Source organism: Pteronotus mesoamericanus, unplaced genomic scaffold, assembly GCF_021234165.1.
Source record: "Pteronotus mesoamericanus isolate MK-2021 breed Mesoamerican mustached bat unplaced genomic scaffold, CSHL_Meso_final contig_181, whole genome shotgun sequence".
NCBI classification, from domain to species: domain Eukaryota; kingdom Metazoa; phylum Chordata; class Mammalia; order Chiroptera; family Mormoopidae; genus Pteronotus; species Pteronotus mesoamericanus.
The window spans coordinates 10,450,579-11,026,478 of record NW_026555077.1 but is presented as its reverse complement, the minus strand read 5'-3'; the positions used below and the strand labels follow the sequence as shown (position 1 = coordinate 11,026,478).

Below are 575,900 nucleotides of genomic sequence, written 5' to 3'. Positions count from 1 at the left end.
CTCTTTTTGTTTTATGTAAGCATTTTGAATCTACAGCTGGCCAAAGGGTGGGGAATTGAAATTGAATTTTAGTCCCCAAATAGCTACTAAGGGATCTTTAAAGGTTTTATTTTGAAGAAAGCACCATTTTTAGTACCCTGCAGCAGAGTGTCGTATTCAGAATGGCGCCTGGAGGGGATCCAAATGTGAAAACTTGTGGTGCAAATATATAGCTTTTGTTTTTATGCACACACATATCTTAGATGGTGTAAGAGGAGAGAAGTCATGTATGTTTGGAAATGACAAGTTGCAGTTGTCACAGGGCTCATGGAGAGTAAACCCTTCTTTTAGTTGGACAAAAAATGGAAAAAGAATGTTTGTCCTCAAATTCTAGGACCCCAGTTTATCTGCAGGTCGTTGAGAGGCTTGTTCTAAAACTGTGATTTAGACCTTTTCAGATCAATTCTTAATTCAAAGCATGGGCTTCTTCCTAACCAAGCAAGATTTAATTTTCTTAGATTTGTACGTCCAAGGTGTTCTGATGTGTATTGGTGGGAAAATTTAATCCTTCATGAAGGCTGCCTGTTTGGAAAAAAAGATATTTTTGGAAATAAAATGTTGACATTTCTTGATGAAATTGTTTTAAAAGTGGGTGGTGGATTTGGGGCCATAACAAGACCGTTAGAAGATCCAAGCACTGAAATAATTATGACACCACCCTCTCCCCACGGGTGCAATTCCAAACAAGAACATCGCTAAATGTAAGCCTCTATCAAAGCTCCAATTTCCCTCATAATCATCCCTTGGATGCTTTTTTATAAATACTAAAAATCAAAATTTAGAAATTCGTGTGCCCCTCCTTCACCGATACTGAGCATGTGCGCAGCCCACAGTGGGATGGCCCAGGACCAAGGACTGGGTGAGGTCAGCAGCACCAGCCTCAGGCTGTGGGTTGAGGGCAGGCAGTCCTGTCTATCTGCTGATGCCGCCCCGCAGAGACTACAGGGCATGCCCTGCCCCATGTTTATAGGCTAATTTCCTCATGAAGTTGAAAACTATGTTGTGCTTATTAGCTCATTAAACCTCTAATCATTCAGGGACGGGGGCTGTAAAAGAGCTTGGCCTTCTTTATTAATTGAATGAATAAGCATAATGAAAGTAAGCCCTGTAAAGACACCCATGAAGGTGACTTAGCAACAAACTCAAGCCTTGTTTGTTAGTGTCTGGGGTAAAAAAAAAACAACAAAACAACAAAGCATTTTCTACACAATGACAACTCTCACCGTGCACTAAAAAGAATGAAAAACATGCAAAAAATAAATCTGACTTCTGGGATGCTTGGCAGAGAATTATATCCCCTTGGTGGACCACTAAATGTGATATTAAATTGCAAACCTTTAGGGCTTCTTCCAGTTTTACACATTGTCTTCAGGCATAAGAGTTGGGGTTAGAATCCTTTAAGACATGGAGAATTTTTAAAGGGAAGCTGCGTTTTCTGTGAGGGGTGCTCTCCTGAGCACGTCACATAGCTTAAAATACTCATAATTTAAGACTGGTTATCACAGAGGAATGATGTTAGGATGGGAAGTGCTGTTGCTGTGGGGTTTTTTTTTTACTTGAATGGGGTGGGGGTAAGTCTATATTTTATTTTTATAGAATCTTCCCCAGTGCTGTTTAGTTTGCTCTCTCCCAAATTAGCAGATGGCACACTACTGAGGGCAGTGGCTAGGGGTTCAAAGTGCTTTATCATATAAAACTTCTGAGCCAAAGGCTTATAGGGCAACCAATAGCGCAATTGTCACTAAAGTCACATGGCAAGGTTACAGTGCACATCAATAAGCGTGTGGTTCATGTCATACTCTATAAAGGGGCATGTCTGTATGCCAGTTTGTGAACATGGTTTGCAATTCAGTGGGTCAGCCAGTTTTGGAATTTACAGTTCTTGCCAGCTTTTAAGAGGGTTGCAATTTTATGCAGCCAAACTTTATAAATTTTTTTTATGTCAGCAACTTCAAGTTTGCATAACTTAAATTTCCATAAACTGCCTCTGTATTGTATTTATTATTAAAATTAAAGCCTGCACATTCTCTATTCATCACAAGGTTGTATTGAAGATCAAGTGAGAGGCTGCCTGTCATATCTCTGCCCATATTAAAAAATGGTGTCCCTTCCTCAAGATGCTTTACTTGCATCTAGTGGAAAATCATCTAACGCACAAATTTCACTAGAACTTGACTGCTGCCCTTCAGAAAACTACTAATACATATGCATGTCCTCAGTATGACTGGCAGACATGGATTTGTTCAGTTCACCACTCACACAAATTTACATGACAACCATCTTAAAGAAGACACTAGAAATGCAGGATATCTGGATTCTGATTTCTGTCCTGCCCTAAACTGCCTGTGAAACTCTAGATATGATTGCTGATTTTGCTAATGAGTGTCTCACTTTAAATGACCTGTAAGGACCTTTCCAACACCCAAATTCCATGGTTCTAAACATCACCTCCCAGATATGAATCTCAGAAAGAACCTCTATCTTTAAATTCTTTGAATTTCACTCCTTGCATAGGGATTTCAAAGAAAAGGAGCTCTGTTTTCATTGATTGCAGTGGCTCTCAAGCTTTAGTGTGTAAAGATCAGCTAGAGAGACCACCTAAAATCTACAAGATTAAGGCAGGGGTGAAATGTGTAATCATAAATCCATCATGAATATCAGAAGTGGAAGCCTTTCTGGAGTAAAATGGAACTGCTGATCAAAAACAGAGAACCAAAGAGGCTCAGTGATTTGCTTATGTCTGCTAAAGTGAATTTAAATTTAAAATGTGTAAGCTGCTGTTTATTCCAGAAAAGCAAACAGGAAATCACACATTTTTACATTTAATTTAATCAACATCTTTGAACATTTCTTAGGTGCTAGGGAACAAACAAAAAGTCCCTGCCTTAAAAGGTTAGGAAAATCATAAATAAAATGTATATACAAATAATTCAAGGGAAATAAAGTGAAAGGGAACTGGAAATATTAAGGATAAACATGTATGCTGTAGCCAACCTCAAGGTATCACACAGAAGGTTGGTGATATCGGTGTTTCTTTTTTTTAGATCTGCGTAGAGTTTTCCAAAACCTAGGGGAAGAAAAGGAAGTCACAGAAACGAGTGACCTTTTGGGTTAAAATCAGTTTACAATTTATGGGTTGGGGATCCACAACAGATCATCTAAATTAGGGTTTTCAAGGGGGGTTTTAGTTAAGCCGATGCCTGAGCACGAGTTTATATAAATTAGGAGATGGGACATAGCAGTCAGTCATCAGTGAGAAAAACAGACTGGGTACTTGACACAAGAAAGTATTTAAAATGGGCAGGTACTTAGGAAACAGTTGGAAATGCTAGAAGAACAAAGATAAGGGGAGCTCATAGGTAGCTCTCATATTTGCAACCAACTTTCAGGGAAGTATTGCCACACAGGTCAGAAACTTCTGAAAATGGCCTCCTGAGGGGGGGGGGGGATTAGTGAAGGGATGCCCAGGGGCCACTGTGAAACCTCCAATCTGCTGTTACAGGAATAGCATGTGTGATTTCTGGTCCCTCCTGTCTTCCTCATCTCTCATAACTGCTGGCCACTGACAGAATCTACCCTGGAATATTTGCTGGCTTTGTATTCTAGGAAATATAGAATGGGGCAACAGTTGATTTCAATTGTTTATTTTAAGAATCATATAATAATACATAATAATGAGAATAAACTGTTTTGCATACCCACAACTGTAAACCTACTTTTGCCCAATGCTGTATAGTTCGCAGACTTCCAATCTTTTAGATTCAGGAGAGAGGACAGAAAGGAGCAATACGACTGATTGCCTATAGATCATCCAGCACGATGAAAAGGAAGGGAAGGGATCTTCTTGGTTTCTGAGACTTTCCGTTTTCTGAGATACAGGTCCTGTTAGAATTTTCTCTTACTAAAAGTAGAAGATACTATAACTACTTCTAGAATAAGGGGTGCAAATTCTTCAAAAAATATGTAAAGGACTTCTGGTCAAGATGGAGGCATAGGTAAACATGGCTTACCTCCTTGCACAGCCACATGAAAAATTACAACTAAACCACAAAACAACTGTCACCCAGAAAATAGAGCTGTATGGAAGTCCAATAACCAAGGAATTAAAGAAGTCACATTCCTCCAGATGGGTAGAAGGGGTGGAGACGTGGAGATGGGTGGAGATGCACAGGTACATAAAAGGGCAGCCCCACACCCATGTGTGGTGAACAGAAATCAGGAGAGATACATTGGGAGTGAGGAATCCCAGCCATACACCAGACCACCCAACCCAAGATTCCAGTGCCAGGAAGCTAAGTCCCCATGATGTCTGGCTGTAAAAACTGGTAGGGGTTGGAGCAGCAGAATAAACAGCGAGATTCTCAGGTATTTCCTCTTAAAGGGCCTGCAACAAACTTAGGACTTTTGCAGACTCACTCCCTCTGGGCTCCAGCACTGGGAGAGCAGCTGGAAGGGCCTCAATGGCATATGGGGAGAAATTGAAGTGTCTGGCATCAGGGCAAGTGCCAGGGGACAGCTTCCTCCTGGACAAAACTCCAGAGGCCAGGCAGTGGCATTGTCCCCTTTCTGAGCCCTCCCCAACACAGAGCCACAGACCAGCAACACCATATCGGAGACTCTGTCAACCTGGTTCACATGGGTTGCCCCATCCTGGCGATTACCTAAGGCTCCACTCCCTTCAGCTTCTAGGTGTACTTTTCTACATTAGGCTATGCTACTAAGACAGGAGTCAAAGCAGCTCTACCTAATACATAGAAACAAACACAAGAAAGTTGCCAAAATGAGGAAACAAAGAAATATGGCCCAAATGAAAGAACAGAACAAAACTCCAGAAAAAGAACTAAACAAAAGGGTGATAAGCATCTATCAGATGCAGGGTTCAAAACACTGGTTATTAGGATGCTCAAGGACCTCATTGTGTACTTCAACAGCATAAAAAATACCCAGGCAGAAATGAAGGATATGCTAAGTGAAATAAAGAAAAATTTACAGGGAACCAACAGTGGAGTGGATGAAGCTGAGAATCAGATCGATGATTTGAAACATAAGGAAGAAAAAAACATTCAATCAGAACAGCAAGAAGAAAAAAGAATTTAAAAAAAGAAAACAAAAAACAAGGATAGGCTAAGGAGCCTCTGGGACAACTTCAAATCTACCAACATTTGAATCATAGAGATGCTGGAAGGAGAAGAGAAAGAGCAAGAAATTGAAAACTTATTTGAAAAAAAAAAATGAAAGAAAACTTCCCTAATTTGGTGAAGGAAATAGATATACAAGTCCAGAAAGCACAGAGAATCCCAAACAAGATGGACACAAAGAGGACCACACCAAGACACATCATAATTAAAATGCTAAAGGTTTAAGATAAAGAATCTTAAAAGCAGATAGTTACCTACAAAGGAGCTCCCATTATACTGTCAGCTGATTTCTCAAAAGAAACTTTGCAGGCTAGAAATGACTGGCAAGAAGTATTCAAAGTGATGAAAAGCAAGGACCTACAACCTAAATTACTGAATCCAGCAAAGCTGTAATTTATAAGTGAAGGGCTGATTAAGTGCTTCCCAGACAAGGTAAAACTGAAGTAATTCATTGTCACCAAATCACTATTATATGAAATGTTATAGGGACTTATTTAAGAAAAAGAAGATCAAAACTATGAACATTAAAATGGCAATAAAGTGGCAACTATCAACAACTGAATCTAAAAAACAAACTAAGCAAATAAGTAGAACAGAATCATAGATATGGAGATCATTTGGAAGGTTACCAGTTGGGAGGGGAAGGAGGAGAATGGAGGAAAAGGTGCAGGGATTAAGAAATAGAAAGTAGTTAGGTACAAAATAGACAGGGAAATGTTAAGAACAGTATAGGAAATGAAGAAGCCAAAGAACTTGTATGCATGACCCATGGACATGAACTAAGGGAAGGATTGCCAGAGGGAACGGGGGGTACTGAGTAGAGGAGGGTGAAGGGGCAATGTGTGGGATAACTATAAAAGCATAATCAAAGAAATATATTAAAAAATAAAACATTTAAACATATAAAAAATAAAAAAAATACATAAAGTATCCACATGTACAATTTACAGGTCCTGCATGATAGCACATGGATCTTATGAAGGCTGAATGGGAATAAGACATAAAAGGAACATAAGCACATAACTTGCTTATTATTGGCTATTCATTATCCAAGCCCATGATGTCAAAGTTAAGATTAGAGCATGAGAAACAAAACATTTGTGGTCACAGCTGATATACAACCACAACAAACATAGCTCTACTTAACCTTTCCTTCAGGTCCAGGTGGTGGTGAGTTGAAGAGAATCTTGAAGCAATATGAGTGAGTCAAAGTAGGTAGGTGTCAAATTCCAATGTGTAAAGGCATTTAAACATCAGAACTGAATGTTCTTTAAGAAAAAAGAAAGAAAGAAAGGAAAGGAAAGGAAAGGAAAGGAAAGGAAAGGAAAGGAAAGGAAAGGAAAGGAAAGGAAAGAATTGAGTGTTCCGTGGTCTGAAAAGATGCAATGGATTAACCCCTTCTTAGAGTGGAATAGTAAGAGATCTATATTTCAGAGCTTGTGGTTTGTTTGTGGGGAATGTTATACTAAAGTTTCTTCTGATAGAAATAAGGGCCTAATTTATACATCATTATGAGGAAGTAATGTAGGGATTATCTTAATTTACAGTTGAGGAAACAAACCCATAATACTGAATAAGTATTTAAGTGACTAAATCAAGAATCATACTTAAATAGCTGCTTTTTTGGTCTGAAAAATTCCCCGATAATGGTACCTAACTTCAGATTTCAAAAAGCCAATGTTTACTAATGATGGGTTAGCCATCTTAGGGATTAAGAATGTTTATGCACTTTGAACAATTCAATTTCTGAGAATATACGCTGAAGAAGTGATTCTAAATTAAGGAAAAGCTTTGTATACAAAGGTGGCCAAAGCAATATGATTTATAACATGGAAACTTTTAAACAATGTAAATATTCAAGTGCACGATAAATGTAAAGCATTGTCATCAAGCACATGACTCTGGAGTCAAATTGCTTTGATTTATTTCTCAGCGCTGTCACTTCCTAGCTGTGTGACTCTGGGCAAGTTCCTCTGGGCCTTCATTTTGTGCCTATAAAAAGAGGGTATCTCAGAGGGTTGTTGTGGAGATCATATGATACATGTCAAGCACCAAGAACAGTGCTGGCCACTGTGTATGTGTAGTTACTGTTATTGACAATGCATTTTAACAATTTAAAATTATGGGCATGGACAATCTAATAATACTGAAAAACATGTATGATGTACAAATCAGTTTACTGATGGATTGGACATGGTAGCAAGAGAGGTGTCTTAAGGTCACCTCCAGGGTTTTGGTCCAAACTACTACAGAAGTGAAATTTCTTTTTACTGTGATAGAAAAGGCGGAAGGTGAGACAGATTTGGGGTGGGGAGTGGGAGCCAGGATTTCTGTTGTAGTGTGACATTTGACTTTGCAGACCAGGTGGAGATGTTGAGAAAGCAACTGGATAAACAAACCTGCAGCTTGGGGGAGAGGTCCAGGCTGGAGCTATTTAACTTGGAGTTACCAGTGTAGGAATGGCCTTTAAAGCTAGACTAAATCACATGGATACTAAGTGCAGATGGAGACAATCACCCATCTGAGAACCGAACCCTGGGCATTTGTAACATTTGAGGTTGGAGAAATGAGGAGTCCGCTGAGGAGACAGAAGGCGAAAGCTTGCAGTGTAAGAAGAATCAGCAGAGGCCAGAGCGATCACTGTGTCAATGCCGCAACCTGAGGCTTAGGAATTGGCGGTTAAGTTAGCCCGGGAGGTTTTCTGTGACTTTGACAAAGCTGTTTAGGTGCAGTGGTGGTGATGAAAGCCTGACTGGGGGGCCGGGGTGGGGAGGCAGTGAGATTAGGGGGACAGAATTGGAGACGTTGAGAACTAGCTATTTTGCATTGTTGTGTTCTTCTCCTTAAAGGGAACCAGAAAAATGGGGCAGTAGCTGGAGGGGCATGTGAGGCGAAGGGGAAGGATTTATTTCAAGATAATAATTATTATAGCATTTTAGTCATTGGTGGGAATGACCCAGTAGAGAGGGAGTAAGTACTGATTCAGGAGAATCATGGCCGTAATTCTTGGACAGAGTAGGCTCCAGGGTATAAATGAAGGATCTGCCTTTGACAGCAACAGAGTCGATTTAATCCAAGTAAGAGGAAGGAAGGCGGATATGCATGCAGGGACTTGGAAGATGTGCTAAGGGGGTGTGTTTACTCTTTTCTCCTATCTTCTTAGTGAGTGAGCACTCCAGATTCTTAGCAGAGAGTAATGATGAGGCAAGAGAAGTTGGAGGTTTGAGGAGAGAGAAGGAGGTGAAAAATCAGGGGATATGGGACTGTGTGTGGACCAGGGGACTTAGTAGGTCTGCCAGACCAAGGCCCATCCAGTGAGGCTGGTGGGCACAGATTTAGGACAACTCCAAAAGTTTGTGTGTCTCTTTTGTGCCCCCCTTGCTGGCTAGCTGTTGTTGTGTAGACAGACCATTGAATTGTTTGTCAAGCAATGTCTAGGCTCTGTTCCAGCCAATTAAATCAGAATCTCTAGGATCCAGCCTCCAGTGGATATGTCCAAAGTGACTGCCACATGCAGCCAGGGGTCAGAACCATGGATTAAATAAAGATAAAGTTGAAGGGAAGGTTCAGAGGAGAGCCTGAGATCCAGGACGTCCTGCTGTGAAAAATTCAGAGTCTATTTAATTATCTAAATGTGGGCTGTAATTTTAACTGAGAAAGGGAGCCCAAAAGGAGACACTAAGATTGATTGAGTGCATGCTCTGGATTAAAAGTTGTGCTGTAAACTTTATGTACTTAGCCCTGAATAAAATAAGAATTATAACTTCTACTTTAGCATAAATAAGTTCCGACTTAGGTGAGGCGAGCTGCCTTCAGCTCCACCACTAACAAGTAGTACAGCCAAGGTTTAGATCCAGAATGAATTTACTCTAAAGTTTTTGCTTAAGATTTTGTGAAAGATGTGAGACTTGAGCTGTGTGTTAAAGGAGCAGTAGGGTTTTGATTTTGGAGGTTCAACAGGACTCCCCAGTGGGAAGAATACTCTGAAAAGAAAGGCATGGGGGCAAGAAAGAGCATGACGAATACAAGGAATGTTCAGGGAGAAGGGTGCTCGTGGCTGAGTGGGTTGAAGTACATGACGGAACAAATGATTCAAGCAGCCAACCAACAAACAAATGAGTTGGGAGGGTGTCTGTCTTCATTAGTCAGAGAGCGAGGCTGCCTGCCAATATGTTGCATTGGCCAAAAAGTCTGTTCAGTTTTTTCCATAGAATAAACAACACATTTTTCATTTTCACTAATTACTTCATTGACTTGGATATTTTGAGTATGTCAGCTCTCTCCTATGTGGCATACCATTGATTGTTCTCAATTAATGTCTCGATTTGATCGCCCTCAGCTTCAGATGGCCTACCCGACTCTGGAGCATCGTCTAGTGAGAAATCTCCAGCATGAAACTTCACAAACCACTTTGACAAGTTTGATCAATCACAGCACTGTCTCCATATGCTGCACAAATCTATTTTTGTGTTTCAGTTGCATTTTTACCTCCCTTGAAATAATAAAGCATAATATGCTATAAATGTTGCCTATTCCATCTTCAATATTAAAATGGCTATGCAAAAATTCAGCAATTTTGATTTTTTTAATGCATGCTGATATGATAGTTGTCACAGTACAATCTAATAAAATGGCTTTGAGTAAAGTTAAAGACAATTAAGCACTACTAGAGGCATCTTACGGAAAAAACCAAATGAACTTTTTTGGCCAACCCAATACTTGGAGCCCAAGGAAGCTGCATTACCAAACTGCTAAGCAAAGATCCCCTGCATTGTTTATACGAGTCATTATTTGTTTTTTAAATGATAGCTCTTGGGCTCCATTGAGATAAAAGATGGCCTCTGAGTATAATCTCATTATCATCTGTCACCATGGCTGGGGAGCTTTATGTGACCACAGATTCTTAGAATCTATATTTCTCTAGCTTTAATCTCAGGGTCGCTATCTCAACACAGCACTGCTCCTAATAAATAGCTAGTAGTAAATGATAAAGTAGGCTACTGTGTTTTATTTTATTTGGCTTTCAAGCCAATCAATTTTATAGCTGTGTGTTTGAGTGCTGAAAAAAATTCTGAAGACAGCAAAGAATTATATGAAAAACTAGAACATGTTGACAAATTGAATTTTTATCTCCCTGTTTCCCCCATGGAAAGAGGTTCCAAGTAGTCTGTTGATTATGCATCTAATAAGGTGCTGCTCCTGACAAGCTCCCTTTGATTGGTTTGCAAGTAGCTCTATTTTATACCTCTTTGGCCACCAGCAATACTATTTCTCATAGACACCTGTATGGGGTACACAGTGATAACATCAGTTTGCTTGCTTTCTCACAGAGACTTTTTTTGTTTTATTTTTACTTTGAGAGTATAGAAAACCATAATTCCTGAAATGGCAGCAAAAAAAGAGAGAGAGATGAAAAATAAAATAGCATCTTTCCTCAATAGTAGTGCTGATTAGAAAACTGCATTCCGCCCCCCTCCCCACCCCCACCACCATATAGTTATTCCTTTTGGAAATATATGTGGTCCAAATAAGGTGAAAAATGTCTTGCTTGTACTCTGGTAGAAAGCCTATACTTGGAAGTTTTTATTTATAGAAAAAAAAGTTTAAATGATCCAATCAAAAAGTGTGCAATGAATTCAGCAGAAAAAGCAACTTTCATACTTGTTTGAGTTTCAGTTTCTGAGGAAGGAAGTCTTTTTAGTTCAAGTAATTCATTAATGCAGCTGGCGTTACTCATTCATTATTGAGCAAATGTTTATAAAATATCTACTCTGAGCCAGACAGTGTGCTGGGCACTGAGAAAGATACCAAGGAAAATGAGATGGACCCTGAGCTCTAAAGACCTTACACTAATGACTAAGGCTCTTCCAGTAGATATTTATGGAGCAAGAACGACGCTGACTCAGTGGTTGCCCATACTGTCCAAATGCATGACCAGATTTGTGACTGTCCGAAAGTGCCATTTGGGTTGCCTTTGCACAGCTTGCAGGGTATGGTGTAACATTTACAATTGCTATGGAACCAACTGAAATTTTCCTCAGAACCAATGACCACCGGGGCATTTGCATCTGAAGTACACATTTTATGGAGATTATGTGAATTAGTCATAGGCATACATTTTAAAAATTATTGCTGTCTTTGGTGTACCTCTTGATTTTATTTCCTTTATTATTAAAATCCATTTGATTCCCCTGCAGAAGTCTATGCAGAAAGGCAAAAGATGTTCTGTTAGCGAGAAAAGCTGGGGAACACTGGGTGGGCTTCGGCAGGTGTCCCCTGGACTGCTACGGGGTTTGCTGTCATCCCATGACAGACGTTCCAGAGTTAAATACAGACTCTAGGCCTGTAAAGGACACAGCTCCTTGGCTTCCAGGACACCACACTGTCCTGGTTGCCACTTCATTGTCTCTTTGCTCATGTTGTCCTTCTCCCTGGTGTTCATGCTGGAGGGTTTTGACCTGGTCCAGTTCTCCCTTCCATCCACCTTTACTCTCTTGCTCATCTCATCAAGTCACCTGGCTCTGAACACCACCTATTGTATATGCTGACAACTCCCAAATTTATATCTATAGTCAGGACTTCTCTTTCTTGTTCCCAAACTCTAAACTCAGATATAGAAAATTTCCCTTGAATATCTAGTATTTATTCCCTCCCACCTCAGACCCACTCTACTCTCAGGCCTACCCATCTCAGCCGATCGTGACTCAGTCCTTCAGTTTGCAGTTGGCTCAGATCATAGTGTTGGTGTCTTCCTTCACTTCTCTCTTCCTAATGCCCCACATGTGATAGGTCAACTATTGCCTTAGCTCTCTTCAACATGAAAGCAGATTGCAACCACTGTTCACCAGCTCCGGTGGTAACTCCTGGCCTGGGCCACCTTCATCTCTTGCCTGGATTCCTAAACACCATTTAATTCATCTTCCTGCTTCTTTTACCCTTCCTCTCCTACACTCTATTCTCCACACTGTAGCCAGAGTGATCCTTTTAAAATTCAAGTCAAATCATGTCATCCCTGTGCTTTTTATCGTGCCATGGCTTTCTGTCTTATTAAAGTGATGGCAGTGACCTTCGTGATCTACACTGTCACCTCTCTACCTCTTTCCCTTCTATCTCCCCCTCACTCACACCCCTCCAGCTACCTCACTCTCTTGCTTGTCCTTGTACATGTCAGGGAGGCTTCCACCTCAGGGCCTTTGCACTGTTGGTTCCTTTGCCTGAAATGCCTTCTCCCCTTATATCTATACACAGCTCGCTCCCTCACCTCCTTGAAGTCTTTACTCAAATATCTCCTTCTCTAAAGAAGAAGGAAATCTTACCTTTTGCAACAACATGGATGGACTTACAGGGTATTATGCTAAGTAAAATAAGTCAGTCAGAGAAAGACTAATAGCATATGATTTCACGTATATGTAGAAACTAATGAACAAAATAAACAAACAAACAAAAAAGAAACAGACTCATGGATACATAAAACAGACTGACAGCTTTAGAGGGGTTTGGAGGGCTGAGTGAAATAGGTAAAGAAATTAAGGAAAAAACCCTCATAGACACAGACAACAGTATGTGATTACCAGAGGGAAGGGGTATGGGAGCAGGTACAAGAGGGTAAAGTGGGGGTGGGTAGGTAAATGGTGACAGAAGGAGACTGGACTATGGATGGTGAACACACAATACAATATATTGATGGCGATTATAGAATTGTACACCTGAAACCTATTTAATTAACCAATGTAACTCCAATAAAGTCAGCGAAATAATTTTTAAAAGTCTCCTTCTCCATTTGACCTATCCTGACCATCCCATCTAAATTGCATCGCACCCCACTCTTGGAGTAGGTTGAATGGTGACTCCCCAAAAGATATGTCCATATCCAAATCCCTGGAACCTGTTCATCTTACCTTGTTTGGAAAAATGATCCTTACAGATGTAATAAAATTAAGGATCTTAAAATAAGATCATCCTGTGTGGATTACCCAAGTGGACCCTAAATCCAGTGATAAATGTTCTAAGAGACAGAGGAGGAGACACACAGAGAGGGCGATGTGAGAATGGAGGCAGAGATTGGAGTGATGTGGCCACAAGCAAAGGAAGCCGTGGAAAGCCAACAGCCACCGAAGTGGGAAGGGAGAAAGGAGTTCCCTCACGAGCCTCCAGAGGGAGCAGGGCCCTGCTAACACTTCGACTTCAGCCTTCCCGCCACCAGAACTGTGAAAGGATAACTTTCTGCTGTTTTAGGTCAACCAGCTTGCAGTGATTTCTTGTAGCAGCCCTAAGAAGCCAATACAGTGGTTAAGCATCACTCTCAACCCCAGGCTTATTTAGATTTAACTATTGATGTGTTTAAGGGATCAACCAGTTGTTTATTAATTTTTTTGTGTAAAGGAGAAGCACACAGTTGCTATTTCACATGCCTATAATGTTTAAGAAAATTTGGCTTAATATTAATATTAACATTTTAAAAGTCCAATGTATAACATGTGAATAATTGCTTTAGATTTTTAAGTTATAGTTTTTTAAATTTATGTACAGTATTGAAATATTTGGAAGAAGCTGAAGTTAACTCTGTAAGTTTGATTTTTTTTTTTTCCTTAGTTTTCTGTTATTTGAGTACTCAGGAAGTTATGTTAGTTCAATCAAAATGTTGAAGTAATTAAAAAAAGAAATAGAATATATTGATTTATAAATGCAATTTTAAATGCTTGAAGTTTTGCCCTGGCTGGGTGGCTCAGCTGGCTGAGCATCATCCTGTACACCAAAAGGTTAAGGTTTCGATTTCTGGTTGCGGCACATACAAGAGACAACTGATCGATGTTTCTTTCTCACATCAATGTTTCTTTCTCTTTCTGTCCCTCCCTCCCTCCCCCTCTCTCTAAAATCAATAATCGTGTCCTCAGGCGAGGATATAAATAAATAAATAAATAGTAAAATGCTTAAAGGTATTAACTTCATTAATCTTAGAAACAGGATCACATGTTGGTCAAAGACCTTTAACATAGCTGTAAAAAAATATGACGAGCTCTCTGTAACATAAAAGGAACGATAAGATTTGATGCAGAACTTAAAGGCTTCATGAAAAAGTATTTTTTAATCTATGACTTTAATAAATTAAATATTAATTTTTAAAAGCTACATTAACCTCTGAATAGTTTTTACTGCCTCAAAACCACACAAGGGCACCAGAAATCTCACATTTAGTAGAAAAGGCATAAAAGAAACTTTCTTGCTCTGCCATCCCTCAGGAACAGGGCCAGCTCAGCGGTCCGCAGTAATGAATCGGTGTCGGGGCAGCCGGAAGCCAGCGGTGCCATGGCGGGGGCGGCAGAAGGCCATGGACCTCGCTGGCGGGTGCCTTTGTTCTGGCCACAGTGTTCCTTCACCCTGGAGGAACATCAGCTCCGAAGTCCTCTAGCGACCCAGCAGATAACATTTTGAGTTTCATCAAAGCTCTACTCTGCTCATCTCTGCTTCTCCTACCCAAGACAGAGCTGTAAATGTGGCATTCAAGCAAGAGTTTGATTTTCTGTTTCTTTATTAATTTGAGGTACCAACTCTGTCCCCACAGAGAAAACCACAGAATGGTCCTTTTGAAGTGGTAGCCAACTCCGGTTTTAGTTCTCTACCTCCCATCCATTGCTGCAGTTATCATTGGTTTCTTTGTGTGTGGCTGCTGGTCCTAAAATTTCAGTTTGCTTCCAAGTTGGCCCACTTGTCAGGGCCTGACCTGGCGTGTATGATGTTCGTCTTAACTTCACCATTATCAGCCCTCAGGAGAATCACAGTAAATGACTTAAGGCTTGTAGTGTGGAAACCATAAAAAAACTCTAAGGAAACAGAAATGATTCTATATGAAGAAAAACCTAAAAAGAGACTTGACAATGATTTAAAATATACAAGATGGGGAAAATAGATTTACAATTTGTATGAAAAATAATACAATATTAGTAAATAATAACAAGAATAAGCTGTTTCATGTTTCATATACTCACAACTGTAAGCCTACGTTTGCCCCACCCTGAGTAACCACTTTGTAAAGTATATGATTATCTACTACACTGTATACCTAAACTGAATGCACAGTAATACTGAATGCACATTGTAAATCCCACCAACAGTGCATGAGGCAGTCCCGTTTTTAATTTTTGGAGATAACTCCATACTGCTTTCCACTGTGGCTGCACAAAAGCCCAGCCACAAGCCATGTGTCACGTCCCCAGGTGGCCAGAGCAGACCAGCACCTGACACCCCAGGCCAGCATACAGCTACTGCTGATTTTTTAGCAAAAGCTTTGGATCCACCAAGTAGAATTCTAAACAATGACAGTCTCGCTTTAATGGTTGTTTTCTTGTTTGTCTTTAAAATAAAACAACAAAATGAGAGATGTGCCCAACTTAAGAAACAGAATGTTCTAAATATCACTGAAGCTCCCTGTGAGTAGCCAGATTTGGCAAAAAACGACAATGAAAAAAAGTATGCCCAATAACTAAATTTCAGATAAATAACAAGTTTTCATTTAAGTGTCTCCCATGAAATGTCTGAGACATACTTATGCTAAAAACCTTATTTATTGTTCAAATATCAAAGTTATCTGGGCCCCCGTACGTGACCTGGCAACGCCAGCTGTGAGACCCTCACAGCCAAAACCCCCACATTCTGCCTTAGCAGGTAACCATTGCCTTGAAACGTAGCCTTATCATCCTTTTGCTATCATTGCTTTTCTTGCATGTTTTTCCAAGTGTATTAAAATATCATATTTCATGTATTCTTTTCCCTTCAACATTCTATTTCTGAGATTCAATTATGTAATTGATTCATTTTCATGATTACAGCCATTTTATGAATGTACCACAATTGATTTGTCCATTTTCCTGATGGTGAACACTTGAATGGTGTTCAGTTGTTTGTTAATATCAACAGCGCTGCCTCAAACACATCATCTGGTGCTCATATGCGAGGGCTTTCCTAAGGCACACTCCTGGGGGGCAGAGGAAATATGCCTTCTCAACAGCACTAGATCATGGCCAGTTATTTTTCAAAGTGATTGTTATCACCCATCACTAGTATTTAGGAGACCCCATTCATTGTGCCTCAGTCTCTCCAACACTTAAAGTTGTCAGACTTCAGATATGTACCAATCTGCTTCTACCTTTATTTTGCTTTTGCTTGATTACTGACAGCATTAAGCTACATTTTGTATATTGACTGGCCGTTCATGTTTCCTCTTCTGTGAAAAGCCTTTTCATTCTTTTTGCTTATTTTCTTCTTTTGCGGGGCATGGGGGGAAGGAGGTATTTTTCTTACTTATTTTTAGGAGTTCTTTATGAATTCTGTATGTTAATCTTTTGTTAATTGTATGCATGGCAAATATGTCCTCCAAATTTTTGGCTTCTCTCTCTTGATGGTGTCTTTTAATGAAAATAAATTCATAATTTAAATTCCTCTAAGTTACCAATCCTTTCCTTTATGGTTTATATTTTCTGGGTCTCTTTTAGAAAATACTCCTTACCCCAAATCATAAAATTATTGACATATAAAATTTTTAAAGTTTTTCCTTTCATGTTTATGTTTTTATTTTACCTGACTTTATTTTATATATGGTGTGAGGAAGGAATAGGATATCATTTTTTCCCAATATGGATAAACTCTTGTTCCCACACCATCTATTGAACAATTGATCCCTGGGCATCATTTGTCATACACACACACACACACACACACACACACACACATGCACACACAGTGCTCTACAGTGCCTGTGGATCAGTCTTCATATTTTTATGAATCCATTTATGGGCTCACTATTCTTTCCTTTGGTCTATTTGTCTCCCTGTTTCAATACTGCATTGTCTTATATACATAGATATATCAATCTTGCTAGTTGTTGGGGTAACCCCCTTCTACTTCATCAAACACACACACCTTGTTCTTGTTCCTTTAGAGTATCTTGACTATTTACAGGCCCTCTCATGCAAATTTTGGAATCAGATTATTAAGGTCTATGATAAACTATTGAGATACTGGTTGAAATTGCATTGAATTTCATTGGGGAGAGTTGACATATTTATGACATTGAGTCTTTCTACATATGAATATACTTTATCTCTCTGTTGATTTAAGTCTTCTTTAACATTTTTCAATACAGTTTTTCTCCATTAAAGGTCTTGTCCTTATTTTACTAAAGTTTTGTTTTTGTCATAATGATATATTTAAAAAATTATTTACATATATTCTATACGGAAAAACAATTGGTTTTTGTATACTCAGCTACTTTGCTAATTTATTTTTTTAATTCTAATAGTTTGACTGTAGATTTTTTTGGATATTCTCTATAGGCAATTGTATCATCTACTACTACTAATAATTTTACTCTTTTCTTTCCAATTTGTATGCCTTTTATTTATTTTTATTTTTAAACTTTACTGAGAATTATGAGAATAATGTTGAATAGAATGATGATATTAGGTATTATCAACTTGTTCCTGATTTTAAAGGGAATGCTTGTAAGTTTTACCATTCATAACATCTGTCATAAGTTTTTATTTTGAGCTTTATCCTACTAAAGAAGTTATATTCTTAATTGTTATTTTCAGAGTCTTTATCACAAATTAGTTTGCATTTCTCAATTTCTTTTTCTGCATCCATTGAGATGAATAAATGGTTTGTCTTTTCTAATCTGTTAATGTAATGAATTACATTAATTATTTTTATAGTGTTAATCCATATTTTCATTCCTGGGATAAACCCAATTTAGTGTGATGGATTATCTTTTTCATATTCTGCTGGATTTGGTTGATAATAGTTTGTTTTGAATAGTTTGTTTTTGCAACTTTGATTATGAATAACACTGGCCTATAATTTTCCCTTTTAGTCCTATTTTATTTGATTTTAGGATCAGCGTTACATTAATCTCATAGGATGAACTGGAGGAATTTAAGATTGACGCAAGAAGATGTTCAATTAAGTTTCATTTGAAGCACTGAGATTTAAGACATAAACTTCTAAAGTGAGATGGTAGGCCAAGACAGCCTTTTCAAAGGAAATACCCAGGAATTAGTTCCTAGACATTATCAACTCTTTGTGTAATGTGATTAATAGCTCAAGAGCACTGGAGTTTGATGGAGATTTTTCAAGATTTTTTTAGAAAGTGTTACCAGTATGAATTGAGCAAGATGGGATTCGATTGTTCCTCCAGGAGAGCCCCATATGTGTCCTCTGCATCTAGGTCGGTCCCCTGGACGTGTGTCCGGCTCTCATCAAGAACACAGAAGGCAAGAACGGGGCTGGCCAGCTCCTCTGGTGATGGAGTGAAAGAAAGGTGCTGTTGGGCCGGAATCCCCTTGCATTCCCCGAGTTTGCCTGGGCAAAGAATGCACGAGGTTTTCCTCGGCTCACGTGCAGCCAGAAATGCACAAGAGCTGGCATGGGGTCATCTTAGATTGTATCAAATAGAGTCAGGTCAGTTGGAGAGGTGAATGGATTTCATTACAGGGGGAGCTGAAAGTGGTCTCTGCTTTTTTTGCATTAAGCGGGGATGAATAAGCAACTTCCAGAAGATAGTGCATAGGTTCACCCGAAAGCTCTCCAGGAGAGAAAGAAGGAGCTTCAACAACCCCGCAGGTCCAGAGAAACCAAAGCACTCTAATAATACATAGTAGCAGTTAAGTAAGGACTTCCCATTCCCCTACCTTCCCCATCTCCCAAACCTGGAGAGGATCAGAAACAGCAGTGAGGAAATGGGGGTGGGTCAGCTATGATTCTCTTGTCTTTTAGCTCCAAACCCACCCTTTTATTCTCTGTTCTGTGATTCTGGGGCCATGACCCTGCAAACCATACGCGTCTGCTTTGCCAGCGGTTCCCTGTTGGCCTCTGCCAATCAGGATGCCAGTGGGAGGCTGGAAGGCTGAAGGAGCGGAAGGGACGTATCCCTCCCTGCTTCTCCCCTGCGGGGCTGCAGGTGGTCCCTGTGAGTGTCACCCAGCCTCATTTCTTCACTCTGTCAGTGGAAGTTCCTTCCAGAGCAGCAGCCAATCCAATTTGCAGTTTCTATAAAACTCGCAGGACCAGACTCATCACATCCACCCCGCTACCCTGAGACAGGACTGCATGCGGCCAGCACCTCCCTTTCAGGGTGAGTCCCAACCTCACAGGCTCCTTTCTCTGGGCGCAGGGACACCAGCACCAGCGAGCATTGCTTCTTTCTGCGCATCAGGATCCCTTGTCTAAGCTCTGAAGAGTTAAGAACTTAAACCTCTTTCTTTTATTCCCTCAGCCTTGGGGATGGTAGTTACTTCCTGAAATTTCTATGTGTATGATACCTTAGAATTCTCTTCCTGTCTCCTCAGTTACCCAGTTAGTAACTTTATGTTTAGTTAATAATTCTTTATATTAAATTTGTCCTCAAATAACTGGGGTGTTTTCTGCCTCCCAATCAGACCCTGATGGATGGAGGGGATGTGATTGAGAAGGCGGCAGAGAAAGAGAGAAGACGCTGACCCCATTTCCTTCCCCCCAGGAGGTAGCCAGCCTGCCACAGCCCTGGCTGGGGAAAGGGAAGGTGGAGAGGTCTCCAATTTTAAATGGAAAGCCTAGCTTATGATATTGTACTGGACATTTAAGTTACTAATTTGAGCCTGGGTTGGTGTCTCAAAGTAAATATAGGAAATATTTTTATTACTCAATAATAACGATCAACGTCAAGGGGCTTGCCTGAGTTTTCACCCGGTGGCAGGGGAGGGATTACCTTTACAGAGAAGATTGAAAAGGACAGTAAGAAACAAATATGTAGTAACTTTCTTGATTATATCCTATGAATCCTACTTATTTAACATATTGGTTATAATATGAAGCTGTAATTGAAATGTTTTGTAAACTTACAGATATAACACTCAAAGCTTTGGATTTCTTCCGTGGGAAGATTTTTTTTTTTTTTTTACTGCTGATTATGTTGGATTTCTATTTCTTTTTTAGTCAATTTTGGTCATTTATATTTTTCTAGAAATATTTCCATCCAAAGTGCACTTTTCAAACATTCACAAAGGTTTTTCATCTAATGTTTCTATTTTCTTTTTTATTTTTGTGTATTTTCTCTCTTTATTCTTAATATTACTTGTGCCTCTTCCCTCTATATATACCTTATTTCCTTATTCAGTCTTTCTAGGGATTAGTTTCTTCAAAGAACCAATTTTTGACTTTGTTGATCATCTCTATTATATATATTATCTGTTTCTTTAAGATTATATTCTCCGTTTTAGTTTATTTGAGCATATTCTGTTATTTTCTTGCTACCTTCTTTTTTGTTTTTATCTTATGTTTAATGCTTAACTTATTAATTTTAAGCCTTTTTTCCTAAATAAACATTTAAACATGTAAATTTCTTCTCACATGTACATTGAACAATTTCTCATCCTCTGTCATGGATGATTTCCCTAGATCGGAATGAATTCCCTACATACCATCAATTTTGTGTGTAGTATCATGCAGTTCTTGTTTTTTATACTTTACAGTACAATTTTGCTTCTTGATCTATGAGTTAAGTTGTGAGTTTTAAATTTTAAACTCTGTACGAAGGCACAATATAGAAAATGTGCACATATAATACAGAAATGTGCCTATGTCATAGTGGAGAGCTTGAAAAGTTTCACAAACTGCAAACCCCCATACCCACAGATTAAAATATAAACACAGAGATATGAGCACTTTTGGAAATTGAGGTGAAGTTGACATACCATGAAGTGAACCATACTGAAGTGTACAATTGAGTACACTCACAACGTTGTCCCGCGCCACCTCTGTCTAGTCCCGACACATCTTCATCACTCCAGAAGAAAACCCCACACCCTTCTCTCAGCCCCTGGCAACCACAGACTTTCCGTCTCTGGATTTTTAGGTAATGCGCTTTTAAATTACCAAATGTATGGAAGTTTTATAATTAACACTGATTTCTCACTTCATGGTATGCAGTCTTCTATACTGAATCTTTGGAATTTGTTGCATCTTGTAATTGCTTTATGCCCTGATGCATCATCAGTTTTCATAAATATAACATGTTATTTTTGGAAACAATATGTATCCGCCAATGTTGGAGTGCAGTGCTCTATATTTGTAAAGTCCTGTGCATCAAATTTGTTAATCATGTTGTTCAAAATCTTTATAACTTTACTGAATATTTTGGCTGTTTGATCTAGCAATTACTAAGAAAAATGTGCTAAATTTCCCACTCTGATCACGGATTTGTCAATTACTCCTTGAAGTACTGTCAGTTTTTGCTTTAGTGATAGACTTTCCAGACAACACAGAGACGCACTAATCAAAGCAGAAACTTCAAATGTGCTTTATGTGCAAAAAGACTATCAGCTCCTCTGTCTTTTCTGCCACATTAACCCAGTTTGGTCAAAGTCTTCCCAGAACAAGCTGGTCCTTGCTCTTGCTTATCTTCCACCCCTCTCTTTTCCTTCCTCCCTTTCTAGAAACACATATATTTAAAATAAAAAGGATGCTCTAAGAAGATGTTGAATAAGAGTGCTCTAGATCTTTGGAATTTTCTTGTTTCATTTCAGCAACAGAGCCAAAAATATGTATAAACTATTGTTCCACTAACTACTCTTACAATCTTGTAGTTTTCCATTTTCGTTCAGGGTCACTGTGCGCCAAGGACAGCCCTGGACCGAGGGCGCACCGAGCGCTGTTGGCATTTCACGTCTGTGTGGTCTCAGAGCTGCACTGTCTCTTCATCAGGCAGCGAATGATGAATTGTGATTCAGCCTATGGGGGCTGGGGGAGCTCCTACCGTCCCACAGCTGTCCTGTGTTTATTTACCACCTTAGCTAGAACAGGCACAAGAAGCACATGTAGTAAATCATTGGTCTGGGTCCAGCATCTTTATTCCTCATTACCTTCTACATCTAATACAATTGCTAATTGAAATAATTACTGGCTTTGCCTGAGAGCAAAATTCTATTTTGCTTAGAAGACAGGTTGACTGATGTGCTTTGAAAAAGCAGCAAAACGTCTTTCACTGAGCTTAGGTTCATTTCCCTTAGCAGATGATTTCCGTAACTTCACATCATTTTTCATCGGGCAAGTCAAGGGAAGCCAAGTTTTAGGAGAAATAAGGCTTGTTCCTTTGAGTGGAACAGTGCCCCGGACGGTGAAACAACTTCATTTTCATGCAGACGTACGTGCCCTTCCAGGGTCTGCAGGGAGAGAGGGGCCTGGCTTTGCTCAAGTGGACTGTGGTCCTCATACTAATTGGCTGTTTGAAATGGGCTGCTCAGCTGGCCGCCGTCTGGGCCCGCCGCTGGAATGGCCTTGGGGATGCTGACTCATTTCTCTCCCTGAGACTGAATGGCCTATTATTTGAAAGGGAGAATGGAGCCAACCCAGTTTGCCCCAACTTGCTGTGGATGACCTGGGAAGGAGGCCGCCTCTCCAGTGCCTCCCTTTACTTTGAAGAAGTCACTTGCACGTCGGCAGAGTAAACGGCCTGCAGAACAAGTGCTGTATCTAGTTCCCCTGAGCCTGGAGGTCAGAGAAGGTCATGATGATAAGAAGGAGTGATGGGTCAGCTTACAGTATTTTGGGTTAGTTACCCTACCCCAAAAACCCTCATCCTGCTCATTTTCTTGAAGCCAGAAGTAGTGGCAAAGAAAAGGACTGTGGAACAGATCATTATTTGCCAAAGTACTGTGGTGATTAATACTTTAATATTCATTTATAGAGCCTTATACAAAGCCAGTCAATCTAGATAAATTTCTTGATCATCTATTAGTAACACTTCCTGTGGGCTATACTTCATCCTCACCAGAGAGGAATGTCTTATTCTGGGGATGAGCGAGGGTAGACCTAGGTCTAGTCCTCCTCCTCACGCCGGGGGAGGGTAAAAATGAGAGTAGGTGTCACCAGCCCGAGTGGATCAAAGATGAAGATGGGGAAAGAGGACGGGTGGAGGTTTGAGTCACAAGCCAAGATGTTCTGGCTGGTTGTGTGATGACTTGTATAGCAATTACTGTCACGAAGACCAGTGTGGAACACGGGAGGGACAGGACCCCCCCGAATCCTGTAGCCCGCTGTCTGCTGGTGGTTAACAATAACAACACAATGAGAACAGTAAACTCAGAGAGGGCTTAGTTAAGCAAGGCATGGTTCCAAGCACTTTATATATTCATTTAATAGGAATAGGCAGGAAGAAGAGTCAGTCCAGATCTATGCAAGAGGCCCTCTGAAACATGCTGACTTCGCAGAGAAGATGGAATTGGCTCATTTTCAAGTACCTCCTCAGGGGAGGTCAAGATTAGAGCAAAGGAGAGTGTGTGTAACCCTGAGGTTAGCCTTGAAGAATTAGAGAAGCCACTGGCCTGTAGCCCTAACCTGGCCCTGCAGCCAAGATTCTGGCAGGGGGACCTTTGGAGGCCTCATCTCTGCAGACTTTCCCGCCGCACATCTCAGTGTGCTCAGGGAGGCTCTGCCAACCCCCGGTGCCCAGGATCTGCCCGTCAGGATTATACTCCCCGCTGGGAGGTATATAAATATGGATGACGCCTGGCATCTTTAAACAGCGTGCAAGAGCAGAGGGACAAGCAGATCCAAATGATAATATTTTGAAAAGCCACAGGGAGCCTCTGCTGCAGTTGAGTTAGAATTGCTCCTCTTCCGTGTGATTAAAGAAGCCCTCCTGGGTTTTTTCTTTTCCTCAGAGGCTTACCAGGGTTTCTCCCCCGCTTCTACAGCACTGATTGCTTCTTAAGGTTTCTAAGTGCACTGCATTTACATTTACTTCTCGTTCTCTAAATGAAAGACAGGATGAAACACATTAATGAGCCTCCTGATTGCTGCCGCCCTTAAGAAATTAATTAACGACAATGCGCCCTGCACTTAGCACGCCTCCCGCTTTGTGACTGCAGAGGCCGGGAGCCGCACTTTTCCCCACGCCCAGCCGAGACCCCCAGGGTGTCTTCAGCCAAGAAGAGACTTTTTCCTGGGCACATTTTGGATTGCTGGTCCTACAAAATACAGTTCCTTGGATAATTGAGAGAGAATATCTTTCTCATGGCCGGGAGTCGTTTTCCCCTAAACTAGGTCATTTTAGCTGGAAGCTCCTTGAGTTCGTCTTGTTTTTCTTTTCTCTTCTTTTTTTGTTTGTTTTTAGACACTAGTATTAAACACCAGCACTTAACTGGTCCTTCCCTTATACTAATAGCTGACACTTAAGTGTTGTTTAATTTGTCAGGGACTATTTGTGTGTGCACGCTCACACATTTACTTGTTGAATTTCACAATAACACTGGGGTAAATACTATTATTATCCAAAGGGAAAAATAAAGGTACAGAGGTGCCACTTAAGTCTCTTAAGGTAACATAGCTAGCAAGGGGCAGAGTCACTATCTGAACTCGGAAGTATTGCTTTCAACATCCATACTTTAACCACAAATCACATCTACAGCCATCACTCATACATATATTTGTATTTTGGGTCATTTGGGGTTTTAAAATTCAAAATGGGTTTATTGAGATGATTTCCTCCTCACCTTGACTCAGGGTACTTGCCATGCTGTCTCTGCCTAAGGTGACATCCTTCGGGACGTTGCTTTTTTCCTCCTGAAGACAATGAAGAGCCAGCCACACACAGAACTACTGTTTGAACTGGAACCGCCACCAGGGTGATCTTACAGCACCCGGCATTTCCCGGAGGAGACGGAGCTGGGCTCTGTCCCGGGTGCTTCGCTCGTTCCCTCTCCCATGGGGAGAGAAAGGGGCTCTCTCCCAAGGAGCGTGTCCTCTTGGGGGACGCCGTCTCGGCTGAAAGGGTGGGAAGGATGTGGCCTGATCACCCCCATTTTTCAGTTGAGGACTCTGAGGCTCAGGGAGGATTACTGACTTATCTGCTCAGGGTCACACAGACTTAGTTTTTTTCCTGACTGCAAAACTGCAAGCTTACTGATTCCAAATGGCTGTTTTTCCTACCGCGCTGTGCTGTGGCCATGTGGTTCTGCTGAGTGAAGCATTCACTCCTTTGATAGTCACCTCTGATCTCAGGACTAACATAAGAATGAAGAAACCCATCCAAGGCGAGTCCCAGATTCCAGGTTCTTGAAAGAGCTGTGTGACATTTTGGCACCGCCCGGAAGCCCTGAGGACCAGAGAGGGGTTCGTGGTGGGCCTCCTGGTAGCCACCCCGTGTACTGCATAAAACAGCGAAAAGCAGCAAAGACTCAGGAAGCCACCTGAGAAGCAGCTTTTGTTAGACCAGGCTTCCAAGAAGAGAGAGAGAACAGTCATCAAAGGAAGCAACTGGCAACCGTGAACAAAGCCCTCTCCGGGCGTCCCGTAGCCGGGACCATGGGTGAGAGCAGCACAGCACACGTGTCTCAGCGGTCAGGGACTTGGTGGTTTGGAATCAGACCAGACAGCGACGCAGGCTCGGGCCTCAGCTCTGCCAGGTGCTGACCACGCGACCTGAGGCCAGCTGGGTCATCCTTCAGACTGTTTCATCATCTATAAAATGGGAGAATGGGAGAGTCCTGCGTCACGGGACTGTTGTGATGAATGAAGGACACAATGTATGTCAGGAGCACACAACATGCTCGATACATACATACTAAGCAGTAAGCACTTAGTAACAGTAGCTGCCTTTAGAGTCCACAGTGCACTTTGCCAGATTCTTCCCTCCACCGAGCACCTGCTGTCCCCTCTGATAGGCTCTCCCTTCAGGACTTGGCTCAAAGGGCAGCCCATCCCCTGACCTTCCCTGATCACCTCACCCTGAGCGCCCAGATCCTCCCACCCGGCTTTCTGCTTTTCATGGCTCGAATCACTACCAGATGCTACATTGTACTTACTGTGCTTATCTGTTGACTGTCTGTCTCCTCCCAAAGTACATGAGCCACATGTTGACAGCAAGTGTGTTGGGCTCACTCCTGGATTTTTGGAGCCTAGGGCACTGCCCTATGGGCGGTAACTACACATTGAAGGCATGTGAGTGCGAGGCCCCTCTTGTGAACAGGTTATGAGTCTATACAACACAGCCTAAAACTGGACATGGGGCACAGGAGCTATTATGTATCTGGGACAAGCCTTGGTTTTCAGAGCTGCCAGCAGCACGCCCACTGAGCCACTGAGCCTCTGAGCCTCTGAGCCTCTGAGATGTGGTCCAGGGAGCCAGCCCTCCAGCCCTGAAGTGCAAGGCACCACAGCGCCAGGCTGGGGGGAATCCAACCCACTCACCATTTTTTTTTTCTTTGCTGGGAAAGTTACAGCCTGAAGTGACCTTGTGAGAGCTCACCTCCCAGGAGTGCTTCCCATCCTTCTCCCTCCGTCTCTCTCTCCAGGGTTGTAACTGGGTAGTGAATGCAACTTCCTCAAGGACAAAAAGCATGTCTGCAAAGTAACCTGTGGCAATGGATGCTTTTAAACACAGGAATTCTTTTTCATGGCAACACATATCCCGGATCATCATTTTCACTCAGTAAAAGCAAACATGAGGCTTGCTCCTGGCTCTGCCTGGCTGCCACGCAGGTGTAGCTACCTGTGTTCCTCGTGTCCTGCCCCGAGGATGGCACCTGACAGGGATTGGCATGGAGGCATCCTGGACAAAGCGCTACCTCCTTCCTGCTGTTGCCTGGGGCAGGCCAGAGGAGCCGAGGCTCAGAGCGCAGTAAACGTTCTGGCACCTGCCTGCCAGGGCCCCTGGTTTCACACACCCCATTAAGATCCAGAGAGAGGGAGAACTGGGCACAAGAATGCGCCCGAGAGCCATTAGTGGAGATTAATTTAGAGGCTCCTCCAAAGGGCATGGAGTTTCTCCAAAGTGCAAGGCTTGTAAAGTCTAAGCACTTTTAGAGATTGTAATAAGTGATGGGTGGAATCCCAAAGCCTGCAGAGAGCAGAGAAATCTAGCAAGAGGAAAAAAAAATGATGAAATGAAATAAATAGCAAGAAGCAGAGCACGCTCCTTGAACTCGAGCAATTCCGATAGTTCATGTTAGAATTTAGCTTCTCTGTATCGACGCTGAGCAGCTACGTTGGAGAGGTAAGGACAGCGCTGCCTTTGGTCCTTAGCTGTGAATTACTGCCTATGACGTGCACAGTGTTTCCGTGTTAACATACATTTTACATAACACAACCGTGACAGTCAGTCTACTGGATCGGGCACGTGAACGGATGCAATCATTAGGAGCTTCCATACCCTGAACATGAATCTGAGTGCTGGGAGAACCCGAAAACCACCACAGCGATGTGGTAGGGTGGGCCAGAGGCGCACGCCGAAGTGTTTTTTTCTTTGGCCGTTCCACAGAAAACCACACGGTGTGGCTCACTAGCTGGATTTCCTGGGCAATGCTCAGGTCTCTGACCATGGGTGGGTGGTTTCTCCTCTTTGTTTTATTTACTTATTTTCTGCCCAACTTGAAGCATGTCTTAGATAAACATAGCTCCTATTGAAGAAAATCTCTATTTGGGATTCCCTGGGCAAGGCTGCGCCAGGAAAGGAGCAAGTGGCCTCTCCCCGGGCGGCTGTACTCTTACTAGGACACTGACAGCCTGGTGTCCTGACCCTGTTCCGGGAGCCTGGAGAGCTTGACACTACTGATTGCCCCAGGCTGGCCAGACTGCCAGCCCTGACCATCACGACCGAGGCCTCGCCAGCAGATCTAAGGATGTATGGAAGAGCTCCATCTTGTAACTGTTATCCCCAAAACAACCCCAGGTAGTGGGAAGCTTCTCCCCACTCCTCCAACTTCTTCCCTATGGAGGGAATAATGGCTCTTACTTTGTGCCCCGTCCTTGAACCCCAAACGCCCTTCTACATGGTGCCGGCAACATTTTGTACTTTTTTTTTTTCATATGTGAAAGCTTCTTGAGGACCCGAGCCTGGCACGCTGCCTGGAACATAGTGGGTACTCAACACATGATTGTTCGCTTATTTGCCGGAGGGCTCTTCCTGCTGAGGGTGTGAGGGAGTATATTTACAGACAGTAATGGCCTCCACCTACCATGAAACACAGAGAAACGCAGGGCGGATGGGAACATAGAGTGGGGCTAGTTGGATGAAGAAACCCGACAAGAAGGCTTGGGTCAGGAATGTTATAAAAATGTCCTGATCCGGTTCCAAAGGCAAGGATGGCTTGAGTAGCTGCGACTAAGCCTAGCCTGACCGCGGAGGGTCGCCTCCTGTCAGGCAGGGTCCCTGTGGACTCCTTGGAGACAGAAGCAAAGTCCCAGGTCTCAGCTGACCAGTCGTGAGTCCACTTTGACAGTGATTCAAGGTCCCTCAGGACCCAAATCACATTTGGTTTCAAAGCCTGTGTTGATAATCATGGTATGAAAACCCACACGCCAGCCTCTCAGGGCTTCCCTGATTGAGGAATGTGTGCTGATGGTGGCAAAGAAAGGAATGACCCTGCGGAAGAAAAGCAAGGCCCCTTGGAGAGTCAGTAGTAACTGGGTTTCTTTTATTGTTGGACTTTTTGGCGCGTTGGCGTCAGGGCCTGGAAAGGCTGTTACTGTTAGATCAGAGCCTGGTGGGAGCTGGGTCAGCGTGAATGTGACGGAGGAGGAGCGGATGGAAGGGCCTTGCCCAGGCGCGACTGGAGGCACACTGCCTCAGAAAAGAGGGGCTTTTCCCACCTAAAGCCGGGATCCGGAGCCCTTCCCCAGCTACTGAGACACGATTGTGTCCTTCCTCGCCTGCAGGGGTGGGGGGCAGGGAGTGTGTTGAGGGAGCCCACATACACTAGGCCAGACCTAGGCCTTCCCTGGAGAGAGGTATGGCCCACAGTCAGAGGACTTCCACCCTAGCAGCATGTCAGCTGTACCACTTTTGCCTAGGATTTTGGTAACGTGAATGCTTTTTTAAAGAGTAGATTTTATTTCATCGCAAACAAAAGCGCATTCAGGCTCCGGGCCCCTGGATGGGAGCCAGTGTCCCTAAAGCCCAGAGCCTAGGCTGTCTTCTCCACCCAGGCAGCATCCTCCCTGGCGACAGGCTCCTTGCACACACTCAGGGTGGCTACGCTGCCTCCCGGGTGAAGGAGAGAAAGACAGTGGACGCCGCGGGCACACCAGCTCCGTGGGAACATAGAGCCCAGCATCTGCTCCGGGTGCCCCATGAGAAAGCCGTCAGGGCCCTGGGTGTGCAGTCAGGGGCAGCTGATGGGCTGGGCGCTCGCTGCCAGCCGTGGAACACAGAATGTTCCTTCACAGTACAGCGAGTCCACCTGGGCCGGGAGCCCCTCTGCAGCCGGCCCCTCTGGGACTGTGCCTTTGTCATTTGCAAGACCACAAGCCACCATTTTTCATTCAGATGCTCCTCCGTGGAGGCAAGAAGGCCGGCCTCATTGTCCCCCTGCCCTTGCCTCTCCTTTGTCCTCCCACTGCATCCTGGGAGGCCCTCCTCCTGCTGCTGCCTGGCAGTTGTACAAGGCATATCTTCTAGAAGTCTCTTTTGGGAATGACCAGGAGGAGAAAGGCATACTTTAACAGGGACATGAGTCTTTAGAGCATTTATTAAAGTCACCAGGTCAATCTCTTGTCAAGTGTTAAGGTTTTCTGTCCCACAGAAAGCACGTATATGGGGTATACACAATTTCCCAGAGAGAGCAGGCAGAGTCTCCTGCCAGAGCCATCCATTTCATCATCATCCCCACCACCGTCATCATCAAAAAACATCTAAGCACCTGACTGCCATGACACCTAACAAGAGGGAGACTTGGGTGGGAAGCAGCTGAACATAAAGGAGGCCAGGATTCCCATCCCTCCTCTGCCTCTAAGAGGCTCTGTGTCTTTGAACATGGCAGTTTCCCTTGGCCCTCTCTGATTCCCCACTGCTGTCAAGAGGGCGCCCCGACCTCCGCAGTTGCCCAGCCCGTGCCCATGGCAGACGTGGCCGATCGATCCTTCTCCGCTGGGGCCTTAGAACACGGTCTCAGAAATGCTGACACAAGCTCCCGACAGCCAGGGCTCACTGAGGACGAAATCTGCATGTCATCACAGCCCTCAGAGAATTTTAACCTGGGAATGGAATTCTGTGCCAGAGGACAGGCCAGATCAGAGAGAGAGAGAGAGAGAGATTAAAAATCAATAAAGAAATAAACCCGCCTGAACAATCTGACCTGGCCAGGTGAATGATACTTAGTTACTAAACAAAGGTATCCTCACTGAATCATTTTATTTGGATAGATGGGGGTTAGCGGTATTGAAATTCACAAATTAGAAAAATTCCCTCTCCTTATACACAAGGAGTTTTGGAAGTCAAGCAGCCTTCGCCCAGCCCTTTCCCTTCTCAGACAAGGAAATGAAAGCCTCGGTGGCTGTGATTTCCCTGCTGCTCACCTTGGTGGCGGCCATGTCAAAAAAGAACCCAGCCTTCCTGTTCCCAGCCCAGTGCTCTTTCCACTCGCTGACTACATTGTCTTGCTTTAAGGCAGGGGCAATGGATGGTTTTCAGTAGTGTTTGTGGTGAAAATTAACAAAGGGCCCCTCACTGAAATTGAAAAAAAAAGGAAAAATTCTCAAACACTCCATAATTGAACAGGGAGTTAGAACTCCTTCATTCTATTGTAACTCAACCCCTCCCTGTCTGGATACTTGGGGAGAGTCATCCAACCTGTTTCTGACCTTGGTTTTCTTGCCTGTACAATGGGCACCAGTAATGCTCTCTGTACTTGCCTCACCAGATATGGAAACTAAAAGCAAAAACATGGAACTCCCTGCTCCAGGAAACAGCCATCATCAGAGAGAGTGATGAGCAATCAGGTGGTGGCTGTCATTCCCAGGCTAGTGGCAACATTTGGCAAATGCCAGGATCCGTGAGATAATCCACCACAGCGCAAGGACGACTCAGGTGATTCAAATGGAGGGGCAGGTAGGCTTCCGAAGTGGCTTTTATTTAGACGGGAACGTCAGGGAAAGGAAAAACCCAGAGGGACCTTCCAAGAGGTGAAGGATTGCTCCAGGGCCAGCAGGAGACCCACGGGGTCCTTCCTGCTCTTTCTGCTTCAGATGTCCAGAGGAGGGTCTGCCAGCAGGGGATGGCCCGGGAAGGAAGCATTGCATGCATGCTTAATGAGTGTTAACTGGGGAGCAGCTGCAAGCATTAAGGACCAGCAGGTAACAGATCAGCACACAGCGAGTAACCCAAACACAGCTCCTCCTGATTGCATTCATCAAGGCACTTCGCTGGCTGTTCCTGCCGTCCGGAGCCTGGCTTTGTAACCCACCACACCAAGGCCTTTGCCATAGGAAGTGGCAGTGTGTTCACAGAAAATAACGAAATATGACATGAATTAAACATGTGTTTCTCCCAGGTCTGGCAGTTGGGCGCGCTCCTGCAAAGGAAGGGCTGAACTGGCTTTGCTCTCTTGCTTCAGCTGAGCCCAGGCTTGGGAGCTGAAGTCGTTTTAGAAAGAGGCCTCCGAGTTGGCCACTAGGTGGCGCAAGAGTTCTACCGATGAAAATGTGGCCGCCCCAACGCCCTTTTTGGGAAATTCTGTAAAGGAATTTGAAGCTTCCAAGAATTTCAAACAAAGCAGAATAGGGCCTTAGAGGTCACCTAGTCGACCCTATCATTTCAAGGCCACGTAGGTGATGCTCAGAAAGAGGAAAGATTTTGCCTGGTGTAAACAACTAGTTAGAGCAAAACTGTTAGAAGCCAGGTTTCCTACCTGGGGGTCAATCTCCTTCAGTTAAGTAACCATGTTTTCCTTTCTCTAGTTTTGTGTGTCTTAGATTCTTAGCCTCTACTAAAGCTGGCAGCATCTTTGGTGTTAAGTATTAAACACAGAAAAACAGGAAGAGAATGGAATTGTTAGATCTCTTCCCCAGCCGTATGGATCGAGCCTCAAAGGACCAAAGGTCAGAGAATGCGCCACACAGAACAGAGAACTTTCCTGGGATCCTGCTCAGGCTGTGTCTCTAGGGATACTGTCATCCTACCGGGCGCTGGGGTTGGTTACATAATGAGGGCTAAGGGCAGATGAGAATTCAACCTGGAGGTCTCAAGGCGAGCCCTACTCTGCTCACTGCGCACCAGTGCGAGCCACTCCCGCGCCGAAGCCCTGATTTCCTGGCTCGCTAAAGCAGCACGGCAAAGGGAAGGGAAAACTCTGCCATCGGATTTCCATCCAAGACCACGGGGAGACCCAAAGTGAACCTGCCACTGTTTACGTTTTCTTTTGTTTTTTAATGTATGCCCTTCCATGGTTCCCAAAGAAATTAAAATATTGTACAACTGAACAATAGGGATAGTTTACTACTGGAGATAGAGATCAAAAAGTATTTAATGATAACGAAGATTCATTTAACAAAATTCATCCAGAAGTATTTCTTGGATGCGAAGTGAGTTTTCATGTCTATTTTATTTGACGTTCCCTCAACCAGAAATCATTTATTTGGCACATCTGCACTTTTATGTCAATTAATAATTCCTATTTATAATAAATGAAGCATTTGCACTGTTGGAGAGGTTCAGAGTGTGGGCTGTACCCCGGTTTGAACTTTTTCTGCTACTTGTGACCTGGGTAATATTGTGCAATCCTGCAACCTCACTGATCTCTATACTTCTCATTTCTAAAATTAGAATCACATTTTGACTCAACTATCTTACAATGATATTGAATGCCACCTAGCATGGAGATCTTGGTTTTGTAAATACCTTTTTCCAATAAAAGGAACGAAGGCCCCTTTCAAAAAGTGGGAGATTGTAAGACCGAGGCAGGGAAAAATCCAGGATATATCTGGAGCCTTTTATTGGTTCCAGAAAGTAAGGAAGTGACACCTTCCCTCTCCCCCCATAGCACAATGGCATGTCAAAAGGGCATTGGAGCTGATCTGAAAGGGATCCCAATGGTCAGAGCTGGAACATTTGAGCAGTGAAATAATGACAGTATTGTTACCGAACAAAAGGACCCGTGGTGGTGGGGGGAGGGTGCCCAGATGCTATTACCGAAACGACACCCTCCTTCCCCGGGACCCCTCGGCTGTGGGTCCTTTGCCTGCCGCCCTTGGAATTATGGCTCTGAATGGCAGAGTTTGGTGAGAAGGAAAAGGAACTATTTATTCAAAAGTTATACAGGTTTGATTAATGGCTAAATGTCACCCTTAAATCTCAAAATCCCTTCAAAACAATCACCAGCACACACGCTGTCCTCCCTTCCCCCCTTTGCCCAGTTAGGCCAGTCAGGCCAGTCAGGGGTACCGTCCTTCAGAAGAAAAAGAACAAGTCCGGGGCTTAGCTAGGCAGGCCTCTCTCAGGTCTCAGCACCATCTACCACATCACCGCGATCTCCAGCTCTTAACCCATAACCATGTGGCACCTTCTCATGGCCCACTAGCAAGAGTCCTTTCTCCCCTCTTTCTCCCTGCGTGGTCTTCGCACTGTTCCCCAGAGTCTGTGTCCCTTTCTCTCTCCTGCAGGCCCCTGTCTATCCTCTTTCTCTCCCAGTCACATTCTGTATTAAGTCTTTTAAACCTACCTGATTAGCTTTCATGATACGCAAAATAATCTTCTTTGCATATGAGGAATGAAGCTATCCTGTTATTGACATACAAAATGACTCTCAATGGCCCTGCTCAAGGCTCCCATCCCCCCATGGCGGCCGGCCCTGGGGTGGGGAGAATATATTTTCCTTGGACACCCCAATCTCTGGACTCCATTACAAAATACCCTTTGGAGGAGGGGCCCTGGCTGTGCCCTGTTACAGTATTGAATTGTGAGTCATAGAATGAAAAGAATACCCCTGAGTCAGTACTGTTATAAATTAAAGGGACAAATATCCTTTACAAAAGAATTCCAATAATAAATGAGGGAATAAAGGACAGATAAAAAATAACCTTTAGAACACCACAGGCAAGGTCCACAGGTGGATGCTAAATCTAGTGGGCAGAAGTTTGAAGGGAACGGGCAATTTGAAGGAAGTTAGTGTCAAAGCACCTCTGCAGGCACAACCCTAACTAAACGGGCATGGTCAGCACCACCAGTAATAAGATGTACTGGCACCACAGATCTGTGGACAGGAAGGACTGAGAAGGGCTCATGACGTCCTTGATTGAAAAAAATGCATAACTTCAATCTAATCATAAGAACACATCAAACACACCCAGTCTGAGAAATCCTCTACAAAAATAACTGATCAGTACTTTCCAAAAGTGTCAAGGTCATGGAAGACTAGGAAAGACCGAGAAACGGGCACAGATTGGAGGAACTCAAGAGACAAGACAACTAAATGGACTGCAGGATCCTGGGTTGGAGCCTGGAACAAAAAAAAGAACATTAGAGTTCCTCACACAGGGGACGGCAGGAGACGTGGCCGAACTGGGCCGGCTTCAGCTTCCGTGCAGTGCAAATATTATCATTCTTACAGGAGTCACAATGGGAAAGAAGGCGGCCCTGAGACTGGGGACCAGAACCCTTTCTTCTGCCCCTCCAGCTTCCCAGCGCAGGTTGGCGAAGGGCTCAGAGCAGCCTCTGATATCAGTGACTCCCAGGCTGGGGCCGTGGGTACTGGGCAGACCCCCGACGTCTGTGGGTGACAACTTGGGCCTCGTTTGATTTTCAAGGGACAGTCCAGAATGCAAGGAAACATACATTAGAGTAGGAAAAGCTCCGAGATAAAACATACCTGCATTTAAATCCCACTCACAGCTGTGTGATCTTGGGTCACATAATCTCTCTGATTTTTGGTTTCCTCATCTATAAAAGAAGAATTAATAATGGCACTTACCTGTTAGGACTGTTCATTGGAAGGATTAAATGAGACATGCTAAAGGTTCCATCAGTAGGTTGTTTCTCTTACTCTACCTGCATCTTTGGTGGTGCCGGCAAATGAATGGCAGTTCTCCCTGGAGGCGTTAGGCTTCTGTTTCAAGAGAGTGCAGCCTAGGTGGGTGGAGTTGCCCTATCTGTTCTGGTTGGAGGGCATCACTAACAACACCACAAACAGCCTCTCCACAGGAAGGATAGATGATAAACGTTAGAAGCAAAACACTGATTTAAGGAAGAACCAAAACCCTAACAGAGCAGATCAGAACTTAGGTAGGTCTTGATGGTGAAGGAAGAGCAAGCAGAGTGAAGATGAGACGAGGCACATACTGATCGTGTCTATTCAATACCCATTCTTCCCTGCTTCCTTAGTAATAAGACCAGATTTCCCAGCTTCCCTGGCAGACAGTTATGCCCACTTGACTAACTTCTGGTCAATGACATATAAATGGATGCTATTAGGTGGGACTTCCAGGAAGCTTCCTTAAAAAGGAAAAATATAGTTGAAGTACACTCTTTTTCTCTTCCCTTCTTCCTCTTGCTTCCTACCTGAAAGGCAGGCTTAATGGCTGGAGCTATGGTGACCATATTTGAAACACGAGGCAGCACCTGGTGGAAACCATGTATGAGAAACAGAGAGACAAGAGCCTGAGTTCCTGATGTCACCACAGAATCACCAAACCAGGCCTAGACCACCTATCTCCAAACGACATATTCATTACACAAATGTATCTGGTCTGTTATTAACAACTAATAGAAGTTCCTAACTGATACAGGGGTACAGAAAGACACAAACAAGAATAAAATCTAATGATCGATGCTGATCATTACAGTATAATGGGGAGAAGAAATCCCTTTGGTGGTCTTGACCTACAACATTCCAATGCACAAGGAAGAAACCTTGGAGGTAAGAATGAACTGCACACACACATGCTGGTTCATTTTCATAGATGAGGGATTTCAGGCTCTACAGGGAAGAATAGGTGACATTGGCTGTGCTAATTGATCAGAAGCTTGAAGTGAGTGTCTTGCATTATTTCTCAACCCTTGCTTCAACACTGATTTCCAAATTTAGCAATCTCTTTAGTAAATGAGAGAAGAACTACAGGCACTCAGATATCAGATTAACTTGGCTAGTAGAATTCCCAACAGAAGTTGATTATTGTGAACAACTTTTCTTTTTTGGCCCTGATGGTATTATAAAAACATCATCACTTTTCTTTTGCAGTAACTAGTTATCTTAAAGCTCTTCTGTGCAAGTCACCCCTTTCTTCATGGGGCGGGGGGAAGTCATATTATATAAAGGCCTTATAATATATTGAGATGTTTTATCAAAGTGATGGACAGGTTTGCTCATGATGGGCTGGGAGAACATTTAACTGTATTCTTAACCAAAGTCGAACCTCCATGGATAGACTATAAAACATCTCTGGTTAGGGTTTTAAGATCAGAAGTACCACATTCCCATAAAAGCCTGATTCTGATTTTTTTAAAAAATGCTATACAGAACAAGAAGCTACCAGACCAGATATCAAGTAAGAGGAGATTTTGCAAAGGCTCTGAGGTTAATTTGCTTGTCCATCCATCTGTCCATTCTCCTACCCACTAAAGAACATTACTCAGGGCACCCCATGTGCCAGGCATGGAGCTCACTGATGAAGACAGCCCCTGGCCTAGAGGGGCACCTGTTCCAGGAGTACAAATAAGGATATAAAACTACTCAACAAATGTTGAACCTATGAGACTTCATTCACCTCATTTCCCAGCACAAGCATAAATTGGTGTGCTAGTAATAGAAAAGTAGAAAGTTAAAAAGCAAGTAATAATAGATCCTTATTTTCCCAGGTATTAACAGTAATTATTATAGGTTATCACTTATGGAATGACAGTTTGTGTCAAGCACCGGACATGCGCTATCTCATTTCATCTTTACAACATTCCCTGAGGATGGACATCTGTACCATTGAGCGTGCTTTAAGTTGGAAAAATCTAAATATTTGGCCGTGAGTGGCCTAAACCATAGAGTCATTTAGTCATTTCACCTGAGGAATAGAATGAAAAAATAAAATGAAGTCACAATAGTCAAGTTGCTAAATTACTAAAATCAAGTAGGTTGAGGCATGAGGAATGATTCTATTGCTTTTTTTAATGAAAGAAAATCAGTTACAGTTGACATGAAATATTATACTAGTTTCAGGTGTACAACATAGTGATTAGTCTTTTAATACCTTACAAAGTGATCACCCTAATAAATCTAGTGCCACCTGGCACCAGACATAGTTATTACAATATTATTGACTATGCTGTACTTCGCATCTCCGTGACTATTTTTATAACTGCCAATCTGTACCTTTTAATCCCTTTCTCCTCTTTCACCCAGTCCCCCTTCTCCCCTCCCATCTGGCAACCATCTATTGTTCTCTGTATCTATGAGTATGTTTCTGTTTTGTTAATTTGTTTATTTTGTTTTTTAGATTCCACATATAAGTGAAATAATACAGTATTTGTCTTTCTCTGTCTGACTTATTTCACTTAGCACAATACCCTCTAGGTGTATCCATGCTGTCGCAAATGACAAGATTTCATTCTTTTTTATGACTAATAGTTCATTGTATATACCACCTTTTCTTTCTTTCTTTCTTTATTTTTGTCTATCAATAGACACAGGTTGCTTCCATATCTTGATTATTGTAAACAGTGCTGCAATGAACACAGAGAGAGGGGTATATATTTTTTCAAATTAGTGTTCTGGATGTCTTCGGATAAATACTCAGAATCAGAAATAATTCTATTCTTGTTTTAACTACCCTGAAAACTTGAACTTTTGACCTTTGCAGGCCTGCAACAATGTCTGAACATACATGAGATCATCAGAAAACCCTCTGATCACTTACTGAAAGACTGAGGAAAGAATGTCCACGTGTCCAGGCCACCAGTCACATAGAGGATGACCTCAGAACAATCCAGAGGCAAAGCCTGCAGGACTGATTCTTCTCCAGAAGGTACTTTTCGCTGTAAGAACTCTTAGCTTTTCTTTCTTCTGCAGGACACTCTGGATATTGCTGAGATGCGTTTCCAGTTTGCAAACCCTAAGAGCTGTAAATACAACTTCATCATTTATTTCTAGCCACAGCCCCCAGACTCTCTTTGAGTTCGCTCAACAGACCCAGCAGACAGGGGAACCATTGCAGAGTTAGTTTAGTGGCTCAGTGATGCCCGGGCACCGGGTGAGCATCTCCACATCCCCTTGGCCCTCCTTTCCCGGTGACACAGTTATGGCGGTCCCAGACATCACATTCTCGCATGACAGCACCCAAAGCAGAGAGGAAAGAGGAATCTCCCCCCATGCCTTAGATTATAGAGAAAACTACTTTCCCAAGTTCCCCGGCAGATGTCCACGTCCAGCCTGTTGGCCAGAACTGTGTCACTTCTGTCCACAAAGGAGAATGGGAAAGCGTGTGTCTGGTGTACTCAGCTTCCTGTTCCAAGCAGGCAAGGCAGATGGGGTAGGGCATGTGCTCTTGTTATCTTCCATTTAAAGGCACGGAAGCTGAGATATGAGGAGGTTACAGTTATACTTGTCCAAGTCACACAGGTGGAAATGACAGAATTCAGATTAAAATTCAGGAAGGTCTGATCTGGAGTCCAGACTGAAGCACCGCTGGATACTTCCCCCATCTGCTGTACAAAACTGCATCCAGTTCTACAGCTTGCCCGTTCGCGGCATTTTCCTGCTCTTCCCATTAACCTTAGAGTGAGGTTCATTGGTGTAAACTCTTTCTTGGAGGCACAGGGGTATGTGTGGTGCCTCCCCAGCCTAGCAGGGGAACTGAAGCTGCCATTGAAATAATAAAACTTTAGGAAAGGAGCAGTTTAACAGAGTGGTGATGGAGGCATTTCTGTGGACTAGGCAATGCACTTAAGTGGTGAGTTCAGCAGTGACGCTGGAAAATGACCATTTAGACAGAGATGGCAATGCGTGCTTGCTATTCAGTAGCACTTTTGTCACAGAGGTGAAGGTCATTTCTCAGCCATCCGACAAACTTGTTTAACACATAATGTACCTTGAGCATAGTGTAATTTCAGTGATTTCTCTCCATGGTTTTTAATCATGCTCTGTTCTCATTGGAAAATGCATTTTAATTTCTGACAGACTATGCTAGGACGTAAATGCTCCTTGTTGTCATAGTGACTCAACAGCTTATTCTAGCTGTTGAATGTGTAAGAGAAAGAGTGGGTGGGGGAAAAAGCTTATTAACCCTACACGCATCAAGTCCCGGGGGGGAGCCAAGCTTAAAGCACAACAGAGAGGAGTTATGCCTCAGGGGACCTGAACTCATGGGTGTGGGCAGAGAGGGGCCACGCTCCAGGTGAATTTGTCTATGCAGAAGGTAGCAGGAGGGCCAGGCCTTCCCAGAGCCACATGCAGCTCAGGAACCAGGGCGACAGAAAGCCAAATGGAGCAGAGGGTGAATGGATAGAGTAAAGAGATGCGAGCCACTCAGTCTCACTGGTAAAGAATGCCAGCGCCGCCAGCACCCAGCACCCAGTCCCGTTTGGCTCAACTTCTGCCCGACCACTGAGCTGTAGCTCCCGAGACAGCTGGCATTTCTGCCACGCTGGGTGCCGAAATTAGACTGCAGGGACGTGGTGGGCAGAGTTATGACTCTCCTCAAATATCTAGTCCTAACCCCAGGAACCTGTACATATGTTACTTACATGACAAAGGATTTGGCAGGTGAGATTAAGGATATTTTGATTAATTTAAAATTTCTATTTTTATTGAGTTTTAGAGAGAGAGAAGGGGGAGGGAGGGGGAGACAGACAGACAGACAGACAGACAGATTTGTTGTTCCACTTCCTTACATGTTCATCAGTTGCTTCCTATATGTGTCTTGACAGGGGATTGAACATGCAACTGACTGAGCTACCCTGCCAGGCCCCGAAATCAAGGATTTTAAGATATGGAGATTTTCCTGGATGACTCAGGTGGGCCCAATGGAATTACCAGGGTCCTTATGCAGGAAGAAGGGGGCAGAAAGGTCAGAGAGAGACTTGAAGGTGCTGTGCAGCTGACTTGGGAGATAGAGGAAGCTCAGAGCTGAGGAACGGAGGCGGCTTTTAGGAGCTGAAAAGGAAAAGGAAATGGATTCTCTGTTAGTCTTCTGAAGGGACCGGCCCTGCAGACAACTTGATTTTAGCCAAATGGGACCAATTGTGGGCTTTGTACCTCCAGAGCTGTAAGAGAATAAAAGTGTCCCGTGTGAAGCTACTCTGTGGCAGACAGCAGCAGCAGGACACTGATACACAGAGGTGGAAGCAGCACCCACTTGGGTGCCCACAGACAAGGATGAGACGGTCCAGGTGCGGTGGACACAGGCCAAGGAAGGAACAGGGGGTCTGCGTGAGGACAGAGTCCCAGCCACCCCGGGTTCTCCGTATTCCTCAGCACCCACCATTGCCCTCTGCCTCTCTAAGCTATTCTCACCACCCCAGGCCCCACCTCTAGTCTCTGTGCTAGACATACACAAAGCAGCTTCTTTCAGGGCTGGAGGGCTGATGATGACTAGCCCTGATTCCAGGAGCTCCTGTCCTTCTCCTGGGCCACACTGAATGGCCCCGCTGTGCTTCTCTTCCAAAACGTTTTCCTTGTTCTAGTTTTAACTGACTGGGCTGATGGTACTGCCTGCTCTCTCTCTGCTTCCCTGGGAGTCTCGGTTCATTATGTCCATTAGCGCTTCCCAGTTTCTTCCCAGCAGACTTGCAGAAGCATTAGTTCAAATGGCAGCCGCCTCCCCTCCAGCAGAGCCCTGGCGTCCTGGCTCGGGTCTGGTTCCCTCCAGGGCCTTGGCAGTGAGACATCCCCCGCGGCCTCTCTGCATTTCCCAGGCGGCCTCTCTGCACTGTGAGCCGCATTTCTGGTAAGAGAAAGGCTTGTGCCCTTGGGCTTTACAAGGATTGCATTCCTTTGCGCTGGTTCATCCCTGGTTGGGAAGGTAATCACTTTCAGACTCTAAAAGAAGTGAAAGGAAAAAAAACCACACAGAGTGTGTAAAACCTGCTTTCAGCCTTAACTCGGGAGGCTGCCTTGTTTCACCTGAATTGGCTGTGGTCCTAGGGTGCTGAGTGGGCTCCTTCCTTGGGTCGCGGACCTCGTTAGGGTGTGGCTGAACAAAGGCAGGGGCCTGTTGGAGCCTCAGACTTCTGCAAACGTCCCCACAGGGGGTGGGCACCCCGTCAAATGAGAGTGTAAGAGGTATGCTTGGTCTTTTACAAGAGCATTTGCATCCCAAATTGCTGGATGAAAATCAAACTGTGCTTTCCTGTTCAACACCCAGAACACGTTACAACTGAACGTGGAAGACAGCACCAGGCAGGGCCAGCTATGCAGAAAATCAGCAGCGTTTGAGGCTCAGAGCTCTGAAAACTAAGATTACACATAATAATAATGCTCTAATAATTCCAAATACCAACAGAAGCTATTTAATCCAGCTGCATTTTCTTTTTAAAACCTTCTTTTTTTCTCATCATCTAGCCAGAGCTGTGAATAATAGGAACTTTCATATATGTGGAAGCTCTTGAGAATCCGTAGGCCAAATGCAGATGAAGTCAATTGGAAGGGCAACAGACAGCTGAAAAACTGGCTTGTAACAACCAAAACAAATTACAATACTAACAAAAAGTCATAAAAACCAGGACTATATATATGAACAACAACAACAACAAACATGTGCCCTGTGAAAGCTTCGAGCGAAATGATGGAAAAATGTCATGCATGTTGCCACCCCCTTCCTGGGACCGTGGCGCACCTCGCCGATCAACCACCATACTTTTCCTGCTCGACCAAAATGTTGCACTGAAATCCTTCTCTGTGTAGTTAGAAGACAGGGTTTGTTTGGCATGCAAGATAAAACTCTAGTCTGCAATTTATAGTCACCCATTGGGTGTTTTATTTACTATCTCTTCAGATTCTGAGGATTTCACTCACTGGGATGCCCTCATATCTACAGCAATGTGCTGTAGAGAGAATAGGGATATGATGGATGTGATGGATGTTTATTGAGCTAAATGGAATAAATTTGTAAGATAGCGGAAATCTTCCCAGGGAAGATCATATCTGAGCTGGCCCTTTAAAAGGAAGAGGGAGTAGAGACCATCAGAAAGAGACCAGAGTCTAAACAGCCCGGGAACAAAAGTATCTCTTTTCAGGAGATAGAATGATGAGGCAGGGGATGAGGCCAGGAAATAGGCTGAGTCATTCTGTGAAGGGCCTCGAATGTCACACTAGGAGTTTCCTATAGCAAAAGGAACGTGGGTGATGGTTTGTGAAGAGAGACCCAAGGCTGTCTGTGTTTAGAAAGGGAGCTCTTTCAGCTGCTTGCAGGAGAGTTTGCACAGGATGAGCTTGGTGAAAGGAATCAAATATCTTAAGGGAAAGGATGTAATCCTTTCATCCCCCCACCTCCCTGCCCACGTTACAGAGCCTTATGGTCAGCTCCCTTTTGGGTTGATGGCCTTTACACTGTTCCAGGGGCCTCTTCCTGAATTCTGGGAGTCCCTCTTCTGCTTCCATTCTCCTCAGGGTCTGGAGGCCTCTAGTGACCTGTCCTACTCTAGGCTCAACCACCAGATTGGCAGCTCCCAAAGGGCAGGGACCTGGGAGAAGGCCCTGCTGTCCCAGTACCTGGTCCCTGGCAGGTGCTCCACAGATACTTGTTGAACTTACTCACTGAAGGATATTCCTCTTTGTATTTAATACATCGCTACCGTATGTTCTGCCCTAGTCGAGCAGAGCTGGGTATTCTACACACAGAAAAGCTGCTGCCCAGACTCTTTTCTTTAATCCCCTTCTACTTGAAGAGAAGGGCTTCTCTCTTCCATTTGTACAAACCCAGTCCACATCCATTCCTTCTAAGAATATTCTGAATAATACATAGACCTACACCATCATTCCAGACCCTGGGGTACACGCATTATATGCCCCTGCCTCTGGGGAAGGCTTTGCTGCCCCTTTTGTCTCCGAAGGCTTTATTAGCTCAGAGCTATGAAATGTTATTGCTAGAAGCAACCACACACAGCCAACTCTGCTGGGCTAAGGTGGAGGAGCCGAAGCCCGGCTCTACCCAGCCCATGAACAGCAGAGTCAGAATTCACGCAGTCCTGGCCTTTCTACCAGCTGCAAAAACCTGCAGCTGCCTCTCCTATGCACCGAGTGCCTGATCCATGGACTTTCCTCAAATAGTGGAGGTGACAAGCATATATAGATTACCGACTTTGAAAGAAACATTTTTTTTCAAATAAAATCCATGTACACTACAATGTCATGGAACAATATTTAGTGGGCGGCAGTGCTTAGAGAGCGCTGGACAGCCTCATCTCACGGTGTTGGCATAAATCCCTATTAAAGTCGCTGTATTGGCAAATGCAGTCAATACAGGTTGCCACTGGAGGGGCAGAGTGAGTAGCAAGACTGACTAACTGACGTAACAGTTACAGAACCCCCAGCACAGGGCGGGCCTGGGCTGTTCTTGGATCTGAAACTGGTTGCTGTATTGCTGTTTGTATTTCTAGATGTAGGTCAGGCCTGAGATGTTACCATTCACCCCTGAAGGGTCTACAAGAAAGCTGTGGGGTGGAGGGCGGCACAGGACTGATGGTGGAAGGGAGAACTATTGTTTATTAAGTCTCAGCTCAGAGCCAAGCACAATGCCAGAAACTTTGATATCTCACTTAGATGTCTCTTTTTTATTGATTTTAGAGAGAGAAAGGAAGGGAGAGAGAGAAATATGGATTTGTTGTTCCACTTACTTAGGCATTCATTGGTCGATTCTTGTGCCCCTACTGGGGACTGAACCCACAACCTTGGTGTATTGGAACAATACTCTAACCAACTGAGCTATCTGGCCAGGCAGATATCTCTTTATTCCTCTCAGTCCCAAGGAGTCAGGCATTGTCGTTCAAGTGAACTTTATTAATGCTAGTTGTCAGTTATATACCACTGCGGGAAAATTGTTGTAAATTGCATGTTGCGTTCATTTGTTTATCTTTGCATTATGCATAGTGTTTAAGAACATAAATCATTGCAGTAATGGATTTCCTTTCTGTAAAAGCAGTTAATAATATTTCCTACTTAATAGTGTGGTCATGAAAATTACATGAGGTAACGCGCAGCGACGATGCTCAAGTCTGACACACAGCACCCACTCAGAGTTTCCCTTTGAATTGCAGTTACTACAATGATGATGATTGATACTGTTTTGGTTTATTTAGAGTTACATGTTCTGTTTCCTTTTCAAAATGAAGCTTTTTTTTCAAATAACAAAAACATATGAAAAAGAAAATACAGAATAGTAATAAATGATATTGAACACTTCTAATGCATTGGCTACATTATTTTAGATCTTTTTTGTGTACATGTGCATATACATATAAGTACATACACACACATACACATTGACCTGGAAGAGGTTGTAGCTGATCTGAGAGATAAAAACAAACTCTTTTCTTAAATATTGTTATATATATCAGGTGCATAGATTGAAGGTCTTGACTAGCTTGAACCTTATGGCTTAATATTAGTCATGTACAAACATGTATGCACTCAATATACGAGATCTGCTTCAAAAAGCCCAGCCATTGTTAATAAAACGAGATGATTTGCACGACATCCATGTAACCTGGCAACCAAGGACAGTAAACTGGAATGTGCATGAGTGAACAATGATGACTTCACTGTACTGGTCAGTGGAGAGGTAGATGCCATTGAGTGAGCATGTGTACTGTGTGCTCAAAATGACTGAGCGAGTAGAGCAACGAGTCTGCATCAAATTTTGTGTTAAGCTTGGACATACTCTGTGGAAACTATTTAGATGATTCGGAAGTCAGCAGTTGCCAAGCAACTGGTGATTGGCATCTTTATTGACAACACACCCTCATTGACATCACGCAGATGTCTCATGTAGAGCTTTTTGAAGAAACATCAAATCACCCAGGCGAACTCTGCCCCACTTACAGCCCAGGTTTGGTGCCCTGCGACTTCTCGCTTTTCCCAGAACTAAAATCACCTTTGAAAGGGAAGAGATTTCAGACTGTTGATGAGATTCAGGAAAATACGACAGAGCAGCTGATGGCTATGAAGAGAACTGTGTGAGGTCACAAGGCCTACGCTGAAGGGGACTGAGGCACCACCGTCCTGTATAAAATGTTTCTTGGTCCTTGTATCTTCTTAAATAAATGTCTCTAATTTTCATATTATATGGCTGGATACTTTCTAGACAGGCTTGTATGTAACAACATTGAAGAAAAGTGTTTGTTTGTGTCTCTCAGCTCAGCCAGGGCCTTCGCAGGGGAAATGTATTTCTAAAACACAGTGTAAGCTATTAAGAATTTAGCCTACCCTAAAAGCAGCCATTCATTTAACTACTCATTCACTTATCCAGTAAAAATTACTGAGGATTGAGGGTGTGCCCCGCGCTGCTAGGACTGGATAAGATGCTGAGCAAGGCTGTGCTGCCCCCTCAAAGCTTTCAGATGCTTTTTACAGCCTGAAATGAGTGACTTTGAGAAGCACGAAGGTTCTCTGTACAAGAAACAAACCTGGCCGGCAGGCGGCAACACAGACCGGCAGGCTCCTTCACCTGATGTTCTTTTCTCAGGAGCCTTGAGGCCCCTTCAGGCCCCGCCCCCACCCCCCTGCCTGCATCCCTCCCCTCCCCCAACACACATGGTGGACAAGGTGATGGGGACACCCATTGCTCCAAATGACTTTGTGGGATTTTTTAGGTTGTGTGAACACAAAGAGCTTAATTTTTATAGGGAAACACGATGATTTCAGCAAAACAAACAAACCTCATTCACTGATTAAATATAAGCAAAGCCATAGGAGTACTATTTACTGTTGGCAATTAATCAGACTTTATCCACCTGGTGGCCAAGGCGAGCACCTGTACCCAGCCATGTTCAGGGAAAATTTGGTCACCCTGAGCTCCTACCAGGACTGCTAGTAAGCTCTGCACAGATTGCCAGGGAATAAGTAGTGGGTATGTAATATTTATGCTCTCCATTCAAAACAAACTCAACGAAGAACAAAGCTTCCTTTCTGCTGGCAGTGTTAGCAGCTTCGGCGTATGGTGCTCCCTGATCTTTCTGCTGAGGAGCGGGCATCTAGTTTGCTCGAAGGTGCAGGCTGCAGCCATCTGCCAAGAGCCAGCTCTTCATGCTGAGCTGAACTCTAACGGTGAAACAGGGCCAGGGATGTGGGGGTGGGGGAAGGAGTGGCTTCCATAAAGGCATGTGCCCATGTCGGGACGGAGGAAATGTGCCCATCCAGATTGCCGCTCATTCTCCAGAGGAAGCGTGAGATTGTGTGTGAGAACAGAAGGTGAAGGGCAGGGGTGTAAAGAGAAGGGGGTAGGGACAGCTGGGAACGGGAGGCTTAGACACACCAAGTGAAGCTATTTGTAGTTTCCTGACCACAATTTAACTGTAAAAGATATTGTGATATTTCTTGCTGTGGGCGCTAAGAAATATATTATAATACATTTCTTCCCATCCCCTAAATTCTTCTGGCTGGGCCAATAACCACATTAACAGAGACAGATTAACAGGAGAAAGTCAAAGTTTAATATTTGTGCATGGGGAATTCACATATACATGATAAATCCATGAAAATTTCAAAGACAGTGAGGCAACGTTGGGTATATAAGACATTTTGGATGAGGGAGAAAAGGGGCCAAAAGGGTATGAGGTTTCAGAAGTGAGAGTGGGCGATTAACAGGGAGTTGAGGAAGAGCAGAACACACAGGGAAGGCCGGTCCCTGCTGGGAGGGAGACTCAGCAGCAGCGGACCCCGAGCGCACCTGTCTGAAGCCCACCTATTTACCATGTTTAATTAAAATTAGGCTAAGGCAGTACCCTAAAAGCTCCTTCCTGAATCAACTTCTGTATCCGAATCTCTTGGGTGGGAATGGGAGAAGGGTCAAAGGTTCTTTCGGAGTCTTTTGTTTCTTAATAAAGAGTTTAAAATCAATACCCCCAAAAGCAGCTTCAGGGTGGCAGAATTCTGGTCTCTTCCTAGTCTCTCAGGTGCTTAAGAAAACAGTGACCGTGAAAGCACCCACGGTGGGCCAAAACCATGTGTTGAAAGAATGCACTTGGGTCACAAAATTAATGTGTAGTAAAATGTGATAGAAACATGATGAAACGAAAGACATGAAGAATTCACACAGAACTGGTGGCACTAGCTTAGCCTCTCCTGTGCATGAAATCCTGCTTCTGTGCCTCTGTAATCTGACAAGCAGCAGAGCGAGGGGCAGTAGTTGAAGTCAGAGAACTGGAGCTGGGGCAGGGGTGTGTGTTTGGGGGGGAGGGGGGTTAGGGGGGAGACATTCCTTGAACCAATCAAAAATACTCAGAATGCGTGATTTTTAATGCCACCTAGAGCGTGCTGTTGCACCCAGAGCAACTTGCTGTGCCCGGGCACACTGGTGCTAAGAAACACATAGATGCCCATTGTAGAAATCAGCTCAAAGCCCATGTTTGTCCTTGGAGATTTTGAAGTCCCCTGGAGACTGTCGTTCCTTGGCTCACATTCTGAGCAGTGGAATTGGTTACCTGAAGCAAAGATTACTTGGGCACTGCCAGGGTTTCCTCTACCTTTGTTTCTCCTCTGGGAAAGCAGGGATCATACCCACCTTACTGAAACCACCACCTCACCTGTGTGAGAGTCACAGGATGAGCCCTTTGATTCTTGCCCCCAGCATGTCCCGAGACCAGAGCCGTTCAAGGATTGCTAATCCCTCACGAAGGCAGAACAGGTGTGCTGCAGGAAATCCAAGCCAGTGATTCTCAACCTTTTTTTATCTCTTGGCACACATAAACTAACTACTAAAGTTCTGCAGCACACCAAAAAAAAAAAAAAAAAAGATATTTTTGCCAATCTGACACAAAAAGATATAATTTTGATTCAGTCACACCGGATGGCTATTGTTATGTCACTGTTGTCATTTTTTTAATTAGAGAATCTGAGAGAAAAGAGGTTAGTACCCCTGACTAAATAGTCAGGTATTGCATGTTTTAAAAATTCCCATGGCACACAGGTTGAAAATCACTGCTGTAAGCTAAGATTAATTTCCTCCCAGACTTGGAGAAAAAAAAAATACCCCCCAAAATTTAGAGAGGTCTGTACACTTTCCTTTTCTTAAGGGTATTTCTCTTTTAGGGCAAAAATAACATGGTGGTCCCTGCCCCTTGCCTCTACCACCTTCCCCTGAGAGGCCCCTCAGGATGGCCCAGTGCCACGGGAAGCAGAACCCCATGCGGTGTGCTCCTGGGTCTGAGGGTCACTGTCTGGGGAGGGAGCAGGTCTCTGAATCCTGCAGAGCCCATCCCGGGGTTGTCACAGATCGGGGAATAAACACAAGTCATGGCAAACACTTCTCTGTTTGCCAGGAGGAGGGATGTGGCTCTTCCCTCTAGGGGAGAGGAGGCCCTGGAATCCCATGTCCAAAGGCTTTTATTGAGAATGACATGCGCAGAGGTATACAACAAAGCTCATCAATCAATGTCTGAAGGCTATGTTTACAGAAAACAGATAGAGATCATAGATAACAATTGGAGAAACACAAGAGATCTGCCTCAGGTCAGGGTCTATGAATAATGTAATCTCCTTCCTAGTATGAGCCTGTTATCATAGCTTTTGAGGGAAGAACAAAACATGCTTCAAGGAACTTACTTCCAGGCCTTATTGTCCCCAGGAACCGTCCAATCCAATTTAGGGCTGTACCTGCCTTTAGTATTGTTTCAAGCCTGAGCCACGTGGGTGGGGCAGAGCCACCAAGAGATAAGGAGACTTCTTTCAGATGGAATGAGGACAGTGGCCATGTGCAGGTCAAGCCGAGGGGTGCGGGCCTTTTTGCCCTTTCTCTGTGTCCCCAGAGTCTTTCTCCTGCTGCCCATACTGGCCGTGTCTGTCTTAGGTCGTCCCTCCTCACGAGGAATCTTACCCGTCATTGACTAACCAACCATCACAGGGCCAAGCAGGGTGATGTGAGGGGGGCAGGGGCTGCACCCCTGCCAGGGGGACAGGTTTTGTCTCCTCAGTGGCCTGTTTTCCCAAGTCCTCCTTGATTAGCTCCAGCCTTGGGGCCCTCTTGCTTGTCAGGGAGGCTACAGTCCCTGAAAGCAGGCGGGGCATTTCCCAACAGTCCAGGGGTCCTAGGTCTTGTGTATGGATGCCCTGGGGAGTGGCTCCGGATGTGCGGGAAGATCGGGGTGACTGACGCACGCCCTGTTCCTGCTGTTTGCCTGTGCAGCTCAGTGAGCTGTCTTTCTCCTGAGCCAATGAATAGGACCTGAAAGCATAAAATTTAACTTGTAAGAAAGGGGAGAGAAGGAGGGATCCAGTATTTGCATTTCCTAACAGACACTCTCTAATAATAGATCGAGGTTGGTTTGTTGGGATTTTCCATGTCTCTGTTCCACAGTGAAGCAGTTTTGCTATAGAGTCACATGGATTGAGGCTGCATGAGAAAACGCAGGTGCTTCAGTTCCCAGCACCTCGGAGTCAGGAAACAGAGTCCCTTAGACGAGGAGGCAGCACACTTTTCCTGTGAAGGGCCAGTGCTCATGTTAAACTTGCCAGGTCGAGAGAGAAAATTGAGTGATTGTTCTTGCTGAAAAGCTGATAGACCTTTGCCATTTTACAATATATATTTAAAAATTTAAAAAATGTTTTTAGTTCTCAGGCTGTACCAATGTGTGGCGGGTTGACATTTGAAGTCCCTTGGCAGCCACCCCATAAGTGGCTGTCCAGGCTTTGCTTAAATACCCGTAAGCCACAGGAGGCTCACCACCTCTCCAAGTAGCCAAATCTGTGTAAGGGGCAGATAAGATGGCTAGAGAACACTGCTTTGTATTGGACTAGAATTGGTCTTCTGCATTTTATTACTGAAGAGTTACTTTAAGAACAGATTTAAGACATTTTAAGAACAGATTTAGTTCTACAAATACATTCTGGTGTCACCTTCTGTTGGTGCGTTAGAGCCGTTACGAAAACACATGAGTGTCTGCGCTGTAATGCAAAGCAGCCCAAGGGGCCGCTGGAGCCTGCAGAGCCCTTTGCCCTTACACTCAATGTCCCTGCACTGCAATGCTCCATGAATTCTTGTTTCCTTTTTCAGTGTTTCTGCCTGATCTCCGACAGGGATGTCATGCATGTCCTTTCGCACTGCTGTCTGCGTGCCTCCTGAAGTGGCTCACCCCCCTCTGCTCATTAAGTGCTTCTGATCCTTCAGGGACTAAACGCCTAGCTCTGGGGCCTTTGGTACTTGACTCAAGTACTTTCATCAATGAAGTATTTAAACCACACAGATGCAATTTCTTCCTCTTTGTCTCTCCTGGCCACCCACCCTTTTTAAATATCGGGCAGGCTGGTTTTCAAGTAAATGTTAAAGTTTGCCAAAAATCATGATTACCATTTGTGTAGTTTCCTGAGGATGAATTTCTTGAGGACAGTGACTTTCTTTCTCAACATCATCGTCGCCTTAGACCCTAGCCCAGGGCTTCGTGTACAGTCAGAGTTTGGCGAGTATTTCTGAACGAGAGTGAGAAGTGGAGGGTAATGCTGGGTGGATTTATTTCAACCTATTTCAGTTTGTAGCAGAAGGCTCTTTTGTTTGTTTTATTAATAGTAAGATTAGAACTGCAGTATTGTGTAATATGGTTTAGAAACCAAAAGGAATCCACCCTTAGGGATAGAATTTGATAGCAATAGAGATAGCCAGCTTTGGTACGCTATGTCCGCAGGGCTGACATCGGTTGTCATTCAACACAGATCCGTGGGACCGATGTCCATGCGAGCAGCTGTCTTGTCCTGCTGGTGAGGGGGCTCAGGGCTGGCAGGCTGGCTGTGCGCAAGTCTTACCTGTTTGTAGTTCTGGATGCTGGGAGTGAGCTTTAACTAATTACACCTCGCATCACCCCCAGGAGGTAGGTAATGATTATAGACGTGCTTGGCTGAATGTCTTAATAATCACTTAATAGAATCTTATCATGAGAAGCAAATTGCATTAAATGGGCAAATGAAGTTGACTGTGAGAAGCGGAGTTAGGAAATAAAATGCTATGGGGGGTTTGATACGGGAAAAATCCAATTAACACCTTTTTAAAAGAGTTGTTCCCATGGCTTTTTTACATCCTTCCCAGTGCCTATCACGGGGTTATGTCCTGAATAACTACTTTCTCGGTCAACGTCAAATAAATTATAGGTAAAAATAAAGAATCTGAAAGGAGGCAGGCGTAGTAGCCATCCAATAGATATCACAATTCCAGTTAGATGCAAAATGCAGAATGATTTTATCGTGGAGCTACTGTGACAAGCTTTACAATAAGGACATATTTTTTTTTCCTTATTTTATCCTGTGGGGGTTCAGAACGAATCACCCCAAGATGTGCTCCGCCAGCATGCAGATTATTTTGAGCTAAAGGCAACTGTGACCCTTTGGGCTTGAGAGAAATTGACCTCCATCCTTTATTTACCTAGAAAAATTTAAATTTGAGGCCTTGCCAATAATAAGAGATATTTAGAGATAACTTTTTGACTTATCTGTATGGCAGGGCAAATGACCAAATACTGAACATCTGCTCCGCTACCTGTCCTGCGAGGAGCATTCTCCGCTCTGCAGCCCCAGGGCGCCTTACCCCGTCCCTAGCTGAGCATGGCAGGCACACCTCATTTTAACTTCTGTCCCCGAACCTCTCATGTACGTGGGGTCTGACTCTCTCATACGTGTGGGGTTCCCATATATATACGCCATGAAGTCTGGTTATTTTCTCTTGTTAATTTGTCTCATGTAGAGTTAATTTTTAGGCCACCTGAAAGTACCTGGAAGGGTAGAAGAAAGTGTCTTAAGCAAAAATGGCTGTCATTTTGTAAACTGCCCAACCAGATGGACTGTGTGGGGGATGGATGTGCCCTCCGTTTCCCATGTTAAGGCAGCAAGATAACACAGTTGGTGAAAAGAGAGCTCAGGGGTCCCTTAGACACCCTAGGGAAGACGGTGGGCATTTGGGGCCACATCCAGAGATAAGGAGACAGTGGCAGCTGGGAAACTCTTGGGATACTGGAGGTGAAGGAGGGTCGATTTTACTCAGGGGAAATGATTCTGAGAAGCATGGTGGTCAGCAGGGAAGCCGGGCTTTTAAAGAAAACGCGAAGGCGGCAGAAAGGCATGGACGAAACCCAGACTGCAGGCCCAGGATGCGCAGCATGCGGGGAGCAGGGCCCGGGGCACGGGGAGGCCCGCACCCCTGCGTGCGAGGGGGGCAGGAGACCACGGAGGCCTGCGCGTGAGGCACACACCGGACCCAAATGAAGCCACAATAAAAACTGCACTCAATAAAAAAGCCCAACAAGAGCACCGAGCCCTGCAGTTTAATTGCACACCTAAATTGAATGTGGGTACACACACACATTTGTATGCATGGGGAAAACTACACAACACACTGCTCCAGGAGGGCCCCCTCTGCAGAGGTAAGTAGAAAGGGGGAAAGATAAGGAACTTTTGATTTTTCTAAATATAATTCTATGTTCTTTGATTTTTTCCTTCTTTTATATGGGGCAACGACCACATATTTACCATTTAAAAACACAAAATAGGGAAGGAGGGGAAGCACATACTGCTTAACAGAAAGGGCACCAAGGCTTTGATCTTCACTTGGAGAAATGGCCTCCCTTTTACTTCAAGGGCAAGATGGAGCCTAACACTGTGTGATAATGTGTAAGAGGGTCCTGGCATCAATTTTTCTCATAATGCAAAATATTTTTTTACCCGGCCTACCTCCTGGAAGCTCTTGTGCCACTAACAACATGAGCGGCTTTATTACTCCGCATTTCCTTTGCTTAATACTTCCATTTGCCTACGGCCACCAGGCAGTCCCGCGTGGTGCAGCCTCCCTAAATTATCCTCCTCCCCGCCCCCACCTTGGCCTGAGGCGCGCCCCGGGCGTTACAGCCTAAGGGCATGCTCCGCGCCCTCATTCCTTTCATATCTGTGATGGACAGACCTCAGCGGTGCATTTCAGCGTCATTCTGCTCGAGCAGGGAACATTCTGCTTCCCTCTCTTGGAGGGATGACTAATGAGAGAGAACAAGCAGGTGTGATGGGCAATCAGGGTCACTTTTCTGGCACCAGGGCCAGCAGCCACAGAGAACGAGGCTCTGCCGTCAGGAAACGAAGGGACAGGCAGGCTTTTCCATCCTCATCATCCAAAGACGTGATCTCCTGCTGCAGCTTCCAGGCCAGTGCTCACTCTGGCCACGACAAGCAAGAACACCCTAATGGGTTTTCAAAACCTTGTGAGTGGTGCCCAGATGGGAATCACTGACGCCTCCAGAATGCAGCTTTGTCTCTCGGTGCCAGCAGATTCCTGCTGACTCTTTGGGGGCGTTTAATAACATGTCATTTAACAAATTAGAAGGTGAGGCAAATTAAATACAGTAAATCAAAGCAGAGCTTGAAAAAACAGTAGAAGCAAGCAGACTTTTTGAAAGCGTGCAGATTTGAAAATGTAAGGTTTCCAAATGATTGGCAAAAAAGAAAAGAAAAAAAAGGGAAAAGTTACCATAGCAACTCTCAAAGTCTGCTTAGCTAGCTAGCCTTCACAGTCCTTCAAATGTCCCGCTCTGTGGAGGGGGAGAGATGAGAGAGGCTTGAGGGCAATTTTTAATTTTTAAAATAAAGGAAATAAATAAAGAAACAAGCTCAGTAGATTGTGGTTCTCCTTTAAATACCAAGAACAGTATTTTAAATGCCGAGATTTCTGGGAAGGAACAGATGCCTTGGATAACGGTGACTGACCACTTGGTGGCGCTGTTGTACCACCGCTGGGTTCTGCGGAGCCCTTTCCCTTGTTCCTGAAAGATGAGGCGCTCTTTTCCATGAACCGCCATAAAATTCATTTATTCAACAACACCAAAAAATGTTTACAATGTATCTACAAGGTACCAGAAATAATGTGGATCTCTGGGGATAGGCTGATAAACAGAACATTTTGTGGAGCTCATCGTCTAGGAAGAGAAACAAGGAATCAAATGAAATAATGACATGCTGTGTTCAGGTCTCTGAAGGAAAAAATCAGGCTCCTATGAAAGAAACAACGGGGGACAACTGACTTGATACGAGATGGTCAGAGAAGACCTTCCTGTTGAGTGTTTCGGTTGCACACCACTGCCACCCACCACCAATCACCACCGCCAAGGGAGGGAGGAAGAGTGTCCAGGCAGAGGGACAGTAGGGGCCACCTTGGCTAGGGCAAAGCTGAGAAGAGAGCCTGGAGAGGGCTAAGCAGGTAGGGCCAGATCCTGAACCATCACTCACAGCAAGACTTCAGCTCAGATTTACTCTTAGGGCAATGGGAAGGAAGCCTTCGAGGAGTTTCAGCCATAAAGTAAGGTTATTCAGCTTAAACAGTTTGCTTTTCATGCTGGATTGTAATTCCGGTTTTATTTTTTGCTTTAGATACATGTAAACACTTTGAAAAAAAAACCATTCAGTATTACAACAATTTTACATTCACAGATGTGGTTTTCATCATACAAACTATGTGATCTAAAGCTTAACAAAATCTTTGCTGGTGGGGCAGAGTGTAAGAAGTTTGAGAGAAGTAGACAAACTACTTGGCGAGAGAGCACTGGATTATGATGTGAGTCAGGACATTGGGTTTACTGCCTCTCCTCATAGCACTTCTCATACTGTATTGTCCCTGCTCTCCACTTGGGCTTCTGGGATTCAGGGGCAAAGACGGTCTTACTCGTCTTAGTAACTACAGTGATTAGCACAGGACCACAGTGGACTGTCAGTAAGTGTTGGATGGATGGACGGAGGGGGATGAATGAATGGATGGATGGATGGATGGATGGACCAGATAAGGGAGTCTTCTGCAGAATTTTAGTGTCACACTTTCTGACAGACAAATCATTTTCGACTTTGAGACATAAGAAAAGCATTTCTCTGGCCTCCTTGTGTATGTACCAAATATCAGTTGAGCACCTACTGTGTGCAAGGCACTGTACTCAATCAGGGACAAAAAAATGAGCAAGATGTTGTAACAACCCTCAAGCTACTTATAGTCAATAAAGGAGAGAAGACCAAATCATAACTAATTCATAGCTCAGAAAGTGTTACATAGACAGAGTAAGCTGTGGATTAAGTGCTGTAGGCGTTCAGAAAAGAGAAAGAGGACTTTCAATTGTAAGAGATAAAGGAATGTTTTCAGGAAAATGACATTTGAGTTTTATCTCAAAGGATGAGAGGTGTCCTTCTGGGCGTGACCAAGCTCCATGGGCCTCTGCTAAGAGTGAGGAGCACAGGTTTGTTCCTGAACATGCTGTATTGAATGGGGAAGAATGCAAAGCCCCGCCCCATCCCCACTCCCCATTTGTGAGCACAGGGCGCTGCTGCCCAGTGCACGCAGGGAGCCCCGCTTCCCAGAGCAGGAGCCGCCACGGATGGGCATGTTCTGAAGGTGGATGTTCTGGACCGCGACTTGTCCAAACCTCCCACACGGTCTTTGTGGTTGCCTGTTGCAGTCTTTAGTTTGGGGACACTATTTTTCTACTGTAGTACTTTTCCAACTGAAGATCATAGTTCATTAGTGGGTCAGGTAATCAATATAGTGGATGTGACCAGCATTTTAAAAAAATGGAGCACAATAGAATGGAAACTATTCATGTGTCTTGCATGGTAAGGGAGACATCATTTTGTGAACACTTTTCTCAGTTAAATGTAATGTGTGAATGCTGGAGGCCCTGCTAGGTGACTTAGGTGATTCTTCCCTTAGGGGGTCAAGGAGACAAATTTGCCTGCCACAGTGCTGGCACCCTACTTGCATGGCTATTCCAGCCTTTCTTAGAATTGCTGAGAGAGCTCCCCATTTAAATTTAGCTCTCCTCAAGGGCCCATGAATATGTAAATTCATGATGTACTTTTAGTGGAATCAGAATACATTTTTATGCTAAACATAAACATTTTTTTTTTAAAAAAAGATGTCTTTTCTGGAGTTCCACTCAAATATTCTCAGTTCTCCATCTGTGCATGCATGCACCTGTCTTCCCATGGCTGGCTAACAAAACTTTTTCTCTTTTGTTGAGGTAGCATTGGTTTATAACATCGTGTAAGTTTTAGGTATGCCGCATTATAATTTGACATCTGTTCATCCTACATTGAGCTCTGTCAACACCGAGCACTGTGCCTCATCAGGCAGGAAAATACAAGTCAAATACCAGGAAATATGTGAACCAGGGAGTCAGCTAGGTCCCCACAAAGCCATGGAGCCTATTAAAGTATATCCTTCTACTTTGTTAGAAGGTTACAAATATGCAGCTTCTGCCACACATAGATTTTAGTCAAGATTCCATCCAGGGTGTCTAACCTGTGGCCTTCAAGCCACATGCAGCCCGTGATGGCTGTGAATGCATCCCAACACAAAACCATAAATTTATTTAAGACATTATGAGATTTTTTTTTTGTGATTATGTGTTGCAATGTATTTAATGTGTGGCTCAAGATAACTCTTCTCCTTTCAGTGTGGCCCAGAGACGCCAAAAGGCTGGACACCCTTGTGGTATGAACTACCATTTTTGCCTTCATTAATGTGTCATAGAAGCCTTTAAATGTAGGTTGCAAAACCCTCAAAGCACAATTAACTTTGGATAGAACCAAGTAAAGTATAGGTTGACATTTGTTGATTAATCCTTTGATTCAGTGAAGCTTCCAAGGGCTAAGAGCAAAGCACTTCGGAGAGCCAGGGACAGACAAGCAGTCTCTGCCCACAGAGAGCTCAGGTCACACAGCGCACTCAGCAAGTCGCTGAAACACTTTTCCTTCTCAGGATGGAGGTATGGAGAATAATCCCCAGGGACAAAGAATGAGCTAATCCCCACCCAAACAAACGAAGGCATTTTGGCGGGTCTGTCACGGCACCGGCAGTGCTGGCAACGTCTGGTGGGCACTTTAAAGTGGTTGCCCTCCTTTATGTAAGACCTGACCAACCTCAAGAATTAGCCAGCAGAAGTACATTATATGCTGTGGGGAGTGCGGTAGAGGAATTTGGAATGCAGGTGAGCCTTGGGCAAGTGAGTGCAAAAATGGCTTCAAGCCCCTCCTTTCCCTGTATATCTTACATTGTTCCCACAAACGGTAGACAACTCACAGCCAGTAAGATTCCAGAGGGAGAGAGTCAGGATTTTGTCCTGTCAGGGAGTGGCCCCTAACCACCTGGTGAAGTGGTTTCAGATGAACGGTGGTCATTTCTTCGCTTTCAGATTTCCTAGAATTTTATTAATTCAACACACCTCAGCAATAATTTTTTCCATGCTGCAGCTCCTGATCGTAGCCTTGCCTGGAGAAGGGACGGGGTGTGGCCTGGTGGAGCTGTACGGACAGTGGCCCCCGGGGCTGGGTTGGAACCACCCACTGTGCAGGGGTCATGTGCAGGGGTAGAAGGCTGGGAAAATCTGCAGATGCCAGGCTATGTCACCTCACCTTGAAGACTGTGACTCACCACCCACCAAGGTCACCTCTGTTCCCCACTTCCCGTGTCTTTCTGTAGGAGAGTCAAAGAGCAGTGTAGTCCAAACCCTTGGATCTTATCAAGCTCCGGCAGCACTGAGCTTGATCACAGAGGCTCACCCCCACCCCCCAAGTCCAGCTGCTGTCTGTTGGCCACCCTGAGAGCTCTCAGAAGCAGCGCTGACCTGGGGATGACCCACTCTCCTGTCTGCGCCTCCGGCCTCCATCTGGACCCGTCGCGATGCATGCGGGCAGGGTGTGTCAGAAGCGCACTGGTCTCAGCACAGAAGGCGACTGGACCCATTCATTCTATACCATCTTTCATGCAGCCAAGAAAGAAGCTGGGGAAGGTGAGTGTGAGCGTTAGGAAAGTTTGCGTGTTCCTGCCTCACATAGGAAAATGTTTGCCTGTCCTTGGTGAGTAAGAATGCCTGTCTCAACATCCCGAAACAGAACCGTAGATCACGGAGCGGGGCCGGGCCGCCTGGCGGCAGCCTTGGCCCTGACCGAGCCGACTCACGCCTTCCCAGGGCACTGACGTCCGTGCGGCCGTGAAGCTGCACTGAGTGAATGACAGCGGGATGAACCGGAGCCTGAGGGATCTAAAGCAACTGGATATGGGCAGGATACAGCGAGAGCTCAGGTGTGAATTTTCACTTAACTCTTGCTTGTCGTTTATCACTGACATCGAAGATGTTAATATGCTATGGCAGGTCTCGGTGACTGGGGAAAAGGAGGACCTCACCAAGGCCTGACTAGCTTCTATTATTTGGTGGGAAAGGAGGGGTGCGTTGTGTAGGAACGTACGTGGATAGTCGCACGGTGTCCCCTCCCCTTCCTGCGGCCAGCTTGGTGCAGACAGACTGGTGCTTACGGCAAGGCAGCCTTTCTCTTAGGGACCCTAGCAACCGCCCCTTCCCGGTGTTTCTGCGTCTTAGAACGGGGTCCTGGCCTCAGTGATGGGTGGGGCTGGGAGCCTCCAGGTGGCCGCTGCGGGCGGTGTCCGGTGTCCGGTGTCCGTGCCGCACGGCGGGCTGCAGGGGCCGCATCGGACTGGCCGGCGCAGGCTCCCAGGCCCCACCCGGCCCGCTGTCCCGCAAGAGCCCTCACGCGCCCTGCCTGACGTGCGCCACAGGGGACTCTTATTCCAACTGAAATTTGAAAATCACTGCCTGGTGGAGACCACAACCCTGCTACACATCGCAATCATCTGGGGAGCTTGGAACACAGACTGGTGCCGCCACTGGGGAAAAGAGCATGGAGTTTCCTCAAAAAACTAAAAACGGAACTGCCTTTTGATCCAATGGCTCCACTGCTGGGATTATACCCGAAGAATCCTGAAACATCCATTCAAAAGAGCCTATGCACCCCAATGTTCATAGCAGCGTTGTTTACACTAGCCAAGTGCTGGAAGCCACCTAAGTGCCCATCAGTAAATGAGTGGATCAAAAAACTGTGGTACATTTACACAACAGAATACTATGCAGCAGAAAGAAAGAAGGAGCTCCTACTCATCTTTCGTGGATGTCGTTATGTATTTCATACCTGTCACTGAGGCCAGGACCCCGTTCTAAGATTCAGAAACACCAGGAAGGGGCAGTTGTTAGGGTCCCTAAGAAAAAGGCTACAGTTGCCCTAAGCACCAGATTGCCTGCACCAAGCTGGCAGCATGAAGGGGAGGGGAAACTGCGTGACTATCCATGTATGTTCATACACAACACACCCCTCCTTTCCCACCAAATCAATGGATGGAACTGGAGAGCATTATGCTAAGTGAAGTAAGTCAGGCAGTGAAAGACAAATACCATACGATCTCCCCTGTAAGTGGGACCTAATCAACAAAATGAACAAATGGGCAAAATAGAGCCAGAGACTTGGAAATAAGGAACAAACTGACAGTGACCAGAGGAAGAAGCAGGGGGAAGAGAAGGGGAACATGTACAAAGGACCCATGGACAAGGACAGTAGGATGGAGATTGTCTTTGGGAGCAGGAGTTGGGCAGGGCAGGGGGGAGCAATGGGGGCTGGGCAGTGGCGGGGGGGGGGGGGACAACTGGAATGGAACAACAATACAAGTTAATACATTTTTAAAAATACTGGTCCCAGGTCCTACTATAGACTTATTGATAAGGATTCCACAGGAATTTGTGAGTAGCTCTCTGGGTGATCCAGGACCAAACAACTCATGAAAGCAAACAATAACAGTTCTCTGGGCACCCTAGGGGAGTGAGCCTGGGTGAACCAGGACCCTGTCCTCATTCCTCTCTGGTGCCTGAGGTAAGCACGGGGCAGGGCCCTGGGCTCCCTTCGACTCTGAGTGGGGCCGAGCCAGGGGTTGCAGGAGAAAACCACAGGATTTGTGGGAGCACCTGGTTTCCTCCTTGGGGTCCTGGGAGGGCTTTCCCAGCTACTGACGGCTTTCTCCATGAGGAGGAAATGCAGCGAGGTCCCTAACATCTTCATACAACTGTAGAGCAAGGGACCAGTGAGAATAGAGTTCCTGGTAAGAAGTATAAACTCAGCTTTAATAATGACATCGGGATATAGAATTTGCTTTTAATCGGGGCAATTTTTTTCTTCTGTTTTTTCCTGCCTGAAGTAATATATTATATATAAATCCTTCCCATATAATAACAACAAAAATAATCTGATCTCAAAAGAGAGGAAGTATAGGTGGTAACAAACTGTCAGTTTCTAAAAGACTCATCTTTGAAATCGTCGTTTTGATACTTAAAAGTCTGATTAAGAATTCACAGAATCCAACATTGATGGCTTCCATGTGGTGCTTCTATAATACAATTCCTTCGATATTTCCACAGGTATTATTATCCGGCAAATATTTGTTGAGTACTCATGAAACGCCAGGCACTGTGCTAGGCTAGGAGTACTGAGTGAGCCAGACGAGATGTCAGCCCCAAGGAGAATGGAGACTGGACAAGCAAACAAATAAATACAAGACAGAAGTGTTGTTGGCACTAATCATGAATAAATACTGGGTGCTATTGGAGTTGAAGGAACTATTCATGAATGCCTGTATGACACAGTCCATCTGAGTCAGGTTTTGACGGGTGAGGAGGAGTTTTCCAAGCAGACCTGACAGGCGCTCCAGACAGAGGAAGTGGTACATGCAAGAAGTGGGGATGAGCAGATCAACTTCAGCAAACTCTGTGCATTTGTCTTCTGTTCCTGCCTTAAAAATTACCATAAATTTAGCAGCATAAAACAACACCAATTTATTTTCTTATAGTTCTGGAGGTCAGGAGTCCAGTGTGAGCTAGAATTAATGTGTTCCTAGGGCTGCGTTCCTTCTGGCAGCTCTAGGGAAGAATCTGTTTCTTTGCCCTTTTCAGCCTCTGCACATTGTCACCTTCCTTGGCTCACAGACTCCTCCTCCACCTGCAAAACCAGCAATGGCAGCTCAAGTCCCTCTTACCTCACACCTCTCCGACCCTTCTGCCATCATTATCTCTTTCTCTGACCGCAGCCAGAAAAGATTCTTTGGTTCTATTGACTCATCTGATTAGATCGGGCCCACCTGCATAATCCAGGCTAATCTCCTTATCTCAGGGTCCATAACTTCAATCACATCTGCCAAGTCCCCTGTGCCCTGTACTGTGACAGGCCCTGGGAACTAGGGCAGGCCCATCATTGGGGGCTCCCCTGCTACACTCTACATCAATTTACTCGCTGACTTCTGTGGACCGGCCTGATTATAAAGGATAAGCTGTAGCCAAATCATAAAAGACCTTATGTGTTGGGTTGAGGAGTGTTCAATTTACCCTGGGGGGGACCTAGAGCCACTGAAGGTTTTAAGCAGGACGTTTCCCTCTTAGGAATCTCTTTATCTGTACTGGCTGATCATGAGAATTAATGGAGGGGTGTGCTTGTCATAAGATTCACACACAAGCTTGTAGATTCTGATTTAATACGTCCGGGGTGAGCATGCAGGAGCGTGTTTTTGACCAGTAGCTTGCAATGCACCACTAGAGACGTTAGTTGAAAGTACAGCAGGACCAGAGGTAGGGAGGCCAGCGAGGTGGCTGGGCCATCGGTCCTGGTGCGAGCTAATAAATGCATAACCAAGGTAGCGAACAGCCCTGCAAATAGAGACGAGTAGGGGAATTTTAGTAATATTTAACAGGAAAATTTGGCAAACTTATTGGTGATCTATTGTATGCTGCCCTGGGGAGGAGAAAATACTCGTGTTTTAGAATTAGACAACTGTCTGACCCCACTGTGGACTTTGCTGAAACAATGTTTCTGAACCTCAGGATCTTTGACCATTAAATGAGTATAATAATGTCAATTTTTTTTGTTTTTAAAAAAGGTTTTATTTATTTACTCTTAGAGAGAAGAGAAGGGAGGGAGAAAGAGAGGGAGAGAAAGATCAACGTGTAAGAGATACATTGATCAGTTGCCTTTCACATGCCCCCTACTGGGGACCAGGCCTGCAACCCAGGCTTGTGGCCTGACTAGGAATTGAACCAGTGACCTTTCAGTTTGCAGGCCAGAACTCAATCCATGGAGCCACACCAGTCAGGGTGAATTTTGTAGGATTTATAAGCATTTGTAGGATTTATAAGCATATAATAATGTATATAATAGTCATTTAAAAATGGTCACAACTATTCCTATTGTTATGGTGGTAGTTGATGTCATTATATAGGTGTGAAGGGTAATGGTGGGAGCCAGGACAAAAAGAAGAAGGCAGAGGACTCTTAAAGTTTTGAACTTGGAAGACAAGTAGGTGGAAGGGCCATTCACCCAGACTGAAAATATCAGAAGAGAAGCAAGCTGGGAATGAAAGGTGGTAAGTTTCAATTTTGGACAGTTGAGGTGGAGATGAGGGTGGAGTTTCCAGAAAGCAGGAAGATATACAGATTTGGAGTCAGGAAAAAAAAAAAGGATCTGGTAAAAGCTTTAGCAGAGTTTTCATGAATCTGAAATCTTTTAAAAGATGTCTGCACATGAGAAAAAAAACTAGGAATCAAAACAGCTAGTAATTTATTAAAGCCTTCTTACTGCTTAAAATATTTAAGTGTTACGTAATAATGCAAAAGCAATCACAATATTCCTTCTATTTAAGCAATAATGTTCTGACAATTGAAAGGTCTGCTAACAGAACCACAAGGTCCTAAACATTGATTTTGAGCTCTGGCCTGTGTGGCTCAGTTGATTGGAACATTGGCCCATAACCAAAAGGTTGCCAGTTCGATTCCCAGTCAGGGCACATAACTAGGTTGTAGGTTCAGATCCTTGATCTGGGCGCATACGATCCCCAGTACAGGTATGTATGGAAGGCAACCAATCGATTTCTCTCTCACACTGATGTTTCTCTGTCCCTCCCTTCCTTTCTCTCTCTAAAAAGCAATGAAGAAATGTCTTTGGGTACGGATTTAAAAAAAAAACAACATTCATTTTGAGCCCTCACAAAACTGTTTGGTTTATGATGTTCCTAGAAGTGGGTCTTGAGGAGACAGACTGGGCTGTAATTCCTATGGGATGGTTGGCAGAAGCCCAAGTGCAAGTCTTTGCTTCTTGCTCTACCACTTCATTCATTTTCTTGTTTTATTAATCCAAGACTGGATCTTCCTCATGAAAGTGTAACTGAATGCAGGCCCGGCTGCCTGCTGCTACAAAGCCAATACTTGAGAGGCAGGTGCTGATGTAAAGGAAAGTGGATTGTTTTCAGACGCCAGCCACCTGGAAGATGGGAGACTCATGTCACAAAGCCCATCTCCACCTCTCAGTGCAGGCAGGGGTTTTTATAAGGAGGGAGAGGGGAACAGAGCCAAGAGATTAAGGGAAGGGGTTGAAAAGTTCTCTACATGCAGATGAGCACAGTCCATTCCACGAAGGCAAGTGATGGTCCTGTGTGCATCATCCTGGTTTAGTCATCCTGGATTTACATCATCCCGGCTCCATGTCACCCTGGCTCCATGGAAGAAAGTCAACAAAACTCCCAAAACTGGGGTGCTTGGAGGTCTAAGTCTGCATCTTTTGAAATTAGTTCCTAAGATCCTTATACAAACATGCTGTTCATCTACACAGTCAGAGCCAGCACTTACACAATGTCAAAAGAATGGTGGAGTGGGTTGCAGTTTCCCACCATTATAATTTTCCTGTTACAAAAGCTTCCCATGTATTGTCTGGGTCCCCTCTTTTGAGGTCTGCTGATGTGACTCTCCTTCATGGGGAGCTCTACAGAGTCCACTTCCTTCTGTCTGTGGATTCTTGGACCTGGCAAGGGGCTGGTGTAATATTTCTCCCTGGCACCCACTGACTTAAAGATGAAGCACCATTGCATCTGGGTCCACTGAGTCTCCTGGATTCATTGATTCTTGGGACTTGTCTTTCATATCCAGGCCCTTCCTTTCATGCTCAAAGCTCCCACTGTCCATGACTTAGGACCCCCTAACAGATGGCGCTGTCTGCTCCCCTTCCCCTGCACCTCCACAGCCCGCCCCCGGAAAAGCCCAGGCCTGGGAGCTGGAGGGAATGGTCCCTGCCCTCCTACCTTCCATCTGGGTGACCTGGAATGAGACGTTTAACCTCTCTGTACAGCAAGTCACATGCTTTCCATGTTTTCATTTTATTATTTTAGACTTATCTAAATAATGCCTTGTTCCAATGAAATCTGAAGTGGAAGCTCAGAATGGGTAACAGGCAAAGTGCTCCAGAGAAGTGGGGATGGTAGTTCAAGATCTGTGCACTTGCCCCAACTGAGCAGAGGCCCTGGGGCTGCCCTGGGCGTCTTTGCAGAGTGGACCGTGAAGGTCCCTTTGCCCTCCCGTGGCCTTCGCTGCTGAAATTCTGCTCATTACATCTCCACCCTGGAACCCATCAGTGGCTTTCCGATGACTGAAAAACCATGTCTAAACTCATTCGTCTCTCATTTAAAGTTCCCAACAGCCTGACTCGCACTGACCTTTCTGACTTTCAATTCTATCATAGCCCTCACAGCAACCCTCTGGCCTAATGACCGTCTCTAAACCATCCCTTATATTTCTCTACCTTTGCACTCAACTCCTCTCCCTGTATACACCCTGGATTCGTTTTCTATCGCTGGTTTGACAAGTTATGATAAACTTAGTTGCTTAAAAATATAAATTTATTATCTCACAGTTCTGGAAGTCAGAAGTCCAACATAGTTCTCCCAGGGCTAAAGTGTAGGTGTTGACGAGAGGCTGCTGGGAAAAACATGTTTCCTTGCTTTTTCCAGCTCTTAAGGTCTGCCCCTTCCTCCATCTTCAAAGCAACAAAGTCATACATCTCTGTGCCTGCCTTCTGTAGTCACATTTCCCTCTCTCTCTTCACTCTCCTCCTCTGTGCCCCTCGTCCACTTTCCAGGATACTTGCGAATACATGAACCCCCCCACCAGATAATCCAGGATAATCTCCCCACCTCAAAATCCTTAGTTTAGTCATGCTATAGGGGCGTCTAACGTAATCACAGGTTCCAGGGGTTGGGACAGGTGCGGAAGCCGTTATTTTGCCCACTACCTGGCCCAATTCTCATTCACACAAGCCATGTGTATGAGTGGCAGACTTTACTGAAGTGTGGGGAAGGTTGCCAGGGGGAGGGATGCTTGACTGAAGCCACGCAAACTACTTCACACTGACTCGCAGAGATCACCCTTTTGGCCATTCTGCTCCCAGACGGGGGCCGGGCCCTGAGTGGGTCTGCCCAGGGCCAGCTGTAGTGTGGGTTCTTGACTTCAGGTAGGAAAGATTTCATAACGCGAGCCCAGGTGACAATGAGGATACATTTATTAAAGTTGGGGACAATGAAACGAGGGAGGGCTTAGCACAGAAGCAGCAGCAGCAGAGCCTAGGCTGGGCTGCCTTAGCTCACTGGGAAGTCAGAGAAAAGGGGGCTTTGGGGGCAGTTCAGGGGATCAGCCCGGGACAAGCGGCAGTGCCCATTGCCTTAGGGTTTAGGAGACGCATGCCTCTGAAGAGAGAAGTTTTGAGGGAGGGGAGAAAGGAAAGAGGATGGTGTCAGGGCGCGCATGCAAGGCTTTTATCTCTCGCAAGCAGGAATGTTAGGACAGGTCTCAGGGGAGGGTTGCAGCCGCACATTCCTCAGTTCTCCAGGTGCGCCTCTCAGGGTCATGGTCTCCTTTGATGGGCCAGTGGCAGGGCAGGGGGTCTTTAGTCGTTGCAGTTGGTTCTGGCGATGCCTGCATGGTTTTGCTGTTTTTCTGGGCCTGGAGCTGCAATACAACAGAGGCCTGGATGTTTTCTCCAGGGAGAAAAGGACCAGAGAGAAGAAGCTGCCCTGGGGGTGAGGTCCCTGTTTGCCCAGTTTTGACCCTGCCGGACAATCAGGGTCTTCTGCCCTGGTGACCATCTGCACCTGGCTGCCCATTGCTTCACTTTGTTCAGCTGCTGGCCTCAGTTTTTCTATTCCACTTGCCAAGGAATTTTCTTGGCTTCTCACTATCCTGTCTCAGCACCCTGAGGGTGGCTCCCTGGCCATTTCCCCACACATGGCACCCCAGCCTCGTCCTCCCCCGACTCCTCCCCCGTGGCTTGGTGTGAGAACCCCCAGTCCTTCTCACTGTTCTGCAAAATAAACGTTCTCCAGCCCTGCTCCCCTGAAAGGGTACACTGATAAAACGGCCTTCACTGCACAAGCGCCACCCTCCTTGCAATGTCATCATGTTTGTAAATCCCAATTTGTGCCTCCTTTGTGGTCACATGATGGCACGTGCACTTGTCCAGGGACATGGTGCTGCTGCCCACCTCGGAGCCACGTCGGTGCGTTTGCTGTTTTTCAGATGAAGACACCACAGGAAAATGTCTCAGGAATCATTGTTGGCTGAATGAAAGGACAGGAATTCAAGTTGTTGCTTTTCCTTCTCAATATCTAAAAGAGACTGGTGTGCAAATGACTGATGAATCTAAACAAAAATATGGTACTTTAAAAGATTAGTTAAAAGCTAGAAGTCGCACTGTTCTATGGCAGTCAGCTACTAATGCTCCTGGGCTGTTAGACCTTGAGGTTGGAGACTGCACTTTATTTACCGTCATTCCTCCGCACCCTACTGTAGCGTCTGCACAGCACAGATCCTTGATGCATTTTGATCGATATAATTTATAGGTGCAATATAAAATCTATTATTTATAAATATTTATATACAAATTTTCCCTTCACAAATGCAGTTCTTTCTTTTCTGCCTCAGCAGGGAGTTTGCCCCACTCTGCTTATGATCCAGCCTGTTTAAGGGTGAATGGTGTCTCTTGTCCTCAGGGGAGAACTGGTGTTCAGGGAGCTGAATAATGCAACAGACAAAAACCCTCCGCAGGCGCTGGAACAACGGTGCCATGGAAGGAGTGTTTTAAAGCCACACATTGGCATTAACATATGTGCAAAACAAGCTTTCAAGCTGTGAACCAACAGGATTGACAGCAGACTATTAATCTTCATTCTCTTCCTGAGTGATGTTTATTTTTGAGAGTGAGGCAGTCGCAGACGTAAGCTCCAAAACCCAGCAATCTGCAAAACCCCAGGACACACAGGGGAGACGACTGAAAATTAATTCTCATTTTTGTAATTAAGTATAACATTTTACATTTTGTTTCACATGGTTGACAAATATAACCCTTTTTCCCATATACAGTTTGTAAACACAATTTTAGGCTTTTCTTTATACGGTGGGGACCGCAGGAGAGGCCTCCAGTGGGACTGCGAGAGCGTTGTGTGCCTTTTCCTGGAAGACGTGTCCTGACCAGGGACCCCGGTTCGTTGTGGGTGTATGGAGAGCAACAAAGCTTTCGCTTTTAAGCTTGCAGCTAACTCATCACTGTTTTTGCTGACAGAAAAAGGGCAAAGCATGGTTAAATCTCCCGACTTCCTAAAATAAATCAGTTTCATATCTTCATTACTTGTGCCCACCCAAAGCAAAATACAAGGTCTGTCCTGAAGGTATCCAGCCATGTACTATGAAAAAATAGAGACATCGATTGAAGAGGATACAAGATACAAGAAACATCGTGCATAGGACAATGATGCTTCAGTCCCCTTCAAAGTGGGCACCTTGGGACCTCACACAGTTCTCCCAGTCGCCATCAGCTGCCCCATTGTATTTTCCTGAATCTCATCGAAGTTCTGAAAACTCTTCCTTTTCAAAGGTGCTTTTAGTTTTGGGAAAAGCCAGAAGGGTGCCAAATCTGGGCTGAGTTTGCTGGGTGATTTGGTGTTTCACCAAAAACCTCTGCAGGAGTCATGACACATGAGCAAGCTCATTGTTGTGATGAGGCTGCCAATCGCCAGTTGCCCATAGCTGCGGCCTTCTGGATCATCTGAATAGTTTCTTCGGAATAATGTTCAAGCTTAACACAAAATTGGATGCAGATTTGTTGTTCTACTCAGTCATTTTGAATGTGATGGCCACCCAGGATACAAGATACAAGAAACATTGTGCATAAGACAGACCTCGAAGACCAGTTTTGACTATCACTCAGTGATGTCTACCACCCCCACTGACTAGTACAGTGAAGTCATCATTGTTCAGGCATGTGCATTGTGGTCCATTGTCCTTTGCTGCCAGGTTACATCAATGTCGCACAAACCATTCTTATTATATTAACAATGGCTGGACATTTTCCGGACAGACCTTGTAGACCAGTTTTGAGTATTGCTTTCATTCCTCAAAAATTACATCTATCCATTTGGCAAATATTCATTGTGCCCACTGACATTGTGGTTGGTGCAATGATGGGGAAATGTACTTGGTGATCTGAAGATGCGGAGAAGTGGTACTTCACTCAGGCCAGGAGCAGCACAGGGAAGGCATTATCTTGGGGTGGTGGCTATAGAGCTGGGTTTTAAGGGAAGCATTGTGAAGAGTCTCCACTTCAAAACAACTCAGCCCTGACCTCAGCCATGGATGGCTTGGATCTTGCCATGCAACATCTGTGGCATATCTGGGGGTCATGTGGCTGGCTCTTGGGACATGTATATGTATATTAAGCTTTGGTAGATCCATACTGTCAGAGAGTTTTTTTAAGTGATTTCACCGATTTTACACTCTCATGATTAATATATGAAAGTTTCTGTACCCTCAACCAATATTCAGAACTGGAAGACCTAAATTTTTGATGATCAAGGTGACCATGTGCTCTTTGCTGTGGTAATTTACCTAATGAACTGAACAACAAACTGAACTTTTTGTGTGCTCATTGGCCATTAGGATTTTCTCTTAATGTGAAATGACTATTTAAGTTTTTTTGCCCAATTTTCTAATTAATTTGAATGAATTAGTTATGTATTTTATATACTAATCCTTTGTTGTTTTGATGTGTCTACTATTCCTCCTGTTCTGTGACTTGTTTTTTTCACTCTTTATGGTAACTTTTAATGAACAAATTTCTTGATTTTAATAGTGTTCTTTAAACTATCTGCGGCAGATAACTTGTTGGATTTTGTTTTTGTTTTTGTTTTTAATTTCCAATTGGTCACACACTGATAATTCTGTGAAATACAATAAAAATCAACTAGTATAAAAATTAAATAGTGTGTTTGCCAGGTGGCTCAGTTGGTTGGGTGTTGTCCCGTGCATCAAAATGTTGCAGGTTCTGTCCTGGTCAGGACACATATTGGAGGGAACTGATCAGTGTTTTTCTCTCACATCAATGTTCTTCTCTCTCTCTCTTCCGCCCTTCCCCTCTCTCTGAAATCAATAAAAACATATTCTTGGGTGAGGATTTAAAAAAAATTAAATAGTAAAAACATTAAATATGTATTTATAAAACAAATAAATATTCATTTAAAAAAGAAGAACAATGAAAGATGTAAATGTTCCAAAACCAAGTGAGTGGTTTCAAGCTCCCTTATAATTACCTTTGTACATACAAGCCCCAATACCTGTAGGCACATGCCTCCCCGATCTGGCAGCACACAGTTATGTCAGTCAGGTTTAGGGCCAGTCCTTTAAGGCTTTGACCCCTGTTGCCCTGGATTACCTGTCTGCTACACTCTCCACATCGAAACAACTCAGTCTTGACCTCAGTCATGGATGGCTTGGATCTTGCCATGCAACATCACCTAAGTCTCCTCGCCAAGCCTCCCCTTCCTTTGGGCTGAAGAAGCCATCAAACCTTGAATCCAATGATAGTTCTCAGCAGATTGCCTGCGTGATGATCCCAGTCTTAAGCAGGATAGTATAGTAGAGATTGTAAGCAGACATCTTCCTGAGAGAAAAAGGAACAAGGAGATCTTACTGCCTCAGAGGATCCCACCTTACACGTTTCTCCTCTTCCATGATGCGCTCCTGGTGAGAGTATACTTCTCAGGCAGTTTTAAAGAGAAGATGGAAATGTAGAGTCAAAATAAAGCCAGTCCTCTCCACCCCTCAAACATGATTTAAGCACTGGCTTGGAGAACTATAATGTATGCAGTCATTGCCCATAACCATGACAAATAACTACTATGAGATCAATATTATTTGGGTTGTAAAGTAAAATTCCAGTCAATGTGAACTATATCTTCACAGCTCAGGCACAGAAGCTAAGGCCCAAAAGGTTTAAATAATGTCATTCAGCCAACAGTAATTTTTCATAACTTTTAATTGTGAAATAAAATAAAAATACAGAAAACTGCACAAAACCAATATAGAGCTTAGTGAAGTATTATCAGCCAGACACCTTTACAATCACTACCCAGATGTTTGCCAGCACTCCAGAGATCCTTTCATGTGCTCTGATTTAAGCAAAGTCATAACCTGCTGTAGTTCTCCTAAAGTAACCACGGTCTTGACTTTGGACTACTAATTTCCTTATGTTTCTTTATGACTTTTTCCACCCTGACTGCATATCCTTAGACATTATGATTTAGTGTTGCCCATTGTTAAAAATGTGTTTTATATCTTTTCATCTATAGTCTCTCTTCCATCCTTCCTTTTTCTTATACTCCCAGTGAAGAACCCTGAAAATTTGACCTATCGCAGGGGTTCTCAAGCACAAGTCTGCATCAAAGTCACCTCATTAAAATGCCGATGATGAACCTCACTTCTACAGTTTCTGATTCGGTAGGTCAGGATGGGGACTGAGAATATGCATTTCTAACAAGTTTCCAAGTGGTGTAGGTGTGGCTAGTGTAGGACCATACTTTGAGAATCACTGATCTATGGAATTTCCCACAGTTACTATTTTGCTGATTGTATTCAATAAATTTCACTATCCTCTCTGTTGCTTGCACATTGGGTGCTAGACTCGGAGTCTTGACCAGACTTGGGTTTATTCTTTTGGCAAGAATAGAAGTTGTGTGTTCTTTCATCAGGAGGCACACAGTGTCTGGATGTCTCTTTTTAAATATTGATAGCAGCCATTGACATTCATTTCCTAGGCTCATTAGTTTGTTAGTGGTTGCAAATCAGTGATGTTCAAATGACATCATTTAGTTTTCATTTATCAGCTGGAATAATTTTACGAAAAGAGATACTTTTCTTCTCTACCACTTGGTTACACATGGTAAAGTTTATATAGGGAAGGCAGGGTAAATGTTTGATTCTTTCCCTCTATTTACCAATTTCCAAGGTGACAAATTTAAAGATAATCAATTATTTTTTACTTTTAAAAATATCATTATTAATTCCTGGCCAGGTGGTTCAGTTTTTCACAGCATTGTCTCACACACCAAAACATTGTGGGTTGGATCCCTGGTTCCATCTCCCCCCTTGAGGCACATCCAGGAAGCAACCAATCTGTTTCTCTTGTCCATTGACATTTCTTTTTCTTTCCCTTCCTCTCTCTCTAAAATTAATAAAAACATATCCTCATGTAAGGATTAAAAAAATATATATCTCATTATAAATTTCCCTGGCCGGTGTGGCTCAGTGGAATGAGCGCCAGACTGCGTGCAAAGTAAAGGGTCCCCAGTTGGATTCCCAGTCAGGGCACATGCCTGGGTTGTGGGCCAGGTCCCCAGTAGGGGGTGCATGAGAGACAATCACACATTGATGTTTCCTTCTCTTCCTCCCTCCCTTTCCCTTTCTCTAAGAATAAATAGATAAAATCTTAAAAAAAAAAAAAGAAGAAGAAAGAAACCCCCCATTTTGACTTCGAGTCTTTTTGACATAACCCTGTGGCCTTTGACAGCTACATTGCTATCTGGAATGACAGGATGATACAGGCTTATTTTGAAGAAATCAACCAGTTCGTCCAGAATAAGAAGCCTGGTTTCTTGAAATAGTATTTCAGGACCACAATCACCTCTAGGAATGTTCATGGTACCTGGGTTGGTCATTGTATCTAGAACTTTTCGGTAGATAGATATATAGATACACACACATACGTTATTATCTGTTTTTTTAATACTTCATGTGTTCATATTGATATTTTTTGATTCAAACATTAAGACTACCTATTTCAAGACTCTTTCATGTAAGAAGTTTGGTTCTCAAGAACATAATAGATGATAAGATTAAAATATCTCATAATTATTCACTTGCTTTATTCCACATTAAAGACTCAATAATACTAATGCTATCATGACCAATTATTATTACTAAAAAGAGCAAAAAAAATTTTTTTGCAAAAGTTATTTCCATTCTTCTTCCTTTTTTTATTTTTTTAATTTTTTTTCTTCTTCCTTTTTAAAAAATATAGTGGTTTCATATCTGCATTGTTAGAGTGTACAGCCATGACATATGATGGATGCTCTCTCCCTCTTAGTTGCATTAGTGTAATTTTACAGGGCACTATAACTTCAGTACTTACCATTAGTCCATATGTTGATGTCACTCAAATTATTCTAGTTTTCTGAGAAAGGGCTCAGGGGAAAAATAGTATCTGGATTCTTGTGTGTTGATAAAAGGTTGTGTGTTTTGTACTTGAAAGACCATCAACTGAATATAAAATTCTTGGCTCACATTTTCTTTCTCTGAGTATCTTTAAAAAGTTACTAAAATTTCTTATGTTATGACGTGTTGTTGTTCAAAAGTCTAAAGATCATCTAATTTTCATCCCTCTAGTCACACAGCTGGTAAGTGGTACACATTAACATGCTAACCCAGGCATTCGACTTCAGAATCTGTAGTAAAAATCTTCCATTTGAGGCTGTTTAACATGTGTAAAACCTTCTCTCTACATTTTAATAGTTTTCCACATTGAATCCCAAAGCAACATTTCCCAGATTCCTTTGCAGCTAGAGTGCAGAGGATGTCACTTGGGTTCCACCGATCGAATGCACCCAGATTTAGCAAATACTGCAGCATGATGACCAGTTTTTGTGTGAAAACATGTTTTTAATTCTCTTGAGTAAGTTAAATTTGAACTTCAGGTAAATAATGAATGATATTTTAATAAAAGTCTGGTTTAAATATTGCATAGGATAAACATATTTAAAAACTGTTGTTTTGTGAAAATTCAAATTTAACCTGAAATTCTGTACTTTTAAAATTTTCATCTGAGGTTATGTTCATTGATTTGAGAGAGACAGAGAGAGAGAGAAACATCTTTGTGAGAGAGAAACATTGATTGGTGCCTCCTAAATATACCCTGACTGGGGATGAAACTCACAACCTAGGTATGTGCCCTGACCAGGAATCAAACCCACAACCTTTTGGTGTACAGGACGATGATGCTCCAACCAACTGACCCACCCTGCCAGGGCTGAAATTCTGTATTTTATCTGTCAACTTGACCCAGGTGAAGATTGGATAAGAAGTGAGAAATAAAAGGAAGTGCTATTAGTGAATTATATCAAATATTTAAGAAATAAATAATACTAATTCTACACAATCTGTACCAGAATGTATAAGAGGAGGGAACACTTATTTCCTAACTCATTTTATAAGGCAAGCTTCATTCAGAGAAAGATATTACAAGCAAAGAAAGTAGGGACCAATATCCCTCATAGATGCAAAAATCCTTAACAAAAACATTAGCAAATTAAATCCGAAACTACATTAGAAGGATAAGATGATAACAAGATCCTGGATCCCTCAGACTCAGCCCTGCTCTCCCAACCAGCACAGCCCTGGAATTTAAGAGTATCCACAATGCATGGTTCAAAACTACTACTTTCCGGTTCAGATTTTGCCCTTCAATTAAACTTCAGACAGTGACACACTGAGACTGGGTTATTTTGCTTCATTGTAGAATCTTTGTTTCAGAATTAGTATTTTAGGATACTTTATCATAAACAGTGGTGTGAAAAATTATAAATGTACATATTTCAGTAGGAATATTGTGAGTGGTATTATCATGACATTTCATATCATGAATGAGTCTTGTAAGAGATTCAAAATCAATAAAAATTATTTTTCTTAGAATATTTCATTTTCTTTTTACTTATGGAGCATTTTAGATCCTGTAACTGATTAGATTTCTCATGTTCTTTTGATCACTAGAAAGAGGTGTTAGAGCCATATTTGTGGCTCATCTCTAGCAAACATTAAAATATGTGGGTAGCATTTTGCATGTTAATTGTACCTCTGACTTTATTTTCCTTTTATTCTTGTCTTGTATTAAAAATTTGTCATATTAAATATGTGTATTTTTTGCAAAATGTTCCAAATTCTCTGAAGAACACAAAATTCTGCTTCTATGGGTAGATCACACAAGGTTTATTTTAGGTGTACACTAATGACAAACCTCAGGATACTTTAGAGCTCAGATGTAGAAAATGATATGCTATTTAAAATTATTACTTTGAAGGGGGGAAAAAAAGGGATGTATGATGTCATTGAACTCCAGAGTTCAAAAGTCAGGCCTATGGCATAGAATTAAATCCAGGGGCTCCCTGCTGTATCTCACAGTGGGCACGCTTACCATTGGTTAGCAGCAAATTCATGGACAATTATAGCTGCTCTGGAATTTGTCATTTGGATAAATTTTAAGAAGGGTGAGAATATCAATAAATGTAGATTTTACTGGAACTTCCATATACTTTTGTTAACTTTTCCTTAAAGCCTGAAGTAGTATCATTACTACTAAGGGGGACCTATGAGTTTTGTATCTTATTTACATTCCTAAAGAAAAAAAGTTAAATAACTCCAGGGATTTAGCAAGGCCACAAAAGTATATTTCATTTATCCCAGGGTCAGTTGGCTCTAAAAACGGAACACATAAATAAACCCTGTGATGGTTAATTTTATATGTCAAGTTAGAGAATTTTTAAAACATTTAATAAATTGTTTATTCATAAATCAATAAATTTATGCATACTAAACCAAAAATTCAAGACTACATTAGTAACATGTGGACATGCTGAATGAGAGTACTTGCACAGATCTGAATAGTTTGTAACTAGCATAATTATTGCACAAAATACCCCAAAGGCATAGTGTTTCTAATCTCATTTTTGCTACCAATTCTCCTCAGAAAAGATCAATTCTGCTTAGTTCTACAGATGAAAAATTATAAGTCCCAAATAAATAAAGCTTTGCTATATCGGAGGACCACTCTTTGGCTAAGGTACTAATTGCTTCAGCCATTTTTTTCCTGCTTACGTATGTATATACCAGTAAGTCATATATGTGTGTTTTTTTGTTTTTAAAGTTTTGTTTTTAAAGTTTAATACAACGTAACATTAGTAACTGGTACAAACTTGCTGTACAAAGTTATCCTTCAGTTCTATTCTAAACATAGTTCAGTTGATTGCATGTGTACAATAGTCATACATGGGAGTAAAACACTGGGACCTTCAATCAGAGTGGTTATTTTCACTATTCTACTGAAGATTCATATTTAAGTATAAATCAAGATATTAATCTATGTGGTTTGAGATATTTCAGAATCCTTTTTTCTGACCCTATTATTCTTAAAAGTGATGCATAATTTCTGGACAATTTAGAGAAAAGTTATAACAGTTTCAGCTAGTTAAAAAAAGAGTGCTTCTGTTTCTTATATTTCTCAAATAGTCTTTGTGAATTCACTGGTTTCTAAAACTGGCCTTAAGCAAAGGTCTGAAACCTAGTTGACTACCAGGAACCATAAAACCCAGTTAGAGATGTTTTTCAATGAAGTTGACATCTAAATTGGTAAACTTTGAGTAAGCAGATTGCTCTTCTTAATGTGGTGGGCCTCATCCAATCAGCTGAGGGCCTGCATAGACCGGGATGACCAGCTGCCCTGAGCAAGAGGGAATTCTCTGGGCTGCCAGCCTTCGGACTGGAGCTGCGCATCCGCTCTCCTGGGTCTCTGCCCCTGGTTTACAGTGCAGATTCTGGCCTTGTTGGCCTCCATGATTGCACGAACCAATTTCTTACAATAAATCATATGTGTGTGTGTGTATTCTATTTGTTTTACTTCCCTGGAGAATTCTTAATAAGGCAAACCCACAAACAAAAACAAAGTAGTATGAGCTGCTTTAGAATTTTGAGCTATGAATTCTACCTTATGAAAATAAAACTGTGAGATATATGACATGGATCTATTTTTCACTTTCGTAAAGAAGAAAAATAACAAGTTCTTTCAAAATACTTTTAGGTCTCCAAGGAGAAAACACTCAACATGCTTTCAGAATAATCTCATAGAAAATGTTACATGCTAGTTTTGTTTAAATCAGTTAGAGATTCTATTTGGTTGTGAGTAACTGAAACCTCTAAAAGCAGCAGTTTAAACACATTATGTTTGTTTTCCTCATAGAAATAAAGTCTGGAGGCAGGGAGTCTGGGGCTAATAGAAAGGATTTAGAAGGCTCCCAGGGACACAGGCTCCTCCCCGCTCAGTGCCCTCACACCCTCAGTGTGTGGTGTGCGTGCTCACGGCCCTCTCTTCTGCTGGGGCCAGCACACACCAGAGAAGGGACATATAAACCCATTTTCTTTTAACAGCTTTCAAAAAGGCGTTCCCAACAACTTGGTTTACAACTCTGAGGCCAAAAAACCATGGCTCTTCAACACCCTTCGCTACATAGTAAATGCGGTTGGGTACATTGTCACCTTGAACAAAACTCAGAATCTCTCTTTTCAAAAAATTTTATTGAATTCACTAGGGAGACTTTGGTTAATACTATTATGTAGGTTTTAAGTATACAATTCTATAATACATCATATGTATATTGCATTGTGTGTTCACCACCCAGTCAAATCTCCTTATATCATCATATATAGTGTCTGGCACAAATAACACCCCTTTTTAATTACAAAATCTTTTATTACAAAATCATAAGCATATAATTCTGTAACATAATATCACACTCAAGCACACCATAGGACATTTTAGGTGAAATGTTCAAATTAAAACTATACATTATTACACCCATAGTATTACCCTACCGACCACACTCAAGCAGGCGTGACTTCTGCTAGACCCTGTATTTGAGCCCCTTTACCCTTTTCTACCTCCTTTTCCACCCCGCTTTTTCTCTGGTAATCATCATACTGTTGTGTCTATGAGTTTTTGTTTGTTTACCTTGTTTGTTGCTTTCAGTATTATATCCTACAGATGAGTGAAATCATGTGGTCCTTGACTTTTTCCATCTAACTTATTTCTCTTAGCATTATTTTTTTTCGAGATCCAGCTGTGTTGTCACAAATGGCAGTATTTCATCTTCTCTTATGGTGAGTAGTATCCCATTGTATATATGTACCACATCTTCTCTACCCAGTCTTCCACCGAATGGCACTTTGGCTGTTTCCTTGTCTTGGCCATTGTGAATAACGCTGCAATGAACATAGGGTTGTATTATATTTTTGTGAATAAATGTTTTCAAATTTTGGGGGCAGATACCCAGAAGAGGGATTGCTGGGTCATATGTTAACTATATTCTTAATTTTTTGAGGACCCTCTGTACTCTTTTTAATAGTGGCTGTATCAATTATGTTCTCACCAGCAGTGTATATGAGTTCCTTTTTCTCCACCACCCCTCTAACACTTGTTATTACTTGTCTTGTTGATAATAGCCATTCTAACAGGTGTCAGGTGGTAGCTCATGGTGGTTTTGATTTGCATTTCTCTAATAACTAGTAAAGTTGAATATCTTTTCAAATATCTGTTGGCCATTTGTAGGTCTTCTTGGGAGAAGTGTCTGTTCAGGTCCCCTGCCCATTTTTTAAAGTGGATTGTTTGTTTGTTTGTTTTTTGTTGTTGTTGAGTTGTATGAGTTCTTTATATATTTTAGATATTAACCCCCATTGGTAGGTGTTGTATGCAAATACCTTTTTTGTTGGTTGCCTTTTTGATGGTTTCTTTGGGTATGCAGAAGATTTTTAGTTTGATATAGTCCTATTCATTGATTTTTGCTTTTAATTTGCTTGTCTTTGAGATAAAAAATAATCTGAAAAACTCTTAGTAATGAGGAAAGAGAGAATAGATATGAAGTAGGCAACTAGCAGTGTCTGTTCCTCATAATTGTGTTCGGGAACTGTGAGGTAGTTTCTGGGACATGAATTGTTTGGGTGTCCCTGTGCCCGCTGAAGGCAAGGCGAGAATTATCAAAAAAAAAAAAAAAAAAGTTAAACTTTTGACAGTTTCCTGGTTACCTGCTTTTGGATATATCAGTCCTGAGAGGACTCTTTGGGAACTGAAATGCCACTCAAAGCCATTGAAGAATCAGTGTTCTGGGTCGTGCTTCAGGATGCCCAGCAGCAGATGGCTAGGAGGGAAATGGTGTGGGGAGGGGTAAGGTTCACTTCCTTAGCACAGGTGTGGGATACAGCTTGGGGGCCCAATGGATGTATTCTGGATGATCTCTAAACTCTACATTTTTTGTGTGTTCATTTTAAGGATAATCTAAGGAGAAATAATTTTGTATATTATATTAATGAAACTTCTACGATTGTATGTAGTCGAAGGACATTTTAACAGAATCAGATTATTTAAGCATTTTTCAGCTTGGAGATTGCAGGTATATCCTTGTGGGTTGTAAGAGCTGTTTTCCTTTAAGAGTCTGTGCAGAACTGAAGTTTGAATAACCTGCTCCATGGCTTTCAGCAAGGACCTTTGAAGAGGAGCCTGATGCTGCTGTTGCCCACTGGCTGCTAACTAGGCACAAACAAGCAGTCTCCTTGGAGGTGATGCTACAATAGTCAGCCCTGGTGCTATGGGTCAGGGCTTCACAAAACACTGAGAATCAACAGGCACCTTAAGAATGTTAGTGATGGGAGCAGGCATTTGGGAAGCTGCTACCTTCTTCAGGGAGTTTCTGGGGACATCTTCTGCTCACTATGTCCGCTGCTGTTGAAGGGGGCGGCAAGGGGCCCAGCTCATCTGACTTGAGTTGAGCAACGCGGGGAGTGGCAGGAGGAGCCATGCTGCCTGGGAGGGAACCCACAACGAGGTTATGAGGGCCCTGACTGGGCTCTGCCGTGTTTATTGCTGAATGCCCAACATCTAGGTGACTGCCTTGGCGTACATTACTGGCTTCACATTTTCAAGAGTGAAAAAGATTGAATAAACAAATAAAATGATTAATATTTGGTTTTTCACAATTATTTACCACCCCTACCTGAGCATTCTGTTTTCTGCCTGTTCTCCTCTTTACCTCTCTATAGTGAATTTATTTTCTGTCTGTGTAGCTTCTCCTCATCTATTTCCACCCTCTGAGATTTCCGTCATTGAAAAACTTGTTCTTTGGGCTTTCATGTGGAAAAAAGGGAGAGAGATTGGAAAAAAGGGAAGGAGCTCAGAGTAATGGTGCTCTGACTGAAGTGCGGTTCCCTCTGTTCTTCACGGGTCCTCCTCCCCCTTCCGAATCCTCCGCAAGGCTCGTTAATGCAGAGAGCTATGGCCAAGTCCAGCTCTCTTTGGAAGTTGTTCTACATTTCCCAAATTTATATCTGCATACTAATAAATAGAAACCATTGGATTAAAGCTAAAAAAAAGTCTACATAATGTAATGCTAGTGCATAGAGGAGTTCTGAGTGTTAGTTTGAGGAGAAAACCACTGAAGTTGTGGCAGGAGGTGTAGGAAGTAGCTGGGAGAGGTGGGAATAAGTGTCACCTTATACGAGCGTCCCATTTAATGTTCATTGACTTACCGGTCCCCCCACCCCACAAAAACCCCCAAAGAGTTCCCTTTGGCTGTCCTTTATAGCTAAATAGATTTTTTAAAAAATACCTTGTGTTTATAAGCATGATTTACTTCTCTGAAATATGTTCCTCTTGGTTTTCAGTTTTTCTTTCTTTTGGGCAGAGAAACACTTTCTTGTTATCTCTTTATTTTGGAAATGTAGAACAACTTCTAAGAAGAGTATTATTATTATTATTATTTTTAGTTCAGACTAATTCTAGCAGCAGCAAGACGGGGCAGGGCCAGGGCAGGGGTTTAGACCTCGTGCCCCTGGCTGGCCATCTTGGCAACAGTCCATTATGAGGTTTGATCAGGGAGCAGGATCTGCTCCACACACTCCTGGATAGGCCTTCAAGTCAAGGTAGGATGGGGGTGGGAGAGTGAGCACCGAGATGGTAAAACTGTCCTCTAAAGCTAGAGATTATTCATTAAGAAAGAGTCATCTTGACCTAGGCAGTCATGAGTTCTTGAATCTAGCGTGAAGGAGAAGGAAAGACACTTACCTAGTCATTGCTAAGGCACCAGTTTCTGGGAAGAAGGTCAGAGAATGTCCATTTATGTCTCTGCCACCTTCTTCACCCATAACACCAAGACAAGCTCATCGAGGCAGGAGCAGCCTGGCCAACACAACCAAATCTGCCCGATTCCTTCCTCAATTCTTCCAGCATTTACACCTGTGCTAGGGGAGAATGCTTACTCCCCACTCCACCATCCAGAAGAAAAGAACACAATCAACTGTCTTCTGCCTGTCCCTAACTCCTCCTCAGGGAAGGAAAAAGACTTACCTTATCAGTGAATTTGGTGATGAAACTGAGCATACTAGTACCTGACTCAGTCTCTTTCTCTCTCTTTTCTTCTTAATTTCCAAGTCTCCAAAAGGTATGCCTGTTAGTTCTCCTGCATGTTATAAGCTGCAGGGCTTGTTCCTGTTGCAGAAGCCTTGGGTACATGGTTGAGCCAGTGACTTGCTACATAAATCTTTTCGAAAAGGAAGGTATGGGCAAGTTTGTTTTGCTACAAATCTAAAGCCATTTTGGTGTCTTCTGTATCTTATTTTTTAAATTGTTTGAACTTTGGCAGGACCTACTACAATGACAGGTATATGGGGAAGGGAGGAACAGTAGTTAAGCCACCCTCAGCCTCAAGTATGGATTGAATGGGCTGACTTCATATCTCTTAGCCCAGGCTGTTCAAATTGACTAAAACAAAGAGACCAGGTGGCACCCCGCGGCATGCCAGCATTTGCGGAAGATAGGGGTATCTGATTACTTCCATCTGGATAATGAGAAAGGAGTCTAGTGTTAACCTTTATGTCGCCAGAATTTCTAATTCCAGGCACAGAACTTAGCTTCCTGCACATCACCCATCCTAAAGCAGCATGAGAAAGCCACTGACCAACTACACTGAGGCCTAGAAACTATGGGTGATGAAGACAACCAGCTAAGACCACACTCTTCAAGGTGTGGGAAATAAATGTGGGTTTTAGTGCTCCATCAGTTTATAAACATTTGGAAAGACAGGGGACGATGTCCAGAGTGCATGTGTTGGAAGATCTTTTCTATACTAGACCTCTTCTGGCCCTACGAATAGATTCAGTAGAAAGAAGAAAGGCTTAAAATCTAATTCTTTTCCAATTAAGCCTGGAAACAGAAAAAGATGGATTTCCAGTTATGAATTTAAACTCTCTAAGATTGCTTTCATTAGAAAGAAGTTATATTACGGGTCAAAATGTGCAGAGGATGAAGCTGAAGGCAGATTTGCTGCTTTTTTCAGGGAAAGAATAGCCAACTGCCCCAAATGGAAGAAAGCCATAAATCTGGGCATTGCGCTAATTGGAAAAATAGAAAACAAAATAACCTATTGCAATGTAATCATTGGATTGAAGGCTGTAATTACATCATAGTGTTTATTACCAGCACTCTGCATGGAGCTGCCTAAGAAGGGTGGTTTGATCTGCAAGGAAGCCCTGGGACTGCTGCCGGGTGTCCGCCTAGTTTGGCAGAGAGGGAGGCCCTGAGTCAGCTAACTCTCGCCCCCTAGACGGAGGCCTGTCGCGCAGCCTGGAGCACGTTCCCTGCAGATGCCATTGTGGGGCGGGGGCCCTTATTCGAAAAAGCTGTTTCTTCATTTATACTTTTTCCTTTGTAAACTTGCATAGACATAGTTTTTATTCCAAAAGTGAAATAAAATTTCACTTTTATTTCAATACACATATGTTTGTAAAATAGGGTTAAGCTTTATCTACAGTTTAAGTATTTTAGAAAGGGTCTTTCTTTTTGTTTTTCTTTTATGTATTGGATTTTCAGTCACCAATCCCCAGAAGAAATCTCACCTAAATATGTACATTGTTTAAATTTAACATGAAAATAAGTTTTGACCCTTAACTGTTTGAAAATTAATAACATTATGCCATTGCAAAACACGCGCGCGCGCCTGCGCGCGCACACACACACACACACACACTCCCCCCGCCCCCCCCGCACCCGAACAAGCAATTTCATAAGAGGACCTTTCTTTCTTTTTAACTAATGACCTGAGTTCATTGGCTATAAACCCCATAATTAGCACTAATTTATTGAAATTTTACAGTTTTAACTTTTGATGTTGGTGGGGGAAAATGGATGATACATAAGGAAAAAGTAACAGATTCTTTATTTTCAGCGAGCTAGAAATTCTGGGAGTGTGTGAGACTATGAAGTGAGATGAATACATGGCCTTTCTATCATTTAATTGTTAGATTACAATTAGTGCTTTTTCTCTTGGTCTTTAACTAGGGCTAAGAAGTACAAGTTAAAAGAGATGTTTATTTTGAGGAGGGAGTTTCTAATGGGTCTAAAGTATAATCCAGTCTGCAGTGTGCTGGTTTAGAATGTGCCTTGGTAATGCAATGTTTTCAGCTATGGCAGCAGAATTTCTTTATCTCTGCTGCTCACCGGATTTGCGCGTTAGAACGATACTTTTAAAATTCAGCAGACCAGTAATAACACAGTGGCATTGAACCTGATACTCAGATGGCACAGTGTGCTCCCAACGCCATGCTCTATTTGCAGTTACACACTAATAAAGGGCCTTTTCATTCAATTCTCTGCCTGTTCAGCTGAAAGCCACTGTTGGTGTTTTTTTCTTAGTCACAGATCTCTTAGCTACACATTCCTTAGCCTATAATAATTAATGTTTCTGGCCAAAACCTTGGTTTAATGGTTTTTGAAATTCAGGCTCATAGACTGGTCAAGTTAGATTAGGAAACAAAGTCCAATACATACTGAAGAAGGACCAAACAGACTCACTCTTCATTGTAACTGAATTCCTAGTACAGTGCCTGGCACGTAGAGTCTCACCAATATTTACTGAACGCATGACTGGAGGAATAAATGAAACCACCAGCCTGGCAAGATCACTAAATGCACAGCAGAATGGGAACAACTCAGTACTAAAAGCGCAAAAGCATACAGTTTACTTTTCTAGATTCTATTTTGTCAAAAAAAGAAAAAAAAAAAGGACTTCCCTGAAATTTGAACTTCCACCTAAAATTGGAAGTGTTGCAATCAGTGAATGCTGTCTGACCACATTTCTCTTGGTCTGAAAAAGCTTATTCGCTTTTACTAGTTTTAATTTTATTGGAATAGATTTTATTAAAGGGATAATCTTCTTTGTACCTGTAAGTGCGCATTGGAGGGTTCATCTGCCCTTTTGGGGGCTAGGTGGAGGGCAGACACTCAATATGATTCTCATTCTGGATGTTCTGAAACATAGCTGAGCTCTCTTAACTAATTATGGAAATTTGAAAAGGTTAAGTAACTCAGCTGTGTACTTTTTCCATTCGTGCATTGTTGGAATGGAAGGAAAAATAATTGAAATACTTACGGACATATTCCCCCATCATTTCCTTTCCCGATTTAGTCAGCTACTCTTTCTCCCATCATTGCCTCAAGAAGGAATATAGTAAGAGAAAGCAGAGGAAACAACACTTTTTTCAGCACTTGAGTTTTAAAGCAGGGAACAGAAAATTATGTGAGAGAGTACAGCTGAGGAAGATGAAGGGCTTCCCAGGCTGCAAGAAAAGGCAGTTTTCAGGGGAAAGGACAGCTACGTGGGAAATTATTCTGGTGGATCTCAAAGAAAAGCAGCCCTGCCCCCGCGCCTGGGTCAGCCTGGACTGGGGAGCAGGGGAAGGAAATGATGCTGGGGAGAGCCCCAGCCAGGTTTGTGAGGTTCCAAAAAACAGATCAGAACCTTATCTCTCAGGTAGAGCCTCAGAAAGTAGGAAAACCCCAGAGAAGAAGTAGCTTAGGAGAGTCTAATAAATGTTCCACTGTGGTGGGAACAGCATTATGCGTTCCCAGGGCCCAAAACTGACCTATAAGTAGATTAGACTGAGCCAACTAGAGGAAGGGGAAAAGAGAGAACACAGAGATGAATGGGTCATATGGAACGGTGGATGTCTTAGCAGATGGTGTGGAACATAAGACATTGAGGATCGAACAGACTCTCCCCTATCCCCCCCACTCTAACACTTGGATCTCTAGGTCCCTCTGCAATGTAGATACGATTACGGGTAAAAGCTAGGAAGGACCTTGGAAGTGACTGGGTTTTGTTCTACCACCCTAATAAAAAATGGGTTTTAAAAAAGAGATGTTCAATTGTAGGAAAATAAAGCTGTTTCTTATACACTTATATTTGTAGGCTAAGATTTAGACCCAGTACATTTAAGAAAATAGAAACTGGTTAACATTTATTGAACACTTATTGTGTAGTGTACCCATCATCATTTTAGGTCTTTACGTGTATGAATTCCTTTAGAAAAGAGCTTCTATGTTTATGAACTTTGATTTGACTTTTATAGTACTCTTATAGAGGAACATTAGAAGTACTATAGTATATTTTTGACAAGGATAATTTGTTTTATTATTCAGAGCCTATTCATTAAAAAACAAAACAAAACAAAACAAAACAGAAAAAAACCCTTTTTATTATGGATAAATTCTACCATACAGAAAAGTAGAGAGGATAGTATAAAGAATTCTCAAGTATCAAACCTTCAACCTTAATAATTATTAACCATGGACAACTAGTTGTGTTTCATATTTTGAACCACATCTTAGATATCATATCATTTTATTTATATATTCAGTATGAATCTCTGAAAAATAAGGCTTCATTTCATCAAATATCCCCAACTGTCTAATAGATTTTTTTTTTAACATTTGTTTATTTAAACCAAGATCCAAACAGGGTTCACACATTGCATCTGGTTGATATGTCTCTCACATCTCTTTTATTGTTTAGGTTTTCATTTCCTCTTTTTATTTGTTGGAAAACCCATGTCTCACCTGTCCTGTAGATTTTTCTATATTCTGGATTTTTCAGATCTTCATCTAATCATTTAGCATGTTACCCTGAGAACTGCTGATAGCTGTAGTTATTGCTAATCTTCAGTCTTTTTTTGGTCTATTGACTCCATCCTTTCAGCCATAAATATACCTACCATACAAGAGAGCCCTGACTAAAAAACAAAACCACTCTATAACAAAGTTTGATGGTAGGATGAAGTCATCTTCATTTTCAGTGATTCTAAAGCTCTCACCTGTGAAATAAATCTCATTCGTTCTTTTGAACAGGCATTGCTCCCTTTCACACCCACATGGTAGTCTAAGCAGACATTTAATTACTGGAGACTCACCACTTGTCTCAAAAATCTGTATTTAAACAAAGGTTAACATTACCACACGTAAAGCATTCATTTGTCTTGGTTTTTGTGTGCCACTCCTGTGTTTCTAATTTCTTTTTGTTTACCAGACAATGCCTGGTGCCCTGGGATCTGCGATATGCTAATCTGTTCCCCAGTCACTGTGGGATTGAGGCCATGCCTCAGGGAAGAGGCTTTTATCTGATTGGACACATTGAATGGTTGATTTATTTCCATTCAAGCTTCTGCAGAGACGAGGGACAGTGGACTCTCCCCTGGGAGAAGGTGGGCCTGATACTAGACAGCATTTGATATACTCACAACTGAGAACTCCTGAAAACAAAGAGTGAAGGAGGGAGGGTGTTGTGTTGTATTCAGAGCAGGTAGTTGCAGTTTAACAATCAGATAAGCCACCCACAAGCTGACATATTGTGTATGAAAGCTGAATGCTATAATTATTATTTTGGATTTGTTCTTTTGGGTGATAGCAGGATTGACTTATATCCACTCATTTGGCCTCAGCATTCTCTCATCTCTAATTCTCTTTAAAGCTTCTCCAAACTCTGTTATATATGTACATATATATGCTAGTCAGCTAAATGCATCTTTAAACTGGCTTTGTTATAAATAATTCCCAGTTGCATCTAGCTTCAAATCTATTTTATATTTTGGGAGTAGTTATTTTTATTGCTTCTGAGTTCCAATTAAGACAAATGAATTTGCAAGCAGAAAAAAGCTTGAAGAAATGAAAACCCAGAACCATCCTACTAATGGAGAAAGCACATTTTGTGTTTGAATGTCAATTTCTCAAGGAAAAATTCAATGTACTCAGAAGTACAAAATGGTGAACATTGCTGGACTTGCTATCCAGACACGTACCTCAAAAGGCTGTCACTCAGTCTAAAACCCTTGTGAAAAAGTGGAATTTCCACCGCAATAAAAAATAAGCATGCCCCATGCCTTTACAGAGAATGGAACGTAGCTGCTTGGAAGAAAGGGCATACTGATTGTTAATTTCATAGCCTTAGCAATTTACAAAATGCTCTATCATTTTAATTTAAGATATCCTTGTGGAGTGTGACATTATGCGCATTTTTAAGAGAAATAAATGAGATACAGGGAGATTAAATGACTTGCCAAAAATCACATAGTCAATAAGAAATAAGTTTGAAAGTAGGTCTTTGGATGCCATCTGCGTGTCCCCCCTGCCCCCCACTAGCTCACTTCACAGAGACTACATATTTCAGAATATCAGCTTCCCCATGCCCTTCCCTTTGCTTCCCAGTGAGCTCTGAGCTGTCTTTTCCGGTTCCTGTAAGGACAATAGGAAGTGGCTGTTTCTCCTCACTTCCCTTCAATGCACTGCTTGGTATCTATGCGCTAACTAATTTAGAGGGTATCGTTGGAAATGGCCTTCATTTTCTTAATCCTTAAGATTTCTGCTACTACTTAAATGTTCTATTTTTTGACTATAAAACAAGTTTATTTAACAAAAGTGTTCAATATAAAAATGTACATGACTCAATTTTTATATTGTAGTACAACAGGTGGTGTGGAAGCAGTTGGCTTCTCTGGTGAACACAGCCCTTCTTCATTCATTCCAAGGCTTCTAAAATGATCATGCTATTTCCTCATATGATCACCATTCCAATATTGGTCTGTTGCCCACTTGCTGCCATCTCCTCACTATACTATCCTTTGGACATGTCTGCCACCATTTAATTTCATTGATAACTTCTTGTCTGTAATTTTTTTTTTTTTAAACTCAGGATGGTGAGCGGGTGAGCTTTGCTCATGGTGTCTACTCAGTGAGCTCAAAGATACCAAAAAGAATTTGTGGTCTCCCTCATACTCCCGTGGTAGACCCCAAATGTTGTATTTTTTTTTAATTAAAATTTAAACTTCAAAGCCTAATGAAAATAGTGCCCATTTCTTGAGCACTATTTGGCATTAAGTACTATACTGAAATCTTTTACATTTCAGTATAGTGTTGTGGTTACCTCAACTCAGCCTACAACATTAACTTAACTGTATGGTAAGTCTTCTGAGCCACCGAGATGTGAAGCAGCTCTGCCCCATCATCTCTCGCCAGGATTATTGCAACAGCCTCTTAGTTGGTCTTCTTGCTTTCACTTTGGCATCACCACTTCCATTTTCCACATGACATTCACAATAATCTTGTTAAAACTGGCATCAGAAGATGCCCCTGCCCTGATGGCTTCCCATCCCACTTAGCCAACCGAAGCTCAAACTCGCCCCCACTCCCTCCTTTACACTCTGTGTTGGTTGGAATAATGCCTCCTCCCCACACAACATGTCCGTGTTCTAATCCGGGGAACCTGTAAAATTGTTACCTTACATGGCAAAAGGGACTTTATGATTTGATTAAGTTAAGGAACTTGAGGTGGGGAGTGGCTTTTGGGGTGATTATCCTGTATTACCTGAGTGGGTTCAATGTAGTTACAAGGGTGCTGTAAGGAAAAAAAGGAGGCAATGTGGAGGGGGACAGGAGTGGTCATAGAAAAATTTGAAGATGCTAGGCAGCTGGCTTTGGAGATGGAGGAAGGGAACACAAGCCAAGGAATGACGACAGCCTCCAGAAGCTACAAAAGGGAAGGGAACTAATTCTCACTAAAACCCAGAGACGGCATGTGGCCCTGCTGACACCTTGATTTCAGCCCAGTGAAGCCCATGTTGTAATTCTGATCTACAGAGCAGTAAGATAATAAACGTGTGTGTTTTAAGTCACTAAGTTTCTGGTAATTTGTTACAGCAGTAATAGGAAACTAATACATATGTGTATTCTCTCACTGGTGTTCTCTGCTTCAAACACAACCAATTTGTTCTGGCTTCAAGGACTTTGTACTTGTTGTCCCCTCTGCCTAGAATGCCCTGCCCTGAAATTTTAGAATGACCACCCACCTGAGGCATCCCACCTGCTCATCGCTCTCTGTCACATACTTTATTTTGTTTTCTTCATTTAGTAAGACCACGTTAAGTTACCTGATTAATTTGTTTGTTTTCTTTTTGTCTCATCTGTCAACAAGTATAAGCTCCATGAAAGAAGAATCTTACCTGTCTTTTTTTGTTGCTATGTTCATGATGTCTAGGATGTTGTCTGTCACACAAAATCCCACTTCTCACGGTAGACAGATAGTAAGTGACTCGGGAGGAAGTTTAGGAATGGAAGTAGCAAACATATACACAAATTCAGGTCAGTTTACTTCTAAACTTTTATAAAATGGGCCTGTTGCTCAGCCATCTTCCCTCACTCTGTAGGTGTTTTTTTCTGGAGCTCTGCCAGATTTGGAAATGGTAGAGAAGTGAAATATATTCAGAAGAATGATTTCACCACACCTTTCTCCTCATTGTTGGCATTTTGTTAGTCACCATGGAAGACTTCCAGGAACGGAGGGGAATGGGTCAGTTTTACAGGTCCTTCTTGACAATAACCCTCTAAGATCTTTACGATATGTAGGATAACTTTATTGGACATATAGTAAACTCAATATTTATATTTCATATTTGTAATTAGAAAACTTGAATATCCATTTAGCTTCATTCTAAGAGGCCAGATCAAAAAAAGAAAATTCAAGTGATTTTTACAAATGGATATCTGCCCTTTATTCCCCCTTGTATGAACATTGGCTGTTATATTAATACCACACATTTACATAGGGTAACATGGTTCTCTTAGAACATGTGTTCTGGGATTTGCGTGGAAAACATGAAAGTCAGTACTTAATAGACATCATTAAAATCATTCTAGAGCATCAAAGAGCTGGAAAACTTCAATCAGGAGCAGCACTGGTTGGCTCTGAGGGCCTGGGCAGGAGTCTGCAAAGATATTACCTGATCCCAGTCCCACAGTGGTTGGTCTCAGTGGGAATGTGGGGAGGTAGAGAATAGAAGAGTGAATGGCACCAGGCATACCAGACACGCAGCACTGTAACTCTGTTAGCTTCCCCAGGGGAAGGAGTATTGCCTCTTTCTTAGCCACTGTTCAAAATCTCATGAATGAATCTCATTGGGTTATACGTCTGTTCCTTAACCAATTTCTGTGGCCAGAGGAATGCAGTACTCTGCTCAGTCAAGACTAGATCTTGTGACCACCTCCGAATGTAGGGTCAGAATCAACTCCATTTAACAGCTTCCAGAAGAGCTAGGGAGAAGTGCTTTGCTAAGGAGAAATGTTTTTACCAAAAGGAGAAATAGATGCTGGGCAGGCAAAAGCAAGATATGTCTTCTACCTTCCCCAATTGCTAAAGGTGTAATTTCAGACACCAAGATTCTTGGATAAGGGAGATATTTCTGAGGTGGTTTTTTTTTTTTTGGGTCCTCAGATATACCATGTTACCACCAGCCTACTTAAAAAGCATTAAAGAGCCATCTGGCTGGGTTTGACTATTCTATCCATATGCTTAAAGTTCTAGCTTAAGTTCCTTGGCTTATAAAATCAGGTAGCACCATTTAAATGTGCTGAATTCTGAAAATGTTGAGATTATAAATAGTTCATCATATTTTATAAGTGCAAACAACAGTTTTAAGAACTTCAGCATCTCAAACACTCCAGCAGGATGTATGGGTTTTTCTGTTTTATTGCATGTGTTTCTTAGTTTTATTAGGTTTTGCATAGTTGAAAAATAGGATATTTTATTATCAACAATTATTCTTACACTAAACAAATGATATAACAAAATTTTCTGTACAGATAAAAGCTTCAAAATGTTTATTTTTGTTTCTCAAAGCTATGTTTGTTGGAATATTTTAGAATGTCTTTATGTTTTTGATTTCCTATACTAGATTGGCAGAAAGTGTGTTAAATTTAAAGCGAGTTAAATTAAAGCTTTATTTCTTATGAAAATAAAAAGTGAAGGGTATTAATTGTGTTTCTCTGATTTGAATATGTCTTGTGTTGCCAATTTGCAACATTTAAATTATATTCCTTTTATCTTTTCTGAAGTTTTACTATACAGTGCTTTGCTTAATATTATTTTATAAAAATACTTTACATATTTTTTATTCATATTATTTACATGTTATATTTTGTAGATGATTGGACTAGGAATTGGAATTTATTTCACTGACTCCACTTTGGCTATGGAATAAATTCTAATCTAAGTATATTACAGTCATGTCTTCTAAGATTTGTCTGGCACCTACTTTTCCAGGTGTCTATTCCACCTTAGAAATTTTATTAGGGGTCTCTGCTATTTTCATTTGTTCTGTATCCTTTTTTTTTTTCAGTAAGAGCACCAGCTTCCCAACTGTTCTTCCTTTATTCCATGTGATCCTGGTAGGACTGCTATTTTTGGCAGTGCTGCCTTTGGCAGAGGATTTTAGTAGGTGATCTAGGCAATGCTAGTTGGTCACTGGAAATAAGAGCTTGAGGAATGGTGAAGCCATGAGATTGGACGGATCTTTCATGTAGGTTTGAAATCACCAAGAATGATGGCAGGAGAATGGAGAAGAGAAAGACAGTGAGCCTGGTGTTGAAATCATGGAGACCTGTGGGAGTGACCAGGAGGACAGGGAGAACCACAGCAAGGAGGACTGGAGGGAGGAGCCGTCTGATGGCAAGAGCTTCAAAGCAGCTGTTGGGGAGAGCAAGAAAGGGAGAGGGATTTGGAGGTGGTGTGAGGAGCAGGAAGAATACCCGTACTCCCTTCTGGCCCTGTGGCTCGTGATGCTTGAGAGAAAACTGGCTGCCTCTCGAGAAAACTGAGGGCTGCAAGGGACTTCAGTGTCGCCAGGGAAAGCCAGCTCTCCGTCTGAACTAAAAGGGGAAGGGGCTCTTGAGAGAAGAGTGTGGATAATGGGGATTTTTGTGATGACCGAGCAGTACGGGGATAAGGATTTGAGTAATGAAATTGCCCTGGGAAGCTTGGATATCTTGAGGTCACTGAAATAAACATCTGAGACAAGAAGGGGTGCCCTGGTGGCAGCTTAAAGAGAGGAGACAATTAATTCTAGTTGTTCTTGGAACTTGGTTCAGGCAATTCTTAGGCGAGGAGAGAACAGGAACTAAATTTATCAGAATCCAATTGATCCAATAATGCTGTCCATTCTCCCTCCTTAGTAACTCAAGTCAGCCCTCTTTCCAATCCCCACTGGCTCGGTCTGTGTTGACTTAGGTACTCCTTAGTTCTTTCCTGGATCATTACGATTGCCTGCTAACTGGCCTCCCTCACTGACATTGCCTCTCCATTCTCCACGTTTCTGACACAGTGCTTTTTCTTAATCATTCACTTAGTCAGGAACCTCCCCTGCTCTAAGTCCACTGATGGCTGTCCTAATGTTTCCAGATAAGATCCAAACTCCTATTGTGAGAAAGCCCCTTGTGGGTGACCCTTGTTCTGTTCTGTGGCCCTATGGGCCCCAGCTCCCCCGTAGGCTCAGGCTGTTCCCTTTGTCTGCAATGATTTGTCCTGCGTTTTTCCTTGGTTATCTTGTATGCACTCTTTAAAGATGGGATTCAAATCTGTGCTAGAATATATAAGAAACTGGGATAACTGTTGGTTATCCCAGAGAAGGGAAACAAGGCAGCCTGTATACTTCGAATTTTATATTATATGAATGTATTGCCTCATCTTTAAAAGTCATGAAAACTTTAAAAAATTTTAAAGCATCAAACAGACAAAAAATGTACACTTAAGTGTTTCCTTCTGTGTGAAGTTTTCCCTAACTTGACACTTTCCTCCATTGCGCCCCCGCTGTGCCTACCACATTTCTCTGTACAGCATGTATCACTCTGTATTGTAATTATGTGTAAACAAGGGAACAGTTTTAGTATCTTCATAGCCTAGAGGCTCCTTGAGGAAAGGGACTTTGTCTCGTTCACCTTTGAATTTCTAGCACCCTCCACAGCACTGCTACATAGAAGGTGCTCAGTAAAGGTGTGTTGAATGAATAGCGGGTAGAACTTCTACACAGAAGGGACACAAAAGGTATGTAAGTGATCCCACTTATTTTATAGATGAAGAAAATGAAGCCCAGAGAAGTTATTTGTTAAGGATTAGTAGCAGAATAAAGACTTTCAATCTAAGCTAACAACAGGCTTAACATGGATTATACCTATTTATTTTGACTTAAATCCCTGGATTTTCAGGAAATTTATGATTTCCTGCCAGTTTCACCTTCACAGGACACTTCCACACATAGCAGATCATGGGTCCTAAACTTGGGTTTGGGTACCCTAAGTAACTCATAGATCAGGTTTATATTGACAGAGAAATCACAGGAAAATCTTGCGGCGCGTTTATCTTAAAAGTTGTGTTTTGTTTTATTGTTTTCCTGAAACACACACATGGTATGGTAGACATAGCTACATACAGTGTCTTTGGAGATAGAAGAATAGCATTGAAAAATGTGATATATTCAGTTTATATTTGTTAACATTTGCCGAATATCCAGGGTATGCAGAGCAGGACCAAGAGCATTTTATTTTGCATGTGTGAAATGCCTTCTTGTGTGAAATGGTAGTGTTGATGAGCACCTGGACCATATTTTAAGTACCCCAAGAAGATCAGTGGTCAAGATCAATGGTCTTCAAACTTTTGCTCTCATACTTCCCTGAAAGAATTTTGAAAAACTTATATCCTTTCCCACATTTTTATGTTCCCACCTATAATTTTTCATCATAAGCTTGTAAAGGGTGTAATTTCCAGGGCATTGCAATTCATAATTTCAAACAAAGCTATTTGCTCACTTTTTTAGACTTTTCCCAAAGACTCTAAATCCCACATAATTTGTTACCCTACATTATTCATTTTAAATATAGATGAACTAGCTCTTTAAAAGGAAATTTAAATTGTTCTTTCTTCTTCTTGAACTCATATTTTCACTCTATTTCCCCCTCAGAATGTTATCTTATTGCATATTTTCATGCTTGAAAAGTGTTTTTCAATCATTTAATCATTCTTTACAACAGACATTATAACTACATTTTACATAATTTTCCTTTCTTGTGACCATGAGGTTCTAAGTGTTAAAAATGTCTCTGGTTGAAGTTATCCCTAAAATTGTTAGTAATACACAATTGATCAAACAATAGTTGTATTGCAAGTTGATAACTGTATTTTTAAACATAAAACAAAATTTTATCAAAAGTGTACCTGTTAATGAAATGGAACTTTTTCTTTCCTAGTGGATCTGTGGAAGAATATTATTTATAGCTAGAATGAAACTGAGTTCTGCCTCAATTCTATTCATACATTTGTTCTTATAGATAGAAGTGCTGAGGCACTTAGTTCACAGAAATAAGTAGATGGGAATGGGAGGAATTTTTTTGTGGCAGTGTTATTGAATTCCTCAAACTCCTTTCAATTATATGCCAAAAATCATGAGATAATCTATCAATTTAATTATTTTTATGGGTCTATCAGATGACAGTTTTGTTTCTAGACATCATAATCATTCCCTTTCTCAACACTAACACAGGCTTCTAATTTTCTGTGTTTTGTGCACCTGGGGTCAAAGCACCATAGTAAGACAGGGGATCTGTGAGAAGAATGGCTTTCTTTTGTTAAGTGGAAAAATGGCAATTGTGAAGTTGGGTAGAAAAGAGACCACAAGCATGTTCTCAGGTAGAAATGAAATCGAGGATGTGAAATTGATTCCTTTAAAATTGTCCATGCTCTGGGCCACTCAGAGAGCCTTCGCGTGCATGGCCAGAAGGTAGTTATCACAGTTTGAAGATTTCTCTTAATTAATCAGCAGGTATTTGAATAAAAATGACTGGAGAACAACAGAGATTAAGACAATCCTGAACAGACTGGTGATGACACGGTGCCTAAGTGAAGAGCACTGAAATTTAGTAGCTGGGTAATCTTGGGCAAATTATCTAACATCTGCCTTCTTAATTCTTTTTTAGGACGTAAAGGCAATAATGACCCTTACCTCATATGGTTAGTGTTAGGACTAATTGAATTAATATACAAAACACTTATAACAGTGCTTAACAAGAAGTAGTTGCTCAATAAATCCATAACATTAATACTAGAGAATGGTTATATACAACATAAAAATGAAGATAACTCTTCAGTAAGTTGAAGGTCCATATATACTTTGTTATTAGTTAAGCTAACTGGTTTAATTTGTAAATTAAATAAAAAGTGCAAGTATTCACAGCACATGGGGCAGAGCCAAGATTCTTACCCAGAGTTTGCACTCTTAATGATCTTGCTATGCTGACTCTTGAAACACAAGTGCAATAAAAAAAATAAGTGAAAATAAAAGGTATATAAGTTATAAAGTTATTCTTTCTAGATCAATGGGTAGCCTATGCTAGAGAAAATTTACAATTTGCTTACTTCAGAGCAGCAAAAATAGCATTTGATATGTTCTTTCCTCATCTTCCATGACCACAGAAAGTTCCATTAGTTCCATTTAGGACACCTCCCCTCCCCCTACACATACACTTATTACTAAATATATCATCCAACTTTTGGTGCTTAGATGTTCAGTTGCCTTGCTACTGTTACAGGGGCTTCAAGCAGATCATGTTCAACAGTTTTATCTTTGTTAAATGAAAATTAGAGTCTTTTTCAATATTATTTCATTTCTCCAGTGTGTCTAATTGTCCCCAACCCACCCCATTCTAAATTTGGGTTTTATGTTTGATAGCATATACCATAACTTGAAAAACACAACAAAAGCACTTGAAAACACTCATTTGAATAACATCAACTTAAAGAACAGCTGCTAAGATAAAATAAATCCAAGAGAGCTCAGCAACCAGAACCCAATTGCTTTTCTTTTTAAAGGGACAGGCAGATTCACATATGATTGTAAGTCTTAAATGGTTACTTTAAATCGATAATATATCTTAATTGATATCAAATATGAGTTTTTATATGGCTGTTTTACCCAGTATGTAGAGGATTCTATCCCACTGTTTTTCAATTTGAACAATTATTTCATGACATCATTGATAGAGATTCACAAAGCAGAAAATAAAATCCATCAGGAATCAAACCTCCATATTTCTCCTCCACTGAGAATGCAGAAAAATAAATTTCACCTATCACAATATAAATAATGAAATCAAATGTACATTTTTATCTAAGATTAAATAGAATTGCCAGAATAAAAAGATTTGAACTGTTTGTTGATTATAACACCTTAGTCTTCTGTAGTGTGATTCATATTACAGAAAATGTATTAAAATAGTTGCACAAAAGTCTGAGTTGTAAATAATGATACATAAAATTCTTTTAAAGAAATCTAACATTAAAATGTAATCTTATAGAATTGATAAATGATAGAGATTCTTTGTTTTACAAAGGTGCCATTCATCATGCAAAAAGATTATTGTAATTTTTTTAAACATCTAGTTTCACTAGCACATTTAGAATATGATTTGATTTCTAAATATATTATTTACAATATATAAGGAAGGGCTACTACATGACTTTTACTAGAAAAGATCTATAAGATGAAGAAAGTACTAGCAAGAAAAATAGTACTATGGCCTGAAAATCTCAGCATGGCAAATCATTTTGTGAAAAGATGTATGTATCAATATGCTTTAATTTTTCTGGTCTAGTTAAATTTTATATATATATATATAAATATATATATAAATGTTTATATCCTAGGTATAAATTTATAATTCAAAGCATAGAAATAGTTCCACATTTTTCCTGCTTCTAATTTAATTATTCCAGTCAATCAGTTCTTTATAAATAACTCCTATACTTCTTTTTTTTGCTCACTTGGCTGTTTCCACTTGGCACATTTGAGTATATTTGTACCAATAAAATAAATATCACACCTTCAGGTCACTTTATGAGAGTTCTTTTTTGGTGTACTATCAATAAGATGCTTTTAACTGCAAATTACAAACAGCCTAACTAGTAGTGACTTAGGCCACAAAGCAGTTATTGTTTCCTAAACAGAATGCCAAGAGGAAGGAAGCCTCAGGCTGATTTGGGAGCCAAGGATGCCAACATGAACCCAGAGGCCAAGCCAGTCTTTCAGCCCAGGCAATCTGCCTCCAGTACCTATGGTACAGATTGCTTCTTCTCTATAGTGTTTAGACTGTCATTATTCTGTCTTCCTGGGAGACTTTGAGTTTCTCTTGTGAGCAGGGACCTTGGATCCTTCAATGTTAATCACTGGCACATGATAATTATTCAATAAGTATTTATTAAACCATGGAGGAAATTTTGAAATAAGAGTGAGGGAAACTAAGACTACATAAAATGAAAGAGTGCTTTTGTGCAGAATTAAATTAGTTACAACTATTCAAGTTGATGCTAGATCTTTGTGCTCTGTGGTTTTTAAATAGATTTCAGTATAACAAAAAAAATTTTTTGGTCATTGATAGTCCCTCCACTTCCTTGGAGGGTCTTTTGTTGGTTGAATAATGCTGTGGGTTTAAATTTGCAAGTTGAGAAATATAGACTGAGCTAAATTGCACTGTATAAGGTGTAGAGGCCACTTTAGTCAGCATGGTGTAGCTCTGGAGGGGGGCGTGTGTGTGCGCGCGCGCGTGCACAGCAAGGGAAGGTGAGACAAGCATAAACAAGGCAGCTGGAGGAGAGACCCAAGAGGAGATTTGTATGATTGGTGAGGTTTTAAAAAGTGAAATGTTTTGTACTATGTGAGGGGAATCCCTAAGATTTTAGTAAATTTTTTTTTAATTATACTATGATGGATACTGAAGAAGATGAATTTATGTCAAGGACTTTAGTCAACATTGTCGAAGTGTTCTATCAAAATGTTCAAAATAATTACCTATTGTGTGTGTGTGCGTGTGCGTGTGTGCTCCCTGCACTTATTAAAGGAGGTGTGCTTTTCTCTTGCAAATACAGGAATTGAGAACTCTTCTAGCTGGCACCTGGCCACTTTTCTATGATAGCACCTTATGAACTGTTTGAGTGATTTAGGAATAACCAAGTTTTACATGGTGTATTTTAAAATTAATAAAACAATTTGGGGGCAAATGGAGAATTGGAAACCCATGTGTTAGAGCTTAATAAAAATCTATCAGGCGTTCTTGCTCAAAAAGGAACCATTTGAAAAGGAACAGTGGGGCAAAACACTGGGCAGACCAAACAAAAATCTCAAGTACTAAGAATGGAACACCTAGAAGATAATCAGGCATTTGTCTTCTGCTCTGTGTGTCTGCGTCTGCAGGGTGTGTTAGGGCAGGGTGGGTAATAAACAAGGATAGTTTTCTTTTCTGGGAATTTTCACTCCGGTAGAGGTGGAAGGGACAGGGACCCACAGTGGTATGCTTTTCCTGTAAACTCAGCCACCATTTCTTAAGTGGCACATGACTGTCATTTCAAGCTGGATTACTGCAGGCCCAAAGCCAAAGAGATTGGCGAGAAATGAATCATCTTTGGAAATGCAGCGTGATGCAGAGATTGACTCAGATAAGCAGAAGAGCCAAGCCCAGCTAAGTGTAAGTCCACCTTTAGAAGTCAGGAAGCAGAGCTGGTGGTCTGGTACTGCTTGGCTTGCAGAGTGAAGACTGCCTCAAGGCCCCACTCCTGTTCCTTCCCCCAAGGGAGTGTGCCCTGACCACTTCAGACCACCTGTGGGACTCTGAGGTCTTGCAGCTCTTGGAAACTGTTCTATACTATTTGGCAGTTAATTACTAACAGCCTTAAATTTATCTTGTAAGTAAAATTAGGTCATTGATAGGAAGTTTCTAGCACAGTATCCAGCAAGACTTTGTTTATACCCCCTGCCACTGCTGGAAAGACAGTCCTGTCTAGAACACGGAATTAATTAATGTGGGGCCATTAAGGAAGGACTACTGAGCCTGTCTTCTCATCTGTTTTAAGATACAGGCCCTAACGAGAAATTCTTTGCTAGATCCAGAAATTGTTGCTGCTATTGAATAATCCAGATGGTATGAAATACAGAGGGCTGTAATTCATAAAAGTCCATTATTATCCAGATTTATATACATGTATTAGTAGAAGCAGTGTGGCCCAAATGTTTGCTGGGGTATTTACAACACTAGTTCCTGAGAAACATATAGGAATAAATAAGGGTAGATTATTAACTTAATACATAATAAAGTCAGAGCCTATTTATTTCAGCAAAATTACAATATTTTAAAATTACAATACATACTTATAAAATTCATTTATCACCAAATCTAACAAAGTTAAAAGTAAATGTTCTTTTCCCCCATCCACCTCCTATCCAATTTCACTATTAACAGTTTGGTTAACAATCCGTAAGTGCGGCCTGGGGCTACAGACGCAAACACAACCAACAAAGTCCCTGCCTTCATTGGGCTTAGGTGGAATAATACAGACCCTAAGCAAGCAAACAAATAAACAAATAAAACCACACCTGGGAAGTTTGTTTTGTATATAGAAGCAGGATCCAAATAATGAAAAAGAATCATCGTCTTGAACCCTGTGGGAAGAGTCTTCCAAGCCAACTAAATGGCAGGTGCAAAAGGCCAGGGGACAAAAAAATGGGCTGTCATGGCTGGCACTTTGTGTGCCAAAATGAGAGTTCCAAGATGGGGACCAGGTCATGTGTGCAAGACTGGGTAGAAAATTCAATCTCATGCTAAATACAATGAGAGGCCATTAAAGGTTCTTAATTTGAGGGGAGTTGGGGAGAGGAGTGGAGAGGATTTGATTTTCATTTTTGAAAGACTCTGATGTAATGGGGACAAGAATGGAAGTCTGCAGGCAGATTGGAAGAGATTCGTTCACACACACACACACACACACACACACACACACTTTTTCTGAAACTTGTTACCAGTGTACATTTTTAGAACTCCTCTCTGAAATTATGTTCAGAGTCAGTTTACTGTCTTAAAAAAAAAAATCAAACACATCTTATTTTTTGACCTTTCTCTATACACCCATATGCAGTAACTTAGTTGGAAAACACAGGTTTGGCATTTTTAACACGGCTCCAGAATGTGTTCTTCAGAATTGGCTGTAACTTTTGGATTGTTCCAAAAATTAGATTTCTTCTCAAAGAAAAAATTCAATAAATTCAGTGCCTACTGATGTGATATCTTTTGAGCGGCATCGTTGTAAATGAATATACAGTGTCCTTCCAAGGTAATTTTTTGAAATTAAAAAAAAAACACATTTGTTTGAGGTTATGTTCATTTATTCATCAAATAATTGTTGAGCACCACCCACTAAGTACCAGGCACTGTTTTAGGGGCTGGGGATACATCAGTGAACAAGTAAACAAAACCTCTGTCTTTGTTGAGCTTACATTCTAGTAAAGGGAGGATGGGCCAAACAAATGAACAAATGAAATAAATAAATGTTATATTATGGTTGAAGATGATATTAGAGAGAGATAAAAGATTTGGAAAGCTGGAGGGCAATTCCAATTTTAAATAATGTTGTCAGGTTGGGCTTCACAAAGAAGGTGACTTTTGGTAGAGTAGGAAGGGGAGAGGTAAGTATAGATGTTAAGAGGGAGGACATTAAAAAAGAGGGAATAGCTAGTGCAAAGGTCCTGTGGCACTAATGTGCCTGGCATGGTTGAGGAACAGTGAGGCAGCTAATGGTTATTTGAGAAAGGAAGAGAGTTATGGAACGCGAGGTAGGAGAGGTAAGAAGATGGAGGGCCAGTCATAAGAACCTTGTAGTCATGGAAGAATTTTGGCTTTAACCATGAACGAGAGGGAAAGCAGAGAAATAACATGATATAAATTATATTTTAAAAGAATTACTCTGACCACTGTGATAGACTACAGAGGAGTAGTGGTGGAAGTTTGGGTATGTTTTAGAAAACATCAACACTTGATAGTCACATTCCCTTAATTTTGCTAAATGAGGGAAAAGTAGCCAAAAAAAAGTATCCCAGATTGCACCTTTACCTTTTATCTTTCTTTACCATAGCAAAGTTCTATCAAGCCCAATTCCTTTATCCCTGTACTTAATGTGTCCTTGCACTATTTTCAGGCTTATGCCAAATTCCTTATCTTGTCCTATATATCAGTCAACATCATCGTAGCTGCAAGAAACTGAATACCTGACTCAAACTGGCCTGAGCAATAGGCCATTTGCTAGCTCACATGTGGGCAGTCTGGAGGTATACAGAGCTAGAGTAGGTTAATTTAGCCACTCAGCATATCTGGGTTCTAGGTTGCCTCCCTCTCCCTCCCTTTCTCTCATTGTTTTAGGGTATGCCACCACAGCTCCAAACCTGTCTGGCTCACTGGAGGGTGACCAGGGCAGGAGGAAGTATGGAAAAGACTTCCTATGGGCTCTCAGAAATAAAACCCTTCCCTTAAAGCCCCCTCCCTCACCACACACATACACACTTCCCATTTGTGCTCACCAGAGTCAAGTAGCCCGCTCAGTTCCTAACTAATCATTGATAAAGTGTACAACATACCAAGAGAGCTTCAGACCAACGGTTTCCCGAAGACCATCTCAGAACATCTACAAAGTCAAAACTATTTTTATTATAATACTAAAATGCTAAATTTTATTCCCATTCTCTTATGAATGTACAAGTTTTCCAAAGGCTACCTGACATAGTGCAACAGATTGAATGCAGCAGATATGAAAATCCAATTGTCTTCTATTAAGCCAGACATTAAAGATATTTGAAAAATTTTTAAGTAATTCTACTCTTTTTTGAAAATATGGTTATTTTCCATTAAAACGTGCTGTTTATGTTAAGTTGTATTTTTATTATTCTTATTTTTTTTAAATAAATATTTTTACATTTCTGTTTTAATTGAGGGTATGGTAAATGCCAATGGATATAACCTTTTAGTGGGGGGCTCAATAATTTTCAGGAATGCAAATAGGGTCCTAAGAGCAAAAGATTGAAAACCGTTGATTTATTTACAGGTCCGATTCATCCTTGGGGCTCCTGGCAGGGCTGAACGTTTCGAAGTTTACCTCAGTGTGACCCAGCCCTTCTTAAAATCTGATTCTGTAAGTGGTTAGGTCACAAAGAGGTGCTAGACGCTGCTTATTTAGTTCGTCAAACTCAACTCCTCCAGTTAATGAGCGTGAGCTCTCGCTTTGACTGTGAGGAGGCAAAATGGTCAAGATGAAGCCTAAAGTGTTATTTCAAAGAAAACTGTCACATTAAGTTGTTGCTTCTTAAGATGGGAAGGGATGTGGGATTTTGGGGGCGGACAGTCAAACTTGGAAACCCCCTTCTTGGAGCAGAGGTTAACCTCCCCACCCCCAACATACACGTCACCAGTCCTCTGGAGTAGGGAGTAAGGTAATTATTGGTAATAATTGGTTTCTTCTTCCCCAACAGCCCGGCATTAACACTGATGGCCCCTAACGGATTACTGGGCTGTCATTCACCTAAATTTAACAGCATCAGCCAGGCCTCCGGATGGCTTAGGCCAATGGTCACCAACGTTTTTGGCACGAGGGACTGATTTCGTGGAAGACAATTTTTCCACGTACAAGGGCCGGGGGACACAGGATGTAATGCGATCGAAGCATCCCTCGCTCACCAGCTTCCCTCCGCGCCCCTCGCCTCCTGCTTTAGAGGCACGGATTCTAAAAGGCACGGGACCGGGACCCGTCCGCGGCTCGGGGGTTGGGAATCCCGGCTTAGGCCAAAGGCAAACAGGAGGATTTTTTTGGATTCTGAAGTTGCCGCCATGGCGTGCTTACTTTCTCGCCTTGATCTTTCATCCAGGATTAGGGATATGTGCGTGTAAATTGGGAGGAGGGCACTCATCCCTCTCTTGTTCTCCCTTGTTAATGTTTGTTTTTTTCTTGTCTCATACTATTTTGGTATTTTAGTTTCAAAGTGCTCTCAGGAGTCTCCTTAAAATAGCAAACCTGTTTTTCCCTCTCTTAATAAATAAATCCCTTGTCCTATACACACGCCATCAAAGCACATCTTTGTGTTTATAAATCTACTCATATGCCGGTGATTTCCCCGTCTGATCTTTCCTTTCTCTGGCCTCTGCTTCCCCGGAGAATTTTAGGCTGACATGGAACGGGGGAGGAGCCGGCCTGACCCCGGTTACGGGTGCAGCAGCAGGGATCCATTTTCTTCTCACATATTTTGCTGGGTGGGTGTGGGATATTTCTGCATAGACTTGTAGACCTTAAGTGCTATTGCTTAGTCTTGCCTTTGCGTTCCGCCTAAGTCATTTTCTTTGCCCTAATTTTCCTTTTAACTTTCCCCAGGTTGGGTTGTTTGCATCCACGATTCCCGACGCTTGAAACTCCCGTCCCCTGGGCTCGACCTAATTCTGGGTGCTGACTGCTGTTTGGTGTTATTTTTCCACTTTTAAATAGCACGTGGCTCTTCAAGGGAGCTTCACTTTTGCTTACAGTATGGGTGTTGGGGTTCACTGGAGCTCAGAACATGTGCTTTAATGCAGCCACGACCCCCCTCCCCCACCGGGCCCCAAGCCCGGTCAGCGTGAGGCAGGGCGGGGAGGAGAGCCCCGCCGGGTGAACCACAGGGCGTAACAGGTGCCGCAGCCGCAGCTGCGCCAGCATCCCGCTTGGCTCTAGGGATAAGGTTTTCTTTTTCAACGGGTTTTTTGGAAGTGGGGAGGAGACTCCGGAGGCCCCCACCGGACCAATGCAAGCCGCGGTTGTTCATTGCCTAGCAACGAGCGGAGCCAATGGGAGGTGGCCGGGCCTGCGGCTTCGGCGACGCGGGGGCGGGGTGGGAACCTTGAGAACCTGCCGAGGCCGGGAGGTGGCCGCGAGGGGCGGAGCGGAGCCCGGCTGGGGACCGGGAAGGCGGGAGCCTGAGGCGGAGGCGGGGCCGCCGGCCCGGGGCGCTGCGTGCAGCGCGCCAGTGCGGGCCCTTGGGGCTGCGCGATCCTGAGTACGACGCCGTGCGGTGTCTCCCCGCGGCTCCCGGGGACCGTGACGGTGAGAACCTAGACCTGCGGCGGGGAGAGTGAGGCGGTCGCCTGGGGAGGGGCGACTGCACCGGCGGGATCGGGGGGCCGACGGTCCGGGGGTGGGCGCAGACGCGGGGGTGAAGGTCGGCACCTGGCTGGGCGCCCCGCTTCTCTGCGAGAGGCTCGGCGCAGCCGTTTGAGCCGTTGGAGCTGGCAAGCGTTGACCTCCCCGGCCGCGCCCAAAGGTGGATGTGGGAGGTAGGTGCCAGCTTGGGGATCGCTCCCGCTGGCGGTTGCAGTGCTGTGCCTACGGGAGGGCTCCGGCCCGGGGAGCCTAAAACCCTCTTCTGGATGGAGAGAGGGTGGCGCCAGGCTTGGAATGACGAGCTACGCGGAGACGTGGGGGAGGAGATGGCCAATTTGGGGCTGCGGTGTCTCAGCAGAGGCTGCGGGGCATGCGGGCTTCGGGATTTGTTAGCGCGATCCGCGAGAGTTGTCGTTAGAATGAGTTACTGGGTGTCCCGTGGCCGCTGCAGAAGAGAACCCCGATGATAGTTATATGTTTAGGGGAAGAACTTACATCACCTAAGAGGCAGGCATGTGTGAGAATATTTCCATGTAGAATTTTGTAGTATAGTACAGTAAACAATTATGAGCTCCCTGCCCCCTTTTGAGCCTACGCTGATCGCCCAGTTATGCAAGTCATTAGGGCCCAGGAAATAGAATCTGCTAAATAATTTGTTCGCAGCACAGGTGATACAGAAATCTTAAATTATTACCCCACTTCGAGGTCTGTAGTTATGATTGCTACATTATCATTACTTGCAACGCTGATACACTACTAGTTTAATCTGAGCGAATTGAGATTTCCCTATTCTGGACTCCTTAATTGGGCGAGGATTAAAAGAAGCATTCCTCCGAAGATGGTTCAGAAGTGTGAAAGAGGGGGGCGTCCTGAAATGTGAAAATGTTGCGCTTCCCTAACAATTCAGATTGGAGTCTAGGTCAAGATTTGGCTATGAATGATGGGTGCCTTGGAATTCTCCACGACTAAGGAGGGATTCGTTTATTGTTGAGGTAGGAGAAAATTCTGGGCCTCGACCCTGACCTGAAAAAGTAGGTATGACTTAACACATTTAGGAGACTGAACAAAATACGAAAAGAATGTGAGATCTGGAGAGAGGAAAAAAATGTCTTTAGAGTTAAAATTGAGGTCAGGCTATCCAGAAATTTAGTAGATTCATGAACTTGGATTCAGCCAGCCAAACTTAATCCATCCAATCCTATCTTAACCTACAGGCCTAGAAAGCTTAGTTATTCATTCAACCTAAATAAGTAAAATTACTGATTGTGGTGGAAATACTTGACACTATTCTGCTTTCTGTCAGTGAAAGTTTCTCAAAATCGTTCTTTTGAAAAGAGGACGAAGAAACTGGTGAGTTGAAATGAAGGCCCTTTAATGACTTGCTGGGTCTTTCCAGCCAAGTCATTTTATACCCTTCCGTCTCTTCTCTTTCCCCATGTGTACAGTGAAGATAATAAAGCCCTAGGGTTAAGTAACATGATGAAGCAAGCTTGAAGATAACTGCAAGGACTTGGCTATTCTAGGATGAAATGTGAAGATCTCATAACACATTGTGCCTTATGACAAGACTTGTTAAAGTATATTATGTTCTGAATATGCTGAGGTGGTATATGAGAAAACCAAAATGTGAATTGTTCAAATGACATGTCAAAGGCCTCAAGGCCAACACAAAACCAGATTACATTCTTGGGCTATACACAATCCTGACATGGCTGCTCTTCGACAAAGGTGGCTGTGACACAGGTTTTTATAGAAGGAGACATTTGAGTGTCTTCTGTGGAATATGTACCTAGAGTTAAGAAGATGAGAAAGACACTGACCCAGAATTGTGTGCTTTTAATTCATTTCCCATGCTTAAATGGGAGCAGTCCCAAACCTGTTTAAGTGATCTTTTTCCATATGATTTATCAGTGAATACATAAGCCTTGTTGGTTTGATCAGGTCACAGAGAGGTTTTGGTACTCTGGGTCCGTTTTGTGTCTTTGGTGATGGTGCTCATGATTAGCTGCTAATGAAGATACAAATTACCTTGAATTCACAAATTTATGGATTGAGATAGAATAGAAAACTGCACCATTCATTATTGATAATGGAAAACTACCTAAAATTTTTACTTTTGATGGTGGGTCAATATTATATAGTACCCGCAGATTTACTGACTTATGCTTTAATAATTTATTCTTTCAATAAATTTTTATTAAAACACTAAGCGCTCTACCTGCCAGACCTGAGCATAAAAATGATGAGTGTTGTCTTGTGGCATTTATTTTAGGAAATTTACAGTATAGTAAGGGAGAGAGCAAAAATAGAAAATTAAGAAATACACTTATGGGAAGGCTTTAGAAAAGAGAATCTCATCTGTGTCCTGATGGAGGGGAGGAGGGGGTGTTGTTGTTCACTTGTTGAACACGTAGTGGCATGTTCTGTGCAATGTACCATTGGACAAGTACAGGTGGTTTGGTTATTAGAGCGAGGTGGGGTGGGTTAGTGATAAGCTTGGAAAATAGTGATACGACCTTTGACCAGTAGGTGATAGGGAATCTTTAGAAGGTTTTATCCAGGGGAATTATATTTGATTTTTACTTTAGAAGTATTTCTCCCAAAGTCAGTAATTTGAATGATCCATAAGTGTTCTGAATATAGACAATCTAAATAATATTTGAGAGACAGCAGCCCTACACAGCAATTAAAAACTTTAAAAATATTTTATTGAAGCTACCAGAAACTTTTAAAAAGTAAAAATGTTTATTCATATAACCAGCCTTTAAAAAGATTGAGTATCTCTCTCTTTTTTTTTTATTGAGGTATAATTGACATATTATTATTAAGGTGTAACACAGTGACTTAATGTTTGTATATATTGTGAAATGATCACCACAGTTAGTCTAATATCTTCTACTTTTAAGATGGGGTAATGGAGATGCAGGGATAAATAAAATACAGCCCCATTTTCAAGCAACTTGTCATTCCATAAGAGAGATAACACAGTTAAAATGCAGGAGAGAATGTGTCACAAGAGGCATAAAAATGTCAGGTCCTAGCAGTGCAGGTTTCAGAGATGAGAGAAGACAAATTCAAATTAAAAATAGTTCTTAAATAGAAATTAAACAGCGGCCAGTTTAACAGTCAGTGCGATCTTAACTTTACAGTTCTCATCTGTTAACCCTTACTTAACATACTGCCCTCCCTCCCTCTTAGCTCTTTTGAGTGAAATTTTTGGTTTGACCATACTACGTAGCTACAGGACCTTGAACCAGTTACTGGTTGCCCTTATCTTCTCTGTGTCTTGGTTGTCTCATTTGTACCTTAGGGATAATGATACCTACTTCATAGGGTTGTGATGATTAAATAGGAAAATATGTCAAAAGAACCTGTGCACCCCAATGTTCATAGCAGCACAATTTGCAATAGCCAAGTGCTGGAAGCAACCTAAGGGCCCATCAACAAATGAGTGGATCAAAAAACTATGGTCCATTTACACAATGGAATACTACACAGCAGAAAGAAAGAAGGAGCTCCTACCCTTCGTGACAGAATGGATGGAACTGCAGAGAGCATTATGCTAAGTGAAATAAGCCAGGGGGTGAAAGACAAATAGCATATGGTCTCACCTATAAGTGGAACCTAATCAACAAAACAAGCAAGCAAGAAAAATATAACCAGTGACATTGAAAGAAAAAACAAACCAATAGTAACCACAGTAACCAGAGGGGAGGAGAGATGGGGGTAATGGGGAAAAGAAGGGGAAGAGTCAGGTCAGGGAACATGTATAAAGGGCCCATGGACAGAGCCAAAGTGGCACAGGATTGAGGGAAGAATATAAATAAATAAGAAAATATGTTAGTATCCAGAACAGTGCCTGGAAAAATAGCATGCATTTACTGAGCATTTAATATTTCTATTTACTGCAAAGTGCTATAATTGAATGAGGACTAACTGCAGGAGAGGATACCTTTTTTTGTCACTAGTGGATCTATCCAAGAGCATCTGATGAAGCCTCTACATTCAAAGAAGCCAAACATATTCTGCTACACTGACCTTTGTTTATTATCTCCTTTTCTTGTTTGCTGATCACTTCTCTGAAATCTGATTTCCATTTTTATCCCTCACTAATCACCAATTTCAACATATTTTTCTGTTTGGATCTTGCCATTTCTATGGCATTTGTTGCTGTTCACCATACTCTCCACTTTAAAACTTTTTTCCCTTGGCTTTCCCAAAGCCTGGCCGCACGGCTTTCTTATCTCTTACATCTTGGTCACCTTCACTCACCTGTTATATGTTGATGACCTTTAGGGGTCCTTTCGGCTTCTCCTTTTTTTCTGAATGAGTGAAACTACCACATATATGCTAAATCTGCCTTGATGCCATTTGACCTCCAGGCTCCAGAGTTTATCCCTGTTTGAATGTCTCATGACGTTTGAATGTCTCATGACGGTGTCTCTAAACAGTGAGTTCAACACTGAGCTCATGATCTCCATACTTAACCAAACCCCGTTTTATTAGCTGTACTCCTCTGTTCTTTTCATCTAATTAACAATATATTTGTCTCTGGTATCAGAGACAAATTTTTTGCATGAAGAATAAATGCCTCCCTTTTGCATACTGTTGTGTTTATTAGTTCAGCTTTTGAGGGATTTCTTATCTGTCCTTTGCTATCCTCGTTGTCACTGGCTAAGTAAGCTAGCCAGTCCCTGACCATCGGCTGCCCAATTTGCTATAATGTTTTTGTGCCGGGGCTACTGAAATGGAGCCCATTTCGGAAACATTATGATAGGGGCCGACTGCTAGAAGAATGTTGTTCTGAAAGAGTTGTAGCACTACATATGATTTTAAAACTGTTTACAGAGTTTGAATGGCTGGTAGATACTATAACCAAGATGAGTACCAGCCATTGCGTGTACTTCTATCTGAGAGATAGTTGTCTAGGTTCTAAAGGTGCCAGTCTTGAGCTAGTCAGTCTGGTGCCACTTGATTGTAGTCTGTTTGTTAGGCTTTCTTCGCTAAAAGGTGGCACCTTCAACATTATTCTTTCTATTCTGTATCCAAGTTTTTGAAATATCCTGCACAGGATCTAGCATATAAAAGCAAGAAAACATTTTAGAAACCATCAGTAAATATAAACCATCATCAGCTGTGTTATAAGGAGGAGATGGGCTCAGAGAATTTACATCACTCGCTCTAGATACTTGCTGAGTGTCAACAGGGGAGGCCAGGGTCTGTGAGGCTCTCGAATCATAGTTTTTCTCACCTTCCAGATAAATAGCTGGGTTTTCATTCCTGGTTTCCTGGTTTGTTACTGGATAAGGCAACTAATCTCTCTGAGCCTCAGATTCTTCCATCAATAAAATAGTGTTATATCTGCTTCTTACTAGGGCCACCAGAAGGATGAATGGCATAGCTGATGAGCCACATCTGGCCACAGTAGAGGCTAAAGAGTGGTAGTTCCTCTCTCCCACAGTCCACAGTCCCACACAGTTACCTAGTACAGGAATTCCTAACTTCCTGTCTATGGATCCTTTGCACGTTCATGGATGCTTCATGAATCCTCTGAAACTAGTCCAAACTGCCTGTTTCGTACAATACTTTTAAGGTGGGAGGGTCATTGGTTTTGGATTCTGTGACCCAAAACAATTTAACCCCCGAGTTGGCAGTTGTCAAGCCCAGGACCCAGGGCTTTGCTGTCTCGTAGCCAGACTGGGTAGAATGTAGAGTTGTTTGAAATATTTTAGGAACAGTATATATTTTAAAAAATATTTTGAAGGATTTTAGGTACAAAGAATCAGATTAGGTTTATATCTTGGCTCATTACACAGTCTCATAATTGGTCCATTTATTTATTTAGTTTTAATAATATAATAATAGGCACCACCTAACATAAAGCAAAGACTTTGAGAGTAACCTCCAAATAACCGTAGGGGCCCTTCCATCCCTTTTTCCTACTTTTCTCACCTGATGCAACTATTTACTAAATCCTATATTCATCATTTCCTTGGTATCTTTTTAAATATAGTTTTATTGCACCTAAGTTTTTCACACATACTACACAACTAGAAACTATGTGTTATCTTTTGAGACGTTTTTCACTTCATATTTCATGCTGAAGTATAACTGCTGAAATTCATCCACTTGAAATTATATTGCTGAGATTCATGTGTATTGTATGTTACTGAAGTTTTCTGATTGCTGCGTGATATTCCATTTTTCAGAAATGCCACAGCCTGTCCATTTTCCTGTGGATGGGTGTTTGGGTTGCTATTGTGAGGAGGGTTGCTCCTTATTTTCACACGTTCTGGCGTACACAGGCAAGAGTTTTTCTTGGGTTTAAACCTAGACGTGGACTGGTTATGTTGTAGAGTTATGTGTAAAGGATATATGAATGGCAACTGCCATACTCTTTGTTTTTCAAAGATTCCCCTCACTCACCAGTGTTGAATAGGCCTTAGCCAGGTGTTCCCTAGGACTGTTATTTTCGACCTTCACTTAGTACTTTCAAACACTTTTACGTTTTGGAACCCATTCTATGGCACCCTTAGAAAAGAATACCTTTTTGGCATTCTGTAATCTAAACTGCATAAATAGAATACTGACTTACACCAAACCAATTCCATAGCCATGTTCTTAAACTTTATGCATCAGAATCACATGGAGGTTCTGTTTAAACACTGTTATCTGGGTTCTACCCCTAGAGCTTCTGAATCTGTAGCTCTGAAGTGGGACTTGAGAATTTGCATTTTTAGCAATTCCTAGGTGCTGTTGTTGCTGCTCGTCCTGGAACCACAATTTGAGAACTATAACCAATGACTGAATTTGGGCTAAACATTGAAAAAAGAATCACAGCAAGATGACTACACTATTACAGAATGGATTCATGAATAATGTTTAATTTCTTTGTTATTTCCATTGCCTTTAGCAGATTTTGTTACCTATTATTTTAGGAATGAAAAACTAATAAATGGTAATTGTTTTTTATTTTATTTGGACTTAGCTGACTTTCAACTGTACAAAGAAAGATAGCTTCTTTTTTGTTCTTTTTCTTAGTGATCCTCATGTAAGGCTATAATTGCTGCTGTTCTTACCCCCAGACAGGAAGAATTTGAAATTAGCATACTCTCTGAAAATTGGCACCCTCTTGGTTCATACACTAAATCACCTTCCTGCTTTCCTCAGCTGGCACCAGTCTAGATGTGAGAGGAGGCCCTTCTAAGTTGCAGCATGGCTAATGTGCTGGCTCTTGTTTATCATGATATTATAATGGTGTGCCTCACTAATATGTCATTGCACTTTGCTGACAGTTATTCAGCAAACTTTATTGGGCTCCCGCCATGGGTCATTTACAGTATCTCGTAACAAAGCAGGGTACAAACAGTACGGTGACAGGCCTGCTGACCAGAAGCTCAGTTTAGGTGGAGAGAGGGGTGTCCCTGCGGTCAGATCTGTGCCGTAGTCAGGTTAATGCAGAGTGTTCTGGGAGCGCAGACAGGGAGGGAATGGTGGTTTGGGGGAAACCTGGCAATTTCAATAGATTTTTTCAAAAATGTTTTTGTGTATTGCTTATTTGAATTTAATATTTTGTATGCTTTTATAGAATTCACATTTTTGTTACTCAATTGGCACAGTTACTGTCTGATTGTAATTTAGTCTCAAGATGAGGTGGTAGAGTGGCGAGTACCTGTGTGTGTTCAGTGGGAAAAAGCAGCTCACATACTGTGTATTCCCTTCTCTTCTGCATTCAAGACAGGAGCGTGTAATTATGTGCTGGACTATGGTGGCTTGAACCTTGGCTTTGTCACATTCTGGCTATGCAGCCTTGGGCAGGAAAGCTTTCAGGGTGGTCTCAGTTTCCTCATCTATAGTAGGGAGAAATAACTATTTGTTTTTGAGATTGAGTGAGTTAATGTATGTTTTTATATCCTTTAACTTTCTTGTTCCAAGTAAATGGTTTATGCATAATAGGTTTTGTTTTATTGTTAAAAGTAAGTAGAACCTCATTTGTTAAACATGTGGTTGTAGAGGCAGTGCATGCACATTCTGTTAGAGAAATGTGAAGAAGAGATTTTGATATAATAAATAGCTATACTTGATTCCATTTTAAGGCCCATGAGAAATGTAAAAATCATAGGTGATAGAACTGAAAATTCTTTGAAGGACATCTAGTTTGACCTCCTAATTGTACAGATGCGGAAACTGAAAACCAGAGAAATCGTGACCGGCTCAAGGTCGCTCAGTAAAATGGTAGAAGTGGCGCTGAGAACCACAGCCCCTGACCCTCGCTCTCGTAGTCTTCAGTGCCCTGTGCAGCCTCCCGGAAATGACAGCGCCCTGAAGAAAATGAAGTTTAATTGCAGAGCCAAGACCAAAAAGTTGAAAACACAGCAATAAAAAAATCAGTCTATAATGAAATACCAGATGGTGTGACATAGACTCTTAAGTACATACCTCTGTGACTTCATGACCAGCTCTCTTGAAGTGGAGTATAACTAACTGATTGATCTGGAGACAGATGATCTATGTGTGTCATTGCTCATGCTACTCTACCATTAGTTTTGACGTTTGCAAGCGGTGCTGTTCATCCCCATTGCCTCTGCTTATTACTGATTTTTTTTTTAAACATGATTTTTTTCCTCATAAGAAAAATATATTCACTTACAGAAAATTTGGAAGACACAAAAAAAGTGAAGATTATTTGTAATATTTTATGTGTGTGAAAATATGTGAAGAAAGGGATGAAGGTGCCACCCTTGTCCTTCTCTCTTTTCCCAGGCTGGCCTTGTCTTCCAGTTTTTCCTGTTCTTCTATCTTTATAGAGCAGAATTTATACCTGCACATATGTACTCATACATAATTTTTTAAAGACGAAATAAAAACATGTTTTTAGTGCTCTGCACCTTTTAAAAAATTACTTAAAAAATATCATGGAACTCTTTCCAAATAGTAAATATTTAATAATAGCTAACTGACATTTTTGAGTACTTACCATGTACGCAAGACTCTTTTTTACATGCATAAAGTTATATTTAATAAAGTTGTTACCTAAATTTTACAGCTAACTTTATTATTTAACCACATTATAATCCTTTGAGGTAAAGATCCAGTTGAGGAAAATGAAGTCCAGAGATTTCTGTTCTGGGCCACTTACCTTGCAAGTTCTGGATCTGGAGTTTGAGACGAGGTGGCCTGATTTTGGATCCTGTGTTTTTAGTCATTGTAGCATATTGTTTCTCATACTGCAGCAGTAACTGGTGTATATAGGCATTTAATGTAGCATTCTACTCTAATGTAGCTTTCTAATGGCAAATTCTGGCTTGGAGTTTCACTGAGATTGTGTTCCTCAACCCAAAAGGATACACCTGAAAAATTTTTACCATGATTTGTGCCTTCACGCTGTTTTGTGCAGTCTGTGTGCAGCTGGGAGATTTGATTTGAGGAGCGGTGGTAGGAGGTGCTGCCTCCTGAGCCTCTCGTCCACTGAAGCCGCAGCACCTGACGGGTGAGAGAATGGGCTCTGGGGTCTGGGACAGGACGTACCTCAGTTCTGCCGCTTGCCAGTTCTAGGCCCTTGGGCAAACTACCTGATTCCTTTGTGCCTCAATTTCCTCATTCTGCATAAAGCAAATAATATAACACCACGGGTGGTCGTGAAGACTGACCTCATAATATTGCAGAACATTTAGAGCAGCACCTAGCACACTTCTGTTAAATCAGCCTCCTATATCCTAGGTGTATTCTGCTTAGTTTTTTACCCATTATCTCATTATATACCCACAACCACCCTGCAAAGTAGATAGTATCACACTGTTTTCCAGGTGAGAAAAGTGGTGAGAGACTTGGTCAGGACATGACCCCAGTCTGTCTGACCCAGGCCTGTGAGGCTTGCAGTTTTTGCACTGGACTTTCCAACTGTAAATTCTTATAGCCAACATCAGCAGGGAGGCAGAGTTTTAACCATTCAGATACGTATTAAAATATAATTTATGAAGAATTTATTTCTGTGGTAAATAGCTATGCTATTAAATTATGCCACTCAAAGCAAATCATTTAGATTTTAAATTTGTAAAAAGTAGATTTTCTAGAGGTTGACTTTTTATTGTGTTTCTATTCTGATATACATGTCTGAATTGGGATTTGTTTATAGCAGCAGAGACATTTGTAATGGAGTTAAAAACTATATATAGTCTCCTTTGGAACAAAATTATAGTAGAAGGGTGATTGATATTAATTTTAAAATAATCATAATTTGGTTTTTGAAAGTAGTAACATCTCTTAAAGTATGCTGTTAACTAAATTCTCAATTTTTATGACAATTTGTAAGAGAGGACTAATGTTTAAAGACTTAGTTTTCATAATTTTATTTTCTTAACCCATCAATATGATGGCTGTAACTTTGTGAGATTTTAACAAAGATCTTAGTGCTTTGTGAAAAATCCTGCAGATTATTTAGAAGCCCAGATGGCATATATGTTCCTGCATCATGAAAAACTATTATTTTCTCACACTTGTTTTAGAATTCTGATTAGATAGGCAAGTGCTCCTTCTCAAGTTTGAATTCCAAGGGAACCTGAAAAGAACAGTTAAAATAGTGCACAGTGTGAAAGAAATCTTGTAATCATGATACTACTTATGTTTCTGCTGAGCTCTCTGTCAGTGAGTAGATGTGTTAGGAAAGGTTTGGGGGATAAAGTGTAGTACTTTCCTCTAAAAGACTCACATCTTTTGCATTGTTTCCATTGCTGTTCTCCTTTAGCCAGTTTTGCTAGCTGGAATGAGCACGTTAATCCACAATTAGTTATTTACTTGAGTATTATTCATTGATTATTCTGTCTATTAAGATGAGTGAGGAGAATGCAGAAATGTAAAATAACTGGTATTTAAAGACTGGAAAAGATGAAACACGCTAGTAAGTGTATGGAGGACCTAGAGAATGGAGTTTTGAGGGTTGTGTGGAGGGGCTGTTGTTGATGGTTGAGCTGGGCTTTGAAGAAGCATTAGCGTGGGGGAGGTGAGAGAAGAAAGCATAGGCAGAGAACACAGGTTGGAGTGGAGGTGCCATAGGTGGCACTCCGTTCATTTATAAACACTTACTGAGCACCTGCTATGTTTCAGAAACTGTTGAATACAAAAATGAATAATTCTTTATCCTGTAGAAGTTCATAAACTAGTTGGGGAAGCATCCAACTATAATAACATGGAATGATTAATTATAGTACTGGATGATATCATTGTCATAGAACTGAATAGATGCTTTTGTAGTTTATGGTGTTACTTTAGTTATGCTTCAGCAAGAGACATGTAAATTAGGGAGGGAATTCAGAAATGCATACGGAGGTGGGCAAAAGTAGGTTTACAATGGTTCATATGGAAAATAATACAGTAAATAATAAATACAAGAATAAACGCAAGTGCTCACGGCTGTAAACCTACTTTTGCCTATGCTGTATATATATTTTAAGACTTTTATTAGTTCTTTATTGCTGAGTAACAAATTATTCTAAAATATAGGAGCTTAAAACAGTAAGCATTTATCTCCCGATTCCCGTTGGTCAGGAATCTGGGCTTGTCTTAGCCGAGTCCCTCGCTGGGCTGCTCTCAAGGTATTGGCCAAAGCTGCAGTCATCTCAAGGCTTGACTGGGGAGGGATCTACTTCCAAACTCACTCTTACAGCTCTAAGCAGGCCTGAGGTCCCCAGTGGCTCTTCACTAGAGACACCAGTTCCCTGCCACATTGGCCTCTCATGGGGCTGCTTGCAACCTGATAGCTTGCTTTCCCCGGAAGGAGGGATCCAGGGGTAGTGAGTGAGAACTGATCCCAGACAGAAGCCACAGCCTTTTTATAACTTAAATTTGGGAGCCAAATTCCATCAGTTCTGGTATATTCTATTTGTTAGGAGACAGTCACTAAATCCGCCCCACAGTCAAGGACCAGAATAACCTAAAGGTATATATACACCAGGAAGCAAGAATAATTGAAGGCCATCTTAGAGGCTGCCTCTTCCGAAAGTCTGCAAGTGATTGATACATATAGAGAGCCCCTGAGCCTTTGGGTCCATGGGAGAAGGAGAACCAGCCAAGGAACTTTTCTGATGGGGGAAGTAAAACAGGTGTAATTAACCTGAAACACAAATGTTTTTGCTGAAGACCTATAAAGTTACTTTGGATGTTTTCTTAGTATTTCCTTTACTATAGAAAATGGTAAAATGAGTTACTCTGTCCTCATTAAACATTCTACGTGACCGATCTCATTTCTGGGAATTGTTTTTATGCCTTTTCAAAGCAAAGTGTGTATGAATGAGAGAGGCTGTTGTTTGTGTGGCATAGCAGAGAAGTCTATAAGTATGCCTGAATTTTAAGTAGTAGATAAGTTTCTTTAAAATTGTATGCTCTGAGTGGAATAATTAAATTATGAGAACTCAGTCTTTTAAAGAAATAAAAATTCTAAGAAATTTTAAATTTTAAAGAAATAAAAATATAATTTTGTTATATTCTACTTTAAAGATAGGTAGATTTGAATGTACAGTGCTGAAAGTTTGAATTGGTGATGAAATGAAAAGAACACAGTTTTAAAGACTGAGGTTTGTGTTCAGACTTCACAGCCCATTAGAAATGACTTCAGGTAATGCTGTTGACTTCCTGAGCCCAAGTTTCCTGTCTATAATACTGATAAATAAATAAATAAATAAATAAATAAATAAGAAAGAAAGAAAATTCTTTGACATGAAAATGGTAGATTTATGAAACTTAGTGAAATCTTTATTTTTTATTTTTAGAAAGGGTACAATTAAGTTGGCATGCCTCAACTGTTTCCGAATTTTCTCTTAGTTTTCTAACCTAGAAAATGCTACTAGATAATTCCTGTTCTGCAGAATCATTTTACCCAGAACAAACCAGAGTACACTTGTTTATTTTATACCTGAACTCTATGGCATTGGTACTTTGCAACATAGAGGGAAGCCAAAGTAGTTCTTCAGAAATAGTAAGATAACATTTTTTTCTGATACGATTTCAATTTTACTGTAATTAGTGAGAGTTTCTATTATGAAGACTTACTGAAATGTACATTAAGGAATACTTGGGACAAGGAAGTGTATTAGTTGCCTATATGCATGTTACCTACCAGTAAGGAACAAAACCGTCTCTTTGAATAGGAGAGAGAATTTTTTTAACAGATCAATTGTTTAATTAGGTTCTTCTTAAGACATTTAGAACACCAATTTGTGAAGATAAAGCCCAGAACAGGGTTAGCCCTGGAGCTGAGGGACAGCTTTGATTTTTGGCAGAATTCATGAGTCCACGGCTTTCTGATGAACCTTGGCTGCTCTGTCATCTCATCTTTCTTTGTCGAAGATCTCACCCTCCTGGTGTCTGGGCTTGCACAGCTCCTTCCTGAAGTAAGAAGAAGGGATGTTTGGTGGGGATTTTCACACACTGGTATCAGTGTTGGTGGAGGTGGCGATGACAAACTTCTGGTGTGTTCTATGCAGAGGAACTTGATTAAGGGACAGAGGTCCAGTCACAAGGAGCAGGTCACAGCTCAACTGCTTCAGGAAGACCAGCCTCTTGCCTCTGTGGTGCCCAGTGAGGACAATCAGAACGGCCCCAGGAGTGATGCTGGCCTGCAGTTGTCTCACATGCTGATGGAAGGGTTTCTTGCTGTGGCTCAACAGCTTTCAAGGAACATCTTCAGCTGGATAATATGTAGGCATTTTGTGACATGTAATCACTTGGGTACCACCATTCTTGTCGCCATCAGCTGGTTTTGTGACAGTAGCAAAAACTTTCTCCTTTTTCTTTTCAGTCCTGGATTTACGTCCTCTTGTACATGGCCTTTCGGGAATACATAGCTGATAGGGACCCTCTGCCAATTCCTCTGACGAGGACAGGGTTTTGGCTGCAGTGGGGCTTCCCCTTCTTCGGCATCTTGGCCTTGATGTTAACCTTCTTAACCTTGCCACCAACATCAGCCTTCTTGGCTTCAGATTTCTTCTGCTTAGTATCTGGATTCTCAGTTTTTTCACCTGCTATCTGGCAAGACAGGAAAGAGAGGGGAAAGAATTCTTACTTATGGAATACTTTATAGGTTTTTATTTGTTTTAATATATTTTAAGATTTTTCGCTAACAATCTTAGATGAATGAAATGACGTTTACAAGATGTTTAAATTCTTAAACTTCAATTTTTATTCATAAAATTCAGTTGTGATTTTGACCTATCTTGGAATCCGGGCAGCTGTTCTAACCACAGGTGTATAGAGAGAAGTGGGGATTCCAGATTACTTGAACCAAGACATGATCACTATTAACTTTTTCCTTTTCTTCTTCTATAATGAAACTATAGTTACAATGCTAGCATAACCAAATTTGTTTTTATATGACTTGCAGTGGGTAATTGTGTCCACTATATAATGGTTTGCTATGACTTGCTTAATATATTAGGTTGGCCAAGAAGTTCATTTGGTCTTTTTTCCGTAAGATGGCTCTGGTAGTGTTTAGTTGTCTTTAACTTCATTCAGAACAATTTTGTTAGATTGTATTGTGACAACTGTTGTATGTGCTTAAAGAAAAACTTATCAAAGTTGGTGAATTTTTGTATAGACATTTTAATATTGAAGATGGAAGAAAATACGCAACATTTTCATCATATTATGCTCTATTAGTTCAAGAAAGGTAGAAATGCAATTGAAATGGATAAAAAGACTTGTGCAGTGTATGGAGAAGATGCTGTGACTGATCGAATGTATCAAAAGCAGTTTGCAAATTTTCATGCTGGAAACTTCTCACTGGATGATGCGCCACAGTCAGGTAGACCAGGTGTAGTTGATAGCAATCAAAGAGAGACATTAATGGAGAACAATCAATGGTATACCATGCAGGAGATAGTCGACATACGCAGAATATCCAAGTCAATAAAATTGTTGGTGAAAATGAAAAATGTGTCTTATGTTATGGAAAAAATCATACAGACTTTTTGGCCAACATAATTTATAACATGCATTATGTTATATATATATACATATAAAATATGGAGACGAATACTGGGCCAACACCAGGTTTAAATGGAGTTCTTCTTGGCTGCTTTGAAGCTTTCAACTTGAAATGAACTTGGGACGGTATTAGATTTAGCTATGATTGAGCTAGAATAGAATACTGTGCTTAAATTAGTCTCTTGATTTTTGAGATATATATTGACCAATATTCTTAAAATTCCTTTCTTGGAAAAACTCGTTGGTTTACTTTTATCACAAACCTTGTAGTATCATAATTAGTTGCATCGTTGAGCAGAAGAGGACATAGAACCTTCTAGATTGTATGAAATCATATACTATTAGTAAGTTCTTTGTTTTATAGCAGGTTGAAATGGAGTTCTGGTTTTCATTGTGAACATTTAACTAGACCTGAATATTTTATAGAGTTTTTCTTCTTTATCTTAATAAAACAGGCAACAATTTACTGTCTAAACCTGTGGACACTGGAGAGCTAAATTCACAGAGAAAGAGTAACTGACTTAAATTACAATTTTACAGAATGGATATGCAGTAGAAACATTTTGGTATCGATGATCTTTCTGTGTGAGGGCAAAAGGGACCTAAGGCACTATTGTGTCTTATTTTCAAATATCTTGAAAGGAAAAAAGGGCTTGGAAAGGTGCCCTGTCTGTTTTCTTCTGATTTTGTTCCTCTTCTCAACGATTACAAAGTTAGTCCACTGCATGCTATGTTTTTTTATAAGGCGATCTGTCCTCAGGTCTTCTAAAGATTTAGGTCCAACTTTTACTAAGAGTGACAGTGCATTTTGTTACAGGTTTTAGAATCCTGTTATTTCAGCAGTCAGTCTGTACCTTGGTGATGATAATTACTGATATTAATTCAGTGTTTCATATTCCAGGCAGTGTGCTAAATACTTTATGTGTATTACCTCACTTAATTCCCAGGGGAAACTATGAAGTAAGAGCCATAAGAATGGCATTTTACCCATGAGTAAACCAGGGCTTGGGGACACTAACTTACCCAAAGCAGAGCTGAGTTAGATTAGATGGGTTAATTATCCCTTGGACTCTGTTTTGCTTATAGATCCTATCCCTAACAGAAGTTAAATCATTGCCTGTTTTGATGCAAACCTCACCTTTATCCTGCTCATCCTGTTGAAGGCACCCATCTAAGGACAGCAGGAAGTGTAAAATGAGTAGAAAAATGGTAAAAAAAAAAAAAAAAATCAGTGTCAGACTGAATAGTCTTCTGGGTATATGTGTGTGTGACCTCATAATGTTACCACACAGCCGCCTGGGGTTCTATTGCCCACTGCCCATAAATTCTGGAAGCAGAGGCTTAGTGAAAAAGGAAGTCTTTTTATTTAAAGGCTATACAATTTTGGAAGGATAATGGCTGCTGACTCAAAGCCCATTCCCTTTAAAACACCCAAAGGCAAATAACCCCTCCACCCTCTGCCAGATCAGTTCAAGGCTGCGCCTGGAATCCCTTCTCGCATTTAAAGATACTGTCCTTTGGGAAATACAGGTGGCTTAGCTGGCTCCCAGTCACAGTTCGGTTCCAGGTGTCTTTTGGAGTTTTCTAGTCACATGCTCGGGCCCCGTGTCTCTCCCTGGGGGCACCACCATGCTTGCCTCCATGATACATGTGTGTTGTAACCTTTTCTGCCTGTGTGGGCTCCGTGGAAGCCGTGTCACAGCCACATTAGTTGTTTACTCTTCCCCAAGGTATGGAAGCATATCAGGCCCCAGCTGCAGCTTCAGTCCATGCCTTGGAGTTTCTTGCGGCTCCTCTCTCACTTCGGGACTGCAGCCTTTCCCTGGCCCCCTGCACTTCCCAGTCCCTCCGGCGTCCCTCCCCTCTGCCCAGCGATCTGGCCAGAACTCTTTGTTACACTAACATGTAGTACACACATAACATCATTTACATAAGTAAAAATTGTATGCTGCTATATGACCTAGGCATCATCTGTGATTTCTCTTTTGCCCGTATTTGAATCCTTCTGTAAGTTCTGAAGTTTCTGTCTCCAGACCACATTCCTAATTTATTCACCCGTCTGCTTCCACTGTTAGTAGTTTAGTGTAATACTGGTCTTGCCTGAATTATTGTAGTAACCTGGTTTTTTTCAGACTCCACTATTGCTCACCTACGTCAGAGTGATCTTTTTTTTTTTTTTTAAAGCCTAAAGGAGATAATGTTGCTTTCCTGCCAAAACTGCTTAAATAGCATTTTATTGCAATTTAGAGAAAGCCCAACTGCCTACCATCTATCCTTGCTCACTTGTGCCTCAAACTTACTGACCTTTATGTTTTTCATCCTTACCAAGTTCATTTCCATCTGGGGTCTGCGCACCTACTGTTTCCTCTGCCTGGGCTATTCCGGTCATTGATCATCTTGGAGCTGACCCCTTATTGTTTAGATCTCAGTTCAAATGTCAGCATCTCAGTGCAGCCTTTCTTCCCTAATCTAGGTAACCTCACCCCAAATTGCTCTCATGTTACTGTGTTTTATCTTCTTTATAGTTCTTATTATCCTCCTAGTGTTAATGTAATTTAACCTTCTTACTTATCTATTCCTCTTCCCACTGGAACGTGCGCTTCTTGAGAGCAGGGCCCGCCCTGTGCCTAGAGTAGTGTACTTGGCACATAGTAGCACAATTAAAAATTTACTGGATGAATGAAAATTTTCATCTCATTTTAACATTGTCTTGTGAATATTTCCTCGCAGTCTTTTATATTCAGAAAAGAGGTTGTGGACTCTTGATCCACAGTCCACTTCTGGCCTATTAAAAAGTGTTGTTTGAGGTATAACTTACACCCAGTCAAATGTACAAATCTTAAGTGTACAATTTGATGATTACACTACTGTGTACACCTATATAACCACTTTTTAATCAAGATATAGAAGGCTGTCTCATAGCCCCCTCTCAACCACTCCCTCTTTTCCACAGGGGAGGGTAACTTGCATAGTTAATCTTTTTAATTGGTTTCTAACTTTAAAAGTTGGGAGAGTTCACACAAAAATCCAGAATTTCAACATCTCATTAAAAATGGAAAGATGTTGCAACGCAGGACCTCCTTTCTCTTTGACTACAACTTGTCGGAGCTGAGAAGCAGCTGTCCAAAGATTTGGCGTGTGTTCTCCAATATGCCTCCAGCCTTGACCTCTCCTCCTTCTGTTCCTGACCTTGAAATAAGGTTCCAGTTGCCATTTATAATTTCATTGCATTTTTTATGTTGGGGAAATATTTATTATTTCTATGAAAAATAGAAACATGAATGGCAGACTAAAAACATTTTTTTCTTAGCCTATTTCATTCATACGCATTTCTTTTATGTATTTGTTAGCCATCCTAATTCTATTGGATTGGCCAAAAAGTTCATTTGTTTTTTTCAGTAAGATGGTTTTAGTAGTGCTTAGCTGTCTTAACTTCATTCAAAACAATTTTGTTAGATTGTATTGTGACAGCTGGTATATCAACATGCATTTAAAAAATACCAAAATTGGTGAATTTTTGTGTAGACATTTTAATATTGAAGATGGAAGAAAATACACAGTATTTTTGGCATATTAGACTTTCTATTTCAAGAAAGGTAAAAACACAACTGAAATGCAAAAAAAAAAAATTTGTGCAGTATATGGGGAAGGTTCTGACTGATCAAACACGTCAAAAGTGGTTTTCAAAGTTTTGTGCTGGAAATTTCTCACTGGATGATGTTCCACCATCAGGCAGACAAGTTGAAGTTGATAGCAATCAAATCGAGACATTGAGAACAATCAGCATTGTACCATGTGGGAGATAGCTGACATGCTCAAAATATCCAGGTCAATGAAGTAATTGGTGAAAATGAAAGTGTCTTTTATTTTACAGAAAAAACTATAGGGACTTATGGTCAATGCAGTACTTGGCGTATGTTAAAGGTTGCCCAGTGTCCTATTGTGTAAATGTATCATTTATGAAAATAGTCCCCCACTGTGGGACATATAAGTTATTTCTGTTTTTTTGATATTGTAAAGAATAATAGATGAATCTTTGTACAAATCATTCTTTTATTAGGATAAACTTTTAGAAATCAAATTTATGGATGAATAGATATTTTCATTTTTAAGAATTTTGATACATATGTCAAATTGCTTTGTAGTAGTATAAGTTGGTATCTTTCAGGAGATGAATGTATGGGAGTATTCATTTCTTTATGTCTCTGTCAACACCGGGAATTGTAATTAACTAGAAAAGTTTTGCTAAGGTAGTTTGTAAAAACAAAAAATGGGGATTGCAGGCTAAACATTTTTTTCATCTTATCTAGGTAAATAAAAATTATACCTTATTTTAAAAGCTATAATATAGAAATATTTATTACTTAATACAGTGTTTTACCTTGGATATGTATTGTGAGTTAAATCATGTATTTACCATGTACTTTCTTATGAAGTAGTGTGAATACCTCAATATAACTAGAGAAGGCTTTAATCTTGATCATCACTCACACGTATGTACAACACACAGCAGTTATTATTGAGTTCTGCTATGTTCTATAGGAGTGTACGTGAGAGTAAATAATGCAAAATCCTTCTGATTTTGAAGTGCATAGAACTAATTTTTATACATTGGTTTCATATTTGCCTTCATATTTTAATTAGATGCTGTTATATTATGATTTGCTTTTTAAGGAGATGCCTACATAGAAGAGTGACAGCAGCTGGACTCAATGTTTCGCTGCTGAACTGGTTCCTCAGGTATCCTGGCTCTGGCAATTGCTATGGGAGATTGGATGACTGTTACAGATCCAGGTCTGTCTTCAGGTAACCGAGTTTAAAATAATGGTAGCTAAAGCAGTATTGTAAAGGTGACTTTTTTTTCAATGACACTATAAGATAATTACAATATCGAAGATGTGACTAATGAGAGAGACAAGTAGTTGTAAAATATCCAATTTTCATCTTCAGCAAAATTATTAGGGAAAGCTAAGAATTATGCCACAAATAGTGGGGTTATATGTTTTGGATGGATGATAGATTGCTTGATTGTTACTATTTTTGAGGAAGTTTTTATGCATTTGAAGTAAATTCTTTGACTAATACATTTCTCTGATATATTCCTTTAATGACATAAACTTTGAGTGCATAGACAAGTGATTTTTGTCTGTTATTTTTATAAATCTAAAGCCCTGTAAATTAAGGTAGCAAATTGTAGCTTAACATGCATAGTAAGAGCCTCACTTTATAGTAGTATCTTTTTGGTAAAAAGTGTATAGTCTTCATACAAAAACCAACTTTGTCCTAATTTGAAAATACTTGAAACTATTTATATAATTCAAAGTCTTGGATAATGGAAATTATGTTAACATTGCATGCATTTTATAAATTATTTACAGAAATGCCTTTTAATGTTTCTTTCAGAAAGCAAAAATATCTCTCAATATACCTCAGAAACAAAGATGTCTCCATCAAGTTTATACTCACAGCAAGTGCTATGTTCTTCAATACCTTTGTCAAAAAATGTGCACAGTTTTTTCAGTGCCTTCTGCACAGAAGAGAATATTGAACAAAGTATTTCATATCTTGATCAGGTAACATTTATTTTATTTTGGTAAGAAGTAAGAGTATGAATCATGTTGTATAGTAGAACATATTATATTGAAGTTATGAGAACACTTGTCATTACAAGGATATTGTTGCGTATGGGCCAGGACTTGTACTATGTTTGCGGAGATCCCTGGTGATCACCTCTCTAGATACAAGGTAAATGTTTTTATCTGGAGCAGGGTGGCCTCACATCAGCCCAAGGGCTCCTCTGCTGAGTCTCACCCTTTTACTGATACAGAAACCGGAGTGCCTTGCTCTACGTAAATGCAGAGCAGAGGCAAAAAGAACCCAGTTCTCTCAATTCTTTGTTCTTTGAGACATTTACTATTTTCTTAACTATCTCAGAGTAGTTTTTTTTCTTGGAAAATATTCTATTCTGTGTTTCTTAACTAAGTTGTCTGGTAACCAACTTTTAAGGAAATGTTTTCTCCCACCAGGAATTGACTACTTTTGGTTTTCCTTCATTATATGAAGAATCCAAAGGTAAAGAGACAAAGAGAAAATTAAATATAGTTGCTGTTTTAAATTGTATGAATGAGCTACTTATACTTCAGCGGAAGAACCTTCTGGCTCAGGAAAATGTGGAAACACAAAATCTGAAACTGGGAAGTGATATGGACCATCTACAGAACTGCTATGCAAAACTTAAGGTAGAAATTACATGTCAACCTGAACTATAATGCCATTATTATGTAATTTAATACTACAAATTTTCATTGGCTTTGTCAGATTTTAGAGTTAATTTTTAAGTTTTAGTTGTTTTTTTTTAAAATGGCTAAGTAAAAGTAAACTTAAAGTAACTTGTGCAAATCCATTTTACTGCTTCCTGATATCATATGTTGAGAACATTGATTTAATGAATTGTTTAGTGACATGCTGAATCTGTAGAAAGTTAGACTAGGAAATATTTATATCTGAGGAAAATCGATAAGGATCGCCCCATCCCATTCAATCTTGCTTAGTAAATTAGATGCTTAATTGACAGAAGTCTTATGATGAGAGGCTATATCCATTAATTCCAAGAAAAATATTCTAGAGGGCATCTAAGTCAAAGTTGCTAAAAAGCTCAATAATGGAAGCAGGCCAGATTGTGTCTAACTCGTAGAAGTCTTGGGGGCCCTAGAGACGACCACAGAAGAAGGCTTTTGCAAACTTGCTTTTTTATTTGAACAAAGGAAATATTTTTCACAGGGCCATTGACCTCTAACTTACAATGTAGAACATTTGTTGCTGGCTTCTGCTTTATTTTCATTCTTTCCTTTTATGTTTTCCTTACGACTTTTTTTTTTTATTCATTAAGAAAGGAAAGAAGGGGTTCAAAATCACATTATGGTAGGGACTTCAAATTGTGTATCATGAAGGACGTAATTGAATCAATCCAAGGTAAATTTGTTTTCTAAAGATAATATTCTGTTTTGGGATTCCTTATTTATAAAAATAAAAGCTATTGAATCTGCATAGTCCCAGAGGATCGGGATCCTTTTAGTTTCTCACCTGTTGGTTCATGCCTCTCTACTTGTTTTTCTTCCTGTATATCCCCCCATCCTGTGCTCCCTCTAAGAACAGATAACAATTTAAAAAACAAAACAAAACAAAACAAAACCCGCTTAATATCTTGAATCTCTGAGCCTTGCAGGAGAGTAATAGGATCCTGTATATAATATTTGGAAATCCTTTAGTAGGGTGTATACAATAAAAAAGCAGCTTGGAGTTGGCCTATATGTGAATACTGGGAGCATTTGGTAATTGATTTAGAGAAGCATCTTAGCTCCTCAGCAATACCTGCTCTACTACCTCCCTATTGCCTATATGCTGTTTTATGTTGTCTTCTAACTCATTTATAGTAATAACAGCATGTTTTTTCTTTAATATTTTTAGGTTTTTGTACACCCTATGTGCCTAAGGGGTAGAGATTATCCAACTCTGCATCTTGGCACACTAGGGAACTGTAGTGGGCTACAGGGGCCAGGTGGTGCCCTCCAGGCTTATTAATAGGCAGAAAGTTGTGGATACTACTTTAATCTTAATCAGAGAGACCTGGAGAAGGTTTTATGAATGAGACTGACCCAGAGCTGTAAACCCTAGACTAAAGTTTAAAACTTATTATATCTGGATATCATTGGCCAAGTGCTACAATGGTATTGGTAATTTGGGGCTGTTGAGCCTTTCCTCTAAGAAATGATCACTTATTAAGACTACCCAGAGCATCAAGTGTTTTACAGGATACCTTATAATTTAGAATTTGGCCTGGGTCAAAATCAGGTATTTTGGGTCAACTCTGGACAAAGATGTGTATTCAAAGGAAAAGTTGTTCATCTGTCCTTGAAGAGTTTCTATATCTCGTACATGATTCATTCCATTTTTTGAGCAAAAGCTGTAGAGTACGTACTAGGTACTGGGTTTCAATGATGAATGGACCCCAGTCCCTGTTTTCAAGAAGGTTGTAGTGTAGTGTAAGGAGATACACTGAACCATAATTACTTCTTTCACTAATTGTTCTTGGTGTGGGTGGCAAGAAAAAAGCTTTACAGAGAGGTAACAACACTTGATCTGAGATTCGAGGAATAAATAGAAATTTGCTAGTGTTTGGGAAATACATTCTAGGCAGAGCATATTGCTTTCAGGGAATAGCATATAGCTCTGTTGGGGCCGAAGTATATGGTGCATGATGAAAAGTGGTAAGCGGTGAGGCCGGGATCCAGGCCCTAGATGACAGGAAAGACATTGCGCAGAGGCCTGGAGGCGCCGAGGAACATAAATGGGAGAAGTGTATCATGTAAACATCAATCTGGCAGTAGAGTGGAGAAATGGCGGGGGCGGGGGGGGGTGTGGATTTGTATTTGAGATGGAAGTGGGCGGGGGCAGGGCTCAGAAAGCCCGACGGAAAGGACAGCTGTTAGCAGGCCTTACCGGTCTCTCAGACCAGGGAGATTTTGGACTTGAAAAAGGTAGTACCAATGGAGCTAGACTGAGATATGAAGACAACTTAGGAGGTAGAATTTTATGAAAAATTGAATTTGGGGAATAAGTCATGAATTTAAGATCCTTTTTTCAGTCTCTGACTTGAGTTTGCTGAGGATGGTGGTGAGATTCCCTGAGATAAGCAACGCAGGAGCGTAGTGTACAGATTTGCAGGGACGGTGGTGAGTTCAGGCAGAGTGTTGATAATGACTCTGAGTGAATTTCTCATTTGACATTTATAGGACATGTCAGCTGGCCCAGAGGCTTGAAGTTCAACCATACCAAAATGGCCTGGTCTGACAGGAAGTTTTAAAACGAGAGGGTCCCAAAATTTTTGACAGCCTTAGAGTTACCCAAATTATAGTCCTAAATTTTCTGTATCTTCTTGAGATCCATTGTTGGAGAGATTGTGCAAGTCATTGTGTCAATTATGACATAACTTGAGTGACTTTTATATTTAATAAAGAGGATTTAAAAAATACTCTGGTTTCATGCAGAACTTGGTGCCGTTTCTCCAGAAATGTGCAGAATGAAGTGAGCATCTTAGTCCATACTGATTGCAGCATTGCTGCCATTTCTTTCTGAGAAAAATTTTCAGAGTTGCCACCTGCAAGCGAGAATTGGTGTCACACTGTAGTCCTACCCTTTCTGACCTGAAGTGTTCCTCTTTGCTTGGTCACCAGTCTTCCTCAGACTTAGCTTTGTCACTTTTGGCTCTTTCTCAGAATGTGCTATAGAAGAGTTAAATAGTATTAAAAAGAAATTTTAAGATCTTACGTGGCAACATCACTGAAATAAGTGAAGAGCTTTTTCAAGGGATCAACTGTGAAGATCTTTTGAATATACATGAAAAATTTGGTAGTGCTTTAAAAATATTTTGTGCACCTCTAAACTTCAATTTTAGCAAACACTGGCACATGTAGCTTGTTTTTACCAATCTTTTAAGAATTCATTTGCTCTGAATCCTGTGTTAATTTTAATCAAAATTGCATATGAATATTTTAGGAACAACTGGAAACCTCTAGGCGAGAAATGATTGGGCTCCAGGAAAGAGACAGACAGTTACAATGCAAGAACAGGAATTTGCATCAGTTACTGAAGAACGAGAAAGATGAGGTGAGTTGCCAGTTACTGTAGATAAAGTTTAAATGAGTTTTTAAAAAATATAATTTGAGGTGACCATAAGAGCCACTTCATTTTAAAACAAGAAAGGACAATTTATTCATCCTGTATCAAATTGTATGGTAGACCTCTATGTACAATACTAGATCATATTTAAAGGAGGTCAGGAACCCTCCCATAACTTTGGCTTAGTACATTAGTCCATGCAGAGGATACTGATTGTCATTAGCTCTTGGCAGCCAGTGTCCTTTGCCATCCCTCCTGGATGTGCCTGCACTGTCACTTTTTCTTAGGCACGGGGTGTTTTAAATGCAAATCTTCTATTCTCTGTCATACCAGTACTTAATATCTGGCATGCCTCTTCTTGCACCATCTTAAATATTGACATTGTTCAGTCATACAAGCAACTGATTGATTAACTGAGCACAAGAGTTACTGTTTTTAAAAAATTCATATAAAAAATCTTATTTCTGAGACTAAAGATATCATAATCCTAATCTTATTTCTACTTTGGTGGTTACTTAGTATTTGGACCTATAGAGTTAATGCATTTAGAAGTATTTTTTAATTTATACAAGAAGAAGCCATTGTTTTTATTTCTCTGCAGTTGGATCCTTGATCATGCGATAACTGTAAATATAATACTTAGTATATAAATTTAGTGTTGTATATGTTGCTTTAACTATAATTGAAGATTGATGGGGTAGTATATTTCTTTAAGGACCTTGTAGTGATTTAGACAGATTTGTTTTCCCAAATTTGGCTGTTTAGCAGTATATATAGTAAGTGGTTAACGAAGCATCTTAACTAAAACCCAAGGTTGCTTATACATTTTCTTAAGTTATTTCTCAGAAAATTTTGACTTAATCTGTAGATTACACATAAGTGATTTGAAAATAGTTCACCTTTAATGAGGATTAAGTTAAACGTGATCATCTTGAGCAGATATTAAGAATGTTTATGTAGAAAAAAACTGAGTTCTATTAAGGACTGCCTGAGAAGCCATAGTAGAAATAAATATTGACCACTAGTGCCTGGCATGTAGTAGGTACTCAGCAGATGTTTGAACCCGACTCTGCTATTTGTACTTACTCTAATTTGAAAACTCTTTTTGGTCAGAGAAAAGTGAACCTGTTTACCTGGCCGCCATGTACCAGGGCTTATTTGCCTTGTCACAGGTTGATAAGGAATAAAGTGCTTCAAGTCATTTGTATAAGGAAGTCACTACAAATGATCAGATGAATTCTACTTGTTTCAGGTGAAGTTTTAATCACTTTAACAGTTTGATAAATGAGTTTCTGCCTAAGTGATCAAGAGTCTACATATAGGGTAAAAGGAATAGAACAGCAATTTACAACCAGTGTGCCATAAGAATTTTGAAAACATGCAGTACCTGACTGTTTAGTCAGGGGTACTGACCTCTTTTCCCTTAGATTGTCAAATAAAAACATGACAACAGCCAACATCACAATAGCCATCCAGTGTGAATTAGTCAAAATTATACCTATTTTTTTGGTCATATGAATAAAAAAATATGTACTTTAGTGGCCCTAAAATTTTAGTTAATTAGTGTACCATGAGATGAAAAGGGTTGAAAATCACTGGTGTAGAAGATAATTTAGAAGGTTAGCAACACTGGAAATTTCAGAATTAAAAATAAAAGTTGGATGTGATTCATTTCAATGATATTTTAAAAAATGATTTCCAGTAGTTAAGGAGAAGGAAGAATAACCGTAGAATTCCAAAACTAATATATGGGGAACTGAACGCTAGGACCTTTTTTCTCTTTTTATTTTGTGAATTTTAACTAGGTTTATCAATCCTAAAGGGACATATTTGATAGAAATTCTTTTTTCAGGTACAGAAATTACAAAATATCATTGCAAGTCGAGCTACTCAATATAATCATGATATGAAGAGAAAAGAACGTGAATATAATAAACTAAAGGAACGTCTACATCAACTTGTTATGAACAAGAAGGATAAAAAAATAGGTAAGAAGCAGCTGGCTAAGATAGAGCAAAGGAATAAATAAGCTAATACTATGCTAAGAAATAAATATAAAAGCATTGAACACAGTAACTCCTAAAGTAGTATTTTCAGACATCATACAATTTTTAAACGATCGTATATATCCATATAAACTAGAAATTGAGACTACTGGTGAGTGAAAAATAGTAATTTAGCTTTGTTTATTAGTTGCATATGCAAATTGCATTTGTTGTTAACAGGGCAGGTGTAGGATCAATCCATAGAGAAAAACTAAGGCAGAGAACACTGATATCTTCCATAGTAAAGAACCAGTAATATTAAAAATCAGGATCAGTTTCTGGTATTCCTAGAGGTATGTTTCTAAGAAAATTGTTCATCAGGCCAGTAATTTGTCCGTTTGACTTCAAGTTGAGTTGTGCATTTTTGAAACAGCTATTGAAAAGGATGGATTATGACCATTGTGCTTATATATGTGTCTAAGTTATACTCCTGCCTGGTATTCTTTTGAAAATTAATTTATAACTTTATCCAAGTATGTACGTAATTTCAAGTAACAGCACAGATTAAGAAGTAGATCTACAGGGACATAAAAGTAGATATAAAGATAGTTTGGCTCACCTGGTAAGTCTCAGGGAGCAGGAAATCTGTGCATTTATTTATTGAAGCGTAGTTTCCCAGTGGACAGTAGGCTGTCCTAGAACCTATATTATAAAGTCATACCCCTAAACAGTCTCTTTAAACTGAACTTGAACTTGCATACAACAGCTGACGAGCAGATGTTTCAAGCTGTCACATGGTGGGCGCTCTGGCTGCTACCAGCAAGCCATTCAGTGTTGATTGCATCCCTGTCATGCTGTACAGCAGAGCTATGCAGCTATTCAAATATTTTTATTTTAAAAATTATTGAAAAATGAAAGTGTAATAAGCAATTAAGACACGGTTGAAAATCTTTCAATATTTTGAGGTAATAAATCTTAAGTGCATTTGGACACTTATTGGTTCTTAAGGTTGGTTAACCTTGTGTTCATTCATGAAGGAAATAAAAGTAAAGAATGAAATGTCCCTAAAATGTATTGTCTATTTAGAGAAGTTTATTAAAAATTTTACATTGGGGACAGAGCCCTTATTTTATTGGGCGGGGGTGTGTAGGGAGGTCTGGCTTCTTTCAACTTGTCCAAACCCAGGTGGAAATGACAGTTTCACAGTGATTTTTATCAGCTCTAAAATCACAATAACTTGCCCTCATCTTCCTCCCTTCTCATGCCCACTGCTTCCGGTTCCACCTGGTGCAGGCAAGGCATTCACCAGGCATGGGGCCTCAACTCCTTTACCGACGATGATGCTATAGGGCTTGGCAAACTTCTGTAAAGTTCAAATAGTAAATAGTTTTGGCTTTGTGGGGTCTAAACTATTCATCTCTGCCATTGTAGCACAAATGTAGCTGTGGACAAATGGTGTTCTCATAAGATTTAATATATAAAATCAGTCAGACAGCCTGTAGGCCTTAGTTTGCCAACCCCTGGTGATAAAATTAATAATGATAAAATAACATTTATTAGGTACTTACTGTGTTAAGTGCTATAACTTGCTTTCTACAACTTCCCTTTGGTAGATACTTTTGTTATTACCTGTATTGATGAAGAGACAGGCTTAGCAGTTAAATAACTTGCCAAGATCTCAATGCTTATAAATGATACAACTATAATTTGAAATCTGGCTGATTGAGCCCAAGTCTTTTTTTTCCTTAACATATTTTCTTGATTACGCTGTTACTGTTGTCCCATCTCTTTCTCCCCTTTATTCCCCTCTGTACCCCCCCACACTAACATCCCCCCCACCCCCTTAGTTCATGTCCACGGGTCATAAATAAAAGTTCTTTGGCTTCTCCATTTCCTATACTATTCTTAACCTCCACCTGTCTATTTTGTACCTACCAATTACATTTATTTCCTGCTCCTTTTCCACATTCTCCCCCTTCCCTTCCACACTGATAACCTTCTATGTGATCTCCATTTCTGTGATCCTGTTCCTTTTCTAGTTGTTTGCTTAGTTTGTTTTTGTTTGTTTTCTTTAGGTTCAGTTGTTGGTTGTTATGAGTTTCTTGTCATTTTACTGTTCATAGTTTTTGATCTTTTTCTTAGATAAGTCCCTGGAGCATTTCATATGATAAGGGTTTGGTGATGATGAACTCCTTTAACTTGACCTTTTCTGGGAAGCACTTTATCTACCCTTCTATTCTAAATGACAGCTTTGCTGGATAGAGTGATCTTGGATGTAGGTCCTTGCCTTTCATGACTTTGAATACTTCTTTCCAACCCCATCTTGCCTGTAAGGTTTCTTTTGAGAAATCAGCTGATAGTCTTATGGGAACTCCTTTGTAGGTAACTGTCTCCTTTTCTCTTGCTGCTTTTAAGATTCTTTCTTTATCTTTAATCTTGAGTAATATAATTATGATGTGCCTTGGTGTGTGCTTCCTTGGGTCCAACTTCTTTGGGACTCTGAACTTCTTAGACTTCCTGGAAGTCTTATTTCCTTGGCCAGATTGGGGAAGTTCTCCTTCATTATTTTTTCAAACAAGTTTTCAATTTCTTGCTCTTCCTCTTCTCCTTCTGGCATCCTATGATTTGGATGTTGGAATGTTTAAAGTTGTCCTGAGGGTTCCTAAGCCTCTCCTCATTTTTTTTTTGAATTCTTGTTTCTTCATTCTGTTCTGGTTGAATGTTTATTTCTTCCTTCTGCTTCAAATAATTTATTTGAGTCCTGATTTCCTTCCCCTCACTGTTGGTTCCCTGTATGTTTTTATTTATTTCACTTTGGATAGCCTTCACATTTTCTTCCATTTTGCAACCATACTCAACCATTTCTGTGAGCATCGAGATTACCACTGAGCATCCAGATTACCAGAACTGTGCATCTGATAGGTTGGCTATCTGTTCATCACTTCTTTCTGTTTTTGGAGCTTTGATCTGTTCTTCCATTTGGGCCATATTTCTTTATCTCATCATGCCTGTTATGATGGAAGGGGCGGAGCCTCAGGTATTCACCAGGGTGGGGCAACCCAGGTCTGCTGAGTTGTGGCACTGTATGTGGGGAAGGGGTCCGAGAGAGAACAATGCCACTTGTTTGGCCCTTGCCAGCTTTCAGTCACTTCCCCTGCTATCCACAAGCAAATTTGGCCTTTCTAGTGCTGATCCCCAGGTGGGTGGGCTTGTATACATTCTAGGACCCTGTGGGTCTCTCCAACGAGCTCTCCTGCTCCCACAACGAGCCGCAACTCCCACAGGTTTTTATAGCTCTAGGTTTTGAGGCTTTCTTTTCCTGCACTGGAACCTGGATTGTGCGGTCTGTCTTACTTCCCAGTTGTTCCTCCCTTTTTGTCAACATGCAGATGTGGGACTGCCCAGTCCTCCAGCCACTGCCTTGCCACGTGTCCCCTCCTACCGGTCTGGATGGATGTTTCTTCTTTAACTCCTTGGTTGTCGGACTTCCGTATAATTCAATTTTCTGGCAGTCCTGGTTATTTTTTTGTTTTTAAATTTGTTGTTTCCTTTTGGTTGTGTGAGGAGGCAAAATATATTTACCTATGCTCCATCTTGGCTGGAAGTCTGATTGAGCCCAAATTTTAATCTGTATGTCAGGTTGACTTACATCCCTGATGTGTTATAGAGTGTATTAGAGTTTTACACACTTAATCGTGTATGGTAAAAATTGTTTTTGTTTTGTGTGTTCATATTTGTAGCTATGGAAGTTTTAAATTATGTGGGGAGAGCTGATGGAAAAAGAGGCTCTTGGAGGACTGGTAAAAGTGAAGCAAGGTAAGGTCCATTTTAAATTGGTAAGTGTAATCAAAGTTTTCTTTCTGTATTGCATTTTCATACGGACAGTTTCTTTTTCAGGAATGAAGACGAAATGTATAAAATTCTCTTGAATGATTATGAATATCGTCAGAAACAAATCCTAATGGAAAATGCTGAACTTAAGAAGGTTCTTCAGCAAATGAAAAAGGAAATGATTTCTCTTCTTTCTCCCCAAAAGCAGAAACCTAGAGAAAGAGCAGATGATAGTACAGGAACTGTAAGTGGCTCTTTCCTCTCACAGTCTTCAGATTGCTAATTAGAACAATTGAAACACTAGATAGGTGCTCTCAGTGGGGACACTATTGATACTTTGGACAGGACACTGCTATGCTAACCCCAGTCATCCGTGACAACGACATAAATGTCCCTATATGTTGTCCTGGGAAATGATGGGGATTATTTTCTGAGGACTTAATCTGTGCCAAACACTGTGATAAGCCCTTTTATAAGCATTGTGTTATTTCATTCTTATTATAATTTGATGCTTTTGATACTATAATTATCTCTATTTACATGTGAGGCACAATAGTTAGCTCACTATCACACATGACAGAACTAGGATTTGAATCCAAGTCTGTCTCACTCCAGAGTTTGTGTTTTAACCACTGTGCCAATATTCTTTAAATATTTTATTGGAAGTATGGTATATTTAAGCAGGCTCTACTTTTCAGAGAATGAAACTTTTGTTAACTTCAGGAACCAAATAATCATTCAATTAATAAATATATTTGAGTGTATATTATGTTCTAGTCTGTGAAAGAAAAAGCTAAAAAGATTTTGACTTTTTTCCTTGTGTGTGTCTGGGCTGCTATACCAAAGCACCATAAAGTAGCTTATAAACAACAGAAATTTATTTCTCACAGCTCTGCAGCCTGGAAGTCCAAAGTCATGGTGCCAGCATATTGGGTGCCTGGCGGGGGACCTCTTCTTGGTTGCAGATTGCGGACTTGTTGTGCTCTCACATGGTAGAAGGGGAGCCAGAGAGCTCACTGGCCCCTTTTATAGAGGCACTCATCCCGGTGACGACCTGATCGCCTCCCAAAGGTGTCCCCTCCTAATCCCGTTGCATGGGAGGTTAGACCTTCATCATAGGAATTTTGAGGGAGTTGCATCCCTCAGGAAGCTCTTTTTGAGAGAGACACACATGTAGAAAAGTAATAATTCTGTAATTATTAAAGGCTATGTGTGGTACCGTGTGTGAAAGAAAAGTTATAGCAATCAAGGAGGGCATCACACATCAAGTGACATTTGAGTTGGCTCTTTAAAAAAATGAGTAGGTGTCTTGGAGGTAGAAAGCATGGGAAAGCTTTTGACAAAGGGAGAAATATATGTGCGATGATTTGAAAAAACGTCACATAAAATGGCAAAAAGTTCTTTTAACTTAATTGTTTTACATATGAGTTTAAATTCTGGATTCAAGATTCGTGACTAAAATTGGAAAATAACAGTGTTGATGGAAAGTGCTAATTACCAGCAAGTCACCAGAACTTGTTTTTTAAACCTATGTTTGAGGACCACAGGTATTCCCCATTTTTTGAAAGTCTGCATTACACCACTTTGCTTTTACAGAAAAAGCCTACATTAGTATGTATTTTCATTAACCAAAATAAATAAATAAATAAATAAATTTGATGAGGATTGTCACTTTTAAATGAACAGTAATTAGTTCTTCACATTACGTCATTTCAGTTTATGAAAGTTTTCATAGCAGCACTCCACTTTTGGATATCGGGGAAAACCATTATTTATTTGCAGCATCACAGATCCTTCTAACCAATAAGCCCGTGCCACCTCTCACGTTTTTTTCTTCCTTCTTTAAAAAACAACATTACCTGAGTGTTCTTTTAAATTCTACACTTTGGGGCCTGCTCAATGTCTTATATTTAGTTAACCTTTTCTCTCAAAGTTTCTCTCTCCTGGTCAGTTCTTAATACTCACTAATGCCTCTCCAGAGTTACCATAGTCTCTTTTACTCCTTCACTTTTGGGCCCAAATTTTATTAATCTCTTAATTACTAGCTTTAAGTTAGCAAAAATACCATATTTTGCCATGTATAATGTGCACCCATGCATTATACATGGGATTATTATACCTATTATTATATCCATGTTATGTAATCATTATACCCATGTATAACATGCATTCTTATTTTTCCCTCAAAAATTTGAGCAAAATGCACATTATACATGGCAAAATACAATAGGTAGCAAATAAAGATCTTTCTCAGATAATTGAATTCACCCTCTCCCTCATTACTGAGCCAGTAGTATCAGTGTAATTCATAATTCAAATGTTTAGGTTTGGAGAAACAATTTCAAGATATTTTGTGTTTTTAAAAGACCTGTTTTATAGATCTTTCTTCCATTAAAATTTAAGTGACTCAACCATGTCTTCCTTTTAAGAAAAAAATCTGGAGCATTATAGTAAGAGAAAAAAGATGGAACATTGGAATATGTATAGGTAGCATCCACGTTTCATTTATTTTGCTTACTTAATTGTAGCCAAAATTTATACTCAAAATTCGCATTAAATTAATACTTAATTTTCATTTTGTGGTTTTAGAGTTCCATTCAGTTTGGAAATGTGCAACAATTTTGTTCATTTTTTGAAAAATAATGGATTTATAGTATTCTTAAAATATATAGAAGAGAAGGTATAGCTCTTTGGAAGAGTTACTGGCAAACAGGTCTATAAGATTGATTGGCAGGAACCACAGGGTCCTAATGAGCTACACCCTGAACATTTCCCTACCCGCTGCCCAGGGACACGTTGACCTCTACAGCCCGTCACTGACCTGAGAATACTGATACTGTTCTTCAGACTCAGGACCATTTTATGTAGATTCAGGTTATTATGACATATTCATTTTAATATTGTTTCCATATGTTCTTTATCCTGCATTCATTCTGTTTGATCATATGCAGTAATTAAGTCTGCTACATTTTCCTATGATTTAATGTCTTGGCAGAATTCACAAGGAAAAATAATCTCCAGTTTTATTTTTAAAAATTAAATCAGAAAAATAGGATTAACAGTTCCTTTTACTTTGGAGGTTATTTCATGGGTTTACTTAAGCAGTCTAAGATTGGAGACAGGTGAATCTAACTTTCTCTCGATTTTACCTCTTGACTGTGTTACACTGGGCAAGTTACTCCTTGCCTGAGCTTCTCCACATTGTAACATGATTTGAGGATTAATTAACACATGAAAGCATCTAACACATTGGACAGGCTGTAACTTCCTCACAAAGCTGCATGACTCTTGTCACTAACTATATTTGGATTCAAATTGAGGTTTGAAGAGACCTGAACTGAGGAATTTCTACCTTCAATATTAATTGCTTTTTCTTAAGATATTTATGTTAAATACTGGGTCACATACGCTTAAGATACAAGACAGAAATGATTTTGATAAGTATTTGACAGTCAATCAGATTACTACTGCCTTTGCATGGATGGGCCTAGAAAGCATTCATGCTAACTGAAATAAGCCAGTCAGAGAAAGACAGGTACCATATGATTCCATTCATATGGGGAATCTAATGAACAAACTGAACTAACAAGCAAAATAGAGACAAGGCTCATAGATAGAGAGCAGGCCGACAGCTGTTGGGGTGAGGGTGAGTTGGAGGCTGGGTAGGGGGTGCGGAAGGAGTGAGTAAAAAAGAAAAAAAAACTCATGGACACAGACAACAGGGTGGTGGTTGCTGGGGGGAGGGAGGCGAGGAAGGATGTTGGGGGAGAAATGGTGATGGACTTGGGGTAGTGAACACATAGTACAGTGTACAGATATACCTGAAACGTGTATAATGTGTATAATTTTGTTAGGAACCAGTGTTACCCCAATAAATTCAATAAAAAGAAAAAAAGCCATTCTAAAATACTGGTCTTTACACCTCTTGCAGGTTATCTCTGATGCTGAAGAAGATCCTGGGGAACTGAGTAGAGAGAGTATGTGGGACCTTTCCTGTGAAACTGTGAGAGAGCAGCTTACAAACAGCATCAGGAAACAGTGGAGAATTTTGAAAAGTCACGTAGAAAAACTTGATAACCAAGGTAACTACTGCCTAAACGCGTGCAGAATGAGTTGTGACACAGTAAACTTAATTTTCAGTCACTTAAAAAGCCATGGTACGAGCTCAGACCTGAAGCACTTTAGCTCAGTTTGGTGATTTAAAAAGCCAAACTGCCCACTTGTAGACATGAGGTTTGAATCTCATTGAGAAAAGACGCTTGACTCTCAGAGTGAACCTTTCTCTGAGGAGAAGACATCGAGATTCATGTGCTCTGAATGCAGCGTGCAGCTGGGGAGAGTGAGCAGTCTCTTACCAAATCTTGGGAATCAAGAAATAATTAATCATCAGGTAGTATAAACATGAACTTTTACTTATTCTAGATACTTGGATATTCCTAGGTTCCTAGTAATTAATTTTTAAATTATTTTCCAAATAATAGATGTAAAGTGTTTTCGCATCTATTAGGGAGTACATAAAGTAGAATATTCAGGTCTCTATTCCCTATACCTAACACTAAACAGGTTGGTGCATCTATTTCTAAACTTTTCTCCTTGCATACACAAAATATGTATTTAAAAATATATAAAAAACAAAAATTGAACATTTTAGACATCTTTCCCAGTCAATAAAGATAGTATAAATAGATCTGTATTGATGAATGTTATCCATAGTATTTTACCTTTATTAAAATTTACATGCTCTTCAATCAAGGAAATTAAGCTTCTACTTAGTAAGTGAAGTCTGTTTAAAAAATTTTACTCTATATTGTCAAAAATAACAAATTCAGTGCCAATTTTGTTCAAAAATAAAGAACAATTAGCAAAATTATTTTAAGTACCAAACTTAGTTTACATGAGATTTTATGGATTTGAGTGAGTCATCATCGTCTGTTAATAAATAACAAGTATGTTTGAACTTCGTATTTGTTAAATTTAATACCAGAGAGCAAGATTTGTAGCACTGCATTGATCTTTGAAGAAGTGTCAAAAGAACACAATTCACAAATGTTAATTATTTTTCTCTTCTGTAAATATATGTTGTCCATTTTTAATTAGGACATAATTTTGAATAAATATGGATTACAAATTAAGTGTTGGCAATAAAGCTCTATTTATATGGATATCATTAAGTCCATAAAGAATACCAGTTTATAGTTGTCATAAACTCCTTATAGTTGCTTTGATTTTTAAATTTTTCAAGTGTTAAAATAGTATAAATTTAATTTTAATATATATTTTATGAAATTTTTAAATATATGTCCAACCAAAAAACAGCATACATTAAATGGTGACTATTAAACTTATGTCATTACTGCTTTTGTGTTAGTTTCAAAGGTGCACCTAGAAGGTTTCAATGATGAAGATGTAATCTCACGACAAGATCATGAGGAAGAAACTGAAAAACTTGAGTTAGAAATTCAGCAGTGTAAAGAAATGATTAAAACGCAACAACAACTTTTACAGGTATATGTGAGTTAATTTTTAAAACTATTCTCCCTTGAGAAGGACCAGAACGTTACTGAATCTTGCTAGATTTCTATTCCTTATTGCATAAGATCTGTAGTATTCGACATTTGCCTGATCTAAACTAAATTCTCTGCTTACTAACAGGTAGATTTCCTACCACTGCATAGTCAGTGCTTTGCCAGTGAGAGTAGAATAATTTGAGAAATGACACACCTCAGTTGACTTTCTCATTCTTCATAATTTCTGTCCATCCCCTCAAGTCTGACCTGCTTTCCCTCGTTACATTTCAACTTGCTGGTGTGCTGCAGGGTCCCTCTGGAACTTAACTGTGTTTTAAAATCTAATAGCAGCAGCTCGCTACTGCCTGTGACGATGACACCACGTCACTGCTCCGAGACTGTTACTTGTTGGAAGAAAAGGAACGCCTCAAAGAAGAATGGTCCCTATTTAAAGAGCAAAAAAAGAATTTTGAGAAAGAAAGACGAAGCTTTACAGAAGCTGCCATTCGCCTAGGATTGGAGGTATCCTAAACAATTAGCTTTCAAAATGTAGAGCTTTTGAGAATGTGGGGAGACTGCAGTGGAGTGCATCTAAGGTCTGTCCATTTCTTTGCTGTCCATTTTTTTTAAAAAAGCATTTTTCCAGTGATTTCATATATAACTTGAAATGAAAGGGATGCCAAGCACATGAATTACAGGAGGATATCTTTTTGCCTTTACCATATTTGGGGGTTGAAAAACTGAAAAAAACAAAAACCAGGCGGGAAGGTGGAAACTAACGTATTTGAACAAAAAATAAAAATTAAACAATAAAACCAAAACTAAGCATTCATCATCCCTTTTGGATTAGCTTTTTCCTGTTAAGTGTTCAGCCTCCCATGAGAGATGTCATTTGGGCATGTGCCATCTATCCATTGTCAGTAGAAATAGTGTCAGAAGACAGTACAAATGAACATGTTTGTTGTTTTGTTTTTGAAAAAGGAAGTATGGTAAAAAATGAAGTCCTCCCTCTTTCCAGCCCCCACCCAGGGGTATGCCTTACCAGTGAGCAGCGGGACTGCTGTATATGCTCTTCTACAGCTTGCTTTTTTAACTTAGCAGTGTATTATCTACAGATTTTCCTTTCAAAGATTACAGAAGTAATGTCAGGACATGGTTTAAAAAATAAAATCAACCTGTACAAAAATCTACAAAGTGAGAAAATTACCCTCCTTTCTTATTGCCAGTTTGATTTCTCAAAAGTAACTGCTGTTATAAGTTTCTGTTTGTAATTCTTCTGGGAAGGAGTATTTGAACTTTAATATTGGTCAGTGTTTTTTTTCTTGATACCAGTGTATTGATTCCCAAAGAGAAGGCATCTAATGCCGTTATCGTACCTGTCATTTAATTGTTCCTTACTACACCTGGTTTCTTCCTAATATTGTTACTTTTTTAAATTACTTTTTAAAAATATTGTCAACTCTGGTTGACTTTTTTACTTTTAAGTAAACTGTTTAATGCTTCTACTTCATGTTCACTCAACTTCAGACAGTATTAGTTTATCCTTGCAATGACAGATGATGTTCTCCTAGTTACGCTTATTCCACTTCTCTTCCCTGGCACTTCCCAGTTTTCATGATACTATTTTTCACTGTCAAGTGTTACCACATTTATATTATGTCCTGTAATATAACCCAGGTATAAGCATTTTGTGTAAGGTTGACACTTAAAAATTGAAAAGCAGGAAAGAACATTGATAACATCATTATGTAAATTTTATTCATTTTATAACCAAGTAGTATGTTTGGACACATAGAAAATATTCTATATTATTAACACTGTCAGCCGGAAGGTAATCTTCTGTGTATCACTGTGTGTGTGAATTCTTTGACTTTCTTTGTGCACTTCGCTTCCTTTATGATTTCCTGAGTCGGATGCAGCTGCCATGTTTCTTGTATCTCGTGGCGTCCCCTTTCTTGGGGTTCTTTTTGAGTGAGCTGTATTACCTTATTAATTTTCTCATGACTAGTGTGTGAGTGAAAAATATTTTGAATTTTGGAATATATAAAAATGTATTCATACTTGATTGGTTTGTCCGCATACAGAATTTAAGTTCCAACTTTTCCCCTTGAAACTTTGAAAAAGTTACTTCATTTCTTCTAGTATTTGGTTTTGCTGATGAGAAGCCTGACTATAATATAACTCACATTAATTTGTAGCTACCGTGTATTTTTATTTTTTCCCCCCATATCTGGAAGCTTTTGGAATTTTACATTTGTAAAGTTCTGACGTTTAACCAGAACCTGTCTAGGTAGCTTCTTTTAGGCTGAAGGTGTCACAGGTGGGCACAGGTAACCAGGTTCTTGGTGACTGCGGACAAAAAATTGAACTGAACACACGGAGTTTATAGCAGAAAGCGAGAAAAAGCAGATTTATTAAGCCACACAGAACACGGGAGCAGCCCAACGCGGAGCAGAGCGGAGCAGAGCAGAGCCTCACAGCAGCAGCAGCAGCAACAGCCCCCAACTCAGAGGCTGGAGGGCTTTTATGCCTTAGGCTGGATTTTCCCAGGATTTCCTTGATTGTCTACTGGGAAGGGGATCCCACAAGGCTAATTTATTATAATACTATTATAATGAAGCAGGGGTCAGGTAGCATCTTCTGCACAGGTGCAGTCCTGATTCACTAGGATTCAGTGCTTTTCCAGATGCAGAAACTACCAGTCTTAGAACAGGGTCTCCGCCCTTTATCCATGTTCTTTATCTTAGCCCTGGGGCACCTCTGGAGTTTCTTGCTTCCTGACTGTCTCCTGCCTCAAAGGTACACTGTATTTCTTTAGTCTAAGGATATTTTCTTCTGTCCTCTATTTTTTCTTCCTTTGACTTCTCTTGCATTATAGAACTTTTATTAGACAAATGTTTGCCCTTCTGACTGTAGCTATAGATTAACTTTACATTCTGAATTTGGGGCTATTCTCTTACGTTTATCTTATGCAACACCAACCTGGTATTCAGCAAGGTCAGTTTTCTTACTCATTTTATCCACTGAATTTTTATTTCAGAGTTTATCTTTTTAAGTTTTTAATAGCTTTATTTTTTTTTTTTGCTTTTCTTTGTATAGCATTGTATTATAGGTGTGTGTAAATGTCCCATAATTTGTATTCTAGTTTTTTAGAAAGATTTTTTTCTTTCTTGAACTGATGTCCATGATCAGTTCTCTTTCTTTTTTTAGTATTTTTTATAGTTTTTCTATTACAGCTGTCCCCGTTTTCCCCTTTGCTCTCCTCTGCTCCACCCACCCTCCGGCTCCCACAGTCAGTCCCCACCCTGTTGTTCCTGTCCATCTGTCATTTGTACTTGTTCTTTAATTAGGCCCTTCCCCTTCTTTCCTCCCTCGTCCCCCGATCTTGGCCTTTTTTCCTATGCTATTAGTTTTCGTCAAATATCTGGTGATGCCTGATTTTATATTAATATTTATGAGTGAAAGGCTATACATGTTGGTTATTTTAAATAGCTGTCATGGATTTTCTCCAAGTTATAAAAATCTACTCCATCAATAGCTGTCTTCCTCAGGAAACAAGGACAATTTGCGCCAGCATTCTCTGTTACAGGATCACCTCTGTTTCTGAGCCTGTATCCCCACCCTCCCCCAGGAGACACTCTTGCTACTTTGCATACACTCTCAGTTGCCAGCATGAGAATGTCTCTGCCTCTGGTCCCCGGGGGACACCAGGCTCAGTGAAGGATGGGCAGGAAGGAAGGACCAGAAACCTGAGGGGTGGGAGAGAATTTAGTATAGGATTCATCAGCTGTGTGGAATAGGGAGGTTTGACGTGTGCCCCCTTGTGGTTTAGTGGTGGCTGCTGGTGCTGGCAGACGGCTGGAGGGTGACAGCTATGCTTGGTAAAGCCTGACCTCCTTTTTCACGTCAGATTAATTTACAGTGGGGTATTTTTTCTGTTTTTTTGTGGTTTTATATTTATAATGTTCTCTATTATATTAGAACTATATATATATTATAAAATATAGCAAAAGTTATAATCTGTATATTTAAAAGTTATGCTAATATGACAATTTTTTGCCTTGTTCATTTGAATTTACTCAAAATTGATGTGAAAAATAGTGATATGTTGTTTTTTTAGGTGAAATGGGTGACTTTTTAAAACAATTTTCTTAAGTTTTTAAAAAATTTTCTAGGTTAATTCATATGTCTTAAGAAATACATGCATGATAACCAGAAGACAAACACAAGTAGCTAGAGAAATCATGTGAAATGGCAACTACGTGAATGCTAAAATACTGATCAATATTTCTTTGGTTTGCTTGTTATGGTAGAGAAAGGCATTTGAAGAAGAAAGAGCCAGTTGGTTAAAGCAACAGTTCTTAAATATGACTACTTTTGACCACCAGAATTCAGAAAATGTGAGATTTTTCAGTGCCTTCTCAGGAAGTGAGTACTTCATAAACTCTTTCATCTAAATTATTGATATAAAACTGTAAATTATTGATATCAAGCTTTGGAGAGCACAAGTAAGAGCTTTCTAATTGGAGCTAAAAAAAAATCAACATTAATATGTATTGTAGTGAAAATGGGAATGACAGGGCTGCGCATACCGAGGACCACTGTTGTTGTGTGATGATGTCAAGTTTTTGAAAATGTGTAAAACAAGTATTTTTAAAACTAGATCCTTCTAAAGGTTTTTGGAATCTGTATAACAAAGATTGCCTGTCTCACTGTGTCATACCTTGCTCAGAGCTACAAATGATTCATCACAGGTAACCACCTTCACTGTATTTAATACCTCACCATATGCACCGCCTTTTTTTGTCCCACAGGTTCTGATCAGGACAATCTTACCGTGCACTCAAGGCCACGACAGAAGCCTCACAGTGTGTCTAACGGGTCTCCAGTTTGTACCTCTAAATTTACCAAATCTCTTCCTGCTTCTCCATCGACTTCCGACATTGGCCAGACACGGTCCTGTGTATCAGAACACAGGTATTGCTCTGTAGGTCATCTCATATATATGTACCATCCCTAGAACTCTAAGGAAGAATTGGCCTTTCTGCAGTATTAGCAACAGTAGAGGCTTTCTGGGATTTAGTAGATTGATTCATTCATTATGCAAATTTTTATTGGGTATCCATTATGTATAGACAACCATTAGGTGCTGGAAATGCAGATGTGAGCAAGGTGGATCTGGTCCCCGTCTTCTGGAAACAAAATGATATAATGTGATTCTTCTTATTTAGATTCACATATAAAATACAATTTAAAATATAGTCCTATTTCCAGGAGTCACGTAATATTTTAAGTACTTTAATTTTATTAAATAGAAGAATATTTTTTTGACAGTTTTGATAGAGTACATATTGCAGAGTTTCTTTCGTGTGCCCATTTCATGGGTGCTGAAGGGCAAAGCGCTCAGTAAAGCCCGCTCATCCTGGATGGGGAAGTGGGACCTGCGCCCAAGGATGACAGGGTGAAACAGCTGCTCCCCATCCCAGGACACCCACATACTGCTATTTATCTGCTCCATTTTGGTATTTTCCTCTGTCACAAGTCGTTAAATCATTTTCTAAGGTATAATATCAATTCTCTACCACACAGCCTACTCCAAGTGAGTTTTAACTAAGCAGCTAGACCATTCCTAGTGATATAGACGACTAGAAAAGAACTCAGGGATGTGTTAAAAAGCATGCTGGCAATTGTTTGCCACTTACAGCAGGAGCGAGAGGTGAAGGCCTGCAGTTTGCCAGGCGCCCTAGAAAGAGGAGCCAGGCCTGCCGCACACGGGGCCTGTGGTTGTAAGACACTGGTGTGGAGTGAAGTGTTGAAGAAGCCACCCAGCCCTCGGACCAAGAGTTGTTAAAACAGATGAATTTTAAAACAAAAATAGGAAACTTTAAAAAAGGATGAGACATCCACGTTTAGTTGCTTTCTGAAAGGATTAGGACTCTAAGTAAATACTGGGGGCAAAGAGGCGCTGGGGGAAGAACCCTCCAGGCAAATGTAGGGACCCTGAGGCGGGCACGCTGTGTGTGGGTGGTGAGTGCAGTTAGCAAGCAAGACCAAGAGGGGGCAGTGGGCAGGGGGTTCATATCCTGTAAGGTGCTAGGTGAGTAGATAGGGGTTAAAACATTGTTATGTGTAAGTTCAAATATATGTAAGTGTAGAGAGAATAAGGTCAGGAATCCCTATCACTCTGCTTCAGCAGTTGTCAACTCATGATAATATCGTTCATTTATAACCACACTCTGCTCCCCACCCTCATATACACTTGAGATTTTATTTATAAAATAGTTTAGTCTGTATTTGTAGGTCAAGATATTATTTTAAGGGCATTGGAAGAGTATTGGAGACTTTCAAGCAGGAGTGTGAAAAAAATTTAAAGATTACTCCATTTTATTACATAGGAAACTTTCTTGGAGCCAGTAATATAAGCTGGGAGACTCAGGAGGCATTAGTGGAGCAGAGGTGAGAGATGATGGTAATTGGGATGAGGGTCATAACATGAAGATCAAAATGTTTGAATTTAAAAGGATCATTTTGCAGTTACAGCTAGTAGGTTGACTGATGGGTTGAATATGGGAAAGTTTAATTAATTTCTAATAAAAAATAATGTAAGCACAGAGTGTTTTCTTACATAGAATGTTATTGAAACACCCAAATTAGATGATCAGAACCATACGTAACTAGAATTATGTCTAAGTTTTATACATACTCTAAATTTAGACATACATTCTAGTTACCATTTACGAGTAATACATTTTGTGTCTAAAACAGAACATAGCATAGTTGCCTCAATTATTTTTATGTACTTAAAATGTTTACCTTTTTACATAATTATTTTTAATTATAAACATTTGATCTAAGTATTTCTTGAAGACACTGTTTTATGTTTAATAAAAGTCCAGCATTCAGCACCTGTGTCAGAGGGTGTGGTGACAGCCAGTCTCAGCGTATGTTTAAAAGCACTTAAGATAATACTTGGTCCATTGTGAACCTTTAATAACAGGTTACAAAAATAAAAATATATGTAAACATAAATGGATTATAAAAATGTTTTTCTGTTTCTTGTATTCCGAGGTTTTATACTATAAATCATCAGTAGCATAGAAGCAGAATTTTGAACTTAAAAAATTTCATTAAGCTATTCACAGTTACTGGCCTCTGAGGATAAAACATAGAAAAAGAATTGTATAACTACTAATCAGGAGAGAAGCCTTTGTAGTTTGATGTAGTTCTTGAAGTTTTGTGTTTTTTTCTTTTTAAATCCTCACGCAAGGATATGTTTTTACTGATTTTTAGGGGGCGGGGCAGGGGGGAGAGAATGAAACATTGATGTGAGAGACAAACATCGAATAGTTGCTCCTGCACGCTCCCTGACCAGGGGTCCAACCCACAGCCAGTGTACGTGCCCTGATCCGGGATCGAACCCACAACCTTTTGGTGTCCGGGACAATGTTCCAACCAACTGATCCACCTGACCAGGGCTTGAAATTTTGTATTAATTGGTAAATTTGGCTTCCTGCTCCTGAAGCACCTTGGATCTAGGTTTGTAATAAGATTATAGCAAAATAATTAGGAGTATTTGTGGCTAATTTCTATAACATCCTCATTGCTCCTTCTCTATAGGATGGAATTTTATAGAAAGGCTGTGTGGGGATTCCATGCAAAGTAACTATGTACTTATTAAGTTAGAGAATTTAGTTGATCGTTGATCTTACCTCATCTGAGATGGCAGGGATTCTGAGGGCTGAATTATAAGCAATTCCTCTTTTTTTTTTTTGGCAATCTTTTAATAATGTTTTTTGTTTAAATTTGTAGTATTAAAGTAAATCAATTTTTTCTTAAGATTGCTTCATTGTAAAATTGTTAGTAAATCAAAGTCCGAACATTTAGGAAAAAAGTTTCTGTGAAAAAAATTACATAAAATATTCACTTGATAAAAATATATTATTCATTGGCTTACCCCTGTAAATTTGAAAGTAATCATTTAACTAGATTTTTTTGTTTTGAAGCTGGTTGGAGAGTGTACTTTTCCGATTGTATTGCGGAAGGTAGGAACTGTGTCTGTGTTCAGACACAAAGGTCGTTAGGGCCTGGCACATTGAACTGAGCGCTGTCTTAAGTGCATAGTGTGTGCTAATTCATTTAGTTCTAGCCCACCCTCTGAGATAGGTGCTGTTATTATTTTTTTTTTGACTGAGGAAGTTGAAGAACAGAGAGGTTTAACTTGCCAAAGTGACACAGTAAGTGGTCCATATTGGGTATAGATGCTTAACCACTTTTGTAGGCACTCATTAAGTGTCTCTATGGGTTGTGAATGGATAGGTAGATGAAACCATGCATGAACAGATGGATGAGTACTGAAAGTAAACATGAAGAGATTAGAAAACAGTGGCGGAAAAATGGGGATATGGGAAACATTAGCTTTCAAAACTCACATGTTGTCTTGGGCTTTAGTTGGGCAGTGTGCTTTAGAGTTAGACTAAAGAAAGAGATAAATAGATGGATAAGATAAAAGTGAATTGTTAGGCTATTTTCAAAGACTTCTTTGCTCTTCACCAGTGGATACTTAAAATTTACTGAGCATGGGACAAGGGAACACTCAGCCTTTAGACTTGGAGGCGTATCTAAAGTTTGAAAGGAGGAGGTGATGATTATTAAGATCTACCTTTCTTTCCCCAATAGTTCAATCAATGTGCTGAATATAACTCCTGAAGAGACTAAACCAAATCGGGTCGGAAGAGAATGTGCAAATCAGAAGTGGAGCGTGGCATCAAGACCTGGATCGCAGGAAGGTTGCTGTAGTGGGTGCTCCTTGACCTACACAAATTCTCATGTAGAAAAAGATGACTTACCTTAGACATGCGGACTGGATTTTTTTCATTAACATGTTCATCACATTTCACATCTAAATTGAAACAGGGTGTGTCATAAAGTCAATCATCTCTAATAATTTAAGGTGGCCTGAGTTGTTTGTTTGGACTTCCTGTTCCTCCCCCAAAGAACTAAAATGTTAAATCTATTTAAAAGGATATAAAGGCTTGGATATGTATTTTTAGTAACAGAAGCATCTGGTTCTGTGAATAAAGGAATGTATAGATGTTTGGATGGAAACAAAAGCACTAGAATGAGTTTCCTCTTATAGTTATTAAAAATAGCACTTTTAGGAAACTGATTGTTGTAAATGTTTTAATTTTGTCCCATATATAGTTGGCATTGAGAGTTTAGCCTTTACTTGAATGTATACTGTAGATTTTTAACAAAGCAAGTTCTATATTTATTATGTTTAGTGTGATTTGAAATTTGCTCTTTCATGGTTTAAATAAAGTGAAATTTATGTATGTTTTGTATATAGATATACATGATTATGTTAAGAAGCTTTAAGATTTAAAAATTTTACACATCCATAATTATAGTATTTCATGCCAATAAAATTTTTATTAGTGGTATTGTTTACAGGTGTATTAGAGCCATTGCCACATTATGTTGTAAGAATTTTTTTGAACTCATTTGAGCAATAAATACTCAAGCTATTCCATGAAGCCAAGTCCTTTAGATAAACATTACTAACATACATTTTTGAGATTCTACAGCATTAGATTTTTTATATATGTAGGATATTATAATTTTTCAAAGGAGTATTGATTATAGGGTAAGAGAGGTAAGATAACAAAAGTACCTTTGAAGAAAGCAATTTAAAAATATTGGCTCAAGCTATTTGGATAATAATAGAAACTATTAAGATATTTAAGATGTTTGGATGGTGGTATTTTCTTTACCAGATGGGTACCCGTACTGTAACAAGGTCAGGCTTTGTGTAGTTATCAGTACTTTTTCAATGAGGTATTTGCCACTAATGTTAAGGAAATCAGGCAGTGTAAAAGCATCCGATTTTATAATCCAGATATACTATGGACAAACTAGTGTCGTGTCATTTTCCGAATTGATTGCATGTTTCTTCATATATGTTATTATTGATAGTAGTAATAATAATGCGTGCAGACCCAGGCTTTTTCCAGAACTCTCATCAAGAAGTTTTAAGTGCCTAACCGTACTTGTCTCTCTACACAGAAATCTGCACAGACCGCATCCTCGCTGGCTATTGTAGTTTAGGCCCATTTTCTACCAGCTCAGCAGTGGCTGTTCCATGTAAATTGGTCATATTTTTTTTTAAAAAGTAATTTTGTCATTCATTCACTATATATAGTCTAATTCTTTGGAATTGTGTATAGCAGCAGCCATTTTTTCCAGGTTAATAGGATATCATCAAGTATCTTATAAGGTTAATGTAATGACCCATGAGAAAGTAATCACATTTATAGTCTCAAAAAATCTAGCTTTTGAACAGAAGTAAATTAGGCGTTCACTACCTTTGGCTTGATGCATGGTCCTTTCTTTACCATTTAAAATATTAGAAAATGATACAACATTTCAGTTTGTTTCATATTCCAAAGGAAAACAGCTGGGATATCATTCTTTTGCTGTCAAACAATAATGTGATCAAAGAAAAGCAATCAGAAATTTTTAGTCAGCAGTACATTTGTCTAGAATTTTTTCCCCCAGGAGTTTCTGTGATATACTTTGCCAGAAATGAGCATTCAAATTTTATAGTAAATCTCTTTAGGAAATACTGCATTCCGTGACATTGGGTTTCTACAAAGCAGCATCTGTTTTTTGTTGTGTTAACATTTCAAAATGGATTGAATTCTCATATTGGAAAGAAAATTCCTTGAGACTTACCTTAAAATCTAAGGTGTGAAAGAAACAGTAAAATTAAAGGCCAGGCGCATTGTACTCTGATGAAAGTCAGCATAGATCTGCTGGAAGTTTTATGTTTTACCTAACAGTGTTAGTACTTTACATTCCAACTCCAAAACGAATCCTGGTCATACTAACTTCCCAGGATGTGGGAATAGCTGCTATTTGGAAAACTCTTGACTTCACACATAAAACTGCTAGGATTTTGTTTTCCTTCCCTCTCTGGGTATTTGCAACGTACTAAAAACTCAGCTGTACTGCAGTCTGACATTTTGCCTGATTAGACAATGGCACCATAGTGGACATCAGCATGAAAATCCTGATAATCTTAACTGTTTCCTTGTTTATCAATATGTAAACCTGAAGTATTTTGTACTTGAAGTTTGTTTTTATGTGGCATATTCCATACTGAATTTTCAAAACGTAAAAGTGGCAAAATTTAAAAGGAAACCTTTATTTCCTACTCTTAAATTTTTGTACCTTCAATTTATGATGATGAGAAACAATAGAATTATCATGCCAGAAAATTAAGGTTAAAATTTAACTTAATAAATAGGTGTTTTCTTGTAGAAGCAATGTATTAAGTGTTTAGATTCATAGACCAGTCCAGAGAAAATTGTTTTCCTCATAGTATAATTAAAATACTATTGTTACTTTAGAGTTCCATATTGCCTTCCTTGCTGGACTTGTTTGAAGACGTGTGATAGCATGGTTTTGGTGGGAAAACGATGCCATGGTGCATGGTGAGGAGGAAAGTGGAATCGGGGCCCCCGACCCCCACCGCCGGTAGAGCGGGAGAGGAGTGCACTCCCCGAATGCCGTGCGCTAGCAAGCCCTTCGTCAGATTGCCCTGTTGTAAGAACCTTCACTGTGTGTTGCCTAGTGTAAATCATGTTCTTATTTCTAGACTGGATTTAAATTAAGTGTCGGTCGTGGAAGTCTAGTAAATATGTTTTTCTGTGTGTTTGCCCCCTTTTTTCCCCCCCAATCTCATAATAAGCATTTATAAACTACCTGCTGTATGTCAGGACTTATTTATCCATTCTAGTCAGTGGGGATTGGAAGACAGCTAAGCACACTCCTTGCCACTGAATTGGGGAGTGGAGTGGAGTGGAAGACCAGCTCTGTAAACCTAAATTGTAAAAACAGTCATGCCTGCTATTCAGGCAATGTCTGTTAATACTTGGACTGATTGTTCTACTCCAGGACTTCCCAGGAGTGACCCAGCTGGGCTTCCATTCGTTAGTCTTTGCATTATTTCCTATGGGAAGTACTATGGAATTGATAAATTATTGTTTTGTTTTGCTGCGTTTTGTTTTTATTTTGTTTTTAACAAAATATTGACCTGCAAAGCAGTATAAGATTTTTCTGCCCACAAAAATGTATATTATTTAGCAGAGAAAGTTATTTACAAAGTTTTGGGCCATATAGATAAGGATAATGAAATAGGTTTTTCTAGTCATTTTTCTAAATACAGTGTTGTTTTTTTTTTTAAGGCTGGATGTAAATTAAGGTGGAGTGAACTGTTGATTAAATTGTTTGATTTATATAAAAAGTTTTACTTGTCTGGTTAAGAGTTTTTTTTTAATTTTTAACATTTATAAATAACTGAGTCAGAGATCTTAGGAGTTACTGTAATGCCAGTGACTCATAAATATCCTCAATATTCACATATATTATGTGCAGGACTATTGACATTTATACCCAGTATGATGGTTAACACATGTAAATACATAATATTTGTTAGTGAGAAATATAAAATAGTAATGAAACAAATAGCAAATCACTTCATTGGCATAAACAGACTAAATTTCAGGTCAAAATCCTAAAACTCTTTTCTCAGGAGGGTAGGGAGTTTTTGTGTATATTTCCAACCCTATATAGCTTGGTGCCCTGCAGAGTACTAGCATGGAATAGGCCGTGGTACAAATAAACAAGCTTGGTGCAGCTCAATACAAAAGTTTAATTCTTGCCCATGAAGTGTCGAGCATGGGTTGGGAAGTCTTCCTCCATCTTACGCCACCGGGAACGCACGACCCTCAGTGCCGTCAAACTGGGGAAGGAATGGACTGGCAGATGACGTTGGATATTAAGGACCTGACCTGAAAAGACACGGTGTCCGCCTTCATTGCTTCACCAAGAACTTCTGCCTCCTACCCTAGCCTATCTACGAACAAGACTAGGAGATAGAGAAAACATAGACAATTGGTGATAAATGACAGTGTTACAGGTTGTAATTGCTTAATATTTCATCCATTCAGTTACTTATTTAAAACACAGTGAAACATAGTACTCTGTGCAAGGAATTTATTGCTGAGTAGTAAAGGCTTCAAGTATTCTTAATTTTTAGAAGGAATGTATTTAAGACTCCTAACCTTTTCATAATATGAAGTTTTAAAATGTTCAAATGGTAGTTTTACACAGTTACAAAAGTATAATGCACAGAACATGTATTTTCTGGTGCTCGAAAAACACTGTGAGAGATTATTAACCTTGTTTTTAGAGCTGGTAACAGACTCAGATGTTAAGTGATGAACCTAAGGTCACATAACTAGTAAGTGGTAAAATCAGAACTTAAAAATCCAGATCTGCCCTGATGTGTGGCTTGGTCAGGTATCCTGCAAAGCAAAGGTTTGCCTGTTCAATTCCCAGTCAGGGCATATGCCTGGGTGGCGGGTTCTGCACATACCAGAAGCAACTGATGGATATTTCCCTCTCTGCTTCCCTTTCTCTCTAAAAATAATAAAGTCTTTAAAATTTTTTCTGATTTCTAAGTTTTCAACTTATTCCAGACTGCTACAGTGCCTTTTGGTATGGCCCTTTAAGTGAAATTGCTCAATTCTTAACCTGCCACCCTACCATCTGCACAGAAAGTTATCATTTGGTCCATGTGTCAGACTCAGCGCTGTTTTGTGAAGGTTACCTCAGCAATCCTATTCACAATCGGACCTCCACCCTTTCAGCGTTAGGGCAGTAAGGCTGTAATCGACAAAGCTAATGTAATGACAAAGAATACTCTAAAGGCCACTGGGTGATCCAAGGTACACCCGGACAGCCTGCTTTTCCTGCCTTGTCTTGTTCACTCTGGGCAAGGTTAGTGTGCGTCACATCCCTCTGTGACCACAGTTATGGTGACCAGAAACACCTTGTTTTGTCCAAAGGTCCAATAGCTTTTTGCAGATATTTCATCATGAAAAATAAATGTTAAAGTAGGGAAGTGAAGTAGTGTGTGTGAATATTTTTGTTCAATTTAAGAACAACTGCTTGCAGGACAGGTGAGATTTTCTAGCTTCCTTCCTGCATCTGCTTTAAGATATTCAGTTTTCTTATTTCTGGTCTGTCAAGACAAATTCATCCCTAGTTATAATGCTCTATTAGAGCAAACCCTGCTCCAGACCAGTGTACTGATGAGAAAAAAGTGGACTTTGCATATTCCCAGAAGTCCCTAGACTGATGCCCTACAACCTGCCCTCCGTTCCAGTTCTTTGGGTCCAATTCTCTATTATACCTAATGTCTAAACTGAGGTAGGAGTTGTTCATCCCAGCCAGGGTTGGGATCAGATGCTGCTAGTTCTAGAACCTAAGTATAGCTATTAACTTCATTATAATGTAATTAATTTATTTACTCTGAATACTTTGAGATTTTTTCTTCTGTACTTCTCAGTCTAGAAATGACTCAGAATAATCTTTGATTTTCTCATTTTTTATTAGTGAAGAGTGTCAGTCAAATGCAATTCACAAAGAGTTACCCAGGAGTTGCCTTGATATTTCCTTCAGTTACTTAAAAATGCTTTTGTAAAGTATCAACTTAAAATTTTTTAGCCTTTATTCTTTACCAATCGCTTTTACCTTGAAAAGCAGCTCATTAATATATTGTTTTTGGTAGTTTCATTCTTTTTTAAGCACAATATTAAATAATGAAATCCAAATTATTTTATCTCAGTGAAATCACCTCCACCTAAAAAAGCCCCACAGTTCTAGGTTTAGTGCCCTACAGAAAAATAGAAATCCATCAACAACTAGTCACACAAGCCTGAGCATATGTTAGTTCTTAGAAAAACTATTTTGATCTTTAAGAAACCGTGAAAATTTTTAACTGAAATTTGAAAATTGAGTTTTGGTCCTTTGCTTTTTAAGCACTATTGCTCATTTTTATCAAAGACAAAGCTGAGGAAATGACTGGTGAATGCTTTTAATTTAAAATCTATTAATTGCCCAAACTGAGATCTAACTGCCGAGTTATATTAATTTCAAACCATTCTCATTATATTAATGGCTGGGCTTTTTCCAGACAGACCTTGTATATAAACTTACTCCTCAACCAAGGAGAGGGAGAGAGGGGGATAGATAGAGCAGGAGAGGAAGAGAGAAACATCAGTGCGAGAGAGAAATATCGATTGGTTGGCCCCAATACGCGCCCCAACCGGGGGTCAAACCTGCAACCCAGGCGCATGTCCTGACCAGGGATGGAAGCGGCAACTCTTCAGTTTTACAGGATGATGCTCCAGCCAACTGAGTCACACTAGCCAGGGCTGTACTTACTTTCTGCAAGCTGCCTGCGCGTGCTGCCCTCCTGGCAGGCTCTCCCTAATGCACCACAGCGAAGTACAGTGAGAAGAATGGGGCCGAGGTGCTGACTGCAGGCGTGGCGGAAGCCCTCGACCTTCTGTTCTCCCTGATGTGGAGAGGGCAGGAGGGTTCCCTCGCCTCCGTCACCTGTGCGGACGTCATATCCCCAAAGTTGAAGGAATTGTCAGAAGATGGATTACTGTGTTTTATAATTGGTTCATTTTAATATCTAGTAAAATAGAGGGAGCTAGCATTGGCTCCGTTTGGTGAGCCTTTTCCTGGGGGCCTCCTTTTCTTCTCAAATGCAGGACACTATGTCATGATGCCTTTGTGGCGACAGAGCTCTCTCCCAAACGTCGCCGAGTACAGTTAGAACGGTGGCTCGGAAAGGGGGTTCCCTGAGAAGGCTGCTGCAGAAGGGCTGTCCCCCAGGATTCTTGCAGGGCAGCGCAGGCTTTATTCCCGGCGTCTGGATGTCAGAACTGGTCCTGAAGTCCGTGGCCATGGGAACAGGAGCGGCAGCCTGCAAGATCCACCCTGAACACAATGGAGCACTTGGGTGAGGAGTAAGAACGCTACTTACCTTCCTCTGCTCCTGGGGACTTATATTTCTCTTTCATAGAGATGACTCAATCCTAATGTAAAAACTCAGGCGAGTTATTGAAATAAGCAGGCAAGTATAAGATCTCCAATAGGTTTCCAAAAAGAACGCTCACAATCTCTTTTTATTCCCAGTGTATTTTCACCTGGCCATCCAGTGTGACCCCTAATGCAATCAAATTGTGCTAACAGGGGGAGTGAGATTCTCTTAGGTTTGAGTATTTATTGTATAAACAGCCAACGTGCACAAAAAAGTCATAAACAGAGTGACTGCATGGAAAAATTGTTACCGGTGGCTCAGCCAGGTAAAAATTAGATGACCATCCTCTGGGGACTCAAGTATGAAAACCTGAGCCTTACGGATTATTTCTGTGCCCTATTCCAGTTCGGGGCTTAGTTTCTAAAACTGACCGAGAAGGCTGCAGTCTGCAGACCAGAAAGGGTTTAGTGACAAACCAGTCAGTCAAGCTTTATAAAGGTTCAGTTCAGAGCATCTCTACAGATAGTTCCTGAGAGAGAAAATCGCTCACTAGTTCTGAGAAATACAGAATCTTAATTTCAAGTGACTCATGTAGTGTAGAAGGACCCTATGAACGTCTCTATTTTGAAATTCCACTGTATAAAATTTTCAAAAACGGCTTCTAAATGCATGTTCAGCTCTGTTATGGCGTGTGAAGAACATTATTAAAAGGATTCAAAATAAATACAGAATACTGAGCTCATCCTCTCACTACTGAGCATTTTAGAGCAGAGCCTGAGATACTCCACCTCTTTCACTGTGTCTCCTGCTTGGGGATGAGAAATCAAGTGAGCACATAAATTGGAGTCACTATAGTCAAGATGCTAAATTACTACAGTCAGGTAGGTTGAGGTATGAGGAAAAGATTCTTATTTTGACTAGCTTGGTAACTTGAACTTTTGAACGTCAAAGTGGGGAAGGGTTCAGGGTGGGAGGTGAGGTGGGTGGGGCAGGAGAAAGTGGTGGCAGGGAAATGGTAACAACTGTACTTGAACAATAAAAAAATAAATTAAAAAAAAAGAAAAGAAATGTCCAGAACTGTATCAGTGCCTGGATATTCACCAAACCTCCAGAGAGCCCTCTGATTCCTCCCTGAAGGACTAAGGAAAGGGTGCTCACATATCCAGACCGCCAGTCATCTAGAGAATGACCCCTGAACAATCCAGAGCCTAAGAATGCAGGGCTGAGTCTTCTCAAGAATGTACTCTTTACTGTAAGAATCATAGTTCTTCTTTCTCCTTCAGAACTGTCAACCTAAGAAATGTCCAAATTTGTAGAGAATTTTTATAAGTCTATTTGAGCCAAATGGACAACAATTGCTGGGAAGCAAAATTTCAATGGATTGAGGGAATGCTCTGGAGAATGGCAGGTTTACAGCTTATATTATATATCAGAATTAATGTAGGAGATATAAAGGAGATCTTGCCATACATGTTTGTTATATGAAATCCATCAGTGGAAGATCAAGGGGGTGAGAGAAAGGAGAGCTGGGAAATCTCTAAGACTGAATAAATAGTAATACCAAGAGACACATACTTCTTTCACATTGGTGGGTTAGAGTAGTTGTCAACTTTTACAGCACAGAGAGATGGCAGGTGGGGAACAAGATAACAGTGAGGGGATCTGTGGTCTCAGGCTCTGGTGGGAGGTTGTACACTGAGAGGTCCAGAAAAAGAGGATTACTCTCACATTACGACGTACGCTATCGTAGATGCAGGAAAGACAATAGACGGGCTCACTTCAGGTAAAGAGTGGCCTTTATCAAGAAAGGTACAGGCCTAGGATGTGACTATCAAGGACTCAATTTTTGGTTAGGAATTTTTTATGTTCAGACCCTTCCATGAGGTTCCTTGTGGTCTCCAAGTTTGCAGAGCCCACTGGGTAGGCCTCTTTTGAGTTTGTCAAGTTTGGTATGTGGCCCTTTTTCATCCACAGATCCTATCCACAACCGCTAGCAGGGAGATCCCTGTAAAGCATACTTCAGTTTTTAATCTGTCTTCTGATTAAACCTACCTTATGGTTCCTCACTGACAGTAGGACAAAGTTCAAACTCCCTGACCAATTGCAAGTCCTCTCCCTGGCTCCCAGCCACCCCAGTGTCCTCCGCTGACATCCCCCCTCCCCCCCCACCACCATGCGTCTTGCTAGGGATGCATCCTGGGGGACTACAGGCTGTCCCCCAGTCCCACTCTCTCCTTCCTGGTTAAAATGACAACTGTTACTTTAATTACATTTGATTACATTTCCTAGTTTTTCTTGCAGTTAGATGTGACCAGGTGACAAACAACTATAGGAATCGACCTATTTACTATAGTTCTAGTAAAGAATATAGATCTAGTCTAACCTATAGAGTGTAAATGGAAGTGTCATCTATGAGTTTCCAAGAACGTTCGCAGGAGACAGCTGGCTCACGTCCTTTGCCCTTTTCTTTTTGCTCCCTCCTATATCCTCCAGCCTGGAACACAGATGTGACTGATGGCTTCATTTGGACCATCGAGACCAGGGAGACACCCAAGGGGAGGAGGAGCAGCAGCTGGAGGGCGTCATGCCGCAGAGCTGCCTCAGCCCCGGCCATCTGCCTCGCGACTTTTTCTGTGGGAAGTGAACTTCTCACTCGGTTAAGCCACTGTTGTTCTGAGGCTCTGTGCCTTACTGCTGAGCCTAATCCCGACTGCCGTAGACTTTGGTACCAGATAGAGGACGCTGGCAGGTGCCTCTCTGCTTGTCCTCTTCTTTATGCTCCATAAGGACACAAGAAGTCAGCCAACCTCACGATCTTCGAATTCTTCACTCTTACCATACGTGTTTGTTATTATAGACAACATTTGTTCTAACAACATTTTCCTTTCCGTAGATATACCTTTTCCCCCAGGTGACCGCAAGTGATAATTTAAATGACTGTTCTGCCACTGCGTGTGGCAGAGTGGCAGAACTAGTGAATGTTTGCAAAGGGTACCCAATTGACAGAATTACAACCAAAACCACAGCTTCAGGGCGTTTTGGAAATGAGGCTTTATTTCCAGTTGTGCAGGGCAGGCAGGCATACAGGGAATGAGCATGGAGTGAGTCCTGAGTGTGCGACACACATCCCTCAGTGCAGCCTCAAGGGACAAGTCTCTCCTTTGCAGACTTGCGAAGATATTCCTGCCCCCTTTACATCTTTTCTGCATTCCCTTCTGCCTTCAGTCTTGTCTTTCCCCCTCCCTCGCCTCTCTGCCACTGTGTTCATGCTTATCTTTCAAGACCCAGATGCTGCCTCTGGCAGAGCAGATGCATCCTGCCTGCTGGATCTAAGTTGCCCTTTGACTCTTCCTCAGTAAGTGTCCTTAGGTGAGTCGTACTTGCTGGTTTATGGACATCCCTTCTCTGCTGAAATATGAGCTCCCCGATGGCCAGATTATTAAGTGTCTGCTGTTGTATTTGTGCCCACCTCTGCATCGTACAGTCTAACACAGGGCAGGAGCTAAGAAAATGTTTGTTGAACTAGTAAATATTCCAAACAAATCTACCTCCTGCCTCAGACTGAAGGGTTAAGAGTATGGGCTATGGAGTAGAGCTGCTTGTGTGGAAATCTCAGCTCTGCCATGGACCAGCTGAGGAAATTTCAGGCATATTATGTAACCCTGCTGTACCTTAGTGTCCATTTCTGTTAAATGAGTTTAGTAACACCTACAGGGTTGTTGGGAAGATTAGATGACACAGTCCATGGGAAGCACTTAGTGCAGTATCCAGCAGACAGGGAGAACTCAGTAAACGTGATCCATTAACACTTCATAGCTGTTAATCTCTTGCATGCTCTTTATAGTCTCTATTTTTCTCTGATCTCTCTGTACTTTGCTTTTCAATAAGATTCTGACTCAGCAAACCTTTTCTGAGCCCCAGCGCCATGTCAGGACAAACACAGTTCCCCCTTGTGGAGACGCATAAACCATGAGCTACAAGGAAGCTTGGCACATGAGCAATAGAATTTCTCAACAGTTTCCATGGAGGCCCAGGGGAGAGAGGCAGTCACTGGAGCAGGGTGGAGAGGGCTGGTCAGGAAATGACTTACAGAGGGGTGCACCTTGAGATGACCCTTCAAAGAGGAGGGACGGAGAGGAGCGTTCTGGGCAGAGTGGACAGTAACTGAAGAGGCTTGGAGGAGTCGGCCACACAGTGTGCATTCGGGAGCCCCCTGAGGAACAAGACCAGTGGACTTCACCCTGGAGCATGCATCCTAATGCCTGGAAGTCTCGGTCCAGTGCAGATTGCTGGGCTCCGCCCTCAGAGTTCCAGACTCATTAAATCTGGGGTGGGGCCTCAGATTGTGCATTTTTTACAAGTTGCAAGCGGTGCTCCCGTCGTGGGTCCAGGGCCGCTCTCTGAGAGCCCTGGGAGGCCAGAGCACTGAGGTGCGAGTGGGGAGCTAGGGAAAATGTGGGAAGTAGAGCTGGGCTGCGCAAGCTCGCCCAGGAGTTCAGATTATATCCATCATGACATCAAAAATTATAGAAGTATTTAAGGTGATGAGTGTACAGTCAGATCTAGGTGGCAGAGTGGATTGCAAAGGGGCACGACTTTAGAAAAGAAGACACATGAGGAGTGGAAGCAGGGGAGCTGTGGGAGGTATGTCACTAGCTGGGCGGAGCCCAGACCCATGCCGGGTCCCCAGCCCCTCAGCCCAAGCCTCTCTCCCATGGCTGTCCCTTCCTCTTCATCACAGAAAAAGAGGCGCCTCTCTCATGCCATCTCCTCTGGATATCCCCTCTTCCAAGTGCGTCTTTCTTCCCCTATGTCTTTCCTCAAACTATGTTGGGCATAGTTTAAGCCAAACCTTCAAACACAGACGAGCTTCCAGAATCACACAATCTTTGACTGCTGTTATTGATCATTTTTGTTAGCCAAAAGCTTCTCAATGAATGGTCATCACCTGCCCCATTTCCTCACCCCTAGTCCTTACCCCTCGGGGTCACTCTATTCCTGTATAAACAATGAGATAGCAACTTGTTTGTGTTATTTGCCTCACTTGCACCACCCACATCACCACCAAAATGTCTTAAGAGAACCCCACATGAAGACCTGCGGTAAAAGTAGTTAATAAATGTTGAAAATGTCACAACAGAGTTGAATTTCTAAGCCTCAAACCTTTATTCACTTTTCCATTTCAAAACAGCCCACACGAAATTAATGCAGTAGAAATACATTATTGTTCCTAACTTTGGCATTATAACCCAAAAATGTCTAAATGATGAAATTAAAATAAAATAGAGACTTATATAAAGTATAGTTTCATTGAGATGTATGTCTTATACTTTCCTGGTCTGACTCTCTGCTCCTTTGAAAATGGGTTTATTTACCTTTGTATTAATTACTGCAATAAAGTGTTCATGAATTGTCTGTCCTTCATTTGTTTCTAAATTTTTAAATTTTGTATAAGTTTGAGATAAAAATGAGGCTTGTTGAACACCGGGGGCATAAGCAAAGCCTAACTTTTTTTTTTTTTACTTACTGATTTTTAGAGAGAGAAGAAGGAAGGGAGAAAGAGAAGGAAAGAAACATCTACGTGTGAGAGAAACATCGACCAGTTGTGTCTTGTACATGCCCTGGTCAGGGACCGAACCCACAACCCAAGCATCTGCCCCGACCTGGAATCAACCGGCAGCTTTTCACTTTGTGGGACAACATCCAACCAGCCTGAGCCACAGCAGTCAGGGTGTAAAACCTAATCTTAAAGGCTGTTCATTCAAATGTTGTAAAGAAACACGGAATGTCCATTGAATCCAGCTCAAACTCTTAGATGTATACGAGGATTGGTTTCTTTCCTGAATAGGCAGATTTCTGGGTGTTGCTTATAGCTAGAGATCTTTCACTTTTGAACTTTTCCCTGTCTTCTGGGCCATTTATATTTCTACTGTAAATCTTTGATGTCCGTACTATTTTTACAGATGCCTTCCAACAGTGAGGGAGCTGGAGTATCTTCAAAATAAATTTCTGACTCAGGCAGGATGCCTTTTATAATATCAATGAGTCAGAAGAGCTAAGTTATAGAAACCATACAGGGAGCCCCATTTGTGACCAATAAGTTTGCTCCTTTTCAACGTTTTTCTTCCACTTTCTTTGTGCTGTGATTTTGCAAAAATTTTCAGTTTTCTCAATGGTTCATATCTTCCCTGGAAGCACAATGAATGATTTTATTTTTCTAATCAGTGAGAACACCAGCAATTCTTTCATTACTATCAGAATTTTCTAAGATTAAGGGTTTCTCTCTTTTTAAGGCAAGGCATGTCCTCTTTTAAACACAGTTTGAATCTGCTTACTTCCTTTGATGAGGGGGCACAGAAAGCCTGTAAATCTTATTTCCCTTGCTCTCCCTCTACTGGACCCCACCCCTCCAGAGAGCTGACAGAGGGTGGGGGGAGCAGGGGGAGACTCCCCCTGACTGTGCAGGCACAGCTGAGGCTCTGCGGTATTGCTCGAGGGCGTCCTGAGAAGCCAGTTGAGGTGGAGCTGGGGGAGGGTCAGGAGAAGGCAAAAAAGAGGTGCTCTCTTGTCCTCCCTGACTCCAGTGATCACCCCAAATTAAAAGAGGAAATTGGCCATATCAAATATATGAGGCTCTCCAATGAAATCCGAGTGTTTATTGTACTAATTTAGTTGCTCTTCCAAGTGCAAAATATTTTAGTGGTCATTTAAAAACTGCCGGAATATTTCCTCTTTCACACTGCTTCCTGCCTACTCAATTTGAAATTGGCTTTCTTGGTTCTCCTTTTCTTTCTTTTTAAATTTTTTTAAATGTTTATTTATTGATTTTATAAAGGAATGGGAGGGAAGAGGAGAAAGGGGGTGGGGGGGGAGAGAGAGAGAGATAAATTTGTTGTTCCAGTTATCCCTGATGCATTCATTGGTTGATTCTCGTATGTGCCCTGACTGGAGATTGAAACCACAACTTTGATGTATCGGAATGATGCTCTAGCTAACGGAGCTACCTGGCCAGGGCCTCAGCTCTCCCCTTCTCCACTGGGAGGGACCCAGCAAATTTCTGCCTGCAGGAGACCTGCACTAGATCTGCCTCTTCTAGTTCATATCAGAGGGCTGGCTCAAAATGACAGTAATGACCACTCGGCCACTGGTGATTCTCCCAAAGGGCAATCCTATTGCTGCCCTGGGCATGGTGGTTTTTCCAAAAGCTTGCAGTTTTTCAGGAATAAAGAGGTAGGGAATTGGGGAGAAATTATAGCAAGTGTAGGTCTCCTGTTGCGACATCATGGAAATATTCTCTGGCTCTTTAAATGTTTTGCCAAGGTTTAGCCCATTACAGGGTCTGGCACCAAGCAGATACTTGATAAACATTTACAAGATGAATGGATAAACAAATTGATAGAAGGAATTAAACAATTACTTCATAAATACTAGGAAAATTTGTTATATATTTTTTAAATGCTTTGATTTGAAAAATGTCTTAGCCATTTCCTTCAATCTTGTTTCCATATTCAATGTCCCTAAAATGAGGATATGATGATTACTGGCCCAAAGTCCCCTTCATACCATCAACAAAGCCGACTGCTCCGCCGGTATCCCATCTCTTGGTCTCTGTTAAATTTGAGTTCGTCAATGGGAAGGTTGGAAACAATTATGATCCTAAAAACATTTTGAACACGATCATATCCCGGGGACTTTGTCCACATGCTGCGTGTGTCCCTGAACTGCAGAGCCTCATGGATGTGGACACTGCCTTGTGCTTGCGGATGTTTCTCTTTGTCACCAGGTGGGTATGATCAGATGACAAAGAGATTGTTCTCTGTGCTTGTCTGCAGTCAGCATTTCTGGGGTCTGCCCACCAGATATGCCATTCACAAAGACTGAAAAGTAAAACTGGGTGATTGTAAGCAAGGTCAAGGATGTCAGCCCTGGCCAAGAGGAGGCTATGAAGAATAGGAAGGCTGTGTATGTGAATGGCCTCCCCGGCTGCACTCGGTTCCCCAGCACCTTCCCCGGGGCAGCACACAGTGGGCACGGCAGCCGGTGCCCTCTCTACTGAATCAGTGCCATACTGACGTGAGCAGAGGTTTTCAAATTGTGCCCAACACAGTCTGAGATGGTCTGCCCTGGAGCCCTGGTGGCCAGTGGTTCTTGCTGTGGAGCTGGTGCAGGGACATAATCTGCAAGGCCCCCGTTTTTGTTGTAGGTCATAAACCCCCTTTACTCCTCACGAGAAACAGATATAGCAGTGGGGTTGGCTAGGGCCCATGTGATGCACACACTTTAAGCAGAACACAGTACACATGAAACTCAGAACTGGGAAAGTTATTCTCAAACAAGGCGATAAGCCCAGCACAGGCAGTGAGGGCTCCTTCTCTCCAAGGAAGGGAATGTTTCAGGCCGAAGGCACACTCTTAAGCAAATACAATAATGAATGTAAAGGGAATATGAAACTGCAGTAACGGCTGTGCAGTCAAGAGCGCAAAAGCAGCCTCGGCAGTGTTAGGCACAGAGCTGAACAGGCAAAAGCAGCCTTGGGGGCAATGGTAACTAGGAGACAGAGGGAATTCGCCGGCATCTTTGCAAAAGCAAAGGACTAGAGCTGGTAAAAATCACGCCACCAAATTCAAGCATTGGGCTTCAGAAATATATTTGGAATATACTGGAGAGAAACTAAATCTACAATTATTCATTGGACAAGTTTTGATGAGATAAGATATATATTAAAATGTTTTGTAAATGGCAATGTGGCAATTAAAAGTAATTATTTATACACTTGCTATTAATGATATAATGATCACAAATATTAGTAATTGAAAAGGTCAAAGTTTTTAATCCACATTAAAGAGGCTTTTGGTCATTTGGCAATATTATTAATTTGATAAGTAATTTAAACAGGTCCTATAGCCTGTCTTTTTAATTCCGCAAACAATCACCATATGGTAAGGTACCCACCTTGCAAGGATGACCAACTGAACTTTATCAAATAAATCTGTGCTAAACGAGGGTAACATTCTGCATTTTTTTTGTTTTGTCCCATTCCTATACTTTCCAAAATGAGTCAGCCTGCCTTCAGAATTCTTCAAATCATCACCTTAATGGTTTCCCATTACATCCTATTTTAGTGTTTTTTTGTTAAGTAGTACTTAATGAGGCTTCGGTTTTGATTGTAGAGTAGACATTATTTTAAAAATTTTACTTGATCTATGATATCGTGGGCTCTGCCTCTCCACTTAAAATGACAGCACTGTCATTTTAATATTATTAGTTTATTTCCATTAGTTCAAACAGACCACGACATCCCACAAATTCAAATCATCCCACAAATATAAGGTAGGTCTTACTCCTCAAGTGAATTCTAATTCTTCAAGGAACACATCTTTCACTGCTGAGGAAAGCGAGTCCTAGCCAGCATCACCCAGGCAAGAGAGATGCACAGGAAGGTACCACAGGGTTTAGGAATGTACAGCAAGAACTTTTGCTATCTTTTCTCCTGCGTCCAGAACAGCTCATGGGTTTTTTTGTTTGTTTGTTTTTTTACTTTATGACTCCACTTTTTTGAGGTATCTAAATAGTCAAAATCATAGAAACAAAAAGTAGAATGGTGGTTGCCAGGGGTTGGGGAAGGAAGGGATATTGCTTAAGGAATACAGGGTTCCAGTTTTGCAAGAACAAAAAAATTCTGCAGACTAATTGCACAACTATGTGAATACACTAAACACAACTGAGCTGTACACTTAGCAATGGCTAAGATGGTGCATTTTTTGTTACAGGTTTTTAACTACAATAAAAAAATTTTAAAAACCAGATGATTTAAATTAAAAAATAAAAACAACAACCTGCAAAGCAAGGTCAAGGGGTGGTGGTAGAGGGTATTAACAGTTCTTCCGTCCTGAGGGCAGGAGGAGATGAGAGGTCAGCCCAGGTTCCGACTCCCCTCACCTGAGCTGCCCCAGGTAAGGATGTGCCCTTGTCCCTACTGGGGACTGGTGAGAACCAAGAGGCAGCTCGAGGGGCAGAAGAATGAGAAGCCCTGAACATTCAGCTGGTACCCAAAGGCCAAGTATCACAGCTGCCACTTCCCCTAACTGCACTGTCCCCTCTGAACACATATTAACAACTTACTTTCCCCTCAATATTAGTCTTCGCCTATTTCTTCTCTATAAACTTAGTGGGGAGGCTGAGAGGTGAGAAACAAGATGTAGTCACTTATCTAGGGGAGTCTCTGCCATCCTGCTTGTCCCCTCTGTTTCCTCTCTCCAGAAAATTGTAGCTGAGGTTCAGCTGGAGGCAGGGGTGGATGGGGCGAGAGCCTCTTTTGCCCATAACAGGGGAAAGCCATCATTGCTTTCCCTTTTGCTCAAATGTGATATTGCCCTTTCTCATGCCCCCTCTGACCAAAGCAGCCAGAGCCACTGGGGGTCCTAGGCATGGGCCTCACTGCGATCAGACATGCCCTTCTCCACCATCTCAGGGGGTTCCTCCAGCCCTCAGCCTTCTCCTGCCATTTGGCGTGGTCCGTTGCATGTCCGTGTTCCCAGGACCATGACCGTGAACGCTGCAGTCAGGATCTTGACAATGAACACTGCAGTTGAATTCTGCAGTGTGCTGGGGAGGTTTTCCTAAGCTTTTAGGTCTCTCTCTCTCTTTTTTCTAAATCCTCACCTGAGGATATGTTTGTTGATTTTAGAGAGAGAAGGAGAGAAAGAGAGAGAAACACTGATGTGAGAAAAACATCGATCGATTGTCTCCCATATTCCCCAACTGGGAATTGAACCCCCAGCATTTGGGTGTACTGGACGATGCTCCAATCAACTGAGCCACTCAACGGGAGTAAGGTCTCTCCTGACTAAGGATGTGGTTAGTTCCATAGATGAGACATGAAGGAAGACAAGTGGTAGTATGGTATGTATACGTTTTTCTTTCTTTCTTTTTCTTTTTTAAAGTATATTTTATTGATGGTATTACAGTTGTTCCAGTACTTTTTTCCCCCCTTTACACTGGAAAAGAATGTGAGAAAGAAAAAAAAAAAAGCTATGAGCCAGAATTGGATAACTTATTATTTTTCTCACAGTTTTCAAATATTGAAATTGTTTTGAAACAAAAACTGTATGTTATAGCACTGTAAAATATTTTTATTGCCTAGTTAAGGCAAACCATAAATTACAAACAAGCTGTCTTCTAAAGGTTTGACGTTATGTCAGGTAAAAAGTCAATTACTTTAAAGTGTGTCTTCATGGCAAATAAGAGATTACACTCTCAAAGCCTTAAAAACAGCGCCCCCGACTGACTGCCAGAGAAACATTTGCAGACTGTTAGAGGTGGTTCTGTAAAATCTATGAAAAGGCTTCTGTGCCCTTCTGTGTTTTGAAATTTATTCTGGTTGTTTGAGAATTCAAAAAGAAAAGATGTAAAGAACAAAGTAAGTGGAAAAAGCAGGAGTATCAGGAGAAGACCAAGCAGCCGCAGCCACAGCGACACCCGGAGCTCCAACACTGGCAGCAGCAGAAGCCATGTCCATGGCAGCGCCGCGGCCACCGACAGACGCTCAGCACGGCCGCAGCAGGAAAAGCATGTTCGTCCAGGGGCAGCAAAGTAGGCAGAGCTCACACTGTACTTTTGCCCAACATGTCTGCCAGTGCGTTAGAGCAAAAGACCATGTAGCAAAACCAGGAGTTAAAAGATGCTTGATCAAGGTACAGGGCTGCTCTGCGGCCTGGTTTTTCAAGTGTTATTTTTTAATCAGTGAAAGCATTTTATAATAGCCAATGTATCTTAACATAATACAGACAAAATAGGGGATATTAGAATTCAAATTTTCTACTCGAACTATTTTTTTTCTTTATTGTAGAGTCTAATGTGCTGTTTGAGCACGAGAAAAATGGTCTCACATTAACAGTCCATGATTATGGCATTGAACATTCTTTATTATGGAAAAACACACAAGCTAATTCTTCCCTTACTATTACCATTAACATTATGATTACATATTATCATTTTTATGGCTGTCAACTTATTAAAAATACATACTTGTATTTCTTCTCTTTGCCCTCTTTTAAAAATAGAGATCCAGCATTCTTTTTAGATGACTGGAAAAATCCATGGTATATGTGGAAAGTGATGCAAAAAAAAAAAAAAAAAAAAATAGGAATTTCAAATGCCTGATAGCTACTTAGCTAAAGGTGCAGTGAGCATTGCTCAGTCTTGACTGACTCCTGCAAAGTGAACCCAGAAATGTCTGATGCATAATCTCAAATGCCAGTTTCTTACTATCTTTTTGCTTTTCATTAACCAGTCAAACAATAACACTAGGGCCAAATAGCAGTAAAGACATGGACCTGGGACTAGAATTCAGGTCCTTCGATTTTGTCTAAATGTTTTGGCCCCACCCTGGGCCTACTGAATCAGAAATTCTAAGGGTGGCTGAGCAATCTGTTTAACAAGTTCTACGGGTGATTGTGACACATGCTGAAGTTGAGAGAGTTCTTAATTCTGCAGATCTGGGGTGAAGTCTGAGAATATGCATTTCTAACTAGCTCCCAGGTGATGCTGATGCTTCAGGTCGGATACCACACATGGCCAAGCATGGCTCTATAGGCTCTGAGTTGCTTTGAAGGGAAGCTATGACTGACACACATAAAATAATTAGAGATCAGGTCAGTTTCTGAAATTGTGTGGTGATGCCTAAGTACAGCAGAAGAAAAGGAAGTGAAGGCGATGGGAACAAGGGTGAGAATAGGAGGCTGATTGGAGAGAGTGTCTTGTATGCAAAGGCCCACAGGCGGGACAGATGGTGACCACTTGGCTGGACAGAAGGGCAGATTTAGAGAAGAGATTGGCTAATCCAGATTAGTCCAGATCATGTAGAAATTTGGAAGTCAGGCAGAAGAATATAGACTTGATGCAATAGTTCCTGCTGCTCTGGAGCAGGAAAGTGACGAGTGGGTGCAGGATATCTGACAGGTTAGCTGGGTGGATTTAAGGAGGAAGATACAAAATGGAGGCTGCAGCTGGAAAGTTGGGAGGCAGCAGGATGTGGCCACAAGAACTTGCTACAGTCTGATGGTGGGATAGCCAGGGGTTGAAGGATGGCTTTGCTACTTATAAGGAATGGGCTTCTAGGACAAGTCAAACCATGTGCCTTAGTTGTGTTATCTATGACATCCTGGGAAAGTCAGCCTATGTGCCTTAGCCTTATTACCTGTAAAATGGAGCTGAGAATCATCTAAGATCTATGATTTAAGAGCAAGGATTTGAATCAGCATGGTAGCAGCTAATAAAAGGAAATGTTCCAAAATGAAAGCAAACAAGTTCCTCTCAAAGTTCTAAGCCTAAAAGAATGAAAGAATGGTAGTAGCAAGAATTACAGAGGAGACTTCAAGAGGAGGAAAATAACCTCACTTCCTGTGAGAAACTATTTCAAACAAAGCTTGAATCAAATCTATGAAAAGCAGAAACATATTAATTTTTTTGTGTTTCTAGTTAAAAAGTATTGTCTTCTCTTGAGAACAGAAATGAGATCTTTATTTTGATAATATTTTAGTTCTGGGAAAAGAATTTGCATTGTTTAAAATTTTATTGGTGTTTGGGGGTTTAATATAAATTTAACCTTGTGGAGGTCATGGTCAAAAAAGGTACAGTGTAGGTCGCGAGTATCCGAGAGATACATACACATATAACAACCAAAGTAATGGCTTAAACGTTATGGCTTAACATTAGTCATGTACAAATGTGCAACTGGTCATGATCTTGAACCATGCACCTGATGCATGTAACAATATTTAAACTCATATGCTGTAATTAGTATCTTAATTTTTATTATTTCATGAGGTCTATAGCATTTAATAGTCATCAAGAGAATTTCTAAAGACACAAATCACTTTCAATGTTCTTTTCTTCTAGAATCCACTGGTGTTAATGAGCAAAGGAATCTAGTCCCCAAGTGTGAGGATTTGGTAGAAACTGTTGATGCTCTCACTTCATGTTCCTGTAATAAAAAGCAGTGCTGCATATGAAGCTGTAATCGACAAGTTTAGACAATTGGACAACTAATTTTAGATTTCTTTTTTACTGGGAGACCACAAATAATATGTAACTGGATATTTGGTAACGTGAAAAAATATTATTTCATCTACTTTATGGTTTTCTAACAACCTGTTTTGAGACTTGGAAAAGAATGCTCTTACGTGTGTAATAGCAAATAAATTCTGAATTTTAAAGAGAAAATGTGAGTGTAGAGAAATGTGCCTGATTCTTGTATGGTGATTTTTGCATCCTACAATTTTGCTAAATTTGTTTATTAACTCTAACAGCTGTTTTGAACCTTCAGGGTTTTCTACATATGCAATTATGTCATCTGCTCACAGAGACAGTTTTGCACCTTCCTTTCTGTTACGGATGTGATTTATTTCTGTCTCTTTCAATTTACTTAAATCTTATATATTTCACTCAATAATTTTTATACTTCTCTACATAGAGGTCTTGCACCTTGCACATTTTTTTGTGCAATTGAATCCCAAATGTTTGATATTTTATGTTGCTACTGTAATTTTTCTTTTTGTTTTTTGCTCTATGGCATGCTACTATGGATCAATAGACCCACTTGAGGGACATGCAATGCTAGAATTATGAATGGCTGTATTTCAATAAAAATATTTAATTAGATTTAAATTGCCAAAAATAAATTTAAATCTATGCTTTGTTTAAAAATGTTATAATATAAATACCTGCACAAGGATGTTTATAGAAGCTTTGTTCATAATCGCCTAGTTGGAAGCAATTAATATGTCCTTCAGTAAGTGAATGGATAAACGGTGGTACATCTAGACAATAAATATTGTGCAGTGCTAAAAACAAATGAGCTATCAAGTCATGAAGAGACATGGAGAAAATTTAAATGCATATTACTAAGTTGAAAAAGCCAATTTGAACGGGCTACATACTGTATGATTCCAAACATGAAATTCCGGGAAAGGCAAAACTATGGAGACATTGGAAAAGATGAGTGGTTGCCGGTGGTTAGGGGGAATGGAGGGAGGACGAGGCAAAGCACAGAACATTTTAGGGCAATGAAACTATTCTGTCCAATATTACAGTGGCGGATACATGTCATTATACATTTGCTAAAACCCACAAAATGTACACACCAGGAATGAAGCCTAATGAAAGCCATGGACATTGGGTGATAATGATGCATCAATGCAGGTTCATTGTTTGTAACAAATGTGTTGCTCTGCTGTGGGAAGCTGACAGGGGAAGTGTGGGGGACTCCACCCCGCAGAGTCCTCTGATTCACTGTGGATGAAATAACGAGTCGTTCCAGACACGCATTGTCTGTCAAGGAAAGGGGAAGGCGATTCCTTCTAGAGAGAGAATGCCCCAAGCCCCTGTGCTCAATGGCTTTTATTGAGAGGATTGTAGGCAGGAGATAGGCAGCAGGAATGTATAGGTAATCTAATTGCATCAGTAGCTTAAGTTTACAGAGAACAGATATTGTTTAAAGATGGCAATGGCAGGAACACACTGAACTGCTTTGGGACAGAGTTGAGCAAACACTATGACGCCAGGTGGGATTTGGGTCAGGGTCCAGGAGTTTTGTAAATTTCTTGCCCAGCCTTGAGCTGGTTATCTGGTATAAGATTAACAGAGCTTTGGGGAGAAACAAAGCATGCTTCAAGGAGTGTAATCTACTTCTAAATCCGATTTCCCCCAGGAGCCCTCAGAGTCATAATCCAGTCTTGCCTGCCTCCGGCATTACCAGTGTCCAGTCAAGACTTATGGGTCCTTTCTCAGGCCCCAGGTTGCGCAGGGTCACAGTTCCCAATACCCGTCAAAGTGGCCCCTACAGGGAAGTTTATGAAAACTCCCTGTACTTTCTGTTCCATTTTGCTGTGAACCTTAAACTGCTGTAAAAAAGTTATGATCATTACATATTTGTATGGTGCCTATTCTAGAATAAAAATAACCTTTTGGAAACTTAAAAATTTTGTTTTCATTTATTTTAATCTACTTTTTAAATGAAATATATTAATGTCATGTTTTAAACACAATTAACATTTAAAAATATAGCTAACTACACTTTACTTTTGAATCCTTAAGATCATTGCATCACAAGAACACATATTGTATGAAAATCTTGATTATTATAGTATAATTAGTGACTTTGTTGAACCAAAGACATGAAAAATAAATCTTATGGAATAAATAAAAAAAAAACCAAACAAACGAACCGTGAACAAATAATAATTAAATGTTATCATCTTAACAGTTCATTGATTTTTTAGTTTTTAAACGAATAAATTCCCTCTTTTTTGCTCAAGCCAAATTGAGTTTTCTGTCATCCGTATCAGGTGTCATGACTTGTATGGAATCCTAATTTTTTGGTTCAGAAAATGGGATACTTTTACATGTCAGCAGTGGGAGTAACAAGATTGCAGTGGTTAAGAAGAATGAGAAGGAGCTGAACCTGGAAAGTTTTGGAAAAATAGGGCATGAGTAAACTGTGGCAGTAAAATAAATGTCACGTATGCCACTTCAGGTCTATATCTGTGAACGATCACTTCTTAGTATTATCATAGTAGTCCACAGAGAAACTTAAAAACTATTTATAAAACTTGGGCAAGACAGGGCCGAGCGCTCCCTTTCTGCCCCAGCGGCTCGCAGGAGCCGCACGGAGCCACGGTGGGGAACTTGGCGGCATTAGATTGCAGTGACCCAGAGCTCTGAGATTCCTTAGTATGATGACTCAAATGGAAATTAAACTATGTTCTTTGTTGCTGCAAGAGCATTTTGGAGAGATGGAGAGATGGAGTCTACCTAATCAGAACTGGCAGCCAGCCGCTAAGAGTAATTGTCCATGACATAGAAATGTCACTGGATCAGGTTAAAAAAGCCCTTTGTCTACTCATCCAACATAACCTGGTGATCTAGCAAGTGCACAAACGTGGTATGGCGGAATGTGAAGCCCAGTGCAGCCAGGTGTTGTGAATGCTCAGGTATCCCCCTTATATCTATACTGCCAAAACACTGTACAATGACACTGGAGAGCTGATTGTTGAGGAGTTGCTATTAAATGGCAAAATGACAATGTCAGCTCTTGTGAAGAAAGTGGCAGACCAGCTCACAGAAACTATGCAAGACCATGGACTATGCTGAGGTATCAAGCACATTTGTGCGACTAGCAGACACACACTTCGTGCAGCATTGCCTGTTGGTACATGCCACTCAGATCCAGACCCTGGGCCACTGCCACCTGCCTCCACTCTTGTTATCAATAACAAAGGACATGTTTCTGGTTCCTAAACTGAGCTTGATAGGAAAAGGTAAAAGGAGGGAATCATCTAAGGATGATGCTACTGGGGAGTCCAAGGCCCAGAGACCAAAACATACCACAGATAACATAGAGTCCATTCTAGATGATGGAATTTATGGGCAGGCAAACCTTGACAGATTCCACCAGCACTTCTGAGACCAAGCCATTGTCAGCGCACTTGCCAACAGGATGGACCAGACCAGCAGGGAGACTGTGAGGACCATGCTTTGCATGAGCGAGATTACCACTCCTTCTAGCGCCCCCTTCACCCAGCCATTGTCTTCCAATGAGATCTTCAGATCCCTATTTATTGGCTATAACGTCTCTAAGCAAGTTCTTGATCAATATCTCAGTCTGCTGCCAGATGATCCCCTAGAGTTTGCTGGTGTCTGGCGACAGTAGTGGAGGAATGCATATCATCAACCTGCATAAGGCTCTCTCTCGGACCCCTAGCCACAGCCAGTCTGGAGTCCGTTGTACGTAAGAGATTTTGGTCTCACTGTGCCAGAATATTTCATCTAGTTTTGCAAAAGAAACACCTGGAACAGAAGCAGGTAGAAGACTCGGCAATGATTCCAGCAAAGGAGGCAAAAGATATGCTTTATAAGATGCTTTCAGAAAATTTCTTATTGCTCCAGGAAATTCCCAAAATGCCAGACCATGCCCCTTCCAGGACCTTCTATTTATATACTGTGAACATCCTGTCAGCTGTCTGCATGTTGCACAGGTGCTACAAGAGCATAGCCAACTTGATAGAAAGGAGGCAATTTGAAACCAGAGAGAACAAGCATCTACTAGAAAAGTCTCAAAGGATAGAAGCCATCATTGCATCTATGCAGGCTACAGGTGCAGAGGAGGCACAGCTACAGGAAATAGAAGAGATGATCACAGCCCCTGAACGCCAGCAGCTAGAGGCTTTAAAACGTAATGTCAACAAGTTGGATGCCAGTGAGACCCAGGTGGATGAAATGATCTTCTTGCTGGAGTCATACATAGAAAGCACCACGAAGAGCAAATGACCCTGAAGAAGAGTCTTCCTCAAAGATCTGGAGGGTTTAGAAGGAAAAATAAAGGAGGTGCCTGGATGCATTCTTTGCAGTGGGACAAGTTACAGATTCTTGTACTGAAATACTTTATTCCTATCTCTTAGAATACAACAGAAAGAGCTAGACATATTTTTTTTTTAAGTTTGCTGATCCTGTATTGGATGCACCACTACATCCTCCCCTCCTTGGTAGGAAAAACTTAAAATCCACTAGAGTGATCATCTATCAGATGCATCAGTTCTCACCAAGAAGACAGCCCAGCTTGTGTTTCAGCTTCCTTGGGAGTGGAAGAAATTTCTTCCCAAACAATTCATTCCATTTTCAAAAAGCTATACCTGTTCTTTATTTTGTTACAATGTAATCTTAAACACATAGAGGCACATACACACAATGTAGGGAATATGAAATGCTATAATCAAGTAGGGCAAAAAGCATTTTCAGGACTAGCAGATGGATTGGCTCAAGCAATCACTCTAGAATCTACGGGCAGAAGCCACATTTCCCAGCCCCAGACTGAAATTGTGTATGTAAAACACTTCATAAAGCCCAGCATATGGTAAATACTCAATAAATCATTGCCTTCCTCTTCTCCATGGTTCCTTAAAAGTGGCAATTCTAAGCTTGCTTTCTCAGTACCATGATTAATATAGTTAATGTAATGTCACAGCAGCTTCAGCTCACATAAAGCAGTTAAGTGTTATTTTATAATCTCTTCAGTTTCCTCTTACCAATGTTGGTTCTTTCTAATTAATTAAACATCTGAGTGCTAATTAATTGCTAGCCATTATCCTAGGTATAATATACAGAGATAAACAAGACACCACCTCTGGCTTCAGGTTACTCATCATTAGTTACTGAGCACCTATTAATAGCCAGTACTAGGTCATACTTTAGTGATAGAAAGACAACTATGCCTTGAGCATAAAGGCTAGTGGGAGGACTTAAATAAGTACAAAGAAGCATGGGCGGGGCTATAATGGAAAGTATGTACAGAGAGACAACATACAAAGTGACACTTGGCCCTGGCTGGTGTGTCTCAGTGGACTGAGCGCTGGTCTGTGAACCAAAGAATCGCTGGTTCGATTCCCAGTCAGGGTACATGCCTGCGTTGTGAGCCAGGTCCCCAGTATGGGGCCCTCAAGGGGCAATCACACATTAATGTTTCTTTCCCTCTCTTTATCCCTCCCTTCCCCTCTCTAAAAATAAATAATAAAATAAAATAAACTATTTACAAAATTTGCATGAATATTCATGAGCTTTTCTAAAGAGAGTGTTCATAGCTATTTTTAGATCCTCAGAAGGAATCGTGAACTCCCTTATGTTTAAGAAACTCTGCTGTACTAAATGGGGAAAGAGTTTTGAAAAGGTGGTAGGATGTAAAAAAACAAAACAACAACAAAAACAACCTGTACTTCAGAAAGGATATGAAAGCATTTAATTGTGGCAGTGTCTCTCCACTTACATACCACAACCACCTGCATCACAATTACCTGGGGCTCTTGTTTCACATTGACATTCTTGGCCCATACAGACCTAGTGAATCTGAGTCTCTGGGGGTAGGGCCTAGGACTCTGCATTTTGAGCCGTGTAGGTAATTATTACCAAGGCTAAGGTTTGAAAACCATAGAGTTATTGCTCATATTAGAGGAGGGGAAGATTGGAGTTCAGAAAATTAGAAGGTTATAATAGGTCACATTAAACAATCTGAGCATTTTCATCCCCTGATTGTGTTATTTATATGAACTGTCTACTTATAGGTTTCAAAGCAATTTTATTGGAAGTATTCAAGTATTTGTTCTTTCACCACATATTAATTAAAGACTCTGCAGAAAATACTGCTTGAGGCTTTGAATGTTAAACTTTGGTAGCTGCACGTTCCAGGAAGACCTATCTATGCCCTTGGAGGAGTTTTTTTACTCTAAGAATCTGTTTGGGGCAAGTTGGAGTATTTTGTTTTGCTCATATCTAGAGAAACAAGGAAAATTTGAGTGGTTAAAGGTATGTAAAGTTATAGTTCTTTAAATATTTCTCTGATAATACATATATAAGAGTTTGAAAAGGAACAAGGGCCTAAACAGTGAGAAGCAAGTCTCTTTCAATCCATTTTCTCTCAGGTACCCAGTTTTCTCTCCTCAGAGGCAAACGCTGTTACTAGCTTCTTGTGTATGCATAGCATATATATGTCCTATGTATAAACAAATATATAACAATTCCTCATTTGGGTGGTATGTAGAAAAGAGAATGCAACAGGCCTGAGGGTGCCATCCTTAGAAAGGCATGTTTGCAAGGTTGGCCCTTGACTGGCCTCAAGGAACTTGGATTTTGGTTGGTTTCTGTCATTTCCTGAGTCTCTAATGGGTTTCCATGGTGGACAACATTTCGCACATGTCACATTTTGATGCTGAAGTAATTAAGCCTGTCCTGTGTGACTCCTAGGGAGTGAACTCTTGGATACTTGTGCTTGGTTTCCTCCAGCATTTGCTCCATGTTCCTTTTCCACTTGCTAATTTTGCTTTGTATCCTTTTGCTGTAATAAATCTTACCTGTGAGTACAGTTTTTTCTGAGCCCTGTGAGTCCTTCTAGTGAATTACTGAACTTGGGAGAGGTCTTGGGAACCCCCCGCACAGGTATGTATGTGTTTTGTTTTTTATTACAGAATAGTCTGATACTATGGGAATCAGAAGGCTCTCTCCTTGTTGGTTAAAAGATAACTAGATTCAGTGACACCATTCATTTAAGAATATACTACTTTATTGAGTTTATCAATCAGTCTCATTCCTACACCGCCATTATTGTGTATCTCAGTAATAAAAAGATGTTTTTCTCTGACTTTCATCTTGACTACCTGTTCACTCTGGAGAGGGGACGACTTCTGATAAGTGGCTCTATGTGTTATTTACAAGTTCTCCAGCATGATTTAACCTGAACTTGATGTTCTGTGATCCTTAGCAGTTATGGGGTTTACCATCTTTTTTGGGGGGCGGGGTGTTGGGTAGTTATTTACATCTTCTTTCTCCTGCCTTAGAGCTCCTATTTCCTGTATCTCATTTGTTCCTCTTTGGTTCTTTCTTTGTTTTGGTAAAACACATTCTCTAGTAGTTTCTTGAGAAAGCATGTATAATAGGTAATACTTTGAAAGTTTTCATGACTTTCCACTTGACTGATATTTTGGCAGGATTTTATGTGGGATCATATTCTCTCAGAATTTCAAATACATTGCTTCATTATCTTTGAGCTTCAGATGTTGCTGTTGAGAAAGCTGATGACATTCTGATTTTCTGTCCTATGTGACCTTTTTTCTCTTTAGAAGCTTTTAGGACCTATTCTTTGCTCTCCCATTCTGAAAACTCATATCTTTCAGTCCTGAAAGTTTTTCTTGAATTACTTGATTTCTTCTCCTCTGGACTACTCTTTTAATGTTCTTATCTTTCTCATTGAAGAGTATTTTTGCTCTATTTTCCTTAAATTGTCTTTAATTTTTCCCCTCATTTCTGCTATCTTCTTTCTAATTTATAAGAACTCCATTTTTCCACCCATCCCCATTTTTTTTTTTTTAAATTGCATCCTATAGAGGCTACATTTTCTCTTAAAGTTCTGGGAGTATTTCTGAGAGTTTTGAAAAGTATTCACCCTGCAGTCTCTGTTTCTTCCATATTCACTTTTTTAATAGTTGTTGTTCAGGCCTCTTTCTTTTATATTATTGGATTTTCTTGTTTGCTATTTATGACTTAAAAAGGAAAGTAAAAAGAGAGAAAGCTCTGAGAAGGTCAGGCTCTTGACTTTGAATTTCAGTACAGAGTGATCTGGTGCATGGTTTGTGGAGAAGAGCCCTGATGTCAATATCTTTGGTCAGGCCCAAAGTCACTTAGTTCCCCTTTTAGGTATAGTATCCAAGCTCTTCTACAGATTTTACTCCTTCCCGAGAATTAAACCTCAGAACTTCAGCCTCGGTGGGAAGAGGACGGCTGCCTAGAGACACAACACGGGAGGGAAAAAATCTAGCGATTCTCAAGCAGCTTTCACCAATTCCCCCTAATTTTCAGAAATCTACTCCACCCTCGACCTCATCCCCCCTCCTACCCCCCGAAATCCTATTTTCTCAGGCACCTCTTGCAGCTCCAGAACCTTCCGAGGTGCCTGTAGTTTAAATTGAGTTGTTTCTCAGCTTTCCCCACTGCTGGAGCTTGGGGCAGTTACATCTCACACTTGTGCTTTCCAGCTTCCAAAATATTGTAGCTGTCATCTCCTCATCTCCTCGTCCCTGTGGACTTAGGGTTTTGGTTTGTTTTGTTTTGTTTTACTGAGGAAGTGGATGACTGTATTCAAACCACCTTCTTAACTCAGAATGTTTATCTTTATCTTTAAAAAATCTTTTGGCTATTCCAACTCCGTCACTCTTCCTTCCTTTTCAAGGACATCTACTTCTCCACGTGGGGGAAACCCTGCACTTGCCGACTCCACAAGGAGTACACAACGAACAACCTCAGAGTGTTGTTGGGGATACGAACGAAAGGTACAGATGAGACCTACTTGATGAGTCAAAACTGCTGGGCAGAGGCCTTGGCTCACTGGGTTCGCCTTTCAGAGAGCTCCTTCTACTTCAACCCCGAGGCATCTAAACTCGGCTAACTCCCAGCCCCGCCCCTTCCCAGCCCAGCAGCACCGCCTACCCCCGCCCCTTCGGTAAAGCTGCAGGCTCCGCCCCTCCCCGTCGGGCCCGAGGAAACCGCCAGCATGTACAGACCACTGCTCAGACTCTGGCGCTTCCTACCCCGGCGGGGGAGCAGCGCCCCTGGGATCGCTCAGCTGCTGCCGCTGCTGCTGTTGCTGCCGCTCGGGGCTGGGGCCGACTGCCCGTGCCAGGATCCAGCGCTGTGCCAACCCATCCGCAACCTCCCCAACTTCGAGGTGAGCGTCTCTCACCCACCCCCTCCCCCGCTCCCCTTCACCGGCTCTGCTCCTCCCAGCCTGAAGAGAAGTTAGAGTAGAATCCCTAAAAAGGGGTGGTGTGGGTGCGGAAACCCATTTAACCACTCGCCCGGGGCTTTTCTGTTTATGCATTTCCTTCATCTGGTAGATGAGAAACTGGCTCAGAGAGGTTGGGTAACTCCTCCCACGTGTGATAGCAAGTGACTGCCTGGAAGAGGCAGGCAAGTCGTATTCAAACTCAGGTCCGACTCCAAACAGAAGCTTCTCTAATTACCCAGCAGCGTCTCTGCCGCGCGCTCTAGGCTTACAGGCAAGGAGCTTGGATAATGAGCTATTCCCTGAGCCAGAAGACCCAGTGGTTTTCAAGAGAATGAGGATTCAGTTTGAAAGAATCTCGGTGCTCCAACAATGCATTGGAGAGCAGAGTGTTTTGCTTATCTTTGCTTTTCTGTACTCACCACCCCTTTCCTTGAGGCACATCAGAAATCACACTCAAAGGTGGATAAAAACAGGTCTTTCAATAAATTTTCCTTTTACACCTAACGATTTGTTAAGGCCTTTGCAACTTTAGTCAGACTGTTTTGGGGGCATCACGAAAACTGCCTGACTGCCTAGATTTTGATGACTGCAGCAGGAATGGACATCAGGTGTAAAGGCTTAGTCCAAAGGGGATTATTTTGTAATGTCGGGACAATTGCCAGTTCTTAATCTAGCAGATAAGTTTGATGTTGTGGCATTTCAGTGACAATAAAAACAGCATGTACACATTGTTGAGGAGAAAAAAATAAAAGTGGAGAAAATATTTATGATGGAGAACACCCCTTAGAAGGTTAGACAGGGTTTATGGGCATTTGGAAAACCCGTTATGCAAACAAGCAAAATTGTGTTCGTTGTATGTTCATGGTGAATGGTCTTTTTCTTTTTTGACCTTTTCTATATTTTTCAAATCCCATGATTAGACTATATAGCTTGTATTTTCAATTGGTTAATCCAGCTATTTTTTAGGATTTCTATTATGTCACAGGCCATCAGTAATTTTTTTTAACAAATTCAATTTTAATTATCAGAATTAAAATAGGGGATAAGGTTTATGATGGAAATATGAGTCTAAAAACAATGAGCTGTTCAATTTCACATTTTCTAATTTTTATCATTTCAATGACAACTGCGTAGCAGAAAAATGAGTTATGCACAGAGAATTCTGAAAAGTAAAACAAAACATAAATCCAGGAATTAGAAAATTGAGAATTGAGAAATGCCCAGTTTATCTTTAATAGCTAGCTTTCCCCACGAATCTTCCCTATCTATGCTCTCAGTGGACCAGTAACCAATCAGTTACTCTCCCCCTCACTTCTCTCTCTTATTTCTTAAAGCAAATCTTAAGCTACCCCCCTGCTTAAAATACTCTGTTGACTTCTCATTGATCTCAGGATGAAATACAAAATCCTTTCTGGCCTACAAAACTTCATTTGATTTTGCCACGACCTACCTTACTAGTTTTATCCGATTCCATGCATGTACAGGATTGTGTTCTAGCTACATGGACTTTCTTTTGGTTTCATAAAATCAGAAGTCTCCTGAGGGACTGAAACCTTTGCACTTTTTGTTCCCTCTGCTCAAAATGCTTTTCTTTGGTCCATAGGCACATCTCCTCCATTCTGTCCAGATCATTCTCCAGATTTCAGCCCCTTCCTGAAAGTATAGTCCTCAGAGAAGTTTCCCTGCTCTACTGGGGAAGCAGCTCCCCTTCACACGCTGTCCGGGCTCCTGCACTGCCATGCAGCCCTGGACACTATTGTACTCAAACAATGGACCCGTTCTCTCTTTTTAATCTCTTGTCACTAAAGCCTAGCAACATCCTCTCCCTATTCCTTACTGGAATTCAATAACTATTTGCTGAATTAATTAATTAACACCTTATCTGGGATAAAATAATAATAATCAGTGAGCCCTCTGTGCTTCTGGAATTATCCATGTGGTAAAAATACTGGAAAAACATAACATCACCTGCCTTAGAATTTAACTTGAGTACTATTCTAAGAAGTCAGGTTCACCAAAAATCATTCATAGAAATGCAATATCTATGGCTCCGCCTACAGCAGCCAGAAACTTGAGGATTATCAACTTCCTCTTTTTCTCTTGCCTTCCTCATTCACATCGTCACAAAGTCCTGTTAATTTTGCCTCCCTAGGATCTTTCCTGTTTATTAGTCTCACCTATGTCTGTTTGTCTGTTTCTCCAGGTCAGCTGAGGCCACCGTCATTTCTTGTTCGGATTCTTCCAGCAGCTTCCCTATTAGATATTCTGCCTCCAGTTTTGGCCTCCTTTGCATCCATTTCCACTTCAGCTGAAGGGATTGTTCTAAAATGCACACCTAAATGCAGACCTAAAATGTCAATGGGTGAATTCTCCCTTAAAAACCTTTCCTTCAGGAGAAAATATTATTAATTTCTCAAGAGGGCTTTTAAGGCCCCTGATTCTTCCCTGCTGTTGCAGTCCAGTTCCAGGGAAGAGCCATACTCAGAATTTAGTTATACAACCACTGTGCTCTGTCTCTAGGGCTTGGCGCTTGCCACTTTCTCATCCTAGTTACCCTTTTCTACTTTCCAGGCTGCTAATTTCCCTTGCCTCCAATTATACTGGGACCCCTACGCCAATGTCTTATTCACTCTTATACTCGCAGTGCCCCCAGTACCTGACATATGTTTGGGGTTTAATGTTATTTTGGGGGGTCAGCATGATATTCTTGGTTTAAGTGATAGTGTTCATCCCTGTCATCCTGGCAGGTCTTTGTGTTTGATGTTGGTGACAAAACTTGGAAATCTTATGACTGGTCACAGATTACAACTGTGGCACTTTTTGGAAAATATGACTCAGAACTTATGTGCTATGCTCATTCAAAAGGAGCCAGAGTAGTGCTGAAAGGTGAGTATGGTTTTTACCAGATGTGTCCAGACAATTGGTAAGCTTATTTGCATCATTTGGTATTTTCCTTTCATGTTCATCTGGTATATTTTTAAGCATTCTAAACTCAATCTTGATACTGTTTAATTCATTTCACAAGTGCAAATATTAAAGAATTAAATTAACCACAGCATCGTCTTGAGCCAAATATGACTAATTAGCATGATAACCTTTAGCTAGTCACAGTCTACAACTTCTGCTTGTCCTTTGAGAATAATTTTACTAATTGCTCATAACAGTTATTTTGGAGATGAATAAGTAATTACTTTTTATTATTTTGGTATATTATTTCTTCATTTGGAAGACAAATTGGGAGCTTAGTATTTCAAAATAATGAGATGTTTTAAAGGACATTTTGATCTCTTTGGAATGGGTTTGTGAAGTAAATGTCATTAAACTGTGAAAAACTTATGTGCACAAAAGATGTGATTTCTTTCACAGGAGATGTATCTTTAAAGGATATCGTTGATCCTAATTTCAGAACATCCTGGATAGCTCAACAAGTTCACTTGGCCAAAACACAATATATGGATGGAATTAATATAGACATAGAGCAAGAAGTTAATTGTTCAACCCCTGAATATGATGCATTGACTGCTTTAGTCAAAGAAACTGCAGACACTTTCCATCGTGAAATTGAGGGATCACAGGTAAAAAATTCCTCCAATATATTTAGGAAACCCCTAAATTTCCTTATTAAGATGTATTCTTAAAGGTATAACTAATAGAATCTAGGATAAAAGTTCAGCACTTATACCTTAGAAATTATTTCTGGAACTCTGATAATTTCTTATTAAAGAAATGTTATAGACTTTTAAGGTGCTAAATCTGATCTCTATGGACATCAAGACATAACATGGATTCCCCCACCTTCTAGCCTCACAGCAGGGCTAGAAATGTTAGATAGGCAAAGGGATCAGCAAGAATCAGGAAGGGCTATGTTGTTCTGGCCCTGCTTTCAATCACTAAAGGACAGACACAGCTCTTGCCTCAGAGCAGAGGTACTTCTGGGGAAATGTCTCAGCTGCTCTACGGACTTTGAATGACTTGTAAAGCCCCCAAGGCCCACTAAGGCTCTAAGAACTAACTCCATGGACTAGTCAGAGCTATGCCAAAGGCAGCATGCTTCCCCGCTGCAGTAATGAGTGTGATTACAGCAGAAGATCAGAGCACAAGGTATCTTGTCAGCAATGTATGGGTAACAAAGGATAATGTAGCCCCAAGATTAGTGATTCTCAAACATGTACATATATCAGGATAACAAGACAGTCATAGAAAAAGTACACAACATACAATCACACTGGAACCCACTCCCAGAGATTATTATTCATGTAGTTTAAGTGAGCCTAGAATCCATATATCTTTTTAAAGTTTCATAGGTGATTCTAGTTAAGTCAGGGAGATTCTGGACCAGATGGAGACATAGGTAACTCCTGAATTGCCCTCCTCACATGGACATACAGAAGGTACAGCTAATGGAACAATTTCCTTGGAGAGAAATCCAGAATCTAGCTACATATATGGCAACTGAGAAAATAACCACTTAGAAATTGGTAGGAAAGGCTGAGACACACTCTTGCCATAAACTCCACTCCTGACACAGCATCACATAATAGGGAGGGAACCCTTAACTCCAGCTTCTGAAGAGCGAGGGGTGTGGAATGTACCTTTAGTGCCCCAATTTTTAAGGTCCCTGTATGAGGGATGGGTCCCCGAAACACCTAGCTCTGAAAGCCAACAGGGTTTACATTCCCCAGTCCCACAGGATGGTAACAAACAAAGAGGAGTTTCCCAAGGCACTTGAGCACTTGCAATGGGTATTCCCACTAGGGCTCAGCTCAGAAAGAGCAGGTAAAAGAATCCCTTTATTTTCCTATGAAGGGTTTGGCTGCATAGATTACAAGTTGCTGCCTAAGAATCTAGCTTCTAATTAGCACACATTTAGGTAGTGAATGCAATCCTCCCCAGACCCCAAAGAAAATAACAGGTAAAATATTATGAAAAGACCTTAATGTAACAGAGATAAGTGATTTACTCAATAGTGAATTCACAACAGTCATAACGTGAATCACTGAGATCAGGAAAGCAATGTCTGATCAAAGTGAGAATTGCAACAAAGTGGCAGAAAACATTAAAAAGTACTAAACAGAAATCAGAAATGAAGAATAACTGTAACAACTAAAAAATTCAACAGAGGGATTCAACAAAAGACTGAATCATACAGAACAAAGGATCAGTAACCTTAAAGACAGAGAAAGTCATCTAATCAGAGCAGTAAAAATAAAAAAAAGAATGAAAAAGACTGAGAATAGCTTAAGGAATTTATGAAACACATCAAATGGACTTATTATAAATATGCATCCACTATTAGAACACCCAGATATATGAAGCAAATGCTAACATATCTGAAGGAAGTAACAGACAGAAATGCTACAATAATAGAGGAGGACTTCTATACTCAACTTTGTGCAGTGGATAGATTATCCAGAAAGATAATCAATAGGGAGACTTCAATTTGTTGTATACACTTGAGACCTGGCTACAAGTGAGCACTCAGCTAATCCGAGTGTGCCGACTCTCAGGAATCCAAGAGTTATATACTTTAGCCACCTTCTATGTTCCCTATCCTCCTTCCCTTCTAGACCTTGAGATCAATACACAGTTTTAAAAGTTTTCTTTCCCAGATAATGGAGATGAATTTCAAAGGCCCCCCTCCTCTTGAGTTATCATAGTTTTGGCTATCATAGTTTTGCTTGTGATGTTGTGAATACCTGGCAATCTTATCAGACCAGACTCAGGACTGCTGAATTAATTGGTGAGACGTGTCTCCCTTTTGTTTCCAGCCTACTGTTTTAAATTCTTTGTTAGATTGTAATGGTGAGGACCCTGCTTTATTTCCCCTCTGGCCACTCATTCGTAGCTGCTACCTCACATTTAGAAGACTAAAATTATATCAAACACCTTTTCTGACCACAATGGTATGAGGCTAGAAATCAATTACAAGAAGAAAATTGGATACAAATATACATATACAAAGGAAATAGTATGCTACTGAACAACCAGTGGGTCAAAAATGAAATAAAAATTGAAGTAAAACTATCTTGAGTCGAATGCAAAGAGAAACACAACATGCTAAAACTTATGCGATGCAGCAAAAGCAGCTCTGAGAGGGAAGTATATGCTGATAATTTCCTACATTAAGTAGAAAGCTCTTATCCTGGCTGGTGTGGCTCTGTGGATTGAATGGCGCCTGAGAACTGAAAGGCTGCTGGTCCCATTCGCAGTCAGGGCGCAGGCCTGGGTTGCAGGCCAGGTCCCCGGGGGCACGTGAGAGGCAGCCAGTCTGTTTCTCTCACACAACCATGTTCCTCTCCCTCCCTTCCCCTCTCTAAAAATAAATAAATACACTCTTTAAAAAAAAGAAAGAAGAAAGCTCTTGCATACACAACCTGACTTTACATTTCAAGGAAACTAGAAAAAGAACTAATGAAGCCCAACGTTAGCAAAGGAAGGAAATAGAAATCACCAGAGTGGAAACAAATGAAATGGACTATAGAGACAACAGAAAAGATTAATGAAACTAAAAGCTGGGTTTTTTTGAAAGATAAAGTTGACAAACTTTTAGCTACTAAAAGGGAAGACTCAAATAATGAAACTTGGTAATGAAAGAAGAAACACTGCAACTGATGAAACAGACATCCTAAGGATCATAAGCAACTACTAGGAACGATTATACACCAAAATTAGATATCTTAAATGGATAAATTTCAATAAACATACAACTTTGTTATTGTTGGTAGGAATGTAAACTGGTACAACCACCAAGAAAAATAGTTCCTCCAGAAACTTAGGACTAACAAAAAACTCACAAATCCCATTTCATATATCCAAAGAAAACAAAATCACTATCTCAAAGAGGTATCTGTACTTCCATATTTACTGCAGCATTATTCATAAGAGCAAAGATATGAAAACGTCCTAAATGTCTGTCAACAGATGAATGGATAAGAAAATGCGATCACATGCACACACAATGGAATATTATCCAAGTTTTAAAAAGAAGAAAAAAAGGAAGGAAATCCTGCTGTTAGCGACTGCTTGAATAAGCTGGATGGAATTATGCTCAAGAAAGTATGCCAGACAAATAAAGGCAGATACTGCATGGTATCACTTATGTGTGGAATCTAAAAAACAATTTGAATGAATAGAAGCAGAGTAGGTGGTTGTCAGGGGCTAGGGGAAATGAGAAGCTAGTAAAAGGGTATAAACATTCAATTAAAAAGTGAATAAAGTCTGAGGATTTACTATAATAATATGGTGGCTATAATTGATAATTCTGTATTGTATAAATGAAATTTGCTTATAAAGTATAACATGCTATCACCAATAAAAAAGTAAATATGTAACATGATGGATGTGTTAATTAACTTGATGATGGGAATCTGTTCAAAACATGCATATCAAATCATTACATTGTATACTTTAGTTATAGTTCAGTTTTGTCAATTATACTTCAATAAAGCTAAAAACATATATATTAAGCCTAGACCATGACTTTTTTGAAGACAGGGATAAGTTCCTTTAAACATGTCTAACACAATGTTTAAAAATTGTTTATTGAATGAATGAGTGATACTTGGCTTTCCAAAATTTAAAATCTAGTTAACAGAGGTGCTTGTTTTGGCAGCACATGTGCTAAACTTGGAACAATATGGAGATTAGCATGGTCCCTATGCAAGAATGACATGTAAATTTGTGAAGTGTTCCATATTTTTTAAAAAAAGAAAATCTAGTTAACTAGGAAATATATATATATACAAAAAGTATATTTTATATTATATATTATACAATTAATATGAACCAGTGATTCTAAACCTATCTCTGAATCACCTGGGAGTGCTTCTTAAAAAATATGCCCAGTGGTTGATTCAGTAGGCCTGGGTAGAGACTAGGAACTGTATTTTTATCAAGTTGTGGTAGGTGATGTGAGTATATTTGGTCAACGTGAATATGAGAATTGTTGAAAAATTAATAAATGACATAAAGATTTATCTGTGGCTTTATGCCACGGGTAGGGAAAGTTTGTCAGCGTAGAAATCAGCTTTTCAGATGAGTACAATTTAGATCAAGAACAGTAAATATCTGGTATGCAGTGTGCTGATCCTCTCCTCACATAATTTGGTCTCAAAAACCTCATTTTTTACATTGCTGTTACTAGTAAATTAGAATTGGTATGTGAAAAAAACCTATTTTCTAGTGCTTATTAAGCTACAGTGAGAGGCAAGGAGGAAGAGATTGAGGAAACTGCTTCCATGTTTGAGGGGCAAGTAGAACCATTTGGGCTTCTATGTCAAGTTCATATTAAGTAAATTAGTGGGAGGCACATTTTCCCAGATAGGCCAGATTGTGGAAGATCAAGAATATCAGACTGAAGAGTGTGCATTTGATTCTGTAAGAAACAGGTTACATGTGTAGAAAGTGTTTGGAGAAGAATATTCCACAGCAGTATGTAAAACAGTCTAGAGGAGAAAGGGAGACCAGTAAGGACTCACCCAATAATACAATAATAGGATTTACAGCTTGGATTGGGATGATGGCATAACCCTAACACTCAGCAAGTGTTCAATAAATATTTATTGAATTAATTAAATAATAGAAAGGAAGAGGAAGAACAATTATGAGAAGCTACCCAAAATAAATGTGAGATTAGTGCTGGGGTATAGGAAAGAGGAGTCAGAAAAGGTTCTTAAACTAGTGACCAGAGATAAAAATGACTGAAATGTTGTCTGGACGGAGAAGTGTATTTTTGGGGAAAGATGGTAATTTAGGATTACAGTATTGTGGTTATAGAATTAAAGAGCTAGAAATGCTCTTAAGTCTTCTTTCTGTACCCTTGTTTTATAGTTAGGAACACAGATTTAGATATTTTAAGTTACATAGGCCTAGTTATAACAGCGCCAAGACTTGAACCAATGAATTTTGATTTGTCTAAAATATTAATACTGCCTTCTCAAAAATATGAGATTAACTATGACATGAAATTCAGGTGAAAATATTCTTAATGCTCAGGTGAGAGATAAGGGCTTACAAAATGGATTTGAAATATGCCTGCTTGGAGGTAATCATTTAATGTCCCCTTTACAATAGTATAGCTCCTATTTTGTAATATGAAGCAGTGATAAAACAGGGCCCAACAGGTAGAAATTTCACTTTATAATCTATAAGCCTTTTTTTTTTTTTTTGTAAAGCAGAGCTTCCTTTAGTGCTACCATTAAGAGAATTAAGAGAGAGAAGTTTGAGACTGTTTTAAAAAGAGTAATAGAATATATTGGCCAAAGTTTAAAAATTTTAACTAAAGTGTCTCAATTGTTTGTAATAATTAATCAATGGGTTTACTGAGAACCTAATTAAGAAAAGAACCTTTAATGAAACTTTACATTATTTGCACACATATAAAATAAGGCTAATGACTATTTGGTTACGGTAAAGAGACTTGTGGAAGACTGGCTTACCATTCAAAATGAAAGATAATTTATCACTCAACTTGTATTAAAGTATTTCCATAAAATTAGACCATTAAAGTGATTTGTTCAATATTTCAAGTTGATTACTTGTACCTGTATCTATAAAACCCCACTATTCTTTAACTGTCATGTTGGAATGAACCTACCACAATAATGTAATTGTAAATCAGGGGCTCAAATTTCCAACACAGGCCAGTCAGCTTGTGCCAACATATGGTCTGTTTAGCCTGCACAACTAAAAAAAAACAAACAACACACTTCTGTTTTTGAAGTGTTTTAGTTTGCTGCTTTTATTTTCCAGTTGCTTAAAGGCCCCACCACACCCTACTGTCATTACACCTATTCCTTTCAATCTGTGAGTTTCCAGTGTAACCTCTGAAGACATTTGAGCTTAAAACTCCCCTTCTACACAGTTCTCTGCCCCTGGTCATTATATATGTCCAAATATATCTGGGTCCAAATATATGTCCACTATCCAAACATAAATCAAGACCATTGTCTAAATATATGTCTGAGTCCGTCCATGTAGGTAAAAAAATATATTTCTTAGAACTGTTCTAGTTCTACATGAGTTAAACCCTACATTCATATATGAAAGCATTTCTGTTGTCTTGGGTTGTATGAGGCAGAGAATATGTAATCAACAAAACATCTGATATAATATGCATAGTTGATCATGTTACATAAAATGTTATGCATTTCTCCACAGGTAACCTTTGATGTAGCTTGGTCTCCAAAGTGCATAGACAGAAGGTGCTATAATTATACTGGAATTGCAGATGCTTGTGACTTTCTCTTTGTGATGTCTTATGATGAACAAAGTCAGGTCTGGTCAGAATGTATTGCAGCAGCTAATGCTCCCTATAATCAGACATTAACTGGTAAGATACACAAAATAATCATTTATAATATTCCATAACCTAACACTAAGACATATTTTAATATTTCTGAGTCATCTGTATTCATTTTCCATTGTAAAGCTTTCTTAAAACATATAAAAAGCACTTAATTTGGAGAGCTTTAAAGTTTACAATAAGTTTTAAAGTTTTCACTTATTCTTCTAAAAATCTTGTGGGAAAAGTATGTTGTTTATTAACTGTCTAATACAAATGAGATGAAAGGTATCTTGATGGCACAGCCATTAAGTATTATTAAGTTGAAACTCAAGCAAGTGTTTTATTTAACTTCAAGTCAACGTACTACTCTCAAAATCACATGAAGGTATTTGCTTATCTACAATTTAACAATATATTTTTGTTGAAATATCCAATGTCAATTTAATAGCAAAGATAGTTACAATGTGAATACTTTCTGTGCATGATTGACAGGATTGGCTTTATCTTAACTGGCCTTTGCTCTTAGTACACATGCTGTATTACAAACTACCTGCATACCTAGGAGATATTGTGGGCTCCATTCTAGATACTGCAATAAAGTGAGTGTCAAAATAAAGCAAGTAGTAGTCATTTTGTGGGTGGATAGTCTGTCTTTAATTTGCAAAACAAGCAACATCTTTTCAGTGCAATAAACAGGGTATGCCTGTATACCCTCTTAAATAAATAAAATTAAGAGTACCTCCTGTCATTCATATAATGTGGTCTTTGCATTATCTGTCCCGAAGTTTGGATTAGTTTGTATTCCATCAGCCAGCTGAATAAAAGGTTGCTTGTTATCTTATGGATTCAAGGGAAATTTTCTGAGATAGTTGGCATTGATTAATTTGTTGTTTGGTAAATAGATAAAAAATCATTTCTTTTTCATATAGAGGTAAACCTTAGAACCTGGCCTCGTTTTATCATGTCCTAAATGGACAGAATAGTCTGATCACAAGCATATACTATTAAAAATCTGATAAATAATGTAACTCTGTCAGTTACATTAAGAAATAACTTAAATTAAGAAATAACTGTGTAATCTATGTTCCTGAACTGTTTCATTAAAAAAAAAGATAATTGTGTTCCATCAATAAAAGGTTCATAATCACATATGTTTGAGAAATGATGCATATCCCACCCCTCTCTTGGATATTTAATGGTACACAATAACTTTAAAGGCTCTGAAAAGTACCAAATTTACGTAACTCAATATTCTACATAGTCTTGGAACTTCTCTTGGTAGGGAAACATATTTTGTAGCATTGGGCATAAAGAGATTGGTGGCACTAGTAATTTGTTTATTCTTCTCTTTGTTTCTGTAGCTACAGATTATCTAATACAGAGTAAGAGGGTGACAGTTCTCATCCCCAGCTGTAATTCACCTTTTCAGGATATTTATAAAACATGGAACACTTGTGCTTTCTCTTAAGAAATTCTGAGACCTTCCTGGACAGAAATTTTAAGACTTACAGAGCTTTATCAAAACTGCAGAATCTAGAATATCAAATATGTGTCTTAGCAATTAATAGACACAATCAGCGTGCTTTCCTGAAATGGGTCATTCTTCCTAGAATTAAATTTTGTAATTTTTTTGCATAAATTTGATCTTAATTGTTCTGAATGTTTTTTTATTATTCAGAAGAAAAGGTTTAGAAAATGATTTATAGTTTATAGTTTTTAAGGGATGACTTTAAGAATATTAGAGAAACACTGTACTGGTATTTTGCATAAATTTACCTGTTTTTACAAATTTAGATTGAGTGGCTGCATAGCTTATATGAACATATTAGTAGACATATGAAGAGAAAAAATATGCCTTTTCTGTCCCTATTTGATTAGCATATGATGACTACATTAAGATGGGCATTAACCCTAAGAAACTTGTAATGGGTCTTCCCTGGTATGGTTATGATTATACCTGCTTGAATCTATCAGAGGTAAGAACAGCTCATTTCTCATGTAATTTTTTTATCTTTCTTTTGTATTTTTATATCTTGTATTCATCTATATGTATATGTAATATATACTCTATTTAGAATTTATAAATTATTCTGTATAGAGAGTATGTAAACTTTTGAATTTCTGAAATAAGTTTGAGACAGAAAAGGAGAATAATTTATTTTTAATTTTTCAATCCCATGAAAGTTTCTGAGTGTTTTATATTTTCACTTAATAATGAAATTTTATTTTCATACTGTATAGTCAGGATATCTATAGTGTATATTTTTCTAATAAATAGTTTTCTGATTTAGTTTTTGATATTTGCCTAATTGATAATCTATAACATGGACATTTGTATTTCTAGGATGATGTTTGTACCATTGCAAAAGTCCCTTTCCGGGGAGCTCCTTGCAGTGATGCGGCAGGACGTCAGGTGCCCTATAAAATAATTATGAAGCAAGTAAACAGTTCTATTTCTGGAATCATGTGGGATGAAAATCAAAAATCTCCATATTATAACTATAAAGTAAGACTTTTCACAAGTTGTGAACATTTACTTCTATTAATTTTTGAAATTGCATATTGCCATAATTACATATTTGATATGGAGAATTTCTATCAGTTTGCTTTTAAGGTGAAACATACAGACTGCTGTTTAAATATTTTATTCATCTATTTATTTATTTATTTATAGGGGACAGGAGAAAGAGAGGGAGTGAAACATTGATTGGTTGCCTCTAATATACACACCCCACCTGGGTACTGAATCTGTGGGTACCAAACTTGCAACCCAGGCATGTGTCTTGACCAGGAATTGGACTGGTGACCTTTTACTTTGTGGGACAATGCCAGGGCCAGACTGCTGTGTACAGTAGTGAACTTGTCTTTAAATCTGTGTAAACATGAACTTTACTTCCCTGTGAGCAATTCAAGTTATAGTCATAGTGGAACTGCTCTGCATGGGACACTTGTCATTGTGGGTGGTGTAATAAAAACATGCACATCACAAACAGGATTTCTGCCTTGGCCAGTGTGGCTCAATTAGTTGAAGCGTTGCCCCATAGCCAAAAGGTTGTGTGTTCGATTCCCAGTTGGGGCACATGCCTAGGATGCAGGTTCATTCTCCAGTCCAGACATATATGGGAGGCAACCAATTGATGTTTCTCTCTCACATTGATGGTTCTTTCTCTCCCTTCCTCTTTCTCTAAAAGCAATAAGAAAATGTCCTTGTGTGAGGATTTAAAAAATAGGATTTCCTTAGTAATTGACAAATATTTGTAATGGCTATGGCTTCTAATAAGCTTTGAGCCAGAATAGGTTGCCTGCTCTGAAAGTCTCCATTTCAAAATAGATAAAGACACTGATAAAGCTCTTACGCAGGAAGTAATGGTTGAAAACAAGAGATGCACCGTCATGAACTTTACAATAATAAAGGGCGCCATTTCAAATTTATTTCACAATTCAATCAAAATATGTGCTATTAGACAAATGAGTAACAATGTTAAAATTAGAGACTGAAAAATACAACAAACATACTTGAAGAAATTGAGTGAATGATTAGTAATTGTCAGGTAGTATTTGATAAAAAGGAATTGCAATACCAAAGAGACCAAGAAAAGTTATACTTTTCATAGTTTACCTTTTGCGTAATAAAAACTGTTCATACTTTGCAAATCTAAGTACAGACTATATTTGAATTCACTTTGGATTATGTTACTGTAAAAGGAGCTCTAAAATGATATGACTTAATTCTAGTAAGAATGTCTATTTTTTAAAAGATTTTACTTATTTATTTTTAGAGAGAGGGAGAGAAACAGTGATCTGTTGCCTCTTGCATGCACCCAACTGGGGGCGTGGCCCCACAACCCAGGCATATGCCTTGACTGGGAATCAAACCACTGACCTTTTGGTTTGCAGGCCAATGCTCTATCCACTGTGCCACACCAGCCAGGGCAGAATATCTATTTTTAACTAATGGTCTGGTACCCTAATTAAAAAATGACTGCAAATATACATATTTAATAAATTACAATGGATTTAAATCTATACATGCCTGTATATTGATTATATAGAAAAAAACTTTAAGGTTTTTTAAACTTTAGAATCTAGTGTACATGCCTAGTAATTAAATTAAGGCATACTGTGACCTTGCCTTTGCCAAACAGTATTTATAGTTCTGGGAACTGTTAATATCACACACACACACACACACACACACACACACACACACACACACCCCCATGGCCAAATATTACACACACACACACTCACACACACCCCCACCCACCCACCACCCACCCCCGCCCATGGCCAAATAAATTTGGAAGACAATGCACAGTTTATGTCCCTCTTGAAGATTTAAAATGTACATTATATTAGAGGATTTGAGAAGTGCTGCACTACATAATCCATTTAATTGTTTAACATAGAACCTTGTTTCCCAGCACTCTTAGAAACATGTAGAGGGAAGAGTGTTTCATGGATATCAGTTTTATAAAGACTGTATGTAACCAATTATACATAATTTAGAAATATGCAATATAGGATAATAGTTGACACTGTAATGTAGTGTCTTTGAATCCTTGACTTATTTTTTTCCTTACTGAATAAGAAGACACATTCTTTAAGGTCTTAGAGTTCAGGAAACATTTTGAGGATCCTTGAAGACCATTCATTTACAGGCACTTTAGACAATAATCTAGTTATACCTCTTTTGTTTCTCTTTTTATTCATTGTAAAACTTGTAGCAGCCAAAATCAAGTTTCTGGTATTACTGAAGAGAATCATTCTGCCTTCTTATGCTGTCTCAGCAATAGTTGCTTCATCTTGGTGCTTGATAGTCTTGAAGGCATTTATGCCTTAACCAAGCATATATCAATCTTAAATATACTGTTTTTCATCCTTTGATCCTTCACTATTTTGAGGCATTTGAAATTTCTTAACAGTGACAAATATGCTCAAAGTACTAGCTAGAATGATGGCAAATTCAAAGGTATATGTATTTAGCTTTGTTCCTAAATCTTCAAAAATAAATATTTGTATATTTAGGTATGAGTTCTTCAAGTTGCCTTTAAATGGTGAGTCACAATTGTTACTAGAACATGCATGGCTTTTAAGTTCTAAATATTTGAAAGAACAGGATATAAGATACAGTATAGGATATACTTGTATGTAATGAGTCTACTATACTTAAATATGCCATAACTTATTTATTTACCAAGGGACTATTGCCCTTCAGTGTAGTCATGTCAGGAAGCTATTCTAATTCCAGTGGTGCTACCATTAAAAAAAAGTTACCAGCATTAGTGGAGAACTCTTTAAAAGTTTTTCCCAGATGTATATAAAAATCAATAAATTATTTTTAATCACAGATCATTCTATTTCTCTACCTCCTGTTTCCCTCTTTACCCTTTTGCCTAGATCTGCCCCTTTCCACTTTCCTTTATCCAATTGATGATATACCTTTCTAAGATAGGCTCTTAATACTAGGTAGAATAAATATTGGGGAGAAGGACTTTACAGGGTGGAAGGTGAGTATAACAGCATTTTCTAGTTCATCGTTCTTCATCAGCTGTGTGCATAAGGCATCCATGGAGTCCAGACCTGATAGGCCCTTCGATCAGTTCTGTAAGACCTAGAAAAGGAGTTACTTTCCTCATGTATTGTCATTACCTCCTTTTGATTTGACTAATTCATCATAAACAAAAGCATCTGTTTAGCTCCTAACTAGAAACTGTAGGGGATACAAAAAAGTGTGCAAGTTGGATTCAGAGAACCATAGCAGTGATCCTCCTTAGCCTTGGCTGCATATCCTAATACCTAATGGAACGTAAAACACAAAACAGATACCTATCAGAGCACTAGCCCTGGAAAGTTTTGAATCAGTAGGTATCATGTGGTATGGGTCCCCTGAATCAGCATGTCAGAGGGCAAGGAAGGAATTTTAAGTAAGAAAAAGACCTTAAATATAAGATATTAAGAGGCTTATTTGCATAACCTCCATTGCTATAAAAGTGCCACAAGCGATGGTATCTACAAAGTCTCACATGAGAACCATGGAGTCACAGAGCTGGAAAGTGTGCCCTTAAAGTTTCATTATTCATTGTATCCTTTTCAAATTCTTGAAATTAAGAAATGTTTTCTCTCTTATTGTACTGAATACTTAAAATCTCCATTTTCATTTATTTGTATAGGACTCTGTGGGCCATTTTCATCAAGTGTGGTATGATAACCCGAAGAGCATTTCTTTAAAGGCAGCATATACACAAACCCGTGGCTTACGGGGCATTGGCATGTGGAATGCCAACTGCCTTGACTACTCTGGAGATGCTACAGCCAAACAGCAAACTGAAGAAATGTGGAAAGTCTTAACACCAAAACTGTGACACACACAAACATCTTTTGTCAAGTTTAATATTTAGAAAATGATCTGTGTAAACAGATTTGGTTTCTTGAAGAAATAAAAAATTTATACATTTTTGTCATGTGTCTATATATGTTACTTATCAGTATAATCAAAAACATATAAAGAAATACTTTGAATTTGAAAGACACATATATATAGATATCTTAATTGTCAAGAAACATAAAGGTAAGAAATAAGTCAACATACTATATTAATTATTCCTCTATCAGATGTTTTAATACTATAATTAGGAACAACTGCTTTCAGAATTGTATTATGCTAAGTTTTCCCCTTAATGTTAACATTTATGCTTACAAATAAATGCTAATTTTTAAGTATGCATAATTTGAAGTAGAAATGTTTGCTTAGAATCGATTTTTAAAATCCTAGTCTTTGAGAAGCAGTTTACTTTGTACTTTTTTTCCAATAAATCTAACCTTAAACCTTGCAATTCATTCTCCTGTTTAGGGTCATCAAACTGCTATAAATAATTTTCCTGACTCCATATGTTACTCATGCTCTCGGAGGCATATGAGTTAAACCTCCAAAGGGGGAGGGTAGAGAATATAAAATATTAAAATGTACAGGAAGATAATGTAATATTTTTAATTAATAGGTTTGATGTACCTATTATTTTCCAACTAAATTTTTACATGTAGTTATAGATGACATTGTTTATATGTGGTTATATCTGATATTTTACAATAGGGGAACTTGCTGTTGAACCTGATTCTACCCATTGTCATGTGCCCTTCATCCGTTGTCATTTACTCTTCCAATTATTAATATTCCTTCACTTATGGACACCTATACTGTATTTCTTGGCTAGTTTTCACGATTACGTTTTTTTCTGTATCTGCATTTTACTTTTAATCATCTAAAGATTGTTTTCTCAAGCAGCTTCTCTTTCTAAAAGAGATATTTTGTGCAAAGAATCTTTTTTTTAAAAGATTATTTATTTATTTATTTTTAGAGAGAGGGGAAGGGAGGGAGAAAAAGAGGGAGAGATTATCAATGTGTGGTTGCCTCTCACACTCCCCCTACCGGGATCTGACCTGCAACCCTGGCTGGGAATCGAACCAGAGACCCATTGGTTCGCAGGCTGGCACTCAATCCACTGATCCACACCAGCCAGGGGAGAACCTTTCTAAATGTTCTTTTTCTCAAGGCAATTAAGAACATTGTGTTGCACTTACATTAATTCCTTTAAATAATTAGGTTAAAAGTCTGTATCCTTGAACTCTGGACTTACATAAATCCTGCATTCTCTGTACATTTTCCCCCTCTAAATTGAAATAAATGATGATTCAGTCATCTGCTCTGAGAATATTCCATTTCCTACTTACACAGTTATTATGGAAGACTAAAAGCAAACATTTTCTATCCAGTTTACCAAGTTTCTAATGTCTTCAGATAAAGTACTAAAAAATTTAAATTCTTAGACACTAAACTCTGTCATAGCTCTGAGTACAAGTTCAATATCCCTATTCTTTTGTATTTCCACATTGCTTTTAATTAAAGTACAAAGAATAAATTAAACAGTATTTATATGCAAATATATTAATATTTATTAATAAGATTTTTAATCTTATTTAGTCATATTAGTTATTAAATTTTAAAATTATTTAAAAATACAAATTTAAAAATATACTGTTGAATAATATGCAATAGATTAGAAATCATCAAAAATAACCAAATGAACATCACTTTACTTTTATATATCTAATGTTTCCTGAACTCCTTTGTAATACCAAAGGATTTGGTGAAAAATATAAATCTTATCATTTACATAAAAGATTGCCACGGAGCACAAAGGTCAAGCAAATCTGATCAAATAAATATTTAATATTTTACATACCTAATTGAGGCTGTAAAGATGTATGAATTTTATTCTGTGTCAGTTCAGCTTTCAGTGTGCGTACATCTGAAATTGCTTGTTTTCTCATCTATAAAAGGAATTATCTTTCATAAATAAGCTTCATTTTACCCTACTAAAATTCATAATTGTCATCTGAATGAAGGTTTTTTTGTAACTTTAACTGTCTTCTTTCATTTCCCTTTAATGCTTTCACTTCCACTAGATTACTAGGTTAAATTTATAGGTCAAATGTCCTGCTTATTTACTGCTAGGTAACCTATCAAATAATTTTATTTATTAATATAATCATAATAAAATAAAACTTCTAAAAAAACTAAAGTGACAATTTTTTATCTTTTGCTAAAGCTTCAAAACTTGTTCTCAAGTAAAAATAGTTAAAAAAACATAATTACCAAAAACCCTTAATTTCAAGCCCTGAGAAACAAAACAGTTAAGTAATATAATATAGTAGTGTTACTCCACTCTTCTAAGTGAATTAATCTCTTTGATTCTATCAAAAATTTTATTGAGACAGATATTACTACTTATCCCCATTTTACAGCTGAGCAAACTAAGATGCCTAGAAGTAACTCACTCCAGGTACAAAACTAGTAAGTGTCACAGCCAGGATTTAAACTCAAACTATCTGGTGCCACAGCCCTTACTTTCCATGTATTGTCTGTGGACCAAAGCATTCACATCACCTGGGAGCTTCTTAGGAATGAAGACTCTCAGGCTTCACCCCTGACCTCTTAAGTCAGATCCAAGTGATTTCACATTAAACTTTCAGAAGCACTGCTTATGTTGTACCAACTTGAGTATGGTTGCAACAGACTCAGGCTAGGTTTTCTGACCCTTAGTTCTGAATCTTATAGGTAAGTATGAGGTAAATTATTCCAAATTCAATAATATATAATAATGATGTGTACTGTGCCAATTAGGCACAATGGTTAAATGTTATAATCCGCTCCCCCATCTGTAAGCTGAAAACTTGTTCCCTTTTTCCTATTAGTATTTCCTCTTTTTTGTGCTAATATGAATTAAAACCATTCATAAGTGATATTTATAGGGTTAAAATATACAAAGATGGTACGATCTAATGTGCATGCTTTCCAAAAGAAAAGAACATTGATACTCTTGATTGAAGGCTCTGGAGGCATTTCTACTACTTTCTTTTACTCACCCAACTATTAAGTGCACGAATTTCCACACTGTCCTTCTGTTTATTGAATACACAAAGTTTCATGCATTGAACAATTATTTTTTTGAGTACCTACTGTATAATAATGTTAGGTATTCCTGTTTACTTAAAAATGTTCCTTTGCCCTTTTTCTTTTCTGTATTTTAAGTTTTAAGCTTCTGAGTACTGAGCCAAGGATTAGCCTTGAGAATGCCAGTAGTGAAAAGAATCTAGAACTGTGCTGTGCAGTATAGCAGCCATTTGCCAAATGTAGCTATTTAAATTTAAATCAACTCAAATTAAATAAAATTTGAAACTCAATTCCTCAGTCACTCTACAAGCTACATTTCAAGTACTTGATACCCTTATGTGGCCCGTGGGTACCATACCAGACAGTGCAGGTATGGAACATGTCTAACATCACAGAAAGTTACCTTAGACACAGCTGAATCTAGCAAGGGGTCATTATTCTTTCATCAAACTATTTCTGATAGAGGTGAACTGAGAGCATTCATATTATATAAATGAATATAACCATAGAGAATGAGATAATTACCCGAGAGGGGAAAATTAAATGAAAAAAAGTAAGACTTATTCATGAATAACTCTAGCACATGAAAACTTTTAAAATATTTTATTGAGGCTTTGTAGTGATTTACAGGGTTCTTTTCCTTTAATTCTTACTGGAATTTTTACTAAATTTTAACTTTGATATAACATGCATCTTTTCAGGGTTTAGCAGTTATACTTGCACTTTTTTTCACATGTGCTCTTTGTTAAGCTAACAATGTTAAAAAGTCACTCCCTACCCTTATGCTATTAACACCCAAAGTTAAAACACCAATAAGTGTTATAATTTAATCAGGAAAAATTCAAATTACCTTAGCTTCTACGATGAGTTTTATTTTCTCACTATCTGATTTTCTCTTAAGTTGGTCAATTGCATGCTGTACCTCAGTGATCTGAAGTATAAGGTAATTCTGTGTGAGATATATTAAGATATCATTACTAAGGATAACATCTATACATTTTAATTTTTAACTGCCTTGCTAACGTAAACTACGATGTGATTAACAAAAACCAAAAGAGCAAATCATGAAAAAAAAATTATTCCATAAAATAAATGTATTGCTTTAGAGTAAATTACTATTAACCTGTAGATTTCTTCAGTTTAGGGACTGCTTTCTCTTCTGTTCTACTACTATCATTCATGTATTATAAAAATAAATAGGTATTTGTAAAAATTATAATGAAATTAGTACCACAAATGCTGACTATCACTATGAAAGGAATATGCTTAAGATATTAGCAAAGCTTTAGAAATTGGCATAATTCTTTAATTAGCTGAATGAGATTAGAATTACTTTAAAATATTTAATAATAAAATGGTATATTTTATATAAGAAAACTTATTTAGTACAAGAAAACCTATGTAATATAAGAACTCTTTTGGTTACTTTTATTTGAAAAGTTTATGAGGTATATGGTCAAAAAAGAAATTATTTAAAATTTTAAGCAGCTTTTGTGAAAGTTAGTGTCATATATTGAATTTGATCTAACAGCTAAATAGCACCAGCTATCCTAAAAAATAGTATTAGTTAATATGGACAAAGCAGTATTTGAACTTACTTAGATTTTACATTAAATTTATCTAAAATGGTAAACTTGCTCTGGCCAAGTGGCTTGGTTGACTGGAGCATCATCCTATACACCAAAAGGTTGTGGGTTTGATTCCTAGTCAGGGCACATACCTAGGTTACAGGTTCAATCCCAGGTCAGGCACCTATAGGAGGCAACCAATTGATGTTTCTCTCTCACATTGATGACTTCCTCCCCTCCTTACCTCCCACTTCCCCTTTCTAAAATCAGTAAAAACATATCCTCAAGTGAGGATATAAAAAAAAAAAAAAAATAGAATAAATAAAATAAAATAGTAAACTTTTTACTCATAGAAACAGAGAACAGATTGGTGGTCACCAGGGGTGGGGCATGGGGGAAATAGGTGAAGGGGTCAAAAGGTACAAATCTCTAGTTATAAGTTAATAAATTCTGGTGATGTAATGTACAGCATAATAACTATCTTTAACAATACTGTATTGTTTATTTGAAAGTTGTTAGCAAATAGGTTCTAAATGCTCTCATTACAAGAAAAAAAGTTGTAACCATGAGGCAATAGATATTAACTAGACTTATTGCAGTAACCATTTCACAGTATATATATCAAATCATTGTGTTGTGCACCTTAAATCAATACAATGTTGTAAGTCAATTGTATCTCAATAAAATTGGGAAATATAAATGAGGACATTTTAAATATTTTTATTATATTTTACTGATTATGCTATTACAGTTGTCCCGATTTTCCCCTCTTTGCCTCCTTCCACCCAGCATCCCCCTCTCCCTCAGGCGATCCCCCTACCATTGTTCATGCCCATGGGTCATTTGTCTAAGTTCTTTGGCTACTCCATTTCCTATACTATACTTTATATCCCTGTTGCTGCTCTGTAACTACCTATTTGTACTTCTAAATCCCCTCACCTCTTCACCCATTCTTCTCCTCTCCCCTCCCACCTGGCAACCTTCTAGTAACTAACTTCTTTTCTCTTGCTTTTAAGAGACTCTTTATCTTTAATCTTTGGCCTTTTAGTAATGATGAGTCTTGGAGTGGGCTTCTTTGCAGCTATCATAATTGGGACTCTCCGTGCTTCCTGGACTTGCATGCGTATTTCCTTCACCAAATTAGGGAAGTTTTCTTTCACTATTTTTTTCAGATAGACTTCCAATTTCTTGCTCTTTCTGTACTCCTTCTGGCACCCCTATGAGGCGAATGTTGGACCTCTTAAAGTTTCCCAGAGGCTGTTTATACTATCCTCATATTTTTGGATACTTTTTCCTTCTTGTTGTTCTGCATAGTTGCTTTTTGATTCCTTATGTTTCTAATCATTGATCTGATTCTTGGCTTCATTCATTCTACAGTTGTTTCCCTATAAATTGTTCTTAATTTCAATTATGTATCCTCTGTTTCTGACTGGGTCTTTTTTATGCTGCTGAGCTCCACACTAAGTTCCTTGAGCATCCTTATAAAGTGTTTTGAACTCTGCATCCAATAGATTCCTTACCTCCATTTTGTTTAGCTCTTTTTCTGGAGTTTTTATCTATTCTTTCATTTGGGCCATGTTGCTTTGTCTCCTCATATTTGCAGCCTCCCTGTGTTTGTTGCTATATACTAGGTAGAGCTGCTATTCCTCCCTGTCTTGGTAGTATGGTCTAGCATAGTAGGTGTCCTGTAGGGTCCAGGGGCACAGCTGCCCCGATCACTCAAGCTGGGTACTCAAGGTGCGCCCTTTGTGTGGGCTGAGTATACTCTCCTCTTGTAGTTGAGCCTTAGTTGCTGTTGGCAGATCAATGGAAGGGATTTGCCCAGGCCAGTCAGATGCCAAGACTGGCTATGACTGCTGACCACCAACCTCCACCCTCTGTGAAGCATCAGCTGTGCCGGAGCAGGGTGGTGTTGCTCCAATGTGGCCTGTAGCAGTTCACTGGGTGAGTTGGCCCTGAGGTTTCCCAGGTGGTGCAGGCCAACGTCAGCCCCCACTTGTGTTTTGCCCAGGGCACCCTGCCTGAGCTATAAAGCACTGAAATGGCTGCTATTTGTGCTGGGCTTAGAGATTCCCAGCTGAAGCCAAGCTGTGACTCTAATCTGGCTACCACTAAGGCTCACTGAACCCAGTTGTTTCTTGTTTGGTAGGATTTAGGAGCTAAAACCAGCCATTCTTATGGAAAAGCAGCTTGGGTGGGCCCCTAATTTGGGGGGTGTTGAGCCTCTGTGAATTTCCAAGGTGGGTCACACAGCGTTAGTCAGGCTGATGGAGTCTCAGATATGGTACCAGCCTACTGGCTCTGTGTGGGGAAGAACTCAGCAAAGGGACAATGGCCTCTGCTCGCCCTTATGCCAGACACTCAGTCTCTCCTTGTATATGACTGGTACCCTTCAAGCTGCCATCCCAGTGTTGGAGCTCAGAAGGAGAAAGTCTGAACAGGTGAGTCCATGTATGGGTTCCCCAAGAGGAAATGCTTAGGGCTCTAGCAGCCTCCTACCCTGACTCAATCCCCACTGGTTTTTACAGCCAGAAGTTGTGGGGACTTATCTTCCTGGCATTGCAATCCTGAGCTGGAGGGCCTGATGTGGGTCTGGGACTCCTTACACCTGAGATATCCCTCCCAAATTTTTATCCACATGGGTGTGGGGCCAGCCCATTCCGCATCTGCGCCCCTCCTACAAGTCTGGATGGATGTGGTTTCTTCAATTCCGTAGTTGACCGACTTCTATTCAGCTTGATTTCTGACATTCCTGAGTGATGGTTGTTCTATATTTTAGTTGTAATTTTGATGAGGTTGTGTGAAGAGGCAAGCCATGTCTGCCTACATCACCATCTTGACTGACAGCCAAAATTTTTAATATTTCATCATGTCTAAAGTTAACTTGATAATCTTAACCATGATTAACATGTTATAAAAACTTTTTTTGGATAAGTGGAATCAGGCAACAAAAATTAAACAGATAAATGGCCCCTGGAATTTGTTTTTTAATAATATGGTGGAATTACTCAATTAAAAAAAGAAACTTCATGTCTCTGATTTTTCAACATTCAAGACTATCTTAAGAAATCAATACATGGACAAAATTTAATATAATTTAATAATTTCTTTAGAAAATCAATAATTTGAGATTCCATGAATGTTATTAACCTCCCCACACATAAAGGAAAGGGGAATGTAATAAATAACTGTTTGTCTCCACTGTTTTTCATCACATGTTCATCTCTTTCCTACAGAATCAGAGAAAGTAACCCTAACTTCAGGTACAGAATTGTTCATAACTGGTCTAAGTAAGCACGTAGCATGCCCTGGTAACTATTATTATTCCAGAGTAGGCCTGGTTGATCCCTCACCAAGCAAAAGAGCAAGTTTTATATGTTCCATCTGTCTGGAAGAGATTCTTTCTTGATTTGGAAGCATATAACCCTACTTGCCATTGGCAACTCTATTGCTACTATGAGAGAAAGACAATTTATAACCAAACCAACACTTGAGACTAATGAGGAAATATTGTGTTGACCAAAAAGTCTATTACATTTTTTTCCATAAAATAAAAGACACATTTTTTCATTATCACCAACATCTTTATTGACTTGGATATTTTCAGTATGTCAGCTATTGCCTGCATGGTATAACATTGATTGTGCTCAATTAATGTCTCAATTTGATTGCTATCAACTTCAACTGATCTATTTGATTGTGGAGGATTGTCCAGTGAGAAGTCTCCAGCATGAAACTTTGCAAAGCATTTTTGACACGCTCCATCAGTCACAGCACCTTTTCCATACACTGCACAAGTCTTTTTTTGCATTTCAATTGTGTTTTTACCTTTCTTGAAATAATAAAGCATAATATGCTGAAAATGTTGCATACTTTCTTCTATCTTCAATATTAAAATGGATACACAAAAATTCACCAATTTCGATAACTATTTTTTAAATGCACACTGATATGACAGCTGTCACAATACCATCTAACAAAATTGTTTCAAATGAAGTTAAAGCTCTATGAGAGCCATCATAAGGAAAAAAACCATAAAAACTTTTTGGTCAACCCAATACTAGAAGCATCTAGACATTTAAAGGTATCATTACACTGGTGATTGTATCTCCTCAGCATCATGAATTTTCTTATGGTTTAAGCCAGGTTAAGTCAAGGTTTGTTTTACCTGTAGCCCAAAGCATTCTAAGTGTATTAATACTAACAATTATAAAGCAAATATTTTGAATAGAATTTCTCTAATAGAATGTGAACTACACATTTAGTAGTACCTTAGAGTTTGTGATGTATGCCATATTCTTTGGTTTCATCTTGACCTCCCTGGCTTTAAGTTGCGTGAGCAGTTTTTTATAGTAGAGTTCTGAATCTTCTCGAAATGTTGCTAAAACCTCCTCCAATGATCCTGTCACTTTCTTTGTTTCAAGGTATTTTTTCTTCCAACTATCACAGGCTATAAAAAACAAACAAAGGCTACAGTCTGAGTCTGACTAAAGGATTAAACTTTTAAATAAAAAAGGACCCTAGAGTTAATTTAAGTTCTTCTATTCCCTCCTCCTCCTCCCGTATATGCTGAGAAAATTAGAGCTAAGAGTGAAATGTTTATTAAATAATAAAAGTATTTATCTACAAATATAGTAAAATAGCAATATATCTAAAAACCATGACCGAGTTTTTCTTTAAGCTTATAACTACTTCAGGAAAATATTTATTAAAAATATTATGTATAGCAAAATGCACAATTTTTTTATTCTGATCACTATTCCATAATCTGATTTGACTATGGAAAAGTTATTTATAATTGTGAAAGAAGGAGGCATAATATGCTTTTTCTGATTTTTCCTTCATCTTTTCAGCCCTCGAAATGACATGTTTTGTGATATCAGGTGATTCTGATTCATCTTTTGCTAAGATTATTCCACCTATATTCCCAAAATTGTGTGCAACAGAATTTCTCAAACCTCAGACCCTTAATTAGAAATTCAGCACTGCTAGCTAGGGAATCATTTTGGCACTGATGAGATTCTAAGTACAAATTTAACAGCAACACCAACTACATGCTAGCATACTAGATTATGTTTATGTTTATTTTTTTTAGATTATCAAAAAAAAGTAAAATCCATATTTAAAAACTCTATTTGGTGATTTAATTAAAATTATATAACTATATGGAACAACTACAAATTTTAACTATTGCCCTATATTTAATCCTCATGCCTTATATAGTAGGCATTTTTTTCTAACTAGTCTTTCTGCTTCTGTTCTTGTCCTTCTACAGGCTACCATATAGCAGTCATTCTGAATATTCTAAAATATTTAAAAAATCATGTAAATCCTTAGCTTAAAAATCCTCCAATGGATTCCCACCTTTCTTAGAATAAAATTCAAATTCCTTGAATTGGCCTATCTGTTCCTTGCTGGATTTCTTTTTTTTTTTTTAAATCCTACCCAAGGATATGTGTACTGATTTGTTTTGTTTTGTTTTGTTTTTAGAGAAAGAGGAAGGGGAAGAGAGAGAAACATCAATGTGAGCGAGGAACATTGATCAGTTGCCTCCTGTACTCACCCTGACCAGGGACTGAATCCACAACCTAGGTATATGCCCTGACCAGGAATCAAACCTGCAACCTTTTGGTGTATGTGATGAGGTTCCAACTGAGCCACCCAGCCAGGGCTTTTTGCTGAACTTTTGATGTTATTTCCTCTACATTCCTCCTTAGTTACCATACTCCAGCCATACTGGCCTTATTTCACATCCTAAGACTGAAAACTCATTCCTATCTTCAGACTGTGACATTTAGTGTTCCTTTTGTTCCTACTGTTTCCCCAGTATCTCTTTACATACTTGCCTTTTTAATAATCAAATCTTAACGGTATCTCCACAGACATGCTGCTCTTGGAAACCCTAGCTAAAGAATCTGTCCTGCTCATCACTCTTTAGTACATGCTTTTCAATTGACTTCTCAGCTCTAATTAGTAGCTGATATCATCTTATTTGTTAAGCAAGTTCCTTAAAGGAAGGGCCATGTCTGTCTTATTTACTACTATATCCTCAGCATTTAAAACAATGCTGGAGTCCTGGGCAGTGTGACTCAGTTGATTGGGCATCATCCAGCAGGCAATGGGTTGTGATTTAGTCTCCTGTCAGGGAGAGTATCACATCAATGTTTCTCTCCCTCCCTTCTCCTCCATCTAAAATCAATAAGCATGTCCTTGGGTGAAGATAAAAAAAAATTTTGTTTTAGAAAAAAAAAATCAATGATGGAATCTTGGCCAGGGGGCTTAGTTGGTTAGAGCATCATTCTGATACTCCAAGGTTGCTGGTTCAATCCCCTGTCAGGACACATATGAAAATCAACCAATGAATACTCTTTCTCTCTCTCCCTTCCTCTCTCTCTCTAAAATCAATAAATAAAAATTTTAAAAAATGCTGAAATTGAAGCACATAAGAGGCTCAATAAATATCTAATGGCTGATACATGCCTTTAATTTGAAACATTCCTGTTAAAATGGAAGGCGACTGATCATTCTCATTTTATAAATGGAAAGAGTGAGGCACAAAGAAGAAATAACCTGCCTAAGTAAAATATTGATCTGGTATTAGAATCAATTTTTCAATTTCTAGTCCATTCCTTGAATCTGTCTAATAAAATTGCTCATTTAAAGGGCAACAAGGCTGAGTCATTGCCACCACTTTCAGAATACATTTTAATATTAGGATGTAGAACCTTCAAAAATGTCTCCTGAAATTGTCAATAACCTTCAGTCAATTCTAGTACTGAAGCAATAATTTTGCTGTAAATTAAGAATCCTAAAACCAGTTAATTCCATATGAGCCTGTTACTCTTATAATTCTCAAATACAGCCCAAACACAGGACTCTAAAATCATTTGACATCCCCCATGCCATTAACCTATACTTTCTCCATCCTGGCTTATTTTTTCCACTTCTACAAGTCCTAACAACAATGTTTCTATTTCTATTGCAAGGAAACTACCTACTTCTTACCTAATTCCTATTGATTGATTGATTGATTGATTATTCAGTTTAGCAAAGCAGGCAGACACACATCAAAAAATTAAGCACCTTGAGGAGACTAAGGAATCCAGGCTTCTAAAGTGAGACTTATGCAGAGAGTGGATGATTAGTGAGAAAATGGCCAGTTGAAATGGGAAGAAAATAAAAGAAGAAGGTAGGACAAGGAGATGTAAATGGCAGAGGGAAAACCATGCCTGGAGGCCTGAATCCAAGAGGAGGCACACTTCAGATGCTAACACATCTTTTCCTGGATGTTCCTCTTATCTCTTCCATCTAATGTAGGTGGTCTCCCTCTGTATTCCTGCGTAGAGTTCTATAATTCCTTTATCATATTACTCATCAGGATGTATCATTACTGGTTAACCTGATTGTCATTTCCCCATTGGACTGCACGCTCTTTGAGGGTAGGGACAAGATTGTGCCTACCTATTAGTATCAGCCCCTAGAACAGTGGCCAAATTCAGTAGGCACTTAATAGATACTTTCTTTAGTAAATGATAGAAGAATGAATAAATATATGTCCCTTGGGAAAATTTTTGAATTTTAATAAAAAACACTTTACATAAAGCATGTTGCATTTACTGTATTAGAGTTGAACATAATTTAATGTTTTCTGTATTGAACTTATATCAAGTATACCACTTAAACCATAACAGTAAAATAGTAAATATTAAAAAGCATAAATTCTGTAAAACTTAAATTTTTTATAGTGATAAAAGATATGTAATAAACTTTACCATGATATTGTTTCAATGTACTTTGTTCATATTGCTTTTCAACTTTTATTAGCTCTTCTCTAATTCTTTGGAGATGCTTTCTTTCTTCCTTTACTCGTTTCATTTGTTTGATAATCTTCCTTCCTAAAATATAACCCATACAATCAATGTCTAAAAGCTAAAAAATGGTTCATTTCCTAAAATATATAGTGTAAAACTTAAGAGTACTTAAATCAGTAAGAATAAATTTTACCCAAAATTCTATTTTTCTCTCTGCAATATAGTATTTGTCTTTATGGAAAACACTAAGTAGTTATTTCACTTTCTAAGAGTGATACATAAGTGGATTTACATATATGTGAAGAACACAGTATGTCCCATACATGTGTAAAACTAGGTCAATTAAGGTAAAGCTCATGTAGTAATATGCCTTGGTTTAATTCTTTTGGTAAATTTATCTTGGGCCTAAAGTTATTGTACTTAAATCTTACATGAAAATGCAAATTTTAGGGTATATTTTTTAAAGCAGAAATCATATTAGTGACTAAACATATGCACTAATTAACATAAAATGTATATACTTTAAAATAATATAATTTATTTGTGGTAAAATATACATAATAAAATTATCATTTTAACCATTTTTAGTGTATAGTTCAATGGCATTAAGTCACTGATAATCTTAAGCAACCACCACCACTATCTTTCTTTGGAACTTTTTTTAACTTCTCAAACTGAAATTTGTTACTTATCAAACAATAATTCCCCATTAATATCACTTAACTTTATCTCACAAAATCATCTGTACTTATGGTGTTATCATACTTACTCTCAATCTGTAGTAAAGAGATATCAGGTATTTCTGGAAAAGCAGCAGGTTGACAAGGAAGTGAAGGAAAATCAGTAAGACCTGGTAAGGTGATGCACTCTTTTATCCTTAGCTGAAAGAAAATATGAAAATCAGTAAGATTTGGTAGGGTGATATATTATTTTTACCCATCTATAAACATTTGATAATGTATAACAACAATACATTTTTTTACTTATATTGTGATTTTTTTGGCTTATATGTATTTATACTTCCAGGCTCTTTCCTGTACTCCAACGTCTCCATTCCACTATTACTTGGAATGGCTTCAAATGTAAAATTTAAGAAAAAGAATCTATTATTGTTGTCTAAACATGATCTCCCTCTAATGTTTCTGATCTTAGTTGCTTTTTATGGTAGGTAATGTTTAAACTTTTCTAAGCTGGCTATGATTTTTTTCATCATGAGTCAATTTTGATCATTTATATTTGCTTAGAAAATAGGACACTATCACATTTTCAAATTTTTGCACACATCTTCTTTTCATATATTTTATCTCTTCTTTATTTGTGTTATAGCACCTTTATCTTTCCTGCTTTTTGTGTTTCTGCCCATTTTTGATAAGCCACCACAAGCCTCAGCCATGTTGATGTTTGTTTCTCCCTCCACCACTTTATAGATCTTGAATTGTTTCAATACTGCTAGTATTTTTGTACTTCTGTAAGTTATTAGTTTCTACTTTATCTTTCTTAAACCCTCACTACTATTTTGTTTCATTATTCTTTTTCAAGTTTATGTTATTTTATTTTCTTAACTTACAAAATCAGGTTCTCACAGGATAATGGCAACCACCTAAAATAAAAATCTCTCCAGCATCCTCCCAACTACTATAAAAAGAAAGCAAATAAAATCACCCATAATTTATGTCTACAGCACAGAATCCTTTAATTTACACATGCTTTAATCTACATGTAAGTAGGGAAATAAACACACTAGACCAGCTGAGTGTGTCTAGGAGCCAACAACTGAGTAGAGTCAGAAGTAACTATGCATTAGAAATATGTAGACCCTGAGAAAGAAGGTAACTGTTAAGATGGGCTCCTAGTGGCTAACTGGGCTCAAGTTCTAAAAAACAGAGTCTAGCAGCCATTTCTGCACAGGGGCCTCTCATGCAAACTGCACCTCACAGAGAAGCCAGCACTGAACTGTCTGTCTCTACACTGAACTGCTTGCCTAAATTGTATTTGTGCAACCTGAGCCAGCCCTTACGGAGTTGTTCCTGGAGCCTCATTTGAACCCATAGGGCTCATGCTTTCCCCATCCAATTGGAGCTGCTTAGCTATATTCCCATCAGCATATTCACTGACTAATCAGAGCAGCTCCATTCTGACCTATCAGAAAAGTGCCATTTGGACCAAATTACTAGAAAATTTGGAATCCTCACTTGCATGAGAACAGACCAATCAGGGACCAAGGGCGGGTACTTCTTTCTATATAAGCCAGCTCCCCTCTGGCTCTGGGAGCATACTTTCCTTTTTGCCAAATACTGAAGGATTTTCTCCTGGCTGAGCTGAAACATGGAAGATGTCTCACCAAAGCAAAGTAGAACAGGCCAACAAAGGACAGAGCAGAGTGGCACAGAATGGAGCAGATGAGCACAGTGAAAAGCAGATCATAATGGAACAGAACAGAGCAGAGCAGACCAGTAAGGATGCAAAGCACAGCTGGCAAGATGGAGAGAGGCCTGGTTCCACATCACAGCCCTGCTGCATCACAATTGAGCTGTTTTGCACTGAATAAAATTTCCTTCTTTACCACAGCCCAACTTGGAGATTTCTCTTGCTGTTGAATTGGTGCCAATGACCATCAGTTGACAACTATGAACAGATAACATAGTAAACATAAACCACAGTTTTTTTCTGAAATAAGAGGCTGCTCCCATGCAATGAAGAAATATTGAGAGTAAGAATAAGATCTGGCAAATCAGAGCACTTTCTATGAGGAACCCAGAAGAAAGGGGCCTGTAAAATATAGGGGGCCAGTGGGGCTAATCATGGGAATACGTAGCTTCTGAGAGGAAAACGCTTTGACAATGAGAGGTATTCCTTTGGGCTTGGTGATAAGAGTAAAGAAGAAAATGGCTAAGATAAGACCTCTGAAGAATTAAATGAAAGAGGATGATTAAAACAGTGAACATTAAAATGGCAACAAATGCACAACTATCAACAACTGAATCTAAAAAGAAAAAGCAAACAAGAAAAACAGAAACAGAATCATAGACATGGAGATCATTTTGGAGGGTTATCAGCTGGGAGGGGGAGAGGGGAGAATGGGGAAAAAGGTGCAGGGATTAAGAAGTTTTTTTGGTAGGTACAAAATAGACAGGGGGCTGTTAAGAATAGTAGAGGAAATGGAGTAGCCAAAGAACTTAATAGGCATGACCCAAGGACATGAACTAAGGGAGGGAATGGGGAAACTGGGAACAAGGGAACAAAAGAGGAAAAATTGGGACAACTGTAATAGCATAATCAATCAAATATATTACAAAAATAAAAATTAAAAAAAAAAGAATTAAATTAGTAGGAAAAATATCCAAAGAAAACAAACCTCCTCTTCCCCAAAACTCCATTTATTTAAAAATAAATAGCTGCATTTTGTTGTACCAACAGAAGAGGGTGCTCCTAACCTAAGAAGCAGAAAAACCATCTAACTACCGCTCTCTTTCGCTCTAAGAACACCTCAAAGTTTGTTATTACTGATAATGAAAAATCCAATACAAGTAAACATAAACAATATTTACAAAACAATCTAGCATTCACACAGGTTTTTAAAATCCTCACAACTGAACTAACAAGCAAAATAGAGATAGACTCATAGACAGAACGTAAGCTGATAGCTTTGGGTAGGGGAGCTGAGGGGATATAGGGATTGAATAAAAAAGAAAAAAAAAGAGAAAGAACTCATGAACACAGAAGCAGTGTGGTGATTGCTGGGGTAGGGGGTCGGATGGTGGGGGGAGAAGGTATAGGGGGTTAAGTGGTGATGGACAAAATAAAATGAAAATAAATAAATTCCCTCAAAATTGAAAACTAAACCAAAACAAATTTAAAAAACAGTCAGCCCTAAGGCAGATAAAACTTAACACTCCCAACCTAGATAAAATATACTAAGCAAGTTTTTGCAGATATTAACACTCTAAAAAAAATAACTGAAAATAAAAATAAAAAATAAGAAGACATGAAATAAAAGTTGGCCAAACAGAAGAAATTAAGGAAAAAATAAAATTGTCTCAAATAAATAAATCAACAGTCATCCAAGGAGGAACAGATATGACCAAATATATAGTAAGGATAATGAAAAATATAAATAAAAGGGGCAAAGAAAATGAAACACAAAGAAAATAGTAGAATAGATCAGAGAAAAAGTAACAAATATAAAAGATAAAGATAACACTAATTATGATCCCTGAAAAAGAAAAATAAAGTGGAATGGACCTGCTATTTAAAGTGTTTCCTAATTTTAGAAAACATTCTTGAAACAAAAGTCCTGATTTTCATACTGACGGAGCCCACTGTTTATCTAATAACATTTGACCTAGAATTCTCAAATGAGATATAGCCTGATAAAATTATTACACATTAAAGAAATTCTCTGGCCTTCCAGGATAAACCATCCAAGGCAGCTTACAAATATTTAAACACACACACACACACACACACACACACACACACACACACACACACACAAGCAAACAAGGCTGTGTCATACTTTTTTATAGAAATATATAGAACAAGACATTAGTAGAACAACATTTAAAAAAAAAGTCAATGGGAAGAAAGTTTAAGCCAAGGATGGTAGAGCTAATCAAGCTGTCTTCCAATATCAAGACTCTGTAGCAGGGATTAGCAACCTCACTGATAAAGGGCCACACCATAATAATTTAACCTTTGTGAGGCACATATAATCTTTGTCATAATTCTTTTTTTTTTTACAACTCTTTAAAAATGTACAAAACAAAAGGCATATAGAACAAACCCACAGCTAACATAATACTCAACAGGGAAAAAATAACCGTGTTTCCCTTAAGATAAAGAACAGGACAGGGATGTCTACTTTCATCACTCTTATTCAACATGGTACTGGAAGTCCCTGCCACAGCAATCAAACAAAAATAAGAAATAAAAGGTATCCAAATTAAAAAGGAAGATGTAAAAGTGTCATTACTTGCAAATGACATGATACTATTTATAGAGAACCCTAAAGATTCCGCCAAAAAACTACTAGAACTGATAAATTCAGTAATGTGGCAGGACACAAAATAAGTATTCAGAAATCAATTACTTTTTATTCAACAATAATGAACTATCACAAAGGTAAACTGTTGGGAACTGTCTTGTCTGGTTTCAGGGACTGTAGCCTCACCCACAGGCAAGAGGGCCTTAAGGCTGAACCTGAGCAAGGAGGCCTTGGGAAAATAGGCCACTGAGGAGACAAAACAGGCCCTCAGATTACCCTACTTGGTCCCGGAGGATGGCTGATTAGTCAATGATGGGTAAGACCCCTCGATGGCAGGGGCAACCTAAGACAGGCACAGTCGTGTGGGGGCCATCGGGGAAGGACTTGGGGAACACGGACAGGAGGCAAAAGACCCTCACCCTTTGGCTTTTTCATGGCTGGAGTCCTCATTCTATCTGAAAGAAGTCTCCTTATCTCTTGGCTGCTCTGCCCAGCTGCCTGACCAGGTCAGTGAAACAATACTAAAGGCAGGTACAGCCCTAAACTGGATCGGGCAGTTCCTGGGGACAATTAGGCCTGGAAAAGGAATACATTAAATCCTATGAAACTTACTTTGTTAAGAATGACCTCAAGTTAATGAGTACTGATGTTTGGGGTCAGGCATAGTATGTGATCAGTTTCCCAGGTTTCAGGGGTGAAGAGGTGTCACCCTGTCTACCAGACCCTGACCTGAGGCAAATCTCTGTGTTCCTTCAATCATAGCTTTTTGACATGGATTGATGAGCTTTGCATAAATACTGTATACCCCTGTGCTTATCATTCTCAATAAAAGCCACTTCAAGAGAAGGGCTTGGAGCCTTCTTCACTAGAGGGAATCGCCACTCCCTTTTCCTTGCAGACTGAGAAATGTCTGGAATGATTTATTTTATTTCTTCATCCACAGCAACCCAGGGGGACTCTGAGGGGAATGGGGTACCCCCCTCAGGAAACTAAGAAAACAAATCCATTTACAATAGCACCCAAAATAAAATATGTAGGAATAAATTTTACCAAGGAAATAAAAGACCTGTGCTTAGAAAATTATAAGACACTAAGGAAAAAATTAAAGAAGATACAAATAAATGGAAGCATATACTATGCTCATACATAGGAAGAATTAACATTATTAAGATGTCCACACTACCCAAAGCAATCTATAGATTGAATGTAATTCATATCAAAATGCCAGTGACCTTTTTAACAGAACTAGAACAACTAATCCAAAAATTTATATGGAACTGCAAAAGACCTTGAATAGCCACTGCTACCTTGAGAAAAAAGAACAATGTCAGTGGTATCATGCTACATGATATCAAATTATATTACAAGGCTATGCAATCAAAACAGCATGGTAATGGCATAAAAACAGACATATAGAACAATAGAACAGAATAGAGAAACAAGAAATAAACTCATGCCTATGTGGTCAACTTATAATTGACAAAGGAGGTAAAAACATAAAATGGGGTAAAAACAGTCTCTTCAGTAAATGGTGCTGGGAAAATTGGACAGATAAATGCAAAGAAATAAAAATAGACCACCTTTTTACCCCATATGCAAGAATAAACTCAAAATGGACTAGACTTAAATGTAAGATATAAAACCACAGAATCTGAGAAGAAAACCTAGGCAGTAAAATCTCTGACATTTCTCTTAGCAATATTTTTTTCTGATATATCTCCTCCTGCAAGGGAAACAAAATAAAAACTAAACACATTGGACTACATCAAACTAAATGTATTTGCACAACAAAGAAAAAATCAACAAAACAAAAGACAACCTACTGATTAGAAGGAGATATTTGCCAATGACACCTTATAAGGCACTGATATCCAATATTTACAACTAAACACCAGACACAAACAATCCAACTTAAAAATGAGCAGAAGAACTGAACAGGCACTTCTCCAAAGAAAACACACAGATGACCAATAGACACAGGAAAAGATGTTCAACATCATTAATCATCAGAGAAATGCAAAATAAAACCATAGTGAGATATTATTACCTCATACCTGTCAAAATGACTTATCAATAAACGAACAAACAACAAGTGTTGGAGAGGATGTGGAGAAAAGGAATCCTTTGTGCACTGTTGGTAGAAATGAAGGTTGGTGGCAACCACTATGGAAAACAGTATGGAAGTTCCCCCAAAAATTAAAAATGGGACTGCCTTATGACAGCAATTACACTTCTGGGTATGTTTGAAGAAACCCAAAACACTAATTCAAAATAACATATATGTACCCCTATATTCATGGCAGCATTATTTAAAATAGCCAAGATATGAAAGCAACCCTAGTGCCCATAAATAGACAAGTGAATAAAAAAGTTGTGATATGCAGAGGGGAGGAGGGAGAGGAACAATGGGGAAAAATAGGGGAAGGGTTGTCAAGGAACATGTATAAAGGACCCATGGACAAAACGAAAGGGGGAAGTTTCGAGGGTGGGAGGCAGGGATGGGTGAGTGGTGGGGGGAAAATGGAGACAACTGTACTTGAACAACAATTTTAAAAAAGCTGTGGTGTATACACACACACACACACACACACACACACACACACAACGGAATATTACTTAGCCATAAAAATGAACTTTTACCATTTGTGAAAGCATGGATGGACCTACAGGGTATTATGCTAAAGGAAATAAGGCAGAGAAAGTCAAGTATTGTACCATATGATTTCCCTTATCTGTGAAATCTCAAGAACAACATAAATGAACAAACAAAATTGAAACAGACTCATATACACAGAGAACAGACTGATGGTTGCTAGAAGGGAAAGGGGTTGGCAGACTGGGTGAAAAAGTAAAGAGATTATGAAGTACAGATTGATAGTTACAAAACAGTCACAGGGATGTACAGTATAGCATAGGGAATATAGTCAATAATATTGTACTAACTATGTATTGTCCCAGGTGGGTATTAGAAATACCAGGCAAACACTTTGTAAAGTATATGGTTGTCTAACCATTATGCTGTACACCTGAAACTAATAAAAAAAACACTGAATGTAAACTGTAATTGAAAATTTAAAATAATAAAAATGTTAAAAACATTAAGTCACAGTCCTTACTAAACAGGCTGCAGGCTTAGTTTGCCTACCTCTGCTCTAGACAAAATTGTAAGTGTGGAAGCAGTAAGAGAATATCGTACCAAGGAGCTACTTCTATTATAAGTTCAGACTGCTTTAACTAACTGATGATTGAAATATCTGCCAAAGAATGGGCACTAAGTGCTGAACATATTAGTTATAGATCTGAGGCCAAAACAGAGGTGAGGGGAATACAACTAGAAACATAGTACATAAATGTTATATTCTTTGACAAAGTAGAAAAGGCACAACTAAAAATATATGAGATTAGAAAAAGAGAAGAAGGTGATTTTTTTTTATTGCCTTGGACTTAACAGGTAGGAGTCGCAGGACAATTTTAGAGTAACTAGTCAAAAGCAGAGGCATCAATTTAAAAAAGAAAAAGGAGGATGAAGAATCCTAGAACAAAAATACAAAACACTACAACAAAAACACAACCTTTATAATACCAGGAGGGGTAAAAGTACAAATAAGCCACATAGTAGCATATTATAGTAACTAACTATATATTTGATAAAATGACAACTCTGGCATTGCCAAACATATCAGTGCCATCAATAATGTAAATGGAGATAATTCATCTACTAAATACAAAATATTTTCAGGGCTCACAAAGCAAAACCCAACTCTAGACTGTATGTAAAAAACATACCTAAAACAAAGCAATTCAGAAAAGCTGATTAAAAAGTGGGAAAGAAAGATGGTGGCGGGGGGGGGGCATAAGAAATAGGTAAACAAAAAGAAAGCGAAAAGTGATATGCAATAAGGGAGAATGTAGGCCAAAACAGCATCAAATGAGTCCAAGGATACTTTATAATGCAAAAGTAGTAATATTAATATTCACGTAAGAATGACTTTGAACCAAACAACACATAGAAATCTAAATAAATCTGAAACCACAGCACATGTCAGGATAAAAAGTAATTAATAAGAGGAGATTCTAATGTACCATTTACAGCTAAAAACATAGAAAGGGAATGTGGAAAAATAAATATGTGGAATACTTAATATATTCAGCAAGGTACACTATATGGTACAGAATAGAGGAAGATATTAGCAATATGCAAAAGCACCAGTTTTCAGTGTATATTATAAATTCCCACTAATCAGTAATCTATGGTAGACAACTCAATAGAAATACTTGAAAAGCTACTTCCAAAAAAAGCTGTCAGAATGGAGTCCACATAATATAAAATCATGATCAATTTTAAGGGTGTTCTGGGAAGTTAAAATTCCAAACACAGTGAAATAGCAATAACCACCCACCAGACTGACAAAAAGTTTAAAGAATGAGGATAGCATGTTTTATTAATACCCAAAACCAACAGAACATTATTTACTGAAGATGCATGCCTTTGCTCCAATACATATTTAATTATAGATCTGTGGGGCCCTGAGCTGTGATTCTCCTACCAGTGCTTGTGTCAGACTCTCTTCAGCATTCAAATCCACGACACATTGAGCCTCACTGAATCAGCTGGACTATAAAACACACGTGGCAGCTCTACTTGGAATACGTCTTAGATCACCGAGTCAACTGTCTTTTGCTTTGGGCAGACCCACTCAAAGTTGGCAGTCTTTTAGATTACTTGATTAAAAAATAAGAAAAGATCGAAGCAACACATCCAAATGCCGTAAATCTCTCTCCAAATTCCAAAGAAGTCCATCAGGTGACTCATTCTCAATGGTAACTGGAGCAAGATAAAAACCTGGCTCTCCCTTCAAAGGGCATACCTCAACATGTCCTAGACCACAGAACTTTCAGAAACTTCACTGAACTGTCAGGTCCCTGAATTTTCTTTAGGCTTATCTCCCATCCTCTAAACTCTAAGGTCAGAAAATTTAGACACTTTAATCTGCAATTTCATTTTAATTTCAGTATAAATATTTGTTTTCAATATCAAATTTAAACAAACACCTTAAAATCATCCCTGACTGTCATCTCTTCTAATGTTATTAACTCCATCCTCTTCATTTTTCCAAAAAAACTGACAAGAGAAACAAGAATTTGAAGTCATGTTAAAAATGATTCCATATATATTAGCCTTTAATTTTTTATTTCATCTTATATGAAGAGATATAACACTAAAATTTTTTAAAGTTAGCCTGAGACCATTATCATATTATCTTTCAATTTCTTTAATGATCAATACAAACTACACTTAGTAATAAAATCGTGTTTCATTATGTAATAGCTAAATTCAAATCATAGTCCAATGTCTATTGCCAGGTAAAAAATGGGAAATTTTATAAACATATTTTATTTGTAGTTCTTTTGTAAATAATCGTTCATAAAATTCCTTATCTGTTGTAAAATTTAAGAACTATAATTTTGAATGAAATGGTATCAATGTGAAACTTAAGCATACTGATTAGTTTACACATAACCAAGAATCAAAGAGAGGCTGAAAAATTAGTTCTGAGAAATGCAAATGAAGGCAGAAATTTCTCTGTAACTTGGTTGGCCTTGATGACCAAAAGATACAACAGAAATAAATGTAATTTAAAATATCACTCATTTAACGCATATCGTGTTCTAGTTAGAAATCCTTGTAACAGTACCTCGGATATCTCACTCTTCTTACAGTTTAGATTATGAAATCTGCACTGAATATTTATACTAATTACCTTTTTTGGGTGCTAAACCAGTCATTATTTGAATCTTCCGATGATCCTGGCAATTCAGAATTTCCTAATTGATTTTTTCCAGCCTAGTTTTCTTTTGGAGTATCTCCCCCCACCCTGCCCCGGCAGCTAATGTTAATGTTCATCCAGGGCAATCAGAATTCATAACATATTAGAGTTTATAACAGAATGAAGAAAATATTAAAATAAAATTCTGTTTTTATATGAACATACTATTATCTTGTCCTATGGTTCAGAATATTCATGAACTTTACCTTACATAATAGAAGGTAAAAATTTCCAAAGTAAATTTTATGAGATATTTCATGAAAGTGAAAGGAAAATTCTTTGGTCAATTCAGTTTGGGAAAAATTGTATTAAGCAACTCTACCAGAAACACAACTGTGTATACACATACACACACACACTCCTACTGCAAGATTTCTGTTTTTATATACAATGTGAACTTTCAAGAGGCAGGTAAGTTGGGTTTTACTCAAACTTAATTGTCAAAAGTATCTTTTTTTTCCATGTAGCATTCTGAAGAACCTTCTCTGGAAATTCCTGATGTAAATACAGAGCATATATTTTCATTTGTATTTCACATACATTTCCATTTATAACCTCTCCCTTTATTTTAACAGAATTATGAAACTGGCAGTGATAATGTAGATTTTTTCCTTGGATGAATCAATTTTTTAATTTAGAGAAAAGCAAATATTAATATTTGAAAAGTCATTTTATGAGGACTGTCACAATATTTTGCAATCTGCAAGCCTATTGGTTTAATTTTAGTCTGGGAGCTACCATTTACTTCCCAGGTGGCACTAGAATAATCATTTAAGGACAACAAATGGAATTTTTCTAAAAAATATATTCCATGAAAAATGAACAAAAATGGATATGACAGCTGTCTAAGACCTACTAGTACAATACCACTTACCCAAACCTTCCCCCCCAAAAAACAACAATACAGAACTGATTTGATTCCGAGTGACATTTTGATAGGTGTAGGACATGAACCTCTAATTCCTAGTAACAGTTTGAAGCGTGACGCCTGCACCATTTTTAAACAGGGGGCAGTGATAACTGTGAAACCACGGTTTGAACTGTGAAATGCTTGCCTGGCAAAGAAAAGAGTAAAGAATTTAAGCAAAGAAAATGACATTTGCAGGATACAGAGGAGTAGTGTAAGTAGCACTTTTGGCAATCATGAAAAATTCAGTATGACTCTAGCACAACATTATAAAGCATGGGCTTTAGTCCAATCATAAGATTTCAAGTCCTGGCACTGTCATAGCAGGTGTGACCTGAGGTAGGTTACTGCTCTAACTTTAGTTTCCTTGTCTCTAAAATTACACAGTGAATGTAAAGCACCCAGCACAGTACACAGTCCGCAGAAGTCTCTTCGAGTTCTGATTTCTATTCCACTGCATTTCCTAATTCAGTTATTACCTTGGTCTGTTCTCCATGTGGTCACCTAAGTTGTTTTTCTGGAACTTAAATTCAATCATGTCATTCCTGTTAAAAATTTCAGCATGCTTCCCATTGCCTACATAATTCCTTAGCTTTTTGCAAGCAAGGTTCTTGCAGTTCAAATCCCTATGTATTTTTCCAGTTGTACATGGTACTTGTTCCTCCCCTTCCTACCACTAAACTATTATAATAATAGCTAAACATTATTGAAAAAAATTATTGAACCAATTACCTTACTGTGCAAATCCCGAAAGCTCCATTTATATCATGATCTATGTGAAGGAAAGCCATCTGGAGTTAGGCAGAGAACAATCTGCAAGGCTAAACGTTTGTAACTCTTGGTTTGAAGTCAGAGTATGAGGGTTCTCTATGCCACCATAAGGAACTTGGGCTTGGAGTAGTAATCGAGTGATTCAAAGATTTTTAGGCAGGGAGACAGATAATCCAACTTGTAAGAATGACTCTGACAGGATCTAAAGGATAGATTGGAAAGGAGATTATAAGCAAGGAGATTAGCCAAGATAATTTTTAAGGTTCTTTTACCTCAAAATTATTCTACAACAAGGAAAATTTCAAAGCTTAAAGTCAGAACAACTGGAAATATGATGAAAGCAAAAAAAGAAGTCAAGAAAATATATTGGTTTGGGAGCAATGATGGAGTCAAGTATAAAACATGTTAAAGTTGAGTTATGTCAAAAATGAACCCTGGCTGGTGTGGCTCAGTGGATTGAGTGCTGGCCTGTGAACCAAAGGGTCACCAGTTCAATTCCCAGTCTAGGGCACATGCCTGGGTTGCAAGCCAGGTCCCCAGTAGGGGGAGTGCGAAAGGGAACCACACATTGATGTTTCTCTCCCTCTCTTTCTCCTTCCCTTCCCCCTCTCTAAAATAAATAAATAAAATCTTAAAGAAAAACCCTTTTAAAAAAATGAGAAGATGTAGCGCACAGGCTCATACAAAAGAACAGAAGATAACTAATAGAAGGGAATACCCACTTCAATGTGTAAAAATGGGTAAAGCAATACTGTATTTCCTTTTTCCTTTATTAAAGGACTTGTAAAACATACTGTTCATGTTCTTATTAGCCATATTTAATAACATCACAATGTTAGGGCTCAGATATTTTGAATTCTCATGCACTACTAAAGAGCAATTTGGCAATTCTAAGAACTACACAACTATCATCAATAAATGATAGTATAAATATGGAAAAATACTAAGAAGCCCTATCTCACATCATGCATAAAAATTAATTCCCAGTAGACTAATGAACTGAATGTGAAAAGCAAACCATAAAATGTTTGCAAGATAATCCAAGACCCTATTTTCATGATCTCAGGGTAGAAAAGGGATTTTTAAAGAAGACATAAATAACACTAACCAAAAACAAAAGTGCCTCTAACATGGCTATATTAAAATTTAAGAACTGTCATTCCACTTTTGCTTAGGATGTAGAAAGTCAAAAGAGTGCTCCCATCTGAACAAGAAGTAAAAGGCAGATCATCTATAAAATAACTTTTCTAGAAGTAATCAGAAAGTTGAGGTGGGAAGGAATTGAATTACAATTCTCTCTGAGGATAAACTGGTTGTTTCACCTTTGGCAGAGCACAGAAGGCATTGGTAACTGCTATCAAAAGAAGTAAGAATAAAGCAGCTAAAATTTTAAGGAACTGCAAAGGCCAATATGGGCTACCAAGATATTTTGGAATCTCTAGGATCCCCAGACACAAAATGTAGTCAATACCTAATAGCAAGCCTCTTGCCATGTGGCTATATCATATGCTCTCAAGAAAGTCTTGGGGAAAGGCAGGAAACCTAAAAGAGCCATTCGTGGCACACAGGTATGAAACCCCATCCTTCTCAGCACTTTTCTCTCACAGAAAGCAAAAGACTTAGCCAATTGGGGAAAAGCAAGAAACTCTCCAGTCACAGGACCCAGGTAAAAATCCAATGGCTCTCAAGGAGGGATAGAAGCAAAAGCCACCTGCTCTAGGGAGAGGAACAGGTTAATTCCCCTCCCAGCGTTAGTCTTGAACAGTTTTATCCCTGAGAGAGGGTAGGAATCCCTCCCACCAACAGTCCTAGGCAAAGGCTAAAGGAAAGGTAGAGGCAAAAGCTGCTGGGATCATCTTAGGCTCAGAATTATGCAATGATACAAAGCATAATTACTATTGGGGAAGAAAGATGATATGAGCAGAGGCACACAAGGTTGTAAAGTTTTTTAAGAAAAAAAAAGAATAACCAAAAAAAATTACTTAGAAACAACCATTAAACTTCTAAAATTAAAAAAAAAATGAGGAGAAAATGCACGAAGCTGTATTTAGAAAGATGTTGCTCACAGCCACTATTCATAATAGCAAAAACAATATGCAGTTGGATAAATAAACTATACCACAAGGGAATTCTACAGTGATGTAGATCTATATTTCTTAATACAAAATATCTATGATATGTTCTAAATAAAAGAACAGGCTTTAAAAGTTTGTGTGTCCTCATTTTTCAAATTAAAAAATATTTATTATATATAAGAACTAAAAAAAGTAACTCGAAGAATATACACCAACTACTAACAAAATTGGTCTCTCTATGGTAGAATTATTGTTAATCTTTACTTTCTTCTTGCACAAAATTCATAATATTAAATAAATAATCCCACCAAAGATTTTTTTTTTTTTGGTTTTTGTATAAGTAGCAGAGTTCAGGAATTTGGCCAGTAACCCATGTTATGAAATATGACACTACTCACAGCTTTATGTAGGGCAATTGCCACACTTCATTTGCCTCTTGACCTTGCACTTTTCAGGAATACTGGCATTCCACTCTGAATTTTTTCCCAAAGTGTTTTTCCCCCCTCTAACCTTTAAGTGATACCATGAGTGGAAAGTGATATTTAACATTGCAGAGACACACCTAGGTAAAGAAGGAGGTAAAGGCTCTACTGTGCATCTCACTGGAGTCAAGTAATAAAATATGTGGATCTCATCCACACGTCTCGCCAGGAATAGTAAATCACATGAGAACAGTAAATGTTAGGTGTGCCTATGGTTAAAGAAGGTGCTAAGTTTGGGAGGTCACTGGGTATAGTGTAAACTTAGAATATAAGAATTGCTGTAATCACAGATAGAAAACAATGCAACTGTTTAAGGACAAGTGTATTTTGCAGCTGTAATGGCTGTTGTCATTAGCCTTGGTTAGGGGGATTCATTTCATTTATAAATGTTTAGTATATTTACTTTTTCATCACAGTTTATGTATTGTATGGATTAAGGTAAAAAGTAGAGTATAATACCAACTTTATTTAATTTATTTTTTTAATTTTATTTATTTTTATTTTTATTTTTTTTATTTTTTCAAATACATTTGTCTCTGCCTACCCCCCACCACTTTCCCTTGCCCCCTCTCTCCCTCCCTCCCTCAGCTCTTCCCCTTTGGTTTTGTCCATGAGTCCTTGCTATATGTTCCTTGACTTTCCCCTTCCCTTCCTTTTTCCCCGCCCCCCCTCCCTCCTTCCCTCTTGTCTCTGTTGGTTTCTTTTCCTTTCAGTGTTGCTGGTCTTATTTTCCTTGCATCTTTGTATTGTTCGTTAGGTTCCACTTATAGGTGAGATCGTATGGTATTTGTCTTTCGTTCCCTGGCTTATTTCGCTTAGCATAATGCTCTCCAGTTCCATCCATGCTGTTACGAAGTTTAGTACTTCTTTTTTTCTTTCTGCTGCGTAGTATTCCATTGTGTATATGTACCATTACTTTTTGATCCAATCATCTACTGATGGGCATTTATGTTGCTTTCAACACTTGGCTATTGTAAATTGTGCTGCTATGAACACTGGGGTGCATAGGTTCTTTTGTATTGGCGTTTTGGTATTCTTAGGGTATAGTCCCAGCAGGGGAATCACTGGATCAAAAGGCAGTTCCATTTTCAGCTTTTTGAGGAAAAATTTTAATAATATTTATTTAATAAGTATTAATAAATTTGATTTTAAGCAAATTAAAAACATTAATATTTTATTAATATTAATAAATATACCAACAATATTTTTAATATTAATATTAATAACATCGATAATGTTGCTGTTCATTAATATTAATAAATTTAATGTGATTAAATGTGATTAAATTTATTGATATTAATTAATAAATAAATATTAATAAATTTGGTTTTTTTAATTACTAGTTTTTAAGAACTGAATTATTAATAAATTGATGGGTATAAGATTAAAAGTCTAAAATTTTTTAAAACACAAATGTCTACCAAGATTAAAGTTGTTTTGCTTTGGTTTAAAATACTGCTTTGCTAGGAAAATAAGGCCAGCAACACTGAAAGGAAAAGAAACCAACAGAGACAAGAGGGAAGGAGGGAGGGGTAGGCAGGGGAAAAGAAAGGGAAGGGGAAAGTCAAGGAACATATAGCAAGGACTCATGGACAAAACCAAAGGGAAAGGATTGAGGGAGGGAGCCGGGGGTGGGGTGGGGGGAAGGCAGAGACAAATGTATTTGGAAAAATAAATTAATTAAAAATTAAAAATAAAATAAAATACTGTTTTGCTAACTAAGAGCCTGTGGATTTAAAATAATACCAAGGTTTTATGCAATAATCAATTCCTTCTTTTCTCATTTAGCCTTAACTTTATCTGTAACTATAATATTGTAAAAGAAGTAAATAAAAGTGGTAGAGTTAGAGTGCAGTAAGTGTTTTGATTTTGTTTCTATTTTACCATAGTACTTAAGTTGTTTTTTTTCCCCACCTGGTGAAACTATTTTTAAAATCCCCAAGTTGAATTGTAGCTTTCCCTTTTATGGTGCCCATATTTGTAAGGCTAGATTGGCCCAGAATTTGCTTACAGACCTGAATGCTAAAATATAATATAATAACCTCTTTGTCTCTCCCATTGCAGTTGAAATCACCTTCTTCCTTACTCTTGTTTAGAAGCTTTTTCAAAGTATTTTCTAAAAAACTTGGATCTGTTCCAGGTTCTTCCTTTGACAGAGTTATACTAACTGGTCTGTGGATTATTTTGACAGCCTCAGCAACACCATTATTAGTCTGCTGCCCATCTGAAGAAACTGTTGATGCTGAATAAATATTTCCGAAATGATCCATTACAGGAAGCAAATATAATTCTGGTTGAAGAGTCTAAAACATATATGAAATATTAAATAATAAGTAATTTAAGAAACAGTTAGTTAAAAAATTAGCCAATAAGATAAAAATAGAATAAATTTAAAATGTCATGTTACATACATATGGAGGAACAAATGATTTGAGTTTCAGTTCTGATTCTTGGTTTGCCTTCACCTAGAAATAAGTAAATGAGAAAAAAAATTAAAGCTTTTGTAAGATTCTTCAATTATTTTTACCCCTACTTTTTTTTTCTCCTGAAGGCACATATCTATGACATAGAAATCTAACCTAAAAGCTGGTGACTAAGGCTAGATTCTAGAAAATGTAGACTATAATCCTATTTCTATTTTCTGTACTAAACATAAATTCTTTGTCATTTAATAATAATTATGGACATCATTTGCATGAACTCACTGTGTGTCAGGCACTTTTCTAAGTGTTTTTCATATATTATCTCAGTTAATACTCAAAATTCTAAGTGATAGGCCCACATATCTGTAATTCACAGACAAGACTGAGGCAAAGAGAAGTTAAGCCACTTCCCAAGATTTCACAACTAGGAAGTTTCCAAGTTGGGATTCAAAACCAGGTAATCTGGCTCCAGAGTCTAACATTGTACTCTTTATTTCCTAAATATTCATTTGTCAACCATTGATTCAACAAATATTGAGGGCATATTATGTGTCGAGCAGTGTTGTGTATGGTGGGGATGCAATGGTAAACAAGGCACAGTTTCTGCTCTTGTGTAGCTTAACATTCTACTTTGGGAGAGTAGATGTTAAGTAAACATGATTTAGAATAGGGATTTATGAAAATAAAATAGAATGAGGTAATAGAGTGTACCTTAGAGAAAGAGTATCTAAAAACTAGGTGGTCAGAGAAGGCCATTTTAAAAAGATAATATTTGAACTGAGACCTGAACCATGAAGAGGCAAAGTATTCGAAATCAGGGGTAAGTGATTTCTAGGCAAGTAAAGACACCATAAATCAGAAGTGAGTTTGCTGTTGAGGACCAAAGGAAGATTTTTGTGTCTAAAATATAGAACCAAGTAGAAAAAAGTAGTAGATGAAATCTGAAAATCAGCCCATTCGTCAGAACCTCCTTACTGCTTGCCTAACTGCTACAAAAGTTTTCTGATTACAGTCCCTTTTTCTAGTCTCTTACAGCTTTCATCATGGCATCTTTTGCTCAAAACTTCAGAAAAAAAAATCTAAACTCATTAATCTGGCATTCAAGACCTTCAACAAACTACTTTTATAACTTATCTACTATTCCCTTTCATCCAATCAAAAACGAACCACTTACTCTTTCTTAGTCGCCTGCTTCTCCACTGCTGTGCTCATTCTATTTTCTCTACTCAGAAAGCTTTTCCCACCCAACATCTTTGCAAGATCAAGTATTTATCTTTCAAAATCCAAAATGAATGTCACTTCTTCCTTGAAGTTCTCCATCTCCCCTCTTCTCCTGCTGGAAGTAATCTCTTTTTCTTTTGAATATACAAAAGACGCTATATTATTTATGTACATATTTTATCTTCACTAGAATACTCCTAAAGGGCAGAATCATTATTCAATTCTTTTTTCTCATTTTATACACAGAAAAAACATCAATAAATATTTGTTGAAAATAATAAAATATTAGAAGAATTTTAGACGTTGACTTAAATTACCTTTAAGGTCCCTTCCAATCTAGGATTCTGTGATTGATATTTTATAACTTTATATATCATGAAACAAAAAGTTATGAGAGTTGTTCACTTTTTTCCTCATTTGAGGAAAATTAACCCAAAAATCAGTAAATCAATATCATGACAAAGTAAATAGAACTCTGATGACAAAAAAACTTCAAATCTAACTACTGATTCTAAAAATTCTACATAGCAAATTCTTTTACAGTACTACTTTGGAGGGAAATGTTTATTTTTTTGCATTAAAAGTCATAACTTAATTTGTTCAATTAACATTTAAATGTCTCGTGTTAGGCACTGGTTATGAATACAATAATGAATTAAAATAAACTCTCTCCTCACAGGGAGCTAGAGTCTAATGGTAGAGTTAGATCTTAAACAAATAGCCACATAAATAAATGTATAATAATGATATGTTAACTAGAGTAGTTAGTTAACATAATAATAGCATTTTAAAGAGTTTACATATGAAAAATCTTGATTAAACAAATAAACCTTATATACATATGAGAAACCAGAAAATTTGAGATCTGATGGATTCCTGGATTGAGAATTTTAGCTAGGAAGCTCCCTACTTAGAAATGCCACTAAACCATACAAACTACAAATAGGAGTGTTCAATAGATAACAGCTGATACAAAAAAAAGTATGTAGGAGTCATACCATTTCATGTCAACCAAGACTAGTTGTGGCACAAGCAATGAGAACCCATTTTTCTTCCAAACACATGTACTTGTTTAAAAGGCTTTTAAATACTATCATTTCAATTTAAAAATATGGCCCTGACTGGTGTGGCTCAGTAGGTTGGGTGTAGTCCCACAAACCAAAAGGTCACCAGTTGGGTTCCTTCCTGGGTTGCAGACCAGGTTCCTGCTTGGAGGCGTGGGAAGGGCAACCTATCAATGTTTCTCTCCTGCTCTTCTACTCTTTTTAAAACTACATAAATTAAAAACTACATTTACTTATATGATTACATTTTAAATTTTTCTTCATTTTCTTCCCAGGGAAATTCGCACATAAAAAAAAATACCCCCATCATTTTAGTGCCTGATAATATGCCAATAATATCCATCTGTTCTTGATTATCTGTGTGCTTAGTGATACTTCATTTCATTGTGACTGAGTAGTTAAGGAGCTGAGTTGATGAGCATTAAAAAAACATAATTTGTTAAGATAAGATTTTCTTTAATCAAAAGGAAAGAAAATTTAAAAACTTACCACAGCTAGATTATTTCCAATGTATTTCAGAAATAAAAATTTTTCTGCAACAGCATCTTCACCAAGGAATTCACCAAGATGCTCCCTCAGGGCTTGTAAAGTAAGGTGAAGAGACACTCTGAAATATGACATTGCTTTATAATGTAAAACAAAGTAAGTTTCAGCTGTATTAAAGATTGATAACTTGCCCTGGCTGGGTGGCTCAGTTGGTTGGAGCATCATCTCATGCACCAAAAGGTTGCAGGTTGATTCCTAGTCAGGGCCCATACTAGGCCGCAGGTTTGATCCCTAGTTAGGGCACATGTACAGGAGACAACCAATCAATGTTTCTCTCTCACTTCGATGTTTCTCTCTTTCTCTCCCCTCCTCTCTCTCTAAAATCAATTTTAAAAATCCTCAGGTGAGAACTTAAAAAAAAATTGGTAAATTTACTCAGCTATCTCAAACACAAATACTAATTAAATGTATCACTTACCTCTTAATATATTGAGTTTTATGTTGCTTGACACTTTGTAGACTTTTTAAAATATTTTTTAAAATTTTATTTATTGACTTTTTTATAGAGAGTAATGGGTAGGGGGTAAAGAGAAAGAGAGGGAAAGAGATTGATTTGTTATATTCATTGATTGCTTCTTCTATGTGCCCTGACCAAAGATTGAACCCACAACCTTGACATATCTCATGCTGCTCTAACCAACTAAACTACACTGTCAGAGCTGTAGATATTTTGAAAATAAATTATTTTAAGTCAGCTTTTTAAAATTATGCAAATGAATACTTTATTAAAAACCCCTTTTTAAAATCCTCACCCAAAGATATGCTTTTTTTACTGATTTCAGAGAGAGAGGAAGGGGTGAAGAGCAGGTGAGAGAGAGATAGTGAGCAAAACATCTGTGTGAGAGAGAAACATCAATTGGTTGCTTCCCATCCACACCACAACCAGGGATTGAACCTGCAACCTTTTGATGTACAGGACAGCACTCCAACCAAGGGGGCCACAGTCCAACCAACTGAGCCACCTGGCCAGGGCAAAATCCTTTTTGTACTAAAAGGAAAATCCTTGTGCATTTTTCTTAACCACCCTCCAATTTTATTGTTAAACCAAAACTTTGCTACATTTATTTATTTATCTATCTATCTATTCATTTATTTATTTTGCTATTAATTTTTTTAGAGGGGAAAGGAGGGCAAGAGGAAAGAAATATACATCAGTTGTCCCTCACACACCTCCTACCAGAACCTGGCCATCAATCCAGACATGTGCCCTGGCTGGGAGTCAAACCAGTGTCTTTTTGGTTCACCGGCAGGCACTCAACCCATTTAGCCACACCAGCCAGGGTGAAATTTTGCTTTTTATATACTTTTATACATATGTTAAAGAATGATTTAGCCATAGATAATTTATTTTGGAAGTTTGACCGGACTACCTAATGCTTAAAAATACCTAGTGCTTAAAAATTTCTTTGATGTCCAAATGTTGTCAAACTCCACATCTTTGCTTTTTTAGGGATCCTTCATTCCTCAACATCTAAAATATAAAGGTGTAATTTACGTTTATTATGAGTTCTTGTTTTCTTTCCTAGGATCTTATGGGAAACATTATATAATGAATTCTTCAAACAAATATTTATTGAGCACCTACTAAGTGTCAGGCATATTTCTAAGCAATAGGAATACGACAATCAACAAAACAGACAAAATTCTCTGTCCTTACAGTCCTTACAATCTAGTGGTAGGATAGAAAGCTTAACAAATTAAGAAAAATATATAATTTATAAGACACTGCTAAGTACTATAGAGAAAAATAAAACAGGGAAGGAAATTTAAAATACAGTGATCAGAGAAGATCTAAACAAAAAATAATACTTGAGTAAAGACCTGAAGGATATTAGATGGCATATGTAAAGGAGAAAGGGCATTCTAGACAAAAGGAGTAAGTACAAGGGTTCTGAGTCTCTATGTCTTAATATGTTCTGGAACAGAAAAGAGGCTAGTATACTTTGAAGAAAGTGGTGGGGAAGACTGAGGTACACATAAGAGAAATAATAACAGGCAGTCAGATCACCTGTTGTCATGTGTGTGGGTGAATGTGAAAATATATATATATGTATATATAAGTGTACATACACATATAAATATATTCTCCATTTATATTTTTAAATACTTCAGTGAAAAGTCATTGTGAATATACTAATGCAGCCACTACTCACAGCTCTTCAAAAGATTTCTAGTTTCAAATAATTTCTCTCTTAATTATCTTTGTGTATGACAATAGTAATGCAGATTATACCCTGTTTTGTGGGTGGCAGAACTATGTCTAAGTGACATCTGTTCCTATAGCATTTTTTTATTTAACTGTTATATAGTACTATTTATTGATAGTATGCATTAAGTTAGGAACTGGATCCATCACATGGGCAAGATATTTTTCACTTACAATTTTTAAATTTCCAGAAAGCATTTTTCTCTGTAGAAAAAAAAAGATTGCTTTTTCAGGCATGTTGTAACATTACCACAAATATACTTGCCTTAGAAATCCAGCTGAAATGAATTTGTCAACAAATTCTAATGAAATTGTATTTAGCTTATAGTTCCATGATCCTTCAGGGACATAAAAAATATGAAGTTCCACCAACTAAATAAATTGAGAAGAACATCAGCTAAAATATCTTTAAAGTGAAAAACTCAATTGATGTCCTCTAAATTTTAAATTTAATTATCATAATTGAAATAAACAGGGAATACATTCATCCTTCTGAATAAACACAAAATGAAGAGTCAAAAATTAGTTAAGTTGGCTACTTGGCACTTGGAACACATTTTCCCTTGGAAAGAAGGCCACAGATGTAGTCCTAGATTACCCTAATATCTCTGACATAGACTGTTCTTTCTGTGGCCTGCAGTAAGGATACTAGACCACCAAGGTCAGTTTTCTTATTGCCAACATTTCCCACTCCCCCAATCCCTAAATACTCAGTTCCATCGGGATGACCTTGTAGATTCCTTATCATTTATGTATTGTCTCCCTAGCACAGTGTGATGATTGCTAGTTCTCGGCACCTGCAAAAGTGTGAATACTGTGGTTTAGGGAATATTTTGCTTTCCAAGAATTCTAGGAAGAATCTATTCCTGACCAGTGATGGGAAAAGGCGTGGTTGTTCTTAAATAGAGCATGACTGTAAGCGTAGCTTATCTGTGCTTATATATACTAACTCCTTTTCTATTAAAGTTATGTTATGACTTCAATTAAATCCATCTATTTAGAAGAATACTTAGATCACTACATATTAAAAGTCAAAGCATTTAAACAATCATACTTTACAATATTAAACATCTGAAAAAAATGTTAACATTTTGCAGTAATAATGACACAAAATTAATATTAGTGATTTCTTATTTACTGATTTTAGAGAGAGGGGGAGAGAGGGGGGAGAGAGAGAGAGAGAGAGAGAGACATCAATTTGTTGTCCCACTTATTTATGCATTCATTGGTTGATTCTTGTATGTGCACCCTGACCACAATCTTGGGGTATTAGGATGACATTCTAACCAGCTAAGCTACTCAGCCAGGGCCAATAATTTTTATCAAAGATAAAAATGGCTCTTGAACTGAATGTTTTGAAGTTGTTTTTATAGATCAAGTAAATTACTTCCATACTTTTTATCACAGAAAATTAACCAACAGCTAAAGATGTCTCTACAGCTCTGGTAGTTAAGTATGCCGTATGTTACACAGTATTTTGAACACCAAAGTATTTCAATATTATTCCCACCTTGGTTGGGTGGATCAGTTGGTTGGAGCCTTGTCCCATACATCAAAAGGTTGTGGGTTCAATCCCCAGTCAGGGCCCATACCTAGGTTAAGTTTCAATCCCCTTTTGGGGCACACACAGGAGGCACTGATGGATGCTTGTCTCTCTCCCCCCACCCTTTTCTCTCTCTAAAAGCAATAAATATATACTTGGGTAAGGAATCAGAAAAGATTATTTCCTACTATACTATATTGTTAATAGCTAATACTATACTATATTATTAATACCATAACATTTAATAGCTATTAAATATTTGCAAAACCTTCAAAAGTCTAAAGTAAATATGACCTCACCTTTTATAAAAATGTATTAAAATTTTATAGGAGAAAAATATCTGTGGAAGTAAACATTTTACTGTTTTTTTAATCTTGCAATTATTTAATATATTTTTAAATATTTTATTTATTTTTAGAGAGGGGAAGGGAGGAAGAGAGGGAGAAAAACATTAATGTATGGTTGCTTCTAATGTGCCCCCTAGTGGGGATCTGGCCTGCAACCCAGGCATGAACCCTAGACTTGGAATTGAACCGGTGACTCTTTGGTTTGCAAGCTGGCACTCAATCAAGTGAACCACACCATCCAAATGAAGTACCCTCAGGTGCAAAATCTAAGGGGGCAACAAAAGCTCAGTAATTAAGATAAATATTCTTTTAAAATCTATTCAATGCAAAAAAAATCATGATAAAAAAAATACCAAAAACTTAAATAAAGTACTATAGAGCCTGAGGAATAAGGAAAAATATGGGCCCTAATATGCATATTTCTTTTTTTTACATTTGGTTTATTTTAATTTTTATTTATTTTTTTCAATATATTTTATTGATCACAGTTGTTCCACTTTTCCCCCTTTCCCTCCCTCCACCTGGTATCACCCATTCCCTCCAGCAATCATCCCTGCCCCTCTTAGCTCATGTCCATGGGTAATGCATACAAGTTCTTTCGCTATTCCATTTCCTATACTGTTCTTAACATCCCCCGTCTATTCTGGACCTACCAATTTGTATTTCTTAATCCCTGAAACTTTTCCCCCATTCTCTACCTTCCCCCTCCCAACTGATAACCCTCCAAATGATCTCCATATTTATGATTCTGTTTCTGTTCTGTTTGTTTGCTTAGTTTGTTTTCCAGATCCAATTGTTGATAGTTGTGTATTGCCATTTTAATGTTCATAGTTTTGATCTTCTTTTTCTTAAATAAGTCCCTTTAACATGTCATATAATAATGGCTTGGTGGTGATGAACTCCTTTTAGCTTTACATTGTCTGGGAAGCACTTTACCAGCCCTTCAATTCTAAATGACAGCTTTGCTGGATTGAGTAATCTAGGTTGTTAGGTCCTTGCTTTTTATCACTTTGAATACTTCTTGCCAGTCTTTTCTGGCCTGAAAAGTTTCTTTTGAAAAAATCAGCTGACAGCATAATGGGAACTCCTTTGTAGGTAACTATCTGCTTTTCTCTTGATGCTTTTAAGGTTCTTTATATTTCACCTTTGGCATTTTACTTATGATGTGTCTTGGTGTGGTCCTCTTTGTGTCCATCTTCTTTGGGACTCTGTGCTTCCTGGCCTCTGGAGTTCCCTCTGGGAGGAAGTTGTCCCCCAGCACTTGCCCTGATGCCAAACACTTCAGTTTCTCTCCATATGCCACTGGTACCCCTCAAGCTGCTGCTCTGACGCTGGAGCCCAGGGGGAATGAGTCTGTTTAAGTTCTAAGTCTATTGTGGAACATTTAAGAGGGATCCCACAGTTTCTTCTGCTGCCCCAACCCCCACTGATTTTCACAGCCAGAAGTTACGGGAACTTATCTTTCTGGCAATGGAACCCTGGGCTGGGTGGTCTGGTATGGGGCTAGGATCCCTCGCTCCTGAGGTATCCCTTCTGATTACTATTTGCCACACATGGTGTGAAACTTCCCATACTTCTAAAACATACATTTTTTAATGGTTAACTTTTTGCAGAACAGCAAAGTAACTGAAAAAATGTTGAAAATTTTAAAAGTACATATTAAAACTCATAACATTATTTTAGGTTAACCCTTCTGTTTATACCAAACATGAATTTATTATGATTTTACTTTTCTTGTTTTTTCTTTTTTTTCTTATTATTACTTTCCATGTTTTAATGGAAGCAAACTCATCAATAATATCTTCATAAATCTATTAATCACTTAAAATATTTAAAAAGTTATATATAGGGGCACATATTTTGCCTCTTTTTTTGGACTCTAAAATGGCTAGGCGTGGTACTATCAAAATGTTGGTATCTTGCCATCATGGATTTTTGGCATTGTTTCATTTTTGAAATCTTGTATTAAAATATTTATCTTTTTAAAATTTTTTGAATTATTGTTCAATTATAGTTGTCCCCATTTCCCCCCATTACTCTCCTCCACCCTACCCACTCCCACCTTCCACATTCAATCCCCTCCTTGTCTTTGTCCATGCGTCCTTTATACATGTTCCTTAACGACCTTTCCGCTTTTCCCTGTTATGCTCCCCACCACCAATCACTGTCAGTTTGTTCTTTATTTCCATGTCTCTGGTTCTAGATTGCTCGCTTGTTTGTTTTGTTGATTAGGTTCCACTTATAGGTGAGATCATATGGTATTTGTCTTTTACCACCTGCCTTACTTCACTTAGCATAATGCTCTCCAGTTCCATCCATGTTCTCACTAAGGATAGGAGTACCATCTTCCTTTCTGCTGTGTAGTATTCCATTGTATAAATGTACCATAGTTTTTTGATCCACTCATTTAGTGATGGGCACTTAAGCTGTTTCCAGCACTTGGCTATTGTAAATTGCACTGCTATGAACACTGGGGTGCATAGGTTCTCTTGAATTGGTGTTTCAGGGTTCTTAGGGTAGAGTCCCAGCAGTGGAGTTGCCAGGTCAAAAGGCAGTTCCATTTTTAGTTTTTTGAGGAAATTCCATACTGTTTTCCACAGTGGCTGCATCATTCTGCATTCCCACCGATAGTGTACTAGGGTTCCTTTTTCTCCACAACCTTGCCAGCACTTGTTAAAACATTTTTATTATTTACTGAATTTTTTGGTGCCCCTCTTAAATTTTTCACCCAAGGCAAACATCTGATAAGTTATATAGTACATTAGAAAGTGGTAAGTACTGGGAAAAAAAGAGTAAGAACAGGGAAAGAAAAATTGGGAAAATAATAGTCGAGATAGTTCTCAGAGAAAAGGTGAGATCTGAGTACAAACTTGCAGGTAAAGAAGGAACTAGCCAAGGAGAGATATAGAAGGAAAGATCTCCAGGGAGAACTAAAACAAAGGCATTAAGATGAGAGAGTTCTAGTACTAGAATGATTGACGTAGACAGTGTAGGGGAAAGAGAAGCAGGAGTTAAAATAAGAAAACTGAGGAGGATGAGGAACAAATTATATAAGGCCTTCCAGGCCATGGCAAGATCTTCATCTTACAAAATGGGAAGTCAACATAGTGTTTTAATAGAAGCATGAAAACATCTGACATATTTTTATTGTTTTATGAAAAATTCTAAGCATACATACAAATAAAAGGAATAATACTAAGGATGTCCAAATACCTACTATTCAGATTTAAAAGTTAACATTGTGCCACATTTACTTCCCCTTTCTCTCTCTCTCTCTCAACCACTCAAAGTAAATCAGGCATCAAGACAATATACTCCTAAATACTTTGGCATCCATCTTGTAAAAATACAGTGTTTCTATAACAAAATCACAATACTATTTTCACATCTAAGAAAAATAACAATTACTTAATGTCAACTAATATCCAGTTCATATTCAAATTTCCAACTGTTCTCAAATTTTTTCCTGGACCTAGAATTCAAAGAGAACACAGTGGATTTGTCAAGTCTCTTAAAAAACTTAATCAGGAAGGATTTTCCAGATGTTTTTTTTTCTCCTTGTAGCTTTGACTTTTTAAAGACTGGACCAGTTTTCTTATAGATTCTTCTACAATCCAAATTTATTTTATAAAATCCTTATGGTGTCTTTATTTTTCCAGTCCCTCTATCTCCTGTAACCAGTTAACTGTATAGCCTTCAGAGGACACAAATTGGGGCAAGAATACTTTATGAATGGTGCCCTGTATTTCTTTATTTTTTTCTTTTTTTTAATCCTCACCTAAGGACATTTTTTCCACTGATTTTAAAGAAAGAGGAAGGGAGAGTCAGACACACTTATACAAAAGAGAAGCATCAACTGGCTGCCTCCCGTATGCAACTGGACTAGGAGACCAAACCCACAACATAGGCATGGCCCTGACTGGAAATCGAGCCCTTTTGGCTACAGGATGAGCCACACTGGCCAGGGTTGGTGCCCTATATTTCATATTGCTTCACATCAGGACACACATAATGCTCTACTTCCAAATCTTGATATATTTAATAACTACTAAGGGGATAACAGAACTGCCCATAAGGGACAAGAAAATGGAAACTGTTATTGAAGCTATTTGAATAAAGTGTGAAATGATGGTGGCTCAGTCCAGTATGGCTCAATAGCAGTAGACATGTTGAGAAGTAGTCAGATTTTGTATATAATATACAGCTAGAAGTCAGCCCATTAGAAGTGAAGTTTAAGAAAGGAATCAAGTATGACTTCCAAGGCATCTGGCTTCAGATACTGAAAGGCTGGGTTAGCCATCAGCTAAGATGGGGAAAGGGTTTTGGTAGCAGAGCTTTTGGGGATGAGGCAAAGAGCCACAGTTCAATTTTGTACATGTGAAGTTTGAGATGTCTATTGGTCATCCAAGTAGAGATATTAATAGGCAATTGAAAATATAAACCTGGAGTTTGGCAAAGAGGACTGGGATGGGGATTTAATTTGGGAATCCTTAGCATAAAGGTGGTATTTAAAGTTATTAGACTGGATGAGATCACCAAGGAACTAGTGCCATAGAGTAGAAAACAAAGAGCTGACCCCTGAAATTCTCCTAATTAAGAGATCAGTAAGAAAAAGAAGACTGAGCAAAAAAGATTAAAAATGAATAACAATAAAAGGTAGGAGGAAAAACAAGATAATATATACATTAAAAGCCAAATGAAGGAATAATGTCAAGGAAGAGTGAGTGATCAACAGTGCTGCCATGTACAGATAGATCAAGTATGCATGGGATAAGAATTAAGCAATAGATTTAGTAATGTAGAGGTAAATTTAAAAAACAGCAGTTTTCGTGGAGTAAAAGCTTGGAATTATTTTAAAGGGAAAATTAGGGAAAGCTATGAAATAGTTGTCTAAGACAGTGAAAGAGTGAAATGAGTGAGTGGGAGATAGTCTAATTGCCTACCAGCAAAAGGTTCCAATGGAGAGTCAAGGTCATGAATTTAAAGTGAGAATAGTCCTTATGCTAGCATATGTTCTCCAGGCATATTATGCTGGCATAGGCATAGGCATAGGTGTAGAATTGTATTAACCAGGGTTTTGTTTCGCCAAGGACTAAAATGAAAAGGAGGAGGAGCAAGGAGTCAAAAGCATTGGCAAGAGAGTAACCAAGACTGCCTACGGTATTTAAGCCAGCTAAGGAGGGCATTACAAGATAGGAAAACAAACAAACAAAAAAAAAAAACAGGTGATTGAAGGTCCCAGTACTTCTAAATAACAGTATTTAGAGGAAGTGAGCTAGAGATACAAGAACTATAATCAGACAATGGAATACATGGAGTTGGGTTCAAAGTGAAGTTAATATCTTATACTTTATGTTATCCATATTTTTGCTTTATCAAAACTTTTCAAAAAAAATAAGCAGGTTTTTCTTATATTTTAGTAGTATAAAAACATTTTCTTACCTCCGATGAGGAAGGTCGACTTGGATTGAGGGACAAATTTGCCAGTCTATGGATGGGGCAATTATCAGTTGGAATTTTTTGCGGTTTTTTACCTTTCCTCATTTAAGTAGTATAAAGGTTATAATAGATTTTTGACTGGTTTAAGATAGTATTCCACTCATTTCTGGTCCTGATTCATTCAAGAAGTGAAAGAAAAAAATAAAAGGCTTTAAAATAGACTCAAAATAACAATTTAGGTATGTATAAAATCTTATTCTAATTCATATAGACATATTACTAATAAATGGGGCTAATAATTGCAATAAAAGGACCATACGCCCTATACAACTAAAGTGGTAAATTATAATAGACTTGTGACCAAAACATATTTTAAACAATTCATTTTCTCTTTGTCAAAAGTTAAGATAAATACATATAGTACTATCTATAAAATAGAAATATACTTTGAAAGTGAGAAGAGTAAATTTATATACATTGTTGTCGGATGATAAAAACTGTTTCACGATATGCATTTCTTCCTGGGCTTGTATATCTCACTAATAAATGTTAACGATCATTCCAGATGGAAATACTAGTCTTTAAGTATATCAGGCTACATTTGTATTATTTCCTGTATTTTTCCTCAGAGAATTTATGGTATTTTACAAGAATATACAATAAAATTTAAAATATATAATAAAAATTAAAAAATAAGGTAGCTGGAAAGTAATAATCAAAGGTGGAAATCCTTAAGAATATATACACTATCATAGCAACAACAGAGAAGATTTTTCAAGATTTCAGAGCATTGTTCCACCTTGGTTTATGTTAAAATAGTGATATGAATCCAACAATTGCACTTAAAATTCTTGGGATCTGGTCCTGATTACTGTTCTGTGAAGTCCTACCAGAAATGACTCATTGCTCTAATGGCACAAAAATTAATTAGATTACATCCTGGAACACACAATCTTTTAAATCAAATTAGTTTCACACTGTACTTCCTATATAATTTTCTTACAATTAAAACTTAAAAATGTCCTTTGTGGTGGTTGCACCAGTGTGTTGAATGGGAGAGGCAGTGGTTGCAATGGGCTTATTCCTTATGATCTAGTGCCACAAGACCACCATCTTCACAGCCGCCAAGGAGTCCGGCACTGTGTTCAAGCAGGACATTGTCGAGGGTCACAAGCAGCGGCTGTGTAAGGATGATCAACTTCTGTATGACAGCAAGACACTGGCGAGTGTGTCTTTACCAGTCAACAGCTCTGCTGCAGGCCCCAGCCATTGTGGGGCTGGCCTTTTAGGAAGATGATCAAGCCCTTTTCCATTGTGTCAGAGCTCCTGATGTTTTTTTTTTTGAAGCTACAGGACTCAGGAAGCAGTGCCAATGAACAAGTCCTTCCGTGAGATGACCTGGCACCCCTCACCCCCTTTCCCTAGTACCTCATTCTCCCACCCAGTGTTCTATCTCCCCCCAATAAGAGATTTGGGTGTCAAAAAGAATGTGCTTTGTCATTTTAATCATCTCAAACACTATTTAAAATATATTAGCACTTTAAGAAAACATGTAGACCTTTTCCATTTCTGTACCTATCCAAAAGCTCTTTCTGCCATTGTACTAATATTAATCTCTATTATAAAACTAAATGAACCACAACTCAGATACATCTATAGTAACTTCCTTATTAGATAAGAATTAGTGGTAATAATCTGTAATAATTACAATACAATAACTGGTATGCAAATTAAGAAGCCAAATTTTTAACTCCTGTGGATATATTAAAAACTAGATATTTTTATTTTTAGCATTTTTATATTTAGCAAATTTTTAATTAAGCAAACTCAAGACAGACCAATCAAGACCTGCTTTATTATTGTCCTAAGGTAAACTGACCCACTATACTGTGGAACAACAAAGAAGCTATGTTTTGAAGTCTAACTTTTTTTACCACTTCTGATTAGAGCAATACTGAAGATTAAATCATGGCTGGCCAGAGACAAATTAAATGGCCTGGCATGAAAAATGAGCCGTTGGGAATTAGAATTGGAAGATCTCAAGATTCAAGTATGTAGTAAACAGATACTGAAGCAAAAAGAGTGGAGAAAGGGAGGTTGTGAAGTAGTATCATAGCCAGGAGGTAAGTCTATGTTATGAGAAACCAATAATTATTTGTAAACAAAGATAGAAAAAGAGATAGAGAATAGACAGAATAACTAACTAGCAGTGAGAAGGAAACTGAGGAGATACATAGGTAATTCATGTTTATAAGCCCTAGAGAGAAGAGTCAAAATTTTTGCTATTGAGCTCTCTTTGCATCTACTCCCAGTTTGGCCTATCAGTGAAGTACTTATATTTTGGATTTCCATGAGATAACTCTCTCCACTACTGCTTTATGTTGATCTTTACAATAGTATCTTCATTGCTTGAGGTAACTTAAGTCTTTACTATCAAAACCAATATAAGCTTCATTAACCTCTTTAGGCATGCTTAGAATTTGTAGTCAGATCCTAACCAAATCACATTTCACTTTAACCAACTCCTAACACATAATCTTTGGTATTTTCAAATTCATTATTTATTATTAATTAGCTAATTAACAAAATAATGGCAATTCAAACAAAAGAAGATTGGTAGCTTGATAGCCAAATACAAAGAAATGATAGGGTTCTAGTCTAATATCTCATTTACTGCATAATTTCACTTCACAGTTAACCCCCTGCCAGAAATGAAAAATTGGCTTTATCTTGCATACTAAGTCCCATCAACTGATAATTGGCATATTGGCATGCCTAAAAGTGAGATACTGAAGAGGACCCCAAAGCCACATCAGGCCTCATTAGGAATGTACAGAAATAAATTATCAACCATAGGATCAGGAGGAATAACTGTTGGTAGATATATCATCTGAGTTTTCTGATTTACTCTCTACTTTAAAGACAATTAGATATAATGCTTTTCTCTGCACTTTTCTAAAATGATTTTGGGAGTCAGTAGCAGAGCTGAAAATCAAGCTTAAGAATTTCCTATTTATTAGCCCTTTCCAGTGTGGTTCAGTGGTTGAAGTGTCATCTTATAACTAAGGTTGCAGGTTCGATTCCCGGTCTGGGCACATACCTAGGTTGCAGGTTTGATCCCCAGTCCAGTCCAGATGTGAATGGGAGGCAACCAATTGATACTTCTCTCTCACATTGATGTTTCTCTCTAAAAGCAATGAAAGAAAATGTCCTAGCATAAGGATTTAAAAAAGAATTTTTTAAACTTTTTTGTTAAATTGGAGTGACAATGGTTAATAAAATTATATGTTTCAGGTGTACAATTCTACATCATCTGTATACTGTACTGTGTGTTCATCACCCCAAGTCAAGTTTCCTTCCAAGTTGTCCCCCTTATGTTCTCTTCTACCTCCCCCAACCCCTCTTTCCCTCTTGTAGCCACCATTCTATTGCCTGTGTCACTGAATTGGGTGTTTTGTTTGTTTTTTTGCTTAATACCTTTACCCTTCTTACCCATCCCTGAAACCCTCTCCCCTCTGACAGCTGCCAGTCTCATCTCTGTCTAGGAATCTATTTCTGTTTTTTAGTTCATTTTGATTTTATTCATTAGATTCCACATATGAATGAAATCATATGGTACTTGTCTTTTTTTTTACTTAATTTCACTAAGCATAATGCTGTCTAGGTCCATCCATGCTGTCACAAAGGGCAAGATTTCCTTCTTTTATGGCTGAGTAGTATTCCATTGTGTAAATGTACCACAGCTTTTTTATCCTTATCTATTGATGGACACTTGGGCTGCTTCCAAATGTTGGTTATTGTAAATAATGCTGCAATGAACATAGAGATGCATATATTCTTTTGAATCAGTGTTTCAGGTTTCTTCAGATATATCCCAGAAGTGGAATCATTGAGTCATGAGGCTGTTCCACTTTTAATTTTTTGAGGTAACTCCATCCTGCTTTCCACAGTGGCTGCACTAATCTACATTACCATCAACAATCCACGAAGGTTCCCTTTATTCCACCATCCTCACCAACACTAGTTTGTTGATTTACTGATGATTCCATTCTGACAAATGTTGAGGTGATATCCCATTGTGGTTTTAATTTGCATTTCTCTGAGGATTAGTGATGTTAAGCATCTTTTCCCATGTCTATTGACCATCTGTATGTTCTCTTTGGAGAAGTGTCTACTCAGATCCTTTGCCCATTTTTTAATTGGATTTTTTGTGTGTTGAGTTGTATGAATTCTTTATAAAATGTGGATATTAACCCTTGATCAAATGTATCATTGATGAATATGTTCTCCTATTCAATGGGTTGTCTTTTCATTTTAATAGTTTCTTTTGCTGTGCAAGAATTTTTAGTTTGATGTAGTCCCATTTGTGTTTTCTTGTTGTTGTTTCCCTTGCCTGAGGCGATGTATCAGAAAAAATACTGCTACAAGAAATGTCAGAGATTTTACCACCTGTGTTTTCTTTTAGGATTTTTATGGATTTGAGTCTAACATTTAAGTCTTTAATCTATTTTGAGTTTATTCTTGTGTATGGTATAAGAAGGTAGTCTAGTTTCATTTCTTTTGTGTGTGCCCAATTTTCCCAACACCATTTATTGAATAGAATATCTTTACCCATCATATGTTTTGCCTCCTTTGTCAAATATTAATTGACCATAAAGGCAAATGGGTTTATTTCTAGGCTCTCTATTCTTTTCCATTGACCTGTGTCTGTTTTTATGCCAGTACTTACTGTGGCCATGTAGCATAGTCTGATATAAGGTAGCATGAGACCTCCAGGTTTGTTCTTCTTTCTCGATAGCTATGGCTATTCAGGGTCTTTTGTGGTTCCATATAAATTTTTGGAATATGTTCTAGTTCTGTGAAATATGCTATTGGTGTCTTGATAGGAATTGCATTGAATCTGTAGGTTGCTTTAGGTAGTATGAACATTTTAATGTTAATTCATCCTCTCCATGAATATGGTAAATGTTTCCACTTATTTTTACCTTCTTCAAATGTTAATCATGGTGATCAAGGGAGTTGGGGTTATTAGCTCTTCTTTAATTTCTTTCTTCAGTGTCTTATAATTTTCTGAGTACAGGTCTTTTACATCCTTGCTTAAATTTAATCCTAGGTATTTTATTTTTTGATGCAATTATAAATGGGATTGTGTTCTTAGTTTTCCTTTCTGGTAGTTCAATATTAGTGTATAAATATGCAACTGATTTCTGGATATTTTGTATCCTGCTACTTTAGTGAATTCATTTATCAGTTCTTGTAGTTTTTTGGTGGAATCTTTAGGGATGCTTAAGAATTTCTTAGTCTCTGTTCAGTGCCTAGAATTAAGGATTTTGGTGATTTTTATTTCTTGTCTGATTTGATAATAGGGCATAAAAAGAGATGTTCAATGGACTTTAGAAAATCCTAAATAAATACTAAAATTAGATACCCAAAGTGACCTACATTTAAACATAACAATATAGTAGAATCTCATACAAAATAATTGAATTGATTGGGAGGCAGAGAAGCACGTTTCTAGTCCTATATAATCTATAAGACCATTCATTCATGTTATTGTACTAGAGGAATTCATTTGTTTGTGTTGTGCACATCGAAGCCCAGTAAGATGTGAACAGGAGCTTGCAGCAAAGAAAGGTTTTTAGAAAGGTTAGGTTTTGTCGACATAGAGCAAATTATATATGGAATTTTTCACTATACAAAAATTTTTAAATGAACAATGAAATTATTCATTTTCACAGAAATCATCAGTATATTCATTGACGAGCTACACAGAATCGGAAATATCTGTCGTTAAATGCTGTGACGTAACACAAAACTTTTCCCATGGGTGCAACTGAGCCTATTTTGCTTGATTAGATACTACTGTCTCTTTAGAAAACCCCTTTGAAGATCAATTTCAAGCAGCAGGTAACAGCATTACAACTTAAACACAAATAAGCAAACTTTCCCGAAAAACACACAAAAAAATAGTTTTATTTTTTAAAGTAAAATAAGCGTTAACCCCCCAAATGAAATAGGTAATGAGAAGACAGCTGTAAGCTACAATCAGCACCTTGGCTTTTTCACAGCCTCTTCCAGAAAACCGAGAGGCAAGAGGCAACAGAAGCTAAACCGTGAGAAGATTCTCTTTTCTCTAGGGAACCAGCGCCCCTGCTCCCTTCGGTGGGTTACAGCGATCTTCACGCCCTCCTTCGGGGTTAGGGCTCCGACGATGGGTAGGCGGGCTGAGCGATGGGTCGCCCATTGGACAAAATTTGGTCTCTGAAAGACGCGTCTCTGTGGTGCTGGGGTGCCAACAACGCGCCAGTTACTTCTGGCTCCCATGGCTCGGTAGGGATCTCCCCTTCCCTTAACCTCAGCCGCCAACTCCGTCAGGAAAACTGGAACCTCCTTGTCAACCCTCCACGAGGCCTTTTATAAACTCCCTCAAGCGTCCGACTTTCGCTCACCGGTATCCTTCAGAGTCCCTCTTGGTCTCGGCGGCCAGTAATGAGCTTTTTCCTTACCTCTCCCAAATCGGCAGAGGAGAGGCTGGGGCGGGACGTCTGCGGTCGCCTCCAGCAGTCGCCGCGCCCACCGTCCCCTCTGCCCCTCCTCGCTCCCTTCTCCGCCTCCCTCAGGCTTGTCTCCCGCGGGAGTGAAAAGCTGAAACTGCTCGCGTAGGCGGACGCGCATGCGCGCTGAGGGTGGAGCCGCTGAGCAAAGAACCGGAAACTTAGAGACAAAGTTCCGAGCCCCGCCTCTGGCTTCGCTGCCCTGCTGTCTGGTGCCGCGGACTCACAACCAAGTAGGCCCAGTTGTCGCGTGCACCATGTCTGGTTCCTCAAGTGTCACCGCTATGAAGAAAGTGGTTCAGCAGCTCCGGCTGGAGGCCGGGCTCAACCGCGTGAAGGTAAGCGGGGTCGGGCAGCCGAAGGGGAGGGAAAGGCGGCAGTGGCGGCCGCGGGTGGGAAGCGGCAGACTAGCCGGCTGGGGCGGGCGAGACTCGCTTCGCCTGGTCAGGTTGCGCTCTCGGCGCCGGCCCGGGAGCTGCCAACTTTTAGAGACTGAGCCGCGTGGGTCGGCGCTGTGGTTTGGGGGCAGGTTAGTGCGTCCTTCCGCCCCAGAACTTTCCAAAATGGGCAGCCGCTGGCTTGTACTGCGGCTTTCCGCATTCCGACCCTCCTCCCCTCTCCCTCCCTCGGCGGCGGCTCCAAGACTGGCCCAGCCAGCAGCTGCTCCGCGCGCGGTCCGCACCCTTCCCGTCGCTCTCTACCACCCTCCACCATCTCTCGACACCCGACAGTTTTATCCTACTTTTGATTGAAAGCAGATTTTTTTTTCTTTTTTTGTGCTCGTGTCAAACCTTTCCAAACCCACTGCCTTTAGTAGTAGATTTTTTTTCCCCTTCCCTGAACACATACTTGGGAACGGATTCTGGCATAACTTTAGGTTAAAGAAGCGTGTTTGTTTTTGAAACGTTCCTGGTGTATAAGGTTACCACTAGTACCCTCTATAACCAGCCTCATACAAAGCGTGCATTTCATACCTGTTTGGCAGTTTGCCGTGATCTGACCTTGGGGATATCTACAGGTCCGGATACCACAAAAGTGATTAGCGTGGACCAGTTTTGCTTATTTTGGCGTCTGGTTAGCATTGACCTTGTCTTCTGTTAAGTATTTTGGGGGGAAAAGGCCTTTCGTGTGTGTTGAAAGTGTTAGTCCAAGCTTCTGATTTTTTAAATTTCAAGTGGATTGGCTTCTTTCTGGTACAGGTCAGTTTTTATATGAAACTTGTTACAATTAAAAAAAAAAAACGAGAGTAGAATATAAATCATTCACTCCATTAAAAACAGCAGCCATTTTCCAAGATGATTTAATTCTTTGCTCATCAGGCTACTCTTGACTTCTCCCAGAAATGTTTCGAAGAGTAAGATGGTCTCTCATTTACTTATTTCCTTAAGTAGAAATGTCAGGGACCTCAGGAGGATAGGGAAATTCCCACCAATCTTGGTATGGGATTCCCCTCCCTGTTGTGTAAGTGCTGTGGACTCCATTGCTGTTTGGAATTCATTTCTCTAATCTCCAGATACCTTATCCAGTGGTATTTATGGTCAGTCTTGGTTGGATTTAACTCTGAAGTTTGACGTGTATTTCTTAGCCAACCATTACTTTATCATTCAGGTGTGCCTTTATCATGGATTGGAGTGTCCCAGGAAAGAAAAAAATGCTGGTTGAAAGTTTGTTAATTTAAGTAGGGGTACTTAGCCCTTGTCTCCAAAGAAAATGAGGTGAAGTTCTCAGAATAAAGTGCTCGAGGGCTTTGTTATGAAACCCTTAGCCCCTCCAATAACTCCTAAGCATGATGCCTGCTCCTATACTTAATTCTGTAGAAGGCTTCCGGTCGGGATCATTAAAGCCATCACAAGTGACTTGGTTTCAGAATTCTGAATTTATCTGATGCTAGGGTTGGGGGAGGAGGGGCACATTCCACCTTGGGACTTAATATGAACTTTTCTTTGGATGAGTTGCAGAATGTGGTGTGTTCATTTTGTGCATCCTTTTTATCCCTGACCACTGGCAAAATGTTGGGCTTTTGGGGTTTTTTTAGGGATATTTTTAAGCTCCACAAGTTTACTGTTTAAACCTTTGTTTCAGTACAGTTGATAGAAATTGTCACAAATGCTTGATAAATTCTCCCACATATCAGGTGACCATGCAATTCGTTGCCATCCCAGGACACTTTTGAGATTGAAAGAGGGCATTCATAATTATGCAAGATTTAGTCTTCTGAATGGTGATTATTATGGTGCCTTAGGGGCTAGCCGCTTGTTGAGTTTCAGAACTTTTGTCTCAAGTTTTCGACCACTCCATGGAAATTCTCACTGATTAGTTTCATGCTGATGGTTATTTGGCTGGATTTCTGGGCATCAAGATCTCAGTTTAAATGTCACCTCCTCAGTGACACCTTCCTGTAGGTCAAATTCTAACAAACCACTTTAGAGCACCTTGTCTGTCTTTTTCTCTGAACTGTCAGCTCCATAACAGCAGGGACTTGGTGGTTTTTACTTATTCTCAGTCCCTAGAAGTATATTTGTGAAAGGGAGTTAAGCTGGAGCTTACTACACTTTAGGCAGAACATTAAGATACTTTACTGTATTTTTACTGCTGATTAATATGAATGAAATCAAGTTACAAGATTGTGAAAAATGATACCACTTTACCTCTAAACCTACCTTCTTTTTGAAGGGAGCAGAGTCGCCATTTAGCATAGTACTTGGTACAAGGTATTTTAAAACTACTACTTTACACACTTACAAAATAAACCTATGGAACTCATTACCCATTACCATACAACTCATTACCATACAACTGGACAGTTGTGTAAGTCAGACATACAAATAGATTTTGAGAGCAGAGTTTAGATTCCTCTCAGAATGATGGATCCTTTTATCAGGTTAATGTCTGGGGTACAGCAATAGTTTGCTGGCTTTCTTGGTATAGAGACCATTTGTGATGCTCTTACTTCCTTTTCAAAAGCCAAATACACCAGCTGGACTGGACAACTAACTGCTTTCACCTTCCTTGAGGATAGTTAAAACTGAGAATAAATGATTATTTTTCCCATCTTCCTGAACTTCAAGACTTAGGATATTTTATTATTTGGGGCATCTTTTAGTCATCCATATTCCACACCTGAACCGTTCAGTTCATTGTTTTTGTATCCTGCATCACCTTACCAGAATATATACAAATAGAGAATATTTAAATGATACAGTATACTGTAAAGCCATATAAGTTCCTTAAGTCCTGTTTTCGTGGCATTGCATACACACATGAAAATTAAGGCTACTCAGTTTGTTAAAATTAACTGAAGTTTACTATCAGCTTTTCAGTCATCTGACACTGGGGAGAAAGCTCTGACTTTCCAGTAACATTAAACAGCTGATGATACATAATACCAAAACAATGGACTGAATGGTTTAGATTTAGAATGCTGTGTTCATTCACAGTAGTAGCATTTTTCCAGAAATACTGCTTTCAAGACGAAGTAGTAGTTTGCTAGAATTTTTATGCTTTTTGCTTTGCTTTTTATATCGTGTGTACTGCTTTTAATAAAAAATGTGGCTTACCCTCAAGGTTGCACTTGAACAGCCTGCTATTAATAAGCTAGCAAAATGTGCTGTACTTTGCAGATAAACGGAATTGTACTGTTTGTACTGAATCATTTGATGCTTTTAATGAGCAAAAGAAAACATAAACTAGTCTCATTAACATTCAGTGCTTTAAGAGTTCAGTAGTAACTGTTAACCTTTCATTTAGTATGTTTTGAGTTAAGTGTTGATTGCAGGTATTGTGAAAGATTTGAGAGGACTTTCCCTTAAAACATCACCTTCTACCCCTTCCCCCTTTGTTATGTATAGGTTTCCCAGGCAGCTGCAGATTTGAAACAATTCTGTCTGCAGAATGCCCAACATGACCCCCTGCTAACTGGAGTATCTTCAAGTACCAATCCCTTCAGACCCCAGAAAGTTTGTTCCTTCTTGTAATGAAATGAACCTTTGAAGGTAAGTAAAACAACAGAATGCACACAGCGAGATGGGAATAACCAGTCTTCTTTTTCTTTGCCTCTGTGCACTTGTTTGGCACTGCAGGTTTCCCGTCTTGTTTTGTGAGGATTGATGAAATTTACTGATTTAGTAGTCAGGAAGACTAGTGGTTTCTGTTTTATCATAAAGAGGGTTAAATAGATGATTTAATAGAGTATGTAGAAGAGTAACAAGAAAATTACACCACTGTGACACCTTGTCACTTCTTATAGCATGGCCTAATGGTGTATTTTCAGGCCCCAAGATACTAATTTTTGTGTACATAGCAAACAGTTTCTTAAAAATCTGCATTGTTTATGGGGATGACTTTTAGAGTACTACCAATTGATTTGGATTGATTTCTGATGCTTTTGTTTTACTGGAATTAAGCTATAGGGAAGCTTAGCAAAGAATGGGGAGTTGTGAATGCAAGAGAAAATGAGACAGTTGGATAAGCTGACTTCTAAATTTTTTTAAAAAGATTTTATTTATTTACTTTGAGAGAGAGGGGAAGGGTGAAAGAGTGGGAGAGAAAACATCAGTGTGTGGGAGATATTCAGTTGCCTCTTGCATGCCCGCAATTGGGGACCTGACCTGCAACCCAGGTATGTGTCCTGACTGGGAATCGAACCAGTGACCTTTTGGTTCACAGGTCAGTGCTCAGTCCACTGAGCCACACCAGCCAGGGCTGACTTCTAAATTTTAATCTGTGCCTTCTAGATCAAATGTCAGTATGTGCAAAAACATGTTAGTCCAAAACATGTGACCGACACATGCTCTGGATAATTTTAAAGGGTACTACTTTTTATGTAGCATAGTACTTTAGTCAGGGTGTATACTTAGTTATATTGACCTATGGGAAGCAACCTTAAACTAATAGTACTTTTAAAAAAAAAAAAAGAGAGAGTATGGCACACACCCTTTACAAACATTCTAACTCCTCAAAGTTCAGGAAGCTGCTTCCTAAAATACCATGTTACATAGCTGTGCCCTCCCTAATTACTTTGTAGACTTGGGAGTGTCCAGGAAGTTTGTATAAGTGTAACATGTTTCCAGTAAATGCAGTGATTGGTTAAGTAGATTAAGGTTTTTGAAATGGGGGGGGGCACATTTGAATAATGGGTTTCCATATAGAAGTGATTAACAGTCTACCTCCTATTTCATAGTTCCTTGCTTCTGCCAATATTAATTCTTCATGGCAGTTTTTGGAAATTACGTATTTATATGGTTTATTGAAGATCTTTTTGAAACTTTGGTTCCAGTTGTATTCACTTTACAAAATGGCTTATTTTTGTTTGATACAACATACTGTTAAGAAGCGTGGCTCTTAACTGGCTGTTAATAGTCTATATTTCACAGCAGTCTGCAGATAAGTGTTTCAGTATGGCTGGGATAATAACCCAGGTTTCAAAGTAAAATAATGGTTATTAATCCTGGCAGTATTTGTAGGTAATTGATTTGAAACACTTCTGGCTAGTTAAAAAATATTTTGATGTGAAGGCATTTCTTCTCAAATTTGATGTATATACCAATCATTCTGTTAAAATACCAGTTCTAAATCAGTGGGTCTGGAGTGAGGCCCTAAAATCAGCATTTCTTACAAGCTCCCAGGTTATGGTAGTGCTGGTGGTCCTAGGCCCACAATGAGTGGAAGTGGCATGGGTACAAAGAATCTACAGGTGAATCTTTATACTTGTAGCTTCTAAAAATAATACGGTTTTTATAATTAAAAAAAACAGCATAGGCAATTTATCAATAGCTAGTATAAGGAAAATAACAAATTACCATGGTCAGTATTCCTAGAAATAACTATTGTTAACAGATACTTCCTTTTAAGAGAAAAAAAAATTAAAAAGTGAGGATTGCCCTGGCTGAGTGGCTCAGTTGGCTGGAGCATTGTTCTGTACACTAAAAAGGTTGTAGGTTTGATCCCAGTCAGGGCCAGGGTTGCATACAGGAGGCAGCTGATGGACATTTCTCAGATTGGATGTTTCTCTCTCCCCCCTTCCTATCTCTCTGAAATCAATAAACATATCCTTGGGTGAGGATTAAAAAAAAAAAAAAAAGATTATAGTATGTTGTTTTTCATTCTTCTTAAAAACATGAATTTTATTTCATTAAATATTATTTGTAAATGAGATGTTTGATGGTGGTACTGTAACTTAATTATACTTTATTGAATATTGAAGTTTCCAAATTTGAGGCTACATTAAAAGGAATGTTTTGACATTTAAATTTTATTAACACCAGTCTTTTTAATAAACTTTGCTATTCCACCTGAAGCTGGATGCTGGGCCCTTGCCAACCTATTTGCTACTATTTTCTGCCCATCTTGTCCCCCCCTTTTTTTATTGGGTTGGTGAAAAAGTCTGTATGGTTTTTTCCATAAAATGTAAGACATTTTTCATTTTCACCAATAACTTTATTGCTTTGGATATTTTTAGTCTATCAGCTATCTCCTATGTGGTATAACATTCATGATTCTCAGTTAATGTCTCAGTTTGATCATTATCAGCTTCAACTGGTCTACCCGGAGCATCATCCGGCAAGACATCTCTAGCACAAAACTTTGCACACTACTTTTGATAAGTTCGAGCAGTCTTGGCACCTTCTCCATACACTACACAAATCTTTTTTTTCATTTCAGTTGCTTATTTACCTTTCTTGAAATAAGCACAATATGCTGAAAATGTTGCATATTTTTTCCATTCAGTATTAAAATGGCTTTATAAAAATTCACCAATTTTGATTTTTTTAAATGCACTCTGAGTAACAGCTGTCACACAATACAATCTAACAAAATTGTTTCAAATGAAGTTAAAGACAACTAAGTGCTATTAGAGCCATTTGGGAAAAACCAAATGAACTTTTGGGCCTACCCAATAATTTGCATTAATTGAACACTTTCATTACAAAATATCTCAATTTTTCAAATAAGTATAAAGATGAACCCTGTATCTACCATGCCGAATTAAATAATTTTCCTCACCTCCCCAACCTCAGTCCTCAAACCTAGTTTTCTTTACCCAGGACTAATTTATTCAATAAATACACAAGATTAGACCCATCTTTTAAAAAAATAGTTTAAAAGATACACTTTTCTTACCTTTCCACATAGATAACACCTTAAAGTTCGTATGCCCATATTTTTTACTTTTTACAACACGTTTCTTGGTTTATCTCCATGTAAACTGTTTAGTCATTTTAATGGCTATAAATCTTTTTATCTTTTCCCCCTGTTGAGTTGCATTGAAGCTATTTCGTTTTTTTTTCTTTTGCTGTTAAAATATCGCTACAGGCACTATCAGTGTACGCATTTCTCTTTGTGTATAGGTTTATCTAGGTAAATAGAAGTGTGATTGCATTTTCTACCTTACTGGCTATTACCAGACTGCTCTTTGCAATGCTATTGCCTATTTTGTAGGAGTGTTCGGATTTTTTTCAACTTTAAGAGAGATTTTGGTATTAACCTTTTTTAAAATTGAGATCAGAGAGTATTTTAGAAATGATCTTGGCAAGTCAATCTTTAAGTTTTATTTATAAACCATAAATGATATATACTTTAGAGTGGTTTTGAAATTAAGTTATACTATAGTCATTTTCCATCCTATTTTTCTTTTCTAGAAACCCTGCGATGTGTCTGCTTAATTGAAAGTATTTTATAAACTGCCATTTAGATGGATACTGTAAAATACAAGATGTACTGCTGTTCAAAAAAATAAAAAACTATTGTTCTTTGACACTTTACCCTAATTCACCTTTTTCTCCTCCCTTTCAGGTATTCTAAACCACTTTTCATGAACCAGTGAATATTCAAAGAGAGCTAAATTTGAAGCCTGTACAAAAAGCTTATTATCCCTGTAACACGTGCCACACTATACAAACTTCGGCTTTTGTCAGTCCTTAACATCTACCTCTCTGAATTTTCATGAATTTCTACTTCACAAGGATGATTATTTTATATACACTGGCAGCGTCATACAAATAAATACTTAGTATAAAAGGGTTTTTGCTTAATTATTGGTAATAAACTATGTATTAATTTGTTTTGAACACCTGATAAATGGCAATTTTCCCATTGTCATTATGGGTTAAGTTGTTAGCATTTTTCCCACCAACTCCTCTCAGATTACTCTATGCCATACATTTCCAAGACTGCTACAGAAATAAAGGTAAGTTTGCATACTTCAAGGCTTAGGGGAAGCTACTAATACTAGTTTCTATTCAGGAGTTATTTATAGGGTTAACTTTGTTTTAATAACACATGTTTCTATCAGACTCTTAAGAAAAACTTCAGAACTTAAGACAAATCCTGGAGTACCACAATGCAATGAATGAAGTACAATATAGTAAGAAAAAAAAGAACGAAAGATTGGCTTCAGTAATTTGCAACTTTGCTTCAAGTCCTTGGGAAACCATTTTGCTTAAAATTTTTTATCTTTCTGACAGGCTTCAGGGAATGTTAAAACACTCCAGACACCAGGCCTCCAAACATTCAGAAAAGTGAGTTAAAAACTGTGCCAGATCCAAGATAAGTCTGGTATAAAACCAGTGTGTTGGTTACACAGTAATCTTTTTTTTCCTCTAGCCCACATTTCATGAAGGTTCATAGCAGAAAGATTGATTTTTGATTCCAACTTAATTATTCAAGTTACCAAAAATAACAAATTTTAGGAAACCTGAATTGCAATTCTTACCAAAATGACTTTTTATTTATATTTCTTACAGAAACAGTGAGTAGTAATTCATGGCACTAGGTAATTTGTCTAGACAGGAAAGAAGATGCTGTCATTAAAGGCCTTTTTGAAGAGTCTTCTGTCAGAATTTCAAGATAGGCCTGCTCATCAAAATCCAGTACTATTCCTTCAGTTACTTTATAAATGGAATTTTCTTCTACTTGTATCCATTTCCCGGGGCTGAAAGTTAGGGGGTAAAAAAGAGTGAGTAACCAATCTGGGTAACAGTGCTTAAAAACTTGGGTCTCTGTTAGGTCTAATATAAAAGGTGCTGGAAGTTACTGTTCCAGTAGATGTATGTGTAAAATATATACAATTTTAAAGTAAAAATCACTTCAGTGAAATACTGATTACTAGACAGAAAACTATGTTTTAAAATAATGAAGTTTTCATTTATGATTTATTATTATCTCCAGATATCTACAGTTCTCAAGCACATACCAGACTTAGGGTAACACAGGCTTATAGATTGCTGGGTCCAATTTAGTAGGTCAATGGCCCAGCAATTTTCCTTAAAGTTTCTTAGTGATGCTTCTGGTCCTTTGAGAACCACTAATCTTTAGGATACTTCAACTGAACTTCAGTTGAAGCAGGGTTAATCACCAGAGCCAAATACCATATCAGTGAGGAAAGACATTCAAAAGCATAACTTAAGGTGTAAAACCCAAAGCTTAAAGAGACATGATTTCCTTCTCATTTTATAATTAAAATCTAAGTGACTTTTCAAGAGTAAGCACATACCTTATGGACCCATTCATATTCTCCATATTTAGAATCAAATGTTCCTTTCTGAAGAGATCTTAATTTTAAGGTAAAACGTGGTCCTAGTTCCTGAATTCCTACTTTCTTTTCACTCTTGAATATGTATCTTCAAAGATAAAAGAAAAAAGTTGAGGATATTAGTTTGCATAAATCCAACTTTTACTTCCCTTAATATTATGTCAGGGTTCAAAAGACAATTTAGTTCTCATCTATGATACCTGCCATAATACATTAGAAAACAGGTTTTTGTTGAAAATGTGTTCCATGATTAATGTCAAAGTCCAAGGAGTTAAGGTACCTTCCTCACCTGTGAAATCTGAAGAAGATATAATCCCGCTGATTGTGGAATGTAGCAACTTGCCTTCCAATAAACTGAGGATCATGGGGAAAGAGAGATGCAAACATCCGTCCAATAGAATGACCCAGTCGTGTTGTAAAATTATTCAGAATTATTTCAGGTATGTGTTCTGTGGGGTCCTTGCCTTTTCTCTAGAAAAATGGTTTAAAGTCACAATGAATTTAGCAAAACCATTATCACTGCAATTTTAAGTTGTATAATATATATGATAAACATGAAAATTTATCTTAATAAATAAGCACAGATGGCTTACCAAACCCATGAACTAAGATGTATCTAAAAGTACTTTATATACTGTGAATGTACCAACATGTTTTAGAAGAGTAACATGTTTCATTGTATTGAAGGCTGTTGGCCTGTCTGCAATAATCAGTCTCACAAGGAAACTGTCAGTAGATAAAACTATTGCTTTAGTCAGAACAAGTGCCATTATTAAAATCAACCTGCTCTTTAGTTACAGCATCTACTTAAGCAGACATTATGAGGAGACCAGTGCCAATCAAGGAATGCCTAAAACTTACCTTAAGTTCTTTACGCAGACGAACACTGCTCATTTTAAAATGAGCAGTTGGTCCATTTGGCAAGTGACTCAGGATTAATCCATCTGTTCAGAAAGCTAAGAACATACTGAACTCTAATACAAATCTTGTATTGTTTAAATAATTGGTCCTCTATACCCAAAGGCTCCTAAAATCTGTAGCTAGGTGAATAGGAACTTATGCTTCTGGGCTAACAAGTTTTCTTACAAAACCTCAAACTCAAAAACATGGTAAGTCAACATAAATCTTTCAGAAAATGGATTAACCTATTGTCATACCTTTTCTCTTTTCACAATATGATAAATAGCTCATCATAATTTTCAACAGGGTGTTTGAGCATTCAACTGAAGCCCACCACTCTAGCAAGAATGAGACAGGAAGGGATTTTAGAGTAAGTACACTTCCATGTAGAGGCTTTATAATCCTAAAAATATACTTTTAAGTTTGTAAGGTGAGGATATGCTGTCAGCTTTGACTATCATCCTACAAAACCAGAGACTCCTAAGCTCCCTTCTTGATGTCAAAGTTAAAAGTTATTAGTGTGGCACTCACAATGTGGCTCCAAACTGCCTTTCTAACCTGTCTCCCTATGGTGTTTCCTAACTGGTAGGCAGTGATACAATCTCCTACACACCATACGCATTAATCTTACCATGTCTTTTTTTTTTTTTTAAAGAACTCATACTATTTTAAATACTTAAAAATAGTGTACTCATTCTGTAAGTTCCACTTCAAATGCCGCCTCTTTTTACATAGTCAAAATTAAGCTCTAAATCTCAGTTTTCATTGTTACTATAGCACTTGTCACTTGAGTTATAGTCATGTAAATCCCGTTTTTCCCATCTAATCCATCAGCTCTTGAAGGATCTATTTCTGACACATACTAGTGCCTACCACATAGCAGATTATCTATCAGTAAATGTTTGAATACTTCTTTTCAAAGATTCACCACAGGTTCAATGTCATGACACACAGACAAAAGTATTTGTGTCATTTGCACACTGAAAAAATTAATCAAATCCTAAGGGGGTTAAGAAAGGTAACAGTCATTTCTTGTAACCTAAATCAAGGTTTGAATCCTTCTGAAAACATTCCTACCAAATACGGTTTGTGTCAAAGGCAAACTACAAAATCCTAATTTATTAATTCCTAAGTAACTGCACTGTACAGAAAGTTTTTATTACTGCTAATCTCTTAAAAACACAACCCATGCAAAATACAAGCCCTTCCTTAAAGAAACAAAGGATACTTGGTGTTTTACGATCTTCATTAATAACGATCAGATCTGTGAAATCTCTTGAGATGCACTGTGGAATAATTTTTTTCAGAGCCAGTCCTCTTCTGTAATAAACATGTGAGTTTGGTATAACTGTGGAGAGCTGTTCACAAAGTCGTACTGTTCTCTGTAAAACAAAATTCACAAAAATCTTCCAAAGTGAAAACAAAAATTTATATTTATCAGAAAAGATATAATGATTATTATAAAATAATGTTAATAGAGAGCAAGGCCAGGAAGAGAATGCAATCTGAACACTGTTTCATTCTTTACCAAAGGCTGATTATACTAAAGCAGTGGCTCTGAATTGGTGGTGATTTCTGTTCCACCAGGAGACCTCTGGCAATGTCTGAAAATGTTTCTGGTGATTATGACGGGTTGGGGGATGGCTGGTACTGGTGGTATCTAGTAGATAGAGGCCAGAGATGCTGCTAACCGTCCTATAATGAGCAGGGCAATTCCCATAACAAAAAATTACACAGCCCAAACGTTAACAGTGCTGAGATTGAGAAACCCTATCCTGAAGAATCATGTTTGGTGAACTTACATTCCATCACCAGTGTTGAATTTTATTCAGCTTATTCACAGGCCTCATCTAAGGCAATCAATCACTAATTAACTCTTCTGAACACAGTTCCTTTAAATAGTCTAAATAATAAACGAACATTAGGAATTCAAGAACTACACAAATTATTACCCCATGAGGTCTATCTGACGTTGTAATGAGAATCTTGGGAGAAGTTTGTCTGTTGAAGTAAGAAGCAAATTCATCTGTAGCTTCATCATAAGCAACCTAAGAACAGAAAAACAAGATAATTTTACATCAAATGCTCTACTGGGCTAAAATTTTAAAAGTAGTTCTAGAGGGATTCTATGACAGGGACTACCTAGCTGACAGATGATTTAAAGGCGGCCTGCAAGGGACTTAGAGATTAATGACAACATGAAGTTGAGTGATTTCCTCTGGGAAAAAATGTCAAAAACAATTTCAGGGCAAAAACTGGAATGCATTTATCCTTAGAAAATGGCTTCAGCCATAGCCAAGAGTATCAGGAAACTTCCTAGAGCTATCCTTTCCCCCATCAACGGGGTCAATAAAAACAGTAACTTTTCATTAACTTTAGGTCTGATGGTAGGTAAGAACCAGAAGTCTTGAATCCAGACACAGTGGGCCCAGTTCCGGGTGGGAGGATGAGTGTGTAAAAACTAGCTTTGCTAGTCCAAGCTTACAGATCCACTTCAGGATAGTTGTGGAAATTCAAAGAAACTATAAATTTAAAGGAGAGCTTCAGAAGTAAAAGAGCTATGGAGAGGCTGACAATGTCTCCACAGATCCCTTGCTAATGGCTTCACTATACATGGAAGAAACTACACGTGGGAGACACATGAGACTAGCACATGTGATTGGCAAGGGAGACGAGAACTGGCTGCAACTTTGAAACATTCCTCAATCCAGACACAGCTTAGCTGGCAGAAGCTATGTATGCTATAATGGATCAAGGTGTTTGAACTTCTGTCCAAATTACTGACTGACCATTAATCCACACAAATGGGAAATCCCTACAGTCAGTTTAAAAATAACAGAAGTGGGTAGACAGTGCAACTGTCAGACAGAAACCACATTTTAGTTCTAGGCAAGTTACTGAAACAATAACAAAAAACCCCAATAACCCTTAAGAAATAAAAAGAATCCAGAGTTATTGCAATACAGTATCCAGTTTTCAACCAAAAAAAAAATTAGATATACAAAGAAATAGGAAAGTATGACCACAATCAAGGGAAAAAGTAGTCAAAAATTGACTGTTGAGTGGGCACAGTGCTGAATTTAGCAAACATTTCAAAGCACCTATAACTAATAAATATAGGGATTTAGTAGGAGATCTGAGATGTCAGAAAAGTCAACTAGAAAACAGATTAATAAAGTCTGAAGAACAGAGAAATTAGAGGAAAAGGAGTAAAGCAGGAGAAACTTGGAGGACACTGTTAACCATTTCAACAATGTTAGAGTCCCAGAAAGAGGAGTGAAATGGGTAGGAAAAAAAATTGAAGAAATAACAAATGAAAACTCCCCAAATTTGGTGAAGAACTAACTTGGCTTTCCAAATTGGAGAAACTTTTGAAGAGAAAAATTAATCACGTACAGGGGAATGATGGTTAATGACTGATTTCTCATCAGAAATAATAAAGGTCAAAACATAATGGTGTACATTAAAAGTAAAGATGGAAAAAAAAAGTCAACCAAGAATTCTATATCCTAAACAACTGTCTTTCAAAAATGAGGGTAAAATAAACATTTTCAGGTAAACAAAAATGGAGATAATTAGCTTTAGACTTGGGACATTTACATGATGTAATACTAGTTGACTAAAAAAAGAAAATTTTACCCTTTTTCAACAGCATGGATGGACCTGGAAAACATTACACTAAGTGAAATAAGCCAGTCAGAAAAAGATAAATACCATATGGTTTCACTCATATGTGGAATCTAATAAAGTGAACTAATAAGCAAAATAGAGACAGACTCAGAGAACAGGATGACAGCTATGGAGGGTGAGATTAGTGGGTGGAGTGATCAAGCAAAAAGGAAAAAGGGCTCATGGAAAACAGTGTGATTGCCGAAGTGAAGAGGGTGTAAGGGAAATAAATGGTGACCAAAACAATACGATACAAAAGAAAAAGACAAAATCCTATAAGATGAAAGAAAACAACACTAGGCAGAGATGTGAATCCATAGGAAAGAAAGAAGAAATAATACATATGAAGGTAACATGTGTGTGTTTATATACTCTTAATTTCTTTAAGAAATTGTTTAAAGCACTAATCACACCACCGAGTTTATAACAAACAGAATATATGTCATAGTATATATGACAATAATGGCACAAACAACAGTGGAGAAAATGAAGCTATACTGGTGCAAATTTGCTATATTTTACCAGAATTGTACCAGTATTTATTGAAGTAGAGTGTCATAAATTAAATGTACATGCTGTAATTCCTAAAGCACCCACTACAAAAAAAAAAAAAAAAGCTTAAAAGAGCAATAAGAATGAAAAGAGCATACTAAAAAAATACTTGTTTAATAAAGAAAGGGAGCAGTAAGGAGGAAGAGAATAAAAATAAAGACATAAAATGTGAAAAAAGCAGATTGGCAGATATAAATCTACATCAATAATTAACAAATAGTAACTGCCAAACTGAAAGTGCAATATCCAACCAAAGTGTCTGTGACACTTTAAATTCAAAGACAAATTGGCTGAAATGTTAGAAGATGAAAAATACATCAAATAAGAAAATCAGGGTGTAAAAAGAAAAAAAAAGTGGGAGATAAAGATTCAATAGAGAGGAACAAAGATAAAAGTAGTTGAAAGGAAACAAAATAGATACATTTTTGGTTAAAAGCCAAATAACAATGAAAAGGGGGCAGTACTGCAGTCTCACTCATGTAGATGTATGCTTCTAAGCAAAATATTGACAGAAAAAAACAACCTCAGTATTTGCAGAAAAAGCATCTGATTAACAGTCTACATGCCTTTGTGATAAACAGCAAAAAATAATTTCCTTAATTTATAATCAGAATATACCATTAACACAAATATTAATGATACGCATTAGAACAGAAAGAAGTATTCTCTTTAAAATCAGGATGCCACTGATGTTTTTTTCCATTTATTTGACATGCTGGAGGTTCCAGGCACCAAAAAAATGAGGGGAGGAGGGGACTGTTAAAGGATTGAAAGTAAAAAACTTACTTGCAGAAATGATTTACCTAAACATGAAATGAAAAAATATTCAGGCAAATTATTAGAAATTAATTTGGGAAACTATTGGTTAAGATCACTATTAAAAATCAACTGTATTTTTATAATCAGCAAATAATTTTTCAGAGGTGTGCCTTACACTAATAAGAAAAAACATAACCAGGAATAGCTCTAAAAATATTTATATGTAACATACATGAAGAAAATTACAAAATTCACTGAAATGCATTTTCAGTATTTAAAGAAGTTCTAATAAAATAGTATTTATAGTGCCTCCCAAAATGATCTGCTTTAGTACAATTTAATATTTTATATGAAAGCCCTGGCTGGGTGGCTCAGCTGGTTGGAGCACTGTCCTGTACACCAAGAAGTTGTGGGTTCAATTTTGATTCCTGGTCAGGGCACACACCTAAGTTGCAGGTTCAATCCTTCAGGGCTTGTAAGGGAGGCAGCTGATCGATGTTTCTCACATCGATGTCTCTGTCTCCCCCTTCTCTAAAATCAGTAAACATATCCTTGGGGGAATATTGAAAAAAAAAATTTTATATGGAAGATCAAAAATCTAGGAAGAGAACACTCCTATGTACAGACTGAGATTTGAGGATAAGGGTGGGGAGGAGAGTCTTATCATGAAACTAAACAATTAAGAAAGTAAAGAACTGATACAGTGGCACCTCTGGTCAAGATGGTAGTATAGGTAAATGTGGTACTTGAATACTCCCCACAACCACATCAAAATTACAATTAAGCTAAAGAAAACCATCATTCAGAACCACGTGAAATCTAGCTGAATGTATTTAAAGAAGCCACACTGAGACTGGTAGGGGGGCAGAGACACAGGCCAGGCTGGTCCCACACCCACGTGTGGCAAATGAAAATTGGGAGGGATATCTAAGGTGCAGCAATCCCCCTGAGAAGAGAGGGGTCCCAGCCTCACATCGCACCCACCAGACGACAGTTCCAGTGCCAGGGAGAGAGGTCCCCATAACTTCTGGCTGTAAAAACCAGCACAGACTGCAGCTGAGTGAGATGGAGGGCTTCCAGAATCCCAGACATTCCTCTTAAAGGACTCATATATGGGCTTAGACTCACTTCCTCTGAGCTCTGGCATTGGGGCAGCAGCTTCAAAGGAACGAGGGACATATGGGAAGAACTGAATTGTCTGGCATCAGAGTGAGAGCTGGAGGGGCAGCTTTCTGCCAGACAGAAGTCCTGGCAGAAGCCATTGTTCCTTTTCTGAGATCCTCCCCCCTACACAGAGCTGGCAGATAGTCACCATGTGTGAGTCTCCATCATCCTGGCTCACACTGTTGCCCACCCTAGTGATTCCCTAAGACCATACCCCATCCAACTTGTGGGTCCATCCAAGCTGTTTCTAGTGGCTTCCCCATACAAAGGACCTGTCTTGGCTCATGCTTCAGGCTTTCCTAAAATCTTTCAAGTAGCATCTGGCCTCAGCCTACCCTATACCTCTGGCTAAATGACCTGAGGCCCAGCACTAGCAACAGCTAGCCTTATTTGCAGCGTGGCCTCTCCTGGGCACCTCCAAGCCCAGCACAAGTAGCTGATTGCTTTGTAGCTCATGCTGGGGCAGAACATAAGTAGCAGCTGACCTTGTCCTGCACCTCCCAGGAGGCTCCAAAGCCAGCACACCTGATGAACAGCTTCAGACCAAGTCGAAATATCATATCCCAAACACGTGCACAAGTGACACACTCAAGGGCTGGACTCAGTGGGCCCAGAGCCCCTGCTCTGTGAGGTGAACCCCTGCACAGCTAATCCTCCACAATGGTTGGTGGTTGCAGCCAGTCCTCACAGTGTATAGGCCTGGGGAGATAAACCCCTCCAACTGAAGTGCCAACAGCTATCAAGGCTCGACTAGAAGAGGAGAGTGTACACTGCCACACGGGGCCAAGGGAGACACACATGGAGAGCCCAGTGTGGGTGATTGGGAAGGCTGTGCCACTGGACCCTGCAGAACACCTACTACAAAAGGCCACCCCACCAAACCTGGGATATGCAGCAGCTCTACCTAATACATAGAAACAAACACAGGGAGGCTGCCAAAATGAGGAGACACAGAAACCTGTCCAAATGAAAGAACAGAACAAAACTTCAGAAAAAGAACTAAACAAAAGGGAGGTAAGCAATATACTATATGCAGAGTTCCAAACACTGACTATAAGGATGCTCAATGAACTCGGTGAAAACTTCCAACAGTAAAAAACAAACAAACAAACAAAAAAACCAACCCAGAAACAAAAACAGAAAACACACACACACACACACACACACCCCTTCCCCCCCCACACACACACAGTAAGAAATGAAGGATACACAAACTGAAATGAAGAATAATTCACAGAGAATCAAGAATAGAGCAGATGAAGCCGAGAATCAAATCAGCAATTTGGAATACAAGGAAGCAAAAAACATCCAATCAGAACAGCAGAAAGGAAAGAAAAGGAATTTAAAAAATGAGGATAGTGAAAGGCAATGGTCCCCAACATTTCTGGCACCAGGGACACATTTCATGGAAGACAAGGGGCAGAGCTCGGGAGGTAATGTGAGTGAAGCTTCCTTCGCTCACCTTCTCATCTTCTGCTCCATAGCCAGGGAGTTAGGGACCCTGGTGTAAGGAGCCTCTGGGGCAACTTCAAGCATAACAACATTCACACCATGAGGGTACCAGAAGAAGAGAGAGCAAGACATTGAAAACTCGTGAAAAAACAATGACAGGACAGAAAACTTCCCTCACCTGTTTAAGAAAATAGACATACAATTCAAGAAAGCTTAGAGTCCCAAACAAAATGAACCCAAAGAGGTCCATACCAAGACACATAATTAAAATGCAAATGGTTAAAGAGACAAAGAATCTTAAAAGCAACAAGAGAAAGCAGTTGCCAGAAAGGAACACCCATAAAACTGTCAGCTGATTTCTCAACAGAAAGTTTACAGGCCAGAAGGGTCAAGAAGTATTCCAAGTGATGAAAAGCAAGGACCCACAAGCAAGATTACTCCACCCAGCAAGCCTATCATTTAGGATCAGAAGACAGATAAAGAACTTCCCAGACAAGAAATAGCTAAAGGAGTAATCACCACAAAATCAGTATTACGTGAAATGTTAAAGAGTCTTCTTTAAGAGGAAGAAAATAAAGGGTCAAAAATATGAACAATAAAATGGCAAGAAATATCTACCAAAAATTGAATTTAAAAAGCAAAATAAATAGAGCAAAAAAAATTAAAAAATGATCATGTTCCATTTTTACGAATTACGTGAATTTAAAATCTAATTCACTTCTTCCCATGTAGATAACTTGTCCCAGCTCAATATATTAAAATAGTTCATTCTTTTCCTGCTGATTTATAATGCCATCTCAATCATATATCAAATTTACTTATAAGTGTGTTTGATTTTTAAATTTCCTTCTGTTCCATCCTCACAATAAATGCCTATGTAGGTATCATATTACCATGTTCAAAATTGCTTTATAGTAAACTTTTTAAAATTTTTTATTTAAAAAAAACCCCGATACAGTGACAAAGTTACCAAGCAAACTGAAAACACAAGAAAAAAGCCAAGCATATATGGGTAGTTGATGTATGACACAACATTACAATTCACTGTAGGGAAAGGTTGCACCCACCTACTCCAAAAATGGTGCTGGGAAACTGGTTATATATGTTAGGGAGAGGATAGGACAAGAAGGAAAGAAATTAGTTTCCTTTCTCACACCAGAGAGAGAAATTAATTTCTGATGACCAAGTACATAAATGTGAAAGGCAACTCTTCAATTCTTCTAGGAAAAAATATGAGACATACGGTCCCAGGATAGAGAAAGATTTCTTAATTATGACAAAAAAAGCATAAATATTACAAAAAATTTTTAAATCCAACTATATTAAGGTCTTTTGTTTATCAAAAGACATCATAAAAAAAGTAAAAAGAGAAGCCACAAATTGGAAAATACTTGCAACACACAGAAAGAATCAGTATTCAAATTATAAAGAAAAGTTCTACAAATCAGTAATCTACACTGTAGGATAGAAAATTGGGCAAAAGACCTAAGCTGCCACGTCTTACCAAAATCACAGTACACACACAAGAAGATGCTCAATAACATTAGAAATCAGGGAAATGCAAGCTCAAACCAAAATGAGTTAGTTCTTTATCACTAGCCTGACTGTAACAAGCAGTAGCCAGAATGTAGATGACCAGGAACATTGCTCTTACACTGTGGAGGTGCAAACTGACCATCATTTTGCAAAACATTTTGGCACTATCATGTAAAGTTGAATATTTACACAACCCCATGACCCAACAAATTCTCCTTTAGGTAGATATTAGGGAAACTTTTACATATATACGGCCTTGATATGCCTATGATCCCTAATTTACCTCCAGTCAAAACCTCCTCTATAATCTTGACAATAATTATACCATCCTTCTAACTGCTCAGGCTAAAAACTTCAGTACCATTGTTGAATCCTCTTTCTCTCACACTGCATCATAACCAATCTTTCAAGAAATTGCAGTGGCTCTAATTTCAAACATACCTGGGGGTGGGAGAAGGGGAATGGGGAAAAAAAAAAAAACAACGCACCTCAGAATCAGAGAAATTCTCAATATTCAATTAACCAACAAGGTCCAAGTCATCTTGTCATCATCATCATCTCTTTCCTAGACTACTTTAGTAGCTAACTAGTCTGTTTAAAACCTTATATCCTCAGTACAGCAACCACTTTTAAAAATTAAATATGATTACATCATTCCTCTGTTCAAAACCATCGAAAGGCTCCTCATCTCACTAGGTGTAAAAGCCAAATTCCTCACAACATAGGTTTGTAGGTAGAGTAATCTTGGTTGTGGGTCCTTGCTTTTCATCACTTTGAATACTACTTGACCCTTCTGGCCTGTAAACTTTCTGTTGAGAAATCAGTTGACAGTTTTACGGGTGTTCCTTTTTAGGCAACTGTTTTCTCTTGCTGCTTTTAAGTCAACAAAGTCACTAATCTGGCCCTACCTTTCCCTATACTTTCCTGTCATCTTTTCTACAATTTTACCCCATTGCTCACTTAATTTCAGCACATTAGCTTCTTTGCTTTTCCTCAAAAACATGCTAAGTATGCTCCTGTTTTAGAGCTTTTCCAGGGGCTATTTCCCACTCTAGAGTACTTTTCACCCAAAGATGGCTAATCTCTTCACATTCACCAAGTCTTTGCTAAAGGCTATCTCAATGAAGCCTACCTTGACCACTGTATATGAAATTGCTACCCACACCAACAGAAAAATGGGCAAGAAACATCAACAAATAATTGATTAAAAAGAAAGGATGTTCAACCTCGTTCGTAACAAGAGAGCAGCAAATTAAAACTACACTGAGATACAATTTCTCACTTGTCAGACTGGAAAAAATTATTTGTAATTACAAAAGTCTTGAAAGTTTTAAAAATAACATTTATTTATATAAACCTCAAAGTCCCCCCCAAATACTTATTAATTACAAAGGGAAAAACTGTAGCTATAACAGAAGAAATATGGCAGGCATTCTAATTAAGTAATGAAAGTTAACCAGTAATGGAAAAATCAACAATATGTGAATCCTGATAAGAGGCACTGAAAAGAATATAACATCATATCTGTAGTATTCCTGTCAAAAGTACATACACTGAATATAATCATGAGCAAACCTCTGACTCATTTTTAGTGAAATTCTAGAATACCTGGTCTGTACTCTTCAAAAATGTCAATGTGATTAAAAGCAAAGAATGTCTGAGGAACTGTTCCAAATTTATGGAAGTTAAAGAGTCATTATAATGGAATGAAATGCATGATCTTGGGTTTTTCTTTTGCTAAAAATAATGTCATTGGGACAACTGGTAACATCTGAATAAGCCATATAGATTACTTACATAACATTGTGTATCAATGTTAATTGTCTGATTATAATAACTATTCACTATGTTTATTTTAAAAATACAGTTGTTAGTAGGCAAAAACATACTAAAAGTATACAGAAGTAAAGAGCCTTCATGTCTGCCTGTCATTACCCTCAAGCATTTCAAAAAGAATATAAATGAATTGGCTTTCATTTCACAAAGTGTGGTACAGTTTAATATTTAGGAAATCTGGGTGAAGAATATATATACACACACACACACAGACACACACACTCATATTTTTCTATTAAGTCTGAAATTATGTTAAAATAAGTAAAATGTATACACATAAACTCCTGTATATATAAAATTGCAAATTCTAGGAAGTCCTGAATCTCCTTTACTTACTTGTTAACTCTAGTAACCTATTATCTGTTAACATATGATTTTTTTTTTTATATATTCATTTTTTGTTTTCCCTCCTGCAATGTAAGCTCTGGGCGGACAGTAAGTTGATGTGTATATGTATGCGAGTGTTTTGTGTACTGATGGATCCCAAATCCCTGAAACAAATTCCAATACATAGTAGGCAATCAATAAACATCTGGTGGAAGACTGAGGGACTGACTGAATGACTGTACCAGGAAGTATGTGAAAGAACGTTGATAAAATGCATTGTTTGAAAGAAAACAACATAACAAAACCAAGTGTACCCTACAAAAATTTTAAAAATATATTTAATATTTTAAAAACCTTGATTCTTTGTACTGCTTTTCCCTTTAAAGGGAAAAGGTGAAAAGTAGAGATTTTGAAATCAGGAGTTTTACAAGGACACAAAAAAGAACATCAAATATTATTCCTAAGTATCAAAATCTCTAACAGGTACTAAAAAATTCTACAGGATAAAAAATACTTTTCAAATGATAGATAAAAAAGGAGTATTAATGACAAAAAGTTTACATGGGCATAAAATAGAATACATTTCTGGAAAATAAATCACTGCCTTTTTCTATAGCATTATTGGGAAATTTAATTATTAAAAATCTATAGCAAATAAGATAATGTGCCAACAGTATAGCTGTATCAGTCCATTATACAAATTCAGCAGCAAGTATTTTAAATCAGACAACATATGAACAGATAATTTTTCATTACCTCTTCATCAGTAGGGTCTACTGTGGTTTCATCATATACTCGCTGGTTGTCAATGGTTTTGGGTATAGGTTTTGGTGGAGCCTAAATAAAAGAAAAAAGATTAAGATGTAGTAGAAGCATTTAACATAAATAATTTTGCATTACAGTGGGAAAAATAACAGAAATTTGCAAACAAACCAAAAACTCAATCTGTTCCTCAATTCAACACACTGTTACATCAATCCTAACAACGAGTAAAAACAGCTTTTTAATTCTTTGAGGGGAAACACACATACAAAAAAAGAATTGCTAACACTGGATCAAATGACTTAAAACCAGACAAAAGTCACGGACAAGAAAGTGAGATCAAGGTAACTGTCCATTAAGAAGAGAGACATCAAACAAAATGGAAAAAAATTACAAAAGTACATATACCTGTAGCTTTGTCCCAAAACTCCCAAAAAGCTATTCAGAAATATATAATAAAAGCTACAAACCTGTTTACATCTGCTAAACTAGTAATTCAAGTTTGGGGGATTTATGGTAATGAAAAAAGGGGGAAGCAATTTACGTAAAGAAAGATGTCATATCACTATTGTTAATAGAAATGAACGGCAAATGTCCAACAGCAAGATAATGACTATAGCACCTTAACATAACGGAATATTGTCACAATCAGCAATCATGCATACTCAGCAAAAATTGTGTAAATGAAATGTTGAGAGTAGGCAACAGAATTGTTAACTATATGCTAACTGAAACAGGCTTTAAATATATGTACACTAGCACAGACATGAACCTGAGTTGATGGTGTTTAGGATTTTATTTTTTATTACTCTAACAAAACAAATATTAAGTTTTAAATAATTTTTTGGAGGAGGTAGTTCTAGAAAGTCATCCTTCAATACAAAAAACAGAATGGTGATATTTTTAAATGGTGATCAGCATATTAAGTTGCTGTAACTGACTGATTATTGAGAGCTAAAAAGAGACTAACATCGCTTGATAGAATTTTGCAGGTCAAAATAGTCTAATATTGGCAATTTCATGTTAAACCTATCTCTAAATACTATTAAGAGAATGCATGAAAAAGCGGTGTTTCATTTCTATACAGTCTACATTTTTCCCTTCTTCACAAACACTTATCCTTACTCTGTACCTCATCCTAAGAGATTTGAGGGGGGAAGAGTTGTATGTTTTTAAAATTTTACAAGTATAAATTATAACCTAGAACTAACTATAAGTGAAATGAAACGAAATAAAAATAACTTAGCTGTACAATGATGTGGAAGTATTTAGCAGTTCCTTTTAAAATTTTCAGTAGAAAGATTTCAATTCTGATCAGTATCAAAAAAAAAAAAAAAAGCCAAATGCTTTATTTATTTCTGCTCTGCTCTCTTTGCCATAATCCATCGAGGTATCTCAACTTCCTTCCATTCCCCATTCCCACTCTTCACAGATTCACATCCTGTGTCACTCTCATTCTTACAGACCCAACCCTATAAAAGAGGGTCTCTCCTGTCTTGCCTCATCCTCGCCTGCCTGACAAAAGGCCTTTGCTTCAAATCACAAGAGCTCCAGCTACAGGCCTAACTTAGGGTGCTTCCCCCATTCCTAAAGTCAGGGGAGTATGTCTGTGCCTCTCAAACACATAAAGTAAAATAAGCAAGTCAAAGTATACATACCATTTATGTGAAATTTTTTAAACATGCAAAACTTCTCCATTGTGTTTGTTTTGGAACATGAACATACACAGTAAAGATAAAAAAGAAATGCCTGGGAACAATAAACAGCAATTTCATGAATGGTTACCTCTGGAGGAAAAAGCAACTAGGAATACACTAGGGGCTTTGAAAATGATTTGCTGATGCATTATTTCTTAAGATGAGTAAAGAATAGAAAGGGGTTGGTTACATTATTTTTATACATCTGAAATATTTCATAATAAAGTACATCATTCAACATAAATATCATTGAGCAGTCCTTTACATAAGATAGAAAGCAGATGGCTAAAAATTTTAGTTACCTTATCACCAAGAGCCTCTCTCTCTTTTTTAAGTTTTTTCTTAGCTGCCAACTTTTCCTAAAGGGTTTTAAAAAAGAACAATATTGAGAAACAATTAGTTACATCACAAGCACATACTAAAACTATAAATTACTGATGCTACAAATCCTTAGTGATCTTCATAATGTATTAAAATTAAAAGGTTAACATAGATTTTAATAACTAAGTTATTGTAAAACAAATAAGCTGGCCCACCAATAAGATTTCTGTAACAAAAAGCCTGCTTCTTCAAAAAATAAATCAACAAAAATCTAAATTGGCCAATTATGAATATTTAAAAGTTTCACTAGCTTTATCTTTTACTGTAAAATCCTATATTAAGTAAAAGTGCACAATGTATATCTAAAAAATTTCTGCTCTTTTTTTCCTGCATTCCTAACAAGTTACATCCTAAAGAAAACCATGGCTATGCTGGTTGTTTCTCTGGGAAACTACCAAAAATAAATGGGAACGGGAGGTTCATTTCCACGTTGCTTCCAATAAAAGCATCACTAGCTCCCCATGTATTCCATAATCAAAATGGACTTTTAAAATTATTAAGAACTTGAAAAGTTGAGTTAAGACTGTACTGTCAATGTGTATCTTCTGGACATTTCTGAACAGAATGCTTGACTCACAACAGAAAATGCTTTTTCCTCCTCAGCGTTTATTAACCCTCAATCTATCAGGCCGCAAAAAGTCTTCTAGGACACCCTTTCCCCTACACTGGCACGCACACCAAAAAGGATTAGATGCTCCTTTAACGTACTCCAATACACGTTAGCCATCAAGACGAGTAAGACTCAGTCTAGGACATCAAAAAGCATAGTAAGAGGAGGCAGGCACATAAAAGGAGTATTGTGTGTGGGAACTTTCATAATGTACAAGAATAAGCAAGCTTTTGCTTTCAACTGCAATTTAACCACAAATGAGCACTGTCAGCTTGGGCTTTATTTATTGCCCCCTACTAGTCTACCTCCCCAGAAGAGTAAATACAATTATTAGAAACTTTACAGCACTAATTTCGGTAAGAGTTGCGTCAGAGAAGCATCACTTCGAATTTATTTATGTACTGCCTGCATTAGAGTCTATGAATTAACCAACCGAAGGTGGACGGGACCAAGGAGACGGAGATTTTTGTCTCATAGATTAGAAGCAAGTAATTTTCATTACTTGGAGAGGACTTGTTGCTTTCATTCTTAGCCAAAGTCCCCAGCAAGAAACTGGTAAGAAAGGGAGTCCCAGAGGCTCCGGCAAAAAGCAGGACGAGGGAACCAAGGCATAACAAGATGCCTGGCCTAATCCTTCGGATGAATCAGCCCCACTCGGGTCCCCAGGCAGGGGTGACCACTCTAGTTCAACATTCTCACCTACATCCCACCGCCCGCGCACACAGGACACTGCACATGCGCCATGCCGCCTCCACCCCTTTCATACCTTCCGCTGCTGCTGTTTCCACCGCGTGAACATTAAGTGTCGCCGCTGTTTGTTCTTGATCTCCGAAATGCTGAAGCCGGGAGGAAAGACAGACGCTTTTGGGGGTTGGGCCCCGCTTTCCGTCGCCCCATCCTTAACGATTGCCGTCTCTTGAGGTTCTTCGGTAGCAACTTTGCGTTTCTGGGCTTTCTTTCGACTGCCGCTGGTCTTCTCCATAGTGTTCGTTCCTTGACGTCTGTACGGAAACGGAAATAGCTTTCTCCTCTGGCCCGCCTTCTTAGGCTTTTATTTCCGGGGGAGGGAAATTCATAATGAAAACTGCAGAGTGCCGCGTGAGCTTTAGCTATTTAAGACGGTGCTGAAATTTAGGTCTGGGGAAAGCCAAGCGGATTGCACAGCTTTACGGGCGGCGAAGTGATGAATTCGTGGAATTCTATGTTGAGCGTTTTCTATGTGCCGAGCCCTCAAAACATTGGAACAAAATCTTTGTCGTAGAGTTTACATTCTACTACAGAGACCTAAAATGAGCTCACAAATAGTGTGATGAGCTATAAAGTAATATACGGTATGGGAAAAAAGAAAACACAACAAACAGGGTTTAAGAAGATGACAGGGTAGAAGGGCATGTTGCAGCCTTTAAAAAAGAAATCATGTATGCCCTGGCTGGGTAACTGGGTTGGAGCGTCCTCCAAATGCATCAAAGTTGGTGTTCTATCCCTGGTCAAGGCACATGCAAGAGTCAACCAAATGAGTGCATAGATGGATGGGACAACAAATCTATATCTGTCTCTTTTTCTTCCCTTCCTTCCTCACTCTCTAAACAAACAAACAAAACCATATAGGCTTTGCTGAAAAAGTTACATTGAGCAAAGATTTGAAGGAAATGATGGGGGTAGAGCTGCTAATCTGAGAAAAGCTCTCCAGGCAAAGAAAACTCGCAGCTTCAAGGTTCATAGTCAGTAGCAAACCTGGCATGTTTGGGAAACACCACGGAGGCCAGAAGTCAAATGAGAAAGGAGAGTAAGGGGAGGAAAGTGTTAGGAGTGACAGATTTTGTAGAGTTTGGTAAGGACTTTGGTTTTTATTTTATGTGATGTGCAGATCCCTTGGAAGATCTGAAGAAAAGAATAACATGACCTGACTTGCATTTTAAAGGCAGCACTCAGACTCTTTTAAACAGGATATGAAAAATATCAGTACTATGTCTTCCAGAACAAAGCCCTATCAAAACCTGCTATGAAGCCATAAATCCAAAATTATGATTAGAAAACAAGCCATTATGTTTAGATCTCAAACAACTGCTGCTACTACGGGGCCTGGGGTCATGCTGAGGCCAGGTGCTACTTGTTTGACAGATTTTAGGAATGTCTGAAGCATGAGCCAAGACAGGCCATTTGTATGAATAAGCCCCTGGAAACAGTTGGGTGGGGTGGGGTCTCAGGGATTCACCAGGGCAGGGTGAACTGTGTGAGCCAGGTTGATGGAGACTGAGATATGGAGGCCACCTTCCTGGGAGAAGGGCTCTGAAAAGAAACAATAGCCTCTTCCAGTACTTTTGTCTGGCAGAAAGCTATCCCCTGCCCTCAGCTCTCACTCTGATACTGGACAATTCAGTTCCTTCTTGAATGTCCTTAGTGCTTTTCAAGCTTCTGCTCCAATGCTGGAGCTTAAATGCAGTGAGTCCAATAAGTCAATGTTTGGGCCCTTTAAGAGGAACATCTGTGACTCCAGAAGCCCTTCATCTTACTAAACCTAAATCCCTGTTGGTTTTTAGAGCCAGAAGTTTTGGGGACTTCTCTTCCTGGCACTGGAACCTGGTGGGGCGTCTGGTGTGGGGCTGGAGCCACTCACTTCTCAGGAGGGCCCTCTGCAGCCAAGATATCCCTACCAATTTTTATCCAGCTTGCGTGGGTGTGAGACCAGCCTATTCCATGTCTCTGCCCCTGGTACCAGCCTCGATGTGGCTTATTTAAATCTCTAGTTGTAGAACTTCCATTCAGCTAAATTTCAGTGAGTTGTGAATGATTTTTTTTGTAGTTTGGTTGCAGTTTTGATGTCTGAAAGGATTTCTGTGATCAAAATAAAATCCTTATTTTATAGTCACAAAAGCATTGATCAATTCAGCAACTATGAATTTAATGCTACTCAATAAATTAATAGGGTGAGTGAATATGGCAAACAGTGGGCTCTGTGTTCACATCTGTGTTCAGATCTTGACTCAGTCCCTTAGCTGCTATAAAATCTCAATTAGATCACATTATCTCTGAGCCTCAGTTTCTTCATCTGTAAACTGAGGCTACTTATACTACCACACAGGGCGTTGAAATAACATATATTAAATAAACACACACACCCAATAAATGCTAATAGCTGTTTTTATTAATTCTAGGTGTAAGACACTATGCTAAATATTGTGGAGAAAATGAAGACATCATGTTAGCTCTCAAGAAGCTTACAGTTTAGAAGACGAAACACAATTCTAGAGTAAGTATTGAATAGTGGTCAATGTAGAGTGCTTCTTAACTTGAGAGCCATTTCATCCATTTCTCACTAAGCATTCATTGTCCCTTATTTTCAGGGTCCATTCACAATAGAGTATACATTATTTTAAAATAAAACACTTTTTAATATTTAATAAATATTTTTTGCTTGTTTTATTTCTGACATTTGGGAGTCCTTGTAATAAAATTCTGGGGCACCAGATGAGTTCAATGAATCAAACAAATATATGACCAAGATTCTATTCAGAAAATTTGATTTATTATTTTACAATATGATTTACACTCTTTACATCATAGAAATCATCCCGAAGACACAAAATATTAATCCATTTCATGAGAATAATGGATACCAGTCTGGGGGTTAGAAGTTTTTTATTTACAATGTGATATAAATACTTGACAAACACATTCCAAGCTCCAGTGCTGGGGCAGCAGCTTGAAAGGTGCCAAGGACATACAGGGAGGAACTGAATTTTCGGGTTTCAGGGCAAGGGTTGGAGGGGCAGTTTTCTTCAAGGCAGAAGTGCTGGCAGAAGCCATTGTTCCTTTGCTGAGCCCTACCCTCACAGGCTCAGACAGGTGCCATATCTGAGTCTCCATCAACCTGGCTCACACTGTTAGTCCAGCCCTGACGATCCCTCGCAATCTCACGCCACCCAACTTGCGGGGCCACCCAAGCAGCTTCCAGTGGTTTTTACATATGATCAGCTTGTCTTGGCTCATGCTGTGGAATTTTCTAAAATCTCTCAAAGTTTCATAAACCCTAAACTAGAAGCATCTGGCCTCGGATTGCCCCGCACCTCTTTCTAAGCAATCCCAACTCCAACACTAGTGGCAGCTGACCTCAGTTTACAGCTTGACCTCTCCTGGGCACCTTCAAGTGCATCACAAGTACCAGCCATCTGAAGATGGGTACATAGAGCACAAGCAGCAGCTGACCAAGACCTGCACCTCTCTGAAGGCGCCAGACCCAGCACACTCAGTGGAGAGCTCCAGACCACAGGAAAGCACCAACCAACCTCCTCCACAAGGGACGCACTCAGAGGGCACACTCAGCAGGCACCAGAGCCCTGATGAAGAAAATCCTGCTCCTGCTCCATGGGGAGAGTCCCTGCATAGCTGATCCTCCACAGTGGTTGCAGCTAGTCCTTGCAGCCAATCAGCCTGCGAGTAAATCTCTCCCATTGAGATGGCAACAGAAGTCAAGGCTCAACAATAATAGGGGGTGTGGACAGCCCACATGGTTGAGGGTATATATGGAGTGTCCAGCTCAGATTATTGATGAGGCCATGCCACTGGACCCTACAAGACAACTACTTCATAAGGCCATTCTACCAAACCCAAGAGGTATAGCAGCTCTATCCAATACATTAAGACAAAACAGGGAGGCATCCAAAATGAGGAGACAAAAAGATATGTCCCGAATGAAAGAACAGAACGAAACTCCAGAAAAAGAACTAAACAAAGCCGAGATGAGCAACCTAATAGATGCAGAGTTCAAAACACTGGTTATAGGATGCTCAATGAACTTAAGGGAAGAGTAGATGAAATTAGTGAGAATTTCAACAAAGAGATAGGAAACATAAAAATGAAGATAGAAAACAAAAAATAACTAGTCAGAAATGAAGAATACATTATTGGGAATCAACAATGGAGTAGATGATGCATAGGATTAAATCAAAGATTTGGAATATAAGAAAGCAAAAAATACCCACTCAGAACAGCAGAAGAAAAAAGAATCCAAGTAAATGGGGCTTGTGTAAGGGGCCTCTGGAACAACTTTAAACATAACAACATTGCATCATGAGGGTGCCAGAAGGAGAAGAGAGACAGCAAGGAATTGAAAAACCTATGTAAAAAGAAATAATAATAATGACAGAAAACTTATATAACCTGGTAAAGGAAATAACATACAAGTCTAGGACGTATGGAGAGTCCCTAACAAGATGAACCCAAGGAGGCTCACACCAAGACCCATTATAATTAAAATGCCAAAGGTTAAAGACAAAGAGAGCATCTTAAAAGCAGCAAGAGAAAAGCAGTTAGTTAACTACAAGGGAGCTCTCATAAGATTGTCAGCTGATTTCTCAACAGAAACTTTGTAGGGCAGAGGAATTGCCAAGAAATATACAAAGTGATGAAAAACAAAGACCTACAGCCCAGAATACTCTACCCAGCAAAGCTATTGTTTAGAATGGAAGGACAGATAGCGAGCTTCCCAGACAAGAGAAAGCTAAAGGAGTCATTCACCACCAAATGAGCATTACAAGAAATAGTAAAGGGTGTTGAAGAATAAGAAGGAGAAGGAAAAGAAGGAGGAGGAGAATGAGATCGAGAAGGAAAAGAAAGGATCAAAAGTGTGAATAAAATTATAGTAAGTACATATCTATCAACAGTTACTTTAAATGTAAATGGATTATATGTTCCAATCAATAGACATATGGTGGCTGAATGGATAACAAAACAAGACCCTTACATATGCTGTCTACAAGAGACTCCTTCAGATCAAAAGACACACAGATTGAAAGTAAAAGGGTGGAAAAAGATATTTCATGGGAAGTAGGGTGACTGTGTGAGGGGTCTGGAGAGATTAAGCCAAAAAGAAAAAGAAAGAGAAAGAACTCATGAACACAGACAACATTGTGGTGATTGCCAGTGGAGGTGGAGTGAAGGGAAGTGGATGAGAGATAAATGGTGATGGATGGAGAATTGACTTGGGGTGGTGAACACACAACACAGTGTACAGATGAAGTGTTGCAGAATTGTGCAATTTAAACCTTTATAATTTTGTTAACCAGTGTTACCCCAATGAATTCTATTAAAATACAAGTAAATAAACATTTTAAAAAAGAAAGTGGAAACAAAGAAACGATAGGGTAGCAATGCTTACACCAGACAAGATAGACTTTTTAAACACAGTCTGTCACAAGGGGCAAAGAAGAACCTAAATATTCTACTTCTGGCTAAAAAAGAACCCAAAACACTAATTAAAAAAGACCAATGCATCCATTTGGTCACTCCGGCATTACTTACAAAACCCAAGGTATGTAGGCAGTCTAGGTTTCCATGAATAGATAAATGGATAAAGAAGTGGTGCATATATACCATGGAATATGACTCAACCATTAAAAAAATGAAATCTTACCAACAACATGGATGGACATAAATGGTATTGTGCTGAGTGAAATAAGTCAGACAAAGAAAGGCAAATTACATATGACTTCACTTATATGTGGAATCTAAAAAATGAACAAACAAGACAGAAAAAAAGTCATAGATACAGAGTTTGACAGTTGCCAGACAGGAGGGTGTTTGGGAGGATGGATAAAAGAAGTAAAGAGATTAATAAGTATAAGTCATGGACATGTGAAGTACAGTGTAGAAAATATGGTCAAAAACATTTTAATAACTGTATGATGTCAGAAGGGCACTGGATTTACTGGGGTGATAACTTTGTAATTGTATAAATGTCTAATCACTATGTATAAATGTCTAATCACTATACTGTAGGTCAACTTTAATTGAAAAATTTTTAAAAATTTTGAAAAGCAGAAAAAAAAAGGATGAAAGACTGGCTACAAAATCATGTTTACCTTTTACTAAAAGTTAGTTAAGAATCTGGCACTTGTGTGCCCAGGTAGCTCCTGACACTCAACTTATTTTTATTATTGCTTACATCATTATTTTGTCAGTGATTAGTTTTATTGCTCAGAAATGACTTATATTTGAATATCAGCACTAAGACATTAAAACCTCTTTCTGCTAAATGCAATGTCACATATAGGCTGACCCTTAGAACAGAAAACAGATATTAGTGGAAAACATGAAATCTCAGTAGTGTCCAAAATTTAGTTAATAGTAATGTGCCAATGTTGGCCCTTAGTTTTGAGAAATGTATTATATATATAAAATGTTTAAATTAAGTGAAAGTGGATGAGAGCATATAGGAACTCTCTGTATTATTTTTGCAGCATTTCCATAAATCTAAAATTACTCCAAAATTTTAAAAAATTCTTTAAAAAAAATCCCTGATCTGTCACTTAACAAACTGTTTGAATTATTTCTAGGTAAAAGAATTTAAGCTACTAACAGTCACAAAACACATTTTCTAACTATCTAGGACAAGCATTTGAACTTATATGTATAGAGTTTTCACTTAAGTACTTTGCACTTGATGATATGTTGTTTTAATAATAATCTTCAAGTCTTTTCACGGATGACTGATTTCATCCACCCCCACCCTCCCCCGGAGCACTTAATGTAGCATGCTGCAGGAAGTAAGGCATTCAGAGCTCAGATTTCTCTGACTAACCAACTGACTCAATGTGCTACCTGTAATTATATTTTAAATTTTATTCAGAACAGTTCTAGGAACTCAAGGGGATAAAGTCAAAATCAACTATTCAAGTTAGGTTTGCATAAATTGTCTATAGTGAATAGACATCATCAAAACTTGTCAAAATGCAGGATTTGTCAGTGGAAACCAGAATATCAAAAAATAAAATTAATCATCCATATGAAACATGCTCAAGACTGAAGGTGAATAGTTCATGATGAAGTTAACATTTCTAAAATAAATTTTGGGCTGAACAGAAAGTTATCAGTCTTCTTTCATGTTTTTGTTTTATTGTGTTTTGTTTTTTAAGATTGTGAAGGATAGTGCATGTTATCTTGCTCTGGCTGTAGCTACATGTTGAGGAATTCTGGAAAAGGCCTGTAATAAAAGGAACCATTTATCTCCCTGATCTTTTTCAGTAATATTTATGTAAACTAAAGCCAAAGCTACTAAAAAATACCAAGATATTTTTAACATTAGAGATTCTTGAAACGTTTACAGTTATCACCTCAATCCTTCTAAAATTCCTGTACATAGATGCAAGGCAGGAATTATCCTCATCTTCCAGTAGGAAAATGGAAATTTGAAGAGATTAAAAGCAGCACCCAGATAAACCACAAATTGTAATTCTTAGGCTCCAGCTCTTTCAGCTAATCATGTGTCATGCCCTTACATCCATATTACTTAGAGTAAATTGTTACGTGAACAACCCATGCATCTGCATATACTCATTTCCTTTTCTTGTCTCTGCAGTGTACGTTCAGGAACAAAGCACTTGATGAAGTGCGATGTGGATCCTTTAAAAGAGGCCTATGCATGAAGTTTGGAGTAGTAAATATAAGAGCAATGTTTCTTCTTTATTTAACAATTTGAACCCATGTTTTCTATTGCAGAGATGGTAGAGGTTGATACAATTTTTCAAAATGAGTTTAAGCAAAAAAAAATGTATATTTGATATATTATTTTCAATATCTATAAATAAAGTAGGTAGACTTACCTTAGGGAGTCCCAATTATAGAAAGTGGGCAAGAATTATCTTTATGATTTCCTGAGGTACCACATTGAAAAGTATTCGTTTGACACTATTACAAAATTGTTGGTCAGGGGCCTAGAAGAATTATTGATTTTTCTTCTAGGTTTCCTTCTTGGGAATAAAATACCTGAATTATATTTTATATTGAAGTCATTCATAAGGAGGTTTTAGCTGCAAGCAAGTTTACCATCTGAATTGCTAGGAGACTGCACCCCTAGCTTATACAAAATGAAGATGTACCTAATGTACCTTTCATAGCTAATAAAAGATACCATTTATTTCATATTTTATCTCAAATTAGCATAAACATTTCAGCACTTGTTGGGAAACTAACATCTAACATGGGGTGGTCAGGGTTTAATGTTCTAGATAAGGAAATACAGTGTGTTATCTTTTCCAGAGGAACACTGTATTGTCATAACACACATTAAATAGAAGTTGTAGTACTGACCCATAGTCCTCTTCATTAAAAATGGAAGTCTTCCTAAACTTGGAATTGTATGTAATGAATATAGCACATTTAATCTAAGTAAACTAGTAAGATGAGCCCAATACTTATTTATTCTGTAAATATTTCTGAACCCTCACAACCAAGCGTGGCATTGTAAGGAAGCCAAAGAACAAACAAGGTCCCTTTCCATACTAAAATATAATGAAGAAACTTAAAATATAATGAAGAAATCAAAACATACAACATGAAATCTTATACTTCAATTCAGACATTAAATAACACTGGAAAAGAACAGTACTGTAGAAGTTAGAAGATTACATCTATCAGTAAGTACTGTGATAGTACATAAAGAGAGACCTCTGGTTTTTGGAAGCAATGTATTATAATGGTTAGTAATACAGGGTTAATTTTTAAAATTTTTATAGCACAATATTATTGTCCATATTCATTATACAGTGCTTAGATCTCTCTGGCTTATTTACTACTTGTTGCAAGTTTATATTCTTCAACATCATCATTCTTATCACCTTTCCCCACCCCAACTCCCTGGTAACCACTGTTTTACCCTTTGTTTTTTACACGTGTAACTTTTTTAGATTTCCCATATATCTACTATCATACAGTACTTGTGTTTGTCTGACTAACCTTGCTTAGTATGCATAATATGCTCAAGGTCCATCCATGTTGTCACAAATGGGAGAGTATCCCTCTTTCTCATGGCTGAATAATATTCCATTTTGTATATGTACCATATATATTTTTTATCGACTCATCCACTGTTGCACATTCAGATTGTTCTTATATCTTGGTTACTAAGGAATGCAGGTAACAGCTTTTAGAGTCAGCCATATCTGGGTTGCAGCCCCAGATTACTCACATTAGCTGTGTGATTTGGGGCAAGTCCCTAGCTTCTCTAAGCCTCTGTTCTCTTTTTCTTTATAAAAAGTAGATAATGAAACCACCTAGACCAATGGATGAGTTATGATGATTAGATGAAATCAATAATGCATAAAACAACTTTAGCATAATTTGTTTGCCATTTAGTGTGTTCTCGCTAAGTACCTCCTATTATAAGTAGTTTACTGTTATAATCAAGGAAGATTTCCCAGAGAAGATAAACAAAGGTGTATGTGTTCAGTGTTTGAGTTGAGTGCGGGCCTACCTCATTGCTGATACTGAGGAAAAGAAATGATCAGTGATGCCTCAGTTGGAGATCTACTCAATGACTTTGGGTAAATTCATTCATTCTTTCACTCATTTATTCATTGTTCATTCACTGGTTCATCAGATATTCCTTGTGCCTTCTCAGTGCTCACTACTGTGCTAGGTGCCAAGAATACAAAGGCAAGTAAAAACACTCAGACCATTCTTTCTCTGAACAAATATTTACATAAATATACATATAATTATTATGATGAGTGTTATGAAGGTGAAGTTGTGCTCTGAGAGTGTGTAGCAAGGGGATATCTCCCTAATCTAGGGAAGGCTTTCCTGAGGTGGTGAACTCTATGAGCTGAACTCTAGAAGGGTGGGAAGGGAGAAAGGAGAAGAGTGTATGGGCAAGGAGAACAGCATATGTGAAGGTTGAACTTGGTGTGCATGAGTCTGAAGAGGCCAGTATGAATGGAGTGCAGAGAGGAGAGGCAGGTCAGGTTAGACTGGAGGCAGGGCTTTGGGGTCAGTAAGGATTTAGATCATTATCCCAAGTGTATGAATGGTAAGCAATTAAAGAGTTTAAGTAGGATCATGGCATAATCAGACCTGTGTTTTATAAAAGCACTGTGGCTACAGTGCAGGAGGGCCAAGAGTGCTGGAAGTAGAAAGGAGTCTCTGGGATTGATTATATAACCAGGTGATTGAAGGGATTGAATTCAGTGGGGTATAAACATGAAATGATTCTAGTGTTGTTGCTAACTACTGTCTTCAAATGTGCTGATATGATTTCCCTTAAAATTCCATAATATCTCCAGCAGATAATTATAGATTGTAGATCATTTTTTATTATTAAAAAATCTTGTCTGGACTTGCTCAATCTTATACCCAATTTAAACCTTTCTCTGCCCACCCACCCCAACAATCTTCCAGTTCAGTCATGCCCCAAGTACTGGGGACATTCCTTGGAAGTGGGGTTACATGTGGTCTTGAGCAATGGGGCCTTAGTGGAAGGAAAAAGCCTCAAATATCTTCCACTTAATCTGTTTGGTAGGTATCTAAATGCTGCCCCTGTCTGATGAGGCATTTTTCATAAGGTCCTGCAGAGGCCTCTGCACAGTTCCCTGATATGGGAAGAGCCACCTCTTTTGACACTTTGCTTTAGTAATGTACCCCACAGCCTCTTGGTATTGAAGTCCTGGTGCTTGGAGTATGGCCCTCCTAGGCAGGTACAGAAATTTATTTCAAGCTTGGCTTTCTTCTTTTGTATGTTTTGAAAAATCCAAATATCTTGCCACCTCCACTTTGTTCTCCAATTCTTGTTTTTCTACTGCTCAGAGTGGCTCAGAGGGCAGATAAGCAAGTCCACTACCAAAGTAGTTGTTCAACCCAGCAATGAGATGTTCCTTCATGTTCCTCTAGTATATAAATATATAATGCAGAGTGAAGGATAAGAGACTAATGCTTGGAGGAGCAAAGCCAGCTCTGTTGCTTTCCATAACTTACTGGTTCTCTTTAGAGAATGGAGATTCCTTGAATCTCTAGGTCAGGGCACGTGCCTGGGTTCCAAGTCTGGTCCTCAGCCTGGGCATGTGCGAGAGGCAACTGATCAATGTTTCTCTCTCACTCTCTCCCACCATTTCTCTTTCTCTAAAAACAAACAAAAAAACAAGTAAATCTTTAAAAAAAAAACCTATCCCTAGTTGGACATGAGTTTTGTGTTTATCCAGTTTGTCCTATTTATTTATTGGTTCCTTAAGAGTCCCTCTATTGAAGTGGTTTTGAATTGTTTCTTAAATCCTGATAATTAGCATCACCAAAAAGCTGAATCCTGGAGACAAATAAACTCACGTTTGCACACACTTTGTTATTATAATTCTCATTCACTGTATCATTTTAATGACCAAAAATACTGTGGTAATATGGTAGAGAGAATATTTTATTGCAGTGATAATGGTGCCTAACATTTATTTAGCACTTTTTACATGCCAAGCAGTGATCTAAGTTCTTTACAGTATGACTCGTTTAATCCCTTCAATAATCCCATGCACTGGGTACTATTATGGACCTCACTTTTAGGTATCTGAAACACAAGAGAGATTATGTATATTGCCCAGACACACCCAACCAGAGTTAGGATCCACACGCAGGCAATCTGCCTTGTACACCCATGTTCTTTGGGACTGTGCTATAAACTGACCCACCATATAAAGCCAAATGGCTCATTAAAAATATGGTAATATTTTGGAATATAAACCTTACCACTACAGATCTCAAATGAAGATAAATAAAAATCAACAAATAAAGTCGGCAGAAAATGGTACACTATACTTGTGAGTGAAGATGAGAATTAAGTAAGATTGGATATTTGGAAATTCTAATGAAAACCTTATGTCTTATTTTGACCACTCCTCCTTCCCCACGGATGGTTTGCATACTGTTAGTAGAGAATTACTGTTTTAGTAAATATCCTGCATAACTTTGTACTGCGCATATGGAAATCATATGCTTTCTACATATGATTCCAAGCAGAGTGGGACCTTGCTGAATATTGGTGTTTTACTGGAATATGCACTAGTTCATTCAACAACCATTTATTCAGAACTTTTAGAGGAGACAAACATAAACAAATTTTTACAACACTATAAAATAAATTAAAAAAATAGAGGCAGTTCAAGATAGTGATGACACCAAGATGAAGAAGAGAAGTGGCAGGGGAAATGATGATAGGGAGAAGAGGGTATCAGAAAGGCGTCCTTAAAGAGGAAAAGTTTGCATTGCGTCAGTGAGTTCTCCAGGCATGAAAGAAACAGGGAAGGCCATTCCAAAGGGTGGCACATATGTAAAGACTCATAGATATGAAATAAGATAATGTGTTCAAGGAGCTGTAAGTCTCAGGAGATTATGGGGACATAAAGTGCAGGGAATGAAGAGTAAGCTGGAGGGATAAGAAAGGACAAGGGGAATACAAAGGAATGAGAGCTTTATGGGACGGAATGGGGAGTCAATGAATAGTGGCAAGCAGGGGAGTGCCACAGTGAATGGAATGCTCAGCTAAACTGAACTCCAGCTTTTTCCAATTGAGTATCACACATGAATAATATATTAAAAAGTAATCAAGCGTGTGAGATTTTTATTTATTTAAGGTGGATATCTCTGGGCATATATTATTTATGTCTGCCCAGCATCCATTCCTTCTTTCTTATTTATGTATGTATGTATCTATTTATTTTTAGAGAAAAAGGAAGGGGGAGAGAAACATTGATTTGTTTCTCCATTTACTTATGCATTCATAGCATGATTCTTGTATGTGCCCTGATTGGGGATCAAACCTGCAACATTGGCATATCCAACTGATATGCCAATGTGGCTCTAACCAACTGAGAACCCTAGCAAGGGCCTTTTATTTACTTTTTGTAATAGCACCTTGATTATCCTTTGGGCAGGGAATTAACCTTTCCATAATGCCTACAATATCCTACAGCTATCAAACAAGTTACCTATCCAACTCTCCTTAGCTGAAAGTTGAGCAAGGGATCTGAGCAAGTTTCCTCCAACTATTCCAGGAACTTAAATTTTGTATGGAGTGACTCAAGGATGGGAAATTTTATAGTTGCTCCACTTGGTGTCAACACCCTGAAAGAAGCCCATATTTCCTGTTACTCAGGTCACCAAAATGCCCAGAGTTACCTTGGTCTTTTCCTTTTTGAAGCTAGGTGCTCCAAGATTGCTTTTGATTCCTTGACTTTTCCCATAGTTCTCCAATAAATTCCATTTTGCTGAGTTAATACATTCTCAAATCAGATTCAGTTTGTTTCCTAGCTAAGAACCATAATTTATGCATCACCTATGAGGATGATCTTCTTACCTTTACCTGCTGGAATTACTGGAAATTTTGACTAAGTGTGTTGTACTGTACCAGTCTAGTAGGTTTTTACTCTCTGGTTCTTGAAGTCACTAGTAAGCTGACAAGAAGTGGGCTCACATTTGCCCTGCTCTCAGAACCTGCAGTCCTCCCACTCTCTCCTTCTCTTCTTCCCTCAGCCACCAACCTGGAACAGAGGGAGTCTCAACTTGTGAGAGTTTTCCCTTTGTATTTCTGACCAAGACACTTTTTCTATGTTTAGCAAAGAAACTTTCATGCCTTTCACAAAACCACTATGTTCTCCTAAGGTCTAGGAAGACTAATAAAAATCTTGGAGGCCTCTTCTGTTTTCCACCTTGCTCCAAAACTATGCAGAGGCAATAAATTCAAAAATTTCTTTCTCTTTCTTCCTTCCTTTCTTCCTTCCTTTCTTCCTTCCTTCCTTCCTTCCTTCCTTTCTTTCTTTCTTTCTTTCTTTCTTTCTTTCTTTCTTTCTTCTTCTTTCTTTTTCTTTCTTTCTTTCTTTCTTTCTTTCTTTCTTTCTTTCTTTCTTTCTTTCTTTCTTTCTTTCTTTCTTTCTTTCTTTCTTTCCTTCCTTCCTTCCTTCCTTCCTTCCTTCCTTTCTTTCTTTCTTTCTTTCTTTCTTTCTTTCTTTCTTTCTTTCTTTCTTTCTTTCTTTCTTTCTTTTATTTCCTTCCTCCCTTCCTTCCTCCCCTCCTCTCTCCTTCCTTCCTTCCTTCCTTCCTTCCTTTCAATGTATTTATTTAGTTTTAGAAAGAAGGTAAGTGAGGGAGAAAGAGAGGGAGAGAAATATTGATTGATTGCCTCTTACAGGTGCCCTGGTCAGGGACCACACCTGCAACCTAAGCCTGTGCCCTGATGGGGAATCAAACTAGTAACCTTTAGCTTTGCAGGATGATACCCAACTAACTGAGCTGCACTGGTCAGGGCAACACATAATATTCTAAGTGCTTGAATTTGGAAGCAAGTTGGAGGCAGAAGAAAACTGAATAGACACAAAAGAGGAAGAGAAAAGTTAGGACTTCAAAATACTTAAATAGTTTAATAATGAAAATAATACCTTTCAAGATATCTTTATTGTTATTCTTTATTGTATTTTTCTTTGTATATTTTGTGTTATTTTATATTTTACTCACAGATGAAGAACGTACATATATTACTAGATGTATTGGGCTGTTTTCCTGGGTACATAGTGGGCTCTTCTTAGTCACTGTAATGCCAGCAATGATTAGGCCTGTGTCCAGAGATAAACCATCTTTATAGGTTTTTCAAATCATCTGAGAGAGTTCTTGGAAGCCATCCTTCTCATCAGGATGTTTGGGACACAGCCTGCCATCTTAATCACTGGCTTTTAGATCACTGGCTAGATGTTGTCCTTAGTCATCTTTTTCGTGCACACCCTCTGACTTCTGGCATTCCAAGTTTCCTATAGCAAAGCCAGGTGGTGGAATGTGTGGGGGTACAATAAATGACTGGGAGTGTTTCTACATGTTTCATAACTAAACTTGATAATGTGGACCTTTTTTTCCTAAATCTCCATCTCTGCCACATGTTGCAATCATTTTCATTGGGTTATATAGATATTCTCATAGAACCAAAGCTCAAGGGAGATACATGGTTCACCCTGTAATTCTGATCACACTCTCCTCCTCTCTTCTCATTTCATTTCATTTCTTTTTTTCTTTTCTTTTCTTTTTCTTTTTTTACACAGAAACTTGGAATTTTGAGTACAGGAAAATGAGGCAAAGAGGAAAAGAAAAGGCAACAAAAGGAGAAAAAGCCAGTAAAGGGAACTGAAAAGAAGAATGAAAACTTGAAAGAGGAGGAACCAATGGTTGTAAAATATTTTGAAAGTATTCCAAATAATTAGTACTCAACAAAAACACAAAAAAAAGTGTTACTTATCTTTCCTCTCCTCCTTTTACACCTGCTTTTCCACCACCATCAATATCTCCTTCCTCAAGCCTTTCTGATAAGGACATTTCCCAGTCACAATGGTTTTGAACATGTTTTTTCTATATACATATTAGAGCTATTGCTCATCATTACTTGAGTGCCTCTAATTAAAAAAAAAAAAAAGAATTGTTTTTAACTGCTTTATCATTAGTAGTAATGAAGTTATCCTTTTTGCAAGGGACCCCTGAGAGGATGATCCAAAAAGGGAACTGAAGTTTGAACCCACCTCTTACTACTATCCTCAGGATGGAGGTACTCTGGACTTCATAAGGTCATTTTCTATCCTGGTTCCTGTTTTTGCTTTATTTTTTATGGTTTCTTTTTATCTGCATATTGTTGGTATTATTTAAAAACTTATGTTTGGCTTCAGCTGTTTTCTTGGATATGAATGTAACTGATAGTAATACAAATGGTACTTTTCTCAAGAGGGATGGCAAAGAGAGCTTAGTTCATTCCTTTTATTATAGGTTTGCCTTCGAAGGAGAGGTACACTGAGATAAAGGTGGCATTATTCAGGCTGCCAATGTCATTTGCTAGGGGTGTTCTGGTATTCCTCTATCTCTTCCTCTCCCTCCCTCCCTCCCTCCTTTCCTTCCTTCCTTTAACTTCCTGATGTAATAATAAATCTCTTTCCTTCTTTCATCCACTCAGCGTAGAAGAGGAGAATGAGAGGTATTTCCCTCCAATGATGGGATCAGTTTTTTGGGAAATTTATTTTAATAATTGCCCAGGCTTTGATGTCTGTGTTTCCATATTTGTTGCCATTCCTTGATGCGAGACATGATTTCCCTCATAATCTTTTATCCTCGTAACTTTACCACCCAGAGGCAAAGGACATGCTCTGTGCCTGACAGCATTATGAAACACCTGGATCTGCCTGACCCATCCCTACGAAGGCTGCACCACCCAGGACAGGACATTATGAAATGAAGTTGGTACTGACTGGAAGTCAGTAGTAATCTTCTGGATTAATTAGATGAACGTGAACAGACATGGAACCCCAAAGGCCAGGCTGTGGAAGATCATCTCTGAAACTCCTTGAAGTAAGTTTCTGGACAGGTTATGCTTTATTTTACTGTTGGTTTTTGAGACGCCACTTCATTGGGTTTTTAAAAACTTGATGCTCAACATAGAAGCATGAGGTCTTTAAATTTAGGACTTCACTGAACAAGAGTGATCATTAGCAGGCTCTCCCTTTTTGACTCAAAGATGTCTTTCTCCTTTGTTGGTATTTTATACTCAGCCCTTCCCAGAAATTACTTCCCAAAAAGAAAAAGGAGAGAAGTGCGATGGAGATGAAATTCAAAGATTGATTTATAAAATATGTACATTTTAGTTTAGGTTTTATATGGCTCATAGCTTTATACTGCAGTTTGTCTGATTCTCATGTATTACCCCAAATATCATTTATCATTCATTCATTCAACAAACATTTATTAAATTGGGCACTTTCAAAATAAAGAGGGAGAGATTTCAACTGGAGTATAAGCTCTGTTAGCCAGGATTTTAGTCTGTTTTGTTCACTGCTATGTCTCTAGCACTCAGAACAGTGCCTGGCACACAGGAGGCACTCGATAAATATTTGTTTTTATATTTTTATGTTATTAGAGTAAGAGATATACTAAATATATTGACCCTGGAATTGTAGAGATCATAAAACCTGTCATTCAGAAAAGGACCCCGAGGAAGACTTGAAGCACCCAAGTGTCAGAGGAGGTATACTCTTATATGTTCAGAGTGGCATCTGCTTTATGTTTCAGGTTGCTTTTGCCTCAAAAGAGGCATGAGGTTAATTTTAGCTTTTTATTTTCACTCTTGTTTAGACGGTAAAAAGATTATGATAAAACAATGAGTTGGTTTTATTTATTAGTCTTTTCTGCGTTTACTTAGTGTCTATGGCTAAGGGATTTCCAGGTTTACCCCAGGTGGTTGTATTAAATCTCACAGCTCAGCAAAACAGGGCTTGTGAGCAGAGCCCGCCCTTGGTGGGGGCAGTTTGTATTTCTGCATACAGCTCCTCGGCAGTGCCAAGCTGATTTCGCTAGAGTGTTCATTTTTAAGTTTTATAGTATTTGCCGTTTCTCTATTTTTGTACCCTTCTTAGGGGCAGAAGTAAAGAGAGGGGTAATTGAAGGTAGGGACCTGGGATTTTGGTGAAGGACTGACTTGACTGGGCCCCTCTGTCACCCACTTTCCCTCCTGCCTACCTAGCGCAGAATGTCTGTTTCTCTTCTTTGCTCCTCCAGCAGCAAAGTAAAAGTGGGAACCAAATGCAAGCTTGGCCAAGAGCACTCCCCAACCAGGGGGGCCCCATCCCCTTCCTTTTGCCATCTCAGGAGCCGAGAATTCAGAGTGACTTTTCTGAGGTTATGCTGGTGTCAGCTGTGGTGAGGCTAGAAGTTCTGTCTGAGGATTTAGCCATTGTGCTGAGCTATAAAAAAACATGTAACACAGGCTACTACTTTTATGTTGCAGTTCAAGTGTTATGGGATTTCATTTTATAAGAACCTTCAGTCCAACACATAAATCTCTCTCAGGTCAGCGAGGCTTTGTGTGTATGTGTGTGGGGGGGGTCGGGGGCTTTTCCCTTATAATTCACTCTCAGTTCATCCAAGGCAAACATTTTTAAACCAGACCATTAGAAAAGACACTGCAGTGTCGTGGAGAATTTATAAACAAAGGGAATTTGCATAAAATGAACTGCAGCAACATTTTAGCTGTAATGCCTATTTGGGCACAAGACCTTTTGTCCCTCCTTTCGACTGTTTTGAATAATGGACTATAAAGCATTGGAAAGAAGCCTAACATCCATTCAGTGAACTTTAGTTAAGTCTGAGGTAAATTGATCTAAACAACCCACTTAGTGTACAGAGGAGGAAACTAACCAAACATACAAAAAATCAAGTTACTTGTTTAAGTCACAAACTGATTAATAGCAGAAACCTGAGATTCTTAATCAGTCATGATTTTTCTTCTCAGAAAAATGTTCCTTCATATCTTTTGGTGGTGGGGTGAGGGGCGTGATGGGTATAGAAGAAACAGAAGATTTCACAAGAAGGTGGAACTATTATTTTTGCTAAGATGGCAATGCCTATTATGATATTCCCTGTATCAACTATTGCTGGCTGTTGTGCAGAGGTATGTGTTGGTTGTTTTAGGATTAAATACAGGCCAGAAACTCCTGGAGAAAAAAAAACACCCTGTTATTTAAAAAACTAATACCTTTCTTCAATTTTTCCTTCTGGTTTCACTTTGAAAATCATTTTCACTGTTCAAACGATAAGGGAGGTCAGAAAAATCTGTTCAGACATGCAAGAACCAGGAGTTACCGTCTGGCCTTCACATGGATTTTGGACAATCTGATGGAGGAGTAACATCTTCTAATATGAAAATGATAACTCTCTGCTCCACATACTCCTTTGATGCTCTGGAATGAGTGTTGTGGAGGTTTGAACTCACCGAGCTGTGAGAGGCCGGCTCTTCCTGGCTTCCCTCTTTCAACCATGTCACTATTCTCCAAGCTTTGTTCACACTTCAAACTTTAGCCGTCTCTGACTCCTCCCTTTTCCTCAACACACTGAAATGGTTGCTAAGCTCTATGGATTCCTTCTTTGCACTATGTCTTATATCATTTTATTTCATTCCTATCATTTTTCACATATGTCACATAAAGTCATATTTTGAGAGCAGTGAAGAACACAGGTTTGGAGTCAGACAGAGCAAGGTTTACGAGTCCCAGCTCTGCCAATTACTAGCTACGTATCATGGCTTAATCTCCCTGACCCTTACTTACCTTATCTGTAAAATGGGGATCACAATTGCATTGGCCTTAAGGTGTTTTGAGAATTAAATGTCACGGTGTGTGTAAAATATTTAGTAGAGTGCTTAGCATGTAATCAGTGCTCAACATGTAATAATAACCACAGTAGTTGCCCCTTGTCCTCGGCTTTGCTTTCTGCAGTTTCAGCTACTGGTGGTCAATTGCTGCCTGAAATACTAAATGAAAAGTTCCAGAAATAAGCAGTTTTTACATTTTAAATTGCATGCCATTCTGAGTAGCATGATGAAATCTTGCACTGTCCTGCTCTGTCCCACCTGGGATGTGACTCATCTCTTTGTCCAGTGTATCCATGCTATATCCGTCCCATTAGTCACTTAGTAGCCCTCTTGGTTATCAGATTGACTATGGCAGCATCACAGAGCTTGTGTTCAAGTCACCCTTATTTTACTTAATAATGGCCCCCAAACATAAGAGTAGTGATGCTGACAATTCAGATTTGCCAAAGGGAAGCTGTAAAATTTCTTTGAAGTGGAAAGGTTAAAGTTCTTGACTTAAAAAAGGAAAGAAAAAAAATGTATGCTGGAGTTGCCAAGGTCTACAGTAAGAACAAATCTTTAATCTGTGAAATTGTGAAAAAGAAAACAGAAATTCCTTCTCTTTTTGCTGTTACCCTCAAACTGCAAAGCTATGGCAACAGTGTATTGTTAGCGATTAGTAAGATGGAAGAGGCATTAGATTTTTAGGTGGAGATATAAACAGAAAAATTGTTCCTATTGACGGCAACATGTTGTGCCACAAAGCACTGAGCCTATACAAAGACTTCAACAAGGGATCCCCTAAAACAAGTGACACCAAGCCTTTTATTGCAAGTGATGGATGGTTGCCCAGATTTAGGAATAGATTTGGACTGAAAAGTATGAACATTACTTGGGGGACAGAGCGAGAGACCGCATTCACATGACTTTAATTACAGTGGATTGTGACAATTGTTCTATTTTATTATTATTTATTATTGTTAATCTCTTACAATGCCTAATTTATAAATAAAACTTTACCATAGGTATGTATGGATAGGAAAAAAACATAGTATATATAAGGTTTAGTACTATCCACAGTACCCTCTGTGGGGTCTTGAAACATTTCCCTTGCAGGTAAGGAGGGCCCACTGTAGTACTGTTCACCCCTCCTTGTCCATTCTACTTCCTTCCATCAGGTTGCTTCTCTTAAACCCAGCTCCGACATTCTCTCTTCCATGCTCCCAAAGAGAAGTCTCACCTCAGGGTGGTTAAAAGCTGTCCTCTGCAGCAGGCCTGCTTGGGCTACCATTTACTAGCCATGTGATCTGGAGCAAGTTTCTTAACTTTTCTCTGACTTTGTAAAGTAGAGATGATAGTGTCTACCTCAAAGGGTTATGTTGAAGGTTATATTATTTATTAATAGTTCATATTTTAAAGTGCTTGGCACACAGTTAGTCAACATCAATTTTTGATGAATAAAAACCTATGCTGGCTTTTTATATTTGCTAGTTCATCAACATGCTCTGTATTAATTTCTTTGGTCTTGCTGTTTCTTCCACCTGGAATGCAGGGTGCTTTAATGGAAAGAGTACTTGCAGCCCAGGGACAGGAGTAGCTGCCAGCTTTGACTTAACAGCAGGAGCTACCTGAATCACTTGCAAAACATTCAGGGTCTCTGTGCGGTTTCAGCGGGAGATCAGCTGATTGTGCCTCCAATGGGCCCTGGAGAGAGAAGTAGAGACATATCCTTGTATTTTGCCACAATTAAGCAGAAGTCATAGTTGCTGATAAAAATCTCAATGTTTTCATGATAAAAATATGCAGTTCAGGGTGGGACAGAAATTTTCTTAATACTGAGGGCTGAAGAAAAGAATCCTGCCTACATGGCTCTTTATAAATGACGTTCTTCTAACATAATCAGTGTGTTATGCTCCAGTTTGTTTATTCCTCACAGCATTCTCTGAGGTAGGTACTATTGTATCCTCACTTCTTTTTTATAGATGAGGAAGCAAAGGCTCAAGGAGGTCAAATAGCTTGCGTGAGATGATGTAATTAATAAATGGTAGGGAATTTGAAACCTGGGCAGTCTAGCTCCAAAATCTACACTTTTAGCTACTATATTAAACGTGACTCTTAGTCTGTGGGTTACTTTTTAAGTAAATCTAACTTAATTTAAAAACAAGGTACCTCAAGGCAATTTGAATAAATTTGATTCTGAATTTTCAGACAATTAATTCTATAAAGGCCCAAATCACTGTTCAAATGTGTGTCTTCCTGATGGTTTACTTTGATCCAGCAATAATATTAACAACATCTTGAGCAATGGGCTTAAATTGCTTCCTGTAGAGCTCTCGGGTTGCATCGAGCTTTTTCTGAGGTCTGAGGGCTGGTGGTGGTGGGTGTGAAAGGGGGTCTAAGCGTCCACTCCCATGTCAACCAAGGGAGCCTTGTTTCATCTGTTTAAAAATTGGGATGCTGAGTAGGATTAATTTTGAAGAAAAAGATCTTGGCATTTAAAAGTGAAAAATCAGTCCTCTCCACGCAGCAGCTGAGATCGGCAGGCCTGCACAGCTCGTCCTGAATGATGCCAGGAAAACTCCTTAGTGACATTGATTTGGAATCAAATGCAGCCATGGGAAAAGTGAAGATAGCACAAAAAAAAAAAAAAAATATGAGAGGAAAGGTTAAAAAGAGAAGCCAAAATCTAATAAGACTGAAGAGGCAGCGGAAAAAAGGAAGAAGCTATTTCTCCAAAAGCTAAAAAAGTTCAAAAGAAAGCAGAGCCTTCTGAGGTTGACGTGAATTCTCCTAACTCCAAAAAGGAAAAAAATAAAGAGGAGTCATCTCAAGTTGACGTGATTTCTCCTAAAACCAAAAGTGTAAAAAAAACCGAAAGAGCCCATGGAAAAGAACGATGTTTCTCCTAAAACCGAAAAAGTTTTAAAAAATGAGGAGCCTTCTGAAGAAGAAGTAGGTGCTTCTAAGCCCAAGAAGATGAAGAAAGAAAAGGAAATGAATGGAGAAATTGGGGAGAAAAGCTCCAAACTAGACAATGGATTCTCTTATTCTGGACCTGACTCTAGCTCCAACGAAGCTGCCAGTGAAGAAAGTAACAATGAGTTGGAGCAGGAAATACATGTGGAACGAAAAGAAGAAGCTTTCTCTAATTTCCCCATATCTGAAGAGACTATTAAACTTCTCAAAGCCCATGGAGTGACCTTCCTGTTTCCTATACAAGCAAAGACATTTCACCATGTATATAGTAGAAAATATTTAATTTCACAGGCATGTGCAGGAACTGGGGAGACATTCTCCTTTGCCATTCCTTAGATTGAGAAGCTTCTGGGAGAATTGCAAGACCGAAAGAGAGGCCGTGCTCCTCAGGTCCTGGTTCTTGTACCCATAAGGAAATTGGTAAATCAAGTAAGCAAAGACATCACAAAAAAGTTGGCAGTGGCTTGTTTTTATGGCGGAACTCCCTACGGAGGTCCAACTGAACGTAGGTGGACTGGGATTGACATCCTGGTAGGGATACCAGGTCGTATCAAAAACCACTTGCAGAATGGCAAGCTAGATCTCACCAAACTTAGGCGTGTTATCTTGGATAAAGTTCACCAGATGTTGGATATGGGGTTTGCTGATCAAGTGGAAGAGATTTTAAGTGTGGCATACAAGAAAGATTCAGAAGATAACCCCCAAACACTGCTCTTTTCTGCAACTTGCCCTCATTGGGTATATAATGTTCCTAAGAAATACATGATATCTACATATGAACAGGTGGACCTGATTGGTAAAAAGACTCAGAAAACTGAAATAACTGAGGCGCATCTGTCTCTCAAGTGCCACTGGACTCAGAGAGCAGCAGTTATTGGTGATGTGATCCGAGTGTACAGTGGTTTTCACGGGCACACCATCATCTTCTGTGAAACCAAGAATGATGCTCAGGAATTGTCTCAGAATGTGTCATAAAGCAGGATGCTCAGTCATATTACATGGAGGCACTCCACAGAAGCAAAGGGAAATCACCCTGAAAAGTTTTAGAAATGGTGGTTTTGGGGTTTCGGTTGCAACCAACGTTGCTGTGTGAGGGTTAGACATCCCTGAGGTTGATCTGGTTGTACTAAGTTGTCCACCAAAGGATGTGGAGTCCTACATTAATCGTTCTGGGCAAACAGGTAGAGCTGGAAGGACTGGGATTTACATCTGCTTCTATCAGCACGAGGACGAATATCAGTTAGCACAGGTGGAGCAAAAAGGGGGAATTAAATTTAAACAAATAGGTGTTCCTTCTGCAATAAAGATAGTAAAAGCTTCCAGCAAAGATGCCATCAGGCTTTTGGATTCTGTTCCTCCCACTGCTATTAGTCACTTCAGGCAAACAGCTGAGAAACTGATAGAGGAGAAGGGGGCCGTGGACGCCCCGGTGGCGGTGCTGGCCCGTATTTCAGGTGCCGCATCCCTAGACCAGCGCTCCTTGATCAACTCAGATGTGAGCTTTGTGAGTGTGATTTTGAAGTGCTCGACTGAAATGCCAAACGCTGGTTATGCTTGGAAAGAACTTAAAGAGCAACTGGGTGAGGAGATTGATTCCAAAGTAAAGGGGATGGTCTTTCTCAAAGGAAAGCAGGGTGTTTGCTTTGATGTCCCTACTGCAGCAGTAACAGAAATACAGGAAAAATGGCATGATTCACAGCGCTGGCAACTCTCTGTGGCCACGGAGCAACTGGAAGTGGAAGGACCATGGGAAGGATATCGAAACTTCAGGGGCCGGTGGGAAGGCAATTGAGGTCACAGGGGGCAGCGGGAAGAAAACAGAAGCTTCAGGGGACAGCAAAAAAAGAAATAGAAACTTCAGAGGACAGCGATCAGAAGGTGGCAACAAGAATAACAGATTCCAAAACAGAGGCCAGAAACGGAGTTCTAGTAAAGCATTTGGTCCGTAATTGAAGTAGGAAATTTTTATGGCAAAACAGAATTGTGTTTGGCAACAGGGAACTGAACATTTTTTTTTTTTTTTATACCAAGTTAAAAGCACATTGTGCTTCTTTCCTAATCACTAGTTCAGGCCCATCTCTTCTAGCAACAAGCCTCATCCAAATTATTTCATCTGATGATTGTCATTTATAACTTTATTGCTACTTCTGTATTGGGTTTTCCTTTTGAAAAGTTATATGAATTCATTACATTTTTATTCTAGTGCATTTTTATGGATTATAAGATAAAGTTAAGCATGTATGTCCCTATAAAAAAATAAAAGTAAAAAATCACTAATCAAGAGAAATAAATGGTCAGCATATTTTGGGGGCTACTCTTATTAAATATTATTACTGGTCAGTGAGCTGCCAATGTGAATTTGTCAGCAGTATGCCCAAAATTATATTTCTGGAAAGAAACTGAAGTGTAAATAGTGTTGCAGGTTCGGTCAGATATGCATTTATTGATGGTCATTAGCATAAAGGCAAAAATAATATTTTTTAAGTAAAACTGGAGCACTCAACCTGGATTCACATAATAGTCACTAGGATGTTCCTGTACTCAGTTGCTCATTCCTTGAATTTTAGTGATTTACATGTTGGAACAAAGTCTTAGACCTTCTTTTAAACATCTGGTTTCCTTGTTTTTGTTGATAGTCAAGAGCATATGTTTAAGCTCTCTTACTCAGGCATAATAGAAAAAAAGATTTATATCTGGCCTCGATGGATTTTGTAGTATCTTGAGAGTTCACTTTTTTAAAAATTCATGCTTTTTAATAGTAAGACATGTCCAGGTTATCCTGAGGTCAGAAAAGTTTCCTGTTAGCTATTTTTCATCAAGTTAAAACACATCAATCTTGATTTGGAATAGAGGGGAGAACTGAAAAGGAGAAAAACAACAACTGGAAGAGTGTCCTAGGATTTGTGTACTACAACACTTGGATAAGTATTTTTAGAATCCAGGGAGGGCTCTAAATATATATAGCCTGGTTTTTCTCCAGCACCAATAACTTGTTGAAATGCAAATTATTGGGTCACCAAGGGTCCTGGCCTAGGTCTTTAGGTGTATGCCTACAAAAATCATCTGTCTTCAAAAATGATATAGGAAGTGGAATGGCCAAAGAACCTATACACATGACCCACGGACATGAACAATGGTGTGGGGATTACCTGAGGGAGTGGGGGGTTCTGGGTGAAGAGGGGCAAAGGGGAAAAAATTGGAACAGCTGTAATAGTATAATCAATAAAATACAATTAAAATAACATAATTCTAAAGCAAATAAAGAAAAAATGATATAATTCCATTAACAGTATCATAGCAGGACTGTGGTGCTTATTATTTAAAACTTTGAGTGAGTAGCTTATTTTCCCTTGGGATGCGTTACTTTATGGTCCTATAGTAGATTTTTTCCTCCTCATCGTGATTTAATGCTTTAGGTGAATGACATCTAAAATGACGCTACGTTGAGAAGCACCCACAGGCCGGGGGTGGCCCAAGTGAATTTGGGGGACTGCTGACTGCAGGAGAAAACCAGTCTGGTATTAACATTCCACAGGGAAAATCTATGGATACTTAATAGTAATTCACATAGGGAATAATTGAGAGTTGATTTAGAAACAGAGCACATCGCTCGATTTCTAAGTTTGTTCAGCTGTAACTAATCTCCAAGGCATGCCTCCTCAGCACCTTTATCTCTAAGAGTGAATTAATAAAGTACTGATAGAGTGTGAGGAGGCAAAACCTCAGCCCTCATCCCTGGCACCACCAACAAAGCCCTGGACACCTGCAGACGATTTTAACGAAGACTTGAATTCCTGTTGAAATAAGTTCAACACTTCAAAAGCTGTATAATTTAAATGATCACTTCTTTCATTTAAAGTTACCCTTTTAAATACGGTCCTAAAAGAAAATGTTATAGAAGGTTATGGAAAACAAAATCCTGATTTGAATCAAGGTTGCTTTGAGTGAATATTCAAACAAAGCACCTTCCAGTGGGGCTTTATAAGTGCATTTGTGTTGGGTTTTTTGAAGCATCAATTTTCATTCAGAAGGTAATGACTTTTGAAGAAGCTGGAGAGTTAGAAGTAGTCATATGGTAAATCATGCTGGTTCTTTCTGTAGTGATTTTGGGTGTGTGATGATGATTCATATTTATGACTTAGCTAAGAAGTAGAATCTTTAGTTTTTCTGAGCAACACTGCCTCCTTGTGTAATGAGAATTACCTTCTAGTCCATTAGTCTATAATTTTTTTAAAGGTATTTTTATTTGAATTTAGTGGCTTAAACAACCCAAACCAGATAGAGTTTTTCATCGAAGAAAATTTCTTTGTGCCCATGTTTGATTATTTCCGTTGATAAGACCAACAGTCTTTCTCAGGAACTGTTTGTATCTGTATTTTTTGCTCTTATTCCTAATCCCTCTCATTAGGCCTTGCAAAGAGTAGAAAGTAATAGAGAACGTGGATAAAATACAAAGTGATTTTTTTTTTTTGCTGCTCATTACAGCATCTTTGGGGTTTTTCTGGGAAAGAAGATAGAAATGTTTGGATTAATGAAAAAATCCACTAATCAAAAGGTTGAAATTACATAAGTGTTTTAACTTTATCAAAAGCAGTTGATGCAAGTAGTAAAGCCTAATGAATGTTACGTATTTCCTCCTCTTTTTCCTATTATTCTCGGCTCAGGAGATTGGTTCTTTTTGGTGCCATGCAATTAATTCAACAAAATCCATGTGCATCTGTGAGCTACCAGGCACTCTTAGATGCTGGAGATACCACAGGGAACAAAACAGAGAAACATCTCTGCCCTCGTAGAGTTTATATCCTGGTTAGGGGGCCAATCATAAAGATACTAAAGTAAAATATATATTATCTTAGATGGTGGTAAGTGTGTCAAGTAGAAAAAATTAAAGAGGAAGAGGATAGGCCATGTCCAGAGTGAGGAGTAAGATGGTAACGTTAGAGGGGCAGGGAAAGCCGTACAGAAGATATGGCATCCGAGTGAAGGTGAGGAAGCGCGGAGACAGCGAACCACGAAGATATTTGGGAGAAGAGTGTTCCATGTACAGGTAACATACGCAAAGCTCTCGAGCCGGGGGTGTGTACCTGGCTTATTTGAGTGACAGCAAGATTTTAGGTCATTGTGGGATTTTGAGCAGAGGAGTGAGATGTTCTGAGTTCTTTTTAAATAAAACAGAATGAAAGCAGGTAAGAGTGAGTGTAGAGTGGATGGCTAGAAGACTAGATTCTGGAATGTGCATACCCTCATGAATTGAGAGTCTGTAGTAATGTGCAGGGGTACTTGTTATGATTAAGGTTTGTTATTAATAATAAATTATCTTATAGTAAAAAAGTTAAACTAAGCAGAGAATAATTTTTATATTTAACAGTGACCATCAAGGAGAATTATATTAAAACAACTGAATGATTAGATATGAGAAATAAAATTATAAGTATGATTCTAATTAATATTCCGGTTGGTAGAAACATAACCCATTTTGTAAAATTGCAACACAAAAATTTAGGACATTTTGGAATGTTCATCCCCTAAGAGAGCAGCCCTTCCTGACCTTGTTAATCTAGTCCAAAAATTTCAACCAGGAAGATTATTTAACAAGAAACAGAATAAAACTTGCTTTCTTTTCTGTTATACATAGAAACACAGCCTTCACACCACCTCTATCTTCCAGCAAAGCCTTTATTTACATTGTAACAGTTCGTGTTTTTCTAGAATTACTCTAAATGCAGTGCATTGCCATTGTACTCAATTCATTTTAATTTTGTAATTAATGCTTGGAAAACTTAAACATTATTGCCCCAGAAGCTAGTCCCTGAGAGCAAACTGGGGTTTCTGTAGGCACTGCTAATAAAGGGCTTGGCTCATTTTTAGATCTGCCAAGTTCCTTTACATCATCCACAGGTAATAGTTTGCGTATTAAAGCCCTTAATAGTGTTGATGTTCAGCTAACACCGATGTGGGGACTTTCATCATGTCCCCAGAAGAAGCTTCCAGTCACTTGAGGTAAGAAAAGTCTCAATGTTCTCATGGCTTAATACTCACAAAAGTCTTACCATTATTTGTTCATTGAACATACAGGGGTAGGCAAAAGTAGGTTTATAGTTTTGAGTACATGAAACACAAAGTTTGTTCTTGTATTATTTATTAATTAATATATCATTTATTATTATTAACCTACTTTTGCCCACCCCCGTATTTTATTGAATACCTACTATGTGCAAGCTGCTGTGAGATGATACAAATACTCAAGGATCAAAAGAAATAGCCTAGTAAATGCATAGATTCTCTTCAGTTTATACTGTTCTAGTAATAACAGTTTGACCCCTGTCCTTAGGCATTGTTATTCATAAACCAAAAATGGATCTTAGTCACAGAAAATGTTACAAATATAGAATGTTACCTTTTCTATATTGAACCCAGATTTGAGAAGCACTGTCTTCTCCTCAGGCTTAGAAGAGACAAAGATTTATTATCCCTTATCCTTCTACTTCTCATCCATGCTCAAAGCTCTTAAACATTTATTTCCTCTCATCTGACCATAGTTGCTGGTTCCCTCAGATTAACCAAACTTGCTTGATACAAACCCAGTATACAAGCCTTTGAAGAATCTTTCTGTCAATTCTAGGAGGAATGACCACCTGTGTCCCTTAATTATGTTTCCTTGGAAACCAGAAAAAAAATTCAAGCTTTCCACTTAAGCTGCGTTTAGCGTCCGTCTTAGCTAAAGCATGGGATTTTCCTATGTGCTCATAGCCTCTTTCAAGGCCCTTCTCCCTTGCAGGCCATCAGGGCCTCTGCGGTTTCGCCAGGCTCCTTATGGCCACCTCAGGATCACTTGATAGGTCCCATTACTTCACAGAACAATCTGAACCTCTCCTAGTCACCTTTCTTCCTTCAATCATTTGTATAGATTTTTTAAAAAAAAAGATTTTATTTATTTTTAGAGAGGGGAAGGGAGGGAGAAAGAGAGAGAGAAACATCAATGTGTGGTTGTCTCTTGTACGCCCCCTCCTGGGGACTTGGCTTGCGACCCAAGCATGTGCCCGAGACTGGGAATCAAACCGGTGTCCTTTTGGTTTGCAGACCAGCACTCAATCCACTGAGCCACACCAGCCAGGCCTGTCTAGATTTTTATAGGATAGACTTTTGAGCAAACAAATCCTTGTGAGTCTTCTCGGACCACAGCAAATCACAGCATTCCGCCTTCTGGGTAGCTGCTCCATAGACTTACAATCACAGTATATTTTTAAAACTAGAAAGAACCTTAGAGCTTTCCTGGCTTTTTCTTTTTGTTTTTGTGGTTTTTTTTTTTAAATTAGCATGACCTTTGCTTAAACAAAACCTTTTTTGGAAATCCAGTATATAAAACTAGTAAGGGTAGAGCTGTGCTAGATGGAGGGGGGATCTTCCAACTTCATACCCTCCACATTCCCATGGCAGCCCAGAGATGCCGTAAAACACTTTCCCAGGCAGACTTCTGAAAACTGCCTGATGTGCTAGATGAAGATTGCCCAAGAGCTTCATTTTGTACTTCCTCCTGCCTTTTAGAGATCTGATCTCTGTTCTCATGAACTCGAGGCTGTTTACCTGCCCCCAACCTTCTGGGAGGGTGAGGCACGAGCCCCTTGGCAGTCACAGGCTTAACAACTCCCTGCCATAGTGAGTGTCACAAGGTGAGGTCTGAGAGACAAGGGTCCCTTATTCTGTTCCGAGGGCCTACACATAAGTGCTAAATTTTCTCTTATTACAACATTACACTCTTAAAAATATTTGTCAAAAATAGAGACTTGTGAAAGTGTTCTTCTTTCCAGTGACTATGGTGAGAAGGCACTTCCCTGTGAGTTTGCGAAGACACAAAACATTTCCCATTCTCACTTCGGTTTTTGACTAGCAAAATCTAGCTTCATATCAATTGTCTCTGTCCTCAGAGGAACCTCAGCCCATTTTCATTACTTTAATGGAAGTGGAGGGAGGATTGGCAGAAAACTGATAATGGTGATTATTTTTGGAAAGGTCCATGTTAGAGAAGAACAGATTGTTTTATTTATTTATGTGGCCCACATGAAAACTTAGGGCAGATAGGAGATAATCAGGAAGCCTGATGTAAGAAATTTAATTTAGCTTAGGCTCTGATTTAAAAACAAAACTCCGTGTTTAATGGCAAAGGAAGAGGAGGGGAACAATTGGGAGGCTCCTTTGTTTTTTATTGCTGATAGTTAGATTTTGCCATCTTATTAGACCACACCCTTCTGGGGAGTAAATAGGGTTTACAGGAAAGCAAGTGGGCTTTCAAGTCCTTCATTCTTCTTCTTTTTTTAAATCATTAATTCTTATGTTCTTTTCTTTATTTCTTCTTGACAGATATTTTAGGCACCTAAAATTGTTAGCTGCTGGGGACAAAACACAGAATCACACAGTGTGATGCTTATGTCCTGGAGAGGATTCTCCTGCCATCTTTGCCATTTTACTCCCCGAAGGGCTTTGGGCAAATTACTGAATTTCTCTGAGCTTCAGTTTCATCTTTTGTAAAATGGGAGTGATAGTAACTCCACTGAGTAGCAACAATGAGAAGAAAATTAAAGTTGGTACCGTGCAAATTACCTCCACAGAGCTCCTGGCACATAGTAGGAGCTTAAAATATGAGAGTCTACTATAGATTCCCATCTTTATAGTCATTATAACCTGATGTTTAGGTTTATCTTCCACAGTGTCTGAGGAATTCTCTGAGTTTTGGCATCCAGCTCTAAGTTGTATTCTGCCTCAGAAAGCCTCATGAACATTCCCCTTCAGCAACCCTTAGGCCAAGAGTCACTCCATTCCAAAGATCCGGAAATCTCAAAACTGCTTACAGACTCCAGCTTCTGTCCTTCTACCTCTCCTTCCAAGTTTCACTCTCCCACAAAATGAGTTTTGCAGACCCTTTGGTATCTCTGGTCTTTGGATCTCGTCTCTGTCTTCCAGTCAGCCACACCCCTCCACCCTCTACCCCATCCTTCTTCTCCCTGTCAATTTCCTTCCCTTTCCTGTTCTTCCTGCACCCCACAGCAAAGTATTCACTGCCACCGCCTCACCAGGACATTTCTCTTTTGTCTGCTTTATTGGCCATGACAATCTATAATTCCAAATTAGCCAGTTACTTGTTTTTTGTTCTTATGCTTTTGGTTTACCTGTTGCTGCTGGAGAAGACCACTCAGCCATCCTGATGCTCACCTCCTTCAGTTTCTATTTCCGATCTTACAGTCCCCGGAATACTGCTCAGAGAATCTCTTACAAATCCCTACCTGGTTTGATTTTCCTTTCCATCTATAGCAACTGCCCTAACATAAAACCATGACCAGCCTCCTTAAACTCACGTGTCAGTGCGATCCGCCTGGAATCAACATCCCACCACCATTCCAAACTCATTTGTACGTCCTTTCCTACTGTCCAGCTGCCCCAGAAGAAACGTGTTCTTACTCTTTTCCAAGATTCCACTGGTGCCCTTGATCCTTTTCACTCTGGACTTCTCTTGAACCTGTCTGAAACAATTGTTCTTCTCTTGTCTGTCTCTTCATTGACTCTTCCTTATTAACCTTCAAACAAGTTCAAGTCAGCTGGCCTTAAGAAACTTTCACCTTTCCTGCTTTTTGCCCTGGGCACCACTCTGTTTCTTCCTTCGACTTCACTGCCAACATTTTCAATGGTATTTTTTATCCCCATTATGTTTCTTTCTCGTTTATTGTTTACATTGTCATGAATGTCGAATGTCCGGCTCGCGCTTCCACCACTGGGCTGCAGCTCTCTTGGAGTCAGCAGGCCCCTCCCAGCTGGCAAAGGTGGTGGACTAAGTTCTTGTTCTCCTGGCTTATCTTTGGTTTTTGACATCACTGAATTCTTCCTTCTTGAATTTTTCTCCTTCTTCAGTTAATCTAATAATAACTTCTCTTAGCTTTCTCCAGAATTTTTGAGGTTTCTGTCTCCATTTCCACCAGTGGTTTCTCTCCTCCCATTCTTTAGAGATTAGTGATGATCCCTAAGTCTCCATGATCAGGCCTTTTCTCTTCATTTTCTTTATTTTCCTCTTGGATGATCTCACCTATACCTATGATTTCAACTCTGACATAGACTAGTGATTTTTAAATCTATAACTCCATTTCTCAATTCCTCTCCTAACCTCTACTGTTTCTGGTAACAGCTAACTGGGTAGGTTGCAGATGCCTCAGATTCAGGAAGGCTCACCTGCCTCTCCATAATCTGACCAGACCACCACATTCCTCTCACTTCCCAGCTTTAATGTTAGATGCTTTCAGTGGTTTCCATGGTGAAAGAAACTAAGATCTCTGTAGCATCCTCTTTCTTTCTCTTGCTCTTCCATTACAAGTAACTAGTGATGAGCAAAAATCACTGGTTAATATTATAAGCAATTTCCTTCTCCAGGCTTTTTCAAAATTTAAATGGCATCCAAAGAACTTAATAATTTATATCAAGGTGAGAACGGTCTTTATGGCTAGGCTCACTTTGAATTAAGAGAGAAGAAATAAAGAAATATTCCCAAGCAGTGAGAAACCTGGCACCTGGTCAGAATTTGCCTTATGTCTCTTCATATGGAGCAGGAAATAAAATTTCCAGTGTCAGTTAAATAGTTTTTAATATCCTTAGAATACAATTTTGCAAGGAATGTCCGAAGCTATAGACTCAAGACATCTAACTGCCTATTTTTTTTTAATTGAAACGAGACAAAACAAAACAAAATGAAACAAAAATATAACCTGGACTTGTTGGTCAGCAGGGGGAGCACTGTTACTTTGCAAGGCAACAACTATCTTTAATATAGACCACATCCTAGCAACGAGGAGGAAAAAAACAAAGATACGATCGATAAATTTGCTCCCTCATGGTTGGAATTTTTAAAAATAGCTTTTGCACCTTCGTAATTCAATAGTGTTTGCTTAGGAAGGGGTCACCTGCTGCCTTTTCATCTTCTGTGTTCTTCCTTTCAGTCATATGCCAGTTAGAGAGAAAGGTGTTTATTTAATCCAAAAGACGGGATTCAAAATGGGTCATAGAGGCTAGTGTTACAGCACCTGGTCAGTACTTAGGCTGTGTATGTGACCAGAAACAAAGACACTGACTTGCTCATTTAATTTAAACTGGGCAATACAGTGAAAGAAATCAGTCAAGCTGGATTTCTGTCTAAAATGACCTTTTGTTTCAGTGCACTGATTCAGTGAGATCAAAATGGGGACATGGTGTCCTTCTGAGACTCAGCTGGCGTGAAGCCTATCAAACAAGCATGGCAGTATCGTAAAAAGGAAGAGTCAGGAGACCAGGCTGTCCTCTGGATTCTGCTATGTGATTATGGGCAAAGCATTTAACTTAACTCTTCATATTATGATTTCTTCTTTTATTGACATAACACACTTGCATGAAGAGGAAATTTTATATATATATATAAAATAGATTTGAAAATACCTTAAAAGATCAAAAATATCTATATAATATTTTAAACAAAGACCTAGTTTGACACATGCCTGTATGCATATAGGTTATAGATGCATATCTAATGCATATATACCCGATGTGTATATATGTGTGTGTATATATCTAAATAGATTTACTTATACCTGTATAAGACATGTGAGCTCTATCTCTATGTATCTGTATATAGGAAATCTATACACATACAAGAGGTGAACAGGAAAAACAGTTCTTTCTGAAAGTGTTAATCTGTTTATAATAATTATTCTATTCACTCACTGAGAATTATAATAGCTTTCAGGCAGAAATAATAAAGAATTCAGGGCTCTATTGATATCATTTCCTTGTTAAAATTCTTATTTGGTGAGACATTTGAATTTCTTATTTTTCATGCACATTTCATGAGGAAAGAAGATGATGCTTTACATACCCACCCTTATCTAATACTGTACCTGATAAATACTCTGCCAGTTCACATTTTCCTTGTCTCATTTGTACCATGAATGGAAACATGGCATCAAAGTATTTTTGTAAGAATTTTAAGGTAAACAAATGATTAAAAATACATGATTCTGAATAAAGAGAAATATCAACATGATAAAAGTGTGCATTTTATTCACTTGGTTTCTAAAATGGCTGATTTTTTTCAGTTAATGTTTTTCTTTTTCCAAATGACAGCAAACAATTAAATATATGACATTAGGATTGCTTTTTATTTAAGTAGTGAATTTTAAAGAAACAAATGAAATTCTTTTATTTTTAATAATATAAAGTACTATTTGAGCTGTAGCTGGTTCAAAGTGAGGTGTTAATGAAGTCAAAATAATCAATTTAATTCCTGTGAGATTTATGTGTACTCATTACTGTGGCCACAGACACATCCCTAATTCTATCTAATCATTTGTGTTACAAATTATTGTTGCTGTCCATATTTGAAACCAGACAGTGAAATGTCATCCTGACAAGGTAAAACTAACTCCATCAATAAGAGGTAGCCAACTCAAGTCACTTACCCTACTTTTAAGTATTTTCAATATTGTCTTGTGATACCTAATCTTGTTATAATTATATTTTATATTCATGTAGTTCTAAGGAAAGCTTATAGGTTGAAGAATATCAGGCATTTTAGTTTCACCCTTGAGGAAAACTGATATCATACCAGAGAGATAGCTGAAGTGCAGTGAGAATATGCTGGACTGGGAACTAGGCATACTGTATTTAAATCCCAGCTCTTCCATTTACCACCTTTGAGCACTTAGACAAGTCACTTAACATTTTCCAGCATCAATTTCCTTATGGAAATAGGGGGAGAAGTATCTCAGCTGACTCTAGGGATTAAATAAGATAATGTATGTAAAGTACTTAGCATAGGGCTTAGCACACAGTAAGTGAATAGTGGCTATCTTTTTCGTCTTCATCATTACCATAACTTCTACCTCAGTGGTACTGTAAAAATTAAATGAATATGGAATATGGACCACATTCTTTCTTGAATTCAAAATATTTTATTTACCAGTAAGCATTAAATTCATAAAATATTACTATCTCACTAAAAGGAAATGATGCTTAGAAAAGTTAAATGATTTCTTTATTTGTTAATTACAAACTTGACAAGTTATTGTGTATTATGCACAAAATACTGAGAAAGGTATCAAAAAGTCTTTTTTTGGTGATTCACTATGATTTGTATTCTCAAACATTCTTGAAAGACATAAGCAAATCCAGCTACATATGTTTATAATTTGTACAATGAAAGATTAGTTAGTAAGGAAAAAAACAAGTGATCAACTTCATATATGTACCACATTTTTTTTATTCATTTGTCTATTAATAGACATGTACTTTGCATCCATGACTTGGTGGTAACAGATAATGCTGGGTATAGCATAGGTAATATAGTCAATAACATTATAATAACCACACATGATTCAGACGGGCACTTGACTTACAGGGGTGAACATTTTGTAAGTTATATAAATGTCTAATTACTATATTGTAAACCTAAATCTAAAATAGTATTCTATGTCAACTGCAATTGAAAAATATTTTTAAACTTTGCTAATTTTTACTTTATCTATGTATCTATCTATCTAGCTACTGCTCCCAACTATTTTAGTGCCAAATAAAAGACATTCCTATCCTAAAGCCATGCTATCTTGTTCTGGATCACAAAGTGATTGAAGGATTGCCAATTTGTATTTCAAAAACAAAACTTTACTACTAACCTGATATATGGCAATAACTGTGAGATCCATGTTGTTCATAAATGCATATTAAGATTCAGAATATAAGTTTAAGAGAACAGTACTTAAAAATTAAAAAAAAAAAACAATGATAAGTCAACAACTTATTTTGCATATTAGGCAACTGTTTAACAGGCTTTTCCAATGAAAAAGTGAAGACTCTACCGCAAATTCACTCAGGGTGAGGGTAGTGGCTGGATGTGGCTGTGCAGTGCCCACTGGCCCTGGAAGGGTTGCCAGTCCTGGGTGCAGCTTGAGCTCTGCCTCGGGTTCTCTCTTCCTCATCGTTCAAAGCCTCTTCATAATAACACGGGAAGCCTGTGGGAGCACTATCATTGAGCTTGACCAAAAACTCAAAGATTTTCATCTTGCTGCTCTCAGCCTGGGCTCTTGGACCCCACAGGAATTCATAGCATAGAGGACCACTGTTGAGCACCTGCTGGTGTACCAGGTATTTTTCCTGCACTGAATCTTGAGTGATAAGCTTCCTGGATTCCCCCAAAATGAAGTGACTTTCTCCATCATAGACAACCATCATATTTAGGAATTCCCAGATCTCCTCTTCCTCTGAGGCACGGTTGCCGTTTAAGAATATCACACTCAGGGTAAGCATTAGAAGAATCACTTTTACAGGAAATCTCTAACCTCTGCCCAAACTCTCCTTGTTGGTTTTATCTTGATTGTGAAAAAAGAGTGTAGAAGTTACTGTTGGGCCTGACTTCTTTCAATTCTAGGCCATAGACCAGATCCATGTACTCAGAGGCTTTCCTGAGAATCTCAGAAAAGTCCTTTCTGTACGATTTCTGGACTATCTTCAGCACGTCTGCCTTCTTAATGGGCTCCTTCATTTTATACCAAGTAAGGAAACACTCTACCAACTCAGTTGCTTTCTGAGATCGAATATGTAGACCAAAGCTCTTCATGGAAGTTGAGGCCCTGTAGAAAATTTTACTTTTACCAATATGGCTTTTGGCTTTTGTAGCAGATCTTTTGCATGAAACACCTGTAACAACACTGGTAGTGCCTGGGGCACTCGGAAGCGCCTGCAGAGTGTCAGCACTAGTGGAGCTTGAGGGAGAATTCCCCAGAACAGAAAAGGAGGAGCGAGCAGCCTCTTCTTCCTCTCCTGCAGTGGCCTGAGCGCTCTACAAGACATTGGGGCTCATCTCTGTTAGGGTAGCATTTCTCACATGCACGGAGCTTACTCTTCTGACCACGAGGCATGATGGCTGTTGTTCAGGACAGCAGACAGTAGTGTGGGCCTATGAAAAGGTGATTTGGGAACCTTGACTCAAGGCCTGTTCTGCAAATCCGCCCTCTGCCAGGAAGCCACCCTCAAAAAGTCTTACATCAGACTTTGTTTCTTGGTAGGATATAGTACAACAACTAGGATGACCTGGATAAATGACAAAATTTATATTTTAAAAACATCAAGTTGCTACACAAGCAATGAAGATTAGATGAACTAAAATTCCAGAGAGAATAGAATCCTTTCTAAATTGAGCTGACACTATCCGATATTTTTTTTTTCCCTAGGGCAGTTGTTGATCTTGACTGTGGGTCGAAGGGTTTGCTTATGCAGAGAACTTATGCTGGGGTTAAAAGATTTAAAAAAGAAAAACCAGTAGTAAAGTTCTTAACAGTTTCAAAGGTACAATGTGACAAATAGGAAGGAGGAGACTAAAACACATGGCTGATTTTCCTTATAACATCTTTGCTGAATGGTGGTCCTGCACAGGAGTCTACAGAACTAGGGTAAAACCCCTAAAACACAGAGTAAAATCTACCTCTCATTGGAAACAAATCCCCTCTAGGAAGGACTGTGCCTATATGCCTCCAGTCCCTCCTCAAGAAATTTCCCAGATATTGAAGTTGTTGGGGACAAGGAGCTGAAGCGCTGGGCCAAGGCGCCTGAAGAGCAGAGCTGGATCTCCTGCAGGCTTTCGGGGCTGAGGAGATGATGACTCTCTAGCTCGCAATCACAGACTCAGGAGAGCCATGCCCTAGAACAGCAGCAGACTAGAGGCAGAGCAAGTCTTGGTAAAACTGAAATTCAGGCCCAACACACCTCAATTTCTCAAGTAATTGCAGTGACCAACCTCTAACAGTGTATGCCTAATAGAGGAAAGGGGGAACTCTCCCTGGTAAAAGATAACATTTGTAATCTTTATGATATTTTTATTACTAATGTCTGGCATATGATATAGAATTAGTGGGCATGGGATGAGGCAATAAAATGTTGCTAATAATATAAAGAAAAGGCATAGGTAATAATAGAAGCAGCCCCATTGATGATCTATATATATTGAAATGAGTAGTCAAGTATTGTCAAATAATTCAGAGCATGAAGTGCACACAAACAAAGGGACCGACAGTTCCAAAAGAGAATAATAATTCCTTATGATTGAGTTATGGTTTGTCAGAGAGAGTCCTCAACCAAGAGAAACTGTCTTGTTTCTCTCCTCCTTATGGGAGGTGGTGCTAAGAATATGGTAAGAATGGTTTTTGGACTGTACACCAGGACCAGGGCTTCGTGTCCTAGATTGTCAGTGAGAATAAACCCAGGTTGCCAAATCCAAAATTCCAAAGGGAGCCAATGAGGACAAGCAAAAAGGTCAGGAATCAAGAACTGAAGAGTGAAGGTGAGGACTGAAGACATAAGTAAACTGATCCACTGTGCAGGTAAAGCAGCAGACAGGAGGGAGGTGGGAGGTGGGGGGCATATTCGGGAGCTACTAAGGAAGCAGAACCAAGAGGCGGTAATTGTTGGGATGAGAGAGTGAGGGAAAGGGAAGGACCTGTAGTGTCTTCAAAGTTGGGTTATTGGATGAGTGTTTCCCAGACAGGAAAAAACCAAGCAGGAACAGGTCTGATGAGCAGGAAGGAGGCTTAAATATGGGACATTTTTGGTGCCATTTGGGTGATGTTCACTACATTGTTTTACACCCTCCCATACATATGCATACACAAATGAGAACTTTGTCAGAAATATAGATGTGGGTGTCATCGAGGCAACAGTGGACAAGGCTGCCCAGGGAGAATGCTTCAAGAAGGAAAAGCAGAGATAGAATCCTGAGAAATATCGGCATTGAGGGTTCAGAGAAGGGAAAGGGAAACTTCAGAGGAGACCCTGGTAAGACAGAATTAGAAAGAAAATAAAGCAGAACAGCTTTACAGAGACCCAGAGGACAGAATGGCTTAAGAAGAGGAAGATATAAGATTTGATTTTAAAATAGGTGTATGTGAGTGTATACATTTATATACCAGTAAGCCTATATAGATAAAAATCAAGTTTTACTGGATGGGATTTTTAATATAGTAATATGGAATATACCTAATATTTTAAGTGGAAGTACTATTAATAGCCAACATAATATATCCCAAACAAAGGTCCATTTTAAAATTTTATTTTGGAAAATGATTTTAACAAAGTGCTTTACTTTGTCTTTTTAAACAAAATGTTCTGAACATAACTTGGCCTTTGCTTGATGACTCCCTTCGAACATCAGTCACTGTCCAGCGCCGTGACACCGCCCTGCCCTCAGGAGCATCTGAGGTCTGCGGGGCTGCTCTCCTGGCGCTAAGTGGCTCCAGACAGCGGTGCGTTTGGGGTTCTTCTTCCCACCCTGTCATTTGCCACTTCCCTGCTGTTGTGAGTGTGTCCTGACTCCCTGCCTCTCCTGTGTTGCCTTCACTTTAGACACGCCTGTTGGGTGAGGGCCTGACAGTGGCGCCAGCCATCCCCGAAGGGCAGGCTCAGGCAGGGGCAGCTTGTTCAGCTACTCAGGTACCTTTATGCAGAGTCCTGACGCAAAGGTACTCTGGTCTTCCTGCCTCCAAGTCCTCACCTGGGCCTCAGGAGGGAGTGTGGGAGCTGCAAGTCTGACCTCTTGGATGTAGAGACACAACAGGCTGGCCCCGCAGTGCGGCCCAGCATCCCCTCAGTCGCCAGGCCCTCTTCCTTTTCCTGGAGCTGCGGAGACCTGAGTGGTCAGGAGGCTGTGCATAAACCCTCATTTGCACATGATTCTGAGTTACTGAGCACTGCCGTAAATAAGTTATGAAATCTGACCAGTGTTTTATTTTTGTTATTCTGTCAATGGGGCCAAAGTATTTTGTCCCTGCTAAAAGTGGATGGATTTTTATGGCTTCCTTTTCTGCTTTCTAGGAACCAGCTACAACAGGGACAGATTAGATTACTGTACAGTTAACATCTTTGTCTAACTACCCCAGTAGAAAGTACACCTCTCTCTTTGGCTAGAGAGCCCACCTGCACATAGGTACCCACAAGAGCAGAAGCAGAAGTTAGGTGGTAACTGCTGCCGCTTCCCCTGCAATGGGCTTTTATGCCAACAACCGTATGAACTGCAGGGATGGTTTTGACTTTATGTCCTCTGGCTCCTTCCTGGTTCCTGGGGTCCTGCCTACAAAAGAGGGAACCAGCTCTCAGGGGCTCAGAGTTAAGAAGGAAACCAGAATATGTCCCCCCACCCCCAAATATGCCATTGTGGATTAAGAATTAGTTTGAGTTAAAGGCACTTGAAAAAGAGCAGGAATAAAAAGGGTGCTCCAACCTCCCCCTTTCTTCCTAAATGCAGGAGATAAAACTCCCATGTAAAAGATGTCCTCCCTATACCAGGAAGAAAGAAACATACCTGGGGAGGCCCCAATAATTCTGTACAAACGGACCTTCTTAAAATAACTCTTTTCTAGAACAAAATAAATGAACAAACAAAATCAAAAGAGACTCGTAGACACAGAGAACAGATGGTTGCCAGAGAGGAGGAGTGTTGGGGAACTGGGTAGAAAAGGGGAAGGGCTTAAGAAGTGCAGATTGACAGTTACACAATAGCCATGGGGATGTAAAGTACAGCATAGGGAATACACTCGATAATATTGTAATAACTGTGTGGTGCCAGGTGGGTACTTGAAATATTGGGGGACCACTTCGTAAAATATATGATTGTCCAACCACTATACTGTACCCCTGAAACTAATACAAAATAATATTGAATGTGAACGATAATAAAAAAATAAAAAACATTCTAATTTTACATTAAATTTTTTGAAAAACATAACTCTTTTCTCCTTTTAGCCTCCCCATTTATTTTAGTTACTTTTCCACAGTTGCAAATCTCTGTTCAATTTAATATAAAAGCATTTCATTTTTTCTACTTCTTTCGGTTTTCACTTCCTTATGAAGGTTGCATGTCACATAAATCTATATTAAATAAAGCTTGTGTGAGTTTATTCTGTTTACTCTGTCTTATATCAGTTTATTCTTAGACCCAGCAGGAGACTCTGAGAGGGCAGAAATAAAGTTTTGCCTCCTTTAAAATTACCTCTGGAAAATGATAGCTTTGTCTCTGAAAGAAGGGGCCAGAGTTTTTTTTCTGCCCTCTTCTTTAAAATGTCTGGTAATACTCTTGGTGCAAAAAGTTTTGTAGATGTATGTGTGGCACACCCATGTAAGTAGAATCACATTTTCACAGGCAGATGTGATGTAATCAAGGGAGTTGGCATCCGCTGCCAGTGGGTTTCTCAGCAGTCAGTTGCCACTAAATTTTGATGGCATATATTGCTATCAAACATTTATATAGCAAGACCCTGCCTAGTAAGTGTTCAATGATTGTTAAATCATCAACAACGAGATCATGGAGGCCATAAAAGTCAAAATAGCTTCATGTTTCCCTCTCTTCAAAACAATCTTTTCCCCTTGGGTGTTATGTAATAAGCTTTGTGGGAACAGTTGGTTATGGTAGTAAAATCTACTGGTAAGAGAGTGAAAAATAGAAATTGATAAAAACCAGTTACATTTGATCAACGTGAAAACACTTGTGTAAACAAACAAATATGTTCATATATAAACATATAGAAATGATTTTAAAAAATGCATATAAAGGTATTAACAGTAGCTTTGCATGGGGATGACAGAAGTACTTTGAAAAGTATCAATCAGCTTTATAATGGTATCATTTTATGATTTACACACAGTGAAATACTGTACCCCACTTAAGTATATAGTTCTATGAATTTTTAATGTTTTTTTACTTGATTTTAGAGAGGAAAGGAGAGAAACATTGAGGTGAGAAAGAAACATGGATCTGTTGCCTCCCACACATGCACCCTGACCAGGGATCGAACCAACAACATTTCAGTGTACTGGACGATACTCCAACCAACTGAGCCACCCAGCCAGAGCAAGGGCCAGTTCTATGAATTTTGACAATGTATACATTTTTTACATTTTTTAAAAATATTTTATTTATTTATTTGTAGAGAGAGGGGAAGAGAAGGAGAAAGAGAAGGAGAGACACATCAATGTGTGGGTGCCTCTCACATGCCCCCCACTGGGGACCTGGCCCACAACCCAGGCCTGTACCCTGGTTGGGAATTGAACCAATGACCCTTTGGTTCCCACACCTGCGCTCAATCAACTGAGCTACACCAACCAGGATGACATATTTTTAATCATCACTACAAGCAAGACAAAATATTTGCATCTCCCTCCAAAAGTCTCTCCATACCCCTGTTAGTCAATTTCACCGCCCCCACCCAGCCTCCAGCTCCTGGCAGCCACTGTTCTGCTTTTCTGTGAAGTACTTTGCAATTTTTCCTTTTGTTTATTTGCATGTTGTAATATTCTCCAGTGAACAGATAAATCTTTTTTTAATTAAAATATCTATTTTAAAAACTTAAAAATAATTGTAAAACTAGGTTAAAAATAGAAAAGAAATGCAAAATATTAATCTATGAGATAACGTTATTTCAAAATTGATTTATGTATTTCCCCTCCATAACATATGCACCAAAGGGTAGAATTTCTATTTTCTTGCTTTGTCCATTTACTCGAATGGAGCCCCCCCAAATCACCAACTGACAGCAGTCATTTGCAGACCAACCCTGCCCCCAAAGTCCGCATCTCCTCATCCTCTCATTAATCAATGGCCTCTCAGGGCTATAACAATTTTCTAACACAAAATGGAAAAAAGAAGACAGCTCCCTTTTCAGAAGGTTATAGATATGTGACATTGATACCAATGTATTGCTTAGGACAATCACTTAATTCTTCTTCCTTCAATTCTGTTTAAAATACCTCCTGACCATAGAGTAATAAACATAGTAGAAGCTTAACACAGTTCAAATATATGTACAAGATTTCTGTCCATGGATAGCTCTCCTGCAAAACTACGGGAAACTTCTGAGACTATAGGAAATGAAGGAAAAACAGTGGGGAATGAAATAGACTGGATCTTGGGATTAGGTTAGGATGTTGCAAACCTAAGAAGCTGGTAGCTTCCCTACCGACAAAGGTTATGAAGGACATCCTAGACTATGTGTTGGGTAAACAAGGTACTTCCATTAAAGCCAAAACAAATTATCAAATATTTATTGAACACCTGCCTGCCTCGTATTCAGATACAAAGTCCTCCTTTGTACCAAAGCACCACGTACACTTCAAATGATGCAGGCTGGAAACCCTGATCAGAACACACAATTTTATTTAGTTAACATTACCATAAGGGAGTAGTGATACAGTATACGCTGCCTACTTACTGTGTAAGAACTTTACATGTATTATTTTTCTCAATTTCTCCATTTCACAAATGAGGAAATCAAGGCTTTGAGGGCTTGGGTAAATTGCCAGAGGCTGCATGGAAAGTAGCAGAACTGGAATTTAAACTTCCAAAGCCCTGCTCCCCCGAATGGCCTCACGCCTGTTTGCTCTGCAAATAATGGCAGCAGCGCCCTTTAGTCAGCTTGTCAATGTTGTACTGAAAGCATTTGCAAAGAACTCTCATCCATGTTTGCAAGGCTTGTGCCTGTATCTTCCTCTTCTCTTGAGATTATTTCTTTCATTCATTTCCTCAAGTGTAAGATAAAGTAAAAAAAAAAAAAATGACTGGCTTTTATATGTTTGTCTATTTGTTACTGAGGAAGCACTATCACCATGGAGAAAGGGAACAATTCAAACAGCATTCTTGGTTCCTTTGCTTTATTTGCACGAATCTGTTAGACTGATTTATTCACAGAATTGAGTAGTTGCTAGAATGTGATGCAGACAGAGCATTTACATTTCCCTCAACCTCTGAACTAATAAGATTAATTAATATAGACAATATTTATTCTTGCTCTGATAGTTAAAATAAAAGGTAAGGGAACATTTTTATGTGCCAGGCACTAAATGTTTTACATAGATTATCTTATTCCTATTATTATCATTCTTGTTTTTCAGTTTAGAAAATTATTTAGAAAGGTTAAATAATTTGATCAAAGTCACACAGCTTGTAATTGCTCAAGGTCGGCAGAACCAGGTTTCAAACGCAGGCTGTGTGATTACAGAACTGTTATGCGGTACTGTGCTCCCGCCCAGATTCAGCTGGGCTCTCACGGGGTGGCATGCTGAATTCATTCAAATAACACCCATGTAGTAAACATTTCCTTTAAAGTACTTTGTAAAAAACTGTGAGGGAAAAAAACCAACAAAAATCAAGAAATATTGGAAATAAATAAGTCAGGTGGAAAGAGAAGAAACGAGGGGCCAGTTAAGAAGGAAGAGGGAGTTAAAGGGGATGGAGGCAGCTGGGATCTAGATCTCTAACCACCACTGCCTAATGTGGGCGTTGTGCTGATACTTAAAAGGGGATTTGGCAGAGTTACATGGCACAGGCTACTGCCCAGAGTGATGAGACATTTTTACTGTTTGGCTGGTGTGTGGCTTCTGAAAGTTTTTTTTAAAAAGAAGTGTCAGGGTCGGAAGAATAAGACTAAGGGATGGGCTTTTAAAGTAATTGATTGAAAAGGACTACATTCATTGAATGTATAAGTGCTGGAAAAACTGATAAGGTCTCATTTTAATCCCTTTATGGTGCCGCCTCAGGTAGGTCTGGTCTGGTCTGGTCATGTAAGGTTGTAACAACTGGTCTGTGTGGAACATGCTTCTAATAAGGTCACAGTCATAGAGGTCATAGAGGCCATCTGTTTACAGTAGACGACATCTTTTCCATGTAACCAGAATCAGCCAGCCACCTGCAAGACACTGGTGAAAAAGGAATCTAAGTGACAGAACATGGGTAAATTCATTGTCATTCTTACACAAAGGCTTGTAGATATCTTGCCAAAGTAATAGGATCTTTTTACGGTAGTGAACAAATATGTATTGAGCATCTACTATAAATTTGGTTCCCATTATAGAAATAACTATAGTTATTTTTAATTTAGACATGAAATCTTCATAACTTAAAAAAGTCTCATATTTGCCTCTTCTTGTTTCACTTGCTAAAATCTTAGGCCAGAACATCATACTGCATATTAGGATTATTGTCAGAGCCTCCTAAAATGGAATAGAATAGAAAAAAAATACATTGTTCTAAAGCTGAAAGAACATCATTTAGTCCAATTTGATTATGAAGCTCAGATGCTACCATAGTCTAACTTCTCTTAAGTTATTTCCTCTATCATGGTGTTTGTCTATATATCCTCAAGAATACTCAGGGATGCTCCGACCAGTATGGCTCAGTTGGTTGGAGTGTCATCCTGTAACAAAGGGATAGCAGGTTCAATTTCTGGTCACATGCTTAGCTTATGGTTTCGGTCCTGGTCTGGTTGTGTACGGGAGGCAACCAATCAATGTTTCCTTCTCATTTCAATGCTTCTCTCCCTCCCTTCTTTGCTCTCAAAAAGCAATAAAAATATCCTCAAGAGAGGATAAAAAAATTTAAAAAAGAAGAGTACTCAGGGTTTGCCCATTGAATTTAATTCATAACTGGGCTTTAAGGTCCCATCTCACATTGTGGCCCTACTCTACCTGTCCAGTCTCATTATCTTAAGTTCCCAAAACACATCCTCTCCTTTAGCCAAACCTCATTCCTTACAGTTGTCTCCTTCTCATGTGCTACTCAGTTCTACTTATGAGACTTTGCTCATAGCATTGCTTTCTCCTAGAATACCTTTCCTCCCATTCCAACTCCACCCACCCTTGAAGAGTCCTTGATTTCCTACTTCTTCAATGAAGACTTCTTGACTGTTCTTCATTAACCACCTATCTCTATACCAATAGTGTAATTATTATACATCCCACAATTTAGTGCTTATTATAATAATTTCAAAAGGCCCCAGGCCCTCCCTATAAGTTGCATCCCAAGTGCAAACATCAAAATTTATAATAATTTCAGTGTTGCAAAGCAGTTTCAGATTATCCAGCCAGTTCTGCCTTTCAATTTATGTGTGAATCCTCTCCATCGCAGATCCCAGCAACATTTTGTTCTTCTCTCAGACGTGTATCTAGGCAGACCTTGCCATCTTTCGTGTTCACTCATTCATTCATTCAGATGATACTTACTGAGAATCTCATGTGCTAGGTGTTCCACTAGGGACTAGGGATTTAACAGTGAATAGAACACAAAAACCCATATTCTATCGCAAAGAAAATATCATATATTCAGTGGTAAATGCTAAAATAAGATATAGTGTTGTGATAGAAAGTGACTGGAGATGCTAATTTAAGTAGAGTGACCAGGAAACACCTCTCATAAGAAATTACCTAACTACTGAGGGACTTAATGATGAGAAAAGGCTAGTCGTGTGCATATCAGGGAGAAAAGGTGATCAGGCAGCAAACAGCAAGTGCCTGACTTTGAGGTGGGGTTGGGTTTGGTGAGTCTGAGGATTAGGAAGAACGGCGGTGGGTGAAGTATAATAAGTGTTTGGGAGACAGCTGGGAGAACAGTTGGAGAAGGAGCCCGGGGTATGTCATAGGCCAGAGCAAGGGGTTTGGACAACACAGTCTGTGGTTAGTTTGAAATAAACATAGATCATTTTATTTTCATTTTTTAAATCTTACCTCTGCCTATAGATGTCATAGAGAATAAGTGTAGATGCTCCCCCACAAAATAATCTTTTATATATTTGAAGATATATATCCTGTCACCAGTGAGACCTTTCAGAAACATTTTCTTTTCTTTCTACTGTTCCTTCTACTGTCTTAGGAGCCATCAGTATGCTGGACGATCTCTTCTATACATCCTCTACTCTTTATTCCTTATAAAGGTGGCACCTAGGCCATTAACACAAGATAGAGTATGTCTATTTCCTTACTTTCTAATATATGTTCTATTCATAAATCTCAAGACTGTATTATCTTATTCCTTTTTTCTTTTTTCAGCCAATCACACTATTTAGTCATATTGAGTTTTCTGCCAAAACCTCTGGATAATTTTCTACATTATCTGCTGCTAAACTGTATTTCCCCTCAACCTACACTTTTGTGATGGTCACTGTGAGTCGTAGTTGTTGTTTTGGATTCAAGGGCAGAGTCTTGTACTTATCCTTATTATATTTACTATCATTTGGTTTAACTCATGACACTAGCTTTTCAAATTTCCTTGAAATGCAACTTTACCATTTACTGGGTCTGCTATTCCTCTTACCTGCGTGTCAAATACAAATTTAATAAATATATCTTCTGAATACTCACCAAAGTCATCTAAAAATTTTTATGGAACAAGGCTAAGGACAGACTCAAATATAAGATCTATAAGACCAGAGACTGTCTTGCTCAGTATTGTTTTAGTCACCACAGTGTCCAGAGGATTTGACGGAGTAAATCGGAAAAAATGCTTGGGCTCTTTGGTATGACACCAAGACCCTGCCTTCAAGCTGACACAGATCCACTATCACTACCCTTAGAATAATGCATAAATTCATTGGACTGTACTCAGATTCACCCCAAGTTATCATCCTGACCATAAGGATATTACGAGAGACCTTTGTTTTGTTGCAGCCCAAGGATTCCATACCTGCTACAGTTTTATTATCTGCCAGTCTTGTAACTCTTGTCACAAAAGGATATGAGGTAGTCAGAGATGCCTGACTCTTTGAGAACATGGTTCATGCTTATGACTGTGGATTGTCTAGGTGATCATCTTCTGAGGGTTTATAATCTGGCCCTTGAAAGATCCACTGAAGATTCATACTGAGGATTACATTTGAGATCACATCTTCCATCCAGTTTTGAAAATTAAAATTATCTTAATCTGTCTTCTGTGTTTTCTCAAATATTTCTGGTCTTTTGGTAGTTTTCACTATAACTGACTGGACCTGGAAACATAAACTCATTGGAGGAAGCTGTGTGTTTTTTTTTAAATTGCATTGTAGTAGTCTTGATTTCACTGTCTCTGACCATTTTTTTCTTCCTTCTTAGTTTGAATACCATTCATCCTTACTGAAAAGACAAAAATAAAAGAGATGACCTTTTTTTGTCATTCACAAACTTCCATTAGTTTTAATATAATTCTGATCCAAAAATAAGTATAAAACATTTTTTTGTAACAAGTAACCATTGTGGTTACATATAATTCTGTATATAGGTTGGTGCCATTCTTTTACTTTTTTCTGTTCATTGGCCTTTTCCTCCTATGCTTTGTATGCACCTAAGCTACATATGAGCTTGTGAGAAAGTAGATTGTGTAGTTATACTGCTTTCTGTAGACCCTTTCTCCTTTTCTTCCTCATGGAGGAATCACATAGTCGGAATTTCATTCCTTCTTATTTGATACCTTCTTAACCTCTTGAACTGCATTCCCGTCAAGAGTCTTCTACCGTGGGATCGTATACTTCTTCTATATCTCAATCTCAGACTCTCTAAACTTGGACTATATTCAATTTTTCTTTCCCTAATAATCATTCAGGGATATTTTTCTTCTGGGGAACCATCATTTTCATTTCACCAACAAACTACTACTTGTTTTCAAATCTTAGGTTCTGGTCATTTTATCTACTCATGGGAGATGAAATTGTCAGTGTGTCAAGTCAAAAGTTAATCAAGAATTATTTTAGTTGAATAAAACCCTTAGTAAATGTCTGAATATTTAAATCTCTATCATTACTCATTCTATCCCACCAAATTCTTCCTTTTGTTTTCTGTGAAGCACATTTGTTATTCTATTCTACAATCTCAAGTTTACCCCCTTTATAACTAATATACTGTGTTGATATGTAGAACACCTGTGAAACTGAGAATTCTTTATGATCCATTTTTCAATTATTGTTCCAGTTGAGATGAGTTGGCAGTACACTCACACTGTCATTCTTTTGTTTACATAATTTAGACAAGAATTGCTTGCTTGCAAGAAACAGGAACCTACTCAAACTAACTTAAGCTAAAAATGGGGCATTTAATAAAAGAATATATGGATATATCATACTCATAGAATATGTGACTGGGGAGAATTGCTGTGCTCCACAAGGAACTCAGCTGACTTCCAGACAGGTGGGAATTGCTATCACTTTCTTTTTGCTCCTTTGATCTTGTAGTACGTTTGCACCATTCTCCAGCTTCTGCAGCCCAGCATTCTCTGCTGCATCACGCATGAGACAACAAATGGTGATGTTATAATGGACTTGACCCTCCAGATCAAGTGCACTGGCCCCAAAACTTAGTCTTGGTACTCTGCTTTAAACTCTCTTTCAAATCTAACGCCTTGGCTTGGCTTATGGCTTCTTTTCTTTGGTGTCATTGGCCCACTATTGGTCCAGTCATTTGGGGCTGAAGAGGAAAGCGTCACTTGATACCAACAGATTGTGGAAAATAACTTTTCTAAGAAGGATATGAGGACATAGCAGAAATGATTTGGAATTTTTATGCTAGAACTGCCATCCTCCATTCTAAGTAGTGCCATAGGTTTGTTTCCTTTTTAATTTTTTTCTCCACTATCACATTAAGTAGTTCCCAGCCAAACACATCCTACACTTTTTTGTAAGATAATACTCACATCTTAAGTATGAGCCTTTCATTCCAGGACTTACTTTAAACTATAGTTTAGAACTTAAATTTCATTCATTGATCTCCCATTTTACCCAAAGAGAATCAACAAAAACATCCCCTATATTCTCAGATTTCTTCCAATAATGTCATTCTCCTAAAGATATACCCCAGTCTCCCTACAGGAATCAACATCACTGGGCAGCATTCGTAGGCATATGCTTGAGAAGAATAGCAATACTAGATCTTTTTGGTTTATTGTGGCTGCCTCTAAGCTCCACCACAGGAAACTTCCAACACCAAGATAAAATTTTTCCTCCCAGGGAATGTGGTATCCTTGAATTATCAGAGCAGGCCAATTTCTTACTAGCATTTTTTTTTTCTTCCTTAAGGATGAAAAAATAAGGAGGGTGGGCATAAGTGGTCTAGTCATTTTCTGTCTCCCCTTTTAAAAGGAACCACGTCCCTAATGTATATCTCCAGTGGGTCAGCATCTTATTTTTCTTCTCTCTGTCACATTCTTATAATCCTTATTCTGTGGATTCTGATTTTGATTCTCTTCTGCTGAGCTTAGAATGAAAGCACTTTTTTAGAAAGTATGGATTTGCCTTTTGGGAAAGTAGGATCATACTTTTGCATTTTTCACCTGATAGAATTTCTTCACCTTTGCTTTCTTTCACCTTTTCATTCATCCTTCTCTGTAAGATCAAGTTTTGAACCTCTTTCCCTTTGAAGTCAGGGTCATCTACTTTTTATTTCTCTTTTAATATTATTTTATTAGCATTGTTTATACTCAGATGCTCTTTAAGAAGTCAAAACATATATTTTAGCCTCTTCATATTTTCAAGCATTTAAATCATTCAACATACCTATGGCTCATGCTTGCTTCTGACAGGAAGATAAATTTAGCTTTATCTCTGCCTGTCATTAAACCAGTGCCAGTAGGTCTCATGAGCCTTAGTTGGTACTGAGATATCAAGATACATATTATCCTATATTACATCATTTTCTTTTACTGTCTTTTAGAATAGAAGTTAAGAGCATAGCCTTGCAGATGAGATAGACTTCTGTGATACTGTTCAAGTTTCTGAAACTCCATAGGCCTCAGTTTCCTTATCAGTAAAATGTTAAGGTAATAGCAGTTCCTTCCGCACAGTATTGTTAAGGTCTCTTCAGATAAATACCCAGAAGTGGATTGCTGGGTCTTAAAGTAGTTCTATTTTTAATTTTTTGAGGAACTTCCATACTGTTTTCCATAGCAGCTGCACCAACCTGCATTCCTACCAACAGTGCATGAGGGTTCCCTTTTTTGAATATCCTCGCCAGCACTTGTTGTTTGTTGATTTATTGATGATAGCCATTCTGATAGGTGTGAGGTGGTAGCTCATAGTGGTTTTAGTTTGTATTTGTCTGATAATTGTCATGTTAAGCATCTTTTCATATGTCCTTTGGCCATTTGTAAGTCCTCTTTGGAGAAATGTCTATTCGGGTTCTCTGCCGTTTTTTTATGGCATTGTTTTGTTTGTTTGTTTGTTTGTTTTTTGTTTTGGTGTTAAGTTGTGTGATTTCTTTATAAGTTTTGGATATTAACCCCTTATCAAATGTAACAGCAGCGAATATCTTCTTCCATTCAGTAGGCTGTTTATTTGTTTTGTTGATGGTTTCTTTAGTTATGCAAAAACTTTTCAGTTTGATGTAGTGTCATTTGTTTGTTTTTTATTTTACTTCTTGTGCCCAAGGAGTCACAACAGAAAAAAATACTGTTTAGAGAAACGTCAGAGACTTTACCGCCTGTTTTCTTCTAGGAGTTTTATGGTTTCACATCTTGCATTTAAATCTTTAATCCATTTTGAGTTTATTCTTGTGTGTGGTGTAAGAAACTGGTGTAGTTTCTTTTTTTTTAAATATATGTAGCTATTCAATTTTCCCAACAGTATTTATTGAAGAGATGGTCTTTACCCCATTGTATATGCTTGCCTCCTTCATCATTTTTTAATTGACCATATAGGTGTGGCCATAAAAAAGAATAAAATATTACCATTTGAGACAAATGGATGGACCTTGAGGATATTATCATAAGTATAATAAGTATAATAAGAGAAAGACAAATGCCATATGATTTCACTTATATGTGGAATCTAAAGAACAAAATAAATGAATAAGACAGAAATAGACTCATAGATACAGGGAACAAACTGCTGCCAGATGGGAGAGGGCTAGGGCGCTAGCTTAAAAAGGTGAAGGTGGTAAGAAATACAAATTGGTAGTTACAAAACAGTCATGAAGATGTAAAGGACAGCATAGAGAATGTATGTAGTCAATAATATTGTCATAACTATGTATGGTGCCAAGTGGGTACTAGGATTATTGGGCGGCCACTTTGTAAATTATATAAATGTCTCACCACTAAGCCATACACCTGAAACTAATATAAAATTACACTTAATGTTAACTATAATTGAAAAATTTTTGAAAGATTAAAATGTGGGTTGAATGTTTACTATATAGTAAATATTTGGTAAGTACTAGTGCTAGTTATTATAATTACTTTTTTGTTCGTGTCTATAAGTTTCTTTATTAACAAAGCAAAGTATAAAAGAACAAGGCCCCCAAATGACTCATATGATTGAAAGTGCAAATTTACTCCAACCTGAAATGGAAAACAAATGGCAGGCTTTGACTACTTGGGCCATGGAAATTTGGTGTGATTGAAATGACTTTTAATCACACAATTGTAGCAGCTGAACCATATTTGATTAACTCTTTGGTCTCTGTTATTGGAACAAAACATATGCTATGACTGTAGCTGACACACTGCACCATAATACACCATTTATGGTCAGAATACATGTTAAAAATCACAACAAAATAAGAGGACTGTTAAAATCAAGTGACTAAATAAAGGCACTTGAAAAAAAAGGTGCTAAAAGTATTGCTGAATATCTGATACTTCAAACACCAGATTATTTATAATTTAGTGGCAAGTTTTAGCCTGTTCTCTCTGTATAGATGATTGCATATATCTTTGGCTTCTTTCAATTTATACTTGCTTTATCCCCACCAAATCATGCATTATGTAGGTATTAAAAAAAAAAACAACAGTAGTGTATTGTTGACAGACATGCAATTTTTAAAAAATTAACAAATGCCAAATTATAACACCAAACTTCTATACCTCTCAAGGGACACTGGAAATGTTAATGAGGTTCATTTTTCCCACTTCTGGGCAAAAAGATAATTACCTTCTTCTTCTTGGCTGGGGATAAGTTAAGTCTTTGACATCAAGGTCAACAGCCACATGTTACAGAACAAGTGACTTACTCCATGAGGATAATAGAGACACTTTGGAAGTTGTTAGGTTAATTCTTTCAGAATGCTAGGAAGTCGATTTTGTTAGAAGCCACCGAATCAGAAAGGGACAGACACATCTGATTAGAACAGTGTTCTTGGCAATAGGAATGGTAACAAGCCTAAGAAGTTTGGCCTGAAGACCCAGTACTGTTTTTTTGGTGTTCAAAGCCACCAGGTATCATTACTAAGGCACAGGCAAGGACACTGCTAAAAGTAACAACAACAACAATAAATTTTAAAATAAAAATAAAATGCAAATAAAAAGAAAGATGTTATTCTGCAATCCTTCCTGATGTTGTGATTACTTTTGCTAGATTGTAAACTTCTCGAAACTGCAAACCATATCTCTAACTTTATTAAGAAATTAGTACTTAATACATATTTTTATTATTATTCATTTATGTAATTGTTATGTGTATTGATAAGAATTACAGAAAATGAAACATCCTGGAATTAAGATTATCAGGTTTGATTCTAGTTTCTTTATTTCCCCTAAATTAATAGGCTGGACTTAAATGTTATTTTATTTCTTTCTTCTAATCTGACTTAAAATGTTTTTGGAAGCATATTACTCATTTTTAAGCTTTTGTCTTTTCTAGCTGGGTGTGGGACTTCAGATTAAAATTCTACCTGTATTGTCAACTTGATGTCAGGTTTATTTTCTCCATTTCATAGCTAAGAAAACCAAGGTTCAAAGAGTTCAAGTGGATGATCCAAGATCATACAGTTAGTAAGTAGCAGCTGCAAGAATGACACAGCTTAACCATAAATCAATGAGAAAAAAATTTAAAAGGAACAGGAGTAAACAGTATGGAGTACACAGAGTAAGAGATGCCTTTTTCTTAAAAAAAAAAAAAAAGTGGATAGGCTAGTCTTTGTGATGGAAATGAAATTTAAACTACAAGATTGTCAGTCCATGAACAATTGAGAGTTTACTAATCTGGAGCAAATATTTTTTCTTTCATTCTTATTTTAGTTATATATGATAGCTTATACTTAGGGAATAAATGCAAAGTAGATAAAATTGTCACTAATTAGAAGATAAATGGTAAACATCAGAGAAAAGTGCTTTACTTGATAATCTTCTGATTATACACACATTCATAGGCTTTTAAGATATAAACAATGAATCTAATGGAAGAAGATCCATTGTCAATATTGAAAATGATAGTATATATGTCCATTCACCAAGTTTAGTTACAATTCTCATAATACAAAACTAATCCTTGAAATGCTTGGTAAATGTGCTGATTCTGGGTACAAATGAATCCTCCACTTCTAAAGGCTTGATGTGGGCTCCGATTTAGGTCTCCAATACATGTCCAGCGATTTTTGGTTCTCTTTTGGGAAATACACCATTTGGCATGATCCTGATGAGAACTGAAATAAGACTGTCCGGATATCTTAACTGCCTTGACATTGTAGACATGGTAAGGAAGGGAGCAGTTTGAAGGAAGCTCTTGTCCCTTTCGCTGCCAGGTTTCGGCTAACAAGTGTGTCTTCAACTGTTGAGCTATCCAGGCTGCAAAGATGTCTAGAGTTTACAAAAAGAGAGATAGTGAGATTAGTATTTATATTTAGATGTCTCTAAAAATATCCTCAGGCATGAAAATCATCATTCATCCTGATATGTGAATGTCACAAGTACACTAATAACAACAAACTGAGATAGTGGATGGGAGAACATTTTGTAAATGCTAAAGTAATACGTGAATAAAAGTCATCATTATTATTACTAAGATGATATTGATATCTAAAAATGTTCTTTCCCCCGTTTTCTACTTCTTTTCTCCTGAGTAACCAGGATATTTTCTTTACACAATCCAAAAATGAGTTCAACAGCAGAGTTTATAGCATATTGTTTGATGATGGCCTTTCATACCATCAAGAAAAGAATCAGACTTTGCAAAATGGAGGAAGTTTTGTCCCTGGGCTGACTGAAGTGAGGTGAGGCGCTGGCCAGGGATCTGTGGTGCTCTGGACCTGGCACACAGCTGGGGCATGTGAATGAGTTCTTGGTGAAACGTAGCAGGGATGGAACAGCTATAAATGTTTGGGTTACAGACCAAGAGCTGAGAATCTGAAAAGGAAAACAATAAAGAAAAATTGAGAATTAAGATACAAATGGAAATCTTGTTGATATTATGTCATTTCTGTGAATTAAAAAACAGAACAAAAGCCAATAGCTTTCAAATAACTTTTGGGTTAAAATAGTTGACACTTATTGAGCACTTCCTACTTTGCAGGTATTGTTCTATGAGTTTGACATGGATTTACTAATTAATCTTCATAGCATTCTTATTATTAAGTTTGTTTATCATTATCCTCATTTTATAGATGAATTAATGGAGAAGTCATGTCACATGACTATGGTTATAAAGCTTGTAACTGAAGGAGTTGATATTCAAACCCAGGCATATGTTTTTCTTCTATACATACATGTACAAAAGTCTAGAGAGTTCCCGTGTACCAGTCATCTAACTTCAGGAATGATCAATTCATGATGTGCACAACTAAGCTCATGTTATTCAGCTGTCTGATCGTTACATGAACTCCACTCATTAGACTGGGGTTTGATTAGGTTCAGAAATCCTTGTCATATGATGAAAAGTGGATGAAAAACATTTCTAAACCTCTTTTATCTAAAAGCAAGTCACTCTTTAACTATTTACCAGCCACCTCAGTAAACAGTGACTGGTGAAACTTTTCCTTGTTCTACTCCTCCCCTACTATAGTCTTCCAAACCCAAGTAATTGGACCATTTGGGCTTGAGAACTTAAAGGAAGATTGCCTACAGGCAATATGAGATTGGCATATATATATATATATATACACACACACACACACACACACACACACACACACACACATATATATGATTGAGACTGTATTTAAAAAGCAGGATCTCTCTCTTCTCTCCCTTCTCTCTCTTCTCTCTCTCTCTCTCTCCCTCCCTCCCTCCCTCCCTCTCTCTCTCTCTCTCCTTTCTCTCTCATACACACACACACCTAGAAATACATACACACCCCTAGACTTCAGTTACTCTTACAAAATATGGACTTCTGTAACCATTAGTTCTATATTCCTGCAGAGATACAATGTGGTGGAGCTGAAGGTTTTCAGAGAAGCTGTGTAGAGATAACACCCCGGTTTGTTACTATTGCCACCGCCCATGCAACATTCACTTGCCTTACCCATTTCTGTTACCTGCCTGGATCCTATAGACATTTGAAACCACTACCCCTGAATACATTTGTAGGATTCACTGAAGGACTGGGAAATCAAGATCCAGTAAGTGAGTCTGCCAGGGTCTCACCATGGCAAAGCCAGCATTAGAATGTAGGAGTCAGAAGGTCTACAAACAGAGAAACGAATGAAGTGACACATTTATTACTGTAGCCCCAATATATTAATATAGCCCCTTCTCCAACATTGTTATCCCTTTTCGTACACACTCTAATGTTACCTATGGCTTCATACTGGTTGTACTTGAAAGTTATGCAGATGCCAGTTTGTCCATTGCGTCTCCCTGTGGGTGGATAACCATAGCCTTTTTCAGGAATTGGAGGAAACTGGGGAATAGAATGAATCAGCCAGAATCCCTGGACTTTGTTCCACAGCAATAAACCTACCAAAGATACAGTTAATACAGATAAATTAGAAAAATGAAGCTCCTTTGTAAAAGAGTCAGAGTTGCAAAATTTAAGCCCATTTATACTTCAGGCCCATATATATATATATGCACACACACGTGTGTGTATGTGTATGTGTGTGTGTGTGTGTGTGTGTGTATAAAATTGTTGTCCTATTACCATTTGCCCAATTTTCCCCCATTGCTCTCTCTTGCCCCACCTTGAGGCTAATATTTTATTAGGCTGATAATCCCAAGGATCACGCCAATTTTCAAAGATTTCAAAACCAATTCAGGCACATATTACATCACCCCATTCCTGATAATTAGCCACCACAGAAAGGGATCCAGGGCAGCCATTCCATCAGGAGTTATGAGGAATTTCATGTTGAAACCACAAAGAAAATTTGTTCTGACAGAATGCAAATTTGCTAAATTTGAATTTGACATTGTTAAACCATACAGTCACCTGGCAAGCTTTAGATAGGTCTTCACTGCTAAGCAGCCAAGTTACTTTCAAAAACTGACTAAAAAGCAGAGTTGAAAGAGAAAATATCGAATGAAGAAATGTACTTGCAATTATTTGTTGTAAGCAATGGATGTTCATTTATTTGCAGAAGAATCACCCAGTTCCAAAAGCACCCTCTCCCCCCAAAAAAAGCAAAGAGAAAAAAGGAAACCATGCTAAAGCATTCCAGTTAATTGTGTTTTAGTAAAAATCTCTAGAGCAAAGTAACATGGAAGCCAGAAAGGAAGAAAACAGGATGATTTCCATCATCTTGTGACAGAACAAAAACAACCCTGTCCAACAGGCATCTATGACTATTTTGTATTTATAAGTAAGTCAGGGTAGTTTGGATATGCTAACAAGACTTTCTAGTTTTCATATGACCATGCAAACATAAAGCTTATTTATGTTTGCCTTATTGTTAAGAGGAAACCAAATGCCTGCCAGTTATTTCTTTTTCAAAAATTTGCTTAAAGAAAGCACACTATTGCTCTCTCAGTGCATATAGAATCAATACCTGTGCGTGGGTAGGAAACGTTCAAAATTCTCTTGCTTCTCTGAGCTGGATGACTTTCAAGGGCTATTTTCTGCCCAGATGAGTGTGCTGTTTCTCTGAAATCTAGATCTCCTGGTATGAATGCCACAAGGTGTCAAGGCACCTATTGGCAAAGAGAACTCCTCTGCTTTACGGATTAGGCCCCAATTCTTTTCCATGCTTTTTATCCAAACACTTGTAGCAACTAACAGGGTGGAGTGAGACCGGTGGTGGGAGGTTGTTGGTGGAGAAGCTGGAGAATGTGCATATTATAAAAATTCCTAGGTTCCATGCACATAGGACCATCAGGAGAGCAAGTTGGCTAAATCAAAAGCATTCAATGCTCATGACATTTGACAGCCGTTACAAATGACATTCTTAATCAGAGATTGCGAACTGGCAGCCCACAGGGCACCTCTAGCCTCCACACGCAAATTATTATGCTTGCAGAGTATTTCTAAAACTTTGAATTTACTGCCAACATTTAAAAACTGGGGAGATTTTTCCACAAATACTATCAAAATCCTGTGAAAAATTGCATTCCTGTAAGGCACACTGAGTAGTAGCTGTCCCTTTAGTCCAAATGGGTACTCCCTACTTTTCCAGGTAACCTCCAGTTCAGCCCACTTCCCTTGCTGACATCGCTTGCCTGTCCTTCCGAATACTGGCTGCCATGAGAAGTTACTTGTAACATATTAAGTTGAAAAAAGGGTTGGAAACTAGTCATAACAATAGTTTTATAAAAATGTTTTAAAATATGTATGATAGAAAAAATAGAAAGTATTAGGTATGATTACCTAATGGGTATTAAGATTACAGATTTATTTGTGTTTACCAGCACTTTGAATTTTTTCTAAAATGCATTTAAATATATATATAACTTATAAATAAAAAAATACCAGAAGTGCTATAATAAAAATTAATATAGTGTTTAATAACAATATATAACAAATATATGACAAAAACTATAATAATGTAAAAATTATTTAAAATACATTTTTATTTATAAATAAACATTTAAAAATGAACATTTATTTCAAAGGGAATTATACCCTAAGAAGAGTAAATTTTACTCCACGTGAATTATACCTCAATAAACCTGAGTAAAATGTGTGTATAAATACAAGACACACACATGCTATATGTACTATATATGAGTATAGAAACTGGCTGGTATTCCCAGTAGTCAGTACATGGATTTCTGTTATAAAACATATATTTAAGACTTTTGAGCCTTTCAGTCAAGATGGAGGCATAAGTAAACACAGCTTGCTTTCTTGCACACCACATCAAAATTGCAATTAAAATATAGAATAACTATCACTTAGAACCATCAGAAAGCAAGTTGATTGGAAGTCTGACAATTATGGAATTAAGGAAACCACATCTATCTACACTAATAGGAAGGTCAGAGATGCAAAATGGGCTGGTCCCATATCTTTGTGTGGTGGGTCAAAATTCAGGAGGGATATCTTGGGAGCAAGGATCCCCAGCCCCATACCAGTCTCCCCAACCCAGTGTTCCAGTGTCAGGAGGATAAGTCCCCACAACTTCTGGCTGCAAAAGACAATGGGGATTAAGTAGGTGGAAGAAACTTCTGGAGTCCCAAACAGTTTTCCTTAAAGAACTCACACAGGGACATACTCAGACTCACTCAGACTCACTCCCTCTGAGCTCCAGCACCAGGGTAGCAGCTTCAAATGCACCAATGGCAGACAGGGAAGAACTGAACTGTTTGGCATCAAGGTGGGAGCTGGGGGACAGCTTTCTCCCAGACAGAAAGGCAGGCAGAGGTCATTGTCCCTTTTCTAAACTCTCCCCCTACAGAGCCACAGAGACAGCAGGAAGGTGCCATATCTGAGACTCCATTAACCTGGCTAACACTGTTTGCCACACCCTAGAGACCCCCTGAGACTCCCGTCCCACCCAACTTAGGGGCCCACCCAAGCTGTTAACTGTGACTTTTCCATATGAATGACTGGTCTTGGCTCATGCTTCACAAATTTTAAAAGCCTCTCAAACAAGCAACAGCCAGCCTCAGTGACCCCCTACTCCACATACCTCGTGTTAAGTGGCCCCAAGCTCAGCACTAGCAGCAGCCAGCCTAGAGTCCCAGTCTGGCTTCACCTGGGAATCTCCAAGCCCAGCACAAGTAGGAGCCATCTCAGATTGCATTATAGCTCATGCCGGATGGCCCTGGAAAGAACTCAGTTGGGGGCTGACCTTGGCCGACACCACCAGGAGAACCCCAGAGCTGCTCACAGTGGAAGCTACAGACCACATCAGAGTACCACCATCCTGCCCCTGCACAGCTGATCCTTCACAGAGGGTGGAGGTTGGTGGTCAGTAGTCACAAACAGTACTTGCAGCTGACTGACCTGGATAAATCTCTCCCATTGACCTGACAACAGCAATCAAGGCCCAACTACAAGAAGAGAGTGTACTCAGCTCACACAGAGGGTGCATGTCTAGCACCTAGCTTGGGTGATAGGGAGGCTGAGCCACTGGACCCTACAGGATGCCTACTACATTAGGCCACACTACCAAGACAGCATTAGATAGTGCTGCTTTGACTATCTAATACATAGAAACAAATGCAGGGAGGCTGCCAAAATGAGGGGACAAAGAAACAGTCCAAATGAGAGAACAGATCAAAATTCCAGAAAAAGAATTAAAAGAAATGGAGATAAGCAATCTATCAGATGCAGAGTTCAAAATGCTGGTTATAAGAATGCTCGAGGAACTTACTGAGGCCCTTAACAGGATAGAAAAGATCCAGTCAGAAATGAAGGATACATTAATTGAAATAAAGAACAATTTACAGGGAAACAACAGTAGAGTGGATGAAGCTGAGTATTGAACCAATAATTTGGAAAATAAGGAATAATAAAAACCAATCAGAACAAGAAGAATTAAAAAAAAAAGAGGACATTGTAAGCAGACTCTTGGACAATTTCAAGCATTTCAACATTCACATCATAGGGGTGCCAGAAGGAGAAGAGAAAGAACAAGAAACTGGAAATCTATTTGAAAAAATAATGAAAGGAAACATACCTAATTTGCTGAAGGAAATAGACTAGCAAGTCTAGGAAACACAGAAAGTCCCAAACAAGATGGGTGCAAAGAGATACACTCCAAAGCACATCATAATTAAAATGCCAAAGGTAAAAGATAAAGAGAGAATCTTAAAAGCAGCAAGAGAAAGGCAGTTAGTTACCTACCAGGTAGCTCCTATAAAACTGTCAGCTAATTTCTCAAAAGAAACCTTGCAGGCTAGAAAGGATTGGCAAGAAATATCAAAGTTATGAAAAGCAGAGACCTACAGCCACGATTGCTCTACCTAGCAAAGTTATCATTTAGAATTGAAGGGTATATAAAGAGCTTCTCAGACAAGAAATAACTAAAGGAGTTCCTCATCACCGAACCATTATTGTATGAAATGTTAAAAGGATTTATTTAAGAAAAACAAGTCAAAACTATGAACAAAAAATGGCAATAAATACACATCTATCAACAATTGAGTCTAAAAACAAACTAAGCAAAAAAGTACAGAGACAGAATCATGGATACAGAGAGTATTTTGATGGTTGCCAGATGGGAGTGGGGAGTGGGAGAATGGGTGAAGAGGTGAGGGGATTAAGAAGTACAAATAGGAAGTTACAGAAAAGCCATGGGCATGTAAAGTACAATATAGGAAATGGAGGAGCCAAAGGACTTACACGTATGACCCATGACCAGGAACAATGGTGGCAGGATTGCCTGAGGAACTGTGAGGTGTTAGTTGGTGAAGGTCAAAGGTGAAAAACTGGGACAACTGTAATAGCATAATCAATAAAATATAATGAAAAATAAAGCATATATTTAAAAATATGTGAAGAGAAAAGCATTTGTGAAATGGAAAGTGCCCAGGCAAATTATGTAATTATAACTTGTGATACAGAAATCACATGTTTTGATAACTCAAAACAAAGTATTCAAAACAAAAGCTATCTTTTTTTAGTGTGGAATATAAGAATATTCAAGATGGAATGTTTAAGAAAATGTTGATTTCCAGAAGGAAAGAGAAACTAAGAGTCTTTGTCATACCTTTGGTGTGTCCATACTTTCTGCTGTAATTCACAGATTTAGGGACTCCATCATTGTATATTAGATAGGCAGTGTCGTTATTCTGCAAGAACATAGTAGGGTTATAATGCTGTAAATCTTCTACTTACAAATGCTCATAACATTTCTATCACCTACCTAGTCTGCAATGCAGAGCTCTCATTAGTACACCTGAGAAGCCATCCATTGCCCTAATAGGCAGCTTCCCCATCAATAAGAATTCTGGGATCTACAAGTGACAGAAAGTCCATTCTTAACCACATATGGCTTTGTTTTGTGCGACAGTAGCCCTATGCACTGTGATATGTGTGTAAGGATGATATTCTTATTCTTGGTTGTTTTGGACCCATGTTTCTGATTTGGCAACCAGTGTATGATAAAAAAAGTACTTAAATATTTGTTCAGGAAATGAAGTAGGAACAAATAGCCAAGGATTACACCTGTTTTTTCCCCCATTGACAGTATAGGTACAACATAGAACCGGTTGTCAGGATTTGATTTCCTCTGCCTACTCTGTATCTTGCTGCTTGGTCACAGCTTTGTGTTTAATCAGTATTTCTCATTCTCTGCTCCTTCCATCTCACTGACAAGGGAGGATTTTTCTTCAGTCCTCTTTCGTATTACTCTACCTTTCCAACTTGGTATTTCCCTGTTTAGAAAAAGCGATGAAATTGAATGTGTGGTATTGGGTTTCCTCTGGTAAGGGAAAATACTAATAAATTCTCCAACTGTTGGACCAATGTCTGAGTCAAAATGAAGCTATTATTTTGAGAGCATCTCAGTGTCATGTTTTAGGAACTTGCTTATACTTGTTCTGTGCAGTTTCATTTCATTTGTGTCACGGAGCAGTGACTTTTATTCAGGTCAATAATGTCAATATTAGAAAAAAAATCTCAGCAACATAATTAAAAGCAGGAAAGAACAACCCATTTCTTTTAAAAAGGCCCTTACTTTTCTCTCAGAAAAATAGTCAATAACTGAATCTCTTATAGTTGCTTAATTATTTGATGTAATCTAAAAACATTTGTAAAAAAATGTGCAATATAATCTGTGTAGGTTAGCATTCCCGACTACTGCTTTTAGGAATATCAGGAAAGTAAGCTGTTTTCTCACCCTCATTTTCTATAATTGACCATAACTACCGTTGGCGTTTATATCCTCCTCTGGAGAACTCTGACAGTTACTCTGTAAGCCTGCAGCGAATGTGGTAATGAGGCCATTCTGTGCCTTTGGGGTGCAATGTGGAGGGGCTTTGGGAAGATTCAATGAGGAAATTTATTCTTATAATAGATGGCATGTATTATTTTAACCAAGTTTGAACAGCCAGCTAAGGTGTAGGGGTTGTAGCCCTAGTGGGGAGAGAGGCTTTCTGATACAGGGGAGAGATCAGGGACTTCAGAATAGGCAGATGCAAGCAAGTGCCTCTGGACAGCTTTATTCCTTTAACAAATATCTTGGGGAGTATTTTGACTACTGGATGTTGAATAAGAGCTGTACGGGCTCTGTTCCCAGGCTAGCAAGGAATATAGGTAGGCAAGTACAGGCAACTGCCACATAATAGTTTGATAAGTGTTATTATAAAGGCATATGGAAAGTTCTTATTTACAAAGGCAAAAGAAGAGAAACAATTTTAAATGTATTCCAGATAGTGGCCGAGGTCACCTTGACATTTGAGATATAAAACTGGTTGGTCTGATCTTGCATTCTACTCTCAGAAGTTCAATGCCAGGTCAGGAGGTGGAGAGTTATGTTCTCATGGTCGTTCTGGTACATAGTTCCAGTTTCCAAAAAGCACCCAATCTCACGTGTTTATCACCCACTATTGTTGCTCTTCGTTGAGTCTATGCCAATCGGACATGGAAATCAACCTCTTTGCTTTCATTCTTTCCCCCGAAATTCATCACTGAAGGCATTGTGCATGAGCAAGTTTTCCTGAAGGTATGAACCTTGAATGATTGTGCATTATCACACTGACCTGCCCCCAACCTCCCTCTATGCTTCTTATACTTTTTAATTCCTAGCTCTCATCTACCCCTTTTTTATATTGCAGAACAGTTTAGCTCTCTTGCCCTCCTGAGCCTCCAAAGATTATTACTATATTCTGCCAAACTTTGAACCATCTGCCCCAACTAAGGTAAATGACAGAGGTTTTACAATGTTGTTTCTCACCACCACCATCCCCCACCCCCACCCACACACACAGCGTAGTGTCTGAAACTGGGAAGGAAACTGTGTAAGTGTGTATTTCTCACTGTTGATTTGTGCTCCGGGCCTTCAGCCCCAGCCTTGGAAAATACAAGCAGCCGCAAGCAGTTTTGATTTTACACAATAATCTATTAATTCAAAGCAAAGGGGTTGCTGAGATAAAACATTTTTTTAAAGTACCCAGAACAACAGTGCTTGGCACATCATAGGTACTCACACAGCTGACGAGTAGGTTTTGACTTTGTAACTTGGCTCTGAAGGCTGGTTTTAATGGCAGGTGAAAAAAGTGAGTATTAGCATACACAGTGACAGCTCTCTGCACATTTTAAGCAAATACTCAATACACATGTTCAGTAGGACTAGAGTCTAACACAATATTGTTGTGGAGATTAAATTAGTTAACATGTAAATTCAGCACATTTTAAGTCCTGAGTCATTTTATATATTTACTTCTCTATAAGTTGGTAGTAAATGCATAATCAGGTGTAATCAGACATTGATGATTGTTTGATTTTACTCATCACGTCTGGTTGGACTGAACAGCACGTGGTGCCTGGAATGCCAGGGACCACCCACCCTGAGCCAGCAGGCCTACTTGCCTCGGCCTCTTTTGCTGGTCATCTCACTGCCTGATGAAATCCAGATAGCACATTTAATCTTCATTCAGGCAAGTTAGTTCTAGGGTCTTGAACTAGAGTCCCAGCCCTCGACCTACCATTTTGAGATGATTAATTAAAAGGAAGACTGAGTGACCCTCTCTGTAGGTAACTACCACTCATCACCACCATGGCACAAACAACTCCACAACTCCTGACATACTGATCAAAGGTCTGCATTGTATTTTAACAGGACAGGGTTCTACTCCCTATTTCCATTAGAGGGATAAGATAGCAAGGACTAAGCAAGCTGGCAGAGTTTGTCAGCGAGAAGACTTCAATGTGTAACTAGCTCATACCTTGCCCAGTGACACCGCTGCACATGGTGCCGAATGCACCAACAATCTGGCATTACTGTGGAGCCTGATGACAAATTCCTAAGGTCTTGCTCAGATTGATTCAGACTGTGAATCAAGTGGCTAAGATTTGGAGTTGGGTAAGGGAGCAGTTAAAATCTTTTGGAAGCTTTGGATTCTGTTTTATGCATTTTATATGATTCAAATTAATAATTAACTATAACATACCTTGGAGGCATATGCTTCATACAGCTGTTCTAATGTTCTTCCCAAAACACTCTTGGTGGTATTCATTAGTTGCTTACTCCTCCTCCAGCTTCTGATTGTAGAGTCTAGGTATAGGTACTCTAACCCAGTCTTTCTACTTTCCTTGTCTTGCCTTTTAGGTAACTTATAAAAGGTAAACCTAACAAAGGAAATAATTGTGAATTACTAACTTTAATTAACTGCTTCCCTGGTGGCAGCCACTGTGTTAAGCATTTACATATATCGTTTCATTTACATTTCACAGAAGGCCTTCAAGTCTAAGGAAAGCGATGTGCTCAAGCTCAGCCTTTTTTCCCCACCCCTATTCTCGCTCATTCCCAGGCCATATGGCTACACATGGGGAGAAGGCCAAGGCCCAAGCCTGGACTGGAAGGTCTTTGGGGTGTTTTTCTTTTCTTCCCTAGGTTCTTGACATGTTCATCTTTGCAACTGGCTGTCTGGGTCTGAGATTTGGGCTTGGGTTTTTGGGTAGGTGGGGCCTCTGGCCTGAGCCACAGTCTCCCCTTCAGTTTATCAGAATGCTCTGCATTGAGAATTCGGGGCCAAGGCCAGTTAGTTAAGTAAGCACTTCGCTTTTGTTGACACTGTCTCCTGTTTGTATATATCTCCTTTGGGGAGGAGAGGTGGTTGGGCCAACACAGCATTTGGGCATGTTTGGATCATCTAGCTCAGGATTTCTCAATGTGCTCTATTCATAGTCTGAGTCAGATCATTCTTCATTGTGGGGGACTGTCCACTACAACATCCCTGCCCTCCACCTATTAGAGGCCAGTACTACTCCCAGTTTTGCCAATCAAAACTGTCTGCAGATGTGTTGAACGTCCCCTGAGGACAAAATTACCCCAGTTTATCCAAATACTCCCTAATGGCACAAACCCCATATTTATTTCTCAAACACTCACAGTAAGAAAACATTGTAAAGAATTCACTATTAGAACGCAAATGTCTCAACTGCCCATAAAGCTTCCCACTACTCACTTCTATTCAGTCTTACTTCTATTTAAGTGAACTTCTCCTGCTCTGACCATGAGTTCTTACTCAGAGCAAGGTCCTCTCATCTGGCAGGAAGCAAGAAGTTTTCTTTGGTGCTGACTTAGTATATTCTGCGCTTTAACTCTCATGGTAAGTTGTAGCAGCTTGAGACTGTCTTGCAGTCTGCTCAGCTCAGCATTCCCTCTGACTGATGTTGCTAAGCAATTGTCCATTTAGTTATGGCAAGAATAAATTTTAAATATTGATAACAATTTGGTGGCCTACCAGTGAAGGGTGTATAAACTATCAGTGTGCCATGGCACAGCAGTTGAGAATCTGTGATAAGGTCAGATAAGCATAAATGCCAGGATGTTCCAGAGAAGTTATCTTCATATTTTTTAAACCAAGTTTGTGATATTTTGCTCCAAATCTTCTCATCCCCTGCTGTTAGGGAATACATCCACGCAGTCACAGACGCCAGTAACCTGAAAGTCTTTCTTTTCCCTGTCACCTACGACCTTCAGCCAATTCATTACCAAGTCTTCTCAGAGTGTTCCCTCCTCTCTATTTCCATAGTCCCCTCTCTAAGCTGGGTACACACCGCTTCTCACCTGTAATGCTGCAAATGTCCTTCATGACTCTAGACTGGTCTCCAGTTGGCCGGCCTTCGTAGTACTGCTAGAGGGCTTTTTAAAATGCAGATCTGACCACATCATATCCCAGCCTGAAGTGCTTCAGTAGCTCCCTTTCAATGTCAAGTTCAGACTCTGGGGCTCAGCACATGAAGCCCTTCATGAACTGGCCTTTATCTATTTCCCTAAGCTCACCTCCTACCATCTCCTCACTTCCTTCTAAAGGGCCATCAATACTGAAATTCTTCCAAACTCTCCTCCTTGTTCCTTGCTTCCAGACGTTGTCATTGCTCTTTCATTGGCCTGAGATGCCCTTGCATCTCCTTTGTTTTTCTAACTTACATTTGTTCTTAAAACTTAGTTCCAAACTACTTCCTCAGAGAAGCCTTTGGGCTCTATGCTCCCCAGTGCCTGGTCTATGCCCTTGCCACATAACTATGAGCTCCTTGAGGGCAAGAACTATGTTTTGTTTATATGTGTATTTTTAAAACTCAGCACAAAGCCTGGTATGAGCTGAGCAACTGTTTGCTGAGAGACTGAGTGAGTGTGCCTGTGTTCTCTAGCCTGAAGTTTACACAAAGCTTGATGCCAACCATAATGGCAAACCAAATGTCCTAATTAAAGAATGAAAAAGTGATCAAAGCTTTCTGAGATCCATGACTGATACAAAGCTGTTTAGTCTCTTTGACACTGTTCGAGAGGCCTCTGACCTATTCCCCACTCCAATTGCTGCTTGTGCTGTCTAATGAAGGAGATTAACCACACACTACTATGTACAATCATGCCCTCTTATTATCATAATGAGAAGCATAAGCTCCAGTGTCCAAAAGAAAATAATATGCCTTCTCTCTTTTGTCAGTCTCTAAAAGGGTTCTGTCAGCAAAGCCACAACACAATCAAAGGAAATTGTCCACTGAGAGAAGTTGTCAGCTCCACCCCACATCCGTGGCCACCAGCCTTGCCCCACGGAAAGCAGTGGGTCAGGCCCACAGGCGCTGCTCAGCTCTTTCTCAGGAGGAAGCACCCTCACTCAGAAGCCTACCCTTATCTGAATATTTAGCCCATTTAATTTCCTCTCTTCTTTAATTTCCTTTCTTCTTAGTAGGAGACATGGAGTGGAAGTCTCCTTTGGAACTTTATAGCGAATCAATGAGCATCTGACACCCTGGTTTTCTATTTGCATGCACCAAACCTTGCATTTCATTTACCTACCAATCCACAGCATCTCCTTCTTCATTTCTGCATGATATTGTTGCCTCCAGGACCCCACAGAGGCCAAGCAAGAGCAAGGCAAGGGTTGTTCTTAGAAGACTTGCTGTCATTTTCTGTCTGTTGCCTCTATTCCGTGTCACTGCAGAAAACTTTCCCGGTAAATTGTGGAGTCTGAGTTGCAAGTCTCTCTCAGACTGTTCCGGCTTTGACACTTGACTTCGTTTGCCTCTGCTGTTCATGGTTTGGGCATTTTCAGAATGGGTCGAATCCCACATAGTCTCATGATTCTGTCACAACAGGCCAGCGTGACTCCGGATGCCTTTGTGCTGAATTGTTGGCTAGTTTGCAAAGTCATCAGAAAGTTCTGAAGAGGAAAAAAAGATATATATTTAACCCTCTGGAGTGAATGTTGTATAATGTAAGTTTAGTAGACAGGGAAATTCCATGTTGGTAAGTAGATGGTGAATTAAATATATTTCTTTTCTTTTCCCTCACAATTATCCCTCTGTGAGAGCAAATGCTTGTGGTTCACACATTAGACAGAAATAACAAGACCTTATGGTTTAGTTATAATTAGGATCTATCACTTGTAATATTATATATCTTAAGGAAATAGTTCCTAAAAGATACTCCAAGGGTTGTTTCCAAGTAAGAGTAAACACAGTTGTATTTTACCAAAGGTGTTTACATATGCTCTCCACCTCCTGGTTTTAGCCACTCAACATGATGCTGAACTTTAATGAGGCCTTGGTGTCCAATTGGTTGTAATGCTATCAGGTAAACATATTGATCGCTCACTCTTCAAGTCAAATAAAAAATGTTCCAAACATCTGGTTTTCCCAAACTACTCTTTCTCATTTTTGTAACTGAATCTGAAGTGAAGACCAAGAGAAAATGGCCCATTACTATAACAACTATAAGGTGAGACTATTCTCTTTTTAGAGGAGGGGTAGGGTAGATTGGCATATGAAAAGAATTTCTTAAGTGCATGATGCTTTTGAATCAATTATTAAAGATGCTGATATAGCAGTTTACCTCATGCCTGGAAATCATTATGGTTCTAATTCATCCCTAGACTCATGGACCCAGATCAGAACTGGATCCTTGAGAATAAGATCAGTTCTGTTGATTAAGTGGAAGTTGTTCGGGATTCTCAGGGTGCATAGGAAAGGGAGGGCTTGTGGTTCTATTTCTTCTAAAAAAGAGTTTTGAGGGGGATGTCTGGACCACTCACTCACATTTTCCTGTAGTGCCTGTGAAAAGAGTGGAATCTGGGCCTCAACTCCAACCTGATAAATCAGAACCCTTCTAGCTAGGCCCAGGAAGCTACAATTTTCACAAGGTCTTTGGTGATGCTAGTGTACCCTAAACTTTGAGATTTGCTGTCCTGAGGTATGCTGTTTCTGGTATATTCACAACCTACCAAATTGGTAAACCAAGAAACATTTTTATGAACATCCCTTTATGGGTATTATTTTGTTTTATGTAAATTTTTGCTGCATTCAGATAAAAAGGGCCTCAGCACCCCAAACTTTTTTTCAATTTTAAAAATTTTTCATAGGTTAAAGTTTACTTTTCTAAGTTAAAGTAAAAAATAAAGTTAATTTTATTTATCTTTTGGTACCTCTTGGTATTATAGTGTTGATAGCTGAGTATGTCAGGTTTAAGGTTCAGTGATGTATTTAGAGAATATAGAGACTATAAGTATTTTGTTTTCATTATGTGTGCTAAACACCTGTTAAATAAGATATAAAATAATTTCTGCTTTCTCATCTCATTACATGCTTAGCATAGTGCCTGACAAATAGTAAATAATCCACAAATATTAGTGATGATTATTTTTATTACAACCTGAGCCCTTGCTGTGGTTGGGCTTGGGTACATCTGTATTAAGCTGGTTATCGCTAAATCTAATTTTATTTTAAGGCTTGGAAAAATGCTGTTAGGTTCCTTTCTTTCAGATGCTGCTTTCAGAAAGCTCTCATATTCCCCATTGTTGCTGACGTGATCATGCCAATTGTCAGTCAACAACCTTCTTTGTGCAATCGATAGGTGTCGAACTCTGTACTGGACACTGAAGGGCTCCAGGGATTTCAACATTGCCCTAAAGCCTAGATTCCCATGTGTCCCACTAAAACAGCAAAGTAATATCGTGGACAGAAACAGTGAATTTGGTGGATAGAGAAAGTGCAAACTTGGCAGAATGTTTTTCACAGTATTACCTACTTTTGAAGCCCAAGCACCATAACATTATCAAAATACCATCTCTGTCTTAGAACATGATCACCTCTAAAAATAATAGAAAATCCCTTCATTGTAACTTGGCCAAGTGTATTGAACAGGAGTTCTTCACTTGGTAATGGGCTTCTTATTTTATGGTTGAAAGTTTATATTCATTCATTCAATAATTCTAGGAAATCTTAGTCTTGATCTTTTGGAATTGCGCCTCTTCCGCATTTACTCTATTGTATCTTTCTAGTACATTTTATGTCTCTTTCATGTATTCTATTTCCTGTGCGTCTGCATTAATGCCTGATTCTTTATTTGGATGTATCTTCGCGCTCTCTCATTCTCTGTTTGGCAACATGAATCTATTACTTAATCTATCTCTTCCAAATAACTAATTCTTCTTTCAGTTACATTTAATCTGTTTCTTAATCTACTTATCAATGCATTTCAAGAAGTTCTACTGGGTTTTTTTCAAATTTTCTTGGTCTTTTTTTTGGCCCCTTGTTTCTTTTCAAGAGAAGCTACATTCATTCTGTCTCAAGAAGATAAGCTCAAACTTCTCTTTATTTCTGCAAAAATATTAAGTATATGATTTTTATATTTTATGTCTGATCATTTCAATATCTGAAATCTTTGCAGGTCACACTTTGCTATCTGTTGTTTCTACAACTCTCTCTCTCATGTTACCTTGCTACCTTGTTTACTTTTGATTTGGGCTGTGAACTCATGTTCCTTAAAGCTTAATCTGTGAGAATTTTTTGAGATTGAGATAAAGTTAAATTTTTACAAGCCCTGGTCTGGGCTGGCTTCATGAAAGTTTGGTCATCCTGTGAGGACTTCTGGAGCCAGGCTGCTGGCTTTATTTATTTATTTTCGATCACCTTTTTAGGTATGGGGTTTACGTGCCACAAAATTTTCCCAGGTTCAAACTTTTTGTTCAAACTTTTACAAGACTGCTGATGTATGGAGTAAAATCTAGAATGTGACAAACTGAAGAAAAAAGATGAGGTACTTGTTGAGGGAGGAAGGGGAGGGGATTTGAATTATTTTGATGAAAAGGAATGAGACAAGCAAAAATATTCAGATATTTGTAAAATAAAGAATTGTTCATTAGAAATGTGGGTAAAGGAAAACATAAGCAGAAGAGGGCCAGAAAAATTTTTATTTGGTTATTCTCCAGTCATTATTCAGATAGCTTTGTGAATGCCAATTCTTCCCAGAAGCCATCCTTAATCTCTTTCAATCTGGCTTAGGTGTACATGCAGTATAGACCCAGGACTCAATGTATTTTTTTTAATTAGAGTAATTATCAGAACATGTTCTTAGTGCATGATTACTTTTCTGATGCTTACTTTAGAGAACAGAGGTCAGCAAACTCCTGAGAGCCAAATCTGGCTCACTAGTTCCTTCTGTAGAGTTTTATTGAAACACAGCCATACCCATCCATTTATGTGTTATGCATAGTTACTTTATGCTATCGTGACAGAGCTGAGGAGTTACAACAGAGACCGTGCAACCTGCAAAGCCTAAAATACAATACTAACTCTCTGATTCTTTATGGAAAAAGTTTGTTCTAGCATATAATCTCTATCAGGGCAGAACAGAGTCTACTTTGTTTGCTGTTGTATCTCTGGAACTTACCATGGTGCTCGTTATCTAGAAGGAGCTAAATAAATATAGATGAATGTAGGAATTGAATGAAAAAATGTTTGAGAGACCTCTATTTGGGGATGATGTGATTTTAGAGTGAATTAGAACTAATCAGAGAAATAAAGAAAAGTGATTATGTAGGTAAAACCCCATTATAAAGAACATTACAATGTTGTGTCAGGAAGATAGGTGGATATAGTGAAAATTATCAGGCAGACGTGGGTTCCATGCCTGCCCTTGACTCTCACTGGCCATGTAGTTCTGACCAAACTATTTGACGTTGTGAACATCAGGTTCTTTTTCAAAAGGTGAGATTCACGATCTGCACCTTCCTAGAGTGCTACCAGGAGTCAATGGGATGCCGTGTGCATAGCCCCTGGCATGTAACTGGTGCTCACTAAATGCTGGTTCCTTCCCACCTTGTTTCTTTTTCTTCCATGATGCACCTATTTCTTTGTCCTTACAGATGGACTACAAACAGTCCATTGGTAATATGTTTCTAATGACCGCAAAGTAGCCTCCATCATTCATGTTTCCAACGGTCATCAACCAGATAAAAGTCAATGTTTGATTCAAACAGAGTGCCCTGTTTTTAAAGGCATGACACTAGGTTTTCAGCCTGCCCCAAAGGGCAATCATCCTTCAATTCTCTGCTTACTTCATAGCATAAACATCCTTGCAATAAATGCAGAATCTGTCTGAGCTTAGAATTTCCCTTTAATTCAAAAAAATGACTGAAGTGCTAGAAAAAGTGATAGTTTGGTGGGGAGCATCTCTCCATGTAGGGTAAGTTATGCTTAAGTGCAGTGGGAGTGGAATAAGACCTTTCAGCCTCAGCAGTGCTTCCTACTACACCAGGCTGCCTATCAGCAGTGTGATTTTGGACAGCTCACTTAACATCTCTGAGCTAGTGCGCTTGTTTGTTTGTTTGTTTGTTTGTTTACTTGAGCTAGTTTATTTTTAAAATAGGCAGTCTTTATATCAAGTCACCAGGTTTTTGTGCAGAATAGACAACATAGTTCTCAATGGGTGGAAAACTTTAAAATGGTGGAGAAATAGAGGTTTTTGCAATAGCATGGCAGAAAACCTCCTTCTGTTGGGGTCAGGTGGCTTATATTTCTGTCCCTAATGAGTGGAAAGGCTTGCTTTCAGGGGATGTGGGACTCTGATGTAGCGGGAAAGAGCATGTCATCTTGGGCCAAATGGGCTCCATTCTCTGCCCGCCTCTGTCACCTGGTAACTGTGTGACCGTGGCAGTTACTAGATGAGTCTAGTGTCTTCCTTTGTCAGACTTGGATGATATACCTACCTCACAGGGTTTTAGTGAAGAACTAGATGGAGCAATATGTGCAAATTTCCTGACACATGTCAAACCCTCACTAAAGAGTTGCTACTATTATTTTTAGTTGTAAGATTTATACATTAGGAAAGAGATATTGGGTATGCATTTCAGTAAAATTGTCTTCCAACTGCCCTTTTGGAGGTCTTCATCAATTCTCTGCCGTGGGGTTTCCTGCCCTCCCCTCCCCCATTCTAGAGGCTCCTCGGGGCCTTGTTCCAGTTTCCTACCCTCTGGTTGTTGGTGCTGTGGAGATGCTGGCAAGAAAATTAGCATCTCCCCTGGCATTTAGTGATGACTTTTTTTTTTTAACAGGCAGAAGTATGAAAATAACTGAGCACATGTAAATGGAGTCTCCATTAAGTAACTGTTCTTGAAACATCTACTTGACAAATCCCTTTAGAGTTACCCTTTGAACATAACTCAGGGCACAGCCCCTCTTGATAGTGAAAATAAACTACTCCACAGCCTAAAGCAACATGACATTTTCTATTAGATATCAATATTTTTTCCATCTGACATTTAGTAGATCCTAGGCAACCGAAAAAATACCAGCTGCTTCTAAGGCTGTTATTCATCATTACTATTCTTATTGTCCCATATTGTTAAAATTCACCTAAGTGATATTAATACTGTTCATTCGAGTGCTCCTTTTTCTTATGTTAGCTCAGCATTTTTCTCTGAAGTCGTTTTGTTCACCAATGTGCAAGAAAATAGCCAGGCAAGGGAAAAACCTGGGCAGAGAATTGGAAGAATTTTTCTGGCGTTCCAGAGAATATTCCAGAGAATGAGAGAAGCTGTCTCCGTGCATAGTCCTCCCACCTGCGACAGCACACTGCGGCGGAATTGAGATTTACACTTCGGCGATGGGTCCTACATAACTAGCACTTCATATCCCTCTCTGTTATAGAGGGTAGAGATACTCTTATAAGACATGTGATAAAAGGCCAGTTACTTTTAAATTTAAATTTGCAAAAGCTTTCTCTTGTCTTTCCTGATATTTTTCTGCCTCAGATCCATCCACTTGGCCTTGTAGAGGTTAACAGGCTCCAAGCTAAGGAACCTTAGACCTGCACTGACAAGCTACATCACTTTCAATATGGAAAAAGAGAACATTCACAGTCTCATCACAGAAGCAAAACTTTATAAGATTTGTTGAAAAATCTCTGAGTTTTCTCCAACATTACTGTGGGCAAATAGTGATCATTCGTGCCTTTATATTTCAGAACATGTTTAAGAAAAAGGAATTTTTCTTTTGAGTTTTATTCTACGCAACTGAATATCTTTTTGTAACCATGTCCTCAAGCCACACAAGCCTGGGAAGGACACCAAAAGTATGAAGGCTGAAGTAGGCTTCACTTTAGCAGCAGTCTTTGATTTTTGCCACCGTGGCTCTGGATTGGTGTACAGTCTGGGCGTTTATTGCTACCAGTAACAAGAAGGCCCCTTTGATGCAAAATTTGACATAGAATTATTATTTATCAATGATAATTATTGCTAACATTTATTGAACACTTACAATTTGCCAGACATTTTTCTAAGAACTTTATGTTTTTTCTTAAGTAATCTTCACAGCAATCCTGGGAGGTAGTCACTACTACTTTTTAAAAAAGATTCTATTTATATTATTTTAGAGAGAGAGGAAGGGAAGGAGAAAGAGAGGGAGAGAAACAGCAACGTGAAAGAGAAACATTGATTGGATGCCTCTCATACACACCCCAACCAGGGCCAAACCCACAACCCAGGCACGTGCTCCTACTGGGAATCAAACCAGCGACCCTTCACTTTGTGGAACGATGCCCTACCAACTGAGCCACACTGGCCAGGGCTGGGCACTAGTATTATTCCCATTTTATATAGAGAGAAATTTGCCTCCATTCACAGAGTTACTAGGTGGCAGAACAAAGATCCACACCTGGCCTGTGTGACTCCAGAGCCTATACTCTCAGCCCTCTGTCCGTGCACCAGATGAGAACGACCTTTGCATTTCACTGTGTAGTGGTCTTGGGCGTGGATATCTGTACCACACTGTTCACTATGCACAACAGGGCTCCGGCACTTACTTCTGATTTCTCTGACTATGGAAATGAGGAAGACTTATTGAAGAGAACAACTTCATCTGTGGTCCAGACCATTACCTGTTTTGTCATGTACTGCTGAGAGACACTTCGGTGTCCCACCCTGTTCTTGTTCCATTCTGTTCCAGCCTCGGATGCTTGTGTCCTTTTCATTCTGACTCATTGCTCAGTAAACTTGATTATACAAGCTTTGTTTGGGTGCCAAGGCCAAGTCAGCAGCTTGCTAAGGGGCGCTGACCTCTCTCGTGTGTGGCATGCATAAACTCTGTGATGGCTGCGCTGTGTGGGAACACTCAGTCTTGTTAGCAATGTGTACCCTTTATGCTGCTCGCTGACTGTCTACACTCCATTCCACCCTTCCTGGGCCTTTATTCTCTGGCCAGCCCTGCTGTGATCTCCAGGCTATGGTGATCAGAAGAAAGAGGGGGCCTTTCCCACTTTCCTGAGAAGAGAAACTCCCTGACTGGGGTCTGAGCTGAAGCTCAGACTTCCTTAATTGAACTCATTTGGGTATTTCCATTAACTATTCTGTGCCATTGCACAAGGGGTAGAGGTGGTAGTGCACCATTCATTTATTCATGACACATTTATTAAGCACCTATTCATGTTCTAGGCACTGTGCGGAGCACTGGCGTTACCATGACAACTAAGATAAAAATTGTTCCTGCTTCCATAATTTATCATTCCTGAACAAATCAGACACAAAATAAGGCAACTGCAATACAATTGATAAAAACTCTAATAAGAAAGAAGTATTTTGAGAGCACATGGAAGGCGCACATACTCCTGCTCCGAAGGGCTGGGACAGATTACCAGGCAGAAGTGACATCCGAAACTTGAAAGATGGCTAGAAGAAGTTAGGCAGGTGAAGAGGTTGGTAGTCAGGTAGCAAGAAAGAGAAAGAGTGTTGAAGAAAAAAGGAATGGCAAATCTAAAGGCCTAGAGGCGATACGCACAGAGCCTAGACAGCCACAGTTAGCCCAGGGCAGTGGAAGGAGTTGGAGACAGGCTGTGGCAACACACAAAGCTGGACAGGTAAGCAGGGGGTATGAAGGGTGGCTATCATTTCATCTTTATATGTATCACAGAGGGACCACTTGCTTTCACAGACTAACCTACTGTACCTGGAGTATTTTGCAGCAGGGGATGGAACTGAGGAATAATATTTGTTGTCCTGCTGTATACTGGGGGTGACGGGTGATTTCAGAGCCCCTTTGGTTCTGTATCCCAGCCCCGACCTTCCAGGGGCCCCAAGCCGTCCAAGTGCCTCTTGTTGCTCAAGGCATGTAAGAGTCTTTCTCCTTCTGCTCTACCAGCACTCTCCATGCCAAAAACTGGTGCCCTTACTCAGGTTCCCCTCTGCTATGTCTGAAGCCAGGCCTGATGTGACCACTATTGTTAGGGTTGACCTCACTGCACCACTAGGCACTGAAACGTGAACCAGAGCTTTCACTCTCACCAACAACCCTACAAGAAGGGGTGGTGATCTCCATTGGTACAAATAAGAAAGCTGAGGCTTAGAGAGCCTCAAAGACACAAAGTTATGAGTAGCAAGGCAGCATTGGGACCTACTCTTATTCCAAAGCCATTGTAGCTACACAACAGTGCCTCTTCCCCTGTTATTGTTATAGTACAATTAGTGTCCCTTGAGTCTGCTCTTTCTGTTTTCTTATTGATGCTTTTATTGATGATGAGTTCCCCAAAGATTGGTTCAGAGACTTTTGAGGTGCCTCTTTAAGAGTTGTCCCTAAATACGTCCGTCCTCCCCCCGACAGAGGAAGGACCAAATGCAGACACCAGAAATCTTTAGAGCATGCAGCACACCCTACTAAACTCTATCCCCAAGATTTAAGAAAGTCTGCCATCCCTTACCTTGATTAGGAACATTACAACAATTTCTGATGCTGGCTAGAATTTTACAGTTTTTCCCAGTGTATCTGGTGATTTTTTATGCAAACACTTTCAGGTAGCCCTTGACGTATCTGAGCATGTGCAATCTGCAAGTGAGTTTCCTTCTTTGTGCTCTTCCCCAGAGTCTCGCTGAATATTGTTTTTGATTTATTTTTATTTTTGTCCTCTTCTTTCATTACCGTTTTAATGTTTAATTTCAATGCTAAGTAAAATAGGTCTTTCTGTCCCTCCTGCCTCTTTTCTCAAACAGTTATAAAGCCCAGGGACAAGTCTCACGGATCCTAGTAGTGCAGATGGACGTATTTGCTAGTGAGGGCTCCAGCTTCAGACAAGGGTACTAATGAATCAATCACCAAGCTTTTATTCTGTGTCTCTTTGGTAAAGCACAATTTTCACTGCAGCCAGATGGCCCTGGTTCTGTACTCCTGAAGGTAATCTGGACCTTGTCACTAATTACTCTTCTTCCTGGCAGCAAGGAGAAGAAGCAATTTTCAAATTGTTTTTATTGATCACAGGCATTTTCTCCAGATTATTACTCTCTATAAAAAAGGGAATGAAATAATTTCCAGTTAACATAGTCAAAATATTACACAAGAAAAGCAGTTTACTTAGTGGTTTTTAAAGTCAACAGGCTTGAATGTGATTCCTTGGCTCCATCCTTTCCTAGTTATGTGTAGTTGGGCAAGCTGCTTAAACGCTGAACCTCAGTTTCTCCCCCTGTAAAATGGGTATAATATTAGCTCTCAGAGCTGTTATAAGAATTAAGTTAGCAGGGATTAAATAAAACAGAGTAGTTTGGCCCATAAGGTATAGTTATTATGGTTACTTTTTATCGAGAAAGCCATCTACCTGTCTTCAGGCCAGTTTGATGTAGTTTCATCTGTTACTTGTTCTCTTTTCTCCTTAAAAGTTCTCAATCTTCTTCAACAGTAAGACATGACCTTGCTTTCATAAATACTCTGCTTCTCACCTTTTATAATTATAGTAAGTCCTCATTAATATTGATAAGTTCTTGGAACGACAGTGAAACGACATTATTATGAAATCAGTTTTACCATGGGCTCATGGATATAAACAGGGAGGGGTTAAGTTAGTACGGCATCTGATCAACATTATAACAATGTGACGTTATTTGAGCACTTGTATATGGTTAAATTAAGGTTTAAAGAAATTGCAGTTGACTTTTTGCTTTCATTTAGCTTTTTCCCACTAAGATGATTATGTTTTCATTGCAGAATGATGAGGTGGAGTTTGTTCGAACTGGCTATGGGAAGGATATGGTAAAAGTTCTCCGTATTCAGCGAGATGGAAAATATCAGAGCATTAAAGAGGTGTCAGCTTCGGTGCAACTTACTCTGAGCTCCAAAAAAGATTATCTGCATGGAGATAATTCAGACATCATCCCTACAGACACCATCAAGAACACAGTTCATGTCTTGGCAAAGTTCAAAGGAGTATGTGCTTGCTATTCTTTTTAGGTGCTGCCAATATTGATGCAGAATTCACTATTCTATAACATGATGATATCACTTGCTTATTTCCAGTACCCTTTGCTTTTTAACCCTATTTTTAAGTTTAAGACATTTAAATTTTTTTTTTCTATTTTAAAATTCATAGCCTTACAAAAAAGCTTGAGGTTTGGGCGTTGTTGTTTTTTTTTGTTCATTTGTTTGTTTTTTAAACTCACCTCTTTGTTTTCTTTTCTTGGATCTTAACTCTTTATATACCTTTTAGATAAAGAATCCTGCTAAAGAATTTTTTAGTTATCTTTTGATTAAGATCATTGTCAAATCAAGAACTTCAGAGTGTTTCAGAATAGAAATTACACATTTTTGTCATGCATTTATTTGAGTCCTATCATTTATTTTTTTCTTTTAAATTGCATTTATATAAGAAAATGCCATTTTTATTCTTTGTGTCATTATAGAAGAAAATCTTAAGTATAAGATACATTTTGCAATTTATTTGTCCAACTTTTAATGCCTTCTGTATTTTCTCACTCCATAGTCACTTAGTGTCCATAAATGGCGACAATTATACTCATCAAATAAGGCCTTGGAACTAACAGAATCTGATATGTTAGCACTTTGACCTCCAGTTTCTTTGAGTGTAAGTGAAGCTGTGGCTGGACCACAAGCATATTTCTAGGCAATTCGAGATCACCTTTTTATTTGCTAGGAAGTCTAAGAAGACAAAAAATGTAGACTGGAAAAACTCCTTTTTTGTGCTTTTGCATGCAATCCACACCCATGAAATGAACAAAATAATTGAAATATAAATTCTGCAAGGCATATTTCCACCCTGAATCTTCTCTTGCTGATCAGAATGGCCCAGCAAGGACGGACATGGCTACGGAAAAGGCATTGCTCTCTTAAAAACATAAATTAAAAATGGGTTTTTGTACTGCACTAAAAAAAGTTGGGTAAAACAGATTCTTATATTTTCTGTACTGAGTGAGAGGTACAGGAAAGTAAAGGAATGAATCTGGATGTTAAAAACTATTTCAATTCATTCATTTTAGATAGAATGACCATATAATTTTTTTATCCAAACCAGGAAATTTTTTTCTTATTTTTTAATTGAGGTATCATTGACATGCAACATATTAGTTTCATGTGTACAGAACAATGATTTGATTTTGTATACATTGCAAAATGATTGTTATAAGAAGTCTAGTCAACACCCATCACCACATATAGTTACATTTTTTTTCTTATAGTGGTAACTTTTAAGCTTTCCTCTCTTAGCCACTTTCAAATGAGCAATATAGTCTTATTAACTATAGTTTCCATGCTGCATATAACAGCCCCATGACTTTTATATCTGAAAATTTGTACCTTTTGACTCCCTTTATTCATTTGACACTGTTTTGCTCACCTCCTACCCCTCACCTCTGGCAACTACCAATCTGTTCTCTGTATCTATGAACTTGGCTTTGTTTGTTTGTTTTGTTTTAGTGTTTGTTTTACATTCCACATGTAAGTGAGATCATACAGCCTTTGTCTTTCTACATTTGATTTATTTCACTTAGCCTAATGCCCTCAAGTTCCATCTATGTTTTTGCAAAATGGCAAGATTTCATTTTTTCGTGGCTGAATAATATTCCATTATCTATTTATCCATTAATGGACACTTAGGTTATTTCCATATTTTGTCTACTGTAATAATGTTGCAATAAACATGAGAGTGCACATATGTTTTCAGGTTAGTATTTTTATTTCTCAAACCAGGACACTTTTGAGAGTGAAATAGGATGCTATTAATAATTATTCTTGTTAATAGCATCAGGACAACAGATATAAAATGTCTTACAAATGTCAGAACTGGGGGCAAGGGAAAGTGGTGGGAAGAAGGCAGAGACAAATGTATTTGAAAAAATAAATTAATTAATTTTAAAAAATGCCAGAACTATCCTGGGACAATCTGTACAGATAGTCCATCTTAATGATAGGCAATGCCACAAATAATCTGTAGGCTATGATAGTACTATAAAATATTGCCCAGAGATTAATATGGGGAATGTGTTTGGAATTAGGGAACAGCTTTATGGGGGTGGAGAGCTGAGGATGGTCAATAGAAGGCCTGTTTGCAAGGCAAGAAAGCTGAAGTGGCCCTTCATTAACATTTTTCCTTAGAAAACCAGGAGGCTTATTTGCCAACCTCATAAAGAGACCAGAGTGTTTTGGAGTACACTGTAGCACTGTAGTCAGTGGAAGTAATGCCTCAGCTCACCGTGAGGAGCATCTGAATGTTAGGTTACTTTGCACTTATCCACTGATTGACACATCTCCTACAAAACAGGTTTCTTTTAAAAACAGGATAGTCTCATTGGATGATGGTGCTTTATTAACTACCCTTAGGAGTCCTTGTGAAAAATTGAAATAACAATGAATTCATCTCTTAAGAATTTTTCTATGTTTCTCTGACTTTAGAAAGCACTTGATCAGAAAAGAGAGCACCAGGGATAGTAACAACTATTTTTAAGTGGGGCAAGTATTCCTGATCACTAGCATTTTGTTTGTTTTTACAGATCAAAAGCATAGAAACTTTTGCTATGGATATCTGTGAGCATTTCCTTTCCTCTTTTAACCATGTCATCAGAGCTCAAGTCTACGTGGAAGAAGTCCCTTGGAAGCGTTTAGAAAAGGTTGCTTCATTTATTTGTGTCCTTAGTTTAATTAAAGAAATTGGCTTTGTGACATATGCTGAATTTTTACAGAAGCAATGTTTTTTTCTAATTTTCAGAATGGCGTTAAGCATGTCCATGCATTTATTCACACTCCCACTGGAACCCACTTCTGCGAGGTTGAGCAGATGAGGAGTGGTAAGAAAATATTTTTCATGCTTTGATTTGCTTTAGCAATTTCAGGTTTTCTTCTTCTAAACTACTCTGTACAGGAAAACTGTAGAAAATACTGAAGGCTTTTAAGCCTGAAATGGGAATGGCACTGCGACTATGGATTCCCTTTTTTAAAAATCTACTTTTTATTTTAAAAGTATAAAAAATGAAATAACACTTTTTGCAACAAATCTAGGAGTTAAGCAGAGTAGATAATTTTTATTACCCAGTTTTGAGGTAAGAGAAAAAAGACCCAGGCAGACAAAAAGCCCAAATCTCTGAACTTTCTGACCAGTACTTTTAGTACCATACCATGCTTTAATTATAATAACCTTCCAAGGAAATATCTAGTGAATACAATCAAGTTTTCCTGACATTTCATTTGCATAGTAAAAAAAACTACTGATATCATTACTATAAAATAAACCTCACTTCAAACAGCAATGACACTTACATGCATATAATTCTATTTACCAAAAAAAATTTAAGAATTAACTGTGCAACGTAACTACAACAACACCACGCCTGAAAGTAGCACATAGCACTTCTGGAGAGAATCCAATCACACAGCCTCACCTTAACTGCAAGGAATGTTGGGAAATGTAGTCTAATCAAGTACCCAGGAAGAAGACGAAATAGATTTAGCGAACAGCTAGCAGTCTCTGCCAAGGAAGGTTAAGAAGTTTGAGTCAAAAGAAGACTGAAGAGAAACTGTGTAGTTTGACAAATAGGTGACTAGTGACTTCCACATGAATATTTTAGCAGAGCCCTGGTAGTGGAAGTAGAGAGACCAAGGGTAGGACTCTCCTGATCATAATAAGAAAACTGGCTGCTGTTTACACTCTTGTTCTTTCCAGGAATTTCCAAGAGCTATCATCAGCCTGAACTGTAGTCAGCTGGCTGTGGCAGGGTGGAAAAACTAGTCACCATAATCAGAACAAAGCTTTTTTCTTTCTGCAGAAAGCTGCAAAGCTTCAGGGAATTGCAATCATTGTGGCAGTGTTCCCAGAAGCTCCAGCTTGACTCACCTAGAATCCAGCATCCCTCTGATATCCTGTGGGGCTGGCAGGGACCAGGGTAGGACAAGAAACATCTGTTGCCTTAAGGGTGGGCAGTATGTATGTGCACACATATACGAGTGTATATATCGTCCAGTGCTGTGTGTGAAGATGATATTTGTGCTCTGCACCTCTTTGGAGAGTAGGGATCCGTGCTCTTTGGGCAGCAAAGTTGAATTCACGTGCTTATTATCTAAGAGCTGAAACTGTGAGTATAAGCAATTCTCTTGCATAGGCTTAATTGAAGAAAATAATCATTATTTTACACACACCAGTCCACAAGGTGAAGACTGTTATTACAGACATCTAAGAAGGGATTTGGGTGGGAGGCTGGCTTGATTGGTGAGAATTCTGCCCCTTTAAACACATGCACTTAATCACACATTCATCCATGCAACACCCAAACAGGACTTTTTCCAGCAGAACATGTAATGCTTTTTCCTAGTGAATTGGATTTATTTTTATCAATTGAGCAAACATTTATAGAAAGCCTATTGAATCTCAAACATCATTTTAGGTCCTCAGAATTGCTGTAAAACTCCTATTGCATTATTTAATGTACTTTTATCTGTCTCAAAGTCTGCTAATTCTATGGGAGAATCTGGAAGAGAGGAATAAATTTGTTCATCCAAAGAAATTTGTTCATCACAAAATATGTTTGTGACTTCCCAAGCTCTGAGAGGAGAGCTAGGCTCTCTGTGTGTGATGCAGGCTGTTGGTTTAGGTGTTATCTGGGAGCTGGACCTTCCAAACTCTTTCTTTCAGTCTCTGTGAACTACAAGCTTAGCCAAGCCTTGAAGTCACCTTGAATTATATTTTGAACTCTATTGGACCCCAAACTTCTGTATTATTTGAATTATAACTCATCAAATTTTTTCAAATCTGACACCAATTATAAAAACTCATAGCTAAGTAGAGGAATGGAAGATCGAGAAAAGATCTCAACTAAGCAGGACTGTCTTATGGTAGTAAAAAAAAAAATCTATTAACATAGAAACTAAGACTTCCAGACAAGATGGAGGCATAGGTAGATACACTTTGCCTCCTTGCACAACCAAAGAAAGGACAACAACAAATTTAAAAACAAAAGGTAACCAGAACTCCACAACTGCCAGAAAATTGAACTGTATGGAAGTCTGACAACCAAGGAGCTAAAGAAGAAACATCAAGACTGGTAGGAGGGGTGGAGACAGGCAGCTGGGCAGAGAGGACATGCAGGAAGGTAGTGGCTGGCAGACGGGGCGGCCCCAGATTTGTGTACAGATAAACTGGGAGGAAAAACTGGGGGGTGAGACAGACCACCCAATCCAGGGTTCCAGTGCGGGAAAAGAAAGCCTCAAAACCTCTGGATGTAAAAACCCCCCTGTGGGGGATGTGGCAACAGGAGAAACTCCCAGCCTCACAGGAGTGTCCGTTGGAGACACCCAGGGGGTCCTAGAAAGTACACAAACCCGCCCACGCAGGAATCAGCACCAGAAGGGCCAAATCTGCTTGTGGGTAGAGGGTGAAGTGATTAAAACCAGCGGAGAACCGAGAAAGTGGCATTGTTTCCTCTCCGACCCCTCCCCCACACGCAGCGTCACAACGCAGCGAGCTGGGTTGCCCTGCTCTGACTAATACCTAAGGCTCTGCCACTCCCAATTTAGCAGGTTGCTGAGACAAAGAAATATGGCCCAAATGAAACAACAGATAAAGCTCCAAAAATAGAACTAAGCAATGAACAGATAGCCAACCTATCAGATGCACAGTTCAAAACACTGGTAATCTGGATGCTCATTAATTACTTGAATATGGTCGCAAAATGGAGGAAAAAGTGAAAGCTACCCAAAGTGAAATAAAGAAAAATATACAGGGAACCAACAGTAAAGGGAAGGAAACCAGGACTCAAATCAATGATTTGGAGCAGAAGGAAGAGAAACATTCAGTCAAAACAGAATGAAGAAAAGAGAATTCAAAAAAAAATGAGGAGAGGCTTAGGAACTTCTGGGACAACTTTAAACGTTCCAACATTCGAATCATTGGGGTGCTAGAAGGAGAAGAGGAAGAGCAAGAAATTGAAAACTTATTTGAAAAAATAATGAAGGAGAACTTACCCAATCTAGCGAAAGAAATAGACTTCCAGGAGATTCAAGAAGCTCTGAGAGTCCCAAAGAAGTTGGACCCAAGGAAGCACACACGAAGGCACATCATAATTACATTACCCAATATTAACGATAAGGAGAGAACCTTAAAAGCAGCAAGAGACAAGGAGACAGTTACCTACAAAGGAGTCCCCATAAAACTATTAGCTGATTTTTCCAAAGAAACCTTGCAGGCAAGAAGGGGCTGGAAAGAAGTACTCAAAGTCATGAAAGAAAAGGACCTACATCCAAGATCACTCTATCCAGCAAAGCTATCATTTAAAATGGAAGGGCAGATAAAGTGCTTCCCAGATAAAGTCAAGTTAAAGGAGTTCATCATCACTAAGCCCTTATGATATGAAATGTTAAAGGGACTTATCTAAGAAAAAGAAGATCAAAAACTATGAACAGTAAAATGACAACAAACTCATAACTATCAACAAGTGAACCTGAAACAAAAACAAAAACAAACTAAGCAAACTAGAATGGGCACAGAACCACAGAAATGGAGATCAGAGGGTAGGGGGAGCAGGGAAGAATGGAGGGAAAGGTGCAGGGAATAAGCAGCATAAATAGTAGGCACAAAATAGGCAGGGAGAGGTTAAGAATAGTATAGGAAAAGGAGAAGCCAAAGAATTTATATGTACAACCCATGGATATGAACGAAGGGGGCGGGGGAGGGGGAATGCTGGTGGGAGGGGGGTGCAGGGTAGAGGGGAAGAAAAGGGAGGAAAAAAATGGGACAATTGTAATAGCAAAAAAAAAAATGCCTTGAATGTCATGTTGAAGAACTGAGATTTGATCTAACAGACAGTTGGAGTCACTGAAATATTTTAAAGGAAGTAACATGCTCAGATATGTGATTTCAAAAGATAATAAAAATAACAGGGGGAAAAAAAAACCCCTGGAAACTAGTGGGAGTAGGAGGATGGTTTTAAGGAACAGATAATGACATTGAAGTCCTAGAGGAAAATAGATTTAAGAGATGTCAAGCTGGGTCAGACTGTAGAAGTGAGATGGAGTAAATGAGACGCAGGACAGAGACGGCCACTGCGAAGAGGGCAGTTTATGTCCTTTAGATATCAAGACCAAAGTGCTCTTTAGTTCCTCCCACAGAAGAGTTCTTGGCAAAACCAAGGTCTTTTGAAATCATCTTGATTATCACCTAGTTGTACAAAAGCCCAGTAAACTTCCTTCTTTCTGGATGATGTCATCTTTCCGGATCCAGAATTGCACCAGGGAACTTTTGCTCTCCCTGCTAAATGAGCTAAATGGACTCTCAAAGGCAAATGATATTTAATTGATCTTCACTTCTAGCACTTTACAAGTTTGAGGTTTTCTACTAGAGTGATTTAATACAGTTTTAAAATATTCTGCTTTTAGCTATTTGTGTCCTTTTTGAAGGTGTTAAATGTGGAAGCAATTATCCTCTTAATGACAGGATTTTTTTTCTTGGTTCAGTAAAGCTTTGTGCTTTGTGACACCTGATGCGTAGGTAAGGAATTGGGCTTATTTTCTATTAATTCGCAGTGAGTTTCTTTCCCTTGGAGAACTAAAGGGCAGGATGTATGCTTCTCTGAGAGATAGACCACAATCTGTTAAGTGTGTAGGAGGACACTAAAAGCTAGAAAAGATTATATTCTAACACAGTGAGATGTGAAAATCTTCCTTTTGCATTACTTTATAATCATGGCAGAAAGGCAAGAAAAAAACTGATTAAGTGATTTAATGGGAAGTAATCTAGAAAAGGACAGTCTTTTTGGTTGAATTATTTCTTATTGGTCTAAATTGGAATCTTTTTTAGAATGTGTGAGGCATCCTATTTTTAGTTGATGGGTCCGTAAATTTGAAAGGCTCAGGTTTCTACCAGCACTCTGAAAGCTGGGGCACCGCCAGCAGAGGAGATAAAATAAGCTCTCTGATTTTATTCAGAGTCTAACGTGTGCCAAGGGAGAAAATTCACATTCAGAGAGAATAGGTACTTTCTGTTGTTGTTTTTGCTCATAAAATGGTGAGGATACCAGAGGAGATGGTTTACGTCCTGCCCAAACTGTGGCAAATCGTTAACTGTCTTTGGGTACATGAGGCACTTTATTCTGTGTGAAACTGAGGTCAAAACACATTTAAAAATGCAACTACTTTCTCCATTTTCAAATTCTAGCAAGAAAATAGATTATTTCAAAGTTGCCCAGCAGGAGTGACACTCCGGAAGATCAATAAATCCCTTCCGGGGGCCGGGGATGGCTGTGACGGCACATCAGCAGTAGTTTTCGGAACACAATGGGCCTTTGTGAAACATAGGAAATATTTACAGGTGGTTGAAGTTCTTTAAAAAAAAGTCAGTTATGGCAAAATCATGAAAACCTTTATAGAGCATTTTCTATGTTTCAGACATCCTACTAAGTCGTTTACATGTATTATCTTAGATACCTATCAACTCTAGGAAAAAGGTATGGTCATCATCTCCATTGGACAGATGAGGAAATCAAGGGAGAAAAAGGTTAAGTAATTTTTCAGAGGACTAGTGCTCATAAATTGGGGAGAAGAGTCATGGAGAGCTCAGAGATTTGAATTTAGGGAATCTGTGGCCCAAGGCTGTGGGTTCAACCACCATGGAACAATGTATCAAAAAATCCTCTTCTGATTAAGACCCCTGGAGGAGCCAAAGTCTTTTTCTTGGCTTACGTGGGCACTGGCGGTCAAGGCCAGCTACCTCAGAAAAGATGCACTAGGTAACATTTGCCTTTGGTTTTCCTTTCGCTCTCTTTGTCCCCCTTCAAGGGTTCCCACTTCTGTTTTAACCCTACTCCCAATTGCAAACCCGGTTTTCATTTCTACAGGATTTTTTGAGAAAGGAATTACTGCTGGAAATAGATTACGATATTAGTTTATGAAGGTTTTAGGAGTCAGTTCTTTAATGGGGCCTTTATATTTCAATAGGAAATTTTTAAGGAATAAAAGGTTTTCAAGATACGTAAGGGTCGCGTCTAAAAGTGATGTTTCCATTTCAGACCAGTGGAGATGGTATTGTTCAGTCTGGGAGCTCTTTATGAGGCACACAAAGCAGACTATTAAATGGGAAGTGGCAACCTTCTTATCTCCTAGAAAGGCCTCTTTTTGTAAAGAAATGAAGAGAGTTAAAGGAAGAGAAAAAAAAAGTTTGTGTGGATGGGAGTGACCCAAAAAGGAGGAGAAGAAGCATCGACTTTCACAATGGGGACTGATTTCAACCTCCACCTCTGCCAGTTCCTAGCCATGTGACTATGGGCAAATGATTAGAAGTCCCCTAATACAGTACTTATGTAATAGAGTTGTGAGATCACGTAAGATAAAGACTGAAAAAGGCCGCAACTAAACCCATGCTGATAGTGAAGGCATTCTTAGCGAATGTTGATGCCCTCTCCTCTCCCCATGCCACGCTATGTGTCAGAGTTGTGGGTGGGGTAGTCAGGAAGAGAAATCGTAAAGACTGATGGAGGAGAACTGTCTAGAAGGCAAAGAGACTAAGTTGTGAGGTACTTATTTCTTGATGTGAATCGGTCTTGTTGCACTCACTCAATCACTGGTTGATTCAACAGATCCTTGTTGATTACTTCTGCAATCTCTTGGATTTGAGACTTAGACTCACTTGGACTAGCATTTAGAAATGCTGATTTTTCAGAACCATGTCTGCATACACCTAGAATCTGATAAACCTGCCCAACTTAAAAGTATCAAGGCGTTGCTGGTGTCGTTCTCTTGATTCTTTTGCATATATAGCTTCCAATGAGAACTTGGAGTGTTAAAGAAATATCACTTTTAGTTTTACTGCATTATCCTGGAACACTCTTGCCAGAACACCTTATTTAATTAGTACATATTTAATCAGCAGATCTACTGCTAACCACTGGCCAGTGCCCTCTCTGGTAGATGCACACACACGGCCAGGAAAATATCAAAATGCAGTCACCATTTATCAGCTTCTGAAAACAACACAGCTCCTGAATTAACCACAGCAATTGAAACCACACACATGATGTAAGCCATTAAATTATTAAGAGCTGCCTTGGACTGTAATTGAGGATCATGAATTATGTTCTTATTCTTCCACTAAGACCATGTAAAACATAGTGATGCCTGACATTTGTGTCCCTTGATTTATGTGCTAAGCAGGCCAGGAAGGTTAGATATTAATGAGGATTAACTTCAAGCCTGAAAAGAGGAGACCTTAGTCATCCTGCCATGGCACTGTGCTATTGGGGGGGTGTGCCAATGTGCCCCCTGAACGTTCAGACCATACTGATGTTGATTCCTGAATTTTCCTGGCCTTGTAACTCTGTCATTACAAAACTTCTGGTCCTCTCCAGGCAAACTTCCCCATGTTCTGGCAGCCTGAGGGTCTGTCTCATGTGCTTGAGGAGAAGTTGGTACCATTGGGTACAGCTTCTGCCTCGCTGGCCCTGCTCAGCATTAGCTGCACCAGTTATCACTGCTCCTCGGGAAGAATGATGTTCCCCACCGAGCTCTGCACCCTGGTGTGGGGTGGAGGGCTTCTCAGTGTGTCACCTGGTGCCGTGTTCTCTGCAGGCTCCACCAAACTGTTGGAGCTATGGGATGTTCCACAAAGAAAAAGATAATTGTCCCCTCACTAAGTCTGTGCTCCACATGCTCCCTGAGCCCTGTACTCAAACTACCTGGCACATAAGTCAACGGCTTATTCAGATTATGCCTGTCACCCTTCTGCCTCTCCCATTCACCTCACAGAGAGACATGTGGGGTGCAGGAAAGCCGTATCATCCCCTGCATTGTTTTCAGCTCTGCCTTCTCTCTCCCAGGTCACCATGAACCAACTTTGTCCCTTCTCCTTCAGCCAAAAATAAAAGCCTTAATGGGAACCCACTCGGGCACATCTATGCCTTTTGTGTCATCAGCCTCATCTTCTCAGTCTCTATTTAGGTTCAGTCAGGCTTACACTGTTGTTCATTCATGAAGTTGTTTGATTTTGCTGAGCTCATAACACAAGGGAGCGGGGGACCTGGTGGTGATGGGAGCCATAGGTCAGTATAGGCAATCAACATCAGGACTACCCCTACAAAGGAGTCACAGCAGCAGACAGAACTGCTCTGCAGAAGCTTATTAAGTCATTTCAGCACAATTGTCTGTTGAATGAGATGCAACTCAAAAATTGGAAGGTATTTGGCCTAGAAGACAACTCTAAGTGTAGCTGAGGGGATGGTATTCGTTTCTGCAGGCTTCGACACAACATGGAGGTGTATTCTCTGACCTTCAGTTCTCCAAGCGCAGGAGAGGGCAGGGAGTCACGGAATCCAGATAGAGAGAAAGGGATGTCATCCTCATCATTTGGACTTCAGAGGCCTCTGGGAGTCAGAAAACAGTGACAGTGACGTAGTTCTCTGGATAAGCATGGTGTGTCATGTTTTAATGACCAGGATACTCTTAGCTAGGTATCAGTAAGAAGGCACTGTTTTGTGACACCCTCCCTACTTATCTTTGTACTTAAAACAGGACCTCCGGTCATTCATTCTGGAATCAAAGACCTCAAGGTCTTGAAAACAACCCAGTCTGGATTTGAAGGATTCATTAAGGACCAATTCACCACCCTCCCTGAGGTGAAGGACCGATGCTTTGCCACCCAAGTGTACTGCAAGTGGCGCTACCACCAATGCAGAGATGTGGACTTTGATGCTACCTGGTATGAGCATGTGCTAGGGCCTGGTGCTGGGACAAGTAGCATCTGCCTGTATCCCTGGGGCCTGAAGTTCATGAGGTCTATGATTCGAAAGAGAAACTTGGAGACCATTCAGTTCAATTTCCCTACTGTCCAAAATCCTTTCTATTGGACAACAGAAAGCCAATGGTCTTACTTTGAGTTAATAAATCTGCCCTTGAATCTCAAACACTATTAGCAATAATGACATTGAATGGACCACCTAATTTCCATGACCTTCTGCTTTTAATTGATTAAATCAGTAGTTCTCTAACATTATTGTGTTATCAGAATTGCATGAAAGTCTTGTTAGAATGCATGGCACTGGACCCATCCCCCCAAATTCTGACTCTGTAGGTCTGGGGCAAGGCCCAAGAACTTGCATTAACAAATTCCTAGGTGATGCTGATACTGCTGGATCAGGAGCCACATGGTAAGAACCTCTGTATCAAGTGAGGATAACGATATTTACCCTCATTGCAGATGCAGAAAGAGCTAAACTAGTGTGAACAACTTGTTCCAGTCTGTCAAGGACTTTCCTGATTTTAACACTGAAAGTCCCATGACCCCAGGAAACCCCTTAGTCCCAGGAAAACTGTGACACTTTTGTTACCCTAGATTAAACTCAAAATGAGATAACATTCACCAAAGCACTTTGTACATGAGAAAGGTCGCAACAATATAAAGATATGATTATTATTATAATATCCTTACAAGCAGTAATTAGGTTTCTGAACTCCCCGAGTTTACTTTTTGACCAGGCATCTTGTTTCTTTGCTGCAGCTCTAACTGTTAGAGACTTCTACTGTATGACAGGCTGGAGCCTGCCCGCTGGCAGCTTATTGCTATTCATACAGCTTTGTTCTGCTCCTTTGATTATGTGACAGGTTGAGAAGTGCTTAAAGAGAACCTCACCTCAGTCTTATTTTTCCTTTTTTATTTCAAGTGTTTCCCATGGGCAGTGGCCTGATGTGTTAATGTTGAAAAGAGCACAACATTGAACATGCCAGAGCCAAGGCCCTATCTGGGCCTCCCACTAAAGAGAAGGACTTACAGGGGAACATTTAATTTTTCAGCTCAGATTCCTCATCTTTTAGTTGGGGATAATAGTAGTATCTGCTTCAGGTATATTGAGAGAGCTCAATGAAGTAATCACATACAATATTCAACACAGAGAAAACGCCCCTAAAATGTCAAAATTCAAGGAATCAGTCAAGCAGAGCTGGGGTACCTGAGAGTTCTCTTCGTAGGCTCTTCAAACGTGGAAGAAGATTTACCCCGGAATTCTCACTGGGCCCTGGTGCCAGATTAGGAATCTAGCCTAGTGATGCTCAACATGTTTCTTGAATGGTGTGTATGTGTAAGGGAATGGAAAGTGAGTTTTTTAGTATTACAAGGTATTAATCTCTTCTAAAATCAACAATAAAATTGTTTTCCAAGGGACAGGAAGGTCACTCTTTCTTAGCTTTACATACATTCCTAAACACCGCCCTATGAGTCTCCAGTTCTCTTTTTTCTGTTTTAGGGACACTGTTCGGGACCTTGTCCTGGAGAAATTTGCTGGGCCCTATGACAAAGGCGAGTACTCGCCCTCTGTCCAGAAGACCCTCTATGACATCCAGGTGCTCTCCCTGAGCCAGATTCCTGAGGTACGTTTCCTCACTTGCCATTCCATGAACGGAGAGAACTTGTGTCTCCTGTCAGCTCTGAGAGAGGGTTGAGTTAAAATAAGAAAGTGGAAGACACATGAAAAATGACATCTGTTGTTCAAAAGCTTGTTATAGCAAGTGAGAAGAGAGCAAAAAATGGAAAAATCTGTCCAACCTGAAAACACAGGCTACTGCTATAGTTCTTTAGTTTTGCTGAAAATTCTTTGAGTTTCTTCAACCTGCCACAATTTAAGCCTCATATTCAGGACATTCGTATGCTCCGAAGGAGAGAGAATTAGACCAACAATCTATGTTTCAGGAGATACAGAGAATGAAGGATAGATTCCGAGAGACTCTATCCACATAATCCATCCATCCACCTATTTGATATTATTGATGGTTATTATGCCTCTGTCAAAACATGAGGAAAACAAAGATAAATTAGACATGATTCTTATCCCCAAAGATCTCCTTATTCAATCGGAGGAGGAAATAAGTAAGCTAACAACACAATAAAGAAGAGAGTATTATGGAAATTCAGAGCAAGGGAGGTAACTCAGGTACAGGGGATCGTGCCGGCCAGGCCTTCTAGAAGGAGAGGTGTTTGAGTTGAGTCGTCAGGGACAAGTGGGGTTTATCTGGGTTCACACTCAGAAGTGAGGGAGCAGAGTAGCTATGGAAACAGGAGGCAGCATGGAACAGTCGTTTCCTGTTGAGGGGCCGCTCTGTGCGAAGCTCCACAAGTGAACATTTTGCCACGTGCCTAGAGATGAGGCAGGAGCTAGATCCGGAGGGTCTTTGTGGTCTCCTTCACAGCCTGCACTTTATCCTGAAAGGTCTTCGGAGCCACTCAGGGGTTTAAGCAGGGTATGGTGCCACCAGATTTGCATTCCAGAAAGATCACTCTGAAAGGACAATAGATTTCAGACAAGGAAAACTATTGAGATGCTGTTGCAGAAACCTGAAACATGGGCCTGAACTGAGGCCATAGAGGGATAGACAGGAAGAACACTGCCCTTAGACCTAGGCAACAGGGACTCCCACCCTAGCCAGCACTTTGGAGGCCCGCTTCAGGCCCTCCTCTGGCTGTGCTTCCCTCCACTGAATGAAAAGTCAGTGAGACCAAGACAAAAACAACAACAACAACAACAAAAACCAAACCTTCAGAAGCCTGCGCATTCCCTCTAGAGCAATCTCTGGATACTGGTAATCCAGAATTTCCTGCCAAAATAATCCTGAGACTAATTCCAGAACCTAAACAAGCCTCTTCCCTAGAACCATCTCCTGGAGGGCAGATCACGCCATCCATGTGTGCACCCTTAGGCCTGAGAGTGAACAAGTTAGATGTTTGCAGGAGGCGTGAATGGGGCTTGATATGCAAGCTGGGGTGTCCGCCCACCTGAGTACAAGAAAGAAGATGGAAAGGCCACTCACTCTTCCCACACTACCATGTCCTGGCATAGCCCTTGAAAGAGTCAGAGGATTTTAAATTAAATCCTAGCCTTCCAGGTTGTTATGAAGGTATATTTACCAAGTTAGAAGGATAGAACATATTTCACATTAAAGTTTTTTAGCTTGATTTATAACTCTTAAATCTTTAGACATCTGGTACGTGGGCCTCCAATTATACTCCTACCACAGGACCCAGAAATGTTAAGGAAAGGTCTGGAGAGGTGGGAGGGGAATGAGGAGAAATTTAGGAGGTTGACTGTCCGGCCCGAGGAGGCCAGTGAGATGCTGAAGCAGTCTCCTGGGTTTCTGACCCAAGAAACTCTTGATTTTCTGAGAAGCAGGGTTTGTACATGGAGAGGAGTAGAGTGGGTCTGCCATCTAATAATAGGAGCAGGAGGTGAGAACATTGTTGGGCAGTAGAAGAACAGCAGAGGTTGGGTTTGTGGGGGAAGGAGGGAAGTAGCAGGTAGATAGATTCACAGTTGCCCAATGTGATGTGTATATTATTGTGGATTCCAGATAGAAGACATGGAAATCAGCCTGCCAAATATTCATTACTTTAACATAGACATGTCTAAAATGGGACTGATCAACAAGGACGAGGTAAGAACTTTAAAAACCCTTAAAGCACATCTACCCTCTCTCCACCCCTCTTTATAAACTTGGGATGATAACATCACCGACCAAATCTCTTTAGAGCTGCTGCTTTTGGAATATTTATAGTTACCACCAACTATACAGCCCTCAGACTCAGGGCCTCTCGATGTTGGAGGCTGGAGTACCCTGGACATGGATGAGTGATTACAGAGAAGGGTTGAGCATCCCAGAAAGTGAAGGACAGAGAAGGAACAGACTGTGCCTGAGGAGCAGCTCTGAGATCGCCTTCTCTGAAAAGTGCCACACAAGGTCACAGCTTCATTATTGCCCCATCACAAAGTGATGAGGAGAGAGAGAGAAAAAAAAAAAGGCTCTATTTTCATTTCGTCCATCGTCTCTAACTCTTGATTAAACAGTCAATTCAGTAGCATACAATATACACAAAAAAGATGAAAGCGTATTTGTTTTTCTACTTGCAATTACAGAAGGCTAGATGGGGAAATTCAGTTTTTGAAAAGAAACCTAGTCTTGGCAAAAATGCTTACCCTGGCTTATTTTAAATCCTGGCAGACGGTTAAACCAAGTCAGTGTGTCTGACTGGACAACCTAAGGTCCCGACAGGGAGCCTGTTATAGCCGGTCCTGGGAGATGAGAACGGCCCCTCCCCTTTTGGACCACTTTCAGAACTGCAGGCTTTCTTTATTTGATCCATCCTTCCACAGGCTTCTAGAATATGAAAAAACTATTTTGGTAGCTTCTTTTAGTGTGTGGAAGGAATGACATAGGGAGGGGCCATCTATTAACACGGCTCTGCTGCCACAGAATCACATCCTTTGGTGAACAAAGACCAATGAAGGAGAGACCAGAAGATACTACGTTCTGGGACCCGCCCTCCCCGACTCAGCAGCCATATTAGTCATGACCCTTCTGGCCAGGCGCCTGTTTCTCTGAGCTGCAAATTATGTTGGCGGCTTCACCGGGCTGTGCACCACCCCAGCTGTCGTGGAGGCCGAGAAGCAGAGCTGGGAAACAAAGTCAGGCTTCGCTGCCTGCCGTCACTGCTACAGAGCCCTGAGCTGCGGAGGCGAGCAACGCTGATCCCACGTGGGAAAGGAAGGGGAGGACGTTTATTGTCAGGATGCCATTAGTTAGGATGTAAGGACTTTTTTTAATGATTGCTTTTTAAAGGAGAGGAACCTAAAAGTAATCCTGGCCGTGTTCACCAACGGTGAAACAAATGTGTCCCAAACAGAAAAAATCTTGGGCATCAGGACTGGAGCAGTGCTCGGTTCTGACCCACCCGCCCGGTCCGGCCCCGCCCCGCCCCGCCCCGCCCCCACCGGCAGAGGGCGGAGGGTCTTGTCCGCTGCGCCTGAGCCTGCCCTTCGGGGATGGCTGGCGCCACTGTCAGGCCCTCACCCAGCAGGCGTGTCTAAAGTGAAGGCAACACAGGAGAGGCAGGGAGTCAGGACACACTCACAACAGCAGGGAAGTGGCAAATGACAGGGTGGGAAGAAGAACCCCAAAACGCACCGCTGTCTGGAGCCACTTAGCGCCAGGAGAGCAGCCCCACAGACCTCAGATGCTCCTGAGGGCAGGGCGGTGTCACGGCGCTGGACAGTGACTGATGTTCGAAGGGAGTCATCAAGCAAAGGCCAAGTTATGTTCACTACACTATTTAAAAGGCAGGGATATGTAATGCATTTGAGAGACATTTATATCCCAATGATTAAAGTTTTTCTAAACACTCCAATTTTTTTTCAAATTGACTCATCTCTCAGCTGTTTCTAGAAAAATAAGGCATTACCATGCTTGAAGAAACTCAATTGTAGGACATGTACATTTTTCTGTTTAGCAAGCTGTTGTTTTTTGTTGCTGATTTAATATTGATCCATAGAATAAAGGAGAATTTTATTTTAATGTCTCTGAAGTTACAATGTGGTTTTTCTACAGGTCTTGCTACCAACAGACAACCCATATGGCAAAATTACTGGTACAGTCAGGAGGAAGCTGACTTCGAAGCTGTGATGTTGTAGCCCACCTGGAATCCACTCTCAGCTAAAGAATTCCTTAAGCCAGTCGTGATGCTGGATATGTAACCATGCAAATTTTCAACCTAGTATGTTGATTTATAGTGTGCCTTTTCTTCTTGTATGAAAGAATTCTTCTACACCTAGCTTAGCAGGATGTTCTATGATCAGTAACTAGAGCATGCTTTCTAGATACAGTTTATTTCACAAATGTGGAGCAGTATTAGAATAACCATAAATTAGTATTTCTTTTTAGCCTATCTTAGAGAAGCTTTGGAACCAATTTGCTAAGAAAATAATCATGAATTAATGGGAGCATCGCATCAGGTAATTTGTGTATAAGTTTAAGAAGCAAGCATTGTTTTCATCCCACAGATGCTAAAACTTTGCTTCTGGGTAGTGCAGAAAATGTAATGACAAAATCATATTGTGAAATATATCACCATTGTGGCTTCAGTGAGACTGAGTATTTCGAATTTTTAAGAATGCTCTAGTTTATTCCTACTCTAAAAGTACTTTTGTAACCTTCCTATAGTGGTTTTATGAATTTTACAATCCTTAGAGAATATTTAGTATACATTGGGGCCCTGAAAAAAAGTAAAGTGTTTTCCTTTAAACAATGCGCCATTTTGTCACAAAGAACACATTTAATAAAAGCTAAGTCAACACACTGATGGATGAATATACACATAGGAAGAAGACTAGAAAGTCCACATACGGACATAGCAGCAGCGGTGGTTTCTGGAGGGTGGGATTCTGAGTGCTCGTTATTTTTGGCTGTGCACTTTCCTGAGTCTTTCCAATAGGAACATTTATCACCTATATAATCATAGAAATAAAGATAATTAATGATTTAAAGATGTGTACAAATTGGAGTGTTGATTATATCAATTGGCTTTACTATTGTGTGTGTATAAGAAATAAAGCATCATAAACTATAATTTTAGAAACCCATTACAAAAACCTGTCTACATGACCATTCTAAATAACCTTTCTCCATTAAAAACTCCATTTATTAAAATTTTAAAATAATCCCCATTTTAATAAATGCTTGCCTATGAGCACTTAGTATAATTTGATAATTCTGTTTCATGCCCTTTCGTATTTCTACTTAAGGTAGCATGGTATAGTGTTGAATTTCACAGAGTCATTTAAATCCTGGTTCTGCCTCATACTAGCTACATGACAAGTTTCCTCATGTATGAAATGGAGATGAAAATAGAACTTACTTCATAAGCTTTTTTGAGGATAAATGGGTTAACATTTGTCAAGTGCTTGATAACATTTGTGTCTGGCACATAGAAATTTCTGTACGTGTTTGTTAAAAGAAACATGCTGCCTGCTTTTCATCTGTTATTAGACCCAGGTAGAGAGCCATCAGGGGGCTTTGTGGGTGGGGTGAGAGATGGAAGGCCTGAGAGCAGCAAGCCCTTGAAGATGCTGCAGGCCATTCGCCAGCTAGTGCTGGAAAGAGCAGGAGGTAAGACGGATGAAATCATTTGATAAGGAAAGTTTTGTGCTTTATCGAATACTCAAGTTACAAAATGTGATTCCACATCATGTAACTTGCATGGCCCAATGGCTAGTACGTTTTATTCCTCTGCTCACTTGATAATTCTGTTCAAAGAGGAATTTAGAGTCTGACATAATTTTTCCTGAACAAGCAAACAATATGAAAAACTTAATTAGGTCCGTTCTTCTCACTTGATACGGTCTTGGTCATGCAAGTTATAGAAACACTGTAGCGGCTTCAGAGAAGAAATCCGTGTTAGGGCAGAATCCTTAGAAAGAGTGGCCCATTTTATGCGTATCTGCACTTGCTTCTCCTGAGCTCTTAAAACATTTATTGTAATGACTTGCAGATTTATATCCCAGATGTGTGGCAGGAAAGCTTTCAGTCTGCGAATTTTCAACCAGATTCCAGGTTTGTAAAGGATGCTGTCTTGCGGTTAGGACTGCAGACTACGTGCGGCAAACCAGGCTTTGGGTTTCACTTGCTCCTTCCAGGGCTGGCAGACGGAACAGGCCACCTGAATGTAAACACCTGTGAGGTATTTGTATCAAACACTTTGTAATTTTGTTATGGCTGCAGGTACTGTGTTCCAATTTGGAAAGCAGAGCTGCTCACACAACACTCTCCCCTCTTCCCCCGCCCCCCCCGCCCCGCCCCCGTCCCTACCCCGACTCCATCTCAAGTACTTTCATGGGGGAATCATGCAGGTGCATTTACCACCTGGGAGGCAGTTGGCATGGCACTGAAAGGAGTAGCCATTGTTGGACCTTATGGTTTTGGCAGCCAAGATCCTGGCTAAGGCTTGTTCCAAATTCTCTAAATCCCATCTCATAACTTTTTCACTGAGACAGGCTCAGAAAATGTGCCTATTCCCTTGCCTTTCTGGAGTCAGGCTTAATGTTATACCATTCTTTACTTTTAATAACCTGCTTTTTGTCCCTTTTGCTCCACAATAGAAATAACACTTTCGAGACAACAGTTCACTTACTCATCATTGAAAGAGAATTTATCTTTTTCAATCACCTGTGAGGTTTAACTACAGAAGCTTAACTTCTCTCTAACCTCCTAACCTTCTGTCCAGAAAGAACACATCCTTTCTTTTAGACTCTGGGCTAAACGGAGCTTGTCTTTTGTAGTTTCCTTTATAAAACCTTTGTAATTTCTACTTCCTCACCTGCATGTATGAGAAAACCAAACCTTCTTTCTAAAGGCATGAATTTCAAGCCTTCTAACCGCACACACTGGGTTCTTTCTACTTCCAAATATTGGAAACAATCTCTTTGTATTTTTCATATTCTTTGTTCCCATTTCTCAAAGGACTCAGCTGCTTCTCATTCTTCCACTCACCCAAACTTTTTCTTAGAAATTCTTAGAGTCTTTTTTTGGATCTTGCTGAGGCGCTATTGAGAATATAATGGCTATGGACCTTCTGTTCAGGACAATGCTCACTCACATCTCTAGAGGTGCCATAACATCTTCTGAGGAAGTAGTTTACATTCTATCCTTAAAGTTCAAAGGATTCCAATAGAAATTTACCACATAAAGAATATAATCAACTACGTGGAGTCAGACCAGCCCTTGGTTCAGCAACCTCAGTACTTGAGTTCAGGCTAAGAAAGAATTCAGAGCCAAGAATCAAACTGTAAGAGAAAGTTTATTTATAAAATCACAGTGGAAGAAGTGAGTTGTAGAAGAAATGGGCTCAGGAAACAAATTACAGAGGCAAAAGTAGGGCCGTTGGAGCTTAGGGGAGAGAGGCAAGGAAACTGAGCCTCGGTGTCGGGGGAGGGGAAAGATGCTGCTGTGCTCCACCGAGAGAACAGTGCTGGGTCCTCTGTCTTGAGGGTGTTTATTTGAAAGTCTCAGGGGACAATCCCAGTAGAATATCATCAGCTACCTAGGTGTGTCCTTTCAGGGTCATGGTCTCTACGGATTGGTCGGCACCAGGGCAGAGGGTCATTAGTTAATACAGCTGGTCTCGATGTCCGCCATGGTGCCACTTGTCGGTTTTTGCCTCTTTTCTGGGCCTGGAGCTGAAACACAACTGAGGCCTAGACATATTTGATGTGGGTCAGAGCTCACTGTCCTGGGGGCTTAATGATTAAGAGCTATTCTCCAGGGCCTTTGCTCATTCCTCCTCTAAGGGGGTCTCTTGCGCGTGAGTAGCAACATGCCAGGGGAGAAAATGTCAGGGGAGGGTCCAAATTGCACAGAGATATGAAAGGTTAAGGGGTCTAAAGTATGTGACCAGTGATAGGAAAGTTCAGGGGTTCAAAACCACATGACCAGCAATACGCTAGGAGAAGAAACATTCCCCTGGGGGGAGGTTCTTGTTTTCTCAATGTTGCCCATTGCTAGGCACCCAGGGCTCTCTGCCCTGGTGACCTTCTGTACTTGGCCCGTCATCCTTGCCCTGCTCATGTCTGTCTAACTGCCCGCCACAAGCTTGCTGGTAGAATTGTGCTCTATTCAAAAGCTCTAGAAAAGCTTCCACCCTTGCTCTTTCCTCTTTCCTCTTCTGGCACCTTCGGGGGCTCTCTGTCTCCGTGGTCGCACTGCCTCTTTCTCTTGTCTGTCCGTCAGTTTTCCCTGTGTGGATATAGGGAGGGCCCATCTGGATAAACTACAGTGATCGTTTCATCTCAAGATCCTTAGCTTACTGGCATCTACAGAGTCTCTTTTTTTTTTCCATATAAGTTCACATTTACAGGTTCCGGCAATTAGGGTGTGGACATAGGATTTCGGGGTGATCACTCAACCTACTATAACAAGTCAGAAGACAGTGAGTATCTTGAGGGCAGCTCTTCTGATACCCATTAGTTCTTTATGAACATACAGGCTATTATTCTCTCCACATCTTGGGCATGGTGACACTCCCCTTCCAGTTCGATCAGCTGTCCCACAGGTGTTTATAAAAGGTTGAAGAGTGTCACGGGGAGCGACACATTGTGGGGAGCCCCATAGTGGAGCGCAGGGTCCCTGGACCAGAGGGTTACAGTCCAGAGCCACCTGAGGAGGGAGCGGGGCTCTGAATCCTGCAGAGCCCGCCCCAGGGGTGTCACAGATGGGGGAATAAACACGAGTCATTGCAAACACTTCTCTGTCTGCCAGGAGAGGGGGCATGGCTCTTCCCTCTAGGGGAGAGAAGGCCCCAAACCCCCGTGTCCAAAGGCTTTTATCGAGAACCCTATGCACAGGGGTAAACAGCAAAGCTCATCAATCAATGTCAAAAGGCTGTGTTTACAGAAAACAGAGATCATGGATAACAATTGGAGGAACACAAGGTCTATGTCTATGAATAATGTAAATCTCCTTCCCAGCATGAGCCAGTTATCATAGGTTTGAGGGAAGAACACACATGCTGAGATTTACTTAGTTCTAGGCCTGATTGTCCCCAGGAACTGTCCGATACAGTTTAGGGCTGTACCTGTCTTTAGTATTTTTTCAAGCCTAAGCCAGGTGGGTGGAGCAGAGCCACCAAGAGACAAGGAGACTTCTTTCAGATGGAATGAGGACTCTGGCCATGTCCAAACCAAGCCGAGGGGTGCAGGCCTTTGCCCTTTCTCCGTGTCCCCCAAGTCCTTGTCTGCTGCCCATACTGGCCAATGTATGACTTAAGATGTCCCTCCTCTTGAGAGAACTTACCCGTCATCAACAACCGACCATCACATGGCCAAGCAGGGTGATGTGAGGGAGGCAGGGGCTGCGCCCCTGCCAGGGGGACAGGTTTTGTCTCCTCAGTGGCCTGTTTTCCCAAGGCCTCCTTGATTAGCTCCAGCCTTGGGGCCCTCGCGCCTGTCGGTGGGGCCAAAGTCTCTGAAACCGTACAGGGCATTTCCCAACAGAAGAGCATGGATTTTGGATATACGCAGTAGTAAGTTTTAGATTGGGTTCCACCAGTTTCTAGCTATGTGACCTTGGGCAACTTATGCTAATCTTTAGTTCTCTAATTTAGTTCTCTAATGGAAATAATAATAATTCTTACCTCAGAGTAACTGAGGAGTAAGTGAGATAATGCATGTGTGAGTGAGACTGCTGTTGGTTTCAAGTAACTGGATACATAAGAGTGTCTTAAACTGAAAGGACATATTATTTACTTAAGAAGCTGAGACAGACCATCTCAGGAATGATTTGTCCATTTGGTGATAGCACAAGTACTCAGGCTCATTCCGTTCCTTGTTCTGCCATCCTCAGCGTGCGGTAGTGTTTGCCCACAAAGTGCGTGGTAAAGCCCCTGCCAGAGATGTCTTGATGCGTCACCCAGATCTCTCTTGGGACCAGAGCACTCATATGCCAGACGTGTTGGCCTCCGGTGGCACAGTTAGATCCCTGCACAGGAATTGCCTTTGGTTAAAGGAAGCTGCTTCCCCCAAGTTTACACCCACGCCTCTGCTAGTCATTGTGAGGGTTACAAAGTCCTGACCTCCTTGCCTCAGTTGGAACGACTCTGCAGGGACATTCTAGCTCCAGAGCTCCTGATTGGCTAAGGACTCTGTTGTACCTGTGTCACAGTTGAACTTCTCCATCTGTCCAATCCAGCTTCCCTCACTGTTCACAGGGATTGTTCCAGAGAGCACTCCTCAGTAAACCTGGCATGATAATCTCGGGGTCGCACTACATGTTTCATGGGCAAGCCAACCTGGGATGCCAGGAGTATTTCTAGGAAGAAGACTCTAAGACGGAGTTTTTGGAGCTCGACCACTCTCTGGTCAGCTGGCAACAAGCCCATGAAATGTTGTAGTCATGCAATTGTTAAAATTTTCACCAGAGGTGAATCAGGAGGGGAAACTAGAGGAAGGGAATATCTTGGCAGGGACAGTATCTTAGATGCTTGAGAGGTTTGGGAGAAATAATTATTACAAGGACTATGGAATTTGGATGGGTGTTGCTGGGGACCCTTAAAACATCTAGAAAGAATTAAAAGCTGAGGATGATTAATAACCAATATAAGGCAAAACGAGAGGGCCTCTTTGGCAGCATACAGAGTAGGCAAAAGTAGATTTACAGTTGTTCATATGGAACATAATACAATAGTTAAATAATAATACAAGAATAAATTCTGTTTTGTGTACTCACAACTGCAAACCTGCTTTTGTCCCACCCTGTTTAAACAGACTGTGACCAGATGTCAGAGAAATTTTAGGGTCAAGCCCAGAACTTACTTATAAGAATAACGGAGTTCCAAAGAAGATTGAATTCTCAACCCTGACAGGCCTGCCACACCACAGTCAGGGTCCTGATGTCCTGATTGATGAGCTGGGACCTCAGATCCTCAGATTTACCTGAACTCTCTGACCTACTCCTCCTTGTTAAAAGCTAGCACTGCCCCCCAACCCCCGGCCTGCAGACAAAACAGAGGCTTCTGCCCAGCCATGAAACAGTGCCCCCTGGGATTTATCTCCACCTCCTCTCCTGGCTACCAGACCTATTCATTAGGGTCAAGTCACATCATAAACCAGACAGAGACATGCTGGGCCTATTCAGGGAGGAAAGGGACTACAGCCCAAAAGAATGGCAAAGACTCACAGGAATTTAAAGATTTTACATGAGACTGAATACTGAGGGTACTGGATAAAACCCAGCAGACTTTCAAATCGAGAAGGAGGAACAATCCAATGAACAAAATAAACTAACAAACAAACTAGAACCATAGGCGTGGAAACGAGGAACACACTGACAGTGACCAGAGGGGAGGGGGGAGGGGGATAATGGTGGAAAGAAGGGGGAGGGACTAGTCGAAGCTCATGTATGACTGACCCGCGGACATGGACAACGGTGTGGGGACTGACTGTGGGAGCGGGGATGGGCGGGGCGGGGGAGGGCAAAGGGGGAACAATTGGGACAATTGTAATAGAATAACAATAAAAAAATTTAAAAAGGAGGAACAGAAGCAATTTCCATACACATGGGATGGACAATTATACTCATTTTTGGTCTTGCTCAGGACTACATTAAGTCCTGCTGTTTGTATACGGAACCTTGGTTGTCTGGATATTCATAGAACACCACATTGACCATTCATACCCAGGGAATCATCCTGTGAATTGGACTGGAGGAGCAAGAGGTGATGCTTGTGCTCCAGAGAAAGGTAGAGAAACCTATCAGGTGTCCACCATATTAGTGAAGTTTTTAGGAGTGATTTAGGATAGGAGTTGGAAAAATCTGTCCTATCACGTGTGTTTTATAAATAAAATTTTATTGGAACACAGCCAGGCCCATTTGTTTATGTCTCATCTATTGTTGCTTTTGTGCTACAATGGCAAAGTTGAGTAGTTGTAACAGAGACTAAAATATTTTCTCTCTGGCCCTATATAGAAAAAGTTTGATGGCCCTTGGTCTAACGCATTCTAGGATGTTTCTTTCAGAATAAAGAACACATTCCTGCATCTCAATCTTTCTACCACTAAGAAGAAAACACAATGCCTGGAAATCTCTTCTGGTTTTGAAGGTGTCATACTCCAGTGGGAATTCCAGTGGGAATACTGGTCCAATCCATTAAGAAAGACTTCCAGCTTTGTACGGGGCCCAGGGTAGGAAAAGGCTATGCAGCAGGTCCAGACTGGGTACAAACGTCCCTAGTGCTTGGGCCATATGAATTAGCAGACCATGTTGTACTAGAAGTGTCTCTGATTGGGGAAGATGCTATGTGGGGCTTAGAGCAAGATGCTGTGTGGGGAAGATGCTGTGTAGGAAAATGACCACACAGACTTCTACGGTTTGGAGCATGCTATCTGTAGAAGAGAACTACTCACTATTTGAAAAATAGCTCATGGTGTATTAGTGAGTCTTAGTAAAGACAAATGTCTGTCTATGGAACATTAAGAGACTTTGTGGCCGGAGGTGCTCATCATGAACAGGTTTCTAGCAAACCCACCAATCATTAGGGTCTGGTGAGCCCCACAGGAATCCACTGTAAGATGGAAATGATAGGTCTGGGATCAGGCACGGTAGGGCTAGAGGGCACAAGAAAGACATGTGGACTTCATCTGCCATGTCATCCAACTGTGGTCATAGAGGAAGGAGGTTTTTATGACAGTGGCAAAAGACAATCCTCCCAATGAGTAAAGATTCAGGAAATGCACTAAAAGGTCATCTACTTTGTGTAGAAACAAAAGCGGCCTTAGGTAAGACTATATGACAACTCATGGGCGAATATTTTGGTTGGTTGGTTGGTCAGGCCCCTGGCAAGAGAAAGATCGAGAAATTAGGGATAAGAAAGAGGCTTGTGAATGGGGCTGTATGCCTATTTTCTGTATCTTATGATGTTCTGAGATGTCGGGGGGACTTACACACCCAGGGAGACGTTACCCTTCCCAGGTGTAGCTAATTCCTAAGGATGAAAACTTACTTGGGAGCATGTCTCTCATATGCAATCTAACCACCTCCTTTACCTAACTTAAACACCACCCCAACATTTCCCCTGCCGCAAGTCAACCCAGGGCCAAGAGCCAGACAGCTAGAGGCAGCCCTATGCCCTAAAGCCTGTGGGAATTATTCAAACCAGCGCCAGCGAATCCTAAACTATTTACTCTGCCTTGCTTTGCCTTTCCTGTGGACACTCCAATTAAGGTCCTGGCCTGGGCTTTTCCCTTGCTCTTGGTTCTGCCTCCTGACAAAAACCTGATGCTTTCCCCGTGGCCCTGTATGGTGTGTCATGTCCCCTTTTCTCAGGAAATATAAGTAATAAATTCTTCTTTAAATGACATTGACTTCTCCATACTGTTACTCGGTCATCTTTGTAAATGAAGACCTGGGTGCAAGTCACAGTGGGAGTGGACATTAAATGCGAGGATCTTCGTATTGCATAATGTCTATCAAAGAACATTAATTATGGAAGAGACGCTGACCGATCAAGTGGACAGAATGACTTGGCTAGTTGATGTCAGTCATCCTTTGTCCCTGGCAATCCTAGTGCTGGCACAGTGGGCTCATGAGTACAGTTGTCATAGTAGCAGAGATAGGGCCTTACATGGGCCCCGAAACATGGCATTCTGCTTTCCAATATTGCTCATAACTGTTGCTAACAAATATCCAACTTACCAGCAGTAGAGACCAATATGAAGTGAGAACTTGATATGCCACCAATCCTTGAGAACACTAACCAGCTACTTGGCAGCAAGCTGAATACATTGGACCCCTTTCACTCTGACAGGGGGCAGTGACTCAACCAGAACTGGTACATATTTCGGATATGGGTTTGCCTTTCTTGCCTACAGGGACTCAGCCGGCAGCTTTATTCAAGGGTTTATACAATCTTGCAAAATATTGGTCAAACCAAGGGATCTACTTCAAAATAAAAGGTGGTCTGTATATGGCCATATGGTCCTCTGGTCCTGTCACATGCTGCACCACCCAGGAGTAATGGCCCCATAGAGCGATGGAACGAAACGTCTTTTAAAGGCCCAGCAGAGGCGTGAGCCTGGCGATGGCACCTCCAGGATGCAGGAAATTCCCCCAATGCTTGACCCTTAGATGGGGCTCCATCCCCAGATGGTAGAACACATGGATCTGCTAACCAAAGAGTAGGAGTGGCTTATCATCATTCCCAGGAATCCACTGGGAAATTTGTTTTTTCATTCCCTCAACTCTAGGCTCTGATTGTGGAGAAGTCCTATTCCTAAAGAGATCTTTCTACCAGGGGATCTAGTGAGAGTGATTTAAATTTAAAACTATAGGTTTGTACAATCAGCTGACTCAACAATTCTCAAGCCCATTGATCCCAGTCCACTGCACAGCGAAGAGAGAATCAATCAGACCGAAATCTTAGAACACTTCTGAATGGGAAATGACAGTGTAAAACACGACAAGGCTGTGAGTTTTCATTGAATGGTGTAGGGGAGCGGTGACACATGTAACTCAAATAATTGAGTCCTTAGAAAATCACAGAAATTAACTGCAGAAATAAACTTCTAGTTGGACTTACTTATTTTACATAGGAGGCAATTGAACAAACGGAGGTTGATAGAGTTGCACAAGGGCTGACAGGTAAGTCAGCAGTGCTCCCTTGCTCCTCCCCGGTGTATGCATAGTTCCAAAGTTTTCCTTTTCAACTATGTGTCGATTAGGCAACGTTAACTTACTCTGCAGTCCGTATGCACACCGCACAGAAGGGCTGATGAATAACCTGCATTCCGGTGGCTGGGAGAAGTCACCTTAGCATTAAAAATTCATTATGAAATCTGCCCAAATAGACAATTAAATAGACTGTCAACGTAATTGGCTCAAATTAATGAATGCAGATCTACTCAGATTTTAAAATGTTTTTATTTTTAATTTTTGTTGCTGTTTTTTATTTTTGACCCAAAGGTATCAGAAGTCTCCTTCTCATTAGCCTCACAAACCTATTCTGAATGTCATTGGATGTTCATTTTTAATTAGGGACAGGATGTATTTAGAATTCACAAATGCTTCAAACTAACTTCTCTATGTCTTTGGGGACCAATAAAAACATGCCCTTTGCTTAGCACATTTCCCTTAACTCAGCATAACAAATTTTTATGAAGCTTAAATAATGCAGGTTTTTCTTCTTTTATGTGCCCTTACAAAGTTTTAGAACTACCCAGTATTCAAGGACCTAAGAAAGAAATTGTTTTATATTTTAATAATTTTAGGATGCATCAAATGAGCAGCATTTGGATTCAGCATGTTTGTTAATCCTGTGACTTGGCTGGGCTTGAAATGGAGTAAGGTCATAGAATAAAACCATACTTTAACTCACTGTACATATAATACTATTGACTGTACAATGTAATCTCATTCTATTCTCCATCAACCTTATGAGACTGGTATTATGGAAGGATTGCTTGCTTCCGTACAGTATTTATATTCCTGTCCTTAATTTAGCTGGCTACTTGGCTGGCTACTTCCCAGCCTCCCTTGCAAGTAAGCATGGCCCAGTGACTAAGTTCTTGTTAAAGAGCGGTAAGTGAAAGTTGCTATATGCAACTTTTTTTCTTCTTGGCCGGAATACAGTTCTGATAACTGAAGCTTAAGCAGCCATCTTGGACAACAGAGGAAGCTGTGTGCTAAGGATGGTGGAGGAACACTTCAGGAGAAGTCTGGGACCCAGTGAGCATGGAGTGGTCATATCAACCCTGACCTGCTTGCCTTCAGCCCTCATATACATGACCAAGAAATTCTGTCTTGTCTAAGTCACCGTTATTTGGGTTCTCAACTGGAGTTTATCCTGATATACTTGGCTATGCTGTTCTAATTGAGATGTTCTATAAGTGTAAAGTACACAGTGGATTTTGAAGACATGAAAAAATATTATAAAGCATATCATTAATTGCTATTATAATGGTTACATATAGAAATGGTAAATTTAGGATATATTGGGTTAAATTTATTTATTTATTTATTTATTTATTTATTTATTTTTTTGCTTTTTAAAATGTGACTACCAGAGTATTTTAAATTACGAATGTGGCTCGCTTTATATTTTTATGGGGCAGTGCCAGACTAGTGCTGCTTGCTCTGTGTATCTGCACTAGAGAACAGAGGAGGTACCTGAGGCTAAAAGGAGCCATACAACTTACCCAAGTTCCCATGTCAAGTAAATGTTGAGGCTGGGTTCAAGCTCAGATGTGTCTGGAACAGCCCCAGTGCCTCCACCCACTACACCACAGTGTATCAACTGGTGTCACTGAGTTCTGGCACAGGGGAGGGAATACTGTCCCAAACACTAATTGTTAATGGTAGGATTAATAGACTGAAGAGTTTTACTGAGTTTCCCTCAAATTTATGTTCATAACCTGATGAGTTTAATAGTCTTATTTTCAAATTGTATAGTTCCCAGCATATAAAAATAGAGAGTAACCCACTGAAAAAGGGAACGAAACACAATTTACAGAATGATTCTATCTTTAATTCAGCAAGAAGGCATTTAACATGAAAGCTTTGCCACAGGTGTGTCCCAGAGATGACAGAGTGGAGACCCTTATGGCAGATCATTCCCTGAGTGTTTTAACTGACTTTTCTGGGAGCTGAAGGCCTCTCAGCTCTGTGACCTAAGATGTCCCATGGGTGATGCCTAGGTGACAGCATGTGTTACCTTGTGGTACATGTTCCCTTATCTTGTTTGTAGATCTGGCTGCCCTGGCCATGGCCAGCTCACATGTAGTAAGTATGTTCAGTGCTGTTTACCGTTTTGCTCACTGATCTCTTCCCCACCTGTGCTATGATAAAGGCAGAGGTCTGCCCATGCAGTTATTCTATGGAAGGGGGGCACATTTTCTATCTGGAGATCACCTGACACCCCAGCTTTCCTGATTTCTCCCTAGACATAACTGTAGACAGGAACAGCCTGCCTAACTGAGGTAAACAGACATTAATTAATATAGCTACCAACTTGTGGGTGGCCAACGGCTTCTCTTGCTTTACTCACAGGCTCCTCTGCTATTCTGCCCCAGTGTAGGTGAGACATGACTCTCTTCTTGCGGTTCACAAAGGTAGAAGACAGCCACAGTCACCAAATGAACTTGGATGTGATTGTTGTAATCTCTTTTTCTCTCTGTAGAACTGCCACTACTGGCCAGAAATGGTACCCAAACTATTTAATTGCCTCTGGAGCTACAGCATGAAGCTAACGAGCTGCTCATTAATGCACCCATGGCTCTCTCCCTCCTTCCTGTGGCTTCTGTTCCTGAGTAGAAGCAGAATTAACAAGTTTTCTCCTAAGAAACATATCTTTCCTACTGTACTCGGGTCTTTGAACATTTAACTTCATCCTCCAGTCATTACAGAAAACAGTTAATGGCTCTGTGCCCAGGCCTGACCCCTGCAGATCCCATTTGCAATGACGGTCAAAGGCAGATGGATCACTACCAGTACTTTTTTGCATTCAGCTTCCAAATATGGGAGCGGCTGGATAACTGTGGGTCATTAGACTTTTCCAAATTAAGTTCCTCCAAAGATATATTTCACTAATGCAATGGAGGGACAGTGTGTGCCCCTGACAGAGTATACTAAGTTCAGAGGGACAGAATCCGCGCTCACGTGGGACATTTGTTGAGGACAGAATGAGGAGACTGTCAGCAACTGGTCTCTTTTTCATCATATTCATTATGTCCACTAAGCATCAAAAATGATGCTCATATCTGCTGTACATTCCAGTGCAATATACCAGTTTACTTCCAATGAAATTTACTGTGCTTGTAATCTCTAGTTCCTGAAATAGCTTACCTGCAGGAGCCTGTCTGTGTGTTCTTTGCTTCAGATCAGGGGTCTAAATTTCATTATACTTTCAGGGTCCAGATAGTCAATGTAGAACTATGCATTCGCTGGCAGCAAAATGGTAGGGAATTAAAAGATTGTTAATAAATTGGAGCCTGACCTAGAAGAAAGCAAATGTAGTTGTGAAAACATATACACACTGGCCAAAGGAAAACATGTCAGCTTAGATTTTATTGAAAAGCAACCAGTCTGTGACCTTGCCTTTAAATCAGTTCATTAAATGCCTTTTCTAGAGTCTGAATCATAGAGGTTCAGATGTGGGGTGGGGATGGGAGGTGGAGTGGCAATTACTTTTTTGAGTCCCTTGTGGTTCTGATATCCTGTCAGCCCCTTTGGTTAAAAATAATCAAATTCAACATTAAACAGTTCACATAAAATCTATTGGCATCAAGGCATGCTCAGGCCCACTTGCATTCTTGAAGGGCTTCCCCACGTGGCATGCATATTTGCTACTAGCTGCAGACCCAGATCGCATTAATAGAAATCCAGTGTGATCGGAAAAGGAATCAGACAGCTCTAGTTTTGCTGTTGTCGGGAGACAAAGGCTGCCTACCTGCTGAATTTCAAGTACTTCCAGCCGCTTTCTATGGCCTATTTTGATCACACTGCTTTTCTCTGAATTGGGGGTAAGAGGGAAAGGCATGAAAGCAGCTTCCCTTATTGCCAAGGTACTCAGGCTTGCCTGTCATAGGCCTTCATTCTGCGTGTAAGAAAGGCAAACTATCTTTAATTTGCTAGTTTTGCCTGAAAGCTGTCAACAGAGGCTGAGAAATGATTTAATTCTTTTGTTTGCTTTCCCTTTTTTTAAAATTGATTAAATGCTAATTTATGGTAGGTATGGCGAATGTTCTGGCTGTGATAAGAGAAAACAAGAGAGCCTAGGAGCTATTACAAAACTAGAACTGTGATGCATGGAGACAAGTGAACTTCTATCACTTGTTTCATATGACAAATAAATAGTGACACCAAATACCAAATGTTACTTCCCATTGAGCTTTTTCTGATGCCTGCATTCAGACTCTACTGCTCTCCACAGTTTACTGGTGTTACAGAATGAGAATTCTGCATTCTACCATTTCAGAGACAGAATTTATGGCTTTGAGGCCCCACTGGAAGTAATTTTTCATGCCATATTTTAGATGGACAAATTCTTCCACATCAGCATTTCTCTGCAAATACCACACCATCATCTCCTGAATTCAGAATCCTCATTTTCTAGCTGATATCAAGGTTCACAATTTTCTCTATCATTTAATTTCTAAACATATGTACTTTATCAAGCTGTCTTCAACATTAAGAGTGATAATGCTTGTTTTGAGAGAGGGATGTGAATGCAAAGCGGCCCCCAAATGCCAAAGAAGCCAAGAGATCAAAGGATAAGGTAGGCAAGTCAAGTTCATCAGTTAATGAATAATAAATAGGAGACAGTGTAGAAAACACAGTTTTGGGCCCAGGATGGGGGTGTTTCTGTGTGCACCCTCAGACACAGTTTTATGGCTGAACTTGAGGGCCTGTGCACCTTGAGAGGAACAAGGGCATTAGTTCGCCTTTCAATTAAGATATTTTCCTTTCCTTTCCTTTTTTTTTTTTTTTTTTTTTTTTTTTAAGTAGAGCTGTGCAGGTTTGAAGCTTGGCTGAGTTAGGTTGAGATTAATGAACAAAGGTTCCCATGGTTGTGAAAGGTGACTGCAATAAAAACATCCCGACTAAAAGGAGTCTGAGCCCACGTTCAAATCTAGAGAAAAACGCAACTAAAGATACACTTTCAATGTCATTTGCCTGAAGTGTTTAATGGCCAGCTGCCTAGTGACAGTAAGTCATCCCCCAATATTCTTTCTCTTTTATCTACAGAATAATGGGACTTTTGAATTTTAACTGGGCCCATGGTCTCTAAGACAAAGAAGAAATATTTCAGTACCATAACTAAGCTCCCTTGCAGCGTAGTTATGGCAATGTGACTAAATTCTGGACAGCAAGATATCAGAGGAAGTGTTATGAACAATTTCTTGGAAATGTCCTTAAAAGAAGGAAGTATGTACCGTTTCCCTTTTGTTTTCCCACTGGTTGGAATTCAAGTGCTAAATGATGGCAAGAACTAAAGCAGCCACCTTATGCTGTGAAATTCTAGGAAGGAGTATCATGTGTAATGGAGCAAAAAGAGAGGTGGAGTCTATATTGTCCCTAACTTCATGGAGGACCATACCAGAGAATGCCTGTTTCCCCTATCTAGACATTTACATAAAGAGAAGCAAGCTTCGGTCTCACTTACGTTACTGTTGAGGTGAGGTAAGAGCAGGGGAGGCAGTTTTTATCACTCACAGCCAAGGCCTATTCCAAACTGCTACAGGAGGTACCAGGTGGATGCACAGAAGCGGGACCTGGACACTCCTCATGCTGTCCCTTTGAGGTACAGGGTTCAGACAGCATCACTATGTCACTTGTGGAAAACACCTTCAGGAAGGTTAATCAAATTCTTCAGTCCATCTCCCTTCTTCTACTTGCGCTCCTGTCCCTTCTTTCCCACCTAGGTCTCCAGCAGGTGCAGTTCTCACCTTTTACTACTCTCCCCTCACAGGGCTATATTCTGCCTTTTAATCGTGTATGTTTCTGTTTGCTGTCACAGGTACATGGTGAGAACTTGGGGAGAGAAAATATCTTTTGTGACCCTCCCCCACGTAAAGTGTAAAAACAAGGCATTACTTAAATTTCCAGTCAGAGAAAGACAAGTACCATATGATTTCACCCATCTGTGGAATCTAATGAACAAAAATGAACTAACAAGCAAAACAGAGACAGACTCATAAATAGAGAGCAGGCTGACAGCCGTGAGGGAGATGGGCTGGGGAGGGAGGGTGGAAGGATGGAGCAACAAAGAAAAGCGAGAAAGGACTCGGACATGGTCAACAGTGTGGTGACTGCCGGGGTCGGGGGAGGTGAAGGAGGGTATGCGGGGAATAAATGGTGATGGGTGGAGACTTGACTTGGGGTGGCGAACACACAGTCTGGTATACAGATGATGTGTTGTAGACTTGTGCACCTGAAACCTGTATAATTTTGCTAACCAGTGTCACCCCAACAAATTCAATAAACAGAGAAATATGTGAAAAGAAAAATAAATAAGTAAATTTCAAATACTCTGTGAACTTCACATTCCAATTAATTTGGAATGAATCTTTGAACCTCACTCACCATACCATTTCCTATGTTTTCTCACTCTCATCTTCAGGCTTTGTATCCTCTAAATGATCTCCACAGCGAAGTGAACTGTAACCCCTTCTAAAATAGTGATTCTTAACTTGAGGGGAAGGAAGGGAACTTGAGGAGTCCATGACCTCTGCAAAGTTTTGTATGTGGGAATATGAGTTTTTGTCTGGAGGAAGTTCCATAGCTTTCATCAGAAATTCCAAAAAAAAATCATGACCCCTACTGGTCTACAGCAAAACAAAACAGAACAGCAACAAAAATCTTTAGTTAAAAGGACACCTAAAATTTGCTGTTGGGTGGGGATACGAGACGGAACACAGCATACTGAGACGATTCCATTTGTAGAGAAGATAAATCCACAAATACATCTGTTTGTTTCCTAGTTCCACATTTATTAAAGGTTTAAATTTCTTCCCATGGTTTTAAGGGGCGACCTTAATCCTTAATACCAACTGCTGAAGCAACCAACGGAAAAGATCAAACGTACACCAGGAATAAACTGAAGCAATGCTTTATTGCAACCACAAAGCACCAATCCAACAAGGTATTGACACACAGAGATTGAACAAATGTCTCTTTGAACAGAGATGTAGCAAGCCCACTTCTTCAAGTTTTTAAAAACAAGTACTCAAACCAGGAATCAAATAAAGCATCAGAGCAATTAAAAAAATATTACACCATCATGAAGGAATACATATAAAAATATTCTGTACTAGTAACAAGGCTTTTTGATCTGTAACCCTTGGCAAAGTTCTTCAGAAACAAATTATTATAAATACAACCATAAAGTGAAAAAATGCTTTCTTCAGAAACAAAGAACCCATTTAAAAGCCATTCTATACAGAAAATACCATTAGCCCCTGTGAAAGCTAGCTGAATATGGATGGATATCCCCAATACACAACGGAGTTTTTCTTTTAGAGCCACAGTTCTCTCCTGAAGGGGCCAAGATGCATGTTCATTTCAAACACTGCAGCATATCCCAGTGAAACCTTAATAAGGTCAAGTGGAGGACCCTCTATAAAAAGGGTGTCAGCAATTCCATCCCAGTAACACAAGCTCTAAGGAGCAGAGGAAATAAAGGGAGACATCAATCTTTTTCTTTTTTTCCTCCTTCCCAAGTCTGTAACCAAAAGATGCTTATTCCACCAAATTTTTGAAAAGAATTTTGGGAAAGCCATCTATGAAGAAATGAAGAAAATCCTTATGATTTCAAAGCTTTTCTGGGGAAGGGTATCTAATCATGTCAAAGATTGATTTCTCTCACTCTCTTTGACAAACTCCACAAGGAAAACTATCCTGTCCACACGTTCTCATGTTCTCCTTGCTCCTCCTAGCTGAATTCAGGTCAGCTGATGGATTGCCTAGTCTATCCAATAGGATAACATTTCATTTGGTTGAAATTCTTTACATATACACATGTATGTATTCTGTTTACAAAGTTTCATCACATGAAACTGAATTATGTCTTTGTGTATTTTTTGAGGTCTGAGACCCCAGCTTGACTGTACTACGAAGAGTGGTTCTTTAAATGCTTTGACTGCAGAGGTTTTACATGATATTCATAGATTTTCAGAGCAGGCCCCAATTTTAACTGAAGTCCTGTCAGCACATCATTTCTCGTCATCAATAGCAGGGATTTTCCATCAATTTCCTATAATGGAAACAGAGGGTAAAGCCAGCATGTAAGTCCAAAATCTCAAGAATAATAAAGCAAAAAGGAAGTTGAAAGGAAAAAAGTCACATTGATTATCTCCAAGCTAAAATCATTACTTTTCCACTTATGCCAAAATGGAAAAAAAATTAAATCTTCTATTTTTATGTTCATCTTCTGATTTTATTCTCAGATTACATACAATTCATGGCTGTTCTCATTTTCAAGATCACATAAAAAATGTCTTTAAAACCTGACAGCAAGTTTGGAGTATGTACCCTTAAGGATACATACTCAAACATATTGCTTCCAAAAGAAATGACACTTCCCATTTATAAAATATATTATAGTTTATGCAGAATTTTATGTACTTAGTTCCTAAAATAACTATAAATTAGGACAGGCAGGGATTTTTGTCTTAATTTTACAGGCAAACTGGGAATCAGGGCAAGAAGCGAACCTGTCAAGAATCAAGATCAAGAAGTTAGGAAAGGCACAGGGTTGGAACTCTCATCTGCCCACAGCCAAAGCTCACATTCTTTCCATAGGTCCCTCTGTTTCTCTTGACATTTAGATTTGAATGTGTGTTGTTTAGATGGACTAATGGGGACTAGAGTCTTAGGTTTTCTGGAATCTTGTCAATCATATCAATGAACGTCGGAAAAATGACTTACTCGCTCTGAACTTTTTTCCTGCCCTTTAAAAGGAGAATCATCTTGCCTCAACCTGAAAATCAGCCTCTCATGTTGAAGGCCCTACCACACTTCCTCTTAATGGATCTTAGAGACTCCAAATAAGGTAGTGAGGGGCAGGGCTCTACCCACCACAAATTCCCTCCCTTGTTCCCTCAGAGTCCACTCCCCACACCCTTCAGGTACCCAACCAGGTATCCTTCACTCCAGCTAACCTGGAGACTACAAACCTTTGGGGTGAAATAAAACATGCTTCTCATGAAAGATATGAGGACCCCGAGTATAGAAAGTGGTTTGAAACTTTTGGAAAGAAAGCACTGAGAGTACTTCCTGCTACCTTATTTTTGTTATCACTTGTTGTGGGGAAAAGCTGAGGTCGCTCTTAGGGAACCTAGGTTGTGTATGCTTGGTAAGCCTCCACATATCTGTTTCATCATTCTACACACATACATCTATACCCACCTCCCCCCAGCCCCTGCCCCGGATTAACAGAGAGGGGACACGATGTGCAACTGGAGCCACATAAAACTGCGACTCCCTCCTACACCATGACCGAGGGGGCCATTCCTTCAAACTCTCTCGCATACTTTGCCAGGCTGTGAAGAAAATGTGCACTGAATGTATCTGTGTGGGGCAGAAGTCGCTGGGCTAGGGGACTGAAGGAACGCCCACTTTGTGAGCTTAGGCAAGTCCCTTCCTCCTCTCTCTCCTCTGTGGGTAATGGGGGGATTCCATGAGCTAACACCCTTGCAAATGCTCCCTGGGCAATGGGTTACACAATCACTTGTCATTATTCCTTGACAGGATCATGGTACTCATTTCACTTATTAAATGCCTAACACGAACCAGAGCAGAAGGATAAGGAATTATTTCTAACTGGTCTGTGGTATTTTTGAGTGTTGAAAACCTTTACTTTGTCATCTACTAAAAAAACCAAAATGTCTCCCATTAATATGTAGGAGACAACTATTCAAAACCGTAGCGGATAAAAAAAGCAGTTGGTTGATAGGGTAAGAGTGGAAAATTAAGGACACAGGGACTGAATTTCCAACCCTAAAGTATTTTTTCTAGTTCAGCAGCTAGCAATCCCAAACACGGCCCATCATTAAACCTGAAAGTCTGAGAGTTGGCAGAGGGGCTTTTGACACCTGGAAGTCACAGCAGTTGTTCTGAAGGCCCTGTGAGGTGACAGGCACCTGAATCACAAGTTATTTCAGAGCTCATGCTCTAGCTTACACACTGGTATGAATGTTGACTCACTTGAAATGCTTCAAAAAGCAGCAAAGCCCCCCCTTCTCTCCATCTTTGCTGGTATTTGCTCCTACTTCACTTACTACACATTTTAAACAGGCATCAGGAAGAGATGACACTGCCTGCATTTCTATACAAGAAAAGTTCCTGATTAACTGAAAGTGAATTTTTAAACATCTTTGCTAGTGACTGTCCTCTATAACTCAGCATTTCTGTCAAAAGCCAAGTATGTCTGTGAAAAATGCTGAAATTTGGATTTTATTTAAGAGAAAATGGAAAATCATGCTCCACGCTCCAATCTGATTTTCCCCTTGTTCAGTGGCCACACTGCAGTTCACCTCAGACGAGGATTTGTGAAAAGAAAGCTCTATTTGGAAATCCTCATTATAAAAAAGAATCCTCATCTGAGAACATATTTATTGATTTGAGAGAGAGACAGGAAGTGGGGGGAGGGGGGGTGGAGAGAGGGAGAGAGAAATATCAATCAGTTGCCTCCCATACCGCGCCCTGAGCAGCAGTTGAACCCGCAGCCTTTTGATGTACGGGACAAGGCTTCAACCAACTAAGCCACCCAGCCAGAGCTGGGAATCTTTATTTAAAAATTTTTGAAATGAATAGCATTCATGCATACAACAAAACTTTCTTATTAAATCACGACTAGCAGCTCAGGCGAATGGGAGCATGTTGGAAATGTGAGCTTCCAGGTCAAACAAACCACGGGCTGAACCTTGTCTCCACAACATGTCATGTGGCCCTGGGTGGGAACCTCAGTTCCCTGAGCCTCAGTTTCATCACTTGTCAAATGGAAGTAAACCCTTGAAGGAGTTTGGAGATTTAATATGATGCAGTTACATGAGGCAACTAGCACAATGCCTGACATACAGGAGATTCTGCATGACTACTAAGTGGAAATGTATGGGCTTTGAGAGAAACGAGATATGTTCTAATTTCAATCCATCTTTTGTTTCCTTTCCAGAAGAGTGCTCTCTGCCTGAGCACTGCCCTTTGCCAGAGGGATGCAGGAATATTCCTGTTTAAGTTCAAAAAACATATTAAAATTTTAAAAAATTGAAAAACTACATAAAACATTTGTCTCATAAAAATCACAAACATAAGAGTGTTCCTTGAAATAAGAAAGCTATTAATTTGTTATGCAATTTGTATAAAAGTCTGCCATGCAAATGAAATCCAAATTTTGCCAGTCAGCATGGTGTATGTACTAGAATGAGCCTAGGAGTGGAAACTAGAATACAAAAATGCTAATGAACACTCCACCAGTACTTTCCACAGGGAACCACTCCAATGAGCCCCACTCAAATGAATGGGTTGGAGTTTGACCACATCCAGTTAAACAAGTAAAAAATCCCATGATTGCATGAGTATCATGATTAAAGCCAAAACAAAAAGGTAATTCACATCTGGGGATCCTGTTTATATGTCTGTGTTAAGGGATAATCATTTGCTGCTTTCAGTGAACCTTTTAACATTGCTTATGTCTTCTGTCTTCATGTAAAAGTAACCAAGTACCTGTTGGGCAATAATATTCAAAATGTTCGCATGCTTAATAAGTTCCAGAAAGTACTCATGCATGGAAGTAAGGTTCAGAGATGACAGGTGTAAATTTTCAATGAGGGCAAGACCCTAGATCTAAAAATAGAAGAGAAGAATCCACAGATGTTATAGCTCAGCAGATAAGCATATTTTAGCAGATTTTAAAATAAGACGCTATTTTATTGCTTATTAGGTGGAGCCTGGAGCAAGATACTAATCTAAATCTCATTTCCTTATCTATATGATGGGGGAAAGTAGATACTGTATTCCACTACTGAAGTATTATTGAGATAACACTCATGAAGTAGAAGTCCTGACATCTACTGAGCACTTAATAAGTGCTGGCTATTAAAAAAACTATATAAAAGATCTTAACCCATTTACTTTTCACTCTTTCTCTCTGCTAACACTCTATACCTAGGTAACTCATTCAGTTGAACCTAATTGTGATATAGTGCATTGGAAATGTACAGGAAGAAAGAAGATGAGGTGGGATGAAAAGAAACTAAGAGAAAGGCTAGAAAGAGAAAAAGTGTGACCCTTTAAAAAGAGGTAACTGCACAGCAGCGAGGGGGAGCGGATAAAAGTCGAGAAGTCAATGGGATTCACGCTGGTAGGGACCTGACTCAGAAGGCTGTATCTGTGGTGGTGGCCTCTACTGCCCCACTATGGTGCGAGGAAAAGGGTCAATTTAGAATCAGAAGACCTGGTCCTAAAGGCCAAACTCTGCTGCTTTCTAGTTCTTTGTATAATGTACAGAACATTATTCTCTTCCTCTGTAAAATGAGATGTTTGGACTAAGCTGACCCATCCATTCAAGTTCAACACACTCTCAGATTCAAATTCTGTCTTTGGTAAGCATCAGGCTCACCAGCTTTATAGGAAAGTCTGCCTGTGAAAGAATTTAGCAGCAACTCCTTACCAGCGACGTAGAGGAATCTGATGGAATAGGCTTTCTTCTTGCACTTCAGTCTTCCCTCTCACATTTTCTACAACTTTTTTTGTAACAACTCTCTTGCCATTTACTATCTGGCTACAAGTGGTGGTCAGTCTGAAGCTTCCCATCCCACTGCTTACAAAGGGGACAAATGTCCTAGAGGAAGAAGAACTTGGTCTGGAGCCCAGGGATACAAAAGTAGAAAATCCCGTGTCCAAGATGGGGGTCACATCAAAGAAGGAAGAGCGGAATCTCCTGGCTCTACCTTCATGGCCAGTGGGGGGAAAATCTCCCAAGAAGAGGTCTTCTTCTTCAAAGACATTTTGAAAACCACAGTGTGGCCTCTCAAACCATAGTTCTTCCTTCAAATAGTTTTCGTCTCTGCCATCTCCTCTATTTTCCCTTTTGATGTGGTTCCCTCTGGACTTGTCATAGTCGTTGCGTTTCTTGGGATCAGACAAGACAGCATAGGCTTCAGCTACTTGTTTGAATTTCTCCGCAGCTGCCTCCTTGTTTTCTGGGTTCTTGTCTGGGTGGACCTGAAGAGCTAACTGATGATAAGCCTTCTTAATATCACAGGAGGAAGCATTTTGAGGCACCCCTAGTACTTTGTAATAATTCACCATGTTTCTTTAAAGGACCTTTCCTTACCAAGACACAGAGTTTTTTTTTTTCTGAAGAACTTCCATATAATCTTGAAAAGGAAGATGGTGAACTATTCAAGTCTAAATCAAGACCTCCTGAATCTTATCCCATGGTTCCTGGGACAAAGTCTCTTCTGGAGGAGAAATTCCTCTTCGGTGTATGTGTCCTGAACAGTGCCTCCACCTGCCCTTGCCCTCCATGCCTCACTGTGGGTGGAGTGATTGTGACTCAACATTATCAGGCAATGACTCTCAGCTGAATGCTGTGCTTGCCTTGCATTCCTCATTGGTGGAAATTTTGAGGTGGGTAATATACATGTTGGGGAGATTTTACCTAGTTTAAAAATTCAACACTGAGTAGCTTGTTAACAGAAATAAAATATTTGTGTAGCTCAAAAAGAAGTTTATTTAAAACTTCTCATTTACTAGAGTAACAATACAAAGGAAAACAGGCCTTGCACTTAAGTCAGGCACAAAATTCATTTTGGCTCATTTATAAGGGCTAATGCCTTAATGACTTAATGGGTGCTTCCCTGTGTTATTTAATATTTGCTGCAAGCAAAGAATGGGTGATAAAGGGACACTATCACACACACACAAATCTTGTATATATTTCTGAGGAAGAAAAAAAGTATGAAACTCAGTTCACCAAATGAGGAAACTGGGTTATAGAGATGTTTGTCTAGATTTAAAAAAAGAGTAGGTTTAAAGAACAGAATTAGAAATGAATCCTTCCCATGTATGGTCAGATAAGGCTTCTTCACTTCAGTTGATTTTTTAAAGTTAGCCTTTTTGAAATTTCTCTCTCAACTTAGCAAAACTAAGTAGCAAATATCACAACAGCAAATGCTTTTGCTCAAGTGTGGCAAGGGCTGCTGGCTGCTCTTTTTTTCTGGGCCACAGGACTACAGACTTCCTTGCAATCTGATGTGGCCAGATGACCATGCTCTGGCCAATGACATATGAAGGGACCGATGTGCACCTCTTTCAGATCTGGCCAATTACACCACCTATGTGGACCCGTCCTTGCTCTCTACCCTTACATGAAACTGGATGTCAATACCCAGACGCCCTTGAAAGCTTCTGGTTGAAGATGACAGAGCATCCATCCTGGGTCCCTGAATTACTGTGAAGCAGACAACCCGCCGACCAACCTTGAGTTACTTATACAATCAAGAAATAAACCCCTATTGTAAATTAAGTCATTATGCATGTTTTCATGTACTTGTGACGGCAGTTAGTCTACTCTAATACACCAACCATTTCTACAATGTCACCTTCACTTTTAGCGACTAACTACTCTTATGATGTCATCAGCCAAAAAGAGTCTCACCTCTGCAACACTGGAAGTTCAATATATATTCTCTCTCTCACTTCTCCCATTACACCCACCTTCTCATTTCAGCTCCGCTTTCTCTAGGGTCAGGAGTCCCCTTAGGCCCTTCTTTTGTACCAAGTCTGCAAGTCTGTGCCCCCTGGTTGGCCCTCTTAGGCCATTAGCCCTTACTGTGCCCATGCCACAAACACCGCGTCTAGGAGCAATCCAGCTTCTCTGACTCCTATACATGGTGCAGCTGGGGGAAAAAATCAAGAAACCATGAAGATAAAACACCATACACGCGCAGCGTACCGATATTAGCTGGGTCTGCAGAATACTTTAACAGTTCTCTTATTTACCCTCGGTCAGCTCCTTCTTCCATTTCCCTTGGTGGCCATTCTTAACCTTCCCTGGCTCTGAGTTCCTTATTAAAGTTGTACCCATCCTGTCCACTCTAAGAGTGGAGCTTATCTCTCATTTGGCAAAGGAAATAGAGGCTGTCAGGAACTCCCTTAATGCCCTGGGGACTGAGGCAGTCTTAGCTGTATCTATGCACATCCTCACCCAGAGCATTGGAAAGACAGAGGAAGAGTGCCCTGTCTTGCTCAGAATTAATCCCTTCATATTGCTTTTGTTAAAAAATAAAATAGCTGCACTTTTTATTGACCAAATTGAATCACCATATATATTATAGCTGACATTACATTTTATTGTGGTAAAATATATACAACACAAAATAGTCCATTTTAATTATTTTTATGTGTATAATTTAGTAGTATTAATTGCATTCACAATGTTGTATAATCATCACCACTATATGTTTTTTTAAGCTCTTCCATCACTTCAAACAGAAACTCCATTAAGCAATAATTCCCCCCCTCCTTCTAGCCCTCGATAACCTCTAATCTACTTTGTGTCTTTATGAATTTGCCTATTTTATATATTTCATATAAATGAATCATACATTATTTAGCTGGCTTATTTTATTCAGCATGTTCTCAAGGTTCATGTGTTGCAGTATGTGTCAGAAGTTCATCCCTTTTTATAACCGAATAATTGTCTGTATATACCACATTTTCTTTATCCATTCATCTGTTCATGGGCAGTTGGGTTGTTTCTACCTTTTGGTTATTGTTATTAATGCTGCAGTGAAGATTGTGTACAAGTATCTGCTTTGAGTCCCTCTTTTCAATTCTTTTGTGTGGAATTGCTGGGTCATATGGTAATTCTATGTTTAACTTTTGGAAGAACTGCCGCACTGTTTTCTACAGCAGCTGGACCATTTTGTATTCCCACCAGCAATGCATGAGGGTTTCAAATTCTCCATATCCTTCCCCTCCATACTCTTTTGATTTCATCCCTTTCCTTATCCTGAGGGAGTTTGCTTCATTGAACTGTCCTCAGTTCCCTTTGATTTTAACCCGTCCAGTTCTTTTGGTTATTTTCCTGCATGTAGGGAAGTTTAAGTGTCTCCTCTCTCATGAGAAAAGAGCTCTCATGCCTACATGACCCTCCAGCTACTGGTTCCCCCTCCACTTGCCTGTCTCCCTTTCACTCCTCACCTTGAAGGAAAGTGTCATCCATATTCCTCCTCCCAACTCAACTGAAACTTCACTGTTATGGACAGACTCCACTGGCCTTTGCCTTTTTGAGGTATTTGATCTTGTTAATCATCACATTTTCCCCTGAAACTCTTCCCTTTATGAGTTTCTATACAACCTCTCATTACTAGTTTTCTCCCCACTTCCCTGAATATTCTTTCTCAGTTTGCTTTTTGCTAGTTGCCTTTTTTCTCCTAATAATTAAACCTCTGGCGTTCCCCAAGGAGCTGTCTTTGGCCTTTTTCTAAGATCTCCGAAGTGTCCCTCTCATTCCTACCCCTCCTACAGGTGCTGATGACTCTTACATCCTCTGTTTCTAGGGCTCATTTGTCCCCTGAGCTGTGTACTAGATATGCCCACTTACATGACCTACAGGCCCTCCAATTTAATGTGCCACAAACTGTGCTTATTATAGCCCTTTTAAAACTTACCTCCCACAGACATCCTGGTTAATGGCAGTACTTTACAACCATCAAACCTGGAAACCTGGCAGCCACCCAAGCCTTCACCATCTTCCACCTGTGAGCACTGAGCTCGGTCCTGGGGCTACATAGCAGAGAACCAGAATGCGACAGATCTTCAATCTCCATTGTTATCGTTCCAGTAAATTATTTTGACTGTCTTCCTAGACTCTCTAATGTATCCCTTACTTTGTCGCCAATGGAACCAGAAGAGCAGCGTTCTCACTTTTGGTGTCCTTGTCCTCCAAGCCACCCTCCACACTGCCACTGGACTGATCTTTCAAAAGCACATATCTCATCATGGCGCTCCTTACTTACTACCCTTCAGTAATTTCTTAGTGCTTGTCAGGTAAAGTCCTCCTCTGCCCGGCAAACCAGACTGTCTTCACCTGGATCCCTATTTACCTTTCAGTCCAATCCTTTGGTGTTCCCTGGACCACTTGCATTACTCCAAGGTACTTGGAGTTCATAAGATAAACCATGTTATTACATATCCCCATGTCTTGGTATTCAATCCTCCCTCTTCCCAAAACCCTGTGCTTCCTTCAAACGGTTCTCATACCTATAATGGGTTCTGGTGGCTTTATTAAACTAAAAGAGTACGTGTAATAATGATCATTATTTATTAGAACAGTCCCATATTTATTTTAATGAATGCTAGTAAAAGCTGTAACAACCGTGGAAACAATATGGATAAGCCAAAGTAGTACCACTCACCTATTTTCTATCTATCTTACAATGTCTTAAAACTGTTCTCATTTCAAATGAATGATTTAAACAACTTTTTGGGAATTTTGGTTTATGTAAATCTATTTAAATAAAAAAGTCAAAAGATTCTTTCTTTATCAGTATCACTTTCAATTCTCTTGGCCATTTTCGTATTGTTAGCATTACCCGTTTGCTTTTTAACTCTTTTCTAAATTTTTATGGGCTGAAAGGACACATCAGCAGAGTTTAAGTTGCTATTTCCCTTGTTTGTTATATGCTATAAAATACTTTAAGCATCTCAGAAGCCTTCGATTATTAAGTAATTATCAGGTATCAAAGCACCTTGAATATTTCCAGTACTTAGTATACAAAATACTGATAAAGTAATAAAAGTTATTTCCAATTTGTGGAGTATCAGCCAGTCTAATTCAGAGTTGGATTTACCATGAAGCTAATGAAGCTTAAGTTTTGCCTCAGCAATTTTGTATTCATAATTTTGTAATTTTTTTCCCTGAGGCAGTCTGTTAGAATTGTATAAGCTTTAGACCCTCTAAAGCCTAGATTTCTCCTGGGTCTTATTAGAAATTATCCATTTAAAATCACCACAGTTGAACTCCATCTGGCCTTGACTTAGAACATATGCTTGGGGTGGCACTGAGAGACCTCCCCACTCGGCTACTCCAGGTGAGATGGTTGGTTAGTGTTACTTGGCACTTTGCAGCAGTAAGAAATTTCATTTATATTCATTAAGTCAGTGGTCTCAGAAACATATCAAAATTTAGCAAAAAGACATCTGAAAAGAAATGTCAATCTCTGCATTTCAAATGAATGGCTTAACCAGTTGAAACTAGTTAAGAGTGAAATACTGTTCTTATTCATGGAGTTTGGGGGAAATGAAGAGATAGAGGAGTAAAATTAATTTGTCACCTTGAGTTGCATATTATTTTGTCATGATACTCTAAGTAAAAAAATTATCTCAGTGATACATATGTTCCAAAAACAGGATCACTAATGTTACTCACTTGTAAGTTTGAGGAATCTGAACAACGTAAATTACATGACATAGACTGAATGGCAGATCTCCATCTTCCATCTTCTTTGGAGTATGTATTCAGTATATATATTATAAGTAGGTGAGTCAGACAGATACAGATAAAAATGAAATGACTACACTACAAATGAGTGGAACTGTCTTTGTGACTTGCAGTTAGGGTCCAGTTTAAGTGGTGAGGTTGCTGTATTACGCTGCCAGGATGCCTTAACAGGCCATGGTCAACAGGGATGGCTTCACACCAAAGAATGGTGCTCGTTTAGCCCTTTGTGTCTGACAAAAAGGACCTGATCCTTAATGTTCAGTGTGAGGGAGGTGGCAATGTTTTTGAATAAACTTAGTCAAAAGGTTCCCTCTTAAAAAACTAAAGCTCTTAGAAAAGTACAATTTCTAAAGTATCTTTGACTCTTGAAACCCAGGTAACCTGTATCCATTGGCAAATGCCAATTTTTTATCAGCTAGTCACAAAAATTCAGCTGTATATACAATACCTGAAGTGGTTTTGTGCCCTATGCTGTGCACTGAAAGCACACTTCATGAGGGCAAGTTCTAAAATGACACTTGACTACTAGAGCAGGAGACTGAGTAATATTATGCTTGTTAAAGTCCACATTCACTATAGAAATCTGAGTCCTAGAAAGGCAAACTCCCCAGGACCATCCAGTGACTATGCATCAATAAGGAGAAAAGAAACCAGAGTCCTGACTCTCACTCATACCCTTCGCCACAGCCTAAGAAGTCTGTCTGCTAGAAAACACTTGGGGAAATCGCCAGTGCACAATGATGTCTGTGGGAAAGAGAAAGAGCACCAACAGTGCTGGAAACACTGCCTTCTTTAGGAAGGGCTCCCGCTGCCTCCTGCTCCGTGGGCCAGCGAACTCTCTGGAGCACAGTGTGAATACAGCCAGGGGGCCTGACTCCCTTGATGACACAAACCACAGGCCAACCTGAGGGAGAGTGACATCACTCATCAAAAAAGGAGACTGACCAGAACGGTGATACAACCCAAGACACACACACTCTATTAAGACTAAATCATCGGTGGGTGTGGGCAGGGGGCTGTACAGGGGCCTTCCCTGTGACAGTTCTTTTGGCCTGTAGCTATGGCTCACACAGAAGGCTCAGGAGGTTTGCCAGAAGAAAACTTAATGCAGGTAACTGTACCAGAGGGAAATCTAACGCAGGTAATTGTCATGTGACAGTTCTCCTGCACAGAGAAAAGGCGGCTACACAAAGATCACCAGCTTAATCTAGGTATCACTTCAGACCACAGAACAACAGGAACATGGGGACACCATTCCTATCCTTTGGATGAATATTGCTCAGTGGCCTGACAGCTACAAGGGGGCAAGCTGCTAGAAAGCCACATCCCAGTCTGGTTGCTACAGCAACGTAACACCCAGTTATGTACTGGGGGACCACAGTCTCCTGAAAGTCGGCCCCTACGTTGGGGGGCATGTCTGGCATCAGTGTTGGTGTCCTAGTCAGCTCAAGCTGCTATGACAAGATACCATAGATTGGATGACTTCACAGCACAAATTCATTTCTCACAGTTCTGGAGGCTGGAAGTTTAAGATCACAGTGGCAACATGGTTGGCTTCTTGGTGAGGACCCTCTTCCTGGCTTGCAGATAGCTGCCATCTTGCTGTATCCTCACATGGCAGAGAGAGAAAGAGCTCTCTGGTTCCACCCTCATGATCTCACCTAAATCTAATAATCTCTCAAAAGCCCCACTTCTTTATACCATCAACTTGGGAGTCAGGGTTTCAACATATACCTTTTGGGGAGGACGCAAACAGTCCGTAAGAGAGAGCCTGAGGCTGAGCTCCCCGCATCATTGGCAACCATGCTACCCTTTCTGGACTTGCCCTTCTCTAAGGAGGTTTAGGGGATGCTCTCCATCCCCGCCTGCTTACATTTGAAAGCAGGATGAAGCTTTCCCTGAGGAGATTTAAGGCTGTGCCTGCTGTAACCTAGAAGATATGTCTGGAAAGGTCATGTGTTTGGGCTGGGGATGAACTGATGCTTTCCCATCTAGCAGGAACTTGGTGAGTGACTGCTGCCTGCTTGAGGTTCCTTGCCAGGTAGATCCTTGGACGTGAAACACTGAAGTCCTCTGAATCATGATGGTGGAAGAGGGGGTTAACATGGTAGAGATCCTTAGCTTCAGTCCTCCTGACAATCACAGCAGCTACTTGTCTTATCAGCTGGAGCCTGTCCAATAACTCCCTTCTCATCCTCTTTCAAGGAGCAGAGGAAACACAATGATGATTTCACAGGAGGAGGAAGATTTGGATCACTTCTAGAGAATAATTCAAGGCAGACTATTTGCCGTGCCCAACCACCTGTCCATGAGAACAAAGGAACTCCAGCTTCGGGACCATGCTTCCGAAACTCCAGCCCCTATGCTGTGCATTGAAAGCACACTTCATGAGGGCAAGTTCTAAAATAACACTTGACTATTAGAGCAAGAGCTTGAGTAATATTATGCTTGTTTAATATTTTTCCAGGCTCCTGAGTTGACGGGTTCAGCACAGCAGCAAGGTGATGTTCCTTCCCCCAACCCCTTGAAGGACTTCTGAATGAAATACTTTGGGAGAGTTTGTTCCCCTTTGCCTCTAGTGCCAGAGTGATGTCATCCATGGGAGAAAGGGCCTACCCCTGGGCCAAGCTCAGAACTGGCCAGTTCCATTTCTGAGGTCCTGCACAGAATCTGGAAATCCCAATGCACACCCCTGACCCCAACTGGGGACGTATGCCTCAGGAGTCTGAGCAGAAGCTCACTCTGAAAAATGCTTGGGCAGCTAGGAATCCGGCCAAGAGGCCTTTTAGCTAAGGCCTTTTTTTTTTTTTTTTTTTTTTTTTTTGGTTAACCTTTCACAATATTGTTTAAATTTAGAGGTAAGTTACTCAACTGCAATAATACAAATGAACTTTCTACCATTACAAACCAAAATGAAATATGTTCCAGTTGATCAGCCTTCCACTTTCCAACCTGATCTATTTTCCCCACAATTCTATTATGAAAATTTTCAAACATAAAGAAAAGTTGCATGAATCTTATAATGAACACCCATATTCTCACTACTTAGATTCTGTAATTAACATTTTCTCTAAGTACTTTATCATCTATCTATCCATCTACTCATCCCTCTATCCAATGGTTAGCCCATATTTTGATGCATTTCAGTTATATACATCAATAAGCTGTAAACTAAATACTTCAGTTTGTATGTCATTAATTGTTTAATTATTTTTATAATTCTTTTCCCTTTGAGGTAAAATATATAGGTTATGTGATGCACAAGTCTGAGCCATTTGCATGCACTTGTGCACAGGCAGTGACCAATGCATATACTTATAACCCAGCGTCTTATCAAGATACGTAACACTATCATCACCCAGAAAGTCCCCTCATGCTCCGTCCCAGTCATTCTCCCCTCCCCCCTATCCAGAGGCAACCGCTATTCTGCTTTTTTTCTACCACCGACACATTTTCCTGTTCTCAACCTTTATCTGGATGGAACTGCTATGGTCTGAATGCCTGTGTCCCCCCCAAGTTCATATGTTAAAACTTAATCCCCAAGGCATAGTAGGGGTATTAGTAATGCTCTGAATAGGTGGGGGCTTAGAGAGCTAATTAGGTCAAGATAGCAAATTAGGTCATGAGAGCAGAGCCCCCCTGAGTGGGATTCGTGTCCTTATAAAAGCGGCCCCAGAGAGCTCTCTCATCCCTTCCTCCATTTGAGAACATAGCAAACGATGGCTGTCTAGGAAGCAAGCATTCACCAGACATGAAATCTGCAGCCACCTTCATCTTGGACTTCCTGGCCTCCAGAAATGTGAGAAATATTTGTTTATAAGCCACCCCATTTATGGTATTTTTGTTATAGCAGCACAAAAGGACTGAGACAGGAACTATTAGTGTGAACTCTTTTGTGTAAGGCTTCTTTTACTCAGCATAACGTTTTGAGGCTCACCCAGGTTGTATGTTCATCAGCAGTTCATTCCTTTTCATTATTGGGTAGTATTCTACTGTATGACTATATCACAGTTTGTATATTCACTGTCTTCTTAATGGACACTTAGGCTTCCAGTTTTATACTATTATGAATAAAGCTACTAAGAACAATTTTGTACAGATATTTTGTGGGCATATGTTTTCATTTCCCTTCGGCAAATACTCTGGAATGAAATTGTGGGATCACAGGGGTGGATGTATCAATGTTTATGTTACATTCCCACCAACAACATAACAGAGTGTGATTGCTCCATATCCTCACCAACATTTGGGTTTATCAATATTTCTAATTTTAGTTATTCTGGTGAGTGTGAAGTGACTTAAGCTGTTATTCTGGCAAATGTTCCAAATTAACAAAAAATATATAGGGATTAGCTTTGAAAGAAACACTGAAGGAAATCTAGAGGTTGGCATATATGATATTAGAAAAGTTCAACTATCCAAACCCAGCTGGAGAGAATAAGAAAGGGCTAAAAGGATATGGAAGAAGCAGCCAGGCATATTCTTCAGTTCATAACGTCCTCAATTATAATATTAGATTTAATGCTAAGAAAATGGCAGCCTTTATTGATAGGGAGGTAGGAACTCTGTGTTTTCCTACAGAGCTGGTCTGCTGTGGACCACAACATTCTTCCCCAATTAGCTTCTTCATGGCCAAAGCACCTCAAGCACCATCCCTAAAGATCTGACCGACTCAGCCTGAAAAATAGGGCCAGGAATCACCCAGGCAATTGGGAGACAGCCCCTGCCTCTCCCTCCCTCTTTCTAATACTAACCTTGGACCTAAGGGAAGGGAATCAACATTTGGGGAGCATCAACATCGTGCCAGGATCTATCCTAGGCACTGTGCATACATTATCCTTACACCACCACCCTATCAAGTGAGGCATTGATAATTTCATGTTATAGATGTGAAACCAAGACTCAGAGAGATTTAGTAACTTGCTCGGGTTACGCGGTGTTGGAAGAACGAGGATTTAACTAAATCCTTTGCTCTTACCACTCTGCTTTGCTTGGAAAGTAAATTGGAGGGGGCTATGAAGCGCAGCTGATGCAGAAGGCCAGTAATAGATGGGGCTGCTTGTCTCTAAGTGAGATCAGTCCCTCCTTTTTCATTCTTTTCTGTTTTCTGCTTTCTAGCGTGTTTATGTTGAAGGTGGGACTGTTCTGTCTTTCAGAATATGCAGCTGTAAATAAGCTTTAGCCCTCTTCTCTGCAGCTGTGACTGTCGCAGAGCTTGGGTTTTTCTCTTGCAGGAAAAAATCATTAGCTTGTAACTTTTCTTCTTCCCTTCCCCACGCTCGTCGGTATCTTAGGGCCTGATATGATTAAGGCTTGGTATGCAGGGCATGCAGAGAGCCTCAATGATCCCTCGCTGCTCTCTGGCCCTCTTCCTCCGCTCTCCCTTTTGCCTCTATGGGAAGGAAGGTAAGTAACTGAGTTCATCATGTGTTTCTCTAGACTCATTTACCTGTTCCTGAAAAGCACTAGCTTGCTCCTCAAATCCCGCTGTTCGGAAATAATTGACGACGTCCATTACAGCCCAGTCTGCAGGATCGGGTGGTCTCCCATTCTCCAGCGAACTGCAAAACACAAACCCAGACTGTTGTCACGGCCGAGCATGCCAGCGTGCTGCCAGGCCCAGGGCTCCGGCTCCCAGTGGCAGCCCCGGGCCAGCTCACGGGAACCATGGCCCCCTCTTCCCTAGAGGCCCAGATCCCAATTCACCCTCCTCAGGCCCATAGTCATTTCTCTGTTTCTTGGATTCAGAAGATAATTACTCTCACTGGTTCAGTCACTGCTTTCTTAATAAACCATGAGACCTTTAATATAAAGTATTTCCTCATGTGCTTTTATTTTAATACAGAGATACTATGAGTGGTCCAGTGACTTCTGGGAGTCCATAGTATGATTCCCCTGAGTCAAGAACACCAGGCCCTTTACCAAACAGCCCGAATGTGCCCATCTCTTTCCATCTCCTCCTGCACTCCTCACCCCCACCCCCATACACCCTCTCCACAGCCGTGAAACCGCAGGGCTAACACCACTCCCCAGGCTGCCCCGCCCTTTTACCGCTCTGGGCCTTCACACGTGCTGTCCCAGCCACTCACGATGCCCTCCCCATTTGTGTCTGCCCGACAAAATCCACCATTCCTACCTAGCTTATCCTAGTTCAAATGCCTCCTTCTCTGTGAGGCATTTTCTTGCTCTACCAGGGAGTTATCTTAGTTATAACCTCCTCTGCATTTGCGAACTCCATTCAAACTCCCACTACGGCACTTCCCACGCAGGAGTATACTCACTGCTTATTGAATAGTTTCTCCCGCCAGGGCAAGAGACATGGACTAGAGATACACATTTGGACCTGGACCATTTCTCATTTACTACTCCTAGTGTAAATCATGTAGTTAGGGACTCAATCAATGTTCAAGTGACTGACTAGATATGATCAAGCATTTGTCTGCGAGGGTTGGTGGATAACATTCTGGACTGGATTTAGAGAGGAGGGACAGGAGAAGTGGAAAAGAGAAAGAATGGCAGGGACCTACAGGTACTGTGACTGTCTCATTTCTGTTTGGGGAATATTTGTCTGGAGTTCTCTGTGCCTCATCCAAGGTGATTCTTCCAAAGTGAAAATCCAATCACACTGTTCCCATGCTTAAAATCCTCCAAAGACTTCTCACTGCTTTTAAGATAAATTCCAAATAGCTTAACTTGGCTTAAAAGATCCTTCAGTACAAAGCTCCTGCTAGCTCTCCAGCTAGGAACATATGGCACTTATGCTTGTGGACCTTCAGTCCTATGGGAGAAGACACTGATCAGTAAACACATAACTAAATGTACAGCTGCACATTGTGGTAAGTGCTATGGACAGTTTAAGGGGCTAGAGCAGGCTTTTCTGTGGAAGTTTCCTTTGAGCTAAGGTCTAGAAAGCAGCCAAAAATTAACCTGATGAAAAAGTCAGAAAAACATTATTCCAGGCTCTTTGACAGTAAGATGCTCTACTAGCGGAGCCATGTAGCTCTTGGACATCACACTGGGGATCCTGGGTCTTTGTGTACAAGCAATGGGGGCTTGTTAAATGTTCTTATGCTAAGGGGGAGACCTGATCAGATTGAAAAGCGTATTGGAGAGGAGCCAGAAGAGAAGAAGGGGTGCCAGTGAGAGGTCTATTGGAATCATCCAAGCAAGGAATCATGGTGATCGAAACTAGAGTAGTAACTATGGAAAAGGAAAGCAGTGTGTAGATTTAAGAGATATTTAACCAATAAAGTCAGCATGACATAGTGGACTAGATGTTTAGAATGAGGGACATGGAACTGAATAAATGATTAATTCACTTAGATGATACCCCCAGGTTTAGTTGGACAGATTGAATTTGAGGTACCATCAACAGTCAAGTAGAGATTTAATGTGGGACATGAGTCTGAAGCTCAGAGCAGACGAGTGGGCTAGAGGTACACAATTGGGAGATGAAAGCATTTAGATGGTAATTGAAACCGTGGAGAGGATGAGAAGAGAATTGGGCCTAGAACTAAGCTTGGGGAGGTTCAACATTTAGTGAATGTTGAAAAAATTCATGTTACTCTTAATGGAAATGACATTGCCCAGACTTTGGGGATTCCTGAAAGTCTTCCAACATCCAAAAGTCCAGGGTATAGCTGTACTTCTACTGCCCTCCAAGCATAATCTTTTGCTCATAATAGGAACTTAAAATATTTGGTGAAAAAAACAAACTCCTGTCCTAACTAAAGAAAAGGGAGTCAGTAGTGATGCACATGTGATCAATGGTTTATCAACATAGCACTTCATTTAAAAACATTTGGAGTGAATGCTCACTAGTTAGAAGTGTTTTCCCTTTGGGGTTTAGGGATTGTGAATCTATGTGCAATGCATGCCCATGCACATGCACACTTGTGGGTGTGCGTGCTCACATGCTACACACATGCACACATACACATACACACAATATTTTCCTACCACTTAACAGGCAATATTCACAGAGAAAAACATTGTCAGACATTAACGATGTATTTTAATATCAAGGCTACATGCATTTTTTAAAAATTATCCACATGCTGGGATATCCTACCATCCATTAACATAAGCAACATGAGCTGACACTGGGGACTCTCTTTAAGGTACCATTTTCCCTCTCTCTTGCTTAAGGTGGGCTGGAAGGATGTTTGGAAAGGAGTTCATTGTTTTAACACACTAAAACTTTTAAGTTTTCCAATCAGCTCACTTCTAGCAGTGAGCACAGAGCGCCTTTGGATACACTTTTAAGTGCCCCAGAAAACATCTGAATTCACTCTCCCTGTGGATGGCTTCAATTAGCTGCCTTTCCTCATAAAGAATAGTTATCTAATTGTAATAACAAAGTATGCTACATTCTAATTTTAGGGTAGGAGGCTTTCCTGATTCTTATTCTGCTGGGATATGACATCATCCCATCCATAATTCTGAAATATTCTTGAGTACTAGCAAAACAGCAGAGAATAAGAACTTGGCAAAACTGCTGGCAGTATACCATGAAGAAGAGGCACAGTGGGGAACTGCGTGCTCTCTCATTCTTAGGGTGAGGGGGTTTACACAGAAGAAACCAATCAATGTGTCTAATAAGTGATCCACCTAAGTTTAAGCCTGATAGTTGCCTCCCCCGAAAAATAATTAGAAGAAAAATCACAATGTTAGACTACTCACATCCTGAGAGGAGAAACCTACCTGTCTATCCTCATCTCTCCAGCACCTAGTACAGGTCTGATGATGCATTATCAATACCCAGCAAATCTGTTACATTAATGGACTAACAACCAGAGAGTACTTAGAGTCTACAATATGCTTTTCACACATTACTTATTCTCAGCCTCCCAGCTATGTACTTGTGAACTGGCTACTCTATCTGTTTTTAGGAAACTATAAGGCTCAGAAGGGTTAAGATACTCACCCAAGATCCCATAGTATTGTAGATAAAGCCAAGAATGGAATTCCATACATGCTTACCTCCAAATCTATGCTTTTTCCACTCTACCTACTCACTGACACAACAAATATTGACTAAAAGCCTGCTGTCTTCTCAGTACTGCGGTAGATGCAGGGTTACAGAGCGAGGAAAATGAAGGCGGGCCCTGCTGCCCTCAAGCTGCTGGCACTCTGAGAAGGGGAAGCAGACATGTGAACAGTGAATGCCAAGTCATACTAGAACTGAGGGGTGAGCAGGTGCTAGTGAAGATGCCTGCGCTGGAGGGCCCATACAGTTCTGCCTGACTAGGACGCGTAAAGATTTTCCATGGCAATTTTGAAAGACATCTATTGCTCCAAACACACCCTAAATTAAGCCCTGAGAGAGGATGGCTTGCAGAGGCAGGTACATGCAGGCACACACTGTCACTTCCAGGTTGTTTAGGTTAAAGCACGACGGGTGCTTTCACTGGGCTCCTCTGGTTGGTCTCAGCACAGCCGTGAGAAGAAAACTGGAGATGATCCAAGGCAACCTGACGGCTGGGGTTGGGGAGGCCAGAGCACCGGGGCCCCGGCAAAATTACAAAGACATTTCAGAGGATGGATTTAAATGTCGCTTTTCCCCACTGGGAAAGCCGTACTTCTCTTCAAGGATCCTGCTGTTTATGGCCAAACTGGGACACTTTGGTCCCTTTTTAATGGACCGTTTTCTCCAAATCTTTTCTCATCACGTGTGCCTGCCAAATTCCAGAAGGAATTTAAATGGTGCTGTTTAAAATACCTCCCAGTTGGTGATTCCCAATGTAGCTATTAATTTTGTGCTGATGAAATGAGATGGAAGATATAGAAGTTCCATTTATCATTTAATATTTATTATTCAATCATTGTAGCAAAATACTTCTTAGAATACAATGTATAAAGATGATCAGTTCATGAATAAGTTTCCAGGCTTTGAAGTTTTTAAAAATATATATGCATTTTACCTTATTATTAAAAATTAGCAAGAAACTAGGGCAGAATTTGTCCATAATACCACCACTTAATTAAATCAATGCTCGCGTTTAACCCAGTCACCTTTTAGTCCCTGTGCATATGGTTAGGTACATCATGCATTGATAAAAATTATATCATGCGTGAATAATTCACACAGGGAAATCATTATCCCTTAATTAAACAGTCACCTCACTTTTAAAGAGAGCTGGAGAGACATCATCATGGGAATAGAAATGCAATAAATAACAAATTTGGCAGATATATGCAGATTGGGACCTTACAATGAGTGTTTTCATATTGGCACATTATAATTTTAAGTGCCGGCAGCAATAGTCTCCATTTTCCCTTTATATATTAGTGAAGGCATGTGAAAATACTTGAAATGCTTTCTCTGAATCTAGTATGTATAGATTTTATACTACTTATAGTATTGTAGATTCTGAGGGATGATCAGACCAAGAGAAAACTCTGGATAAATACAATCCATATATGATTCAAAATCCCATTATACTCATTGATTGCATCTCTGCTTTAAAGTTCAGAGCAAAAGTTACTTTAGACACTGGTTAATATATCACAGTGATATATTTATCACATTACTCTTCTTATAAAGCTAATTCTCAATGTTACTTAAGTTTCCACTCAGAAATGCACTCTTAACTTTGTACTGCCTTTATCTTTATAACTTACTTTAAAAATTAAATTAATCTACTCTTTGCCCCTGTCTTAAAACAGCATTTGGCTAAAAGCAGTATCATTCTGATTGTAATAAATTAATATTGGTCTCTTTGCTTATGACATATCTAAGAATGAAGCAACTAAATGAGCTTTAGTTTTATCTTCATTTTTTTTCTCCCTCTCCCTTTATCCTAACAAGCAGGAATCTGGCTACAAGGCAGGCAGGCCCAAAAAGAAAGAAAATGATTCAAGGGTTCTTGATGTGCCATTTTCATTTTTTAATATTCAGATAAATAAATGTTGACTGCATTTAGCTGCAGCATACCCAAGCAATGAAAGCACTGGAAAAGCAATTAATTCTTCAAGACTTCTGTAAGTCCTTTAGCTTGGCATTCAGGGATTTGATTCAAACATAACTTTCCAGGCTTTTTTCCCATCCCAAGTACATACTGAAACACAACTGAGCAAAACCCTGGGCTTTCCCATGGCCACAGCTTTGGTTATGCCGCTCAAAGCCCTGTCTGTTCGATTTCCAGGTATCAGCGCCCTACTTGTTTTTAACAAGTAGTGGTTCAGTGACCCCTTCTGAATATCCTCAGTCAATATTTCATTCCAATCATTAATTAATTTTAACTTTCCTATTATGAGCCAGGCACTTGGTGAGCCTCAAAAACTCATCATCTAGTGAAGAGGAAAATCTCAAGTTAGCTGTGTGAGAAACAGGATCATGTACATGCCCTGCTTCATTCCAAAAAGCAGTTAAGGAACAGGAGGAAGAGACAGGTGGAGGAAGAAGGGCACGGAAGTAAAAGTCACCATGGCACCATGAGTAATGCCATGCTAGATGTGTGGTTGAGACATTCTGGAGGCCTGAATCAGCAGCAACACAAGGAGCAGGCCCCAGGTGTTGGGAAACGCCCCATCTGGTTTCAGGACCTGTAGTCCTGCCCACAGGCAAGCGGGCCCCAAGGCTGGAAATAATCAAAGAGGCCTTGGGAAAACAGGTCACTGAGGAGACAAAACCTGTCCCTCTGGCAGGAGTGCAGCTCCTGCCTCCCTCACATCACCCTGCTTAGCCCTGTGATGGTTGGTTAGTCAAAGACGGGTAAGATTCCTCAAGCAGAGAGATGACCTAAGATAGACGCCACTGGTATGGGCAGCAGACAAGGACTTGGGGGACACTGAGAAAGGGCAAAAAGGCCCGCACCCCTCGGCTTGGTTTGGACATGGCCAGAGTCCTCATTCCATCTGAAATAAGTCTCCTCGTCTTTTGGTGGCTCTGCCCCATCCACCTGGCTCAGGCTTGAAATAATACTAAAGGCAGGTATAGCCCTAAACTGGATTGTTCTCAGGGGAAAAGCAGGCCTAGAAGTAAGTTCCTGGAAGCATGCTTTGTTCTTCCCTTGAAAGCTATGATAACTGGCTCATACTGGGAGGGAGATTTACATTATTTGTAGATCCTGACCTGAGGCAGATCTCTTGTGTTCTTCCAATTGTTATCTATGATCTCTGTTTTCTGTAAACATAGCCTTTGACATTGATTGATGAGCTTTGCATCCAGACCCCTGTGCACAGGGTTCTCAGTGAAAGCCTTTGGACACAGGGGTCCCGGCCTTCTCTCCCCTAGAGGGAAGAGCCCCGTCCCCTCTCCTGGCAAACAAAGTGTTTGCAAGGACTTGTGTTTATTCCCCAATCCGTGACACCCACAGGACGGGCTCTGCTGGATTCACAGCTCTGCTCCCTCCTCAGCTGGCTCTGGACAGTAACCCTCAGATCCAGCAGCGCTCCTTGCGGTGTTCCCCCGGGTAGATGGCGACCAAATCGGGACATCCAGGGACAGAGGGGCATCTTCCTGCCTGACTTCTTTCCACTGCAATAGGAATCTAACCCCAGCCTGATGGCTTTCCTCTGAATTGTCATGGCACTCTGTTCTTGGATATGTCTGCTGGGAATGTCTCCCCAACACCCCACCCAATCTTTCTGAAAAGAATCTTAAAATTCTCTCTTTTCCCACCTGTTTTTAACTTTCTAGTACAAATAAAGATCTCTGCACTTGTGCAAGTAATGACACTCCTCTCAAGAGTACTCAATGAATTTCTGGTTTTATTCACTATCAGATACAATTTATGCAAAGAATCTTGCTAAACACAAACATATTAACATTTCATGCCCCAATCATTAATACTAAAGACAATTATGTAAAGACAGCCTGAAGACCTTCTCCTCCCCTCTCTGAGCCACAGCACAGCGGTACCATCCCAGGGGACTTAGGTGTGGCTTCATTGCTTAGACTAACTCTGTTTTCCTTCCATAGGGATAGCAGAAATTATGTAGAAAACAACAACCCTTCAAGACTGATATTGTATAAAAATATATGATGCATGTTTGTGAATTCTGCTGGCTTTGACTGAAGTTTCTGTTCTTTTCAAGCTTAAAATGTGATAGTATGCTCAGCTGACTCTAGTTTTATGCATTTTACTCTTTTGAAATGTACATTTCTTATAGGCAGTTATTTGCAGTGCACATATGCAGTAGTCTATATCAAAACAGTAAAGACACTCAATTGTTAATTTATCATTTAATTTAAAGGAATAATCAAACATTTATCATACCATATATGACTGAATTGTGTCCCCCACCCTAATTCCTATGTTGAAGCCCTAACCCTCAATGTGATCTTATTTGGAGATGGGGCTTTTATGAGGGCATATGAGTGGGGTCCTGATGCAATAGAATTGGCGGCCTTGGAAGCGCCACCTACATGAACTGAGGAAAGACCATGTAAGGACATGGTGATGTGAGAAGGTGGCCATGTGCAAGCCAGGAAGAGTAGTACCTTCTCCAGGGGCTGAATAAGCCAAAATCTTGATCTTAAACTTCTCAGCCTCCAGAACTGTGAAAAATAAATTTCTGTGGTTTAAACCACCCATTCTATGGTATTTTGTTATGGCAGCCCAAGCTGACTAATGCATAATATATCAAGATGAACAGCCAGCCATAAAATAGGAAGAAATGAATTTTAGTTTCACTAAGAAAAGTAAAAATTTACCATTTACATATCGCTATTAACTCTTATATTGCATCTGTATTCAAGAAATATAGCACTCTAACTATCCTACCAAACATATCTGTAGAAGGGTTACTTCAGATCCTTGGATGGAAAGGTCACTTTTCAGGTTTAAATTAGTGGCTCAGTTGACCTCTCCTTCCCTCCCCTCAACCTCTCCCTCCCTTCCTCCCTTCATTTCTTCCTTCATCCTTCCCTCCCTCCTGCCCTTCCTTCCTTCCTTCCTAGTTATCTGTTAAGAGGTGTTTGGTATTAGCCACTGCAAATGTCTTAGGAGTGTCTTAGGAGTTTTATTTTATTTTTAGATGCTTTTAGTGTAGAGGTATCTTACCATTATGATCACCCCCTGTTCCAGATTGCTGTTCCCTAGAAAGAACAGCATCCCAGGAACCATCGCTCACTGCATTCAGGTAAAGTGGGGCAGGCAGTGTAGTTGTGGGGTCTGGGAAAGGTAGACAGAACACGTGAGAGGGGAATGATGGGGAGAGAGTACCCAGGAACTACCTAGCAAACTGATACAATCCCCTCATTGCTTTCAAAGAACATACATCTAAGAACTGCTGATTATTAATGTGACACCACAAAAGGACAGGAATAGGAGTAAATGAATGAAAGCTAGAGCCAGTAATCAGAGACACAATTACTTATATCAGTTTCCTCTCCCCTTTCCTTAAGGAGCCAGGCAAGGCTTTCAGGTAAATAACCAAATATCCTGTGGTTATTTATTCAAACCCAGATGTGATTGCTTTCCTCACAAATGGAGGTCTGACTAATATGTAGATTTCTATACACATAAACATTGTTGGATTAGTTTTAATGAGGTAAGTAATAGTAGCCATTGTTATTATTGTTATATGAAAAATTTCTTTGCTAATTCTATACTGAAGTCATAATTTTGAAATTTTAGCAATATCAATAATAATTTCTAACCTGACCCTAATAGTTTACTTCTACCATTCATCTATTAATCCTCTAATTCACAAGGGCAAAAAGATAACTTATTTAACTTAATTCTTAGCATAATAGTTAAGAGCCTTAACTATGTCTCAGAGAGAGTTATCTTAAGTCAGTATTAACCTGTCTATGGTCAATTAATTTATGACAAAGGAGCCAAGGTTATACAATGGGAAACAATATTCAATAAATGGTGTTGGAAAAACTGGACAGCCACATGTAAAACAATGAAACTGGACCACTACCTTATACCATATGTAAATTAATTCAAAAAGGATAAAACATTGGAATATAAGACCTGAAACTGTAAAACTCCTAGAAGAAAATAAGTGATAAGCTTCTTGATATTGATCTTGGTGATGGTGTTTTTTTTTTGGATCTACCTCCAAAAGCAAAGGCCAAAAAAGAAAAAGACCAAAAAATAAACAAGTGGGACTACATCCTGCATCAAACTAAAAAGCTTCTGCAAAGCAAAGGAAACATTTCATCAACAAAATGAAAAGGCAACCTACCACATGAAAAAATATTTTCAAATCACATATCCAATATAGGGTTAATATCCAAACTATATAAAGAACTCATAAACTCAATAGCAAACAGGAAAAAAAAAAAAAACCACAAAAAAGAAAAAAGAAAACCAATCAAACAATCCAATTTAGAAATGGACATATTTCAAGTTTGTGCTTGTAACTAGGTTTTATATTACAGTTTCTTTTAATTCACATATTTTGCTCCTCCCTTCTCTGACCCCATTTTGCTTCCTCTTTCCTCTTATTATTTTCATTTTAAATTTTGTTTTCTCTCTCGCTACAACTTGTTTAATTCCATACTCTCACTATTTCTCCCCCATCCAGAGTCTCAAAACCAATTTTCTTGTCAATGGCCATTGCACAATTCTTTTTCTGCTCTTAAAACACCCACATTCTTTCTCTACCTTTAGCAATCTTTGCTCATTGGTTGTGCATAGGATAGTTGTTGTTGCATTTTTTCAATTTTATCTCTAGATATTCACTATTTTTGTATTTCAGATCTCAAATTTTACTGTTCCCCTCTTCCACTTTGTCTCAAATCTTACTTCTTCCCTGTCTTAGCCTTGGTTTTTATTCCTCACTCTTAGTATTCCCTCTCCCTTTATCATCTTAAACTAACTTCCCTTTCCTCTAGACATCTCTTAAGCTTTTCTTTCTTTCTTTTTTTCCTCTTATTCCCATCCCACATATATTAATTTTAGCTCATGTGTTGTTGATAGTGCTGTGTTGGACCTTTTCTCCAATTTGGTTCCTATCTTTTTATTATTTATTTACTTTTTTCCTTTTTCTTCCTCTCTCTCACTTTATTTTATTCAATTTTTAAAATTTTTGTTAAACATAATACTATACATTTCCCTTTCTTACGCCATTCTGCCTTCTTCATTCCCTTTTTTATTTATGATGTAAATTTTACTCTTCTCTCTTTGCATTGCTCTGATAACTCACTCTTATTAGTGCTCCTTCCCCTACCCTTTCAAAATCATTTTTCTTTCAGTAGGTCATCTCATATTCACTCTCATTTCTTATAATAGTCTCAATCTCTTTACACCCTTATTAATACTGGTTTATTTGCTCTTGATAGTGGGATTGCATGGGGGAGTTATTTTTGAAGGTGTGGGTTTGTTTCCTTGGCTTTGTGGTTTTGTTCTGGCATCACATGCACAACAGCACACAAGACATGGTGGGTGGAGTGACCCTCAGTCAACCAGCTGGAGGGAAGGACCCACCTAAGAATGACACAACAACAATCTAAAACCAGTTATATCCAAAGAGTCAACATAAACAACTTAAAGGGCATCCCACGAACATCAAGTTCAGGAGATCAAGGAGACTGCACCACTGAATCCCACAGGTCTCCTACCATAGAAGTTCACACCACAGGGACAGGGAGTCAAAGCAGATTAATTTAAGAAGCAGAAACAAACAAGAAGAGTCTCCCCTACAATGGGGAGAGAAAGAAACAACCCCCAATTGAAAGGAAAAGAGGAATTCTCAGAAGGACTTCTACATGAAATAGAGGCAAGCAAACAATCAGATATTCAGTTTGAACAATGGTTATAAAGTAGCTCCATGAACTCAGTGAAAATTAAAGAAAACTACAGGGAAGCTACAAGGAACTTACTGCAAACTACATCAGCATGAAAAAGGACATAGACATTATCAATAAGAGCCAGGAGGAAATGAAGAATACAATTTCTGAATTGAAGAACACAGCAGAAGGAATCAAAAGTAGGGTAGATGAAGCAGAGGATCAAATCAGTGAGCTGGAGGACAAGGTAGAAAATAATTCCCCAATTTTTTCGACCTTGGAAGTAAAAAAGACTCAAAAAGAATGAAGAGGCATTAAGGGAACTGCAGGACAACATGAAACATACTAATATTTGTATAATAGGGATATCAGAAGGAGAAGAAAAGGAGCAAGGAATAGAAAACCTGTCGGAACAAGTGATCATAAAAAACTTCCATAATTTGAGGAGAGAAAAAGTCACATAAGTCCAGGAAGCACATGAGGTCCCAATCAAGATGAACCCAAAGAGGCCCATTCTAAGACACGTCATAATTGAAACGGCAAAGTTCAAAGACAATGAGAATCCTAAAAGCAGCAGGGGAGAAACAGGAAGTAACATACAATGGAGCCCCAATAAGGCTAGGGGCTGCCTTCTCAACAGAAACACTGCAAGCCAGAAAAGAATGGCAAAAAATATTCCAAATAATGAAAAACAAAGGCCTGCAACCAAGACTACTGTAACTTGCAAGGCTGCCATTTAAAATGGAAGGCGAAATAAGGAGTTTCCCAGACAAAAGTCTAAAAGAATACACCTCCACTAATACAGCACTGCAAGATGTGCTAAAGGGACTGCTTTAAGAAGATGAAGAGAGAGAGTGAGAGAGGAACACAGGAACAAAGAAGAAAAATGGCAATGAACAAGTTTCTGTCCATAGTAACCTTAAATGTAAATGGATTAAATGCTCCAATCAAAAGACAGGGCAGCTGAATGGATAAGAAAACATGACCCGCACATATGCTGCCTATAAGAGACCCACCTCAGAACAAAAGACCTACACAGACTGAAAGTGAAGAGTTGGAAAAAATATTCAAAGGAGATGGACAGGGGAAAAGAAAAAGCTGGCATAGCAATACTTATATCAGACAAAATAGATTTCAAAACAAAGCCCACCAAAAGAGACTCAGAAGAACACTTCATAATACTCAAAGGAAGAATCCATTAAGAAGATGTAAACATTGTAAACCTATATGCACCAACATAGGAGCACCCAAATCTATAAGGAAAATCTTGGAGAACTTCAAGAAAAATACAGACAGCAATGCACTTATAGTAGGGAATTTTAACACCCCACTGTCAACAATGGATACATCTTCCAAACAAAACATCAACAAGGATATTGTGGCACTGAACAATGCACTAGATCAAATGTACTTAACTGATATATGCAGAACCTTTCATCCCAAAGAACAAAATACACAGCTTTTCAAATGCACATGCAACATTTTCAAAGAAGAGACCACATGGTAGGACACAAAACAAGCCTCAACAAATTCAAGAAAATTGAAATGATACCAAGCATTTTCTTGGACCACAAGGGCTTGAAACTAGAAACCAACCTCAAGGAAAAAACTCAAAAACATTCAAATTCATGGAGACTGAATAGCATGCTATTAAACGATGAATGGGTTAATAATGGGATCAAGGAAGAAATCAAAAAGTTTCTGGAAACAAATGAAAATGAGCACACAATAGCCCCAAACCTATGGGATACAGTGAAGGCAGTCCTCAAAAAGACAGAAACATTTCAAATAAATAATCTAATTCTACATCTACAAAAATAGTAGGAAGAACAAGCAAAGCCCAAAGTGAGTAGAAGGAAGGTAATAATCAAGATCAGAGCAGAATTAAATGACACAGAGGCTAAAAGAACAATTCAAGGGATCAATAATAAATCCAGGAGCTCATTCTTTGAAAAGATAAACAAAATTGACAAGCCTTTAAGCAGATTCATCAAGAAAAAAAGGGAGAGGACCCAAATAAATAAAATCAGAATTAAAAGAAGAGAAATTACAACTGATAACACAGAAATACAAAGGATTGTAAGAAATTACTATGACCAATTGTATGCTAAGAAATTTGAAAACCTGAGTGAAATGGACAAATTTCTAGAAATATACAATCTTCCAAAACTGAGTCAAGAAGAAGCAGAAAGCATGAAGAGACTGATAACAGCTAATGAAACTGAAGCAATAAAAAAAAAACCTCCTGGCACACAAAAGCCCTGGTCCAGACAGTTTCACAGAAGTTTATAAAACATTTCAGGAAGAGCTAACACCTATCTTTCTCAAACTACTCAAAAAAAAAAAAACAAAAAAAAAAAACCCCAAGACGAGGGAAGACTCCCAAACTCTTTTTTATGAGGCCAGCATCATCCTGATCCCAAAACCAGATATAGACACAACAAAAAAAAAAAGAACTACAGGCCAATATTGCTGATGAACATAGACAGACACTAACATCCTCAACAAAATATTGGCAAACCACATCCAGCAATACATAAAAAAGTTCATCCATCATGGTCAAGTGGGATTCATCCCAGAGATTCAAGGATGGTACAATATTCACAAATCAATAAATGCAATACATAACATAAACAAAAGGAAAGACAAAAATCACATGATCATATCAATAGATGTGGAAAAAGCATTTGATAAGGTACAGCATCTATGTATGATAAAAACACTCAGCAAAGTGGGAATAGAGAGAGCATACCTGAACATAATAAAGGCCATATACAAGAAACCTGCATGCAATGTCATATTCAACAGGCAAAAACTAAAAGCTTTCCCACTAAGATTAGGAACAAGACAAGGATGTCCCCTTTCACTACTTCTATTCAACACAGTATTGGAAGTTCTAGCCATAGCAATAAGACAAGAAAAAGAAAAAGACATCCGAATTGGAAAGGAGGACGTAAAACTGTCCTTGTTTGCAGATGACATGAAAGTGTACGTAGAAAACCTTATAGACTACACAAAAAAGCTACTCAACCTAATAAGTGAATTTCGCAAACTAGCAGGATACAAAGTCAATTAAGAAATCAAAGGCATTTTTGTACACCAACAATGAAATATCAAAAACAGAAATTAGGGAAAAAAATCCCATTTGCTATAGCAACAAGAAAAATAAAGTACCTAGGAATACCAAACCAATGAGGTAAAAGACCTGTACTCAGAAAACTAGTGAACACTGAAGAAAGAAATTAAGGAATACACAGACAAATGGAAGCATATACTGTGTTCATGGATGGGAAGAATTAACATCATCAAAATGTCCATACTTCCAAAAGCAATTTATAGTTTCAATGCAATCCCTATTAAAATACTCAGGACATATATCACAGATATAGAACAAGCATTTCAAAAATTTATATGGAACCATAAACAACCCTGAATACCTTCAGCAATTCTGAGAAAGAAGAACAAATTCTTTCTCAGAATTAGAGGGATCACAATACCTGGCATCAAACTATATTACAAGACCACTGTAATCAAAACAGTCTGGTACTGGCATACGAGCAGACACATTGATCAATGGAACAGAATAGAGAGCCCAGAAATAAATCCATGTCTCTATGGTCAATTAATATTCAACAAAGGGGGCAGGAGCATAAAATGGAATAAAAATAGCCTCTTCAATAAATGGTGTTGGAGGAGCTGGGCAGCTACATGCAAAAAAAAGTGAAACTCAACCAACCTATACCATGCACAAAAATAAACCCAAGATGGATAAAAGACTTAAATATAAGTTATGACACCATAAAACTCCTAGAGGAGAACATAGGCAGGAAAATTTCAGAAATTCCACACAGCAGTATTTTCACCAATATGTCCCCTAGAGCAACAAATATAAAGGAAAGAATAAATAAATGGGACTACATCAAATGAAAACGCTTCCTCATGGCTAAAGAAAACATCAGCAAATGAAATGAGAATCAACCGTATGGGAAAATATATTTGCCAATGATACTTAAGACAAGGCTTTGATCTCCAGAATAGATAAAGAACTCCCAAGGCTCCACACCAGGAAGACAAACAATCCAATTAAAAAAAGGGCAAAAGACCTGAACAGACACCTCTCCAAGGAGGACATACACAGGGCCAGAGACACATGAAAGGATGCTCAACATCACTAGCCATCAGAGATGCAAATTAAAGCCATGATGAGATACCACTTCATACTGGTCAGAATGGCCATCATCAATAAATCAACAAGCAAGTGCTGCTGAGGTTGTAGAGAAAAGGGAACCCTAGTACACTGTTGGTGGGAATGCAGACTGGTGCAGCCACTGTGGAAAGCAGGATGGAATGTCCCATAAAAACCTAAAAATGGAATTACCTTTTGATCAAGTGATCCCACTGCTGGGATAATACCCAAAGAATCCTAAAACATCAATTCGAAAGAACACATGCACCCCTATGTTCATAGCAGCATTATTTACAATAGCCAAGTGCTGGAAACTGCCTAAGTGGCCATCTGTAAATGAGTGGATCAAAAAACTGTGGTACATTTACATAATGGAATACTATGCAGCAGAAATAAAGAAGGAACTCCTACCCTTCGTGACAGCATGGATGGAACTGGAGAGCATTACGCTAAGTGAAATAAGCCAGGCAGTGAATACCAAATGATCTCACCTATAAGTGGAACCTAATCAACAAAACAAAGAAGCAAGCAAAATAGAACTGGAGACATGGAAATAAAGAGCAAACTGACAGTGACCAGAAGAGAGGGGGTAGGGAAGTTTCAGGGGAAAGAAAGGGGAAGGGTCAAGTCAAGGAACATGTGAAAAGGACTCATGGGCAAAGACAACAGGGGTAGAGGAGGACTGAATATGGGAGGTGGGGGTGGGTGGGCATGGGAGAGTAATGGGGAAAAATATGGGGACAACTGTAATTGAACAATAATAAAAAATAATAAACATAATAGTATAATATTAAAGTCAGTTTAAAACTTTACAATATTCATTAATGTTGTAATGTATTCAGTGAAACAACACACTGAATACAAAGACAGAGAAAGACAGTGAGATACACATGTGACAAAAGGCATGGCATTAATAAGAATTAGCGTCTTTTGAAAGTCCTTGCTAAACTCTGTTGCTTTGAACTTTCTATTGCAGCAGAGCTTCTCCACTGAGGGGTTGGGGGAGAGATAAACTATTTCCTGTTGAAAAGGGAAGGAAAAAAAGACCAAATGATGAAAAAGAGAGTAAAACTAAGTAAATGACAGAAAAGTGATATTGAATACTTGTGGTTTGTACAGACATAAATATATATGTAAAATACCTAGAAATGTTTTTAGAATTTAGTAAAAATTCTAACATGGATCTAACATAGCAAAACATGGATTAATAATAAGAATGTTAAGGTTTGTGATTAATTCAAAATCTGTGAACCTGAAATCCACCAAAAGAGAATACTATAAAAGCTTATTTATGTGTCCTTTGAATATGTGTATATTCTTGGGTATGTACCCATACATGTATGTATATTCTTGAATATATGAGAATACATGTGTACGTTGTTGTATGACTAGATAGAACAGTATTTGTATAGAAATTGTCTAGAAGGATATATTCCAAACTATTAAGATGGCTCCCTCTTTATTACTTAGTTATTTTTAATTTATTAAACATTCATGAACTCACCAGGTAAAATGTAAGCTAGAACCTTAACAATAACTACATCTAACCCATCCCTCCCCACCATCATCCTCAAAAGCTTCTCCTGGCTACATAATTGTGCAATATGGTAGCCACTAATCACATGTGGCTATTGAACATTTAAAATCTGACTGAAGAACTGAATTTTAAATTTTATTTAATTTTAATTAGTTTAAATTTAGAAACTTGAACTGGTACAAAATATGTTTCTCTTAAAACAACTTCCTTGTTTTGGTGTGACGTTTCACTTTAACTGTTGCATCACTCAGCATATTATTATTACATTGAAGTTCTCCTATACACTGTCAATCTAGATGGTGTCAACAGATCCATTCAATTTGATTCAGTTCAAATGATTTTTCCTATGTAATGTAATGTTATAATGTGTTTGATGCAGACAGCACAAATTACGCGGATCTTTGTATGTTGTAATTGGAAATTAAATTGGTATTCTTATTATTTAAATGTAATTAAATGCTTTTTAGTTAAAAATAAGTTTGAACACATTTTAAAATTTAAAAAATGAGGTACACTACTGATGCAGAATTGAGAGGAGATGCAGAAACTAGCACTAGAACTGAACAAGAAAGATAGAAGGAGACTAGCTAAAAGTATATTGGACATTTCATAATGAATAGCAATTGCAATTTGTTAAAGCAGAACAAAAGGAAAAAGCTTGTGTAAAAGATGGTAAAGAGTAAAATTGACAATATTATGAGGTTTTCAGCAAATATAGTGAATTTGGTATCTTTCTTCTCAACAATCAAAAAGAGACTGATGAAATTAGTCACCTGAAATCAAAATTAAATGTCCCACAAAACATTCTGAAGTTATTTGAAAAGAATCTGAGCTTATAAATTTGTCCAGCTATAAACAGCTCAGTTTCTTGCATAAAAAAGGAAATGATTTTTCAATATATATGTGGTTATATTCAGATTTATTAGAATATTATGAGAAAAGACTAAAAAGGTTCTTTACAAAAAATGAAAGCTTCTCTTCAATTACACCACCAAAACACTGTGTGAGGAATACAAGATTTGTTTAACATTATCTATTATCAATACATTCAAAATATGAAAAGCACAATTACTTTTCTTCAGTTTTAGATAAATAGTACAGCATAAGAAACAATGTTCAATTAATACTTGGAGTGTGCTTTGTCTCAAAAGACTCCCAAATTTATTAAGAAATAGTACGAATTTATGGCCTCAAAAATTGAACTCACAGTTTAAATATTTTAAAATCTTCAGCTAGATTTGTAAAAAACTTAAATTTTATCCCAGTGGATGGCACTACAAACACATTAGGTAAAAAAGAAAAAAATCTGGATTTAATATAATTTTAAAACTGGAGACTTATGTTTCCATTATTGCTTCATTCTACTATATAATATTCATGTTCATTTTTCTAAAACAGGCTCTTAAGAAGTGTCATGGATACCACTGTTAAATCATTCAGTATATATTTGCAAATGCTGTGGATGAATGCCAGTCAGTGTAACTCTTAAAAGACGTAGAACAAAATAAATTTAATAATCTTATGTTCTTTGTCAATCCTTGTTGAATAAGCCACGGAAGAATTTTGCAAAGATTTATTGTACTATGAAGTCCAACTCAAGATTTCATCAAAAACAAAAGAAAAGTTTGCCAAATACTCAATAAAAACAAAAAAAAAACCAGAGTAATTTATATTTTCTCATTGATATCAGACTACATGTAAATGACCTAATTTGAAGCTCGCCCCCAATAAAAAAGAAAGAAAAGGTAATCTGTGACTTAAACAGGCAAAAAATTTAGTATAGAAATGGAAACTTTTCAGAACACAATACAATAAAAATAATTTTACACATTTTTCTAACATAAATCATTTTTTAAATTAGAGAATGATTAATTGACATTGAAAAACTGATAGTTGCTTATAAATGTATGCAAAACCCCTTTGAATCCAATAATAACAATACTGGCATATGTAGTAATATATTTGTTTAACTTGGGTAGGAGTAGCTTTAAAACTGATAATGCTTTTGCTTCAAAATCAAACCAAATCTACAAAAAAAGAAACATTTGTGTTAACATGTATGCATATATTAAAAGAAAATAATTTTTTAGTACTTGATTTATTTATTGGAACTTCCAAGTAGTTTGGAATTATTGCAGTATGTGATTCTCTTTTTTCAGTTATAAATTTTATGAAATCTAATTCACATTGAATGCTTCTAATGAAAATTTTGTATCCAAATTGAGAAATACTCAAAGTATAAAATATACCATGGATTTAGAAAATTCAGTACAGACATCAAAATTACAACTGAACTATGGAACTGTTCAGAACTATCAGAAATTGAGTTGAATGGAAGTCCGACAATTACAGAATTAAAGAAACCACATCCTTCCAGACTGGTAGGAGGGGTGCAGATGTAGAACGAACTGCTCCCACATCCACGTTTGGTAGGTAAAAATTCGGAAGGGATATCTTGGAAGCAAGGAGTCCCAGCCCCACAACAGGAGCCCAGCCCAAATTCTAGAGCCAGGAAGATAAATTCCCATAACTTCTGGCTGAAAAACCAGTGGGGATTGAGTCCATGGAAGAAACTTAGTTCCCCTTAAAGAACCCACATGTGAACTTGCTCAGACTCACTCCCTCTGAGCTCCAGCACCAGGGTAGCAGCCTGAAAGGCATCAGTGGCATGTGGGGAGGAACTGAGGTGTCTGGCATCAGCGGAAACTGGGGGACAGCTTTCTTGCAGACAGAAAGGCAGGCAGAGGCCATTGTCCCATTTCTGAGCCCTTTCCTCACAGAGCCACAGAGCCAACAGGCAGGTGCCATATCTGAGATTCCACCAACCTGGCTAACACTGTTGGCCCCATCCTGGAGATCCCCTATGACTCTATCCCACCCAACTTATGGGCCCACCCAAGCTGTTAACCATGACTTTGACATATGAATGGTTGGTCTTGCCTCATCCTTCACAACTTTCTAAATCTTATCAAACAAGCAACATCCAGCCTCAGCGAGCCCCCAGTCCCCATACCTCTTCCTAAGTTGGTCCCAGGCCCAGCACTAGCAGCAGGCAGCCTAGATTCACAGCTTGGCTTCACCTGGGAATCTCCACGCCTAGCACAAGTAGCAGCCATCTCAGATTGCTTTATAGCTCATGCAGGGTGGCCCCAGGGCAGAAGACAGGTGGGGACTGACCTTGGCCTGCACCACCAGGAAAACCACAGAGCCTGTGCACCCAATGGACAGCTACAGACTATATCCGAGTACCGTGACCCTGTCCATGCACAGCTGATCCTCCATGGAGGGTGGAGGTTGGTGGTCAAATGTCACAGCCAGTCCTTGCAGCTGATTGACCTGGATAAATCCCTCCCATTGACCTGTGAACAGTAATCAATGTTCAATGACAAGAAAAGGGTGTACTCAGCCCACACAAAGGGCACACCTCAACGACCCAGCTTGGGTGATAAGGGTGGCTGTGTCACAGGACTGTACCAGACACCTACTGAATTAGGCCACACTACCAAGACACAGAATCAAAGCAGCTCCATGTAATACATAGAAACAAACACAGGGAGGCTGCCAGTATGAGGAGACAAAAATCCAAATGAAAAAACAGATCAAAACTGCAGAAAAAGAACTACACAAAATGGAGATAAGCAATCTATCAGATGCAGAGTTCAAAACACTGGTTAGAAGGTTGCTCAAGGAACTTGGTGAGGACCTCAAGAGCATATAAAAGATCCACTCAGCAATGAAGGATACACTAATTGATAAAGAACAATTTATAGGGAAACAATAGTAGAGTGGATAAAGCCAAGTACCAAATCAATGATTTGGAACATAAGGAAACAAAAAACAACCAATCAGAACAATAGGAAGAAAAAAGAATCCAAAAAATGAGGATAGTGTGAGCAACCTCTGGAACACTTGCAAGCATTCCAACATTCGCATCATAGGGATGCCAGAAGGAGAAGAGAAAGAGCTAGAAATCAGAAATCTATTTGAAAAAATAATGAAAGAAAAGTTTCCTAATTTGGTGAAGGAAATAGACCTGCAAGTCCAAGAAACACAGAGAGAGTCCCAAGCAAGATGGATGCAAAGAGGCCCACTTCAAGGCTCATCATAATTAAAATGCCAAAGGTTAAATATAAAGAGAGAATCTTAAAAGAAGCAAAAGAAAAGGAATTACCTACAGGGCAGTTCTGATAAGACTGTCAGCTGACTTCTCATAAGAAACCTTGCAGGCTAGAAGGGATTGGCAAGAAATATTCGAAGTCATGAAAAGCACGAACCTATAGCCAAGATTGCTCTACCCAGCAAAGGTGTCATTTAGAATCGAAAGGTATATAAAGAGTTCCCAGACAAGAAATAACTAAAGGAGTTCATCATCACCAAACCATTATTATATGAAAGGCTAAAGGGCTTATTTAAGAAAAAGGAGAGTATCAAAACTATTAACAATAAAATGGCAATAAATACATACCTATCAACACTTGAATCTAAAAAACAAACTAAGCAAACAAGAAGAACGTAGACAAAATCAAGGATATGAAGAGTTTTTTGCTCAAAGTTTCCAGATGGGAGTGGGACATGGGGGAATGGGTAAAGAGGTGTGGAAATTAAGAAATATGAATACATAGGATAGCCATGGGAATATAAAGTACAATATAGAAAATGGAGTAGCCAAAGAAATTATGCCAAAGAAATGACCCAGGGACATGAGCAATTGTGTGGGGATTGTCGTAGGGGGTCGGGGGGGATGCTGGGTGGAGAGGGTCAAAAGGGCAAAAATTGGAACAACTGTAATAGCATAATTAATAAAATATAATTAAAAAATAAAAAAGAAAATTTAGTACAAAAGTGTAAATTCTTTCATTCATAATATGCTATATAGGTTACATGTTACCATAACATTTTGGATATTTTGGGTCAAATACAAAATATATTGAAATTAATTTCATCTGTCAAACATGACCACTAGAAAATTTAAAATTACTCATGTGGCTCAAGTTTTATTTCTATCAGGCAACACTGGTATGAATCCAGAAATAGAATTGCTGATTATAGAATATTTAATTGTTGTACACTTGAAGATATGCCAAATATTTTTCCAAAGTTGGTGTACAAATTTAAACTTTCATCAGCACTGTATCCTATAAATCCATATCCTAATGATTGGTATAGTCAGATATTAAAATTTTTGCCAAATCAATGGGCTTATTACTGTGATATTGATATGCATCTTCTTGGTCATTAATAATACTGAACACCTTTCCATATGTTAATTTTCCATATATATTTCTTCTTCTGTGGAATGTTTGCTGGTTTTTGCCATTTTTCTGTTTATGCTTTTCTTATCAATTTATTGCTCATTACTGATGAAGACCCTGAACATAAAATTAAGTGTATAATTTACTTACTTTTCTATTTCAGAACTAGTTCAAGAGGAATCTAGGCCTTGGTGATTATCATGCTAAATCATATTGATTTCTAATATTCAGAATAATAGAGATCTACACAAGGATCATGATTAGAGATCTAACAGTTTTTTGTGTCAAGACAAGAAGACAAGAATAAATGAATGAAGAAAGGAAGGGAAGTCCAACGGGGTGTTTGTTTAATACTGTCAAGGTAGTAGTTATCTCTGAGCCCCAGTTTGTTTTCTTGAAAAAGACTGCAAAAATATTTACCGTATGTAATGTTGCAAGGATTAAATGAAATATCATTTGTGAAGACAATAAGCACAATGTATGGTTCACACAGGCACTCTGGTGCTCTATGAACTGGAATACAAAGACTATCACTGCTGTATCACTTTACTGTCTAAAAGTACCTTCTTTTCATCCTCACAACAACCCTCCATTACTATTGTGTTTTACAGTCAATAGGAGCAAGTAAGAGAGAAATTAAGTAATTTATGTAGTAAGCTTTCTTCTGCTAGACAAGAAACAAAAGCCAGGTCAAACCTATCTTCAGAACCTGACTTGACTCCAAGTTGAAAGCTCCGTCCACTGCTTTCCAATGCCGTGCTTAATTTCTCCCTGCTGTCCAAATCTGGGCTAGGAGTTCCCTCTCAACTAACGAACTAGCTAGATTTTAAAAATATAATTTCAGACTTAAACTGAAAAGTTGCAAGAGTAGTACAATAATCCCATATACCCATCACTCAGATTCCTTCAAATGTTTACATTTTACCACATTTGCTTTATTCTTCCTCTCTTTACTGTCCCTTCCTCTTCCACATAAAGCAAGAGGCAGAAGAAAGAAGTCAAAGGAAGCATCAGATTGAAATTCATGGTCTTTTTAGAGTCTTAAGCAGAAATGACAAGTATAAATATATAAATGAGTTCTGATACCTACAAGCCACCCTGTTACATATCCCTCATGCAGCGCTTAGCCTAGAGCAGTCGTTCTCAACTGTGGTGATTTTGTCCCCAGGGGATATTTGGCAATGTCTGGGGACATTTTTTTAAATCCTTACCCAAAGATATGTTTTTACTGATTTTAGAAAGCAAGGACAGGAGAGAGAAACTTCGACTGGTGCCTCCCATATGCACCCTGACTAGGGATCAAACCCACAGCTTAGGTAGGTGCGCTGACCAGGAATCGAACCCACAACCTTTTGGTGTATGGGATAATGCTCCAATCAACCGATCCATCCAGCCAGGGCTGGAGACATTTTTGATTGTCATGACCAGACAGGGTTCAGTACAAGCACCAGGGCACTGCTAAACAACCTACAATGCATAGGACAACCCCCAAACCCCAATAAAGAATTATCTGGCCCAAAATGTCAACAGTGCATAAGTTGGAAAACCTTTACTAGTGCAGTGGTTCCCAGGACATCAGCATCAACATCACCACAGAACATGTAAGAAACGCAAGTTCCCAGGTCCCATCAGAGACCCAGTGAATTAGAAACTCTGGATGTGTGGCCAGCAATCTGTATTTTAACATACCCTCCAAGTGATGAAAACTCAAGTTTGAGAAATAACTGGTCTGGTGTACTTAGAACAGACATTAAAATATCCTGTACTTAGAAGAAATACTCATATACCACTTTCGAAAGGAAAGTCCTATCTTTGTTAAATTGTAGTCACATTATTAGATGTTTGCATCCATCTACAAATCTTGAAGACAAACAAAAGATGAGCTTCCATAGCTTCATGGTAGCAAGGGTCATGCTTGTAGTAAAGCGACTGAAAGCCACTTTTGACAATGTAGGCATTGCAGTGCAGAAGAAAGGACTTGAGCTTCAGAGGCAGCCTTAAATCTGAAACCCAGCCCGACCACTTAGTAGCTGTGAAATCTTAGAAGGCCTTTAATCTTCTGGAGCTTCGGTTTTCTCAGCTATAAAATGGGAATAATAACACACCTCAAAATAGAATTAACAAGGTTTACACAAACTGCTAGACACACAGAAGGAACTCCATAAATAGCAGCCTTGTAAAACTAAAGCTCATGGGGCCAGTGAATAGGGCTATTATCTTAGACTTCTTGGGAAATGACCCTTTGTAACAGTACGTTTCCCAGTAAAGCAACTATATTTTTCCATACCTAGAAAGCAAAATGGAAGCAACTGTAAGCCCCAATTTTGGTAGATCTCAGAAATAACCTTAAGACTCTGTTTTATGCCTTTGGTGATTCTGCATTGTAAGCTTACTCTGCCCTGTCCAATAGGTTAACCACTAATCACTTGTGGCTATATACATTAACTGGAACTTCTATTTCTGGCTAAGATGTAAGGAGTAACAGGGACCAAATTTACTGTTCTGCCTAAAACAACTAAAAAAAAAATGACAAAATATATGAAAGAATGGCACTCAAGTCATTGGATATAGGCAATAAAACACTGACCCCTCAGGGATGGGAAACAAGCAAGAGAAACTCTATCCAGCTACTACCTGGAGAAAGATTTTAGGCTGTGCACAGGGTGGAGTCCTAGAGGGGAAAAAAGAGCTGCACAGAGAGAACTCTGCTGATCTGAAGGTCTCAAGTACTTAACAGAGTACTGATTAGCACATACAAGCAAAGGAATTAACTGAGGCTGGAGAAAGAACCATTCAAAAGAATTAGAACAATCTTTGGGGATCATGCAGGAATGGGAATAGTATCTGTTTTCATTTTCAGGGAGGAAAACCTTATAATTCAGGTTAGAGTGGAAAGATGAGTCTTACCTCAATAAAAGGGGGCAAATACCCTTCCTTAGCCTAAACAATTCTTAAAAGCAAGACTTAACCAAATCAAATTACTTGTTTCCAAGTAATGTAAGCACATCCCAGGACAAACATCAAAAATATCTATAGGAATACAAAAATATCCAGCACGCTATGAGGTAAAATTCACAATACTAATATTCAATAAAAATTTACCAGGCATACCACTCTGGACAAATTATGGAGATTCTTCAAAAAATTAAAAATTACTACCATATGACCCAGCAATTCTACTTCTAGATGTTTATCTAAAGAAAGTAACAAAAGCACTGATTTGATAATATACAGGGTCCAGCACAAATAACATCCCTTTTTATTACATAAAAACCTTTTATTACAAAATCATAAGCCTGTAATTCTGTAACACAACGATATCACACTCAAGCGCACCATATGACAGTTTAGGTGAAATGTTCAAATTGCTGTCCATCTCGTGCGAGACATTCATGTACGCTATCAACCACACCTAATGGTGTTACTTCTGCCGGACCCTGTATATGAACCCATATGTTCACTGCAGAATTATTTACAATAACCAAAATTTGGAAGCTACTTAGGTATCTATAGACAGATGAGTGAATAAAGATGTGGTATATATTTATATATACTAGGATATTACTCAGCAATAAAAAACAATGAAACCTTGCTATTTTCAACAACATAGATGGATCTAAAGGGTATTATGCTAAGTGAAACAAGTCAGAGAAAGATAAATACCATATGAATTCATTTACACGTGGAATCTTAAAGAACAAAACAAAACCAGATTCATAAAAACAGGACAAACTGATAGTTGCCAGAGGGGAGGATGTAAAGGGATGAGTGAAAAAGGTGAAGGGGAATAAGAAGTATAAACTTCCAGTTATAAAATAATAAGCCATTGAGATGTAGCAAACAGCACAGAGAATTCAGTCAATAATATTGTAATAACTTAGTACAGTAACAGACGGTTACTAAGTGTGGTGATCACATTGTAAGGTAAACAAATGCTGAATCACTATGTTGTACACCTGAAACTAATATACTATTGATGTCGAGTGTAATTTAATGTAGTTTGAATAACAAAAATTACCAGGCATGAGAAGCAGAAAAATATAACCCATAATGAGAAGAAAAATCAATCAACTGAAACTGATTGAGAAATGACAGAATAAGTATACAAGTACATTGAAAAATTTATTATGACTATTTCACCTGTTCAGAAGCTAGAGGGAAGACTGAATATGTTAGAGACATGGAAAATATAAAAAATAATCCAAGTTTCACTCTAGAGAGGGAAACTATATTGTCTGAAGTGAGAATGTTTTGGGCGGGATTAACAAGAGATTATACATTTCAGGAAAAAAAATGAGTGAACTTGAAGGCAAGCAATAGACACTATCCAAAGTGAAACACAAAGATTAAAAAACAAAAAAAATTGACAGGCATTAGTGAATTGTAAGACATTACCAAGTGATCAAATATACCTATAATTAAAGTCTCCAAAGGAGAAGTGAGGGGAAACCAAAAAATTTGAAAAATAATGGTTGAAAAATTTTCAAATTTGATGAAAATTAAGCCACCGATCAAAAACAAACAAACAAACAAACAAAAAGTAGATTTCAAACACCAGAAAGATGAATAAAACTACACCAAATCTCATAATCAAACTGCTTAAAAATCAATGATAGAGGAAAAGTAAAAGCAGACAGGAAAAATGGAGACATTATACACAGAAGAAGAAAGAAAATGATTAAATGTTTTCTCTTTAGATCAGGAACAAAACTACAATGTCTAATCTCACCACTTCTATTCAGCTTTTCTGTGGAGGTCTTATTCAGTGTAATAAAGTAGGAAAAAGAAATAAAAGACATCCACATTGGTAAGGAAGCAGTAAAACTGTCTTCACTCATAAGACAATTGTCTATGTTAAATACCAAAAAGCTACCAGAAGTACTAAGTGAGTTCTGCAAGGTTGTAGGATACAAGGTTGGTATAAAAGAATGCACTGTGTTTCTAGATAGTAGCAACAAGCAATTAAAAATTAAAATTTGAAAAGCAACACCATTTATCATAGAATAAAAATATGAAATACGTAGGGGTGTGTAAAACCTGCACATTGAAAACAACAAGACACTGCTGAGAGAAATTAAAGAAGACCTAAGTAAATGGAGAAAAATGCTGTGTTAATGAGTTGGGAAATACAATATTGTTAAAATGTCAGTTCTCCCTCAGTTGTCCTATAATTTAATGCAATGACAATTAAATCACCAGTAGGCATTTCTTTTTGTAGAAATTGACAACCTGATTCTAAAGTTCATATGAAAATGCAAAGGACCTGGGAGAAGCAAAACAAGTTTGAAAAAGAATAAAATTGGATGGATAACACAAACTGATTTTAAGATTTACTATAAAGCTATGGTTATCAAAAGAGTGTATTGGCATAAATGTATACAAAATTATCAATGGAATAAAATAGTGAGTCCAGAAATAGATCCACACATATACAATCAATCAATTTTTCAACAAAGAAACAATTCAACAAATGCTAGAACTGGGTGTCCACAGGTGAAAAAACAACCATAACCATCAATATATATACTGTTATCCTTATCTCTTACATTGTACACAAAAATTAACTAAAAAATATCACAGGCCTGAATCTAAGAAATCATAAGAGAAAATCTTTGTGACATTGGGTTAGGCAAACATTTCTTAGATATGACACTAAAAACACTATCAATAAAATTTAAAAATTGATAAACTGGACTTCATAAAAATTAAAATCTTCTACACTGAAAGACACCAAAGAGAGAATGAAAAGACAAATCACATAGTACAAGAAAATATTTTCCAATCACATTCATGAGGATATAGAACTGGAATGTTCACACACTGCTGGTGGAAATGTAAAATGGGACAACCAGTTCAGAAAATAGTTTGGCACTTTCTTAAAATGTTAAACATACAGCCCAATTATCCTGCTCCTAAATATTTACCCAAGAGATATAAAAGCATATATCCAAACACAGACCTTTACACAAATGGTCAAAGCAGCTTTCTTTCTAATACCTAAAAAATGTAAACAACCCAAATGTCTACCAAGAAGTAGCTGGACAGTGAACAAATTATTGTACATCCATACAATGAAATATTACTCAGCAATAAAAAGTAATGAACTATTAGTACACACTATAACATGAATGAATCCTGGGTGAATAAAACTAGACCCCTTCTCCACTGAAAAAAAGTAATTTCTGAATAATTCCATTTTGTATTAAATTGTAGAAAAAGCAAACTAACCTATGGTAACATTATCAGTGGCTGCCTGGGAATACAGAGGCAGGGAAGGGCACAGTGGAAGATACAAAGGATTACGAGGAAACTCTGGGAGTGAGGGGTATATTCATGATCTTAATTGTAATGGTTTCAGGGGTGTACATAAATGTCAAAACATTTCAAGTTTCATACTTAAAACACATGTAGTTTATTATATGCAATTATATTTCAATAAAGCTGTTAACTTTTAAAATTGAATAAAATTGAAAGTTCAATTCATCAGTTACCCTAGTCACATTTCAAGTTTTTAACAGCCACATGTGGCTAGCAGCTACCATTTTGGGCAGCAAAGAATAGAACTTTGCCATCAACGTTCAAGTTCTCTTGAAGAGCCCTGATCTAACACATGCAAAAAAAAGCTGTTTCTTTCATTTCTCCTACATCTACCTACCCTAAACTTCAAGAATGGCAATAAGGATGGCAGCATGGCACTGATACATAAATTATTTGAGAATTTTAAAAAGCAGATTTTAGTAAGTTTAATGTAACTGTAGTGGAGAACATACCTTTTATTTATAAATACATATAACACAGTGTTTCCTCGTTTAAATATCACAGCTTCTGTGGACTACATTTAATTAGCTCCCTCCAAAGCTCAAGTTGAAGGTAATTTTAAAATAAATGACATGGAAAGAAATGAGAAAGATAACACCCCTCTGGAACTTTATCCTTGTAATCAAAGTGGTTATAGTTTCAGTATAACTCCTAAATGAGAATATACCATTTTTTCAGATACTCACAGATATCTGTTAACTTTTTGTTCAGTTTCAGAAAATGCTACATAATGCAACTGAATTTTCCTATTTAAAAAACATCAAGCATATAACTCACCACAAATATAATCAGAAATTTCAAATGCGGGAACAGACATTAAAATAAAATGCTATGGTATGCACTGAAATCTTTCACATTCAAAGAAAATTTCATAAAATTAGCACAGGAAAGTTGTTAAAACTTAATATGCTCACTGAAGCTTTTTTCCTTCCTTCATTATAGCTTTCAGTTTTGAGAAAGGTGATTTTACTTAAAAACACTTGAACTCTATTTTCTGTCCCCTTGTAGCCTATGGATTTGGAAGGCTACTCGATGTTTTGGGGTTTTATCCCCATACACAGAATGCAGGGCTGAAATCCTGAACCATCCGTGTTCCAAAGCTTGATCCACTAACCCTTTCTGCACAGTTTGATGTCTGAGTCATCTGTCTTAGAAATGGAATATGGAAAAAGGCAACTGGGGTTAAGGTGAGAAAAGAGGCTGGTGGCCAGTGTAGACCAACCAAGACAAGACAAGCCCAAACAGTGCCTTGTAGTAGATAAGCAAGAAGTATAAAAATAGAAACCAAGTCCCTCTGTTTGCAGAAGCAGAACTCACAAGCCAGTTTCACTTACTTTTTTACACCGACAGAGCCATTTTCCTTGTTTTCCATGTCAACAGATAGCATGGGAAGGCTGCAGGGTTCCTTTAGTTCAGCAACTAATTAATAAGGGAGAAAAGCTTGTGTTTAATTCTTAGAAAGTGAGAGAAGAATATATATTCTGAATCGGAAACATAATGGTTCCTTTTACAGCTTCACACCAGTTCACGTATGTTTGTTTAAATCTCCAGTTCCCTCAGCGATTGGAGAGATGTGATTAAACCTAAAGAACTGGAGGAGACGGGCAGGGGTGCTTTCCTCTGCACTGGCACTCCCTGCCTTGACAATAAGCATTTGCAAATGAAATTGAATCCTTGTTCAAAACAAGTTCTGTGTGAACTGGCACAGCTTCCTCTGGGTGCAAGCTCTCACTTAAGACATTGCAACTCACAAATTGAGGCAAAGTCGAGAAAAACAATCCCCCTTTTCCTGCCCCTTTCCACCATGGGCTGTGATTTCTTTTTTCTTATTGCATTTGGGTTGGTTTTTTTTTTTTTTGGTTCACTCCCTCTCTTTCTATATTTTTTCATAACAATGCCAAAGAGCACTTAAAGCTTTTGTCAGCAAGTATCCCCCTACCTCACATACTCTCAATGAAAGCCTCAAAAACCCGTGAGATGGCCATGCTTTGATAAAGCTGGAAGCTCACAAAAATGTCAGATAGCCTTTAGCACGGAAAGGTGGTGCTGGGGTGTGTGGAAGAGAGGGTAGGCAGCTAATTAGGTTTATGTAAAAATCACCAAAACATCCGAGGAGATATAATAGCATCCATCACTTTGTCTTTTTGTTTAGTAGGATGAGCACTGTGAAAAAATAAAAAACCCCCCCGCAACTAATATGCAATTAGCAAGATGAAAAACCTATGAACAAAACTGCTTTAAAAAAAAAAAAAAACTAGTTCTGAAACGTGCTTGCTCTTCTACAGCTGAAGCCATAAATTAAATACATTTCCTCTCAAATCACTTTATACTTCGGCACTCCTTCTCTAGGGATTACTCTGACATGACAAGTGCATCATTTAGTATATTCACAAGATTTTATCACTGTTAGAGAAGTAGATGATTAACAAATAATACTGTAAGTGTGGGATAATCTTCACTCCACACACACACACACACACACACACACACAAACTTCCAGCTGCTAAAGCACTTAGAGCATTCACAGAGAAATCCAACATTGCATATACATATAGGTATTAACATACATTCACACACCGTCACAGAGGAGACAGAAGATAGTGCTGCTGCTCCATGCCAAAAGAATGATTTCACTTCAGTTGGAAACTGTTAACACATTCACCATTTTCTAAGCATCTCAGAAAACAAAACAAAACAAAACACTCACAATGATACTCTGTAACACCACACTACATTGTCTTATTATTATTATTTTCTCTTTTTTTTTTTTTTTTTGGTGGAAGAGTAAAAAGAAAACCTACCTAGAAGCAACTAAAACATGTCATTTTTTATAGGCTTATCAAGAACAGCCAAAGAAACCCCAATGTTTTCTTTCACAAAGTAGGCTGGCAAAGGAATTCAATAAGGAGGTACAATTTGACACAGTGAAATAAAACCAGGCTGGCTCTGAGCCAACATGACGTTAGGAATCACACACAAGCTGCACCAACTGCCTTCTGGTTCATGGCTGACTTTTTAAAGCTACAGTGTGCCCGTTCACTTTTGCTAACTACCTTCAGCCCAATTAGTGGGAGTGAATGAATCCCGAGTGCAAGAACTGCAGAATTCTCCCTGCACCTCTCTCGCACAAAGAAAAACAAGCTGTATCAATAGCTTATTTTCACCCTCCCCTTCATTGTTGCTGCATGGTAAGTGTTTGCTATTGTTCTGAACATGAATGTCATGTTTCAAACTCTTTTTCTCCCCTGTGGGAGAAAAGAAGAGAAGAGAAAGAATCTAGTGCTTGTGGACTATAACCAGTGAACATGCAGAAGCTGCAGTCCCATGTTTCTCTTTTTTCCTTATAGAGACTTGGATACAAAGTTCCCAGGGCTGGCTTTCAAGCAATCGCTTTGTGCGGATAAGGAAAGCACTGCCCAGCAGAAAGTCCTTTTACCTCATTATGCAGGAAATAACGTATTTCAGAGGATGCAAAGTAGATGACCATATCTCCTGAGAACACCCACATTCTTTTATTTTGGGATTCATCCTACCAGATGAAGTTAGCAAAAATTAAAAATGAAGCAAACTTTATTCACCCAAACAATTAGTTCTGGGAGATTTAATTTTAACTGTTTATCCCAGTTGCACAAAAAGCATAATTTCATACATTCAACTCACACTTATTATCTATGAGCATTGGTACTCTATTAGTTACATATGAAAAAGAAGATACCGTGCCAACCCTCAAATTCATAGTATCTCCCACCATCCTAAATCCCAGTTCAGGAAATTAGGAGGTGGAAGGGAGACTGGGCATGGTCTTTCGATGAGGGAACCTTGGGCAATCTCACAGTTCTCTTGCTTTGCTGGAAGCCAGGCTGGAGACAAACATTCCCACTCCACCAACATGCTGCAAACACATGAAACACATAGTTGCCAATATTGGGACACTTTTAGGCCAAAATATGAACAAAACCACTCAAGAGAAGGCAGAGAATACAGGTTCCCAAGAAGGATCCTAGAAAAAGTCATCTGCTACTATAATACTGTTTAGATTTTAGGCAGAGCTGAAGAGAAATCTGTGAGTCACCCTTTTCCTTAGTACTTTTTAAGGTCGCCAGAAGATCAGGAACTATGATCTAAATTTGCAACCTGAATTTAAAAGGGAAAAAAAAATTTCTCTTACTTATCCCGGAAATGAAATTAGAAATTTTCAACTTCTTGAAAACCCATTGCTGAGAAAGATTTCTCTCTGTCCCTCTTTGCCATTGCCCCTTGAAAAAGCAAACAATAATTTAGATGACACTTCTAAGTGTTCATATATTTTTGAGTACAATTTATGGAGCATGGGTCAAATAAGTGGGTCTTTAACCATTGCTGATCAAAATGATGAACTGTTCTGGAGACAGAGAGCTATTTCACCCCAACAGATTGTATAATGCTTTTGGAATTGATCTGCAGTTCCTGAACTGTTCCTTAACTAAATTCAAGTGGAACTGGGCAGGGCTGTGAGTCCTGGGGGCAAGGAAGGTAGCTTGACAGTGCTCTCATGCCACTTTTCAGAACAAAATCAGGTCCAGGCTCTACTCTTGAAAGGACGGGCAATGGAAATGTAGTTACACCCAACTCTTCCTTAGACACAATCATGGGAAGCAGGATTCTGTGAAGATTCTCCAAGAATTTCTTGCTACGTATAGAAAAGAACATCCTCTCCTGTCTTGCCTGCTGTGATCAAAAGTTTGGCTGAGAAGAGCGTAAGGGTTTATGAAGGTGTAGGAAATAATCCCATTTATAAATAATTAGCCACAAAGGCATTCTAAATTCTGACACCAGGAGGTTTCACATATGAACTAGTTTCTAACTTTGGAATAAATTGACATTTGTGGGTATAAGTATATATACTAGGGCTCACCCACTTCCTCCTCACTCCCTTCAACAAACTAATGTGAACCTTTTCTACCAATAAAAATGTGGATGTAGTGTGTATGGTATTCGTGGCGTGTAGCATAAATGGTGTGTAATGCACAAGGTGGGGACCAAAAAAAAATCACAGAATTATCTTCTGGGGGGTGAGCCCCTTATAGTACAGGCTTCCCCCACTAGGTGGGTGTTCTAGGAACCCATCTGTATCAGTGCACCAACTGGCATTGTTGTGAGAAGCTGCATTCGGCTTCAGTGAAATTTTTTTGGAGACTCTTTCAAGGCATTTGCCCATTTCACGATGGGTGATTTATAAGCACACCTGTCCACAACGAGCTGTGTTCAGCAGTTTTTGACCAAAAACAGTATGACTCTCATGACCCTCTTTCCCTATTCACCTGACCCGGAGTGACTTTTTTTTTTTTCTTTTTTTGTATTCCCAGATGAAAAAAAGTCCTCAAAGATAAACTTTGCCAATGTGGAAGAGGTGAAACAAAGTATGGCAGAAGCACTAAGAGGCATCAAAACAGAAGAGTTCAAAAACTGTTTTAAGCAGTAGGAAAAAGTCTCAATAGGTGTATTGCATCAAATGGAGAGTACTTGGAAGGTGACTGAAGTTTAAACATGTAAGAACAAACTCACAATATTTTATAAATAATTCCGTTTTCTCGGTCCCCCCTCGGATGTGTGTGCAATGCATACGTGTGATGAGTATAATGTTTATACTGTGTGCATTGTGTGTGGCTGTTGTACCTGTTTGTGGCGTGTGTAATGTGTATATGTGTTTGCAGGATGTGTAGCGTCCATGGTATGATTGTGTGTTAGTCTAGGGTGTGAGAGATGCAAACAGACAAGATCCTCTGATCCAGGATATTATGGACTGTGCTAAAATACCTTCGTTGATCCTCGGGTTGGGATTCTGGAGCAGAACTTTCGAGCACACTTGGGAATGGGCTCAGTTGTGGGGGGAGATGGGTCAGAAAGGGATGGAAACAGGCGACTCCCTTAGGCTTCTTTTATTGATAGGAGTCATCCCCCAGAGAGAGCAGCCTTCCCAGAAAGCCAGTGCCACTCCAAAGGAACCAGAGCCTCTGTCTCTTGGCCGGAATGGGCCCCCAAGAGGGTCCAGTCCACATCAGAGCGCAGACCTGGGTCCATATGGCTGCAGAAGAAATCTCGAGAAGTCTCCCGAGGGCACGGCAGAGTTCAACGGGTCTCCGAAGGCGGCTCAAGGGAAAGTGAGGAGATGCCTGGAAAAGGGGCGCTGGGCGCAAGACAGAGGACCGGAGAGGGGACGCCAGAAAGCCTCTTGGACCTGCGGCGCCGTCCAAAAGCCAAACGACTCGCTTGTGGCACTGGCGACAGAGGGAAAAGTTTCTGGCCAAGAGTTTTCAAGAAGAAACGGTTCGCTTTGAGTTTGGGGGCTCCCCGGGGCAGCCTGTCTTTGTAAAGGGAGTGCGGTCCCAGCCGAGCCACCACCCGGCTCCATCCCGGGAGCTCTACTCCGCAGCCTCCGCCGGCCGGGCACGACTCTGCCCCCAGTTCCACTCCAGGGTGACACTCTCGCGGGTGCAACAAGCTGAAGAGGTACCAGACACACAGCAGAGACGAGGGAGGGTTTTTATTGGGATTTTCTTCGTTTCTTTTAACCCTGGAGAAGGGAGAGGGTGGGAGCGTCCCCACTGCCCTCGCAGCACTAGTGGATCACTCACCTCTCCGCATGGCCGGTGCCGGCAGACTTTACCCGGCGCAGAGCTCGATGGACGCCGCGCGCCCAGCCCCAGTGCCGCCGGCCGGGCGCGCGCGGCTCGCCGGGACTTGTAGTTCTCCCCGAGCCGGCGGGGCTGGGCGGGGGTCGATGGTGGGGCCACCAGGAACAGGGGAGGCCGGGAAGTGAAGCGATGGGAACGGCCTCCAGAAGGGGTCTTGTGAATGGGACGGAGGACAGTTTTAAGACCTTACAGCTCACAGGGGCTGGGGGAAGGGAACACTCTTAGAAGGACTTTTACATTGAGGATTTCAGACGATTACCACGTTTTATTCAGTGGGTTTTGAGCAGTAAGGAGAAAGCGATTTCCCAGGCCAAGTTTATGTTATTTAGTGCCTTTATTACTTCTTCACCCCCAGCACACACGTGACATTCCTGCTTGAAACACCTATTCTGTTGCTCACAGAGTAACTTAGTTGAAGCCCTGGATATGCAAAGGGAGGGCAAATAATTGAACCTTATATTTGTAGAACACTCTACAGTTTATAAAGCACTTTGTGCTTAACTGATTCATTATATTAGAACCATAAAGCAACACTGAGGCAGAGAAAAACTCAGAATACAGGGATTTTTGTGTGTGTTAGCACCTGCCAAGTTTGGAGCCACTCACACTCTCCATTTCCTTCCAGAACCTTCTCTTGGGGGGAGGTAGGTAGAAACACTGCAGACAGATGTGGTGGGGAAGTGAAAGAAGAGGAGCCTGCTGTAAAGGACTCCCTTGAAATAGCTGATGAGTAATTCCTTATTAAATAAGGATGTAAGTAAAGTCAAAAGAAGAACCTGTGGATTGGAAGAATAGAGGGGGAAGGAAAAGGCAGGGGGGATAGGGATAGAGACTGAATAGAAAATTGGGATTAGTTTTGAGGCCCTAGGAAAAATTGTGTATATATTTTTTTAAAGCAAAAACAAGTTTTAGAAGCCATATAGACCTGAAATCTTGGTGGTGTCACTCTGGAGCTACCTCTGTGATTTTAGGTAAGTTATTTAACCTTCCAAACCTCATCTTTAAGATTTAAGTAATAGTTCCCAAACTTTATGATGTGGCTGTGGAGATTAAAGGACATGGAAAGCACTTAGTATAGTGTAATTATTCTTTATTATTAATTAATTAAAATTTTAAATAATATTAATATTTTATAGTATAATAAATAGTATTTATACTTATATGCTAGGCATTATTATCTGCAGAAACTCCTTTTGTGGAAACATCAAAAGATAAATTGGAGTAAAGTACCAGTTAGGAGGGTATGACAATTTTCTAAGTTCCAGGTAATGATAGCTTGAACTACAGGGGTAGAAAGGAAGCAGTTATGAGACACTTCAGAGGGAAAATGGACAGAGCAGTGCAATCAATGGGATGTGGGGAAAGAGGAATAGAGAATCAAAGATGGTTGTCATTCTTAGATTAAGTGGATGATGTCATTCACGTAAATAGGTACAACTGACAGGATAACATGTTTTGGAGGAAAATGACTAGTTTAATATCGGACACGTATAACTCACAGCTTTGTGTGTACGAATGAAAAAGTGGCATTTGGACGTATGGATTTGGATATCAAGTGTCGCATGGGACTTTGACAGTCAATAACTTAGGAGAGGTAGCTGAAGATCATGTGGAGAGGAAAAAGGAAAGGCAGCAGAAATGGGCAGGGGGAGGTAAGGAATTAGACAATGACACAGAGTAGGAATTGTGGGAGGGAAAAAGGAAAGCTGCCAGAATGCAGTGACACGGAGGCCAAGGGAGTGAGGAGGAGTGAGGAGCAACTGCGGTACAGGTCAGACACTACAAGGAGGAAGCCAATGACAACAGGACAGACCACTGGATTTATAGATCAAGAGTCTATTGGGATGGAACTTCCTCCAAGGGTTGTTTTGAAACTTACCAAAGTCATTTTGCTTGTCCCAGTGATTGCAGTGGGGAAACTACTAGAATGTAGTTGATCAGCCAGAGATACTAAACATCTTGAAATGCCCAGGACCATCCTGCCGAGCAAAGAATTGTCCTGTATCCTGTATGGCTTGACTCTCCCACCTGCTCCTTCATGTAGATGGAAAACTTCTTTATCTTTACCTGAGCCTAGAATCTATTTTATATATAAACAAAGTGTTTTTCACACAGTTTAAGACATATTAAATTTTCCTGGAATGTGGTTGTATAGCCTTAGAATTTCAATGACTAATACAATCCATTTTGTGGCTATTTTGTAGCGATTCTAAAGATGGATGCAACGGCTAAAGAAAACATCAGCAAAATGAACAGGGAACCAAACATATGGGAAAATATATTTGCCAATGATACCTTGGACAGGAGTTTGATCTCCAAAATATATAAAGAATTCACATGACTCCACTCCAGGAAGACAAACAATCCAATTAAAAAATGGACAAAGGACCTGAACAGACACTTCTCCAAGGAAGACATACACAGGGTCCAAAGACATATGAAAGGGTGCTCAGCATCACTAGCCATCAGAGAAATGCAAATTAAAACCACAATGAGACACCACTTCACACCAGTCAGAATGGCCATCATAAACAAATCAACAAGTAAGTGCTGCTGAGGTTGTGGAGAAAAGAGAACACTACTGCACTGTTGGTGGGAATGCAGACTGCTATAGCCACTGTGGAAAACAGTTTGGAATTTCCTCAAAAAACTAAAAATGGAACTGCCTTTTGACCCAACAATTCCACTGCTGGGATTATACCCTCAGAATCCCAAAACACCAATTCAAAAGAATCTATGCACCCCAATGTTCATAGCAGCACAATTTACAATAGCCAAGTGCTGGAAGCAACCTAATTGCCCACCAATAAATGAGTGGATCAAAAACGATGGTACATTTACACAATGGAATACTACACAGCAAAAAGAAAGAAAGACTTAGTACCCTTCGTGACAGCGTGGATGGAACTGGAGAGCATTATGCTAAGCGAAATAAGTCAGGGGATGAAAGACAAATACCATACGATCTCACCTATAAGTGCAACCTAATCAACAAAACAAACAAGCAAGAAAAATATAACCAGAAACGTTGAAACTAAAAACAGACAGTAACGAGGTAGAAGGAGGAAAAGGCGGGTAATGGGGAAAAGAAGGGGAAGGATCAAGTCAAGGAACATGTATAAAGGACCCATGGACAAAGCCAAAGTGGGGAAGGATTGAGGGTGGGAGGTGGGGGTGGGTGGAGCAGGGGAAAGCGGTAGAGGGAAAATGGAGACAAATGTATCTGAACAAAAAAAAATTTTTTTTAATAAATAAAATGACTTTTATAAGCGTCTAATTAATTCCTCGATCATATCAATGAAAGCATTATATTTCAAGTAAGATCCAAAGAATGGAAAAAATAAATCTTGATATTCTCGGAAAATATTTTTTACATATGAGAATATTAAGAAACTTTCATTGTGCTTTCATTATGCTTTTTAAATTGTGTCTATTTCTGTTGGGCTACAGAGAAACCCCAATAATGTTTATATTTTGAAGACGTAGAACACATGTTCTGTTTAATTATCTTACCCTGCTAAAATGAGGCTTCTGTAACTGAAGCTTTAAGCAAAAAAATATGGCATAGATAGTGTCTGTGCTTCTAGGTTTGATGATTGATAAGAGTGCTAAGGCACATAAATGCATAGCAAAACTCAGCAAGAACTGGGAAGGATACTCAAATAAAGACCTTTTGTTATGAGCAGGAAAAGTGATTACTTTTACCAAGGTCAAAAACTACATAACTTTTTTCTGAGGTTTTCTGCTTTCTCCAGTTGAAAGGACATAGGGACAAAGTGTTAAGAAATTGAAAAGCCCAAAGATGTCTTTCTATGAGAGTATTAAATAGTTGTTCAGAGAATTAAAACCTGAATAAAGGACTCAAGAGTTGTAACTCCTTGCGGAGCTGTCAAAATTTGAAAAGCATCTGAGATTAGTATGTAAGCTCACTTTGAGTAAAACATGTACAGTGGGCTAATTCTGTGCAAACCTGAGAAAAACATGACTATACTAATCAATGCTTGATACTAATTCAGAGAGAAGGAATACAGAACCAAATGTATCCGGGTTTTTGTCTTAAACTTATTTAAATCTTGCTCTAAAAGTATATATAATTTATTTTTGTGTATATAAACTTGCCAGTTCAAGAAAAGTTGTATTTTTAAGAGAATTCAGAAGGAAAAAATGTGTTGATCCCCTTATTAATCACATCTACGTAAAACCAAGGTGTTTGAAACATAAGTCCACCTGGAGACAGTGTTTCCTAATAGCAATAAAATGTCAGAAAGAAAATAACCTCATGACTGCTGGCAGTGGGTTTGTCATATACGGCCTTTTTTATGTTTAGGTATGTTCCTCTATTCCCCCTCTGCTGAGAGTTTTTATCAAAAATACGTGCTGGGTTTTATCAAATGCTTTTTCTGCATCTATTGATATGATCATGTGGTTTTTATCCTTCACTAAGTTTATGTGGTGAATCACATTTATTGCTTTGCCAATGTTGTACCAACCTTACATTCCTGAACTAAATGGCACTTGATCACAGTGAAGAAAAATAAAAATAAAAATGGATGCAAGTATCTGACTGTTTCATTATATCTTTTAGTTTAGGCTTGCCTACGTAGTTCCATACTGGATCACACATTTACTTTATCCTTTGTTTTAGTTAAGGCATATCTTTGAATCTTTAAAAATTACATGTGTAGATACCTTAACAATATTAAACAGGACATTACCCCATATGTGTTATTAAAAGGGCCTTAGGTTTGACAGAGCTGAGAACCATTTGCTCAGTAAGTCAATAAATATCTTTTAGGGGCTGACTATGTGCTAAGAGCACCATTCTAGTTACTTGAGATACACAAGCAAATGAAACAGAAGAAGTTTACTGCCCTGAATGGAGCTTACATTCTAATGTAAGTGTGGGAGAGGCAGACGTTAAATAAACTAAATAAATAAATTCTATGGTATATTAGAAAGTGACTTGTTATAAAAAATAAAGCAGGATAAAGGAGATTGGGAATACAGGAGAGTGTGCATCACAATGTTAAATATTGTGATCAGGGTAAACTTTATTGAGACGTGACATGCGAGGGAAAATATGGAGCAGTAGGAAAATGGTCTTTGGATTTCTGAGAGAAGAACATTTCAGAAAGAGAGAACAGTTAAGCATAGGCCTCAAGGTGAGTGTGTCCCTAGAGATTTCAAGAAATACGAAGGACGCTGATGTGCGAGTGAACCCGAGAGTGGGGAGTGGGAGGACTCAGGATCCCCACTGGATTGGGACATGCAATGTAGGACTTGTGGGGAATCATGAGGGCTTTTGTTTTCGCGCTGCATGAAATGAGCAGCTGCTGGGCAGTTTTGAACAGAGAAATGACATGATCCGGCATATTTTCAAAGGATTGTTCTGACTGCTCTACCCCAGATAGATCATAGAGGGTAAATAGTGAGAGCCAATAGACAAGAAGCTATTGCAGTAATCCAGGCAAGAACTACTAGTGGCTTGAACCAGAGTGGTAGCAATGAAAAGTAAATGAATACCAGAGGGCACAGTGGAAAAGTTTCGGGGGTTAGGGAGGACTGGAAGATAGAGAGAGATCAGGGGACGAGAGTTTGGGAGTCTGGGACTTCTTGAGGTGACTGACATAAACAGGGATAAAGGGGATATTGAAATCAGTTCAGAGGAGTGAGGAAATATTAAAATGGTGAGGGAGGCTGTGATTGTGGGGAACAGAGATGAGTGTTTGGGTTCCCTGACTCTGGAGTTGGAGGCGAAGGGGTCTGATAATCGTGGACTCTTGATCCATGTGGGTGGAATGTTGAAGGCCTGGGCGGGGGGACCCAGGCCCTGGGCAATACTCACTCATGCCTCCTGCAAGGAGAGGAGCTGATTTTTGCGGAGTCTTCTCCACGTCTGCCCTTGATCTTTTTGGGGGAGTTAACCCCTTTGATGGAGCTTGGGATTTGGGAGCAAGCTGATAATTACTCTAAGCACAAAAGCCCATAAACAATATTGATCCAGTAACACAGACATCTAAAGAGATGGATTTTAATTGTAGCAATGGAAGATGCAGTTTAGAATTTTGGCCAAGAAGGTCAGGAGGAGACTAGGCCCTTAATGTGAAGGGGTGCTCTAGAATTTGGAAAAGGAGAAAACAAACAATGTTTGTAAGATGAAGTGAGGAAGCCAGCAGAAGTTGAGACATGAAAATTCAGAGCTGATGGGATAATTGATGGAATAACATTCAAGAGAAGGTAGAACTATGAACTATTTGTTCTTGTAAGGAAGGTGGAACAGTATTTCCTGTCAGAAAGCAAAGACAATGGAATGATTCAGCAAAATTCTATAGAAAAGGAGATGGGATGGGACATTATAAAATCCTATTTATTATGAAAAACTGTGTGGTAAAAATTAAAACAACCAGAAATTTGTAATAAAAAGTGAGAATTTCCAATAAATCTATTCCTAAAATTATCCCTGTTGAGTGTTTAGTATATATGGTTTAAATTTTTTTTCCTGTACATATGGTTTGTTTTTGTAAATGTTACATGAGGAACTAAAATGTTAGTGTATTTTTCTTTGCAAACTATAAGATTTTAATAGGTATTTCTTGAGCATCTATTGCATACCAGATATCATCATCAATCTTTTTTAATCATGTTAGTCACATCTTCTATATCTATCATATTTTTCTCTTTTTGATTTTTCAAGAATTACAAAAAAAACTTGCTGAAATACCCTAACTTTTTAAAACTTTTTCCTCTATTTCTTGAAGTTTTGCATTATGTATTTTAATGCTACATTACTTGATACATAAGATTCATACTACAATAATTTTATTGTGATTTATATTTTGCCATTATAGAATGACTATCTCTGTCCCATTTAATCATTTTTTAAAAAATAGCTTATTTTATCCCATTTGAAATTATTTTAATTAGATACGTTTAATTTTATCTGTTATGTGTGTTTGCAGTTTGAATCCTTATCATTTCTTTGTTTTCTCTTTTGCTTTATGATCTATTTTGTTTGTTTTTGTTTTATTATTCTTATCTTCTTCTGTGTATTAGTTATCTGTCGCTGTGTAAAGAACCACCTCAAAACTTAGCAGCTTAAAACAACATACATTTTTTTACCTCACACTTTCTGTGGGTCAGGAACCCTGGCATGGCTTAGCTGAGTCCTCTGCTTCAGGGTGGTCACAAGCTGTAGTCAAGACTGGACTAGGTTCATTTCTCTGCTGACGGCCACACCTGGGGGTGGATCTGCTTTCTAGCTCACCCATCTGGCTATTGGCAGGATTTAGTTCCTAATGGGCCCTCAAAAGCCTCAGTTTCAGGCCTGGCGGGCCTTTCTATAGGGCTGCTCACAACTTTATCAAAGTATATAGAAGAGTCAGAGAAACAATGTAAGCAAGCCAGAAGTAATAGTCTTCTATAGTTTAATTTCTGAAGTGAAATCCATCATTTTGCCATGTGCTCTTTGTTAGAGGCAAGTCATATGTTCTACCAATACATAAGGCCATGAATAGCAGGAGATGGAGACCGCTGGGAGCCACTTTAGAGTGCCATGTATCATACTCAAGCAATTTGACATTGTGAAGTGCATTTTAATGATATGTTTACATTTATATTTATCAATTCACCTTAGAAATGAAATTATGGTGAAAAATAAATGAATTGAACTACTTAGACTATCTTTTTTTCCCCTACCTTTTTATTAATTTGGAGAGCAGATATGATTTTTGTTTCAGACTATTATCATCAAAATATTGTTTTTATATTATGTAATTTTTAAAGCATGATGACAACTATATTTCATTTTTATAACTTAGAATACCAGTTATTTAAATATAATTTTAGGTATAAATAGATTCAAAGCTCATTGCCAGACCTTTTGTATCTCATGAGATTTTCATTCATTAATTCATTACTATTATTCACCTGATCATTGTCTTGAAATTTTTCCTGGTAAAGTTTTCAGAAGTGCATACTTACTATGTTTTTTCAGTTCTTGCATATTTGATCATTTCTTTCTCTTACCATTGTACATGAAAGGTGATTAGACCAGGTATAGAATTTTTCCCTTTCAATATTCATTTACCACTGTTTCATTTTCTTCTAGCATCTAACATTGCTTGGAATATGTCCAACTTCTTTGTTGTCAGAGATAGTCTTTTTCCCCTGCCTAGGTAACTATAGAATTTTTTTTCAATCCTTGAAATTCTTTAAAAAAATGCTCTTCTTAACTTTTCTTGGAATGTGGTAAGCCCTTTCCAAATGTAATTTTAAGATCTGCGGTATTTCAGAACATTCTATTATGTAAATTTTTTTTCAGCTCCACATATTCATTTTCATCTTCAAAGACAACAGTCATTCGTATGTCACTTCTCCATTGTCTGTTGGCCACATCTTTCATCTTCTCTCTGATCACCTTCATTCTACACCGATTTCCAGTAAATTCTATGTGACCTTTTTCAATAGTTTTATTAGTGGCAGAAAACCGGCACCAGGTGTTAGCCTCAGTTCAGCAACCTCAGTTCTTGAGTTCTGGCTAAGAATTCAAAGCCAAGACTCAAATTATAAGAAAAACTTTATTTAGAGAGTTGCAGAAGTAGAAGTGAGCCATAGAAGAAATGGGCTCAGGAAACAAGTTACAGCAAAGGAAGGGCCCTCGGAGCTTGGGGAGGGGGCAGAGAGAGAGAGAGAGACTGAGGGGAGAATTTTTGCAACACTTAGTTCAGAAAAAAAATACGACAGGGTTCTTAATGAATTAGTAATCACAATAGTGATATTCATTATGCTTTTTCTTATAGCATTGTTTAATGAAAGGTGGAAACCTGGCATCTAAACAAAGTCCAGAGAAAGTACATTCCTGTGGTTCTAAGACAGTGTGATCTAAGCCTACCTGGAAGATACAGTCTTCTCTAGAAAGAATAAATAGTTTGTGTTATTGGGTGGAATTGTGTCCACCCAAAAGACATGCTGAATTCTTAATCCCCAGTACCTTAGAATGTAACTTGATTTGGAAATAAAGTCATTGCAGATATAATTAGTTAAAATGAGATCATAGTGGAGTAGGGGAAGGTCCCTAATCTGATGGACTGATGTCCTTGTAAGAAGAGTGATACACAGAGAGAAAGATGCTATGTGAAGACACAAAGACACACAAAGGGAAGACAGAGGTTAAAAGCAGAATGAGGCTGCCTCAGGCCCTGGAACATCTCGGGTACAAGAAGCTGGATGAGTCAATAAAGGGTCCTCCCCTATACACGCCAGAGATGGCTTGGCTCTGCCAATACCTTCATTTCAGACTCCTGGCCTCCAGGCTGTGAAAGAATACATTTTTGTTGTTTTAAGGCACCCAGTCTGCTGTATTTTATTATGGCTGCCTTAGGAAACTAATAGGTAGGCTACATTTTGTTCAGCAACATTTTATATATGTTTGTTCTCCCAACTAAGATTTGATATGTGTTGTATAGTAAAAAATTTGCTAAGGGACTAATGTAGATTTTATGTGCTGATGTTGAGGATGGATCCATATACTTTAAGTGAAAAAGACTGTAAATATTGTCAAGGTAAAAGTTTCTTGTGAACATTGCCATCCCTAAGATTCACACCTGGTGTGCAGTCTACCACACCCACACATAGGAAGGGCCAAGTATATACTTGAAAACAAATCCAGGTGTTTTATTTTTGTTTTTAACAGTGTGGGATCTGTTTTATCATATGAAATAATTGAACATTGCTGAAATGATTTAGTCTAGAAAGCTTATAAAACAGGTGATAGCTGTCCTTTACTGCAATAATTGAATTGACATGATTACAAGCCATAAATCAGAAAATGCAGGATAATTTTAGTATAGTTTATAAGCCAGGATTTATAACAAGAGTAGATAGCAGATCAATTTGTCTGTTAAAAGTACCCCTAATTATTGAAAACTCATCATGAGAATACGGGATATCTGCCCTCATGTTCTCTATAGTGGAAAGAATGTATGTACAGATTTTCCTCCTTTTCCTAATTTCTGCCTGTCCAGAGATTTTTATTCCCCGGCAGATGGTATTAAGAAGCAAAAGTTTGTACAGTTTCATTCTCTTATCTAAAGGTCAAACTTTTGGACATTCTCCAAACACAACAGCAGTCTAGAGATATAGAAAGACAGGGGTAAGTCTGTGAGAATTAGAAATAAGCATAAACCCTGAATTAAATTTATGAAGTTTGCAGTAGCCATATGGCCAATTGGAGACAGACTCAGTGACAGGAGAAAAATATACTAAACAGCCGATACAGGCCGATGATATTGGTTTACTTACAATTGTGATGTTGTATAGGGAGGGCTGGGCCAGGAGTGATAACTGGACCCAGAATTAGACATCTAGGGCCAGAGAAAGATCCAGTGGTAAGATTCTTATGGCCTAAGGTATAAGCAATTTGAAATAATACAAATATTAAGTAAAAATACATAGAGGATTTCTCTTACTGTGAAGCATTTAACATGAGTGACAAAAATATATGTATAATATTTTAAATTCTTTTAAATTTAAAAGTAAATTGAGTGTTTCTAATATGTTAAAATACATTATAAAGAAATTAAAAATGTGAGGAAGGAGAAATGAACTATAAAATATCCATTATATTTGAAAAATAATAAAATACAAGGGGGGACCCCAAAAAACCCAGAATTATCTTCAGGAAGTGGACCCCTTGTAATTCAGGTTTCCCCTGTTAAGTGAGTGTTTTAGGATCCCATCTGTACCAGCGCACCATCTGGCTTTGTTGTGAGAGGCTGCGTTTGCCTTCAATGAAATTTTTTTTGAAGACTCTTTCAACGCATTTGCCCATTTCATGATGAGTGATTTACAAACACACCTGCCCACACCATGCTGAGTGATCATCAGTTTTTACCCCAAAACGACTTGACCCTAGTGCCCCACCCTCCCCATTCACCCCATCTCACCCCAAGCAACTTTTTTTTTTGTTTGTATGTTTCCCTGGGTGAAAACATCCTCAAAAGGAAACATTTTGCCCATGTGGAAGAAGTGAAACAAAAAACTACATTCAAAAACTGCTTTGAGTAATGGAAAAAAATCTTGATAGGTGTATTGCATCAAATGGAGAGTACTTTGAAGGGGGCTGAAGTTTAAACATGTAAGAATAAACTCACAATTTTTTATAAATAAATTCTGGGGCTTTGGGGGTCCCCCTTCATAGAACTTCTAAAAATGAAAAGATTGAAATTAAAAGCCCAGTAGGAAAATTAACAGCAGAGAAGATGGCAGCTGAAGAGAGAATTAGGGAGTGATGAGCATAGATTGGAGGACCTTACATGGAATGCAGCACAAAGGGACAATTGCTGGAAAATATGACAGGTCATTGAGGACAGAGGTAGAAGGTTTAATGTGTCTCTACCCAAAATATCAAGAAGAGATACTAGAGAAAGGGGCAAAGCAATATTTGAAAAGGCAAGGAGTGAGACATTTTTGGAATTTATAAAAGGTGATAACCTCAGATTCTAAAACCGAAAGGATCCCCAGTGAGAAAAATCGAAACACACATTCACAAACACACCTAAACACATTGTTGTAGATCTTCAGAATACCAAAGACAAAGAGAAGGTTTGAAAATTAACCAAAGGGGGGAAAAAACACAGATTACCAATTAATAAAGGAATAACAATGAGACAGCTGAATTCTCAGCAACAAAAATGAAAAACAAGATTGTCTGGTAGGGCCCATCTGGTTCATGGACAGCTGTCTTTTTGCCATGTCTCCACATGGTGGAAGGGACGGGGGCCCTCTCAGGCCTCTTTATAGGGCTCCAATCTCACTCATGACCGAATTACCTCCCAAAGCCCTACCTTCAAATGGCATCACCTTTGGGATTAGGATTTCAACATACGAATTTGGGAAGGATACAAACACTAGGAGCACAGCGGGTACACACGAAACTTCAGCAGCATTAACAACAGTCCAGAATAGTGATTTCACTGGATTTGATGTAATGCTTTGTCTTACACACAAACACACACACACACACGCACACACGGTGGGGAGTCCAAAAAACCCCAGAATTTATTTATAAAAAATTGTGTATTTATTCTTACACATTTAAACTTCAGTCACCTTCAAAGTGCTCTCCACTTGATGCAATACACTTATCAGGACTTTTTTCCATTACTCAAAGCAGTTTTTGAACTCTTTGATTTTGATGCCTTTTATCGTTTATGCCATTTTTTGTTTGTTTGTTTCACCTCTCCCACATTGGTAAAACCTTTCCCTTTGAGGACTTTTTTCATCCAGGGAAACAAGAAAAGTACATTGTTTGGGGTGAGACTGGGTGAATAGGGAGTGTGGGGCACGGGGGTCATGCCGTGTTGAGTCAAAAACTTCTGAACACTCAGTGTGGTGCGGGCAGGTGTGCTCGTAAATCACCCATCATGAAAGGGCAAATGTGTTGAAAGAGTCTTTAAAAAAATTCACTGAAGCTGAATGCAGCCTCTCACCATAATGCCAACTGGTACACTGATACAGATGAGGTCCTGGAACACTCACCTAACGGGGGAAGTTTATGCTATAAGGTACAACCCACTATCCAGAAAATAATTATGTTTTTTTGGGGGCCCCCCTCATATATATATATATTCATGTTATTTTATAAGCACCAAATATTTTATATTTGAAGAACAGATGGGAATAAAAAGAAAAAAAACCCACCTTAAATGTGACCAGGATGTATCTTTGTGTTATTGTGCTTAAAATAATTAACTGAGCAGTTTGAGACACTACAGTTGATGCTAATGCTCAAATAAATGTTAAATAAGTTATTTTTACATAAACTTAGTAACTAGGAATTACTATGAGCTCATTGGCTAAATGGGCAGCTGGTTCTGTCTATAGAGTCAAAGCCAACAAGCCAATAAAGGTGGCTTTCTTGTGGAGGGGGGCTTGGATGCCAAACAGCCCTCCTAGTATCATCTCCACTCCTAAATACTGGTCAACCCTGAGTGACTGCTTTGTCCATGCACTGTTCTAATCCCTTACAATCCTCCATAGCACCCCTTCAAGGCAGGTATTATTATTTTTCCCATTTCACAGATGGGCAAACTGGTCCACAGTGGTTAAATACTTTGCCAAGATCAAATTAAAAGCCCAGTAGAAAAATTAACAGCAGAGAATAGACACTCAACTCAGCTAAGAAGTGGCAGATTCTTGATTCAAACATAGTTTGAGTCTAGCCCCTATGTTCATAATTATCCGTCACCCTATCATTCATCTCTATTGCTCTTTCACTTTATTGCAAATAAAATGTACACTGAGGCATGGGATTAAAATATAGGTCCCTCTGACATAGTGGCTCTGAAGTTCGTATTCAGATGAGCTTTGGAATTCATTAAATGGCATCTTAGGCATTTGCCACTAGTTTGACTTCTATCCAGTTCATCCCTGCACAAATCTGAGCATATTTCTGCTCAACATTAAGGCTCAAGTTTAAGCCTCTTCGATTAGCACACAAGCCTGTTCAAGCCCTGGCTCCTGAGCTTCCCTTTTGTGCCACAGTCATCTATTCCCTAAACCTTTTCTTTACTCCGTCATACAGACCCTTTTCCAAAACCATGCGTAATAGTGTTTCACACCTCCATCCCTTAGCACACTCTACTTTCTCTGCCTAGAAATGCTCTGCCTTCCTTCTTCTGGCTAACCCCTAGGCATCCCTCAAACTTCAGAAACTTCACTTTAGACCTACTTTCAATTTTGATTTAGAAGCCTACCCTCTGCTCTTCAGTAACACCCCATGCTTTTTTAAATCACCGAACTAATGGCACTACATGGTAACCTTTGATTGTATTTGGATCTCTCCTCCTCAAAGAGCCTGTACTAATAGTCATGATTATTACTTATGGAGCAGCCCTGGTCAATTTACATAGACTATTTCTAAGTCCCAGTATAATTTCAAATGGTATCCATCTTCAGCTGCCCTTTAAGGTTGAGGAAACAGAGGTTTAGAGTGAGTGAGCACGTCGGTGGTCATACCATTACAATGGCAGCATCACGCTCACATCTGGTTCCATAATGTCTCCCCAGCGCCTGGCTTTAATGCTGACGCTTTCCTGGTTAGATGGATGTGGGTGGATGGATGGCCGGGACTGCCAGAGATCCAGGTTTAGAAGATTAAAAAAAAAAACCCCAAAAACAAAAACCAGATTTAAAGTCACTGTGCTAAGACTTGGCACTTAGATTCTGCCTCTGCCTCTACCTAGTTGCCATGATAGGCGAGTTCCCCAATGCTGGGTGCCTCCAGAGGTATTACTGTTGCAAACAGGCTTCTGGATGCGGGGAGGACTTGGCCTAAGAGGTTGCAGATCAGCAAGGAACACAGAGTTTAACCCAGAGGCAGGGTGCCCATTAGGGCATGTTTTCTTTGGGGAAGAACTGTGTTGTCATGCAATTTTTATCTTAGTTCCTCAGATGGGGAGATAGTGATTCGCTATCTCTGTGTGCAGCTGCGACCAGAGATCGATGTGGGCTTGGTCTCAGTGCAAGTGCATGCACACCACCTGCCTTTTGGTTTCTGTCCAGCGCTGCTGTTTTCTGAAAGTAGAAGCTGATATTCCCTCTGACTCAGCCCCTTTTGTCTCATGTTCTTTGTGGTACATTTGTCCTAAGTGTTATCAACCCATCTCTGATTCTTTGCTACATGTCAGAATTTGTAAAATTTGTGAAATTGGTGAGCTCTTACAGAGAGATGTAAGCTTTCTTTTACTAATTTCTGGAAGCTGGTGTGATGTGAATCAGAAGAAATATATATCTTTTTTTTTTTTTTGCCTGTCTAATGATATACAGGGTCATGGTGCCCCCTTTATACTGAGCTCCTTGAATAAAGTAATAGAGTTCGTTAAGGCTGCCCCCTCTGTCCCACCTCAGCTCGTGGGGTGGGGGAGCAGACGGGGAGGTTCTACTTCTGGATTAGCCTTCTTCACTTGCTGCAGCTTGCTGATCCCTCTTAACCTCCTCTCCAAGAGGTCCTCTCCACCCCTTCTCCTTCAATATCTGCCCTTTCAGGGACTGTTTACCAAGGGCTTCACTGCACCCATGTAATAGGAAGTGGCCGAGCCGCAGGTCCTGAGTGCCGGAAAGGGCCCCCTCTGGGTTCTACACAGCGAGTCCCCAGTCTCCATTCCTCACCTCTGCAAAGACACCCCCAGTATGATTCTACTTCCCCTGTCCCCCACCCACCTTCTTTACCCCAAACCATGAGACAACCAATGATGGTCACTTTTCAGCCCTTTTTGTATTTTAATCAACTGTTTAGGCTCTGGGCATTTAATTCCCTATGATGCAAACTCTCTTAATTTTGTGTAACTACGTCTATTTCTCTCTGACTTATTATCTCAATCAACCTAGTGTTCATTGGCTTAAAACAGAGTCATTTCTATTTTGTGCCTCTAACTCTCTGGCAGAAACATTGGAGAGATGGGGTACAGTCAGTGACTAACTTTCTTCCCTTTCCTTTTTTACATTATTTTTTATTATGAAAATAACACATGCTCATCATTAGAAAACAGTGCAGAACTGTACAAATTCCCCAGTCTCATCTCTGACTAATAGCGTGGTAAGTGTTCTTCCAGTTATTCTCCAGGAATTTACTAAAAACAAAATAAAATAAATAAAAATAAAATAAAATCACACACAACACACACACACAAAATGCACTTTATATACACAAATAGAATGTTGCTAAATATACGGTTCTGCAATTTGACTTCTTTCATTTAATAATTATTGTGATTATTTTCTATGCCAGCATATTTGTTTGTCCGCCATTCTTTGTAAGACTTACCGAATAGCGTTATTCCTTAGAACACACTGGTTCCAAGTTACAGAAACCCAATTCAAGCTATCCCAAGTCCAAAAAGAGAATTTACTGGTTTACAAGAGTGGGAGAAAGGAAGGTAGGGCTGCAGGAAGGGATGTGTTTAGGCACTCAGTAGTGTCCTCAGGATAACTTCTCTTTCCATTTCTCAACATTGATGCTCTGTTTTGGCCTCATTCCTTTCTAGAGCAAGCAAACTTGTTTATTGCATGCAATCACCCCTGCTGACACTTTCAGGATTACCTTGCCCCATATCAACCAACCTACTGGCTGAGTAAAGCCAAGCTCATTACTCAGCCTCTCTAAACTGCATCCCCTGTACGCAGACATTCTTGGGCTTACACACTTCCCAAAGGTGTAGACTCCCTTCCTGTGGAGCCGACTTAGGTGTGCTTAACAAAAAGGTGTGTCCAAGTCCCTCCCGACTTTGAATCAAGTGAGATATTTTTATTCCTAAGAGAGGTCTAAGCGGTGATGTTCTTCCTGTGTAGGTTTTGTTGGTCCTTCAATTTGGAGAGGCCCTCTTTAAGGAAAAGAAAATCAAAGTACAAATGTAAAATTAAACACAGAACCTGGGAAGAGGCCATGCAAGTGAAGGGCTCTAAAGTTTACATTTCATCACCTTCACGGCAGTGCTGCCTTTGGACAGCTTTCCTATCCTGGAGCAAATCAAAAGAACTCTGTTGCTCAAATTGTCTGCACCTTCCATATGTATTAGATGACTGAACTGTGTAGATGAAAAGAAGAAAAAGATCATAAAAAGAGGTTGTTTTGTCCTAGAGGAGTCTGAAGTTGAATCTTTGACCGTAACACGGAGGCATAGACTTTGTTGGTGAGTTTTCTTGTTATTTCCTATATTCCCTGACATTGTAGAAAGCAACCCATTTCCATTACAATCCACCTCCCGTTAACGTTTCTAACCACATCTCCTTCTATTTTCCTTCTTGTTACTCCTCTTCATCCTCACTGGTCTTCTCAGGGCCCACCTGGCATGCTCTCACCTCAGGGTCTCTCATTAGGGTTCCTCTTTCCTGAAATGCTGTTTTTTCTGTGTATTTGTGCTACAGAGAAAGCCACGTGGGTACTTTGACCAAGTGATTAAAACTGATGAAAGCGTAATGTTTTTCCCCTGGTTCTTTCTTGACGCCTCTCTTCCTCTCATATCCCATCCAATAAGTCAGGAAACACTGTTGGTTCCATCTTCAAAATATGTTCTGAGTTCAATCATTTCTTCCATCTCCACCACTACCCTTGGGCGGGGGCTACCGCCACCTTAGGTGACCGCCATAGCCTCCTGTCTGGTCTCCTTGCTTCTCCCCTTTTCCCTCCATATGCTATCTCAACACAGCAACCAAGGCAGTCCTTTAAAATATAAGTCAGACCATGTCACTCCTCTGCTGAGACACCTCTCATGGCTCCCTGCTCTTCCAGAGTAAAAGCCCATGTCTTTACAAAGGCCTATACAGCTCTACAGCTATGCTGTCCAAGGAGGCAGCCACTGGTTGCAGGTAGCTACAAAGCACTGAAGGTGTGGTCACTCTAACCTGAGATGTAAAATAATCCCAGAATTTTGAAGAATTAGTTTGGAAAAAAAGAATGTAAAGATTGGTGGTTGTCAAAGGGGGAGGGGGCTGGGCAGTGGGGGACATGAGGAAGGTGGTCAAAAGTTACCAACATCTAATTATAAGAAGTTCTGGGATGTAATATTCAGCATGGCAACTATAGTTAACAATACTGTAGTGTGTATTTGAAAGTTGCTAAGAAAGTAGATCTTAAAAGTTTTCATCACAAGAAAAAAATTTAACGTTATGTGGTGATGGATGTTACTGAGCTTATTGTGTTAAATATTCTGTACCTATATCAAATCATTATGTTGTACATCTTAAATAAATAGAATGCTTTATGTCAATTATATCAATAAAACTGAAAAAAATACTTAATAATTTTCTATTGGTTATATATTGAAATTTAATATTTTAAATATATCAGATAACATATTATTAAAATTACTTTCATGAGTTTCTATGTACTTTTTAGTGTGGCTTATAGAAACATTTAAATTATATATGTGGCTCATGCTTCTGGCTTGCAGTGTATTTCTGTTGGACAGCACTGGTGTACAGTATCCAGTCCCTCCCTAAAACCTTTCCTGATCTTGTCTTCTGCTCACTCCTGTTCTTATTTATTCCAACCCAGCCACACTGGCTTTCTTGCTATCTTTTTGAACAAACGAGCACAACAGGCATTCCCCTGCCTCAGAGCCTTTGCACTTGCTGTTTCCACTCCTAGAAAACTTTCCCTCCAATTACCCGGATTATTTGTTTTTTAGCCTTCTCTGGACTTTATCCTGACTTCACCTTCTCAACAAAGCTTATTCTGACCACCCTACTGAGAAATGAATTATTCATCCACCTCCACTCTTATATTCACTGAGCTGTTTTTCTAATTTATTTTTCTCCATAATGCTTGTCACCATGTAACATACTATATATAGTTTTTGTATTTATTTTGTTTTGTTTATTATTTAACTTTCCCTCTAGAATGCAGGAGGGTAGGGGACTTTTGTTTAAAGCTGGGCTCCCAGCATCTAGAACTATGCTTGGAACATAGTAGGTGCTCAACAAATATTTGTTGAATAAACAGTGAATGAATTTTAATCAACCACTTAATTATGCAGATGAAGAAACTGAAGGTAAGTGGCTTTTTCAGGGTCTTACTGTGCATTAGGGACAACTAGTAGGTAGGTAGAGTGGACTAAACTATACAGTTAGACCTTTTAAGCATTTCTTCAGAGACACTGTGCACTCTGGCCACGGGACAGCTCTTTTCCTTCCATACTGGTTTAAATCCAAGCCTCCATTGAAAATCATTTTCTGGATGCCCTCTTCATATTATCATTATACTTGTAGTTACCATTTTTTGGATGCCTGCTGTATACTATACAGTGCTCTGTACCTTGCATGCTTTTATTTTATTTCCTCTTTGAGATAGGTAATGTTATTATTTCCTTTTTATAGGTAAGGAAACTGAAGTAGGTGCTACTATTATTCCATTATACAGATAAGGAAATAGGCTGAGCTACTAGAAATAACATTGCTCAAGGTTATATAGTGAGTACATGATAGGCACAGATCTCAAATCCAGATCTTTTGACAGTAGATCCTTTGCCATTATTGAAAATGCACTTAAAATGTGCTTTACAGAATTAGAGATGTTTTCCGGCAGAGTTGGGGTGTGGTTGAGGGATGATTTGGAACCTGGCTAATGTTACAGACAGCAAATAAATAAAGCAGTAACAAAGTCAAGAAGCCACACATTCAGTGGTGTGGAGAAAGTGTCAAAAGTCCTCTTTCTGTTTGATACGTAGAGATTTTGGCACATTGGCAGAGTTTGCTAACTTCTTCCTGAGACTCTTTCAATTTTTTGCTATTTCTGAAAAAAAAAAAAAAACCAACTGTGAGGAATTGCTTTCATTCATTTTAAAAAAAACAAACAAATTGCTCATTTTCTTGTCACAGGAAAATATAGCATCCTGGATCAGCCAGATGGCCTTTCAAGCTTAAGACTGCCTGATGCAGAGGGAGTTTTACCACAGTGCAGTTTTCATTAGAAAGGAGAAAGGGAAGTGGGTGGATGAAAGATGTCACACAGATCATGTCTTTTGCTTAGAGAGGGTTCCCATAATGGCGAATAAAGTGGTCTGGAAATAGCAATCAGCCACTTTATGTAAAACTCACTTCTTAAAAATGTTCCTATGTTGAAGATTATGCTGCAGAATTTAAGAGAGAAAGGGAATGGTAGTCATAGCCAGGTTTGTAAGTCGCTCCTAGACCATTTGCTGTTAAAAGGAACCAAAGTTTTGCCACTCTGAAGCTGCCTTTTTAGGATATTGATTTAAGGCTGTTTATTAAAAAACAAAACACTCAGAAAAAACCTTTGAGCTCCCTCTCCCACTTGCCATCCAAACGATTTAAAAAAACAAAAACAAACATAAAAACAAGAATAAAAAACCTGCATCAGGAAGGAAATCTTAAAATATTCATTTTGGCCTAATTTGAATTATGGCAAATAGGAGTGCTTCAGGCAGGGACCTAGTAGCTAGAGACACTGTGTCCGTTGTCCCTGAGTCCCCTAGCAAGAGTTGCCTGCCCAGGTGTGCCACTCCTGTAAATCAACTACCTGTAAATCACCCATTTTCACTTCTGAAACCTAATAACCCATTTCTCTACTTTTTTTGTGTCCAAAATGTCATATATACCCAATGTTGCCTCACTATTCTTTTTTTAAAAACATGCTTATTTGAATTCCCTGTACACATATTAAACATTTGATTTTCTTCTATTAATCTGTCTCTGTTAATTTGCTAGAAGAGCTTAGAAGATGGGAGGAAAAAGTACCATATGCTTTTAGTCCTCACCTGTCCTAGAGAACAGACCTCTAGACCTCAAGCTTCCTGCGATTAGAGTGAGAGCACAGGTACCCCTGACAGGCAAGAGAAACTTCACAACTTCTTAGCAAAAGACAGGCTAAATACAGACCTTCCCTTGAAAGTCCACAAAAATAATAAAAACAGGGCATGGTGGTCTATGACAGGTTGGTTTGCAGTGCTCCTACTTAACATTTTATGTGAGTTTCCAAGCAATAGAGTTTATTGAAACTAGAGAAGTAGGGAAACAAGTGACGAGTCCAAAGAGTCTGGCCATGCAGGTGCACTAGACAGCTTTGGGCATCCGAGAGCGGCTTGTCCCGCCTCCCTGCCCTGAATTCCTCCCCACTCTCCTGCCTCTCCAGCCCACTACTTCCAGAACCTGGTGAAGTCTCCAGCACATAGCAGCTGTTCAATCAGTACTCATCTCCTTGCCTTCAAGGACACACCAACATACGTCATAGCTTTGCATCTTGATTTATTTAGGAACCATCTAATGTTAGTAGGAAAATTAGTTTCATCATTTTTTTAGTTAGATAAATGAAGCAGCGCAGTACGTGGGGGAGTCCTAAGTTTGGGTTAAGTCATTACTCAGCTTTTGGGCCATAGCTCTCCCTGTTGTGCAGAGACCATCGGCCTCAACAGAATTTCTGGTTCTGACTTGGAGTTTCAAACATTAGCACTTAATTAAAATTAATTTAATTAAAACACATCAACTGAGTTTTCTTTCTCAGCTAATTTTAAAGCAGAATATTTTTACTTCTAACATGTATTTTTCCATTGAATGAAATGTATATTCAATGAGAAGAAGAAAATTATGAAACTTCTCCAGTCTGGGTTAACAATTTGCACTTTGGTGCCTATCAATACACTTGTTTGTACTAACATCAAATGGGCTAACTACACACAAATGGGCTAAGAAAAGCAAAAACTACATAAAAACTGCATAACAGGAAACTAATCCACATCCCAGGAGGCCCACAATAATAAAATCAAATGTGAACATATGAAAATTTATATCACATGTTAGCACATTATTACCACATATTCCATTATTACTAAGTCAGTCATGGGAAATCAATTCAAAGCCAGAAGTCAGTCAGTCAGTCCATGGACAATCCAGCCTTTGTTTGAAACTCTTTTGCCACAACCACAGAGACTTTTCAGGCTCTGGATGGTCAGCACCTACTGGACATTAGGATGTTACCAAATGGTAGCTGAATAAGACCTTAGTAATAATTTTCTGTGTGCATAACTTATCTACACTTTCTCTAATTGTTTTTTATAATTCTAATATTATAAATTTTGCCTGCTAGAGAAATCATTTTATGATATTACTGAAACAGGCATTGCTTGAGAAGTTTTCAGGGAACTAAAATTCCATGAATGAATTTCAGGGTGGAATTGGATGTGTTCAGCATTCTTTCCCCTTTTTGGCACCTCTGGCCCTCTCTGGGGAGAGGAAGCACTGCATACCCACATGGGGCAGGAATACTCAGGCTACTGAGGTCCACATGGAACCAGCCATAGCAGCCCCAGCACCTCATTCTGACTGTAGTTTAACCCTTATCCTTTCCCTCCAATATATCATCTTGTTAGTTCTTCCAGTTTAATAACCCTATTGCAACTGATGGGCTTCCTCCTTCTAGCTTTTTCAGTGTCCTCTGTCTATGTTGTCTCCTGTTCTTTGATCTGGTGCTTGTTGCAGACACCAGTCTTGGTGGCTGACCTCTCCTGGGAGTACTGCTGCGGCCAGCTGCTGACCTCGCTTCTCTGAGGCCCAGCTCAGTGCATCGGAGGGGAGACCTCAGCCAGCTCCTGGGGTGCTTTAAAGACCTTTTTTTGGAGTAGTTTAAGTTCACAGGGAAATTGAGAGGAAAGTATAGAGATATCCTGTCTACCTCTTGCCCCACTACATACATACCCCTCCTCCATTAACATTTGCCACCAGAGTGGTACACTCGTTATAGTGAATGAATCTACACCGACACATCGTAATCAAAGTTCACAGTTTATATTAAGGTTCATTCTTGGTGTTGTGCATTCTATGGATTTGGACAAAAGTATGATATGTATCACGCAGAGTGTTTTCACTGCCCTAAAAATTCTCTGTGGTCCACCTATTTTTCCCTCTCTCCTTACTAACCCTTACCAACTAGCATATCTATAGTTTTGCCTGTTTTAGAACGTTGGATTATAGTTGGAATCATACAGTATGTAGCCTTTCCGGAAAGCCTTCTTTCACTTAATAATGTGTACTTAGGTTTCTGCTATATCATTTCATGGCTTGAAAGTTCATTTCTTTTTAGTGATGAATGACATTCAATTGTCTGGATATATCATAATTTATTTATCCATTCACCTATTGAAGGACATATTTGTTGCTTTCGAGTTTTGACAATTACCAGTAAAGCTGCCATTAACACCCATGCGCAGTTTTTTCTGCGAACATAACTTTTCACTTCCTTTGGTTAAATATTGAGGAGCACAATTGCTGGATCATGTGGTAAAAGTGTGTATAGTTTTGTAAGAAACTTTCAAACTGTGTTCCAAACTGGCTGTACATTTTGCATTCCTATAACCGAATGCAGGTCCAGCTGCCTGCTGCTTCCAAAGCCTATGCTGAGAGGCAGGTGCTGATGCAAAGGAAAGTGGTTTTATTCAGGTGCGGCCACCTGGAAGATGGGGGACTCTTGTCCCAAAGCCCATCCTCACATCTCAGTGCCTGCAGGAGTTTTTATAAGGAGGGGGAGGCGCAAGGAGAACAAAGAGATCAGTGGACAGAGGCTGTGGACGTGCAGGCAGTGCCCTTGGTGGTCCCGATATGGATCTTTAATGTCAACATCCTGGAGCTGGTTGGTGCCAGCCAAATTCCTGCAGTTGGGTGAGCTGCATCAACCCAAGCTGTGGTCAAGGCCGCTTCTTGTACAAGCAGGAGCTGGAATTGCTGGCGCTCGCAATATGCTTACAAAGAAATTGTCAGGATGTGAGTTCTTTTTATCAGTTTGTTAGTACATCTTACTCTAATTCCATTTTATGGTAAGTCAGAGTAGTATACAGTTTGTATTCCCTTTTACATTCCCATCAGCAATGGATGAGAGTTCCTGTTGCTGCACATCCTCACCAGCATTTGGTGCTGTCAGGGTGCTGGGTTTTGGCCGTTCTAATAGGTGTGTAGTGGTATATCGTTTTAATTTGCATTTCCCTGATGACATTTGATGTGGAGCATCTTTTCATATGCTTTTTGCCCCCAATACAATGCTTTTACTGTGTCTTTAAAATATCACAATTAAGATGTAAGAGTCATCATCTCCTTAGGTCTGACAAATGACTAGAGTCAGCTCAAGTTAGGAGACCTTTCCCCACATTGGTCTCTGGATAGCTAGTTTTCCCCTGAGGGCAGGCTTTGTTAAGAACAAAGCACTCCAGTGTATTTCAAAATGGTTTTCCCTCCTCAGAGGTGGAAACCTGAAGTATATTCCTCATAAATTTACTGTGAAAACCTGGTGAAGTTCTTGGAGATAAAAATCACAAGAGTGCCACCCGCTTCCCACTCCCAAGACTGGTTCCCCTGGAGTGTTTAATTCACTGAGTTATCCACGTGGAGCCTTCTTTAATTCATTAACTGCAGTTCAGGTTTTCCTATCCGGGTGCTGGAAACCACAGCAGCTCCCACTCCCCAGTCTCCGCTCTGTAAGCTGTGACTCCCTATGCTTGCCTGTTGGTCTCACCAATGTTGGGGGCAGTGGTTTGCCCTATGTCTTCCCCTTTCTTTTGAATCTAAGAAGAGTTGTTTCTATTTCAGTCCATTCAGAGTTTTATTTGTTGTTAGGACAGGGTGGCAAATCTCAAAGCTCCTTACATGCAGAACTGTGAGAGGGACCAAAGTTTTGGCAGTCCAAATATGCTTTTGGGTATATTGATTTTAAACTGCTTATTAAGAAACAAAAGACAGGATCTCTTACCTGCCTGAAGCAATTCATACACAAAAACCTACAGAAAGCAAAGAAACATCACTTTAGCATCATAATATAGACTAAATGTGGCAGACAGGGAAAAATCTAGCAAAGCCTGTTTGAACTTCTCTGTGTTCCATTGTTTCTGGTGGCCCAGCAAGAATTTATCATGTTTGCTCTTTCTCATCTACCTCTAAGTTGCCTGCTTTCCAGTTGAAATCTCAGACCCCTGCCTCCTTCTTTTTTTTGTCTAAAATAGCACATAAATCTCAACTGCCCAAGGCATCTTCAGGCCCCCTAGCTTACAGCACCCCCCACATATATTTGTGATAAATTTTGGACTTTTTCGCCTGTTAATCGATCTCATGTTAATTTGATTATTAGCCCAGCCAGAATAACTTAGAAAGGTGGAAGGGAAGCTATTTTTTTTTCTTTTTGCACTCCTCCGGCCCTACCCACCCACCCAACAACTGGAAATCCTTCTTCTGGGTTTCTTGCTCTGGCTGGAGGAATTTGCGAATCTCCAGACTACCTGGGTCCCAGGTGAGACATAGCATGTGCTGTAAGTGGCCTTCATCGAACCAGCCAGGCCGAGGAAAAACACTCACACCCAGAAGAGTGTTTCCTGCTCAGGAAACATGATGGAGTCCTGCCTGAGCTGAGGCCTGTGTGCCACAGAGACACATAGATACGGTGTGGTCCAGGCAATGAATGCTCACCGGGTCAGTCACCAGTCCCATGAGCCTTAGTAGAGACATTCACTCCCCAGAAATAACACCTGGTCCCTTAGCTTTGCCATTTATATCCCCCTTAACTGCCTAAATCCTTTAAATCTTCCTGAGACTCCACTGCTTGGGGTTTCTTGGGTGACATAGAAATCTACTGCTCAGATGTAGCTCACAGGAGCCTCTGTCCAGAGGCCTCCTCTATTGTCATGAATGTGCTATCTGAGAATGTGGGCCTTCTATGTCTGCATAGTCTTAGTTTATTTTTTTCCAAAGGAAAATGGATATCTGACTACTTATTTATTATTCGGATAATATATATATGACATAAAATTTACCTCTCTCTTTTTCTTTCTTTTCTATTATAGCTTTCTTTATAGGTGTAAAGTGGTACCTCACTGTGGTTTTGATTGTCATTTCCCTTAGTGATTAGTGATGCTGTGCACCTTTTCATGTGCTTATGACCATCTGTATATCTCTTTTGGAGAAATGTCTATTCATATCCTTTGCCCATTTTTTAAGTAGAATTATTTGTTTTTGAGTTGGGTCAGAAATCTGGTTTGTTTAATGGTCTTACCTAAATGTTAAATACTGGTTATGAGATAAACATTTTTTTTAAAGATCATGAAAAAACATTCAAAGCTGTGGTGGCTAAACCATATCAGGTGGGTGGCTCTGGCCAAGTGCCACCTCTGCCTTAGATGGGCACAGCTGGAAAGGACCAAATGAAGAGCATTCACTGTTTAACATGTAGTGTCTCCAAAGTCCCATTTTCTTCCCTTTTATTACCAAAGCCAAAATCCATATGCCTTACCTGTGCTTACCCCAACAATGAAAGCAAATGACATACTTGACTTTATTTAAAGGAGAGCCTCACCTGGCGAGGTGTCAGAAAACTTCCCATTAACCGAATGTGAAGAATTAAAGAACTTTGTCTCATTGTACAGCTTTTCACTGAAGAGTATTCCTTCGTAAAACATCTGTTGACTCATTCACTGTTTACAAAAGGAGAAAATAGCACATTGATATGAAATAGATAATTCAAGGAGGCAGCAACCAACCTCCACGCTCACCTTTTCCAGTAATGCTGGAAAAGGTGCTTTAAGTGGGCTCAGTGGAAACGTCCTGGACTGGAAGGTCCTAGGATTGATTTCTGCCCCTGCTATTGTTTTGCTGTGTGACCTTCCACTCTGAGTTTTTTCTTCCCCTGTGAGATGGGTTTAATAATACCTCCATCGAGGAGGTGTTGGAAGGACTGAAAGCTTTTTCTTTTTAAAGTGGAAGTGTTTTATTAAACATAATGTTCTGTGCAGTGCTTACTTTTCAACTCATTTTTCCCTGTCCTCCTGGTTTGGGGACAAGCGTGGGAGCAGTTAACAGTGCAATGGTGTTTGGGTGGGCCTCTTTGAGTGTTATAACTTATGCCAAGCCCCCTGGACTTGTCCTTTGACAAGCCAATGAAATTTTTTTCAGCTGTAATCATTATTGCCCTTAACATTTTCCACTTGGCAGCTTGCATGCCTCCTCCTGGCTTTCTTGAAAGCCACCACCATCCCTCTGTGACACATCCCTGGCACAGGCACCGCTGTGGTTAGCCAGGGTGGCCCCTGTCCCTTGTAACCCACACCACAACAAGCTCAGTTCTTGCTCCTGAAGCTCCTGCCCACACCCACTCAGGGACGAGAGGTATCTCCTGACAAGTGAGCACTGCTCTCCAGGCCAAGGTCTGAAATTCAAGCTAATTACAGGCCTTGTAAAGGAGGAAACAGCCTCAGAGGCCCAGACAATGCATTTGAGGGCCTTCAGAAATCTTTGGATCCTAGTGTAGCAGTGTTCTAGGATACCCAATAGCAGAAAACAGGAGGGCACGTGAAAGAGAAAGCTAAGGCCATCGCCCACCTAGACCCTCTCCTTCGTTGTGTCACCTTGAGCAAGTTTATCAACATCTCGAGTTTCTATATCCTCTTCTCTAAAATTAGGGTAATAATACCCATCTTTTCAATATGATGAGAGGACTAAATGAGATATTACACTTAAAGTGCCTGGTATTCAGGAGGAGTTTTAACAAAAGTTAGTTCTTCAACAGCTTAGAGGTGGAGAAAAGTACCAGGGACAGGGCCATGAAGCATTTGACAGGTATCAGCCACAGGTGCAACCTGCACATTCTTCATCTCCTAGGAGCCAGGGACTGGGAGGGGTCCAAGCACTGGGCGTCCCCATGCCATCCAGGAAAGCGTCCTGTCTTAGTGGGTGGTTTCTTGAGAGGTGGGAGGATTCTGTCACTTAAAGTCAGTGTCATACAGGCCCACTCTATCTCCTTCTGCACCACTTCCTTCAAAGGGTTTAGAAGACCTTGTACAAATACAACTGCTGGGGTCTGCCTGGTAGCTGAATTGTCCCAGAATGGATAGGAAGATTGGGCTTCTCACTGTGCCTTTCTACACAAATGGACATAGCTATGATTATTCAGGGCTGAGTCTGTGGAGAAAATTGCATATCTGTGCAAATTAGAGCCATGACAAATTATGGTTTTCAAAACCAGTTAAACTTAATGGATCCTTCTGTCATGGGTCAGATTCTTTTCTTATTTTCCCCAGCTGTTCTCCCAAACCTTAACCCTTTTCCATGAGTCTCCTCTGCCCCATCCTCGCTGCACATGCACTGGCTTCCACTTTTGCAGAAAAGCCAGTCTGCTAGGTACTGACTTTCCCATTCAAACTCTGCATCTTCAAAGCTGTCCACTTTGGCACCAGTCCTCCCCTTCTCTGCCCTAATCTGTAGATAAGAGAGGCCTTTTCATCTTTTCATGGACATTCTCTGTAGTGGGCTCTCCAGCATCCCTTCTGGCCAAGAAGCCAAAGTTGCCTTTTTGGAACCATTCTCTTCTGTTGTTAGTCCATGTGGTAAGTCAATATTGATCCCACCCAACTCCTACTCCAAGAGGTAGACATGTGACCAGTTTGGAACCAATCAAAACACCCCATCTCCATGGCCACAGTGAATAGGTAAGAATGGACACATAACTGAAACCTGCACCAGTCAGAGTCAGTCCAGAGAATCTTGCCAGAGCCATTGATTGAGATATAGTCTATTTATTTTTTTGAGACTGTGGGCCATATGGACCATATAATGATGAAGATAGTGGCCACCATGTTTGCTACCACATGAATGCAGAGAGAGAGAATATTCTGACAACATTTTGTTGAGTCTTTGGAGGCAGCCATGCCTGGATTTTTTTTTAGTTATATAAGTTACTCTTTTTTGTCTTAAGCTGTTGGGTTTCTCTCACTTGCACCTAAAGAGGACTGACAGAAAACGCACTCTCTTCTAGACTGTAAATATCACTAGGAAAACACTGTATCTGTCTGTGTGTTCATCCCCAGCACATAGTAAGAAATCAGTAAATATTTATTGACTAATCCTACCTGTAACTAGTGTTGATGATCCCATCTCTTCACCTCACCTCTATCTTTGTTCCTTTATCATTTTCTTTCCTTTTTTTAAACCTCTCACTTCCACAGATAGTATATATGTTCAGATCCCCTTAATTGGAAAAAATAGAACCAAACACATAACAACAAAATAAAAAATCTTCTTTCATTATGGCATTTCTTTCTAGCATCCTGACCTTCTTTCCCATCTCAGCTGAGATTTTCAAAAGACTTTTCTTAACTCAGCGCAACCTGGCTTCTGTTCCAATTATTTCAACATTGTCATAGTTGTTCCTGACATCACTGAAATGAAAACACAGAGTCAGCATTCTGTCGTCAGTCACTCATTACTGTTCGCGGAGTGGATTCATCTCCCTTCTTCCTAGGAGGCAGAGTGTCCCTCAGAATCTCCCAGACTCCACCCTCTGGATCTCAGCTCATAGCTCTTCCTTCTGCTTGAAAGTTCTTGAATTCTAGCCTTCCATCCAATACAGAGCATTTGGAACTATTTTTTTGCATTGGAACCACAGCCGCATAACACTGTCTCTCCCTGACCTTGGTAACTTGTCCCAGATGGCGAAGTAGATCAGATCTCTGTCACACTCTGTCATCCAGTATGTCCAGGACCCACAAAGATGACATGTTTTGAACTTCAGAGTTATACCAAGTGGAGGAAAGCCACTGTGGCTGGCTCAAGTGTGCCCAAGGCTGGCACTCTCAGCTCGATAATTTTCAGAGGCCAGTCTCCTAGGCCAGTCTCCTTCAGGTATTTAAGTGGGGCTATTCTTTGCAACCTCCAGGATTGGGTGAGAGATAGGTTTCATTTTACCTAAGGATTCATTTTATCTAGACTAGTGCCTTACCACAGTAATCCCCAAGCTCCCTGGGGATTCATCCTGTCTGAGGACTCAACAAGTAGTGGAAGATTCCGGGCATCTAAGTAGAAAATTACAACTTCACCCACATAACAGGTGACTGTACATAAATAACCTGGATTATTTAATTTATAAAGGCTTAAGAGATAAATGATCTTTGTCTACCCTGCTAGTTTTGGAAAACAACAAAGTACTTTACTGGCTACATTCATTTCATCTATCCATTCAGCAAATATTTGACCAGCACCTATTACCTCCTGCAAGGCGTTTATTATCCACATAGGGACAGAAATCATGCAGATACATAGCTTTAATAAAATGTGCCATTAAATTTCAAATGGGGTTTCTTCTGTTAGAAGGCTGCAGGGAGCCTTAGAAGTAAGAGTTAAGGAAACAAGTATGAGGTACTTAGTTAATCTAGTAAAACATCAAGCCATCACATTTAGGGGTAGCTAAACTTGTCTTTGTATCAGAGCCTAAAATAGCAGCCTGGGGCAGACTCTGGGAACTGGAATTTCTTACAATGCCCCTTGGTATTCTGACCGCCCCTAGATAAACTTCATTCCTTGCCTTCAGAACTGGATTTCACATCTCAGTGACATTTGATAGTATCTTCTTCTTGAAAATGGTCATCTCCAGATTATCTAACTGTCCTCTCCCTGGTTTTCCCCTATCTCTGTGGTTTTTCTCAGTCTCTCTCCCTCCCTACTCCTTTTCTACCAGCCATGTATGAGTTTTCTGTAGCTGTCATACTGTTCAAACTTAGTGGCTGGAAATAACACAAATTTATTCTTTTCAGCTCTTTAGGTTAGTAGTCTCACCGGGCTAATTTCAGGGTGCCAGCAGGACACTAGGGAAGAATCTATTTTCTTGCTTTTTCCAGTCTCCAGAGGTTCATGGGCCTCCCTATGTCCAAAGCCAGTAATGGCTAGTCAAGTCTTTCTCACATTGCATTATTCTGACCATGCTTGAATAGCCACATCTCCTTCTCAGACTCTCCTCTACTTCCTGTCTCTTCCACTTTTAAGGACTCTTCCGTTCCTCTCTTTTCAAAGTCAGGAACATGGAGCTGCCTTCTCACCCTGCCTGACCTCCTCTTCTGTCTCCCTTTTCCACTACTGAAGACTTGGGTGATTATGTTGGGCCTGTGTGGGCAATCCACAATACCCTCCCTATTTTAAGGTCAGCTGATGACCAACCATCATTCCATCTGCAACCTTAATTTCCCTTTGACATGTGTCCTAGCCTCTTCACAGGTTCTGGGGATTTGGATATGGACACCTTTGGGGGACATCATTCTGCTGCTGCAGGCCCCTTCATTGTTGCAGTTCTCTAGCCCTCTCTTCATAAACCCAGGACTTCAGGGGACAAATAGGTCATCTGAGTGAAAATGGACAGGGAGACAAAGAGGTGGGCCATTGATTAGACCTGGCCAGTTGTCACTATGAGAATGCGGGCTCAATAGTGCAGATATTCTGATTTTCTTTTCCAGAAAATTTTAGATTTTCTTTCTTTGTTGTATCTCCCAACTTTTAAATGTTGGCAACACATTTAAATATTTAAAAGCATTTTGCAAACCAAACCAAACACATCTCCTGCTATATTTACGGCCTCGAGCTGCCCATTTGTGACCTCTGCTCTGTATATTCCTCCTAAAGATTCAATTACCACCTGTATTACACCTGATGGCTCCCAAACCTGTATGTCCATTTAGGCCTTGCTGATGAGGTGAGAACATCAACCACATTATCAAAAGTCACACTGATTCATGATATCCCTGCAAAAATCTGCTTCTCAAGCCTAAAACCTGGGAGTTCTTTACTTCTAATCCAATGGTCTGTTCCCTTTGACTGGAAGACCCTTTCCCACTGATATACCTAGAGACCAACTTATCCTTAAACCAAAGCTCAGAGCTTGCTCTGGGAAATGTTCTCTGACAGCCTTTCTGCACCTCTGCGTCCCAGCTATCATTGTGCTTTGCTTATGCATTTCTTTTGCACCTGTCTCTCATGGCTTTAATTGCTTATTCACTATATGTCCCCATCTTTGTGTCTTATCGTCTTTGTAATCCGAGTACTGAAGAGAGGGCCCTCACAACTGACACGCCTAATAATATTTCTGAATGAACAAGTGAATGAATGAAGAAGCCATGCTAGACAGATGGCATCCGTCCTATTTATAATCAAAATTACCCAAAGGAGTTGTAATTCTTTGATGAGTTACTCGCTCTTCTCTTCAAATAAGATTCTATCTTCCGCCAGCTGCAGAAGCTCTTTGACTGATTTAAAATGCAGAATTCAAAATTGGCTGCCAAGAAATGCCACTTCATTTCCTTTCTAGAATAACGTGATTTTCCACATGACCCAGACAAAAGAGCAACCCTTGGCTAATGTTTCATAAAAGGGTTCTGTTTTTGTTTTGTTTTGTTTTGTTTTGTTTTTCCAGAGGAAAAGGGGTTAACAAGAATGGAAGTTAGCTTTGCTCCTTGCCATGGTGTCCCTGAGTGTTCCTGTCTAGGTGTGCAGCCTCCTTCCTGCCTGGATGCGCAGGGGAAGGCCACTCCAGGCCAGGCTTTTAATCCCTTGGTGGCGCCACCTCAAGTGCCAGGACCCTGAGAACCTTGCAGACTCCTGCAATATAGTCATAGACCTGGGCAAGGACCACAATTTACAAGGCATTTATCTCTCAGGCAGAGAGCAGATTAGTCATCTTTCTAAAAATGGAAAGAACAGGCACAAAGGGGCACTTGTCTTCACAAGGAGCCCAGCCAGCCAGGCCCACAGCTGGACCGGAGAGTTAGCCCGAAGACTGGCCTCAAGGGCAGGCCCATAGTCTCTCACAATCTCCCCAACTGCAATAAGGCCGATGCCAATGGTGGGGGCAGGGGGGACCCAGCTCCTGGATCTATGGAGTTATCAGACACCACTTTCTTGATGTCCCATGTTTTCTCTTTTCTTGTGTCCCTGGATATAGAACCTCCCTCTACTCCTTGAGGAAAAGGGACAAGGAAGAAATAACATCCACTGTATACCTGTCTGAACCAGGAAGTGGATTAGATGCTTTAGATGCTTTCCTTTTTAAACTTGTTTTAATTTTATTTGCATTCTTCAATCTTTTTTTCACAAGTTAGATGATTAAGGATCAGCAAGGCCAAGTAAATTCCTCAGTTCTACACAACCAGTAAATGATAAGATCAAGATATTATTTCGGGTTGATGTTATTTTAAAGCCCTTGCTCGTTCCACTTGTGATGCTGCTGATAGAGGAAAATAGCTGTAAGATCTAATTTTTGTGCTTGTGTACCAGAATCACAGTTTATGGTAGTCTGTTTAACTTATGATTTTATTGGGCTAATGTGTCCAGAGTCTTTTCAGGTGAACATTAGGACAATCAATCAACACACGTTATACAGCCGGACTGCCAGGTTGATTCCAAGGGGCATACAACCCCATCCCTGCCAGCCAGAAATTACAGGCTGTCTGGTGATATGAAAAATGTAAGGAGCAACACTAGTGCACTGTGATAGGACAGGAGCTGCTACAAGTAAGTGTGTCAGCAATTCGTGACATCTCTACCATAACATCTATGTTAGTGATATTCTCATGGATGACGTCCCCCTGGGTGTTTGTGCGGCCATAGCTGTCACTTTTCTTTTTTGCACTCCAGAGTGTTAGACCTTATGTAGCTAAGAGAATGTGGTTAAGGGGATTACTGGAATCCAAGAGAATCTTTGGTGTTCTAATTACTAATAACGAAGTACCAGTTGCAATCTCATAACAGATGATATTACGTCACATGCTTATAGCTATCGTTCCTGAGAATCATTGCACGGGTCAGTCAAATGTCTAATGTGGACAAAGTATGCTGTGAGCTGAGAGGAGGGGGAGCTCAACAAGGCTGGAGCAGAGTGGGGTTTCTTATGCAAAAGAGCAGATGGTGTAGACTCAATGCCAGCATCGTGCCGACACGTAGGGGAACAATGCCTAAGAGTAGCAGATGCTGCCCGGTCACACCCAAGGTCCAGCACAAGGAGCAGGACCCCCTTTCCCCAGGGCAGTGGGCACACACCGCACAGGTAAACCATCTCCTTGTCTTCCTACAGACACATTATCTGAGGGAGAGAAGTCAGGTGGAGGTGAGTACTCTCAGAGAAACTGATTTTTTTTCCTAAACTCACTGGCAGGGGTGTCCAACCTTTTGGTGACTTTGGGCCACACTGAAAGAAGAGTTGTCACATATTAAATACACAAATACTAAAAAAAACTGATAGGCAAAAAACAGATTTTAAGTAAATTTACGATTTTGTGTTGGGCTGCATTCAGCCATCCTGGGCAGCATGTGGCCCATAGGCTGCGGGTCGGACACCCCTGTAAAGAACTGCTTGATTTATTAGTCTGAGTTATACATTAAATTGAATCGCATAAAAACTTTGATTCATCAGTCTGGATTATGCATTAAATTCAGTAGCACAAAAACTATTTCCTTAGCCAGAGGATGAGAAATTGGAAGAGGAGGGAACTAGATTGGTAAGGGATAAAGTAAAGGGGCTACATATTCTCTGTCCCAAGTGGGATGTGAATTCAAGTTTGTGACTCCATTGCATTAATATTGCCATTTGAGGTTTTTTCTATTTGAAATGCTATTTTATAACCACCGTGTTACTTTCTCCCTTTTCATCATTATTTTTGACAGTTAATAACTATCCCAAATTGTTCTATTGGTATCTTTGTATAACTTCAAATTTTATACATAGATCTGTCTTTCTTGTTCAATCAACTTTCAGTGATGTCTCTGAGTTCCTGTTTTGTAAGATAAGGACACTCTTCCACCCACTATTCTTTCCACCTTCTAATTGCTGTCATTTGAATAATTAATATTTTATCTTCTGTTCTGTAACCAGATTCAAGTCTTATTTTACATTATATGTGGATTGATTCTAACAGGTGGAGAATCAAAAATAATGTATGCTACTCTGTGAAATATTTTTCTCTGCAGAGCCAGCTGTCAACATCACGACTCCTGCATCTTGTGGAATGCATTAGTACCCAGCTGCTGCTGTAACAAATCACTGTACATTTAGTGCTTGACTAAAAACAATGCAGTTGTTTAGCGGCTTCCTCTAACAACACAAATTTGTTGTTTTGGGAGTCAGAGGTCTTCCATGGATGTCACAGAGCTAAAATCAAGGTGTCATCAGGGCTGGTTTCTTCTGAAGGCTCCAGAGCAGAATTTATTTTCCTGCCTTTTTCAGGTACTAAAGGTCAACTGCATGCCTTGGCTTACAGTCCCTTTCTCCATTTTCAAAGCCCAAAACATGACATTTCTTTGATTCTTCTTCCAGCGTCACATTTCTCTCTGACAAGAGCCTGAAAATGCTCTCTGTTATTAAGGACTCATGTGATTAGATTGGGCCTACCTGGATAATCCAGGATAATCTCCCTGTCTCAAGTTCATAATCTCAATCATATCTGCCAAGTCTCTTTTGCCAGCCACATATGGTAACATATACACGGGGCCCGAGGATTAGGGTATGGACATCTTTGTGAAGTCATTATTTTGCCTACCACAGAAAATAAAATGTTCCTCCTGTTGAGAAAAAAAATGGATTCTAACTGTTGTACTCCATCAGTTGCTCAAATCCCACATCACTTTCTAATGTGCTTCATTTTTGGACTGCAATTTTCTTATTTAGGATTTTTGTTGTTTTTAGTGAACTCTTTGTTTTTCTAACTTTTTTGTTACGGAAGGTAAATTTTCTATTCACTAAACCTTTAATATTTTTCTGCTTTTCACCTCTACCCTATGTATTATTGAGATCCATCTTGGCCTTTTCCATAAAAGAGAATTTTTGGAAAAGTCTCCAAATTCTTGTTCTAGTTTGGATCAGTCGTTTTCTAGGCCTGCTACTGTTTTCACCTGGGATTTTTCGTCCTTTAACTCTTGGTTTAATCTCACCATTTCTTATATCCCACATCTTGCACATCTTCATCTTTGTCGTTTTACATGCCAATCCCCAAACAATTTCCCATGAAGTTTTCTGAGTTCCTATACATGAAAAATGACCTCTCTCAATCTTTTACATTGTTTTGCCATCTTGTAGTCCCTTGAAATATAATATATAATTGGGCTTTCTAAAAAAATTTGTCATTCATACTTTTCCTATAAAGTATTCACGTTTTTTCCTAACATTTAGTTGGTATGTCTTTTGTTAGAGCTATTTTTATGTGTAGTAGAGATTAATCCTTTGTAATGCCTATTACAAAATTTTTTTCAGAATAGTATTTATTTTAAAATCTCATTTGTGGAGATCTTTCTTCATATAATTCAACTTTATGGTTTAAATTTGGAGTATTTAGTCTTTTTCTTTACTGCTCCTGAGTTTTTGGGTTTTTCTTAGAAAGACATATTCTAAATTATACAGGTGTTATTCTGACTTTTTAATAAATGTGACTTTTATTGCCTATATTTTTTAATGCACCTGGAATTTGTTCTTATGTCTGATATAATGTGTTAACATTTTCAAATGGGTAACCAGCTGTTTCAATACTATTTACATATTAGTTTATTCCCCCCATCTCACAGTGCTTCGAAATACAATCTGCATCAGGTTATGAACTCCTGTTGATTCTTGGAACATTTCTGCACTCTTTCTTTCTATTGATCTATTTCTCCCCTCACCAGTACCATATTGTTTTAATTGCAGTAGCTTTAGAATTTTTAGACATGCAGGACAACGTACCTCTTTTTCGTTATTTTACAAAAATCACCTTTGTACCCTTCCATGAAATTTTGAGAATAAAGTTAATAAGCTCCATAAAAATTCTCTAGGATTTTAATTGGAAACCATTACATTTTGGAGATTAATTTGAAGAGACTTTTTACAATATTGGCTCTTGTTAAAGAAAAAAAAAATCTGATGCTTGTTAAACTGGTAAGAAAACCTTCATTCAGGATTATTGTATTGCAATAGATCTCAAGACTATCACAACAGAGAAGAGAGATCAGGCTCAAAACCTAATATAACAAAGACAAGTGGGATTTAGTCCCAAAAAGCAGAATGAAGAAGTCTGGTGGATAAAAAATTAGGAAGAGGGGACATCAAGGGTAGGGGGATCCTTGATAAACCGACTTAAGAGGATTCTCGCTGAAGAAGGACCATGGTGATCAGATATTGAGGGTGGGCCCAGTCTTGCTAAACTGACTTAACAGGATTCTTCTAAAACTGAACTAGGCTGGTTGAAGACAGAGCCCAAGGATGTGGCCTAGTCGAAAAGAGGGATCAGAGGAGCCTGTCTAAAGTTTAGCCAAAGAGAGAGTCTTTATCACTCCTTCCATCTAGGGACATAATTGTTCTGTATATTATTCAAGTTATAGTCTATGTTCTTCTATAAAGATTTACAGTTTTCTCCAATCAGATCTTGCTTCTTTTTTGTTGTATTCTTATTTTTACCGTTATTTTTCAATTACAACTTATATTCAATATTATTTGGTATAAGTTTCAGATATACAGCATAGTGGTTAGACAATGCATATACTTTACAAAGTATTCCCCCTGATATTTTCAGTACTACCTGGAACCATACATAGTTATTACAACATTGTTGACTATATCCCCTATGTTGTACTTTACATTCCTGTGACTATTTTGTAATTACCAGTTTGTACCTCTTAATCCCTTCACCTTTTTCACCCAGTCCCCCAACTCCCTCCCTTCTGAAAACCATCCATCTATTCTCCATGTCTGTGAGTCTGTTTGAATTTTATTTATTTTATTCTTTATATTCCACATATAAGTGAAATCATATGGTATTTGTCTTTCTTTGACTGACTTATTTCACCTAGCATAATACCCGCTAGGTCCACCCATGTTGTGTTGCAAGTGATAAGGTTTCATTCTTTTTTATGGCTGAGTAATAGTCTATTATACATATGTATCCACTCATCTATTGATGGGCACTTGTGTTGCTTCCATACATTGGTTACTGGAAATAATGCTACAGTGAACATAAGGGTGCATATGTTCTTTGAAATTACTGTTTTGAGTTTCTTTGCATATATACCTAGAAGTAGAATCACTAGGTCATAAGGCAGTTTCATTTTTAATTCTTGGAGGACCTTCCATTCCATTTTTCTTGGTGGTTACACCAATCTGCATTCCCACCAGAAAATGCATCAAGGTTCCCTTTTCTCTACATCCTCACTAACACTTGTTAAACACATTCTTTACTGTATTAAACTTTTTGTTGACATTTGAGTAGGATTTCAAAATTACATTTCCAATTATAATTGAGTCATACAAGAAAACAATTGATTTTGGTAGGTTAATTCTGTGTTTAGCCATCTTATTCTGCTCTCTTATTAAGTCCAGTCACTTTTTTATTTTATTTAAGTCCAGTCACTTTTAATTTATTGTCTTAGATTTTCAATGCAGATATATTTTGCTCTTTAGTGCCAATATTTAAACCTCTGTTTATTTTTTCTAATGTTATTGCATTAAGTTCTCAAGAAAAGGTTGAATAATAATTGTGTCTTATTCTTCACTTAAATGTAAGTGCTTCTAATATTTACTATAAAGTAAATGTTTGTGACAGGATTCTTGGGGATTACCACTATCACATTAATAAAGCTTTCTTCTATTTATAATTTACTGTTATTTTTTAAATTTCAAACTAGGAATGGATATTAATATGGAGAGTTATAATAACAAAATAAATGATTTACTAAGAATGAACCACCTTTGAGTTATTGGAGGAAAACCTATTTCAGTGTCTTTCAAAGTGTAGTTAGAAATGGCTGTGGCCATAAAATAATCTTATTCATAATCACTTCACAAACTTTTATTTTATTTATGGTGAATGCTTATTAACACATTTTCCAGCTCCTTTGTTTATTATTGCTTCTTGTATTTTACTCTTGTGGGCTTATTTTCTCACTGAAGTAAATTTTAAAAATACTTCTCTTAGTAAGGGGCTGACTTTGAAAATGTCTTCTCTGCCTCCTTCACTCTTGAAAAAGAGATTAACTTGAAATGGGATTGTAGGTTGACAGATATTTATTCTCAGCTATTGAAGTTATTATTCTGTGATCTTACAGTACTATTTTTGCAGATAAAAAAGCCTATTTAATTATCATCCTTTGTAGGTAACTTTTTTATTCTGGGAGCTCTGAAGATTTTCTCACGTTCTCTGATGCTCTACCATTCTCTCTGCTGTATCTAGTGTACATTTGCTTTCATTCACTTATCCATGGTCTTGATGTACTTTTCAATATGAAAACTCATGTTTCTTTAATTCTGGATAATTCTCGGTCATTGTTGCTCTGAAAAGTGAATATCTACTGATCTCTTTTTGATATATTTTGGATCTTCTCATTTTATTCTACAGATTTTTCATCTCTCTCTGCCACATTCTGAATTCTCCTTTTTAATTTTTAAATTTTCTCTTTCCCTGTACATAGGTAACTATGCAATAATAGTCTGCTGTTTCTCTCCTCAATGAGTATATATTTTATTTCTATAATTTTTATTTGATTCATCTCCTGATCTTTCCATATGCTTAAAGTTTAATTTTTAAGGATAGGCTACTGGTTTTTTGGCTGTTAGAGTGCTAATTTCCCATTTTGTTGTACTAGTATTTGCCAGCTTTCCCTCATGACAGTTGATTTCCTCATGTGATCTGTAATTTTTTAAATATGACTTTTAGATTTTTCTTCATAAGGAAGATATTGAGTTGTGGAGGTGTCACCATTACATGGTATTGAATTTATATCTGACAGAGGAATTTAGCCCTAGACAAGTTTCGCTGTTAATTCCTCTGCTTCAGTTTCCAAATCACACATTGTGACTTCACATCTGTGTGAGTTTCAAACTTGGGGACAAAATTTCTTAAACTGTCTTTTCTTTTTCTCTGCATGCCCCTCCCCCCTCCCTATGACAAGCTTCTTGCCTCTTATTGGCCAAAGATGGAAGCTGGAGTTTTTCCAGTATCCTTTTCATTGATATTCAGGCTTTAGGTTTAATACAAAAGGATCTGCTATTCTTTTTGTACGTGTCTAAGGACACATCTCCTCTCCCAATATTAGTGGGCAATGAAACTCCCAGCCTAGTCCCAAGGGCCTGTAGCTAGTCCACAATTCTGATGAAGCACCTGAGTATTTCCTTTATTTTCTTCTGAAATCATCTGAGATTTGGCATTATATTTCTATTTTGCTCAACATTTCTATTGTTCATTGATGAGGAAAGGCATTGCCACATTGGCTTAGTCCTGAAGTATCATTTTAAAAAGTTAATATGTACCTTTATGAAAGTTTTCCCAGAAAATTTTCATGATAGTTTTTGTTCTTTTCAATAATTATTATGGAATATTTAAGAGATACAAAAAAGTGTAAAATATAATGGGCACTCATGCATGTGCCATCCAGGTTAAGGAGGGAAACACTGATAAAACAACAGGAGCCCCTTGGGTTCCCCGCCTAAGTTTCATCTCCATCCTCTGTTTCGACCCTATCCCAGAAGTTACCATTATCCTGAATTTAGCGGTCAGCATTTTTATGTACTGTTTTAATTTGATAAATAATATTAGCCAAATGAGCATTTATAATGTTCCAGGCATTCCTACGAGGGCATGAAAAATGCTAAATTTTCACAAAATCTTCTATGATATCAGTAATATTTTAATTACTATTATCCCCATTTTACTAATAAGGGAAATAAATCCCAGATGGGTTAGCCAACTCTCCCAGAGACACACAGTTGACACGTGAGTTAATCTGAATCCAATTAGTTAGTCTGGCTTCATAATCTTTGCTATTAGTCACTCCGCTGAGGTATATATAGATATAGAACTTGGGGTGAACTTACAGATTTTTCTGCAGTTACCTTCCCCTCCCTTCGTATTTTTTGTTCCTGAGGTTCATCCGTGTTGATATTTATAGCTGGGATTCATTTTCTCTCCTACATAGAATTCAATCATGTAAATTTACCTCTGTTTGTTTATTCATTTTCAATTTGCTGGATACTCAGATTGCTTTATATTTTTTTGCTATGGCAAGCAATTTTGCAACAAATATTTTTTATACATATCCGCCAATGGGCCCACGAGTTTCTCTAGGCTATATTGCCATGAGGAGAACTGAGGTCACTAGGCATGTGCATGGGCAATTTTACTAGAGTTTGCCAGGTTTGCCTTCTGTAATGGTTGACCAGTTTACATTTCCAACGGCCCTACATTTTTGCCACAATTATATTCTTAGGTTTTTTAGCTTTTGCCCAGCTGATATATACACAATAGAGTCTTACTATGATTTTAACCATTACGTTCTTAATATTTTATGAGGATATGCCTGCTCCAGTTATCTGTTGTCGCATATCAAATTACCCCAAAACTTAGCCTCTTAGAACAAGTTTATTATGTTCAGAGATGTCATGGATCACAAGTTCAAACAAGTAAGAGCAGAAATGGCTTGTTTCTGCACCAAGATGCCTGGAGCCTCAGCTGGGAGCACTAAGCAGCTGGGAGCGGCTCCAAGGAGGGCACTGGTATCGCTGGGAGGCAGCGTTACTTACAGGCCTGGTGATTCCTGCTCGCTGTTGGCTTGGACCTCAGGTGATGATATTGACTCAAATATCTAAATGTGGTCTCCACATATGGCCTGGGCTTCCTCTCAGCATGACATTTCGGAATAACTGAACTTTTCTACATGGTGACTCAGGCCTCCAAATCAGAATATCACAGTGAACAAGGTTGAAGCTGCATTGCTTTTTATGACTTGGCCTTAGAAGTCACACACTGTCACTTTTACTAAACAATATTGATAAGAAACAACTCACTAAAGTCAAAACAGTTTCAAAGGGAGAGGGCACCTCATTTCTCTATGGGAGAAATGTCAAAGAATTCATGAACATGTTTTAACTACTGTACTGTTCTACAAGTGCTGTTTGATCATTTTCCCCAATAACTTTCATTCAACAAGTTGTAGTTTGTTTTAAATAACATTTTACATTAATTACATGCTATTGTTAAATTTCACATTTTGTTAGGAATGTATTAATGTCTCCAAAGAGTTTATTAAAATATAAAAATAGTGATAAAATAACAAACTTTATAATAATTTTAAAAACTTAAATAGTGAAGTAGATTCCAGTGAGAATATTTATTATCAATCTTTTTGGGGCGGGGACAAATCTGAGTTTGATGATTTCCCACAAGCAGAAGAAGCATAAAACTGGTAAGAAGAAAGAACCAGAAAATTTTGAAAGTAAGATTTTGCAAAATTTATTTGTAGGATTTGTTCCTAGCCCATGATGTTGCTTATTAGGATAAATTCTTAATAAGTAGTATGGTACCAGTGAAGTTTTTACACTTATCACTCTAGTAAACTCATAAATATTTTCCAGAACACACAAAGTAATTTTTTTCCATGCAAAATTATTGGATTTTGTTGTTGACAATGTAGAAGAGGTTTTAGTGAATATTGCTGTTTCTCCTTTCTGACCAGCACATCTTTCTTTGGAAAACTACTCATCCCCCAATCCATGTAATTCTGGTGCGGCTGTAAATCATGTATATCCCATTTGAGGATTGACATAATGCAGGAAAGACCTCCTTCTCCTTCATCAGGGACCGTAAACTCTTTTGCATGTATTGGCCTGGAGTAGGGGGTGGTTTTCATTTCTGCCCCATGGAGAGAGCCTGTGGAAGATGAAGTCAGTTCTGGGGAAAGCAGCACCAAGAGTTGGAGAGAAAGGGGCAGAGTTCAGCTGACAGAGTTTGATCATTTAGATCTTATTGTGACAGAAGTCAGAAGTCCAAGCTCGGACTTCTGGTTTGTGAGTTCACTACTTCCATTTTTTGTTAAAGCCATTCTTCTTGTGTGGTCTGTCACTTGCTAATGAGAGAGTCTTTACTAACAATTCCAGAAGTACAAAAGCAAGATTCAGTCTTTTTTTCTTATATCAAGAAATGGTGCTATTCATACCACATTAAGAAGTATGCAAAACCAGCCCCAAACAAATGACAAATATGTATGGAGGAAAAGCAAAATGAGAAAAAAAATTGGTGGCATACAACTGAGAGCAATGTAGGGAGGACCACTGGTGAGTAGTCTTACATTGGGTGTAAGGTGCTGAATACACGTGAAGGAGAAGTGCTCCGCAACTTTTTATTTTTTCATCACACGGAAGAAGCCTTTTGTTTAATCAGGGATTGTTTTCTGAGTCATGGTATAGACAGGAATGAGTTATCCACAGATGAGTAAGCAAAGAAGGACATTGCTACTTCAACGAAAGTCTTTTTTGGGATGTCAATAACCACATGAGTTATTCACCGAGAACAGTCTGCACTAATTGAGCTTTGTGCTTCCTAACCTTGCCTTATTATTACAGAAAGTAGTAAAAAGTTTAATAAGTTGGTTGTGATCCTTGAGTATGAGCTTTTAGCATACTGTGTGAAGAAATGAAATGGACTGCAAAGACTAGCCTTTTTTCCCACATGACATTGGTCTGGCTATTAAAAGGAAGGGTGCTCATGAGCTTGGAAATGAAGATTGAGATGAAAACATTTTCTAAATAACAATGATAATGCTAGTGAGGCCGTTTAAGTGATATCTGGTGGCTTGCTCAAAAACATCATCAGTGAAATAGTATCTCATTTTCAATCTTGATAGGAAGGGATCAGGATTTTTTAAGAAGATTTAACTGGTGAAAATGCCTTAATTACTAAGGGGAAGTCTCATGATATTTGATGATTTTTGACATCGATAAAAATATCAATGCTATGTTTTGGGGCAATTTTTTATTAATTACTTTCTCTTGGTTAATTACATTAAAAATTTAAACAACTTGACAAAGTGCAGAGAAGAAATTATAAAATAACCCATATCATCAGTAACAGTATTCCAGGCTTCTCCCTTTGCTTATACAGAGACAGAAGGGGTGCGTGTGTATATGTATATATGTGAGAGAAAACTACATAGCACTAATTCTAAAACTTGTATCATAGTTTTCAGTAGAAAGTCATCAATTTAATTCTACTTATATTATAAAATCTAATTTACCAAAAGAAACTGAAATAACATAAACATATGAGAAAGAAATTGAAGCTGCTGATAAATGCTCCTTCCTCATAAAAGAACTGCAAAATTATTTAAAAAGTCTTTCAGAAGTAAGAGTCATTATTTAACCACATGTACTAATTTTAGATTCTATAATATTAGTTGACTTCCTGCCATAAAAGGTAAGGAAATTACCAGTCTTACTTTCCTTTCCTACTATCCAATTTTGATAGTTATTCTAATTTTTCCAAGGTTTAAAACATTTACATTTGGTTCTATAATTGTAATTACCATAGTTGCTTATCATTTAGTATGACATTTGGACAAATTTAATAATGTTCACCATGGGATTTTATCACTGCTTCTCTATTACAAAGCTTTTTTAAATTTTGATTCATATGTTCAGTTGGATGTGGAGGGTGCATAGGTTTTCTATTTCTCTTGTTGTTCAAAGGTACCAGTCCTATGACTTTAAATTAAATGCAGCTTGGCCGGGTATAATACTCTTAGCTCATACATTCTGTCCTCTAGAACTTTATAGCCATTGCTTAATTTCCTTTTGGCACTGAGTGGTAGTATGAAGATACCTGAGGCTAGCCTGATTCTATCTTCACCTTGGAGTTACTTGACCTGTAGGCATGAAGTTTTAATCATTGAAGTTCAAAACCATCACCAGGATATGGCTTGGTGTTAAAAACTCTGTGTCATATTTTCCTGAAAAACAGTATATTCTTTCAATATATAAATTCAGTTTTTTATTTTAGCAAAAATTTCTGTATGATATATTTGAATATGTTTTCTATTTCATTCACTAGTTTCTTAGTTTAGGGATGACAGTAGAGGATCATCTTTGTTCTCAATGTCCACTACCATCCCTGAAATTTCTTTAACCTCTTTATCTTTTTCTTCCACATGCACTGTCATTATCTCATTGTAGCAAAAAGCCTTTTTTCTATGTCAGTAAGTCTGTGGCTTCCACCTCCCCCCTCCCTCCGCCTTACCTCTGTGTATTTCCACATGTTTTAGGAAGGAAGGAGGGAGCATAAAAGGACGGTGTATGTGTCTTTAAAGTTCCAACCAGATTTGAGTGTTCTAATTTGTAAAGCTCTTCTGTGTCTCTCATTTCCTATTCACAAAGATATTGTAGGGATACTTTTTCTCTCTTCTTTCTTTCCTTTAGGCTTCCCAGAAGCTATTTCTTCTCTTTCTGGGACCATCTTTCTTCTTAAAATACATTTTTAGAAGTTCCTTTTTGAGCATCAGGAGATAGAAAACTTTCACAATTTATTTTATTTGGAATGGTCTTTCATTTAGCATTGTTGTTTCTTCTCTTACGGTGGTGACTAAGATCACTTTTGTTCTTCTCCCCCTCCCTCTTTCTCACAACGGTATGAACGCCCTTCATTGACTACAACAGGAAGTGGAAAAGGAGGGTATATGACAACTCCCACTTCTGGGGAGGCTTCACAAAGCGTGGCCACCCTTTGAAATCGTTCCCTTACTGGGATAGCTAGGATCCTTCGGTAAAATGTAGAATAGGAGTGGCGATAATGGGAACATCGATCAGGGTCCAGTCAGAAAAATAAAAACCATCCTAGATATTTCAACAGAAAAGATTCAATAGAAGAAGCTGGTTACCCAGGTGACGGAAGAATAGTTGAAGAGCTGTACTTCATATAACAAAAATAAGTGCCAGTTATAATATTACTAAAAAAGTTTATAAAGCCAGCCCAAAATAAAGACAAGTATTAGAATGATGAGGAACAGCAGGGAGCTCTATCAGCCCTAGGACTAGTAAAGAAAAGCTGGGGTTCATAGAGCTCAGGACCTAGGCCTATCTGGCAGAACGTGGAGCCAGGACAGTGACAAGGAATTGGGACAGTGGAGAACTCTGGAGATAGTACAGATCAAAGACGAGGAGGGGACACTCTAAACGTACTTTCTTCTTCCCTTCAGTATTTTACCACCAATTCCCGTCAGGCAGGTCTGTCTAATGCCAGAGGGTTAGGGTGCCTGGAAACTAGAGCCCCTCCTTATAATGAAACAATAGTTTTGCCTAGGTATTAAAGTCTAAGTAAAACAATCAGCCAGAACTTCATCAGTCAATTTTGCCTCAATGAAACTCCTAAAAGAGAGAAAAATATTTAGGCTCATTACAAAGAAATAAATTTCTACACATAAAAAAAAAAAAAGAACTTTGAAGTCATTACCATTTTTTGTCTTTCTTTTATAACTTTTAGACAATTATGTCTCCTGAAGCTAAATTCCCATTTTTAACTTATCTTTGATATTTTTCTTTATCTTTTAAACACTAATTCAGAGGTTTCCTAGACCATATCTTTCAGATCACTACTATAGTTATATCTATTCTAAAATGTACTTTTTCAAAATTGCTTATTTTGTTAAATAGTCATCTTTACAAAGGTATAATATACTCATTTTAGGTATACAGTTAATGAGTTTTGAAAAATGCACCCTACCAAAATGCTTTTTAGATGCACTCACATTGCTGCTTGTATTTGTAGCTTATTCTTTATTATTGGTGAGTTGTATTCCATTGTATGGCTATACCACCATTTGTTGATTCATTCACCTGTTGCTGGATATTTGGATTGTTCAGTTTTGAGACTCTTATAAAGATTTTGTGAATACTTATGCCTTTGTGTGTATAAATGTTTTCATTATCTTGGGTAAATACCTGGAAGTAGAATAGCTAGTCATAAAAGTGAATGATTAACTTTATAACAAACTACCAAAATGTTTTCCAAAGTGGTTGTGCCATTTTATATTCCTACTAGCAATGCGTATCAGTTCCAGTCACTCTATCATCTGCACTAAGACTTGGTATTATCTGTTTTTAATTTTAGTCATTCTTTTGGTATATAGTGTTATCTAGTTACGGTTTTAATTTGCAATTTGCTGATTTATAATGATAATGAGTATCTTTCAAGGTACACAAGACTGATATTGCTACTCAGTTAAATTCCATGACAATGTACTTGAGTATTCACTGCATGCTCAGCCCTATGCTTCAAGAAAATCTCAGTTTAAGCCTTGGTTGTCTTTGAATTGTGGGGATTGTCTTGGCTCCCATTTTTCAGATAACATTTTCCACCGAAAATGACATTCTTAAGTGTGGTAGCAGTACAATTCCTCCCCCTAAGATGTCCATGCCTGAGTCCCCAGAAGCTATGTGTAAGGTTATACAACAAATGAGGGATTAAGGTTGCTCACTAGCGAATACTAAAATGTGGAGAGTATTCTAGATTATGCAGGTGGGCTCAATTTACAAGGATCTTTAAAAGTGAAAGACGGGACAGAAGAGGAAGTCAGAGGGATGCAATATGGGAAGGACTCGGTCCGATGTTGCTGGCTTTGTAGATGGAAGAGTGGGACTGTGAGTCAAGGAAAGTGAGCAGGCTCCAGAAGTGGACTATGGAAAACACAGGGACACAAGCTTTCACCCCAGGGGCTCTAGAAAGGAATACGGCCCTGATGACACCTTGATTTCAACCCAGTGAGGCTCACGTCAGATGTCAGACTCCTATAACTAATTTGTGTTGTTTTCAGCTACCAGGTTTATGGTAATTCGTTACAGTAACATTCAAAAACCAACACTTCAGGGTCATCATTTGCTGTGAGCATTACTATCTACTAACAATCAGATGACAAACCACCTGGGGTTGTGTCTCAACCCTGTATACCCCTTCCCCCTTTCCTTTTAGCCACTTCATTAACTTCACCATTAAGATATTGGCGGAGACTCTCAACTCTGTGAGTCCGGTGTGTTCAGTTTCATGTTGTATTAGCACTGCTTCAGGAGGATAGCAGAATGCCCAGGGTAAGTCTGACCAGGACCCAGGAGTGGTGTCAGTTGCCCAGGCTTGCCCCTGCTTTCAGTAGTGACAGTTTCCTGTTTCCTGCTTGCATTCCAGGAAACAATAGAAACAAGATAGCAGGTGCATTGAGGTTTGTGACCGCACATTCTACTCATATCTGATTTTTTTTTTTAAATTTAGCTTATGGTAAATTAGTTTAGTTTTGACTAAGTATAAAGCATTCGAAGGAAGATCAATGCAAGCCTTTCATCATGAGAATACAGTGTACGTGGGAGTATGCTCAGTAGCTGTACTAATTTGTTAGGACAGCCATCACAAGTACGACTGGGCGGCTTAAACAATGGGAAGTTATTTTCTCACAGGTTTGGAGGTAAAGTCCAAGATCAAGGTGTCATGAGGGTTGGCTTCTTTTGAGGCCTGTCTCCTTGGCTTGTAGATATTAAGATCTCACTCTTACATCTTCACATGGTCTTCCTTCGGTCTATGTGTTCTCTGTGTCCTGATCATCTCTTCTTACAAGGACACCAGTCACATTGGCTTAGAGTCCATCCTTATGACCTCATTTTACCTTAATTACCTTATCTTTTTAAAGGCACTATCTTCAAATACAGGCATAATCTGTAATACTTTGGTTTAGAATTTCAACATACGAATTTTGGTGGAATACAATTCAGTCCTTATCAGAGAACACAAAAAGCTATTAGATAAGGCATGTAGAAAATGTTCAGGAAAGGGAAAATGGAAGTATTTAACTTCATATTCAATATTTGTGCATAAGAAAAACTAAATGGAATTCAAATAATGATAGTTCTGCATGAAGATCTATCTGTTCAGATTTTCGTAATTAGTTATACAGGGAAATAAGCAAACTGGAATTTATATTAAGCTCTAACAATGATAAAATGAAGTAAGTACTGGTATAAAAATAGTCAGCATCAGACTTTAAAATGCATCAATATTTATACATGTTTGCAGTAACAATCATAGTAATAAAATTGGTAAGCTATTAAAATAACTACCTAAAAAATTATTTCTTGAGGTCAAGGACAATTACAGAAACATACACTAATCAACCTGGCTAAAACTGGAAGGGGTGATGTGAAGCTCAAAAGCACTTCTGGAGAAAAATGTATAAATTCACAGCTCACTGTGATAATAAGAGGATAAGATACCTTGTAGTGACAATCCTTTAAAGATGGATATTTTCATAACTTGAACTAATAGCATGAGGAAGAGGTAGAGACACTTTTTGAAAATTATGGAATGAATCTAGTAGTTTCTTAGTGAAGACCCAGTTGGACATTCCTCCTCGTCTTGCTCTGTTCCCTCTTCCAAAAGACCAACCCAAACACATACAAATTAAGAATCTGTAAGCATCTGTGGTATCCACAGAAAATAAATCAGGAGAGAAAGGCAAGAAATACAATTCAATACTCAATAAATTCTTTTATCCCTTGAAGATACTTTAATTTTACAGTTATTGATTAATTAAAAAACACAGTTGTTTTCGGCATTTCCTAGCTACAGTAGTGCAGAGGAAATTCCATTCTAAACAAAGAAGTAATTAATGAAATAACAATACACCTTAACATTTTACATTGATAGGTTACAGGTTACAAGGTGCTTTCACATACATTATTTCATTTGATTCTTATAATAAGCAGGAAAAACAATCCGTGGGAAAGAAAAATGATTTTTTTTCAAGCTTACAATGAGTATTTTCAGGCCAATGGGCAGTCAATATGAGAACATATCAAAAACATGATAGCAATACCCACAAGCCACAATGTCTTCTTTTTTGGGTAGGTTGACAGTTTGATATCAATTAGATACTGAGCATCAGTGAAGGAGGAGGGAACCTAAACGGACATGAGCTTTTCAGGATATTCAAAGAATTGTACGAACACTGGAAGAGAGAAATGCCCTAAAAGATCATCTTAACAAGATTTACTTCAAAGCACGTGATCCCCTCAAACTGTCGTAAAAAGAATCTTATCACAACCTGTGAAAGTTAGAAGGGACTTCAGGAACTGCCTAATGGGACTCTTCCACTGTGCAGCGCAGAGAACCGCAGCAGAGGTCCTGCGGGCGGTGCCAGGCCAGGCCTCAAACGGAGGCCTCGACTTTCAGCCTAGGGTTCTTTCTTCTACAATGCCATCTTCTTATTATTTACCAAGTAAAACTGTAATTCCTTCTGTTTCAAATAATGTAATTTGAAGTTAAATACTGATTCATGCCATTTATTTCTTATTCAAGTTTATATATTGTTCTTGTCTACATTGTGGCAGAAACTGAGAACTTTATATAATTTTAAGATATTCTAATTCAGTGTACTCGATTGGTTGGAAATAAACTCCCTCGATATATTTAAAAGCTTGCTCGTGTCCTTTAAATAGAAAGTAAAATGGAATGGCTAAATAGCCCTCAAAACCAATGTATTGAGTAGGCATCATCTACCCAGATAGATTCTACAGCAAGTGATGCTGCGCAGTAGTAATTCCATTAAAAAAAATATTTTTAGAATTCATAGAAATCTTTTTAATTACCAAAAACTAAAATGTAATAATCAAATTGTCATCCCCATGATTTATTAAAATAATTTTACAATAATATACAACAAAGCTACCATAGAATTTGTAACATACATATAGAATACAATGATCAGCATGTTCTTGGGTCTAAATGAAATACAAAAAAAACCTAATTAAAGTATTTTGTACAAACGATATTTTATAAGCTTATGAACATGATATATTTTTGTTACATCAAAACTTGCTACAGCAAAGTAGTTCATTTTTTTTTTGCACATTTTAAATATAGGTGGACCAAAAGCTGAAATCAGTACCAGCTTATAAATGATATAACCATGCAGAAACACTTGACATTCAAAAGATGTACAAATTGATCCAGAGAACATCGCAGACAGGCTTTTTCAATGTCTTCAAAGGTTATGCAAGGGTGTGGTAGAGAGGAAAAGAAGTAGAGTCAGTGCCCTACCTGCACCAATGAGGAAGCAAATAAGATGCTTATATACATTAAGATCAGTTGGATTAAAAACAATATCTTATATGCATGTAAATTGATCATAAAAAAATGAGCCAGTTTATTTTCAACTCTTTTGGTGTGTTCTTTTAAGATAGGTCACTGACTCACAGAAAGAAAACCAGATGGGAAAATTTTAAAGCAAAGATAAAAATATTTTAAAAACTGAGTTAAGCCATGGTTTCTCAACAAACACTAAACTAAATGTGCAAAAGTGCTTGAAATTTCCACATGACCACAACGTTGTTAAGTCAGTTGGCAAAAGAGTATGTAAAAAAACTAAACTCCAATGCTATACCTGCATGACCACTCATTCTGTTTGCTGAAAGGAAAGAGGCTGGAAACTATTACATATCTGAAAATATCACACCTGCCATTCTAATGCCATTGTGGCAGTTTTATAAATTTTGTCTCTCTCCTCACTGATGAGGCACAGGATGAAAGCCGAGGTTGCCGTGGTGCCTCTGCCTCAGGCTGACACCCACTGAGGCGCGCCGCCATGATGGCCTGGCAAGGGCTTCTTTGCTCCTAACTGTGATGAAACATAGCAAAGCAAACACAAAAGAAAACTCTCACTTACATAAGAGCATGTCTATACTGTTTACAATAATTAAGCCACTTGTTTGAGTTAGCCAAGTATTTGTCCACATTAACGTTCTTTTTAGTTTCTTTTCCTTTAAAAAGTTTACAATGAGGGCTTATTTGAGAAACTTAAAATTTTGTCACTTTCATTAGTCATGTTTTATTAAAATACTGGCTAAAGCCCTCACGGAACAGTCAAGATTTAGAAATCTTAGAACTCTAATACCTACAGAAATGCCGACGCCAAGTGAGAGAAACTAGCTGATCATAACCCATATCATTAGTTTTTTCTGTGAGTGAGACACATTTGTCACAATGCTCAAGCTGGTCACTTAATTACTCAAGGGGAGGATGCTATAAAAAGAAGTGGGGAGAATAGAACCTTTGATCTATAGGAATCTATATTGCTGTGTCTATCTACCCTATATTATTAGTCCATCCAAATTTATTGCCAGAACAATAAGTTTGAAGAAAGTTACTGTTTTAATTTGTATATATTTTCTTGATAATAAAACATTCTATCTTCAAAAATTGTCAAGAGTTCTGGCAAAACTGAGTCTGAACTACAAAGTAAAAATAATTATTAGAAAGTATATCTTCAAGTCATTGACCAACAGAAATATTGGCAAGGACTACTAAAAGGAACACTTATCATTCCCTTCAAATATCACATAGCCATAACACTGCCCATTTGAAACACCAACAAAAAAAAAAAAATGGAGCACTGTTTGGAGAAAAACTAAGGAAAAGGAAAAAGGGAACAAATGGATGTAGGAGGAGAGGAGAAAGGCAAACCAAAGAGAAGCAGGAAAGTGCCTAGTTCTGTGTTATGGCACAGACAATGCTTGCTTAGTGGTGCCTTGTTACACAGGTGGACGCAGAGTGCACACACAGATGATGGCAATCAAGACCTCAGTCGCTGGGATGAAGGAACTAGGTTAACTGCTTCAACAAGGACGGTCTCAGCTCCACCCTTCTCTCTCTAGAGTGCAAAGTACTGAGCGCGAGTTCTGATATCATCTCGTTGCTCATATTTAAAATTCACAAAATTCTTTTGCACATTTTTCTGTTATAGAGACACGGATATCTTCTTCTTCATAGTCATCAAAGTTGCTGGTATCTCCAGAACCTCTGAACTTTGGTATGAATGGAGCTTCAACCTATAATTGAGATAGAGAGAAAAATAAGAGTGAGATAGTCATTTATAATAAGAAGTACGCAGGGTCCAGCAGAAGTAACACCTGATTGAGTGTGATGGGTAGGGTAATAATATGGGTGTAATAATTTATAGTTTTAATTGGAATATTTCACCTAAAATGTCATTTGGTATGCTTGAGTGGGATATTGTGTTACAGAACTACATGCATATAATTTTGTAATAAAAGATTTTATAATGAAAAGGGTGTGTTATCTGTGCTGGCCTTCATCCTGATTTTGTGGCACAGCGTTCCTAAAACCCTCGGAATTTCCTAAGTGCAGGGAGTGGTAGGATGTCTTTCTTATGTTAATAAGGCAACTTTTGGAATGTCCATACCATAGGTAACCTAGGGTAGGGGCTGGTTGCCAGGGAAACCAGCCAAGTGATTAGAGGACTGGAACCTTAAGGCCCCAGGGAGGGGAGAGAGGCTGAAGATTGAGTTCAGTCACCAAAAGGCCAATGCTTCAATCAATCATGCCTGCGCAATGAAGCCTCCCTAAACAAAAGGATTGTGTTGGAGAGCTTCCAGGTTGTTGAACAGGTCAGGGTACGGGGAGAGCATCTTGCTATGGGAGAGCAGGAAGCCCTGCACCCTTCCCAGGTACCTTGCTCTATGTATCTTTTCCACCTGGCTGTTCCTAGTTATATCCTTTTAGCATAAACTGGTAATGTAGTAAAGTTTCTCAGTTTTGTGAGCCGCTCTAGCAAATTAATTGAACCCCAAGAAGGGTTTGTGAGAACCTGCAACCTATAGCTGGTTAGTCAGAAGCAATGGTGACGAACTGGACTTGAGATTGGTGTCTGAAGTGATGTGGGGAGGGGGGGTTTTGCAGTGCTGAGCTCCTGTCCTTTGGGATCTGATGCTATCTCCAGGCTGACTGCGTAAGAATTGAGTTAATTGCTTGGTGGTGCAGAAAAAAAACCACACATACTGGAATAAGAGGAAAAACAAATGCCTGAGAGTTTTTAAACACTAAGGAAAATAAATTCCCACTTCATACACGATGGCATCTTTAAATGCCTGTAAGTGGTAACAGCATTAGAAAAAGAAGTGAACAATTTGCTATTTTTTTTTGTTTTTTTAAAGATTTTATTTATTTGTTTATTTATTTATTTATTTTTAGAGAGGGAAAGGGAGGGAGAAAGTGAGAGAGAAACATCCATGTGTGGTTACCTCTCGAGCGCACCTAACCAGGGACCTGGCCCCCAACCCAGGCCTGTGCCCTGACTGGGAATTGAACCTGCGACCCTTCGGTTTGCAGGCCGGTGCTCAATCCACTGAGTAAATTTGCTATTAATCTCAATATTTTCATTCAATGACTAGTACAGGCCAACGAAATACTTTCAAAGATTTATAAGATAATTAACTGTTGGCATCAAATACTGGCACTGCATGTTATAGCACTCCAGTTTTTCTTTTATCAGTTCTTTATTTCTAAAGCCTTTATTTTCCCATCCTTTCCCTTAATTTCTTTCTCCTGTGGTTACAGATTAGCTCTTAAACTTACTTTTAATCTCCTTCCTTTTTAAGCTCCCAAGTTTATTTTGTTTAAAATATCTGGCTATCAAAACTTTCTGGAAGTTGGAAAAACCAAATTTCTGTTAAAATTACAGAATTGTTAAATTCTGATCATTTTTCTCCTTGAATTACTTAAAATATGGTCTTTATAAAATGTATGTGGTATATTGAATATGTTCAAGGAAATAATTTTAAATGTTGAAAATATAATACAACTTACACAGCATTCATAGTGTTTACAAATAATCCTACGTATGGCTATATTATTTCTTCCTCAATACAATACTGTGAGAGGGGCAGGGACAGGTATCCTTACTGCCATTTTACAGATTATAAAACAGAAGGCTGACCAAATTAACATGACTAATAAATGGCTAAAGTAGGTCTCAAATTCATGATTCTCTAGTACTGGCCCAGAGTCCTTTCTAATATCTACACAGGTGGCCTCTAAAGTATTTTGATTTATGTGACTTTTAATAAAACAAAGAGTATATGGTATATGCTACCAATATATGTATAAATATTTATTCATAAGTTATTTATATGCATGACTGTAATATTGTATGACATAAAACAAGATATTTAAAAAGAGTAAGGTAAAAAATAAGTAGGACCAGAGCGCCGGATAGTATCAGCCTGTCCGCTGGCTGACTTGAAGGCCCCGCTCTGGGGAAGGGGCTGCTGTTTGCACAATGCAGAAGAATGAACCGAGGAGGAAGCCACCCCACATCTAGTCCAGAAGCAATTTAGGGTCGCACTGACTGGTACAATCATTTCTAGAGAATGACTGTACAGTGTGAGTTTTCGGGCTGCTTTCTTGTTTCTGGTCTTTCTGCTAGATGCCTTTAGCTATTTCATTGTTAATGAATACTTGGTCAGAGAATAAAAAAGATTATAAGACTATTCAAACGTACTATTATTTTTGCACTGCTGTGCATAGTTGTAACTGAGAAAATATTAAAGCAAATGGCTACGTTAGAGTACTGAATCATTTCTGTTTGTAAATTATCCCAGGATCCCCAGGTCCATTTCTATTGATAATCAAGATTTGCTGTTGATCCATTTGCCCAGTACTATAACCTGTTTGTCACAGTGTGCTACTTTTTGGCAGGTAAGCTCTTTACTACCTGGGATAAGTTAAGCCCTTTGGAAAACATATGAACTCTAAATGAACAGTTCTATACCATTTTAAGAATAATTGTTAAAAATACAATAATGATGTGAATATATTAGTAAATGTTTGCCAAATAACAGCAGAAATTTTTACATCTAAATGTAAGTATGAAAAGATTCAAAATATGTCATAAATCTTTAAAATAATAAAATGGACAAACCTTAAGCAAATCTAATGAGTACATCTATATTGAGCATAAACAATAAATATAACAATAAAGATAATTTAAACAGTGATAATTACAAAGGGATGTTTAATTTTATAGAATGGTATACATTTCTAAAATTGACTCAAGAAGAGGCAGAAACTCAGAGAGACCAATATCCAAAGAATTAGTTTGTTAAAAGTCCCAAGGAATAAATACAAGATAATTCCTATGTTCCTTAAATTTCCTAAAGAATAAAAAAAACATGGAAAATTTCCAAACTCATTTTATGAATCCATATAATCTCAACTCTAGAAAAACAAAATCTACAAGTCCATAAAACTGATGATTATGGAAGTAAAAATCCTAAATACAATTTTAGTAAATTGATTATAGGCAGATATTAAAATAATAATACCCCATGATTAAAGGGTGTTCACTTCAGGAACGTGAGGCTATCCCACCAATGTACTTCACCATAGTACCCGGAAGCAATCAAGGATATTTCCTTAACTCATTCAGGAATACTTATAAAAGACAAAGAGCTAACTTTGTGTTGGTAGTAAAACAGGAAAGGTATTCACATTTCAAAGAAGAACAAGACAAGAAGCTCAACAGCACTATTGTTTTAAAATATTATTCTATACATTCTAGCAGGTATAATAAAATAAAATGGAAATACAAATATAAATATTGAAAAAGAAGAGGCAGATGATACCTCCAACCCATGTGATTATCTGTCAATAAAGTTGAAGAGAATCATTGAAAAAGCTACGGAAATCAATAACAGAATTCAGTAAGGGGGACAATAACAATAAAAACATAGAAATCATATGTTTACCCCCTGTATTCTACTATACTGGGAAAGAAACAACATTCAGGATAGCAGCCAATATAAATTTAAGGAATAACTTTAAGAAAGGCATTGGATTTGTATGGGGGAGGGGTCTCTCAAACTTTACTGAATGGGAGGAAATACTTGAATAAAGACAGAAACACAACATGTTCAGTGTAAAGAATTCTCAAGATTTTGGTTTTCTTCTAATTAATATACTGTGATCCCAATTAAGAGTCCTAAATACCATATCAATATTTGGAAAGAGCAACAAAACAGGGGAGTCACTGAGTAACGGGTACAGTGTCAGGTTCACGAGGTGAAGAGCTCTGGGGATGGACAGCGGCGATGGCCGCGCAGCAACACGCGGGCACTTCCCACCACTGCGCGGCACCCTCACAGCGCGGGAGGGGGGTAAACGTCACGCTGTGTACATTTTACTATAGTAAAAGGGCTGGAAAAATATGGAATTATGAATTCTTTTCCATGGCCCGGAGGTGGGGGACCCGTGGTGTATAGCACAAGAACAGACAAAAAAGAACTCACGAGAAAGGTCTGAAACAGACTGAATAATTTCCTATTAGTAAACGCGGGAGTTCAAATATGGGGCTAAATAAGGATTATTCAACAAGTGCTGAGAGGATAACCGGCTGAGAGGAAGTATTAAACAATGACAACAAGTTAGATCAAAAGCAGTAAAGGAAAGTATAGATTAACTAAGTCTCCCAAATAGAATCGTGATAGTGATGATCCGAAGTTGAGGGGAAAGTGCAGCGCTGGAGGAAGCGGACCCGAGGTGGCTGCTGAAGTCACGGGAAGGGACTGCAGTGACGCAGAGCACGGAGGGGCTGTCCGGGTGGAGCGATCAGGATGGTTTCAAATTCATTTACGGAACCAATTACCCAATTATCACTCTATAAGCCCAGAAGGAAAACTTACCTCGCCCAGAAAGGAACTCATCCATCTGCTCTTTCTCCCCAGACCACTTTCCCTTTTGCATTCCCTACCTTAATCCAAGTTAAGGATGAGAAAACGGATGCTTTAGAGAGGGTCAACCTTTGCTCCAGATCCCGTCGCTAATGGCTGGTTGATTTAAGTTTCAGACCAATGTCTACCTAAACCCCAGAGCTCACGCTTTTTCTTTGCTGCCTTTGAGGAATCTCCCTACTCCAAAAACGATGAAAGCATAGATATGAAGCAGATGATATGTAAAATCTATAAAAACCTTATGAAACAATGTATTGTTCAGTGGTCTGGGATTCATTCTAATAACCATGTGATCCTGCAATTAGAAATCTGAAGAACCTGGGATCAAATATAGGTGATATTTGGCAGCTTTATGATTATGTTTAAAGCAGTTAACCTTTTGGGGCTGATTTTCTTATTAGTAAAATGGGGGAAATGGTAGCACCTATTTGAGGATTACCTCAAAGATTAAAATGAGAAGTTACAGAGAGTTGCTTTTAATAAATTATAAAATACTTCACTAATTCTCAGAAATAAACTAATATAATATTGTATGCCAACTATACTTTGGAATAAAAAATAAAATAGGAAAACATGAAATGTTTATTTATGAGACCTAAAATGTACTTTCAATTGCAGAGGACTTTGCTCTTGGCTACGTAACCTATCCAGCTGAGACAATGATGCTAACGACTGTTTCATGAATTTAATGGTTAGAAACTTTCTGAACCTCTCTAACGGAGGTACAGAGGCTGTGCCGCACTCACATTGTTTTGGTCTTGCTATATTTTTTATTTCTTGCATTTTAGAACTCTTGTAATGCTTTGATTTTATAATCTTTCATAGAAGATATAAATACGAAAAACTGTGCTATTAATACTTAATTAGAGCATTTCTTCCTAAGGAAATTCACTCATGTGACTGCACAGCATTATTAAATATGGCAAGTCTGAAACATTAGAAGTTTTAGTTTTATGGAAAAAAGGAAATAAAAAATTAAATTGAAGACAAAAACACTTTATTCATATAAATTATCTTTAACTTGGCATTTAAGAAGCAAAAGGAGAGATAAAGGTAATTCAGCAAAGCAAAACCTTTTATTAAATGTCTCAATTTATTACAAAGGTACTGATAAAGACTGAAAAAAAACTGATGAATCTAACAATTAAATGTTATTAAACCTGGCTATGTGCCAGTTCTGGGTTAGAGACTATATTTCTTTACATATGGTCTTTCTACGGTGGCTTCACATCAGTTTGGAAACGCAAACCCTTAGGTTATTATCTAATACAGAACATATGCTCTCTCTTTAATCAAGGAGAAAACTCATTGTTAAGTTGTGGGATATAAAGGTCCTTTAATACTTGAATAGGATTCATTCAAAAGGTAAAAACTTAAAACTGCTAAGTTGAAAATATTTCTATTATATATAATTTAAACACCCACTTCAAAAGAGCTTTTAAATTAAAAAGGGAAAAGGCTCACCTTCCTCTGGTAAATAGCAATCCAGTCTGTTGTGGCAAACCACTTGTGAGTTTTTATATCACTCACACCATTCTTTAGATTTCCAAACCGTTTTGTCAAATCCACCTGCAGCAGATTCCTCAGAAGGTCCTTGAGATCTGAACTGAAGTGCGACGGGAATCGAACCTGCAGAAACACACCATGTGATAAAACACACATTCCAAGGCTCGCGGTATTTCTCCTTTGATTTCAGAAAGGTTTATTTTTTCGAAAGATGATAGGTCATTATATAAACAAAAATACGTAGTGATAACCTTCAAATACTTTTAACTACACATTTCAGTCCCCATATCAGTTTTTAAAGAAGAGAATTACTTGGGTGAATGAAACTATTCTCTCAGGGTCTTGTTTTGGTCACAAGCCCTCTTTAAGAACAGAGACCCCTCTCCAGAAAAATGTGCATAACATACAAAACTTTTCCGTCAATGTCAGAAGGTTCACCTGTCTTTAAGAGAGACCCTTTGGATCCCACTTTACAAACTTCTGTTTTAGAGACATACACATTTAAACTTGTAATCTAAATGGAAAAAGCAGAATGTAAAGATATCTGTCTGCACATTTTGAAAAGGGAAATCTAAAAGTGATTATAAAAACCCATTATGCCTTTCACAGCATAGGAAACCATTTTTCATGTATTTTTTGGTGACTTTCAAGCATAATTTTGCTATTATGCAACAGTATAAAAATAATTTAGATTGGTTTAAAAGCATTTTCTAGTTCCTAAATTATGAAGACTTTGTACAATTAGTTGACTGGCCTCGAGCTTTAAAAACAAACAAACAAAAAAACCCCCAAATAACTGAAGATGTCATTATGTATTAGGCAATCAATAAAATAAAGTATTAAGCATAGGAGACCTAGGTCTATTTTTGTTTTAACACATTCTTCTCCTTTAACTCTCTACTCCAACATAATTCCCAGTTCTCACCTTTTTATTAATATGGACACTGAAACATTAAAATGGGCACTACTACTATTCCACTATCCTTTTCAACTTGTTGCCCTCTTCCCCATAACACATGTAGGTATATATGTGCATACATCTATGTATGTACACATGTGCTCACATGCACCTTTATTCTAATCTCCTTTTCTTATTATGTATACATTGGACCAATTTCAATTCCCACCTCCACTAAACACAAACACTATTCTCTGGAATATCATAGCATTGACTTCAAACTGACCACAGACCTCTGTATAAATGCTTTAAAGGATTAACAGTCCCCTTTTCTGAACTCTGCATTTTTTCTGAGGTTCTCTACAAGTACCACTATCATCTTATAACTTGCAAAGTGACTCATCACATTATTTCAGCTGTTTCCACAATGCATTCATTCACTCAACTATGCTGTAATATTTGTCCATGTCTGTCTTCCCTGGACTGTGAGCTTCTGGAGGGAAGGAACTGTGCCATTTTTGTATTTTCATCCTCAGAATTTATTAGATCATTTCAAATAATGTAGTTCATCAATTTTACAATTACTTAATTGAGTATCTACTATGTACCAGGCACTGTTCTAGCTGCTGGATATAAAACAGTGAGCAAAAACAATGCTTCTGATTTCATGGAGCTTATACCCTAGTTATATATGACATACTCAGTGGATTTGGTATTAACTCTAAAGATGGAGAAACTAAGATTCAGAGACATTATATAACTTCCCAAATCATTAGACTATAAAGTGGCAGAGCTGGGATTAGACATCTAGTCTTACGATTCCTAGCTTCATAAATTTTGCCCTTACTACACTGTCTTCAAACATAGAGAGCTCTGGCTTTCAAAAAGCTCAACATACTTGGATATTCTCATGTTCTCACAGTAGAAGTCAAGAGCTTGCAAAGCTGGATTCTATGGCAATGCTAGATTCATAACCACATCCTCTGACTGCCACTTTCATGCTACTCAATAAATAAATATTTCTCAAAGGGTGGCCCTGGGACCCACTTCCATTAAAATCAACTGGGAGAGGAGAGGATAAAAATGCAGATTCCTGGGGCTTACTTCAGGTGATGGGGCTTTGGGCCTGGATATCTGAGCTCCTGTCACCAAGCGATTCATATGCACATACATGGAAGCTTGAGGAGCACTATTTGCAACTCTATTTGCTTCTTTAGGCAGAAATTTCATTAGTCTGCTCATGACAGATACAAAATTTAATGTAAGTAATCAACTAAAATCATCATACTGGAGGAAAACTAAAGAAAATTTATGACAAATCACCAAAGACTATTTGAAGGTTAAATAGCTAGTATATGACCAGGATTTGGGTGCCAACTCATATAAATTAGCAACTAAAAGCTTCAATTTTGAAAAGCCTGTAGTATTACCAACTATCAGAGGTTTTATGCTGCCAAAGGACACAATGGCTTATTATAAGTTAGGCACAGTGTTAAACAGTTTATATGCACTGGCTCATAAAATCCAAAATATAACACTAAGGTAAGTGCTATTGTTACTCCCATTTGGGTGGGGCAGGGGAAAGTGGTGGCAGCAAAATGGAGACAAATGTATTTGAACAATAAAAAAAGGTGCTTATAAGTAATTTGCTCAATACTACTGAACTAATAACTGGTAAAGCTATAATTTCAAACCAGGTACTCTGATTCCAGCATATATACTTTTAATTAGTCTATACTATTTCCATGATTCAATAACCTGATTCAATTGTCAGGAACTTTATAAAAGGCTGGAATTTTCATCTTAAGAATATTTGCTATACATTTCTTCATTGATCTTATTTGGAATGAAAACTAGAGCCTATGGGGTATTCATTAGGCACACTGTCTACTTGAAAAATAACACAATTTGTCTGTAGACAGTGGTTATATTCTTTGTTAAATTCCAAAGAAGTAAGTTATTTGAACAGTTCTCATGTTTAGAATAGTTCTCATGAACTGCTCAATGCAATGTATCAGTTATTCTCTCTTTCATTGTGTTCAGAATGCTGGACAGTAATGAACTACACATAATCTGTCTTCTGAATTCAGGTAGTGTGCACTGCAAACCATTAAGAATATACACACCTAAATAAAGTAGTTCTTTTGGAATGCAGATAAAGTGATGATCATGAATCAGTTAATGTGTGTGTATCTGTTTAATCTTCAGAACAGTGACTCTCAAACAGGAAGTGGTGGTCAGGGGTAGTAAACGTAGATATCAAAATCATTTAGGAACCTTTTCAAATTGTAGACACATCCTCCTCAACTCCACATCACACCCTCTTCTTCCCCAGTGATTCTGATAGGTGGCCCACACTTTCATAGTAACCCATGTTAATGAAGGGAATCTGTCATAGCCTTAAAGTAGACTAAGGGAGAAATAATGAGAATCATTGTGAAAGAATTTTTCCCATGATTGTTCTGAAATGTAATCAGAAACCCAGTTTCTTTGTTGACTGAACTTTCTGTAGAGCCATGCTGATTCATCAAACTGAAATTAGGGGAAAAAATCCCCAAACAAAAGCAAAAGAAAACAAAAACAGGAAATAACTTAGAATTATGTTTTAATTGCAAGACCTTTATTTTTAGTACAGGATAGGGCAAAAGTAGGTTTACAGTTTGTATAGGAAATATAATAATAAATAATAATATAAGGATAAACTGTTTTGTGTATTCACAACTTAAACCTAAATTTGCCACACCCTGTATATTAATCTGGAAACTCCAAAGATATTTGTAATGGAAAGAATGACTAATTTTTCCTTCAAAACTGTATCAAGAATGGTATTTCTATCATCATTATCAATTATAACTGCTGTAGAAAGCAAACTCAGAATCCTGGAATATCAGAGCTAGAGGGAGCTTAGTTAATTTAGTCTAAACCTTCATTTTAAAGATAAGGAACCTGAAATCCAGTGAAGCTACCAACTCAGTCAGTTTTGTTGTGGGGAAAATAACTTAATCCTGATGCTTACATCTTTCTGCCAGCTCATGCTAGGGCAAATAATGTGGAGGTAGCTGTAAAGAGCCAGATATGGAGAAGAGACAGTGTAGACCCATTAAACAAATTTAAGAGCTAAGGTTATTGGAATCTGGAATTATTTAACATGAAAGAGGTGTTTATGCAATACACATTTCCTAGAGTGTTTATTTGGTCTTTTTTCCTTAATATGTCCTATTTAGGGTTTTCCCCCAGCATTTAGAGACCAAGTTACTTCTGGGTCTCCTCATGGTATATTCTTGAGAATAAATCTATTTCTACAGTGAAGTATAGACAAACAAAACACATGGTATGTATCAAAATTGTTTGTGATCATTTAAAAAATACAAATATTTGGAATACACAGAAAACCAAGCGAATCAGTATCCCCGACAGTGGGCATCTGCTTCACGAAAGCTTCTTGAAGGCAGAGAGACCACATTGATTTGTTGTATTTGGCAGTGGTCTACCATACATTATGAGCTTGAGAAATATTTAATGAATGCATATATTCAAATTTGACAAATTCTGAATAAGCATCTTCAGTGTGCAAGGCACTGATGTGTTTTACATACAGTGGTAAACAAAATAGGACAAAGATTCCTGTCTTTGCAGAGTATACATGCTAGTGAGGAAGACGGATGGTAACTCAGTGATAAGAACAATACTTTAAAAATGTTGCCATCCTATTACCCCTTAGAAAACCTTGCATTGTAAGGTCTTTATTTTTTACTCTGAAGAAAATGGAGGATCACCGCAGGTTCTGAAAGAACAGGATCTGATTTAACATTTTTTTAAAAGATTTTATTCATTTATTTTTAGACAGAGGGCAAGGGAGGGAGAAAAAGAGGGAGAGACACATCAATATGTGGTTATCTCTTGCACACCCCTTACTGGGGACCTGGCTTGCAACCCAGGCATGTGTCCTGACTGGGAATTGGACCAGCGACCTTTTGGTTCACAGGCTGGAGCTTAGCCCACTGAGCCACACCAGCCAGGGCTAACTTAACATTATAAAGACCTACTCTAGTGACTCAGAAGACAGTGGTATCAATTGAGGTCTAATACGTGGTTGAATTTCTGCGCTATTCTAAAGATAGAGCCAAAATGGTTTTCCTGTGCATCAGTGAGGACTCCAGGGTGTTTGGCCTGATTAACGGAAGGGATGGTGTCGTCATCAACTGAGGCAGGAAAGCTGGTGGGAGGAACACATTTGCTAGGGAAAACAAAAATCTGTCAGTTTTAGACAGGATGAATTCGAGATATTTATTAGGCATCAGAGTGAAGATCTCAGGTAGGAAGTTGAATACAAAAGTCTATACCTCATGAGTCAGTCATGGACTAAGAAAATGAATTTAGAAATTGTCATCTGGCAACAAAAGTCATGAAGCTGGAGAAGACCACCAATGAAGGAAGTGCAGAGAAAGAAGAGAAGAGGACCGAGCCATGGAAACTGAGCAGGCAGGATCAGTAATGCAAGAATAAAACTGAGACTGTGAAGAGCCAAGTGAAGGAATAATAAGTGAACCACTAAAACTGATTCTATTTCTTGCTTTGCCACAAACTTCCTTTCGTCTTTGGGCAATCTTGAGCCTTGATTTACTTATATATAGGATGAAAGAGTTAAACTAAATAAAACTGAACATTCTTGTCATATCAAAAATTCTACCAAGCTATTTCTTTAATAGAAAGAACACCTGACCTCCAATCACCACTCCAGTTACATACATGCTCTGTGCTCTGGAGAAAATCCCTTTATCTTTATGAGTCCCAGTGAATCCATCTATAACATGACGGGAGCATATTTCATCTGGCAGGTATGAGAAAAACCAGACAACTTTTATGAAACCACCTTGCACCGTGCCTAATATCTTGCAGGCACTAATTCAATACAGTTTTCATTTTTTCAACCTTTCCATTAGAATAAAGTTTAATGATCTGAAGCTGAATTTTTGAATCAAAGAAGGAATATGGAAGACAGCAATATCTATCACTGTATTTCCAGACAACAGAAGGACAGTTTGCGCCAGAAGAGTCATCTGAGAGGGCAAGAGGTCTCCCTCCTTCTTGTCTCAGGCTTCACCAGTTAATTTATAGAACAATCACTTTCTTCCTCTTTCACATACTTAGAATTTGATTCAGCGAGGGAGAAAATGGACAACTATGACCCTGTTTTGTAAGGACAACACTGTGAATATAGCTGACATCTTAAACAACTGTCAAATCACATTATATAATTTGTTAAACCAACTATGGAACTCACTCTGAATTGAGCAAACTCAAAATAATATTTGTTCTGTTTTTAGGACCCATTATAAAGTCTTGTAAATTTTGGTTTTAGTAATGACTATTATTTCCTAAAAATTTAAGAGGAAATTACATCCAAAAGTCAATCAGTTCATGTTGGTGCATCGACACTGGGTGATTTAAATTCTCTAACCAGTTGATGGAATTTTTTTTTCTTTTAGAAATAAAATAAGACCAAAATTAAATTTGTCTACATGCAGCTTAGTTACAGAAAAACAAAGTTGCTCTCTGACTGAATAAGAAGGGAAAACTTCTACTGCTGTTCATCAGCAATTGTCAGGGGAAAGGATTGTTCAGCTAGTACATTATCTTTTATGCATCAGGATGAACTTTACAGGGCCAAAATAACTCAGAAGGGTTTGCACACAGCTGACAAACAATAATCTGTTAACTTTTGTCCACAAGTATATTGGAATAAGTACAGTTCTTAGGAATCTATAATCCCAAGTAAAAAACTTATCCAGCAAAAATTAGCACATATAAAAATTAATTTTGCAAAACGCAAAATGACTTTTCATACATTGGACTTTCTGTAGATATGGTACCAAACTTTATACTGCCTCACAGAATCTGGGGAAACTTTAGTCAATCTGGATTCTATCTATAAACAAAGATCTAGGACAATGAAAAAATACTTATCAATATTGGTACTGCTGTGGATTTGTTTGCTTTGTTTCTCTGATTTGTTTCCTTACCTATGCAGAAACAGGGGTAGATACAACAAATGAGGATGGTTGTGGAGGGTGATTACTTACTTACCCCATCCAAACAGGTTGTAAGCATTTGCCCACAGGACCAGTAGAATAAAGAGCTGTCTCAAAGCAGGTATGAAGAAGAATTTTAAATGATCACAGAAAGGTGTTAAAATAATGGCCCTGGGTTTTATGCAAATAGAAAAAAGTGCTTTCACATTTTATGAAAATGACTTCTGAGTAGTCTAAGTCTATTTAACTATAGCCACAGTCAAATAGAAAATGGCATTTTAATTTCCCAAAAAGCAGTAACAATGGCATCTTAGAAAAAATGCAGCGATATGTCCACATATATGTATGCTATTTAGGAAACAGAACTCGTGCAAAAAACGCAAGCCTGACAATGCTGTGAGAGGTCTGCCTGCAAGTTTGGCCCTTGGCAGGTACCCGGGACTTGGAATGGTAACAGTTTTCCCACTGATATGAAACTTTCTCTAAGTGATATGAGCGCCCCACTGTCCTTAGGCTGTTTGTACATATGGTTTATCCTGGGCACCTGCTTTTGTTCTGATTGGCTGGCCTTTCGGTCTGTGCCAGGAGAGGGTGCATATGTGATCCCAATAAAATCCTTGGGCAATGAGTCTCTAATGAGCTTCCCTGGGAGACATTTCACCAGTGTTGTCCCAATTTGTTCCTGGGGAAATCAAGTGCATCCCTTGTGACTCTGTTGGAAGAGAACTCATTTATTTTTTTTAACTTCAGAGATTTTTTTAAAAATAATTTTTTTCAATTATAGTTCGTGTACCATACATTAGTTTCAGGTGTTCAAGCTGATTAGACATTTATGACTTACAAAGTGATCACCCCAACAAACACAGTGCCCATCTGACACCATACACAGGTATAACAATATTAGTGACTGTGTTCCCTATGCTGTGCTTTACATCCCCATGACTATTCTGTAACAACCACTTTGTATTTTTAAAAAAAGATTTTACTTATTTGTAGAGAGAGAGGAAGGGAGGGAAAAAGCAAGGGAGAGAAACATCAATGTGCGAGAGAAACATCGATCAGTTGCCTCCCAGAAGCCCCAACCAGGGACCTGGCTTGCAGCCCAGTGACCCTTTGGTTCACACACGGGGACTCAATCCACTGAGCCACACCAGCCAGGGTCCAATTTATATGTCTTAATCCTGTCCCCGTTTTCACCCATTGCACAACTCCTCTCCCTTCTGTCAGCCTTCAAAATGTTCTCTGTACCTATGAGTATGTTTCTATCATGCTTATTCACTTATTTCCTTTTTTTTAGATTCCACATATAAGAGAAATCATGTGGTATATGTCTTTCTCTGTCTGACTTATTTTACTCAGCATAATACCCTCTAGGTCCATCCATGTTGTGGCAGATGACAAGATATCATACTTTTTTATGGCTAAGAAATATTCCATTGTATATAGGCACCACTTCTTTATTCACTTCATCTATTGATGGTCACTTAGGTTGCCTCCATAATGCTGCAACAAACATATATTAATAGATGTATATGTCTTTTTTTGAGTTATTGTTTTGGGTTTCTTTGGATAAATACCCACAAGTTGATTTTCTGGGTCCTTTGTTTCTTGTTATAGCCTCTGTTTTAAAGTCTATTTTGTATAAGTATTGCTACCCCAGCTTTTTATTAGTTTGTTTCTATTTTCATGAAATATCTTTTTTCTATCCCTTTACTTTTCAGTCTGTATGTGTCTTCAAGTCTGAAGGGAGTCTCTTGCAGACAGCATATCTAAGGGTCTTGGTTTGTTATCCATTCAGCCACCATATATCTTTTGATCAGAGCAGTTAATCTATTTGCATTTAAAGTAATTGTTGATAGATATGTATGCATTGTAATTTTATTATTCATATTATTTATCTTTTCTTTCTTCTTCTTAAAGAAGACCTTTTAACACTGGGAGAGGACTCTTGAAGGCCTGGACTTAGTGCCCTGTGACTTCTCCCTTTGCTGACTTTGCTTTGCACCTTTTTCTTGTGAGGAACCTTCTAATGAAGGTACGCATTACAATGTAAGCTATCTGTTCCTTGGTTATCACTATGTGCTGAATTCTCTGAGTCTACCTAGTGCATCTCCTCACCTGGGAATGATTGTAGAGACCCTGGACACATAAGGAATAGCCATTTGGCTGCTAATCAGTTACCTTTCATGTGGATGTGAATTTCTTTTCAGGAAAAAAATCAACCAACTCATTGATCATTCTATATACACATATGTTTAAAACTTTATATTTTGTATAGTATTTCCTCGTACATTACTGGTGCTTGTTAAAAGTGGAATAATATTTACTTTATATATAATGAAGCTAACTATTTTTGTAAGTTACGTAAGTCAAAGGCTCTAAAATTATGGTTTCCACAACAGCTGTTACTTGACTGTCTTATTTGCAAGTATCATTTTTGAACACAATATTGACTTTCATTATTTCCAAGAGTAATTCAGCCAGATAGAGTTGCTGTGGAAACCATAACCGATTCTTGTAATAAAGTATACGGCACTGAGGCATGAAATTTAAAGACTACAAAAACTCAGCATATGCATTGTTAGGATGAGGCATAGTTAATTTGAGAATTATAAAACTATTCCGTTAACTGCATTTTTAAACCTGAACCTTAATATTGCATGAATAATTTGACATTTAAATACCTCCTCCTTTGTTTTTAAAAGGCAAAATATGTGTAGGAGAGGATCTAATGAGCTGATTGATCATTTTTCTGGGTATTTAAAAATACCAGTTAGAGTTACAATATTGTAATAGAGAAAGTATTTAACAATCTAATGTTCAAATATATGTATTTTAGTGAATTAATCATTTCATTAAATACATTTTATTTTAACTTGGATAAGTCCCTGATACCTATAATCTTTATAACATGGTTTCAGAATAGAAGATATAATCAATGTAAATGTTGTTGCATAAAATAATAATATATGCTTTAAAAAAGAAAAACTCTAAATGAAAAGTATACTTTAAATGATATATTGCATCATTGAAACCATTAAAAATTTAAATACAAATAATAGGATTCATAAATAAAAAGCCATACTGGAATTTTTAATAACTTGGACAATTTACAAATATTTAAAACTAGTTATTCTCCTATTTGGATTTTAGCTACGAAGCAGAGGGACAACATTTTTGTAATGTGGAGAGAGAAATGTTTTAGTATGGATTTGAGTGTTGAAACAGATGGTTTTATTGGGAAATGGTGAATATGGTTTTATATTCTCATAATATAGACCCTAGAGATCATGTAATGGCAATATTCTGATTTCATAAGTTCTATTTTAACTGAGGAAAGGGAACAAGGAATGAAAATAATTTTATATCTAATATGGGGAGAGATAATCTGGCACCTTTCATTAAAAGCAAAACACCCTATCATATTTCAAAATAAATTTTAAAAAATCATATATTGTGATATATTACATTGCTACTCTTGTAAGGTGACTAATTTTAAACTGTTAGGATTTTACAATATATCCTGATTTAAATTTTAAGATAATATTGGCTCTTAAATGTTAAAGTTTGATTTGAAATAAAAACACATTCATAAACAGCTGAAAAAATGTTATGCAATGTAGAATGAATGACTGGCAAACTGAGGCCAGTTCATACACATGAAAATGTATTCATTTTTACTAAGGCAATTTTTCAAAATAATGAAATTTACTTGTGACACCATCTTTGTCAGATAATTTGATTCCTGTTAGGAATAAAATAAATAAAAGCAGTAAAGATTAAGGAACTGTGTAATTACCAGTAATTAAAGTATTTGGAATTATTACTATTTCTGCATTCTCAGTCTTTGTATTGGTAAAATATGCTTCTTCCAATCAGTGATTTTAAGTATATTTTAGTTCTTTCATCATTCCTCATATGACCTTTGGTTCTTTTCTCTCTTGAAAGTTTATATAAACACTTCTCCAATTCTTAAAAATAACTTCTTTGTCTATTATTTTTTTGATGTTTTTTTTTGTTCACCTCAAAAGTTCTTTTATTGTTACTTCAATGTTCTGCTTAGTGAAAATAATTACAAATAAGAAACCAGAAGCCTAGAGAGCTACTGAAGTAACAAGGATAACACTGATATCTAACTACTTAAAATACTTCACATTCTGCCTTTCTGTAAGTTTTTCAATATCTAGCTTTAGTTTACTAATCTATTAGGGATAAGTCATAAAACTTTTTTCATAAAATACATTTAAATATAACTGAAATCTTTTGACCTCCATCAGATTGTATATGTACTATGAGATATAGAACACACTGTGTGAAGATGTGGGATCTACGGATAGACTCATTTTATTGGTGTCTTATTCTTATAGCCAAGCTATGTAGTACCCACAATTTAAATTTGGGTCTTGGTAAAAAAGATAAATTACTAGATTATGGACATTTAGGTTAGCTTCTTAACATTGTAACTTTTAAGATTGTAAATTATAAGTTCATTGATGCTGATGATCAGCTTTCACACTAAATGTAGGGTGTGAACCTGGCTGAGATACAAAGAAAGACTCCTCCTCTATCTCCTTCTAGATTCTTTAGGTGTATTAGGCTAAATCTCTGCCTTCAAAGGTAACAAAATGCAAAAAAGTCAACAACATCACATCTCAGGGTGATGTTATGTCAAGATTAATGCTCTATTTCCTAGTCATATTCTAAATGGGGCTATATAATCTAAAAACAAAACAAAACCCCTCAGATAAACAGAACATACCACATGTAAGAATGGCGAAAGGAGAAAATTTTTAAAAATCTTTCCATAAACTTTATCATAAATATAGAAGGCATCCTTCTGAGAATTTTAAAAAGCCTGCTCTTTCTTTTGCTATATGGTAGGAAGAAGCAGGCTCATCTCTATTAAAATCAAGTGTAGTATTTTTTAAAAAGATCTGACGTATGAGCCAAGGCAAGAGTGAATGACTAACTCTAAACAAATACTTTTGGAAACAAAATTAGGGATAATAAATAAAAGAGAAGGTTTATCTCTTCTCTTTTATATCTAATAAAAGAAATAAAAAAAATAAAGAAAGAAGGAAGGTTTATGGAGTAATTACAAAATGTAAAATACTGTGACTTATAGTAAACTTATTCATGGTCAAGAAAAATTAATGTTATTTCCATATTTGATAAAGATAAATGGCAATTATCACAATAAACATGAACAATTATTTACATAGTTTCTATGAATTTCTATCTTAAAAGTATTTTATATTTACTTTCATTTTTGCGGGGTTTGACTTAATTCAAACAAGAAGTCTTTCGTGAAAAAAGAGCACACACAAAAAAAGCCCCTAAAACATCTCTCCAATGAGGTATCTACATGAAATGACTAACAATTTTTATTTATTTGAACCAATACTGTGGGCTAGGATGCTGTGTTTTGCAAGTGATAAAAATACTAAAGGAAAATGTTTCAATGTTTGGCTAATTTGTTTATAAAACTGCCCTTTTCCCCTTAAGAAACTTTGATAATTTAACATTTATGCTGTTATCTTTAACGAATGCCAGTTACAAGGGCAGCAACTCTGGATATTTCCATATTTTTCAAATTTAGATATTATAATGATATCAAATGGCTTCAATCTACAAAGCTATTACTCATTATTTCTATACATATTTTCTATACATGAAATAGAAATAATGAATAATAGAGGAATAATAAAATGTATTACTTACCTTTCCAGAAACGATCTTTTCATAAATCTGAATTGGTTGGTCTGCAAAGAATGGGGGGTAGCCAGCTGCCATTTCATAGATTAACACTCCTAGTGCCCACCAATCCACTGCCTTATTGTAGCCCTAAGAGAAACCAATACCAAATGTCAACTGGTAATTCCCTCAGCAGAGAATGAAGTCACAGATGACTTCAAAATGATTTTCAAGCCTGGGAAATTTTTTATTTTTATTTTATTTTAGTTTTAAATATTTCTTTTCTAAAAAATATTTTATTATTTTTAGAGAGAGGGGAAGGAAGGGAGAAAGAAGAGGTGAGAAACATGGATGTGAGAGAGAGGCATCCATCGATAACCTCTTGCATGCACCCTGACTAGGGATAGAACCTGCAACCCAGGCATGTGACCTGACTAGAAATTGAACCTTTTGCTTTGCAGTATTACCCCCAACCAACTGAACCACACTGGTCAGGGCAAGCTTTTTTTTCAAAAAAGTGTTAGTATTCAGGATAGAATGAAAAAATGACCTGATAAAAAATGTATCAGGTCAGGTTTAAATTAAATAAGGGAGACTTTCCCAATATTGGAATTGAATATTAGAAAATATTATTAAATCTTCTTTTGAAAATCATTAAGAATATTATGGGCAATAAAATATTTCTTATTTAAATTGGGATAATTTAGTTGTTACTCAACAATAGGGAGTAGGACCAAATTATCTCTTAAAGCCCACTTCAGATCTATGGTGTTATGAACCAGGTTTTCTGGAGAACGCTTAGGAATGTCAAAACTTTTAAAACAAAATAGTAGATATGAACTTTATAATAAAGAGTGGAGTTGAGTCCATTTATTGTTGGACTTTAGGATGGTAAATATCCTCAAGATAATCCCATCCACTTCACAGGATCTTATAAAACCTAAATGCTTATTTTGGAACCTTATAAATGTAAATATTCAAGGATACTTTAGCTACCTACTGTTTTGCTTCTCATCTCTAAAACATATACAGAAAAGATAATTCATGGGGTTTTGTGAGGACTATTTCAAATGAAAAGAAATAACGTGTATAAAAAGTGCACTGAGTGTGCTCGCTTGACCAGCACATATACTGAAATGGCCTGTGAACCAAATGTAGAATCTAAGGTTATTTGTTTTAAGATTTTATTTATTTACTTTTAGAGAGAGGGAAAGGAATGGAAAAAGAGGGGGAGAGAAACAGCAATATGTGAGGGATACATCAGTCAGTTGCCTCCCACACATCCCCAACCGGGGACCTGGCCCACAACCCAGGCCTGTGACCTGACCAGGAATCCAATGGGCAACCTTCTGCTTGCAGGCCAGCACTCAGTCCACTGAGCCATACCAGCCAGGGCTAAGTTTATTTTTAATTGGATTGTTTATTCATTTTAAATTTACTAAAATTAAGATGTAGAAGTATTTATAAAAAATAAATTAAAACATTAACATGTTTACATGAAGCTTGTTATCAACTATGACCAGTGTCAATTGGCACAAAAGATTATAAAAAAATAATTAAAAAAATAACTCCATCAAGGAGAGGAACGAGCTGAATTCTTGCCAGATCTTTCGTCAAATGTATGCTATAAATTACCTATACCACTCTCCATATTTCAATCTTTTCTTAAAGTTTTAGCTTTACGAATTATTTAGTTTTTAAATTATTCGCTAAAATATAACACAACAATATGGAGATTTCCTTTTCCTCTTTGTTCTGCTTCTGTATGCTTTTTTAAAGAGAGAGGCTAGTATAATAGGAATAGCACTTTGTTTTCCTAATGGAAATGGGCATTAACTTTGCTTAGTAATTTAACTCACTAATGATGTCATTCATTACAATATTTTTTATTACAACGAAAACATGTAATGTTGAACCAAATCCTTTGATTAAACTTTAGTTTCTATGTTTCAGATTGTATGCTAATGTTCATAATAAATATGCCAAATGCTTTTAATATCCTACGTATAGAGAATGCAAACAAATCCACAAGAAAAACTAAATTACAATAAATGGGAAAGGGGCATGAAATAATAATTCATAATATAAAAGAAATACCAAGTGGCTGTAAGTATTTAAAAAATCTAATAAAGATATGAGACTCTATATCATTTATTGCCTATTACCTTTGTAATGGTTTAAAAAAATAAGAGTATCCATTGCTGGAGAAAGCATGGTGAAATAGGCACTCACATATACTGCTGGTAGGAGTACAAAATGCTACTATCTTTTTAGAAGGCACTTTGACAACATATATCGAGAACCTTAAGAATGTTCATATTCTTTGACCCACTACTTTCACTTCTGAGAATTTATCCTAAAAAAAGCCTTGAAATGCAGACAAAACTGCATAAGCTTTTAATGCACAAAGATGTATAAGCTACTTATCACAGCTACTTATAATAGGAAAAAGTCAAAAAAGGAAATAACTTGAATATTCAACAGTAGAAGAACGGTGAAATACTTTGTGGTTATATTTGCAAATAAGACATTAGAATGATGTTTGCATGCTTCATATCAGTCAAGTGAAAAAAGCTGAATACAAAATTGTACATTCACTATATCACAACTATGATAACATGAATATAAAATAAAGTTTTTTTAAGGCTGTCTTTGGGTGGTAAGATTATAGGTTTTTGTTTCTTTATATTTTTCTGTATTTTCCAAATTTTGTACAGTGAACATCTATTACTTTGGCAAAATATATACATTTTTTTAAGTCTTGGTGTTTATTCTGTCATCATGTTGTTAAGTACACATTGATGCATGCCTTACATTTCTACTTTTTATATACTGACAGTGTGAACATACCTTGCTGAGGATTATTTCTGGAGCTAAATATTCTGGAGTGCCACATAATGTCCAAGTTCTGCCTTTAACTCTTTTGGCAAACCCAAAGTCTGTGACCTATAAAAGAAAAAAAAACTGTGAACATTATTATTTCACAATAAATGCATTTATTGTATTGAAGTTGAAAGTTTAAAATCAAGATTAAAATTAAAACCAGGAAAAATCAAATTAATTCAATGTAATTGAGGCTTATCCATGAGGGCCACTTTTTAGTGAACGTAGTTGAAACAACCCATGCTAAAGAACCTTTCCCTGACTCGCACAAAGAAACAAATGAACCACACAAATGGTCTTCATAAAAATAAAGCAGGGCTAGGAGTATCCCTTCAAATCCAATATGTCCTCCGCCATTAATTACACTATCAGAGGGGCAAAAGCATCATTGGAGAAATTGGATAACTGTACAAAAGGACCCTCCAGCCTATTAATAGCAGAAATGGATAGTAAACACTGCCGCCAGTCCAGTATTGGTAGGCGGGGCTCCTTCGGTAGCTGTGTTGGAATGTTAAAAAGCATGGACTCTGACTGTCTGCGTTCAATTCATTGTTTTCCTTTTATTTATTTTATTGTTGTTCAGTTATAGTTGTTCCAATTTTTCCCCCTGTTGCTCTCCCCCACCCCACCCACCCCACTCCCACAGTCAATCCCCACCCTGTTGTCCATATCCATGGGTCCTTTATGTATGTTCCTTAACTAGGCCCTGACTCTACCTGTGTGACCCTGCTGTGCCTTAGTTTCATCAACCTTAAAATGAGGAAAACAACAGTATTTACACTTTATGGCGTTATCAGGATTAAAAAAGATGATACAGATAAAAACACTTGGAACAATGCATGACACTAAATATGTGTTCACAAATTTAGCTATTACTAATTATGTATGCAAAAGTCTGTGGTCAGTTCACAAGTACAGATTACAGGAGATATAAACAAGGTCTATCCTTCATGGGATTTTTTTGTTCTTTGTAATAGCAGTGGAACTTTAAACTCTGTTTAAGTTATTAGGGATAAGTAATTTTCGCCTCAAAGAAAACAAAATCCTAATATTGGTAGTTGTCAAATACATGCAATTTTTTATCTAGTACTTTCTCAAATACATTATATATAGCATGTTCAGTTCATACCTGGATATAACCTTGGTGGTCAATTAAGAGATTTTCAGGTTTTAGATCTCTGTAGATGAGGTCTAGTGAATGGAGGTACTCGAATGTTAGCACTATCTGAGCTGCATAGAACCGTGCATGGGGTTCACTACAAAGAAACAAAACATTGGATTTCTGTAAAATAGGTTAGCACATACTAATCAGTAGCTTATACAATAAAATTAAAATGGGGTTGAAGTATTTTGGGAGTCAAAAGTATTTTTTCTTTTAAATATATGTAACAAATCTTGTTAGTTTCTGAACATTTTAAATCTCTAAATTATCTTCAGATAATGCTTTGATAGACAGTGGGCACCATACTTTGAAGAAAAATATAACTTTCAAAATTGTCATATTTTAAATCATTATTGACTATAGTAGAAGGTACAGGGACATTGCGACTGTCAATAGATTCCATTTACATTTCTCATAAATTTCAAGTGCTTAAAGACTTCTACTCTATAGAAAGTCTCTTTAACTGCAATAATCTGCAGATTAATGCTATTTTACCTAGACTGTTCCTATTACAAAAATGATACATGCTCATTATAGAAAAAATTTCATAAAATATTAATGAAGAATAGACATTCTTAATCCCATCAGAAACCATAGATACAATCCTGGTGTCTGGATTTCCACATATCCTACTGTGCATGTTTATACAGATACAAAAACATAGGAATCTCTATATTTGTGTAAATATGCACAGTTCTTACATGCAGAGATTAGATCAGTGTGATCTTGATGTCACTTTCTGAGTATTATTCCAAAAGGATATAATTACATTTTAGTTTGAGTTCATATTTCATTTCTAGTGTATACACTGAATTTTGCTAATCTGCCTGACAAATTACAATGACTTCCAGATTTGTGTCATCAATGAACAACCTTAATTATGAATAAAATTTTCCTCAAGATGGCTGGCATGAATATGATCTAGGAGGACCAGAAATAGAGATTCAAAAAAAAGATGATCTATGCTACTCCTTTCCCTTGTTACTATATTTCCAGGTCCTAGCCTGGAACACATCAGGTGCTCAGTAACTATTTGTTGAATGAATTAATATGTAAAGAAAAGTACATTTGGGGGCAATATTTTATAATACCCTTCCAGTGTCGGCTCCATCTCAACTGTAACAATCTACATCATATATCATATGACAAAGAATGAGAACACTGTGAAGGGAAATTGGGAGAATCATCTTGGTCAGTCATTCCTAAAGTTTGAAATGTCTTGTCCACAAATATCTCTATCATTTTCTCTGTAAATGTAAGATGGACTTACCATCTTAAAAGTAAATATGTTTATCATCAAAAATATATGATACATTCAGCATTTTATATTAATTTCCACACACTGGTGTTTGGAGAAACACAAACATTACATAGATCTATAATCAAATTGTTCAAAGGTGAAAAAATGTTCTGTAGGAAAATTTAATGTATAGTAGCTAAAGTCTAGACAGATGCTATGTAGTAGAAAATCATAATGATTCCACTGATTCTGATCAGAGCTATATACAGGATTGGGCAAAAGTAGGTTTACAGTTGTTAATAAGGAAAATAATATAATAATTATAAATAACGATATAAGAATAAACTGTGTTTTGCATACTCACAACTGTAAACCTTCTTCTGCCCAACGCTGTATGTCGTATGTGGGAAAGGTTAGAAAAGATAGTGCGTCAGTATGAATTATGTCAATCAATATGCTTTCCTCCTAGTACCAAGTCAAGCATTAAAGAAATAAAAATGTGCGAGTTGCAAATAAGTTAATAATTATAGAAAATGGACAAAATATAGTTTAAATCTTTTTTATTGTTGTTCTATTACAGTTGTCCCATTGTCTCAATATTCCCGTTGCTCTCCCTGCCCCGTCCCCCTGCTAATCCCCTCACCTCACTCCCACAGTCAGTCCCCACCCTGTTGTTCATGTCCATCGGTCATTTGTACTTGTTCTTTAATTAGGCCCTTCCCCTCCTTTCCTCCCTCATCCACCGCCCCAGTCTCCTCTGGCCCCTGTCAGTTTGTTCCTCGTTTCCATGCCTCTGGTTCTATTTTGCTTGCTTGTTTGTTTTGTTCAGTAGGTTCCTGTTATAGATGAGATCACACAGTATTTGTCTTACTTCACTTAGCATAATATTCTATTTTTTGAAGACAGATATAGGTGTGGTTTTTTAGGGCAAAACTGTGAATTATTATAAGGGAATATGAGAATTCTGGGCCTGCTTGGACAAGGGGTGGTAGGATAAAAGGACGACATGAGGTGAAAGGAAATCATTAAAGATAAACCGAAGTTACTTTGTATTAACACAGTGCCTGACACATTATTAGGTGCCCTGTATATATTATGTCAATAAATGAATATTGGCTTAGGCCTCAGGAAACTAAAATAGCTCTAATGGTGGCCATTACTGAAGAAATGTCATAATAATCTAAGTCTGTCATCATGTTTTTATGAATCTAATGACCATCATGAGTTCCATTTGAACTCATACTTATGTGTTAATTATGCCAATATATAATGTACTGAATGAAGCTGTACCTGATCTTGGTTTCAGTTTCATTCTATGAGTGATTATTAATGAATAATAGTAGATTAAAAACTATTATACATGGGTAAAGATAACAATCTATAACCTATTTTAATAACTGTGTGACTTTATTAGTAATTATCTAATGAGGTACAAAATCTTTTTAAATTACATACGTATTTTTAAATGTCAACATAGTAACAACATTGAGAATTACATATTGCAAAACAAACTTTTATAACCTCATAACCTATTATTACCTTTTCTATATATTGCTTTATCTTTATCCTTACACAAACCTCTCCCCTAGAGTTGTGTTAATTAGTATTTGTCTCATAAATACTGGTTGAAATTCAAGTAATGTTTGCATTTCTTGAAATTCTTCAAATCATGAATTTCAAACAATGCTTACTAATGGTAGAATATTTACACTGTTATCATAGTGCTTTTATTTGATTTTTAAAACTCAGTATAGAGCCTCTTATTAATGTTTCCATGTAATTTGTCATATACTAAAATATTACTAAATAAAATGAAATAAATTTCTGGCATTGACAATAATTTAAAAATTTGGTTTAAAACAAATACACAGCAAGATTTTAGGAGAGTAAACTATTAGTTACCTGAACCTTCCAATTCTTCTTAGATGTGAAAACATTTCACCCCCAGGGACATATTCCATAACCATATATAAGTTAGAATTATCCTATAAACAAATATAAAGGATAAATAAAACAAAATTATGAAACTAAGATTATTTCTCAAGGAAATATTTTAAGATAACACCATGTTCAATTAGAAAAAGACAAATTAAAAAAATCTATCCGACAGATGACTGACATTGGGAAACAGAAGAGTAAATAGTAAGTTTTTCTACACTGGGGCACTCATTCCCCCTTTCCCTCCCCACAACCGCACCCCTGGTATTCTTGCTACAATTTCTTTTGAGATTTTTGCTATTCTTCCTCTTGCAGGGATCATTTAACTCTTAAACAATGAAACGCTGCAGCAATAACTTAATGCTATAGTGTGTACAAAGGAGTAACTAGGTTAAAAAACACTTTAAAAAACTAAGAATATTTAAATTTTATGTACATTAGATCACAGAAATTAATGACTGTTAACACCATCAGGAAATCACAGGTCTTTATTTGATTTAAAGAATAGAGGAAAAAGAAAAAGAGATTAAAATGTTTCATATGAATCATTATTGCAGAGAAATGGTCCAAGGAAATAAAAAGCTGCCAACTTATAGAATAAATCTTTTGCAAGTTCATGAGACACTTGAGAGAGTCAAAATCTGTTCTAACTCATATAAATGAAAAGACTAGAGCACAAATGACTAAGAGAAAAAAGATAGTGAGATTTTGGCAGAAAATGTTCGGGTGAAAAAGAAGGTATGAAGGTATACTCATGTGCATGAATGTAAGAACTGCTTTATTAAAATTTCACTATGGATTTTGTTCACTGAAATATTTGATTTTATAGTATCATTTCATGAGAAATTACATATTGCCTTTCGCAAATTCCCCAGGGAGAACCAAAACCTTTTCAAATGTTACTTAAATTTATACATATAATAGGAATTTAATTACATAAAATCTAAATATATTACTTTTGTTTTTTAACATTCTCCAGGTTTATCATCTGATTTAGATTCCTATTATAGCTTTATATTTTAAAAAATTATGAGGATGAAAATATTTTATTTGTATATTAGTAAAATTTACCTTAAAAGAATACTCCAGTCGAACGAGAAATGGAAAATTCACTGCTTGTAATATTCTTTTCTCATTCAAAGTATGCTCTATTTGCTTCAGTTTAACAACCTGTAATTGAGAGATAAATATATTAAATAAATTTAAGTGAAGTTTAAAAGCTACTATAATTTTATAATAAGAAATTAAATAAATGTTTTCCATATAATAATGAACTTGTATAAAACAAAATCTCAAGAGTTGGGTTCAGATGATAGTAATAACTACCGATGAGGCTTATCAGATTCAACTGAAAAAAGTCCTCTATAGGATTTAAAACTTGGTCTTAAGATGGTAAAGCAAGATTTTCAGTAAAGAAGCAAGAGCTACGAAGACTGACTCATGGTAATTACTTAAAGAATTAATATGTTAAAATATTTACCTCCTAATGTCTTACAGTCCACTAGAGGAGCTGGCACAAATAACTGCAATGAGTAGATATTGATTTAAATCTTCAGGTCAGCAAGGAAATTAAGAATTGAGAAAAAGCCAATAATTGAAAAACAGTGGATAAAAATGAACAATCTGTTCATTTCATAATACCTGAATAAATACAAGAACAAGTCCTAAAGATTCAATTTGCACAGCCACAAAAGACGACACACCAAATATTGGTTAAAAAAGAAAACTACTTGTCTTTATAACAAACAGATTATTAGGATCAATCAAGCTTCCTCTGGATGGTCTACTCAATCATGTACATAGCAGCAGGAAGCAACTTATCCTGACTTCATGAAGAGCATGATTCTACTCCAAACGTGATTCTATTTTTTTAATTTAAGAAAAGGTGACATTAGGGAGATATAAATAATCATATTACATGTGTGTAAATCATTAGAAGGTGGCATTCTTTCTTGATAGAGGCTTATTGTCAATGTGGCGTAAAGACAGAATTCAAGAAGTTGAACATGAATAAGAAAGGCAATTGAAGAATCATCCAGTAATTAGTATATACAATTATAGTATAGAAATAATTGACTAGGACTCAGAAGATCTGTGTTCTAATCTAGGTCTTCTTTCAATCAGTTTTGTGACTTTGGAAATGTAATTTCAACTCTTAGGATATCAGGATCAGGTTTCTTTTCTTTCTTTCTTTCTTTCTTTCTTTCTTTCTTTCTTTCTTTCTTTCTTTCTTTCTTTCTTTCTTTCTTTCTTTCTTTCTTTCTTTCTTTCTTTCTGTCTTTCTTTTATGAACAGTGGTTGGATCACATCTGACTATATTCTAACTAGTTATAGAACCAATTAGTCCATACTTAACACAATAAATTATGAAACTCTGGAGTATTAGTATTGCTTTGTGTTTACCCTTTTTTTATAGACTACTTTTTTTTAGCAGTTTCAGGTTCACAGTAGAACTGAGTGGAAGGTACAGAGATTTCCCATATACCTCCTTCCCCCAAACATGCATAGCCTTCCTCATTATCAACATTCTCCACCAGAGTGGTACATTTGTTACAGTTAATGAACCTATATCGATGTATTATTATCACCAGGAGTCCATAGTTGACATTAGGATTCACTCTTGGTGTTTTACATTTCATGGATTTGGGCAAATGTATAATGGCATGTATCATCATTATAATATCATACAGAGTAGTTTCACTGCCCTAAAAACCCTCCGTACTCCACCTGTTCATCCTTCCCTCCCCACTAAGCCCTGGAAACCGCTCATCTTTTTATCATCTCCATAGTTTTTCCTTTTCTAGAATGTCATATAGTTGGAACCATACAGTAGGTAGCATTTTCAGATCAGCTTCTTTCACTTAGTAATATGTACTTAAGTCTCCTTCATGTCTTTTCATGGCTGGATAGTCCATTTCTTTCTAGCTCTGAATAATATTCCACTGTCTGAATGTACAACATGCATATGTGGGGCATAACAATTAAAAATAGAAATGATTCCAAGATATATGAACTGGCAAAGCACATATGCTTAATTTTTAAGTTAACTTAATTAAAATCTAACTAATTAAAATCTAATTTAATTTTAAATATCTGTATCTACTACATATAAGGCATAATAACTGCAATAGAGATAAAGACAACAGAGTGTCTGCCTTCATGCTCCATAACATCTATTTGGAAGTATGATGCATGAATATGTGAATAGCAATATAGAACAATTTCCATTTGAGTTATGTCATAAGTGTTCAGAGGGGAAAATATACAAAGGTAAGTCTGAGCACTAGTTCCATTGGACTAGAGCCTAGGACAGTGCCGCTCATGTTTTGGTAATGAAGCATCCCTAAATGACAGAGAAAAATTAACAAGTATCCCTGGGGGGGTTTTTTGTCCACATTTTATTTCAAAATTCAAATAACATTTATATTTACTTCTTAATATTTCTTTTGGTTTAAATACATATACTTAAAAGCATTCATAAATAATTACTTATCAGCTGCTTTATTTTTTTAGCCAAGCACTTGAGGGGTTATTAATAAGGAAGATAGACCACATAACATTGCATACTCTCCTACCTGACCCAGCATAGCACCATCTACTTCTATGGGGAATTTCAGGTAGAGGAGTAGAGTAGAGAGAAGATGGAGGGGAAGAGTGTGAGATAATACTAGAGTGGAATTTGGAAGAAAACTGTGAAAGCTCTGAAAGCAGGCTGCAGAGTTCTGACTTGATTTAATAAACATCAGGAAGCTTTCTGAGTAAGTGAGATGATATGATACAGTAAGAAAACTTTAGCAATGAAGAAGGTGAATTAGTGCAAGGGGAAAACTGATATTGTGGAAATTAATTAAGGTGTTTCTGTGAAAGCCTGGTCACTATCAGTGATGGACCAATTAGGTGGTGGCAGAAAAAAATTTTAAGGATAACAAATACATTTGAAAGGAAAAATTAACAATAAGTATAGGAATAGAAATCAGACAAATCGAGGTCAAATTCTTGGTTCCTCTTACTAGCTGTTTGATTTTGAAAAAAATTACTAAATAGAAAGGTTCTTGGTTTAAACAGGAGATTAATGCCACAGAAAGTTGGTGTGAAGATTCACTGATACAATAAAGTGCCTTGCAATGCTTGACATATAGTATAGAATAAAAACAGGGGATTTCCTTAATTTTTATACTGATTTTCTTCCCCTAACTCCTAAGATAGGAGAAGCCAAAAATAATTAATTGGAAGATCTGTAACTTCATTAACAGAAAAGAAGATTATGGAGTATTATTTTATTACTTAGTTTTAGCAAATGATAGTAAATAAACTTGAAAAAAAATCAGAATATAGTCTTTGCCCTAATTCTGAATAGCTCCAGAACATTGCTATAGAGCAGCCATTTTCAACATTGTTCATCTCATGGTACACATAATTACTAATATTCTGCAGCACACCAAAAATATATATATTGTTTGACTATCTGACAAAAAATAGGTATAATTTTGATTCATTCACACTAGCTGGCTATTGTTGTGTTGCCTCTTATCATTTTTTCATTTGACCATCTAAAGAAAAAGAGGTCAATGCCCCTGACTAAATTGTCAGATATTGCATGTTTTCAAAATCCTTGCAGCACACCAGTTGAAAATCGCTGCTATAGAGAAATAACTTAAAATGGCAGCTATTCTTCTCAGAAGTTCTCTTTCGTCATGATTTATTCCCAAGACAGCCTTCTCAGTAACTAACTCAACAAGCCACTGTCTTACCAAATAAGAATTTTAAAAATTCTCACCTATAGAACCAACCATGTGAGAAAACATATTTGCCAATGATACCTCAGACAAGGGTTTGATCTCCAAAACATATAAAGAGCTCACACAACTCCACTCCAGGAAGACAAACAATCCAATTAAAAAATGGGCAAAGGACCTGAACAGACACTTCTCCAAGGAAAACATACACAGGGCCCAGAAACATATGAAAGGATGTTCATCATCACTAGCCATCAGAGAGATGCAAACCATTTCACACCAGTCAGAATGGCCATCATAAACAAATTAACAAACAACAAGTGCTGGTGAGATTGTGGAGAAAAGGGTACACTGTTGGTGGGAATGCAGACTGGTGCAGCCACTGTGGAAAGCAGTGTGGAATTTCCTCAAAAAGCTGAAAATGGAACTGCCTTTTGACCTAGCAATTCCACTGCTGGGATTGTACCTGAAGATTCGTGAAATGCCAATTCAAAAGAAACTATGCACCCCAGTGTTCATAGCAGTGCAATTTACAACAGCCAAATGCTGGAAGCAACCTAAGTGCCCAACAGTAAATCAGCAGATCAAAAGACTATGGTATAATCCTTAGTTTTACAATGCTTAGAAGAATTGAGAGTGGGAGGTGGGCGTGGGTGGGGCAGGGGAAAGTGGTGGCGGGAAAATGGAGACAACTGTACTTGAACAATTAAAAACTAAATTAAAAAAAAAAAACTATGGTACACTTACACAATGGAATACTATGCAGCAGAAAGAAAGAAAGAGCAACTACCCTTTGCAACAGCATGGATGGAACTGGAGAGCATTATGCTAAGCGAAATAAGCCAGGTGGTAGAAGACAAATAACATATGATCTCATCTATAAGTGGAACCTAATCAACAAAACAAACAAGCAAGCAAGTTATAACCAGTAACATTGAAATAAAAAACAAACTGACAGTAACCAGAGAGGAGGAGGGAGGGGGTAATGGGGGAAAAGAAGGGAGAGGGTCATCAAGGAACACATATAAAGGACACATGGACAAAGTCAAAGTGGGGAAGAATTGAGGGTGGGAGGTGGGAAAGTGGTGGCGGGAAAATGGAGACAAATGTACTTGAACGACAATAAAAAAAGAAAATTCTCCCCTATATATTTTCAAGTATAAAATTACTTTTTGTAAATCTTTTAATATTTTATGACTAAACACATTCTGTTAATTCCTTAAGAAAAATAACAAAATATTAAGGGCTATACAGATAATACATTTTAATGGCAGGTTTAATCAAAAGTATAAATTTGAAGCATTTTGTTGATGTTGTACTACCAACACAAGTATACAAATCACTTATCCTCTGTGAGACTCAATAATTACCTCATCTAAAAAATTAGGACAAGAACTAGTTGCTCTCTACGAGCTCTGTGCTCAGATTGTTCAAATTAGACTGTAGAGCTCAAGGATGAGTTGAAGCTTGGGGAAGAGTACAGAGTACACAGGGAGAGTGCACAGAACACAAAAATGAGAAGAAGGAATAGTCCAGATATTGGGATTAGCAATCTTTAACGAGTAGACAGAAGGGAAAAAATAAAACTAAACAGGAAAAGGCACATAAAAAAGAAGAGCCCAAAGAGGCGGGATCATAATTGGAAGAGCACAGGGACCCAGAAGTCCAGGGACGAGACAGTTTCCAGAGAGTAGTGAACACAGTTGTAAACTCTAAAAAGGTCACATGAGACTAGCAAAAAGAGCCCACAGGATTGGTGACCCTTGACAGAGACATTTTAGTGGAGTAGCAAGATGTTGGAGATTAAGAAGGAGGCCCCTAAATTATTGTGGGCTAAATAATTAATAGGAAGTGAGTTAGTGTATCAAGTGACTAAAGTAGTTTTTCAAGAAACATGGTTAGAAAGAGACCAGTACACAAAAATGAATGATTATATGTGTATGGGGTGTATTTAATTTTAGAGACCTAAAAAGCCATTACTCCTTTCATATTAGAGGTTAATTTTGATTTTTGTTTTAAAGCAGAGATTAGATTAGAACTACAGACCACTCTAACACTGCATTGTCCAAAATGGTAGCCACTAGCCATGTGTGATTATTTAACACTGGGAATGTGGATAACCCAAATAGAGATGCATTAAACATAAAATATACATCAGATTTGGTATGAAAAAAGAATTTAAAATATCTTAGTAATTTTATATTATGTACTGCAATGATAATATTGTGTATACAATTGGACTAAATAGAACCTATTATTAACATTAATTCCAACTATTTCTTTTCACTTTTTAAAAATGAAGCTACTAGAAAATTTTAAATTACATACATGGTTCATATTATAGTTCTTAGATTGCATCAATAGTCTAGCGACTATCTGTAACCCTGTTTCCTCTCCGTTTTCTTATCTATGTATCCCAGGAAGCCAAAATATAGTTCTTGGGAATATAATATCTATAATATATCAAGATTTGCCATTTTTCTTTTACTTTTCCTTAATTTTAAGTGATTACTAAGAAAAGAGAAGAGCTTAATATATAAAACATGAATAACTAGATATCCTGATTCTTTGGATTTAACAGTATGTAAAAACACTTAAAATTATTTTTAAATTTTTATTGAGACATAATCGACATGTGACATTACATTAGTTTCAAGTGTATAACATAATGATTTAATTTTTAATAGTATATAGGTTTTCAAATTTTACCTGTTTTTATTAACGTTTTTAATTAAGTAAACACGTTAAACAAGAGGGGTTCTACTGTCAATTAAAATAAAACATAAAATAAAATCACTAAATATCTGTTACCTTAATTTAAGGATCAAATAATTTATTCCTGCATTTTTCCACAAGGCAGAACATAGTAGACTGTTTTTTACAGGTTAAATTCAATATTTTGTTAGTAAACATACACATACCTATAATGCATAAATAATTATTGAAATAATGTATTCCTATGTACTAAAACTATAATTATGTGTCATATAGTCATAATAATAAGAATGAAAATGAAATGCAACAATAAAATTATTTGAAGGTGTCCTTGGTTAAGTTGTTATATTGCATCTATTTAATAATCTAGCTGATAAAACTGAAGTTTATCCTTCAAGTAAGTAACAGCAAAACCACAAACCTTCTGCTTATCTAAGATCTTCATGGCGTAATACTGTTCGGTGGCTTTATGTTTCACCAACATGACTCTTCCAAACGAACCTGTTCCAAGGGTTTTTTTCCTTTCAAAATCTTCCAGGCCGGCATTATTCTACACATACATAAAAAATAAAATCAACTTTAAAATGAGAAATTCTCTGTCCTGACTGGTGTGCCTCAGTGGATGGAGCATTGGCCTACAAACCAAAAAGTTGCTGGTTCAATTCCTAGTCAGGGCCCATGCCTGGGTTCCAGGCCAGGTCCCCAGTTGGGGGTGTGCAAAAGCCAACCAATCTGATGTTTCTCTCATACATCTATGTTTCTTTCACCCTCTTTCTCCCTCCCTCCCCTCTCTCTAAAAATAAATAAATTAAGTCTTTAAAATTAGAAATTCTCATAAGACTAGGATAACAATAATAGATTAAGTGACAATCAGAATAGATAATTTAATTTATAACCATCCATTTAAAAATAATTCAAAAGATTACTGAGATTCCAAGATATTGGTTCTATTTTTCCCTTTGAATATGAATGGCTTTAATATTTGAGAAGAGAATTATATTTCAAAACAAAGTATAATAGTAATGGGAGGAAATAAGATCCTCAGCTAAAATATTAAAGGTCATATTCCAATATATATTCTTAGCATTGGAAGAAATTCGTTTCATGTTTTAACAATTATGAACTGACCAGAAGCACACCGACAAAGACAATCATGAAAGCATACAGTCTTAGTGCACTTGCAAGTAACTGGAATGAATAGATAAGCCGAGGGGTCAGAGTCCTTTCATTAGAGTTACCTCTGAAAAAAGCACCATGTAACTTCATTTCTATCTTTATAAGAGCTCATAGAACTAGAGAATAACAGTGTGAGCAATTCTAATAGCTTTCTTTCTGATGTTATAATAACCCAGTATTACCTAAAACAGTAACAATAAGAAAAGAAGAGTTTCTCATTCGAACAAAGATAACCAAGAGTCAGAGTCCCAGAACAATAATCAGCCTCTTTTTTCTCTTTGAATAGATGCTTTGTTACAAGCAAACATCTTTGTTTGCCTTTGACTATCACACAGAAACAAAGAACTGGAAGCATCAATCTATTGAATTTGTTGCTGCCACAACAAAATAAAAAAAAATACTAGGAACAAATTATGTGCTAAACAGCAGTAAGTAATAATTGCTGACCAATTTGTTTAATAGGTTTTCATTACCAAGATCTCTGTAAAATCTTAGAAAAATTATTTCCGGTTTGTACAGGGTTTAGCTTGAGAAAAATATGGTGAAATATGACTCTTGTATAAGTGAAGAATCTGGATAGCTATTGAAGTCCACTGTAGTTGGATTTTGTCTTCACTGAGAATCAAACCTTGCCTTTGGAGACACAACATAGCTTCTTCTTAAATCACAGAGAGAGCAAACAACTCTAAGTTTTTACTTATAAAACCTGTTTTCATCATATTTTAATTTCAGGTTTCCAATAATTTTAAATTACCATGAGAGTCTATGTCAAACAAAAATGTCCAAATTATTATTAAATTATTTAAACTTATGAATTAATATTTAATATTTGGCTTTATGAACATAGATGGGTTGAAATGTTTAATATAGTTCCCAACTAAATAAACTTCATAAGTAGACCACAAAAAATTCCTTTTTGCTAGTCATTGCTTTCACACAAATATGCTATCTTCTTCGCCTCACTTAATGTTTCATGTTAGATAATGTCTAACTATCACTTGAGTGATTATGTTTTAAATTATAAGTCATGCTATAAATCTTGATAATGAGGGACTCTTTATAAAGCATAACATTTATTTAAATAAATATTTCTTTAGTGAAAAAATATTGAAGTAAAAGATTTTTGTGCTATGGAAAAGGTTTTAAAAATTTAATTTACTATTAAAGTTTATTAATTATTTATAATTTCAAAAAGATTTTTTACAAGTATATATGACTTTTTATATATAGTTTTTAGATCTTAGTTAAGATCTAAAGTACTTAAATTATATAAAACTTACCTCACCAAAATGGTTAGGAAAGGACCCCTGTGTTTGATATGTTATCAACAGCCAAGTGTTTGTGATACAAATTTAAAACTGCACAATAGGATCCCTATTGTTGCATTAACAAAAATAATATGCTAGCATAGGCACAAATTAAAACTTTTATATTAGAAAATATCAAGAGTTTGTAGCAGCTAGGAATTAGTGTCAACATTTATAATCAGTTATTATACTGAAAATTAGTTCCTTCTCTAATTTACATATACATACAATTATTAATTTTTTATTAATAAACTAAAACAATGTTATGGCAAAAATTCCCATGTTAACTCTATTTATTAATGCAACTTGAAAATTAAAGTTTCTGAAAGTAGTAAGTTATTTAGGCAAGAATCATGACTTTACTTAACACAGGATTTTTAATTCATAGAAAATTTTAAATATTTCTTACCTGAGCAGGATTTTCCCATTTTCTTAAGAAGTCTTCTTTGGCTTTGGCTAGAAACTCTTTCACTAAAAATAAAATAAAATAAAATAAAATTTAAAAAATTGTCTTGTAACAATATTCATGTTATATATAAATATACACACTTTAAACAACACAGGCTCATGTCAACTATGGTCACCATATGGTCACCATGTGTATTTACAACCAAGATGCACTAGGGGATTATTCAGTTTCTCTAAACAGGATGCAAACATTTTCTCAGACTTCTAAAGTTCTCTAATATTTTTCTATGGATCACTTAGATAATTTCAAATCTAATAATAAAAATACTAATAACATACCCAAAAGTAATATAAAAGGGTTAGAACAGTCTAAAACAAAATACCCATTGTAAAGAAACCATCAGTGATAGTTTAAAGGCATAAAAGAGCCTTTAAACATAAGAACTGAAAACATCTGGAGAATGCAAACTTGTTGATTTGTGGAGTTTCAAAAATAATTGATTTTGACAACGGGTTATTTTCAGGTATAAGAATAAGAATTTATGTCATTACATTTTGTTTTCTCTACTACAGACTAAAACACAAAGAATGTCCACAAAGACTTAAAAACAAAACTCCACAAACAAACAAAAAACTCTCTAAAGAGCTTAAAAACCTCATTCTAAATCTGGAGCAAAAATGTCCAAATGACTAATTTTAAATGTACACTGAAGTAAAGCAAATCAAAACCAGATGTTTATATAGTGATTAGTAATAGCCATATTATTTTATAGAGCTGCAGTTTGAAGTTTTAAATTTGTTAAATGAGGAATCATTTTAAAAGATACCTCTTTTTCATTGGCCTTCCACAAAGTTATTAATAATGATTTGTTTACAAACAACTTCAGGTGTTTAAAAACACATAATAGAAAAGAAATTCCAGGAAGACAGAATGGCATAAACAATATGCATCCTTGTTCCCAGTTAGCTATGCGAGCAAAACCGGATACACAAGAAATGATTATTTTAGTCTTTTGTTCAGAAAATTACCAATATTTCTCTGATACATGAATCTGTAAAGAAAGAATAAAATAGCATGAAATAGTATTTAAATAATGTTCATATAGTAAAAGGCGATACAGAGTGAACATAGAATTTCACGCTGGCATTTATTTCCGATGTGCTAACAGCGATGACGATGATAGTGGGGGTGGTGAGGATAATGAAAAGACAAAAGCGGAAGTGAGGGGCTCACAAATTCTTTAATATGATCATTTTAATAATGTAGTAGTATTAAAATGAGACATTTTAGGATACACAAAATTATTCCCTTTTATCCCCAGTGTAGTACCTTTCCCAAAACAGTGCTACTAGACAAAAAGGCTATTATTGGTATTCTAATTCTTTTGAGATTTCAAAATGGTGGTAACAGGCACCAAGAGCAGACATTTATTTCACTACTTTATATAAGCTGTCATTTGTATTTTGCTGTTAAAATATTCTCAGAATACCTATTTTAGAAGGCTTGAGAAAGATAAATTTTAAAATTAGAATTTTCTCATTGTATAGAAATCTTATCCACTAAAACAACGAATCAAATAATTGCACCTACTTATGCAAAATGATCTAATTTCTCCTGGGGGTGGATTTGGGGGTGGAAAAATCTTACATTTTCTTGAGTTTAGGATGGTTTAAGTCATCCTACTTCTAAAAGTTAATGTACTTGTTACAATTGATTTTATAAGTAAGATTTTTTTTGTTATGGAGCAGACATATCTGCATATGGCACTGACATGGAAACAACACCTATAAAATAAATTAAAAACACAACTTATTGCTAAATGCAACTGTGGCTTTTAAGAAACAACTTACAATTCCCAAAATATGTCTGATTTTTTGGAAAAAATATTTTTAGTTATCTTCTATTTATAGAAATTGCATATCAAGTTGCAGTATAAACTTTCCAGATGCCTGTCTGAATGCAGATAATTTGGAGACAAGAAGGAGGATCAAAGCTAAAAAAAACCCCTAACATCCTCTTTCAGCTTCTGTCACTTCCTGATAAGATCTGGAGTTAAGAAAACGTGACTGGTCAAAGGAAGAATGGGCAATATTTGCCAATGGTGGTAAGTTGAAGGGTAAGTTTCCTTTTCCCTGCCTGGTGAATGAGCTAGAGGAAAAATTTCAGGTACTATTTAATTTTATTCACTAACAGGATATTCAGGGAATTCGATATATTCTCTGTACTCATCAATATTCTCGTCAATATTCCAAGTTTACTGTTAAGTAGCACTGTAGGAACTAAATAAACATTTTCATAAAAGTCTTGTATAAAGATATCAGAAATGGGTATAAATCAAATATATTTAATTTTGTGAATTATTTCAAAAAGTAAAGAGATTTCTTTTTAGAGTAAAGGATAAGCATTAATTATAATGCCATTAAAGAGTTCTAAGAAGAAAACTCTGCTCCTGCAGCACTTTTTGTCACATAAGTATACATAAACACATGAAATCTCTAGTTTATAAGTTTATAGGTGTACCATTTTTACCTGAAAGATTAACAAAGTTAGCTCTTTGTAAAAATATAAATCTTATAAACACCAAAAACAAAATATTTCACAACAGTCTGGATTGTGAATAACTCTAAAACAATAGGCAGTTTAGAACGACATGTATTTGCTTTGAATTTTATTATTTTTAGACAGTGGTCAATTTAACTTTATAAATTCTTTTCTCCAGTTAGTTTTGATATTTATACCAACTGACATAAGGTGTTGGCAGCTAATTAATAAAGTAAGTGGTGAGAGAGAGAGCCAAAATTAAACATTGCAGCATATTTAATCCAGAGTTCCTTATAAAGAATATATTAAAAGTTCTCTTTTTTGTTTGTTTTCTTGTTATGTTTTAATATATAAGCTATATCTATACATTACCATTTACACCAATGTGATATCTTAAAATAGCCACAGGTTTTGGAGCTTGGTACATCTGAATTAGAATGTTGATTTTAATACTTAGCTACACAATCATGGATACCTATCTAAAAGCATCTAACAATGATTAGGAAAAAATATCTTACAAAAGGATTTTTCTGCAAATATATTTTGTTTTGTATTGATTAATAATGGAGCAAACTAGGTTCTACAAAAATGAAGACACATCACATACCAACACAATTTCTCTCTGAAGTGTACATTTCAACTACATTTATTTTCCAAATAAACTTATTTCCTCTTCATTTCGTATTATTAAAGAGTCTATCACATTGCACTCTAAAATCAGCCTACCAAAGGAATCTCTATATTCACTCAGGGTTGGTTTGTACGAATGTTTACCCACATTCACGAGATGAAGCAAGCAGAAACAAACTGCCAATTTTTGTGCATTTCCATAAGTACATTAAAAAACTAATTCTTATCACCCTCAAAATATTTTTGAATATGTTTATACATAGGACATAGTTTAAAAATTAGATTACAAAGTTCATTTTAAACATTAGGAAATTTGTTAGAAATTCAAGTATGGCATGTCTTTATTTCACATTATTCAAATAATTCTACAATAAATAAGAATGCTTTATTTATTACATTTAGTAAATTTATTAAATATTTTGGGATTCTGTGTTAAATAAACTACATTATTGCTTATTATAAAAAGAGAATGTTGTCAGTTATAGTATGCCATTATCCAATGATTAAGAGGTTTCATTCATATTTTTAAGAACAGTTTAAAAAATATTACTATACAGATTACAACTACTCCAGATGTTGAGTTCTCCCATCTCTTTGTAATGAGATAAATGTCACTTTCATCTTTTATACCTCTTTATAATAAAAGCCTGACATTATTTCATTTTTATAATGGGTGTGAGAAAAGTAGAAGACACACAAACAGAAAATAGAATATATAAACTTCCTACCATAAATACCCAATTAAATATCAGCTGTTTTATTCAAAATGTATAGCAGTGTATTTTCTTTCAAAAACCATTCATTGACCTAGGTTATCCAATTTAAGTGGAGTGTACGCATCTGTCTTCTGCTACACTGTACAACTCCTGCTGTTTCACAATGCTGTATTTGTTGTTTCTAAAATATCACTCAAGACACTGTAATATAAACCATTTCTATAGCTAAAACTTAACATTAAAACTAAGCAAACCATTTCGTTTATTAACTTTGTAAAAAATAAGATGTTTATTAACTTAATATACTTTATAAAAATATAACTTTATGAAGAGCATAACAACTTGTAAACAAACAAAGAAAATCTTGGTATCTTTTTTAAAATTAAAAAGTAGTTAGTTGCCTACCAGATACTTCTGAAGAGGAGCAAGCTTGTATCCAAAAAAATAAATTAAACAATGATTAAATGACACTCATAAAAACAACACAGTAGCATGAAATCACTTACACACATTTTCCCAGAATATTATATACAGAAGTAAAACAATAATGTAGAAACTCAACTATCTGTCTGAACATATTCAAATAGGACATTTAAAAATTAAATGGTATAGAAATAAATTCAATAATTACTGTTGAGTGTCCAAATCAATACCATTATAATTCTTCTTAAAACTGCTAACAACACCTTTAACTTCTCTTGGTAATAGTGCTAATAATATTAAGTAGCGTATATTGAAATACACATCCTATAACTATTGCAATAATATCTCTGGACTTTTGTTATTTATTGAAAACTCTACTGAGGAAAGAGACTCTGAAGTGCAACCTTTTAATGCCCTTCAGAAAAACATTAGTGTCTTTCAGGCATCTTATTTCCGTGGTACTGGTTTAACAATCTTTTCAACAACATTTACTGAGTACTGTTTAGTTGTTCCAGAAACTGATCTAGGCTCTGAGAACACTGCAAAGAATAACGCATCTCCACTACTTAAGGAGATGAGAAGCTGATGGGGAGAGAGAACCATTAGACTGGAATGTCACAAGGACAAGAAAATTACAAGGTGCTGCACAAGCCTGAAAGGGGATAATCCTTGGGTGGTAAAGATAAAGCGTAATAGAGAACACAGCTTGAAGGACAGAGTTCCTTTGGCATATGAGTTGACGAAGACATTCCAGGCTGGGATGCTCTTGTGTAAAAAGCACGGAGGAAGAGGCATGGCTTACCCGGGAATGGCACCTGACTTGTAACAGCTGCCACCCAGGGTGTAAGTGTACAGCAGCAGTGGGAGGTGATGCGTAAAGGCAAGCAGGTGCCCTATCATGAAGGTAATTGTTTGCCATGGTGATGCTTGTCAACGTGTGGGAGGGAGCAGGAGTAAACTGAGTTACCCATAACTGGTAGGCTCTCTTTCTTCTGGAAAACAGGAGGCAAGATCACTTGCTAGGGAACAGAGGAGCCAGCATGAGGAGGGATAACTGAGGGTTTAGAGGCCTGAATATTTTAAACCTTGATGATCATGTAGTGAATAAGGGAAGGGGCTATTCCTCTGAAGTTTTCTATTAGGAAAGAGCAGGTATTAGGTAATAAAGCAATTATGTTTCTTAATAGTATATATTTTTTTGTAATCATAGTTCAAAATTTTTTTACTTAACAGATTATAATTCATGGGCTACCTAATCACTTTGTAATTAAATTATTTTCATCCTTTACCTTAATAAAAACATTATTCTATTTAAAAGTTACTTAGTGTATATCAGAAAGCACAAAACAGGATGGAACTAAGATAAATTATGTATAAAAATATTAAATTCTATCAATAAAGAACAGTAAATTCCCTTCCAACACTTCTGGAAAGTGAAAATCTTGCAGAGCATAAAATAGTTTGTTTTTTTGCCTCCCTTCAAACATCCACCTGTTTAGAATGCTATATTTGTTATTTCTAAGAATACCTCCCCAAACACATGTTTTACTACAAATATTTTCAGTGAACTAAATATAAAACATTCTAGTTGCCACAAAATTCCTCATAAAAACCCAACTTATAGCAATCAAAGTAACAGAATTATTTTGTAAAAGGTGGTATCCTACCAGATGCTTCTGATGATTTGCATGCTTGAGCAAAAAGAATAAATTAAACAGATAAATATTACATAAAGTAAGAGACCCAGAAGTTATCCATTCATGTAAGTTCATTAATATATTTACACATAGAAATAGAATGAAAAATACTTGAGCAAACAAATTCAAAAGTGTTTTATACAAGGATTACAACACATTCTTTTGATATCTATATCTATCTATCTATCTATCATCAATCATATCCCATCTCTTTAATCTGAAGAGCAATTGTGTTCACTTTGCTGAAGGGACACTTTACTTGCTTCATCATACTCAAACAAGTTCAGACATGGTCTTAAAAATGATAGTGGGTACAAAAAAGACTTTAATTACTGCAAATGCATATGTGCAGTTCAGTGGATAAGACCACAGCTACTTTTGTTTTTTAAGATATCAATTAGTCATGCACAAAGTCACACATGAGTTTGGAAATTTAACAGGCAATAAAAGCTACATTTCCTATTGTGATAATTATTTTACTTTTCTTTCCTCTCCTTATGCATTTTCCCCATTAATTCTTTATCAAATATTAATTACAAATGACCAATATAATTGACTTTCACTAAACCATAAAAAATATAAAAACTTTTGGTGAAACATATATTAAAATGTTCACATTATAAAAAGAAACACATTAACTTGACTAGTATCCACATGGACAGATGGATATACTATGAATCCACAGTGCACTATTCACAACTAATTACATGTGCATGCCTTCTCTCTTGATTTGCTCTCTATTAGAGATGCTGTGGATTTTCTAGGCCATCCAAGCCATGTTTGATTGGAGATATTCCCTGTAGGTTTTGGTAATAAAACTTAAACTAAATTTATAGTCATAAAACCAATGACCCAGTCAACCTTAGAGATTTTACTTGAAATGCATTTTACTTCCTAAATTGTTCACTGAGACTTTGTCTTGGGAGAATATTACATCTACCACATTATGTGCTAAAGAATTTCCATTTGGTTCCAAATTCAAATATTCTGTCTTCTTGACATACAGGATAGAACCAGGAATGGATCCTACATTATAGGGTATACACATTTTCAACGTAACTAGATAGTAGTAAGTAGATCAATCTATGGTTACACCAATTTATATTGCTACCACATCCTTAATGCCCCATATTCTCACAAATGTCAGACTTTCTAATTTTTGCTAATCTAGTGGGTATTAAATCATATCTTCTTGTTAAACTTTAGGTAAATATCTTTTATAATTTTATAATTTTCCCTTAAAGGCCTCATTACTCTTTTATTAGATTTATACATAGGTTCTTAGTTAGAGCTTTGCTTGATACTATAAAAGGGAGATTTTTTAAAATTACTGTTTCTGTTTGTTGCTGATGTATCACACAATGTTAATGTTTATATTTTGATCTTATATCTGGCAACCTTGCTGGATTCTGTTATTAATTCTAAAATAGCTTTTATTCATTCTCTTGAATTTTCTATATAGAAAATCATATATCACTTGTAAATAATGGCAATTTTGTTCCTTCCCATCTTTTTCTTATCTTGATGTGCAGGTTATGGCTAACACTACAGAACAGACAATGATCAATCTTTTCCTATTTTTAACTTCCAAGAAAATGTTTCTAATTTTCTTTTTCCACACTTGCCTTGTAAAACTATACTAGACTCAAATAAATTTAAGAATATTTTCTCTTTTTCAATTCTTTGGAAGATTTTGTACAATATTGCAATTTTTGTTATTTGACTATTTCCTAGAAATTGATTGTAATACAGTCCAGTCCTAATTTTAATAAGTTTTGAAGAAGGCTTTTAACCAATTAAATTTTAAATAGGTATAGTACTATTCAGTTATTTTAAGTGTTTTCCATGAGCTGAGTTTTGGCTCTCATGTATCTTATTTATTTCCTATTTCACTGACTTTTGTTCATGTCTTTATTAGGTTTATTTTCTTTTGATTAACCATGTTGTGCTTTCTATAATTTGTTTACTTGAATAGTTACATTATGAATATCTTTCTCCTTTCTTAATATAAGCATTAAAAAACTTCTCTCTAAATCCACTTTAGCTGTATCCCAAAAGTTTTGATGCAAAGTTGAATTTTAGACTTATATTGAGGTAATCCTTGACCTGTGAGTTATTTGAACTTTTTTAATCATCATGGCACATTTACACAATGGAATATTACTCAACAGAAAGAACGAGCTACTACCCTTCATGACAGCATGGATGGAACTGGAGAGCATCATGCTAAGTGAAATAAACCAGGAGGTAAAAGACAAATACCATATGATCTCACCTATTAGTGGAACCTAATTAACAAAACAAACAAGAAAAATATAATCAGCAACACTGAAAGAAAAAACAAACTGGCAGTAATGAGAGCGGAGGAGGGAGGCGGGTAACGGGGAAAGAAGGGGAAAGGTCAAATCAAGGAACACGTATAAAGGACCCATGGACAAAGCCAAAGTGGGGAAAGATTGAGGGTGGGAGGTGGGGGTGGATGGGGTGGGGGAAACTGATGGCTGGAAAATGGAGACAAATGTATTTGAACAATAAAAATAAATAAATTTTAAAAAATGAAATAGCCCAGCTGGTGTGTCTCAGTGGATTGAGCACCAGCCTGCAAACCAAAGGGTCGCTGATTCGATTCCCAGTCAGGGCACATGCCTGGGTTGCAGGCCAGGTCCCCAGCAGGAGTTGTGAGAGACACAACCACACACTGATGTTTCTCTCCCTCTCTTTCTCCCTTCCCTTCTCTCTAAAAATAAATAAAATCTTTTAAAAAACAAATCTTCAGATATAACATTTGTGTGTTTATTTGTTTAATTGGTTTTTTATTATTCATTAAGCTTAATTGCTTTGTGGTCAGACACCACAGCCTATGTATCAATTCTTAAAACAGTTTGAATTTTTAGTTGTATTACCAATTTTTTAAGTGTTTTATATATTCCTGTATATTCTCCAATCACTGGATGAGACTTTTTATATATGTGTGTGTGTGTATATATATATATCTTATATATTCATAACTTCTCCTCCTAAATGGGTCAATATTGTGTTACATGTTTGAGGCTCTGTTAAAAGGGCATACCATTTTTTCTCTCCATTTTTATTTCTTTTTGATGTGATTATTAATTTTAAATGGTAGTCTGTGTGTGACAAGTCTGATACTGTTGGGAGGGTCTGACTTGTATCTGTTGAATATTTCATTTATAAGTGTGTGTGTGTGTGTGTGTGTGTGTGTATGCGCGCGCACGTGTGTGTCTTAATTTTGGATTGTGAACTCAAAGTTCAGTGGGGCTTTATCTGAGAAACCTGCAGGGCTTGACTAGAAGATGTTTTGTACCATCTTCTGCCTGGCATCCTGTTACAATGGTGTATTTTATCTCAGCAATTTTCAACTGGTGTGCCGTGGAACGGTGGGGTGCCATACTTTAAAACATTTAATACGTGACTATTTAGTCAGGGGCAGTGACCTCTTTTCCCTTAGGTTGTCAAATAAAAAAAATGGCAACATTCAGCACAACAATAGCTGTCTGGTGTGAATGAATCAAAGTTATACCTATTTTTTTTTGTCAGATCAACAAAAAGAATGTATTTTTTTGGTGTGCTGCAGAATTTTAGCAATTAGTTTACATGTGTCATAAGATGAAAAAGCCGGAAATCACTATTTTATCTTACTGGCGATACTAGACCACACAATTAATACAGATGAAAGCCTGAAATGGACTGAAGGAGAGGCAATTGATTACAAACTCTCAGGAGACACATCCCACACCATGAATGTACACCCCTCCCCCGTCCCTAGGAATTCAAGCCAAGAAATACAGGCTTCCTCATTTTCTCCATGTCAGTGGAGAGGTTTTAGTTTCTAATCTATTCTTTGACTGAGGTTGTAATCCTTTGAGGATCCTGTATTTATATGGGGGTCTAAGATATCCCATGTTACATGGATCAAAGAAATTGTATTCTGTCTCTGCAAGGCCATTTAAAACCAAAGCCATTTAGTTTCCAAGGTATGAAAATCTCCTGGGAGTAGTCAGAGTATGCCCCCTCTTATAGTTCTGATTTTCACTTACCATTTCACTGTTTGCACACTGGGGGTTTATAATGTATTCTTGTAAGTTCAGGCATTCCATTTAAAGGGATGCTTGCAATATTTTATTCTGCATTTCTAGGTCCTGTTGAATCTTCATTAATTTTTGCTCTAAAAGAATTTTCAAATTATCTAGTCTCTAATTTTTCAATTTCTTTTTCTTTTTTACCCTTCACCCAAGGATATGTTTACTGATTTTTTTTTTTTTTTTTTTTTTTTTTTTGGGAAAAGAGGTAGAGAAACATTATTCAGTTAGTTGCCTCTCACACACGCCCTGACCCGGAATCACACCTACAACCTACATAGGTGCCCTGGGTATGTGCAGGTTCAATCCCTGGATGTGTGACCAGGGCTGGATTTCTTTTTTACTTATAAGGCAAGGTTTGTGTTAAGTGTAAGATGCAGAGATACCTGAATGTTTGTGAAATTCACTTTATCCTTGAAGTTCAAAACTTCTATCAGGATATATTTAGCCACTGGTTTCTTTTGTTAATCTTTGTCAAACACAATGAGTTCTTTCAATCTACTGATTCAGATTTTTCTTCAACTAAGAAGCTTTCCTAAATCATATATATATAAATTTTAGTATTCCTTCTGTTCTGTCAGTCATTGTCTGTTCTTTGGGAATGCTATCCATTCCACTTGCAGTCTCCTACATTATCTAACATGATTTTCACCTCGTAATTTCTATCCTGTCCACTTCCCTTACATTCTCATAGGTTTTGTTAAGCTAGTTCTTCACATCATTGATTTCCTTTCCTGCAGTGATTACTTCCAACTTTACTGACTCCAACAGAGCTTTATATCCTCCCAATGCCAGGTTCATTCACCTTATATCATTATTGCTTCTTTTCTATTTCTGCCTCTTAACCAGCTCTCTTTTCATTCTAATCATTTGTGTTATCTCATCTGTCATGTCTTATTTCACAAATTCCATGTTCACTTGAAATTTTAAAGTATTCAGCAGAGATACTAGCTATAATTTCTTATATCTTAACCCTCCCCCCCAAATATTTTCTAAAGATAACTTCCACTCTCTTCCAATGAAGACTGTGACTTTATCCTTTAGTGACATACAATCTCTTTTATAGGGCCCATGTTGCTGCTTTTCTTGTTTATTTATTCATAAACAATGAGAAGCCTTTCAAAACTTTAAAATGCCACCTCCTGCCAATAAGCTGGATCCTCTCATCCCCTATTAAGGTATGACAGAACCAACTTTGCAGATCTTTCCGTGGATACATATTTATATTACCAGCTAAATAATCCAGTGACTTTCCGAAATGGGAATGAAGCCATAGGGCCCCTTACTAGTGGTGATATATATATTTATATATACTTAGGGAAGAGCCCTCTCACATCTGGAAGAAGAAAAGCCACTTTTTCAGCTTGGAATAGCCTAACAAATTTTTGGTTGTCCCACTATAACTATGTGAAATGAAATTATCAGCATATTGGATCTGCCACTTACCTTCCTAACAGTCTTTCTTATAAGTATCATCCCTCTAAGTTAGTGAGGGTGAAACTACTGTTTATTTCTTTTCCATGAAGCAAGCTACTGAAAGTAAAATTGTTAGTTAAACTTTGGTGTCTAATCATCAATCTGATACTGTACATTTCTGGGCAAGTGTCCTCCTTTAATTTCAGAACGAATACACTGTTTTCCCACTTTTGTGTTCTTTCATATTCAACCAAGACCTACAAACAGGAAATAATTAAGTGTTTGTGCTCAAATCTAGAACTGTTCTGTAATTCATAAAGTTTAATGCCTTTTTTTGAGATTTGCCTTCAACTACAGGTAGACCAATCGGCATTCCCATCTGAAATGTTAATATAATGATGCTTGTTATGTTTCAATAAGCATTATAAACTAAAAAGAAATACAATTAAAAATGGCCAATATTTTTCATTGATAATATTAATAAAAGTGTTCACATATGTAAAAAATGAAAAATATTTAGTTATTCTTTTTTTCTACAAGAATTTATGAGTTTATTACTTTGTTCTGGGGACAGGAGTAACTACTGGAAACACACAGATGAACATGGCACTTCTTGACTTAAGAAGTTCAAAGGTTGAAGATTGGAAACTGAAATGCTAATATATAATTTCAATATAATACAAACAATTGTAATAATTTACAAGCTTGCTTTGGGAGTACAGGGGAAACACTTAATTCTATAAAGCCAATCATAGAGGCATTAAAAAGCATAGGTGATTTTCAGAACTGTTGTGATGCGACATAAATATAGAGATGTAGCAAGAAATAATATGGAGGATAGTATAGCTATATCAAAATTTTATGAGAGATGCAAATAAAGCCAGAAAGGTAGGTCATTGATCTTATATGCCCTACTATGGAGTTGAACCTTTATCTGAGAGACAATAGGAGTAACTAAAGTTTCATGTTGGGTTAAGAAATGGGTATATTTATATTTTTAAAATGGCAGCATGAAAAATGGTCTAAAGGATATAAAACTAAAAGTCAAGGGGCAGGGAAGCAGTTAGTGCAACAGGATTGAAAAGATACACAACGTTGATCTAAAAGCATTCCCAGTGTCAGTGAGACTGCAGAAAACTTCTGCAGACATTTCTGATGTAGACTCAACAGAAACTGATGACAGCGTGCATGTTTGGAGGTAAGAAAGAAGTTAGGAATGACCATCAGTCTTCTGTTTTAAGTTCCTTCAGGGGCAGTGGGATCATTAACAAAAATCAGAATCAATGAAAAAGGAATAGACTTGGGATGAAAAGAGATAATTCACTTTTGAACTCATTCAGGTAAAGAGTGAAGATGTGAGAATGGATCAAATCATTCAGAAAGAATGTAGCATTAAAAGAGGGACAAAGATTCCTAAGAAAAATAACAATTGGCAGGAAGGGGAAAAGGAATAGCTCTTTAAATAAAAGAATACCACATGAACATAAATACCACATGTATAGCAATAGACTTAGCATCTACTTATTTTTACAAATAGAACCACACTCCATTTGTAATGTTCCATATTTTGAAATGGCTAAACATTTAACCACTCATAACACGAGTAAAAATTGAACAATCCTGAAAAAAGTCAGAATGTCTAATTGTGATTACTCTGATTCCTATAGTAAAAAAGGATATAAAGGTATGACAATATGATCAAGTATATCAAATACTATTTGACTAATACACAGCTTTCTTGAAAAAAAATAAAGCAATAAAGCAGCAGCAACAATTTTCTTCAGCTAAAACCAATGCTTCCAATTGTAAAACCTCTATAACACCTCAGTGGTTACTACAATATCCTGTTATATACACAACTTTATTGGCCAGATTCAGAGAAATCTAGTATTTGAAGTATGCTTACTGGGCATATTCAGTTTTGATATACATAGAAATTTTAAGAAATGTTAAAACATTGACTTTGTAATATTAGCCCAAATTTAAAGCACTAGATCAGAAATATCTATCTACTAACAGGATAATAACAACAACAATTCTTAATATCTTGCATATAAAAATGTCCTTTTAATGTCTAATATCATTCCATAACAAATGTATAACCATGTGGATGTGGTTTATGTTATACTGTAGCAGGATAAAAAGTATTTATTGGCAATAATGAGGTGATCTTCAGTTATGGAAGAAAGGTTCATCTATTTTGAATTCAATCATTATACAGCAAAAATTTAACTCTCTCAGTTTCTGAATTCCAACTCCAAATCTTTTAAGTGTACATTATAGACTGTCATAAGAAAAACCATATAATACTTCTTTTAAAAATCTGATTCAAAAGTTAACTTAGCAATATTCTCTTTTTTAATTAAGCACAGGGATAGCAATGAATTATGCTCTAAGCAAATATTTCTCACACTAACAACAGGATATCTATTTTTAGCTGCAGGTTTGGCTTAAAGTGAATAGCTTTCACCCTAGGATTAACTCCAGTATATACTATAGTATATTTCTCAAAAACAATTTTTGGAATATTTAAAAAAAAATAAGTCGTATTATAAAAACAAAAATGAAAACAATTATCACAACAGTACTTATTCTAACAAATTATTTCCTCCAGACTGTTATTTCTGAACAATTTAACAAAGCCTCCAAAACCAAAATATACATATTTATTTCATCATTAAACCTCTGTTTCTCAATGAGTTGTATATAAAAGCAATGAATAAGTCAGTAAAATTTTGGCAACATCTTATTGAAGATTAGTACTTTTTTATATAATCAAAAAGAAGCCACAGAAATTAATATTAGAATGACATAGTTAATAAAAAGAAAGTTTATCTTCAGGATCAGATACAAAAACAATCCTCTTACCCTGATGGGTCTTTCACTCACTAATTTATAACACAATTAATAACAACAGTACCTAATAAGTATAACAAATCATACCTAAAGAAATTTATGAACTGATTATTGCCATTAACTATTAATAGTATTAATTGTTCACCAGTTCTTAATGGATTTTAAAAGCAAATTAGTATAATGCCTAAATGCAAAAGCATCAACAGAAAATGTAATCACTGTAGCTCTGGCTTTACAACTGCTCCTTTAAAATATATTTTTCCTCTTATGATTAAATATTCCTAAAAAATACATAGCTGCAGAGTCTCAGAGAGCATACTTACCACTCATGATGAAAACCAACCTTTCCAAAACATATTGCTCAGAACAACAATCCAGCAGCAAAGGGAGTTATGCTAATCTCTAGAGGTAGAAGCCTATGGTGTAAACACACACAGTGGAACATGCAGCACACAGCAAATGAAAAGAGCTTTCTTTTGTTTTAGAAAGACAAGCCCCTAGAAGCAAAGCATAACTGCCCAGCACGAGATACCACTAGTAAACATCAAATTAATGCCAAAGATGTATATAACTAGATTTAATTTCTTTCAAGCTAGTTATCCTAGCCTTCTTCATATACCACTAGAACAACTCAAAATGGCAGAGAGAAAATATTCGAACCAGGATGTATAAGATGTTCTCAATTATATCAGCATGAGTTGTTACCACGGCAACATTAGACCAGAATTATCGGTTCACTTGTAACCATGGAGTAGCTTTTCTAAAGCTTTAATCAACCAAGACAAATAAAATGCCTTTTTATTTGAGAGCCACATGATTTTAAAATTACCACGTTTCTTAAATTTAAGCACTTATCTACCCTTCTTACATGTTTCAAAGATATAAAAAAAATTGCTGTCTTCTTCAAATACTCACACAATCCCATGTTGAACCTGGCAAGGAACAAACAGCAGAATGATTGCACCTAAACGTCTTTCAATTACACCAGCTCTTACTGCTAGCTGTGGACCTCACTGATATTAAAATGCTGTGTGCTGTTGCTAGTGACTATTGGCGATGAATCTTATTGCCCAGATCGCTGATAGCTTTCATTTTTCATGAGCCAGAAAGCTCTACTGCAGCACAAATGTTAACCATTTAAACATTCTGTATTATGGATGAGACAAAATATAATTCTTTATATCTTCATTTGTAGAGGGGATCATAAAATAACTTATTTATAAACTTCCATTAAATTCAGCATTACAAATAGTGTCAAATGCCACATAGGTAGTTTTCTATAGAGGGGAATATACAAAAACGTTGCTGGCAATCGTTGTTGACATGTAAATTTCCTTATTCAAACAGGATTAAGACTGTATAGCAAGACAGATGGTATAGCAAGGTAGGCAGACTGGATAGAATGGTGAACAGATTTTTCTGACTCCCAGAGACCCAAAATTTGTACCAAAATGGTACAAATGATCCATAGAATGGTGCCGTGAGTGGAACTTCAGCGAGTGAACTAGCCATTGTAAAAGTTGCCGGGTAAAGCAGGACTTCCAGTGATGGGGCAGTAAGTAAGCCTGTAAATCTTCGCCCCAAGAAGCAACTATAAAGTTGCACAATATTGTCAAAAAAAAGTCATAGCTCTGGAAATTCAGCAATCACAGACGACCTACTGAGAAGCATTTATTCATGGAAAACTGCTGACCTCTGCCCAAGAACGGTGGCCCTGCCTGGTGCTGCCCCTCCTCCCCACAGCTCGGTGGGTAGGCTACTCCTTCCTATCAGGGTGGGGGAGGCTGTAACGAGGAGTTGCTTTGCTGCCATAGAGGGCTGACTTGATTTGGAGAGGAGGCCAAAGGACCCCCAAAGAAGTGATGTTGTCAATAAAAAATAAATAAAAACAAAGCAAATTGTAAGATAAAAACAAGGAAGTGTCCAGCTTTGGTAGCCTGAAGCATGGTCTTGGTAGGGGTGAGTAGCAGACTGGTGGTCTAGCAAGAAATTTCACTGAAAATGGAAAATTAAAGAGGCAGAGAGGGCTGAGATAATCCCCCCTCCATATATCCGCATATCCCTGAAGGGGAGACTCAAGAGGGCCCAGCAGAAAGTTAAAGCTGGTACAAATTTTAAAATTGCCTGAAACCTGAATGTGTTTCCTCACCCACACTGTTCCATAAGCGCAGGTTGGCTCAAAGTATATGAGTACAACCTTTGATCAATCACTGACTAACAACAAAACTATGCAGACATAGGGTAACCCCCAGCAGAGAATTCAGCAGCCAGACACCATGGGAAATGTAGTCCATAAATTAAAACAAAACGAAACAAAACAAAACAAATAAAATACCTTTCAGGGAAGAAAAAGAATCAGAAACAAAAGCTGCTAAAAATATTATTTTAAAATGTCCATTTTTTATATAAACATTATATAATCCATAAATAGGAAAAAGGCAGTCAATAGAAAATGTCTTGGAATGGGCTCAAATATAGAATTTATCAGTCAAAAAACTTAAAAACAATTATTATAAATATATCAAAAAATAAAAGGAAATTGTGTTTAAAGAATTAAAGGAAAATATGATGGCAATGATACTACAAAGATTTAATATAGAAAGAAAAACTATTTAAAACAAATTTATAGACTTGGAAAAAAGACAAAGAGAATCTTGAAAGAAGCAAGAGAAAAAAGACTAATTACATAAAAAGAAAAAGTAATACAATTAATCATGACTTTAACAGAAATAAGAGAGAACAAGAGACAGTGGAATGATATATTCAAAGTGCTAAAATAAACAGAAACAAACCAGTTTACAACAATTTTCTCTTTGGGAACATTATTCTTCAAAAACTAAGGTAAAATACAGAATTCCCAGATAATCAATAATTGAGGATATTTGCTGCAAGCAAAAATACTTAAGAAAGTCCTTCCACTAAAAGAAAAATGACACAATACTAGACAATACTCAGGTTGGCAGGAAGAAATGAAGGGACTGGAATGGTAAATACATAAGTAAAAGATTATATAAAGCCCTGGCCAGGTAGGTCAGTTGGTTGGAGCATCGTCCTGTACACCAAAAAGATTGCATTTGATCCCCAGTCAGGGCACAGACCTAGGTTGTGGATTGGATCCCCAGTCAGAGCGCATACAGGAAGCAACTGATCTATTTTTCTCACATTAATGTTTCTCTCTTCCCTCACCTCTCTTCCCCTTCCCTTCTCTCTAAAATCAATAAACATATGCTGAGGTGAGAATTTTAAAAAGATTATATACATATTTTTATGTTTTCTTCTTTTAATTTCTTAAAGCACTTAACATTTTAAGATAAAGTAATTTTAACACTGTATTGCTGTGTTTATAAAATATATGTAATATATGTAAAATAGCAAAAAACTGCAGAAGAAATTGAGCTATATTAGATCAAAGTAGCTCTATTTTACTAGAATTAAGTCTAGTACTATTCTAAAGTAGAGAGTGATAAGATAAAATGCATTTTATAACAACTAAATCCACTGTTAACAAAATATCCTTTAGCTATTTAGTTTAAAAAATCAAAGAAGAATTAAAATGAAACCCTATAAATATTTGTTTACAGAAAAGAGAGGAGTAACAGTAACAAAAATCTATAAGATACAGAGAAAACAAACAGCACAATGGAAATAATTGCATTAAATGTGAGTGGACATTCACAAACTAGACAGAAAAATCAGCGAGGATACAAAAAACGAATAATACCATCAGAACTGGACATTTATAATACACAGCACTTTATCAACAGAATAGACATTCTTTTCAAGCACACATAGAAATTCTTCATATTAACCATATGCTAAGTAATTAACAAATCTCAATTAATTTGAAATGATGAAAAAAATCATTCAAAATATGTTCTCTGATCATAGAATTAGGAATCAATAACAAAGAGAAATTTTGAAAATCCCCAAATATTTGGATTTAAAACACACACACAAAAAAACCCCAAAGGAAATGAGAAAATATTTTAAACTGAATGGAAAAAAACCTACAAGGAATCACCACTTATGAGGTACAGATAAAGCAGAGCTTAGAGGGAAATTCATAGCTTTAAATACCTATATTAGAAGAGTTCTCAAATCAATCATTTAAACTCCCAACATAAGAAACTCAAGAAAAAGGAACAAATAAAACTGACACCAAAAAGAAAATCAGACCAGAGTTCAATAAAGTAGAAAAACAACAGAAAAAAAATGAGTCCAAAAGTCTTACTGATAAGGATTTAGCTAGACAGACCAAAAACTAAAGCAAAACATAACAAAATAAGACAAAAGAGAGAAATAACTAATTACCAAATTAGAAATGAAAAGACAGCATCACCACTGACATTAAAGAAATTAAAAAGATTATAAGAGGATACTGTAAACAACTTTATGCCAATTAGATAACTTAGATAAAATGGAGATATTCATAGAAGGACATAAATTATTAAATGAACTAAGAAGAAACAGGAAATCAGAAAAGACCTATAAAAAACAAAAATACTGAATAAGTAATGAAATTTTGTCCCACAAAGGTTAGGTCAATATAGTTTCCCTGGGGAACTCTATAAAACAATTAGAGACACATTGTCAATCCTACAAAAATTTTCAGGATACAGAGGAGAATGTAATACTTCCGAACTTATTCTATGAGCACTGATACCAAAGTTAAACAAAGGTCAAAAGAAAATTACATAAACTGGTACAGCCACTATGGAAAATAGTATGGAGTTTCCTCAAAAAATTAATAGAATTACTTTATGACCCAGCAACCTCTCTTTTGGGTATCTACCTCCAAAATTGAAAATATTTATTTGTGAAGATACATGGACCCCTATATTCATTGCAGTATCACCCATGGTAGTCAAGACATGGAAATAACTGAAGAGTCCTTCAATAAATGATTGGATAAAGACATGGTATTGTGTGTGTATTTATATAATGGAATACTGCTCTGCGATGAGAAAAGATGTTGCCTTTTGTGACAACACAGATGAATCTTGAAAATATCATGCTAAGCAAAATAAGTCAGATCAAAAAAGTCAAGAGCCATAAGATTTCACTCATATATGGCATATAAATCTGAAAGAAACAAATGAACAAACAAGACAAAGATACAAACAGTAAGCTCATAGACACAGACAACAGTATGTGGTTACCAGAGGGAAAGGAGTTGAGGGGAAGACAGCAAAGGGTAAGGGTGGTCAAATATATGGTGAAAAAAAGGGATGTGACTTTGCGTGGTAAACACTCAATGCAATATACGGATAACGTATTACAGAATTGTACACTTGAAACCTATATAATTTATTAGCCAATGTTACCCCAATTTAAAAAATAAGTAAATAAGAAAAGTACAGACCCATATATCACAATGCAAAAATTATCAAAATATTAACACACCTAATACTGCAGTGTATAAAAAGGATTACACACCATGACCATGTAGGATTTATCCCAGGGTGGCAAGGTTGATTCAACACTGAAAATCAATTAATAGAATGTACCATATTATGGAATAAAAAATGAAACTACATAATCACTTCAATATATGTAGAAGCACCCAGAAAACCCAATACCTGTGATAAAAACCTCTTAAACTAGGACTCGACTGGACCTTTAAGTGGATAAAGGCCGTGTGTGTGTGTGTGTGTGTGTGTGTGTGTGTGTGTGTGGTAGGGGCATGGGTACAGCTTATATCAAAATAGGTATGGGCAAAAGTAGGTTTACAGTTATAATACAAATAAATAATAAAATAATTAATAAATATTAATACAAGAGTAAACTGTGTTTTGTGTACTCACAACTGTAAACCTTTTGTCTACCCCTGTTATAATGGTGAGAGATGGTATGTTTTCCCCCCAAAACTGGGAATAAGGCACAATGTCTGCACTCACCGCTTCTAAGCAACTTTGTACTGGAAGTTCTTGCCAGCACAATGACTTAGAAAAAAAGATATTAAAGGCATACAAATTGATAAGAAAGAAAGAAAGCTGTCTTTATTTGCGTACAACATGAGTCTATGTGGAAAATTCTATTGCATTACAAACTACTAGAGCTAATAAGTAAGTTTATCAACATCATATGATATAAGATCAATATACAAAAATCAGTAACATTTTAACATACTAGGAACAAACAATCCAAAAATGAAATTAAGAAACAACTTCATTCACAATAGTATTAACAGAAATAAAATATTTAGGAAACAATTTAACAAGACTTGTTTGGTAAAAATAGAAAATGCTGTATAGAAATTGGAGCATTTAAATAAATGGAGAGATAATTCATGTTTATGGATTGCAAGACTCAATATTGTTAAGATGGCTATTTTTCACAAATTAATCTACAGATGCGTACGATCTTTAGTAAAATCCTAGCAGGCTTTTCTTCAGAAACCAACAAGTTGAAGCTAAAATTTATATGGAAATGGAAAGGGCCCAGCATAGCCAAAACAATTTTGGAAAAGAATAAAGTTGGAGGACTTACACTGTTTGATTTCAAAACTTATTTTGAAGTCACAGTAATCAAGACAGTGTAGTGTTGGCATGAAGGTAGGCATGTATACATTACTGGGACAAAACTGAGAATTCAGAAGTGAACCCTTACATTTATGGTCAATTGATTTGTGACAAAGGTGCTAAGACAATTCAGTAGAGAAAAGAAGGTTTTTTCAACAAATGGAACAGTAAAAATTGGATATTTATATGGGGGGGCAGTTGGTGGGGTGATCTTCACTCCATAGCTCACACCACACACACAAAAATTTAACTCAAATAAAGAATTTCTAGATGAAATCATGGAATAAAAATCTCATTACCATGAGTTAGACTAAGATTTGTTAAGATCTGGCACTAAAGACACAATCCATAAAGAAAAAAAATGATCAATTGGACTTCATTAAAATTACAACTTTTGCTCTTCAAGGCCATCATTTAAGAAAATGGGACAAGTCATAGACTGGGAGAAAATATTTGCAAATTATGTATGTGGTAAAGAATTTGTGTTCAGAATATATAACAACTTTTAAGACTTGATAATAAGAAGACAGAAAAAAACCCCTCAACTTTGAAAGTGGTCAAAAGATTTAAAAACACAATTCCCCAAAGTAGATACATGAATGGCTTATAAGAACATGGAAAATATGCTCCACATCATCAATCATTAGGGAAATACAAATTGAAAACCACAGTGAAATACCTACAAATTCATACACACCAGAACAGCTATAATCAAAAAGACTGAAGGTACCAAGTATTAACAAGGATGTAAAGAAACTGTAGCCCTGTTAGCAGGAATGTAAAATGGTAAATCCACTTAGAAAAAAAACCCTGGAAGTTAAAAAGATAAACACAAACTTACCCCATGACCCAGCAATTCTACTCCTAGATATCTACTCAGGAGAAATGAAAGCATGTGTCCACTCAGTCTTGTATACAAATGTTTATAGCAACATTTTACAAATAAGCTCAAGATGGAAATAATCATAATGTTCATCCATTGTTGAGTTGATAAATAGAATGTATTATATCCAAACAACATCGTCAAATTCAATAATAAAAAGGAATTATTGATATGTTCTATAACATGGGAGAATATCAAAAGGCAATTCTAAGTGCAAGGGGCCAGAAAGAACAGAGTATATATTGCATAATTCCATTTATACAAAAATCCAGAAAAGGAAATCTGTAGGGAGAGAAAACAGATCAGAGTTTGTCTGAGGTTGAGGTAAAAGTGGGAATTGATTGCAAAAGGGTACAAAAGAAATTTTGAGGTGGTGGAAATACTCCAAAACTGAATTGTGATAAGTGCACAACTCTATGAATTTATTATTAAACTTATTAGTAATGGTACACTTATAATGAGTTAAGTTTTATGATATGTAAATTAGATTTCAACAACAAAAAAAAGTTGCCAAGTGCTTCTCTACCTAATTAGAGAGAGTTAGCTTGAAACAGATCTTTGATATGGGAAGAATCACTTCATTGGACAACTTAATTATGTAAATGCAAGGCTGGTAGGTATCTACTACCTTGGGGGAATGCTCTAACAAAATCAATCCTTTGAACACTGGTCAAGGCTGTTCCTTCCCAATACCCCATAGTGTTGAGATCAGAGCCACAGACTACTTTTCTGGACAACATCATATTGTATCTTTTAAGAATCCTAAATTTTACATTTTCACAAATTTATGTTATTTTCCTATAATAAAACAACCTGTTCCTCCTGAGACTGAAAATTCTATTCATTCTTCAATATTCTTGAAGGCCTCATCTTTTTTTTTTTTTTTTAGATTTTACTTATTTATTTTTAGAGAAAGGGAAAGGGAGGGAGAAAGTGCTCATGTGCCCCCACTGGGGACCTGGGGCTGCAACGCAGGCCTGTGATGACTGGGAGTGGAGCTGGTGACCGCTTGGTTCGCAGGCCGGCGCTAAATGAATGCACTGAGCCGCACCAGCCAGGGCCCTGCCTTCTTTTCAGTGTTAACTTCTTACATTAAACTCCCCCAGCAAACTATTTAGGCATTTTTAGGCAACCATTTCACTGTGCCTTGAACTGCTGTTTGTGTGTTTGCTCTTCTTACTCTTGTTTTAGAGGGTAACCAGAGACTTGTTTATAGACTGATACAACGAATACTCAAAAAAGTTCACTGAATGAATAAAAATTTATTATTATCCAGAAGCTTATGGAACAGTTGCAAGTGAAAAAACTAGATAAAAAGGAAATGTGGGAGGTTTTCTAGCTTAGAAGTTAAAGTGCTGCAGATTCAGTTGACTAAGAAATATGCATAGAAGTGAATTGTCTTAAAGACTGCATGAACTTTGGAGAGGAAAAACTGACTTAGGTAAAGTGGTCTGTTAGAACTATTTTAGCTATGTGATTCCACCTGAAGCAATCCAAACCCAAAATTGCTCATTTGTTCAATACAGTATTTAAATCTAAGATTAACTAATATGGATTTGTATCTGCCAGAAAAATAGTCTGCCAATTCATGGAAAAGAAGGATAGGTAAAGTTTTTGATGCTATTCACCTATTCAGCCCTTAAAATAGTGTAATTAGACATTAAGTATATAAAGTCAAAGATTTAAAATGTGCAAAACTTCATCAAATCTGTTATTATATAACTTAAATATACCATTTAAAATGAAAGGAATTATTAAAAACCATAATAAATCTGCTAGAAAGAGAACTCAATAAAAACTCCCATTCATTTTGAATCAGAACAAAAACCAGAATCCCTCCAATGTTTTTCTTTTGAACTTTATGTACTTATATGTGCATGGAATCAGCTGTTAAATATTTATGTTATCAAATAGGAATTCCTATTACTTAATTTAGTAGTAGAAGATGAAACGCACTCAAGGCACCTGGAAACCAACCACTGTGGCCTTCCTTCTGCATTTCTTTCTGTATTTAAGGTCACTGAAGAAGAAAGAAACTTGGATTAAAACTTGTTACGTTCCAAGCATGCCTAAATTGGTAATTAATCTTTACTCCATAGTTTATGAACTTAATTTTTTAGCTTCTGTGTTTAGTTGATTTCTTAAAATAGCACTTTTGAAACAATCATATTCAAAGTATTTATTATCGGAAGATACTACATTACTTTTTCTTGTCAAACAAGTCATGCAAGTAAGCTGCTTTAAGTAGCTTTGAAGAATGTGGTTTGTGTAAAATCTTCATATAGTGAAAACTCTTTCCATAACTTATTCTATAAATGAATAAAAATTTGTCTTTTTGCCACAAAAATAAACCTTGGAATTTTGCAATGATAGAATTCCTCTGTATCTGTTATATCAGTGTTTTCTCCTTTATATCAAGAGATCCCATAACCAGAATCAAGAGCTTCAAGCTTACCATACTCATTACATATATGAAATTATTGTATACATTTCATATTTTGGGGATATGGAAGAGAGAAGAGAGTTAAACAACATTGGTTAATGAACACTCAGTTATTATTTAAGTACTTCTTATATCATGCTATTAATGGCAAATTACAAGGTTCCTCTAATTTTACTTGTGTACATGTTCTGGATTATTTTATTTGGTGACAGCATGATAAAAAATGTTAACAGTATTTTATCAGTGTGTTTTTTCCAGAAGAAATCATGGCTCAAAATTAGTATCTTCCACTGATAGATTTTAAAATGTGTTTCAGAAAACATCAGAGGCCCCATGCATTTTAAAAATGGCGCAAGTATAGTTCAACCATTACCTTTAATTATAAAAAGTCCATGATATTCATTCAAGATACATTGATTAAATACCCATTATTTGGAGGAACAGGTATTAATGAAACAGAAACTAGTTCAGTAATGTCCTCATTTCTCATTGAACTTTTTTTTTCCTCATTGAATTTTTAATATTTTTTAAATGTATAATAAAGATTTCCAAAGGCCCTAGGAGAGGCCTTGGCAAGTTAACAGAACAGGCAAATAGAATGAATAATAAACTTTTGTTGCATGGTAAATTTTAATAATGAACTATTATTTCAATATTCATTAGTTCATTAGCTTGAAGATATTTGAGATTCCTCACCTACTAACTTGCTATATATAGTAAGAATTAATTATAAATGATGAAAACCTCTAGAGTAAAAAAATTATACAAATTCTCTACTTTTTCCCCAAAATAGCTTGAAGGGAAAACAAAATTCTGATAGAGTTAAAAAAAATCAATAAGCTTCTACTGATAAACTATGAAGGTACTATATATACCAAGAATTAATTTTGTAACCCACTCTTGTTTTTTGTTAAAACTCAGTTTTCTTCCTTAACTGCTATGGAATAAATTTTTTAAAACAGGCAAAACCTACTGCTGTTGGATGAGCAAACAGACATAAAAAAACCAATAGAGTACTAGGGTAATTCTACTGTTCCTTTAATCAGAGTGACAAAACTACCTTAGGGAGGATCCAAAGTGGTATGTGGAATGGAAGCACTGATACTGTTTATATGTGAAATACATACTTTAAAGTATATGTCACTAAAAATAGTCACATATCACCATTTTAGCAAAGCAAGCTTAAGTCCAAACATTTTAACATGCCTGGAAAGAATGTGATACATGCGTAAACAACTTTTTCCCCCTCTAACCATAATTATAAATCACATTAAATATAATTATGAATGTTTTTGATTGTTTTGTTATAAGATTTTACATAGACTAACCACACTGTTTTGCTATTAGAACTCCTGCTTGTAAAACTGAAGTAACTTTCACACATATATTTAAAAACAAAAATTGGCAAACATTTAATTAAACATTTAAGAATCTCCCTTCTTTCTAATTTTAAGACTTATTTACATCCAAATTTTTTTAAATAAACTGATCATTTTTTCCAAAATTTAGCCATTTCACTTTTATATAAGAACAAAAAAAAATACAAGCAAAAAACCCAGAAACATACAATAGAAGTGATGTAAACATTCTGTAGATGTTTCCCACTAATATTCAACATAACTAGTTGTAGATAAAACAAAACAATGAACTATATGGTTCGGCTCAGCTTATAATCAAGTTTCTGTGGAACTCTTTCAACTTCATTTTGCAAAATGTCCTTATGCAAATCATAAAAAGACAAACAAACCATAGTTCTTTATATTTGATTCTAAAACTCCAATCAGCATTTTAGCTTCTAGTTATAATGTATTACTTTAAAAAAAAAAACTTACTTGATCTGTCCCATAAGGCAGTATATTCAGAGAAATGAAGGCTGTCATTGTCCAGAGCTGTTTTCTGATCATGTGCAGTACCTTTAGAGTGCCTATGAAATAAACGGCTAGCAAAACCTTCCAATTTCTGAAGAGCTGTTGTACCTGTACACTGGTTACCAGATAGTTCTCTGTACGCTGCCATTCATGAGTATTTACACTTTACTTAAAGTAACTAAAAATTTTTCCAGAAGGAGCTCAACAACTTCTTACACAGAAGCTAAGAGCTATGCATGTGTCAAACTTCCTGTTTGCAGGGTATTCAAACCACTACTGCTGTTCTGTTTCCTGTTAATATAAAACAGCACATTACTGAGCCTTTCTTAGCAAAACTCTTCATCTCAACTAGAGATGAGGATTTTAAAGACTTGAATACTGACCTAAAATGCTCTGTGGTGAAGAGTGTTTTAATATTAATACACAAGTTAATGAGAGCATTAAATATAAAACTTTATATATACATAGTAGGCTATTTTTTTAAAAAAAGAAAAACTATTTAAATATGTATTACAACTTTATACAAACAACTAAAGGTCAAACCACTCTCCAAATAAAATATGTTAAAATGGGTGTTTTTTTCCCCTAGGAAATCAACTAATGTACAGATTTTATGAATCCTTATAAGCAGTTAACTTTTCATCAAAAACTGGTATGGAATAGATATTACAAAATTTGTCAAACAAATTTATAATACATATAGTTTAACTAAGAAAAAAAATCTGAACTAGCACTTAAAAAAAAAACTGAGTGTTGCTAGCTCATTTACCTAAGTCTAATGTATACAGGAACTTCAAAAAGTAAGTATGTCAGTATTGCTTATCAAATCTATAATCTGTTTACAAATGCCTTACTCTACTTAATCTGCTTAAAAATGAGCAGTACATTTGAAAATATTTAAAAGTTATTTAAAAACAACATATAAGATTTAAAATTATATAAAATCAGCCATAGCAAGAAATTTCAATTGAGAGGAAAAAAAAATCCTTCTAGTTGACTGAGGCATATTTTTATTTATGTATTTTTAATTGATTTCTGTTCGGTTAGTTTTCCTGCTTTTTTCCCCATTGTTCACCTCAATCTCATCCACCCCCACTACCAGGCAATTTCCCCCATTGTCTGTGCCCTTGAGTCCTCTATTCATGTTCCTTTGCTTGCCCCTTCCCCTTCTTTCCCCCGTAAACTTTTAAACTTAATATGGATAAGTACATCTTATCTTATCCCTAATTTAGGCATCTCACATAGAAACAGCTCCTTCAATTAAAAATAAATTTTACTACTGTTGATTTGTAGGGGAAAAAAGTAACCTGTAATATAAAGCAATGATTTTGAGTACTTGCCTTTTTACACTAATTAAAAAATGAGAAGTTTGTGTGGTTTTCTCTTTAGAAATTCTAAATAAGAGAAGGAAGGGAGGGACGGAGGGAGGGAGGGAGATGGGGAGAGAGAGAGAAGGAAGGAAGAGGAGCAGGAAAGGAAGAAGAAAGAATCTTTTTAAAAAATCTATCTAAAAAATATCTTAGTCTAAGCTTTCTGCCAGCTACTTGACAAAGAGAATAAATTAAAATAATGACAAATAGGATACATCGGAACAAAAATGTAATCAAATGAAACAACTTATGATATACATACACACACAAAACATTGTGAAATGAATTTTTCCAAGTAACAGCTTATTTATGCACACTGTTATATGTAATAAAATTAATATCAATCTAAACAAATAAATAACACTATCTCTAAGACTAAATTTAAATTTGTAGCTTTCTTTATAAATGTGTATAAAATAACAGATCATTTGCTTTAACATCTGACAGTGCTTTAACACAAAACAGACACCCAACAAGTGTCCGCAGTCTTTAAACAGTTACAGAGCACGGACTGACTCTGTATGGGCAGAAACAGATAAAATTCCTGAATTCTTTGACTTGCTCTCTTGAGAGAATTTCTATTCACCCTCAAGGCTCACCATAAATGTCACCTCCTCACTGAAGTTTCCCATATACTTCCTAGAAAAATAAACTGCTCTCTCTGGTTTCCACTGATCTTATAAATTCATGTTAAAATTTCTTGTTTATAAATGTATGTATCCAAAAGTGAATTACTTGGACTAGTAAATTCAATGCATGTGTTACATATTCAATAAATATATGCTGAAGTATCTATTCATTTTTAACAAATTAAAAGTCAAAGTTGAATCATAAAACACTTGAAAATATTTTAATTTTGATAGGATCATAGTTGTAAATTATCCAACAAATACCAAGTTGTTCATATGTATAAACAACTGTAATACAAGTAATGTCATTTAACTCCTTTTTCTCTATATTCAGTCAGTTACTAATTTTTATTCATTCTTTGAGTTTCATTTTTATTAATGCAAATGTGAATTTCTAAAATAACTTCTTGTTTTCTCTGCTTCCAGTCATTCCTTTCAATCACTCATCTCTGACATATTAACTTCCCCAAAATATTATACTCACCATATTCCCTTGCCAAATGCACAAACTAATCCTACCATTTCAGCCTCACCGTATTCATTTTTATCACCACATGTCTAGCCAGATTTATATAGTACAGATACTTCAAATTCCTAACTAGAACACTAAGATTAATTAATTTTTCTTAATGCATAAACCTTACAACAAAATTACTATAGAAACAAAAAAGAAAGTAAGCCTCACTGGATGGGTATCTAGAAAGCACTAGTTTGAAATCTGTACTTTTTTAAAGAAAATAAAACTGTTTCCATTTGTTACAAAGTCCTTACAGAAATAATCTTTAGCTCTCAGAGCAATGTATCTATATATGGTTATGTGAGCAGGAAGCTGTTGCTATGGAAGTACTTAGGAATTTGATTTTTATTAAAAAAAGAACTCTACTGGCATCTACTGCTAGAAAGAAACAACTACAGCTTTAACTAAACTTAATTCCTTCATAATCCAAACTAATCTTAAGAAGTATTTTGCTTGTTATTCTTCCTGATTTTTTTTGGTAACTTTAATTTGTACTAAGATGTCTAATCATGTACCAAAAATTTGCTGTAATAGATCTTATATTTTATTAATAGCTTAATTAAATAATGTATGATAGAGAGTATTAAACTTTAGGCTATGCAATCCTTATTATTCACTCTGCATTAATTTTAGAAATTAAAAGAATATTCAGAGTGAACCTCTTTTGTTTGCCCATAAGATACCAAAAAATACTGGTTTATTATATTCACTAAAATAACTCTTCGAATTGCCTTCTACATCCCTTTGGTATAGAATTGTGTGTGCGCGCACGCATACATGTTTGAGCACTTACTTTCCAGCACAATAAAATGCCCTGTACTCACTCTCTGTGCTTCCTGCCCCATTCCTAGAATCAGTCACAGAACTCTCATTCTCTTTTTTGGAGAATGGTATTAGAAACTAAGACCTTGGAACTAGGTGTGCTTGTTGCTAGTGGGATGTTGCTGCATCTAGGCCCTTTCAGCTGACAGAGAAATATGAAGTCTGTCTGGAAAAGTCCAACCATTGTTAATATGAGAACGGGTTGAGTGGCATCGATAACCTGGCAGCCAAGGAGAGGGGACTGAAATGCACATGTATGAATAATGACTTCACTGTACTGTGGGGGGGGGGGGCCATAGACACCATTGAGTGAGCATGTGTAGCGTGTGGCCTTTGCATTCAAAATGACTGAGTGAGTAGGGCAATGAATCTGCATGAAGTCTTGTGTCAAACATGAACGTTCCTCCACAGAAACTATTCTGATGATTCAGAAGGCTGTGGCTATGGCCAACGGGTGATAGGCAGCTTCAGCACCAACGATGTCCCCACTCATGCATCACGTCTTGTGCACAGTTTTTTGGCGAAATACCTAATTACCCAGGTATTTTACTTGCTCTCTTTGACTTGCTCTCTTGAGAGAATTACCCAGGTGACTTAGGCACTCTTCAGCCCCAATTTGGCACTCTGTGACTTCTGGCTTTTTCCAAAACTAAAATCACCTTTGAAAGAGAAGAGACTTCAGACCATCAATGAGATTTGTTAGAACACGACAGGGTAGTAGATGGTGACTGGGAGAACTGTGTGACGTCCCAAGGTGCCTACTTAGGGACTGAGGCATCATTGTCCTGTGTACAATGTTTCTTGTATCTTGTATCCTCTTCAATAAATGTCTCTTTCATAGTGCATGGCTGGATACTTTCTGGACACACCTCACATATGTATATATACCTATATCCATAAGTATTTCTATATGTAACTATCTTTGTCTACAATAAGGTAATAATAAGTTCTTCCTGGTGTCTCCAACTCTATTCACTACCGCATGATTCACTTTAGCTTCATCCTCTTGCTTATCTGAAAACTCCCACTCCGGACAGTGAGTAATCTGGCTTCTGCCATCTATTTACATACTTGCTGAATTTCACTATATATGCGTATATGTGTGTATGTGTGTGTGTGTGTGTGTGTGCGCGCGCGCATGGCTTTGAGATTTTATTTTTTAATTATATTTTATTGATGCTATTACAGTTGTTCCCGTTTTTCCCCCTTGGCCCCCTTACACACACAGCACCACCTCAGGCAATCCTGCCACCATTGTTCATGTCCACATGTCATGTGTATAAGTTCTTTGGCTACTTCATTTCCTATACTGTACTCTGCATCCCCATGGCTATTCTGTAACTACCTATTTGTACTTCTTAATTCCCTCACCTCTTCATTCCCTCATCACCCATTTTCCCATACCCCACCCCCATCTGGCAACCATCAAAATGCTCTCCATACCCATGAATCTCTCTCTGTTCTTCTTGTTTGCTTACTTTGCTTTTTAGATTCAATTGTTGATAGATGTGTATTTATTGCCATTTTATTATTCATAGTTTTGATCATCTTTTTCTTGAAAAGTCCCTTTAACATTTCATATAATAATGGTTTGGTGATGATGAAGTTTAGTTTTTCTTGTGTGGGAAACTTTATATCTGCCCTTTTATTCTAAATGACACTTTTGCTGGGTAGAGCAGACTTGGATATAAGTCCCTGCTTTTCATGATGTTGAATATTTCTTGCCAGTCCCTTCTAGCCTGCAAAGTTTCTTTTGAGAAATTAGCTGACAGTCTTTTGGGAGGTCCCTTGTAGGCAAATAACTGCTTTTCTCTTGCTCCTTTTAAGATTATCTCTTTATTTTTAATCTTTGGTATTTTAATTATGATGTGTCTTGGAGTGGGCCTCTTTACATCCGTTTTATTTGGGACTCTCTATGCTTCCTGGACTTGCATGTCTATTTCCTTCACCAAATTAAGGAAGTTTTTTTCCATTATTTTTTCAAAAAGATTTCCAATTTCTTGCTCTTTCTCTTTCCGTCTGGCATCCCTATGAAGCAAATGTTGGAATGCTTGAAGTTGTCCCAAGGGTGCTTAGATTATCCTCATTTTTGTTTTTGGGTTCTTTTTGGATTCTTTTTTCTTCTTGTTCTGTGTAGTTGTTTTTTGCTGCTTTATGTTCCAAATCATTGATTTGATTCTCAGCTTCATCCACTCTACTGTTGTTTCCTTGTAAATTGTTCTTTATTTCAATTAGCGTATCCTTCATTTCTGACTGGATCTTTTTTATGCTACTGAGGGTCTAAGTTCCTTGAGCATCCTTATAACCAGTGCTTTGAACTCTGTGCCTGATAGATTGCTTATCTTCATGTTGTTTAGTTCTTTTTCTGGAGTTTCGATCTATTCTTTCACTTGGGCCATGTTTCTTTGTATCCTCATTTTGGCAGCCTCACTGTGTTTGTTTTTATGTGTTAGGTAAAGCTCCTATGTCTTGGTAATGTGGCCTAATGTAGTAGTAGGTGTCTTGTAAGGTACAGTGGCACAACCTCCCCTGTCACCCTAGCTGGGTACTCAAGATGCACCCTTTGTGTGGGCTGAATACACCCTCCTCTTAGTTGAGCCTTGATTGCTGTTGTCAAGTCAATGGGAGGGGTTTACCCAGGTCAGTCAGCTGCAAAGACTGGCTGTGACCACTGACCACCAAACTCTAGCCTCTGTGCAGAATCAGCTGTTTAGGGACAGGATGATGGTGCTCTCATGTCGTCTGTGGCTGTCCACTGGTTGTGCAGGCTCTGGGGTTTCCCAGACGTTGCAGGCCAAGGTCAGCCCCTACCTGTGTTCTGCCTAGGGCCACCCTGCCTGAGCTATAAAGCAGTCTGAGATGGTTGCTACTTGTGCTGGGCTTGGAGATTCCCAGATGAAGCCAGGCTGTGAATCTAGGCTGGCTGCTGCTAGTGCTGGGCCGAGGGCCACTTTGCATGAGGTACGAGGGCTGAGTGCTTAGTGAGGCTGGCTGTTGTTTGTTTGATAGCATTTAAAAAGTTATAAAGCATGAGCCAAGACCAGACATTTATATGGAAAAGTTGGGGTTAACAGCTTGGGTGGGCCTATAAGTTGAGTGGGATAGAGCCATAGGGGATCTCCGGGGTGGGGCCAACAGTGTTAGCCACATTGATGGACTTTCAGATATGTCACCTGCCTGTTGGCTCTGTGGCTGTGTGAGAGAAGGGCTCAGAAATGGGACAATGGCCTCTGCCTTCCTTTCTGTCTGCAAGAAAACTGTCCCCCAGCTCCCACTTTGATGACAGGCACTTCAGTTCCTCTCTGTATGCCATTGGTGCCTTTCAAGCTGCCACCCTGGTGCTGGAGGGCAGAGGGAGTGTGTCTTAATAAGTCCGTGTGTGGGTTCTTCAAGTGGAGCTGGTTGGAACTCCAGAGGTTTCTTCCACCAACTCAATCTCCATTGATTTTGGCAGCCAGGAATTATGGGGATTTATCTTCCTGTCACAGGAACCCTGGGCTGGGGGCCTGGTGTGGGGTTGGTGGGCCTGGTGTGGGGCTGGGACTCCATGCTCCTGAGATGTCCCTCCTGAATTTTTATCACCACACATGGATGTGGGACTAGCCCATTCCATGTCTCTGCTCTTCCTACCAGTCTGGATGGATGTGGTTTCTTTAATTCTGTAGTTGTCAGACTTCCATTCAACTCAATTTCTGTCAGTTTTGAGTGGGTTGTTCTATATTCTAGTTGTAGTTTTGATGTGGTTTTGCAAGTGGGCAAGCTGTGTTTAACTATGCCACCATCTTGACTGGAAGTCAAAGAAAGATTTTGTTGAACATGTTTATTAGACATCAAATGGAGATTTCAAAAAGAAGATTGGATATGAGTCCGGAACATACCATTGCATGCTAAATTTTATTTTAGTCATAGGCATATCTGTTATTAACTCTTTTGTATTTCTGGTGTAAGAAGAAAGAATGCCTTAAATTTACTTTAAATATTAAATAAATACTCCTCTCAATGCTGACTCAGAGTCCAACATGAATACCAAAGGTCAGTGTTGGTCTGTATCTCCTCTCCTCTTCAAATTCTTAATGTCTTAGTTCCCATTCTTATTACATTTGTCATATTACTAAAACAATCATATTTCTAAAATAATCTTATGTCATTCCAAAGAAAAACAAACTCAAGTGACTTCCCATTGCCTATGAAGTCCAAATTCTTAGCACAGTAATCAAGGACGTTTGCCAACCTTAAACAGGCCTCCATTTAGCTCCATTTCACCAATTTATATCACAAACAATAATTTTTACTTAACTTTCATTTCTTGAGTACACCATGACCTTCTTTAACTCTATGTGCTTTGCACATACAATCTCCAGCTTTGGTTCAAAACCACATTTGAAAGTTAAACAAGGGATTTATGAGAGGCAGGATGCCCTCTCCTCTGGCCCCATCTGTTCCATCTATTCCCTGGAATCTGCAAATACATTATAATATGTAGCTAAGTGCACTTTGCAGATATAATGAGGTTACTAATTAATGACCTTAAAATAGATTCTAGCAGATTAACTAGGTGTGCTCAATCTAAAATCAACCTCTTGAAAATAGAGAACTTTTTTCAGCCTGAAGCAGAAGAGAGCCAGGACAGGAAACTGTCGAGACTCTCAGCATGAAAAGGATTCAGCACACTATTGCTGGCTCCATGTGCAAGGACCAGAGAAAGGCCTCTAGGAGCTTAGGGCAGCCCCCAGATGACAGCCAGCAAGGACACAGAGACCTCAGTCCTATAAACACAAGGAACTAAATTCTGCCAAAAATATGAATGAGGGTTGAAGTAGACCATTCCCTAGAAATTACAGGTAAGAGTCTCCCAGAATTCTGGCCTACAGAATTGTGAGATAATAAAGGGACATTGTTTCAAACCACCAAGTTTATGGTAATTTTTTATGGCAGTGACAGAAAACTAATACAAGATTCAATGTAATAAAGTGACAGAGGTAAGAAAAGTGAGATTCTATTTTCAGAGTATTAAAATATATAAAATATGGAAATATAAAACTTCTAATCATGGTTGATGCAGACACTCTCCCCCTATAGACCTTATAGCTCTTTATGTCCACAGAACCTTCCTATGGAGTCACTACTGACCCACTAGCCAATATTATTGCCAGGCAGCCCAATATTTAAATTTCCATGAAGGGACTTTCTTAATACCTGATACAGAAGTGAAGAAGGTGAAACATGTCCCTTCAACCTTCATTACCACAACACAAATAGAGTCATTCCCTGCAATCACGCAGGAGTCCTCATCGGGGTAGCCAAGGGCAAGCTCCAGGCCGCAGGTGTTTGACTGCAGAGTGGCAGGTATGGTTCCACAGAAGAGGGAGGTGAACACAGGCTCAGATGGCAACAGTGCAAATGCCCACCCAGAAAAATACACTTTACCTTCATCCAGAACTACCATGATGGAAGCCTGGTCTTGCTCACTAAAATATCAGTGCTTGAAAACCTCATTCTTCTGGTTATGGATGACAAAGCATTCTAGACATGAAAGGCAGAACCAATATGAAATGTGAGAGTGTGCAAGTAAACCAGTAGTCAAAAATCAAGCACCAGAGCCTGACTTTTGTGTGAAAACTAATATAAATGGAATCAGCCCTGGCATCCCAGAGAAACTGCCGTACATGTCTTACTCCTCAGACCTCTGGAATGTTTGAACTGGGCAAAATAACCACTGGGCTGGGCCAAAGCAAAAGTGTATTTTAAACCACTGTTTGCAAAGCTAATGGGAAAGCAGACGTTTTGACTTTCAGGCCAAAGAAGACATTCTTTAGAACTGACACCACCATATACAGCTATAGAAGTTTCTTCCTCAATTTATAAACTCCAATAGAAATTCCTTCCTTCTATTCATGTAATTATTCCCATTCCCTTTCTTATAAAATCTCCTTGCTTTCAGCTCCTCATCAGAACACTATTTGTGTTTCTTCCTGAATCTCTGCTTCCCAAATAGCTATTCTCTGGATCTCAAATACTTGCTGCCTCTCTCTTTGGCCTTTTATTATATATATACTTAATATACATTATATATACTATATATTTCTATATTAAGTATATGTATACATATGTGTGTGTGTATATATTTATACATATATATAAGATGACTTTCTCCTGGTAAATTCCTCAAAGTCTAGTTCAATCTTATTTCCTGTTTTAGGTCCTAAAATATATTAACAGCCACATTATTGTACTGATCATATTGTGTAATAATTACATTTATACTCCTAACTCGTGTTGTATGCTTCTCCCATAATTGTCTACCTCTAGAATCCTACACAATGGTGATCACATAGTAAGCATTCAATAAATGTTTTTGAATTGATTAAACTTTTAGGAGATACTATAGTTCTTTCATGAGATAATTTTAGGTTTCTCAAGTGAACAATGAGTCACAGACAGAAACAGAGGGCTTTTGTTAGGCCCCAGGAGAGCACATACAGTTCTACTTTAGAAGACTATTTTATTTTAAATAAATTTATTTATTTATTAATTTAGAAGGCTAAATTATTTTAATTTACTATGGGATATAACAGTGTAAAACATAAAACATTGTCTAGGATATTTTGGAATCTATTTATGATATATATATAAGAATATGTAATATATTCTAAATGTTTGGAAGATTGATGATAACACTAATGTATTACACATCAAGTATTATCCTAAGCATTCTACAGGAAGTAAATAACATATTTACTTCTTACAACAACATACCTTTAAGATAAGGATTATTATCTCATTTTCCAGAGACACAGAGATGTAAAGTATGTTGAAAAGGTCACAAAAGTGCAATATTATATATTCTAATTCCTTCTCTCTACCTCCTCCCAAGAAATATATCATACTTATTTTAAACAAATTACATTTTCCAGTTTTAAATCTCTACCAAAATCTTTTTTGAATAAAAATACACTGAAGAGTCACAAAACTAAGGACATAAGGTACTAAGATTTCACTAAGAAGCATATGGTTTCTCCTTTAGAGTTTTAATAAGTGATTACTGAATACAACATTAGTTTATAAGAACTTAGCAGTGATTCAGTAACTCTCATTTCTATATCATTCTCCAAATAATTTTATTATTGTGACTGTGATAGGTAAAAATCTTGATACAGATTTAATATCAAATAATATCTGAAAAAACTATAGTATTGTGGAAAAGCCAAAAGTAGTTGTAACTACATACATACTAGTAGAAGAAACAGCCCCACACACCATCATGCGGTACCCTATTCTATAAACTCTTAACACATTTTGGAACAAAAAAGCAAATACACGCCCAAGTCATTAGACCTGTGCTATAACTTAAACGGACCCCATCTGCAATCTCCCAGGCCCCAAAATATGATCTGGTGCCAACCAAGGCAGGAACAGTTAGATGACACTTAGTTGACAGCAATATAAGATACAAAGTCAGCCAGAAGGTGGCAGAATGGGGCCATTTGGGCTTCACATATAATTTTTTACATTTCATATAACTACTTTTGGCTTTTCCACAATACTAGAGACTCTTCAGATATTACTTAATATTAAAACTGTATCAAGTTTTTTAGCTATCACAGTCACAACAGTAGTTACTTAGAGAGTTATATAGAAATGAAAGTTACTGAATCACTGTTAAGTTCTTGTAAAAAATCTTTTATTGTTATCACCTTAGGTTTTAGCAGTATACAAAACCCACAACATTAGATCCTTATACAAATAAGAACTTTAGGTACTAGGGATATGTTAGAGAGGTATTTCATTTATACAAGTGAAAATATAAAACTTCCACATAGATGCCCACATTAGAAACTAATGCCCATTCTCTTTCTCTGAAAAATTGTCCCTATTCACACAAGCATATGAAAAGAAAATGAAGTTCTCCAACATCCCCCATATTGTTCTAAAATTCCATTTGAATCCACTAACAATTTAATGAAGAATTATTATAAATGTTAATATATTATGTAATATAGTTTCTTAAATTCAATAACAATTTCTATACAACAGCAAAGTGAAATCTTCTATAAAATCTCACATAACTTGTTTTCAGGTTGGGTAGGTAAAATGGGGTTTAGGCACTGGTTTGATATATGGCAGATTAGTCATACTATTCTTTGTATTACATATTGTATGTTTACAATGGATCTGTTTATTTTTATCCCCAGTACCTCTCATAGGACGTAGAATACATAAGCCCCTCAAACAGATTTGCTCAGTTGAGCATAGGATTTCAAGAAGAAAACTGAGGACTGAAAGCAATTAAACAGATACCTGAAACACCGACCGGTATTAAAAAGGGTTTTCTTTATTTTTCCATCAGATGACCAGTCCCTCCAAACTGTCAAGTAGGGACTACAGGCCTCCTATAGAAACAAACTAAGGGATCATAAAACCAGCTCTGCCAACATTAGCTGATTGACACTACAGGTGGAGGTTATGGAGTCCTGGAGAGAGCTGTAACAGAACAAACTGTGAGGCAGGCGACACCATTTAGGGGAGCAGGTGCTTTGCCCTCTCCTCAAATCAAATGTAGGGTTTCTAGGGAGTCGCTCAGAGACTTGACATGTATGCTATCTTCTAGTGTCCGTAGAAGAGCTACGGGCTATTTGTGGGGATTGAACAAATGTACCAAATGTAGACACTACATGGTAGATGAAGCCACCAGGCCCAGCAGAAGAGTAAAGAGTTGTACTGAGAGGGAGCCCCACTTGCAATGTCAGGGAAAATGCATCTTTGTCCCATGGACCCCAGGAAAAGGAGTGTGGGTAAAAGAGTCTAAAATGTCCAGCCAGAGAGGCATTCCCTCAGAAAAAGAACTAAAACCCAAGGTCTACATCTGGTATACTGCAAAGCTAAAATTCAGCAACCCTCAGGTGTGGGGGTGGGGGTGGGAGGGGGGGTACCTAGCACGCTGTGGGAGACGCTTGCATCAGGCGCACAAGGATATATACTTTTGCTAAGAGTTGCAAAAGTAAGATATTTTAACTACAATTGGTTAAAACTTCTGTGTCTTTTTGTTCCAACTTTCCCTCCTTCATACTTCCCATTAAACCATGTGTTAATGAAGTGGCTGTAGATATTTTAGAGACTCTGCCAAGAGGAAACTGAGGTGGGAATATGCCATTTTAGCTGCAGTTGGGAAGATATTTTAGAATTTTCCAATAAAAAAGAAATCACAAACTTCTGACTTGAATGTATATGAGAAGAACCTCATTTTTTCACCGCTACATTTATGCATTAAGAAACTAAGGTAAAATTTAGATAAAACCATAATGGAATATAAAACATAATGAAAAAGAGCCATGAAATCAATAAATACTATTATTATTTAGAAAAGAGAATAACAGCAAAAATTTTCTAGATCATACAACAGCACTAAATTAAAAAGAAAATATTCTAAATAAAAATAATGAAGGCACTTTGTTTCACAATTAAATTCATGGAGTATGCATATGTTAAAAAAGAGATTTTTAATCTCTTGCTAATTTACCACAAATTACTAACATTGACAGAGATACATAAAACTCATAATAGCTGCTCCAATGAAGACACTAAAGACAAAATAATTCATGAATATTGTTAATTCAAAAAAATTTTAAGATTAATTATTGCCTAGAAAACCTGAAATATCCTGAAATCTTAAAGGTCATATATTAAAGAAATTCGTCAGCCACCAGTACATGGTGATGTTTCTTCAACCACAGAAAACACAGATGTGAGAACTAAGATAGTAGTGGTAAAGGTAGACCTCACTATTTCATTGTATCTAAGGCTATCAATTGTTAAGAATCACCATTATTTTATGTACCACTTGCAAAGAAAAAGTACAGCAACTAAAATTTATTAGTTATAATTTTATTTCTCTTTATGAGAACTATTTTAGACCTATTTAGTCATAACTTTCTACCACCGTATCACTTCTGCACACATAAAATGAAAAACATATAAATAATTAGTTAAGAAATTCCTAAAGCTCCTTCACATTCAGAGACTTATTCTTAGACCTGCATTCCTCAAATGAAGATGTGAATAATGTGGTTTGAAAGACACTGTCAAACCTTACAAGCAAGATTATTGTTGAATGAGAAGTAGAAGAGGGTGGCAAGTATGTCTCATGTACAAAGTATTACAGTCTGAGAAGCTCACCTATAACATTATGGCTCCTGCCAATAAAATGCAGGCTGCCTAAGGCTGTCCGGTTGCAGGCAGAGCCCTGTTTTCTGGCTGTAGCCACCGATGCTCTCTTCCAAAGAGGGTGACCTTGGTGGTTAGCTGTTGTTCTGCTCCTGCTGCTGTCCTCTGGTGTGCTGCACCTTACAGGGTGATCATGGCCATTTTTTTTGGCCTTTTTTTTCAATTTTACATTTTTTTAATAGCTCTACATTAGACAACCAAAGACAAGCATGGCTCTTCTATATTTGTTTCTTAGATTTTTGTTTTCCCATCCTTATTCCTACCACACAGAAATACCGGTACTGCTATTTTAAAACACTTGCTTCAAGTCCATTTTTCTGCGTATACTTTTTAAAATTACATGGTTTTGAATATAGAACCTGTCTAGAAATTAAAACATGACATACAATACAAAAAGTCCTCCTGATCTCTACCCTCAACCTGATTCCTCTGCTCTGCTCCCTGGAAACAAGCATTACTCTAAATTTCCTCGTAGCCTTCAAATCTTTTTTTACATAATTCCACAGAAAACATATATACTACTTTTTAAAAATACACCTGAATGGTAACATGCGCTATATATCCTTTAGCAAGTTACTTTTTATAAATGCATCTTATTTTACTTAGCTGGTTCTTTATTGATAGACCTTTAGATTATTTCAGGGGTTTTTTTTTGGAAAAATAATGTTTATTTAAGTATATTTTATTGATTATGCTATTACAGTTGTCCTATTTTTCCCCTCTTTATCCCCCTCCCCACTGCACCCCTCCTCCCACCAGCACCCTCCCCCCGCCTTAGTTCATGTCCATGGGTCGTACATGTAAGTTCTTTGGCTCCTCCATTTCCTGTACTATTCTTAACCTCCCCCTGCCTACTTTGTATCTACCATTTATCCTGCTTGTTCCCTGTACCTTTTCCCCCATTCTTCCCCTCTCCATTCCCTCTGATCTCCATTTCTATGATTCTGTTCCTGTTCTAGTTGGTTGCTTAGTTTGTTTTTTGTTGGGTTTTTTTCTGTTTGTTTGTTTAGGTTCAGTTGTTGATAGTTGTGAGTTTGTTGTCATTTTATTATTCATAGTTTTTGATCTTCCTCTTTTTCTTAGACCCTTTAACATTTCATATAGTATGGGCTTGGTGATGATGAACCCCTTTAACTTGACCTTATCTGGGAAGCATTTTATCTACCCTTGCATTCTAAATGATAGCTTTGCTGGATAGAGCAATCTTGATGTAGGTCCTTGCCTTTCCTGACTTTGAATACTTCTTGCCAGCCCCTTCTTGACTGTAAAGTTTCTTTTGAGAAATCAGCAATAGTTTTATGGGAACTCCTTTGAAGGCAATCCCCTCCTTTTCTCTTGCTGCTTTTAAGATTCTCTCCTTTTCTTTAATCTTGGGTAATGTAATTGTGAATTGTCTTGATGTGCTCCTCCTTGTGTCCAATTTCTTTAGAACTCTCTGAGGTTCCTGGGCTTCCTGGAAGTTTATTTCCTTTGCCAGATTGAGGAAGTTCTCCATTATTTTTTCAAATAAGTTTTCAATTTCTTGCTCTTCCTCTTCTCCTTCTGGCATCCTATGATTCAGATGTTGGAATGTTTCAAGTTGCCCAGAGATTCCTAAGCCTCTCCTCATCTTTTCGAATTCTTGTTTCTTCATTCTGTTCTGGCTGAGTGTTTATTTCTCCCTTCTCTTCCAAATTATTGATTTGAGCCCGTTTCCTTCCTTTCACCATTAGTTCCCCGTATATTTTGCTTTATTCCACTTTGCATAGCCTTTACTTCTTCCCTTATTTGTGGCCGCACTCACTCATTTCTGCGAGCATCCTGATTGCCAGTGTTTTGAACTCTGCGTCTGATAGGTTGGCCATCTCCTCGTCACTTAGTTCTTTTTCTGGAGTTTTGATCTGTTCTTTCACTTGGGTCACATATCTTTGTCTTGGCACACCTGCTATGTTGTAAGGGGTGGAGCCTGAGGTATTCACTGGGGCGGGGCAACCCACTTTGCTGTGTTGTGGTGCTGTATGTGGGGGAGGGGTCAAGAGGGAACAATGCCACTTGCTCGGCTCTTGCCCTGCTTTCAGTTACTTCCCCTGCTACCCACAAGCAAATAGGGCCCTTCTGGTGCTGATTCCCTGAGTGGGCGGCTGTGTATAAGTTCGAGGACCCCATGGGTCTCTCCAACAGACTCTCCTGTGAGGCTGGGAATTTCTCCCAGTGCTGCAACCCCCACAGGTTTTTACAGCCAGAGGTTTTGAGGCTTCAGTTTCCTGCGCTGGAACCCTGGGTTGCACTGTCTGTCTCAATCCCCAGTTGTTCCTCCTGGCTTATCTGCATGCAAATATGGGACTGCTCAGTCTACTGGTTCACCAACCACACCTCCTCTCCACTCCAGCTCCCTATCTCTGCGCCTCCTACCAGTCTGAATGAATGTTTCTTCAACTCATTGTTTGTTGGACTTCCATACAGTTTGGTTTTCTGGCAGTTTTGGTTGTTTTTTGTTTTTAAATTTGTTGTTGTCCTTTTGGTTGTGTGAGGAAGGAAAGTGTATCTACCTACACCTCCATCTTGGTCAGAATATTTCAGTTTCTATTATGACAAACAATGTGGTAATGAACATCTGTATATCTCCCTTCCTCCTGACCTCCCTACCTTCCTCTCTATCCTTTTGCAAGCTTTTTTCCTCCCAAACGCACCATATTTTACTTAGGTTGTTTTCCATGAATGGACCTTAAGGTTATTTCAGTTTCCATTATTACAAAGAATGTGATAATGAGCATATGTATCTCTCCTTCTCCCCACCTGCCTACCTATCTCTCCCCCACCCTGCCTGTGTGTTTCATTATCTTTATTTCTTCTGAAAGTCATGATATGACTTTGTGGTCATATTTCTGGTCATAATTTCTTCCAGTTATTCCTTCATACAAGTGCTGACCTATTATCTCAAGCTATAGTGTTCATAAAATCTCCAACTATTAACCATTTTAACAGTTTTATTGAGATATAGATCACATACTATAAAATTAACCAGTTTTAAGTATACAATTTTTAAGCTTTTTATTATTGTTGTTTTTATCCTCACCTGAGGATATGCTTATTGATTTTAGCAAGAGGGGAAGAGAGGAAGAGAGAGGAAGGGAAACATCAATGTCAGAAACACTGATAGGTTGCCTCTTGTGTATGCCCTGACTAGAGACCAAACCTGCAACCTAGATATGGTCTCTGACTAGGAACTGAACCCATGACTTTTCAGTTTGTGGGACAACTGTGCCACACCAGGCAAGGCCGTGGGATTCCTACAGAAATTTATAGTTATGCAATCATCACCATTACTTAATTTTAGACCATTTCCTGTCACCCCAAAAGGAAACTCATGCCCATTTGTGGTCAGCCTGCATTCCCACCACTAACATGGGCAACCACTAATCTACTTTTTGTCTTTACAGATTTTGTCTTTTTCATATAAGTGAAATTATACAACATGCAGACTTTTGTCTCACCTCTTCCAATCAGCATGTTTTTGAGGTTCATCCATGTCACAGCATGTACCAATATTTTATGTTTTATTGGTTAACAGTATTCCATTATATGGATATACCACCTTCCATTTCACCAGTTGTTTCCAATTTATGACTATTATAAATAATGCTGCTATAAACATTCATGTAAAAGTTGTGTGAACATATGTTTTTTTATTTCTCTTGGATAAATTTCTGGGAGTAAAACTGCTTAGTACTGTAGTTTAAAGCTTAACATTTTGACAAATTGCCAAAATGTTTCCAAAGTGGCTGCACCATTTTACATCCCCACCAGCAATGTATGAGAGTTTTGATTTCTTTACATCTTCCCCAATACTTAACATTTTCTTTATTTTTTAATACATATATATGTATTTCTAACCAGAAGATATGTAAAAGGTGAATTCCTGGGTCACAGTTTATAGCCATTTACAGATGAATAGATAGAACCAAGTTATCTCAGGAGTAGCTATCCCAATTACAGTCAATGCGCTTGCCATACACAATATTGTGTGACGTGTTTACCTTTCCTAACCCGGTAAATGAAAAAAGACATCTCATTTAAAATTATACTTCATTGATAAGTAAAATATATTTTCATTAGGCAATTGATCATCTGAATTTTATCCTCAGTAATTTATTCACATCCTTTGCTGTATTTTTTTCTTCATTTTTATCTTTTCATTGAGTTATAAAATGTTTTTTAATCTGGATATTAATCCCGTCAATTTTATGGATTGAAAACATTTCCTGTCAATCTCTTTTCTTACAGAATTTGGAGCACAGTCTTTCAAAGTTCTGTGCCAAAACACCTCTGAACGAACTCCCTGAATCCTGTGCCTAAGACCTTACCTATCCATCTTAAAGAGTACTTTTCATTGGTTTCCTGGGAACTCTATGAAACACGCATACAAATAAGACCTCTAGCTGCCTTTCCTGGGAGAATAAGTGAATTAGATGGGTACATTCTAGAATGGTTAGGAAGACTGGAAAACGAGATTAAGGCAAAAGCCAAATGAGGCAAGCCACAGTTGCAAAGCCACACATTTAGGACATTGTCTACTATGAAATGGACACTCGCCTCCAATGCTGGTAGCAATGCTGACAACAGGCATTCATTGCTATGCCAATATATTCTCACTTCTGAAAAACAGTTTCCATTTCACTGTCTTTGAGTCAAGTTCACCAAACTCCCTTGTAATATTAGTTTCTCATTAACACATTGCTCCTAATATAACAAGTAAATCCTGGCCTGAAGTTGAAGTACATAGCTGTAATTATCCCCAGGGAAATAATTAATATTATCTACTACCAAGTAGAAGTATTTTAATGACAACCTTCCCAATCTTATATTAGAAATAAATACAAAATAAAAATTATAAGCACCAGTTGGTATATCATTTCATACGTTCAGTTGAGATTTTTTACAGGAACATTTAGATATGCCTTGTTATGTTTATATTTTAAAAAAGCATCTCTCTGAAAAATATTTCAGAATATCTTCTTTTTCCTATCAAAAAACTATTTACTTAACGAGTATTTCCTAAGTGCTTACCATGTGCCAAACACACTACTATGTGCTATACTTCATGATGAGAAAAAACAGACATAATAGTTTAATGAGAAAGAATGTACTATAAAAAAGGTGGCTTAAGTCTATGAAAATATATGAAAAAGGACCTTAATCTTGTGTGGGATGATCAGAGAGCATCTTCATGAGAACATCAAGATTGAAATGAAATGTGAAGGATGCAATGAAGAGTTAATTAGACAAAGAGAGGAGCTAAAGAGACTTTCAGACAGGGAGCAATATGGGTAAAGTCCTTAAGAAAGAAAAGTATGGGGGTGAATTTCAAAAATTATAGCTTAAAAAGCAGCATACTTACCAAGTAAAGTAAAATTAAAAAATTGGTAATTATATATAGATACTATTTACATCCTTGGTTAATTCCTTTGAGATGTTTCTATAACATCAAATCATGGAAGTAAATCTTTAATAATCCATACTAACATAATGTTTTAATACAGATAATATTAAGTAGGAAACAGCAGACAAAATCATTTTTAGTTTTAAATTAACACCATATATTTTTCCAATAGTAAATTGGTTTGTTTTAATCAAACTAATAAAAATTGATCTGTAATATCTTAATAAACATTAGCTAGCAGTAAAGAAAGAATAATTTTGTGTTTGGGGCACACTTCTAAATACAACTTTTGGCATTAAAGTCAACAACAATGCCAGTGCAATCATAGTAATAACAATGTTTTAGTGTGCCTTTTTCGTGTGTGTGTTTGATTTTATTTATTTATTTTTAGAGGTTGGGGGAGGGAGAAAGAGAGGGACAGAAACATTGGTTACCTCCCACACGCATTGGGACAGGGAACTGAACCCTCAGCCTGGGCATGTGCCCTGACCGGGGAACCACCAGCGACTTTTTGCTTTGCAAGATGACGCCCAACCAAGCCACACCAGTCAGGACAGAATAGTTTTAATATTTTTTATTTTTTATTGTTTATGCTATTACAGTTTTCCCCCTATTCCCACCTCCACCTAGTACCCTCACTCCCCACCTCCATCAGGCCATCGCTATGCTGTTGCCCATGCCCATGGGTCATGCATATATGTTCTTTGGCGAATCCCTTCGCCTTCTTTTTCCAGGCCCCTCCTCTCCCCTCCAACAGCTGTCACATTGTTCCATATACCTATACTTCTGTTTCCATATTTTTCGTTAGCTTATTTTGTTTATTAGAGTCTGCATGTATGTGAGAACACATGGTACTGTGTCTTAAAAAGCACTATAAGAGGAGTGGGAAGGAAATCAAACAAGAGAAAGATGCCAAATCATGACAGGCCTTATATGTCAGGCTAAGAATAATCCTGTCCTGTGTGTGAGGCAGTAAATCCTATCCTATATGGAGCAGGTATGGAACACAGTAAAAATCACTTTAAGCCAGCAGTTACCAGATCAGATTTGGGAGCTGGCTAAGATAACTGAAGGCAGAGAGACTGGTTAAGCAACTATTTCAGATATCCTGAAAAGAGATGATAAAAAACTGAGGAAAAGTAAAATTGGAGATGATTACATAAATCACTAATAAGACCCAATCACCAATGAGAGGTAGAGATAAGGAAAATGAAAGAATCTACAATTACACCCAGATTTCTGGCTTATATGACTGGGAAGTTCCCCATTGTTAGCAACATAGGGGCCATAGATTTAAGGAAAAGATACTCTGCTCCATTTGATTTTTTTAAGGAACACGTCTAGTAAAAATCCGATATGCCAGAACAGAAGTGAGATATGTGTTGGTCTCAAAGTTGAGAAATACAGCAACGGGATGTAGTGGTAGTTGAAGTGCTTGTGTGGATGATTCAGTTGGGGAAACACAACAGAGTAAGGAAACTCATGGGGTTGCCACGACCACTGCCAGCATTGTGCCGGCCCCCCAGATCTCCATGAGGCTGGGTGATGCTGCCGAATGGAAGGCAAGCCAATTTGGGAACAGAATGGATCCAGCTTCACTGAACATTACTATCAATTTTTTGATAATGACAGAACCCAGCTAGGTGCAAATTACATTGATGCATCATGCTTTACATGGGAAGGACACCAATTCTGGGGGAAAGCTGCCATTGTGGTGAAGTTGTTTAGCCTTCCGTTCCAGAAAATCCAGCACAGCATCGTGGTGCAGGACCATTAGCCCACTCCAGATAGGTGCATCAGGAGCATGGTTGAGGGCCAGCTTACGGCTGATGAAGACCCCATCATGGGGTTCAACCAGATGTTTCTATTAAGAACATGAACAATGCTTGTGTTTGCACCAATGTTCAGGCTTGCCCTCCACAACTCCGTCTGGACTCCTCCCAGCCAGTCACTCAGGCTGTTTCCTCCTCCCTCCTTTTCCAATACTATTCACACTCCTCCAGATGCTCCAAATATCACACACAAATGAGCAGGGCTGTGGTGGAAGTGGGCGCAGTGCACTGCTGCTACCGACGTATTGTGCATGATGTTTAGACGCTAGACTAGTTACACCTGACAGGAGAAGTTTGTATTGTACCGGCACATCCTTGGAAACACTTAAGTATACAAAAGACTGTCTCCCCACCCCACACCACTCTTTCTCTCTCTTTCTCTTTAATCTACTGACAAGTTGCTCTAGTAACTCAAAAGAAGTGAAGGACAAAGCAATAAGCCTTACCACCGAGATATTGATTTGTTCAGATGTTTCAACGCCTGATCCAACTAAACCACCAAAATTTTTGTAACAACAATAACAACAAAGAAGAAAGTATTATGGGGTAAAGAAAAAAAGCTCACAAACAGAAAGAACTCTAGGATCACCGATGACACTTGCCAGAGCAGGTAGGAATAAAATCAAACTAAGAGGATTTGAAGTGTAAACAAAAAGTAAGTGGAAGCTGTGAAGTTAGCCTATTAATTAAGAAGCTTGATTTCAAGGGAATTTGAGGAAAAGAAAATAATATAGCATAGAGGGAGTAAGTTTACATTTTCATATTATTTTTCAAATGGAAAACATGAAATACACATATAACGTGTGTATGTACACACACAAACATATACAAATGACAAGAAGGGAGCAGAATGTAAGAGTTGAAAATATGAACAGGCTTTTTAAAGCATGATATCAGAGACAAAAACTGTAAATTATAAATTTGATTATATAAAAACTTTATAATATTTAAAACAGGAAAAGTTTCTAACATATATAGCTGGAAAGGGTTAATAATAGTAACAAATAAGACATTCACAACCATTTCAATAGAAATGTAAGCACAGGATGAGAACGGGTTATTTATTAAAATTATAAAATTACCAATAAACATAACATTAAACTTTTGCTGAAAATAAAATTAATTTAAATTTAAAATATGAGATGCCTTATTTCACTTTCTCTGACTGGCTTATTTCACTTAGCATAATGTTCTCCGGGTCCATCCATACTGTCACAAAGGGTAAAATTTCCTTTTTTTACGGCCTAGTAGTATTCCCTTGTGTAAATGTCCCATAGTTGTTTTATACACTCATCTACTGATGGACACATAGGCCACTTCCAAATCTTGGTGATAGTATTTCACTCCTATGTGGAATTTAAAGAACAAACTGAATAACAAGGAAAATGGGGACAGACTCACAGATGGAGAGCAAGATAACAGCTTAGCGGGAGACTAGGGAGTGGAGGAATTGAGCAAAAAGGAAAAAGGACTCATGCACATGGACAACAGTGTAGTGATTGCTGGGGGGAGAAAGGTATAAGGGGGCTAAATGGTAATGGGAAAAATACATTAAAGTTTAAATTAAAAAATAGAATAAAATATGAGATGCCATCTTTTACCAAGTAACTGAAGTTGTAAAAGTTACAATAACTCATTCTTGTAATGTCAGTGAAACAAACTCTCATATTATTTGTACAATTATATGCATTAGAAACATGTATCAAATTTAAAAAATAAGTCTAGAAGAATATTAATCTCATATTGATATTTCTTCAAAAGAATGAAAACAATTTAAATGTCCAACAATAAAAGCTGCCTTTTTAAAAGATAGTACATTTCTATACAATGGAATCCTATGTAATCATAAAAATGTTATTGTAACACCAGTGACTAAAGCCAAAAAGAAAGGAAAAAAAACACAAGTTGGTAAAAAGGCAGAACAGTGAAACTCTTCATACAATGCTGGTGGTAATACAAATTGGTATAACCACTTTAGAAAACTATTTGACTGTATTAAAGCTGAATGTCCACAACTAAATATATGCTTAATAGGAATGCATAAATATATTCATCAAAATACATGTACCAGAATGTTTATAGCAGCATCATTTATACTAACTCCAAAATGGAAACATCACATCCCACAACAGTATCGATAAATTGTGATATACTCAAAACAATACTATACAGCAAAGAGAATAGGCAATTTCCAACTATACTCAATAACAGGGATGAATTCTATAAACTGTTAGGTAAAAGAAGCCAGACATAAAAGAGTATATACTGTATGATTAAATTCATAAAACAAGCAAAACTGATAAATCAATGCCGTTGGAAGTAGAGAGAATGATTAAGTAGAATTAAAAAATCAAGTTTTATACGTTATTATTTTAATAAATTTAATATATTGAATGTAAAATAATTCCTACAAAATAATATCTGACTACATGGAAAAATTCATAACATACAAATATAAACAAAACAATATTATAAGTAATTGTGTTTATACGGATGGCAAGTTAGGTTAACGGTTAAAAGTAGAGGCTCTAAATTCAAATTTGAATCCAGTTATGTGAGCCTGGGCAAATTACTTAACTGTTTCAGTTTCTTCACCTGCAAGAGAGGTTAATCAAAGTATAGACCTTACTGGATTATAAAGTAGATTATATAAAATAAAGCTGATTAAAGCATTTATAATAGTGCCTGACACATAATAAGCACTATACTGTTATCATTGTAATCTCATTTTTATTAAAACTCACCCATATATTTTTTAAAAGGATATATAGTAGTTCCCCCTTATACACAGGTGATAAATTCCAAGTATTACAGTGGATGCCTGAAACCAGGGATAGTACCAAACCTTGTATACATTAAAGTTTTTTCTATCCATACATACTTTTTCACTTAAAGGAAGTGATTGATGGTGTCTCTTTGGCATATCCCAATTGTCAGCATCACTACTTTTGTGCTTTGTGCCATTACTAAGTAGAATAACGGTTATTTGAATACAAGCACCGTGATACTGCAACAGTCTATCTCATAACTGCAATGGCCACTAAGTGACTCATTGGCAGGGAGTATACATGGCATGGATACACTGGACAAAGCGATGAATCACATCCTGGGGAGGACATAAGATTTCATCATGCTACTCAGAATGGTGCAAGATTTAAAACTTATTATTTCTGGAATTTTCCATTTAATATTTTTGGCGTGTGTTTGACTGTGGGTAACTGAAACCATGGAAGTGAAACTGCAGATAAAGGGAGACTTACTATATTGAAGAAAAATGCTAACAGTGGTTATCTGTGAATGATAGGATTCTGGTTGAGATTTTTTCTTCTCTTTTTCTAATACAGAAATAATGATAAGTAGAGATTTTCCCTTTCATAATAGTTATTATGAAAATTTCTTTGTTGAGAAAAATGGTTTGATAAACTCGAGGTTTAAAAAAAAGGTCAAGTATCAGTAGTACCTTGATGTCAGATTGATTCTCCTGTGAGAGAAGTTTCTGTGTATATTAACAAGGTTGGAAGGAACTGGACGTTCTAGAAGAAAATGTCCAGAAGGGAGAAGTGACCAGGGTAGAATCCTGTTCTAGAGAATCGTCAAGAAAGAAGACTCCTGGTCAACAGTGCAAGTGCAATTAGGACATTTGAGAAAAACTTTAATTTTTCATGAGGACTACACCTTGTTTACTTTTTGCTATATTAAATTATTCTGAATTTCCTGTAAGAAATTTTAAGTCAGATGCTAACTATATGCTTTTGTGTGAGGAATTTGTTTTTCAAAAAGCTCAGAGAGGGTACCACTATTTTTAAAAATAGTGCCCAGCTGTATGACCGATTATATTATTACTCTGTAGTTAAGTCAAGGAGTTACATTATCTATCACTGTCCAACCATTAAATGTAAGGTGCTAGGGAATAAACCTCCATTACATGGAAAATCTGTAGGTGCAGACAGGTTTGCTGATGATGCGATTGATGACACCAGTTCTTGCTGCCTCTGGGCAGGCGATAGGATTTTTCTGTATTTCAGTTCCTTCATTTGTTTCAGTTATCTATTGCTATGCAACAAATAAAAAAAATTACTGTTAACACAATAACTGTATTTTGCTCACAATTTTGTAGTTCAAGAATTTGGACAAAGTACAGTAGGAATTGTTCATCTCTCTCTGGGGTCTGTGGTCTAAACTGGGTGGCTCAAAGAGCTGGAGTATGGCTGGAACAGCCCAACTAAGTCATACAGCTGGCATCTTAATTCTCACTGCTGGCTGAGGCACCCACTCATCTGGCTTCAGTTGAAGGCCTGGCCGACTGAAAAGTCTAAGAAAGTTTCACTCACTTGTCTAGTGCTAGATGCTACAATTCCACATGGCCAATCCCAATCTCTCTCAATCTGTCAATCTCTCTTCCTCCTCCCTCCCTCTCTCCCCCCTCCCCTCCTTCCCTCCCCGCTCCCTTCCCTCCCTCCCCCTCAGGTGCACTCTCTTCTTTCTCTCCAAGTGGCTAGTTGGGCTTCTAACAGAAGGCTGGTCTCAGAATAGTCATACTTCTTACATTGCAGGTATCTTCTATGATAGCAGAGGCTGTCAGTTTTCTCAAAGGGATAAGCCTAGAACATATTCAGCATCACATTCACTATATTTTATTGGATAAACAATCATGGACCAAGCCCACATTCAATGGGGTAAAGAAATCAACCATGCCTCTAAATGAAAAGGGTGGTTAAAAATTTGCAGCCTTCTCTACTCTGTCAGTCTGGCCACATATGATTTACACTCCTCCATTTTCAAAATATATTCAACCCCCCAAAGCCCCAAAAGTCTCATCCCATTACAACACTGGCTCAACGTCCAGGACCTAATCTAAATCAGGTGCAGATGTAGATGAGGCTCCTCAAATCCTGCTTCTTGGATGCAGCTCCTCGGGTATGATTCTTCTACTCTGAAGACCTGTGAACTGAAGATTCAAGTTATCTACCCAACACATACCCATTATACAATGGTGAGACAAGAAAGGAAAACTGCAATGGGAGAAACTCAACAAGGCAGAAAACAAGAGGCCCATAATAGTCATTGGTCAATAGCAATTCTGAAATCCAGTTGGGCACATGCCAGTTCCTTGCTTAGTCCTAGGAGTGGCTATGATTTTTAGCTGTACTCTGTGGCTTCTAGACTGCATCCTCAGAGTCATTTTTCATTTTCCATAAGAAATGGTCTATATTTAGAGCTGAAAAGTTTCTCAGCCTGTTTGCTATATCCACAGGAGGCTAAGGTCCCCGAGACTCCTCCCCCTCCATTTTGAGCTCTCTGCCCCTTTCAATCTAAGTGATACAATTACTTTTAAAACTCTGTGGGTTTCTCATGACCAAATATAATCAACTCCA

The 575,900-nt window shown here is 38.5% G+C and overlaps 9 protein-coding genes, 1 non-coding gene and 4 pseudogenes across 15 annotated transcripts; 7 read left to right on the top strand and 7 right to left on the bottom strand.

Annotated features, from left to right (window-relative positions):
- The first annotated feature begins 102,857 nt into the window (after positions 1-102,857).
- Positions 102,858-148,300, top strand: SSX2IP (SSX family member 2 interacting protein). Of its 2 annotated transcripts, XM_054566830.1 has the most exons (15): positions 102,858-102,971; positions 122,679-122,810; positions 123,408-123,577; positions 124,031-124,243; positions 127,560-127,670; positions 129,535-129,670; positions 133,408-133,483; positions 133,565-133,742; positions 137,430-137,580; positions 138,867-139,003; positions 139,354-139,527; positions 143,319-143,433; positions 143,820-143,982; positions 145,401-145,461; positions 147,682-147,768. In XM_054566830.1, the coding sequence occupies exons 2-14, from the start codon at positions 122,768-122,770 to the stop codon at positions 145,420-145,422; spliced, it is 1,689 nt and encodes a 562-aa protein (XP_054422805.1). In that variant the 5' UTR covers positions 102,858-102,971; positions 122,679-122,767; the 3' UTR covers positions 145,423-145,461; positions 147,682-147,768. The 2 variants fall into 2 exon arrangements, with proteins under 2 accessions (XP_054422805.1, XP_054422804.1); XM_054566829.1 differs by lacking the exon at positions 145,401-145,461 and having other exon boundaries at positions 147,682-148,300.
- On the bottom strand, positions 116,351-120,393 carry LOC129065610 (60S ribosomal protein L6-like; annotated as a pseudogene).
- Positions 148,301-171,624: 23,324 nt separating the features above from the next.
- Positions 171,625-173,230, top strand: LOC129065578 (DNA-directed RNA polymerase III subunit RPC3-like; annotated as a pseudogene).
- Positions 173,231-177,965: 4,735 nt separating this feature from the next.
- Positions 177,966-194,970, top strand: CTBS (chitobiase). Its single transcript, XM_054566828.1, has 7 exons — positions 177,966-178,166; positions 180,974-181,112; positions 181,593-181,801; positions 188,385-188,556; positions 190,390-190,487; positions 190,856-191,017; positions 194,685-194,970. The coding sequence occupies exons 1-7, from the start codon at positions 177,993-177,995 to the stop codon at positions 194,874-194,876; spliced, it is 1,146 nt and encodes a 381-aa protein (XP_054422803.1). The 5' UTR covers positions 177,966-177,992; the 3' UTR covers positions 194,877-194,970.
- Positions 185,823-185,926, top strand: LOC129065662 (U6 spliceosomal RNA). The gene has a single exon (XR_008528606.1). It is a non-coding gene; the product is annotated as a U6 spliceosomal RNA (small nuclear RNA).
- A 1,776-nt stretch (positions 194,971-196,746) lies between the features above and the next one.
- SPATA1 (spermatogenesis associated 1) lies at positions 196,747-243,504 on the bottom strand. Its single transcript, XM_054566850.1, has 11 exons — positions 243,233-243,504; positions 237,184-237,229; positions 230,117-230,223; positions 227,589-227,706; positions 224,803-224,856; positions 224,560-224,694; positions 208,114-208,225; positions 207,306-207,428; positions 203,805-203,983; positions 198,816-198,914; positions 196,747-196,842 (listed from the first exon to the last, which is right to left on the bottom strand). The coding sequence occupies exons 1-11, from the start codon at positions 243,502-243,504 to the stop codon at positions 196,747-196,749; spliced, it is 1,341 nt and encodes a 446-aa protein (XP_054422825.1).
- A 348-nt stretch (positions 243,505-243,852) lies between these two features.
- Positions 243,853-409,877, top strand: GNG5 (G protein subunit gamma 5). Of its 2 annotated transcripts, XR_008528603.1 has the most exons (4): positions 243,853-244,072; positions 247,583-247,726; positions 251,526-251,752; positions 409,863-409,877. XR_008528603.1 is itself a non-coding variant. In XM_054566916.1 (3 exons), the coding sequence occupies exons 1-2, from the start codon at positions 243,854-243,856 to the stop codon at positions 247,706-247,708; spliced, it is 345 nt and encodes a 114-aa protein (XP_054422891.1). In that variant the 5' UTR covers position 243,853; the 3' UTR covers positions 247,709-247,726; positions 251,372-251,513. The 2 variants fall into 2 exon arrangements, 1 of the variants encoding a protein (XP_054422891.1); XM_054566916.1 differs by lacking the exons at positions 251,526-251,752; positions 409,863-409,877 and adding an exon at positions 251,372-251,513.
- On the bottom strand, positions 252,420-269,942 carry RPF1 (ribosome production factor 1 homolog). The gene is made up of 9 exons (XM_054566912.1): positions 269,675-269,942; positions 268,220-268,276; positions 266,215-266,295; positions 256,116-256,211; positions 255,392-255,545; positions 254,125-254,207; positions 253,553-253,734; positions 253,225-253,351; positions 252,420-252,663 (listed from the first exon to the last, which is right to left on the bottom strand). The coding sequence occupies exons 1-9, from the start codon at positions 269,888-269,890 to the stop codon at positions 252,622-252,624; spliced, it is 1,038 nt and encodes a 345-aa protein (XP_054422887.1). The 5' UTR covers positions 269,891-269,942; the 3' UTR covers positions 252,420-252,621.
- LOC129065608 (nucleolar RNA helicase 2-like) lies at positions 291,269-293,730 on the top strand (annotated as a pseudogene).
- LOC129065607 (melanoma-associated antigen B2-like) lies at positions 305,651-306,702 on the bottom strand (annotated as a pseudogene).
- Positions 323,785-337,884, bottom strand: DNASE2B (deoxyribonuclease 2 beta). The gene is made up of 6 exons (XM_054566849.1): positions 337,610-337,884; positions 334,755-334,932; positions 331,352-331,433; positions 326,058-326,219; positions 324,474-324,671; positions 323,785-324,125 (listed from the first exon to the last, which is right to left on the bottom strand). Exons 1-6 carry the CDS (start codon positions 337,882-337,884, stop codon positions 323,785-323,787), a joined length of 1,236 nt encoding a protein of 411 aa, XP_054422824.1.
- Positions 338,430-366,041, top strand: LOC129065643 (uricase). Its single transcript, XM_054566913.1, has 8 exons — positions 338,430-338,530; positions 348,052-348,270; positions 350,847-350,963; positions 351,062-351,140; positions 359,839-360,025; positions 361,566-361,689; positions 363,661-363,744; positions 365,692-366,041. The coding sequence occupies exons 1-8, from the start codon at positions 338,504-338,506 to the stop codon at positions 365,764-365,766; spliced, it is 912 nt and encodes a 303-aa protein (XP_054422888.1). The 5' UTR covers positions 338,430-338,503; the 3' UTR covers positions 365,767-366,041.
- Positions 383,983-435,273, bottom strand: SAMD13 (sterile alpha motif domain containing 13). Of its 2 annotated transcripts, none has more exons than XM_054566914.1 (4): positions 435,228-435,273; positions 429,948-430,032; positions 400,080-400,191; positions 383,983-384,373 (listed from the first exon to the last, which is right to left on the bottom strand). In XM_054566914.1, exons 1-4 carry the CDS (start codon positions 435,235-435,237, stop codon positions 384,230-384,232), a joined length of 351 nt encoding a protein of 116 aa, XP_054422889.1. In that variant the 5' UTR covers positions 435,238-435,273; the 3' UTR covers positions 383,983-384,229. The 2 variants fall into 2 exon arrangements, with proteins under 2 accessions (XP_054422889.1, XP_054422890.1); XM_054566915.1 differs by lacking the exon at positions 435,228-435,273 and adding an exon at positions 431,415-431,501.
- Positions 435,274-483,900: 48,627 nt separating this feature from the next.
- Positions 483,901-549,975, bottom strand: PRKACB (protein kinase cAMP-activated catalytic subunit beta). Of its 3 annotated transcripts, none has more exons than XM_054566910.1 (12): positions 538,916-538,993; positions 529,599-529,622; positions 527,914-527,937; positions 523,622-523,683; positions 521,151-521,279; positions 514,350-514,448; positions 513,243-513,325; positions 510,068-510,194; positions 508,906-509,001; positions 506,083-506,205; positions 493,390-493,554; positions 483,901-487,227 (listed from the first exon to the last, which is right to left on the bottom strand). In XM_054566910.1, the coding sequence occupies exons 1-12, from the start codon at positions 538,923-538,925 to the stop codon at positions 487,102-487,104; spliced, it is 1,068 nt and encodes a 355-aa protein (XP_054422885.1). In that variant the 5' UTR covers positions 538,926-538,993; the 3' UTR covers positions 483,901-487,101. The 3 variants fall into 3 exon arrangements, with proteins under 3 accessions (XP_054422885.1, XP_054422886.1, XP_054422884.1); XM_054566911.1 differs by lacking the exon at positions 538,916-538,993 and adding an exon at positions 538,324-538,440; XM_054566909.1 differs by lacking the exons at positions 527,914-527,937; positions 529,599-529,622; positions 538,916-538,993 and adding an exon at positions 549,680-549,975.
- Between the last annotated feature and the right edge of the window lie 25,925 nt (positions 549,976-575,900).

Coding starts and splice junctions, on each gene's coding strand:
- CTBS (XM_054566828.1), top strand. CDS start 177,993: ATGTACAGACCACTGCTCAGACTCTGGCGCTTCCTACCCCGGCGGGGG. Junction 181,802..188,384: donor GTGAAATTGAGGGATCACAG/GTAAAAAATTCC, acceptor ATTTCTCCACAG/GTAACCTTTGATGTAGCTTG. Junction 188,557..190,389: donor CTATAATCAGACATTAACTG/GTAAGATACACA, acceptor CTATTTGATTAG/CATATGATGACTACATTAAG.
- LOC129065643 (XM_054566913.1), top strand. CDS start 338,504: ATGGCCCATTACTATAACAACTATAAG. Junction 338,531..348,051: donor ATTACTATAACAACTATAAG/GTGAGACTATTC, acceptor TTTTCATTGCAG/AATGATGAGGTGGAGTTTGT. Junction 351,141..359,838: donor GGTTGAGCAGATGAGGAGTG/GTAAGAAAATAT, acceptor TACTTAAAACAG/GACCTCCGGTCATTCATTCT.
- PRKACB (XM_054566909.1), bottom strand. CDS start 549,863: ATGGCAGCGTACAGAGAACTATCTGGTAACCAGTGTACAGGTACAACA. Junction 514,449..521,150: donor AGATCTTAGATAAGCAGAAG/GTTTGTGGTTTT, acceptor TCTCAATTACAG/GTTGTTAAACTGAAGCAAAT. Junction 510,195..513,242: donor AGAAGAATTGGAAGGTTCAG/GTAACTAATAGT, acceptor GTTTCTTTGTAG/TGAACCCCATGCACGGTTCT.
- DNASE2B (XM_054566849.1), bottom strand. CDS start 337,884: ATGTGGGATTCGACCCATTCTGAAAATGCCCAAACCATGAACAGCAGA. Junction 331,434..334,754: donor ATGAAGCATATGCCTCCAAG/GTATGTTATAGT, acceptor ATGTTCTTGCAG/AATAACGACACTGCCTATCT. Junction 326,220..331,351: donor AAAGTATGGACACACCAAAG/GTATGACAAAGA, acceptor TATCTTTGGTAG/GTTTATTGCTGTGGAACAAA.
- SPATA1 (XM_054566850.1), bottom strand. CDS start 243,504: ATGGGAGCCAGAAGTAACTGGCGCGTTGTTGGCACCCCAGCACCACAG. Junction 237,230..243,232: donor GAGGCTGTGAAAAAGCCAAG/GTGCTGATTGTA, acceptor CCCCATCCATAG/ACTGGCAAATTTGTCCCTCA. Junction 224,695..224,802: donor AATCATTTGTTCCTCCATAT/GTATGTAACATG, acceptor TATATGTTTTAG/ACTCTTCAACCAGAATTATA.
- SAMD13 (XM_054566914.1), bottom strand. Junction 400,192..429,947: donor GGCTCTGTCGGTGTAAAAAA/GTAAGTGAAACT, acceptor TGTGTTTTGCAG/TTCGCTGGAGAATGGGAGAC. Junction 384,374..400,079: donor CTAGTGCTTTTCAGGAACAG/GTAAATGAGTCT, acceptor TTTCCATTATAG/GAAATTGATGGAAAATCCCT.
- GNG5 (XM_054566916.1), top strand. CDS start 243,854: ATGCGCGCTGAGGGTGGAGCCGCTGAGCAAAGAACCGGAAACTTAGAG. Junction 244,073..247,582: donor CCGGGCTCAACCGCGTGAAG/GTAAGCGGGGTC, acceptor TGTTATGTATAG/GTTTCCCAGGCAGCTGCAGA.
- SSX2IP (XM_054566829.1), top strand. CDS start 122,768: ATGGGAGATTGGATGACTGTTACAGATCCAGGTCTGTCTTCAG. Junction 127,671..129,534: donor TGAAGAACGAGAAAGATGAG/GTGAGTTGCCAG, acceptor TTCTTTTTTCAG/GTACAGAAATTACAAAATAT. Junction 137,581..138,866: donor AGAAAAACTTGATAACCAAG/GTAACTACTGCC, acceptor CTTTTGTGTTAG/TTTCAAAGGTGCACCTAGAA.
- RPF1 (XM_054566912.1), bottom strand. CDS start 269,890: ATGGAGAAGACCAGCGGCAGTCGAAAGAAAGCCCAGAAACGCAAAGTT. Junction 254,208..255,391: donor TGAAGATCGTAAAACACCAA/GTATCCTTTGTT, acceptor CTTTCTGAACAG/ATGGATTAATCCTGAGTCAC. Junction 253,735..254,124: donor GTCTGCGTAAAGAACTTAAG/GTAAGTTTTAGG, acceptor CCATTTTTCTAG/AGAAAAGGCAAGGACCCCAC.